Raw genomic sequence first — 576,716 nt, 5'->3', positions numbered from 1 at the left:
TCCTTATCAGTGCAGCTTCTTGGACAGACAGTCTCCAATTGATCATCTGCTTTGATTGGGAACTGCAGTTCAAAAGGCCTTTTCTCAGTATTGCCATCTTGTCGCAGTTTTTCTTCAATATTAGTGAGGCCTCTGACACAGCTTGGTGGCCTCACATCCTCCTTACACTCCCTGTGTGGGGTCTTTGGGGCCCCCTCTCGAGTTTTATTTGCCAGCTCCTGTTCCACTGGTGATTCAGAGTCCAGGTGTTCTCAGCTCTCTGAGGATCCAGGAGAATGGCTTACCACAGGGCTCCGTATTAAGTGTACTTTTTGTCATTGCTATTTATGGACTTGTGGCCTCTGCCAGACCATCATCTCTGCTCTGTATGTAGATGATTTCTGTTCTTGGGCTAGCTCCCACTCAGTGGCCTCTGGAGAATGACAACTCCAGGGTGCCATCCATTGTGCTTCCATGTGGATGCTCTTGCATGGTTTTCAGTTCTCTTTCCCTAAGTCAAGGGTGGTGCATTTCTGTTGCCGTACTATGGTCCATCCTGACCCTGAGCTCTACTTCTAGACCCATCACCTGACAGTGGTCCCCAGTTCCATTTCTTGGGTCTTCTTCTTGGCAACAAGCTAACATTGTTGCCCCATATCCATCATCTGAAGGCTGACTTTTGGGGCACAGATTGTTCAACCTCTCTTCACTTTTACCAGATATTAGTTTTGTCTCATCTGGATAATGGTTGTCAAGTTTATGGAACAGCTGCCACTTCCACACTGCTCCTCTTGGACCTGATTCACCATTGTGGTATCTGTTTAGCCACTGGTGCCTTTTGTACTAGCCCTGTCGATAGTCTTCTGGCTGATGATAGGATGCCTCCGCTTTCAGTATGGTGGTCCCATCTTCTGGTTTCCTATGGCATCACTATACACTCTTCCCCTGCTCACCCTTTCTCCCCCTTTTTCAGGTGTGTTTACCAACTGGGCTCTGCATTGCTTGTCTCAGTTGTGACTTCTGTCTTCCTTCTTTGTCCTCTTCCTCACATTCACTCCCAACCACTCCCTCAGTCCCCCCTCACTTTGATTAGTTCCTTGGTCCTGGATTCTGATGGACCACTTCCAGGGTCCAAAAGCCTCCATGACTCCAGTAGTGTTCCACTGTCTGTTCAGAACATACTTAGAGGAGTTTCAGGATGCTATTGCTTTTTACACCAGTGGCTCTAAATTCGCCAATCATCTGGAATATGCCTCCACATCATCTTCTGTTGGCACAGAACACCATATCTTGCCTGCCAAGTGTGGGATGTTTATTGTGAAATTGAACATGGCATTGGGTAAATAGCTTCTTGAGGTGATGAAAATGGCTGTCTGTGCCTACTTTGTTGACACATTCATAGGATACATTAACGTGAAAAAAACCATTCAACAATGTAAAATGGTGCAAGATGTTCAAATTTCTGAGAAAAATGGGAATAAGCCATAAAGAAAAATGGATAATATACAGTATGTAAAAGAACCACCAGGTAACAACAATACTGGAAGATGAAGAAAGAAATGCTCAGCTTAAAAATGGTGTAAGACAGGGATGTTGTCTTTTACCCCATACATTTCCATTTATTCATCAAAGGAACAACGATGGAAATAAAAGAAAGATTCAGGAGTGGGTGTTAAAATAAAGAGTCAAAAGGATGTTAAAGAAGAGAATCACTGATAAAACTGCTATCCTTACTGAAAGTGATGAATTACAGGAACTTTTAAATCTAGTTACCAACACTTCTTATGTTGATACATCAGTTTCTGCAAATACTTGAATTCATCAATAGTATGTTGTTAAGAAAATGGCAATAAAAAGCTCAATATTCCATTACTGTCAATCATCATTACTTAAATTGAAACATTCACTATTTTATCAATAAAATTAAGACAAATTTGCTTTTTTGTATTATATGTAGTCATCCAGGGGTAAATTATCACCTTGTGCTCTATTCAGTGCATAATTTTTGTTGAAGTTCACAAAAATCCAAGTGTAAAACATTGACTGGCTCATACCATGAAGCATTCTAAATTGAAGCAGACCCAATCAAAATTATTGTAAATGTACACAATGGTCTTGCAACAGCAAAAATGCCTGAGTTGTGCTTGAAAAATATTTTGCAGCTTCCTTTTCTTCAGATCCCCCACTCCACTCCCCTTTCTGCTATCTTACTGAACTAGGTGGCGCAGTGATTAGCACACTGGACTCACATTCAGGAGGACGACGGTTCAATCCCACGTCCGGCCATCCTGATTTAGGTTTTCCGTGATTTCCCTAGATCACTTCAGGCAAATGCCGGGATGGTTCCTTTGAAAGGGCACTGCTGATTTCCTTCCCCATCCTTTCCTAATCCGAGCTTGTGCTCCGTCTCTAATGACCTCGTTGTCGACGGGATGTTAAACACTAATCTCCTCCTCCTCCTCCTTTCTGCTATCTTTGCCACAATTCTCAACAAAATTAGCATAAAGCAAGAAAATTTTTGTCAGAGGAAAGTGTTATCAATTTTGTAAATGTATTATAATTTTCCTTTAGGACTGAATCCAAAAATTTAATACCTCTTCTCCAAAACATCACTTCATTGATATTTTCTTCGGCCTTTATGAGAAATGTTAATGTATTGTGTAAGGTTAATTGTTGATCAGTCATGTGATTACATTTTTAGTTGTTATTCAAGCCTTTGTCTTGCTAACAAAAGTAAACTTCACAAATCAAGTTGCAACGTCTACTGGAATAATAACATGTGCCTGGAATACCTCTTACAAAATATTAATATTTGCACCCATTCTTCCTCAGCTGCTACTGCAATTATGTGTGTCATACAGATAAGAATTAATATTCAAATATTGCTAAGATTCAGAAGTTCAAAGTATTTTATTGTAACAATTGCACATTTTCCATGTTTTCTGTTTCAGTCCTGAAGGCACGCAACACTCAGAAATCATTTCAGAAAAGGCTACAAAAGTAAATGAAGTAGGATGATTCAGACAACAACTTATATAGACAACTGTTTTTCTAATTTTGTACTGCTTGCTAATAAATCATGTGTTGTATTCAAGTAGCTGGGGTATTCTGTACGGTTGACATTTGAACTGCAAGTGATTTTTGTTTCTTTAATTATACATTTATTTATTTCTTCTTCTTCTTTAAAAAAAATGGTGACTATCCCTTTTGCTACTATGAGAAATGAGATTATTTTTGTATACAGAATAAAACTGCAGTTGTTTATCAAATAAAGTATATCCATTACTCCACTGGAAATGTGGTAGAAACACAATACATTAAGAGCTGTGTTACATACATTAGTGTCCACATGCTATGAACAACTAGTTAAGAGCTCAGTAAAAAACTTATCCCAATTTCTGAGAGCATAAGGACATGTTTTCACATTTAGTTCCTTCAGAGAGATGTTAATGGTTCTAAACTTTCCTTTATATGTCACTATGGAACAGTCACCATTCAGCCTAGTGATTCTGTGAGTAATTCTTTCCTCGCTTTCCTTGCATTCACCACATAGCCTTATGGTACACTAGTATGTACAGGCATTAGTGTATGGGCATTAGTACGAAAAGAAAGGCAAACAGAACACAGAAAATATTCTTCACTTTTTGGTTCCTTTATTGGAATAGGACACAATTATATAAAAATTAACATTCATATAGCATACAACAGACTCACAGGACTGAGGTTTCAGTGCATGGCAAGTAACAAATTGTAAATGCTGAAAATTATACATGGTGTTACAAAAAGGTAGGACAAACTTTCAGGAAACATTCCTCACACACAAAGAAAGAAAATATGTTATGTGGACATGTATCTGGAAATGCTTACTTTCCATGTTAGAGCTCATTTTATTACTTCTCTTCAAATCACATTAATCATGGAATGGAAACACACAGCAACAGAACGTACCAGCGTGACTTCAAACACTTTGTTACAGGAAATGTTCAAAATGTCCTCCGTTAGCGAGGATACATGCATCCACCCTCCGTCGCATGGGATCCCTGATGTGCTGATGCAGCCCTGGAGAATGCGTATTGTATCACAGCTGTCCACAATACAAGCACGAAGAGTCTCTACATTTGGTATCGGGGTTGCGTAGACAAGAGCTTTCAAATGCCCCCATAAATGAAAGTCAAGAGGGTTGAGGTCAGGAGAGCGTGGAGGCCATGGAATTGGTCTGCCTCTACCAATCCATCGGTCACCGAATCTGTTGTTGAGAAGCATACGAACACTTCGACTGAAATGTGCAGGAGCTCCATCATGCATGAACCACATATTGTGTCGTACTTCTAAAGGCACATGTTCTAGCAGCACAGGTAGAGTATCCCATATGAAATCATGATAATGTGGTCCATTGAGCATAGGTGGAAGAACATGGGGCCCAATCAAGACATCACCAACAATGCCTGCCCAAACGTTCACAGAGAATCTGTGTTGACATGATTGCAAGTGCAGATTCTCATCAGCCCTCACATGCTGATTGAGAAAATTTACAATTTGATCACGTAGGAATGAAGCCTCATGCGTAAAGAGAACATTTGCACTGAAATGAGGATTGACACATTGTTGGATGAACCATTCGCAGAAGTGTACCCGGAGGAGGCCAATCAGCTGCTGATAGTGCCAGCACAAGCTGTGCATGGCATGGAAACAATTGGTTCTCCTGTAGCACTCTCCATACAGTGACGTGATCAACGTTACCTTGTACAGCAGCAACTTCTCAGATGCTGACATTAGGGTTATCATCAACTGCATGAAGAATTGCCTCGTCCATTGCAGGTATCCTCGTCATTCTAGGTCTTCCCCAGTCGCGAGTCATAGGCTGGAATGTTCCGTGCTCCCTAAGACGCCGATCAATTGCTTTGAACATCTTCCTGTCGGGACACCTTCGTTCTGGAAATCTGTCTCGACACAAACATATCGCGCCACGGCTATTGCCCTGTGCTAATCCATACATCAAATGGGCATCAGCCAACTCCGCATTTGTAAACATTGCACTGACTGCAAAACCACGTTCGTGATGAACACTAACCTGTTGATGCTATGTACTGATGTGCCTGATGCTAGTACTGTAGAGCAATGAGTCGCATGTCAACACAAACACCGAAGTCAACATTACCTTCCTTCAATTGGGCCAACTGGCGGTGAATCGAGGAAGTACAGTACATACTGACGAAACTAAAATGAGCTCTAACATGGAAATTTAGCGGTTCCGGACACATGACTACATAACATCATTTCTTTATTTGTGTGTGAGGGATGTTTCCTGAAAGTTTGGCCGTACCTTTTTGTAACACCCTGTATACAGCTATTGCATACGCAGCAAATACAAGAAAAGAAAACTTTTAGGTAGACTACAGAAATAAGGTGACACATGACACACTGTCCACTATGATAAAACTGTTACTGACTATTCCCTCATGCAGAAGTAGCCTACTGATTCTGTGAAAGTACTGGGAATGGTGTGAAAAACATCAATCTCAAATTGGTCTGTATGCTCTGCCACCAGTGCTCAGCAAGGTATGTGCAGATGCCCGCAAGCATTGTTTGATCAAAATGTGTGATACAGACTCACCAGCATTGTCTTGTTTGCAATCTTACATGTCCAGGATACTCTCACTGCATCTTGTACAAGCCCATTCTTCAAGTCCACTTAGCACAAAGGATACTCACTATTGAAAACTATCTAGCTCTGTAGCGCTTCACCACAACACCAATAAATACTACTGACATTAATATTGGCCATATTCAACATTTTCAGTAGCTTTTAAAAGTCTCATTCCCCCCCCCGGTCCCAAACACACGCACACACACACATTCAGAGAGAGAGGGAGAGAGACTTGGGAATTATTCATGTAACAAGAAATTGTGGTATTAGTGATATGGGTGTGGTGTGTGTATTGTGCAATATAATCCAAAAAAATTTTTGCTTTATTTGACCAATTAAAATTAGTTTCTGTTGATCCTAGTTCCTGAAAAAAGAGGGGAAGATCTTGAAATTGTATTAATTTGATATTTTAGGGTACAGTCATTGTTTGGAGTGGAGGGAAACACTTTGATACCTTAATGGAGGCATAATGTGGAGACATGTGTAACGTGTATCACAAGCTGTATTAAGAGGTGGGCACTGTGATTGGGGATGGATTGCTAAATCAAGCACAACATTAGTACATTGTGGTGATGTATTTACTGTGTTGAACATTCTTGACAGATTTATGAGTCTGTACTCTTCAGTGACATTACTCTTGCCAGAGCATGCTGCACTGTGTGATCTCAAGCTTCACAAGCTTCATTACTACTTACTTCTGTCTCATTTGGTATTGACAGAGACTATACTTCAGATATTTTTAATGCATAGGTGAATTAATAGCTGAAGTGTGGACGAGTGGCTAAGGTGAAATGAGGATTTTCTGCGAAAGACAGGATCCCACTCTGACACAGATGTGAATTGCAAGTGGCAAGAAACACCATAATTTAATACCAGTATGTACTCAGATGACGAGCAACCACTTATCTACTGTGGGACAACTCATGAAAAAAGCTGAGTGTTCATTACTGATGCTCACTTCATATGTTTAAAACTAAACCATACAACAGTACGGTATAATACAAACCAGATTTGGAAAGTATATTAGAAGAATTTTACTCTCATGCTACAAACAGGTCACCAACAAACACTCTGCAAAGTTAGGACAGGGAAGTTGTAGTGTGTAGTTAGTCAAAAATTTATCGTTTCTCATATACTTTCAGCCAGGTATCAGCAAGGATACAACTGCAATTCTAAAATTGCCTCAAAAGAATACACGGGTGAGCCAAAACATTATGATCAACTGCTTTGTAACTTGTCTGTCCAATTTTGGAATGAAATACATCACTGATTCTGCATATCAGGCATCTGACAGTTTTTAGTAGTTGTTTGGAGGTATGTGGCATTAGATGTCTACGCACAGTTCATGTAATTTGTCTAAATATGTGCAGCTGATTTGCGTTCACAGTGATGGCACCCAATAGCAGATGGGCTCCATAGAATTTACGTTGTGTGAATTTGGTCACCAAGACATCCACGTGAGTTCACTATAATGCTCCTCAAATGACTGTAGCATAGTTCTGGTTCTGAGACATGGACAATGGTACTGCTGAAAGATGGCATTTCCGTAAGGTAAGACATCAAGCATGAAGTGATGCAGGTGGTTCACAGCTGTTAGCACATCTTCAATTACTACTACAGGTTCACGCAAGTGCAGGAGAATGTCTCCCACAGCATTATAGTGCTACCTCTAGCCTGTGTCTGTGGCACCCTGCAAGTTTCAAGCCACCATGCACCTCATTGACAGTGTTTGTGGAGATGACCATTGATCTAGTGTAGCAAAAATGTGATTCTCCTGAAGAGCTGACACATTTCGACTGATCAACGGTCAAATCACAGTGGTCCCATGCCCACTGTAATCATAATTGACAATAATCGACAATGTTGCTGGGCCAACATATGAACATGTAGAGGTGGTCTGCTGCAGAGCTCCATGTTCAACAATGTATGATGACTGGTGTGCTCCAAAACACTTGTGTGTACACCAGCACTGTACTCTTGCAACAGAGGTGCCATAGATCACCATCTATCCTACTTTACTGAGCAGACGAGTGTCTAAACCATATGTTCTGTGAAGAGTCGTGGATGGACAACCATTTAGTGTCTAGTGGTATTTTCACTGTTCTACCTCTTTCTGTAGATGTAGCATTTGAACGTTCAACTAACTTTGTTGTTTTTGAGATACTGATTCACACGCTTTGTATAATAATAATCTGCCCTTTGTCAAAGTCGCTTATCTCATTGGATACCCCTATTTGCAGCCCATATATTTGCTAGGGTGATCCCCGATCCTTGTCTGGTCCACTTTCTTACTTTCATTACCATGTCACGTGCCCACAATGCCACCAGGTGGCACCCAACATTGCGGTGGGCAGTGGTCATAATGTTTTGGGTGACCAGTGTAAATGTGGGCTGAGTAATAATTCCAGCTCACCTAGGTAGCTAACATTGCCCTAATAAGAAAGGGAAGAGAGGTAAGAGAATATACCCACAAAATTGCAGACCAATATCCTTCATATCAGTTTGATTCAGAAGTCTTGATTACATTCTAAGTGTAAGTTTGAATATATTACAATTCCATGAGAGCAAAAACCTTCATGCCACAAATTGGCATGAATTTCAAAAGCTTGTCTACTGCAAATGTCAAGTTGCCCTTTTCTCACACAATATTCTGTGAACCATACGTGAAATGCAACAAGCAGATTCCACATTTTGTTTTACATGGAGCCAAACTGCAGAGTTTTAATGAAGGTCTGATCATATGGAGTAGATTCTTAGACATGTAAGTGGCTTGAAGACTTTTTGAATGATAAAACGTAGTAAATTGACCAGGATTGTGAGTGTGCAGGAGAGAAAAGAAGTACTATCAGAAGTGTCCCAGAAAAGTGAGATAGGACTTCTCTTGTTCTTTATATGTGTAAATGATCTGACAGATAAGGTGACCAGTTATCTGCAAATTTTTGGTGATGGGAAAATGTCATTGGGGTAACAGCAGGAGAGTACAGTATTTCAGTTTAGTATGATGAATGGCAGATTACTCTAATTATGGACAAATTTGAGTTAATGAAGAAGAGTAAAATAAGACTCTGGTAACGTTTGAATATGGTTTCAATGGTATGCTGATTGACACTGAGATACTGATTAAACATTTTGGAGTAAAACTGCAAAGTGAGAAGAAATGAAACAAGCATGTAAATTTGGTTGAAGGGAAGGTGAATGGCAGACTTCAGTTTATTGAGAGAATTTTAGAACAGCGTAGATCATACATAAAGGAGACTGCCTACAGAACACATGTGCAACCCATTCTTGGGAATTGCTCAAGTGTTGCAGATTCCCGTCAGGTTGGTTTAGAGCAGCGCCTAAGCAATTCAGATGTATGCTACTAGATCTGATCAACACATGATTATTACAGAAACGCTCCAGAGACTCAGATGGGAATCCTTGAGCAGAAGATTATGATTTTCTGAACTGCTATTGAAAAATTTTAGAGAAGTGACATTTGTGAAGACAGTAAAATGATTCTACTTCATGTAGATGTAGAAAAAGGATAAAACCTCATCAGCATACAATGAAAAATTATATTATAGGTAGGGCTACAAATCAAAGAGGGGAGAACAGTATGTGGTATAGTTGGACAATGGAAGAACACTTCTAATTGATGATCTGAGATTCAGTACGACAGGGAACTTTAAATATGAGTAAACCACATTTGGTGAAAGGAGTCGCTATTAAATTAAAATTAATGCAATACACTTGGCAGCATATTTCAGTTTTACACACATACTGTGAAACAGACCATTTAGACAAAACTTTGGAAATAATTACAGACAGTCTTTTATACAAAAAGTTTGCAGATATTTTGCAGTGAAAGTGGTTGTAACCAATCTTTCTCTACATGAAAGGAAATGTATATTTTCTACGCAGTAGGCTACTATACTCTCAAGAGTGTATATGAGCAATAGGCATGCTCTACACCAAGAAGACTTTGTACCAGTCCCCAGCGGCTTCCAAGAATACCTGTGCCAGTGAGAAGTGATCTGTGGATGATAGAAGGAGAATGCTTTTTTGTACATACAAGCATTCAATGTAAGGTAAGTGTGTTTCTTTGCAGCATTTTGTATGTTACTTACTTTGGCGTATTTTCATTTGTCATTTGTAACCTAGCAATCTATTCTCCAAGGTTCCACAGTTGAAACTGATGTACCCAATGAACAGTATTGTTTTATCATGTCATAGACTGCAAGATGGCCATTCACAAAAATACCATATGCCAGTCATTCATTAACAGCTATTTCTCCATGGGGCAGCTATCCAGGCTGCAGGCTTGGTACCCAATAGCACAAAAATTTGAAATAAATAAGTCTTTGGTTTTAATAACCATAAAAATGGACCTAATTATTTTTATGGGCTTATCTGGCTGATTTCTTAAGTTGACAGCTGTCTCAAATTAAGTTAAAATTCACCTATTGAACTTCGCACTCACTCACATCAAATTCCCAGTGGTGCCCAGTCACATGAATTGCACTGAATTTTGGCAAAATGACTAAGAATTGTGAGAATTTTAACAGTCTGAATTGTATAAGGTGCCTTAAGATCAGTATTGTTATGTCTTAGAGTAAATTCAGAGGTTGAATAAATAAATGGGTTTAAAAAATACAATTGTGTTTTTATAAAAAATATGTTTGGTTGAAATAATTATACATCTATCAGATGGAAACAAATCAAAAATTTTATCACTATCCCTATTACGTTGTTATAATGGAAGTAATCCCTATCACAGTGTTATAATGGAAGTACGCGCCATTGTAGGAGAATACGCAGAACTATCACGGTGGCTGTCTCTGTTATTAAAGCTGATTAACAATATCCAAGTAAAGCCCTCCTTCAATAAGATGTTGCTTTTATTGTTTCATGTAATCTATACCTACCATAAAATATAAGTCCCCACAGGGGGATCACCAGTCTTTGGTGAGTTTGTGCTTGGGTACTGCCAGTCCCCAGACTTTACAGCACCTCTTCCGTTTCCATGCTGCATGTCTATCCTCTGCTACTCATTTTTCCCTCCCATGGGGAACATATCATGGATAGTTTTGGGAACACATTCTGAAATTTTGATAGCCTGGTATTGGAGCAGTCTCTCGTATGTTTTTTCTTTCGTTCTTCGATCTCAATCTCCTCCCCTTCCTCTCCTTTGGTGTTTGAGGTTTCTCTATGTTTCTTCTTCCTCCCTGTGCAGTTCTGAAGGCCGGCCCATGTGTTTGACGCATAACAGGTGACTTGGTAATGCATAATTCGCAGCCCAGGTTCAACAGATCGGGTTTGCACATACCCCATATTACACGTCAGGCCAAGGGAGAAGCTGTTACTAAGCTGTTACCTTTCCAATTGTCAATTGGTCCTTCTGTCAGGAGCTTGGGAGGTGTGAACAGTCACCTAAGGTAGGTGAAGCCCCCTCTGAGGAGGCCCCTGTTTGATTCATTGTGCCATCAGAGGTGCTGGCAGTCGTGCGAGATATTTTCACTATGAGCCACTTGCTGTCCCAGTCTATGTCTACTAAATGTAAACAGAATCAGGATAAAGATTCAAAGACTCTGCAAGCTGCACCTCGGTTTCTCATAGTATTATGTACCAAAGAAGGTCAGCCTTTTGCTATGGTTAATCCATTTATTATTCAGAAAGGTTTTGATGCAGTTGCAGGCCTGTGAAATCCTGCTCTCACTTATGCAATGGGACTTTGCTTCTGAGTCCAATTGTAATTTTCAAGCCCAACAATTGCTTACAGCTTCGTTACTGCACACCTGTCCTGTTCATGTTGAGGCCCATCATATGCTGAATTCTTCACATTGTGTTATTCACACGCAACTGCTTAATGTCCTGACCGAGGGAGAACTCCAAACATACCTCTCTGAACAGGGCATCACTAGAGCCCATTGGGTAATTAGAAAAGTTGATGGAAACTTAGTGCCTACATGCACTCTTTTTCTCACATTTGATTGAGTTGTGCTTCTATTAAAGATTACGGAAGGCTGTGAAGTCATCATGATCAACCGTATATTCCAAACCTGATGCGTTGCTACCAGTATCAACATTATAACTGAACTCGTGTGCCGTGTCAAAACCCGGCCAAATGCATTACTTGTGGTAGAATGCTCATGAGGGTGATTGCCCACCTTCTTCTACTCACTGTATCAATTGTAATGGAGACCATGCCACCTCATCCCGTGAATGTCCCATGTACGTCGATTAGCAGGCAGTCCAGGAGATCCAGGTGAATAAAAAAGTAACCTACTCTGTTGCTCCAAGTCGTTGACTAGTCTAATGCCTTGCATTATACTATCTGGAACTTATAGTACGAGTTTTGCTATGCCTCGCTCCACAAATGACATGGCCATACTGACTTGCGACCTCTATTTCAGTACTGCAGCTGTGAAATCGCCCTATATCTCCCTCTCCTTCTTCTATAGCTGCACAACAGGCCACCAGATCTTTGCCCCCAGCGGCGAAATCACCTGCTTCACAACCGACAGGGAATACTCTCATGAGGGCTTTTTATTTCCCTCCGGCCATCAACCATCTGAGTCTTTGTCTACCAACTATAAAGGCTCTAAGAATTCAAGTCTTCTCCTTCTTCGGCTCAGAATCCTCCATTTCACCACTGCAACTCGCCTACCATTCGTCTGTCCTTGGATCCACAGGTCGACGCAGGGAGAATGCCGATGTCTCTGTAGATTTCATGGAACAGGATCCTTCAGCCTCTGCACCCTGTAATAGTGAATCTTTGAAGGCTGGCACTCGGCAGCTGCTGAGGTGACTACCCTTCATTTGTTCCCTCCTCCCCATTCCCCGTTGAGACTCTTCGCCAATGAGATGACCATGGCATTATATCCAACAAGGAGGAATTACATCAGTTCTCGGAATTGCAGCATCTGCTTGTTTTCTGCCTCCAAGAAACAAAACTGCATCCTTTTTCCTGCTTGGCGACTTTAATGCCCACCATGAGTGCTAAGTGGAATCCATTAAACTTCAGTTACACGATGAATCAGTCAAATATAAAGGCCAGAAAATCAACTAAATACCTAGGAATTACAATTATGAACAACTTAAATTGGAAAGAACACACAGAAAATGTTGTGGGGAAGGCTAACCAAAGACTGCATTTTATTGGCAGGACACTTAGAAAATGTAACAGATCTACTAAGGAGACCGCCTACGCTATGCTTGTCCGTCCTCTTTTAGAATACTGCTGCACGGTGTGGGATCCTTACCAGATAGGACTGACGGAGAATATCGAAAAAGTTCAAAGAAGGGCTGCACGTTTTTGTATTATCGCGAAATATGCGAGAGAGTGTCGCTGAAATGATACAGGATTTGGGATGGGCATAATTAAGAGAAAGGCGTTTTTCGTTGTTATGGAATCTTCTCACGAAATTCCTATCACCAACTTTCTCCTCGGAATGTGAAAATATTTCGTTGACACCGACCTACATAGGGAGAAACGATCACCACGATAAAATAAGGGAAATCAGAGGTCGTATGGAAAGACATAGGTGTTCATTCTATCCGCACGCTATACGAGACTGGAATAATAGAGAATTGTGAAGATGGTTCGATGAACCCTCTGCCAGGTATTTAAATGTGATTTGCAGAATATCCATGTAGATGTAGATGTAGATCCACTATGGGGTTCTTCGAGAACCTGTCCGAGAGGTTCCCTCTTGACTGATCCTCTCAGTCTACTCAACCTCATCTGGCTTAACACATTCCCTTCAGACTCCACGCACACCTATTCCCATATGGATCTCTATTTGTGCACTGCCCAACTTGCCGTCGTCTCTAGTGATCCGTTCTTTCTGACATGTTCTCGAGCAACCATTTCCCATGTGATATCCGTCTGCTAACTCCTACGTCACCTGCATTTAAACCCAACTGCCAGCTTTCTAAGGCCTAGTGCAGGTTTTACTCCTCCAAGGCTGCCTTTGACAAACAACATTTCCCCAGATGTGATGACTGTGTAGAGTATCTTATGAATGTTATCCTTAGTACTGCAGAATATTCCACACTGCACACTTCATCTTCCCAGTCCCCTGGTTGACTGAGGAATACCCCGACATGATTTGTGTGTGGAGAAGTGTTCTCCATGATTTTAACTGTAATGGAACAACGGTGAACTGTATTTGTTATAAACAGCTGTGTGTGCAGTGGCGTCGCATTCTTCGGGGTAGCAAAACTGCTAACTGATTTCGTTTACTAGTTCTTTCAGCCATTCCATTCCCCCTTCCATTGTGGGGGGCAACCTTTGTAGGCTCTCTGGGACCAGGTTCCACTCCCTAATTTCCAGTCTGACCATTGCAGATGACATCATTGTGAACCCTATTGCTATCTCCAACATCTAAGGTCAATATTTTGCAGAGATTTTGAGCTCCACCCACTATCACCCCTTCTTCCTCCCTCGGCAACAAGTGGAGTAGGCTCAGGTTACATCCTTCACCTCTCAGAATCTTGAATGTTACAATGGTGCCTTTACTATGAGGGAGCTAGCCATACTCTCACTTCATCCTACTCTTCTACCCCAGGGCTTGACAATATTCACATCCAGATGTTGCAGAAGCTTTATCTTGCAGGCAAGCGCTTTCTCCTTCATACTTAAAATCACATTTGGACAGATGGCACGTTTCCCACATGCTGGTGTGAAACTACTGTCATACCCATACCTAAGACCGGTAAGGACAAACACCTTCCTTCTAGCTCCTTTCCCATTTCTCTCACCAGCTGTGTTTGCAAGGTGATGGAGCATATGATTCATGGCCAGCTGTTATGGTGGCATGAGTCTCACAGTCTTCCAACCACGGCACACTGTGGATTTCGAGCATTCGATTCTTCAGTTCACCATCTTGTCACTTTACCAACCGAAGTTATGAAACGTTTTCTGCGGAAATATAAGACTGTAGACATGTTTTTTGATTTGGAGAAAGCCTACAACACTCCAGTATGGGGTATGTCCTTCTTCTCTGTTACCTCCCGGAGTTAGCATTTGGCTACTGCTCCAGCAGCCTAACTTTACACCCCAGCCACGTTACCAATGGGTAAAGGTGGTGAACTTAGCTTCATGTGGCGGCTCGTGCTCATCATGGACTTATTCATTCACTTCTTAGGAACACTACTCCAGATTCTCTCTATCCCTGTAAGTTTCTCGACACTCAATTTAGCGATAGAACCTTCGTGTACATGTTCTCTAAGACTGACACCGTCATTTGCATCAAGCATTTTCAGTATCAGCTTCCAGAACGCTGCTGGATTTCTACAGCAGATCTCTTGGCCCTCTATTAGGCCACCCAGCACATCCAGCAACTCAGGCTTTTTAAATGCGTCATATGTTCCAGTTCTCACAGTACCCTTCAGAGCTTATGTGTGCTGCACAGAGTCCATTGGTTAGTGGAACGGGTCCAAGATATGTTCCACTTGCTCACTGTTGAGGGAGCCACTTTAATGTTCATGCGCATTCTCAATCACGTTGGTCTGATTGGAAATGAGGCTGGTGCCAAAGATGCAGTCCTCCTACCTCAGCTTGCTAGCTCTTCCATTCCTTCAGCTGATCTATGCATTGCCATCTGTCAGCAGGAGGTGTCACTTTGGAATCACCACTGGTCGTCTCTTCACGGGACCAAGATCTTTGGAATTAAACCTCACCCATCAGCTAGACCGAGATTATCTTAGCCCTCTCATCGTGAGGGGACCATTTTAGCTAGGCTGCATTTTGGGCACTGTCATTTTAGCCATTACCATTTGTTAAGAGGTGATCCCCCACCACTTTGTGCTCATTGTCATCAATCTTTGTTGGTTCACCATTTCCTGACCCAGTGCCCTTTTTTTTAACCATTTACATTCCAGCATATGTTGGCCATTTTAGCGAATGACGTGTGGGTTGTCGACCACATTTTACTTTTTATCCTTTTTAGCACTATGGCGAAAGACATTTAATCTTTGGTTAGAGTCCTTCGCTGTATTTATGGCATATTTTGTGGACCTTTCTCGAAGGGGAAGTCCTTCTTTTTAGCTCATTCCTTCTGTCAGTTGTTCTGAACCTGTAGTTGCTTTTAAGTTCTTTTACTTATTCGTGTTCTAAAGTTATTACATGGGTGCATATGATCTCAGGTTTTTTTGTGCTCTAAATCAACACCAGGAAAAAAGGAAAAGAAATTGGCCATCGCTATTTGTTAAGTTTGTTAAGTGGTGATCCCCCACCACTTTGTGCTCACTGTCATGAAGCTCTGACGGTTCGCCATTTCGTGGCCCAATACCCCTCTTTTAACAACTTATGTTCCAGTGTATGTTTGCCGTCTGAGTTATGAGCCATTTTAGTGAACAACACACATACTGTGTATCGCATTTTACTTTATATCTGTTGTAGCAGTATAGAGAAGGACATTTAATATTTGGTTAGGCTCCTCCGCTTATGACCTCAGTTGTTTTGAGACCTAAAGTAAAAAAAAAAAAAAAAAAAAAAACTAACAAAGTATAAGTTACACATAAAAATAAACGTTCTCCGACCTCATCAATTCACTGGCTTTTACTTCAGCCATTGCTGTAAAATGAAATATTATGTTTAATTTTTAATTGCCTCATGTTTACATGAACGTTACACTGTGATATTTTGTTGAGCAAGTCTTGATAAGAAGAAGTGGATTACCAAATAAAATCTATGGTGTACTATAGTAGTGTTGTTAATAAAAAACAAAGTTAAAAATAAAGCAACTATGCTGGTTAATATCCAAGTAGCTAAACAACATTTGCTTGGTGCATTTTAATTCTGCTTCTGCACAAAAGTTATTTTGGATCGTCGAATTAAATGGGACACCCCGTATAACTGATGATTGTTGCAGATAAAACTCTTATTGTGTCCCTGTATCACGTACTCATGTAATGTGCCAATACTCCAAGTGTTTGAGGGGGCACACGTAGTTGATTTGCCCCCTTTGGTAGATGTAAACCTACCGGTGCTCCTACTCTGGATGTGATCACAGTGGTCACCTCAATTGATGCATTGGACAGTAAGAAATGATAGGTGTCACTTTATCACATGGATGGAGCAATACCAATGAGACCATGGGATTACGATGCTAACTGGCCTAAAGACGATGGTTACTTTGTAATATACCTAGTGAATGGCAACTGGTTGGCTGTAGGATCCTGAATTCTTATCAATGTCCATTATATGCTGATACCATTACAATAATACAGAAACATTTGCCATCAACAATGTATTACAACCAGTGTCACCTGCAAAAACATTTATTTCAATGGTAACTGATTTTGGTTAGTATTTCACTATCTTCAGACGCTTCTACCTCTATGGTTTGAGGGTCTGACGATGGTCAAGTACTGAAAGAAACCGATTACCATCAAAATAAATATTTTTGCAGTATGTAACCCATTTTTAATGTAATTTTAGCCGTACCTTTTTTCCTCCATAAGAAACGTTCTCAAAAATTACATTTTCCATTGCTTATCTGCTTTATATTATTGAGAAAGGCAGTTTCCTGACAGATATGTGCTGATAATAGGGACTTGTGTGAAGACCTCGATAACATTACATGTTTTGAATAATTTTTTATCAGGTCAAGAACATCTGCAATATTAACCACTCCAGAGAAAAACAGAGGTACTGCCAGGATACGTGTTGCTAATACTATGTAACACCTCCTCTAACCCTCGTAATCGAAGAGTCCACAAGTTTCTTCAGGTATGCCATACACAACAGAAGCCACTCATTGATGATTAGATCCTGCAGAGCTACCAAACTGCAGGGATGTTGATCACTACATTTCGCTCACTGGTTTAAGTAATCCTATACACTTTCTGTGAGATTAAGATTGGGTGACTTAGTGGGCTGGTTGAGTACAGTAGGGAACCAGAATGTTTAACCAGTAATATATTCTTGCAGCCTAGATGACATGGCCATTGTCATGTTGGAAGGGAGGAGTGTCCACAGCATGCTTATTGTGAAGACTTGGAAGAAAGGTCAACACTTGTTCACCAATAAAGTTGAAATGAACATTCTGATTCTTGTACACAGTCATGATACGAAAATGCCCTCTAAATGTCAAATAACTCCCTGAGGGCTTAATTATCCCTTCTGTGCACTGTAGGTTAAAGGCCTCATTGTGCCAGTAGTATACTCGACATTTTTCCTGTTTTGCAAAGAGGTAAAACAGTATCTTGTCAGACCACACTACATGTCTCTGATCAGCTACTGCTCCGTTTCTGTGTTTTTTGGTCCAACAAAAGTGTGCAGCTTCAAGTGCTGTTGTGAGCAGTGATGTTTTGCAAGGTACCCATCTACTGAGAACACAAAAATTAAAGGATTGCCTAGAGATGAAACTGTGCCAAAAATAAATTATTCCAATGACAATACTTCTTGTATAGCCCAATAATAATTATGGTACATTTGCTAGATAAACAGAAAAACCATAGAAACTACCATTTCTTGAAGGCCTGAAATGATCTGTCAGTCAAATTAAAATACTTTCTTTCGTGATGTTGGCAGAGGGACGTGGATACAATAATAGTATCATATCCTGTGAAAATTTAGTCTAGCAGAGAAAACTGACATTTGATAATCGTGTTTGCTATAGTTACATATTAAAAATAGAGAAACGAACATCTTATTACACATTTTATGATGGCTTCTAGTTCTATTTGTTCTCAGTGATGTTATACTCTCCTGCTTATTTTTGTCACAACATTGGACAACCTGATGGACATCAGAGCTCCAAAGAATAACAAAACAACTATTCGTATTGTTGAATTGTACCAGGCGGTGGAGAGTTAACAAGGAACTAGTCATAAGAAAGAATTATTTCTTTCAAGTGAAGTAAAAAGCGTAAAGGAAAACTTCTTAGAGGTGATCTGTGTGGCTAATGTACGTTCTAAAATTACTAAAATCTTTACTTCTTGTGTGATTATGAACGTTGTAGTTTCTGCAGTCAGTAGCACATTATTGTTGTTTATTTGTCCAAGAATCAGTTTAGTGGATTTTTTGCACTTGTGATATAGAACAGTGGTAAACCTAATTGATTTACAATACAGCAATCATTTTGGCTACATTGTTGACATAAAATGCATAATAATGTAGGTTGTTGTACTATATTGCTTCCACATGTGATAATAGCAGTTATTAAGTGAGATGACATGATAAGCACTACATAAACTGTGTTATGAATTGACAATTAGTAAAATTTGGTAAATGAGATTTACTTATTGTGATGTTCCATAAATTCAGACAAAGAATAGAAGCAGTGGTCAAACAAGAACTGTTTGAACTTTATTTTAAATGCACTTAATGTTGGTATGTGTTTTAGGTAAGAAGGCAAATGGTTATATAGCACAGCTCTAGTATGATACACTCTTCTTTTGCATAAGTTTGTGTTTACTGTGTTCATGTGTAGGTTCATCTTCTGCCTAGTTTCATATGTGTGTATATCATAGTTGTGTCTGGAGAGATTTTCCTTTTTTAAGACGCCACCTTTTGTGAAAATTAGCATTTTGTATATGTACAAGCAAGGCACCACAAATATTTCGAGAGTTTTAAGAAGGGGTCTACAGGACATCAGATCTGCCTAAACATGAATGCCTAGAAATTTCGTGTGATTGACCTTCGACACATTTTTTCCTTCGATAGTGAAAACAGGGTTTTGTGTAGTGTGGAAGTAAACTGTCACAGTTTTTTCAGAATTTATGATGAACCTATTGATCCTGAACCAGTGCATTAAGGTGTGGATAACTGATATGGCAGCCTCCTGCAGATTTCCCTCATTCTGTAATTTAATTAGAATATTAGGATTATGTGATAGGAGTACAGTGGTTGCATCATGTATTTTACTAGCCAATTCATTTATACACAACAGAAATAGGACTGGTCCCATAACTGACCCTTGCGGGACTTCATATTTTATTTTCTCCTCATAACTGTAAAAACTAGAAATTTTTTGTGTTTCACTATCTTTGTGTTTTATTTTTGTAATCTGCTGACGATTACTGACGTACTACTTGGAGCCACCTTTCAGACTGGCCACTCATGTTAGTATTCTTTTGTATCTTTTATGTAATAAAGCCAGGAATAGTATTTTGCTCGGAGTACTCATACAATCTTCTTTTATTCTGAGATGATATCCTCACCCATTTTGTAATACACTTGTTTGTCTTTTGAATAGAGTTAAATGTACTATTTTCCTGGGAAAAGCAATTTCAAAAAAATGTTTGGGTGTAGCCATAAACTTAGCATATTTCTCGTTGGTATCAATACAGTGATGTACATCTTTCACCCTTTAGGAGAGAACTAAAATATTACACATATTTTGTACCAAAGTTCATAACAATGTGTTTTATTCTACCGAGAACTGAGTATCCTGAAATATTCATTGCAAGAATTTCAGCATTGTGATCACTAAAATGTGTGTTTACAAACTTGTATATTATAGGCATACTTGCAGATATTTATCAAGATCTGATCAATAATAGATGGAGAGCTTGGTGTTTCTCGAGTTGGTTCAGTTACCATTGCACTGATGTTGAGCAACTGTAGTAAATTCGAGTCGTTCGTTTCCAAAACGTTCTTCATCCAATTTTTGTGGAAATTGAGTTATTGTTACCATAGCATTCATCAGATTCTTTTACATCATATTAAACTACAGTTTTCGTTCAAAACTTCCTTTAAACCATTACTATATAACAATAAAATCCTGTAATATGCCTATTTAGTTTCAGAATATCCTTTATCCAATCCAACATGACCGACTCAACTTCTGTTACTTTCTCTAACAACACGACCTATATCCTTTGCCTTTTTCTAAACAGTGTGTCTTTTTTATTTTTATTTTTTTTTCAAAGTGACCTTTGCACACAGTGCAACTACCAACCATTTTAAGGAATATGGTAATTTAAAATCATTATGTAGGGTATTTTTCCAGTGAAATGTGTTGTGGTAGAACTGGTGGTCAGCTGAAGCTAAGTTTTGTTTACTGTTCACAATAGGTTATTTTTTTTTGTTTATTGTGAAGTTGGTGCTTGTTTTCTGTGATCACCATGGCGTTTATGCTAAATTGTATTGTCAAAATTCTTACCAATAATTGAAATTAGGCTGTTTTTAAGTGTTCTTCTGCATTAAAAGTGAGCTTCTTGTTATAAAAGTGTACTGTACAGGCAGTGTTGTTGGTCTAAAAGTTGATAAACTTTGTGGTTAACCAATGGAGGAACTATAATCTCAAATTACTGAACAACAGGTTATGGAGGGACCGTAGATAACTCCATGCCAGAAGAACAAAGGAAGGAAATGTATAAAAGATCCAGATAAATGGAAAAAGGCAATAGAGAAACAGAAGCTCTACACGTCAAAGACTTTGCCAAGACTACCAAAGTGCCTTCATTCTGATCAAGTTTTTAGGTGTACTCAGCTTACAATGCAAGATATTTGTAAGTTTCAGGGAGGCTTTTACTTTTCTAAGAATGAAATTGATGATGAGAACTATATGCTTAAATATACTGTAAGTGAAACACCTAAGCTTAGGAGAACTAATGAAGATGAACGGAGACAAGTCATTGAAAATTGGAATCACTATCTAATCCCACAACCAAATTTGGAAACGCTTCTTTGGTTCAGGTACGTAAGAAATCCTTTTGTGGCATACTTGGTGTTAGTGAGAAAAGGGCTCAATGAGTTTGTAAGAGACATTTCGACTCCAGAAATCTAGCTGTAGGAAATAGAGGGGGAGACCATAAGTCTTAGCTGTTTGAGGCTAAAAGGCAATCTGTAAACTCATTCATAGAGAGTCTCTGTCCACTTGAAAATATTATTGCAGGAACACCAGAATTACAAGACAGTATTTTTTGACAGATCTTTCAATAAGTAAGTTTCACAATGCTGACAATTCAAGAGTAGAAAGTAATCTTCAAGTTCCATATTCATATTTTTATGAGATAATTGTCAAAGATTATAACTTAAGCCTTGGCTCTGCTGCTGTGGACAAGTGCTCCAAATGTATCCAGTTTTAGTTGAAATTTGACAACAGAGACAAATCGGTTGAAATTGATTTCAATCTCCACAAAAAGAGGGCACAAGCATTCTTTAATTTACTGAAAAATGAAAATGAAATCACCCTTTCCTTTGACTGCCAAAAGAATTTAGTTTTACCCAAAATCCCTTACCAGGCAGCTTACTATAGTCGACAGTTCTATTTATTTAACTTTATTATCTGCCAAGGTACATCTAAAGATAAGCAGACAAAAAACCGTGGTTTTATATATCACTGGATGGAATCGGAATTCAAAAAAGGTTCAAATGAAATTGCATCAGCAATTTTTCATAGGTTAAAAAACACTTACTTGGAAGGAGTGACCACTGTAAGGCTATTTTCGGATGATTATGGAGACAAAACCGTAACATTTCAAAGATGACTATGCTTCAATACTGGTTGGTAAATGATGTGCCACGAAATATTAAAGACATTGTAGTAGTATTCCCTGTACCAGGCCATTCGTATATGCCGCCTGATCGTGTATTTGGTAGAACTGAGAAGGAAATTCAAAATTATGACACTATTATTAAGACTGAGAAATAGATTGAAATCTTTAAGGAATGTGGAAATGTTTTCAGTATTACTGAGAGCTGTAATATTTTTGACTTGAGGAAGGTATGTGAAAATTACCAAAAGAAGCCTGGAAATTGACACTTCAAATTTTCAACTGTTGAAAGATTTATTATAACACTAGGCAATGTGCCAACCTGTGAAGTACTTGTTGCAGGTGAACCTTGGTATAACACCAATCTCAGAAAGCCTAAAAAATTACTCAAACCTGTATTTAAAGTTGAAAACTTTGAACTACCATTAGTACTACCTGGAGTAAAAGTAAAAGAGCTGAAAGTGAAAGATGTCCAGAAGCTTCTGACTCTTCACTTTGGGGAAAACTGGGCTCAAAATGAAGACCTGGCCTTCTACAAAAATATTATCTTCAATCCAGTACAGAATATACCTGAAGAACAATCTGATGATGAAAATGCAGGTGGACACATGGACGATGAAAATGGTTTTTAAGTACTTCACAGCAGTTAACAGGACAAATTCTGATTTAAATAAGTAAATGACTACCCTTAAGGTACTTTTAAAATTATGTTTTCTGTAATGTGTGTGGGTACAATGTAATGTTATTTTTTAATAATTTTCTGGTAAATGTATGTTTCTATCTGTTTCCCTAGCTTAACCTGAAATTATTTCAGTTGTTTCAAAAATACCTACAGACATTGTATCGACAAAAATTAAATTATATACATTTACTAAATAAACACTGTTTATAATTTTCCCCCCATTTTCTTTTATAAACTGTCTCTTATCCATAGTTTTTATTTTCATAATGTCTCTTCATATCTTGGTTCCAAAACGTCCCTTATCCAAGAGTTTTTTATTTATAACAAAATTTTGAAATAAGCTATTTTTATGATGTTGTTTTAATAACAAAAATAGATGATTAAGCAAAAAGCAAAAAAAATTTCAAGCTTGTACATGCAACATAAATTGTTAAATACCACAAAATTGGGTTACTTGAAACAGTTTCGAATTTCCTCAGCATCTACCTTTCTCAATTTTACAAAATAAGGTGGTTAATGAACTTTAAAGTACAGGTGACATTGCAGTGAAGATCCTGCTGGCAGAAAAACTATTGTCTTAAACTTCTTTATGCTGATTTTTTACAAAAATGTTGGTGTTTCAAGTTGCCCACGGGAAGGTGTTACTCGAAACACCTATGCTTTCATCAGTGGCGGCTCATGACCAGAGAAGATGGTGGTACACTTTGCTTACAAAGAAAAACTTCAACAAAAGAGAGAAAATTAGTACACTGCTCATGTTTTTGTAATGCCTAATATAAACAGACCGCTCGCTCATGTCACTCCTGCATTTACTCATAATAAAACCAAAAGGTGTACACAGAAAAAGGTATTACTTCTGCAGAATAAATGAAATTAAAATCACTGCAGCACTATGTATTCAAACAGTGGTAGGCATGCCTTACTAACCTTTTTCAGTAGGACTGATGTTAACGTCGTTCGATTTTATCTCTGAATTTGGATGTGATGGTGATCACTTGTACAGGAACTCTATTCTTCTTTCTTTCATATTTGCAAATCTTTCACTCTTCGATTGAAGTCCGCAACTCCTAAAACGAGATCTAGTTCAATAGAGAGCATCGCGAGTGCTGATAGTCTTTCTTGGTCCATAGTATTCCGCAAGAAGGTTGTGATGCGTTTCGGAGAAGAAAAACAACGTTCTGCTTCTGATGTGGTCATTGGAATTGTAATTATCGCTTTCAAGAGCTTCACGTATTGGCTCAGTGTATCACAAAGATTATTGTCTGTTCTGTAATCTAGAAAGCTCAAAGCTACACACATGCTTTTCAACTCCTCTCTTTCATAAATAACAGAGCGTTCTGTTCGAAGTTTCTTTGCTTCCAAAAAAGAGTAGCGTTCAATAGCAGCTCTGAATGATGTTTTGGAAAACTGGAAGAGTAAGTAGCGAATTTCTCTGATAGAAAGAGAGAGGCTGCAACTAGGTGTCCAGTGAACTTGAACCTTTCTTTTGCCTCATAACTTATGGCATCACATTCTTCTTTTGCTTCCCACAGTAGATTACATATCGTTGTGCCATCTTCAGTTGCCCCTCTTTTATTTTACTCATGTAAACCTGTTGAATTTTCACTCACTCCTTCCCTAGTGTTCGCAATTTCACGCTCAAAAGTTGTCATCTGATTTTGTGCGTAAGTTGGGTCACTATCCCTTTTTTGTAGCTGGTTATACAAAATATGCACATGGATCATGATTTTATGAAAAAAATGGAAGCCAAAAAATGAACTTTTCATCCTTCAAAATTGTTATTAAGCCACAGGCTTGCAGGATCGTGTTCTCATTCCACAGTTTCTCCCCCTGGCTCATATTATTCATGCACGTGATAATATCTGCCCTATATTCGAAAATGGTATTGTCGCTCCTTGACTGAAAATTCCAACGAATAGGCACTGAACGTGGCAGTCGTTTTCGTACTGTTTTGTCGAGAACTGCTGTTCTTTAAGGAGATGCTGAAAAGAAACTGCAAAGTCCTTGAAGTTTAGTGAAGAATATTCGTACATTTTTATTAATGAAAGCGGCTTTAAGCATAATGAGATTCAACTGGTGGGCATAACAATGAATGTATGAAGCATTGGGAAACTTTTCCTTAACAAGAGCCTGCATCCCACGCGACGAACTATTCATACTGCTGTACCGTCATATGTTTGCGCTGTTAGCTTATGTGGACAATTCCCCAAATGATTATTTATCTGTTAGATGATGGTCACCATCATATCTTTGCGCTGTTAGCTTATGTGGATAATTCCTCAAATGATTATTTATCTGTTAGATGATAGACGTTGCCAAAGACTGGGCATCATGCTTTTGTGGTGCTATGAAGTCCCAAAATCTTTCAACTAGTTTTCCGTTAATGATGTACCTATATACTATAACCATTTGCAAAACACAGGCTACATCACTACTCTCATCAGCTATTATGGACCAAAACTCAGCACCCTTAATTTCCTTTTAAATTTCCTCTTGATAACTTGAAGCATGCACTGGAGGAGTTAATTCTGGATGGTTTTTGAGGTTCCTTTGAAAACTGTAGTTTTCTCTAAATGTGATTTTAATACAGAGTCTAATTCTGCACTAAAATTAATCAAAGAACGAAAAACACAAGGATTGGAAGATGATTCAGTTTCATCATGTCCTCTAAGAGCAAGATACAACGTACCACAGAAACGAATACAGTTCATAATTAGATTCAATATGTACCTATCATCGATAACTTTTTAGTTGTGTAATGCCACGGACCTTCTGTATCCACTGTCTAATTGGGTACCCATATTTACATTGCCTAGACTTTCCATATTCAAAACGTTATTTACATGGACTGAAAAAAGTTCGTGTTTTCTAATTTTGTCATGGAGGTGTTGAATGTCACTGACTCCATGCTTAGACCATGAAAGATCTCCTCCAAATAATAAACAAAATAAGGCATTGTTCATGTCACAATCACACAGCGATTCATGCTTGTTGTACAATTCAGAGTTAACTTCCTATTGAATTGGCGATTTTTCGTTTTAACGGTCTGCGAAATTGTTGAAGCAGGAGTCGGCCTACCTAGCCTCTTGATGTCAAATTTTTCTTCAAACTTCCGTGAACTGAAGGGTTCAGAGAGCAATGAAATTATATGGTTCATTATTTCAAGTATTCACTTGTCATTTGAGCCTCAAAATTCACTGTAGCACACACTATAATGACTAACACAACGCACAGGAAATAGCTAGTTCGCTCGCAGCTACACCTGAACTGGTAAGGTGACGCGAGAATCCCACTCTGTTAGAAGATCCAATGGTTCCGTTTCTCTTCGGAAGAGTTCGGGCCTTCTTCGTGCTGCTGGCAGGGTGGCCCGGGTGAGGTGTTTATACACACAAGGGCCGCATACGAGTATATTGTTGCCAAGCGTTGTCCCCACACCTCTGAGACATCCAAGTCCGCATTTGCAGCCACAGTGCAAACCCGCTGTCGCTGTTGGCACATTCCGTCCAACTCCGCTGCGTTCGGCGTTTGGAGACCGGGCATTTCAAAAGAGATAAACGATGCGCTACTTCTCCACTAGTATAGAACGCTCAGAAGGCCATCAGTGTTGAACAGAATTATTCCTTGAGGGTAGCACAAACCTGCAAACCTATACAGGAGCCGCCCCTGGCTTTTATACTGAAAACTTGCGGTTTTCGCAAGTTTGAACTACTGTGGGACACTTGCAACAGTAAATTAATTACAAAAGACGTTATGTGGTATATTTTCATCTACCAAATATCAACTGGAATACACGAGGGTGAAATGTAGTACAAACTATAAAATAACGACACAAGTACCTCCAAATTAAAGTACAAAGTTATATTTCCAATGGAAAACAGTAACTTCCTCGTCTTTCAAATAAAGTGGTAACCACACTGATAACATTTTTTGTGGTAATTGAGCCTATATCTTATTCTTGAATGAATATATATATGTATATATATATATATATATATATATATATATATATATATATGTGTGTGTGTGTGTGTGTGTGTGTGTGTGTGTGTGTGTTTAATGGTTTTCTTTATATCCTCAATAATTTCACATCATATTTGTCACCATTAATGTTCTACCTGTGGGCAATATTTCCAGGGCCTGCAGTTGCACGTGTTGCATGCTGATGAAAGCGATTTTCATACTTGTCCTGGTAGTAATATTCTACAGTTTCATGTTCAGGAGAACACTGCTAGGGTCATGCACAGAATAAAATCATCAGTATCACTGCTGGCTTCACTGCCAGTACAAATCGCCTTTGGTCTATTCTGTTACCTCCTTTTATTAGAGCTCTTGACCTGATGTTGTCCAGATTGCATTTGTTGCTCCTCAGATGGGTTATTCAGTCCCCTGTTCTTCTGTTTACCAGTACCGGAACCTGAAGGCTGCAAGTTTTTCATGTCAGTGTGCTGTAGTTCCTGAACATCATCCACTGAAACACTTCTTCTTGGTGTTATAGGAAGAGCACTAGCTGACTGAATGTTTACATTGGTATGTGAGGGTCTCTTAAATTACTCCAAAAACTCTTTTAAACTGTCAGACCAAGGTTCCACATCTGCAGTACCTTCATTTCCTTTTGGTACTTTTTTCAGAATCGTATCTTTATTCAGTGGCATAGTCCCAGTAGCTTCAAACCCTACCATCAGGTTTTGCTTAGATGAACCATCTTTTTCTAATTCAGTCAAACACTTCTTCAGCAGACGAGGGAAACTATATTTTAGAATGGGTCCTCTGTGCTTCGTCTTATATTCATCAAGAACCTTCCGCCAAGACCTTTTACAAGGCCTGAAATATGCTACATCAAGAGGTTGAGACAAATGGTTAATGTTTGGGGGAAGAAGAACAAAACAAATGTTATTCTCGTTGCAATCACTGATAACTGCCAAAGAAATGTGGCTGCTGAGATTATCTCCAGTGAGTACTTTAGGAGACTCTTTATCAAACTTCCTTAAGTATGGCAAGGTAACACTTCGAAACCAGTCCTCAAACCTAGTCCATCTGAGCTATCCATTTTTAGATCTGTTGTATCGACAGCCAGTAGAATCCCATTCAGTCCATGAGTCATACATGTGTTCAGCTTTGTAACAAACATAGACTGGCAGAAGAACTCCAGAGGCTGAACCACAAAACATTACAAATACACTAGACTTTGAGTAATCAATTATTCGGTCTGGATGCTTACATCCCCTGGGAGTAATGGATTTTTTTCGTTTTTCGGTCATCAGTCATGTTGCTTTCATCATAATTTACAATTGAATCTTGAGCCGTCCCATCCAGTAATTTTGTGAGTTCCTAAAATACTCTACAATCACTTCTGCAGTGAAAGCTGCTCTTGCTCGAGTTATATTGTGGCACAATCGCTCTGACAGGACTGATTGAAGTCTATCAAGTAACCCTCTGACCCAATCAATGCCAGGCATATTTCTTGTAAAACGATTCTCTGCAATGCTTCTTCGATCTAAAAAATCTTTTCACAATGAGACGAATGTCTAGCTGAGTCAACAGAAACCCCCATTCACTTGCCAGACTAACTCCCTCTGCAAGACGTGCTCTGGGGTCAATACTGTTGGTCGGCCAACATTTTTCGTATGTTTTCCATGTAATTTTCTGCTAAGAGTTCGTGCAGAGATTCCATACTTCTGTGCTGCCTTATTCAATGAAATAACACCAATCTGTATTTCCTTCAAAGCCTCCTGTAAGGTTTCTTCTCAATAATTTCTGTATTTTCGAGCATCATGGGTAGTTTTATACACTCTTGGCGTCTTGGACTAAAATAAAAAAAAAGCAAAATATAAAATAACCATATTCTGCCTATCTACCTATGTAATCACAGTATGAAACAGTATTTACATTTCAGACTGGGGTAACTTGAAATGTATAGGGCTACTTGAAATACCCATTTCAAATTACCCCACTCCTGTCATTAAAATTTAAAATGAAATATATATCAAAAAGATGGAGAGCTACTGAACGATTGATACTGTAGCCATTTTGACAATAAGTGAGGTTAGGCACCTCAGCGTTTCAATAATCTCACTCATCTGTATTTAGTTTTACAGCAGAAGTTTACAGAGGTCTATTTTTAGGTTAAGAAATGTCTCCGTGATTAAAATTTCTTAAAAAATACTGGAGTAGTTTATGGCGAATTTATTCCAGAAGTCACCAACAAAGCTTCCTTCAACTGTCTTTACATACAACATATGAAATACACTACAAATCAGTGTTGCCAACAATGTAGAAACAAGACATGACACAAGCAATTCAAGTAAGCACAGTATTTCAAGATACACTATTTGACAGTACATTTTTTACTAATTAAAGAAATTTATACTTATTGGATAAAGGACGTTTTGAAACTGAGCTACTCATTTATAATGTCATCTCTAATTTCTTGGATCTCAAGAAATCAATATTAAAATCACAACATACTATTATATTTTTCTTGGGAGAGTGAATTTCTTCCAAGACTTCCCCCATGTGATTACAAAACACTTTTTTGTCTCCATCTGGTGATCTGTATACACAAATAATAACTGTATGTAGCCTTGGTAGTTCTGCTAAAGAGAGATCTATATCTTTTTCACAGGACAGTTTATGGTGTTTAGTTACACTATTTCATTCAATATTTTCTCTAACATACACACAGGTACCCCCCATGACTTGATATTTTCCTGCGAAACATGCTTGAAAGTTTGAACTGAGGAATGTATATGTGCTCTAACATGTCTTGTTTCAGCCAGTGTTCTGTAGAGCATAGTACAGAAATATCATTTAGTTCATTTAAAATTATTTCTATTTCATTTAGCTTATTCGAGAGTGACTGAACATTTTGATGGAGTAATTTAAAATTAGGTACAGGTAGAAAATCATTTCTTGCCTGACCACTTACCCCACTGTTTGAGCTAGTGTATTTAGTGGGAAAAAATTCTCATGTTTTCCAGGGATGGCATTAATGGTGTTTGACAAATGGCTTGCTGGTTCACCATATGTGGGTTCCTGTCTTTCTTCTATGGAATTGTTTCCAATTTACACTTTTTTTATGTCCTTTTTCACCCATCTGCCCATTAACGACTGTCTTGTTGCTGCATTTCATGTCCTGAAATTTTACCTAGTAAGTGTGTTGTTGTGACTTTCTTTGAGTTTATTTTTTGTTAACTACTGGTCCATAACAGTATGCTTTTTCAAGGATGGCACTTTCACTTCGAGACTGGCACTTTTTTCCGGTTACCCTTTTGCGTATGCTTTTTCCCTGTACCAGTACTTGGTTTTTCAGTTTTCGACATGTGTATAAAAAAAAGCAAGCCTATTACAAATGCGAGTCTTTCCTTATTTGTTTAGATGTAAACCATGAGTAGTATATTCATTTCTTTTCAGGCGTTCGATCCCTAAATTCACAGATAATCTCTTCCTACATACGCCTGTGGCGGAGTTGATTTTTTTTTTTTTTTCAAACATAATGCAATTTACATATCAGATTTTTTCATTTAGACCTTGTGCGTCACGTCTAAGCGGTATGGGATGAATTATTAAATTCGTTTTGTGTTTGTGTTTCAGTATATACTCTAAAGAATCTATCATGTTCATCCAAAATTCTTCCAGTCATTTGTGCCACCAATAACGATTAACGTATCATTAACGGAGAAGTTATCAGGCAATTTGTCCACGTATTTCGCAACTTCCACTCCGCAAGGATGTATCTTTACTGGATCTGGAAAAATCTATGGATGGCATCGCTCCTGTTTTATGTAAGCAACCTTCACAGTACCACTGCTACATCTATGTCAAATATTCCGCATCTAATGATGACATGCAACGGTACCAGCCAAATGCCCATGAACAACAGGTTGAATCTAATAAAATGCTGGCAAGTGCTGCCTGTGTAATAGTGAAATAAAGGCAAGTGATCGTTTATTGAGACATCTGGAATCGGTTACACAGAACCAGTCTGTTTTATGTAAGCAACCTTCACAGTACCACTGCTACATCTATGACAAATATTACGCATCTAATGATGACTTGCAACGGTACCAGCAAAATGCCCATGAAGAACAGGTTGAGTCTAATAAAATGCTGGTAAGTGCTGCCCGTGCATTAGCGAAATAAAGGCAAGTGATCATTTATTGAGACATCTGGAATCGGTTACACAAAACCAGTGTGTTATCATAAGAACTCAGTTTCTCTTCCGTCAGTGATTCCAAAACGTGCAAAGTGGTAACTGAACATGCCATACAGTCAGATTACATAAAATTTAGTATTTATCGTACTGCTGATGCTGTAGCATATTACTACATTTGCGATAGATCTAACGAATTTCACTCCACAAGGAGAGATATTAGAAGCTTGAAAATACAAGGAACAAAAAAAAATTGTGGAATGTGCCCTGCCAGTATAACTTAGTGAAGGGTCAAATGGACAGTGTTGTGTGAAATATATTTCTAAACATGTTGGTCATGACCTGACTTTGGCCAGGTGTATATGTATATGTAATAGGTGCATAACATGCATCCGTAAGTACACGTGCCTTTGTATTGATTCTAGTATTAAAGCAAATACGTGCATACATAGTGTATGCCAACTGGAACCCAAGTATGCAGATCATGGCAAAAACACTTAAGAGAGAGAGGTATTGGTGAGTGACATGGAAGATGCTGCTGTCACAGAAGGGAGAAAAGCATTGGCACAACTGAGCAGAAGCAATAGTCCCAGCAAGAACATACCCTTCATGGAATGGAAGAGTAGTACAGCCACTGCGTTTTCACAGCTACTTGTCACAGTATCAACAAGTAATTGACGCAAATTAGCTGATAAATTTATGTCATCTTTGAAAGCAATATTATCAACAGCTGAGACTAAGAAACAATATTATGTGACAACACCCAAAGAAAAGGCGCACAAGAGAACTATCAACCTCCAGAGGAAATTCTTTTCTACGAAGAAAATAAAAATATCTCGCCGTACCTCCCTGGCACTTCCAACTACACAAGAATCAGAGCTGATTAAAAAATCTCTCTTGGACATAGTGCAAACTCTAGTTCCTGTCAATTTGAAAACGGGCACGTTTCAGTAAAGCATTTTTAATTATATCTCTTGCTCTAAAAACCTCCAGTAAGTTAATGTAATTTTGCCTATAGAGAAAGGGGTGTTTCTTGTTAATAGTATACATTGTTTCACGACGAACAAAACTTTCTACTATGAGAAATTTTTTATGTATGTGTGTTAACTGATAATATGAAGGTTGTGTTCTACTCTGCTAACAGGGTGACACTATGTAACTGCTTCTGCCAGTGGCATAAAAAACCTTGCTGTTGATCCATCACTAGTCAAGGTCTCCACCTCAACCACAGTAATGGTACATAGAGCAATGCAGAGATTATTTACACACACACACACACACACACACACAAGAAAAAAATACTCATGAAAAAATTCATACATAGTGATAAATTGCTTAATGTGAAACAGACTTTGGTTGCTCCACTTATCAATACATACCCTACAAAGGTATACAACAGATTTATCAATCCATGGCATCCAAACTGAACATGAAGACATGTGAAACTTTTTCACGCTCTGCAATTTTCTGTTCTTTGTAAGTATGGTATCAAATCAGAGTAGAGTTGTGTAATGTTTAAAAAAATTTCTCAGGAATTATTCATTTGTTGCTACTTAACATTCTGTATGCAGGCTATACCCCTGCTGTCACTGCTACCACCATCTCTACTGCTATAGGTTAGGGTGTACAGCCTCCTGTCCTCAAGTTGCAACATGTTACTGATAATGGTATGCACACTATGGAACAATTCTGATACAAAATGAATTTGCCTTAAATAATTGCAAATCATGAACTATTTAGATGTTTTGCTTACTGAATAGTGTTCTCATCACATGTTCAGTGGATGGGAAAGGGACAAAATGTAGTATTAATGCAGGGTTACTTTATATTGTGAAGCCAGGCTCTCCTCCTGCTGCCACCATTTGTACAGCTATGGGCAAGGGTGTGCAGCCTCCTGTCCTCTAGTGGCAATGTATTACTGGTAATGGTATGGGCACTATGGAACAATTGTGATACAAAATATAGTTGCACCAGATAACTGCAAATCATTAACCATTTACATGTTTTGCTTTGAATATGGTACTTTTCACATGTTCAGTAGATGCAAACGGGACAAAATGTAACAGTAATACAAGACTACTTGAATTTGCTTGTGCAGGCTCTCCTTCTGATGCCACTGTTGTCATCGATAGACCGAGCAGCAGTGTTGCAAGAACATAACCTCCAAATGAGCATCACGTCCTGTCATGGTATGTACTCTAGTTGTTAGGGCCACACTCAGAACAAGGAACCTGTGCAGAAAGCAGCGTATCTCATTTATTTCAAAGAAATAAACTGTTATATACTTTCACATACCAAGCATTAGCCCCCACAGATAGATTCAATTGGTGGAGAGATTTGCATTCCTATTGCAGTTGGCATTAACTGATTGCAACTGCTTCAAGTTACTCAACTTTCTATTGCTAGAACCATGAACGTGTAACACAAGTGTTACTCACTTGGTTAGTAAATAAGAATTGTGTTCATACTTTTAGGTTACTTTTTTGCTCTAATTTGGTCATGAAATGCTTACTAATTAATGTTGTTTGCAGGGTCTCAGAATTAGCACATTGCCTGCCTAGCTGTTTTAACTGAAATGGAAGAACACGGCACCAAAAATACAGCAGCAAGAAGATGATGATTGGTGTTACCTGCTACATATTTAAAAAAAAGTCTATACCTTCATTCCTATCGTCTTGGAATTTTCCTGTGTTATTTTGTAGTTTGTGACACTGTAGGGCTTTTGAGTATGTACATATTCTTAAAAATGTGAGCAATGTTGTGAGTTGATTCACTTCTGTTCAGTATGAGGAAAGTGCATGGCAGTCTTTGTTTCATGTCACCATGTAGTAAGGAAAATTCGAGAACATAGAGTGCTTAAGTTTTTCAACAACATACAGACACGATCACACTGCTTTACCATTTCAGTATGTCCACTACTCATTATTATCACCTCAAAATCTGAGTTTTGAGTTCTGGGTGAGTTTTTAACACAGTGAACTCCTATCATTGTTAGCAATTCTGCACAAAAACTCGGGCATCACAATGATCACTCTGACATGTGGTTGGCCTTGTGCATTCATTTTATGTAAGGAATGTAAAAGTTTCAAGCAAACTTAAATTTACTATATGCATATAACACAGCACCTGTTTGATATTTTAAGGGAATGTGTGAAAAAAATCATGGGATTATTGTATCTTGAAAACTCTGGGTTCTGAGATGGTGTTCTTTGCACAGTATTTCAATGGATACTATAGAATTGTTTCAAAGTTAGGGACACAAGTTTGTTTCATAGATTTTGCTATTCTTTTGCTTACAAAGTAAAATAAGTGGTTGAGTATTATATGCCCACTGATATATATATTTATCTCCAAAAAAATGGATTATCGAAAGCCAAAATTTGCACCAGTGTCCATAATATGATTATGATAAAATAGCGTGGTAGAGGCTACTTTTTAGGTGTTAAATGGCACAAAGAAAATGTAACTAAACTATGTACATGAGATCTGTTTATAGATTGACATTTTTGCGAATATAGTGTAGTATCCCCCTGGACTAAATTCTTCTTGTAATACATTCAAATCTAAAAATATGTTTCAGCTACACAAGGTTAGCAGTAGCAGCTTATGTATTAATGCTAACTGCTTTAGATATCATGGATATTATCATCTGTATATAAAGCTGTTTTCGGAGGGCATTATATATTATCTGACACCCTCCAACAAAAATGGTTTTATGCCATGATTATGGTATTCAAATCAGTTTGCATCACCAAGTAAGAGCTATTAGGAGCCTCCTGTGACTGAAGAAAATTTTTCAATTCAAACCTCATACATTTAACATCTCTTACGTCTACAATGCTCAAAAAAGTACATTGTATCTTATTCATATTGCTTGTGATATTGTTTTTCTTTTACAGTGATCTTCATTTTCCAGTATGATTGCCATAGTGGATGTTGAATAGTGAATGTTGAATACTGATCTTCCTATGTTTTCTCCAACACACACCCTCTCATGTTCACAGCTTTTCATCTGGATACAGTACATTCGTTAGAACATACTTAGCACACAGATATAGTTCAACTCATTTAGAGTAGCACAAAAACTATATATTTTTGGGTGTTTTACCATTTTCAGCAGTTATAATTTTGTATTTTTAACCTAAGATATGGGAAGGGCAGGTTTAAGACAATTTTTATGCTTTTTTATAACTTGTCCATAATAGGTGCAATTTTTTGTCTTTGCAGATTCTTGCAAAATATGCATTTACATAATCTGATGCACATAAGGGCAGAAAGGACTTTTAACCTTTCAAGCCTGAACTGTTCCATCAGTCACATGGCATATACATACAACCCTACATGGGCACTGAAGAGCACAATACTGATGCTGCACTGTGACTTCACATTGGAGGTGGGGAGATGTCTAGGGTGAGGGAAGAATGTGGACTCAGGTTCTGGAAGGGAGGGGGAAAGCTAGGGAACTTGGGAGAGAAATATGGCTCTATGCAGTCATGAACTATGTGAGGAGAGTGAGATGGGGCGAAGAGAGAGTGACTGGAGGAGAGAAGGAAAGTGTTATTACTGTGTCAAAATTCTGGGGTGAGTATGTATTGATTGAATTAGACAGAGATAGGATAGAAATAAAGTATGCAAACACTGTTCAAGCCAATTTGAGGACGAAGATGTGATTGATACGGACAGAGGGGCAAAATTTTGTTGATGAAGGTTAAGGGCACAAGATTTTGGAGAATGCAGAATATGCTGAAGGGACAGTTCCCTTGTCTGCAGTTATGAAACAGTTGGTGTTGAATGGGAGCACCCATATGGCATGTGAGATGGAGCACACGTTAAATATGTTTTAGTTGTACTACACCTTCTGTAACTGCGTGAGTGCTGGTGAGTGTGTATGTTTGTGTGTGTGTGTGTGTGTGTATGTGTGTGTGTGTGTGTGTGTGTGTGTGTTTGAAAAACAAATTAAGCATTTGTACTTCACCACACTTGGAATTACAGAGATCGAAAGTTCCAAATTTTAAATTCTGCAATATTTATTTGCTGATGGGCAAATTGGTAACAATCGGATCTTGAGCCACAAGGTATTCCAACATACGCTAACATACTTCAAGTTTTCATTGCTCTTATCACATACAAGGCAGTTACAGCTACCTGCAAATACCACAAAACTACTGTGCTCGGGGAAGAGGGAAATAAGACTTATGTCAGAGAATAAAACATGATTTACACACAGGCACCATGAGTGCTTTCACTCTTTTGATATAATACAGTTGCTGTGTGCAGACGTCTTATGGCTGGCAAGGTGTGGACAGTTACACCGATAAATCTTTGAGGTGAATAGAGTGGTTCAGCCAGGAGAGTGGGTAAAAACTGATATGGAAAAATGTATGTGGAATTGAACTGGAATATATATACAGTAATAAAGAGCAGGAGAGGTGGAAGCGTTTATTAAGAACAGGAGGATAATATGTGGGGGCAGACAGGTGGAGAAGGACTGTGTTATAGTCTGCAACTTTGTTTTGGCCTTCAAAAATGTAACTGGTGCTGTGCTTGCTTCAGTTCAGTATGAGGAAAGCACAAGTAAATCCTGTCATTTCATTGAATAGTGAGGAAAATTCAAAATTGTAGGTAGTGAACACAGAAACATTTTTATTGCTCTGTAGCACCTTATGTGATCAATACCTTGAAGTATGCTGATCAGAGTTGTTTATAAAATCTATTCCCAACTACTGATATCAATGTTTCATTTAGGTTCTGGATTCAACGATATAAATATATTTTTACTGGATTTTAATATTCTGAGAGTGGTATGTATCATTTTTGTTTGTGGTGTTTGTTATCCTGTCTGCTAAGTTCGAAAATGTTTTGCTAGGGTGCATTGCAAGCTGGTAAAATGCCTGCATCTCGTGGTTGTGCGGTAGCGTTCTCGCTTCCCACGCCCGGGTTCCCGGGTTCGATTCCCGGCGGGGTCAGGGATTTTCTCTGCCTCGTGATGGCTGGGTGTTGTGTGCTGTCCTTGGGTTAGTTAGGTTTAAGTAGTTCTAAGTTCTAGGGGGCTTATGACCACAGGAGGTGAGTCCCATAGTGCTCAGAGCCAAGCTGGTAAAATAGCAAGAGTTTGGCATAGTTATTTGAAATGAGCATTTATAGCATGTCTTGTTACTTTTGCTTCCTAATGGCATTTGTGTGATAAAGTGCATTATTTGCAAGTTCATTTTTAGTATATTGATTTTAAGGTCCTCAGTGTTATTTTAATGAGAGTAACTGCAATGTTAAGTGAGTTTGAAAATACGTTGTTAATTCAGCGTGTAATTCTCAAGTGGGAAGAGTATTACAACAGTAGATACTTCGTTTCCTTCAGTAACGTCTGTAAACAGGTGTATCTCGAAATTCTACCTGAAGGACATACATCAAAATTCATCAAGATAGTAACTCAAAAAAATTTCTTCAGTATGGGCATTTGGGTTCAATGTGGTGTGGTCAGAGTTTGCTACTACAGTTGTGTATTTTAAACTGTACTTCTTACTGGGCACAAAACGATTAGATTAGATTAGATTACTTATTCATTCCATAGACCTATAAAAAAGGGAATCCTCCTAGGTGTGGAACATGTCAGATAAACACATTACAAAAATGTAATTAGAAAAACTTGAGTTTCATCAATTTTAATGATCCTCAGTCAGTAAACAGTAAAATTATGTACATGAATTAAATTTAAACTTCTAGTATTTACAGGTTTAATATTTACATCTGCTTTCATTAAATCCATCATTCAGACATTTGCTAGTTTCTTGGCTATTACAACCAAGTATTGTCAAAAATTAAAGTAAATTATTCATTTCAGTGATCCTCAGTTAAGAACAGTCAGATTACGTACAAGATTTAAAATTAAACTTCCGCTATTTACAGACTTAAGACTTACATCTGCTTTCCATACATCCATCACTCACACAGTAGGTAGTTACTTGGTTGTTACAACTAAGTACAGTCAAAAATTAAAGTATAATAAATTTTCATTAAAATGGTCTACTGCACTTATTGAGAAACTCATGGATGGAATAGAAGGAGTTGGTCACCAAACATACTTTTAAATTATGCTAAAATTGTGCCTTGTCTGAAACTAAACTCTTAATGGTTGCTGGTAACTTATTGAAAATATGCGTTGCTAAATACTGGACTCCTTTCTGGGCAAGAGTAAGTGATTTTAAATCTATATGTATATTGTTCTTATTCCTAGTATTGATACTGTGTACTAAGCAGTTAGTTGGAAAAAAGAGATGTATTATTTACAACAAACTTCATAAAGGAATAAATATACTGAGAAGCTGTGGTTAATATACCCAATTCTTTGAATAAGTTTCGACATGATGTTCTTGGATTTACACTACTCATTACTCTTATTATACGCTTCTGTACTCTAAACATTTTTTCTCTGTTTGTGGAGTTACCCCAAAATATGATACCATATGACATAATGGAGTGAAAATAACAAAATATGCCAGTTTTTTTACATTTATATCGCCTATGTCTGACATTATTTGCATTACAAACACAGACTTGTTTAGGCGCTTTACCAGTTTGTTAGTATGTTGCTCCCAAATGAATTTATTATCAAGTTGCAATCCCAAGAATTTTATGCTCTTAACTTCTCCTATTTCCATGTCATCATATTTGATACACACACCAGAAGGAAATCTCTTGGAAGTTCTAAACAGCATATAGTGGGTCTTTTCAGAGTTTAATGACAGTGAATTGTCTATCGACCACTTATTAATGTCAGTAAAAATTTGATTAACTACCCTTTCTAAATTTATGTTTGATTTACTATTTATTGCAATGTTTGTATCATCTGCAAATAAAACAAACTTGGCATCTGGTAATATAACAGATGACAGGTCATTAATATACACAAAAAACAGTAGTGGACCTAGTACAAGACTTTGGGGAACACTACATGTAATTTCTTCCCAGGCAGATGATGTCTGATTGCCTACTGCTGAAGTGTTACATAATGACACCCTTTGCTTTCTATTAGTAAGATATGACTGAAACCACTTTACAGCACTACCAGTGACGTCATAATATTTTAATTTACTTAAAAGAATGCTGTGATTCACACAGTCAAACGCCTTTGACAGGTCACAGTATATGCTAGTTGTCTCTAAACTGTTCTGTAATGAATTAAGGACATTGACGCTGTAAGTGTAAATAGCTTTCTCAGTGTCAGAACCCTTAAGAAACCCAAACTGTGACTTTGACAGTATGTTATTTTCACTAAGGTGCTTAAGTAGACGCTTGAACATAACCTTTTCACAGATTTTTGAAAAAGCTGGAAAAAGTGAGATCGGTTAGTAATTTGACGGTATTTCATTGCCCCCTTTCTTGTGGAGAGATATAACCTCAGCATATTTAAGCCAGTCCGGGAATGTTCCTGTGACAAGTGATTGATTACACAAATAACTTAAGATATGACTAACCTCACATGAACACTCCTTTATTAACTTTGTTGATATATTATCATAAACACTAGAACGCTTTGATTTCAAGGACTTTATGATGGATTCTGTTTCTTTGGATGAAGTAAGTGTCAATTCCATTTTACTGAGATTGCTTGTGTGCACTGGTCTCGGATATTCCATTCCATTATTTACTAAACCTGACAACCCCATGCTATCAGTAACAGAGACAAAATACTTGTTTAAATGGTTTACAACACAACATGCGTTTGTTACCAGGGTTTCATTTATTTTTAGAGCTATTTGTTCCTCTTCATTTCTGGTCCTACCTCTCTCTGACTCAACTATATCCCATATTGTTTTTATTTTATTGCTGGATGTATTTATCTTCTTCTCATAATGCAGGTGTTTAGATTTCTAGATAACCTTCTTCAATATTTTGCAGTAATTTTTGTAATGAGCTATAACACTAGTATCAAAGGTGTCCCTACGTATCAGATAGTGTTTCCTTTTTGTCTAACATGATATCTTTATCCCTTGTGTGATCCATGGTTTCTTATTAGACTTCTGCTTAGTTTGAGTTACCTTCAGGGGAAAACAATTTTCAAATAAGGTGCTAACTTTATTAATGAATGTTTTGTATTTTCCGTTTGTGTCTTGGATGCTGTAAACAATCATCCAATTAATTTCTTTGAGCAATCTCCTAAATTTCTCAGTTTTTGACTGTTTTATTGGCCTTCTGTGCTCAGTTCTGATAGATGTTCTACCCTGTCAATGTTCAAAATTTAATGTTAGGTGTTTCATGTCATGGTCAGATAGCCCATTTACTACTGGTTTTGTAATGTGGCTTAGTTGCCTAGAATTGTCTATAAATATATTATCAATGGCACTCTTACAACATTTGTATATCCTAGTTGGGAAATTTACAGTGGAAATTAAATTGAATGACAAAGTAACTGATTTCAGTAACTGTTCACTGCCAGTGTTTTTCAGCACATCTATATTAAAATCACCAACAACCACAAGTTCTTTGTTTTTTAATTGTAGATGAGATAAAAAATCTTCAAGACCGTTTATAAACTGGCTGAAATTTCCTGAAGGTGCTCTGTATATAGCTACTATTATAAAGGACCTATTATGAAATTCTATCTCTGTTGCACATGCTTCTAAGTGCTGCTCTAAGCAAAATTTATTAATGTCAGTATTCTTAAATTTAAAACTGTTTTTAACAAATGTGGCAACTCCTCCTTTCTCCATCTTTTGTCTACAGAAGTAGGAGGCTAACTTAAATTCTGTAAGGTTTAACATATCTATACCAGTGGTCACATGATGTTCAAAGAGGCACACTATATCAACTGGGTTCAATCACTCTAATTCATCAATGCACATAAGTAGTTCATTAATTTTACTTTTAAGCCCTCGAATATTTTGATGCACTAAAGATTGTTGGCATTTCACATTTACCAAGATGAAATCGAGTGGAAATAAAATTTTTGCTGATTGCTGTAAATTTTTAACCAACAGTTGTGTTCGCTGACCCAATGTGCCAGGATTATGCTGTTTGATTTCTTTATCAAACTGAAGGTTTGTTTCAATCTGGTCACGATATATAATGTATTGCTAAGAGAAATATGTATCACATATTAGCGCTGGTATTATAATTGTTGGTTTCATGCTATACATGTAAGAACATTCTAATGATTTGTGCATACTTTCATATTATACTTGTAACTTTTAACCGAAATTTGTTGTTTGTAAAATAAGATTTATGTACTGCTTTTATAAAACTGCTCATGTAATACATGCTTGTTTCACATTTTGTTACTTTAGCACTGTTGTTGAAATCATAATATGAGCTGTACCCAGAAGGAAAAACATTGCTGTGACAGTAGGCCATGCACCTAATGTTGATTTACTGAGATCAGATTAAGAGATTTAGCTAGTTTATATAATTTTGCTACTGCTGGTACACTTCAGAGAGCGTGCAAGGAAACTATAATAAATGTATAGTGAATTGCAAACAGCAACAATATTTTGGTCAATAAAGAGGAGAATGAAATCTTGTTCTGCAGGGGAAGCACTGTTTTTGATACATTAAAAAACTGTGAATGAACTAGCATTTGAGCCCACAGGAATAGCACACAGTGTGTTGCAGATTGGATGACTTTTTGTGTCAAAAATAGCCGTTTGGTTTATGCACAGCATTTTTTCGGCATAATTCAAACGAGTACTGTGACATTTTTCACTACAAAACAAGCCCAATAATGTGAATTGTTTCTTCATTATACTTTTTGTAATAAAATCTCCTTGATACCAGTTGCTGAAGCATCCAAATAAGGTATCTCATTTCCCTATAGTTTCATCAGTATTTATGTGCTGGGAACTCCTGTACTCCTGAGTTACATGCACAAAAGTAAACAAAAGTAGGTTATTCCAATCAGTTATACTTTTTTAAGAAAATTTTATGCTCAGTCGGACTTCTTGGCATATGTAAGAGTTCAACATGCTATCAAAGAGCTACCTGAGCTGCGCTAAACAGATGTAAAGGTAATGCAGAATGTAACAGGATTTATCAGTCACTGAACATGTACAGACATCACACACATTTTTCTTACTGAATTGTGACAAATTGCTTTTGTTTCCCCAAGATTCTAAGACTTGTTTCCTTTCGTAAAGTAAATTTTACATCACTATGATATGGTTGCTCATCTTTGTATTCTAATAAACAGAAATAATTATGATTTATATGAATATGTGATATCTGTTCTTTTAGCCTTGTCTGAAAGAACAGACATCATGTATTCCTATAGTTGAGTCACCTTGATGGGTCATGAATTCACCTTCTGTGGTATGGATGCACCATTATGTTCTGCAGGAATCTCGAAGTAGCGATCATGGAGGACATGGACAGAGACTGCATGTAGGTGGATGTGTGGGTCAGCCAGGAAGTGTTCCAAGATAGTCCACATAATTGCTACAAACAGTGTCCAGATAACACAGTGGTTAAAACAACTGCCTAGTAAGCAGGAGATCCTGGGTTTGACTCCCTCTCCACTTCACATTTCACATAAAGTCCCGATGCAGCTGGGAGGAATAATTCCTTTCCTTTCCTCCACCTTATATTTACAGAATTAATATGGATTACTGATCAAATATTATGTGCATTCAGTATATACTTTAGTTTCTGAGCACAGCATAATCACTGGATAAAGGGTTTATTCACTGCAGTAAAGTAATAGTTTTATCATGCTGCTACTACCTGCAACGCAACATGACAGGCAGTCATGTGTTGTAGTAGTGAAGCATGCCTCAGTGGTGAAACTGTGTGTTACTCTGAGTGCTGTTTACTCCTGGATTAACCCTTGCAATACCAATGCATATAACGGGTATTACCAAGGGGGGCTGGTTTACACTCACCCTAAAAAAATTAGAAAAATTCAAAATTTGTTAATTGTTGTTGATTTAGCTGAACCACAAACTTCTGAAAGATGTACAGATGTGTAAGAAGGGTCTAGAGCCTGAAAATTTCTTTCATGATACTCATAGCATTACCAACACATTTCCAAAGTGTTTTACTGAGAGGGGGTACCTTACCACCACCTAATATATATACATATAATTTGTATTGACTCACGACTTTTACTCACAATATACTGTGTAGAGATATTAATGTGTAAATACAGTACTGAACATAAAAACCTCATCGGGTTGTAAGGCGTGCTTGGGTAGCTCAGTTGGTAGAGCAATTGTCCATGAAAGGCAAAGATGCAAAGTTTAAGTCTTGATTTGGTACACAGTTTAATCTGCCAGGAAGTTTCATATCAGTGGGCACTCCACTGTAAAGTGAAAATTTTTCCCTGGAAACATCCCCCAGGCTGTGGCTAAGCCACGTCTCCACAGTAGATTTTCTTCCAGAAGTGCTAGTCTTGCAAGCTTTAGAGGAAAGCTTCTGTGAAGTTTGGAGGGTAGGAGACAAGGTACTGGTGAAAGTGAAGCTGGGAGGTCAGGTCAGGACTAGTACTTGGGTAGATAAGTTGGTAGAGCACTTGCTCGCAAAAGGGAAAGGTCCCAAGTTCCAGTCTCGATCCGGCACACAGTTTGAGTCTGCCCGGAAGTTTAATATCAGTGCACACTCTGCTACTGGGTGAAAATTGCATTCCTTAATCTAGTACTGTTACATTGTTCCAGGAATATTAAATCATTTAGGCTTTTCATTTACAATCTCATAGCATTTCATTAATTTTTTAACAAGTCCTCAAAGTGAAAACAACTGTTACAAAGTAAACAATTCAGATTCCGTCAGTCATATACTACATGTTGGAATTTCAATTCATGAGATGTTCAGATAATACATCCTAAATACCATAAGTTGAAAGATATTTTCCAAACTAATACCATAGATGATGAAAATTTGGATCCAGAGTGTTTTAGCTGTGCAAATCCAGAGTCTTTCAGCTGTGCTTCTGGCTTGCTTAGCATTCTTAATAAGAGTCAGTTCCTTTTCCTGCCTTGCCTTTACAAAGAAGTATTTGTATATGTAGATCATCTCTATGTATTTCTTCAACACAAAATTGCATGTGATATTAGTATTCACAATGCTGCAATCAGATCATCAGTTTGCTAAAGGATATGAGATCAAGAAAAACTGTGATCTCATATATTAAAAGTTGTAACAAGAAATTTCACAGTGAAAAATTGTAAGTGTGATTTCCAGTCCCATAGAATGGTATCTTGTGAGATGTTAGATAACATGGTAGTACAAATGGAAATGCATTTTCGAAATATTCAGAATGCATTTGGAAATTATAAATCAAATTTCTCAACAATTAAACTGAATGGTCTTCTCAAAACACCCAGTTTTCAACAAAATAAAGTAAAAAAGTGAGTAGGGAAACATGTATACTGAAAAACATAAACATTTGGCGCCTGGAGACCTTTTAAATTCATAACTGGCAACAATATTTAAAATATTTATGATGAAGTAACAAAGCTTATGAAACTGATTATTACATTCGCTGTCACTACAGCATTTTCTGAAAGATGCATGAGCACCCTTAAAAGATTCGAAATGAGCTTTGCACTTAATGACAAATGTTAGGTTAAGTTCTCTATGCACCATTGTCATAGAAGAACCAGGGTTCAACAACTTATAAGTGATCACAGATTTAAAGATAATGGGATTGGTAACTTTCCTACCAAGGAGACCTGACACATGGATCTCCTGTATAAAAACCTACAATTAATCCATTAGCTTCACCACTGATAATTACTGCAAATTATTACTGAACTTGCACATTAACATCATTACAGTGCACTATCATGAAGCCTTGTTATTTCTGTGTCACTTTTCTACTGTAGCAAAAGATCTGTACATAGCACTGCAAATGATATCAAAAAGTGGTTCCCCCATAACGCCCTGCAACCTGAGGTTGGGCTCACTACAGAGTATACAGAGAATAATGACAATTTGTCTAGGCCATAATATCCCATTAACAGTGAGGTGAATCAATGTGGGGAACTAGTCAGTTTTTACAGACGTAATACCAGGAACATGCCATGGCGTATGTTCATCATTATAATCTTGCCAGCATTCACAACCTAATTTTGGAAAATCGGACATGGGCATCCTGGACGGCTGGACCGGAGTTTCTGCCTTAGTGGTCACAAACTCAAATGTGTTCCAGAGCCTCTGGTCACATCTACATTTGCCTGTCAGACTAACTCAAAAAATGCTTTGCTCAGCAGTTTTGGCAAATAAACAGTTGTCCTTAATTGTTGAGAAAGAATTGATATGCTTCATATACTTTGTGATAAAAAACTTTAATTGAATACTCACAGTTTACCATGTTTACACTAACTGCAGCTCTGTGTCTACCAAAAGCAATTGAACTATTAAAAAACAGCAAAGGTTTTGTCTAGTAAACTATAGTTAGGGAGCAGTCTTGATAAGTAAAACAGTTACTTTCCTAAAACAAAAAAAATCGTATACTGAGTGTTAAAAAAAAGTGTTGCATACTTTGACAAATGGTAGTACTCATTGAGACAAGAAAAATATGTGCAATAAACATGGGTCCAGAAACGCATAATTTCCGAGATAAGTACATGTTTATAGGAAGGGCTGCGCAACTCTTGGTTGTGGACATTAGCACAGTTGTTGCATTGGCGCCCAGTCATATGTGTTGGCAGGGTATTATGATGTCTTACTCGCAGTACTTTACCTACAATTAGGCTGCTTGCAGTCAGTTGTGTGGTTCAAGGTGTTTTATCTTCTTCCAAATGTGGATTAACTTACATTTTAGTGTTATTGTGCTGCTTGTATGTACAAATAGTGTAGTACATTTACATTTTCTCTCCTCCACCACTTGTTAGCAATGGAAGCCTACTACTCGACAAGTGAAATGGTGGATACGATTTTCAGTTATGGTTTAGCAAATGGACGCAGCCTGCATGCCTGTGCTCTCTGTGCTGAAAAGTATCCACAGCACAGAGTATCCTATGACAACATGTTTGGCAGACTTTTCCAGCATCTGAGGGACACATGTAGCCCTCCACCTCAAAAGACTGGCAGTGGAAGGCCCTGCAGAGTCCACATGCGTGGCATGGAGGAGCGTGTGCTACGTTCAGCGGAACAAACCCCTGGGACCAATGTGCGACATTAGCAGCGTCAGAATATGTATCTTACTCTCTTATCTGGAAGGTACTACATGAACAATTGATGTACCCATATCACTTACGTGCGTTCAGGGCCTAAGGCCACAGGAACATCATGGTAGATGGCAGTTCTGGCAATGACTGTTGTAGAAGTGTGCACACAGATCCACTGTTCACATCCAAGATTTTATTTACTGATGTGGCAGGGTTCACAAGAGAGTGTGAATTTCCGTAACCAGCATGCATGTGCAGATGTAAATCCAATAGCAATTCATTAAAGAGGGCATCAACACTAAATCTCAATCAACTTATGGGCATCAACACTAAATCTCAATTAACTTATGGGCATCAACACTAAATCTCAATCAACTTATGGGCAGGTGTACTTGGCAACAGATTAATAGGGTCATACATGCTACCACAAAGGTTAACTGGGCCCTTGTTTGTACTTTCTCATTAATGTATGGTCTAAATTGCTGTATGCTGTACCGTTGCAGCAACAAACACAAATGTGGTTCATACATGATGGCACACCAGCACACTTTCGATACAATGTGTGAGAAGATCTTGGGCAGACACTTCATCATTGCTGGCTAGGTCATGGGGGCCTCCACACCTTGACCTGCTCGTTCCCCAGACCTCAATCCCCTCTACTTTAATTATGGGACACTTGAAGGAACTGGTCTATGCCAGGTCAATCAACAATGTGCCGACACTATAGGGTCATGTCTTCAATGCATGCTAATGAATACAACAACAAGGTTAGAGGGTCTCGGGAAAACACAAGAAGGGCTTCAGTCACAAAGGGTGCAGGCCGAACGCAGGAAGAACGTAAATACAGGAACCATTGGTATAACAGTTGTAAATTGTCCTAGCTGTGTTTTGAAAGTACCAGAGCTCCAAGCGCTAATAGAAAACACTGATGCTCAAATTGTTATAGGCACTGAAAGCTGGCTGAAGCCGGATATCAGTTCAGCTGAAAGTTTTGCGAAGAACCTATCGGTGTTCCGATAGGATAGGCTAAACACGATTGGCGGTGGAGTGTTTGTTGCTGTTAGAAGTAGTTTAACTTGTAGCGAAATTGAAGTAGATACTTCCTGTGAGTTAGTATGGGCAGAGGTCGTTGTTGGTAACCGGAATAAAATAATATAGGATCGTTTCACCGACCTCACAGTTCAGATGATACAGTTGCTGAAAGGTTCAAAGAAAACTTCAGTCTGATTTCAAACACATACCCGACTCATTCGATAATAGTTGGTGGTGACTTTAATTTATCCTCGATATGTTGGAGAAAATACATGTTTAATTCCGGAGATATGAATAAAATATCATCCGAAATCGTGCTAAACGCATTCTCTGAAAATTATTTCGAGCAGTTAGTTCATGAGCCCACCTGAATAGCAAACGGTTGTGAAAACACACTTGACCTCTTAGAAACAAATAATCCTGAGTTAATAGCGAGCAGCAAAACTGATACAGGGATTAGTGAACACAGGGTTGTCGTAGCGAGATTGACTATAGTAATCCCCCAATCCTCCGAAAATAAGCGAAAAATACACCTATTCAAAAAAGCAGATAAAAATTCGCTTGACGCCTTCCTGAGAGACAATCTCCACTCATTCCAAATTAATAATATAAGTGTAGGCCAAATGTGGCTTGAATTCAAAGAAATAGTATCGGCAGAAATTGAGAGATTTATACCAAACAAATTAACAAACGAAGGAGCTGATCCTGCTTGGTACACAAAACGGGTTATAACACTGTTGCAGAAACAACGAAACAAATATGTCAAATTTAAACAGACGCAAAATCCCCAAGATTGGCGACTTTTTACAGAAGCTCGAAATTTAGCATGGATTTCGATGCGAGATGTTTATAACAGTTTCCACAACAAAACTTTGTCCCGAAACCTGACAGAAAATCCAAAGAGATTCTGGTCGTATGTGAAATATGTTAAGCGGCAAGAAACAATCAATGCCTTCTCTGCGCGATATCAATGGAGATACTATCGAAGACAGTACTGCCAAAGCAAAGTTACTAAACACAGCCTTCCTAACGCCTTCACAAAAGAAGACGAAGTAAATATTTCAGAATTCGAATCGAGAGCAGCTGCCAACATGAGTAACGTAGAAGCAAATATCCTCGGAGTAGTGAAGCAACTTAAATCACTTAATAAAAGCAAGTCTTCTGGTCCAGACTGTATACCAATTAGGTTCCTTTCGGAGTACACTGATGCATTAGCTCCATACTTAACAATCATATATAACCGTTCGCTCGACGAAAGAACCGTACCCAAAGACTGGAAAGTTTCACAGGTCACACCAATATTCAAGAAAGGTACTAGGAGTAATCCACTAAATTACAGGCCCATGTCGTTAACGCCGAAATGCAGCAGGATTTTGGAACATATATTGTGTTCTAACATTATGGATTACCTCGAAGAAAACTGTCTGTTGACACACAGTCAACATGGGTTCGGAAAACATCGTTCCTGTGAAACACAACTAGTTCTTTATTCACATGAAGTGTTGAGTGCTATTGACAAGGGATTTCAGATCGACTCCGTACTTCTGGATTCCGGAAGGCTTTTGACATTGTACCACACAAGCGGCTTGTAGTGAAATTGCGTGTTTATGGAATATCGTCTCAGTTATGTGACTGGATTTGTGATTTCCAGTCAGGTCACAGTTCACAGTAATTGACGGAAAGTCATTGAGTAAAACAGAAGTGATTCCTGGCGTTCCCCAAGGTAGTGTTATAGACCCTTTGCTGTTCCTTATCTATATAAACGATTTGGGAGACAATCTGAGCAGCTGTCTTAGGTTGTTTGCAGATGACGCTGTCGTTTATCGACTAATAAAGTCATCAGGAGATCAAAACAAATTGTAAAACGATTTAGAAAGTATATCTGACTGGTGCGAAAATTGGCAGTTAACCCTGAATAACGAAAAGTGTGAGGTCATCCACATGAGTGCTAAATGGATTTCGTTAAACATCGGTTACACGATAAATCAGTCTAATCTAAAAGCCGTAAATTCAACTAAATACCTAGTTATTTCAATTAAGAACAACTTAAATTGGAAGGAACACATAGAAAACGTTGGGGGGAAGGCTAACTAAAGACTGCGTTTTATTGGCAGGACACTTAGAAAATGTAACAGATCTACTAAGGAGACTGCCTACACTACGCTTGTCCACCCTCTTTTAGAATACTGCTGCGCGGTGTGGGATCCTTACCAGATAGGACTGACAGAGTACATCAAAGAAGGGCAACAAGTTTTGTATAATCAGGAAATATGGGAGAGAGTGTCACAGAAATGATACAGGATTTGGGCTGGACATCATGAAAGGAAAGACGTTTTTCGTTGCTACGGAATCTTCTCACGAAATTTCAATCACCAACTTTCTCCTCTGAATGCGAAAATATTTTGTTGACACCGACCTACATAGGGAGAAACGATCACCACGATAAAATAAGGGAAATCGGAACTCATACGGAATGATATAGGTGTTCGTTCTTTCTGCGTGCTATAAGAGATTGGAATAATAGAGAATTGTGAAGGTGGTTCAATGAACCCTCTGCCAGGCACTTAAATGTGATTTGCAGAGTATCTGTGTAGATGTAGACGTAGATGTAGATGAACCATATGTATGAGTACTTCAAACTGTGCGTCATTCCTTACAGCAGAAGGCAGAGGGGTGCATTGTCTTGAATGGAGGCCACATTGAACACCTCCCGTAAACATATGTTTATTGCGGAAAGTAAGCATTTTCGGATCTTTGTTTAGTGGACATATTTTTCCCGTTCCGATGAGTGCTACCACCTATCGAAGTATTCGACACATTTTTTTGAACACCCTGCCTATACATACCACCTACAGTAATGGACCTGGACTTAAATCACAGTCATACCATGTCCCACAGTAGGCAAATGCCGATCAATATATACAGATTTGTATTGGAGATTCCCATTAGCCACTACATTTCTCAAGAAAACATTGAGTAATGTTACAGTTCACTCCTTGTTATCCATTATGTGTATGCCCTACTACCGATCATACTCTTAAATGTAACAACGTACTGGTACTGCTCCAAGTATTATGACACTGTAGTTCTTCAGTATAGTTAATGAACCATTCTCTAGGAAATAGCTTTCTTTGTAGATTTGAAGACGAATTAACTTGTTGAACTATGCTACAGCAGTATTACCCATTGTAAGCGTGGAATAATCCTTCCATTCGAAATAGTGCATTGTGTAGCCTGTGAAACCAACTGATAAAGGGAAAAAATACATGGTTTCTTTGCTTTATTTTTGCTGCAATCTCCACTAAAATTAGAATACAGTGCTCAACGAGCTGTCGCCAGAAATATCGACGTTATAACTCTTCATCAATAACGCAGAGCTCATCCAAAAGTAGTTACAAATTAATTCTTTCGACCACTTTTCCCAGCTTTTAACAACGACTGTTTTTCGTAACATTCGACACAACCAACAATACAGACTGCTTTATTTCATCAGTTTGAAGCTGCTCCAAAACGCCGCAATCCTATTGGCTCTCGCTGCTACCAAATACTATTGGCTACGTATTCGTTCTTATTAAGTCACTTCCGTTTGGAGCTGATGGGTTTCGTAGGTTTAACTTCATGTTATGAGAGCAGCTTCGTATCGTGGTGTTACAAAACCATGAATACTGAGTATATATTACCGCTGAAATGTTTATTACTGCTGAAGTTATGAGCAACCGAGCTCGGCTTACAGCATGAGTTTGCGTCGAAATAAATTAGGAAACATTCTTCAAACTGACGTCTGAGTTACTTCTATAGGATGTCTCTTCCTGAAATCAATGAACACTTTATTGAATTATTGCAGCAGCTCAGAAGGCTGTGCGACAAATTTGTGCAGTTTTTGCTGTAAGAAGGGGTTTGGTTAGCTGTTATACACATAGTAGTAGTAAGCTGTGTAACAATACAGTGGGTGTAAAAAGTATTCTAGCACTTAAATCGTGAATGCACTTGGGAACCAAGCACTGGACATAGTCAGGACATACGTTGCAACTTCTAGATGCTGTAGTACTGTCCATGTGAGGTTTGAAGAAAATAAAATCATTGAAATCTCGCATAAAATATCAGTTCTAATAGTCATCCATGTTTGTCGCATAACTAATGTACAGAGACAACTAGAAATACCCACGGACCGATCTTTGGTCTTTCCTGTAAGAACAATATTATTACTATTATTGTATTACCATTAACACTTTAGTGTAATAATTGAAATCAGTCCATTATTGGAAGCGCAAAACCAATATGACACTCTGCCTGGTGGCTTATGGGAACGCCCCACTGTCATGCAATTGTTTTAAGAATTATAATAGCAATTTATAATTTTGATAACTTCATAATTTATACGATATAAAATCGAAGTGTGCACCGATAGGTCGGCATTCCCTTTAGCTTTATTTTTGTGTTTGTGTTTCTTATTTTTGACTGAACAGCGATTATTGCATTTGCACAATAGATCTCATCTCACTATTAAGGAATACTCTGCAGCACAGGTATGACGCTTACATGCACACTACAGTGATTAGTAAGAACTCCAGCAGTTTATATTGTTTTAGTGTTGCTCGTTATTGTATTTGTATGAACGATTCAGATCCACCTTAAAATCCCTTTTATATCAAATACGACAACTGAACGTGATTCATTCTCATTATTGTAAAAGACAGTGCGCTTCCTATTCCTTTTGTTGAGATATACAAATAATAGGAACACGGCGTTATTTTATACACAGGAGTGTGTTTGTTAAACCATAACGATATTACGATCCTGTAAAGCGCACTCAATACCGAACACTAAAAGGTGTCCTGAGAATGTAGTCCAGTAAGGACCAGCACAGCTCTTGGTGCTGCGGCCACACTGAGACCGCACACACTGGCGAACTGACAACATTGTCTCCTTCCATACTCAACTGTTCTTTTTTTATTATTTGTTTATTTGTTTTGACTTTTGGTCTGAAGGCAATACAGCCATCTTTCAGTGTTTTGGCGTTTTACAAAGTGAGGTTACATTTACCTAAAAATTTCATAATTATTTGTAGAATTAGTATATCATTTTGATGCAGGAGATTCGGTATGGAAGTTGGTAATGGTTGATGACATCTCATTAACTGCTGAATAAATTTGATTTGCGGGTTTTCATATACACTCCTGGAAATGGAAAAAAGAACACATTGACACCGGTGTGTCAGACCCACCATACTTGCTCCGGACACTGCGAGAGGGCTGTACAAGCAATGATCACACGCACGGCACAGCGGACACACCAGGAACCGCGGTGTTGGCCGTCGAATTGCGCTAGCTGCGCAGCATTTGTGCACCGCCGCCGTCAGTGTCAGCCAGGTTGCCGTGGCATACGGAGCACCATCGCAGTGTTTAACACTGGTAGCATGCCGCGACAGCGTGGACGTGAACCGTATGTGCAGATGACGGACTTTGAGCGAGGGCGTATAGTGGGCATGCGGGAGGCCGGGTGTACGTACCGCCGAATTGCTCAACACGTGGGGCGTGAGGTCTCCACTGTACATCGATGTTGTCGTCAGTGGTCGGCGGAAGGTGCACGTGCCCGTCGACCTGGGACCGGACCGCAGCGACGCACGGATGCTCGCCAAGACCGTAGGATCCTACGCAGTGCCGTAGGGGACCGCACCGCCACTTCCCAGCAAATTAGGGACACTGTTGCTCCTGGGGTATCGGCGAGGACCATTTGCAACCGTCTCCATGAAGCTGGGCTACGGTCCCGCACACCGTTAGGCCGTCTTCCGCTCACGCCCCAACATCGTGCAGCCCGCCTCCAGTGGTGTCGCGACAGGCGTGAATGGAGGGACGAATGGAGACGTGTCGTCTTCAGCGATGAGAGTCGCTTCTGCCTTGGTGCCAATGATGGTCGTATGCGTGTTTGGCGCCGTGCAGGTGAGCGCCACAATCAGGACTGCATACGACCGAGGCACACTGGGCCAACACCCGGAATCATGGTGTGGGGAGCGATCTCCTACACTGGCCGTACACCACTGGTGATCGTCGAGGGGACACTGAATAGTGCACGGTACATCCAAACCGTCATCGAACCCATCGTTCTACCATTCCTAGACCGACAAGGGAACTTGCTGTTCCAACAGGACAATGCACGTCCGCATGTATCCCGTGCCACCCAACGTGCTCTAGAAGGTGTAAGTCAACTACCCTGGCCAGCAAGATCTCCGGACCTGTCCCCCATTGAGCATGTTTGGGACTGGATGAAGCGTCGTCTCACGAGGTCTGCACGTCCAGCACGAACGCTGGTCCAACTGAGGCGCCAGGTGGAAATGGCATGGCAAGCCGTTCCACAGGACTACATCCAGCATCTCTACGATCGTCTCCATGGGAGAATAGCAGCCTGCATTGCTGCGAAAGGTGGATATACACTGTACTAGTGCCGACATTGTGCATGCTCTGTTGCCTGTGTCTATGTGCCTGTGGTTCTGTCAGTGTGATCATGTGATGTATCTGACCCCAGGAATGTGTCAATAAAGTTTCCCCTTCCTGGGACAATGAATTCACGGTGTTCTTATTTCAATTTCCAGGAGTGTAGTTTACGTTCGAGAAAAGTGTGACAGATATCCCCTAATGTTATTCCATCAAATTCACAATAAGGATTGTCTTGGATATGTAGTCGGTGAAGATTTGCAGGGAATGATCAGTGATTAAATCTCATTCGGTTTGTGGTGTTTATAATTATTTTGTTCAACTTAGCTGCGTAGAACCAGAGCTCTGAAAGAATGTTCGATCGTAATTGACCGTAATGTTTCCCTTTAATGTGGAATGAGGCTTGATATTCGTCGTTCCATTGTTGTCTTGTCCTTCTACATGAAGTAGTCTTCATGTCTGATGGCGGTAGTAAGATATTTATGAAAATACCGTGTTGAGCAGTGGTTTTCGCTAATTCATCGACCATTTCATAATATTTAGTGTTGGCGTGTCCTCTGATCGACATAAATTTATCTTCTTTCCGATATATTCATTTTCTTTGGTAGCTTTCATGATGTCCATGAGCAGTGGATTCTTGAGATTGGCAGCTGTCTTCAAGTCTCGGGGCAAGCTTCTTTAGTCCGCCAAAATCAAAATGTTTCTTGCTGTGAGGGTCTGTGAATAAAATTTAAAACTACTAGTATAGCTATAGCTAATGCAGAAAAGCTACAAGTTTCACTGGAAAGCGATACCAATTCCTTGTAGTTTGTGCTTGATCTAAGGAAAGCGCAATCCACTCTACTATTGTCTAATGTTTTGGAGCCGTCGGTATAAATCTGGACATATTGCGGTAAATTATCAGGAATGCAGGTTTTTGCTAATTGTTCTCCACCATTAATTGTTGTTATTGGGAGGTAAATGACATCAGCTACTGAAGTTATTTCGTTATACTGGTATTCTGAATTAGGACATGTAGGCGATCTTTGGAGGTAAGGTAAAATGTCCTTTAGGTTTCTGAACCTTGTACAGAATTCTGATTTTAGGGCAGAGTTTATGCTCTGTCTATTCATATCTTGTTGAAACCACCTGTTGAGTTTCTGTACCAATAGGTGGTCAATTACAGCAATTCTTCATAAAAGAAATATATTCGACATTAATTTCCATTGTAGGACATTGGGCATTTGTTGGCATGAACATCAGCTAACAATGCATTTGTTGGCATGGAGCACATAGCTCCTCGGCAAGTTCTGATGCAGCTACACTGGAGTTTTTCTAGTTTCCAAATTGATTTCCTGTTACCTCTGGTGAAGAACATGCTTCCACAGTCGATTTTAGATCGTACTAGACTCCTGTACGGTAATATGTTATGATCCGCACCCCACCATGCTCTTGTGACCGAGCGCAGCACGTTTCACTGTCAATCATTTTGTTATTCTGACCTGGGTGTAAGACTGCGAAAACAAATCTGCAGTCTACGGCTATGTGAGTATATACAAGGAGGGATTGCAGTATTTTTCTATTGTTTTACATCTATATTCGAGTCTGTCTTGCCTTCACTAAACTATGTGTGTCTTACTGGCCCCACACGTGCACTCAACTAACTGTGTCAGATTTGTTGTCAGCGGCAGTTATGGTAGGCCTGTAAATAGCCGCAATTTCCTGGCTAAAATAGTTTCTGAATATAGACTCTGTTACTAAAGCCTTGGTTGTGAGGGGTGTAGGGGTCATGCCGTCCTCATGGACATGGAATAGAGAGTATATGCATTTTATTCTGTGTCATGGATCTGCTCCATCGGAAGTCTGTGGTTATGTTTCTGTCTATCAGAGAACGGATTCTTGTACAATATACATCAGACGTCATTAGGGACGATATAAAACGAGTTCTCACACAAAAGTTGAATGATCAGTGGCGACTAAATCCTGCTTCAGTGCCAGAACACCTATCTTTCTTCCCCTGCTTATCTGTTTATACGGTGCGGTAGTTAATGAGTAGTATACATTTTCACACGTTTTCGTTCATTAAAACGAAAAATAAAATACTAACTTTACAGTAAGAAACTCGTACACCACGCTTTATCACTTTACGCTAAAATTTTGTTCACACTTAGACAGTAATTTTTAGTAGACATGTGAGATAAAATATAGTTATTCAGTTTTAAAACCCATTAGAAAGTTAGCTTGCAACATTTGATGTATTTTTATAGTACTGAAGATCTCCTAAAAAGTGTTAGTGCTACTGTTCAATCAATGCCCATTTTAGCATTAATATACCCGCAAAATCCACATTTGGTACTAGTATGTGGTCTGCATCCAGATGAACCAAGGCGAACATAAAATACACTAATCGTATGAGAGGCATGAAATCATCTTACAAGGGAATCTTCCCATCACACCCCCCTCAGATTTAGTGGTAAAATGACCCAGTGGATAGCCCGTCAAAAACTGGTCACAGATCAAGCATGAAAACAGGAAGAAGGTGTACTGAATTGCGAAAAAAGAAGCAAAACAAAAACAGTGAACGATCCAAGGTCAAGGAACACAACACTGAGCGAGCTGCAAGAAGCATGCCATCGTGGTGTTGGACAGCAACATGGGAGATCCATATCCAAATCGCCTTTGTGCCCCTCTTTTATCATAAAATTATGAATTTACCATTCAGTCACTGATGTGTCTGTTCTGCTTCTGTAGTCTTGGTAGCTATCATACTATACACTGGTTATGGAATATGAGTCATATGGTCAGAATATACATCGTGGAGAAAAATTGAGTCACAAAATTTTAACCCTGGATAGCTGATGCGAGAAGGAACCAAAATTACCAATGTTGTGTAGGTCAACAACGCACCATTTTTAATCTACAGAACCTTGGCGCCACACACTCCAATTAGCAGTAAGATTGCCCTATTGGTGGATACTCTGGACAACGCATGACTGCGAATGCTTTGGCTGCCAGAGATCGTGATGTATCCAAGGCAGCTCCTAACCTCGGTGGCAGTGCACCAGCCTTCCACTCTGGAGGCCCGCGGGCAGAATACATCGGGATCCCAACACATCCATTGTAGTTCCATGATAAGCTGTATTAGGAACAAATGCGTCAACAGCTGTTAGTTCTGGTACAGAAAATCTTTTACAAACTGTGTTGGCCCTGAAAAGGAACTTTTTTGTAACTAGGACATTGTTTACTTAAAGCTGGTGCTGGAACTGGCGACCCTCTGACGCGACACAAGCTTGTTAACGTCGAACGATGTTTTGCTGAACTCTTTCAAAGATTCCTGGCATTGCCCTGATGTGATTGGCGGCAAGTTGAATGCTATCCATTAATTTCTCTTCATTTCTAGCTGGTTCATGTCCAGGTGGGTGAACTAGAACCTTGCACAATCCACACAGGACAAAGTGTGTCTTGTGATCGCAGAGGCCATGTCCTACGAGCACCTCTGCCAATTACCCGGCCGTTGAAGAGTTCATTTAAATATCCACACACAACATGACTGTTATGTGTGGGCGCCTCATCATCCTACAACCACATGCGTAGCCACATGTCCAGGGGAACATCTTCCAGCAGGCCAGGTAGAGTTTCTTGCAAAAAGTGAAGGTAATTTGCCCCGGTAAATCAAGGAGGTAGATGTACCAGCCCAAACAGATGGTCACCCACAACCCCTGCCCAAATGTTGAGTGAAAATCGTTCCTGGTGGCCGTGGACGTACGTGACTTGAGGATTTCCCCTTGCACAGTAATGAACATTTCGAGTGTTGTAAAGGCCATCCCGATGGAAGATGTACTCGTCGGTAAACAATACAATGGCGGGAAAGTCGGGATCTCACGCAACATATCGCAGAAACCACCGGCAAAACCCTAGACTGTGTTCATAGTCTGCCACAGGATTTAGGTCTTGGACAGGGTGGAAACTAAGTGGATGCTGGCCGTCATCCATCAAAACCTCCCAGACTAACCGATGAGTGGCCCCCATTTTGTGTCCAAGTACTCGAGTACTTGTTGTAGGTACTTCCTCGACGTGCTCGAGAACAGTCTCTTCAAACGCAGCATCCCATCATGTTTGAGGTCTTCCAACATCACCATGATATCCCGCTAACGAGCCTGTTTCCCCAAATCGCCCATCGTTTGCTGTAAACTTTGCCAGTGTGGGTAGCATCTTGCTGGGTACCGTTCCTCATACAACTGACGAGCTTCATGCGTGTTACCATCGGTTAGTCCATAAACAAAAACCATATCCCGTTGTTCTTCAAATGAATACTGTGCCGCCATGCTTACTGTATGACTAAATTTCAGATGATGTATGTGTACTTCGAAGCAAAGCTTACGTGTGAATGCCTCTGACGTGAGGTGGAGACAAACAGCAAGACCTATTCAACACGTGTGCATATCACGTTGAGGCAGTGACTGGACGAGGGACGTTTGTATGTGTGAACCGACAACCATGGCTCTGCCCTTCAACCAACGAACGCCAACATGGCGATCCCACGGCCAATCAGAGCGCGTAGCACTAAGTTTCTGTAGTTAAAAATGGTGCGTTGCCGACCTACACAACATTAGTAATTTTGGTTCCTACTGGCATCAGCCATCCAGAGTTAAAATTTCGTGACACAATTTTTCTCCATCCTGTATTACTGTCACAAGCAAATGTGATGAATAGTGAGAGTAGGCGAGATGCTGCATAGACCTCACACTGGTATGAAAACAACAAATAACGAGTGTGAATTATTTTCAACAAAGGAGCTCAAGAGTTAATATTTCCAAAAATGAACACATGAGTCATGACATGTGGTTCTTGTGTAGAACGAATGGGAGGTACGTACGTCTGGAGGTCCCTTCCTTCCAACTCACTGGTGCAAACTAACATTACATTTGAACATATCGAACAGACATGTCAATGATCAGATGGTCAGTTCATAATTTTATATCGTATGGGACTTGTGACACTAACAAGGGAAACTCCATCGCACCCCTCTCAGATTTAGTGGTAAGATGGCCCAGTGGACAGCCCATCAAAAACTGAACACAGATCAAGCATGAAAACCGGAAGAAGGTATATCAAACTGTGAAAAAAAGGCAAAATCTAAACAGTGAACCATCCAAGTGAAACACCGAGTGCATTTGAATAGCCAAGGAGTTGTGGTCATACATATGGGGCATGAGGGGATTTAAACACGAATCTTCCCCTTGGCCATTCAAATGTGCTTGATGTTGCACATCTTGCACTTGGACGGTTAACTGTTTCGATTATGCTTTTTTTTTCACAGTTCAGTACAACTTCTTCCCGTTCTCATGCTTGATCTGTGTTCACTTCTTTTTGATAGGCTGTGGACTGGGCCATGTTACCACTAGATCTGTGGTCGGAGGGGGGGTGGGTGCGATGGGGAGTTTTCCCTTGTTAGCGTCACAAGCTCTACACCAAATACAAAACCACTTTTAGATTATAGTTTTAAAGAGATGCAAGCAGTTTCTCTGTAATTTCATCTCTAAAATTTAACTTCACTTCATGTGGCTACTGGGGGTTGGGAGGAGGGGGGACTGAGGGTTAAATATCAATGCAAAACAAAATATTTGCCATTAGGAGTAATAACGATAGAATTAAGTTCACATGAATTGCTTCATATGCCCAATAAACTGCTTGACAATAAAATTCTCTCTACTTGAATCAGCAGGTGCCTTGGCCAGTAACATTATTACTTAGCAAAATGTCTTTTCCCTCTTTAAATATACTGTACATGGTTGTAATATATTCTAAGAAAAACGATGAAATTTTCACAGATACTTAGTGCGATATCGTCTCAAAACAGCATGTTTTCGTAGCACGTTATTTGCCAGAGCAGAGTGTTATCGTATACATCACCTTCATGTATGACTTGCAACAATAAAATTTCCATTCATAGCATTTAACTTACAATTAGTGATATAGTGCTATAATTTCTCACGTGAAAAAATAAGAAGCCCTCCTCAAAACCGAAAGTATCTTGTTAAACGAAAACAAAACTTTGTAATAGATAGGGGCAACTTAGTAGGGTAATGCACATATGAAAAATACTGATCTAATTTTAGAATAGTGACAACTGATTAAAATTAGTTTTCGTATGTAATAGTTTTTGATACAACCAAGAAACCATCGCTTTTTTTGGGATCGAACACTCACATATAAAACAGCTTCAAATGTCCGATTACTCTACAGATGAGTTCAAGTGTTAAATATTTGACGTTAAGCTTGTAAACAAGAAATAGTTTAGAAAATGTTTGAAATTGTGTTTAAAGATTGTTGGAAATCGCTTAGTGCTCTGATTAAGAAACGCTGAATGAGTAGAGTCTGGGTAATTGGACTGTGTTTTAAAGAAAAGCTACTCTTCCTCGCATCTCAATATTTATGACGTCATATCTCCTGAACGATAAATTCAAGCCTAGGCATAGGGCTGTGTGACGTTAGCAAAGTAGTTGTGTCTGTGTAGAGAGCTTGTATGTATATAGGCTGTCTATGTTTGTGTCAAAGCCCTTAGATCAATTCTTTGACAGAGTAGTAGGGAAGCTTTTAGCAAAGTTAGGGTGTGGCCATTGTTTACTTTACATGAGTCTTCTGTTGTTTTAGTGCAATTTATAAAATGACGAAGCATATTTGGTTCATGGCTACCATCACAGGGATCGTTGCAGAGTATGCAAATACGAATTTCTGCATACCAGAGAGCACTCTGACTACAAAAACGGTAACAAGTGGCTGCAGTCTCACAAAGAAATAGCTGCAGCAATCAGCTGCATTCGACTTGGTCCACTGTGGATGATGTTAAGCTTACATACACAAGAAAGGATGCGGAAAGGGATGGATGTGTGAAAGGCCAAGTGTGTTCAAAGTATACATAAGTGAAAAAAGTGTGTTTATTTTTCTCCAAAAAACCTAACATAACGTTCATGAATTCCTGATTGGGTGATTAACACAATGGTTCAAATGATTCTGAACTAATACGTAAAATGGTACATTGTGGGGTCCGAGTACTGCGGTATATTGAAAGCTGGAATAACTTTCGCCTGTTGCTAAAAATCTGTAGCAGAAACAACATAAATGATTTAGGAAATGTAACACTGCGCCTGTTGCGTATATTTTTAAGATTTCCACAAGAGTTGGGGAGAATTTATTCTCATGGTAAAGTAAAAATTTTTACAGTGGTGTTTTATGCGATGTTTCGGAAAACCGCCCAAAAGAAATCCGCCCTATTACAGTTGACCATAATAACAACTGCAGGGCAAGAGAGGCCGAACAACACTCATATAAACACCACATAAAACACCATGACCTAAGTGATTATTTCCTTTTGAAAATGAGAATAAATTATCTAAAAGCGCAATATTAAGCGTCAAAAATTTCGTAAGTATTACAGAGTTTCATTATTTAAACCATGAACAGCACTGTTGCAGACTTTCCAGAAACATCGAATGCGATGAATGAAATTAAGAAATGGAATTTTCCAATTGAGTATCCTGCATGCAAGTATGAGTGGCCACTTTCATGAGGGCGAACTGAAATGCTTGTTCATTCATTCTTAAATAATTTTCGTTGTTTTTTACGTTTCCACACTGTAGCTCACTAAGCAAACTCTGGTCTCCACTCTCTATCCACAGTTTCACCCACAATCGCTTCCACTTCTGTCTTTTCCAACAGTGCACCCACCACCAATTTATATGGTTTTGAACTGTTTGTCATTCATTTCTGAACAACTATGACGAAAAATTTTACGATCGTGTAATAGCTAAAGTGAAGTAGTTTGGTCAAAGAAGTTTCACAAAATCTTTGACGAAGCATGTGTTTCTGTCGGCTGGCTGTTAACACTACATTGCTGATGCCACACAGTTGTGCGCTTAGGCCTGTATTTATCGAAGGCCACGTCCTGAACTACATGTCATACAACGAGACAACTTTGCAAGTACATTCAGTGTTGTGTAAAATATGTTGCAAATAGAGGTACTAGCCGAAAAGTAATAAAACGTCATGCCCAGTTCAAAAGTTTTCTGCAAGAATAGCGAAAATCTTGTAAGTGTTAAAGTTCTTCCTTTCATCATTTTTTGGGGGTTGTCACTGGGAAAAAGAGTCATAAAGATTTGAAATTATGTTTAAAGTTCGTTACAAGGCACTAAGTGTTCTCATTATCCAAAGCATATGAATGTAGGTGAGGTAATGGGTATATCGTGAACAATGCTGCCTCAAGACATATATGCAGTTTCTAAAGGTTGTATGTAATTGTATTACTGTGTAAAACGTTTGACGTCAGATTATACCTCTCAATGAGTAGTCCCAAAGAATGCCAGAAATTTAATTTTTTTTTAATTTCGTCAATAATTATAAGAAATATTGAAAATAAAATTTTTGTTGCCTCTGGAAGCTGGAAGAGGAGCAACTGACAAATGGTATTTTGGACCATCAACCGTGAAACAGGTTAGCTGGTTAGTAATATACATATTGTTTAATCACATATTTATAATTATACACATGAAACTACACAGGCCTCCAAAGGCCTCGTAAAGAAAGTATTCAATTTAATATGATTTAATGTAGAGTTGTGTATTTATGTACGACACTAAAGTGTTAGTTTCTTCAAGAACATGCTTGCCACTGTAAGGCGTTAGCATTTTGGACACTGTACATGTCGGGTGCCCCAGTTTTACGTGTCATATATAGTGTTGCAAGACACTGGTTTTCCAAATGGAAAGGGTTTTTATGAGCGTATTTCACTTGTATGAGATTTAATACACTTGGCATTGAGAGTGACGACAACAACCCCCTTATGTAAATTTGCATGTTTAAGTTAGGTAAAAACAGGGTGGAAGCATCACCAGAGGGGATGCCAGTTTTAGTTAGTCATGTTGTGACACAATGGCCTGCAGAGCCATAGCCTCGTCAAGGTCAAGTGCAGGTGACACGCATAGCACAGAACTGGGGGAAGAACAGTATACCACGTGAGCAGCGCATGAGGATGTAACTTACCACTATTGTGGATGATACAGTGTTAATAAGGAGGGTGATATACCTGGCTGTTCACTTGAAAGCCAGCCAATTATATGATACTCTACTTAGTAAGCCTTTTGCTGATTGGGCAGCCATGGCTACTAGAAATGAAAGAGCCACTGTAGAGAGAAGGGAAGTTAGGTTGAGGAGATGCACAACTGCCTAGTACAAAGGGCGCTTTCCCTTGAGACGTCGTCGAGTGTGGTCGGAGGACATATCTTTCTGACATGACGACAGGGAGAGGAGATATACTGTTGTGAACATTTTGTGCACCCGGCTCCAAAATTCAATCAAGAGCTGGCTGAATTCTTCTCTCCTGAGCGAAGAATGAAGGGAGCCAATATAGTTAAATTCTTGCAAGATTAGCGAGGGCAGTGTAACGCATGGCTCGCCAGCCTTGCATGTGTGTTTAGCCATTGAAAGCAGACTAGGGTGATGTTAACATTTATCGCTTCACAAAAACTTAGGACAAGTTTGCTGATATAGAATCAGCCAGGCTCAGTGTAGGATTTTGATAGATTTGCAGATTCGATAACTCATTGCAGCGGCCAAGACGACGATGCTGTGCAACACAAGGTGAAGAACGCAGCACACCACTAAATGTAAATGTTGTGTCACAAGCCAGTTTTTACTCCAGTGATACGAAGCTGAAAGAAGGACGACCTGTTCTCTTTGTAGTATTTCCCGAAATTAACGTATTTCCTTCATGCGTTCGATGGCCATGTATGATTAACATTTGTGGGGAAAGAATAAAATTTGTTAGAGCTGGTAACATTGTTCAGCTCGACATTAGTACAATCTTCCACCAGAGAGTCTTTCTCTCAGTTAAAATAATTAACTATCCTGAATTTTGTGATATTATTGATCTTTTGTAATTTATGTTGATGGAGAAATTTAATAGCAAGATCCTCTTCTCTGAACAGGCGATTCCTGAGACTGCTCTTGTGCATTGTAATGACTCAATATGTGCAAATGTAATTCCAATAGATACAATTATAGAGAATAGTTGTCGTCTGTTCTAAGATAGAGGTCCCTTTCTTACCTCATTGGAATATTTTAGTAACACTGATGGCAGCTATTCTTCTTAAGTCTAGACCCTTGGTGAGCAAGAGCACCTATCCTTACAGGACGGGTTCGAACTGCGTTACACATGCTGAGTGGAATCGTGCTCACAGTGGAGGAACAGAATTCACTTATTACCAGCCAGAGGCGTGTTTAGATAATCGTGACCCTGCCAGGATTGTTAATTATTGAATTAATTGACAAATAAAATGTTAAGAAAGCACTGAATTTGACTGTAGGCCTATACAAAATTCATACTTCGAGCTTCTATATGTCAGGAGAAGCATAATTTAAAGTACATGTGTGACACACTATCAGACTACACACATTTATCTGGATTAATTTAACTGAATTAAGACTATTTCACAATATTGAGTAATTTTTTGTATTTGAGCAGTAGTGATCCTAGTTAAGCTGGCACTTGCTACACGATATATAACAGCGTTGTTACGTAAGATTTGTTCCATCGCATGTGTTGACTGATATGGCGCTGAAAGGGGTTGAATATATTGTGAAATTGGACCAAGAGAATCATAATCAGATAGGATATTCAAGCTTTTCTGGAAACACATGAAATCCTATGATCGAATGTTGACTAGATCCCAGGCAAGGCAGCGTAGACACGAACAGGGGTTACAGGCTAGGACAGAAATGACAGAAAGCAACAGAATGGAGGCAAATCAGGGTGCAGAAAAACTTGATCATGACGAAAATGAGACGCAACACTTTGAAAGTTGTGATTCACGTGAAATACAGCAGGACAGAATGGTAGGCGAAGATATAAAAGTCTTAGAGATAGACGAAGTAATGGCGATAGTCACAGACAGGCAGAAAATTCTAGCGACAGAGAACGAGAAGCTAATGATACGCAGATGGAACAACTATTGCAGAACGCTAGTAGATTCAATCCACATATGTCAGTGCAGGGAGACAGGTGTGTCAGTGATACTGTAATATATTCATAAAGTAAGATCAATAGTAATCATGGGGAAAGGATGTGTCTGAGAGCTACAAACGAAACAACGAATGTTCCAGATGTTTCAACATTTACTTCATGCAATACAGGATTCGATAATTAAATGCAGTCTGCTAGTGTGTCACACACGAACTTTATATTATACTTCTCCATATATATACAAACTCGAAGTATGAATTTGGCACGGATTAACGAATTGAGTGTGAAGACAGAGGCACAGATACTGGATAGAGGCAGAGAAATCCAAAGTACACGTATTCATATTGGCGAACTATTAGACACTATTCGTAAAGAGGCCAAAGAATCACAATAAGAAATCAGGTCGCTAATGGTGGAACAAAAGCAGATACATATTGAGTTCAATACGTTGCGCTCAGAAACACATATGGAAGGAGAAAAAGTTAACCAATGTCTTGATTCATTAGCATGGAAAGCTGAGAGCAAAGTATGCCAGATACTTGAAGACAATCACATCCAGAAAAGAGTGACAAAAGCCGTGCTGAAGAGGTTTGACAGCCGTATTGGCAAAATAACCGCGAAAAATGAACAACAACTCGTGCAGATTTGTAGTGAACTGAAGCAAACAAAAGAAGCATGTACGGACATTGGCAGTGATATTGCAGAATCCATTGTGTCTGTAGACTTGGTGGTATAGCTTAACTGACCGTACTTAAGAAGGTAAAGGAACTTTCATTATCTTTAATGAAACAAGCCGAATGTGCGTCGAAGAACATAGAACAATTACAGGTTCGTGTAGATAATTTACAAGAAAAAGAGAGTACGGCACAGAAGCTTCCGTGGAACAAAATATCATTAGTACAAGGTGCACCCAAGCCACAAAGCAACCATGAGATGCCAAAAGAATATAGAAAACCGACGCGCCCAACACAGAATTTTTTGCACCCGAACGAAACTCACTAACAAACATCCAACACAAGAGAGCGCCAACAAATACTACAAGACACAATATACATGTATTATAAACTGACGACATCCATACAATATATATTGTTCCACGGATGAATAAATACATAAATAAATAAAAACAAAAACTCAAATCATCAAGTGATGAGGCAATTACTGCCAATTGGCAAGAAAACAGGACTGGATTACCAAGAATGAAACTTAATTACTGCTGGAACATTTGTTCAGAGTTTGCATCTCTTTGGTACAATCCCAAAAAGGCCAGTACTGCCTGCTTTGCACTTAGGAGATCTTTCTCACTGTACTGGTCCACAAACAAGACTGACAGCATACTTTTATCCAATCTGCCCTAGAGCATTTTCTTTCTAAGCAGTGCAGCTAAGATCTAAAAATTGTCCATTCTAACATTGAAATTCTAATACTTACATCCTAAACCATTTACTCCCTACTGGTACTTATGATTAATAATAAAAAGTGAATTTACTAGACACTGATTTGATTTACGAATTTTCAGAATGTCGGGCGAGACATTCATACGAATACTTACTGGTATTTCAGCATCTTGTTTTGCGAATGGAAATTTCCCACAGTGTCTCTAGTTTTGCTGCAGTTCTCTTCCTGTTTTTTGGCGAGTTTCATCGCTATATACTTTAGTGACTAAAACTAAAGTTCAATAACTCCATTACTTAACATCTCAACATGTTTAAACGAGAGCTACCTTTGAAGAAGACTTCCAATAACCACTACAACAGTCCTAAGTTGCATACAACACAGCTATGAAACTAAATCTGCCATTTATAATGTTCATGAGTAGGATACAACACTATACATGCAGCTTGAGTACATACGTCACAATATTAAATAAATCCTATACATTTCTATTCTATGAGAAAATATGTTATTCTAACCACAATCATTTTAACCGATCAGCTTATCTGCCAGCCAGAATGCAAATGTACATTACTTCTTTTGTTTTCTCTCCAACAATATTGCGTTTTGCCTTTCATCTCTTAGAAATCACAATAGCACACAACCTATTGCTGAGATACTACAACAGTTCCATGCAGCATCTACCAACTCGACGAAAACAATAACAAACACAGATCTTTCTGTCCGCCAAAAATTTCGTCTTCAATGTTAACACTCGCAACGCCTTCAACTGGATGTGGTAACTTCTGTGAACTACGTCACTTACCGTGTTTCGCTGTCGCTAGAATCTTGTGTTCTGCCACAGGGTATATCAGTCATACGAAAATTGGTCTGTAAAATGTTGATAGTTACTTACGTGAAACTGAAATAACTGAATATTAATTTGACACCTCAGACCAGATTTTACGTGCAAAAAGATTTCGTGCGTCGTTGAGTATTTTAACATGGGGTTCCCAGAACTCCTATGATGCTAATGGAGACACTTTACAGCATACGGTACTTCTCCATGCTGTGTCACTATATAAACTTATGTTTTCGCCTCATGCCTCATTATAATTGTTCAACTAGGATAACTTTGGAACTCTGTATCTTGGAAGTGGATACAGATATCAAGAAAATTTTCATGGCTGCTTGACATCGGAATCTTAGGAGCATATCATAAAAGTTTCAGCTGTTTGCTATGCATAGCCGTCTCTGAAGCCACAACTCTGTTTTGGTGTGAAAAAATGTTAAAAAAGTGCTATTTTACAGGTTTGCTGGGCAACCGTCCATGAACTTGTGGCGGTCATTGACCACCGGAATAGAGCAGAGTGGTATCTCTGCGCACTGACACGCTCTTAGGACGCGGGTCTTGGCGCGCACCTTTGTGCAGTGTGTGTTTACGTTTCGACTGGTGACGCTCGTGAGGCTTGTTTATGTGTGTATATGTGTAATTGTGCAGTTAGAATAAATACGAGTTTCATACAAGTGGTGTTCAGGTTATTACGGCAGCTAAGTGACCAGATTCCCATAGTGGTGACCCTGGACTTTTTCGATACGACCACAGTATGCGCGTTTCTCATCTTTCCTCCTGCCACCGTTATGCACTGATGAACCACCACGTGATTTGTGACCTGGGGCTCATCATGAGTTTGCTACAATTTAATTCAGGTGGGAATTGCTGGTAATTCAGCCATCGATGGCTCCAACTACAGAGTTAAACCCGTGTGTACAGCATAACTGCATAATCCCACTAGTACAGTCCACACACCGTGGCGCAAACATGTTGCAGTGCATCCAAACACGTGGCAGTTTCCAGACTTCATACCGCAGGTGAAACAAGAACTTCCCTCACCACAATGCTCAGCAACATCCTGTATGAATATGTTACATACCAGCCCGACACACGACCAGGTACATTCGCCCTAAGCGCATACCAACATACATACTAACTGCATGCGACCTCGTTTGCAGCAGCTGCGGCGCCCGCGCCTACCGCATTTGGTCTCACGCCGTGTGTGGCGTGTGGTCAGAGGCCTAATTGCGCTACAGTACAGACACTCGACCCTATACCAGTTTCTGGGCCTCTGCTGCTCCCCCATCGCTATCTTCCCACAACGCCACAGCAGCCACCTGTAGGGTGGTTTCCGAAGCTGCCACAACTACAGAAGGACAACGCTATATCATGGTTTGTGTTAGTGGACAATATTCTGGACATCCACGGAGTGTGGGGAGATGACACATGTTTCATTTGTTTAATTACCCACCTCCACGACGAACCGGACCTGGTCAGTGACGTATTGCTCTCGCCACCAAGCCAGCACAAACATGCCATCACAAGAGCTCACATCATCAAGCACTTATTGCGCCCTCCAGCAGAAGCCATACACTACATAATTCACAACGTGCCAATAGGGGACTGTACACCTTAACAACTTTGGCGCCATTTAAGGGCCCAGGTGGGCAAGGAGCAACTCCCCGACCTCGCACTTTGGGCGTTGTGGCTTGTGAAATTACCGCCAGACCCCCCAACTACAAATGTTGGCTTACCAAAACGCCGCTCTAGAGGAAAAACTACGACTGGCAGACCAGGCATATTCCATCATCAAACATCGCCAGGTCGCATCCTCCGGTTTTTCCGACACTCCGAATGTTGGCAACACTGCCGTCACATCTACTAATTTTCACCGGCCGGCCGGCAGAGGCCGGGCTGCACAGCAACAGCCGATGGAGCCCACTGGTGGCCAGACGGCCGTACTTGTTACGGTTCCTCAACCGGTTGCCCCGCCCACCTCAACGCTGGCGCAACAGAACACAGCACAAAACGTTGTCGTCTCGCCGGCTCAGGCACAACACCCAGCATACCCACTATGCTGGTATCATATCACGTTTGGCGACGCTGCGCATTCTTGTCGTGCACCCTGCAGCTACCCAAACGGGAAGCGCAACTCAGAATAGGCGCCAAGGCACGCACCGGCAACTTAGTTCGCCAAAAACATTATCAACTGACCACCCCTGCTGCCCACCATGCCGGCAGACTGTACATCCATGACAGGACGAGCACACTCTATTTCCTCATGGACACGGGTGCCAATGCTAGCGTCATTCCTAAGTCGAGCGCCCCATCTTCGACATTGACGCCCGCTGTGCTACTGCGAGCAGCCAACAATTCCGCAATTCGTGTCCACGGTTCAGCCGAACTTCAACTAAATCTCGCACCTGATTTACGCTGCACCTGGACATTTTGCGCCGGCCGGAGTGGCCGTGCGGTTCTAGGCGCTGCAGTCTGGAACCGCGAGACCACTACGGTCGCAGGTTCGAATCCTGCCTCGGGCATGGATGTGTCTGATGTCCTTAGGTTAGTTAGGTTTAAGTAGTTGTAAGTTCTAGGGGACTAATGACCTCAGCAGTTGAGTCCCATAGTGCTCAGAGCCATTTGAACCATTTTTTGGACATTTTGCATTGCAGATATCGACTGCCCCATTATCGGTATGGATTTTCTGCATAACTTCGGACTCTCGCCAGACCTCGAGGCAGCAGCCCTCCTGCAGCACGCTTCCGGCAACAGGATACCAGGGATTTTCGCCACCTTCCCACCGCCCGCTGCCACATACTGTGATACCTTGCCCACTGTGACAGCCGAATGCGCCCATCTCACGACAGAGCTCTCCGCTGCCCGGTCGCGCCTGACAACCCAGCGCCTCGAGATCACCGACCTTCGCGCCAAAAACGTGCGCCTGCAACAGCTGATCACCGCCACGTCAGCCGAACTGTCACGCGCACGGGAGGCAGCAGAGGACGCTTCCGCACCAAGGGGATACACCCACGAGAACTCCACCGAGGCGCAGATACCTCCACAACGATGCATTTTCCCGCAGGTCAGTGACATTCCTACCTCTAATGTAGTGCGTGTTACCCCACCTAGTCCCAGTGTGGCTCCCCAGGGTGTCCCGCAGGTGATAGGCGCGATTAGTAACGGTACCTGTCACCGTTTGAACACCACGAAAGGCTGCCCAGTACGCAACAAGGCTCGACGCCTTAATGCTACCAAATTACAGCATGCAAAAACCGCTGTACAGGAGCTGTTAGATTCAGGTATTGTCCGTCCATCCAACAGCAATTGGTCCTCGCCTATCCATCTAGTGCCCAAGAAGGACAGTTCATTTCGTTTGTGTGGCGACTACCGACAGTTGAACGCCAGAACGATTTTAGACAACTACCCTATACCAAACATACAAGATTTCACCCAATAACTCCATGGTGCACTCGTTTTCAGCGTACTTGATTGCCGAAAAGCGTACCATCAGATCCCCATGTACCAGTACGATATCCCTAAAACAGCAATTATCACCCCTTTCGGACTGTACGAATACTGTTACATGCTGTGCGGCCTCAAAAACGCAGCACAGACTTGGCAACGGTTTATCGACTCCACCTGTTCTCACTCCCATACTGTTACGTGTAATTGGACGACATTCTCATTTCATCAACTACCCTCGAGGAACACGAACAGCACCTATCAACAGTTCTTAGTATTCTCGCCGAGAATGGAGTCCAAATCAACGACGATAAATCTCAGTTGCGGTGCGCTAGTGTGACAGTTTTGGTCAATAGTGCTTCCGCGGAAGGGACCCGCCCCACGTCAGACAGAGTCGCCTTTATACGTGACCTCCCCCTGCCCCAGACTAACCGCGACCTACTTCTTTTTTTAGGGATGATAAATTTTTTCCGGCGGCACATCCTGCACGCCGCATCCCTAAGGCTCCGTTGACCGACGCACTCATACGGAAGAATACTTCAAGGCTCCGCAAGGTCCCGTGGGGCGACGACATGCGACGCACTAGAAACGGCACTAGCGAAGGCTGTCACGCTCGCACACCCGGTATCTGACGCCCCAACATCAATCACAGCTGACGCAAGCGACGCTGCTATCGGCGCTGTGCTCCTGCAGCAGGTGGCAGGCTCCACACAACCACTACGTTTCTTTTCCCGGAAGTTGTCAGCCTCCTAGCGTAAGTGGTCCACTTTCGACCGAGAACTCTTTGCTATTTATGAGGCAGTTCGGCATTTCCGAGAGGACATTGAGGGTAGGTCAGTGACCATATATACAGACCACAAACCGTTGGCGGACACTGTGCGTAATCCCACAACCGACTTCCCCCCCCGCCCCCCGCCGTTTCAGACACATGGACCTAATATGTCAATTCATAACAGACGTCCTTTATATCGCCGGCGAAGTGGCCGTGCGGTTAAAGGCGCTGCCGTCTGGAACCGCAAGACCGCTACGGTCGCAGGTTCGAATCCTGCCGTGGGCATGGATGTTTGTGATGTCCTTAGGTTAGTTAGGTTTAACTAGTTCTAAGTTCTAGGGGACTAATGACCTCAGCAGTTGAGTCCCATAGTGCTCAGAGCCATTTGAACCATTTTTTTTCGTCCTTTATATCAAGAGTGCGGACAACATCGTTGCTGACTACATGTCACGGGTCGGTACGATCTCGTTTTCTTGGGACTTCGACGACCTAGCTGCCCAGCAACAAGCGGATGATGACATTCAACAGTTACTGAATAGCAAGTCCACCTTGCTCTCCATTGAGCTCCGCTGAATTCCAGGTTCGGCCTTACCAGTCCTCTGTGACGTCTCTACAGGTACTGCCCGCCCCCTAGTACCGGCCGCCTTGCGCCGTAGGTTATTTGCCGCTATCCACGACCTAGCACATCCCAGTATTTGGGCTACCACACGCCTCATAACAGAGCGATTCGTGTGGACTGGGTTTAGAGCAGACTGCAAAAACTGGACACGAGCATGCATACCTTGCCAACGCGCTAAGGTCGGCCATCACGCATACCCACCATTGGGCTCGTCTGAGGTAGCAAAAGGCAGGTTCCGTCACGCCCATCTTGACCTGGTTGGACCACTCCCCCTTCCGAGGGTTTCCGATACATTTTATCTATCATCGACCATGTTAGTCGGTGGATGGAGGCGATTCCAATAACAGACATTACCGCCGACTCTGTTGCCCAGGCCTTCATCGACTGCTGGATCACGCGGTTCGGTTGCCCATCTTCGGTCACGACGGACCATGGACGACAATTTGAAGCTGTGCTCTTTGGCAAATTATGCAATCTATGTGGTGCAAACAAATTACGTACAACCACCTACCACCCGCAAAGCAATGGGTTGGTCGGGCGCTGGCACCGCAAATTTAAAAGCAGCGCTGATGTGCCACAACAGATCCTGGTCCGAAGCCCTCCCCTGGGTACTACTAGGTGTCCGTTCGGCTTACAAAGACGATTTGCAAACCTCCCTAACAGAATTATTGTATGGGGAACCCCTTGTCCTCCCAACACAATTCGTCGAGGATTCCGATCCTCCCCCGCAGTCAGAACTTCCAACTCTTATAGAACGTGTCCGACACTTCTACATCTACATCTACATTTATACTCCACAAGCCACCCAACGGTGTGTGGCGGAGGGCACTTTACGTGCCACTGTCATTACCTCCCTTTCCTGTTCCAGTCGCGTATGGTTCGCGGGAAGAACAACTGTCTGAAAGCCTCTAATCTCTCTAATTTTACATTCGTGATCTCCTCGGGAGGTATAAGTAGGGGGAAGCAATATATTCGATACCTCATCCAGAAACGCACCCTCTCGAAACCTGGCGAGCAAGCTACACCGCGATGCAGAGCGCCTCTCTTGCAGAGTCTCCCACTTGAGTTTGTTAAACATCTCCGTAACGCTATCACGGTTACCAAATAACCCTGTGACGAAACGCGCCGCTCTTCTTTGAATCTTCTCTATCTCCTCCGTCAACCCGATCTGGTACGGATCCAACACTGATGAGCAATACTCAAGTATAGGTCGAACGAGTGTCTTGTAATCCACCTCCTTTGTTGATGGACTACATTTTCTAAGGACTCTCCCAATGAATCTCAACATGGTACCCGCCTTACCAACAATTAATTTTATATGATCATTCCACTTCAAATCGTTCCGCACGCATACTCCCAGATATTTTACAGAAGTAACTGCTACCAGTGTTTGTTCCGCTATCATATAATCATACAATAAAGGATCCTTCTTTCTATGTATTCGCAATACATGACATTTGTCTATGTTAAGGGTCAGTTGCCACTCCCTGCACCAAGTGCCTATCCGCTGCAGATCTTCCTGCATTTCGCTACGATTTTCTAATGCTGCAACTTCTCTGTATACTACAGCATCATCCGCGAAAAGCCGCATGGAACTTCCGACACTATCTACTAGGTCATTTATATATATTGTGAAAAGCAATGGTCCCATAACACTCCCCTGTGGCACACCAGAGGTTACTTTAACGTCTGTAGACGTCTCTCTGTTGATAACAACATGCTGTGTTCTGTTTGCTAAAAACTCTTCAATCCAGCCACACAGCTGGTCTGATATTCCGTAGGCTCTTACTTTGTTTATCAGGCGACAGTGCGGAACTGTATCGAACGCCTTCCGAAAGTCAAGAAAAATAGCATCTACCTGGGAGCCTGTATCTAATATTTTCTGGGTCTCATGAACAAATAAAGCGAGTTGGGTCTCACACGATCGCTGTTTCCGGAATCCATGTTGATTCCTACATAGTAGATTCTGAGTTTCCAAAAACGACATGATATTCGAGCAAAAAACATGTTCTAAAATTCTACAACAGATCGACGTCAGAGATATAGGTCTATAGTTTTGCGCATCTGCTCGACGACCCTTCTTGAAGACTGGGACTACCTGTGCTCTTTTCCAATCATTTGGAACCTTACGTTCCTCTAGAGACTTGCGGTACACGGCTGTTAGAAGGGGGGCAAGTTCTTTCGCGTACTCTGTGTAGAATCGAATTGGTATCCCGTCAGGTCCAGTGGACTTTCCTCTGTTGAGTGATTCCAGTTGCTTTTCTATTCCTTGGACACTTCGCCGCGAATGTATGCCCCCCGCCCCCATGAGCACACATGGTCCCTCGTGTCTTCGTACACAAAGACCTACACGTTTGCGATTATGTGATGCTGCACGATGATACAGTACAACCCGCACTACACCCGCCCTACTCGGGCATACACAAAGTGATAAGCTGCTCGCCGCAGACCTTTGATATTCTGTGCAACGGTAGAATACAAACAGTCTCTGTCTCGCTTGGCGCCTCAATGATGAGGCAACTTCAGAATACAACTTCCACCTCGACCACACTCTCATGCCACCTTCCATCTCTAATACCTCAAACGCGCCAAATCCCCCGTCTGGTACCCATGACGCATGTGAGGATGCATGTGATGATGTGTGTGACACCAGTGGTTTGTGTTCTCCCCCCAGCTCAGGGGTTGCAGGAAAGGTTGCGTGTGAAGGTTTCACCCCTCCCTCCCCTCACCTTAGTGTTTCCGTCGACCGGTCGATGCAGATCGACGACGCCAGCATCGCCATTTTCCACGTTGATGTGTCACCTTTTCCGGTTGAGGACCTGTCTCTCCAGCTGCGAGGTGGGACACTGTTCGTCGTGCACGCTCCCCCCCCCCCCCCCCCCCCACCCCACCACCCCGCCACCCCGCCACCCAGATTACACTCCTATGCACGTTTGTGGTACCGACAGATGCAGAGGAGGTAGAAATCACTGCTTTGATCGACGAGGATGGCCACCACTGCATTCGCGTGCCACTCACGGTACACCACGCCCCAGCATCGCCGGGCCGCTTGATTCCAGTTTCCCGTTTCGGCCGCCCACTACGCTCACCGGTGTAGCACCGCGACTTCATCACAATGGACCGATCACCACGCCAACCTACATCACCTCCTCTCACCGTGCTCCGCACTGGAAAGGGGGTAGGGTGGGGGGGCTCTGTTGTGGTCATCGACCACTGGAATAGAGCACAGTGGTATCTCTGCACACTGACACACTCTTAGGACACGGGTCTTGGCACGCGCCTTTGTGCAGTGTGTATTTACCTTTTGACTGGTGCTCGCGAGGCTTGTTTATGTGTGTATATGCATAATTGTGCAGTTAGAATAAATACAAGTTTCATACAAGTGGTGTTCAGGTTATTATGGCAGCTAAGCGACCCGATTCCCATAAACGAAAGGTTCCCCCTTAAGCTCATTAAAGCCCACTGTAGACAACATCAAATGCAAAAAGAACCAACCGATTTGCTCCATTTGCCTAAGCTGTAGGAAGTGTGTAATGTTCATATTTTGACCCCGTACTGTAGGACAGTGACACTAAGATGATCCCTCTGTTGGGTATACAAATAGTTCCTATTGCAGGGACTATACAAAACACATCACCAATAGAACCTGAGGTATGAGCCCTAGAAGAATTTTGATTCCATGCTCGCTGTCTTGGAACACATGGGTAACCATGTAACTACAAGCATACCGATTGCTTTTCAGCAATCTGAATTCTTTTTGTCATCTCTAGTAGTCACATTGTTAAATATCAGGCACTTTGGCACTAGTATTTCAAACTGCTTTACTAACAATGCCAACGGAAGAATTCAGAAATTTTACCAGTAATCCACACGCTTACAAATCAAAACTGAAGAGTTTCCTCGTGGGTCACTCCTTCTATTGTCGACGAGTTCCTTGAAAAATTAAGCTGTTTCTTATGTTATATTGTTGATTGCGTTCACATAAACTTATGGCCTGTCTTTTTTGGGTTCATAAACATTTAATTTTATCTGTTATTGCTTTCATGAACTGACACATTCTGTGACCTTGGAGATTTGCTTCTCAATTTGGTTCTACGGAACTTGAATTGTAAAAAGAAAAAGAAGGATGACCAATAAAATCATTTTGAAAGAGGGATAACACACCTTCATGAGGTGATTTGAATATTTTCATCATTAAAAGTCCTATGAAGGCTTTCATTTCAGTATTGTCATTATCTCTGTAATTGGGTGAATTAGTTGTTGCCTGCTACTGTGCCCTTGTATTCAGTTCCACATTTGCATGTAAAACTGTTTCATCTAATTCGTCATCATCAAATAAATTCTCCCATATTAGAGCAATAGTAGCCCTTTGCCCAAAAAGTCAACTTCTGGCTGCTAGTTCACGCTTTCCTTCCTTCCAAATGTTGTGCTGAGGCGTTTATCTTGATCTAGCAGGATCAGAATGTTTCCATTTGAAATTATTTTGCCACAAAAGTACTGTTTGCACTGTAAGGGGTTATCTGTGGTGTAGATCACACCAGACGCTTCTTTCAATAAAGCATTTTCTTTATTAGAAATAATTGCTAAGATTTGGAAGTTTTAAGCATATGAAAATAGCGAAAGAACATTTTTCATATGACCTGTTTCAGGCTAGAATGAATACAATATGTGAGAACTATTACGTGGACTTCTGAAGTATCTCGGAAAGTGTTGCAAAAATAATATAAATCAGGATAAATAAAAGCATGAGTCGCAGAAATAAACTAGTACTAATTCTATGATGTTTACTAATATAATAATATTTTGTAGAGTGTTTTGTATGATTGACATTTGAGCTGGAAGTGATTTTTTTTATTTATTGGTGAATATGTTCATAATGTTTTACTGCTGTGAAACATGAGATCATATTCTATTGAGAATAAAAGTACTGTGGTTCCTCAGAGAAACCGTTTACATACCACCATTGGAGGTTTGATAGGAACACAATCTGTTGGGAGCAGTGTCATACATATTGGGGTTCACATGTTATGAGCTACTAGTTGATTACCTAGAATTGCCCTGTTACAAATTTATCCTAATTCCTAAGAGCCTAAGAACATTTATTTTAGTTCCTTCAGAGAGATTCTAGTGGGTCTAAACATGGCTTTTAATGGCATTGGAACTGTCACCATTCAGCCTAGTGACCCCAAGAAATATGATTTCTAGAAAATAGAGACTTGGAAACCACTCAGCTGACCATAATGTGTAATATTGGTGATAGTGTCACTGGTTTTTTTGTGGGCTATGGTAAAATGGATATTGTGTCTCTATTGTGCAGCATAGTCCCAGAAAATGATTGCTACAAAATTAGCTCTATTTGACCATTCAGAATTAGCTCCAGTTGATCCTATTTCCTGAAAGAAAAGGAAGAAAGGTCTTTACAATCTGTTAATTAGGGTATTTCAAGATATAATGATTCTTTAAAGTGCAAAGAAACACATTAATACTTAATTGGGGGCATATTGTAGTGACAGGTACACTGCGTCTCACCAACAGTATCAGAAGCTGGTGACTGCAGGTGTAAGTTAGACTGATAAATGAAGTGAAAATAATGACATAAGTACACTCTGGTTAAGTACTTACTATGCTGAACAATCGTAACAGATTTAAATTTTATGCTTGGCTAAGACATCACTTGAATCTGTACCTTTCAGTCACATTACTGTTTTGAGAGCATCATTCACCTTCCAATCTATAGCTTCAACTAACTACTTCTTACTTTTGCCCATTTTACTCTTAACAGAGGTTACCCTTCAAGTATTTTTTACCATGAAACTGAATAACTGAGTTGGTGTATGAAGTGTGTTCATTGTGGAAAGGCAGACTCCAAGTGTGGCTCAAATTTTAACTGCAAGTAGCAAAGAACAGCAGAACTGAATACCAGTATGGACTCAAAAGAAATGAGACTGGCAAGTGAATGCCTATTCACTTTAAAATAACTCAGATAAAAAAAAAGCTAGCCACTTATTACTAGTGCCCACTTACTCTTCATAGCTTTAAAATAAAATCATATGGCAATATACACAAAACCACACATACTGAACATATTGCAAAAATTTCAGTTTCGTACTAGAAACAGGTAACCGACAAACATCGTACAGAGTTAGGACAAAGGAAGGTATACCTCATAGTCTTTCAAAATTGATCTTTTCTCCTATCCGTATCAATAGGGTATCATAAAGTACGTACATGTATTTCTAAAAACATCACCAGGAATGAGTAAGTGTGAGCTGAATAATACCCTCCCACCTCACCTGCACAGGTAATATTTTACAAATAAGTGAAAAAGAAGGTAAAAGAACAGACACACCAAATTAGGGACTAATTCAATAACAGCTTGCTGCAGAATTTTTTTATCATATTCTAAGTCTGAATATAATAACTTTTGTTGAGAGAGAAAATCTTCTATCTACAAATCAACATGAGTTTAGAAAGCAAAACTCAACTTGTCCATTTCTAACATGATAACCTGTGAACCATGGATGGAGAGCAATAGGCAGATATCATAGTCCCACTACTAACAGTTAACAAAACATAATACAAAAGTGGTTCTTAGACAGGGGAGTGGCTTGTAGATTTTTGAGTAACGGAACCTATTTAGTTGTCTTGGACAGAGAGTGTGCAGGTATCATCAGGATGAAACATGAAATAGGACCACAGTTGTTCTTTATATACAAAAACAGTCTGACAGATAGAGTAAGCAGCAGTCTGTGAATTTTTGCTGTCAGGAAAGGGTTGTTGTTAGGTAACTATTGGTGGGTACTGGATGACTTGGTACAGAATTTCAATTTGGTGTGATAAATGACAGCTTGGTTGAATTGAGGAAAACTGTATGTTAATGAAGGTGGGTAGGAATGAAATGAATTAATCATGTGGCATTATATGGTGGGGTTGCCAACTGCATAATGCAGTGGTCAGCAAATTTGTGATCAGTCAAAAGAGCCATGTGTCCACAATACAATAACTGAAATTTCTTTTGAGAGCCAAATTTTTTAAACTTAAACCATGTAGGTAGATATGTTGTTACTAATTTAATTAGGGTACTGTACTCCTAAGCAGGTGTTTGTAAAGACCTTCTCAGTTTGACTGAGATCCACACTTGTCTTCTATATTTGTTTCGTCTACCTTCTTTCTTTCATCTTCTCTATATGTCCAAACAATCTTAACTTACCTTTCTCAATACTCGACACTAATGCTTCTTTCACTTCACAATGCTCCCTAAAATTAACTTAACATACTTCACTTAAAACTTTTAAATCTTAGTTAAAGTTTGGGTACATTGAATAAAACTGGATATCGTGCTTAGTAATGATATTATTTATTAATCAAATTAGATTGTAAGGTAATCATAAAATTCAGTCATGGCAGTGTCTGGCAGAAAGTAATGTGAACAATTGCTTTGCATCTCCTTGGAAAGTTTGAGTAAATAAGGTTTTCATGTTCTTTTTTTTTTATTATTTAAGTTAAGATTCCCGGCTATATACATAATTTTCTTTACACTAGAAAACTTATGTTAAACTGACACATTCCACATTATCGCATAATGTCCTATTCATGATCTATGGAACAAGTACTAATGTAATGTACATAATGAGAGTTATTGTTTACATGAACACGAAGACCTGAATGCAAATACTAGTCTTTTTGGCTGATTGTGTATAAGGAATACAATTATAGGTGTCAAAAATCAACATATCTTCACTTCAGAGCACTGGCCTAAAGATGTACACAAACACCAACTTCTTCTTCTTCGCAGATGGATCACTTAGGACCACGCGTAATCAACATTTGTTGGCCTTCCTTTTCACCCAGTATTCCTTCATAAACAACAAATGGGCTAGCTTTTGTTGCGTAGACCATGTATGTTGGTTAGTTTTTCTCTCTTCTTCCTCAAAACCCCGTGTGTTTGTGATTTTTCTGATTTCATTTCTATCATGTAGATTTGGAGACCCTAATTCTCTCAGGTCTTTTTCCGTCTGTTTGTAGCAGTTCGGTCTTGTAGTTTTGTTCTTTAAAAATGTATGGATTTTGTGCGTTAAACTGTTTGAGTCCATTCTTTCTAAGTGCCCCATGAATTGGATTCTTCTCATGCGCATTGTGTCTGTTATTTTGGAGATATTTTTATATATTTCTGCATTGGGTTTTGGATAATGTACCCCATCTTTAGTTCTTGGTCCTAGGATTTTCCTCATTATCTTACGTTCTTTCACTTCTAATTCCTCTTTTAGTGTTCTGTGTTGAAGGTTTAGTGTCTCAGATGCGTAGAGAGCTTCGGGTCTAATTACTGTTGTGTAGTGTCGTATTTTGCAGTTCCACGAGAGACTCTTTTTGTTGTAAATGTTTTTTGTTAACTGAAATGCCGTCTCCATTTTCTGGACTCTTGATCTGACAGATTTCTTTTCATTACAATTTTCTGCAATCCATTCACCTAAATATTTAAATTCTTTTACTCGAGAGATGTAGTTATTACCAATTTTGAGATCAGAAGGTGCATCTTTGACGTCAGTCATAAATATTGTTTTTTCAAACGAAATTTGTAATCCTATTTTAGCTGCCTGTTCTTGTAATAATTCTAGCTGTTTCTGTGCATCGGTAATGTCTTGTGCGATCAGTGCCATGTCATCAGCAAATGCTAAACAGTGTAATTCTATGCCTTTATGTCTTGGTCCCAGTCTGTGTGCTGGTGCACCTGCTTTTTTCCATTCTCTAACAACTTTTTCAAGAGCACAATTGAAGAGCACTGGGGACAGTACATCCCCTTGTCATACTCCTGTGTCTATTTCAAATTCTATGCTCAATTCTCCCATAAAGTTTACTTTGGATTTGGTCTCTGTGAGTGTTTCTTTTATGATGTTTGTTGTCTTTTGATCTAGTCCAAATTCTGCTAATACTTCAAAAAGCGATTCTCGGTCTGTACTGTCATATGCTTTTTTAAAGTCGACAAATGTGATGACATAACTTTTGTTTGAAGTACTATGTAAATATTTCATTGAGTTTTTCAAGTTAAGGATTTGTTCTACGCAAACACCAATTAAGTATTAAAAAAATAGATTTAAGAAAACCAGTCATATCTGAAATTATATTTATTTTTTGTTATTGCACAAGCTTAAATATATTTGTCCCTATCATTCACTTATTTTTGACTCATAGTTATCATTAAATTGCTTTGCAAATGATCCCTCGTTAGTTCATTATCTTCTTTTTTTTAAGTGAGGTTGCACGCTTTTTTCCCATGAGAAACAGTTCCACACTCTTTGATGGAATAGTTATTCCTTCCACTCCTTCATATTGCATTAACTTCGACATGTTAAAAGTACATCACATGCCTGACTTAGAAGCACTATTCATCCCCACATTTGAAAACATTGTGACAAGAGGAAAGACCAGTGCAAATGTCAGTGAGTGGAAATGGTCTTAGTCATCTACTGTCCTGTCTGATGCCACTTCTTCAAAATAGACTCACTCAGGTCGAAAACAGAAAATATCATTAGCGCTGTACATGAATGACTGCACATGGTATTTTGTAGAATTACACTAACAGGCCAAATGTGGCTCCCGAGCCACAGTTTGCTGACCATGCCTAGTGCAAGTGTTTTTATTTGATGCCATTTCAGAGATTGAATCAGTGATGACGGTGACAATGCTACACCAAGTTCTCAAGGGGATAAAATCTGTGACCTGGGTGGGAATCAAACCCAGGAACCCAATGTTAGTCACTAGACCATGAGCCATGGATGTGGGTAGGAATAACAATCTGGTAATATTCAAGTACAGTGTTAGTGGTGTTCTGCTTGACACTGTTACATCTATCAAATATCTAGGTATAACGTTGCAAAGCAACGACTAAGATTTTTTGGGAGAATTCAAGGAGAGTGTTGCTCATCTGTAAAGTGTTTGGGATACCCTCCAGGATAGATTCAAGTTAGATATAAAAGCAATTCAGAGATGTACAGCCACGTTTGTTATCTATAGATTTGACTGACATGCAAAATTAATGAAAATGCTTCATAAACCTTATAGGAATATTTAGAGGGAAGAAGTATTCTTTTCATGAAAAGCTATTGAGGAAGTTGAAGAGAACAGGTATTTGCAATAAACTGCAGAATGATTCTACTGCCACCAATATCCACTTTGCATAAGGATTACAAATGCAAGATATATCAGGACTCAGCTGTTTTTCTATCACTTCAGTTGTGAGTGGAACAAGGAAAGGGAATGACTAACAGTGTTACAGCATACCCTCTACCATGCACAGTATGGTGGCTTGCAGAGTGTATATATAGATGTAGAAAAAAGGATACAACCACATCAGTGTACACAGAAAAATTATAGTGAAAGTGGAGCTACAAATTGAGGAGGGGATAACAGTTCATAGTATTGTTGAACAATGAAAGCTGTCTCATTAGTTATCTGATATTCATTGGAACAGAGAGCTTTAAATATTGGTAAAGAACGTTTGTTGAAAGTAAGAGCTATTACATTAAAATTAATGTGAGATACTTGGCAGGATATTTTAGTTTTGCATGCATACTATGAAACAGATCATTTAGACAAAACTTCAAAATTAGATACTGTCACTCTTATGTAAAAATAGTTTACATGAGTCTTTCAGTGAAAGTGATTTCTACCAATCTTTCTGTACAGCATATTGAATAAAGTCTTTTCTGCGAAATACTGTAACTCTCAATAGTGGTTAAGTGTACTCACAGTGTTCTACATCAAGGAAGACTGTATGATCATTCATTGTAAGATTAGTGTGTTTTTCTGTGTAGCATTTTGTATGTTACTCATTTCTGCCCGTTTACATTTGCCATCTTTTTACCTAGCAGTTGAGTTCCTGCTATCACACTCAAAGAAAGAAAGCCCTCCTTAGATGACTGACTGAGGTGTTCCCTGATGTAACCAGGTCACTGGCTACAGGACAACTGCTCAGAGAAATACCAACAGTCATTTATTCACTCCTGTTCTTCCATAGAGTCACATTTCCAGACAGGCTATGTAGGCTGTGCCCTAGGGGCAAGCACCACAAAGATTTGAAATAAGTCTTTGTTTTAATAACCATAAGAGACATGGATGTAATTATTTTTATGGGCTTATTTGACTGAATTTTTCAGTTGACTGCTGTTATGAATTAAGTTAATATTCATGCCTCAAACTTCATGTCCTCTCGAGTTGAATTCTCAATGGAGTTCGATCAGATGTGTGATGTTGGAGATTGGCAAAGTAACTAATACCTGTAAAATAATCACTAACAGGATTTTTACAGTATAAATAGGCGTGGGAAAAACTGACTGGTCAAATAAAACTGATACCAGTATTTTAGTTCTGAATAACTGATATATTTTGGTATTTGGTGGGACTCGATTATAACAGGTTTTTTTTTCATTTTTTCTTAATAACTCAGTAAAAAAGTGACATCAATTAGCAATAGCAGTGGCGCTAAAATTTTTAGGCTTTAAATAAAATATTTTTTAAAAAGCAAGTAACATTTATTTGTAAAATAGCCATTGCTTTGAAATATTGGATTATTATACAAATTGGGAAAATCATTCAGCACTAGTTTAATAACAACACCTACATCTAAAAACTAACAACAAAAGCAGACATAAGAATCAGTACAATATTGCCAAGAAATAATGTGCATGTCATGTGTGGCATGGTCTATTAAATGGTAAGTGTGTGTGTAAAATGTGCAAGACTTTCTACCACCTCATCTTTTCGACAGTTCCACTCCTTTGTCCTCAGACATTTGTTGTACCAAAATGTGAAATGCTCCTCTCATAGCCCAAAAATGTGAATATATCCTGGGCAGAGATAGGGATGTAAAAGGAGGGAGTAGTTATTTGACTTATCAGGCAGCTTCAAACACATTTAAACATCTTGATATATTTGTGCATTTTTAATTCCTAGTATTAATACATATGTCATGTAATATAATGCATTGTGTCAAGTAAAGTCACATGATATGATGTCATGTTGCATTACATGACACATTCCATCATGTCATGTTTACTATGGATGGTGAATCTCCTGGATTTTGGGGACATGATCAGAGACTTTAGCCTATAAATTGCAAGATGAAACATGTTGAAAAGGCAATTCCAGCAGTCATTGAGGAAACAACTGCAGATTGTGGTCCACTCTGGAACAAATGATGCCCATCATCTGGGCTTCAAAGTCATACTTGGGCCATTCTAGCGACTGGCAGAGAAGGTTGAGGAGACCAGCCTTCTGCATGGAGTTTCAATGAAGCTCACTTTTTGCAGCATTGTCTTTAGAACTTGTTGTGGCCCTTTGGTTCTGAGTAGAGTGGAAGGAGTGAACCAGAGACTTCAAAGGTTCTGAGGCAAGCTAGGCTGAGACTTCCTGGAATTGTGCCATAGGGTTTAAAACTGTAGGGTCCTCATAAATGGGTCAGGTGTGCACTATGCAACAAAGGCTGCTACTCAGGTAGCTGACTGTGCGTGAGGTGCACACAACAGGTTTTTAGATTAGATGACTCTCCATCCAATCCAGATAGCAATAGCTGTAAGAAACCCAGTAGTGTCAGTGTAAGATCATAAGAAATAACTCTCGTAGGGTATTAAAACCCTAATGGTAAACTGCTGAAGCACTCACAACAAAGTGCCAGAGTTTGAAGCACTCATGGAAAGCAGTTAAGCTCACATAATACTAGGTACAGAAAGCTGGTCAAAGCCTGAAATTAATAACAGTAAGATTTTTGGGGACAGTGTAAGTGTATTTCGTAAGGATAGGCAGATGGAAAATGGAGGTGGTGTATTTGGTGCAGTAGACAAGAAACTCAAATTTACCAAGGTACAAATTGAAGCTCCATGTGAGGTGGTTTGGGCAAAACTCAATATCAAGGTTGGTTGGTTTTGGGGGATTAAAGGGACCAGACTGCTACAGTCCTTGGTCCCTTTCAATATCAGGGGTGGGCATAAAATGATAATGGGATCCTTCAATTTTCCACCAGAGCCATCTTCTGTAGAACTGAAAACTTTAGAGAAAGCCTCAGTTCACATGTACATAAGTTCCCCAATCATACTGTAATCATCAGTGGAGACTTCAATCATCCAACAATTACTTGGGAAAATTACAGTTTTGTTAGTGGTGGGTATGATAAGATATCCTGTGGAACATTACTAAATTTACACTCTGAAAACTACCTAGAACAGGTAGTTAGGAACTCCACTCATGAGAAAAATGTATTGAATCTAATGGCAACAAGTAGATCTTACTTTTTTGATGATGTCCATATCAAAACTGGTATCAGTGAGCATGACGAAATTGTGGCAACGATGATTACCAAAGTACAAAGGACAACTAAAACAAGCAGAAATATGTATATGTTCAGTAAACTAGATAAAAAATAGGCAGTGTCATATCTCAATGACGAACTTGAAACTGTCACATGGCAGAAGCCTGCAGAGGAACTATGGGTCCAGTTGAAAAGAATAGTTGACCATGCTGGATAGATATGTACCCAACAGAATAGTTCGTAATTGGAGGGAATCTCTATTGTATACAGTCACTGTGAAGAAACTCCTAAAAAAAACAGAGACTTATGCATAATAGGTGTAAAACAAAGTGTAGGTCTATAGATAGGGAGAGGCTGCATGAAATACATTTGGCTGTCAAGAGAGCAATGCATTATGCCTTCAATGACTACCATAGCAGAATACTGTCAAATGATATTTCACAAAACCCAAAGAAATTCTGGTCATATGTAAAGGCTGTTAGTGGAACCAAAGTTAGCGTCCAGTCCCTAGCAAATGAGGCAGGAACTGTAATTGAGGGTAGCAAAGCAAAAGCTAAGGTTCTAAACTCCATTTTAAAATACTCCTTTACAAAGGAAAGCCCAGAAGAACTGCCAAAATTTAATCCTCATACCACTGAAAAGACGAATTAAATTTTGTGTCAGCGGTGTTGAGAAACAGCTGAAATTGTTAAAATTGAACAAAGCTCCAGAGCCTGATGGAATTCCTGTCAGAATTTATACTGAATTTACAGCTGAATTATTCTCTCTTCAATCTATAATCTGTAATAGATCATTTGAACAAAAAACTGTGCCCAGTTTGGAAAAAAGCACAGGTCACAATTACCTACAAGAAGGGTAGTAGCAGTGATCCACAAACACTGACTTGAGAATTCTCAAATGCAGCAACAGACCCCTACAAAAACTAATAATTGAGAACTCCCTCCCATAAAACATTCAACTGTTCAGCTGTCTACCACCTCTTTTCTGAAGTTTGTAAACAGTGACAGTGAAAGTTACTTAGTGCTGATGTACACAGTGAACATAATGGTGAAACCAAGAAAAGTAAGTGAAACATATTGCAAACACAACAACCCCCCCTGCCAACAAACACACACACACACACACAAACAAACACACACACACACACAATTCTCCGCACAGTATTAGTTAATGGCAGGCATAACTATTATATGCCCAGTTGTAAAATTTTAAAGTAAATATTCTACTTTAAATTCTACATGGTTGTAGATGAAAAACTGTGAAACAAAACCACTGAATTAAATAACATAAAAATCCACACCATTTGGTAACAAAGTATATATACAAAACAGTTTTTTTTCAAATATGTAAATAAGATCTTAAAAACCCAAATTAGTATGTGTACAAGTAGTAAAGCACATTTCTCCTGTTTAATGGAAAAGTACTAAGAAAGCTGCTGACAATGCTGGAACATCAGTGAAACATGTCTGGGAAATAAAAATAAAAATGGTGTTTTGCTCAAGGCAGACCTTCTCCAAAAACAAAATGCAATCTCAGTCATGCTAAGTATGGCAACTCCCTTGTTGCTATCAGTGTGATGAAACATTTTGAAACTTCTGCACACTCTGTTCGTCACTAATCCTTGTGTAAGCAAACACATGCTCAGTGATTGGTCAGTGACTCTAGGACACAGCCACTGGGTTTTTATGCCATTAGAAACTGGACCACCTTGTGTGTTAAGTATACCACTGTTACATCACTACAAATTAAAGTGAGACACACTAAAAGTTTAAAGTTTGAACCATTAAAAGCCTTCATGTTTGGGAGTCACTATGTTGTTTACAGCATGTTTTTTTTATTTCAAATATTTGTGGTCTCTTATGCAAAGTTTCGTTCTATAGATATTGATAGAAGTCAATATAAGTTGTTGGTACTAAGTTAAGCTTTGAGTTCAGTGTAGTGTGAAGTGTGAAGAAGGCAGAAAGGAGCACTTAGTCATCATGTTGGGGAGGCACATTAGAAGGGGAATGTTGTCTGTCTGCTTTAAAATAATGTAACTTTAGTCATGCATGTTTGCAGATAATCAGCTTCTATGGTATAAATTACTTGTGGAAGTAAAAAAGTTATGTGAAATCATATCATAGAGTTTTTCATCATCAAACACACTCTACTGTCTGAGATTTAGACTGTAGATCACTGCTACAGTATCCTGCTGTGGGGTCCATGGTTCATCTCTGCATGCTCAGGAGCCTCCTGCACTGAGCCATGCATCCGCACCAGACAGCGTGAGTGATTTCTGTAGAGGTCATTGTGACTGCATGCCAACCACCTGTCTGGGGCCTGACACTGCACTTCTTCACCCACCAGAGTGCTGATAATGAGATTCCACAATGATGGTGCCAGCTTTCTGAGGTGACGTCAGGCTGACTGAGCCTTTGAAGACACCATTTTGAGGTCAGCACCCTCTCCACACACCAGGGTTGATGTCTGCCCCTGGACACTGACTGCAACAAGAACCTATTACAACTGGTGCATCTTACACATTGAATAAACATCTTGCTGAGAACTGCCTGTATGATTATCAGCAGATATCTGTCTGGCTTCATGAACCTGCTGCCTTGTCATCACCACCTGTAGCAAGGTACCAAATACCAAATTATACCTGCCATCCTGACCCACTCATGTACATTCTCTAATGGTATTTCCGGTTAATAATAAGAATGAATTCAAGGACTGTGAAACTAATAACCACAATATTATAAGTAAAAGTAATTTCCATGTAGATCATGTAGCCCTGTTTGAATCACAGAATTAAATCTTATAATCAGGCGGTAAACTGACAATAGGAAACTGATAGACTTCAGGTAGGAAATTTAGACTCCCCAGAGATTCAAGATTAGCACTAGGCATAATGTTTTTACTATACCATACAGAAGTTGCTCGGAGTGGCTTCTTCTGTCTATTAAAATATCGTTTGATTCATTCCTGATCCCTCAATGCTCTCCTCCAAGATGAAATTTACAGAGCACAATATGTGAATCATAATGGCTTAATGAGAGAGTGAAAAAACATGATTATTAAACTTTAACATGCTGAATTTATAGTTATCAGTGCATGGGCAAGGCAACCAGTGAGGTTTCCCAGGACACGCCCAAGAGTTGAAGCAGTTCCCCACTGAGTAGCTCTTGTATGTTGACAGGGCCTGGGCAATACTCGTTATGTAGGATTAGTTGCATTTCATGGATCCTGATTATAGTCCACTTAGTGCCACAACAGCCAGATATTTGAGTGCATTTGGGTTAGGCAGCTGCCTCAACTGCTAGGGAGCTAGCAGATTCCTATTTGGTGGAACTTGTTCTGTTGACAGAATCATCCAGTGCTCCTTTGACGATGACCTGACAGTCAGATGAGAGAGATAAGAATATGCCAAACTGACATTTGGCAATGGAATTTGATAGGAATACCTATTTGGATGACCCCAGGTACAAAGGAATGGAGCATGAAACTTCATCAATAATTTCAACATCAAGTCACAAACAGAGCCTGCACACAACATTTGTGACATGACAAGTGATAAGGCCACCAAACAATTGTATTCAAAAAGTAGAGTAACTAGTTGGGTGATATGCTGCTGGCAAGCTGTCATGTAATGGTCAGGCCAGGTAAGGCAGCAGGTGCTGGGCAGTGCTCCCAAGGTTACAGGGAATGATGTGTTGGCTTCATTGTCCCTACAGTGATGCTTAATTTGATCAAAACAACCCTACAAGATATCCAATCATGTATGAAAAATGAAGATCTCAAAGAAACACTTGAGAATCAAGGATTTTTCGTCATGGCTGTTGATCACCATAGGATAGCATGAAGACAGAATCCCACACCACTGAGGGTGGTCATATTTAATCAGATAAAAACCATCAGACAATCTTTGAACTGAAATGTCTCTGCTGAATAGTTGTTTGAGTTGAGAAATGTCAAGTGACTCTTGAACCTGTGCAGTGCTGTAGATACCAAGATCTGCACCTTGCTGCATGTCATTGTATGATGGCACTAAAATGTATCAATTGTGAATGACACAACAGTCACACATGTACACTCAAGAAAGAAAATCAAGTAAGATTTTCTCTTTGTAGACAAGAGGGTTACCATGCACTTTACAAGCATCAAGGGAAACTGTTTGCGACCAGCAGTCTGAACACCAAGCAGTGTGGCTTGGAAATCAAACAGAATGATCATCGCTGGATTTTGTCTATTATGGGCAGCAAAGAAGGCCCATGTTCAGGTGTGTGGTCAATCATGGACAACCACTTCTGCACAGCAGAGGGAGACCTGAAGTTTTGGACTCACCATAGTAAAGGTGATTCAATTCATCAAGGCAGAAGTCATGCTGCACTTATGTCAGACCATCTCCCTGTGATTTTTGGGTTGGTTGCTAGACAATCCACAAGACTGAGAGGCTAAGTTCTTGTGGTCTCCATGTCATGATAAGCCTAGCACAAATTATAATCCAAGACTACTCTAGCATAGACAAAATTGTTGATAGTTTCAACAACATTGTTGCAGAAGTCTTAGTATCATCAACACCACAACCAGTATAAAATTTGTATCTGGCCACACTGCCAGCTACAGACTACCCACAGAAATGGAAACATGCAATTGTTATGGCAGTTCGGAAACTGGGAAAGAATTGCACTGTACTCAAGAATTATAGGCCTGTAAGTCTTCTGGCACTCTTGAGCAAGGTGTTCAAGAAAATAATTCTGTGACAAACCAAACAGCACATAAATGATGAAACAGGAGCAGTTAAGATTAAGAGAATATCACTCAACAACACAACAGCATGTCAGAGTGATTGAAGGAGTGATGTAGGCCAGTAACAACAGGGAATATTGCAACATGATTTTCCCTGACATGTCCACAGAATTTGGCAGTGTAGGGCATTAGGAACTCCTGCTTAAACAATTTTTCCTGGGATCACCAGACATTCAATGTTTGTGATGTAACCTCTCCCAACAGGGACATGCTGGAGTGCCACAAGGCTCTATCTTTGGGTCAGTACTCTATCTATACTTCACACTTTCCACATATGCCCCACATCAATAGAGCCAGCTATGGTGACAATACAGTTCGCATCACACAGAGCAGGTGGCCACAAGTGCTGCATCACATGCTCCAGGAAGCCTGTCCTGATGTAGAAAAACTATCAACCAAATGGTGTGCTGGCTTTAATGCTGCGAAAATCGAGAAAATGGTGCTCACAAAATGATGCACAGCAACTGTACCAGCCATATTCCATTTTGGAATACCGATGCAGTGGAGAGATACAATTAAATACCTTGGAATTATTTTCAATCACTTGAAGGCAATGGGTTCAAGAAGTAAGAAAGAAGATGGCACAATGGCTGGGTTCCCTCTACCCTCTGATCAACATGGACTCTGAACTATTAACCAGTCTAGGACTTAAAATTTATAGAATGTTCATACATCCAGTAATTGACTATGCCAGTGCTGAATGGGGCACTGCAGCACTGGTGCAGCTGAACAAGTTACAAATACAGCAGAATGAAATGCTCCAAAGTACCACCATGTGCCTGTCAATGTCTTGGCACAGTACCTAGATGATGCTGTAGGGGAATCACCAATCTTAGAAAGGTTCAAGAAACAAGCAGAGAACCTGTACAGGAAATCCAGGAGATTTGACACTCATTAATAAGAAAATTAGGGCCACTATATGAGGCCATTTGCCCCACTGGATGAATAGTAAGGGTATGCAAAGAAGGTAACAAAACCAAATATTAACACAATGCAGATGACACAATAAAGATGAGATGTTAAACTTAATGAAATTCCAACACTGATTCTAGCAAACAATGCCCACATGTAAATCATGCACAGTAACATCATATGTTAATGAGAAGATTGAGAACATATATGTCCTAGAGCTTGTGGAAAGGGTTTCTTGAAGTGTGGAAGAAGTGAAGGATATACATTTTATTTAAGAACTATACCCTAAGATGACTTAATACTGTGAAATACTATTTTACTGTAGTCCTAATGTTAATTTTGTAATTTATTTTTTATTTTTATTTATTTATTGTTCCGTGGGACCACATTAAGGAGAAGTCTCCATGGTCATGGAACGAGTCAATACATGAAATTATAACACGATTGAAGAAACAGATAAAATGAAATATAAGAAACATATTCAGGCGACACGTCATTAGTTTAAATAAAGAAAATCAAGAATGTAACACTGGAATTTGCTTAATTTTTTAGCTCTTCCAGGAGCTCCTCGACAGAATAGAAGGAGTGAGTCATGAGGAAACTCTTCAGTTTAGACTTAAAAGCGTTTGGGCTACTGCTAAGATTTTTGAGTTCTTGTAGTAGCTTATTGAAAATGGATGCAGCAGAATACTGCACTCCTTTCTGCACAAGAGTCAAGGAAGTGCATTCCACATGCAGATTTGATTTCTGCCTAGTATTAACTGAGTGAAAGCTGCTAACTCTTGGGAATAAGCTAATATTGCTAACAGCAAACAACATTAAAGAAAATATATACTGTGAGGGCAATGTCAGAATTCCCAGACTATTGAATAGGGGTCGACAAGAGGTTCTAGAACTTACACCACACATAGCTCGAACAGCCCGTTTTTGAGCCAAAAATACCCTTTTTGAATCAGAAGAATTACCCCAAAAAATAATACCATATGACATAAGCGTATGAAAATATGCGAAGTAGACTACTTTTTGTGTTGAAATGTCACTTATTTCAGATACTGTTCTAATGGTAAATAAAGCAGCATTTAGTTTCTGAACAAGATCCTGAACATGGGCTTTCCACAACAGCTTACTATCTATCCGTACGCCTAGGAACTTGAACTGTTCCGTCTTGCTTATAACATGCCCATTCTGTCTGATTAAAATATCAGTTCTCGTTGAATTGTGAGTTAGAAACTTTAAAAACTGAGTCTTACTGTGATTTAGCATCAAATTATTTTCCACAAGCCACGAACTTATTTCATGAACTACATTATTTGATAATGTTTCAATATTACACACAAGATCCTTCACTACCAAGCTGGTGTCATCAGCAAACAGAAATATTTTTGAATCACCTGTAATACTAGAAGGCATATCATTTATATAAATAAGAAACAGCAGTGGCCCCAGCACCGATCCTTGGGGAACGCCCCATTTAACAGTGCCCCATTGGGACTGAACATCATTACCACTCTCAATATTGCGGAGAATTACCTTCTGCTTTCTGTTCTTAAAGTAAGAGGCGAACCAATTGTAAGCTACTCCCCTTACTCCATAATGTTCCAACTTCTGCAGTAATATTTTGTGGTCAACACAGTCGAAAGCCTTCGTTAAATCAAAGAAAATACCTAACGTTCGCAACCTTTTATTTAATCCGTCCAAAACCTCACAGAGAAAAGAGACTATAGCATTTTCAGTTGTTAAGCCATTTCTAAAGCCAAACTGTACATTTGACAGCAAATTATGTGAATTTAAATGCTGCAGTAACCTTGTATATACAACCCTCTCGATAACTTTAGCAAACACCGATGGCATAGAAATAGGTCTATAATTATCAACATTATCCCTGTCTCCCTTTTTATAAAGTGGCTTCACTACCGAGTACTTTAATCGGTCAGGAAACCGACCACTCCTAAAGGAAAAGTTACAGATATGGCTAAGTACTGGGCTAACATACATGGAACAATACTTCAGTATTCTGCTAGATACCCCATCATATCCATGAGAGTTCTTGGTCTTTAGTGATTTAATTATTAACTCAATCTTCCTCTTGTCAGTATCATGGAGGAGCATTTCAGGTAACAGTCTCGGAACACTTCTTTCTACGAGCGCTATATGATTCCCTGTTGGGACTAGGTTTCTATTTAGTTCACCTGCAATATTCAGAAAGTGATTATTAAATACTGTACATATATGCAACTTATCAGTAACACGGACATTCCCACTACGCACTGATTCTATATCCTCGACCTGTCTCTGCAGACCAGCCACTTCCTTTACGACTGACCATATGGTTTTAATTTTATCCTGAGACTTAGCTATTCTATCTGCATACCACATACTTTTTGCCTTCCTAATAACTTTTTTAAGCACCTTACAATACTGTTTGTAATGGGCTACTGCATTTAGATTGTGACTGTTTCTAACATTTTGATATAATTGCCACTTTGTACTACAAGATATTCTTATACCTTTAGTTAGCCACCCAGGCTGGCTGTTTGTGCTAGTACCCTGTTTTGAACGTTCTAACGGAAAGCAGCTTTCAAAGAGCATGAGAAAAGTCTTGAGGAAAGCATTATATTTATCATCTACTGTATCAGCACTATAAACATCTTGCCACTCTTGTTCCTTGATAAGATTTACAAAAGTCTCTACAGCAACTGGATCAGCTTTCCTAAAACGTTGGTAACTATATTTAACCTGCGTTGCAGCACAAAATTCTTTTAGACTTAAAATTTGTGCATCATGATCTGAAAGGCCATTCACCATTCTGCTAACAGAATGCCCTTCTAGTAATGACAAGTGAACAAAAATATTGTCTATGGTTGTTCTACTGTTCCCTTGCACTCTCGTTGGAAAGAATACAGTTTGCATAAGATTATATGAATTAAGGAGGTCTACCAGCATTCTTTTCCTTGCACAATCACTTATACAGTTTATATTGAAGTCACCACATATAACTAACTTTTTGTATTTCCTATAAAGTGAACCAAGAACCTCCTCTAGCTTTAGCAAAAATGTTGTGAAATCGGTGTCTGGGGATCTATAAATAACAACAGTAAGAAGTTTAGCTCCACTAAATTTAACCACACCTGCACAACATTCAAACACCTTTTCAGTGCAGTACTTTGAAACATCAATGGACTCAAATGGGATACCGTTTTTCACATACATGGCTACTCCCCCACACCGCAAAGAGCTCCTAGAAAAGCTGCCAGCCAACCTGTATCCTGGTAAAGGAAGCCTCTGAATTATCTCCTTATTTAAGAAGTGTTCAGATATACCAATAATTTCAGAGTCAACATCTATAAGTAATTCACTAACTTTATCTCTAATGCCTTGTATGTTTTGATGAAATATACTAATTCCCTCATTAATCGGATACCTAAGCTTTGTCGAAAGTGGTTTCTTTGTTAGAGAGACTTCCCTTAAGCAGGAATACCTGTCAGCTGACTTCACTCTAAAAAAGGTACAGCTCTAACACCCACAACTACCGGAATTTTCCCATGAGTGATCCCACCACCCCCACCTATGCTGTCACCTATAAGCTTTGCCAACCTCCCCTTTCCATACCTGTTGAGGTGCAGGCCATGTCGAGTGAAACCCGTCCTGCTGATAGACTCCACCGACACCACTGAAATGTGACTCATGCCTTCTGTCATTAGCGCACCCCCAAGTCTCATGTTATTACGCCTGACGGCTGTATTAAGATGAGGCTGATCGTGACGCTGAAACAGTTCCACGAAATGCACATTCGTGTTGCCAGTCTGAGTGGCTATCTTTTCCAGGTCACCATCTATGTCATACTCCCCATCCCTATCAATACTATTACCAGCCCCACCCACAATCACTACCTGATCCTCTTTTGTAAAATCCCTACATAACCCCCCTATGTTAAAAGTCACCTGAGCCAATCCTGCATTAGGCTTCACAATGCTGGTGACCTGGTACTCACTCCCCAAAACTTCCTGCAACTGGTGGCCTACACCTCTACCATGAGAACTACCTAACAGCAGAACCTTCTTCTTTCTCTTAGACTTTGCAACTGTCCTAGCCACCGTAACTGCTGAGGTCTGCTGCATACTTCCTACATCTACAGCTACTAGAGATTCCTCTCCACTAGACTCTGACAGTTGGTCAAATCTATTACAAACACCAATAGTAAAACTATCTGAAAATCTCCTTCTCCTAGCAGATCTCTTGCCAACAGCCAGCTCCCATTCCCCAACCCCCTTCTCCCTCCTCATCCTATCTAGCTCCTCCTGTGCGTTTTTCAACTGCACGTGAAGGGCACAGATCTTACGCTCCTGCTCCTCTATCAACTTACTCTTGCTACATAACCTGCAGTTCCAGGAGAGGATCTCACCAGAATGCCCACTGGCTTCCCCACTGCATTCCCCCCAGTGAAAATTCTTCGAACAAGTCTCACACCGCAATCCACTACTCACGAATCTACGGCAAAGCCCACACTTCTCACTCATGGTAAAATTTTACAGTCATTGAAACAAGAAAACAACTTTATCTAAGTTCCGCTACTACAATAAGAAGATGTTAAAAACTGATTACAATAATCACAAACTTGCTCCACAAGGAAAGTAACTACTATTATTGACAGTATTAATCAACAACAAATGAGAATATAACAAATACTAACACAGAAAGAAAATCAAACGTCTAATGACAGTAACGAAACTGAAAGCAGTTCGCGAAAATTTCTTCTGAAGTTATTTCACCAGAAAACACCAAGAACACCGGCTGAAGACTACTAAAGTTCCTAAATAAATTACTATACACGAACAATTAATTAGTACTTAGCTTTCGATGCGCCGCTACAGCTGCAACTGGTCAGCGCGGAATGTAAATGTGGGTAATAATCTAAAACATTAATTTAAATTGTTTCTGTGATAATACTCTTCAGTGGAGTAGAACTAGAGGCCTAACAGAAAGTTCTTTAACACTCTGAACACCACATATGTGACTTGGCAACTGTGCCACAGGTGCTGCATTGTCATTCGTCTCTCTGTGCACTGAATACTTCTGATGTGCTCTCCATTTCACTTTTTTGTTTTGTTTATATGGGCTTTGAACAGGTGATACGAGAATTAGTGGTATGTATTTACATATTTAGTGTGTTCTCTAATAACAATGTAGCCTCAAAACAAGTGCAAAAGCAATGATCTTGGTTCAGGAAGTCAATGAGTTTTACCTATTAGGTCAACAAAATGCAGTTACATAACTATTTTTTGTTTGTTTGCAGGCACAAGTCTGTAGTCCTGGTACACAATGGAATTACTGTGCCACACTACAGTGATATGCCACTAGAAGAACCAAAACAAAATGGCACAGCCAGCAGCAGGAAAATGTTGCAGCTACGGAAGACTGAATAAGTAATTTAGATTGGCCCAAAGCAACTATAATATTTCTGCTGTTGCTGAAAACAAATTACTGCATGGTACTTCAGTTTATCAATGGGCTCCTAATTTGGCTCTTCCAGCCTTAAGCTGTGATACTGCGTTATGGAGATTTCAGTGCATACCAGAACCGCAGGCATACCTGCCAATAAACAAAAAAGTGATTATGCCACTTTATTATTTTAGCTGATAATTAAAAAATTATAATTACTACTCATACTATGGAAAATCATCTGTTAGATTTACAGCAAAGTTCAAATTGTGCCAACAGCCAGCTGAAAGATCTGACATCATACTGATAATGAAGTTCTTAACTGTGCTTTGAAATGCAATCTGTTGGGTTTATAGAAAGCCACAAGGTATGTATCATACTGAAATCAAAATGTGAACAAAAATTTGTATTGTCCCCTGAAATAATATCTTTTGGGTTTACAGTAAATGACAACGTGCAGTGAGAATCCACTGGAAGTAGTGCAGGCAAATGGATTTCACATTCCAAAATAACTAAATGATAAACAGGTATGTGCTCAAAACTTCTACAGCAGTTGACCAACTAGGGGTTTTGTAAACCCTCATCACCAGTTTTGTAAAGGGCTCATCACCACTGCTGTGGAGGCCGAGTTGCCGCTGTTTTTACGGTAGGCCGAGTTCATGAGTACGTGAAATGACTTCAGGTGCAGTACACTGATAAGACAATTTCTCCCTGCCACTATTACACAGCTATGCCCCAAGGTCAGGTAACAGCATAGGAGAACGAAGGTTCTACAACACCCCAACAAATTAGTAACAAAGTCACACAAATGAGTTAAAAAGGTTTACATACCTTTGTGACATGTCAAAAAGTGATGTCTGCAACACTGCAAGCAATATAACACAAAAAGTCCCTCAATGGCTAAGTGCAAATAATCATGGGTTCACTTCACAGTACATAGCAAATGCAATTTACAAAAACTGTCTGCTCGCTTCTAAGAGTTCTCTAAACAACATTCCCTGTCTAAGTCAGCCCTGGACTAAGATTTATAACCAAGTGGACAAGAACTGCTCTTCCATCTTCTGAGTACACTTCTGTCCATTGTACTTGGCCGGCAATTAGCTGAGGCGAAGTCAATATCTTCATCCTCAGCACTATTGGAAATCGCACAAGTGGCGAGTCCCTACGGCACTGGCATTAGCTCACATCTCTGCGCCTGTGGTCCTTTTGCCCAGGCTGCATCTTGTGTGGATGATGGCATGTGACTGCAACAGCCGACTACACTCAGTCTGTGGCACACTTACTGCTGTGGTGGTCTACCAATGCCAAAGAATTAATTCTGTCTTCAATTCCTCAACATTGTGTATAAAATGTTTAATGTACTCTAGAAAGTTATTGAATGGATGTTTACCCATGCCCTCCTTTCCGTACTAATGTTGACCTCTTGAAGTCTTTGTACAGGTTGGTTTTGGTTCTCATTATATAGTCAAGATTCCCAAATTTTTTTTAAGAAAAGAGAAATATTGGTAATGTCAAGGGACATTAATTATCTATATATGTCTCTGAAGGATGCTGTAAAACTAACACCAGATATAGTTTTATAATATGCTTCTGTATTCTAAAACTACTATCCATGTGAGTTGAGTATCTAAAAAATGATTCTGTAACTCAGTAGTGAATAGAAATATGCATAGTAAACTAATTTCTGCATTTTTAAATTGCCTGTGGTAGTACCCACTCATACTGAAAAAGTAGTTGAACTAAGGTGCTATATTTATTCAGGGCAGTGAGTATTGCAGTTGAGGTTATGATCTATCTGTATTTAAAAAAAACTTAAAAAATTAAAGACAATCTATCTGCCTTGTACATTTGTTGATGTTTTCAGACATTGTGTTACTCTTTTCATCAGTAAGCCCACTGATATTCCTTTACATTCCTATATTCAGAATAGAACTGCATGATACACCATGTCTGATTGCTTCAAATCCTGAGTGCCTACTACTATGCAACTGACACAGATAAAAACCATAAACTTGAGATGTCTTCTGTTCTATAATATTTAAAATCTTATGTAAGGGTCACACAATCAAAGCCAGCCGCTGTGGCCGAGCGATTCTAGGTGCTTCAGTCTAGAACCGTGCTGCTGCTACAGTCGCAAGTTCGAATCCTGCCTCAGGCATGGATGTGTGTGATGTCCTTAGGTTAGTTAGGTTTAAGTAGTTCTAAGTCTATGGGACTAATGACCTCTGATGTTAAGTCCCATGTGCTTAGAGCCATTTGAACACAATCAAAAGCCGTAACCAAATCACAAAATATTGACAAAGGTACAAGGTATACAGCTTTGCTTCTGCCATTTTTCCCCAGCATTTGAGGCTTTAATGAAACAAATTGGTGACACATGTATCATTCAAAGCATTATCCATCACTGGCAACAACTTTCTCCCATCTTTCGGGCAGTGTAAGAATCCTGTATTGAAAAAATTGTTCATCTTTCGAAGCGATCCGTGAATCGATCCAATCTGTGTGTTTTTCATGAGATCGGAAGTGTTAGTCAGGCAGGCCATGCACCTTTGAACTAAGCAGGTGATAGTCAGAGGGAGCAACATCTGGAGAATATGGTGGGTGGGGTAGGACTTCCCATTTGAACGATTCCAAGTACGTTTTGACCTCTTTTGCAACGTGGGGTCTAGCCTTGTTGTGCTGCAAAATCACTTTATAGAGCCTCTTGCTGTATTGTGGCCATTTGTCCCTTAACACGCTGCTCAAATGCATTAATTGCATTGAATAATGAGCACCTGTGATTGTTTCACTTGGATTTAGCACTTCATAGTACATGACGCCAAGCTGGTCCCACCAAATGCAGATCATGATCTTGGAGCCGTGAATATTTGGTTTGGCCGTCGACGTGGAAGCATGGCCCGGATACCCCCATGATTTTCTGCATTTAGGGTTATCGTAATGAACCCATTTTTCATCCCTGATTACAATGCAATACAGAAATCCCTTCCATTTTTGCCTCTGAAGCAACTGTTCACAAACACCGTTCAACGTTTCTTGGTTTCAGCTCACACGGGACCCAAGTTCCTTCTTTCTGATCACCCCCATAGCCTTGAGACATTTTGAAATGGCTTGCTGTCTCACTCCCACTAATTGTGCCAATTCTTCTGGAGTTTGATGTGAGTCTTCACTTAGCAATGTCTCCAATTCTGCATCTTCGAAAACATTCTCTCTTCCACCACTATGCCGGTCTAAAACGTTAAAATCACCATTCTTGAAGTGTTGAAACCACTCATGACACATTCTTTCACTAACAGCATCCTTACCATACGTACTTGAGAGCACTGAGTGAGACTAAGTCACTGTTTTCTTCATATTGAAAGAAAACAGTAACATCTCCCGCAAATGACGAGAATTAGGCTCGTAAAGTGACGTTTTCAATCAAGAACAACTTTATGATGCAGACACAAATTGACTAATGTTTGAATGAGGTTATGTTGACTGAGGTCCAAGCTAACTGTCTGACATTTGCAATTTGTTTCTTTTGACCAGTACTTACTGTTGTCACCACCTATCGGCAAACGGCGGAAGCAAAGTTGTCATTAGTAATAATTGCTGATTAGGTAAATTTAGTGAATCACCTGTCACAGTAATATTGTCAGTTCAGTTGACTATCCTTTCTGAAAACCATATTGTTTTTTTCTGAAAACCGTATTGTTTGCCGTTGAGTATGTTTTTCTGTTAATAAGTTTTTATAAAATCTAATGTACACGACCTTCTTGAATATTTTTGAAAATGGTGGCAATAATGCATGAGGTTGGTAGTGCTGCACTAAAGTTTTTATTTTCTTTTTTGTGAAGTGACTTGATAGCAACATTTGTGACCCAGGGTCAAGGAATATTTAGTCTATGTACACAGATTAATTTCTGATGTCAACCGTTCTAGAAGTAGCCTATGACAAGGTTACAGAGTACATTATTTTTTCATGAACACTTAGTGTGATGTGTACATCTTTCCAGTCTGTACTGCACAAATACTTCTTTAATTATCCCAATTTCTTTCTAGTTTAATGCCATTGTAGTTTCCCATCTTTTTTATTTATATCATCCCCCTTGCTAATAATAGATCAATGACCTGAGGGGCCATTACTACAATATGACTTTGCAATTTCAATGTGGGTATAACAATTTTGTCAACAGCAGTGCTGCTGGTTTCCATAATGCTTCTTATAAATTGTGTGAGTGGAATTCAATTATATCTAATGGCCAGGGACTCAAATGTATCTCTGAAATAAGTAACCTGCAAAAAATTAAGGTCTCTATTTAGTATTATATATTTCTGTATGGAAGTAAAGAAGTTTAATACTTTGTCAAGTTATTGCATAAATCACTCAAAATTACCATTTGGAGCCCTGAATATTGTGACTATCATTATTAACTTTCCATTAAATTCTACTTATGCAGTACACACTTCAAAATGCTGATCACTGCAAAATATAAGTATATTGATGTTTTTATAATTGTGTACCTCCTTACCCTATATTTGATCTGCAGTAAAGAGATATTATGTAGCATCCCCCAATATTCATTACTTGAGCACTTACAGACATGTGGCATGTGGTATGGAGTGTCATAGGGTACATCACATGATCAACTCTGGCTTGATAGCTAGTAATTTTGAGGGCAGAATTACATTTAAAATGTGTTAAGGATAGTAATTGTGTCCTATCTTCAAAGACTACATGATGTTATCTTTTGACAAGCGAATGTGAGACTGAATGGTGTCCTGTCCTAACTCAACACACAGTATGTTTGACAAGCCTGGTCAGCACATCCAGATCTCTCAAGCATTGGAAATATATGGTGATGAGTTGCCGAAAGACTGCTGTGCTATGACTCACCAGCCACTATGACTGATGAACTCTGGCATATAATAAAAGCAGCATGTAATGATGTACTTGTGTCTGCCACAGATCGCAGCCAGGGTACATCTGTTATTGCCAGAGGTGTCAGCTTTGTGTACTAAATTTCACACCATGTATGCCTGCAAATCAAAGGATATTTAATCATAATGCAGACACACACTAAGTAAAATGACATTACTCATATCCTTGCCAGTGTTGCAGTTTTAATGGATAACAGCATAGGAAGATATTGGTGCGTTTTTCACCTGATGGAGAATTAGGGACTTTACAAGTACTTGTAACCAACTTAGCAACCAACCAGGAAAGCAAGATAAGGAACAATGGGGTAAAAGCAAAGCACCAGAGAAAGAATTAACTTTGTCTGCTACTGATGAGAAAGGTGCAGAGGTGCAGCAGTAGTTGCCAAGGGGGGTGGAGGGGGGTGAACCATTTTAATGGCATGTACATTGTGGAAAGTGTTGTTGCTGCTATTCTATTCTGCATGCTGATATTTTGTTATCCTTGCTCTGCAATTTGAGAAAACATCACACTGCATGGGGTACCAAATACCAGAAGTAGAACTTAATTTGAACTCTGGAAGAGCACATATATCATCTTTAAATCTGCAATGAGTCCCAACATATAACATACCAGCAAAGCTTTAGAGAAGCAGTGTGGCCTCATTTCATAGCAGAATGAGTAAAGCACTGGAACTACATTGCCACTTTATGATTATAGGTGCACCTAAGCAGTAATCCTGCTTCTGAGACTCAAATGTCCATTGACATCAGAAAAGTAATGGCATCACATTGAGTTCTACATCAATAAGACAGCAGTACAGGCATTAAACTCCTCAACACATGTTTCAGCATGCCACAATAAACCTATGAATTGTAGGATGTGAGGTCCACCAGATATGCCAAACACCACTTTTCCTCAGTACCCAAACATGTTTCAGCACCACTGTGCCATAATCAGTGGGTTTCCGTTTTACCTGGGTGAGGTAAAATGTAAACAAAATGTAATCAACATTCAAATTTGGCACCGAACTTTCTGGAGAACAAATGAACACTGACTGGGCTGAGACACGCAACAAATCACCATCACACTGTGTTTTGGTGAAGTGAAAAGTGTTTTATGACCCTATTTGTGGAAAATATGTGTTATATTTACATGTGCATCAGGACACCTCACCATGATGCGGAGAATAAAAGGGCTTGCCACACGACAACGTAAAAAGACAAGCTACCTGTAGTAAATAATACACAAGTGAAAGGGGAAAAAACTCTCACACCAAGTGTAAAGGTATTAACAAAAAGGAACCAACTGTTGTTTGAACTAAACATCCACATAATTTTGTAATCATTCAATAAAAATGTTCACATTACAGTATAAATAAAACAGAAACCCACTGATGATGGCACACTGGTGCTGAAACATGTTTGGGTACTGAGAAAAAACCATGGTTTGCATATCTGGAGGACCTCACATCCTACAATTTAATTTAAACTGCAGACACTGTCAACACATGGAGCTGCAAATCCAAATAGTGAACAACCTAGGAATATCACTTCATGAGTCACTGGGTTGCCACAGTTAAATGTTATTGTATATTAATTAAGGAATGGGCTTTTTCTTTTACGAGTCAGATGACTGTGGTTAAATTTAAAGTTCCATTTTGTTGATTTGCGTTCTAATCTCAAAAGAGAACACCACACAATGACTGACATAACAAACTTCATTAAGTCTAGAAAACAACTTATTATTGTTGTGTCATGACTATGCACCAAAATAGAATGGTGGGTGGCCTACCACTTGACTCTTGCAGCGGGTCAGCAGTTGTAGGTGAGTGTATGGCAAAGTTCTATGGCTGGTGGCAGCTGGCCCGTTGAGTGTGGAGGTCATGTGGTGAGGACACACAAGCACTGCTGACTTCATTGGCAGATGTCGCACTACATTATACTTCCACAAACACATTATGCTGCCAGTAGAAATCCTGTATGCATCTGCCACCAGCTTATTTAGGGTTGTGCTGGTGGCTCTGCAAGGAGCTTTGTCACAGTCAGCTTCCTAATGCCCACCAACCACGTAACCTATCATCAACAGAAGCCACACCCTCCACTGCTCATCAGTCCACTCCACCAAGGCACTATTCTGCTGGAAGTGAGGTATCTCACCAGTGTTTGAGTTTGGCTGAACTGATCAGTGGACTTGCCTCAGGCTGTCACAGCAGACTTTTAAGTTTACAAAGGACTTTTAGTACAGACTTTAGTTTTTGCCAGTGTAATTCAGACTTCTCTTTATATGCCAAGGGAGGCAATATTTCATTGAACAAACTTAATTTTTTCATTGGGTGGCTAATAGACTGCCCACTAGACAGTGATTCGTATTCAGAGTAGTGATCCAAGAATAAATTGATTGTAATAGTTGGAAAGGACTATTTTGTTTCATTTATAAAATTCCAAAAGAGGAACTTTCATGAACTCCATTTTCAATTTGTTTATTTTCGGTGCAGTGATAAACCTTTACTTATAGATTTGTGACTCAAACATTCAGAATCAAAACTTACGAATAAAATATGTTTGTTTTGGATATTCATGTTTCTTGTTGGAGTGTCTCTACTGTGGGATACTTCAATTGGTGATGAGGAGCTAAACAGAACAGCAATTGTTACGTGTAGTGGAGTTGTACATAAGCTTTTACAGCCATGGCTACAGTCTCTGATTCAGTGGACCTGACTCACCCTTTCATTACTCTTCTCCAAAGGATGAAACAGACAAATGAATATTTGGTCGAACGGTTGGCAGCTATCACACAGTTGGCACTGGAGTTTACCAGACATCCCGCCCAGATTGACACTTCCATCTGCAACATCTGGCCCACACTGCCACCATTCCAACAGTTTGACAGAAAGGTAGAACCATGGTCCTGCTACATTGCAAGGATGGAACAACATATCCTGGTGCATGATATCTCAGGTGATATGCAACAATACACTTTCCTCCTTGCAAATACAGCCCTGTCTGTGTACCAACACATCCCACAACTACACCTTGAGGTGGCCTTCATACCCTACCTTATGCTATGCTGAAATCTAGTCTGCTTAACTATTTTGATTCACAAGTTCATGTGGTGGCAGCATCTGACAAAATGTTTCGCTGTCATGAACTTTCCTCTTCATTGTACAGGGAATGGATTGCATGACTCCAAAGTCATGGAATTGTCACTTCCATTTTGACAGCTCACACAGTAAACAATTCTACTCCTCATTGTTGGTACGAGACATGGTGTTGATCCATTCGCCTGATGAGGCTTTGTGCCATGACCTTCTGAAGCTGAAAGATCCCTCCTTGGAGGTGCATTTACCCATGATACATGCCTTTGAGTAGTCTACTTGATCACACACAGCCAAATTCCAACACAAACTGGCTTGAGATCGAGGCCAGTGTCATTTCTGGCTCCTCCCTTCCTGTCCACAATGCTTTATTAGCCACCAAGGACACCATTGCTGCTTTTGCAAAGCAAAGTGCAGTGCGTGTGGTAAAACCAGGCATAAGGCAGAGATGTGCAATTCTTCAGCAGCCATGAATGTCAACTGGACATACCTTTCCCCGGTGTTGCTTTTGTCCAATCTATTCTCCCATTTTCCAAAAACATTAATGTCTATTTCCATTTATATGCATATTGTCCTGGTCAAGCTGCAAATGGACACGGATCCTCTACTAACGTTATTGATTAGTCAACATACTAAGAGATTGTTCCCACTCCCTGCAAAACGTTGATACTCCATTACACAGTTTTGCAATGATTTGACCTCTGTCACTGGGGCTTTCACAGCTTCAGTCCCACATGGCCTGCATATTGGTGGTTGTGGCACCAGGTGCCTACAGTCTGCTGGGTGTGGACCTTGGGACTGCAAATTCATGACATGGAAGCCACTGTCAATGCCATCCTGAAGGGTTCATACCAGGCTGAACTTCTGTCCAGGTACCCAGCTGGTTTTTCATCACCCTCATCAGACATCTCTGACTTCAAGGCCCATGTGACTCTCCTCCTTTCAGCTGTGCCCAAATTTTGCATAGCTCGAACTGTCCCTTATGCACTTCAGGATAAACTATGCGTGGAATTACAATACCTGCAGGATGACAGGGTGCTGACACTGGTGTCCAGCAGCCACTGGGCAATGTCCATCATCGTCAAGAAGTTCAGTGGAGGACTGCATATCTGTGGAGACTTTAGCACTACTGTCAACATCTAATCTGTGGCCGAGTTCTATCCTGTTACCAAACTGAAACATATTCTTCCTAAACTGGGTGGAGGTGCAAAGTTTTTGCCAAGATAGACTTAAAAGATGCCTACCTCCATTTATCATTCAACACCAAATCCCGTGACATCTTAGTGATCAACACATCTTTCACACTCTACCCATACAACAGACTTTGCTTCAGTATTCCCAGTGCCCCAACTATTTTTCAAAGATATTTGGAGCAGCAGATATGAGATGTCCCAGGCACCATTAATTATCTTGATGTCATTCTGGTGGAAGATCACTCTGTCAAAGATTTAGCCAAGAATTTGGACACAGTTTTTGCAGTGCTTGACCATGTTTGGCTCTGTTGTAACAAAAAAAAAGTATGACTCTTTTGTGTGACATTCTGAATAGTCAGTGCACTGGGAATTTGATCTACACCCCACTATATTGATGCTATTCAAGGTCTGCCCAAGCCAAGAGACAGGTCTCAACTCAAAGCCATCTTAGGATATTTAAACTACTACTGCCATTTTCTTCTTGAAACCACTGCATATTCTCCTATGTAAAAATGCACAGTGGAACTGGACACCCCAGTATGATACATCATTCCATAATCTCCGACACCCCCTCCTCCACCCCACCTGTCTTACCAGCTATGATCCCTCAAAGACTCGGAGCCTTGCTGGTGATGAATCAGACTATAACATAGGAGGCAGTATTCACACATGTGGTTGACAGAGTGGAGAGGCTGACTGCTTTTGTGTCAAAAACTTTGTTATCAGCTCAACACAACTACAGCCAAATCAAAAAGGAAGCATTGGTCATTATCTTTGGTATCAAAAAGTGTCATGACCATGTGTACAGCTGACAATTCATATTGCTCACAGGCCACAGGCCACTCCCACCCTTACTGAAGTCCACTGTGCCCATACACACAATGACAGCTCACCGGATCCAGTGCTGAGCTCTTTTTCTTTCTGTGTACACCTACAACATTCAGTTTCCATCCACCTGTGTGATGTGTTGTAGTTCATCAAACAAATTTGGTCCATGAGTCAGAAGACACTCACATGATCAGGCCCATAGGCCTTTTTGGTTTGATGCTAGGAACTCTTTGTGGTCAACAGCATCATCCACCTATGGGGAGACAACAGCACAAAATGCTTTGTCATCCTTCGTGCATTCCACAACTGGGTGTTTGGCCATCTACATGAGGGAAGGGGATGGTCCTCACCAAACACCTCACCCACCAACGTGTATACTGGTGGGGCATGGACTATGCTACAATGCCCATGGTGGCTGCCTGTTATACATGCCAAAGCAAACACGCCACCCTGGCTCATTACTTTCCATGGCCTACCACCTCCAATACTTGGTCCTGAATCCATCTCAACTTTGCCAGCCTCTTTCTCGGTGCCTCATAGCCCATGGCTGTTGACGCAGGTACAGGTTTTCGTTATGTTACCTGTACGTTCTCCACATATTCTGCGCACACCATCAAAGGCTGACACGAATTTTTTCCCTAGAAGCCCTCCCGGACACTCTGGCTACTGATAATGGTGCTCAATTCACCGCTTCTAAATTTATATCCTTGCAACCAGTGACATCACTTGCCATCCAGCCTCAAAAGGCATAGGCGGAATGATTTGTCCACAGTTTTAAGACACAAATGTCCAAACTTTGCCGTCACCGCTCTCTTGATGATGACCTGATACATCAACATCAATGGAGGTTCCAGAGGCAAGAGGAATGAGCAACCCTGTCACCATAGACTTGCAGACATGTGCAAAGTGGGGAGAACCCCAATGCCCCTCCTCCCTCCATCAGAGCATGAGATGACAGAAGTCATGATGTCCTAGTCGAGAACCATGACAACGTCCAGTGGTGAGGTGGGGGCAATACCACTGCAGGCTGTGGCTCCTCTTGTGACATTGAACCAGTATGGGGTTTTCACTACAGCTGGAGTGCCGACAGAGCTGTTGCCAGAGGCTGTGATGGCATAGGCTCTTCAGATGGTGACATGGAACCCTCATGGGTAGTGGTATCCAGCGGGCACAGTGACCAAAACCATGCACCCAGACTGCTGTCCCTAGTGTAAAATCTGGTACACCAGGACATGACAGTGGGTGAGATCCAGGATGGAGGAAGTGGAACAATACCCTTGGCTGGTGTCCTTGGAGAAGCTCTGCTGAGCTACAAAAACCAATGGCCCTCATCAGAAAAAAATTAATGCCCCTTTGGTGGGGAAGTCTTGCAGATATTTTTTCATCTGGGTCATAAAAGTATGAACTATGTGCTCAGCCTACCTGTTAGATTGTGGGTGAAAGGGAGGGGAGTGAACATGGCAAATGCTTAACCACATACAGAAATCATGAAATAGCTGAGACAGGAACTGGTGCCCATTTTCAGAAATGAGAGTAGCTGGAAGAGCATCCACAGAAAAAAATTTTGAGGGCTTGGATAGTGGCTTCAGTAGTGACCATGTACAGAAAACATGAAAATGCATCAATAATAATCAGCCAAAACACATTCAGAACAGATCAGCAAAATCAACATGGATGTGTTCCCAGGGCTGTGCTGCTGGAGGCCATGGAGAGAATGATGACCTGGAAGCTGCCTGTTGATTAGCACACTGAGGGCATGCAGCGACCAAATGTTCCAGCTCTCCGTCAATGCCAAGCCAGTAAACATTTCTGCATGCCAAGGTTTTGGTAGAGAAGCTCCCCAGAACCCATTATGTAACAGCTGTAAAATCTTCCACTGCAAATTCCTGGGAATGACCACCCAGGGAGCTGCATGATCTGTGAAGAGGAAGAGGACCCCATCTAATACAGAGATGATGGTGCAAGACGAAGTAGTTGTGAAGTGGATGAGGCGAGTGGCCTGGAGGACAAGAAGACCAACCCTACTGGACAAGGTGGACTAACTGCCTGAGGCTGGGGTCAGCTGCTGTTGCCTTGGAAACTTGAGCACTAATTGTCAGAAAACTGTTTACAGCTTGTTGGGAGGGAACATCCAATAAAAACACCTCAGGGTCCACATCAATGGACAGCCCAGATAAGACGTCTGCCTGGCATGGTGCCCCTTGTGGGGAAAAATCAATCTCATAGTTGTATCTGGAGAGAAACAAAGCCCACCATTGCAACCTGTGAACTGCCTTATTGCAGACCTGGGTGGATGGTTAAGGGCTTGTGGTCTGCAATTAATTGGAATTTGGTGACATACAAGAAGAAGTGAAATTTGGCTACTGCACACGCAATACCCAGTGTCTCCTTCTCAGTCTGAGAGTACTGGACTTGTGCTGGACTGAGTTTTAAATGGAAATGCCAGTGGTTACTTTGAGCCATCTGGTTCCGATTAGTGGGGACCTCTCCCACACTGTACTGTAAGATGTCAGTAGCCAAAATGAATGGTTTGTTGGGTTTGAAGATAGTTAAACACGATGCTGACTGGAGATGTTCCTTCAGATTGGTGAAGTCCTGGTCGCACTTAGGAGACCAGACAAAGAGAGCACCTTTAGGTAGAAGGAGAGGCAGTGAATGTGCAATGTTGAATGCCCTGCAAATGAATAGGTGGTAATAGGCAATTTTACCTGAAAAGAGCCAGCAGCTCATCCAACAACAAAGGATATGGCAAGTCTGTAATGGCCCTGAAAAGACTCTCAATGGGTTTGGCACCCTGCCTCTATCTGATGTGGCCCAGGTACTCAATAGTTGTTTGCAAAAATTTGGACTTCTGTAGGTTGCAGTACAGACCCATGACCAGGAGGTTTCGGAAGATGGCCAAGAGGTTGTGCAAGTGGTCACTTGAAGTATATCCTATAATGATGATATCATTTAGGTACTCAAAGCAGTGTGTAATATTGGATGTGACCTGTTCCAACTACCACTGCCAGCCAGTTTGGCCGTGTGGTTCTAGGCGCTTCAGTCTGGAACTGCGAGACGGCTACGGTCGCAGGTTCGAATCCTGCCTTGGGCACGGGTGTGTGTGATGTCCTTAGGTTTGTTAGGTTTAAGTAGTTCTAAGTTCCAGGGGACTGATGACCACAGATGTTAAGTCCCATAGTGCTCAGAGTCATTTGAACCAACTACCACTGAAAGACTGTGGGGACACTTGCCATTCCGAAATCAACTGTTGGTATTGGTAAAGGCTGACAGGGATGTAAATGACCATGATATGCTTGAACTCTTCATCCATGGGTAACTGTTGATCTACTTCAGAAAGATCAAATGTGGAGAAAAATTGATCTGTGAAGCATATGAACAGTTCATTACAACATGGCAATGGGTATGTGTCGGCCACGGACTGTGAATTTATGGTGGCCTTAAAATCACTCAAAGGCACAATTTGGCAGAGGATTTCTTCATGAAGACAAATTGTGTGACCCATTCACTAGAGGAAATAGGAACCACAGTCCTGGGAGAGGTGAGCTGCTCCAGCTACTAGGGAGTGGAGGGCCAGTGGAATCTGACTGGGATGAATAAATCCAGGGTAAGCAAACGACACCAAGGTTATGTGGACTTGAAAGTCTGTGGTGCATCTTAGGTCTTCCACAGAGATATCCTCAAATTCTGAGCACAGAGATTCCAAACACTGATAAGGGACTTCAGCAGATACTAATTGTATGGAGTCCATGACCTAAAAGTCAAAGGCCTGATTGCCATAAAACCCGAGAATGTTTGCTGAACTAGCATTTTGAACAACAATAAAGGTAACAAGTCACTGATTTATAGGTAACTTCCACCACAAATTGGCCAAGCAAGGAGATTTGCTGTTCACCATATGCCCTGTGGCACCTGTTTACTGGTTACAACTGAAGACAGCCGAGGTCTGAACAGTTTTGGGCATGAAGCAGCGAAACTGCTGAGCCAGTGTCTACCTGCAAGCACAGTTGTTGTGAGAGAACAAAACTTTGATGAAAAGCATGTTAGAATCAGGATCAGGAACCTGCCCTGACACCAACATTTCCTGAATATCCTTATCCATAATCTCTGATGCTGCATTCTGTGCTATTGAGTGGCAGACTACTGCAATGTGGCCTTTTTAACAATACTTACAACAGACAGTTGAAGACAATCTGATCTGTTGTGTTTGGTGTGACATGATGCACACTAAGGCAACAGGGAGTAGTGGTTGCAATGCTTATATGAACTATACAGGAACTGCAGAATTGGCCGGCTTGCACCACAACAATTTCATCCTCAGGGGACGCAGTGAACTCAGCCTTGCCACCCTGTACCACTATGACATTGCCCAGGCTTCCAGTTGCTGACCAGTGCCTTGTGAGACTTCATAAAACTGAGCAGCTGACAAAACCTCTTGAAGGGAGGGGTTCTCTAACTGGAGAGCCCATTGTCAGACTTCCTTATCCATGGTACAGTGGGTGTAACATCACCAACCATGGTGTCTGATTATGACTCTTGGATTGTCTGTGAAATGGCACTTGTGATGAAGGCTGGTGAGGGTCATATACCAGGCAAAATAAGATATATGGGGCTGCTTCTTGCATTAGTAAAATTTAGTCCTAGTGGCCACAATGTGCATGTGCCTGTGATAATAGGAAGACAACAATGAACATAGGGCCTCAAACAACAATGAGAAAAGTTCCAGCAATGGGCCGAACTGCTGCAGCACCTGATACAAGGTGAGAGAAACCTATGACAAAAGCATGACATACCTCCACATCTGTAACATGGAAAGCATGAAAATGGTGCTGTAGGAGGTGTTCGTACACCTTCCACTTCTCAGAGAGCAATGCTGACAAAGCCTCTTGCTTGACTATGATGAGGCCCTTCTGTTTCTTCACCTGTGTTTGAATCAGGGACTCCATGTCATGACAAAATGCAAAATGCAACTGCACAATGTGAAAAACACATGAAGATATTACCTTACTCATTGCCAATGTATTCTAATCCCACAAGAGAACACCACACAATGACTTTAAAAGTCTACAAAACAACTTATTATAATGGATACACTAGACTCAGAGTGGTTCACAATGGCATTCTGATAACACGTATGCAGAGGTAAATGTTTAACTGAGTTGGAGCTGGCCAGGACCATCTCTAAAACCTTTCAGCTAGCAGGTAGAGTGCAGAGATGAGAGGCTGCACATACATCCATGAGTGGCAGGCTCTGACAGTTGTTGAACTTCTAGCTGTGTCTATCGATTTCTGTGGTGTGCCTTACAACTGCACACCTAGATCTCAGGTGTGGAACTGTGTGGTTCATCACAGTTTGAATTTATTTGCAGCAGTCTTTCCCCAGTTACATGTGTGCTTAACACACTGAGCATTGGACTGCTACATTCAATGCCTTGTGACCACTAATTTCAATCAGTTGGTTGAATTAAATGACTCATATGCTTTACATTGCAATTAATTTCCATGTGGTCTATGTTGCTCCTGATAGGGTAACTTCCAGCTGAGGGACTCTATTGGGATTACAGAATTACAATAGAATCAAACAGCAGATGATCTTATGATTGCTTCTAGTAAAATAACTTATAGATGAAGGAATACATTGGCAGTATACAGAGTTTCTTGCACATTACACAGATAGACAGAAGTACAGAAAAAAATGCAGCGAGGTGTACTTTCTGTTACATTTTAATATACTGGAACATGCTGAAGTATTTTATCTGTAGTTTTTGACTACATTACTCAAAATATGAGAATTTAAATTTTGCTTCAGTATAATATTTTATATTTGAAGAACAGTGTGCATGTTTTGAACAGAGGAAACTTGCCCATGTATTATGAGAAATTAACTCACTATACATACAGACATTCATGAAAAATCCTGCACACAGTAGTCAATACGATCACCCTTCTAGTGGCTGCAATGAGGGTAAACTGGGTTCATAATCCTATTCATTTATGTGGTATCATCACCACCAATACCATGCCACGCAGTCCCCTTCTACAAGTTGGCAGTAACCCATGTAATGTCAATGCCAATCTGCAGCTGGCTCTGTGCACACCCTCCTCTGCTCTCACACCCAGCACCACCATAGAGCTGACTTAAAGGACGCTGCACCAATCTAGGCTCATCTCAGTCTGTTAGTCAGGTTCTGTCAGTGTTCCCAAAGTGTTATCAGTTAGCATATATTGTTATTGTGTATGACAAACCTCCCTATCTCAAGGACATGTGTTGGACTGTATTCAGGATCTGCTGTTACTCGAATTAAGTAAAACGAATTACTTGTACACTACATGTTCTTCTCATTACTTTTGCTCTCTGTCAAAGAACCCATCAACTCCTTGGAATCCACCACCAAGCTGACCAAATGCTTTAAGTACATAACAGAAAACATTAATCACTGTTGTTGGTCACTGTTGTTTGGTGAACTATAATGATACTCGGATTGGGGTTATAAATTGTTGCCACTGTGTAAAACCACAGCCTGACAAACAATTAACCACGTGCCCATCTTGGCTGTGGTACAATCTGAAGACAGCACTCTATCAAATTTTCCTCAGGAAATTGACACCTTAACTCCATTTCACAACATTGGCTCTACCAGGAATCTTCTCTCTCTCTCTCTCTCTCTCTCTCTCTCAGTATTAATTGTTACTTTCAATAACACAGTTGTCTGCTACGTACAAATGATGTAAGTGAACTGTAGCACTGCTGGTATGTATGTGCGCTAATTTTGTACATTACAGTGCCATAGTTCGTATATGTATCATAAGTTTGTATAATGTAACTGCACCACTTTGTGTTTTGCAAGCATATTAAAATTTTAAAAATTCTGAAACAATCACTCACAGAATAGAATATAACACACTAAATTACATGTATACTAGATGTCACTAAGAAAAAGAAACCATTGGGAAAAGTATCATGGCACATTTCACAGACTTGACCATCCTTCGTCAAAACATGCAATTAATAAAAAAATAAAATACTACAATTTGAAGATGAGCTCCAATCTTTGAACTGCACTGTTGTTTGTATCAGTGAGAAGTGGTGTAGAGACACAAAAGTCCAACATCTAGTATTATCATTGCATGAAAGGACAGACTCTCGTCATGGGACTACTTCAAAGAAAGTGAAGACACACACATTGAAATACCAGCTATTGAATTAACAGGGTTTGACAACACAAATAAGTTAATCATTTTCCATGTGTATCGATCTCCCAATGGTATTATGAACACTTTTTTCAATAAATTAACAGAGGTTCTAGGTACAGTCTCAAATCCTAAAGTTCGCGAAATTTTGTGTGGAGATATAAACATAAATATCATAAACATAAACATAAATATCATAAACGTAAACACAAATATCATAAATGAAACAAACAGCACCCTGATAAATAGCGTTCTGAGTTTTGGCATGGTGAAGTGGACTGGCAGGGCGAGATATAACAGAAGAAGAGGAAGACTGTAGAGATGCAGGTGCAATTATATAGTGACTGAAGTGGTATGCATGGGGACAGGGTGGAGATGGGTATTGGACAGAAGCTAGCAAAGACTGAGATGAGGAGAACTGTGGGATCAAATTACGTGATGTAAGGATAATCCCATCTATGTATTTCACAGAAGCTCAAATTTGGGTATGGAGATTCAGATAGCATGGCTTTGAAATCAAACACAATGTGTTCAGCAGCATATTCTGTCACTGGATATTCGACTCTGCTCTTGGCTGTAGTTTTGTGGTGGTCATTCATTTGAGTGGACAGCTGGATAGTAGTCATGCTCAAATGAAAGGCTGTGCTGAAGTTCAGTAGAAATGGAATATGATATGACTGCTTCCACAGGTGGCCCTGCAAGTCACAGGATGGGATATCCCTGTGGCAGAACTAGAATATGACATTCTGAGTGGGTAAATAGGGCAGGTCCTGTACTGAGTGATATTGGAGTAGGTGTGGACTTGTCTGCCTTAACTACTGTAAGTTGCTACTCTTGCTACTTCTGTTATTCATATTCCACTTTTCATTGTCATATTTATTATAATGTGGAACATATCACTATTTTACAAAGCCACTATACCACATGAGTCTTTCCAGTGTTTATTTCACTGATCATTTACAAAGCTATGCTGAAGCACATTAATCCAGTGATAGTGATAAATGGAACTTAATTTGTAGAAAGACCCCCGCCTCCCCCCTACTGTGCTCATCCACTCTTGTAAGTGGACAATTGAGAAAACGTTATGTGGAGCAAAAAGGCAAATAAGGAGACGAGGTGGTCGGAGATGGAGCTGAGGCTCAGAATGGACAAAGTGAGGAAATAAATAACCCATGCCCTTGCCAAAAGAACCATCCTGGTATTTGCCTTAAAGGATTTAAGGAAACCATGAAAAACATAAATCAAGATTGCCATAAAGCAATTTCAACCCTGGCCTTCGTGAAGGTGAAACGATTGTCTTGATTACTGTGGCACTTTTCTCAGTGTTATCCATTAAATCATTAAAATCACTGAGTAAGTGGTTAAATCAAATTAAATTGTCAATATTCTTGAAGTGCATAAGCAATAAATGTGGTGTGAGAACAAAAGGAGAGGTGCCTTTGGGGCCTGAGTAGTGTAAGCAGATGAAAAATAGAAAATTTTCAATATCTTAAAATGCATATCACACTAAATGGTCTACAATAGCACTTAGGATGCTGATAATGGACTGTAGCAACTCTGTGACCATCTCATATGTAAAACTGCTATAGCAAGAAGAAACACAATTTATGGAACATAGTACTTCATAGAGCAACACGTAAGATAGAATGAAGTGCAGGCCGTGCATAGCACTGAACACACTGACTGGAAAATAGTGATACAGGTAACAGAATAGCCAAGGACTCATTTGCAATTGTTTAAATACTACCAGTTTTTTGGCAGTTCAAGAGAGCATGCCAGGGGGCCAACCTAGATGGTCCCCATAAGCGAGCCTGTGAACTGTAGGATGCACAGTCTCTGAAATTGCCCATGTCATGGGTGAAGGTATACCAAAAATAAACTATAGCAAGTAAAAGAAATAACAACTATTTATGTAAAAAATCTTTATTCTATTTCCAGAGTGAAACTTAGTGTGTATTTATATTCATGTGGTGTACTAAGATGATAAATATCTATCATACGCAATGGATTTTGAGACATGAAATCATATATAATAGGAATGAACAGAACACTTTGTTTTCAGTGTCTACTTTTATTTGAAACTGATCTCAGATAAATTTTGTTACTTGAGAAGAGTGTCTCTTGATTACAAAAGCATTCTTTTGAATTTGGGTAACAACAACCACAATAAAAAATTAACACATGCAGTTTGATAACAACTTCCTGTCAAAACCTGACATAGCAATTTATTCTCCACATGATAAAAACTTCTATGGAAGATTTCTTCTAAAATTGACTGTACAAAACCATTTATCATGGAATAACAACACAATGTTACACAAACACTTGTTTTGACAATATTTATTTTTTTCTTGATTTTGCAGGTTACATAAACACAACAAAAATTTAACAAATTATAGTTCAGAAAGCTTGAAAACATGAAATTTACATTGACTCAAACCAGCATATGTAGGAAAAAATAAAGTAACTCCTTAACTAAAAAAAATGATTATCGCCAATGCAAAAAATAACATGCAAGTTATCCATTAAAAAAGATTTTTTTTTCTAGACCAACAGTCTTTTAATATATCATTAATACTTTCATTATTGTGTTTATTGAGCCTAAAATATCGAAGCCTATATTAAAAATCAATGGAAATGTTATTGAAGGCACTCTTCACACTATGGCAGTGTTCTATAAGGCAGGTGTGGATCTACATATACAACCAGAAGAGTAAAAAAATGGAGGCTGCTTTATAAAAATCAACCCAAAAATTCCTCACTTTTATTACAACTGAAATACTTAATTGGTATCTTGTCTTGCTAATAATGATCTTATTAGGTGGCTAGACATTGCAGTGTGTATCGAAGAAACACATTACAGCTCTTCTGGGAAACTGGAGTAGATTAAATACCTACTTCATTTGCTGCTTCAATTCCCTAAAGCATGTAGTACCTAATACTTCGAACTAGAGTCCTGGAAGTTACAGTAACCGTAAAATACACACTACTAAAATGACAAGGTCAGTGCCAGTTTTGGTAAATTCCTATGACATTACTTTAATAGCTCCTATATGATGAAAAAACTATCAATAAATCTCTTCCAGTATTGATAAAAACATGAGCAAAAATTGTAATTTATTCCAGTTACAATAAAACATTATACCAAATGCTAACAATGGGCCAGTCCACAGCTGTATTTCTAAAAAACACTTGTTCAACAACAAATAGCACTGTGAAAAGTAATTCCTTTCAGTCTTGCACAACACTGCTAGTAACTGTACATATTGCTGTATTGTAATTGTAAGTATTGCTTATTGCTCTAGCAAGCATACAATATTCTAAACCCAGTGCTGATATCCAGCTCACAGATCAAAAATTTCATGAAAACTTTTAAGCTGTGTTTTACTTTTGACTCTATAATGTGTGGCATCCACTAGAGGATTCTGAGTGACAGTAAAAACAAAACACATGTCAATTCAATGTTTGATAAGAAAGGACAGAAAACAAAATCATTCTGCACTTTCACAACGAGATACAGAATTTTAAAACTGAAGCTTTTACCAACACTCAATAATCTCATTATTAAAGTATCATTATACTTTTTTAGAAGACATACTTATATGATCAACTATCTCCTATGCAAAAAAATCAAGAACAAGAAGCCCACATGACAATTTAATGTCACAGAATAAAACTAACTAAAATCAGTGGAAGTAGCCATTTTATTTTGGCAGCTTTACTGTGTCATGTAAAAAAAAAAAAAAAAAAAAAAAAAAAAAAAAAAAAAAAAAAAAAAAAAAAAAAAAGTCAATTAGGAGAACATCATCAGATCTGGAAATGTGTAAATATTTTAATAAAACTGCCATCCCTTCCATATCAATTGACTACCAGGGAGTACTATTATCAACGGTGAGAAAAAATGACCAATTTAATTGCCCATACAATACAATAATAACAAGTAATTTATATCTACAGCTGCCAAACATTAAAATTGTGATAATCAAATAAATAACTATGTCAGCAATGTAAAAATGGCCCAAACTTTTACTCCACTCTCAGACATTTCTTATGAGCACTGTATCATTAGTCTTTTATGTTTGAAAACTTAGTATAATAGTTCTGTTAAATAAGAACTACAAGAGAAATGATATAATCCATATCACATGACATGTCTCACAATATGTTCTAAATGCTAGCAGATTCCCTAAGTGCCATCACAGACTGAACAATGTTATTGCAGAATCCCTTTGTCAGTTTGAGGTTGTCCAAAACAGAAAAAAGGACACCTCACTCTATGTTCACAACTACTCTGCTTCACATATAACACACAACAGTTCAGATAAAAAGAAAATTCAGGTATACTCAGACATGGAGGGAAAAGCTATTGGCTGATATCATTCTGACCAGCAATTATCTGATTATACAAAAAGAAGTTGTCCAAATAAAAAAGTACTGGAATGCTCACAGAAATAACAGTTCATTATTTCAACGCTATGAATTACCTTTCTTAGCAGTGTTCTAAGGCAATCTCTTCAGTATCACAACCACAAAATTGTGCAAGGCACTATGCAAGCTTGTAGTCACTCAGTGGATTAAACTCACGTTGATGTGTGGAGTTAAATGCCTCTACATATCCCCAAGAATCCATGGCTTGCTTGCAGTGTCGTTGTATAGCACGCACTTCCAGAAACGAAAGATCTTGACGCCAATGGAATGGAGCTGATTTCGAATTACGATATGTGCTGGAAACTCCACCAACATCCACTTTTGTATGTGTATCAAGGAACTTTTGAACATTTGGGTGGAAGTCCAGTCCAAAAAACTGGAACAGTTCTTTCACACTTCTGTAAGGTGTCACTGATAGATCTTCATATCTCACAACCCTGCAGAACAAAGATTTCAGTATTATAAGTCTTCACAATTAAATTTACACAGTAATTTTGAAAGCTGTTGGTGCTCAATATGCTGTTACTGATTTGCCATTCTTTGTAAGGAACTGCAGTCTTGCCGGGCCTAAGTAACGAAATACAACATACATAAATTTCCTGTTTTTTTTAAGACACATCGAATGATAGAGCAATATCTGACTCCCTTTCACAGCAATTAATATTAATCTAATAAACATTTGTAGACAATACAAAAGTTGTTATGAAATGAATTTTTGACAGATATTACCCATGTGCCCTGAATGATTGTCCCTCTCAACCTAACTCACTCTCACACATTTTGTATCAGTTAGGCACCACAGCATGAATGACATGTCTCCATTCCCTCAAATGCTATTCTTTGCTTTAAAAGCTGAGAAGCTGAGACCTTCCTCAGTCATGGTCATCTTTAACAGTATACTTTTTTTTCTTACCTGTACTATCTGGATTTTAGTTTTGGTACTGCAATTTAAAAAAATGAAAGGGTCAAAAACCAATGAGATACACAAGTGGGTAGTACTCATTAGAAATAAGTACAATTTGAAAATTGATTTTTTAAGCGAGTCCAAATAGTTAAGTTCTGGAGATATAGTGAATGATCAAAAGAGGAACAGTTATTGTGTTCAGAAGATTGTTGTTCATTTTCACTGATCTTCACTTTTTCACACTCTTTACTATTAAGTGTAAAAAGTTGCTACTAAATAATATGCACATTGAATCCAACAATTTTCTGATCACCATCTTAACTACCAGGTAAAATGGAAATATTACTATTAAAACAGTACTGGTTCTATTACAGTTCCACTTTGTACCTTTATTTTAGTTGAAAATTTTTCTTCCCCATAGCTTTGTAAAGCTGTACAACATGCCAAATTATACAAAAATATGTTAGTCTGAACCTGATTTCATATTCTTCAATAAGCATGAAAATAAAAATCTTGAATGCTGGTGCTCTACAGCTTTTAGATATTTGTTAAATAACATCTTCCAAACACCATGAGAGGCACTTAAATTGTTTATTAATCAAACCAGTACTTGGGTGTATAACCCAACTTCAGTGATATCTGATACAGAGGAACAAACAACTGTATGTACTTCAATTTCTTCAAAATAACAACTTTACACATAATAGCAGAAACATAAGTCTACTTACATTATGTATCTCTTAAGCAAAAAGCCAGCTATAATTTCTTATGTTGTTCAGCTATGCATAAAGAAAGCAAACAACCATGTGGATACCTAGAACCCGATTAAAACCATGTCTGTGTCAATATGATAGGATATGAAATCCATTCTACCTCATAGTACACATGTTGACATGTACGTTACTGTTGTCAAATCTTAGGCAGTGACAAGTCTTCATCACATCTGACATAACTTTCATGTAGTGTAAACATGGAACTGACACATCAAAGAGTCTATATTACATGTCTTTTGTTATTTCTAAGGACATGTAATATAGATTCTTCTGGCCGGAGATGCTGGAGTTGGCAGTCGTGTGTGTGTGAGGTGTGCTTAGTTTTTGTGTGTGTGTGTGTGTGTGTGTGTGTGTGTGTGTGTGTGTGTCTTTTACTGAAGAAGGCTGTGGCTAAAAGGTTTATGTGAGTGTCTTTTAATTGTGCCTGTCTGTAATTTGATGTGACTTTTTTACAGTAAGTAGCAATCTGTCTTTTTCTACACTGTTGATGTGTCAGTTATACATTCCTTATGTTGTTCAGTTGGATGTGCATACAGAAAGAAAACAACCATGTGGATCCTTAGAACTTAATTGAAACCATGTCCACGTTGGTGTGATAGGATATGAAATCCATTCTGCCTCACTGTAGGCATGCTGTTGTGTACGTTACTGCAGTCAGATCTTAGGCAGTGGCAAGTCTCTAACAGTTATGTCAGATGTGATCAAGAATCGTCACTGCCTAAGATTTGACAGCAGTAACATATATGACAACCTGCATACTGTGAGGTAGGATGGACTGGGATATACTACCATATTAATGTAGACATAGTAGTAATTGGGATCTAGGTAACACATTGTAGTTTACTTTCTAGATGCACATTGAGCTAAATATCACACACGTCACTAATACATAATGTACATAGATTTATGTTTCTCCTATTATGTATACAGTTGTCATGTTGTAGAAATTCATGTACATACAGCTGATTATTTTTTGTTTGTAATTTCTGCTACCAGTCACTTTTTTTTTGTTTTATGTTTAATCTAATATGATACAATGTGTTTTGAACATGTACTGTTCATCTTCAGTGTTTATACATACACACATACAGAGAAATGTTACTTAAAAAATAAACTGACTTAAACTTAATTAATCTAGAACAAGTGTTCAAAGCAACATTCAATTTTAAGTAACATTTCTCTGAATGTATGTAAGTATAAATGACTGAAGATGAACAGAAAATGTTGGAAACACATTGTATTATGTTAAATTGAACAAAAAATAAAAAAGTGACTGGTAGCAGAAATTACAAATAAATAATTATCCCACACAGTCACGGTTCACTCACAAATGTAGCCATTATAGGTGAAAATAATTACATACAGCTGTTTATTCCTCTGTATCAGATGCTACTGGTCGTGGGTTATACACCTGAATACTGGTTTGGCCAATACACAATTCAAGTGCAGTGAATGGTGTTTAGAAGAGGTCTTTTAACAAATGTGAACATGACTAATACTGAAATTATAACAATGTAAGAAAGTGGAACTTATACAACCCATTTTTTAATGGTTGTAATGCTCCATATGATTATGAAATGAAGTAGGAAGATTCTTCACAGATAAACTGTTTAGTTAGTAAAGTAGTTGTTTAGTTACATATTCAATACATCATCTGAATGAGTATATGCAGCAGCACTGTTGTTAAGCAAGTATTTTTGGGTAAGTATGTTACCCTTGAACACGCGTTACAAGGTTCCAAATAAAATTTCTCTGTGGAACAGAGTGCTCTTAACAAAACAAAAAACTTTAAAAGCAAATTTCTTTCAATTTGTAGTAGACTATTTACAATAAATTTTAGAAAGTTCAAATTTGTGGATGATAGGGAAGGAAATCAGCTACATTATTTTCAATGGAATCATCCCATCATTTGCCATATATGATTTAGGAAAATCACACACAAAAAAAATTCTAGGTGGCTGGATGGGCACTGTTACCTCTGAGACACATTGTTTAATGCTGTTGATTTGAGACTGATGCTAATAATTAAAAGAGTTGTTCATTTTTTGACTTACACATTTGTTAATTGCTAAAATTATGAACAAAGATGAAAGACAGTAGTTGTACCGTTTGTAGTCTCATGAACTGAAAACAAATCTGAATTCCATAGTACTGGGCATGTTGTTCAGACTTGGATAAAATATGTCAAATAAATTTAATTTATATTATATTATATTCCTGCAGAACAGAAACTTAGTGACAGATTTGCTAATTTAGTTTATTTACTTATCCTTAGAGCATAAGGCCTTCTCTCGCATCTGAAAAAGCATTGTATATATGTATATATTTTCTAACCAAGCATTCAGGTGTTTTTTCCTATGTTGTCTGATGTCGTACAAACTGAAAAAATAAATTCCTTTTAAAGCACAGTTTCATATATAATTTATACTCAAAACCTTACACCTGTGTCACAGAACAAATCCTACATCGAGAGTACTTTACACAAGTTTAAGGGAAGAAATGCTTCCGATAATTATTACGGTATTTAAAGAACATCAAAATATGAACAGGCTGAAATGAACAAAGAGTACATGAGACTATGTTAATCAATTCAACTGTAAAAAGCTAAGGAGCATATTATTAGTAAAATGAGAAATATGCTAAAGCGAAATGCCAAAATGAGCACTTCTCAATTGGGAGTAAATCAAAACAATCAGAATGGCTGAAAGAGAGCACAACAACATGAGCCATAAACGAATAAGAGCTAAGTAACTAAGCAAATAAGAGAATAGGCAAAAATGAGATGCCAACAAAATGAGAGCTGGCCGAACTCCGTCGGCACTTATATACAGTTGCACTTGCGGCAGTACCTCGCAGCCCGTACGCAACACGCGCCTGCGATTGCAATGCACTCTTAGCACTCACGGCGGCTTCTAGCGGCCCATACGCAAGTTGTGCGATTGCTGTCACAGGTCGACCCTTAATCTATGATGTTACAATGTGTCTATTGACAGTACCTGGAATTTTGTCTCAAGAAGGAAAAAACTAGTAAGCCATTCTACCTCCTTGCAACGTTACAGTTTTCTCAAGTAAACTTTCCTTTCGATGAAACAGATAAAGAAATTCCTCGTGTGTTGTTTCTTACAAAGAGCTTTAACACTGTAATATTTCAATCTCTGTGGGGGAAAATGTAAGGTGACACTTGTTTCAGTTAAAATATTACTTATGAGTATGAGTGTGCCATTCCCAAATATTCTACTGGAAATACTGTCAATATCAAATGTTCTTCAAATTTTGGAAAGACTTTTATGTTCTTAATTCCAGAAGGTGAAATTTCTAGCTGATTACATTTTCTGATAACTGTTCTCTCAGAAAACAGCCTTGCTTTTCGTGAGACAACTGACTATCTTTCCTCTGCTCATTCTCTTAATAATTATTAATAATATCAGTGGTAATGGAATGTCCTGGTGGAATGAATGAGAGTAAAGGTAACGAATCACCAAGTAGATGTGTTGAGTTGTCAAAGGACACATAAACAGAAATGAAAACTTTTCTACCTTTCAGACAAGTCCTTATAGAGCTAGAGTGTGCATACACACACCTCTATGGCTACAATGTGCTAGCTGAATAGACTGTGCTGGGACTGCAGTTCTGCTGTCCAACTAACTTGGATGAGAGATCATGTCCAGTAGAGTTAGGAGGGGGAGGGGGGAGAAAGGAGGTAATAAATGGAAGCGAGAGTTGAGGAAGGGTGATAGACAGCTGGGCAGGAGGTAGAAGGTGCACAGGGTAGGAATGCAAGAGACACAGGCAGCAGTTGCATGGGATATAAATGCAACACAGGCACTGGTGCTGTTGACTTAATGCAGTGCACTATAATGCTGACATGTAGAAGAGGACTGTGAAGGGGAGACAGAGCAGAGGCAGCAGATACTATGGAGATGGGCTGCCCTGTCCCAGAACCCTATCATCTGTCATCCTGCACCCACACCCTTTTCCCTGCAGTCTCCTCTTTCCAATACACATACACACACACACACACACACACACACACACACACACACACACACAAAATCATCATCATCATCATCACCACCATAATAATAACATCTAGAAATGTCATAGATAAAATATGTATTTAACAACTTGGTACACAACACAGAACTCCACGGTGAGAGGAAAAAGACTGTTCCTCTGATTTGGCATATCAACTACAGATTTGACTTAAACTGAACTTTGCCCAACTATTAAAACCAGTTTCAGTGATCTGGTGCTGGTATTTACTTCAATATGAGAAAAAATTGTCCACAGTGGTAACACCAGTTCCCATCAGATCACTGAAGTTCATCTACATCTACATCTACATCCATACTCCGCAAGCCACCTGACGGTGTGTGGTGGAGGGTACCTTGAGTGCCTCTATCAGTTCTCCCTTCTATTCCAGTCTCGTATTGTTCGTGGAAAGAAGGATTGTCGGTATGCCTCTGTGTGGGCTCTAATCTCTCTGATTTTATCCTCATGGTCTCTTCGCGAGATATACGTAGGAGGGAGCAATATACTGCTTGACTCTTCGGTGAAGGTATGTTCTCGAAACTTTGACAAAAGCTCGTACCAAGCTACTGAGCATCTCTCCTGCAGAGTCTTCCACTGGAGTTTATCTATCATCTCCGTAACGCTTTCGTGATTACTAAATGATCCTGTAACGAAGTGCGCTGCTCTCCGTTGGATCTTCTCTATATCTTCTGTCAACCCTATCTGGTACGGATCCCACACTGCTAAGCACTATTCAAGCAGTGGGCGAACAAGCGTACTGTAACCGACTTCCTTTGTTTTTGGATTGCATTTCCTTAGGATTCTTCCAATGAATCTCAGTCTGGCATCTGCTTTACCGACGATCAACATTATATGATCATTCCATTTTAAATCACTCCTAATGTGTACTCCCAGATAATTTATGGTATTAACTGCTTCCAGTTGCTGACCTGCTATTTTGCAGCTAAATGATAAAGGATCTATCTTTCTGTGTATTCGCAGCACATTAGACTTGTCTACATTGAGATTCAATTGCCATTCCCTGCACCATGCGTCAATTTGCTGCAGATCCTCCTGCATTTCAGTACAATTTTCCACTGTTACAACCTCTCTATACACCACAGTATCATCTGCAAAAAGCCTCAGTGAACTTCTGATGTCATCCACCAGGTCATTTATGTATATTGTGAATAGCAATGGTCCTATGACACTCCCCTGTGGCACACCTGAAATCACTCTTACTTTGGAAGACTTCTCTCCATTGAGAATGACATGCTGCATCCTGTTATCTAGGAACTCCTCAATCCAATCACACAATTGGTCTGATAGTCCATATGCTCTTACTTTGTTCATTAAACGACTGTGGGGAACTGTATCGAACGCCTTGCGGAAATCAAGAAACACGGCATCTACCTGTGAACCCGTGTCTATGGCCCTCTGAGTCTCGTGGATGAATAGCGCAAACTGGGTTTCACATGACCGTCTTTTTCGAAACCCATGCTGATTCCTACAGAGTAGATTTCTAGTCTCCAGAAAAGTCATTATACTCAAACACAATACGTGTTCCAAAGTTCTACAACTGATCGACATTAGAGATATAGGTCTATAGTTCTGCACATCTGTTCGACGTCCCTTCTTGAAAACGGGGATGACCTGTGCCCTTTTCCAATCCTTTGGAACGCTACGCTCTTCTAGAGACCTACAGTACACCGCTGCAAGAAGGGGGGCAAGATCCTTCGCGTACTCTGTGTAAAATTGAACTGGTATCCCATCAGGTCCAGAGGCCTTTCCTCTTTTGAGCGATTTTAATTGTTTCTGTATCCCTCTGCCGTCTATTTTGATATCTACCATTTTGTCATCTGTGCGACAATCTAGAGAAGGAACTACAGTGCAATCTTCCTCAAGTTAAGTGTTGCTGGGCTTGTCTAGCACATGCATGGGTGACTGTCCAGGTCTGTTGCCAAACTGGGGAGCACTTAGTCCTTGTGAGAACAACTGAGTAGTTACCCAATTGGAAAGTAGCAGTCTGGTCATGAAAAATGACAATGGCTGGCAAAGTGGCGTTTAGTTTAGTTTATGAAAAACAATTGTGTTGTGCTTCAACAACTTCAGTTACTGGTACCTAGGGTATGGCAAGGCTTAGAGGGTGGAAGATAGTCAGCAAGAGTGTGAGGCAGTTAATGTCATTGTGTACCCAATGAGTAATCAAAGAGGATTTGTTTTTGAACAATCAAAGTGTTCAAACAAGATTCTACTATGATGGTTCATAATGTTAAATTATTTCCTGAAAGGGAGAATTCAGAATGTTGTCTTGAATGGAGAGTCACTTACAGATACATAAGTAATATCTGGTGTGTTTCAGAGGAGTGCAATACAAATATTGCTGCTGATGTTACACAATAATGAGTTAGTGGAGCATGTTAAGTGTAGTCCAGGCAGGCTTTTCTCAGATGATGCAAAGAAAACTCACCCATAAAAACTGCCATTTATATCAAGATAGACGTAAACAAAATATTAGCTTGGTGTACAGACTGACAGTTAGCTCTTAATGTAGAGAAATGCAAAGTCATATATTTTATGAAACATAACTGCATAGTATCATTTGACTATAGGATTAATGGATTACAACAAGACATGTCATACAATAGTTTGGCATAAAAATGTGTAAAGACAATAACTGGAAGGACCACATAGGCTCAAATCATAGGAAAAACAATTAGCAGACTACAGTGCTTTGGTAGCATACTGAGAAACTAAACTTTATTTGTGAAAGAAGTTACTGTAGTAACCAAAACCAACTGCGGGAACGCCTTGGGCTGCGGATCAGAGCCGCCAGGCGGGGAAGCCTCTGGCGGTGGAGCATGCACCACCGGGTAAACACAGGACGAGTCGGGCGACAGACCAACGACAACTGACAACAACCGACCACGACCGACTACAACTGACACAACAAGGAAGAGATAAACAACGGAGGCTTGTGGAAACCACAACACCAAACACCAACAGTAAATCCACTCAGAACCAGAGCCAGGCAAATGTCAACAACAAGCAACGAGTAGAACGCAGTACCGCCGAGATAGAAACAAAATCCAGACGAGTACCAGACTGACTGGACTAGGGCAGAGCGGGTCCCTATATACGAAACCAGAGGGAGCGGCTATTTGCCGCTGTCTGCACGTGGCGCAGCGGTGGCGCCCTCACTGCGTGGAATAGCAACCGCGGAGGCGGAGCCCTCTGTGGGCTGACCACGTCCATTTGTTCTGGCAAGTGTTCGATTTCCACAGTGGAAGGTACTAGAGTTACATACAAAAAAAATTCTATAGCCCATACAGAATACTGCTCAAGTGTACGGAACAAGTATAGTTCAGACTAAGAGGAAACACTGAGCATATGCAAAGATGGGTATTACATAGTTTGTTTTAGTGACAGAAATTTTGAAAAATGTTAACTGGCTGACACTCTAAGAAAGAAGCTGAAAATGTAAGAAAGACTACTTAGAAAACTTCAAGAACTCTCTTGTGGGTAATAAACAATGAATATTCTTCTGGACCCTACTTATCTATCCTGTAGAGATCATGCAGGTAAAATTAGGGAAATAATAGACGAGCCATCCATCCATCTGTAAATAGAAGATGATAAACTCTTAATATATGGTGCCATTGAGAGTATCCTCAGCCATGTACTTAACACAGACTCACAGAGTACAGATGTAGGTACAACAACTATAAAAAGATATCAAATTCTTGCTCACAAGAAGTCAGAATCGGCAGCAGGATGAAATTCAGCTACTGTGAGCCTTGCCAACAACAAGACTTAAAATACTATCCCAAAATGTCAAAAATCCTGTTGGGAAATCGATCACTACGCACACAATGTATAGAATGTAGCCCATTAAAAAATTACCAATAACTGTTTTGACTATTGTACAGAAATGATTTGGTCTTAAAAAATTACCAATAAATTTCACATTTTCAGATGATGCTTTGGTTTGGAAATATTTTTTATCTAAAGTACAGTGTTCTGAAATCCAGACAAATGTTCAAAAAATCAGTACTTGATGGAGAGTGTAGCAACCAGTCTTTAATATAAGCATTTAAAAATCAATGTGCATAAGTAGATGACAATTTCTCATATCATTTGAGCACAATATCAGCAGTCAGCCAACAAAATAAATTAAATAGAATGACTAGTGAAACTGATATGAGATGGAATGAGAATACAAAACTTTTAGTTGTAACAATACAACTCAGATTCCAAGATGATCTCTACTAAAATTATAAAACTTAATCTAATGTCAGCTGCCTCTTTTATAATTAACTAGCTGAGTACTGGGTGCTGCGTGGGTACATATTTCTTTCAATTATACACTCCGGGAAATGGAAAAAAGAACACATTGACACCGGTGTGTCAGACCCACCATACTTGCTCCAGACACTGCGAGAGGGCTGTACACGCAATGATCACACGCACGGCACAGCGGACACACCAGGAACCGCGGTGTTGGCCGTCGAATGGCGCTAGCTGCGCAGCATTTGTGCACTGCCGCCGTCAGTGTCAGCCAGTTTGCAGTGGCATACGGAGCTCCATCGCAGTCTTTAACACTGGTAGCATGCCGCGACAGCGTGGACGTGAACCGTATGTGAACTTTGAGCGAGGGCGTATAGTGGGGATGCGGGAGGCCCGGTGGACGTACCGCCGAATTGCTCAACACGTGGGGCGTGAGGTCTCCACAGTACATCGATGTTGTCGCCAGTGGTCGGCGGAAGGTGCACGTGCCCGTCGACCTGGGACCGGACCGCAGCGACGCACGGATGCACGCCAAGACCGTAGGATCCAACGTAGTGCCGTAGTGGTCCGCACCGCCACTTCCCAGCGAATTAGGGACACTGTTGCTCCTGGGGTATCGGCGAGGACCATTCACAACCGTCTCCATGAAGCTGGGCTACGGTCCTGCACACCGTTAGGCCATCTTCCGCTCACGCCCCAACATCGTGCAGCCCGCCTCCAGTGGTGTCGCGACAGGCGTGAATGGAGGGACGAATGGAGATGTGTCGTCTTCAGCGATGAGAGTCGCTTCTGCCTTGGTGCCAATGATGGTCGTATGAGTGTTTGGCGCCGTGCAGGTGAGCGCCACAATCAGGACTGCATACGACCGAGGCACACAGGGCCAACACCCGGCATCATGGTGTGGGGAGCGATCTCCTACATTGGCCGTACACCACTGGTGATCGTCGAGGGGACACTGAATAGTGCACGGTACATCCAAACCGTCATCGAACCCATCGTTCTACCATTCCTAGACCGGCAAGGGAACTTGCTGCTCCAACAGGACAATGCACGTCCGCATGTATCCCGTGCCACCCAACGTGCTCTAGAAGGTGTAAGTCAACTACCCTGGCCAGCAAGATCTCCGGATCTGTCCCCCATTGAGCATGTTTGGGACTGGATGAAGCGTCGTCTCACGCGGTCTGCACGTCCAGCTCGAACACTGGTCCAACTGAGGCGCCAGGTGGAAATGGCATCGCAAGCCGTTCCACAGGACTACATCCAGCATCTCTACGATCGTCTCCATGGGAGAATAGCAGCCTGCATTGCTGCGAAAGGTGGATATACACTGTACTAGTGCCGACATTGTGCATGCTCTGTTGCCTGTGTCTATGTGCCTGTGGTTCTGTCAGTGTGATCATGTGATGTATCTGACCCCAGGAATGTGTCAATAAAGTTTCCCCTTCCTGGGACAATGAATTCACGGTGTTCTTATTTCAATTTCCAGGAGTATAATAGTCCACCTCCTCCTGCCCCCTCTCTCTATCCACCTTCTCCTGCCCCTCTCTTTATTCACCTGCTCCTTCCCCTCTGTCCATCTCCTCTTCCCCCTTTCTGCCCATCTTTTCCATCTCCCTCTCTATCTATCTCCTCTTACCCCACTCACAATCCCTCTCCTTTGTTCCTCCTCTCTATATCTGTCCATCTGGTACTCCCTTTCTTTCATTCCATTTGTTTTTCCCACCTGCCCCTGTCTATCTGCTCCCACCTCTGTCAACGAGCTCCTTCCCCCTCTGTCCATCTTGTCCTCCCAACATTCTCTCTCCATCTCCTCCTCCCCCTCTCTCTATCCATCTCCTCTGCTTTACTTTCTCTGTCCATTTCCTCCTCCCCCTCTCTCTGCCCATTTCTTTCTCTCTCTTCCCCTCCCATTCCATCAGGAGATTGCTGGTACTAATCCCCACAGTATTTCTTTCCAGACAGCAAGTATTGTGTGTACCATGTTTGGTTGAAATCGATCAAGGGCTTTAGGAGGAGCTTTTTACTTATGGCTTTGCCCATATACACATGTCACATATATTTAATGTATTTCATACATATTTGCACAAATATTTCACCTGTATCTCTAGTGAATTTCATCCTGCAGTAATGTTTTCAGGCAGCTCAATTTTTATGATGTCAAATCCAGTGAACTGTGTGTCATACAATGATACAGTTTTGTGTGTACATCCAGTGGTGTATGTGGATACTGTCGGCGAAATGTGCTGCACACAGAGTTAATAGCAAACAACTAAAAAGTTAAAACATTGTGCCTGATGCTGCAGATTTTCATGCATCTCAGTGTTTATGACATCATATTTCCTGAATCATGCATTGTACAGTGATATATTTTTGAAGATGCATTCAGTGGTATATGTGAATACTGTCTGCAAAATCTGTTGTTAATAGAGTGAGTAGTGAAGAAATAATAAAACTAAAGGTTCATGTCCGGTACTGCAGTTTTACTGCACGAACAGCAAAAGCGTAGCAAGTGATAAACTTTTTTCCTTTCACAATTTTGTGGTGGGGGATCAGTGAGAAGAAGTCTCATAAAGCTACGAAATAAGGTGTAAGGTTTGTTGCAAGTCATTAAGTGATCTCACTCACAAATATTGCATTAATATGATCTGCCTATTTGCATGTCATGAGCTGTGCTTCTTTTTCACCTCTGCACCCACCCCTTTGAGAGATAGGTGGTTCCTACCATTTACAACAGTTCTTTCCACACACTAGGTGATGTGTGTACCAAGTTTAGTTGAAATTGATCAATTTGTTTAGGAGGTGATATGGAACATACATACATGCGTTCACTTCTATAATATGGTTGGTTGGCTGATGTGTTGGTTGATTTGATTGGGAGGGGAGGGGGGTGGGGGAGGAGACCAGAGAGCAAGGTCATTGGTCCCACAATACAAGATAGCAGAAACTAAGGGAGGAACAACACCAACAGCACAGTCCAGTTGATGGGCAAGGAATACAGGCAAACAAAGAGGCAGAAGGAATGTCACGGCAGTAGGAAGAGTAAAGAACAGGAGAGGGCAGAGATGGGGAGGGAGGACAGCAGGGGTGCCCTAGAGGCACTATGCACAATGTGGCACCAGTAAAGTCAGTGACCGATCTCAATCCCCACACCATACCATGATCTTGACACAACAGGGCCAACACCAGGCAAAGAAGCCACAAGGAAAGGGGAAACAAAATGGCACAAAAGACTAGATAGAACTTACTGAAAAGGGGGGAAGCCTGGCTGGCATGGAGGCAAAGTTGGACTCCCAGAGCAATGCCAGTGCTAACCAAGTCTGGAAGGAAATTCAGGTACTTAAATATGGGAGGATAAACCACTTTTGCAAAGAAAACTGAGGACAGATGTAATCACACAATGGTCATCCATTAACACCTATAGTTGAATTCTTTTATCTTGGCGGCTCCCGCATGTCCGCCCAGACGCGGGAGATTGCTGCGTTGCCAGTTGCACACGACGGACGCGCCAAGAGAAGCAGCTCCATAGTATAGTATAGTTCGCAAGCTTACGTTTAGGGGGGAGCACGCAGTTTATGAAGTAAAGCCACCAAGGCCGCATTAACCCTTTCACTGCTACAGAGATGTGCTCCCCGCATTCCGCGCTGTGCGCTATTTTGTCACTGCACTGCTCGCCTGTGCTGACACATGGTGTTTCAGACTGCTTTGACACACTTATCATTCGATTCCACAAAAACTATTTGGCCCAAAAATTAGATTTTGTACACATCTTCTTGACTGATACCTTCCCCCCACTTCCTTTGACTGATTGAAGTGCTTTAAAATAAAGCCAAATGCGCCCGGTGTAAATAAAACTTTTATTACAGTCGCGAAAGACGGAATATTTTTCAATATTACATACGACACCTATGTGGTACTTAAATTAAATGAGATATTGTTATACAGTAAATTTTATATGAAATTTGGGTACCTTGTCCACATTTCATTCTCAACACTGTGGCATCTAAAATCGACCATACGAAAAGTATACGCTATGGACTTTTATCTCTGCAAACTCTTCAAAATTTCGTGCAATGGTTTACTACATTTAATGCTGCACAATAACTGGGCTGAACATCGAAACAAAATTAAGTCATTTATGGGGGGAAGGTATCAGTCAAGAAGATGTGTAAAAATCTAATTTTTGGGCCAAATAGTTTTTGTGAAATCGAATGATAAGTGTGTCAAAGCAGTGGAAACACCATGTGTCTGCACAGGCGAGCAGTGCAGTGTTGACAAAATTGCGCACAGCGCGGAATGCGGGGAGCACGTGACTGCAGCAGCGAAAGGGTTAATGAAGAGACAGACAAAGCACTAGAAATTTCAAAAAATTGCAGCGAAAGGGTTAATGAAGAGACAAAGCACTAGAAATTTCAAAAAATTGCATTCAAACGAATAAAATTCGTGAAGTAAGACACTTCGACATTGTTTTTAAATAAAGAAAATATTTAGCATCGTACAAGCTTTGATCTCTATACCTTTCACTTACTAACCCAACGCCTTAACCATTACGCTAGCGCAGCTCGATCTGCAATGTTTCTCCATAAGGTCTCTAACACATCACGCAAAATTCTGATAAACACTGTTGGTATGCCTATGAATTACTTGCAGTTCGTCGAAGTACAATAGGAAATAAACAATTACCGCTGTTCTTTATTGCGAAAAAGCGGTTCGTGAAATTGATACAAACACCTTTCCTTGCTATCGCCTGAATTAAGAGTCTTATTGCTTGTTTGGTTTAATTAATTAATAGAATATGAAGCAATTGGTATAAAGAATGCTTTTTCCAAACTGTCTATAAAACAAAGTCTGCTATCAAGACATTGCTTTTGTTCAATTACTTTATTAATGACTGAACGTTTCTAAAACTGAAGGCTCTGCTCTGCAGTCAAGCTCTGGCAACGTCGTTCTCTGTTCATTGGCTGACTGTGTTTTGTGACGTCAGATGCGCAGAACGAACCTAAACTCGGCCGCCAACATAAATGACGCGCACTTTAGTAGGAGAGCAGGAGGGCATGTACAGTGCTAAGCACCAAAAGATGGGGGCAGTCCAGCAAAATACAGATCACGGCCCCACAGTAGTTACAAGGGGGGGGGGGGGGGGGGCTCATTACAAAGTAAAAAACTGTGGGTCAACCAGGTATGACTGATATGAAGATCGCTGAGAATGATAGATTCTTCCTGGGAAAGGCAGGGGGGAAAACACCACATGGTTGGTGTCCCCTTAATCACATGAAGGCTATTAGACAGGGGGTTCCCCCCCACCCCCCACCCCAAGAGTTGGCTCCCAACTCAGTGAAAGGAATCTGATGTGAAGCTGCAAATCCGCCCTTGGAGGGGCCATGGAGAATGGATTGAGCTGGCTGCTTCCCCCAGCCTGATGACTGAGAAGCCCATTAGATAGGATACCCACATGGCCAGGAATCCAAAAGGAATCAGCCAAACAAGCAGCACAGTCAAGATTGGCAAGAAAGTTGTGGACAGCACAGACACAGGGATGGTGAAAAAAACACCAGTCAATAGCCTGAAGACCACTCATCAAGCCCATGCTTAACAAAACTTGGGTAAGGGAGAACTGTTTAACAAAGCAAAGGGCCTGGTAAATGGCCATCTATTCAACAGTGAACACCCCACATGTTGCAGGTGAGAGATAATGTTCCATGCCAACAGAAGATGTGAAGGCATATCCCATGTGATTGGTGAATTTAGAGCCATTGGAGGGGAAAAGAAGAAGAAGAAGAAGACGAAGAAGAAGAAGAAGAAGAAGAAGAAGAGGAGGAACAAACAATGAGACACCACTGGAGCGATGGAGATTTTTGGACACCAGAAGAAATCTATTTGAATCCGGGGCCAAGAACTAACCAAGAGTGGGTGTTCAGGAGAGAATGAAGGGGCAAGACAAAGAGGGAAGATGGAAATCACAGCACAGAAAATCAATGTGGAACCCAACCAGAGAACCCATCTGAGGGTGAAAAAAAGGTGGATGACATGACGTGGCCACAAAAAGAATAGAATAGGAGGGGCGAGTGAGGATAGCAATGGCATAGGAAACAAGGAGCTGGAACAGCTGAACAAAATGGGGGGGGAGGGGGGGAGGATCCCAGCATCAACCAAAAGTCTATCAACAGGGTTAGCATGAAAGGCACTGCCGGCCAAACAGATACGATGATGGTGGACCAGGTCCAAGAGGAGCAGTGTGAAAGGGGCAGCTGAGCCATAAACTTGAGAACCATAGTCCAGATAGGATGGAACTAAGGCTCAATAAAGGCAGAGAAGAATTGAAAAGTTTATGGAAACAGCCAGTCTTCAGAAGGCAGATATGGGGCAACCAATAAACTTGTTATCAAAAAGAAGAGCCAAGAAATGGACCATGGTCAGGCATTGGGTATTGGTGTAGAGACCTGTATCAGGATGGACTGTAGTAAGATGACAGAAATGCACCATCCATGATTTAAGGGGGGAGAACTGAAAACTGTGTGAGAGAGTCCATGAGGAATCGTACCAGATGGCACCCTGAAGCTGTCCCTCCACAGAGGACAATGAGTTGGAACTAGCCCACATATAGAAATCATCCCCATACAGAGCAGGGGTGGCCACTGGTCTGGCAGAGGCCATGTGTCCATTAACAGTGACGAGGAAAAGAAGGACACTTAACACGGAACCCTGTGGAATGTCATTCTCCAGGGTTTGTGGAGAGCTTAGGACAGTGCCAGCATGAACTCAAAAAAACTGGTGGGACAGGAACTGGTAAATAAAAACTGAGAGAGGACCTGGAACACCCCATTCATGGAGTGTAAGTAAGAGGTGATGGTGTCAAGCTCTGTATAGGGTTTACAGAGTTTGAAGAAAACTGCAACAAGATGGCGGTGTTGATAAAATGCCAGCCGAACTGTGGTTTCTAATCAAACTTTGCTCAACCTGATTGACTGGTAACAATTGAGGGACGAGGTATCCTAATCAGGCTTGAAAACAGGAACTACAGTACTGTCCCTCCAGTGAGAGAGAAAACCACCTTGGAACTAAATATGTCTAAACACCCAGAAAAAATATTGTAGTTGTGGAGGACTGAGGTTTAGAAGCAATTGGTAATGGATGAGATTGAGGCCAGGGGCTGAATCGTGGGAAGAGCAGAGGGCCAGAAGAAGTTCCCATTCAGTAAAACATTCATTGTAAGATTCCATCTGACAAGGGGTGAAACATAAGTGGGAGGCTTCAGCTTCCTTCTTCTGGAGGAGGAAAGCAACCAGATAGGAGGCTGACATTGATGCTGTTGCAAAGTGGATTGCAAGATGTCCCATGATAACTGATGGATATGTACAAAGGCCACCCATGAGGGCAAGGCCAGGGATGGAAGATGGCTGCTGGCAACCTCGGAGGGTGTGGAACATAGCCCATACCCGCAATGAAGGAAAAGAACAACCTAGGGAGGAGACGGACCATTCCTAACTCACCAACTTGCTCTGTTTGATTAAGTAATATGCTTTGTCATGAAGGCTTGTAAAGCTAATAACACTAGCAAAGGATGGGTGCTGCTTAAGGCATTTAAAGGCTTGAAAGTGATCATAGATTGCAATAACAATCACCATACTTAACTACAGGGCCGAATGGTGGTGAAAGGGGCCTGTTGAGTACCAGGCAATGCTGGTGGTGTGAATAAGTGTATTGGACATGTCACAGATGACTGCATCACTACAACCTCACAAAATTTGATAAACACAATCTGGGGGTATATAGAGGCCAATCAGAATGATTCAAAGCCTGGTCGGGTAACACTAACAACATCTACGAGGGTAAGTCAATTATTATCCACAAAGTAGTTATAGAATTTTATTGTAATCAAATAGTAAACTTTCAAGAACATCATTTTTCGACATAGTCTCCTTGCATTTCAGCGCAATTGGTCCATTGTTGTATGAGCTTCCTGATGCCCTCATAAAAGAAGGTGTTCGGTTAAGCTGCGAGCCAGGAATGCACCGGTTGTTTCACTGCCTCATCCAAGGCAAATCAACAGCCCCGTAATGCCTGTTTGAGAGGATGAAACAAGTGATAGTCAGAAGGGGCAAGATCGGGACTATATGGAGGATGATCCAGTACTTCAAATTTGAGTTTCTGGAGCATTTCAGCAGTGTGGACTGCAGTTTGTGGATGGACAATGTCGTGCAGCAACACAACACCTTTTGACAGCAACCCTCAGTGTTTGCTTCGAATTGCAGTCTTTAGCCTGGCAGTAGGCATCTCACTGTAATGTATACTGTTTATTGTTGTGCCCCTTCCCCATAATGTTCCAGTACTGGGCCTTATGCATCCCAAAATACCATAAGCATCAGTTTTCCTGTGGACAGATGGGTCTTGAACTTTTTCTTGCACGGCAAATTTGGATATTTCCATTCCATACTCTGCCGCTTACTACCCAGCTCGTAATGATAGATCCATGTTTTGTCACCAGTAATGATCTTATCTAAGAAGTTGTCCCCTTTGTTACCATAGTGATCCAAATGTTTCTTGGAGATGTCCAAGAACGTTTGTTTATCTAACTGTGTGAGTTGTTTTGGGACCCCTCTCACACAAACTTTATGAAACCTAAGTCTGTTGTGGATGATTTCGTAGGCAGAACTGTGACTAATTTGCAGATAATGTGCCACTTCGTCAATAGTTAACGGTCTGTCAAAGAGAATCATTTCATGTGAATGCTCAATGGTTTCTTCATTTGTGGCGGTAAATGCTCGTCCAGCTCCTTCATCGTACGTAACACTTGTGCGACTATTGCTGAATTTTTCAATCCATTCGTAGACACCCCATTGTGGCAAAACACTGTTCCCGTACTGTATCAGAAGTCTTCGATGAATTTTGGCCCTTGATATGCCTTCCAACCACAAAAAATGGATCACTGAACATTGCTCTTCTTTGGTGCAAATAGACAGCAGAGCAGCCACAATTAACAGCACGGCAGCGATAATGAAACTAACCTAGCAGCTTGAAAATTGCAAAGATATAACAACAAATAAACACAGCATGCGTCATCAACGTAAAATGACAATACTACCAAAATAAACAAAAATATAACTAAATTGCAGATAATAATCGACTTACCCTCGTATATGGGCCAACATGCAAATGTCACCAGAAACCCTCAAAAGACCAACCTGGTTCCAACAGAAAGCATGGAATCCATGAAGTGTTGATGAGTGAGCATCAGTAAAATGAGATTCCTGGAAAATGACACCAACTGTGGAGTAAAAGGAAATAAGGGACTCTAACTCTGGAAGGTGACTGTAGTATCCATTACAGTTCCATTGAATAAGCACAGAATGGGGATCCAAATGGAATTCAAATGGGCTGAAGCTGGTGACACCAGTGGGTCACCAGCTATCACTACCAAGGACAGGGTGACATCCATAAGCAAGAGATCAGACAGGTTGCAAGGGGGCAGTCAGAGGCTGTGGGGCACTGGAAGAGCTCTGTTCCGGGACTTAAGCGTCTTCTTCTTTTTCTTCTTCCCTTTCATAGATCAAGGAGGGCAGGACCCAAAAAGAGAGCAGGCTTCAGCAAGATCTGGAACTGAGTAAGAGCAGGTGACCTTGGAGTGCACAGACTGTAGGTCCTGCAGCTGACTTGCAGGAGCAAGCCTCCAGTCTGGGAGATGCAGGGGCAAGAGTGGTCCAGGTAGGGTACCCATTACTGGCAGATGCTGAAGAAAGGGGACACTTCTCCAGTTGGGTAGGGGGAGCAGCATCTGGATGGGAGGGTGTGAGAACTGCAGGGGAAGGGCGAGGAGATGTGAGGTGGGCAGGACTGGGATAAGGACGAGGAAGGAGTGGGAAAGGACATAACAGACACAAACCTAGATGTGAGGGTGAAGACAGTTATATTTCTGGCAAGCCTCAGTGTAGGATAAATGATCAAGGGGCTTCTATTCCTGTATCTTTTCCTTCCCATAAACTTGGCAATCCAGTGAGCATAGTGAGTTATGGTCGTGATAATGCACACGGGCAGCATAACACAGAGCTGTCCCTCAGGGAGTGGATGTCCACATTCACCACATAGTGTGTCTGCTCTACAGCGGGAAGACATGTGCCCAAAATGAAAACACCGAAAACACGTCATGGGTGATGGGATGTACAGCTTCACATCACATGGGTAAACCACAACTGAGGGTATCCCTCACAAAGACCACAGAAGCACCAGTAATGATTTGATTGTCCTTACAGCCTTTCTGAACAAGCCAAACAAAATTAATATCCCACTATTTGAGACTAGACCAGAGTTCCTCATGAGTTTGAAAATGAGGTTTCTCTGAAAAATGACTCCCTGAACTATATCCAAAGATTGGTGAGGAATAATGGACATCAGGATGTTGGCAAGATGGTCAAAGGCATGAAGGGTCATAGACTGAAAGGCAGAAGTAGTTTTGATCAACAGTGAAGCCGACTACATCTTACTCACAAAAAACCCCTTGCGTGTGAGGTTGCAAAAGGCCAATGATGTTTACAGTATTCGATGGCCCACATATTGTCTACCAAGCAACCACAATGTTGGCTTCTAATGGCAACATGGGGCAGGACTGGAGGTATCAAATGATGAGCACAGCATGAGACTATGGAGCATAGCTTAACTGCTTAGTCGATGAGTAACTCACAACAGTGCTAACAATATTGATACAAAGCAGAGCAATGTCAATGATAAAAAAGTAAATATTGCATTGTATCTACAACAGCTGTCAAAGTTGACATTTCACCAGAAAGTAACCCAAGGAATTTTAGAGAGTGAGGAAGAAGTGGCTGCTAAAATATTAGCGTTTCTGTAGGATGAACAGTTAACGATGATGATACCTGCTTATCTAGTGAAAGTGATATTGAAACAGGTGTTGAGCTACACAGTTCATTACCCTTGTCGGGCAGGGAGCCACAAATTCTGTCTCCAGTGAAACATAGTAAAGGACAATTGTTGTCCACGGAGCAGGTACTACACATAATTAATGTATATGGAAAAAAAAGGGGGGAAGGGGGGGGTTATGAACAGATTTCAAATAAGTCTGCAGCTCTATGACCATGTAGTGCATAAGAAAAACTATGGATATTCAAGTGAGGACCAGGTGCACTTGTTACAAAATCTGTGTTTGTGCATTTCAAGGATGTTTGATACAATTTACAGGATGTGCATGATCCTACTACGTAATGCACATCAAACTGGACACAATACAAATAACAGTGATTTCAAGGAAAGCTATGGATGGTTGCATAGATTCAAACTGTGCCACAGACTTGGAAGACACAAGATAAGAAAAGTTCAAACAAAGCATCAACTTGACAATGCACAGCAAACTATGAAATAATCCCATCAGTCAATAAAGAATTTGTTTTCAACTCTGAACAATCAGGATTTGAAGAGGAAATGCACATGAAAGGGACCCTGGAAATTAAAGGTAGCAAGACAGTTGTATCAACATCAACTAACATCAATGCCATAATGCATTCATTATGCTGACTGTTAATCTGGATGGCGAATTGGATGGAAGTTATTTATTGTGCTATGAAAAGTTGGAGGTGCTCTGCCCCTTATGATTCTTTCTAGTGTGTGTGTTCTTGCAAAGGCAGTAGGGAATATTTATGTCACAGCAAGCAAGAGTGGGAAAATGAGTGTAAACAAACTACAGCTATGGTTTGAGCACTGCTTTTGGTGAACAGCTGGTCAAAATAATTGCTTTTGCTTGATATATGGTCTGTGTATAAAAATCATACTCCTTTAGAGCAACCTGTAAAGTGTGTGACATTGCAATTCATATCACCTGGAACTACTGGACAAATTTAGCCTGTGGATGCTTGTTTTTCTGTGCCTATAAAATATATTATCACACTATCCACAGCTACACCTTAAAGAATAGCCAGTTTCATGATAAGCTCCATGACAGACTGTTGTGACAGTGCCACGACATTTAACAGTGCCGCCACGACAGTATGCGCAAATGGCGGTAGAGGCGCTCTGCAACTCGGCTGAGCATGGGAGCGCCACCTAGCTACGAATGGCGCCAGCTGCATGTCACAGCATGGCAGTCGAATAAGGGATACTGAGTTGTTATCATGTAACCAGCTATTGTTTCTAAGTGAGTGTGTTTGAATATCCACGCAATTATTGGTGATTAAAGGTTATAACACTTTTTGGCGACGAGGTCGGATATTTTCACTGCGTTGTGGATTTGTGTGTTCGTGACGGGGCAGACATGGAACAGCTTATGCAAGCTCTCATTGAACAACAAACACAGTTGACGGCTGCTATTCAGGCATTGTCGAAGTCGCTTACTCATCGTTTGTCTTCCTCTTCTCCGCCTCCATTCCCTCCTTACGATGAGGCTACTGAAGACTGGGAGGATTATGAGAAGCGTTTGCAACAACACTTCTTGGCTTTCGGCATTGTCGACGCTCCTATGTGTAAGTCGTTATTTCTATCTTGGATTTCCCCACGGATCTATCACCTGCTATCTCTGTTAGCCCCTCTGCGGGAACCTGTCTCTCTGTCCTTCCAAGAAATGTGTGACTTATTGTCTAACTATTACCAAAAAAACACCCACGTTGTTACCACCCGCGTGGCGTTCTACCAGTGTCGTAAACAGCCCCATCAATCTTACCGGGCTTGGGTGGTGGAACTACACGGTCTGAGTAGGAAATGTCAGTTTGTAATGGACACTCATCATGAGTCTTATGCTGATTCAATGGTTAGGGATGCTATTATATGGCTTGCTCCTGATAAAGAAGTTCGGCAACATGCCCTACAACTGCCAAACCCATTGTTGTCAGAAGTTCTAAGCATCGCTCAATCCTTTGAAGTGTCTCATGCTGCTGGTGCGCAAATAGATGTGTGGTGTGATGTAGGCGCTGTACAGTCAACTTTCGACATGGACAATTTGCCTGTTTCACAGGAGAACAAAGTTGTGGCAGCGGTTCACTCGCGTAAACAACGTCGTGTTGGGCCGCAATGCTCGCAGCGACAACAGCAACCACAGAAGCAGGTGTGTTCCGCACTTCCTTCTTGTCCACGTTGTTTCGTACAGCATGACAGGGCCACGTGTCCAAAACGTTGGGCCACGTGTAATTCATGTAGGAAAAAAGGCCACACTGCTTCTGTGTGTGAGTCCCCTAAAGTTCCTGTCGACGAGGACGAGGCATTGGACATGGATGTTAACTGTGTGCTTTCTCAAACAAATAAGTTGTTTGTTACTGTTCGTGTTCTGGATAAAGACATTCGCATGCAAGTGGACACTGGCTCTGCAGTAACTCTCATTAATTCTCGCACGTATTTGGAGTTGGGCTCCCCTCCCTTGTCTCCAGGTACGTGAAATCTGATAACTTATAATAAACAGAAAATTCCTATCATTGGCCAGTTTGATGTTTCCACTGCCTACAAGTCTGTTGTTAGGCCCCTCACGTTTTATGTGGTGGATCATACGGGCACTGAAAACCGGTTCGGTTATGATGCTTTCCAGTTGTTTGGGTTCTCCGTTGATGATGATGTGCACCTCATATCTGAAGATATTCCGTATCAACAGCTGGATGGATTGTGTTCTGAATTTTCGTCCGTGTTCTCTGCTGGTCTGGGTCATGCCAAGGATTTTGAAGCCCACATTACTCTTAAACCTACAGCTAGCCCTAAGTTTTTCCGGGCACGTCCTATTCCGGTAGCGTTGCGTGCACCTGTCAAGGCTGAGATAAACGGGTTAACAGCTTCAGGGATTCTCCTTCCCGTTACCTCCAGCGAATGGGCATCGTCCTGAGGAGTTATTTACCAAGCTCGCTGGGGGCCAGTTCTTTTCCAAACTTGACTTATCGGAGGCGTACCATCAGTTGCCGTTGGATGCTTTTTCCAAGGAATTTCTCGTCATCAACACTCCTTGTGGGTTGTATCAGTACCAGCGGTTACCATTTGGCGTCGCTAGCACGCCGGCCATTTTTCAGCGGTTTTTGGAACAGCTCACGGCTTCCGTTCCCAGCTGCATAAACTATCTGGATGACATTGTTCTCACGGGGGCTTCCACTGAGGAGCACCTTCGCAATTTGCATTCACTGTTTCAGGTTTTGCATTCGGCTGGGTTGAGGTGCAATCTGGACAAGTAACAGTTCTTCCAACCCTCCATTGTGTATCTTGGTTTCCACTTATCCCATGAGGGTATACGTCCTCTACGTCAGCACGTTGCAGCCATTAACGCTCTACCCCAGCCGTCTATGGTCAAAGAACTTCAGGCATTTCTAGGCAAGATTGCTTATTATCACAAATTCATTCCATCCACGGCAGCGGTAGCTCATACTCTGCATCAGCTGTTACGAAAAAATGTCCCTTTCTGTTGGTCCAACAAGTGTGAGCAGGCTTTTGTCCGCCTGAAGGCTCATTTGCAGTCGGCAACTTGTCTTGCCACATTCCATCCGGGTCAGCACTTCGTTCTGGCGATTGACGCGTCACAGTATAGCCTAGGGGCTGTTCTCGCCCATCGGTATGAGGATGGGTCGGAACAACCCATCGCCTATGCTTCCAAGACCCTCAACGATGCGCAACGGCGTTACTCTCAAATCAAAAAGGAGGTGCTCGCTATCATTTATGCTCTAAAAAAAGTTCAGCGTTTTTTTTGTATGGTTCTAAGTTTCACCTCATCACCGACCACAAGCCACTGGTATCTCTGTTCAGCCCATCGGCGTCGCTTCCAGATAAGGCAGCTCACCACCTGCAACGTTGGGCCTTATACTTGTCTCGTTTTCACTATGAGGTTCACTATCGCCCCACGGCCCAGCACGCCAACGCTGACGCATTGTCGCGATTGCCGATGGGCTCCGACCCGGTTTTTGATCGTGATGAACTACTCTGTTTCCACATTGATGAGGAAGAACGTCGTGCGGTCGAGGGTTTTCCACTTACAGGTTCGCAGGTCGCGTCGGCTACTGCGCGGGACCCGGTCCTGCGTCAGGTGATCAGTTTTGTTCAACAGGGTTGGCCGGTCAGGACCCAGGGCCGGGCATCGGATCCCCTTTGCAACTACCATGCCATGCGCCTTTGTCTGTCTGTTCATGATGGTGTTGTTGTTCTGGCCACGGATGGTGCATCTCCACGGGTCGTGGTGCCAGCCTTTCTTTGCAAAGATGTTCTCAAACTGTTGCATGAAGGCCATTGGGGTATTTCTCGGACTAAGTCCCTGGCCCGCAGGCATGTTTATTGGCCCGGTGTTGATTCGGGCATCGCCCACATGGTTGCTGCGTGTGGTCAGTGTGCTCAACAACTGGCTGCACCTTGTACAATGCCCTCTCCGTGGCCTGATCCGGCGCAGCCATGGGAACGGGTGCACGCTGACATTGCCGGCCCCTTCCTCGGTACTTATTGGCTACTGTTGATTGACGCCTTCTCGAAGTTTCCGTTTGTTGTTCGATGTCTGTCGCCCACCACTGCGGCGACGACGCTGGCTTTGGTATGGATCTCGCCCTAAATGGATTCCAGGGGTGGTCATAGCTCTTTGCGGCCGCCGGCTTTGTGAAACACGTACGGACGATGGCATGGTTGTTCGCCATTACGACCAGATGCACCCATGAGTGGTGGCCACGCCGGTGCCACCGCCCCTTCCTTCACCTCCACCAGCCCAAGAAGCCAGTCCTGTCGCTGCTGCCGATTTACCATACGTGTTGATGCAGCCGCCGTCGCTACCGTTTCCGAGTACGCCAGAACCGGCCCAAGTCGCGACGCCACCTTCTCTGGGACCCATCTCGCTGGAGCACACCCCCAGGTCCACGACATCTATGGATGCTGCTCCAGAGTTTTCACCCATCATCTCATCCAGGAGGCATGTTCCACGCACGAGCTTCCGTCCTAGACATTTTCGACCGTACTCTCATGTCTCTCCGCGGGATCTTCTTGGGGCCTCATAAGAGGCCATGGATGTCTCTACACTGTCCATCTCTCCAAGGAAGTGAGTGTTTTTTTTTTTTTTTCAAGGGGGGAAAAGTGTTGTGACAGTGCCACGACATTTAACAGTGCCGCCACGACAGTACGCGCAAACAGCGATAGAGGCGCTCCGCAACTCGGCTGAGTGCGGGAGCGCCACCTAGCTACGAACGGCGCCGGCCGCATGTCACAGCACGGCAGTCGAATAAGAGATACTGAGTTGTTATCATGTAACTGGCTATTGTTTCTAAGTGAGTGTGTTTGAATATCCACACAATTATTGGTGATTAAAGGTTATAACACAGACCATTTCATATTTGGCTGCATGCCGTCACATTCAATCAATTCTCATACACTGTTAGTGATATGACTGTATATGCATCTTTTAAGGGTGGATTCCTAGCTGAACAGCCTACATGGTCTGTAACTCATAGAGTGTTTGCCCTTGATCTTGATGGTGTGAACCTTTGTGATCACGGTAGCATGCCATTTTTCATTTGGTGTTGATGATGCAAGTTAATGGTTTGTTTTGAACACTTATTGAACGTTGATAATGTCCATTATGGGAAGTGTAATACATACATCACATAGAAGGTTGATCTGTCCCTCCCAGACACTCATTTCTGTCATCCCCCTGATGCACATGGTGAGTTGATAGTAGTTAATATTTTTCCTGTCATAACTGTTAACACAACACTTGCAAAGGAGCTTTACTAAAGATTGAACTTGTGACCTCGTACTCAATGGGTTACTTGTTACAGAGTCCACTTTGCCAAACTTGTCTTTGATAGTTTCCATGAAAAATAATGGCTTGGCGGAGGTAGAAAAGTCCCCGTCAGTCATGGTGCACAACAGGTAGTGGGGAAAGGGTTTCACCCCAAGCTGGAAAGCCTGGCCCTCCTCTCAGGGGGTAGCCACGGAAGGGGAGGCTGCAGAGTCATAAGAAGCAACATTGAAAGATACGTTCCCAAACAGAGAGATGGCCGTGTAAGAATGGCCAGTTTTTTGGAGCTTAACGCATTTAATACGCAAAGTGTTCACCCTGATGCCACCCACTCTGATCAGGAGTTCTTCCTGTGGGCACCACACTGCCACAGCAAGGACCATCTGGCATGGCAGCCATTGCCAGCAGCTCTGATGCTCCAGAATGACAAGCAAGTACTTCTAGGCATACAGAAGGAAGTAGCAGCTCATGTATCAGAAGTGTGATTCTCCTGTTGTCAGGTGCTCAATCATAAGGGTACATAACAACCCCACCCCACTGTCTACTGTGCTGGCTATACAGCATTAAGGGATGTTTGGGAAATAATGGATGAGGCAATAAGGCCATGTGCTGAAAATGCTAAATAAGGTGTTCTTCCACAGATGGTTCACGCTACAGAAACAAAATTTAGAGGGGGACGTAAAGCCCCAATGGGATACCAAAAATGCTGAAAAGGAATGGAGAAGAAAAAAACAAGAGGAACAAAACTGTAAGAGATAGCAGAAACCAGGAGGATAGCCCAGCTAGGACACCAATAGAGGGAAAGAAGAGGGCAAAAGGAAAGGGAATGCATCTTGGGAAGGAAGAATGGGCTGTAATAGTTTCGGGCCTGATGTGTGCCATGCACGAACTTACGAAATAGCTGTGAGCCCTCAAAGGGCACTTTTATAATACATATAGATGCCACACGTGCTTAAGTATGGGCAAAGACTGTAGTCTTCTCCAACTGTGTTTAGCCAGCTGGAGTGGCCGAGTGGTTCTAGGCGCTAAAGTCTGGAACCGCGCGACTGCTGTGGTCGCAGGTTCGAATCCTGCCTCAGGTGTGGGTGTTTGTGATGCCCTTATGTTCATTAGGTTTAAGTAGTTCTAAGTTCTAGGGGACTGATGACCACAGCAGTTAAGTCCCATGGTACTCAGAGCCATTTGAACCAACTGTGTTTTACGCCCATTCTCTGGATAGTGTTCATCCATGGCTGACTTTTCCAGCCCCCAGGTGACAACATGCTTCCTCTGCAGTGTAGAATAATATAAAGTGATGAATGGTACACAACAAAACTATCACGATTTGTTTTGGCAAACCTGGTCATGGAGTAATATTATTAAGGAGCTCTGAACTCTGCACCACTTTGCCCATATTGTTTCCACTGACAGTATCTGATATGATATGATATGATCTGATGGTGAAATGGTACTGCACCAGTTTGTGGATCACATGGATAGGTTCACCCAAAAATTTAATTTAGTGTCAAGACAGAGTGGGATGGCAAACAATGTTTCTTGGTTGTGCTAATCAAATGGAAGACAGATGGCTGGCTTGACCATTTGGTATATAAGAAATGTACCCATACTGACCAGGACCTGAACATGCACAAAACAAAGTTGTCTTGAAAATTTTAGCACATAATGTAAATATAATTCCTGAGGATGGGCATATATAGTCTGAACCTCAGCATTTGATGTTCAAGTACAGTGAAAATGGCTACACCAAAAAAATATTGTTGATGTTTCAGATGCAACTGAGGACGGACATTTCATGAGACAGCATAAGAAGACAAGATGGCAGCATTTTTCTCTCTACTGTGTGGTGACAACCCAAAATATAGAACTTTTCTTAGGTGAGTGTCTACATCTGTTAAATATTTTGAAAAAAGCATATCTGTGCTATCAGCTGTAAAACTGTATATTTATTCTCTACTAGTTTCAGTTACAACAACCACCTTTACAAAAGAAAAACAGTATACATCAATGAATCAAAAATACATTTTTGTCAAATACAATGCAACCAACTGTAGAATGTGACAGTTATGGGGCAGTTGTGGGGCACAGAAATTCGTGATGGCAGGTGTTCCCAGCAACTCATCTTGTCCTCCCTACTACAGGCCAAAATTCCTTTACAAGCAGCAACTGAGAGCTCAACTAACATATCATTCACCGAGCGAACACTGTTGATATCTTTCTTATGAAAAGTTCTGGAACCTGCTTCCTCTCTACTGGATTGGACTATTCACTGCTTAAAGACTATTAATTACTGCACTGATAACAACTTTGTGACAACGAACTAAATATCTGGTATTATACTTACAATGTCAAATTTGCTCACATTTGCTGACCCAGCTCTTTTATGTTTCATGAATTTTAACTGTGTTCTGTTAGCTGTTTAATTGTGAATTAATAAAAGCTTTGCATTTTAGTAACAAGGAACTGGACAATAATGTACAAAATTCTCCTCTGAAAGGCTCCAGAAGTTTCTGCTATTTCTATATAGGCTCTTCTATCCTACTCAGTTCTTCTCTCCTACTCTGCATAGGCAGAACATGCTTTACAGTAACTTACACTGGTGGTAATGTAGAGACCAGTGGAACAAAACAGATGGCTCTTGAGGTAAATAACAGTAGAAACTAAGAAGTGAATGAGTAAAAAACACAAATGCAGAGTGCAGTAAAGTTATTTTAAGTCTATACAACAATCCAGGAAGCAATCCAAATCACTAAAATAAATCAGAGAAGGTCAAAATTCTACTACTCAATGGTGCATAACTAAAGGCTTCAGTGACTAGTGAGAGGCTGACTAGCAATAGCCAGAGTGTGGTATTTAGTGGCAAACACTTCGTCAGATGATGGAGCCACCTGACGTACTTGCCATGGCTGTTAATCATTGTACGGGTGCATGGTGTGGCTGTCTGCTGGAGGCTGAGTGCCTCTGATGTGTTGTCCCTATTGATACTTGGGCTAAGCAAGGAATTTGAATCACCATCAGGTACTAAAACTCTCCTGTCTTTGATCAGTACACAGGGCTGAAAATGAACTGGACTGTGCTGATTTCACCAAGGAAGGGGAGAGAGGGATGCAGAAATTCCTGCCAAAGGCTTCCACAGTAGATCCCCATAATGGTTGGCTGGGTAGGTTGTCTGTGGGGGTCCTAAAAGATGATGAAAACAGTCTGTGGGGAAGCTTGGGCCAGCCTACATGGGAGTAGACATCTGATGTGGCAGAGATGGGACCAACAGGTTGGTCTATATGGACACCAAGGCCAATAATGACCTCCATCAATGTCAGGGGAGGGCCCACCAGTGGCAAGGGTGGGAGTCAGAAGCAGCATACGGGGAGGAAGGAGCTCTACCTCCACCACCTCCCATTGCTAACTTCATGTTGATGCCTAACTTGATGGGAGAGGTTGTAGTGGTAAGAGGCAGGATGGAAAGTTGGCTTGTTCCTAGAGTGGTCATGGATGGCACGCTCAGCGGTTAGTGGTGGAAGTGAAAGGGAGGGGTACGGGGTGGGGAGTAGTGGGTATGTCACACTGAGGATGGTGTGGATTCTGTTGCTGGAGCAGCTTCTGCTTGCTGTTGTCAACCTCAAATATCTGCCTCCCCCTATAACAAATAATGACACCTGACATCTTGGGTCCCGTTAGGTTCTTGCTGAAAGTACAAGCCCAGATGTGGGAACCTACACTATAATATGTGTGTGTGTGTGTGTGTGTGTGTGTGTGTGTGTGTTGTGGACCCTCTGAGCTAGGCCCAGCAGGTTGAGTAGGGTGTGGGGTCTGCATCTGTGTAAAAGTTTGGCTGGGTTACATCCATTTACAGGGGTGCACCAAGCTGATGAGTGCTTCCCTGGAGTCAGCTGTCAACAGTAGTATGCGGGTCTGCATCTTGAATATGTTCAGCCTCCGAACTGGATGTGGAATGGAAATGGGGGATGGTCAGGGGCTGACAATAGTCCTTAAATGAAATGCAGATGCCGTAAACTGAGGGCCATTGTCAGACACCAGAATGGGAGGTGCCCCCTCTATTGGAAATATGATGGCCATGGCATGGGTACTAGCTGCAGCAATAGTTATAGCCATCAATACAACATGTGGAAAGTTGGAGAGGGCATCAACAACTTAGCAACTAAACTGCTCCCCAGAATTGACTGGGGAAATCACCATGCACTTTTCACTGGGAGTTGTCAAGGCAGGGCTAAAGAGTGAAATACTGTGCTGGAGCCATATGGTTGAGGACACAGGCACGGCATTTGTGGATAGTGCATGCAATTGCAACATAAGTCACAGGCCAACACAAATGATACTACAAGGGTTGACTGAAAAGTAATGCCTCCACCTATGTAACTCTTCAACAGTTGGCAGCATTGATATGCAGCAGGTACTGGCTTGTTTCGTAGCCTCTTCTCTACAGCTCCAGTTGGCAGGAAGCCTTAGCCTTGAACGGCTGTGTTGTTACGGTGTAAAAGTATGGAACCCTGTGCAGACGGTCGGTCAATGTGATTTAAGCAACATGCAGTCATTGAATTCTTGACAGCAGAAGGTATCACCCCAAAGGAGACTCATCAGAGAATGAAAGTAGTTTATGGTGACTGTGTTGATGTGAGTACAGCGCGTCTTCATTCTCGTAACACAAGAGGAGTTCCTGGCAAATTTCAAGTATGGGCACTTTCATTTCAGGAGTCAGCATCTGGGTACCCGTCGTGCACAGATCTTCCGATAGCTAAGCAAAGCAATAACGTGACCCACAGCTTCTTGTGAAATGCTGATTGTGCTTGCCATTTCTCTCTAAGTGATACAACAATTGTCCTGAATCAATCTGTCAACATTTTGCTTGTGAAACTCAGTGGTTGCTGTCATACTCACCCAACAGTGCACAGTACTCATCAACACAATCACCATAAACTGCTTTCATTCTCTGATGAATCTCCTTTAGGGTTACACCTTCTTCTGTCAAGAATTCAATGACTGTACGTTGCTTAAATTGCATTGACCGACCGCCTGTGCAATGTTCCATACTTTACACTGTAACAACAAAACCGTTCACTGCTAAGGCTATCTGCCAACTGGAGCTGTAGAGAAGAGGCTACAGAACAAGCCAGTACCCGCTAAATATCAATGCTGCCAACTGTTGAAGAGTTATGAAGGTGGATACATTATTTTTCAGTCCACCTTTGTATGCTATTGCCTTCATTCTGCACATTCCCCAATGTACAGTGGCGTTATGCCTGTGACATAAGGAAAAATAGGTGAGCCATTGTGGGTCAGTGTCCTCAGGCAGGTAGTGCTCCTGTCAACACCAGCACCATACAGCAGACAACACTCTGTGGAGGAGCAGATCACAGGCCATTTCTGATGTCACTTTGTGTACCATAATTGGAAATTTGTCAAGGGTAATTTGCTGATTTGTGTCTACGGCAAAACAAAATGCCTCATGTCTATCAAATTTGGCATCTGGACTGCACGGCAAGTGGGAAAGTGAGTCATAGTTGGAGTGCTGTGTCGTGGACCAATAATGGATCGCATATGTATAGTTACTTAGGAACAATGCCCACCATTACAGTTGTTGCATAATTTTATCATGAAGTTTTGAATGAGGACCAAAAAGTAACAAAAGGGGCTTTTGATTTCATGATCAGGTGAAACTTAGCACCACAGAGATATACGTGAAACCTCCCAGTGCCATGTCTGATAGCCACTGCTTTGTTTTCTATTTGTGAATTATTCCTCTGCATCACATTTAATGTTTTAGGTACAAATGCAATGAGCTGTTCTGTGCCATCGACATATTTCTGCGGCAGCACGGCATCAATATCACAATCCGATGCATCAGTTGCAGTCATTAAACATGTGCCCGGATGGAATGTTGATAAACAAGGTGTCAACTTTAGGCTCTTTTTAAATTGCATGAAAACACTCTGGCATGCATCTGGTCACACAAATTTAAAACCTTTTTATGCAGTTGATTGATAAGATGGGAAATGTGGCTCACATTGGGAATAAACATGATGTAATAATTTATTTTGCCAAGGAATGACTGTGGTTCTTTGAGGTACTTAGGTGGTTGTTGGTTGCTTTTGGGGGGGGGGGGGGGGGGAAGGAGACCAGACAGCGAGGTCATCGGTCTCATCGGATTAGGGAAGGAAGTCGGCCGTGCCCTTTGAAAGGAACCATCCTGGCATTTGCCTGGAGCAATTTAGGGAAATCACGGAAAACCTAAATCAGGATGGCCGGACGCGGGATTGAACCGTCGTCCTTCCGAATGCGAGTCCAGTGTGCTAACCTCTTCGCCACCTCGCTCGGTGAGGTACTTAGGAGCAGGTAAGTTAGTGATTGTGTCCACATGATCCTGTGAAGGTGTGAGCCAATCTCTACTTAATGTATGTCCCAAGTACTGGATACTTGGCTCAAGAAAACTGCATTTGTCAAGGTGACAACACAGAACATGTTATTGGAGAAGCTCAAACAACATCTATAGCTGCGCAGATGCTGCTCCCGTAAGGCTCCAGTAACTAATACATCATCTAACTAATTAATACATCTGGGAATACCTTGTATGAGTTGCTCAATATATCTCTGAAATATTTGGTAGCACTTGCAACACCAGATGGCAATCTATTGCAACAACACATGCAAAATGGTGTATTAATCACCAAAACTTGTTTTGTCTGATCATTTATAACCAATTTAAAGTAGGTATCAGTGAGCCCCCAGCAAATTCAGCCAACAATTCCTCTGGCTGGGGAATGGGATACAAATTAACATTTGGTTTAGCATTAATGGTAGACTTAAAATAACCACAAATGTGAAGTGATACATTAGGTTTCTTAGTGCAGAATGAACAAATAACCAAAACAAGTCCAAAGTACAGCAAATACAGCTTAAGCAGAGATGCTGAGTTGTAGACAGGTGACACACTAGTGTGGCTCCAGCTGCAACAGGCTGTGGTCATGTGTGTGTGAGTAGCATGTGCATGTGCATGTGTGTGTGGGGGGGGGGGGAGGGGGGGGTCTGTCATCTATTTTTGACAAAGGCCTTGTTGGCCAAAAGCTTGTGACAGTCTTTTTGTTGTGCCTATATACGACTCAGCATCTCCACTATATGGTGAGTAGCAGCTATCCTTTCCATAATATTGTCACATTCCATCCTGGATTTTCCATTGTTTAAATACAGCCTAAGTGTAGTGAACAGCCCAGGAAGCACTCTAAATCACAAATGTAAATCAGGCAATGTCAAAACTGTTGGCACATAACTAACGGCTTCAGTGACCAGTGAAAGACCAGCTAACAATAGCTAGGCTGTTGTATTTAGGGACAACTATGAGCCAGAGGGCCACACCACCTGACATGCTTGCTGTGCTGCAGCTGCAGCTGCTATGCCTTGTGTGCATGCAAGCAGCAGCTATTGCCAGCAGCCTGAATATCTCTGTCATGTTCCCCCTCTCAATGCATGAGCTAGGCAAGGAATCCAAATAACTGCCAGATACTAAATAAGCAGAACCCTGTCCCAACCCCACTACACAATAATTTTAATCTTATAGGTGATGGCTGAGGCACCTGTCAATAGCTCAAGAAGTTGATTCAAAATGACATGACTTGAACACCAAGAGGATTTTATTTAGGCACTGTTCTATGAAAGGCTTTTAGGAATGTTAATGAGTTTGTTTCAAGACCGATGAAACATCACAATCGCAATATATGAAATTTAGAAGGAGCTAAAAAAGGAAGTCGTTATGCAATATAAAATAACAGCTCTTTTAAATTGCAAGATACTGCTTCTAAGGAAATACTAGTACTCTCTGTGAACATGTTGCACAAAGCTCAAAACTGCAAAATTAGAGGTATGTCTGTGAATACCTCTCCCGTAGAATTAAAAGGAAGGTCAGCGTTGGCCATAATATTGATGTTTTATTGATAGCAGAATCAATTTTCGATCGGATAGTGATCATCTTCAGTGCTGTACAAATTAAACTCAGACACTGGTATCAAGTTATCAATAACCAAAACTGAGAAGTGATAACAACAATCAAGTTTTGGTTATTGATAACTTGTTACCAGTGTCTGAGTTTAATTTGTACAGCACTGAAGATGATCACTATGTGATCGAAAATTGATTCTGCTATCAATAAAACATCAATATTACGGCCAATGCTGACCTTCCTTTTAATTTAACATATATGGTAGTTGTGCACACATCACTCCATGGAGTCACCAATCAACTTCTCATGTAGTACATAGTGGATGGTAAAATCAAGTCTCATGAGAAGAGTAGACCAAGTCACATGCAGTACAAAAAACTGCAAAACAAAGAACAATGGATATAAAGCTGTGGGAATTTGCTTCTCTTGCAGAAATTTTCCACAGAAGTTCACAAAATGTTGCTGTAGGCATATCATGGAGGAGATTTCTTCACCCTGGCAACCCTGGTTTCATCATTCACACAGTTTAAGGTGGACTCAAATATGACAGTCTAGGTGTCCTGATGAAAAAATAAAATCAAATCATGATCAACAGACTCCAGGTTAAGAAAGACCCTGGAGTTCCTCCTCATAGTACATCATCAGTCCATCTTAATCTAGGTTCTGAGAGCCCCAATCACACCCAATAGAAAAAAGGAACTTATGGTTCTGAAAGCCAGTAGTCACGGGCACTGACTGAAGGCCCAATATACTCATGACTCATTTTTTTCTATTTTTGAATGTTCTAATGCACTAATTTATGGAATTAATGAATTTTAGTACTGGAAATTATATTGCATATGTTGACAAGTGGAGTAGATGGCCTATCAATGCACTAACTAAGATGAGAGTGCTAAAAGAGAGGTCATTTCGAAATTCATTCACAGAGTTTATTTTAGATGTTTGGACCATAATTCAAATATGTTTTGAATGTAAAGGAAAACTGGAATTGCATGAAATATCATACTACACAATGATGTTCAGAATGAAGTATAGCACTTACATACACTCTGGATATTGATAAACAGGCAAATATCACACATCATCATCTGTAGAAAGTCCCAGTTGCCTTCTGGCTGCTGTACAGCTTGTCAAATTTACTGTTGTACACTTTAGTTTATTATGATCATTCCATGCCCAGTGAACTGCCATTTTCATGCTATATGAGAGTGGAAAAGAAGCCCACCTTAGCAAAATGGAGTCAGAAGGATGAAGATTCTTTGCAATAGCAGTCAGGTTGAAGACATGCAGTGTATTTTAGAGTATTCTGCTTGTCCCTTCACAAATACCCTCAAAGAGCTGAACAAAGCAAATAATTTGTAAGTGATTTAGCCAGAAAAAATGAGATATGTATGATTCCCAGACATAAGAAAAGAAAATTAAGTAATTAATGTGGAACATAAGTAAAATAAAATCAGCTGAACATATAGGTAAAACATAGGTGATTGATATGGAAAAGTACCATGCAGATACCTTATATTTATGTTTTGGGTGGACATATATTTAATTTTGTAACAGAAGTCACAACAGAAGATAAATAAGAGAAAAAGAGGGGGAGGGAGGGGGGGGGGGGGGGAGAGAGAGAGAGAGAGAGAGAGAGAGAGAGAGGAATACAAAGTTACTGAAAAGGATGTTTACAGCACAAATGTCAAAAAAGGCAAAAAACAAAACACAGAAAAAGAACAAATATTTATTGAAATGAAACTACCAATATTAATTTACAATACACGAACATCTCTTGTATCCAACTTTTTTCCAACAATTTTTATTGGGTTTATGACCAGGTAACTGACAAGAACTTTAGACTTTTTAAAACAAAACAGCAGATAGTACGCAATACAATTACAAAGTAGTTTCATTCATAAATGGTTATCCTCATCGTGTTTCCCTAAGAAATGGTAGCATTTACAAACTATCACACTGTTCGTAGTAACTATGCCTGAATGAAAGCAAGAATTATGGACATAAAAAATTAGACTTGGTTTACATCTGATGGTTGTCTACCCCTGCACAAATTCTTCAGAAAGTGTGCTGTATATTTGCAATGAGAGGCCTGTGACTATACACCACTGACACTCATCATTCTTTGCATAACAATGGTTATTCATTAAAGTCCTGTTTGTCCATCTCAGAAACATTTTCCCAGTTAAGGAATGCATCCATGTCAATAACAGTTTCTACTATCACTTCCTACCATCCAAGTTTTAATATCATTTGTTGGGTTCATTAAATAATTTTCACCGCACTGTACACTGTTAGTCCTTTTTGCAGGTGATCAACTATTTTTTACAACCACGGCAAACAAATAAAAATTCATCACCATGGAAAGTAGTAAAGGATGTTGTTGCAAAATTTAGTAACTGATTTTGCACAAATGGGCTAGCTTTAAAATTAGAAAAAAATGTCATTCATCCCCACCAAAGGACAGAACTGCTACTCATCATAAAGATGACATGTTGAGTTGCAGATAGGGCACATCGAAAAGACTGTAACACACTGAGCTTTTGGCCAAAGCCTTCTTCAGAAAGGAAACATACACACAGTCATACAAGCAAGCACACGTCATGAACACATGACCACTATCTTGCTGGCCAGCCCCCAATCTGGCCAGACGGGCTGGAGTTTGCAGTCATGTGTGCACAAGGTGTGCTTGCTTGTGTGAAGTTTCCTTTCTGAAGAAGACTTTGGCTAAAAATCTGATACATAACAGTCTTCTCATTGTACTTGTCAACAGATCACTGTGTCATCTTTGTGGTGAGTAGCAATCTATGATTTTCATAACACTGTTGATATTCCAACCTGGACTTTTCACTGTTTAATAAACAAGATAGAAATTTCAAAGTTCTTGGGTGTAACTTTTGATGAAAACATAAACTAGTAACACCATATGATAGACCTGCTAAAACGGTCAGGTTCAGCTACCTTTGCCATGCAATTAATTTCCAAGTTCAGACATACAGAAATCAGCAAGTTAATATATTTTACATATTTCAGTTCAATGATGAGCATACAATAACAGTTTTGGGCAAATCTGTTTGAAAAAATAATTAATTGCACAAAAGAAAGTAATCAGAATTGTATTACATATCTTAAGCTTGGGAAAGTAAACCACAGCCTCAAAGTGTATTTATTCACTGGTGAAACTTACTGTCAAAAGTCAATTTGACTTTGACTGTAATAACGCCATTCAAAAATATGATACAATAAGAACAAATTCTCCCTGACATCCTCTCATCAACAAAAGTTTGCCACAGAATACAATGAACTACAATTTTTCATGCTTTTGGTTCTGTGGAAATCACAGTGAAGAAAACTTTTACTGTTTATCCTTAGAAACCAAATATCTGACAGACATTAACAATATCTACAGTTACATCTACATCTACATGACTTCTCTACCACTCTCAATTAACTGCCTGACAGAGGTTTCTTCAAACCATCTTGAAGCTGGAATGAGATTTTCACTCTGCAGTGGAGTGTGCGCTGATATGAAACTTCCTGGCAGATTAAAACTGTGTGCTGGACCGAGACTCGAGCTCGGGACCTTTGCCTTTCGCGGGCGAGTGCTCTACCAACTGAGCTACCCAAGCATGACTCACGCCCCGTCCTCACAGCTTTACTTCTGGCACTACCTCATCTCCTACCTTCCAAACTTTACAGAAGCTCTCCTGTGAACCTTGCAGAACTAGCACTCTTGAACTGAGCTAACCAAGCACAACTCACGCCCTGTCCTCACAGCTTTACTTCTGGCAGTACCTCGTCTCCTACCTTCCAAACTTTACAGAAGCTCTCCTGTGAACCTTTCAGAATTAGCACTCCTGAAAGAAGTTGGTAGAGCACTTGCCCGCGAAAGGCAAAGGTCCCGAGTTCGAGTCTCGGTCCGCACACAGTTTTAATCTGCCAAGAAGTTTCATATCAGCGCACACTCCACTGCAGAGTGAAAATCTCATTCTGGAAACATCCCCCAGGCTGTGGCTAAGCCATGTCTCCGCAATATCCTTTCTTTCAGGAGTGCTAATTCTGCAAGGTTTGCAGGAGAGCTTCTGTAAAGTTTGTAAGGTAGGAGATGAGGTACTGGCAGAAGTAAAGCTGTGAGGACGGGGTGAGAGTCGTGCTCAGGTAGCTCAGTTGGTAGAGCACTTGCGTGCGAAAGGCAAAGGTCCCGAGTTCGAGTCTCGGTCCGGCACACAGTTTTAATCTGCCAGGAAGTTTCATCTTGAAGCTATTTCTCTACTGTTCCACTCTCGAACAGCATGCAGGAAAAATTAACACTTAAATTTTTCTGTGTAAGCTCTGATTTCTCTTATTTTATTATAATGATCATTTCTCTCTATGTAGGTGAGAACTAACAAAATATTTTTTATTCCAAGTAGAAACTTTGTGACTGAAATTTAATCAAAATATCTTGCCACACTGGAAAAGGCTTTCTTTTAATGACTACCATCCCAATTCACATATCATATTCATGACACTCTCTCCCCTATTTTGCAATAACACAAAATAAGCTGCTCTTCTCTGAACTTTTTTGATGTCCTCTGTCAATTATATCCGATAAGGATTTCACACAGAGCAGAAATACTCCAGAACAGGATGGACATGTCAAGTGTAGGCAGTCTCTTTAGTAGACTTGTCACACATTCTAAGTGTTCTGCCAATAAAATGCAATATTTGGTTAACTTTTCCCACAACATTATCTATGTTATCACTCCAGGTAAGTTATTCATAATTGTAATTCCTAAATACTTAGTTGAATAGAGAGCCTTCAGATTTGCATGATTTACTATGTAACCAAAAGCAAAGAAGGGAAAGCAGAAAGGTGAGAGGAGTATATAGAGGGTCTATACAAGGGCGATGTTCTTGAGGACAATATTAGCGAAATGGAAGAGGATGTAGATGAAGATTGAATGGGAGATATGATACTGCGTGAAGAGTTTGACAGAGCACTGAAAGACCCGAGTCAAAACAAGGCTCCGGGAGTAGACAACATTCCATTAGAACTACTGACAGCCTTGGAAGAGCCAGTCCTGACAAAACTCTACCATTTGGTGAGCAAGATGTATGAGACAGGCAAAACACCCTCAGATGTCAAGAAGACTATAATAATTCCAATCCCAAAGAAAGCAGGTGTTGACAGATGTGAAAATTACTGAACTATCAGTTTAATAAGTCATAGCTGCAAAATACTAACGCGAATTCTTTACAGACGAATGGAAAAACTGGTAGAAGCCAATCTCAGGGAAGATCAGTTTGGATTCCGTAGAAATATTGGAACATGTGAGGCAATACTGACCCTATGACTTATCTTAGAAAATAGATTAAGGAAAGGCAAACTTATGTTTCTAGCATTTGTATACTTAGAGAAAGCTTTTGACAATGTTGACTGGAATACTCTCTTTCAAATTCTAAAGGTGGCAGGGATAAAATACAGGGAGTGAAAGGCTATTTACAATTTGTACAGAAACCAGATGGCAGTTAGAAGAGTCGAGGGGTATGAAAGGGAAGCAGTGGTTGGGAAGGGAGTAAGACAGGGTTGTATCCTATCCCTGATGTTATTCAATCTGTACATTGAGCAAGCAGTGAAGGAAACAAAAGAAAAGTTCGGAGTAGACAATAAAATACATGGAGAAGAGATAAAAACTTTGAGGCCTGTCAATGACATTGTAATTGTGTCAGAGACAGCAATGGACTTGGAAGAGCAGTTGAACAGAATGGACAGTGTCTTGAAAGGAGGGTATAAGATGAACATCAACAAAAGCAAAACGAGGATAATGGAATGCAGTCGAATTAAGTCTGGTGATGCTGAGGGAATTAGATTAGGAAATGAGACACTTAAAGTAGTAAAGGAGTTTTGCTATTTGGGGAGCAAAATAACTGATGATGGTCACAGTAAAGAGGATATAAAATGTAGACTGGCAGTGGCGAGGAAAGCGTTTCTGAAGAAGAAACATTTGTTAACATCGAGCATAGATTTAAATGTCAGGAAGTCGTTTCTGAAAGTATTTGTGTGGAGTGTAGCCATGTATGGAAGTGAAACATGGACAATAAATAGTTCAGACAAGAAGAGAATAGAAGCTTTTAAAATGTGGTGCTACAGAAGAATGCTGAAGATTAGATGGGTGGATCACATAACTAATGAGGAGGTATTGAATAGAATTGGGGAGAAGAGAAGTTTGTGGCACAACTTGAGTAGAAGAAGGGATCGGTTGTTAGGACATATTCTGAGGCATCAAGGGATCACTAATTTAGTATTGGAAGGCAGCGTGGAGGGTAAAAATCATAGAGGGATACCAAGAGATGAATACACTAAGCGGATTCAGAAGAATGTAGGTTGCAGTAGGTACTGGGAGATGAAGAAGCTTGCACAGGGTAGAGTAGCATGGAGAGCTGCATCAAACCAGTCTCAGGACTGAAGACCACAACAACAACACAAAATTTAACAGATTCCTTTTAGTCATCATGTACATGACCTCACACTTTTCATTGGTTAGAGTCAATTGCCACTTTTTGCACCATACAGACATCTTGTCTAAATAATTATACAGTTGGTTTTGATCATCTCATGACTTTAAAACATGATAAGTGACAGCATCATCTGCAAACCATCTAACAGGGACGTTCAGACTATCTTCTACATCATTTATATAAATCAGAACCAGAAAAAGGTCTTTCTTGGGGAATGCTGTGTTTAAATTCTGTTTTACTTGATGACTCCATAGCCACACAGTTTGATAAGAAGTTGCTTGCGAGGGCTGGTGTCAAAAACTTCATGGAAATTTAAAAACATGGAATCAGTTTGATACCAAATGTCAATAGCACTCATTACTTCATGTCAATAAGCAACTAACTATGTTTCACAAGAACAATATTTTCTGAAACTGTGCTGACTATTTCTCATTACATTACTTTCTTCAGGGTAATTCATAGTGTTTAAACATAGTATTTGTTCCAAAATCCTACTGCAAATCACCATCAGTGACATGGGTCTGGAATTCAGTGGATTACTTCTATTTTCTTTCTTGAATATTGTTGTGACCTGTACAAATTTCCAGTCTTTATATACAAATTTGTTGATGAACAAGCAGTTGTATATGTATATTGTATCAGCATACTCTTAAATGAACTGAAGCCTTGCATTTACTACTTGATTTAAGCTCCTTCACTACACCCGAGATACCTACTTCTAAGTTAGTCATGTTGGCAGCTGTTCTTGATTTTAATTCTGGAATATTTACTTCATCTTCTTTGGTGAAGGAATTTTGTAAAACTGTGTTTAGTAACTCTGCTTTAATGGCACTGCCATTGGTAATATTACCATTGCTATCGCACAGTGAAGATTTTGATTGTCTCTTGCCAGTGGTGTACTTTACATACAGCCATTATATCTTTGGATTTTCTGCCAGATTTCTAGTCAGAGTTTTGTTGCAGAAGCTGTTGAAAGCATCTGGCATTGAAGTTCATGCTAAGTTTCAATATTCAGTGAAACATCACCAATCTTGGAGACTCTGCATTCTTTTAAGTGTGGCATGCTTTTTTTGTTGCTTCTGCGCCAGAGTTCTGACCTGTTTTGTGTATCACGGGGGATTGGTACAAACGCTTATTAATTTATTTGGTATGTATCTCTCAACTGTCTTCAATATTATTAAAGTTAAAGATTAAAGTTGTTTCTACTTAACAACTTGTTCTTTCCTACAGAAGAATACTTGAACAGAAATAAGCAATTAATACTTATTTATGATAACAAGTGTGTGTACAACTTTTGTTCAATTGACACATCCCACATCATAAACCTTACTGCGAATATTGTCTGTAGGATACATAACTAAGAATGAAATTAACTGAACAACCTTCTGTGTCTATCTAGTATAATTTCCTAGGTGAACTCAGCACTGGTTTTTGAAGCAGACACAGTGAGAGGTGACTCAGTGGTTAGCACACTAGACTGACATTTGAGACAATGGTGGTTCAAATTCCCGGCTGATCATCCAGTTTTCGTTTTCCAAGATTTCCCTCAATTGCTTAAGGCAAATGCTGGGATGGTTCCTTTGAAAGGGCAAGGCTGATTTCCTTCCTCGCCCTTACCTAATCTGTGCTAGTCCTCCATCTCTGATGACCTCACTGTTGATGTGACATTAAACACTAATCTTCCACATTCTTTCTTTGAAACAAACACACTTCTATTTTTCAAAAGTTCTCTCTCTATTACATATAAAGGAACTCCTTGCTTTGACAGTCTTACATTCATTCAAAAGTTTATTCTTAACATTAATTCTACATTTAGATCTATACCTACTTCTGTACTCTGCAAATTACCTTGCTGTATGTGGTAAAGGGTACTTTTTGCTTTGCATACTACTTTCATGTCACCCCTTTCCTGTTACAACGCAAATAGTTTGTGGGAAGAACGATTGCTGGTAAGCCTCCATATCGGCTTGAATCTCCCTAATTTTCTCCTTGTGGTCTTCTCACGAGATATATGTAAGAGGGACAAATATATTTTTTTATTCTTGCACAAACACGCACTCTCGGGGCTTTAACAATTAACTACACTACGATGCAGAATGCCTTTCTTGAAGCACCTGCCACTAGAGCTAGCTGATCATTTCTGTCACACTTTCATGCTTGCTAAATGAACCTGTAATGAAACGTGCTGCTCGTCTTTGGATCATCTCAATTTCCTCTATCAGTCCTATCTGGTACAGATCCTATACTGATGAGCAATATGCAAATATTGTTTGAACAAATGTTTTGTAAGTTATTCCCGTCAGTGATGGACTACATTTCCTGAGGATTCTGGCAGCTTCTTTGCAGACAGTTAATTTTATGAGGTCATTACATTTCAAATCTACTCTTAAATATTTTATGGGAGTAACTACTTCCAGTGATTGTTCTGCAAGAGTATAATTGCATAATAAAAGGTCTTCTGTCCATGTATTCAAAATACATTTCATTTGTTTATGTTGAGGGTCAATTGCAACTCCTTGCACCATGCATTGATCCTCTGCAGGTCTTCCTGCATTTCACAACAATTTTCTAGCATTGCAACTTTCCCATATATGATGGCATCATACATGAAAAGCCTTCGGGAACTGTCAACATTATCTACTAAGTCATTTATATATTTTGTGAAAATTAATGGTTTTATAACACTCCCCTGGAGCACACCCAAAATTGTTTCTATGTCTGAAGACTTCTCTCTGTTCAGAACAACATGCTGTGTTCTGTTTTCTAGAAACTCTTCAACCCAATCACACAGTTTGTCCGATATTCTGTACACTTGCATTCTGTTCATTAGGCAGCAGTGCCAAACTGTATCAAATGCATTCTGGAAGTCAAGGAGCATGGTATCTACCTGGGTGCTTGTATCTGCTGCTTTCTGGGCCTCACAGATGAACAGAGAAAGCTGGTTTCAGACAATCATTGTTTTTTGAACCTATGTTGGCTTGTAAAGAGGACTTTTTGGCTTCTAGAAATGTAATAATACCTGAACATAAAAAATATGTTATAAAATTTTACAACTGACCGACATCAGAGATATAGGCTTTGTGCACCTGGTCTTGAAAATGGGATTGACCTGTGCTTTGTTCTAATCATCAGGAACACTTCACTCTTCCACAGATCAATGGTACACTGCTGCAAGAAGAAGGGTGAGTTTTTCACATACTCTACCTATAATTCTATTGGTATCCCATCAGATCCAGTGCCCTTTCCCATCAGATCCAGTGTCCTTCCTTCTGTTGAGTGATTTCAGTTGCTTTTCTATCCCATAATCACTTATTTCAATATTGGCCATTTTTTCATTTGTGTGACAATTTACAGGAATCACTTCAGTGTGATCTTCCTCTGTGAACCACACTGGGAAAAAGACTTTTAGTATTTTGGTATTTTTTGTGTCATCCACAGTTTAAGTGCTATTATGGTCACAGAGACTCTTGACAGATGGCTTTGATCTGTTTACCGAGTTAAAATAATACCAGAACATCCTATTATTATCTGTCAAGTTGGTAGACATAATTTTACTTTCAAATTTGTTGAATGGTTCATGCCTGGCTCTCCTTACACTAATTTTGGCTTCATTTAATTTTTGTTGTCTGTGAAGCTTTGGCTGAGTTTAAATTGGCAGTGAAGGCCTCTCTGCTATCACAACAGTTTTCTAATATGGCTGTCAAACCACAGCCTTTCCATCCCTCTCAACTTTTCTCTGCACATACCTGCAGAAGTAAAAACTTTGAGGTTCGCCGATGACATTGTAATTCTGTCAGAGACAGCAAAGGACTTGGAAGAGCAGTTGAACGGAATGGACAGTGTCTTGAAAGGAGGATATAAGATGAACATCAACAAAAGCAAAACATGGATAATAGAATGTAGTCAAATTAAATCGGGTGCTGCTGAGGGAATTAGATTAGGAAATGAGACACTTAAAGTAGTAAAGGAGTTTTGCTATTTGGGGAATAAAATAACTGATGATAGTCGAAGTAGAGAGGATATCAAATGTAGACTGGCAATGGCAATAAAATCGTTTCTGAAGAAGAGAAATTTGTTAACGTCGAGTATAGATTTAAGTGTCAGGAAGTCATTTCTGAAAGTATTTGTATGGAGTGTAGCCATGTATGGAAGTGAAACATGGACGATAACAAGTTTGGCCAAGAAGAGAATAGAAGCTTTCGAAATGTGGTGCTACAGAAGAATGCTGAAGATAAGGTGGGTAGATCACGTAACTAATGAGGAGGTATTGAATAGGATTGGGGAGAAGAGAAGTTTGTGGCACAACTTGACTAGAAGAAGGGGTCGATTGGAAGGACATGTTTTGAGGCATCAAGGGATCACAAATTTAGCATTGGAGGGCAGCGTGGAGGGTAAAAATCGTAGAGGGAGACCAAGAGATAAATACATTAAGCAGATTCAGAAGGATGTAGGTTGCAGTAGGTACTGGTAGATGAAGAAGCTTGCACAGGATAGAGCAGCATGGAGAGCTGCATCAAACCAGTCTCAGGACTGAAAACCACAACAACAACAACCTGCCTGCAGTCTACTGCATTATGCTCTTGAATTTTGTCCATTGATATTCAACATTGATAGTGTTGGAGATGAAATTCTTGTGCTGACTGCTCAGGTGATCTGAAATCCATTTCTTGTCACTCTTGCTAAGCAGAAAGATCTTCCTGCCCTTCGTTGTATTCCTACTTACAGCTGTACTCAGTGATGTTTTAATGGCCGTAAGATCACCGATTCCCTGTTCTATGCTGAATTGAAAAGTTTGGGTCTCTTTGCCTCCAGCAAGTCTAAGATATTATCTTCACAAGATTTTTCTCTGGTTAATTGCTCAAGGTAATTTTTGGGCAAAGCACTTAGAACAATTTCACACGGTTTTCTGTCCCTCATACCTCATCACTTCCATTCTCAGTCTATAGATGGCAAGTTAAAATCTCCACCTGGAATAAGGAAATTGATGCTAAATATTCTCCTAATGTCCCCTCAACTATTCTGCTACTGCTGCTGCTGCTGCTGCTGCTGAGGCAGGGGTTCGATAAAAGCATCCATTGACCATGTTTGATCCACCTTTAACACTCGCCCCTACCCAAATTATTTTTCTCTGGTTATGTGCGCTAATCTCACTAGATGCTATTGTATTTTTTATGGCTATAAAAATGCCTCCACCACCAGCCTTAAACCTCTCTCTGCGATATACCGGGTGATCAAAAAGTCAGTACAAATTTGAAAACTGAATAAATCATGGAATAATGTAGATAAAGAGGTACAAATTGACACACATACTTGGAATGACATGGGGTTTTATTAGGACCAAAAAAATACAAAAGTTCAAAAAATGTGCGACAGATGGCGCTTCATCTGATCAGAATAGCAATAATTTGCATAACAAAGTAAGACAAAACAAAGATGATGTTCTTTACTGGAAATGCTCAATATGCCCACCATCATTCCTCAACAATAGCTGTAGTCAAGGAATAATGTTGTGAACAGCAGTGTAAAGCATGTCCGGAGTTATGGTGAGGCATCGTCATCGGATGTTGTCTTTCAGCATCCCTAGAGATGTCGGTCGATCACGATACACTTATGACTTCTGGTAACCCCAAAGCCAATAATCACACGGACTGAGGTCTGGGGACCTGGGAGGCTAAGCATGATGAAAGTGGTTGCTGAGCACATGATCATCACCACACGACGTACACACGAGATCTTTCACGCGTCTAGCAATATGGGGAGGTTCTAATAAAACCCCATTTCATTCCAAGCATGTGCGTCAATTTTTACCTCTCTATCTACATTACTCCATGGTCTATTAAGTTTTCAAATTTATTCTGACTTTTTGATCACCCGGTACATTCCAATTGTAAATTAGAACTTAATTGCTACTGACATCTTGTTCCAGCCATTTTTTTTAAATCCCTGGACCTATGTTATCATTGTTACTGTTTACAGGGGAGATTAGTTCCAGGAGCTTTCCATAGATGCTCTTTCATTTAACTAATACTATATTAACATTTTCTTTCTCCAGTCTTCTGTCACAAATGCTATTCTGCCTGGACTCAGAAGGTATCTTATCAGGCCTGTGGTGGGATGTCTCTATCCTAAAAGACCTATATTTGCATGCCAACATACTCTGCTACCCTATTTCATCACCGAGCGAGGTGGCGCAGTGGTTAGACACTGGACTCGCATTCGGGAGGACGACGGTTCAATCCCGCGTCCGGCCATCCTGATTTAGGTTTTCCGTGATTTCCCTAAATCGCTCCAGGCAAATGCCGGGATGGTTCCTTTCAAAGGGCACGGCCGACTTCCTTCCCCGTCCTTCCTTAATCCAATGAGACCGATGACCTCGCTGTCTGGTCTCCTTCCCCAACAACCAACCAACCAACCTATTTCATCTTGTTTCCTTTCAATCTGTTGGTAGGAAACACTCTTACAGTCTTTGTTGCACTGAATATGAGTTTTTAGTATGTATCTATTCATTCCAAATATTTTTTACTTTGTTAAATAATTTTATGCATTGTGAAACACAACAATATTTCATAAACATGAACCTTGAAACACAAAAATAGCTAAATAACTGTGCATTACAACTTTAAATCAACTACTTACAAAATACTTCTACAGAGAATGCCATTAAATAGCAATTGGCATATGGTGGAAATCTGAGTTTATAAGCATGTCAGTATACTGATAAACTAAAAAAAGGACAAACCTGAAACGATTGGGATATTTTACAGCAAACTCCTTAGCAGATTCATAATCAGCAATGAGATCACTGCACAGAATCCTGGGTTCACTACAGTCAGGACTTCCCGGACACCATGAGCGATGCTTACGAGACTGCAAAGTGCCACGAGGATCACGCACCAGCAGCAAAACTCGTACATTCAGACTTAAAAGCACAAAGAAGTGGCAATTAATTTCCTCTCTGGTACAGTAAAGAAAAGTTAAGGAAACAATGTGATAACAGGTTTATCTGATCAATGAGAGAGAGAAATTTTCGTTAAAGCATTGGAAGCATCATATAGACAACTGGTTATTTAAACTGCAACACCATGAATGATAGCAAATAATAAAATTTCATTCATTGTGTGTATACATTGTGGTAGGAAGAATGCATGATTAATTTTTTTTAGGTACAAAATTTAGTACACACTTCAGCCACATCTAGCAGCCACAAACAGCTCCAACTCAGCTAAGCATTGGGTCAAACTGAGCTTGGATGAGATATATAGGTCTCTTCAATTCTGGGCCACTTCAGTTTTATGCAAGAGTTGATCACTCATAGAGGCTTTTGAATTGTGGTATGTTGGTCTTTTGCCAGCCCATTAGCACATGTTTTCAATGTGTGAAGGACAAGTAGAATTTGTTGGCCAGGGCAGCAGACAAACACACACTGTATTAAGATTGTCATGACAGTGTGGGCATAATGCAGTTCTGTGTTATTTTATTGAAAGATAAACTTTGAAATTATGCAACAGCCACTGGCCTTAACTCTTCATAAATGTAACACCTGTCTGAAAATTAGTGGCTATGTGAACCAGAGGTGATTGTGCTGTGTAACCAATGACATCCTCTAGCATCAGTTCAGGTGCTGGTCTCATGTGACAATGATGAACACAATCTGGCAATGTTTGTTCTCCTTGGAGCCTCCGCACAAGGATATGTCCACTGTGATGCTGCAAGCAAATCTGGGACTCGTATGAAATATGATGTGAAGCCACTCATGTATCCAGTGAAGTCATCAGCTGCACCAATGTTGTGTATCTCTCCCTGCTGCTGCGTGAATGGAAGCCACAGCAACAGTTGCCATGCTAGCACTCTGTGGTGTTCCAGAAGTCAAGAACACTTGTCCTTCCGCAAACAAGCTCACTTCCTGACAAAAGGTATCCGACATGACTATGATTTTGCACAGCCAGGCAATCAATATGTCTGCCCTCTCAAGCATTAGCTGTGTATGGCCATTGAACGCCTGCATGACATTAACTATGGGTGCATCAACATTGTATCAGGATGAGCCAAGGGATTCCAATTGACATGAATGGCAATTTACAAGAATGATGACCATGGCTGCTGTTGAATTCTGGCATGTGCTAGTTGACATTTCTCCTTTTACATGAGGCATAAAATGATATTCTCACAAACAACTAACTTTCAAATGCAATTTTGGAATGAGAAATGTGCTGTGTAACCTTTCCTTACATACAAAACATAAATGGTGTAATTGCAATATATTTTGCGCAGTTGTGCTGGAATGGCAATCATTTGCATATACAGGCACAGTAGTACATTTCATGCCAATCTGATGTTTGTTGCATGCCGTCTTCACAGTGTTGCAGTTTTAATGGCCAGCGAAGTATATTCCTATTGACACATAACTCACATGTCTACAGCTAAACCACAGAATTACTGTTAAATCTCTTTCTTTAAATACAGAAATAAATTTAGTGCCATAATTGTATGGATTTTTGCTACATACAGGTACATATTAACAGACAAAGTGAGTAGTTAGAACACTCAAATCTTTTGTCTGCAAGTTCATAAATGAGAGCAACATAGACTAATTAATTAGTTTTGCTTTAAAAAATGGTGACACTGATATTTGTACACAAACACATATTTCAGTAAACCATACGACTCTTTTTCAGCTCTTGACTAATCAATATACAATCCATGTAATTGCAATGAAACTTTGGCGAGTTGTTGAGCACCTATCTACTTAGTTTTCCGAACTGGTGCAACCATTTCAACAACAGGCGATCTGTGTCATTTCAACAATGAAATTTTAGCAAGCTTTTGTGTGTAGGCCCACAACAACTTCTGACTTAGTACATCCAGCTTACAATAGGTGGTGTGTCAGCCATTTTAACATATGTGTATATTTCATATTGTTTAGCAGTTGTTCTTGTGTTGTCAGTGTATGAGTGTGCATGCATGGCATAACTGAATTGAATGAAATGCAAACAGCAACATTTCAGTTTGTGTGTGACATAACAAGTGGGGCTGATCATGGAACTCCAATAGACAGTCAACATAACATAACAGATATCACATGCATTTTATTTTCTCTGTCCAGATGATTTTGTATTAGTCATCACAAATTATTATTTTTACTGTAAAATCAATTATGGTAGCCACATAAAAAGTGAATGGCTGACCTACATCTACAGCCTGAGAGAAAAAGACATCAAGAGCTTCAGTAACAGGAAAGCAACCGGAAGCAAGACTGGAAACATTTAGAGTATGCAATGCTGAAGTCCATTTGTCTGAAAGAAACAAGCAATGTGATGAAATACTGGAAACTGCTCGAGGAACACTGCATGCTGATTTACATCTTGGTGTGTTCCATTATTATGCTAACTATGACTGCGGTCTTCATCCAGTGTGATTACTGGAAAAAATGGAATAAATTGTGTGTGCCCTGCAGTGCTCCCAAATTTAAGACTGAAAAACCAGTACTGTGCTGCATGGTTGGGAAATTGGAGCTGCCAGAATCACATTCACTACCCAAATCATTATCAGTGTTGGTATCATGTGACACAAACCAATTGAAACATTTCTTGCCAAGCATACACAAGTAAAATTCATGTTACTAAATGACATCATTTGGTGCAACAAATATCATGCATGAGAATTACATGACAAAATTCTAGGTGCAGGACAAATTTTTCACCATCAATGATCACTACCACCATTCACAAATTTCTTCAAATTTATTTCACTGATGAGCAAATAAAGCAACATTATTGATTCAAGACTGGCACTAAACAAGGAACTGCTGCTACCTTAAAAACTTTATATGGTGAACACAATAAATTAATTCAGTTTTTCAGAACTGCAGTTGAGTAAACGCTAGCTGATGATGACAGTATTGTAATTAGAGCTGACAAAACACATAACAGGCAACATGAAAGATAGTTCAATGTACCAACATTTGATGAAGTGGCAGTCATTTCAGTTGGTGAATAATTTAACTCATGTGGTACAATTCTTCATCACAGAAAGGATGATGTTCAGAAAGTTTCAGAAACTCATTACTCATATGTGGACTCCAGTATCCAATTTTATTTTGGCAAGGAGAAGATATCATTTCAACATCAAATTGAGGAATCAACAAATACACAAGGGAACAAATAAGAAAGACAGAAGTATGAATTATTATTCATACTGATTGATGATTTCATGAAAACACAGAAAATCATGTTTTGAAATGTTGATAGTTGTTTCATCAATAGATTAGCTATATGTATGCAAAAATCAAAACCCAACAACTTATTTACATTCAATTAAATAAAACTAAGTTGTTCTCTAAACAGGACATTAATTTAAGTGATGCAGTTGTTAATGATGGCAAAGTGAATCCTGGGGAATTGGGAAAAATTGTCATACTACTGGCCATTTTTACAGGGAGTCCATGGCTCATGCATGACTATGCAGACAATGCAATGACATATGTTCATGCATACAGCCACCCAGATTAGATTATTTCATTCACATAAAATCATATGTGGGCTGATATAGAAGTACTTTTGTTAACTGGACAATCGTCTTCAGATGGTCATGATATTTACACAGTTTTATTCAAACAAAAATTGAAATCTTTAATTAATTTAATTGTCAAGCCTCATGTTTTTGGAGAGATACACTTTAGTATGTATTCCACTGAATGACCAAAAAAAGAAAAAAAGGGGGATGGCCATATGCACACATTTTATCTGGTTGATCAAAAAAGTCACACCACATCAAACTGATCAAGTCATCTCAGCAGAAATGCAAGATGTTAATACTAATGCTGACTTATTTGAAGTCATCACCAATAACATGATTCATGATCAACATGGCTTACTCAACAACCATTCACCATGCACATCTGTTGGGAAATGCATGAAGTGATACCCAAGAGACTTACTTGCTGAGACTATCAGTGACATTGCTGTATATCCTCTGTATCAGTGATGGTCAACTGAAGATGGTGGCAAATTCATCATTTTAAAAGTACAGAGCAATTATGCTGAAGTCAGTAATCACTGAGTTGTACCATAGTGACAGGTGCTCTTGAAAGTGTACATAGTACATATCAGTGTCAAGTATTGCAGTTTGGTGACATTGATCAAATACATTTGCAAATATGTTAATAAAGGAGGTAATATGGCAATTCTGGAGTGAGAAATTCAACTGTCTCTCTCAATGAAACTTATTGCTACTAACTGCCACACTACATTAGTAGCAATGGTGCAGTATAGTGCATTTTATCATTTCCAATCCATGCACAACATCCAACAGCTGTTTACGGGCCGAGCACCTTGATAATGGACAGATTTTTTTTTCACTACAGAAAATGCACATGCAATGGCTTTGTCACCACCTCCAAGACTGTTAACTGCGCTGTTCTCACTGTGTGAATATGACAGCATAAGATGCTACTTCATCCTGAAGTGTGAACATACAACACACGGAATGCACCAGCGAACAAGTTTCAATATTACAAACAAGGTAAAGCAGTCACAGAGCAACTCGATTATATTTGACCATCATATTAGGACATCTGTATGCTATTCACCCAAACAATGCAGAATGCTACAACTTGCAATTACTATTAATCAACATATGCAGACCAACACTGAGAAGAACTGAGACCAGTAAACAATCAAGAATGTGTCACTTATAACGAAGCTTGCCAAGAAGTGAATGTCTGAGAAATGATGCAGAGTGGGACACTTCAGTCACTGATGCATCAAAAACAGCTGAACCACAACAAATATGCACATTATCTGCAATATATTGAAAATGTGCTTCCCATTCATCTTTGAGAAAAATGCAAAGACTACATGAGTAAAGACATCTTACATTGTTTCCCTCTATGAATAAGAATCTGGACACTCAATTCACATGAAATATATATAATGTGGCATTGGTTTGAATTAAGTAAACTGGCAATTGCTAACATAGCACTTGTACATTTAGGAATGGCCATGCTGAATTGATCTGAAAATGGCCTTTTCAGTTGTGGTTTACTATCAGAAACACACTTTGATGCTGATGAATAGGGTACAATTGTTGAAATGAAACTTTCAAAGTTGGTTCCAAAACAATGCATAGCATATGAAATTACAAGCCAAAATTGCAGGTTGTATTTCCTAGATGTGCCTCGAAGCACAGGCCAAACTTTTCTTATTTCACTTATTTTGGAAACCATATGCTTATGAAAAAATATTGCACTGGCAATTGCATTATCTGAAATTGCAGCAACACTTCTGGATGATGGCCTAACAGTGCATTCAGCACTGAAATTGGAAATGAATATGAAAATCAATGAGACACCAAAACAAAATATCAACAAAAATTCTGAAACAGGTTGAGTACTCCAATCAACTCACTGAAAAGAACAAATGTACTGTGGTGTGCAAGAAAGCACTGGAAGTGCTTCATCATGCACTCAAAGGCATGAGAGGAAATGAATGGCTCTTCAGTGGTGCATTCATTTTATTTCCTGGTAATTTTCAACAAACTACTCTAGCAGTCATACTGCATTCAGCAGCCACTGATAAAGCTACTGAATGTCTCACATAATCTGTTTTATATGGTTACACATAAAAAATTGACTTTGTATGACTACAACATGATGCATCTGCTGATTGTTTTGTAAAGCACACATGAGTTCATTCACAAAATTTTCCAAATATCACAATGAATTTAAAAAAAAATCATGAGTGGCTCACTGTATGTGATATATTAGAGGCTAAAAACAATGGCAACACTGCCATCAAGCTCAATATTCACAATGAGATACCAAGCAAACTAACAACATATTAGCCCATTAATACTGTAATGAATCAAAACTAAGTTGTTACTTTTCCACCTGAATTCTTGAATTCACTTGATTTGTAAGGGGTGTCACCACATATTTTAATATTAAAAACTGACATGCATATCATTTCTGTGAAACATAAATCCACAACTTTGCAATGGTACCAAGTTCTCAGAGGGAAAGGTGATGAAAAATATCATCAAAACTACAATTTTAAGCGAAAAATTTGCAGGAGTAAATGTACTGTTGCCATGTATCTCAATTATTTTGACAGGCATGCCTTTTGAATTCAGGTGCAGTTCCTGGTGTGACTCACATCTGAAGTGACTATCAAGAAAGCACAGGGACAATTGCTATGAGTGTTTGGACTAAATCTGGCAATGCTTCTCACATAGGCATCCATAGGTGGCCTGTTCACTTGTCAGAAAACCCTCCTCATTTATTTTTGTATGCATCAGACAGACATACAAAATTTTTTGTGTACCCAAAAGGCCTTTGACAATCAGAATTTACACACAAACGCTTTCGTCTTTGACTGGAACTACAACACCTGCTGTGTACTCACAAGTGGTGTATAAATATCTTACAAATTAAAATTATTATATGAAACATCTGTATGAATTGCCTTTGATAAAAGCAAAGAAGGTGTCTTGATAGTCTGTATGATTTTAAGTAGCAGTTGAGGTCACAGGCAAGGCCTAATCCAGTGAACTGAATATGTGTGCAAAACCAGTATTTCTTGATTTATATCCCTCATTGTTATCTGCATAAAGTATGCTTATTGGTTATGATTTGGAGAAAGGAAATGGTGTCCACTTCTATACTTTTCATTTTTGTAATATGTCAGTGGTAGAGATATTTCCCTCTGTTGGTTGTCAATCAATGTTTTTCTGTGCCTTCTTTTCCCTTACTTATTAGTTTTTTCTTCTGAAGCAGAATTAATTTATACCTAAAGATAACCATCTACCATATTTACTTTCAACGCTACAGCAGTGCGTAAGATTTTTTTAACATTTAATTTTTTTAGAAAAGACAGGAGTAACATTTCAATATTTAAAAGTCTATGGTTCAGAAACCAGGAACTTCTGCCAAGACCATTTAGAAAATCCCTGGCTGACCATAGAATTACCTAGATATGTTAAGTTGCAGTCACTGTCTTTCTTAAAAATGAAAAAAGGTCTTCACATGGATGAACTCAAATATATATTTCATTATAGCATCCATCTACGAGGGAACAAATACAATGCTTCAAATCAGAAACATGCACTACCAATGTTAACAGCATTAACCAAGTTACTTTGTGTAAGCTGCACCTGTTTTGAAACCACAGAAAGCTTACAGATCATTATTTTACTTCAATAAATAAATTATTTAATACATCTCTTAATGTAAAAGCTGGGTTTTCTATTATTTATCTCCCCCTCTTTTTTTAAAAAAAAGTATCTGTTCATCAATGAATTTATATTAAAAATGAAAAATTAAGTGCTCACTCACACCTTTTCATGGTTCTAAATGATATAACATAATTTTCTCACATGTGGCTCTTCAGGACCTTCATATTTTTATCCTGAGATTAAGGCACATGGACTAAAAGTCATCTCACTCAGATTTAATAAGCATTTCTTTTTGCATCTCTCACATTCAGAGTTCCAGAAATGTGAAGAAAACTGAAATAAAAATAGAAAAAGAAGACTCACACACTTAGATTTAAGCTACTGTATTAATTTTAAACAGTTATTGTGCTCTGAGTACCTACGTACAACTGGTACAGATACCATTAGTGAAGTTCCTGCAGCATGAAGGTTTTTCCTCATTAGTACAGATGTAATACTCTTATAAAATTTGAAATATAAAAGACTTTTCATGTTACTTGTTTAGTAACACCTATATTTTACATACGATGAAACAAAGTAAATGTTGGTACCTCTGAAGCATGGCACATAAAAAGTAAAGTAGATGGCAAACACTGTAATTACAAAACTTCATGTTCAGAAATGTGGAATCATGAGGAGTAACGAACTACCAACTTTTATGCAAACTTAGTATACAGTTAAAACAATTGTTGAAGTGCATAACATTGATGTAGTTAAGTTAATAATCTGTTATTGTAAAAATCTTCTAGAAGCAACTGATGCAATCCTACATCACAACAGAGTTGACAACAGTCTGCCTACATGTTTTCTCTGTATTGCATGGCAACTGCTACAGTTTTTCTTTGCTGTTCATACATTTATTTTGACCTTTCTTAATAATTTATTCTATCTTTCACTTTTCTCCCTACAAATGACTATACTTTATAGCAGTATTGGAAGTGTTGATGGAAAAAATTGACCTAGAGGTAACACAATTCCTATTTTCAGTTATATGGGAACTTAACAGTCATGAAGTAATTACTATAAGCCACCTAATGAACAAAGGTACTAGCTCATGTCTTGTGACATGTGAGTACTGAAATTTATCATAAAGACGTTACTGTTCTACATGATGTCACTACTTAATGAAAACTGAATCACCAGACATTCTGTTCAGTGAATACTAACAATGCTGGCAAAAAATAACCCGAGAAATAACATATGTGGAAATCTATTATTCCTAATTGGCATACTGATTAACAGTTTCACTCTCTCATCAAAGCCTGGAAGGCAAAGACTATAAAAGACAACATCATGTTATTTATCGTTTAATCATGAATATCCATCACTGTATACTGTTTTCTGAGCTACTTAGCCTATGTTTCCTCTAAATTCATCTTTGGGGAAGTTCTTACTTTAAAAAAAAAAAAAATAGAAAGAAATACCCTGCTGCCAATTGCAATCATATATGACTGATGATCTAGAAGAAGCTTGTTTAGGATTGCTACCTAAGAAGTTTTAGAACAAGCAAAGCAATATATGTTTTAAGATGATTATTTGGGAAAGGTCATATGGTCTCTACAGAAAAACTTTTAAAGTTACTATAAATTATCAAAATTAACTGTAATGTGTTGCCTACACTGCCTTTTATCAAATATTCTTAAAATGACCATATGATAACTAATGGCATTCAAAACAAACAAATTTATAAGAACATGCTAGAACTCACCTTTTGTCAGCAAGAAGGCGTTCAGCAAGGCTTAACTTTAGTCGTACAGTCTTCATGCTCTGAAATGGGAAGAGTCGACAGAATGGGTTTAGGAATTCTGGCAGCCAGCACAATGAAGGGTGCTGCTGACATTGCTCCCACAGCCGAGTATTGTGGGTAAATAACCACACATGATATTTTCCATATTCGAGGTAGTGATCTGAAATTATACATAGAGTTTCACTGCACTGCTTAAGGAGGAATAAAACAGTTTGTAAACTATGACCTATAAAGATTTTTTTTCTATGTTTTTATTTATTTATGTGATGCATGAGATGTAGTTATATTGAAATACCTCAGTATCTCAACACAATAACATTTCAGTAGCACTTATTATCAGCATATAAAAATAATATTCAAACCACAGATAAAATATTCTTACTGCCATTAAGGATACACAATTTGAGGTTATGACAACTAACATGGAAAAAAATTAATTTTATTGAGCAAGTTTTAGAGTTGGCAGTTTTTCTTTTTTCAGCAGATACATGCCAAGAAAGTGCATGAGGAAACATGTCGAAAGAGGGAAAATTAATGACATTCAATCACTGCAACAGCTATCATAGTATTCACATGACAGGGTTTGGAGGAAGCAAAAATATCCATATCAATACGGCCAGAAATTTTTCCTCAAAGCCTGAGATACAGTTATGATGAAATATTTAGGTCAACAACACAGTGATTTTAAATGTGAACATTTTTGTTAATGCTTTAACATGACTGTTACTTATATCAAATGATACAATGAATTTACTGTTATCAATAACTTTATTTATTTCCATGGTGTGTTTTGGATATTTAAACCATCATCATCAAGTGAACTTATATGTATGAATATGGCACATATACCCTATGACTTCAAGAATAGTGATATGACACTGATTACAACACTGACAGGTGTGAATATCGAACCAAATGGAACAACAAGTTTACTGTTACTGATCACAATTTATTTATTTATTTATTTAATAGTTTCAGAGGTTTAAACCTCCATCATCTCGTGGATTCATGTGGATTAATATGACATGTAAGAGTTGTGTGAAGACTTTCTTTCAGTACATGGCTCATAGTTTTTTATTCATTTATTTATTGTTAGCCCTGTAGATCATACAATTTGTACAGCAAAGCATATCATGATAGAGGACAAGTCAATTTGAAAATTATGTTAAGATGGTGTGTGATGAGAGATGACAGTAGTGGTACATACTACACATAGCAGAATACATATAAAAGATACAGACAGAATACGAATAACATAAATAATTAAATTGTCTTTCTTAGTAGAAATGCCTACAAGTGAATAGACAGCTTATTACAAGTAATTAAAATCTTGTTTCAAGAAATTCATGTATGGAATAGAAACAGTGATTTAGTAGTAATTCCTTTGATTTAATTCTCATTATTTTTGGGTTTTTGCTTGTTTTTGTGTCTTTTGGGAGGTGGCTGTAGATTTTAATGCCCTACACTTAACCACATTCACATATAATTTTGTGTTGTGAGCTACAATTTGTACTTGGGTTTTATTTCTAGTGTCATGTATGGTGGTCTGATTTTACTGTGGAGTGATTCCAAGTGCTGTACTGTAAAACAAGCTAGTTCCATTATATAGATGCATGGCAGTGAAAGGATTTTAACTATTGAAATAGTGGTTTACAGTGTTCAGTTCTTTTTTTACATTTCATTATTCTTACCACCTGTTTTTGTACATTACTTGAGGATCAGAGCTATTTCCCCAAAAGATTAGGCCACAGCTCATGACAGACTCAAACAGGGCATGGCACACCAGCTTCAAGGTATCTATACTGGCTGTGTCTTTCAATGATCTTAATAGATAACAGGCTTTATTAAGCTTTTGTGACAGTGCCTCAATATGTTGTTTCCAATTTAGAGTGTTACTGACGGTAAGTGCAAGAAATTTGGTGTCCTGCCTGTTTGTAATGTCATCTTTGTCAAAACCTATAACTGCATTGAAGGGGTAAGATTTTGTCTAGTGTGGACGTTCATAGTTACAGTTTTTTTGAGTATTTATGAGTAGTCCATTTGCTTCAAACTAAGATTGTAATTGACAAGTAGTTTCATTGACTGCATCCTGCAATGTGTCACCTCTACTGGTTAACAGGATATTTGTGTCATCGGCATACAGAACAATATGAACAATAATAACAATATGAAAAGAACAGGTCCAAGAACAGATCCCTGAGGGATGCCTTTTGTTGTATGTACTGTATCTGACCTGCAGTGCCTGGATGTCTTTGATTTTCTTATGTCTACATTTTGCCTTCTTTCACTAAGGTAGCTATGGAACCAATTGTGGGCTACACCTCGAAACCCATACATCTGGAGTTCCCTAAAAAACAGCTTGTGGTCGACCATGTCAAATGCCTTGGACTGATCGAGAAATATACCAACAGCAGGTTGTTTATGGCCAATGAAACTTGAGCACTTTTCTAGAAATGCATACAAAGCATGTGTGCTGGGCCTATTTTTCTGAAATCCATACTGGAAAGATGTGATTATGTTGTTAGAGTTTAAAAATATTTCTAATCTAATTAACATACAGTATTTAAATATTTTTGAGAAGGCAGACAGTATAGCAATTGGCCTATAATTTGCTATGTCCATTCTCTCTCCATTCTTCTAGAGAAGTATAATTTTAGCACATTTTAGCTGGTTTGGAAATGTTCCCTCTGGAAATGAGGTTTTTATTATATTTGATGGGGGTCCACTGATGTAATTTTGAACACTTATGAAGTAAGAAGCAAAGTATCATATCATGCCCTGCAGAATAAATCTTTTAACCCTGTTCTTAATAATATCTTCAATTTCATAGAGTCTTGTATGAGATAGGAAAAAGGAGTTCAAAGGTGTATTGTTTCTGAGAAGATAATGTACAGTGTTTGGAGAGTTAGTCATGAGATTTGTGAGGAGAGAGTGTACAGTATTTGAAGAGTTGGTTGGGAGATTTGTGGAAATTTCTGAAAAATAGCTGTTGAATTTATTGGCAATTTTATGTTCATTTTCAGTTTTTTGTCCTTCTATATTTAGTGTGATTTTATCCTCTATCCTTAACTTCCTACCAGTCTGTTCATTTACTATACCCCGGATGGTCTTACATTTGTTGGAAAAACACCTAATTGTTTAATCATTATGAGCTTTATTAGCCCACTCTGGTGTGTGGTTTTATAATTTTTATAGTATACCTTGAACTCTTTGGATCTGCCACTGTCCAGTTTGCTAAGTGTGTGCAGCAGCCTCATCTTTTCTGATGGAGTTTTAATACCTCTTGTGACCCACATATTCTGTTTTTTGTTAGCGATAGTCTTTGTTTTCTCTGGGAAATGGCAATTAAAGAAATATTCAAATATCCGCAGAAAATTGTGATAATTTTCATTGGTAGTTGAAGAAGTAAATACACTTTGCCAGTCTTCTTTCTTTAAGCTAAGTAAACAGTTATTTATGTTACTATCACTATAACTTCTACACTTAAAAACTGTTTTCCTGTTGGGAGTACACTGAGTGGTGGATTAAAATGCACTGTGATTTGAAAAACCAACATCTATAATTTTTACAGTGCAATCAGTGTTAGTAGGAACCTGATCAAGACAGCTGTTTAATCTCATTAGACATATAACTTTCATATTTAAGTTGAATGACACCATTAAATTTACTAATTGCAACTTTTGAGCAGATTCTTCAAGGAAATCGATGTTTACATCAACACATATTACGGTATTATATTTTTTTATTTATTGTGACATGCTTCTTTTTAGCAACAGAGCAAAGTTTCTGAGGAAGACAGAAAATTTACCACGGGGTGATCTATACATACACATTATATACATATTTCAGTTGGCAAGTACTATTTCAGTATCTTTGTCTAAGGAATACACTTCACAGGGATGGAAAGGTTCACAGCTAATGCTAGTTCTTATCTAGATACAAGTTTCACCACCTTTGTAATTTTTCCCAGAAAAGTGGTGAACTAATCTGAAATTTTGAATATACTGATAAGGTAATTCTGACTCTTTTAGCCAGTGTTCACTAATACACAGTAAGTGCATGTCTGACAGAACATTAGTATCACTCTTACGATTTTCAAGTTCACTTACTTTATTTCTCAGTCCTTGTATATTGTGACAGTATATGTTAAGATTATCACATTCTTCTACGTGAGGAAGATTTATGTCTGCTCCATCCTCTTGCAAAAGAGGTGACTTGACCATACAAAATCTTCATTATTAGCTGACACTTTTTTCTTAATTTTTCTTGATGATCTTCTCGGAGATATTGAGATTTTGCTGCTTGAAGCTGTACTCCCATAAGAACGTGACTCTCCAATGATGAATATGATGTAGTAGGAGTATGTTGTAATCTTGTAGACTTTTCTTGTTGAGCTGCTGTTTGAATAGCGGTATCCAAATTTTGCCTGTGTAATAATTCGCTGCCAGTTTCTTGTGTTTTTGTGGGTGATGTTTTCCTACCTGCTTCTTCATTAATTGCATGTGAATTTTTTGACGCACCTGTTTCTTTTTCACCCAATAGTACAGTTTCATTAGGCAGAGGTGCTTTTAGTGAGATTGGTGGCATGGTGTTTTCATATAGTTTGGACGTTTCTGTTAATAACGCGTTAGCAAGTACATGTTTTCCTCGGCGGTTTCTGTGCATTCCATGGCGAGTAAAGTAGCTTCTTTCTTCGGAGCTAATGTCTAAAAACGTGACATGTTTGAATGCTTTACAGATTTTTTGAAACTTTCTGTTTGTGAAACGTAGTTCAGTATTTACAAATGAACTTTTTATTACATCATGTCTGTATAGAATGCTAACAATGATCGTTTTTTTGTTGCGAAATTCTTTCCAACGTTGGGCGCAATGCTCTGACTGCATTTTTTGACTCAATTTTATATACATCATTAGCTCCAGCAATAACTACACTGACATCATTTGGTTGTGGATTATAGTCTTTAACTATTTCCTGGAGGGAAGCCCCGGGTTTTACAGTTCCTGTAACAAAAACTCCGATTGCTTATTCATAAGAATAGTGGCCAAATCTCACCCATGGCTATCAGAGAAAATGCGAATTTTTGGTTTTGTTGCTTCTTCTCTCAGTAACTTGTTTTGTCTTTCTGGCCATAAATCAAGTTTTAAGCCATTTACTACACTTCCAATGCCTTTAGAGTTGCTCTGTATAGGCTACTATTTGTTTGCTTCTGTTTTGAAACTTTGGGAGGCACAGCTAATACTTAATTCTTAATACTTGACCTGTTTGCAATTTCAGTCTTCTTTTGTGCATGTTTCTTGTGCGCAAGGAGTTGAAATGTGTTTGTTGTATTTTTAGCATATACTGAAGCACTTTGTCTAGCGCAAACCGTTTCCGTACAGATGTTGTAAATAGCGCTTTGTTCATTTTCCATACATGAAGAATTTATATCAACACTCAGTCTATTCATTACTGATTCAATACCTTTAATACAGTTTTTAGCCATTACGAGTTCTTCTTGCAGCGCATCTGAGACGAATTCTTCAATACCGGCATTGTGCTTTTTGATTGCACTACCTTGTCCATTGCACTGAACAAAGCCACATTCACAATGTGGGTTTATCACTTGTATATTCTTCATGCACGATTTATGGAAATATAAATGTGGAAGTTGAAGGGCCTCCAGTGGTCACAGGCTCCCTTTGCTGTCACATTACATCACATACAGCTATATTTTTAAACAATGAATGGAGCAGAGAGGCATCTAGAATCTAATATATATGGAACATACAGCAAAGATAAACATTATTCTGATGAACGACTAAAATATAGTATGGTATAATTGATAGTAGGCTAAAAGTGACTGATTAAATATGCTACAGACCAATCTGCCACCAGAACCTTTGTTTGGCATCAACAATCATTGGCTTCACCAACTCACAACCAAATAATCTCCTTACAATCTAACTTAGACATAGGACTACACTACAGATCAGTCTGTCACCACAACCAAATCAACTGATTTCGGCTGAGAGCCAGTTCAGCTGTACTCATTTCAGCAACTCATTTCCTTTGGAGCAAGTATTAAAGCAGGGTTAAGATATCTGGTTGCATAAATGAACAGAAATATGTCCAAGAGTCAACTGACTCATTCCATATCATTACGATTTATCATGCAAAATGATCCATGGAATATGGAACCAACCAACTAACTAACTAACTAACTAGATTGTTTTCTGTCAAGTTTACATACCACAATATTTTTTGTCATTTAGAATGGACTCAGACTATTTTATATCATGTTTATATACTTGGAGCAGTTTAAGGATTTCTCGTTTCTTGCCTTTGGGTTGAATATGTATAATATGTAAAATGTTGATACTTTTGTTATTAACATGGCATTTAATGTCATGCAGCTGAGTGGCTACTACTGATGTGTGTGTGTGTGTGTGTGTGTGTGTGTGTGTGTGTGTTTTTTTCTACTAGATAGTGCCACAAGTTACCCCAAAGTTGTAACACAACACATACATGTCACGTCCATTCACATAAATCATCCTGGCGATGGAGGTTTGAACCTCTTAAATACATCATGGAAATAAATAAATAGTTAAAGGTAACAGTAAACTTGTTGTTTCTTTTGTACACAACAACATTTCATGTTTGCTTCTGCTGAATACGAATAAAGTGCTTTAAATATTGTGACTCCCTGTTCAGGAGGAGGATGTGAGATAAAACACAGCTTGATGAATAAAAATATTATTCTCTCACTCAATAACCATTTAAATTATCATAAAAATTAAAAAAGTCAAGAATAATGAGGTGTTTCCAAAAGCTGCATAACCATACAAATGCACTTTATTTGCAACTATTAGTTTCACATCAGTACAGACACATCTTCAGGTTTATCTGTCAAGAATACAAATCACTGTCCATTTTTTTTTTGAAATATTAGAAGTACAGAACCACAGACAGTGTTCGCATTCAACAAAAAACAATGACATGTACTAACAGGGGGTTATATTTTTACAGTGTAGGTGGACAATTACTGAGTCCCAACATTCAGGAAGTTAATCATATTAAAAGTGAAATCACAATGGTGGGTCATCATAATAAAACTGAGTACATGCAAAAGATATTTGTGAAGATGTACAAAGTGTGACTGCTGAATGAGCCAGGCTACTATTGTTGTTCACGATTCTTAAATTTCTGTTATCATATTTAATACTAGTAATTGTATGTATCCAATTGTTACCATTCAAATATGTCTTAAACACAAAAATACTGCATAATTATCAAAAGGACAAACAAAAACATAAACCAGCAAAACAAAAACCAAAACATAACTATTTACTCGCCCCCAGTATTCTTAATTAAAGTATGTCTGTTCACTGTTATACTAATGTCTGTACAACTGGTATTCTGCATGTTTTATTGTCCTAATTAAGGTCTGTGCTTATGTAATTTTTGAACTATGAAAACCACTGTAGATAAAAATTAAGTGGCACACAGCGGTACAGAATTATAGTTTACAAAATGAGATCAGTTTTATAAGTAGGTGAAAAACTGATAATCTGCTGGATAATTACATTCCATATCTCAATATAAAGATTTCAGCAGTGTTAAAAGATAATCTTTCATAAATTAAAATCAGTTTGAACTCACAAAATTTGCTACGTAAATTTAAAAATGACCACAGGACAAATTTCAGTATTTGAAAGTTTACATACCTAGGCCTGTGTAGTTACAGTTGAGCAAGGCCTTCAGTATTCTTACAGCTTCACTCGCTGAGGGCTCTTCTCTGATCCGAACAATGTCGTAATCAAGAAGTGGTTCATAATGGTAGAAGTTTCCAGGATGACTGTTCAGAACATCCCCCAAGAAAGTCGAACCTGATCTCCAGGTTGTTATAACTAGGTTTCTAATTGGTTGGCCTCCCAGTTCTGGCACAAGATCTGCAAGCGATCTGAAAACAGAAGTACTTCTACAGTAACCTACCAAGTATTCTACTTCCAACCTGCAGGAGATATGTAATCTTTTTCTTCTCAGGCAGAGTTATTAAAAGACTGGACATATCTGAATGTAATTTCTTGACTGATTGAATAATAGATCCATATGAAACACATAACAACCATCTCAAGGTAGGTAAAAATAATTGACAAGTAAAGACTGTTCAGCTCTAGGGATATGGTATGTGAAAGTTGTGTACTAAAATAACATATGTATAGAACTGATAACTGGTAACATAACTACATAACCAAGTAGTTGCTGGATTCAACCTCTGAAGTGGCTCAAGTTCTAGGGATATGCTACGTGACAGTTGTGTACTGAAGTAACCTATATATGGAACTGGTAACTGGTAACATAACCAAGTAGCTATTGGGTTCAACCTCTGAAGTGGTTAAATAATTTTTTCCTTGGACATCACAAACACTAAGATTTACACAAAATTGCACATTAAACACAGTCTCAAGAATATATGTCAAGAATTGCATGGAACTCAAATATATTAAGGATATAATGATGATTTTCACATCATTTTTTTCACAATTTTCGCTATTTGGGCATATGAAAAAAATGTAAATTAGAGAACACCTGAAACTTAGATGACAGTTAATTTCTTGACACCTATTCCTCTGTTTTAGCCTGCCCCTGTTACACTTATAATGCTCATAATCATGAAGGAATGCAGCTGTATTGATATGTACATTGTTAAAGGTAAGTCCTGTATTTCTGAAGTTCAAGTCAATCACATTTTAGGAAAATACATAAGCCACAAGTTCTGATGTTGCTAGTCCTAATACATTACTGTGGGTGTGCTGCTGGTGTGATAGGTTGCAAGATGCTCCCATGTCACAGTAATTAAATATTATATACATCAGTGCAAAATACATATCACATACAATAGCAATTTCTAAAAAAAATATCATTAAGTATATTATTTCTGAATACACACTGAAGTTAATGCATTAAATGTAAATATGTGTGGTGTCTGTTCTTTCAGACATGTCTGAAAGAACATACACCATTTTTTATCCAGAAGCCACTATGAATTAAGGCACGAAGGAATTACAGACACTGGTTGCAAGTGGGCACTGATTTAAATTAATGGGGAAAGTTGAAAATTTGTGCCAGTCCGGTCGAATCCAGGTCTCCTGCTTGTTAGGCCTCGCCTTAATCATATATGTGTGTGTGTGTGGGGGGGGGGGGGGGGGAGAAGTGGCTTAGTGGCCAGAGCATCTGCCTAGTAAGCAGGAGACCTGGGTCTCCATCCTGATCCGGTGGTCCGGCACCAATTTTCAACTCTCCCGATTGATTAGGAAAGGACAGCCAATGATACCTTCAGTGTGGATGCACGGAAGGCTAACACTCACGGGAATTGGTGAACATATCGTGAGTAATGAGGATAATGGGCAAGGGGCTGTAAATTAGTAGTGTGTGGTTAAGTTGAGAATTTGGGTCTGATGGGAGGAGTGTTAGGGTAGTCCCTGCAGTTGTGATGGCCCCTGTGACCAGATGGATTAGTGGTCAGAGCATCTTCTGAGTAAGCAGGAGACCTGGGTTGGAATCCCAGTCCAGCATAAATTTTCAACTTTCCCCATTGATTTAAATTAATGCCCACTTGCAGCCAATGTCTTTAATTCCCTTGTGTCTTAATTCATAGTGGCTGCTTGATCAACCCCAATGGTGTCTGTTTTTGTACATGTCTGAAACAACAGACACCACATGTATAAAATAAAGACAAGGGTAGCCAATGATATCTTCAGTGTATATGCACACCAGGCTTGAACTCTTACAGGAATCGGTGAAATGCCGAGAGTAATGAGAATAGTGGGCTTGGGTCACAACATTAGTAGTGTGTGGTTAAGCCAAGAATTTGGATCTGACAGGAAGCATGCTAGGATAGTCCCTGCAGCTGTGATGACCACTGTATCCAGATGGCTTACAAGGGAAACTCCCCATAGCACCCCACTTAGTTTTAGTGGTAAGATGGCCCAGTGGACAGCCCATCAAAAACTGAACACAGATCAAGCACATAAACAGGCAGAAGTCATAATGAAATGTGAAAAAAGAATCAAATAGAAATAGTGGACGGTTCATACTCAAGAAGGCCAACATCGACCATATTTGAGGAGCTGCACAGTAATGGTTATGTGGTCACGTTGATGACTGTGAAGGGGAAAATCCGTGTTCGAATCTCCCTCCTGCCTAATTTTTTTTCTCACTAAATTATGAACTGTAAATCTGGTCACTAATGCATCTGTCCACTGTATTCAGATTTGTGTCTGTGCTAAGGTGTGACATCCATATGCAACAGAAAAGTGTAAGGAAGACACCTCCTATTGTAGGTACCTCCTATTTGTTCCCCACAAGTACCACATGCTATGACCCCTGTATTCCATTTTCCAAGTTTTGACTCTTTAATTCTTAACATAATTCACATTTGTTTATTTGTTGCTTTTATTTCTGTGAGAGGTCTATGCAGCATCTTGCCTGCTCTCACTATTCATCACATTTACTTGCAGTGATAATATATTCTTACCAGACTCATATTCTATAATCAATGTATAGTATGACAATTGCCAAGACTACAGAAGGAGAACAGACATGTCAATGACTGGACGGAAAGTTCATAGTTTTGTGAGAAAAAATGGGGCACGAGGGAGGTCTCAACAAGATCCCCCACTTTGCATCCCAACACTGCAATCATACAACCACGATGCGGTGATTCTTCTAAATTGCTTGATGTTTCACATCTTGAGCTTGGACCATTCATTGTTACTATTTTGTTTCTTTTTTCACAGTTCCGTACACCTTCTCATGTTATCATGCTTTATCTGTGTTCATTTTTGATGGGGTATCCACTGGGCCATTTTAACACTAAATCTGAGGGGGGTGGGGGGGAGGGTGATGGGGAGTTTCCCTTGTTAGTGGTCAGAAAACCTGCCTAGTAAGCAGAAGACCTGGGTTCAAATCTCAATCTGGGAAAAATTTTCATTTCTCTCCATTGATTTAGATCAATGCCCTATTGCAGCCAATGACTGTAATTCCTTTGTGTATTAAATATAAACAATTTTTAATCATTAATTATTTACTGCAGTTCAGTGGTTCTTAGAATATGTCAACTATTGCACATATTTAATTGTTACAAACCACAGCACGTTTAATGTTCCAGTTAGTTTCATATTCCAGGGGCATATAACAAATATTTTGTAAGTATTGCTACCAGTACATGCTGACCACTATAAATTTTCTTCTTCTTCTTTTTTTTTTTTTTTTTTTTTTTTTAGTAACCTACAGATGTGAGTTAGTAATTTCTATGTCACAGGGACAAAAATAGAATATATGACAGAAAAGTTGATTGTCCTCTGGGTAGAAAACTGTTTTTATTTTTAAAATACTTGTGTCCTGAGTATAAAATTGTTTGCAGAATATAATTCACAAACAGACTAGTGGGACCTATATGTATTACCTAGAAACTTCATTTTAGTTCCATATAATGCTCAGCATGATTCTTAACATTTACCAAAATAAAAATATTATAGTTAAAAATAAAACGTTATGGTAACAGTTACCAGTACTACCTTGTAATTGTGGCTGTGCCTCAGTTTTACAAAACAATCCATCAGATTAAAAATTAGCCATTTCTGAGAGAGAAGAGATTCCTCACATCTATTTAGATACATCCCTCTCCCTTCAAGAAAAACACAATCTCTCTCTCTCTCTCTCTCTCTCTCTCTCTCTCTCTCTCTCTCTCTCTCTCTCTCTCTGTGTCTCTGTCTCTTTCCCTCTGTGTCTCTGTCTCTCTCTCTCTCTGTCTCTGTCTCTGTCTCTCTCTGTCTCTGTCTCTCTCTGTCTCTGTCTCTCCATTTTCACTGTAAATGGTAGTGTGTTCTCTTAGCAGTGATACCATAACATGATTTTAAATTCTGAACAGAAAAAAACATCTACACAAAATATGTTGTTTTCAGTGCTTTTTATGGGGAAAGAGGACTGACATTTGCTCACAGATGACACAGTATGCAATGTCCGGACATTGCAAATCTCCATATATAGATGTCTTGTCACACGAATGTGACCATCTGTCAAAAGCCTGAATAACCACCTGTTCCAGCGCAGACCGCTGCAAGACATGCAGCAAGAGAGTCAGGAAGGTTCTTGAGGTTACCAACAAGGATATGGAGCTATTCTGACTCCAGTAGTATGGCCAGCTGCCTAGGTCTCTCGGTTGAAGATCCATGGCACAAACAGTCTGATCGAGGTGGTGTCACGGATTCTTGGCTGGGTGTAGATCCAGGGAGTTTGTTGGCCAGGGAAGTATGGTTAATTGATCCTGGTGCTCTTCAAACCATGCATGTACACTGCAAACTATGTGACACATTGTATTGTCCTGCTGGTAGATACCGTTGTGCAGAGGAAAAACAAACTGCATGTAGGGGTGGACATAGCCCCCCCCCCCCCACCCCACCCCAAGGGTAGAGGCATACTTGTGTTGACCCACTGTGCCTTCCAAAATGATGATATCGCCCAGGGAATGCCGTGAGAACATGCCCAGACGAAGACTTGCACGATGCTTGCTTTTAGACATTTCATGCCAAAGACACCTATCCAATGTAGCATATAATGTGATTCATCCGTCCAGTTGTGGTACTGGTGTGCAAATTACAGCCTTCGTCACCGATGAAAAGCAGTCAGAATGGGTGCGTGAACCAGGCGCCTGCTGAAGAAGTCCATATGCAGCAACCTTCGCTGAACAGTTGTTGAAAAGACACAATCGGTAGCCCCTTGTTCCTTTGCATGGTCAGTTGCACGTCTATTCACACATACACATATCAAGAGCCGTCGTTCACTTCTGTCAGCATGAACTGTGGAGCACCATAGTTGCCTCAGCGCCAGTTTTGGATAGCGCCATTTTTCCATGCGCGGTAAGCTTTAACTACGGCGGAAAGTGAACAGTTTACAAACTTAGCCATTTCGGAAATGGTTCCACCCTTGGTCCGGAAACCAATGATCACAGTATTTTGGGCGTGAGAAAAATCACTCCCTTTCCGTATTAGGACAAAAACTGTTTTCCACGTCCCAGTGAAACAATTTATATACCCTCCACTGCTAGTGCTGCCATCTGCCCTCTGTGACTGGATAGTGCATGTTGACGTCGAAGATAGGCGGTTGTCTCATTAATGTGACTGGACACAAATACTGACGGGAAAAAGTCGCAACAATAAGGAGGAGTTGTGCGACATAAACGAAAGTTGGTAGGATGACAAAAGATGTCTATTCAAATTTCACGTTGTTCGCATAGGAGTTGCGCTAGTAGCGCCACTATGAGGATGCAAATCAGGTTTGGTTCAACTACACGCTGTAACGCTCGTGAGAGTTTGTTAGCTTTGGGATTGGACGTGGTGAGTTGATGTTAGTCAAGAATGCCTTTAAGGCGACAAAGACGCCATTACCAACACCTTACTGGATTTGAACGAGGTCATGTAATATGGCCACGAGAAACTGGAAGTTCCTTCTGTGCATGATTGCTGGCAGACGTTGTCACGAGAATGTACGGTTGCAAGAAGAGCAGGCTCCCGACAGCCACGTGGCACTGCCTAGAGGGAAGACCATCGTGTTCGGCGTATGGCTCTGGTGCATCGCACTGCATCTACAGCAGCAATTTAAGCAGCAGTTGGCACCACAATGACACAACAAACTGTTACAAATCGGTTACTTCAAGGACAGCTCCGAGCCAGGCGCCCTGCATTCCACTGACCCCAAACCAACGCTATTTGCGACTTCAATGATGTCAACTTAGAGATGATTGGAGGGCAGGTTGGAGGTCTATTGGATTTTCTGATGAAAGCTGGTTTTGCCTTGGTGCCAGAGATGGCCGTGTGTTGGTGAGAAGGAGGTGATCTGCAACCAATCCGTCTGCGTGCGAGACACACTGGACCTACACCCGGAGTTATGGTCTCGGGTGCGATTTCAGCTGATAGCAGGAGCACTCTTGTGGTTATCCTTCGCACCCTGACTACAAATTTGTACGTCAGTCTGGTGTTCTGACCAGTTGCATTGCCATTCATGAACTGCATCCCAGGGGTTTCTTTCCAATAGGATAACGCTCGCCTACAAGCCGCTGCTGTAACCCAATACGCTCTACAGAGTATGGACATGTTGCCTTGGCTTGCTCAATCGCCAGATCCGTCTCCAGTCGAGCACATATGGGACACCATCGGACAACTCCAGCGTCATCCACAGACAGCATTAACCGTGGCTGTATTGACCGACCAAGTGCAAGTAGCATGGGACTCCATCCAACAAACTGACATCCGCCACCTGTACAACACAATGCATGCCCGTTTGCATACTTGCATTCAACATTCTGGCGGTTGCATCCGTTATTAATGTACTATACACATTTGTGATCGCTTATCTCGCGCTTCCATTAACCTGTGATCTAGTAATGTTAATCACCTAAATATGATACGTAGACAAATGCATCCCCGCAATTTCATGACTCTACATGAATTATTTTTTGTTGTTGCAATTGTTTTCCGTTGGTGTATATTGAGGTTCCTTTCAGTTTCATTCACAGATATCGAAGAATATTTGAAGATTTCAGCCCAAAAACCTATTCTTAGACTTTTATAAAAAGAGTTTTTATGGCAAGATTGGGAGGATTTCTGCTTCCAGAACTTTTTGTTTCGCTATTCTACAAGGAAAATCAGTACCCAGGTATTCGCGCTGTCGTCCTTTGTGAACACTTGATGTCTCTCGTCAGTCCGTCCTGATGTGGCTATCACACACCTGAACACTATTCCTAATTCCACAGGCGCAGAGGAAGCGCATTGCAAGCAGTTTTTTTCGTAAAAAAACTGCAATTTCCTATCACCGTACTGGTACGAAAACTCTATGCCCATCGTATGTGTCGCCTGTCACTAAAGCTAGGATCTTTAGCAGTTGTAACTTCTTTTTAATGTTTGCAAACGACTAATTATCCAAAGAACTTGGAATAAACATTTCTAACAATGATTTTATCGTATTGTTTTTCACCCTTTCTCAGCGTCAGAACCATTTTTAGAATTTCTTCTCCGCGCCTTTACCTCTTTGATGACCTACTTTGTTCATCATATCTCTGAGAATCACTGTTGAATATTCAGATTTTCGCTTGAAAGAGTTTGCAATTCACCTGGACTGTGATGCGGACGAGATATTCTGGAAATGTGTGTTATCTGATCTAAAATAAATACTAAATCGTCGGTAATGAACAACAAATATCTGCCACAAAATCAAGAGCACTTAATATAACGTCGGGAAAGAAGTGTGAAGATATAAACAATACTAAAATATACTTGGGTAATACGAAGTAAACACAACAAAAAAATGTAGACCTCCCCAAAGACAGAGTAGGAGCACGCCGTTTAGCTAGTGCGCACGTGTTCATTATTTAACGAAAGATGAACGAAGAGATTTTACTGCCATAAAACATTTTGCTATTCTGGAAACAGCGGGTGTTTAGTGAGCACGTCCTCATCATGAGGCTTATACTTTACTACAAGGGTTGGGCAAAAATACCACTCATTAGCAAACTTAAAACGGTGTATGAATCCCCTTGGCATTCAAAACAGCTTCCAGTCGTCTCGGAACGGATAAATACAAGTCGTGTATAGTTTTCAAGGGAATCGTACAGCACTGTTCCTGCAAAATAGTGGCAAGTTCAGGTAAAGATAATGGAAGTGGCTAGCGATCATGCGCCCTTCTCTCCAAAGTAGACCACAAAGGCTCAGTAACATTGAGAGATGGCGACTGTGGCGGCAGGGAAGATGCGACAATTCATCATCGTGCTCACAAAACAGGGGCCCTGTCGTCTTGGAACAGAATATCACCATTGGGTAACAAACACTCTACCATGGGCTGCACCTGATCAGCCAAAATGGTCACATAATCCATGGCAGTAATGTGACATTGCATAGTAACCATGTTGCCCAAACTATCACCGAACCCCCGCCATATTTCACTCCTGGGACGTGAACTTGACCAGAAGTTTTAAACGGTGTGAAAGAAGACATATCCGACCAAGTGTTTTCTTCCATTGCTCCATAGTCCAGGTTTTACGGCTTCGGCACCACGTTTTCCTGTTACGGGCGTTTGCATCGCTGATGATTCGTAATTCCCGCTCGGCCTGAGATTCCTTGCTTCTGGAGCTCCCTTCATGTTGCTTTGGGGCTGACAGGGATCGCGACTACGACATTCAGTTCTAAAATGACTTTTACAGCGGTCGCCCTCGCACTTTTAGTCACAATCTTCTTCAATGACCGTCGGTCACGATCTCTCAACGCACTCTCAACATACAGTTTCGTCCGCGCTGTGACTTGGGGGATGATGTTTTCCCGCTTTCCACGTATACGGTATAAATCTTCGATACGCTACCTTGGTTACAGAAGCACCCACCTTACGAGCGCCAACAATTTGCCCACGTTCGAATTCACTTATCTCCGACATAATGCACTCATAACTGCACAGGACACTCCTCTGATCGCGACTGACACTTGCAACGTATTGTGGCTACCTTACAGGTGCCGTTCGTGCCCGAATACAACAGCACAACCTGCAGACTTGGCTAGCATCTGCATTTATGTTCAAGCGTGAATTTCTCGCGGTATTCCCATGTTTTTGTCAAACCACTGGATGTATAAATGGTAGCTACAACTTTGTGTCGTGAAAAGTCTTTCTGAAGAAGAAACTGATCGGAGAAATAAACAATATGAGAACTACAGTGTTCATAAATGTTTACGTAATGCAATAAGAAAATACAAAACCTTTTACGGTACACACATTAGCCTGCTTAATGTTTCAGCATGTTGTTAAAATGCGGCAAGTTTTATATTGTTTTATTACTTTTTTTTGCACCTATGCAGCCGGCCGCTGTGACCGAGCGGATCTAGGTGCTTTAGTCCTGAACCGCGCTGCTACTACGGTCGCAGGTTCGAATCCTGCCTCGGGCATGGATGTGTGTGGTGTCCTTAGGTTAGTTAGGTTTAAGTAGTTCTAAATCTAGGGGACTGATGAACTCAGATGTTAAGTCCCATAGTGCTCAGAACCATTTGAGCACCTATGCAACAAGCCCAAGTATGAAATGCAGGAGAATGCTTTACTGAGGACACGGGCATGGACTACTCCTTTTCACACTTCTTCATTTCCTTCATACAACAGACACTGTCACAGTGGTGAACCTCCTTTACCGAAATCTAGGCTGGACATCGTACAACATGTTGTTGTCTGCAAATGATTTTTCATTACAGATTCCATGACTTAATTCAATACATGAATTATTAGTATTCACACGTGCTTAATACTTCGTTGTATAAACGTTTCTGCCGGCCGAAGTGGCCGAGCGGTTACAGGCGCTACAGTCTGGAACCGCACGACCGCTACAGTCGCAGGTTCGAATCCTGCCTCGGGCATGGATGTGTGTGATGTCCTTAGGTTAGTTAGGTTTAAGCAGTTCTAAGTTCTAGGGGACTTATGACCACAGCAGTTGAGTCCCATAGTGCTCAGAGCCATTTGAACCATAAACGTTTCTGAAGAATGGTTCTCTCCTACCTGGTTTTATAGTGCGTGTGTGAAAGAAACGAAAAAAATCATTTATCTATTACTGTGGCTAGTAGTTCTGCACTTTCCAAAATAATTACCTTCAGTACAGCACATGACAAACCACAGGTATTTGGTTTCTCTGTAAACTTGTAAGTCTCCACGATGCGCATAACTTCATTAGGATTCACTTCTTCAACTACATTATGGTACAGTAGCTATTTTCCAGTTTTCATACAAAAACTCGGACTCAGGGTTACAGTTGTTTCTATTATTCTAACAACAGTATAAACCAGGTACGCTGCAGTATTGTTACACATATGGACTGTGCACCGTGACATGCATCTCAAGAAAACTATTGTCAAACTACTACAAGAGTACAAACGTTTCCTTTGTCTGATACTCACTAGAAGATGCAGGCAGCACCCATTCAATTACTTACTGCGTACAGATTACGGTCATTCGCAGCCGTGAGGGTGGAACTAAATTCTGTTGATCGCCCGCAAAGAATCTAACTCCAAGAATAATTTACATGTGTGGTGTCTGTTCTTTCGGACATGTCCAAAAGAACAGACGCCATTCAAGACTCTACTGCCATACACATGACGAAAGAGCAATTCCGGCATCAGCTGTTATCGGGCACTGAAATAAATCCAATGACAAGTGAAAATTCATGCCGGACCCGGACTCGAACGAGGATTTCCCACGTATTGCGAGCGGTCACCTCAACCACTCTGGCTATCCGAGCACCCTTCCCATCCAACCCAAGTTTCCACAGGTGGCACACCACATACGTAGTGTGCAGTGTCCATTACCATCACTGCTCGCAGCCTCAAATAACGATAAATTCAGTGTGGATGCACTGTTTCTCGATCTCTTGCTGGAGTCAGGTGTGGCTGGGAGCAATGAGGATAATGCACAGGGGACACTACTTACGTAGTGTACGACATATGCGAATATGGGTTGGACTGGAAGTGTGGTCGGGTGGTTAAGGCGACCGCTCGCGGTAAGTGGGAAATGCAGGTTTGAGTCCCGGCCCGGCAAAAATTTTCACTTGTCGCCATTGGATTTATTTCAATGCCCGACAGCAGTTGAAGCAGAATTTCTCTTTCGTCACCCAAGATTAACGAGAACTTTTAGCTTCGATCCATGCCATCTGATATTACGAAACTTTAAGTATCATAGTCTGTAAAAACATGTGTCAAGCAATAATCGTCACATATTTTTGTACTTTACGTAATGACAACACATGCCTTATTGTTTTGAATGTTTAGAATACGCTCCTCCCGTGAACCATGGACCTTACCGTTGGTGGAGAGGCTTGCGTGCCTCAGCGATACAGATAGCCGTACCGTAGGTACAACCACAACGGATGGGTATCTGTTGAGAGGCCAGACAAACGCGTGGTTCCTGAAGAGGGGCAGCAGCCTTTTCAGTAGTTGCAGGAGCAACAGTCTGGATGATTGACTGATCTGGCCTTGTAACACTAACCAAAACGGCCTTGCTGTGCTGGTACTGCGAACGGCTGAGAGCAAAGGGAAACTACAGCCGTAATTTTTCCCGAGGGCATGCAGCTTTACTGTATGGTTAAATGATAATGGCGTCCTCTTGGATAAAATATTCCGGAGGTAAAATAGTCCCCCATTCAGATCTCCGGGCGGGGACTACTCAAGAAGACGTCGTTATCAGGAGAAAGAAAACTGGCGTTCTACGGATCGGAGCGTGGAATGTCAGATCCCTTAATCGGGCAGGTAGGTTAGAAAATTTAAAAAGGGAAATGGATAGGTTACAGTTAGATATAGTGGGAATTAGTGAGGTTCGGTGGCAGGAGGAACAAGACTTCTGGTCAGGCGAATACAGGATTATAAACACAAAAGCAAATAGAGGTAACGCAGGAGTAGGTTTAATAATGAACAAAAAAATAGGAGTGTGGGTAAGCTACTACAAACAGCATAGTGAACGCATTATTGTGGCCAAGATAGACGCGAAGCCCACGCCTACTACAGTAGTACAAGTTTATATGCCAACCAGCTCTGCAGATGACGAAGAAATCGAAGAAATGTATGACGAAATCAAAGAAATTATTCAGTTAGTGAAGGGAGACGAAAATTTAATAATCATGCGTGACTGGAATTCGGTAGTAGGAAAAGGGAGAGAAGGAAACGTAGTAGGTAAATATGGATTAGGGCTAAGAAATAAAAGAGGAAGCCGCCTGGTAGAATTTTGCACAGAGCACAGCTTAATCATAGCTAACACTTGGTTGAAGAATCATAAAAGAAGGCTGTATACATGGAAGAAGCCTGGAGATACTGACGGGTTTCAGATAGATTATATAATGGTAAGACAGAGATTTAGGAACCAGGTTTTAAATTGTAAGACATTTCCAGAGGCAGATGTGGACTCTGACCACAATCTATTGGTTATGAACTGTAGATTAAAACTGAAGAAACTGCAAAAAGGTGGGAATTTAAGGAGATGGGACCTGGATAAGCTGACTAAACCAGAGGTTGTACAGAACTTCAGGGAGAGCATAAGGGAACAATTGAGAGGAATGGGGGAAAGAAATACAGTAGAAGAGGAATGGGTAGCTTTGAGAGATGAAGTAGTTCAAAAATGGTTCAAATGGCTCTGAGCACTATGGGACTTAACTTCTAAGGTCATCAGTCCCCTAGAACTTAAAACTACTTAAACCTAACTAACCTAAGGACATCACACACATCCATGCCCGAGTCAGGATTCGAACCTGCGACCGTAGCGGCCGCGCGGTTCCAGACTGTAGCGCCTTTAACCGCTTGGCCACCACGGCCGGCAGGATGAAGTAGTGAAAGCAGCAGAGGCTCAAGTAGGTTAAAAGACGAGGGCCAGTAGAACTCCTTGGGTAACAGAAGAAATATTGAATTTAATTGATGGAAGGAGAAAATATAAAAATGCAGTAAATGAAGCAGGCGAAAAGGAATACAAACGTCTCAGAAATGAGATCGACAGGAAGTGCAAAATGGCCAAGCACGGATGGCTAAAGGACAAATGTAAGGATGTAGAGGCTTATCTCATTAGGGGTAAGATAGATACTGCCTACAGGAAAATTAATGAGACCTTTGGAGAAAAGAGAACCACTTCTATGAATATCAAGAACTCAGATGGAAACCCAGTTCTAAGCAAAGAAGGGAAACCTGAAGGATGGAAGGACTACATAGAGGGTCTGTACAAGGGCGATGTACTTGAGGACAATATTATGGAAATGGAAGAGGATGTAGATGAAGATAAAATGGGAGATATGATACTGCGTGAAGAGTTTGACAGAGCACTGAGAGACCTGAGTCGAAACAAGGCCCCGGGAGTAGACAACATTCCATTAGAACTACTGACAGCCTTGGAAGAGCCAGTCCTGACAAAACTCTACCATCTGGTGAGCAAGATGTATGAGACAGGCGAAATACCCTCAGATTTCAGGAATAATATAATAATTCCAATCCCAAAGAAAGCAGGTATTGACAGATGTGAATATTACCGAACTATCAGTTTAATAAGCCACAGCTGCAAAATCTTAACACGAATTCTTTACAGACAAATGAAAAAACTGGTAGAAGCCGACCTCGGGGAAGATCAGTTTGGATTCCGTAGAAATATTGGAACACGTGAGGCAATACTGAACCTACGACAGATTAAGGAAAGGCAAACCTATGTTTCTAGCATTTGTAGACTTAGAGAAAGCTTTTGACAATGTTGACTGCAATACTCTCTTTCAAATTGTGAAGGTGGCAGGGGTAAAATACAGGGAGCGAAAGGCTATTTACAATTTGTACAGAAACCAGATGGCAGTTAGAAGAGTTGAGGGACATGAAAGGTAAGCAGTGGTTGGGAAGGGAGTGAGACAGTGTTGTAGCCTATCCCTGATGTTATTCAATCTGTATATTGAGCAAGCAGTGAAGGACACAAAAGAAAAATTCGGTGGAGGTATTAAAATCCATGGAGAAGAATTAAAAACTTTGAGGTTCGCCAATGACATTGTAATTCTGTCAGAGACAGCAAAGGAGTTGGAAGAGCAGTTGAACGGAATGGATAGTGTCTTGAACGGAGGATGTAAGATGAACACCAACAAAAGCAAAACGAGGATAATGGAATGTAGTCGAATTAAGTCGGGTGATGGTGAGGGAATTAGATTAGGAAATGAGACACTGAAAGCAGTAAATAAGTTTTTCTATTTGGGGAGCAAAATAACTGATGATGGTCGAAGTAGAGAGGATATAAAATGTAGCCTGGCAATGGCAAGGAAAGCGTTTCTGAAGAAGAGAAATTTTGTAACATCGAGTATAGATTTAAGTGTCAGGAAGTCGTTTCTGAATGTTTTTGTATGGAGTGTAGCCATGTATGGAAGTGAAACATGGACGATAAATAGTTTGGACAAGAAGAGAATACAAGCTTTCGAAATGTGGTGCTACAGAAGAACGCTGAAGATTAGATGGGTAGATCACGTAACTAATGTGGAGGTATTGAATAGAATTGGGGAGAAGAGAAGTTTGTGGCACAACTTGACTAGAAGAAGGGATCGGTTGGTAGGACATGTTCTGAGGCATCAAGGGATCACCAATTTAGTATTGGAGGGCAGCGTGGAGGGTAAAAATCGTAGAGGGAGACCAAGAGATGAATCCACTAAGCAGATTCAAAAGGATGTAGGCTGCAGTAGGTACTGGGAGATGAAGAAGCTTGCACAGGATAGAGTAGCATGGAGAGCTGCATCAAACCAGTCTCAGGACTGAAGACCACAACAACAACAATAGAATACGTTCTTCCGGATTACAGTCTGGAGGATACAATAGTTGCCGAACGGGGTTAAAAGGTGTTCTTGAACAGTTTTATGAATATAAAAGAATTGGTATGAGGTAGCATGTCGGTCGAAAACCACCTTTGCGGAATGGTGTGCCAGGAGGTGCTGCTGCTTCATTGTAATTCACATCCCCATATCCCAAGTGTCGTAACGCAGGAGTCGGAGACACTCGAGCACTCGCCCTGTAGCCCTGATCTCTCCCCATGTGATTACCACGCCTTCAGTCCCTTAAAAAAGACTTTGAAGAGTCTACGATTCCTGTTGGACGAGGATGTACAGTAGGCAGTTACGGACTTCTTCACGCAGCAGGACACGGTGTTTTACCAAACGGGTATCTTCAACCTGCTGTGTCGGTTGGACGATTCCCTCAATCGTCACAACGATTTTGTCTGATTGGCATAACGACTTTGAACTTTACAGACTGCAAACGGAAACTTTTTGATCGCCCTTTATACACTCCTGGAAATTGAAATACGAACACCGTGAATTCATTGTCCCAGGAAGGGGAAACTTTATTGACACATTCCTGGGGTCAGATACATCACATGATCACACTGACAGAACCACAGGCACATAGACACAGGCAACAGAGCATGCACAATGTCGGCACTAGTACAGTGTATATCCACCTTTCGTAGCAATGCAGGCTGCTAGTCTCCCATGGAGACGATCGTAGAGATGCTGGATGTAGTCCTGTGGAACGGCTTGCCATGCCATTTCTACCTGGCGCCTCAGTTGGACCAGCGTTCGTGCTGGACGTGCAGACCGCGTGAGACGACGCTTCATCCAGTCCCAAACATGCTCAATGAGGGACAGATCCGGAGATCTTGCTGGCCAGGGTAGTTGACTTACACCTTCTAGAGCACGTTGGGTGGCACAGGATACATGCGGACGTGCATTGTCCTGTTGGAACAGCAAGTTCCCTTGCCGGTCTAGGAATGGTAGAACGATGGGTTCGATGACGGTTTGGATGTACCGTGCACTATTCAGTGTCCCCTCGACGATCACCAGTGGTGTACGGCCAGTGTAGGAGATCGCTCCCCACACCATGATGCCGGGTGTTGGCCCTGTGTGCCTCGGTCGTATGCAGTCCTGATTGTGGCGCTCACCTGCACGGCGCCAAACACGCATACGACCATCATTGGCACCAAGGCAGAAGCGACTCTCATCGCTGAAGACGACACGTCTCCATTCGTCCCTCCATTCACGCCTGTCGCGACACCACTGGAGGCGGGCTGCACGACGTTGGGGCGTGAGCGGAAGACGGCCTAACGGTGTGCGGGACCGTAGCCCAGCGTCATGGAGACGGTTGCGAATGGTCCTCGCCGATACCCCAGGAGCAACAGTGTCCCTAATTTGCTGGGAAGTGGCGGTGCGGTCCCCTACGGCACTGCGTAGGATCCTACGGTCTTGGCGTGCATCCGTGCGTCGCTGCGGTCCGGTCCCAGGTCGACGTTCACGTGCACCTTCCGCCGACCACTGGCGACAACATCGATGTACTGTGGAGACCTCACGCCCCACGTGTTGAGCAATTCGGCGGTACGTCCACCCGGCCTCCCGCATGCCCACTATACGCCCTCGCTCAAAGTCCGTCAACTGCACATACGGTTCACGTCCACGCTGTCGCGGCATGCTACCAGTGTTAAAGACTGCGATGGAGCTCCGTATGCCACGGCAAACTGGCTGACACTGACGGCGGCGGTGCACAAATGCTGCGCAGCTAGCGCCATTCGACGGCCAACACCGCGGTTCCTAGTGTGTCCGCTGTGACGTGCGTGTGATCATTGCTTGTACAGCCCTCTCGCAGTGTCCGGAGCAAGTATGGTGGGTCTGACACACCGGTGTCAATGTGTTCTTTTTTCCATTTCCAGGAGTGTATTTAAATACACAGGAGAAGGGGTAAAAGCCAAACACTGTTGTTCAGTGACAATTATACATACATTTGCTTCACCAGCAATTTAAAAAGTTCCGCCTTCTGGCACTAGACGGGCCAATTGGTCCCGACCGACCGCCGTGTCATCCTCTGCCAATGGCATCATTGGTTGCGATATGGAGGGCCATGTGCTCAGCACCCCGCTCTGCCGGTCGCTGTACGGTTTCATGACCTTGGAACAGCTCTAAGCTGGTCGAATTGCACCTTAGTTGGTCTCACGAGGCTGAGTTGAATCCGTACCATTCATCCCAGCAGCATAAAAGTCCTGGCAGTACCGGGAATCGAACCAATTCCCCCATCCCTCTACCCCCCCTCCCTCCCCTCCCAAGCCCAGTATAGCAGTTTGCCGTTCTGAGCACTCAGCTACGGAGGCGAACATACGATCGAATCATCGGAGTTCAGCGCTTAATCCATGGCTCAGCTCAATAATATAATGGTCTCCTGGACTCGGCTGTTTCGTTTTATCAGAAAAATACAGTGTGGTGGCTACATTTTGTTGTTAGAACTTTGCCCCTCCTATATTCTGACGCCTTTAAAAAACTAATCGCTCTGGTAGGCCAAGTTTCTCATTATTTCTTTGCTATTCTTGACTTCCAGCTCCTCAAGAACAAAACTGGACAGTGTCTCAGGTTTTATAATTTGTTTGTACCGTTCACAATACAGAGAGACAGCTGCCTCGTAGCATAATTATGTAGATAGTCCACAGGAAACTAAAATAACTACTATCCACCTTTTTTTTCCTTTCTGGAGAATATATTCCAGTTCCATTTAGCATTTAGCAGGTTCGAATCCTGCCTCGGTCATGGATGTGAGTGATGTCCTTAGGTTAGTTAGGTTTAAGTAGTTCTAAGTTCTAGGGGACTGATGACCACAGCAGTTGAGTCCCATAGTGCTCAGAGCCATTTTGAAGTTCCATTTACTAGTGAGCCGCATCCCATATCCTGTATTTTACAAACCAACAATTTACGATACTGGAAGCACATTTCGTCGCTTTTTTCGTAGCCATTCTCCCTTTTCTTCTTTTGAATGTCGGTTACCTTAATATCCATTGACAAATCACAGTAACCTCATAATGTATTACTTTTCTACTACCTCTTTCTACGCATGCATTACGAAGTAACAAACTGTACCACTTGTAGTGGAACAGGGATGTAACTGTTCACGTGACTCAAAATGTTCCTTCATCAAGCATATCTACAACTGACTTTTTACAGTAATAAACACCGACTTGTTTTGGAAGACGCATCAGTAAAAGTGCTGGAAAATTTTCTGTTGCAAATACTGCTTCATGGGATCAGTAAGAAGTATTCTGGTTTTCATACTATGAACTCAATGGAGACTACTCCACTTAAATACATCGCCACCATAATAATGAACGTGACTGGGGAGTCGGAAAAACAGTGGGACTACTCTGTGCTGCCCAAGGAAACTGGAAGGCCGCAAGGTTTACATGATAGCCTGAGTAGCAAATTCAGAAAGTAATATCATCTAAAGGGAAAATTGAAACCAAAGACTGCTTTTAGGAATTAGAACGTCATATTATTTTTCTGGTATTCTACGTCTACAGTTACAGTATGTAAATCACTGAAGTGCATACGAGACGGTTTTTCCCATTGTACCACGAAGTAGGGCTTCTTCGCGCATAGAACGCGGGAAGAATGACTGCTTGAACTTCTATGTGCGCCCTCTAATTAGTGTAATCTTCCATATTAAACAGAGAACAGGGAAGGAACGGGAAGGGCTGGATGGGAATTCGTGACTTCCAGCCGCACGGGCTATTGTGGTAATGCAATGGCGAAAGCTGAAAATTTGTGCCGGACCGGTACTCAAGTCCGCCTTTTTTTTTTTTTTTTTTTTTTTTTTTTTTTTTTTTTTTTTTTTTTTTTTTTTTTTTAGGCTCCACCACACGCAGCTTGAGGAGACATCCGAAATACGACTGAAAACAATGGGACCCTAGGGGTCTCAAACTCGCGACCCTACATCTCCATTTCGCAACGTTTACCACTTTTTTTTTTACTTTCCTTTTCCAGTTGCTGCCTGCAACAGTATTTTGTTTATTTTTTTTAATATAAAAAAAAGATCAACAAGGCCACCGAAATGAAATAAACTTTGTAACAATACATATGGAAAAGGGCCATGACAAGGACTGGTTAACTCAACCGTTACCTTGACGACGAAATACAGGATTTAACATTTTGGCGAATAATTCGTGATGCCGTGGCAGGTGCAAATACTTCCAATATGCAGTGACCATATATCGGCGGCAGGAGAAGGGGTTCCTGCCGCACCGCTTGGGGCCATCCGGACAAGGACCCTGACCGATCCAATTTCCAACCTTTCGCACGTGCAGTGCACCGTTCCTCGTTCATTAATTCCCACTCGTAAATTATTGATTCCTGTAAGAGTTCGGACGATATTAACGTATCCGCACTCAAACAAATGTCAAGGAGCCGTCACGCTCCAAGAGTTCCGGAACCTGTACATAAAATTGGAATAGAGATCAACATAAACATCATTTCCGCACCTTTTTTTTATTGCTCATGAAAACCACACATTGCATGTTGTACCACCATGTAGCTAGAACTTCAGAGGTGGTCGTCCAGATTGCTGTGCACACCGGTACCTCTAATACCCAGTGTCATGGCATCTTGCATTGATGCATGCCTATATTCATTTTGGCATACTATCCACAACTTCATCAAGGCACTGTTGATCCAGATTGTCCCCCTCCTCAACGGCGATTCGGCGTCGATGCCTTAGAGTGGTTGGTGGGTCGCATCGTATATAAACAGCCCTTTTCAATCTATGCCAGGCATGTTCGATAGGGTTCATGTCTGGAGAACATGCTGGCCACTCTAGTCGACCGATGTCGACATCCTGAAGGAAATCACTCACAAGATGTGCACGATGGTGGCGCGAATTGTTATCCATGAAGACGAATGCCTCGCCAATGTGCTACCGATATGGTTGCACTATCGGTCGGAGGATTGCGTTCACGTATCGTACAGATGTTACGGCGCCTTCCACGACCACCAGCGGCGTACGTCGGCCCCACATAATGCCACCCCAAAACAGCAAGGAACCTCCACCTTGCTGCACTCGCTGGACAGTGTGTCTAAGGCGTTCAGCCTGACCGGCTTGCCTCCAAACACGTCTCCGACGATTGTCTGTCTGAATGCATATGCGACACTCATCGGTGAAAAGTACGTGATACCAATACTGAGCGGTCCATTCGGCATGTTGTTGGGCCCATCTGTACGGCGCTGCACGGTCTCCTGGTTGCAAAGATGGACCTCGCCATGGACGTCAGGAGTGAAGTTATGCATCATGCAGCCTATTGCGCACAGTTTGAGCCGTAACACTACGCCCTGTGGCTGCACGAAAAGCATTATTCAGCGTGGTGGCGTTGCTGTCAGAGTTCATCCGAGCCATAATCCGTAGGTAGCGGTCATCCACTGCAGTAGTAGCCCTTGAGCGGCCTGCGCGAGGCATGTCATCGACAGTTCCTGTCTCTCTGTATCTCCTCAATGTCCGAACAACATCGCTTTGGTTCACTCCGAAACGACTTCACATTTCTCTTCTTGAGAGTCCTTCCTGGCACAAAGTAACAATGTGGACGCGATCGAACCGCGATGTTGACGTCTGGGCATGGTTGAACTACAGACAACACGACCCTTGTACCCCCTTCCTGGTGGAATGATTGGAACTGATCGGCTGTCGAAGCCCCTCCGCTGCTCATGCATGGTTGTTTACGTCTTTGGGCGGGTTTAGTGACATCTCTGAAAAGTCAAAGGAACTGTGTCTGTGATACAACATCCACAGTCAACGTCTATCTTCAGGAGTGCTGGGAACCGGGGTGATGCAAAGCTTTTTTGATGTGTGTTTTTGAGTGGTGTCTTTTCTGTTGGACAATCAACAATTCGCGAGCAGAATAAGTCGGAAATTTGAGCCGGTTAGGGACGGTGTCTGGATGGCCGAAGCGGTTAAGGCAACTGCTGATGAGAATTACTGAATCCTGCTTCGAGTCCCGTTCCGGCACGAATGTTCAACTTTCGACATTGCATTACTTCAATGCCCTCTGCGGCTGGAAGTCACGGATTGCCACCCACCCCTTCCCTTTCTTTCCCCATTCTCTATTTCATATAAATGTATGCACCAGCCGTGTCATCACGAGTGGTGTCTGTAGGACAAGTCCTAAACGACAGACACCACTCAAATATATAGTCTAATCTCGTCTCCGCGTCTCCTATGGGAGCCAAACATAGCGGTTGTAGTACATTCCTAGAGTCCTCACTTAAAGCTGATTCTTGAAACTTTGTAAGCAGGCTTTCACCAGATAACTTCTTGGCAGGTTAAAACTGTGTGCCCACCGGGACTCGAATCTGAGAGCTTTACCTTTCGCGGTCAAATGCTCTACCGACTTTTATATATGTATATATATTAAGGAATGGACGGGTGGGGGCTCAGGATGCAGAGTAGGCCGGGGTCGAAACCCGAGGCCTGGCCACAGTGTTCCCCTCCCCGCCACCAAGCCTATGGAGCACAGGAAAGTGAGAGATTCAGGAATCGACATAAATGGAACGTTTTGTTGTTTATTTATTTCCATGTTATGTCGTAACTTTCACTGTTATTATGAAATTATGTGGAACGTACTTCATCCACACAGAAAAAATAAAGTCTGTGCAAAAGAAACTGAAAAAGAAAAAGATAAATAAAATCCGCGCATTTACGGCGCGCTCTCCCATCCGCGGAGGTCGGAGGTTGAATCGATCATAGGCGGCATAAGCTCAGACACCGCCTGAGGAGGGGTTGGTGCCCTCAGCTGGAGGCACCCCCCCCCCCCCCCCCCCAACCTGAGTGGGGGATCTAACAAAGAACCCTCGATGACAGCTGGCAAATAATGTTCGGTAGCGTGGGGTATGTTCCAGTGCTGCATGGGCTGTTTGTAAATAGGTCCAGAAGTCGTGACGGGATTTAGGTCCCTCACGGAGTAGGTATCCTAACACCAACCCCTTGGCCCACGTAATGGCATGAAATTTGGTGGCGAGAAAATGTTTGTCCTCTGAGTATAGAAACATTCGCGGTTCGATCGTGTGTGGTGGCACTTGGAGATAGAAGGCAGTGATCTGCTGCACGAAGTCCGCAGCTCGTGGTTGTAGCGTTCTCGCTTCCCACGCCCGGGTTCCCGGGTTCGATTCCCGGCGGGGTCAGGGATTTTCTCTGCCTCGTGATGACTGGGTGTTGTGTGATGTCCTTGCGTTAGTTAGGTTTAAGTAGTTCTAAGTTCTAGGGGACTGATGACCATAGATATTAAGTCCCATAGTGCTCAGAGCCATTTTTTTGCTGCACGAATCGCCAGACGTCGTGTGAAGAGGCGCAGGTCAGACGGTGGTCATCAGTGTCGAGTTGCTGGCAAAGGAGTCAAAGAGGGGAATCCGACAAACCAGTGTTGTGCAGTCACTGTTTTGTGGCAAATTTACTGTTGACTATATGATACCTCATTGCCCAGACATATGGTATTTCACGCTATGTACTGCTGGATGGTGGGATGTTTGGTCTCCATCATATTATGGGGAACACAGTGCAAAAGTAGGCCGTAAAAATCCTTGGTCCTGGGTGGACACATATCTCGGAGACTGGTGAGTTTGTCACTGTAGTCGACGAAAAAGGTCAAAATGTGAGGCAAATGAGTCACGATGTGACAGACACACACTGGTGGAGGGGTGGACGCAGGTAGGAGGACCTCAAGTAAGTTGCGTGTTACAGATGTGCCCCATCTGGTCCCCTATCTTCTCATGGTACTCATATACAAAACCGCAGCTTGCATACAGACACTGACGAGTCCGAGGCCACCATGGAGAACCTGCACGATGTGGACCAATTTTGAGGCCACATACCCATTGAGAAACGTAATGCGTTGAAGTGTGTCCTGGTGGCGCAGGAGATTCTGGCGGATAATGTGTAACAGGCGATGGAAATTCGTTGCCGCTGTGCGTGTGACGGTGGGATAAAGGTAATGCCGAGGTACTGGAACGTCATCACGAGTGGCAGGGGTGCCACTTCACCTTTCTGGAGGCCTTGTCCAATGTACATTGCGGAAGATTTGGCGACATTCATGGCATTGCCAGCGGCAGCCCCATAATGTGTAATCAATTTGAGGACTGCTTGAATCTCAGAGCTCGAGAGGATGAAGAGGGGGAGGTCATCAGCATATGGGCGACAGCGGAAAGTACGATGGCGAAGGGTGAGGCCCGAGAGCTCGGTTGCTTGGCCCCCGATGAGGGGCTCTAGGGCAAAAGCATACAGGACTGTAGAGAGGGGTCACCCTTGCCGAACTGAATGGCGGATCGGTACTGGACGTGCTAAATGTCCATTGACTTGGACTCGTGAACTAGCACTGCTGTAAAGTCGCTGGAGGACGTCGTTGAACGGAGGGGGGATGCCCATGCGGGCTGCCACCAAAAACATAAAATGGTGGTGCACTTTATCGAAGGCGCTATCGAAATTACAGTGACGACTGCTGCACGGCGTCTGCAGGCTGCCGCCATCATAACTAAGTGGCGGCATTCCCTTGTGGCAGTCTGTATGTTAACCTAGCCCCCCAGGGCGTCGTTTGCTCTGACGAGAGGACGTGAGGGATTATTGTTCAGAGACGCACCAGTAAGCGGGCGAAAATCTTGTAATCAGCAATGAAAAGGGTTAAGGGTCTATAGCTCATGACCGTCAAATCAGAGGCTGGTTTGTGGACCAGAATGATGATGCCCTCAACAAAGGCGGGGACTGCTTTGACATGTGTCATCTGGTCTTGAAACATATTCATCCACCACACTGCCATGAGTTCCCAGAAGGCTCAGTAAAATTCAGCTGGTCGCTCGCCTTAGTTCTTTTCCGTTCCAACTGGTTGTCTGGGGTTGGCCGCTGAGTATCCAAACCTTGGAGAATCTTATACTAGGAGTCAACAGTGTTGCGATATCTGTCGGCCAAGTCCTTCCTGTATCTCATCAGTGTTCTCCAGATCGCTGGTTCGCCACAGTCCATCCACCACGCCAATGACGAGCTGCACATGGGAAGGTGCCGTTTCCAGGCTTCCCAAGTCTCGATGACTTGCTGGCGACAAGTCAGGTCATGCAGATGAGAAGCATTTAGTTTCCATGGCGTACAGCTGCGCCATACAGATTGGAGTGGAAGAAGAACCACAATGGTCAGAAGAGGCCACTGGACAGCGTTTGGTGCCCTGCATCACAGATCTAAGATTCTGTGAGACATAAATATGCTATCTAGGTGGCTTGTGGAATGATTGGTAAGAAAGGTATGGCCAGAACAGTCGCAATTTTGGACTTCCCTGGTATCTTGGAACAGGAGGTCCTGCACCACTATATGTGGTTCCTGACATGTAGTATAGTGTGTAACATGAACTTTTGGGTGCAGAACGCAGTTAAAATCACCTCTGAGCAGGCAGTGTTTGTATCGCCCTAAAAATAGTGGGGCGATGTTCTCAGAATAACGCTGTGCCCATTCATGTAGTTGGTCAGTGCCCAAAGGGGGATAGACATTAATGACGCGAGTCCCCATGGCAGTGAGTGCCATGCCCCGAGCTGACGGAAGGAAGATGACATTGGTGACAGAAATCCCGTCGCAGACGTAGATGGCCAGTCCACAGCCCATGGGATCGCTCATGGAGGAATGTGCATATAGCCACTGATATTCGGGAGACTGGCCAAGTGAACTTCCTGCAGGAGGGTGGTTCAAAATGGTTCAAATGGCTCTGAGCACTATGGAACTTAACTTCTGAGGTCATCAGTCCGCTAGAACGTAGAACTACTTAAACCTAACTAACCTAAGGACATCACACACATCCATGCCCGAGGCAGGATTCGAACCTGCGACTGTAGCGGTCGCGCGGTTCCAGACTGTAGCGCCTAGAACCGCTCGGCTACCCCGGCCGGCGCAGGAGGGTGAAATCAATATCAGAAGCCCAGAACATCTCCTCCATAAGGCGGATTTTCACCCTGGAACATATAATGTTGTTGATGGTTGCTATCTGATAGGCGTGGTGGCAGATCAATGGAGGCTGGTCCACTTTGGCGTTAGCGGAAGGACGTGGGTGTCGTGGTGGAACGTCATCCCATTCGCCCCCAAGGGGTTCTGGGGAGAGTATGGCTAGTGGAGCAGCACCGACGGCGCAGGGTTCCGTAACGGCTCCTGCTCCTCGACCTCCTCGTCGTACCATACCGTAGAGGCGGGCACTGGTGTATAGTCTACTTTGTCGTCAGATGATGGAGTAGTGGTTCGTGGTGTAGTTTCGGCTGTGCTATGTTCATTAAATAGTTCAACGTCCCCATGGTGCTTTGGGGGTGGATGTAGCTGTGCTTACAATCGACTCCTTCGGTAGTGGCGGATTCGGGGGCGTCGTTCGGGTCGATGGCGGTCTCGTCCTCGACCTGCAAAGTCACCTCTTGACCGGAAACGTTGCGGAGACTACCCTTGCGACGTTTCGGAGAACGTTGTTTCCTTACACGACCTCATGTGTCCATCGACGAAAGGGAGTCGCGTAGATCTGGCATGAAAGCCGCCCTAGAGACGCTGAGCGAGTCGATCTCCATCGTGTTGCCGAGGGTTGGGTCAGCGGCCGGTCGCGTAGGCACCGTCGGAGCGGGTTCGATGGCCGTCGGGGTATTGTCGGGCTCATTTGTGGCGTCCGGGCGGCGTTGCAAGATGATAGGAGAAGCAAAAGCAGCGGCGCAGGTCACCAGTAGCACCGTAGGTCGCGACGCAGACGGTTCTACGGCGGCTGGAAGTTGCGTAACACGCCGTTGTAGGCATTCGGATGTAACTAAGGTGGCCTTCTTTGCTGCATCGGGAACAGGTCTGAGGCTGGCCGTCATATATAATTATTTCACGGCATCCGCACAGCTGAAGTATGATGGGACGTGACTTCGGAGATCAATGGTGACCTGTCGGGCGCCGTTTAGAACACGGTATGTATGACACTGTCCAATTCTCCGCAGTATGGCCGTGGACTGTGCCGTATTGCCAGCCGGGGTGGCCAAGCGGTTCTAGGCGCTACAGTCTGGAACCGAGCGACCGCTACGGTCGCAGGTTGGAATCCTGCCTCGGGCATGGATGTGTGTGATGTCCTTAGGTTAGTTAGGTTTAAGCAGTTCGAAGTTCTATGGGACTGATGACCTCAGAAGTTAAGTCCCATAGTGCTCAGAGTCATTTGAACCATTTGTGCAGTATTGGTGGAGTGCTGCAGGAAGTTCGAATGGCAATTCGAAAATGCGTATCGTACGCATACATAAGCCCGCTTGGTCGACGGTTACCGCCCCAACATTGCCATCAGCATGACAGAAGGCAACCCCTGTTTGGTCTCGCGTAGGGTGCTTTCGCACGCCGCGTCATTAATGATTTTAACATAGACCGTGCGGCTGGTCCCGGCGGAGGTTCGAGTCCTCCCTCGGGCATGGTTGTGTGTGTTTGTCCTTAGGATAATTTAGGTTAAGTAGTGTGTAAGCTTAGGGACTGATGACCTTAGCAGTTAAGTCCCATAAGATTTCACACACATTTGAACATTTTTGAACATAGACCGTGCTGCTCACGATCGACAAATGTATTCCGATAATATCGGTAGCCGGCATCTTCACTTCCTCTCGCACAAAACGCTCCACCTCGAGCGCTCTGGGTCAGGTATAATCGTTGCAGAAAGTAAATCGGGGTGTACGGTTCGCCATGTATCGTAGACAGTAAGCCGGCACGGAACCAACGGCCGTCAGAATGTAAACACGACGAGCTCGCGCTCCGCACACGGAATCACTGGCGTGTCCGCTGTGTTGCCCTTACAGCTTTACTTCTGGCAGTACCTCATCTCCTACGTCCATTCATAGAAGTCCTCTGGCACACCTCAAATGGTTCGAATGGCTCTAAGCATTATGGGACTTAACATCTGAGGGTATCAGTTCCCTAGACTTAGAACTACTTAAACCTAAGTAACCTGAGGACATCACACACATCCGTGCCCGAGGCAGGATTCGAACCTGGGACCGTAGCAGCAGCGTGGTTCCGGACTGAAGCGCCTAGAACCGCTCGGACACAGCGGCCGGCTCTTGCACACCTTCTCCGTTATATCCTTTCTTCCTCGAGTATTAGTTTCGAAAGATGGGCACAACTTTTGTGAAGTTTGAAAAGGGAGAGAGAGGACTGGCAGAAGTTTAAGCTCTGTTGGCGGGTCGTGAGTCTTGCTTGGACAGCCCAGTCGATAGAGTACTTGCCCACGAAAGGCAAAGGTCACAAGCTTGAGTCCCGGCCTGGTACACAGGTTTCATCTGCCGAGAAATTTGATGTCAGTGCACACCCAGCTGCAAAGTGAAAACTTATTCTTTCACGAGATTGTTTGCATCTATCTTGAAGCGTCTGCCAACTCCGTGTCGCTCTCCCACGCGCCCAACAAACCTGTGACCACTCCTGCTGCCATTCTTTGTCTACGTTCAATATTCGATATTGTATGATACTTAGCAAATTGCAGCTTATTGTCTGCTGCGAAACGATGGGCACCTCCCTCCAAGTCGTAAACGTGTAGAAAGTCATAAAGCAATAGTTTTCAACATTAAAGGCGAATGCTGTGTTGGTTCCCAGCCAAATCAGTGAAGCATATCACTACATCACGAATTTCTTTTCCTGTGTATTTCACGATTTTTAGCTAGCCTTAAAGGTCTGGGATGAGCACAGATCGACTGATCCCACACTGTAGAACAATGAAATATTCTAATTAAAAACATTCATTTTTAACTGAATCAGAATCACACTGCAAATAAACACTTACTATTCTAAGACACATATATTCTTTTCTGTGCTTGGTTATTATCAAGGACAAACGTCATGTAAAGTCACAACAAAAACAAATGAGACAGTGTTCAGGATTTGCCTTGTCAGCGTCCATAAGCAGTTAATAACTGGTAATAACGAATTAACTACAAATGACATCACAAATATGCACATATGCGATAGATCATCAGAGGAGAAGTTACCTTGCTGTCACGTTGTATAGTCCGTTTGGGTACTGGTAGTCCTCCATCTCTGCACCTATGATTTGCCTCATTTCTGAGACCACGTCACTGATCTCCTTCGTGTAGTTTACGGGTTCATCGATATCAATTTCATTGCTGGACCATTGCTGTACAGACAAACATGACAAAAATTAGAAAGAGATCTTAAAATTTCTTAAAAAGTTCTTGTCAGTCATCATATGATGATTTAAATTTAAAAAACGTTTTGGACGTCCTTAAGCAAATCATTTCTGAAAATTTTACACTAAGTGTCATAACAAGTATGGAAAGAAACTAATACACAGTTTGACATACTTTCTTTGATTTCTTTCTATAACGTTCTGCGGATTTATGTTCTGGGATTACTCATTCTTAAGTAGGATAAGGATACTGAACGGATAATTCAGTACGTAAGGGGAGATAAAAATCTAATGGTCACTGGGGATTGGATTGCGGTTTTAGGGGAAGGAGAAGAAGAAAGGGTTACGGTAGAGTATGGGTCTGGCAGTAGGAATGAGAGAGAAGAAAGACTAATTGAGTTCTGCAATAAATTTCAGATGGTAATAGCGAATACTCTGTTCAAGAATCACAAGACGAGGAGCTATTCTTGTATAAGGCCGGGAGATACAGGAAGATTTCAGTTAGATTACATCGTGCAGAGATTCCGAAACCAAGTATTGGATTGTAAGACATTCGCAAGGGCAGATATAGACTCAGATTACAATTTCGTAATGATGAAGAGTAGGCTGAAGTTTAAGAGACTAGTCAGAAAGAATCAATGGGCAAAAAAGCAAGATGCGTAAGTACTGATGAATGAAGAGATACACTTGAAGTTCTCTGAGGCTGTATATACTGCGGTAATGAATAGCTTAGTAGGCAGTTCAGTTGAAGAGGAATGGATATCTCTAAAAAGGTCAATAACAGTAGTTGGAGAGAAAAACGTAGGTACAAGGAAGGTAACTACGAAGAAACCATGGGTAATAGAAGAAATACTTCCGCTGATCGACGAAAGATGGAAGTACGAAAACGTTCAGAGAAATTCAGGTATACAGATACACAAGTCACTTAGGAACGAAATAAATAAGAATTCCAGGGAAGTTACGTCGAAATGGCTACATGAAAAATGTGAAGAAATCGAAAAAGAAATGACTGTCGGAACGACTGACTCGGCATAAAATAACCTTCGGTGACATTAAAAGCAAGGGCGTTAATAAAGAGGGCGAGGGGAGTTCCACTGTTAAATGCAGAGGAAAGCTTATCTGTTGACGTGTTAGAAGAAGAACCAGGAGTCGACTGGAAGAGATAGGGGATCCAGTATTAGAATCAGAATCTAGAAGAGCTTTGGAAGACTTAAATAAGCCACATGGAATAGATAATATTCCATCGGAATTTCTAAAATCATTGGGGTAAGTAGCATCAAAATGATTATTCACGTTAGTGTGTAGAATGTATGAGACTGGCGATATACCATCAGACTTTGGGCAAAACATCATCCACAGAATTCTCAAGATTGCTAGAGCCGACAAGTTCGAGGAGTATCGCACAGTCAGCTTAATTGTTCGTGCATCCAAGTTGCTGACAAGAATAATGTACAGAAGAAGGGACAAGAAAATTGAAGATCTATTAGATGACGATCAGTTTGACCGATCTGTAAGTAGGACCCAAGACAAGGCCAATTATTTCTGTAGTTGGCACGGATTCATCGAGATTGGGCCGTGCATGAATGGAAACGTGTCGCCTGGTCGGATGAAGCTCAGTTCCTGTTACACCAGGTCGATGGTCGTGTCTGGATACGCCACTAGCCAAGTCCGCCGTTGTTCGAAACAAGTACCGCACTACTGACGCAGGCTACGCTAAGGGGGACATTCACCTGGGCTTCCCTGGGAGCTTTGATAGTAATCGAAGGCACCATGACAGCTGTGGACTACAAGAACAATACCGTGTACTGCCTTTGTACCTTCATTCTTGATGTCTTCACCAACAGTGATGATATCTTCCAATAGGATAACTGTGTGTCGCACGGCCAGAATCTTGCTTTAGTGGTTTGAAGAGCATAATAGTAAAACTCACGCAGATGTCTTGTCCAACAAATTCGCTTTATCTGAAACCGATGGAACACATTTGGGACACTATAGGGCACCAGCTCCATGCCCACAAACCACCGTTGTGTAAACAAATGGGACTGCATTCCAAAGGTGGACCAAAACGATACTAAGTAGCTGGTCATAATGTTTTACCTCATCAGTGTATGTCTCTTATTAAACTACATGCTTATTGGCTGTACATGTAACTTTCAACTGCAAGATTTGCATAGTGTGTATAACACAATTAGGTGCAAAAACTGAGAAGGGTGAAAGTGTATGAGAGATAAAGTGGGATGGCAAGGGGGGAGGGAAGCCACATGATAAGTGATGTGTCAAAAAACGTTCCCAATCATGAATTTATTCTGCATGTGCTGCATGGTGTATCAATACAGCAAATCTCATGAACATTATAATTACGACAGCTCAACAACAAATTTGTTAAGTCTAGTGTAACATCTTCGAAAACATTTGATAAGCTGTGAATCTTAAGGTTTCCCTATCAAATAGAGAATTTGATAACGTTTGAAGATAAAAGCCCAAATCCTGCACTTCTTTAACCGATGTTTCAGTTACGGGTGATTGCTTCCACTCCTCTACACATTGTTGTTGACTTGTTTCATCATTATCTTTTGAGGGAACCTGAGAAACAGCTTTAAGTTTCCTCATTTTATTCGTCAGCAATCATCCTGATATGATCTCGAAGGTTTCCTAGGCATGACTGACTAATGGTGTGCTTTAGGGTGTTCAGCCAAGTTTGTGATTCCATTTCATAAAGAATATTTCAAAGGCCGACCTAGTCTTCTTCTTAAAGTTTTACGAGCTGTGTTCTTCTGCGTAACCGCTGCCTGGACTCCAATCAGACAGTGAACGATGACTGGCGTTGCACCTTTACTTATAACCTAGCACGACTCCCGGCGCACTCTATGTCCTTCGATGCTCATTTGATTTTCAGAGTACTTGCAGTTACTCAGTGAAACTCACTCTCTCTTTCTGTGTTTTACAGCTATTGTGGATGAGATGGCCGTAAATATCTTAATAAGATGAGTGCCGGACACCAAACATTGTTTAAACTGAAACCTCTGTTCTGGCTTATTAGGTTTTTCGACGTCTTTATTTCGACAGACGCAGTATTCCAGAACTTCAAGCTTCGACCACAACACTGGCCTCACCCGTATTTAAATTCGAAATTATATTGGAGGCAGTGCTCGGCGACAGCTGATTTGCTTGGTTGTTTTAGTTGTATGTGTTGCTGATATTTCTTGCACTTTTCGTCAGCTATTCTAACAGAACATACCATATTAGTGTGGAATGTGCTACACAACTAGCTTTCGGGAACTTAAGTCGCCGTTAATGGGAGAGAAACGCATTGGCTTTCATTTTTCTGTACCCATCTACGGATTTTTCCGAAGACTGAATCAGCATAAGTCAGAGAAGTGATTCTTGGCTTCTCTTTTTTCACAATGGACAACCTCATCCACAGATGTCGGTGAGTTCGTCTGAAACGTTATCTCAACCTGTACATCTGCGTCCCCATTCCTTTGGAACGCTGTTCGTAGGTGTTCTGATTCTTTGGCAAGGCTCTCTTTGTCTGGGAGCGTTAGAACTCTACGATCTAGAGACTTTAGCACGCAGTTTCTTTGTGACATTGCTTATGGCTCGAGCTTGGCGATATACATACTGTGACTTAGCGGTCGATCCGTTCTTATCTTAAGCAATACGTCAAGGAAAGGTAGCTGGTATTCATTTTTAAGACCCATCGTGAATTTTATATTAGGATGGAGAGAGTTACACGACCTCTTCACGCGTTTTAGTTCCATGTGTTCGCACCACCAACGTGTAGTACATGTATCGATAGAAACGCGTTGGTTTGAACTTGACAGATTCTGGTGCCTCAGATTCAAGGAAAACATTCGTTAAGAAAGATCCATAAATTCTAATCAATGCAAAATATTCTACTTATGTGTCTTTAGAAAATTATTTGTACATACGTACGTGGCTTATTCGCAACATTATTGCATAAACATTTTTCAAATCCTTTTCTATTAATATTTTATTTTACAGGAAAAGAATATAAGATACACCCTCATCTTTTACTTTCTTTGTATTTAAATTATCTACAACTGTTTCCCAAACACATTATTTACGTAGTTATTCTACGTGAGATTTTAAGAGGTTTTACTTTCCATAGTGGAAGTAATAAGTCGTTGGACAGTTTCCTGATAACTTCATCAACATTCAGCTGTTAGTCATTTATCATTACGTTTTGATCTGCTTCAATAAAATTACACAACAGTCTTTTACACCTCAAAGCATCATTTTATATTGTTGTTTTTGGTGTGATCCAAAGAAATACCTTTAAAATCTTTGCGGCATATTGCAAATTTATGCACTCTCAAGTAAAGTCAAACTTGTTATCAGAATGTCCACGATTACAACTGGTGGAAAATTTTGTAATAATTAAAATCTCTGTAGCTATCAGCACTGAAAATGTGATGTTTCTATAGAGGATTTGTAGCAGTGGTACTAATAACAGTAGTAGCGGATCACTTTCACTAGAATATTTTACATGTCGTGATATTACAAAATAAGAGCAACAAAACGTAAATGATATATACAGGCATGGACATATGTAACACCCTATTTGTTTATTTATTTACACATCAAGTTCCGTAGGACCAAGTTAAGGAGCAAATCTCCAAGGTCATGAAACGTGTCAGTACATGAAATTACAACATATAAGTAATAACAGATAAAAGTAAAATGATTATGAACCCGAAATAAGTCAGGCTGGTATTCATTTTTAAGACGCATCGTGAATTTTATATTAGGATGGAAAGAGTTACACGACCTCTTCACGCGTTTTAGCTCCATGTGTTCGCACCACTAACGTGTCGCCCATGTAAACGCAATCAACAATACAACAAGAATCAGCGTAATTTTTCAAGATTCTCCTAGACAAAATAGAAGGAGTGACCCATGAGGAAACTCTTCAGTTTCGATTTGAAAGCGAGTGGATTACTGCTAAGATTTTTGAATTCTAGTGGTAGCTTACTGAAAATGGATGCAACAGTATACTGCAAACCTTTCTGCATTCGAGTTAAGGAAAAGTGATCGAAATGCAGGTTTTATTTCTGCCGAGTATTAACTGAGTGAAATGACAGTAAGGAATATATATATATATATATATATATATATATATATATATATATATATATATATATTTTGAGAGGCCAATGTCAAAATACCCAGACTCATGAACAGGGGTCGACAAGAGGTTCGTGAACTTACACCACTTATTGCCTCAACCGTCCATTTCTGAGCCAAAAATTTCTTTTTAGAATGGGAAGGGTTACACCAAAACATCATACCATACGACATAAGAGAATGAAAATAAGCAAAGTAGACTAATTTTCGTGTTAACGATCACTCGCTTCAGATACCGTTCGAGTAGTAAAAATGGCAGCATTTGTCTTTGAACAAGATCCTGAACGTGGGTTTTCCACGACAGCTTACTATCTATCTGAACACTTAGAAATTTGAACTGTTCAGTTTCAGTAATCATATGCCCATTCTGTGAAATTAAAACGCCAGGTTTTGTTGAATTGTGTGTTAGAAACTGTAAAAGCTGAGTCCTGCGATTTAGCGAACAAATAGTTTAATAAGGGTAAGACGACGGCGATGGTCTTATGGTACAATCGTCCGGGCATTTATTTGAAGTAATTAGGGAAACCTCAGAAAATCGGTATCGTAAGGGGATTAGAGCCTCCATCCTCCTGTATACAGGGCTAGTCTGTTAAGAACAGTACAGCATGGATAGATTTATTCCAAATTACAATACTGTTTCGATTATACATTTTTGCAATGAAGTTATTTCATAATGTAAAAAGCAAAAACTACACTCTTAATTCACTCCTCAACAACAGTGCACAAACTACACACACTATTCGCTGATACAAGAGTATGACGATGATTTATTTTTATTTTGTGTACTGCAATTTCCCAATTTGTTTTCTTGTACCTTAAGTTAACAACCTTAAATAGTGAGCGAGATGTTGAGCTGAGAAAGAGTTGCAGTGTAAAGGATTTGTGTAAGGTTTCACTGAAGAAAACACTTTAGTGTGCAATATATTTGCGTTACCTGTATCGGGTGGTAATAATTAAACTAACGATATTCCGAGAGCTGCAATGCGGGATAATACATCGCAGGACACTGAAACATCGTACGTATGTTCATTAACTAGTGACTGTTGGTATAAAGCGTTACGAAGGTTGAAGTTTTCCGTATGAAATGCAATGGCTATTGAGAAGAAAGGTCGTGCACTGTTGGTAAAGCTGCTTTATCAGAACAACAGCAACAGCAGGGCTGCATGCGGGAATATGGCCGATAGAAACAGCTACGAAGAGGCTCCACGTGGATAAGTAGACTAAAGAATATGATCAAGAATATGCTATTGTAGAACCTGCGTTATTCTGAATTACGATGCAAAGTTCCTTTGGACATGCATGCATGTCCAAAGGAACAGGCACTGCGGCGACTACAGCCGCTAAGAAATACATTAAATGTATTCGTAATTGCGAATATGGGCAGCCATCAGCTCAGGAACGGAACGACACCAGTGACAATAATTTGTGCTGGCCCGGGAATCGAACCCGAATTTCCCGCTTATCGTGAGCCGTCGCCTTACCATTTGGCTATCCGTGCACGAGTCATGGCCAGACCCAAACTTCCGTATGTCGCCATCCATGCATCTGCAACATGCATGCATGTCCAAAGGAACTTTACATCGTAATTCAGAATAACACAGGCACTGCAATATCGTATTTAGCCACCGACCCGGGCAAGCGACTTCCAAGTAAAATGTCTCACCTGTACGGGAATATGCGTAATGGATGTACGAGTACATGTTGTAGATGCATGGTTGACGACATATCGAAGTTTGGGAGTTGCCGGAGTCGTGCACGGATAGCCAAATGGTAAGGCGACGGCACACGGTACGCGGGAAATCCGGATTCGAGTCCCGGTCCGGCACAAATTTTCATTGCCGTCGTTCCATTCAACAGCTGATGGTTGTCCTTGTTCGCATTTAGTGTGTGATCAAGAAAGTTGAAGAAAAAGATGAATCAGGGGGTGCAGCAGGAGAGCGAGGCGGCCAATTTTCATGGGAGTTGTTGATGCAGCTGCTGTAGCTGCAATTCTGTCTCTCATTATCAACAGTTTAAAAGATTTTGAAGTACGTTTCACACCGGTATCCCTACAAATTTCAGAGTGTGCACCAAATGAAGCCCCCAAGATGGGCTGAAACACCGTGACTTTGCCCTTCGTTTTTGGCACACACGAAAATGGATGACATGTGGCCGAGAAATATCTCTGAATGGACGAGGCACATTTTACTCTGTACGGTACCGTGAATTCACAGAAATGTTGCATATACGGTTCTGCTAAGACACATGTGCAGGAACATTCACTGCAGACAGCTTATGTGACTGTGTGATGTGGTTTCACAAGCTTCTTCATTCTCGGGCTGTTTTTCTTCCAGGAGATGACATCTCGCGGGCCTGTTACGTACACAGTGACATCTGTTGTTGTACCTGTCTCCTTGTGCAACACGTGATTCCAGCTTTGGAAGAACGCAACTGTGTCTACATCACTATTTTCAGATTTTCTCTGCCTCGTGATAACTGGGTGTTGTGTGATGTCCTTCGGTTAGTTAGGTTTAAGTAGTTCTAAGTTCTAGGGGACTGATAACCATAGATGTTAAGTCCCATAGTGCTCAGAGCCATTTGAACCACTATTTTCAGGCAAGGTGGGACGATATCATCTGTTGCTTGCCATGTGAAATATTTGCTTTGAGAAACCTTTACCAACGACCGCATTGCCTCTAAGCAATTTCAGGACGTGTGGCCTTCCAGATCCCCCGACCTAAATCCATATGAGTTCTTGTTGTGGGGATATCTGAAAGATGGTGTCTATTAGGGATTTATGTGCATTCTTTCCGATCTGCAGCGTAGCATACGACGACATATCGCTCTAATTACACCGCATATGCTGCGAGCAACTGTCGACTATGCCATGTTACAGATGAACCATGTTGTTGAGTTGGGAGACATTGTTATAACTTAAGACTATATGCTCATAAAAGTGCCAGAACAACAATTATCATGTGTTTGATAGTTCCTCCCTTTTTCCTGCACCCCACACCACATTCTGACTGCCTACAGCGCCATTTTTTCACCTGGTGGCAGAAAGTGGAACTACTACTTATTTCAGCATACTCCGCGAGCGGATCGATTAATGAACACACCTACGATGTTTCAGCGTCCTGCTACGTAAACAGGACGCACTGCAGCACTTGGAACACCGTCAGTTCAATTATAACCACCCGGTATTACGTTTTTTACCAAATCAAATCTCTTTGCTACGTTAACAATCTTTTATTATATAGACTGTATTGCTTAAGAAGTACTTTTTAACTGCCTTTTTAAAAATAAGTTTTATAATCTCTTTATTCTACTTCGGAAATTTATTCTAAAATTTTAAGCACTGCTAGTTTTCTGTTTATTTTTCTCAGTCCAGTTTGGATTTTGTTCTATAGTCATAGCTAGAGATGTGTTTCCAGTAATTATGAAGGTTCTTCTTATGAGCACAACTGACCTGTAAATGTATTCATATGATGTAATGAATACCCTCAATATTTTCAACTTATCTTTACAATGGCCCTGACTACTATTTTTAGTTGTTTCTATGTTTAGTTGTTTCACCATTCTAATAGTGCTTCTTTTATAGTTTGAGGGCTGTGTTCATATCTGTCTATACATGTATTCAGTAATTGAGATTTCAGTGTGCATATGGACAGTATGTAACTAAAAGACACTGAATGTTACACGGTGAATATAGGACTCTAAATGAGTAAGGATATTCTATTTGCTAGTATCTTTGCAAAAAACCACAACTGACAATCTAATCAATGTTAATTCCTCGATATTTTGTTTTGATTATGCAATCTACAGAATTAACATTTACACTTGATGTAACAGTGATGTTTACCTTCTACAAATTGAAAGTCACGGCATTTGTTTCCTTTGTGCTCAGGGTAACTTTATTGCATACTGAAAAATTGTAAATTTTCTCTAAGCTTTCATTTGCTTTCTCTGGAAGGAATTCTCTTGTTATTTGGCAGTGACTCTATGTTTGCCATGATCAGCAAAGATAGTTTTTCCCCATAAACTAACATTATGGTTCTGATAAATGTTTCACCACGAATTGGACATTACTTGAGGCACATGTTATTTCCACTCTTTGTATTGTATCTCACAGGTATGATTGGAATCAATGAGCAAAATCTCTTATTCCTAAGGACCCTAGTGCAAGTTTTCCTTGACATTTCTATGACGCATCTGTCCAGTCATGACTGGTAAACGACACAGATCTAGCAATAAAGTAATATGCTGTATTACAGTCTGGTATTCATTAATGCTGATCCCCAAGCAAAAGTTTTGACATATTTCTAAGACTGATACCTGTGTTTCTCAATTCTCATTTTTGAATCGATGCTTTTTCCCATTTAATCTCCATTTCTCACATAGCCATAGTGGTACTTAGAAGCACGTTTAATTTACATATCCGCAAATTGTATAAGAAAACTACATTGACGGGGAAAAATCGCAACACTTGGATGTCTGTTGTGTTTTCTGTTGAAAGTTGGTTCTGCCTCAGTGTCAGTGATGGTCATGTGGTGGCTAGAAGGAGGCAAGTTGAGGTCCATCAGCCAACCCATCTGCGTGCTAGACACAATGGACCTGCACCTAGAGTTACGGACTGGGGAGTGATTTCGTATGGCAGCAGCATCACTCTCATGGTTATCCCATGCACCCGGATAGCAAATTTGTACGTATACTTCTACATCTACATGGATACTATGAAAATCACATTTAAGTGGACGGCGGAGGGTTCTTTGAGCCACTTTCATAATTCTCTGTTATTTCAGTCTCGTACAGCGCGCGGAAAAAACGAACATCTACTTCTTTCCGTGCGAGCTCTGATTTCTCTCATTTTCTTATGGAGATAGTTTTTACCTATGTAGGTCGGCGTCAACAAAATATTTTCCCATTCGGAGGAGAAAGTTGATGATTGAAATTTCGTGAGAAGATTCCGCCGCAACGAAAAATGCCGTTGTTTCATTGATCCTGTATCGTTTCAGTGACACTCCCTCCCCTATTTCGCGGCAATACAAAACGTGCTTCCCTTCTTTGAACTTTTTCGATGTACTCCGTCAATTCTATCTGGTAAGGATCCCACATCGCGCAGCAGTATTCCAAAAGAGGACGGACAAGCGTAGGGTGAGCAGTCTCTTTAGTAGATATGTTACATTTTCTAAGTGTCCTGCCAATAAAACGCAGTCTTTGGTTAGCCTTCCCCACAACATTTTCTATGTGTACCTTCCAAGTTAGATTGTTCGTAATTGTAATTCCTAGTTATTTAGTTGAATTTACGGACTTTAAATTTGACAGATTTATCGTGTATCCGGAGTTTAACGGATTCCTTTTAGCACTCATGTGGGGTGACCTCACACTTTTCGTTATTTAGGGTCAAATGGCTCTGATCACTATGGGACTTAACTTCTGAGGTCATCAGTCACCTAGAACTTAGAACTACTTAAACCTAACTAACATAAGGACATCACACACACCCAAGCCCGAGGCAGGATTCGAACCTGCGACCGTAGCGGTCGCGCGGTTCCAGACTGTAGCGCCTAGAACCGCTCGGCCACTCCGCCCGGCTATTTAGGGTCAATTGCCAATTTTAGCGCCATACAGATATCTTTTGTAAATCATTCTACAATTTGTTTTGATCTTCTGATGATTTTACTAGTCGATAAACGACAGCATCATCTGCAAACAACCAAAGACGGCTGCTCAGATCGTCTCCCAAATTGTTTATATTGATAAGGAACAGCAAAGGGCCTTTAACAATGGCTTGGGGACCACCAGAAATTAAGTCTGGTGATTCGAATTGTTGTGCTGCCATTCCCGTACAGCATTCCAGAGAGTATTTTCGAACAGGATAACTCTCGCTCACATACAGCAATTGTAACCCGACATGCTCTACAGAGTGTGCACGTGTTGGCTTGAATTGCTCGATCACTACATTTATTTCCAGTTGAGCACGTATGGGACATCATCGGACAACTCCAGCGTCTTCGACAACCGGGACTAACCGTCCCTCTGTTGACCGACGAAGAGCGACAGGCATAGAACTCCAACGCACAAACTGACATCCGGAACCTGTAGAACACACTGCATGAACGTTTGCATGCTGGCATACAACATTCTGGCGGTCACACCGGTTATTAATTAATAGCGTTTCACATCTGAAATGCTTCGTCTCGCTTTTACATTAACCTGTGATCTTGCAATGTTATTCATTTAAATATGTCATACAGATAAATGTATTCCAGAAATTTAATTACTCTACATTAATTATTTGTTGGAGTCGAGATTTTTTTCCGTCAGTGTATTAATGTTTGTGTTTCAGATGGCAGTATATTTCCAGTTATTTGACGTGAGAATACAAAAACGAATAGCTTACCAGACAAAAAATTGGTCACCGCAGCACACATGCAGAGATGAAACGTTAAGCTTCTGCTTCTATGTGAGTATAAGACAGTAGCGATCAGTGAGGCATTTTTGTTTTAAGCGAACATTGTGCTTTGAAAGAACGTGACAGAGTGGCAGAAAGGGGCACTCGTGTTTGGTCGTACCCATGGCCATACTGTGTGTGAAGTTGCTGGATTTGTTGGTGTTTCGCGGCCGACTTCTCAACGGCTACAAACGATGGTGTAATACACGTGACCACGAAACACGACGACGGAGTTGCTGTCAGACAAAGATCGTGACTGAGATGGACCGGAAACGCGTTTCACGACTTGTGTTTCAAAGTGTTTCAAAATCTACAGAAATTGCTGTAGGCACTGAATGAGGAAGGGACGTCGAACAGATGTGCAGAACTATAGACCTATATCTCTAACGTCGATCAGTTGTAGAATTTTGGAACACGTGTTATGTTCGAATATAATGACTTTTCTGGAGACTAGAAACCTACTCTGTAGGCATCAGCATGGGTTTCGAAAAAGACGGTCGTGTGAAACCCAGCTCGCGCTATTCGTCCACGAGACTCAGAGGGCCATAGACACGAGTTCACAGGTAGATGCCGTGTTTCTTGACTTCCGCAAGGCGTTCGATACAGTTCCCCACAGTCGTTTAATGAACAAAGTAAGAGCATATGGACTATCAGACCAATTGTGTGATTGGATTGAAGAGTTCCTAGATAACAGAACACAGCATGTCATTCTCAATGGAGAGAAGTCATCCGAATTAAGAGTGATTTCAGGTGTGCCGCAGGGGAGTGTCATAGGACCGTTGCTATTCACAATATACATCAATGACCTTGTGGATGACATTGGAAGTTCACTGAGACTTTTTGCAGATGATGCTGTGGTGTATCGAGAGGTTGTAACAATGGAAAATTGTACTGAAATGCAGGAGGATCTGCAGCGAATTGACAATGGTGCAGGGATTGGCAATTCAATCTCAATGTAGACAAGTGTAATGTGCTGCGAATACACAGAAAGATAGATCCCTTATCATTTAGCTACAAAATATCAGGTCAGCAACTGGAAGCAGTTAATTACATAAATTATCTTGGAGTACGTATTAGGAGTGATTTAAAATGGAATGATCATATAAAGTTGATCGTCGGTAAATCAGATGCCAGACTGAGATTCATTGGAAGAATCCTAAGGAAATGCAATCCGAAAACAAAGGAAGTAGGTTACAGTACGCTTGTTCGCCCACTGCTTGAATACTGTTCCGCAGTGTGGGATCCGTACCAGATAGGGTTGATACAAGACATAGAGAAGATCCAACGGAGAGCAGCGCGCTTCGTTACAGGATCATTTAGTAATCGCGAAAGCGTTACGGAGATGATAGATAAACTCCAGTGGACGACTCTGCAGGAGAGACGCTCAGTAGCTCGGTACGGGCTTTTCTTGAAGTTTCGAGAACATACCTTCACCGAAGAATCAAGTAGTATATTGCTCCCTCCTACGTATGTCTCGCGAAGAGACCATGAGGATAAAATCAGAGAGATTAGAGCCCGCACAGAAGCATACCGACAATCCTTCTTTCCACGAACAATACGAGACTGGAATAGAAGGGAGAATCGATAGAGGTACTCAGGGTACCCTCCGCCACACACCGTCAGGTGGCTTGCGGAGTATGGATGTAGATGTAGATGTAGATGTAGAACAGCGGGTAAAACGCCGATAACAGCATCCCCGCAATTTGGCAGACTCGTCCGAGAAAATCCTCAGCGAGTAGTTTAACCTAGATGCAACGTACCTGCACAACCTTGTACCTGTACAACCTTGTGGACTCCCTTCCTATTATTAAATACAGGGGCAGAATTACAAGGTATTAGTCAGTCCACTGCACCACCGCCATGTTCGACGTCACTGTGCAATAACCGCTCACAGACGGCAGGTGGCAACACTAATAATGAGGGTACATAAAACGTGTCGGGGGGGGGGGGGGGGAGGAGGAGGGGGACGGGAAAACTGTGGAGTTGTTATCGTAATGCGGAAATGGAGTGATTTATTTGACGTCCAAAACGGCATGATCATTGGCTCTCAAGCCAAGGGTGGAAGCATTTTCGAAATGGCTACGTTTGTAAACTGTTCGCATGCCTTCAAGGTTAAAGCATTCCGCGCGTGGAAAAATTGAACTGAGCTATCCAAAACCAGCACCGAGGCAACTGTGGTGCACCATAGGCCACAGACGACAGGGGTGAACGACGTCTGCAGAGAAGCATACGGGCGAACAAAATATGGTTCAAATGGCTCTAAGCACAATGGGACTTAACATCTGAGGTCATCAGTCCCCTAGACTTAGTACTACTTAAACCTAACTAACCTAAGGACATCACACACAACCATGCCCGAGGCAGGATTCTAACCTGTGACCGTAGCAGCAGCGCGGTTCCGGACTGAAGCGCCTAGAACCGCTTGGCCACCGCGGATGGCACGGGCGAAGAGACGTGCAACTGTTGAGCAACTGACCGCCCAGATGAACCAAGGGGCTATCAACTGTGTCTCCTCAACGACCGCTCAGCGAACGTTTCTGCATGTGGGTCTCAGCAGCAGGTGGCTGGTTCATGCATCAGGCTGGTTACTGTTCGTCGGCGATGAAGGCTGGCATTTGTGCACCAGTACGGCAACTGGATGTCCACTAAGTGGCGATAGGTAGCCTTTTCAGGTGAATCACGTTTTATTTTCCAGCGGACAGATGACCGTTGACGTGTACGGCGTGAAGCGTCTGAAAGCAAACACCCTTCAACAATCGAGGGTGCGTTATTGTCTGTGGAATGTTTTCATGGCATTCCCAGAGTGACCTCGTCATTCTGGAAGGCACAATGGGTCAACACAGGTCTGCATCTGTCTTTCCTCGGCAGAAAGGCATCTATCAGCAGAACAATGCAATACATCAAACAACTCGCAGTGTACGTGGGTGGTTCGAAGAGCAGCAGGACGAGTTAACCATACTCCGTTGGCCACCAAACGCTCCGGATTAAAATCCAATCCAGAATCTATGGGACCACCTCGATAGGACTGTTCGCGTCATGGAACCTAGCTCAGGCGGTCACGGCACTGGAGTCGGCACGGCTGAACATCCCTGTCGGTACCTTGCACAACCTGACTCTTTTTCTGCACGTCTCGCAGCGGTCCACGCTGCAATAAGTGGTTACGAAGGCTTCTGACAGGCAGTCATATTAATGTGACTGGGAAGTGTAAGCGATGCTTGTAATGTTATCTTTAAGGGTCACTAATTTTTTGACCGCTGAGTTTCTGTTATCTACCATAAATTAAATGAGGACATTGTACTTGCTACAACTGCAAATTTCACCCGAAAGTAAAAGACTGCTGCGATTGTCCTCGTTGGGTCCTAAGAAGAAATGACTTGGCTTGCTCTGCCTTGACCCATTACATCAAATGAACAATGTGATCTGCAGAATGAGATGGCATTCTGTTACGATAATTCAATTAGCTACCTATTTACATTAGACAATAAATGGATTTATCGTGCACAAGTAATATTTTGTAATATGAATTGTCTGGAGTTTCATACTGTGAAGGCCTAGAGGCACACTTTCCCCTTATCTTGTAGAAGCTGAATTCCACACAGCACATTTTTATATGGAATGGAAACAAACTGGGTTGTTTGCCCGAGAGAAACGATGATTTTTTTAAAGTGTCATATAAGAGACTGCTATACATAAAAGTGAATTGCTAAGTTTGCTAAATTCATATGTAATACCTGCAAATTTTGGTAAAGGGAATAGATTGGTATGGGTGAATCTTGATTTGTTCAAACTTTCGAACAGATGAGATGCACAATTGTTTGTTAGGAATATCATATGACGGATTTAAGAAATCATATACATAAAAATAGTATTGTTCTACCGTTAAACAATTTTTATTTAAAAACTGCACTGCTAGACAGATAAGTAGTTCGTATAGGCTCTGTACCATCACTTAACGGCTGTTTATTATTGAATAAACGAATCACTGTAAATATGGGACGTTCTGAGCGTCCAATTACAGTTTCTTCTGAAGAAATGTACAGGTACAGAGAATGGTAACGTGAAAGAAGATAGTTGCATTAAGACTCATGAGATGCCTGTGAGAGTGAGTGTCTTCTATGCATGGGTACATAATTATCAGACTGAAGTTATGTATATAAACAAAACGAGTGCACAATGGCAGCTGTAATTATTGGCCACAAACCAAAAATCCTAGAAACAGAACAAGTAAAAGTCATGTTGCGAAAGCTGAAAATACTCTCGTATCGCTATGTGACTATCGACGAAACATGGATTCCTTATCACAGCCTGGAGACAAAACTTTAATCAGAAAGGCCGTTACCATAAATGATAGAGTGCCTAAAAAAGGCGAATATCGATCCACCGACGGTAAATATGATACTGACTGTTGTTTTGGTCCCACAGGGTAGAAGAATTATTTACTATTTGTGAAATGTTAAAATAATGACTGGTTGTTATTGTGCTGCGTTAGTGGACAGGACTTTTGATGTCTTGAAGGAAAAGCTGTTGCCAGCTTTTAACTCCGAAGAGCAATCGGCTGCAGGCAAAACCAGTAGTTGTCTATAGAGGTGCAACAACAATGAAGCGTTGTCATACAGATGCATACAAAACCACGTCACGTAGGTGAGGTAGCTGCACGAAACAGCCACACCACGCCCTCTGCAGCTGTCAGGGGCCTTCTTTTACCGATTTCACAATAATATAGCATAAACGATGAAAGAAACAGACGAAACGGGCAGCAGAACAGTTTACCATCCACCCTGCTCCCCAGATTAGGGTCCGTAAAACATTTGTTTCCTGGGCTCCAAAAATGACTTAGACAGAAGTAATTTTCGTTGAACGAAGAAGTTATCTGAGTTGTTAAGAAGTCTTATTGTGGAGTTCGAAAGGCATTTCTTTTCTGGAGAAGATAAGAAATTGGATTCTGCGAAGGTCAATGCGGTGAGCTAAATGGAGATTATGTTAAAAATAGTTTTCGTTATTTACAATTTTTTAATCAAGTACGCGGGGGTACCCAAAAGAAACAACTTATTTTTTTTAACTTATTTGTTTACATTTTAAGCACAAACCTTCAATCCCCTTCGGGCGGCCGGGGTGGCCGAGCGGTTCTGGGCGCTTCAGTCTGGAACCGCGAGACCGCTACGGTCGCAGGTTCGAATCCTGCCTCCAGCATGGATGTGTGTGATGTCCTTAGGTTAGTTAGGTTTAAGTAGTTCTAAGTTCTAGGGGACTGATGACCTCAGAAGTTAAGTCCCATAGTGCTCAGAGCCATTTGAACCACTTCTTTCAATCCCCTTCAAAGCACTCTGCACTTGCACTAACGTGCTTGTCTAATCTTTTGTCGGCTCCTGCATCGTATTTTTCTTCACCGCAGAAACATCAGCAAAACGCTTTCCTTTCACGTTTCTTTTCATTCTAGGAAACAGAAAAAGCCGCACGGGACAAGATCGGGGAAGGGGGGGGGAGGGAGGAAAAGGGGCCATACCATTTTTGGACAAAAACTGTAGTATAGACAGGGCTGTGTGAGCAGGGGCATTGTCATGATGAAAGAAAAAAGAAAAACCAGTCACCCGACTGTCACAAGCCAGGCCGCTTCCGCCACACACTGTTGCGCAATCTTTTCAATACTTCAAGAAGAAAGCCTCGTTAACTGTCTGACCCTGTGGAACAAGCCCTGAATGGACGACTCCTCTCACACAGAAAAATAAATCAGCTTTGTTTTAACGTTTAATTTCACCTGGCGAGGCGAACTTGAAGTCTTCCATTGGCTTGACTATTGCTTTGATTCAGGATCGTAAGCATAGCACCAAGTTTCGTTACTTTTGATGATTTTCGTAAAAAAGTTTGAATCATTTCTGGACTTTTCATTCAAAAGATCTTGGTGGTCTTCTTTCAAAGCACAACATGCTTCCACGCACCCTTGTTTTTGTTCAGCAGTCATCAGCCGTGGCACGAATTTGGCAGCCATACTTTTCACTCCCAAATCTTCAGTCACAGTTCGCTGCACTGAACACAAAACATTTGACACTATAAATTCTGCCGGAACTAGTCCTGATTTTCTTCAGCGACGGCATTCGACTTTCTGACTCTGGAATGTCCCTTGTAAGTGCTCCTAGCAGCAAGACGAGGTGCTACAAAAGCTCTGCACACCAAAAAATTACCAAAAAGAGCAAGGACGATTAAGCGTTTAGGCTCTTTCAAAAACGTCATTAGAGACGGAGCTTGAGCTCGGATTGGACAAAGACTGGGAAGGAAATCGGCTGTGTCCTTTCAAAGGAACCACACTGGCATTCGCCTTATTCGATTTACGTAACTCACGGAAAACATTAGTTTAGATGGCTGGACGGGGATTTGAACCCTCGGTTTTCCCGAATACGGGTCCTGTGGCTTATCAAGTGCGCATCTCGATCGATTTTAACGAAAGGCAATACGTCTACGAACATAAAATGCAAAGTTAAAATTCAAATGGCCACTGCTGAGATACTTATGTGGTATACTACGTAACTGTTAAAGTAAATGGCATGACTATTGTTGAGGAAATTAAATAAGTGTGTGAATATGCTCTGAAACAGTTTGTCTTGATTGGAGGGTAATCCAACACATAGCAGAGTTATAACTTTCAGAGATCCAATTACTGCTTCTCGTTCCGTCTCCGTCTTCTCTCCTGCCCTCTCCTCTGCGCAGCATTTTACGCTGGATAAAGGCATGGCTAGAAGAATGAGATTCATTAAGTGTGAAGAAGATGGAAATGGAGCGAGCGGTGTGTGTACGGCCGTGGGCTCCACTGCCGACACGGAATTCAGCCACTTGTCTAGCACATGGTTACACACAGCGAAAAACGCCTTCCCCAAGGAGGAAAAATGTTCAGAATTTTATTTACAGAGAAATTCTCAACTTATTATTTCAGGAGTTTTCTGAAATTTACGCAAGAAATAAGTATTGACAACATAAAAAAAAATGACTTCAACGTTCGGGTTTCTGCAAGAAGTTTCTGAGGCTGAGTGGAGGGGCAGAGTAGTTAAGGAAATTGATTCTTATTCGGGGAAAGCGAGGTTCAAATCCCCGTTCGACCACATATGTTGCATGGTTTTCCTAACCAATTTAAGGTTAAATTCCTTCCACGTCTTTGCGTGCCGCATTCTTGTGCACTATCTCAACCGATCTCGGTTTCATATCCCATCGTCCTCGAACTTAAGTAGTTTTAAAGAATAAGGAAAAGACTAGATTTCTTCCTTAGGCAATCTGAAATAACTGTAAGAAATCGTTTTCGCAGGTATTCACTTCAAACTGTGCATGTCTAGGAATTCAGCAATAACTATAAGAAAGCGTTTTCGCAGGTATTTACTTCAAACTGTGCATGCCCATTAGTATATAATAGCCCACTTTGCTGCTGTTCTTGCATACTTTAGATTTTGTTAACGAATAACTATGTACAGACTTTCGATGGAGTAGACAAAAAAAATGAAGATATATCTTGCATTGAAGTGGAAAATAGGATGTAGAAGATTGTATAGTAACTGTTACTGCAACATATAACAAACAAATATTATGGATTTTCTAACTGAATCGAAATCTCCTATTCCGTCCTGAGTTAGCCGAAATTTGCGATTGCATATAGTTTTTTAGCAATGTTTATTCTCATTTCGGTCGTACAGTGCGAAATGCGTGGTCTTCACATAAGTACTTTCAATTCGTAAATACACTCCTGGAAATGGAAAAAAGAACACATTGACACCGGTGTGTCAGACCCACCATACTTGCTCCGGACACTGCGAGAGGGCTGTACAAGCAATGATCACACGCACGGCACAGCGGACACACCAGGAACCGCGGTGTTGGCCGTCGAATGGCGCTAGCTGCGCAGCATTTGTGCACCGCTGCCGTCAGTGTCAGCCAGTTTGCCGTGGCATACGGAGCTCCATCGCAGTCTTTAACACTGGTAGCATGCCGCGACAGCGTGGACGTGAACCGTATGTGCAGTTGACGGACTTTGAGCGAGGGCGTATAGTGGGCATGCGGGAGGCCGGGTGGACGTACCGCCGAATTGCTCAACACGTGGGGCGTGAGGTCTCCACAGTGCATCGATGTTGTCGCCAGTGGTCGGCGGAAGGTGCACGTGCCCGTCGACCTGGGACCGGACCGCAGCGACGCACGGATGCACGCCAAGACCGTAGGATCCTACGCAGTGCCGTAGGGGACCGCACCGCCACTTCCCAGCAAATTAGGGACACTGTTGCTCCTGGGGTATCGGCGAGGACCATTCGCAACCGTCTCCATGAAGCTGGGCTACGGTCCCGCACACCAGTGGTGTCGCGACAGGCGTGAATGGAGGGACGAATGGAGACGTGTCGTCTTCAGCGATTAGAGTCGCTTCTGCCTTGGTGCCAATGATGGTCGTATGCGTGTTTGGCGCCGTGCAGGTGAGCGCCACAATCAGGACTGCATACGACCGAGGCACACAGGGCCAACACCCGGCATCATGGTGTGGGGAGCGATCTCCTACACTGGCCGTACACCACTGGTGATCGTCGAGGGGACACTGAATAGTGCACGGTACATCCAAACCGTCATCGAACCCATCGTTCTACCATTCCTAGACCGGCAAGGGAACTTGCTGTTCCAACAGGACAATGCAAGTCCGCATGTATCCCGTGCCACCCAACGTGCTCTAGAAGGTGTAAGTCAACTACCCTGGCCAGCAAGATCTCCGGATCTGTCCCCCATTGAGCATGTTTGGGACTGGATGAAGCGTCGTCTCACGCGGTCTGCACGTCCAGCACGAACGCTGGTCCAACTGAGGCGCCAGATGGAAATGGCATGGCAAGCCGTTCCACAGGACTACATCCAGCATCTCTACGATCGTCTCCATGGGAGAATAGCAGCCTGCATTGCTGCGAAAGGTGGATATACACTGTACTAGTGCCGACATTGTGCATGCTCTGTTGCCTGTGTCTATGTGCCTGTGATTCTGTCAGTGTGATCATGTGATGTATCTGACCCCAGGAATGTGTCAATAAAGTTTCCCCTTCCTGGGAAAATGAATTCACGGTGTTCTTATTTCAATTTCCAGGAGTGTATTTATGAAATTATACTCCTTTCCAAATTTGTTTATAATATTATTACAAATTTTTGTGAATTGTTAAAGCCGACCGCTGTAGCCCAGCGGTTCTAGGCGCTTCAGTCCGGAACCGCGCAGCAGCTACGGTCGCAGGTTCGAATCATGCCTCGGGCATGGATGAGTGTGATGTCCTTAGGTTAGTTAGGTTTAAGTATTTCTACGTCTAGGCGGCTGATGACCTCAGATGTCGCTTGTGAGCTACGAAAGAGACACCAATGTTTTCTTGTTTATCAAAATACGCATTCGTACATGTACTCGGCACTTAAAAATGGACGTGCGTCCGATACTTATCATCGCTTAAAATTAAATTAAATTCAGAAGGTATCCATTTTGGTCTTCAGTCTTGCATTGTCTTCTTCCATATTGATATTATTATTGTTGTAATAAAAGAGAGAAATTATTTTCAGGTGGCCTAGTTAAATGAAGAGGTACTAGTTTCATGGGATCACATGCCGCCATATTCAGCTAAAAAAAAAAAAAGAAAAAAAACTGCCAAATATTTGTATATTTGTGGCTAGGAGTGAATTTCTTCTATTATGTCTACACAGGAAATGGTACTGTTGTGTATGGCGACTCTTGCACGCACACACACACGCGCGCAAACACACACACACACACACACACACACACACACACACACACACATACAGAATTGATTACTGGGCATAAAAGCTCGTTGCAGGCACTGAGATAATTATAAGCGTACAAACGGATATTGAGCTGTTAATTATCACGTTCTATGATGTTCAAATCGAGATAATCGGAATGCAAGTCAGTGGGAATAAGGGGAACTGAGACAAGTTTAAGTGGCATTAATTGTGACATTGAAATTTTGCAGCGCAATACACCTAAAATATTGCAACAACTTACACAAAAAGAGTGAAGCACCCAGAAGATATGGTCGTGTGTCTAGGTAATTTTATACAACAACGTGAGAACAAATACACTCGCCGTAAGGCTTCCGGTCGACCACGTCTGACCACCACAATGGAGAATTGCCGTATTGTGCACCAAATACATCTTAACCTATTCTTCACATCTGCACCTGCCATCCGAGAACAATGTCGGACTTCCTTCAACGTTGTTTGTCATCCTTCACCACTGATCGGAACTAGAAGCGGCATGGCAAGGCAATTACAGTGCGACGCGCGGGGTAGCCGTGCGGTCTAGGGCGCCCTGTCGCAGTTCGTGCGCCTACCGCCGTCGGAGGTTCGAGTCCTCCCTCGGGCATGGGTGTGTGTGTGTGTGTGTGTGTGTGTGTGTGTGTTGTCCTTAGCATAAGGTAGTTTAAGTTAGATTAAGTAGTGCGTAAGCCTAGGGGACGATGACCTCAGCAGTTTGGTCCCATAGTCCTTACCACAAATTTCCAATTTTCCAATTATAGTCCCATCCGTAGTATGCTGTTAGCACCATAACACAAACTGTTTTGTTTGGAGTTGCGCCGGGACCGGGATGCGTGGACTGCTGATGAATGGCGTCGCATTGTGTTCAGCGATAAATCGCGGTTCTGCACTACCCTGGATTGTCCGTTCCCGGTAGCTGAATGGAATCGATCAACAACGAACTTAAACGGATGTCTTACGACGTCCGCCCCGAGCAGATGCAACAAACAAAAGCGAACAAAATGAGATTTAAAAAAAAATGGTCAGCGTGACGGATTGTCAATCCTCTTGGCCCGGGTTCGAGTCCCGGCTGGGTCGGGGAATTTTCTCCGCCCAGGGACTGGGTGTTGTGCTGTCTTCATCATCATCCTATCATCCTCATCGACTGCTGGTCGCCGATGTGGCGTCAAATTGAAAGACCGGCGAACGGCCTGCCCGACGGGGGGCCCTATCCATACGATTAAATAAATAAACTACCCTGGATGACTCTCGTCGAGGAGTATGGCGGCGATCTGGAGACAGATCCGGCTCTTCCAATTGTTTTGCCGAAGCAGTGCGGTATGACTCCTGGTGTCGTGGTGTAAGTCGCCATAGGATATGATTTCAGGTCGACGCTGGTAGTCACTGAAGGAACTATGGCGGCGTAACGGTACGTCACAGACATCCTGCGTCCTCTTGGGTTACCTCTCATGCGATTGTATCACGGTGCCACTTTTCTACAGAACAATGCTCATGCACACATGGCACGTGTGTCTATGAACTGCCTGCGTGATGCCGAGATACTCCAGTGGCCAGCAAGATCCCCACACCTGTCCCCGATAGAACACGTGTGGGATCTGCTGCGACTTCAACTCCATTCGAGTGCCAGTATGCAGGATACTAAGGACCAATTACAACAGTTATGAGCCAGCTTGCTTCAGGAGAGGAAACAAGAGTTTCATGACACCCTTTTAAACTGAATTAGTGCATGCATCCTGACCAGACAGTTTGCAGCATCACACTGATAAGTGGGCTCATAATGTCAAGTTCTTTGTAAATTTGACTCGATTTTGTAATCACTGAAATAATATCACACATCCTCATAACCTGTGAAGTTTTATATCGTTTCTTCCTACCGCTCTGGGTGATTTACTTTTTCTCGGGCATGCAAATAAAAGTGGTCAGTTTCGGAACTGAGGACGTGATTGCTTGTAAAAATCATCCAGTTTGAAACTCTACCATGGCATCGTCACCCCCTCCCATCACAATCACCACTCCCCCTCTCCTCTTCCCGGTTCTCGACATTCTCCAGTCTACGGAATCGCTAATGTTGAGTGGGGACTGGCCTCACCTGAATGGTGCGTCCGATGTCGATGAAAGGGGTGCGCTCCATGTTGGCGGTGCTGACGAGTCTCTGGCTGGCCAGCAGCATCAGCACGCCGATGGAACAGATCAGCGCCACGCCGCACACGCTCCTGCGCCGCGACATCCCCTCCGCCTGCCTGCAACGCAAAGAAACACTTCACTACTCTCTCTGGCCTTCTGTTAGACTGCTAAATCTTCGCATATGCTACTGATGAAAGGATCGCTTGTACCTAGCATGTAATTGATTCAATTTGGTATTAGACTTCGATAGAATTCAAATACGAAATTGTTTTGGAGATGCCTGGTGAACTTAAAATGGGAAGCCGGAAAAAAGGGAGAAAATAAATAGACGATGCCGACGAAGATGACAACGAAACGAGGTTCTACACGCGAGAGTGCTTCGGTAAATTTCACTCTTCGAAGTAAAGAAAGGAGGTTAAGGGTTAATGTCTTGTCGGCAACAAGCTCGTTAGAGGTGAAACACAGTCTCGGGTTTGACAAGGACGGAGCTGGAATTCATTTGCAAGATTTCAAGCAAACCATTAAGATATTCGCCGTACATTATTCAGGAAAACTGCAGTTAAAATAAATCTAGACAGCCGCACCGATTTTTTGAATCCCGCCCATCACGTTTTGCGAGTCTATTATTTGCCACGTGGCTTGGTTATTACTGTACAAACCTGTAAAACAGCTTCAATGGCTCAATCGTCAGTTTCACACAGAGATCACAAAGACGTCATGGAACAAATAGAATGGCGTAGAGAGAGTCATATTCTTTATTTACAGTCGCGAAAGAGCGAGGAAAGGGAACGACTAACAACTTTACGAAATATCTTCCACCAAATCAGGGCTGTGATTTAGTGTGAATTAGTTTCTTGAGAGGTAATAATGGGGACATTGTCTTGTTTTTTGCTCAATGTTCGTTTAGTAAACAATAGTGTAATATTTAAGCAACGTTACATTTATTGAACTTCGCTTAGATTTGCCTGTCATAGGTAACGCAGAAAAAACGCTCTACAGTCTCTACACTCCTTTCCACAACGAATGAAGACACTTTTTTGTTAATTTTGCTCTCGGGGAAACTTGTTAACAACTATCGAGCGAGGTAGTTCAGAGGTAAAGGCAAACGCAGGGTTCAGATACCATCTGGTCTTCCACATTTTGGTTTTGCGATGTTAGCGTTAAGTCTGTTAAGGTAGAAACCGGCATGGTTCCACTGAAAAGAACTCGGCCGTTTCCTTTCCTAATCCTTGCGCGATCTGAGTTTTACTCCGCGTCTAATGACCTCATCGTCAACTGGACGTTAAACGACAATCTTTCTTCATGTCACGTTCTTCGCCACGGAAATGTAAACCACAGGGTGAAAGAATTAACTCCTGGAGCAATGAATATCTTGAGACACAAGTTACAGTCCGAAAAGGACATACACTATGTGATCAAAAGTATTCGGACACCCCCAAAAACATACGTTTTCCATATGAGGTGCATTGTGCTGCCACCTACTGCCAGGTACTACATATCAGCGATCTCAGTAGTCATTAGACATCTTGAGAGAGCGGAATGGGGCACTCCGCGGAACTCACGGACTTCGAACGTGGTCAGGTGACTCAGTGTCACTTGTCATACGTCTGTACGCGAGATTTCCACACTCCTAAACATTCTTAAGTCCACTGTTTCCGATGTGACAGTGAAGTGGAAACGTGATGGGACATTTACTCCACAAAAGCGTACAGGCCGACCTCGTCTGTTGACTGACAGAGACCGCCGACAGTTGAAGAGGGTCGTAATGTGTAATAGGCAGACATCTATCCAGACCATCACACATGAATTCCAAACTGCATCAGGATCCACTGCAAGTACTATGACAATTAGGCGGTAGGTGAGGTATTGTGTGATGTCCTTAGGTTAGTTAGGTTTAAGTAGTTCTAAGTTCCAGGGGACTGATGACCATAGATGTTAAGTCCCACAGTGCTCAGAGCCATTTGAACCATTTGATTTGGTAGGTGAGATAACTTAGATTTCGTGGTCAAGCGGCTGCTCATAAGCCGCACATCACGCCCGTAAATGCCAAACGACGCCTCGCTTGGTGTAACGAGCGTAAACATTGGACGATTGAACAGTGCAAAAACGTTGTGTGGAGTGACGAATCACGGTACACGTCGTGGTGATACGATGGTAGGGTGTGGGCATGGCGAATGCCCGGCGAACGTTATCTGCCAGCGTGTGTAGTGCCAACAGTAAAATTCGGAGGCGGTGGTGTTATGGTGTGGTCGTGTTTTTCATGGAGGCGGCTTGCACCCCTTGTTGTTTTGCGTGGCACTACCACAGCACAGGCCTACATTGATGTTTTAAGCACCTTCTTACTCCCCACTGTTGAAGAGCAATTCGGGGTTGGTGATTGCATCCCTCAACACAATCTAGCACCTGTTTATAATGCACAGCCTGTGGCGGAGTGGTTACACGACAATAACATCGCTGTAATGGACTGGCCTGCACGGATAGAACACCTCTGGGGTGTTTTGGAACGCCGACGTCGTGCCAGGCCTCACCAACCGACATCGATACCTCTCCTTAGTGCAGCACTCCGTGAAGAATTGGCTGCCATTCCCAAGAAACCTTCCAGCACATTATTATTATTTAGCGTATGTGGTTTTCAAGTACAAATGGTTTCATGTTTAAATACATATAGACAAATAAAGATAAAATCAATATACATTATAACACATAAATAATGTCTCGTCTTATGGGCATTCAATTAAGGATAAAGTAGGCATACACAGGTTGCTACAACAAGGTATCTTGTCATAGATAAGATAAAATTATCATATGGAAATTGTTGCTATGAGGTCATCCAGCAATCACATATATGGAATCTATAGAGTCTCTTTAAAGTTCTACGTCTAGGTTTTCCATCCACTCGACGGCTGCAGGGGAGGCTGCATAAAGTTCTCTAATGGATCCTTTAAACGCACGTTTAGGGCATTCCTGAATGATGTGCTGGATCGTTTGCTCTGGATGTCCACAACCGCACTGTGGTGAATCTCGTATGCCCCATCTACAGAGCATCTCGCCACTTCTGCCATGACCAGTTCTGGGTCTATTGAGTACAACCCAAGTTGTTCTTGGCAGGTCTGTACCAGGTAGGTTTCCACCAGGTGATATTTCATTACAGTTATTGGATAGTCCAGTCTGAGACCATTCATTTTTCCGTGAATCCACAGCATCGTAAGACGTAGCCATAAGGTTTTGAGCTGTTCTCCATGGTGGTCTTCTAGATCTTAGTCGGGAAAGATTTGGGGCAATGTCCTGATGGATTGGAAGGTTGGTATTGGAGGAGATTTTACGCCATTCATTAACTAAGGCGGTTTGCCGCCTAAGATGTGGTGGAGCTATACTGCAGAGAACAGGAAGCCAAGGTAGTGGGGTGGATTTAATGGTCCCAGTTATGGTTCTCATGGTATTGCTTAGTTGAGTATCCACTTTAGACGTGTGGCTGCTGTTAAGCCAAACAGGGCTGCAATACTCCGCAACAGAGTATACCAGCGCTACAGAAGAAATCTTCAGAGCATGTACATCGGCCCCCCAGCTAGTATTGGCGACCTTTTGAATAATATTATTTCTTGTACGTATCTTAGCAGCAGTATCTATTAGGTGTGGTTTAAATGTAAGCGAGCTATCCAATTTAATACCAAGATATTTTGGGTTTGGGTTATTCTTTAACTTTCTACCAGCAAAGGTAACGTCAAGGGATCGGGTTGCCTGTTGGTTGTTTAAATGAAACACTGTAACTTCTGACTTTATTGGGTTAGGAATTAATCTCCAAGATCTGAAATATTTACCCATTACTCCGAGGTCTTGGTTAAGGGAGTTTTCACTCTGTTCAAAACTTTCATGTTGCACAGCCAGGGCCATGTCATCTGCGTAACAGAACCTCCACGCATTTGTTGTTGGTATGTCGCTTATGTACACATTGAAAAGTAATGGTGCCAATACAGAACCTTGTGGTAAGCCGTTGTTTGAAACAATGGTTCGACTCTTCTTTCCTTCTAGATGAACTTCACATGATTGAACGTATGCCTGCGAGAGTGGGAGCCTACGGGTGGGCCAACACCACATTGAATTCCAGCATTACCGATGCAGGGCGCCACGAACTTGTACCAATGCAGGGCGCCACGAACTTTTAAGTAATTTTCAGCCAGGTGTCCGGATACTTTTGATCACATAGTGTATAATTTCACAGTTTGTGTGCACCTGTCAAGCGTTGCGAGGTACCTCTAAAATGTGAAATCATGCATTTGGATAAGGAGAGTAGAAGCGAATGAACCGCAATCCCCAGACGTCTGAGGCAGAGTTGGCAGGAAGTCATTGGTGTTATTTTGCTACTTGCTCTCCAGATTTGTGTGGGAGCACAGGAACGTCCCAAAGATCCTTCGCACATTCTAAAAACTTCGACTATGTCAAATGAATAATAAAGACGATGCGGAAGGGGGAGATATGGGGGCGGAAGTTTGCATACGTGAAATACGAAATTCCTTGCTACACAGGATGTCCAGAGAGAAATTGTGAATATTGAGGAATAGGACAGGTACGATCACTCGAAGCAAAAAATTCTCAGCAGAAGAGATGTGTTTCGCAGTAGCGAAGGATACTTTTTCTTACACTGAGCGATACTATGCTCTCAAAATATAGAAATCAAAGAGCTTGCAGTAGAATAGATTTGTTCACAGCTCTTAAGATATGCATTTTACAGTCCCTGTTTACTAGACCTTTTGCTTCGAATGATCGTTCCCGTCATATCGCTGCATATTGACCATTCCTCGTGGGACACACTGTAAAACGGTGACGAGCCTGCATTCGTGGCGGCGGTGAAGGGGTATCAATGTTCATCTCCAGAATTCGACTGGTAAGAGGTGTGTGATGTGAACATACGGTACGGATTCGGAAATTAGAATGGAGTATAATCTCATAGTCTACATAACGGACGGGGAATGGTTACGAGAAGAACACCAGCAGGAAGTCACAAAAATAACACGGGCGCCGAAACTAGTGATCGCATGAAATCTAACTCTTGTTTTCACGTAAAATTTAGGACTGTTCTCGTAAATGGGGAATTGAGAACTGTGACGTATATCGACTTCTGACGAGTCTCTCGCAAAGACTACCACACATGTTACAACAATAAAAGAAAATACCTTCTAAATAAACATATTTGTCAAACAGTGAGACTGGATCGAGGATTCTGCAAGCAATGGAAAAAATGATCTAGATCTGCATTTGTACTCAGCAAGCCTCATTATGGTGTGTAGCAGAGAGTACCTGGTACCACTACAAGTCCATTTCCTTCCCTGTACCACTCGCAAATAGAGGGAGAGGAAAACGAGTGTCTATATGCCTCCGTACTAGCCCTAATTCCTCTTATGGTCTCTTTTAATCCTTAAACCAAATGTACGTTGACGACAGTGCAATCGTTCTGCAGTCGCCTTCCATTCAGGATTTCCCATTTGAGTTCCCGAAGCATCGCCGTAATACTTGCCGGTTTGATTTTGCAGCCCCGTTTGAATTGCTTCAATGTCTTCCTTTAATCCGACCTGATGTGGATCTCAAACACTCGAGCAGTACTCAAGAATGGGTTACACTAGTGTTCTGTTCGCCGTCTCCTTTACAGATGAACCATACTTTCCTAAAATTGTCTCGATATACCAAAGTCGACCATTCGGCTTGCCTACTACAATCCTTGCATGCTCGTTCCATGTTCCCCCTGTTCCACTCAGCCGGCCAGAGTGGCCGAGCGGTTCTAGGCGCTTCAGTCTGCAACCGCGAGACCGCTACTGTCGCAGGTTCGAATCCTGCCTCGGGCATGGATGTGTGTGATGTCCTTAGGTTAGTTAGGTTTAAGTAGTTGTAAGTTCTAGGGGACTGATGACCTCAGAAGTAAAGTCCCATAGTGCTCAGAGCCATTTGAACCATTTTGAAAGTAATTGATTTACGTCACAGAAGTGCATGCCGCGAACAGAATACTCACACTTGACCAGCTCGTGTTGTCTTCTGAGCTCAACAGCATTTGGTTCATTTTCATTTTTCATTGTCTGCGCTAAAAACCCAATGCCACTCAGCTAATCACTAATAGACATAGTTATTTTCATGTCAGATAATTGTAACAGCTGTCAAGAATAAACAAATGGGTTTCCTCAAGTTCTAGCTTCTTTGTCGTCCGAATTGATATCAAGATTTCTAGGAGGCTTTTCCTCCCATTCGTTTTCGTCACATATTCGCGATGTTTGTGAGTCGACTGTGGAAACAAAGCCTATGTCTGTAAGGTAATACCAACATTTTAGTAGAACAAAAGAAACCAAAGTAGTTCGCTATTAGACCCGGGGGCACGCGATGACAGCTCACCGAACCTCTGCCGAAGGAGTTGTTGGCTGGCGGTATCGGGGGACATGAGTTCAGCACACAGCATCTCGAACGTTAGTGTTGGCTTTCGAGACCACAGCCATTACATCTCCTTCAGGTAATTTGAACCATTTGTTCCACTCACGAATGGCGCGTGGCAAGAATGCCTGTCGGTAAGCTTCGTATTAGCTCTAATTTCTCGGTGTTTCGCATAGTGGTCATTTTGCGAGACATATGTGGTCGAAGTAGCTTGGTGCACGATTCTTAAGGGAATGTACTATCTCTAAATTTCAATAGCGAACATTTACGTGATGCACAACACCTCTCTTGTAGCGTCTGGCACTGGAATTTTGTTAAGCATCTCCGTTTTGCTCTCGCGCCGACTAAACGATCCAGTGACGAAACGAGTCGCTCTTCGTTCCATCTTTTTAATATTCTTATACACACACAACAGCCATAAACATAGGCAATGGATCTGCTTCCGTGGAGTGTGCTGAATGTCTTCTTTGATCATATACGTAATCTAGTACAGAACGAGACTTATCACGAAATGTCGAACTGATTCCAGTAGAACTCATTGACGCGTTTTTTTTTAACAAGGTAAGTAATTTTAATTGACATTTCTGAATGTCGCAAGTGATGGACATTAGTCCATTCTGAATTCAGCTTTATTATACACTGAAGCGCCAAAAATTGGTGTGGGCATGCGTATGCAAATACAGATATATGTAAACCGGCAGAATACTGCGCTGTGGTCGGCAATGCCTATATAAGACAGCAAGTATCTGTCGCAGTTGTTAGGTCGGTTGCTGCTCCTACAATGGCAGGTTATAAAGATTTAAGTGAGGTTGGACGTGGTGTTATAATCGGCGCACGAGCCATGGGACACAGCATCTCTGAGGTAGCGATGAAGTGGAGATTTCCCCGTCGACCATTTCAAGAGTGTACCGTGAACATCAGGAATCCGGTAAAACATCAAATCTTCAAACCTGCAGCGGCTTGAAAAAGATCATACAAGAATGGGACTAACAACGACTGAAGAGAATCGTTCAACGTGACAGGAGTGCAACCCTTCCGTAAATTGCTGCAGATTTCAATGCTGGGCCATCAACAAGAGTGAGCGTGCGAACCATTCAACGAAACATCATTGATGTGGGATTTCGGAGCCGAAGACCCACTCGTGTACCCTTGATGACTGCACAACATGAAGCTTTGCGCCTCGCCTGGGCCCGACATTCGCTGTGGCCGAGCGATTCTAGGCGCTTCAGTCCGGAACCGCGCTACTGCTACGGTCGCAGGTTCGAATCCTCGGGCATGGATGTGTGTGATGTCCTTAGGTTAGTTAGGTTTAAATAGTTCTAAGTTCCAGGGGACTGATGACCTCAGATATTACGTCCCACAGTTATCAGAGTCATTTGAACTCTTTTTTGATGACCGAAAACATGTTGCCTGGTCGGACGGGTCTCGTTTCAAATTCTATCGAGCGGATGGACGTGTACGTGTTTGGAGACAATATCATGACTCCATGGACCCTGCATGTCAGCAGGGGACTGTTTAAGCTGGTGGAGGCTCTGTAATGCTATGGGGCGTGAGCAGTTGGAGTGATTTGGGACCCCTAGTACGGCTTGATACGACTCTGACAGGTGACGCGTATGTAAGCATCCTGTCTGATCACCTGCATCCATCCATGTCCATTGTGCATTCCCACGGACTTGGGTAATTCCAGTAGCACAATGCAACACCCCACACGTCCATAATTTCTACAGAGTGGCTCCAGGAAAACTTCGAAGTCTAAACACCTCCGCTGCCCACCATACTCTCCAGAATGAACATTATTGAGCATATCTGAGATGCCTTGCAACGAGCTGTTCAGAAGATATCTCCACCTTACAGATTTATGGACAGCTCTGCAGGATTCATGGTGTCAGTTCCCTCTAGCACTACTTCAGATATTAGTCGAGTCCATGCCACCTTGTGTTGCAGCACTTCTGCGTGCTCCCGGGGGCCCACATAATATTAGGCAGGTGTTCCAGTTTCTTTGGCTCTTCAGTGTATTTCTGTGGGCCGAATGACCTTCCTGCTGACGTGGCATGATGTTGTTCGTGTTGCAGTGTTTTAACGGGTTCGTGTATTTTTTTCTTAAAGACGGATAGTAAACAGCCCAACATTTACACAAGTGTATATAGGAAACTGCCTAAACACTATACTTCGGCTGGATATTGCACTAAAGCAACGGCTACTAATCCAGCGTGCAGATTCAATCCGAGTCTGGCACACATCTGTATGTCTTTTTATGTGTTATACTACACGAGCAGTTCTTTGTTTACTAGGTATTATTTTGCAGATTCCACATTTCTGTATTCTGTTTGTACCTGGAGAGCTCTGTTGTCTGGAGTAGCAGTTCACGATGAGTAGATGGCGTCAGACATTCTGTAGTGGTACGATATTGCAGCGTCTGTGATGTTAACAAGAACGACGCAACGTTCCTTCGGACATGTATGTATGTATGTATGTATATCCGAATGAACAGGCTCTGCGGCGATTACAGCCGTTATGAAATACCTGAAATGTATTTGCAGATGCAAATATGAACAACATCAGCTGTATAAATAAATGATGACAGCGAAAATTTGTGCCCGACCGGGACTCGAACACGGATTTCCCGCTTTACGCGAGCGGTCGCCTAAACCGCTTTGGCTATCCGTGTCGACTCACGGCCGGACCCAAACTTCCATATGTGGTCCTTCCAGCGTCACAATCCGTACTCGTACCCACATTATTTAATTCCAGCACAGGCGAGGAGATTTTAACTGGAAATTGCTGCCTGGTATCGGCGCATAAACACGATATTGTAGTAGCTTAGTTGTTAAGGAGAACGATGCAGCTTCCTCAATGAATAGTGAACATATATATGAGATTGGACAGTTCAGCTCAACGGCCACTGGTGTCAGTGTGGTTATATGGATACCTAAGTGTGGAAGAAGATCACATGGATAATAAAAATGAGCTGAGGATTGACCCATCTGTGTGACCTAAGCTGTTTTTAGCTTTCGTTCATGTCGTTTAGAATTTCGGTGCCAAGCCTTCATCTAAACGCACTCAGTTCCTACAGGTGACGAACTTAAGCAGGAAAACCTCAATCGCCATACATTTGTGAACCATAGCTTAACTTATGACGCAAATGACAGTGAGCATTGCGCTTTGTGGCAAGTGGGAAAACTGAGGGCTAGTGTGCGCAGCAGCAACGTAGCCTACTTACACTGTAAATGAAGCAGAAGACAGAGCCTCGGGAATTCAGTGCTCTTGGGATTGAAAAGACGTCGGGATTGGCTCAGGAGAACCTACGACTAATAGTAAGATCCTGAAGCTCGTGCTGTGACACTCTTTTGGCCGAACACCCTACTACTCGGCTCGTTTATTGATAACCGGGGACAATAAAATAATGGTAGTCCAACATGCAGTCGAATCCTAATCACACAGCATATGAAACGTACTTCCTAATGCTGAATTTGCACGCTTAACGACAAATCGTCAGTGTATTGTAGTTTTACAGAAACAAATTTGTTTCAGATGTCAAGAGTAACAGCAGAAATCACGGAATTATCGGTGGAAGGCGAAATGTCAGACAGACTTGAATAGTGTTTCCTGCGAAAGAGAGTCTTCAGGAAGGCGTTGTTGCACATCGTTAGCCTCATGCAGGTCTTGTTACACACCACAGACAAAATACTTCAGTAGACAGATCTAATTTCCTATGCCGCGATGCTGTACATTTCCCGTTTCCCTGCGGCAGGGATACAGCGGTCTAACTTTTAATAAAAGTTGTAAAATTCGTAAACAATAATGGATTATACGAGGTTGTGCTGAGAAGTAATGCCTTCGAATTTTCTATGTGAAAACTCCTACAACTTTTTAAATAAAACATTATTAACATTCTACATCTTCGTTCTTCATGTCTACATATTTGCAGTCCTCTGCCGCTAGATGGCTTCCAATTGTAGTGTGCAACATGGCGAAGTGTAACGCAATTATGTCGGTGCGCGTAATCGAGTTTCGAATTCGAAGAGTTTGGACAGCAAAATTCACTGCAATTCCGACTAGATAGTCCTTCAGCATGACAGCGCCAGACCACACTAGAGAGCTGCGACATCTGCAACAGTCCGATGCCTTGAATTCACCGTCATCGATCATCCTGCATACAGTTCTGGCTTGGGCCCTTCCGATTTTCATCTGTTTCCGAAACTTAAACAACATCTTGAAGGACTTCACTTCGATGGTGATGAAGCGATGCAAGCGAAGGTTGCTCCGTTAACAAAGTCAAACATTCTACAGTGACGGTATCAATAAACTTATTTTCTCTTCATTGGCTTGTTATATCCTTTTCGTCATTTGTAGGTTACTGTTTTAAAATATGTCAAGGTAAAAAGATAGCGAAACTGGAAAACGACTATCGGTATTATCTATGGTACGGAATCTATAAATAATGCGAACGACGTAATCTCTCATACTTGGGACAGCACAATTCAATGCAATTCCGACTAAATAATTTCGTGTGGAAATGGTGCCACATTATTGTTGGAAAGCTATGGATGATCCCAGGACTGTTGACATATTCTATCAGATATTTCCAAACGCATTAGTAACTTTGATAGTTTTTCAAACCAACGTGTATTAGAACGAGTTTTACTCTAAGAACTAGTCAAGAAATGAGAACATTACTGTAAATCAATCTGTTGAGAATAAGAAATCAGATATGCTTCACAAACTGTCCTAGCGCATCTACGCTTCGTGACAGCTATGTAGTATTCCTAATGACAGTTAATCGTTTTGTAGGATTGGTTAGTACTTTTCCTATCAACCTTAGACAGGGCACCCTATTTAGTTTGTTGGTTCATTGCATGCTCCTTAGGTCACATTCACGGTAAACCTTACAATGCGCAAGTTGACGGTTGAAAAAAAGATTGCATAGACAATTAAAAAAAACCGTCTCGCTACAATTTACAGATTTATGTCTGAAGACCGAAGTATTCCTCTATGGTATAGAATGAACTGGTAAAGACAAATAACTGTAATATTCTTTTGAAAACCCTTCTGCTGCCTGTTAGAAGTTTTATTTCCATGGGTAGATTGTCAAAAGTTTCATATTTGTGGAATTCACACCTTTCTGTACCAATGTTAGATTCACTAGTGAGAAGCTAACATCATTTTTCCTTCTAGTATTGTATTTACAAATATCTCTACTACTTAACACGAAAGTTTTCTGAGTATGGTACAGTGTAATATTGCAAAAAGCTATTACTTTAACAGTATGAGTCGATACCGTACCAAGAAAACTTCCGAATTAACTGATTCTGGCCGTCGAAGCCTAGGCAATTATCTCTCTATTAGGGAGACTGTGGTTGGTTGACATAGGGGGCTAGTCAGTCCACAGCTTCTATTTCCTGCCACCACGAGTGCTTTCAGCGTGATGTTGGTTGGTTGGTTGGTTGGGGAAGGAGACCAGACAGCGTGGTCATCGGTCTCATCGGATTAGGGAACGAAGTCGGCCGTGCCCTTTCAGAGGAACCATCCCGGCATTCGCCTGGAATGATTTAGGGAAATCACGGAAAACCTAAATCAGGATGGCCGGACGCGGGACGTGATATTGGGGAATGTATATAACAGTGCACCATCCACCGAAAATTTAGGCGGCTTTGGAACGTCACGAAGGAAGGACCGTTGTTTCATCGTTTTTCTGACTGCTGATTGAATTTTTTCATCGTAATTTTTTTTGGTGAGCATGTAGATCGATTTGAGGTGCTAATAGCGGCGAATTTCGAAGAAGTGATTATCTGTGGTTGCACTCACGTATTATAACCTTTTGTATCTGATGTCTGGAATTGTGTGGTATCCATTAAGTTTCTTGATACCACCGTGGCGCTTGTTAGTATAATTAGATATGAGGTCAGTTGGCGTAGCTATGACAGCTCGCCCCTCACCTATATCAACTAAACCCTCCAACATTGTTCATTAAAAAATATTTTCTGTAAGAAATGAATACAAACACATCACCCCAAAAGAAATTTGTCCTTTGCCCAACGTCAGACTACGACATCAAATCCCCCGTGGACAAAAAAAGGAAGTTTAGTGCTGCTCTAACAGACAGTACTATCAAAGACAGAATCGCAGCTGAGTGGACCAACAAGAAGAAAAAAGCTACGTAAAGTCAAGAAGGGCGACATGACTAAGGCTGGTAAGTCGAAGCAAAAACAACTTCCTTCAAGTGTTATTTCGTCGTGAGGAAATATTCCCACTAGCCCCTATCTCCACTATTCTCAAACTCCAATGGATTGTTGACACTGATTTCAACAATGAAGAAATATATACTGGGAGGCTTTGATTAATGGTCACAGTTGCTTAAAAAATGCCTGGAGGATGTACCGGGTGATCAAAAAAACTTAATAAACCACGTAATAATGTACATAGAGAGGTAAAAATTGACACACATGCTTGGAATGACATGGGGTTTTATTAGAACAAAAAAAATTCACAAAATGTCCGACAGATGGCGCTGGACAGCAAAACGTCAGTGACTGCGCATGACAATCGTGTATGCTGTAATGAGAGAGAGAATCAAACTTCCTGGCAGATTAAAAGTGTGTGCCCGACCGAGACTCGAACTCGGGACCTTTGCCTTCCGCTGCAGAGTGAAAATTTCATTCTGGGAACATCCCTCAGGCTGTGGCTAAGCCATGTCTCCGCAGTATCCTTTCTTTCAGGAGTGCTAGTTCTGCAAGGTTCGCAGGAGAGCTTCTGTAAAGTTTGGAAGGTAGGAGACGAGATACTGGCAGAAGTAACGCTGTGAGGACCGGGCGTGAGTCGTGCTTCGGTAGCTCAGATGGTAGAGCACTTACCCGCGAAAGGCAAAGGTCCCGAGTTCGAGTCTCGGTCGGGCACACAGTTTTAATCTGCCAGGAAGTTTCATATCAGCGCACACTCCGCTGCAGAGTGAAAATCTCATTCTAGAGAAGAATCAGATGCGCCAGCAGTCGCAGCATGTTGATGTTACCTGAAAAGGAGCTTTTAGTGAAGCTGTATTATCAGAATGGGGAATGTGCTAGTTCAGCCTTACGATCCTATCGCCATAGGAAGGGGATTCGAACGGGTAAAGGTCCGTTGACAAATGCAGCTCTGGCGAGAATGATTTCGAGGTTCGAAGCCACGGGTTGTTTAGACGATACCCCGTAGTGGCCGACCGAGCACAAGGTGTAATGCTGCTGAGACAGTTCAGGAAGAAATGGAGACTGTAGCCGGTTCGTCTATGCACGGGGAAGTCAGCGCTCGTGCAGTCGCACGTCACACCGGCATTCCATACACTACTGTTTCGTTGGCACTGAGGCGTACCCTCTGATGCTATACGTACAAAATCCATCGGCATCATGAACTGCTACGTGGCGATTTAGTGAAGCGGAGGGCATTTGGGGTGTGGGCGTTTCAAAAGATGGCGAAAGATGACGATTGGTTCAGTAACGTGTTGTGGATCGACGAAGCTCATTTCACGCTCCGAGGGTCTGTCAACGCCCACAACTGCAGAATTTGGGCGACCGAAAATCCTAGAACTGTCGTGGAAACTCCATTGCACGACGAGAAAGTCATGGTATGGGTTGGATTTACCACATCTACCGTTATCGGGCCTTTTTTCTTCGAGGAAATGCGTGATTCTGGTTTTGTAACTGCTACCGTGACAGGTGAAAGGTACGCCGATATGTTACAGAATCGCAGCATCCCCAGCCTGGCTGCTAAACACCTGCTGGAACGTACTATGTTTATGCAGGATGGCGCTCCACCCCATATTGCTAGACGCTTGAAAGATCTCTTGCGCGCGTCTTTTGGTGATGACCGTGTGCTCAGCCGCCACTTTCGTCATGCTTGGCCTCCCAGGTCCACAGACCTCAGTCCGTGTGATTATTGGCTTTGGGGTTATCTGAAGTCGCAAGTGTATCGTGATCGACTGACATCTCTAGGGATGCTGAAAGACAACATCTGATGACAATGCCTCACCATAAATCCGGACATGCTTTACAGTGCTGTTCACAACATTATTCCTCGACTACAGCTATTGTTGAGGAATGATGGTGGACACATTGAGCATTTCCTGTAAAGAACATCATCTTTGCTTTGTCTTACTTTGTTATGCAAATTATTGCTATTCTTATCAGATGAAGCGCCATCTGTCGGACATTTTTTGAACTTTTGTATTTTTTTTGGTTCTAATAAAACCCCCATGTCATTCCAAGCATGTGTGTCAATTTGTACCTCTCTATCTGCATTATTCCGTGATTTATTTAATTTTCAAATTTATACTGACCTTTTGATCATCCGGTACATATGTGAACCCCATCACAGTTTCTTTTTTGTAGTGAATATTTTTCGCCTAAGTGAGGAGTTACCGCATATCATCAACCCACAGGACGACAATGAACGAAAACTGTGAAATATGTTAACATATATGTCACCAAAGTTGCAAATATTCTCATGGCAAACGTAGCTAAACACACTTTTTAGTAGGCCTAGTATATGGATTTTTCAGTTTAATTACTGAAAAGCCGCTCCTTTTCCTTAATTAGAACTTTTATTAAGTTCACACGACTCGTTTTGGCCTTTATGTTAGGCGTTTTCAAATGTATCTGAAAGTTATGCTGTAGAGAAACAAAATCAAATCATAAATTTACTATTTGACTTTGGTTTTCTATACACAGATACAGGTGATACGCAAAATAATGAGAACAGTAGCAGTAATTGGATGGTCGTGCTTGACGGTCAACAATGCTCGTAAGGCACGTTTTGCGCTGGACTCTGCTTGTTCAGTACGGACTAGGCATCAGTGTGGGATGTTTACGAGTAGTGCACACTTCGTATCTGCATTCAGAGGCCGAGATCGACGTGCAATGAAAGACCTAACAGAGTTCCAAAGAGGGCAGATTATGGGAGCCTGATTAGCTGAGCATCAGTAACCAAGACAGCCAACTTATTGAATACTTCAAGAGCAACTGTTTCAATAGTCATGACAGCCTACACGGAACATGGAAATACATCATCGTATAAATGTAGTAGTGGGCGCAAATCAAATATAAATGACAGAGATCGTCGTACACTAACACGACTTGTGTCAAAACAAACAAAACTACGGCAGCTAAAGTGACTGCAGATCTCAATAGCCACCTTCCAGACCCCGTAGCCATCGACACTGTCCGCCGAGAATTCCATAAAGCGAATATTCACGGACGAGCTGCAATACCGAAGCCATTAATGACGACAACCAACGCAAAGAAGCGTAAAACATGGCAGAAGCATAAATCCTGACGGCTGATCAGTGGAAACGCGTCATATGGTCCGACAAGTCAACGTTTTCGTTATTTACAACATTGGGCCAGGTTTACGTCTGGAGAACGCCAAAAGAAGCCTACAATCCTGATTGCTTGATTCCAACGGTTAAGCATGGAGGTGGAAGTGTGATGGTGTGGGCAGCCGTATCATGGTATTCTGCTGGTACCATCTTTACTCTCAAAGGTCGTGTTACAGCCAACGCTTATGGTAACATTTTGGGTGATCAGGTGCATCCCATGATTGAAATGTTGTTCCCAAACAATGATCCCATATTTCAGGACGATAATGCACCCATTCACACAGCCAGGACAGTACAATCGTTGTATGAGGAGCATACAACTGAACTGCAGCGTCTTCCCCGGCCAGCACAATCCCCTGTGGGCGGTATTGGAGCGCAGACCCCGGAGCAGATTTGTTCAAAAATGGTTCAAATGGCTCTGAGCACTATGGGACTTAACATCTGTGGCCATCAGTCCCCTAGAACTTAGAACTACTTAAACCTAACTAACGTAAGGACATCACACACATCCATGCCCGAGGCAGGATTCGAACCTGCGACCGTAGCGGTCACGCGGTTCCAGACTGAAGCGCCTAGAACCGCACGGCCACACAGGCCGGCCCGAAGCAGATTTCTGCCTCCCTCTTCACTATAAGTGTTAGAAGAGGTTCTGATCGAAGATAGGCGTAATATTCCACAGGAGACTATGCAATCATTATATGCCAGTATATATTGCAGCTGTGTTACGGGCAAATGGAGGTCGAACCTCTTTATTAATAAACCGTTCCCAATTAAGTACAGGTGTTCACATTATTTTGAATATCCCTTGTACAGTTGATAATGGCCTAATATCAGGGGGAGAACATGTCGTATGAACTTAACAAAGCTGCAATTAAGCATCTGAAGCGTCTTTTCAAGTGAACAACAGCTGCGGAATCATCATCATCCAAATATGGAGAAACTAATAATTTTTCTGTTTATGAATTAATCAATATGAACACCTATGAACTTAGTACCGTATAGCCAGTTTATTTTATACATAGCGTTTTTTATACGTATCGGTAAAAGACAGTGGCTATTTTTGAGAGAACAAAACTGAATGATATTTATTTTTTCCAAGTTTAAGGGTAGCCTATCTGTGCAAAACCAATTATAAATTTAACAAAAAGGTAATCATGTATTACACGGTCCAGTCACATTAATGTGACCACTGCCTATCTTCAAGGCCAGCGTGCAGTAACCACTCACAAACGTCAGGTGGCAGCACTAGCAGTGGAGGGTATATAAAACACCTCGGGGGAGGTGGATAACAGCGCAGTTGTAATTACGAAACGAAGCGATTTATCTGACGTCCAAAGGGCATGGTTATTGGATTTCGGGCCAAGTGTGACGGTATATCCGAAACGACTTGATGATGATGATGATGTTTGGTTTGTGGGGCGCTCAACTGCGTGGTCATCAGCGCCCGTACAAATTCCCAACCTTTGCTCAGTCCAATTTCGCCACTTTCCTGGATGATGATGAAATGATAAGGGCAACACAAACACACAGTCATCTCGAGGCAGGTGAAAATCCCTGACCCCGCCGGGAATCGAACCCGGGACCCCGTGCTCGGGAAGCGAGAACGCTACCGCGAGACCACGAGCGGCGGACCCGAAACGACTTATTTTGCACACTGTTTGCGTGCCGCCGTCGTTAAAGTATGCCTTGCAGGGCAAAATGGCGCTATCCAAAACCGGCGCTGAGGTAACTATGGTGCACCACAGGCCATAGATGACACGGGTGCACGACGGCTACGGAGATGTGTGCGGGAGAAAAGATGGGAAACCGTTGACAACTGACGGCCCAGATGAACAAATTGGTTAGAAACAGTGTCTCCTCAATGACTGTTCGTCGAACGTTGCAGAATATTGGCCTCCAGCCGGCCGGAGTGGCCGAGCGGTTCTAGGCGCTTCAATCTGGAACAGCGCGACCGCAACGGTCGCAGGTTCGAATCCTGCCTCGGGCATGGATGTGTGTGATGTCCTTAGGTTGGTTAGGTTTAAGTAGTTCTAAGTTCTAGGGGACTGATGACCTCAGCTGTTAAGTCCCATAGTGCTCAGATCCATTTGAACCATTTATGGGCCTCCGCAACAGGCATCTGGTTCAAACACCCATACTGAGTGCAGTTCATCGGCCTCTAAGGCTGGAAGTTTCAAGCCGTTACCGCAACTAGACGTCCACTGATAGATGACAGGTGGCCTTTTCAGATAAATTACGTTTTATGCTTCATCGGACATATGGCCGTTGGCGTGTGCGTCGTGAAGCGTCTGAAAGCGAACACCATGCAACCAGGAGGGAGCGTTATAGTCTTTGTGGAATGTTTTCATGGGATGATCTCGTCATTCCGGGAGGCACAATGGCACGATGACATCTTCCAGCAAGCACCATGTCACACAGCCCGCTGTAAATGTCCGTCTCTAAGAGCACCAGATGAGTTTATCGTACACCCGTGGCCACCATAATCCTCAGATTTAAACCCAGTCGAGAATTTCTGGGACCACCTCGATCGGGCTGTTCGCGCCATGGCTCGTCAACAGAGAAACCTAGCGTAGCTGGCCACGGCGCTAGAGTAGGCATGGGTTCACATCCCTGTCGGTACCTCCCAGAACCCCATTTACTCTCTTCCTACACATCTCGCGCTGCAAAAGGTCGTTATTCAGGCTTTTAACAGGAGGTCACATTAATGAACCTGGGAAGTGTAGTTTCCTTGTTGATATTTATTGGCTTGGCCTACCAATAATGATTTTACCATTTGGAAAAAAGGATTAATTCGTCTCCTGATTCCAATGAAATGTTCAATCACAAAAAATATTTGTTTCAGTTTACAGCTGGACTTTTTTTGCCACTGGCTACAGTTCTCGGTACAAGTACCATCATCAGGTCATCCCCTGGGACGCAGCCATCAAGCTCGCTTCCAAAGTAGGTGGGAGAGTAGGCAAAATAAAAGTGCACTTTATACTGAAACAGTTTTCTCTGTTTCTGTTGGGGGTGTTCCAACCTATAGTATGTCAGGAATATGAAATCGTAGATAATTAAAATAGAGCAAAAACAGCAACAGGTTCGTATTCGAACACTTCAGAACGCCAGTTGTGATTTGTGCGAATGCAGGTAACATGGTGTCCCTCTTTTATTACCCTAACGGCGTGTTTCCGAAATAAGAAGTAAACATGGCATACACTGAACCATGTATCAGATAAAAACCTAACTTCTCTAACAGAATAGTATGACTGGTACTGTCAAATGCCTTCTATAAGTTGCAGAAGAGCCACAACTGACGATATTACACGATTTAAAATTTTATTATGTGCTCCGTGACTGAATAACAGGTGCATAGCTACGGTAAGTTATACAAAATGAGACCAATGCTCAACAGTCCTCCTGCAATGCAAGTAAAATGCTGTTAACTTAGCCACAGAAGAGTATAATAAAATTAAGGTGAATTGTTATAAAACAATAAGAGAGAGATCTCCATAAAGCCGGGATATAAAGCGAGGATGCTTTGTGAAAAAATAGGAATAGTAGGTGATACAATTTAGAAATATTTTGAAGAGTTGATAATTCTCAGTCTTTCTCCTGAACTTGGAAACAATTTTTGTCACCTGTACTTCGGTAACTGCTTCACAACTACAAGTCCTCGGCGCAAATGCGAGAAAGATTTATCAGTGGTTGTGAGAAATTTCAGCCAAACAGGATATGCTTGCCAGAACTGAAAACTAGTAAGAATTTTAACAGAGATGATATTGTTTGACAAGCCAGTGGGAAAGATATCTTATTTTTAAAATGAAAGGATAAAAGTCAGCTCATGTCTTGTCAAATTTTCATACCGCCGTCAAATTTCCACCATGGTGAGGAAAGAATGCAGCATAAAGTGTTTTGTGCAGCCCTAAGGACTATAGTGCCAACACGAACAATGTAGAGAAACTTGAGGAGGTGAAGAAATTCTGTTAGACAGATCGAAATAGTAAACATGGTGTCACGGATTGTTTTTTCATCTGCTTGATTCCAGTATAAACAAATTACATACAATGGAACGAACTTGAAGGTTCTGAAAAACAGAACGTCAAGTAGTCTGACAAGTCTCGCATCTGACAGCACATCAGTGAAACCAACAAAAACACCCAAGATGAAAGTTCTGTAGCGTTGTGAATACCTGCCAGATAGGACGACACTTCATCATTATGCTACCTGCAGCACTAACAAAAAGCATTTGCTGACTCACCTGATGTATTCATAAGGCAAGGTGCCCCTGTGCCTAAGTAACAAGAAATATTGTTTGAAGAGTTTTACAAAACAAAACAAAAAAAAAGTGAAGCATCCAGAAGAGGAGGAGGAAACGAAATTAAACTTCACGGGTTATGAGGGTATTAGATGTTATTTCTATGTTTAAAAAATCTAATCAAATTTACAAAGAACATTGCAGCACGAGCCTACTTATCAGTATGACGTTGCACCCCCTCTGTCCTGGCTGCATGCACTGATTCGACAGTGAAGGATGCCATAAAGCCATTGTATCCTCCCTTGAGGTAAAATGACTAACAAATGTTGTTACTGATCCTTGGTATCATTGATACTGACACTGGGACGGAGTTTACGTCCGAGCTGGTCCAACATACGTTCTATCAACAAGAGATCTGAGGATCTTTGTGGCCAAGGGAGTACCTCAACATCACGCGGACAGTTCACAGGGACACCTGCTTTGTGTTTGCGAGCATTATCCTGTTAAAAAACAGCACTACGATACTGTCGCATGAGAGGTAACGTATGAGGACAGAGACTGACTGTGACGTACCGTGGTGCCATCAAAGTTCCCTCAATCACTGTTAGGACTGATCTGAAGTCATACTCGATGGCTACCCACACCATGGCAACCTGATTAACACCGTTGTGCCTCTTCTAAACATTGAAATAATGGGACCTCTCCCCAGGTCTCCACCACAATCAATGATGACCGTCATCCGCGGTGGTGAAGACCAGCGATTCATGGCTTAATACGATAAGACGCTGTTCATCTGCAGTTCATGCTTCGCGATCACGGCACCACTCCAACGCAGACGTTTTTGTTGTGGCGTTAACGGCAGACGACGTATGGACGGCAATTCCCTTATCTGGCTGCTGCTAATTTCCGACCAATGGTCAGTGATGGGATAGATTGTTTCAGGGTGTCCATTACTTGTTCACTTATGGCAGGTACAGGGTTTACGACGTGCTTAATGCACAATATAGCGATCATCACTTGTGATGGTCAGAAGTGGCCGACCAGAACCTTGACAATGAGTATGTTTGCTATCACGTTCCCATACAGTGCAAAACTGAGTGCCCCACATATCTACATATTGCACGATTCAATCAGCCGGCCAAATGGAGACAAAACGCTGTGTCACAGGAGTACGTAGCATCTCCATGTCCTTCACAGTGATCACTCAACATCTATACTGTTCCCGCCCCTCATATACTCTACCAGGCCTGGTAACAACACTGAACAGGAACAACACTAATGTAGCCGTTTCACCTGTCACAGAGATTTACAATGCTAACATTTACTTAACGGCCGGTAGTGTGTACGCGTGCAGAGTTACACTGACATCCGATCATATCTTCTGGGTGTTCACTATTTTGTCATGTAGTGTATATAAGAACGTTTATTCGCTGATCAATTTTTGTTAATTCTGTAACACAGTTTGCAATAAAATAACAATTCCTTTCAAATCTCAGAATCTCTAGCCCCATCTTGCACTATGATGACGCATATATACCAAACCCATTAAATACAAAATTCCCTATCGGAGGTTAATATAATTTCTACCACTCGATCGTAAATAGTATACTCTTTTCGCAGAATACAGGAAATAACCTGTGCTTTAAATATATAACACTGTCTCCTGCACACTACCGGCGGCACCGACCGACTCCTCGAGTTAGCGAGCTGCTCATACCTCCACGACATTCTTTTCAAATGCCGATGTTTTGGCCATTCAGCCTCTAGAACAGAAAGGCGCTATGTTTGGCCACGTCTTGCTCATGTTCACAGTACTACCGTAAAGTGCTGCTGCCTGTCGGCCCTTTCAGATGTTTGTTCCCCAGGGGGTACTAGGAAACACCAGCCTTTCTGTGTTGGGAAACACACTCTTCTTTGAACGTCCGCAGCTCGTGGTCGTGCGGTAGCGTTCTCGCTTCCCGCGCCCGGGTTTCCGGGTTCGATTCCCGGCGGGGTCAGGGATTTTCTCTGCCTCGTGATGACTGGGTGTTGTGTGATGCCCTTAGTTTAGTTAGGTTTAAGTAGTTCTAGGTTCTAGGGGACTGATGACCGTAGATGTTACGTCCCATAGTGCTCAGAGCCATTTTCTTCTTTGAAGGTCATCTAGTCGGGACAGGCCACCACGCGTTAGCCAGGTTAGTGGAATCCAGTAGTCTTCTTACGGCTGCAGATTAACCGCGGTGTTCCAGTCACTGTGCATCCGGCGCTGTCGCTCATTATAGCAGCCAGCACTCGCCGATAGTCGAGGCCAGCAAATGATCCGTTAAAGCATGATGTTTCACTACCAAGTAACATAGCTAGATGAAACTTGGACCATAATAAAAAGAGCAGTTACAATACAGAACAGAAGATAACTGAAAGAAATACGCAATGGGACAAACAGAAATGACACTTCTATTCAAATACAATAATTACACTGAAGTTACCGCGATTCATGATGTTCTCCTGCACATTAAAAAGTCGGGACACGTTTTTTTTTAATAGGGTGTGTTATGACCATGGACAGCAACACATGCTCACCAGTGTCCTCCCACGCTGACCACAAGGTTGGTAAGGGGTTTTGTGATAGATAGTTCAATTACTCCACCAACGCTGTTAACAACTGCTCGACGGACATTAGTGCATGTGGACGGTCTGCAATACATCTCCCTAACGCGTCCATTATGTGATCGATGGGATGTAAGTTGGGGGGAATGGGCAGGCCAGTCCATTCACTAAATATCCTCTCGTTCCAAGAGCTTCTTCACCTGCGCTGTTCGATGCAGTCGCACATTGTCTTCCATAACAATAAAGTCATGAGCGAATGTACCCCTGAAGAGACCAACATGCAGAAGTTCAGTGTAATAATAAGGTTGACTGCTGAGTGTACCGCATTTAAAGATTTGGAGGTACGTACGCCGGTGCTACATTATGATTCCTCACACCATAATACGTGGACCATCAAAACGACCATTTTCGACAATATTTCTGAGTGCATTACCTGTTCCCACCTCTCTAACGAAGTCAGTATTAGTGGATGGAGACCATGCGTGAAACGAATTAGGAACTGAAATCTCATCAATCGATCTGCCAGAAAATCCTAAGTGATTTTGATCTTATGTTAAACCAGTAAACGGATAAAAGTCAACTCTCTCGTCACTCTGTGAGCATAATGGCATCGAAACGGAAGATGACAGAAGGTGAAAATACTAACCTCATTTCCCCAAAATTGTTTGACTGCAGTTCCTCCTGTAAAACGTCGTACGAACGTCAAAATAACAGATATTGTAATAAGCGAAAACGGGACAGAAAAGCAACTGAAATCGCTCAACAGAGGAAAGGTCGCTAGCCCTGATGGGACACCTGCGCGATTCTAAATAGAGCTTGTGAACAAACTTGCTCCTCTACTAGTAGTGTACCGTAGGTCGCTGGAGGAGCAAAGCGAGCGTTTCTAGAGTTTGGAAAAAAAAGGCGGCCATTTCGGTTTCAAGAACGGGCATCGAATATATGCACAAAACTATAGATAATTTCACAGCAGGGAATATGGACCAATACTCACAGCTCTTAAGGTACGCATTTTAGAGTCCATGTTTGTTGCATATTTTTGTCTTGTTTTGGTCAAAACTACCACCTCTCAAACTACAGATTACATTTTTTAAACGTAGGAAGTTACATGAGGTTTTTCGTGGGTGATGCTGTTGCACACAGAGAAGCTACAATACTACAGAACTGTAGTGAAATGCAAACTGACCTGCAGAAGATTTGTGCAGGGATTGGCTGGGGCTGGCTCTGAGCACTATGGGACTTAACATCTATGGTCATCAGTCCCCTAGAACTTAGAACTACTTAAACCTAACTAACCTAAGGTCATCACACAACACCCAGTCATCACGAGGCAGAGAAAATCCCTGACCCCGCCGGGAATCGAACCCGGGAACCCGGGCGTGGGAAGCGAGAACGCTACCGCACGACCACGAGCTGCGGACAGGGATTGGCAGTGAACCCTCAAAATAAACAAATATACCATATTGCGCATAAATAGGTAGAATGAACCATTACAGTATGGCTATACGATCGCTGAACAATCGTTGTTGGAATTAACATCCATTAAATGTATAGACGTATGGGCACGGAGCGATTTACACTGGAACCACCATTTAAAAAAAAAAAAAAAACCTAGGTGCACTAAGGCAGATGCCAGACAGATATTCATTGAAAGAATATTCAGGAAATGTAGTCCACCCACGAAAGAGGTAGCTTCCAAAATTCTCCTTCGACCATTACTTGCTATTGCTCATCAGTTTGGAAGCCGTATCAGATAGGTCAGAGAGAACCGAAAGAGTAAAGCAGGTTGTATTAGTAGAGCTAAAGTGTCGCTGAGGTGCTCAGCCAACTCCAGTGACAGGCGCTACATGAGACGCATCGTGCAACATGGGGTCGTTTACTGTTAAAATCCCGAGAGCTTATGTCCCCTGAAAGGTCAACCAATCTATTGCAACCATCTACGTATGTCTCACGAAAACACCAAGAAGGTAAAATCAGGGAGATTCCAGTTCACATGGAGGCTTACCAACAATCGTTCTTCCCACGGATCAATCACGACTGGAACAGAAAAGGAGGAAGTGACTGTAGTACAAAAAGTACCGTCTGCCACACACGTGTTTTGTTGCTCTGTGTTGTATTGCCCATGAGGCATTATTTACAGATAGTTTCTCCATATTTGTCGAACAACGATGTTTGCTGTTTGATCATATTGGATGTTAATGAATGTGTTATCATCTTGATATGCCGTTCATCACAATTGCAACAAGATATAAGCTTACTGGAAAAATTACACTGGTCAGCTCCAGGCAGTGTCAGGCCAGCCCAGTCCTAGTGGGCTCTCTGGGCCAGGCGCCGAACACACTTAGGAACCATCGAGCCTCCAGTTCCTCGACGCCCATCTACCTGCCGCAAGTTGTAACTACGGGGAGCAGCCAGTGTCATCGTTGGACCTCGCCGAAATGTGGCCTCTTCTGTGTGGATATGTGTGAGCGTTGGCACTAGGCCGTTGCTGTGTTGTGCTAATGAACTTTCCATTTATTTGTGAATCCAGAACTTAACTTTGCTGTTCCGTTACTAAAAACTCTTGTGCAAAGTACTGTGAGTATTATCCATATTCTTGAAGTATGCGTCATTACTCAGAGAACATCATTAATATCCTAAGAAACTGACAAATCACAGATGGGACTTTGATTAGTGGGATTTGATCTGTGTCTCAGAACAAACCATTAGTCACCTCTAATCGAACGCATGAAATAAAGTGCATTATCATTCATTGTTTTGCTAACTACACGAATCAATGGAGGCAGATATTTCACAGGGCACGCATCAGAAAACAATCGGTTTCGTCACAGAATGCAGGTTGTCTGTTTGCGCATCTGACCTGCTGGTTCACTCAGAAGGAAACTGGACCACAGCATGCTACGTCATCGAGGCTCGCCCGCTAATCCGTGGCGTTCGTCACGCAGCCAACCACCAGGAACAACAGTTGCACCCCTGTCGCGAGTCTGCCAGTAAGGCTGCACGCGCCGATGCACACAGGTCGCCATCGGTTTACACATGAACTACGGCGGTTTATTTAGGCAGCTCCCCAAGCTTTAGAACTTCGGTTCATCTGCTGCATCGTTAAAATCATCATCTAGTACTCTGTGCACGAACTACCTGAGTGTTCAGCTGGATTCTGCTTTGGATTTACTGTTATTGGATTACTTGTATCGCCTGTGATCGTACTTGTGCTGCCAATAAAATAAGTGTTTGTTTCGTATTGACTCACTGTGCAGTAGTCACTACAACCAGTCGCCTTGGCGCTTCTCGAAAGGAACATGTTTCAACCATTTCTTTTTTCCAGCAATAGCACATGCACAATAAAAAAAGGTCTCATTACACCCACCCACTAAATAAACTAACTCCACGATCAGATCCAAAGGACCTCGCAATGCCGAACGGCTGCCTTGCCATCCTTTACAATTCTCAGCACACCGAGCTCTCGGCCGACGTCAGCTTTCCACACCTTGGTCCGTTACTTCTCGATAGCTACTGCTTCAGTTATCATCACGAGGCTGAGAGAACTCCTTTTGAGTCCTCCAACAAAGGAAAAACCTCTGGCAGTACCAGGAATTAAACCTGCCAGTTACACGCACCGACCACTCACATAGAACCTCTTGAGTGCGAGGCTTTTTTTTTTGTTTTGGTTTTTTTAGGGCGCAAAACTGCTATGGTCATTAGCGCCCGGTCCGGGACTTAAGAAACAGTAAAAAACCTAAAATGGAAACCAGCAGCAGTGGGAAAGAAAATCATAAAATTGGAGAAACTAAAAGCAGAAGGAAGGCTTAAAAATCCACTACACAAAGGGGTTGGTTGTCCCAAAAAAAACTTCAAATGGCTGACGTCAATTCACTGGCACTAATGAACTCTAGAACGCGATCGGCCGAGCAAGCGTCATCTGCTAAAATTGACGATATATCAGGCGACAGCTGTAGACGGGCGCGTAACGGATTAAAATAGGGGCACTCAATTAAAAGGTGTCTTACCGTCCACAGCTGAGAGCAGAGGGGACAGAGTGGGGGAGGATCGCCGCTTCAAAGATGTCGATGGCTAAAAAGACAGTGCCCTATCCGGAGTCTAGTTAAAATTACCTCCTCCCGACGACGCGTTCGGGAGGAAGAGGTCCAAGCACAAGGAAGAGTTTTCACGTCCCGCAACTTATTTTGGAGAAGTGTCGACCAATGCGCGTGCCATAAATGAACAACACGACGACAGAAAACGCTCCGTAGATCGGCGAAGGGAATATATTGAATAGCTGGCCGAAGAAGAGAGACTGCAGCCTTGGCTGCAATATCGGCCGCCTCATTGCCGCAGATACCAACGTGTCCCGGGAGCCAGAGGAACGCCACCGAGACGCCCCCCAGGTGGAGCAAGCGCAGACAGTCCTGAATCCGGTGGACCAGAGGGTGCACAGGGTAAAGAGCTTGGAGACTGAGGAGAGAGCTGAGAGAATCGGAGCAGATAACGTACTGTATCCGCCGATGGCGGCGGATGTAGTGGACAGCCTGGAGAACAGCGTAAAGCTCCGCAGTATAAACCGAACACTGGTCGGGAAGCCGAAAGTGATTTAGGGTGTCGCCAACAACATAGGCACTCCCTACACCTAACGATGTTTTCGAGCCGTCGGTGTAAATAAATGTGGCGTCCGTCATTTGTGCACATAGAGCAGCAAATGCACGACGATAAACAAGTGAAGGGGTACCATTCTTCGGAAATCGACAAAGGTCTCGGAGCAGGCAGATCCCGGGACGGAGCCAAGGCGGTGCTGTACCCCAAGTTGTCAAGAAGGTTTTAGGAAAGCGGAAGGAAAGAGAATGGAGCAATTGACGGAAGCGGACTCCCGGTGGTAGTAGGGAGGAGGGGCGGCCTGCATACCCTACATCAAAGGAGGCGTCGAAAAAAATGTCATGGGCTGGATTAGCAGGCATGGAAGACAGATGGCTAGCATAACGACTCAGAAGGACTGCTCGTCGATTGGACAGCGGAGGTTCAGCAGTCTCAGCATAAAGGCTTTCCACAGGGCTGGTGTAAAAAGCTCCAGACACTAAACGTAATCCACGGTGGTGGATAGAGTCGAGACGCCGAAGAATAGACGGCCGAGCAGAGGAGTAGACAATGCTTCCATAGTCCAATTTCGAGCGCACTAAGGCGCGATAGAGGCGGAGGAGGACCACTCGGTCCGCTCCCCAGGAGGTACCATTCAGGACACGGAGGGTGTTGAGGGATCGCAGACAGCGAGCCGAAAGATAGGAAACGTGGGAGGACCAGCACAGTTTTCTGTCAAACATAAGACCCAAGAATTTAGCGACGTCTGAAAACGGAAGGTTGACAGGACCTAGATGTAAGGAGGGCGGAAGAAACTCCTTACGTCGCCAAAAATTAACACAAACGGTCTTACTGGGAGAAAAACGGAAGCCGGTGTCGATGCTCCAAGAGTGGAGGCGATTGAGACATCCTTGAAGACGTCGTTCTAGAAGGCTGGTCCGTTGAGAGCTGTAGTAGATCGCAAAATCGTCCACAAAGAGGGAGCCCGAGACATCAGGAAGGAGACAATCCATAATTGGATTGATGGCAATGGCAAACAGTACAACACTCAGCACGGAGCCCTGGGGTACCCCGTTTTCTTGGGAGAAAGTACGGGAGAGAGCAGTGTTCACCCGCACCCTAAATGTGCGCTCTGCCATAAATTCGCGAAGAAAAAGGGGCAGCCGACCTCGAAAGCCCCAAGAGAACAGTGTGCGGAGGATACCTGTCCTCCAACAGGTATCGTATGCTCTCTCCAGATCAAAAAATATTGCTACTGTTTGGCGTTTCAGGGGAAAATTATTCATGATATAAGTGGAGAGAGCAACAAGATGGTCAACTGCAGAACGATGCTTTCGGAATCCGCATTGGGCAGGTGTTAAAAGACTGCGGGATTCCAGCCACCAAGCTAAACGGTAATTCACCATACGCTCCAAAACCTTACAGACACTACTTGTGAGAGAAATGGGGCGATAGCTGGAGGGGAAATGTTTGTCCTTTCCAGGTTTCGGAACAGGAACGACGATAGCTTCCCGCCATCGTCTGGGAAAAGTACTGTCGGTCCAAATTCGATTATAAAGGCGAAGAAGGTAACGCAGACTATGGGTTGATAAATGCAGCAACATTTGGACGTGGATACCATCCGGTCCTGGGGCGGAGGAGCGAGAAGAAGAGAGTGCATGTTGGAGTTCCCGCATGGAGAAAACAGTATTATAGCTTTCGCGATTTTGAGAGGAGAAAGCAAGAGGTCGCACTTCCGCTGCATGTTTCTTCGGGAGAAACGCTGGCGGGTAATTTGAAGAGCTCGAAATCTCAGCAAAGTGCTGACCCAATGAGTTATAAAGTGCGACGGGGTCCACTAACGTATCATGCGCGACAGTGAGCCCAGAGACCGGGGAGGAACTATGTGCGCCTGAGAACCGTCGAAGCCGACTCCAAACTTCCGAGGAGGGAGTGAAGGTGTTAAATGAGCTAATAAAGAATTTCCAGCTTGCCTTCTTGCTATCGCGGATGACACGACGGCATCGCGCTCGGAACTGCTTATAGCGGATACAGTTGGCCAAAGTAGGATGGTGGCGGAAAACGCGGAGAGCACGTCGCCGCTCACGTATTGCGTCACGGCATGCTTCGTTCCGCCAAGGAACTGGGGGGCGCCGGGGCAATTCGGAGGTGCGTGGTATTGAACGTTCCGCAGCTGTAAGAATAACGTCGGTAACGTGTGTGACCTCATCGTCGACGCTGGGAAAGTGACGGTCATCGAATGTCGCTAGAGACGAAAAAAGTGTCCAGTCGGCCTGGGTAAACTTCCAGCGTCTCGGACGCATATATGGCAGTTGACGCTGCAGTCTAAGGACACATGGAAAGTGGTCACTCGAGTGTGTATCATCAAGGGCGAACCATTCGAAGCGCCGAGCCAGCGGAACAGTACCGACCGCAAGGTCCAAATGAGATAAATTTGTCGTGGAGGCAGACAAAAATGTAGGGACCCCAGTGTTGAGGCAAACTAGATCCGCTTGGTGGAAGACGTCTAGCAATATGGAGCCACGTGGACAAGGATGTGGAGATCCCCAAAGCGGGTGGTGGGCATTGAAGTCCCCAACCAGCAAATAGGGAGGTGGAAGCTGACCAAGAAGATGAAGGAGATCAGCTCGTGCCATTGGTGTGGACGATGGAATGTATACAGTACAAAGAGAGAACGTGTATCCAGAAAGGGAAAGACGGACGGCGACAGCTTGGAAGGAAGTGTTTAAGTGGATTGGGTGATAATGGAGAGTATCATGGAGAAGAATCATGAGTCCTCCATGGGCTGGAGTGCCTTCAACAGAGGGGAGATCATATCGGACAGACTGAAAATGAGGGAGAACAAAGCGGTCATCGGGACGCAGCTTTGTTTCCTGAAGACAGAAGATGACCGGCAAGTAGGATCGTAAGAGGATCGACAATTCATCACGATTGGCTCGAATGCCGCCGATATTCCAGTGGATAATGGACATAGGGTGAACAGAAAATGGAGGAATGTGACCAAGGGTGCTGTCAACTCAACGACTGCTCAGAGCTTGCGACCGACAGCATGGAATGGCATTCAGCCGAAGGCAGAAGATCCTGATCCATAGGTTGTTCAGGAGCAGCTCCCGCCACCAGCGATCGGCCGGTTGATCGGCCGCCAGCAGTGCGCCTCGGCGACACAGAAGACGGCCGAGGGCGATTTCCGCCAGGTGGTGCTGTAGATGGGACACGCCTTGGCGGAGAAGGAGATGAACTGGGTTTCTTTGTAGCCTTCTTGGAAGTATGATGTTTAGATGAAGGAGGAACCGATGGTTGGGAAGTTGGGGTACGTAAAAAATCTTCACGAGTATGCTCTTTTTTTGAAGTTTTGGTGTCTGACTTTTGGGCTCGAGATTTAGGAGAACCCGACGAAGGGTGAGCCAGAGAGTGGGCAGGCGAAAGTGGTGAGGTTGAACGGGCGATCTTTGCACTGGCCGATCTGACAACCGTGGCACTAAAGGTGAGGTCGCAAGTCTGCATGGCCGCCTCCTTTGTTGGCCGAGGAGAAGCAAGGACAGTGCTGTATTTTCCTGACGGAGGCACGGTGGGCTGTCGACTGGCGAATAATTTTCGGGCAGCAAAGGTCGACACCTTTTCCTTCACTCTGATTTCCTGGATGAGCTTTTCGTCCTTAAAAACGGGGCAATCTCGAGAGGAAGCAGCGTGGTCACCCATACAGTGGATGCAGCGAGGGGATGGAGGTGGACAAGCACCCTCGTGGGCATCCTTGCCACACGTAACACATTTGGCTGGATTGGAACAGGACTGGCTGGTGTGATTGAACCGCTGACAACGATAGCAACGCGTAGGGTTTGGGACGTAAGGGCGAACGGAAATTATCTCTTAGCCTGCTTTGATTTTGGATGGGAGTTGAACTTTGTCAAATGTCAAAAAGACAGTGCGGGTGGGAATGATGTTCGTGTCAACCCTTTTCATAACTCTATGAACAGCCGTTACGCCCTGGTCAGACAGGTAGTGCTGAATTTCGTCGTCAGACAATCCATCGAGGGAGCGTGTATAAACGACTCCACGCGAGGAATTTAAAGTGCAGTGCGCTTCAACCCGGACAGGGAAGGTGTGGAGCAGTGAAGTACGCAGCAATTTTTGTGCCTGGAGGGCACTGACTGTTTCTAACAACATGGTGCCATTTCGTAATCTGGAACAAGACTTTACAGGACCTGCAATTGCGTCGACACCTTTTTGAATAATGAAAGGGTTGACCATGGAGAAGTCGTGACCTTCGTCAGACCGAGAAACAACAAGGAACTGTGGCAACGATGGAAGAACTGTCTGTGGCTGAGACTCAGTGAACTTACGCTTGTGAGCAGACATAGTGGAAGGTGAGGAAACCATTGCGGAAGAATCCCCCATGATTACCGGCGTCTCCGATGGCGCGCTCCTCCCTTGTGGGGGCCCTCTCTGAGGGCACTCCCGCCTTAGGTGATTGTTCACACCTCAGGTCACACCTCCCGACAAACGGACGGAGGGACCAATCGGCACTTTCGGAAGGTATCAGCTCGGGTAATCACCCCTCCCTGGGCCTGGCCGTTACCAGGGGGTACGTACGTGTCCTACTTGTCTACCCGGGGCGGGGAATTACGCGTTACCCCGTCACCGGCTACGCACAAGGATGCGTGGGTCGGCCTTCAGACACGCACAGGGATGAAAAAAGAGAAAGGGAAAGGTAAGAAGAGAGGTCTCAAACGCCGCAGCGGAGAAAAGGGTAAGGAGAAGAGGTAAGGAAAAGAGAAGGACAAAGGAAGGAAGAAGACATACAAGCAAAGAGGGCGAATAATGCGTTACATTTACGAGCGTCCGTCTCCGGACGTAGGCACAAACCATACTCCCAGATTGGGAGAAAGGGAAGGAAAGAGCCAGAGGTGACGGGAGGAGGGGCGAAGATGGGGGATGGGGAAGGATGCGGAAAGGGAAGGTATGCAGCCCGGAAAGGAAGGAAGGCCACATTAGCTCGGGGTCCCGTGCTCGCTACGCACGTATCCACAAAAGAGCTGTGGACCCCCTGGGGGGGAGTGCGAGGCTGCAAGAGACCAATGATGTTTAAGGCATTCGACGCGCCGCATATTGTCTACCTTGCTACCACAGTATTGGCTACTAATGACAACAGGGGGCAGAACTGCAGGAATCCAATGGTTCCGCACAGTATGTGGCTACGGAGCGTAACTGAACAGATTAGTCGACGGGCTCCTCACAGCTGTGCTGCAGTGCTGGTGGTGTTGATACAAAGCAGAGCAATGGCAACGATAAACAAAGCAAACATTGCATTATATCTACAACGACAGTTACCGAAGTTGACATTTCGTCAGAAGGGACCCAAGGAATTTCGCAGAGTGAGAGACAAGCAGCAGATGGAATATTAGCGTTTCTGCAAGATGTGTCAGTATAATGTGTGGTGTCGTAAACGCTTGACTGTGCGGACAATGTACATGAGTAGAACAATGATGACAATTCGTGCTTAGCAAGTGAAAGTGATACTGAAACAGTTGTCGAGGCATGTAGTTCATCATCCTGTCGGCTAGAGAGCCATAAATTCCATTTTCAGTGAAACGTAGTAAAGGACAATCGTTTCCAGAGAACGAGTACTAAACGTAATTCCGTACATGGAAGAACATCCGCAGCATAGTAAAAAAGAAGTTATGAACAGATTTCTAAAAAGTCCGCAGCTTTGTGACCGTGTAGGACAAGGTACACTTGCTACAAAAACTGGTGTTTGCGCGTTTCAACGATACTCGACACAATTTACAGGATGTGTAAGATAGTGACCTACTACGTTATGCACACTACACTGTGCGTGGCATACATTAAAGTGATTTCAAAGGAAGCAGTGGATGGTTGCAGAACTTCAAACAGTGCTACAGACACGGAAAACGTAAGACAACGAAATTTCCAACAAAGTGTCAACTTGACGATGCACAGCAAACTGCAGAATCGGCCCGAATATTTGTAGAGGAGATAAACAAACTTATCCCATTGTTCAGTAAGGAATTTGTTTTCAACTCCGACCAGTCGGGATTTGACAAGGAAATGCATATGAAAGGAACCCTGGAAATTAGAGGTATTAAGAGAGTCGTATCAGGATCCACTTACATCAATGCCTTAACGCATTCGCATACAATTATGCCGACCGTTAATCTCGATGATAAATTGGCTGGAAAGTTATTTATTATGCTGCGAGAAGTTGGAGGTGCTCTGCTCCCTACGATTCTTTCTCGCGTGCGTGATCTTGCAAGGGCAGTACGGAATATTTACGTCACAGCAAGCAAGAGTGGGAAAATGAGCGTAAGAGAACTACAACTACGGTATGAGCACTACTTTTTTCCAATAGCTGGTCAAAATAACTTGCTATCGCTTGATTCCTGATATGAATATAAAAACCATACTCCTTTATAACACTAGGCGCTCAGTCCGGAACCGCGCGACTGCTACGGTCGCAGGATCGAATCCTGCCTCGGGCATGCATGTGTGTGATGTCTTTAGGTTAGTTAGGTTTAAGTAGTTCTAAGTTCTAGGGGACTGATGACCACGGATGTTAAGTCCCATAGTGCTCAGAGCCATTTGAACCATTTTTTTCCTTTATAACATATTATCCCCCCTGAAATGTGTGTGACATTACAATTCATACCAACTGGAACCACTGGACGAATTCAGCCTCGGGATGCTTGTTTTTTCTGTGACTATAAAACATATTATTGCACTGTCTGCAGTTACGCCTTGAAGGATAGCCATTTTCACGTTAAGCTCCACGACAGACTGTTTCGCATTCGCTTGCATGCCATCACATTTCATCAGTTCTCTTCACCCTATTACACCAGTATGATTCTGTATGCAACCTTTAAGAGTGGATACCTAGCCGAACATCCTGCACGGTTTGTAACTCCCGAGGAGTTTGCCTTCGATCTTGATCGTACGACCCTTTGAGTCACTGCGGCGCCCCATTTAATACTCTGTACTCATGGTGCAAGTTAATGCTTTGTTTTGAACATTTCTTGAATGTCGACGATGTCCATATTGTGGAGTATAATACATACTCCCCATAGAAATTTCATCTCTGTACCTCCCCAACACTCATTTTTCTGTTACCCTCCTGACGCACGTGGTGAGTCTTTAGCAGCAAATATTTTTTCTGTCACAATTATTAACACATCAGTTTCAAATGAGCCTTATTAAAGATTTAACTTGCGACCTCGCACTCAGTGTGCTCCTTTTCAGCTACGGAGGCGCACAACAATCACCAAACTACTTCCGATGTGAGACCCTAGAAGAAAGGTATGGCTGGGCGGGTGGTAGGGGTGGCGACCCTCCACTGCACATCGTAAGGTAGCTTTTGGAATACGGACTTGGATCCTACATTTATAACAAGCCAGTCATGCAAGCTCCGAAAGGGTTGCCAGTCAGAATATACATGCACCATGTTGTGAGAAACAAGGAAAATAATCATTACTAGCCAGGCGGGATTAGCCGAGCGGTCTCAGGCGCTGCAGTCATGGGCTGTGCGGCTGCTCCCGGCGGAGGTTCGAGTCCTCCTTCGGGCATGGGTGTGTGTGTGTTTGTCCTTAGGATAATTTAGGTTAAGTAGTGTGTAAGCTTAGGAACTGATGACCTTAGTAGTTAAGTCCCATAAGGTTTCACACATATTTGAACATTTTTTGAATCATTACTAGCTGTTAACGGTAGCTATGATGAGTAACGGTAAGTAAGTAATCTATTTTACCCGCAATACCGTCAGCATGTTACACGTCTGCCTGTTCGCGTACGTGTACCATCATGCACCCCTCCCCACCCTTCCAACTACCCCAACACACGACGACGTCTAATGCATACAGCGTTGCGGCGCATGCGGACGTGAATGGGCACGTGTGCGCATCTATGTATTGTGCTGCTGAAGTAGCTATACATTATACAGAGTGTACATTATGCAACAAATTTAGTAATTGTTTAACATGGTTTGTGTTCACTGATGTAAAAAAAAAAAAGTGTTCCATGCCGTTTTTCAGACTTTTAAGTGTCGACTTTACTTTATTCATTTATTTATTTATTTTTACTTTATAAAGTAACCTACGTTCTTTCTCAGGGTTCAAGCTGTCTTCACAACAAGTATCACAGAAATTTATTCAGCGGTTTAGTCATGAAAACGTAACAGAGTTACTTTCGCACGTATTATATTGCAGTGTAGAAGTGTGGATTAAACACGTTAAGGATTGCATAACCATTCTATTCATTATGTTGAAGAATCATATTATGTACAACACATCAATCAATAAAAGCATTTTCACAAATATAAGTTATGATTTTTTTTGTGATTCGATTTTTATGAAATAAAGCCTATACGGTGCTCCAGGCTAAACTTATGTCACTTGTGAAAACCCCTGAAAATTCGTCAAGTGGTTTTGGATATCAGCGTGTCCCGACAGACGAACAGACAGACACGACAGTTTTACAGTAATATTATTAGCATAAAAGTGTAAATAGGTTGAAAAAATAATTCTTTTTTCTTAAGACGTCGAGAAATTCTATTTGTATAAGTTTTCTGTACAATGATCACACAAGAGCAGGTTAAAAGTGCTTCCACAAAATTTCAATATGTGTTGTGCAACAGCAGCGGCAATAAATAATAATTCAAAAACTGAGTCACGAGGCTGTCCTGCAGTTTTCGCTAGCTGGACGGCAATGGATGAACTCAGTCGCTGCCAATTTAATACTTGCAACCTAGAATTTGAATATGGATGTTTCTGAAACACACTACATTATCAAGGTAGGATATCTATCCTTCCTTGAGCGTTGTGAGAAGTCGTGGGGATGTCTGAGATGAATTACTGTGCAGTATGCGGCTGTGGTTGTACTGCTACGGAGAACTGCCAAAATGAAAGAAATGGATGGGATGAAACTTGTTGATGGCACATACCTCTCGATCTTGAATAGCACCCAGCAGGCGACGAATGTTGGAAGGACCAGCATTAACTGTGGTTTAGGCCTTATGATATAAGGAACAGTTGAGAGGTGTAGGATTTCTGTGCGACACTGTCCATTCATTTGGTAATCAAGGCACAGTGCGTCACCCCCTTCATTATCCTTGGTGGCCACACAGCTATTATAACTTAAATCCGCATTCAGGCCTATGGAACACGTGCTGCGGACTGATGTCTGTGGCTGTTACTGGACGTCAGCAAAGAGTAACATGTGGTTAGCACAACGCTCTGTTAGTCATTACAGTACAGTTTACCAAACCTGAGGCCTAAATTTAGGTCCTCCACTGTCACCACAACGCAAAGTACACCCAAAGCCAGTCCTCATAAGACGTAAAACTCACTGACGCTACCGTGAATCGAAGCTGTGTCCTACGCCTGGCATGCGGACGGCCAAACCGTTGAGTTAAGGATGCGATCACAAATCAAAGGAGGTGAAAGCTTCACCCTGGATTCGAATCTGTTACCACAAACCCGCGTGTCGCTGCAATGACGCTGGATAACGACCTCGGTTAAGTAGGTGCGAGAAGACTGAGCTGGCGTAAAATTAATCAGCAACCAAGAACTGTTTCGCCCCGGCAAAGTCTTCCATTACGAAAACGAACATTTCCTAACACACCCCAGATTACTGAGACACTGACGGCACTGCAAGCTAGACGGGTCTGGTCTGATGACGGAGTGGCTCCCGACCCGCCCGCAAGCCGCAGGAGACGGGTCCATTACAGTGGCTGCCACCTGCAGACGAGCTGGCGATCGCGCGGGAACCAGTTGGCGCAGGGCTTCTCTCCCATCCGGGCTGACCGGTCAGCGACTCGCGGCTCCGGGAATCAGAACCGAGGCAAGGCGGCTACCAGCTGTGCGCCCGCTTTTTGCCGCAGCCACCACCATATAACGCTATACGAGCCACTCGTTCCTCTCGGTTTTCTCTCGCATATGGCCGGTGATGGGGACGGCAGGTGTCCCAGCGGCTTTGACAACAGCCCCTTCCGTGTTCTGTCTCGGCATGGCTGCAACTGTTGAAAGCCCAGCCTGTGGGTTACAACGACTAGCTGCTGACAATTAACATAAACAAGTACAACATCTCCTGTATACTTTACTGGTCTAGCACTCCTTCCTCTAGGAGCGCTAGGACAGCACAGTATACAGAACGGCTTCCGTGAAGTTTACAGAGTAGTACAAAGGACTAGCAGAATTGAAGCTGAAAGGGCGGATTGTGAGTCGTGCCTGGATGTTCAGTCGGTAAGTGATTTGTCCGTGAAAGGCAAGATTCCAATATCGATTTCGGATCCGGCATGTATCTTTCATTTGCTAGATAGTTTCAATTCTTGTGTATTGTTCACCGGTTGGGACTCTTACCAAGATGGGTTAACGGAAGTGGTGTATAAGATTTAAAGCGTGGAAGCGACAGAGAGAACTTCATCAAACTCCAGTGTGAGACGTTACAACAAAGGCACTGCGCGTCTTGGAAAGCGTCAGTCTCAAAATCAGGCATTGTGGAACACGTGCTGCGGACTGATGTCTGTGGGTGTTACTGAACGTCAGCAAAGAGTAACATGTGGTTAGCACACCGCTCTGTTGGTCATTACAGTACAGTGTACCAAACTTGAGGCCTTCATTTAGGTCCTCCACTGTCACCACAACGCAAAGAACACCCAAAGCCAGTCCTTCTAAGACGCAAAAATCATTGACGCTACCGTGAATCGACGCTGTGTTCTCAAGAAATACATTGCTCCCTCTAATGCAAAGGGTGGTACATACTTGTCGAATCGCCTTTTTAAAACTAACGCAGGTGGATAAAACAAATTTAAAGTCAAGACTAAGGGTGAGACAAACGAAAAACAGATCGAGGGAATAAATTAAGTAAGTAAGCTGTTTACTACTTCACCTAAACTGTTAACACATGTATCCCAATATGAGACAAGAAGGCCAATGCCTTCATGCAAAAATGATTACCGTTGGCTATGGAACCATGATTGTACCCAGGCGTGCTCCTTTTCGTCCGAACGAAATCGACGGTAAGGAACGTTTATCTTCAGAGCTCCAAAAATATGGAAATCGCATGGGGAGAGATCGGGACTGTATGGAGGATGTGTAAGGGCTTCCCATAGAAAGTCTGTAGATTTTGATTACCATGAGCTACGTTGCCATTCGGTGTGCGCTGTGTATGTCCATAACACGATAAATATGACTTTCAGACCACTGGTTCTCTATCTCAATATAATCGGTTGTGGTCCCACTATCACCTGTTTTAATTTGACCCAAAAGGTGTGAGACACCCAGCTGACATACACGAAACTGCGTTACCAACGTCCGCGCCATGCTCGTTCTACAGTCTGTCTCGTTTTCATTTCACTGCTCCTTACAGTATGACAGAGGAGAATGGGAAAACCTGTGAGGCTATGTTATTAACATGGCGGCCATTTTAGAGGACATCTAAGTAGCTAAAAATCTGTTTGTCATCTCCTACCAATTACTGTTGCATGATTGGACTTAATTTGTGATGTTATAAGGCATGAAATCTCAGTATATGTCAGCGATTATTTTCTTCACCGTCAACAGAATACGTTTTTCTTTGGTTCTTGATTTATGTCCAATTCCACGTCATTTACTTAATTCGTAATAGCATTGGTCTTGCAATTTTGAATAGCACTTTTTGGTGAGTTTAGCAAGAGAGTAGACGGTATCTGAGCTAGGATAGGAGTCAGCAACAAATAACAGTTTCATGGAAGGCGGTTAGTTCGAGATAACTAATCACGATTTACTACAAAATAAAATTCAAAGCTATAGTAAAACTGTAGTTTTTAATCTCCAAACACACTAATGCTGCGACTATACGCTAGGTACCTCTCACCTATAACGTAATGAACTGAGAGCGTAGTTTGTATGGGATTTGTACATATTATTTTGCTGTCAGGTAGGTAACGTTCAGATACATGCAAACACTTTCTGTATTCTATCTGTCTCTGACGCTTACTAGTACGAAAGAAAAACATCTTGAATTAAAAGTGCAACAATATTGGAAGCTTTTAAACCCCGGAGCCTTCCGGCATTTTCAGTTGGTAGAAGAACAACAGTGAACGGCTATACAGTTTAAAGATTTCACGACAGAAGACACTGGGCACACTTGCTACTATTCAATATCAATTGCGTGTTCTGGTTATATTCAAACTAATGCTAAATTGTTCCCCATGTTTCTATGTATCGTATAAATTTCATTTTATTTGTTTCCGAGTTTTAACTATTTGTCTGTGTTGCGTTTCTGAGCCGAAGGCTGAGAACCAGCCTAGAATTTGGCTACACGAGTGTGGAAAACTGCCCAAAAGCCATACTCGGGCTGCCTGGTGTAACTGACCTACAATCGGTAATCTGGCACGAATCTCTTTCACCTCCCTGTCTTTCAAGCCAGCCTATTTCGATTTAAAGCTATACGAATAGGTCAAGTCCAAAGTAGTCTGTGATAGAACAATCTGTTGTAAAGATACGTTTCCGACCATTTCTCATCTGTGCGTTACCAGTGAGAGATAGGAACTTCTGGTTTATCAAGTCTTGCAAATGGACTGCGTTTGACGAGCCTATTTCCCATGTTCGCCGCTGGCGACGATAAGCGTCCACAGCTCTGTCCTATATACAGTACGGAACATTGCTATATGGCGTGGGCAAACACATTTCTAGCGACAGTAAAGCGTGACAAACGGCCGTTCTTCAGCAGAGCACAACAGAGCGGCGGTAGGAGTCTGTCGATTCAGAATCGATCATACATACCGTGCCAGGCAATGACGCAAACCCACTTGCAAACGGACGCTGCCTACGCGGAATTTCGGCACACATAGAACTATGACGCGAATGACAAATGCTGAATATTGCCTGACTCAGACTTTCTGTGCATTACATCTATTCGCTTGTTTTCGGGTGCTGTCATACGAAAGAGCAACAGAAAAGTTAACAACGGGCGTAGTGTTGAAGGAAGATTGAATAATTCAACTGAATAATTCACGTACGGTCAAATGGATGGGTATAACTGAGATGTACAGAGATACCAAGAATGTTGCGCTAACCTACAATCAACAGCGGCTTCTTGGAGTAGCCTCGACCACATACGACAGAACGTATCGGAATTCCTCCCAAGGTCCGAAGATTTTTCTACTCCGTGATCTAGGAGCAATAATGGTCATTTCTCATATCTCACGTTTTTGAAACGATGTTGCAATAACTTCTTGTTGTGTAACCAAATTTTCTTTCCCTTAAGAAACGTAGGTGTCTAGATTAACTTCTCATCACGTGAAATAATGTTTTAACGGTGGCTATGAAAAAATTACGAAAAAGTTAAAAGGACATACAAAATAGCTGCAGTTTTATAAAAATATGCAGGTTAATGAAAAGCCGCTCCAATCGCTTTTCATTAATTGAATACACAGTTGCGGAATCAGCACCCTTCGCACGTGGGGAACCAAAGAATATTCATGCCAATGATTCTGCCTTTGCGATGGGTCTCATGAAATGTATTTCTTTTTTACTAAGACACAGAAATTTATTGAAGAGTGGTCTTCTATTCTCTATCAATTTGACAGTTTCAAATTTTCGCTGACATTCACATCTAGTTTCCAAATCACGTTGGCATAGACTCAGGTTAAGCATGGTAAGGATTCCTCGTGCTGAAGCACCGTTCGATGCTAACATTATACTGATGTTTAAGTAGTATTTTGCACCTTATGTCACAGCTGCACATGATTATACCTAGCTGTGTACTGCAAGAACTAGGACATATATGTAAATATACAGGCAATACGCAGTAATTTTCCCACGATAGCACTTCTCTGTAGACTGCAAAATTCCCAGTCAAAAATCCGAGAGATCAACTGACACTGTTTGCTATTACTACTCACATTGCGCGTGTTGTTATAAGGGCACACATAATTATTAGAGGTTCAGTAGCTGCATCAGTGTGTAACGTGAGAAGGGAGTCTCTGTTAAGCAGCTCTTCATAACTGTTTCTGTTTACTTTCAACGCAGTTGAAAATAAATTAAAAATTTACGCTTACAGCAACAATAGCACAGGATGAATTTTCTTTTCATATTATAGAATTTTACACTGGATCCCACACAAATCTCAGCGCCATAAATCTATCGATAGATTGTCTTCGACCATAATTCCATTACCTTGTGTAGCCTCCTCTGGCTACAACGAAGTCCTGCAGTATTGCATAGTAACGATAGCAAGACGAGTCGGCTATACCGTTACTTCCACCTGTTGACGCGAATGGTCAGGTGGAGTCATGGATAAAGTAGATGGGACCAGACGCCGACTAATAATGCCCCACATGGACTACAGAGGGGCCAGTTCTAGTCATTGTCCTGGAGAGTGATACTATCTCCCTGGTGTTGCAGGAACGGCAACAGAATGGTTTATTTGATGTTATGTAACCTACAGTGTTCAGTTTCCTCTCAAAAAACCCCAGACTTGCACAGTCATTGGAGACAATGGTGTTTTAATTATGTGCACTGACTTCGCGTGGGTTTGAGGGGGGACTTGGTGACAGTGGCAGATATGGATAGTGCAAAAATCTCAGGAATTTTTCTTCTGTTTATTTTTTTTTGTTTTGCAGTGTTTTATACCGTCTCCAAAGTAATCACTTCATTATCAAACTGGTATACGTACACCACAATTCCGAAATACACATCGAGGTTGAGGCGCAGACTAATTAAATCCGTTGGCAATTTCCAAGAAAAGCTGCCATCAAAGTCGTGGCCTGCTTGCGAGCGATATATATCGAACAGTCGACTCTCGATGCGGTTAATACGGATATTGTTTTCTGCTTTGACAACGGAACGTCGCGCAAGAGTAGTAAAACGTGGTATGAGAGTAAATATTTCTGTTTTTATATTTTCACAACTTACGACTATCTGGTAAATCTCTCTCCTGCGAGACTCTCCCAATTTTCCTAAAAGATGTGTAAGACATGTATCATGGATACAGCAAAAAATGATTGGTGCCTACACCAGACACAGTATTGTGCACGACGACGATATATCTGATGAGTAAAGTAAACGCTATTATTTATTTCACTGAGTGAAAAAATTGCGAATACTCACTCTTTTTAATGACTTTCTGTTTTCAATGAGTTCGTCTTTTGTCGTCTCTCTTGTCAATATCTCGAGAGTCGAGCCTTCGCAACATATCGCTCGTAGTGAGGCAGCGATTTCGATGTGCACCGCTTCTTGAAAATTACCAATTAGTTGAGCTCAGATAAAATCGCTCAAACTTGACCCCTTTTGTTCCACTGATAGGTAATGACTTGCCTCTTATTATGTGCAACGTATTCTAAAAACATACATGAAATTTAATTAAATGTTAATGCATTAAGAGACTTTAGTAGATAGCCTCATATGGAGCCATCTCCATTAGCAAAGACAGTGTTCTTAATTTGGTGTCTAAACTTTCATGTTATGTGTAGACAGTAATGTAGGCCTATTCACGCTAGCGTTGTTACCGAATCAAAGTCCCCCAACCAACAGCTCATAGGGGACGCGAAGGGTGGTCGACTGCAGCATCTGTGCGTTGGGAACAGCCGACTTTCTCCATTTGGCCCATCTCTCCACATGCAATAAATTGTGTGAACTAAAAGATGCCCTCACCATAAGCACTGGAAATGAAAATGAAGTGTAATCGGAGACGTCACAGCCTCCACAAGTAATGTCGCTATTGCAGTGGAATCGATAGGGAGGTGGCCGATCTGAAGACTGCAGCTCGAAAAAATTTTCGACGTCAGTTGAGAAATGTAAGTTACCAGTTGTCATCCATCCAATTCATGATAATCTGATTATAAACCAATGTTCTAGTCTAAAACCTAGGTCTCTTCACAAAGCCTCAGAGAGGGAGGGCATGTGGCACTACTGATGGCATTTCATCTGTCGGAGTAGAAATTCCCAATGCAAATCGTTAGTCTTACTTCTTTGTGCAAATATTAATAAACAAATAGAACATCCTTAAAATTAATGTCTAATGTACGTATAACACATCATTTTACATGGTCTTCATGATTCCTTTCATGTGTTGTGGTCTTCAGTCCAAAGACTGGTTTGATGCAGCTCTCCATGCTACCCTGTCCTGTGCAAGCTTCTTCGTCTCGAAGTACCTACTGCAACCTACATCCTTCTGAATCTGCTAAGTATATTCGTCTCTTGGTCTCCCTTTACGATTTTTACCCTCCATGCTGCCCTCCAGTACTAAATTGGTGATCGCTTGATGCCTCAGAACATGTCCTACCATAGGATCCCTTCTTTTAGTCAAGTTGTGCCTCAAATTCCTCATCTCCCCAATTCTATTCAGTACCTCCTCATTAGTTACGTGATCTACCCATCTAATCTTGAGCAGTCTTCTGTAGCACCACATTTCGAAAGTCTCTACTCTTTTCTTGTCTGAACTATTTATAGTCCATGTTTCATTTCCATACATGGCTACACTCCATACAAATACTTTCAGAAAAACCTTCGTGACACTTAAATCTGTACGCGATGTAAATAAATTTCTCTTCTTCAGAAACGCTTTCCTTGCCATTGCCATTCATACTGTATCGTCAAACTACTATACTCCACACCATTCATATGTAATTACTTTAATTATCCTATAAGCCCTGAAACGACAGTCTTACTATTTAATCTATGTGGAATATACTATGTTACGGTTACAATATTATTAAATAGTACTTAAATACATCACACGGTGCTGACTAAGCTGTTTGTGATGTTATTAGTTTTCCGTTCCTGACAGACAAGTAATTGTAAATATAGAATGTGTAGTTACATCAAAGAAACAGCATTACTGAATGTTAATCTAATGATACTTCACTTGTTGCATTATATCTCTGCGTTTATGAGAAATGTTCACATCAGTGTTTCTGTTAATTAGTAGCCTTTCAACGTTGGTAAGTTCAGTATTAATCATCGTACAAAGAAGTTTTTTTTAGGCAGGTGAATCGTCTCTCATTCTTTAAAACTGTGTATTCACATTCAGTGTATCTCAAATGGATCAACTACTTTGTTCGGTAAATGTAGCTACATTCATACACATACTCCAAAAACTATTCGTATAATACATGAGTTTATTTTAAAGGGTGTGTAGATAGTGGAAAATTGTCAGAATGAAGTACAACAGGGACATGGACTTTTTACAGTGAAATGGAGATACAATAAAGAAACACAGATTTCCAGTTAGATAAACATAGTAAAACATTCAAAAGTAGAGATAGGCAATTTAGAATGCAAAATAAGCATTTGTGTGCAACACTGAAAATAATACTGTGAACATGGAATGTTTTGGATACTACTTAATAGGTCCTCTTTTCCTCTTTATAATCTCTTGCATTCTCCTTGTCACAGATTTCACAAGAGATTTTGTGGTTAGCTTTGTAATTTTACGCCATTCCTCTAGTAGAGCGTTCTCTGTATCATTTCAATTAGATGTTTGATGATTCCTCATATTTTTGTCGAGTACATTCCACAAATTCTCTATTGGCAAATTCTCCATTGGATTAATGTCTGGGGACGCGTTGGTGTCGGCATCCAGCGGGGACTGTTATACAACATTGCATCTAGAGTTGTGTGACACTTCCTGGCAGATGAAAACTGTGTGCCGGACCGAGACTCGAACTCGGGACCTTTGCCTTTCGCGGTAAAGTGCTCTACCATCTGAGCTACCCAAGCATGACTCACGTCCAGTCCTCACAGCTTCATTTCTGTCAGTATCTCGTCTCCTACCTTCCAAATCTGCCAGGAAGTTTCATATCAGCGCTGCAGAGTGAAAATCTCATTCTAGAGTTGCATGTTTTGGATAATTATTTGTGTCAAAATATAATCCCCATAAAGACTCATATTATTCACACTTTTGGACAGATGTGTTTTCGGGATATTTATGTAAACTTTGTGCTCCATAATTACATCAATAAAACACAGATTCTCAACACCTTTTGCACTCATGCAGCCACAGAAAAGTACTGAACCTCCTTCATGTTTAACTGAGGCTGTTACATTTCTCTCTTCGAGTTCAGAATTCCGTTTTCTCTACGCTGTGACTAGCTCAGTTGGCTTAAACAGCTCAGATCGGCTCTCGTCATTAAATACATCCTTCTTACATAAATCAAACCAATCGGATTTATGGTTTCTTGCAAAAGAAACTCGCTTGCTTCTGTTAATTTAGACTGATGTATGGTTTCCTACGTGCAGTTCGACCTCCACACCCAATTTCATAAAGCACATTCCTTACAGTCTGTGGCCGGCCAGAGTGGCCGTGCGGTTCTAGGCGCTACAGTCTGGAGCCGCGTGACCGCTACGGTCGCAGGTTCGAATCCTGCCTCGGGCATGGATGTGTGTGATGTCCTTAGGCTAGTTAGGTTTAAGTAGTTCTAAGTTCTAAGGGACTGATGACCACAGCAGTTAAGTCCCATAGTGCTCAGAGCCATTTTGAGCCTTACAGTCTGTGCTGAAACAGACTTTCCTGCGTGGTTCTGAACTTCTAGGTTTGGAGCCCTTTGTTTTGGACTTTTCTAGATTTGCCTAAGTAGCTGTCCTTTTTCTATCTCCGACAGAAATGCGGAAGGACCGCTTTGTGATTAGTTTTCGTAGGTTTTGTTCTGATTAAACATTTATATAATAGTCTTCACTGTACTGGTGGGTCTGCCAATAATTTCTTCGATTTCTTGAAAAGATTCTCCTTTTAGAAACAAACTTTTGTCGTTTTGCGGCGTTTTCCCTACGTATTACCATAATTTTTGAGTATCAATAAAGAGCTTTCAATCCAGAGAGGGAACTATCCAATACAGTGGATGAAACAACTACATAAGGAAAGGGAGAGGATAGCGTGTTATCTATATCTATACTACTAATAAAAATGTAAAATCGTTGTGTCTGAACCCAATAATCTCCAAAAATACTAGATGAATTTTCACGAGGTTTTCACAGGTAACTTGAGCGTAGCTTAGGTCAACGAATAGGCTTTATATCACCATAATCGGATGACGACAAAAAAGGTATCGTAATTTAAAGTTTTATCTACGTGACATAGAGTAACACATTTACTGTTTGAAAAAGTTGTTTACTCTTTGACGTTCAAACGATATATGTTGAAATGCTTTTATTGACTGATATGTTCAACGTAGCATGATTCAACGTAATGAATACGATGATTATACAATCCCCAACGTGTTTAATTCGTACTTCCATATCATTATTATTAATTGCGAAAGTAACTTTGTTACATTTTCAAAACTAAACTGCTGAACCGATTTCGTTGAAATTTGGTACGGAAATAGTTTGGACCCTGAGGAAGAACGCATGCTATTTTAGAAAAAAAGAACCATAAGAGTGTGAAGCAGAGGACTGAACTTCTTTTTTTACATCAGCCATGCGCGCTCATGCCCAGTCCTGTTCGCAACTCTGCACGCACCGCTCGGCAACGATGGACAGCTGACATTGAACTTACATCAGCTTACTTACTCACCATCATTCATCATCTCGAAACTACTACCATGCACGCGCAGCCGCAGGTAATGGCTAGTTTCTAAATATAAGTATTAACCGATGTGAGGGCATTGTCATTGTTCGTTTCTCAGCTGTATTTTTATGATTGTGCTTGTTATATTTCATACGCTATGGTCGAGTGCTTTTTGGACTCAACGTAGCTGCGGTCCAGAATTCGACTAAATCGTCGAGTTTCGTTCTCGGTGGGGTATCCGTTCGCTGGGGACAACGAAATATACTGGCCCTGCAACGAACTTGTGACGTCAAACTAGTCGGCTTGTCCGCCAGCCTTCGCGAACCCTCGACTCCGTACAGAGCCCACAGGAAATCAATATTTAATTGAAAAAGGTTCCCAGTAAAGGTCTCAATTTCGTCGTGTGCTATCGGGGCCTTGCATGCATTTAAACACACTGTCAAGAATTATTAAACTCGTCTGAAACAGGTAGTCGCTCTTCGCCGGAGACGATTGCTGGCACTCATAAGACCTGCAGTGTCACGTGGTGTGACGTATGTGCCACGGCCTGTCTTTCTCGTGGGCCTCGCCGTCTGATGAGTGAGGTCACGCTCGTTACTGCGCATACTGGTCTCCGCCACGCTGCACGCTTCATCTGAAAGCTCATGCCCTATAATCACGCTCATTTATCAGTTCTTAAGGACTCAGTGAGATTCTTGGTGCTTACATTCGACGAAAAACGTACTTGGCTACCACATGCGAAAGAACATAAAACAATATTGCCGAAACCACTGCACATACTAAAATCTTTAAATGGAAGGAAACAGAGAGCCGACAGAAATTTTTTGCTTCATTTTTATTGAAGTTTCATTCAGTCCCCTCCTTTATTACAGCCACACTATGTTCGGATCTGCATAATATTCATAAGCGAAATATTAGATACCTTTCATCTTGAGGGTATAATATTAGAGCGTGACTGCATGAGAGATCCATCAGCAGAGAGGTAATTTTGGATCGCAGCCAAGAATTATCTAATAGACTTTGACGTAGCATGCATCAAGTTTTTGTGAAATGACTATAGTAGGTCTCCATCCTTATTATTGGAAAAGCCTTGGGTTTTTATGTAACAGAGAACATTAAGTCCTGTAAGCAAAATCATATTTTAAAGCTGAGATTTTTATTTCACGAAGTTTTACGAAAATACCTTAATTTAAAGTTTCATATACTGACACATTTAGATAGGACAACAGTCTTCAGAATGAGATTTTCACTCTGCAGCGGAGTGTGCGCTGATATGAAACTTCCTGGCAGATTAAAACTGTGTGCCCGACCGAGACTCGAACTCGGGACCTTTGCCTTTCGCGGGCAAGAGCGCTTGCCCGCGAAAGGCAAAGGTCCCGAGTTCGAGTCTCGGTCGGGCACACAGTTTTAATCTGCCAGGAAGTTTCAGGACAACAGTCTTGTCTTCACAACAATATTCCATGATAGTATAATCAAAATTCGTCTTCTGTATGAATTTACAGTCTTTGTTGGTGAACGTCATACAACTTTGAAGACACTCGATCAAATGCAGCCTGATCGAGATTTGAAATTTCTCGTCTGTTCCTATTCTCTGTTGTACAGTCGGTTCAGAGCTTGTACGCAGCCGAACAATTATTAAAAATAACGAGGACACCTTTGGCAAGCTACATTAGCAACAGTAGCCAGTACCGTTCTGCTATGTACCTGGCCATGTGCGACTAGAAGGGAACGATGTAGCTGTTTAAGTGGTGAAGAGACTTGTGGGGAACTGGCCATGGTGCACTGTGCCACCTCCGTGCACGTAGTTGAGGCAAAGAGTCTGATATCTATGGGAAATCACTTGCATGTGCATGAGTGACAATAAGCTTCGATTTTTTAAACACACAGTAAGACCAAGGGCTTCCAGCACTCATTTGAAAGGGCGAGACTTGTTTGCCTGCACTTCCGCATTGGCCACAAATAATTAACACACTGCCCCGGCTCGAGAATTCACCTGTGTGTGATTCTTTCTTCTTATTTCACCTATAAAAAACTAAATTCGGCGATCAGGCCCTGAAGACCAGGCGATGTCGACTATTGTAAGGCTAGCTTTTGGTATAAATGGGAACTTCACCACCATTCTGAAAATGATACGAGGTTTGTTGTATATATTTTAATTTTTGTTTACTACCAGATCCCTCACGCAAAACAGAAGGTAAGAGATTGTAACGTATTTCACAACGACTGGCCCATCCTCTATGTTGTCACAATCAGATAGGTGAACATTTCCTTTCTGACAGAGAGATAGCGTTGATATCAAAAATTTGTTTTTGTTTCGTTGGTAATTAATGAAATGTTGCAGGTGAAATGTAAATTTGATCTGGTGAATGGTGTTGTTTACAAGGCTTTCCAAGAGGTCGGCTGCATGTGTTTAGTTGGAGAAAAAAAAAGTGGACTACTATACTTCCATAAAATTGTTTTGAACTCTATCACCAAAGAGAAATCATCAGACCTTAGTGAACATTTATAACAAGTCTGCTCCTTCAGTTTCAACAATTCCAAAATAACTGGCTGAATTCAAAAGTGTCCATAGGTCTCTTGAATGTGACAGAGTCGAAGGACTACTCTCCCCAGTAATGCAACTACAGTGGAAAGCATTAAATTAAACCATTTGTTACCGCAAAACCTATTTTTATTTAACAATTATTATTATTAGTGGAGATGCCAATTTCAACTACACTGTCATTTAAAAGTGAACCATATCTTCCACGAGTATATTGGCAAGCATGTAATTTTATTAGGGAGTACGCAGTACTGGCCAAACATTTAAAAACATTTGAACTCCACATTAGAGAGTACACCAGAGTTCCATAAGGTCAGCCAAGACAGAGTCCCAGCATGACTACATAAAACAGAGTACAGTCGAAGCCCACAGACATGGCAACATAAACAAAGAGAAAATTCATACCAAAAAGAAGATATCGATTGTGAACACATCGTAGTATAGATATTCAGAAATTAAAGGTTTACGAAATAGATGACGAAAGTGTAAGAGGTCTGAAAGTAAAAAAAGAAACAAGGCTACTCAAATTGTCAGTAAATAGTTCTCGTGGCTTACAAATGAGAGACGGCTTTTCATTCTTGGACTGTGCGACACTTTTGATCACAAATCTATGGCCGGCCGCGGTGGCCGTGCGGTTCTGGCGCTGCAGTCGGGAACCGCGGGACTGCTACGGTCGCAGGTTCGAATCCTGCCTCGGGCATGGGTGTGTGTGATGTCCTTAGGTTAGTTAGGTTTAAGTAGTTCTAAGTTCTAGGGGACTTATGACCTAAGATGTTGAGTCCCATAGTGCTCAGAGCCATTTGAACCATTTTTTTTTTAATCACAAATCTATCATGTCAGTCGTAGTGGACGAGCAGTTTACAACAGGCCTGTTCTTGTGCTCTGCCGGAAAAGTTATGACAGAAACAAAATAAGACTGACGCTGCAAACCTGTGTACTTACCAAATATATTCAGATAATGGCACCTACTTTCAAAGCAGTGAGTCCACACGTGTTCGCGTGTAGCTTTTTGTGAGGCTGTGCAGGATCACCACCGTTTTTGCCTTCGAACAGGCGGTAAGCGGCACATCCACTGCCACTGAATTAATAGATTTTGATGAAAATTGTCACACCTTAAGAATACAGCCCACCGTCGAAAAAGATTGCTTTTCCAATGGGAAATTAAGTCACTCTCCGAATTCCAGGTGTTATCACAGCTACATAGATGTGTGTTTGAACAAAGTGCACTAACAAGAAAAAGGCGGTAATGAGCTTGATGTCTACATTAACAAATAAGCACCGTAAGGCAGTGCACGGTGCGTGGCGGAGGGTACTTCGTACAGATGACACCGACTTTGTGTCCTATTCCATTTGCGTACTGAACGATAAAAATATAGCTTTTTGCAAGCCTCGGTACGCGCCCTTATCTCTCTGATATTATTGTTACTGCTCTACGTGAGATATATCATGGGGGCAGTACGACTGTCTCGTTTCTTCCAAAGATTCCCATTTAAGTTCCCTGATTATCTTTGTTACACTTACATATGAGCTGTACTGACCGATCAAGATCCGAGCAGAGCATCTCTGAATTCGATTGATGTGTGCTGTAATGCCTAAGAACTTCCAGCGCTGGAACATTACTCTACAACAGGCCACACTAGCGCCTTGTACGGTACATCATTGACAACTACATGGAACTTTTCCAGAATCGCTCCAAGAGTTCTAAACGTTCCACTTGCCTCCTGATTTTACGTGGTCGTCCCATTCCATAATGTTTCGTAGTGCTACCGTCGAATATTGAAACGATGTGACATGCTCTAAAAGTTTGCCACTGAACTTGTAATGGGGTCTCTAACATTGTCTTATACTTAACCACGTTTATAGAGAACTTCAGTTCACTGCGCCAGGTCAAGTTTTGTCCATATCGTCCTGCAGTTCCTTAGGATCATCCAGCGACGATACTTTCCAGTAGGCAACAGCATCGTCAGCGAACAATCCGATGACGTTGGTGCTAGTCCAATCAGGTAAATCGTTTATCATTGTTGATAACAGTAGAAGTCCTTTCACACTTCTATGAGCACAACCGATATTAATTTAATTTCTATTGAAAATTTTCCCTGCAGTATGGCGTTATGAGTTGTATTACGTAAAACTTCTTAGATCCAGTAACACATATTTAAAGATAATCCGTTGGTTATCAGCTGATAATATGATACAGTGTGGAACGAATTTCGAAAATCTAGGAAGACAGACTGAACATGATTACCTGCGTCAGCCTTGCGTCATCTGCATGTATTCTGCAAGACGTCGTGTGCGAAATAAACCAAGTGCGCTTCTAACGACTGCTTTTCCCGAACTCCTGCTGGTTCTTTCAGAGTACCTTCTTTCCTTCCAGGAACGTCGTAATTTCAGAGCTCATAATATACTCTAGAATTCTGCTACGGATGTCAACGATATTGTGTTGTATATCTGCTCACCGCATCTTTGATGCTTTATAAAAACTGGAGTGATTTGCGAATCTTTGCAGTCACGCGAGACACTTCGCTGCGCGAGAATTTCTCAAGTTCGGAAAGGGACTAATTCCACCTAGTATTCCGTGTGAAATGTAACAGGAAATTCGTGAAGCCAAGAAGCCTTGGTTGCTTTATTTTCCATTCCTGCAAGGTTTTGGAAATATAATCACATAATTACCGCTTAAATTACCCCGAGAATTTTTCCATAGCTTCGGAGAATCAACAACTGAAACAAACAATTGAAATTAACTGGAACTCAGCCGTCCAAGACTTAAAGTCAGATATAAGGGGTGATCAAAAAGTTTCTGTCGGCAAGGGATTAGTGTGGCATCCGTGTCCTTTCAACGTGTGCGCGGTCAGTACGGAAATGTGAGCTATGCGTCCAAACAGGACAAATGTGCTGTCATTCTTTTCTTGGCTGCTGAAGGACAAACACCGGTAGACATCCACCGGATAATGCAGAATGTGTATGGGGCAGCATGTGTACCGGAAACCACTGTTGTGGGCTGGTACGCAACAAAGGCTGTTGCTGCTTCACGTTAACGCACGTCGCCATATCGTAAATGTCATAACACTGAAGTTACGCCAACTCAAGTGGGAGACGAGGTATCATGTATCAACATAACACTACGGGCGTCTTAAAGTTGGCAACAGAATTGCAAGTTCCTCTCAGACACCGACAGCAGTCGTGTGAGATCCGGCGGACCCAATGGAGTACGCCCGCTGAGTCACACCTCCAGCGGCTCCGTACCATGAGCGCCCTCTGCCGCTGCAGTATAAGATGCTCAGTGACAGTCACACAGCCCACTAGTACTCTGAGCTATTTCGCTATGTGACATTTCGCAGACGCCGCCTAGTTGTGCTCTAACACCGTCATTTGTGCTTAGTTCGTGGAACCTCATCCTTGGTGCTATTGTATTGGCTGGACTCTGTTTCTTGCTGCATTATTTGTAATAAGTCGTCGTTTGCTCGGAAATAAATCTTCTGTCTACTATGTTATCTTGTTCGATAATTATTTCTGTTCCTGTCCAACTTTTCTACGGCGACAGATGCCACACCACTCTACAACCAACCTCTCCTTACCATCTGTAGGGAGTCGCACACAACTGAAGACACTCAAGCACCCATCCTACAGTCTTCGTCTCTCCTCATGCAATTTAATGTCTGCGGTCCCTGAAAAAGGGCCATGAAGGGTTGATAAAGTACAGCAGGTAGTTACAGATTTCTTCAGGTAGCAGAACACAGTATTTTACCAAACAGGTATCTTCAACCTAGTGCGTCGGTGAAACGATTCCCTCAATGCTCACGGCGATTTTGCCTCACTGTAAGGCCTCCGAAAGGAAACTTATTGACCGCCCCTTATTCTACGTCTGCTACTACTTTGTACAAGGCGTCATTGATTTCTTAAGCTACATTCGTTGTTATTTCCATTAAAGGCATCAGCATATTGGAGTATCAACGTAACTGCTTCATATTGCTACAGAATGTAAACGTTGAAGCGCTAGATCAACTTTGAACCGTCATAAGAAATAGAAAGTTCAAAAACGAAACCATTATAATGTAGCGAATTAGACACCAACACCAAACTCGCTACGAACACCGCTAAAAGCATCACCACTGCCAGCACCTCCACCGCGAATGATTTATACTACAAGGAATAAATAATATTTAAGCCTACTAGAGACGACCGTCACCTCTCGGCAACTGTGGAACGGCTGCCCTTTACAGCTTTCTCCAGTACCGACACTACATTTAGCTAAATCGATGCTTTGGCAGTCAGTGCGACGTGAAGAATCTAGGAAGCGGAGGCGTGCCGACTCGTGGACTCACCTCGCAGCGGTGGACCGGCGCCTGGCGTGGAACCTGAGGGGCGCCACGGGCGCGCTCATTTCTCCCGCGTGCCGCTCTCGCATCGCGAACGTCCTGCCGCGCTCATCTGCAAAACAACCACCACAGCTGATGCTTACGCTCAACCTCACCACCGTCACAGTCACCCACCAGCCCTCCATTACGGTTTCCTGCGCTTCTGCAGTCCCGTCAAAGCGTATATACCGATTCAGTGGTACAAACCCTAAAGTTGACCCCTGGCGTTGGTGGGATGCACTGAAACACAGAGGCGTGGATCTTCCTCTGTACTCGGCATAGTGCGCCAAGTGCGAATCTGTGATGATTATTTTCCAACGTAGTGCTGCGTGTTTCATTATAGTTTACTGGGCGGATCCTCTTCCATATTGAAGAAAAACCGCAGCAGCTGTTGTAAATCCTCTATCAACGGCATTTTTTCAATTCTTTAATTAAAGATTTACAGTATCTGCAGCGATTTTTATTCAGAAAAGTTGTTTGTTTCGTTAAGGATCATTAAGGAAATGACAAAAAGTTCCAGAACATTTACATCAACACTTGTGCTCCACAAACCACCTTAACGGTGTGTGGTGCAGAGCGCTTCCGGTACCACAACTGCTTCCTTCTTCGCTTTTCCATTCACGAATGATATGAAGGAAAAACGGCTGTCAAACCTCCATGCGAGCTCTAATTTCTCTAATTTTGTCGTCGCGGTTATTTTGTGAGAGGTATATGGGACGAAATAACATGTTGTCCGACTCTTCTTGGAACGCACACTCTCTCATTTTCAACAGTAGTCTTCTCAGTGATACACAGCGCCTCCCTTGTAGCGTTTGCAACTGGAGATTGTTTCCGTAATGCTCTCCCCCTTAGTAAACGATCCCCTGACATTATGTGGCATTATTCATTGAATCTTCTCTGTCTCTTCTATTAATTCAACCAGGTAAGAATCCCAGACCCACCTGCGCAGTTGAGTTACAGTCTGCTCTTGGCAGCAGCGAGGTGTGGACATCTCGTAAGCGTACCGCCAGTGGAGCTGTGTGTAGGCTGTCATTTACTTCTGAGCAGTTGCGGGTTGTTAGGTGTACGTTCTAAATACGGCGCAATCCTATAGATCGGCCACTATCAAAACCACTTCTCAACAGGATAATGCCAGACAACGCTCATATGAGACTGAACGATTCCTATGAGACCACCTGTGTCTGAATCCCCTGGAAATCGTTGGCATCCACTTCTCAATTATGGCCAGTGTCATTACGTCAAGATGACAAATGCCGACGTGTGCACAAACGTGGTGAACAAATTCGCAAGCTCACTTAAGTTCAAACAATCCAATGGTCACACTGTGGTCGTTACAGTGGGCCAAGCGGACCTGGGCTTGCACACCTTTAGAGTCTTCGAACTCCTCTTTGAGATGGCAGTCGATGTCATGACTGCAACCTTCTGACTGTACGGAAACGTGATAAGCCATGTGGTTGAGAAATGGCAGACGTATGAGACTTACAAGGTGTACAATGGTATTTGCGCAATAAAAATCGAACCGACAAAATACGTACCATCCTACCTGCTCATTGGCACTTGCTGTACTATAGTGATGTAGGACGGCCAACTGTGCACATATTCTGGGTGCAGCCAGGAACGCCACGTCAGGTCGGTGTCTATTCAACGCCGACTAATACAAACGCCCATCGGAGAATCGGCGCCACCGGCTGCGGCGACGATCTTCCCCCTCACCTACATCAAAGCAGGGGCAACAAGCCTCATGAACAAAGAAACCACCGATTACCTAGGGGTGCTGACGTCCTGCGAATCCAACGAGGCCACGATCCAGATCACGCCGCCACCTCAGTCGAAGACAACCCTGCAACACCCTCAACTGACGTTAATGGGTGAACCTCAAGAAAATATCCACGTCAATGCGGTGCCGACCTCGGCGTTCCGCACTGATGGAAAAACAGCGACCGATCAACACCGATACTCCGACACGGAAACTCATGTTCGTAAGCAATGATCACCTCGCAAACGTAAAAGGCGACGGCGCGCGGCATCGAACTATTGCCTCTTCCTCACGATGGAATAGGAAAGCGACGGCGTTGAAGAGGGCATGGAGGACATGCCCACCGTGGGGGCGGGTCTACCTAACATCTTCCACGTTCAAGAGACATCAGCTGTGTAATAGAAGAGGTCGGGAAAACTGGCTACGTGAATGTCTTGCAGGAGAGTGATGTCGATGTGCGCGGCATGAAACTTGTTTTGTAGCATGGAGAATATGGCGCGTACTGAAAGTGTTCAGGTTGATTTTTGCCAGCCTTCTCTCTGCCTCAGGTGGTGTCGTCATGGACGACGATAGAATGTGATATCGTCGCCAAAACGCCGCTGACTCACTGCCACTTATTTGGTCACTGGAGCGGTAAGTGCACACTGGATGTCTTCTATCTTCTTCCTTCTCTTGTGACTGAGCGTCACATTCAACGTCGTCTGCGTCTATGCAACTTTCAAAGGTGATAGTATAGATCAAAACAAGAAAAAATGTCTAGTAAACGTGGGCTCTAAGATGCATGCCTTAACAGCTATGGGCACTTGTCCAGTAGAAGACATATGTTTCACATTAGCGAAGATGAACAAGTGATCATACCTCTCAACGTATGCACTTTAGGGCCTTTGTAGAAGAGATGTGATTCACAGTGGCAAAAATCAACAATCGCTCAGAGCTCTCAGTCCATGTTTACTATACATTTTTCTTGTATTGGTTCATACTACCACCTCTGAAAGTTGTCTACCCAACATTCTCGGTAATAACAATACCGATTCATGCATTTCATTATCAGCGGCATCAGAACGATTTTCGCCTATATCTTTCGACCCGGTCGTTTCTGGTCCACGGCCTCTTTACCTCAACTTTATACATTTACCCTTCTCCATCATACCTGAAAGTTGGTAACATCGTGCCACGTGGGGTAGCCGCATGGTCCAAGGCGCCTTATCACGGTCCGCGCGGCTCCCCCCGTCGGAGGTTCGAGTTCTCCCTCGAGCATGGGTGTGTGTATGTCCTTAGCGTAAGTTAGTTTAAGTTGGATTAAGTAGTGCGTAAGCTTAGGGACTGATGACCTCAGCAGTTTGGTCCCATAAGACCTTACCACAAATTTGGTAACATCGTCACCGAATCACCCTGCATGCTTCCCATATGTAGCGTGAGACTTTTCACACCCATACGGCGTAATAACATAAAGAAACTACTAAAATATCAGGCATAAGTAATAACTTGATGACGGAAAACTTACGGTTTACTGATCGACGTAAGTGAAATCGAAACGCCTGCACGACGTTGACAGTGGCAGAGAATGACACGATTCGGCATAGAGTCAGCTTCGTCGCCTTGCCTTGCTGGCTCATCTAGAAAAGTAACGTTCTGGATGCGTTCGACAAACATTTCTGCCATCTGAGGATTTGCGTTATTCTTCTGAGTTATAGGATTCTGGAGAGCTCTACGACATGAAGAGTCATACATTCGCTCCAGTTCCTAAAAATATTACTGCGCCGTCAGTGTTTCAGCTGTGGTCTGTGTCCGGATGACACCTGCATTCGACCTTAAACACCACTGATAACATTTAAAAAATATGCTGTTTCAAGGTATCGGTGCACTTAAGACCTGTCCTCAGAATGTTATAAAAATGTCAAGCTGTGGCACGTCGATAGTTAAAAGTATTATAATGTCATGAAGTACATAGTAGGTTGGTTGATTAGTTTTAGGTTTACGGCGCTCAACATCATGGATATTAGCACACATCCTTTGAAGTGCAAAGGTATGGACAGAAATATAAACTATTCTAAATGTTTTACCCAATCAATGGCACTGTCCAGCTCCACTGATTATGCGAAAGTGAAAACTTTGTTTGCTTCCTACCATAGATACTCTTCGCGGAAAGTTCATAACAAAATTACTGCTAAAAGTTTCTCTTATACATTTTAAACGCACTTGAATCCACAGTTTTCTTCGAAATCTTCATGGCAAGTCTTCGACAATTGCTAATAATATTAATATATTATTGTATGTTCATTTTCATGATTTATATTCTGTGTGGCTGCTCGACAGACATAGGCAACAACTTCTGCAGGAGAATACTCAGGCCGTAGATAACTTTGGCACGGACAATCTTTGTCATATGACATGGTTACTGAGCGAGGTAGCGCAGTGGCAGCACCCCGTATTCGTATTCAGGAGGACCACGGTTCAAATCCCCGTCCAGCCATCCAGATTAAGGTTTCTTGTAATTTTCCTAAATTACTTACGGAAATGAGGCAAATATACTTACAAATTTTTATAAAAGGGCTTCAGATGCAAGTACTATCAGCATATTGCAACGTGGTATAATGTGGAATGTTCTAAGATATCTTACAGTGAAAAGAAAAACTTTGATAGAGTAATTCGTATGAAAAGCCACGGTTACGTAATCCTTTCCAGCACAGTCGCCGCAGCAGATTATCTTTTCCACACCTCCAATTCCTGTTCTCCTTGTACCCGAAAGTTTCCAAGAATCTATAAATGTGAGGTTAATTATTTGGGATTTTGCTAACATCAATAATTAAACTGTTCATAGACCTGAATCAAATTATTATCTCAGTTTGTAAGGTACTGCAGTTTATAAATTCCTCAACGTGATATAAACATCAAGCTGCTGCACAGAATTGTTGATTTAAATTTTCATACTGGTCTAAATTACTTTCGATTAAATTACTGCTTCACTGTTTAACTTAAGTGCTACGCGTTTCTGTATGTGAAAAGTGCTACTAAAAGTGTTGAATGATATCACAGTCCTAGGGTCCCTATATTCTGGAAACTGTTTTGATCTGTGGTTGATTAATTTTCATTATAGAGATATTTTGTTTATTAAGCTGGTCAGTTAGTAAACGTTATACTTTGGAACGTTTTATTGCTTTGTTAATGCTTCACAGAAGCGAATTTTATAGAAGCTGTGAGTCACTGAGGTTTTTAACATAATCTCTCCCAATTCCAAGCCTAAGGATTTACATATTATTTCTGAGTTCTGAACGCAAAGAAGAAATCGGTATTGGCATGTACTCTCAAACTATTAGTTCGCTGTGGACTGGCGAACGTTTTTGTGTAGTAAGTTGGATATTCTTCCCATTGCTTAATGAACCTAGGATCGAATCTCGTTTAAAGCTTTATTCTCTATTTCTATACAATGCAATGTTTTGAAACGAAGTTAACAGTTCGATATATTTAATCCTTTAGACACACGAACACATTCACGTAATCCTTGAAAAGGGATAAGACTTATTAATTTGCATTTAATAAAAGAAGTGCCATAGGCTACTTTGGAGAGGAAACGGTCGATTCCAGTTCCTAATCTGAGCTTTTCCTCCACGTCTAATGAGAATGTCGTCGACGGAATGTATACTCTAATCTTACTTCTTTCTATTATAACTTCTGAGCATTTAACATTTACTTTCATGTTTTGCATAATGAAAGCTCGCGTGTCATGCGAGGATCGGCGATGGAACAACGAGATGGGAGACACAGTTCTGGGAGACGTCGTGAGGTATTATTGACATTGGTACTTTCAATCGCGTCTCAAATTCTGCCACCTCTTCTTACAGTGTAGTAAGAAAAGTCAGCGTGGCGATCAGTTCGCCGAACTTCACAGCATGCATCAATGAGGTTACTCTCCTATGTGGTATGACATACTGGTGTCTCAAAGTCGACAATGGAACTGCAGGTTTCTGTTAGACGCCTATAGCAGTCATGTGAGGACTCGGCAGTCATGTGGGCCCACCGGGCGTCCAATGGCTCTGTACTACGACCTCCCTCTGCCATCACGATACAGGACGGCTGGCGGCAGTCATACACCCATAGCCACTTGGAGCCACTTCGGTACGTGATGCTTTGTGACGCTACACAGACGCCGCCAGGTCACGGCTCCAAATCCAGCGTTCGTGCGTAAGTACAGAGAGCCACGTCCTTGTTGCTCTTGTCTTAGCTGGACTCTATTTCTCGCTGCATTATTTGTGATGAGTCTTTGTACGCTACGAGAAATACAAGTTAAGTAAATCTCCTGTTTACTGTGTTAACTTGTTTCCTAATCATTTCTGTTCTTGCCCAGTCCAAAACATTCTAGGATCCATATTGTTGCATGCTTTCTTACAATCGCCACGGAATATCGCACTAATATGAACTAATACTGATGGCGGTACTGTCTTTGAACATTGCTGCTTACGCTCAGCGCAGTGAGCAGAATTTATCTTCTACTTCTATTTATGCTTATAAAATCAAACATGTCTTGTTTTTATCTGAATAATAAGAAATAATGATGCTGTCAATAAACTCGAATAAAAAGAATGCTATTTATGGAAAGCAATTTATTAGAGAGAGAATACCAACTCAACTGGAGGATGTAGGGAGGAGGCAGCGATGTCCTTGTCAGGGGAATAACCCGGTTTCGCTGAAGTGTTGTAGTTACTGAAAACTGAATCAAGCCTGCTGTATACGGTTTGAGGCCGATTCGCCCGAACTGCAGGGAACATGGAGCCCAACTGTGTCTGGGTCCAGAAATTTTTGTATGTTTCTAGTACAAAGGGCATGTTATAATGTGCGTCTCATAACGAAAAAAATTTCACCCAAGACAAGTGTCCGTACACAAAGATATATATTTTAAAGCGATACTGTGACTTACTACATCGTAGTTCTCAGCCACAGTTATTCGAAAGAGTGAATGCTGACGTCTTGAAAGCCGGTATTCGATTACATCTCCGTAATTTACTTTACATACGATCTTTTTGAAACAAATGAAAATTAGAATTGCATGTTTTGAGCGATCAATTTTCTTTATTTTTAACGGTTAATGGGATCATTCATCTAAAAAATTACTAAAAATTTATTCACAGTTGCGAATATGATCCACCTTCGGCTCTACATTGGAATGACAACAACGAAAATTTGTACCGGACGGGCACTCGAACCCTGATTTCCCACTTCACGCGAGTGGTCGCCTTAAACGGTTCAGCCACCCGAGCACGAATCATGGCCAGACCCAAACTTCCGAATATCGTCGTCCATGTGTCACAACCTGCACTTGTACGTTACGTATTTTCTCGTCCAGGAAGGATATACTGTATTTATTGACAGTCGAGGGCCTAATATTGGCGAATAAATACGAAATAGCAGTGCCTGTGTTACTACGTATAAAACAGAACTCAATGTGAGGGATTTGTCGCAGCAGTTTATTTAGAACAACTTGGGCCATGCTTAAGCGTAATACTCAGAAACCTCCAAAAATATTAGGTCGAGTAGATTCAAACCACGAGATCACCTCGCTCTCCAATGACCTCAGTATCATCGAAGCGTTAAAATTAGCCTACAATTCAACAACAGCATCTACAGCACTTCTTACGATCCATTCTTAAAAAAACTTTTACAGTATTTGGGAAAAGGCTCGAGACGGAACACCACCTCAGCTGCTGGAGGGTGGGGAACCACTCGGACGTTGTCTGCTCAAAGGAGACATTCCGCCACTGCATTGAAGTTTCTTGGACGACTGCAGCCCTTACCACACTACCATGAAGTAAGAAACCGAAGACAATCAGTGAAGCGCTCTAGGTGTGCTAATCGATCGAAGACACTACGAAAACGTTAGGCAGAGATACGGGAATCGCTTGAAGAAAAGCGAAGTTCGTGTCGTTAAGTGTTCACAGATAAATTCTGAGATTCACTGTTTCAGACAGACTGAGAAACAGATACTCTGAACACATCCTATACTTCATATTAGTGCTACGAGACAGGATGAGGGAGATAAAGATGCTTGCAGAGGAATAAAGAGTCAGTTTTCTCTCCACGACATCGATCAAAACACAGAGGGCCAATAATAGTTTGAACAGCCCTCCACAATGTACTCCACAGAGCCTGCTCGAATGAGGTTGCAAATGTGGGAGAAATTTGAGGGACCGCCTGTATATTTCTGTATTACAATACACAAATATTGTCACTGCCTTTAAAAATTATTTAAAACGGACAAAACATAACGCGCGAAAAATAAATGTAGATGTTTAGGCCTTCAACTACAACGCTCTGAATTTGGAGACACAGCGCCTTTCTCGTCAACAAAGGTCCCAAAATTCAATGAAAATTTCTAATGGCCGTTTCGTGAGCAGCACTTACCTGGAATGGTCAGAACCTCGTGTAAGGCCTGTTCTCGCTAACGTCTGTTGGAAAAATACAGCAGCAAAATCTTTCTGTTCCGCTATCCGCTTTGCCAGTTTGCAGCAGCATCCTACTGGTACTGTCGCTGTACCACGTCACCCACGTCCGGAATAACAGTGACTCACACTGGCGCATTAGAAACTTGCAAAAATAAAGTATGCCGAGAAAAAAAAACAAAGAGCTTTCGTAGCCTTGCATTAGCTGTATCAAGAAATGCAAAGCTTCTTCCCTCTCCCAAGGTCTCAGTTCGATTAAGTAAAACACGAAAGCAATGGCCGTGACATTCAGCTTTCGCCTGTTGTGTCCAGTGACCCACACCACACCTGCTCTTGCAGCACGCGTCTCTGCTACTGACTGTTCCTTCGTACTCCACTTCTGTGAACGAAACCTAACGGTAATCTCAGTATATGGCTATTCTTAGTGTTGCTGCCCTCGGGCAATCTTTCCACCTCTGACTGTGGGTGTACATCAAACCTGGCCTAGATTTGCGCTTCACGATAGCAGCACTCCGACTTCCCCATCACCGCGCCATTCAGAGTAGATGGGTGAATGAGACGGCTACGTGCCGAAGACTACACTCGCGCGAAACGTAGGTACATATTAAGTGATCGTAAATCCAGCATAAAAATATGGAGTGAGGAATAGCGGCCGGCCGCTACCGATCGTTCAGTGTACTGTGTGTTGAGACACACTTGTACTCTGCTCAGGATTGAAGTCTGATGTCAATTCCGCCACGGTTCGCCACCTGTCCTGTTTTACCAGTCTGCCCAGTCTACGACGTCTGACAACTACAACGAGGGGTGGCCACCCAACTCCATGACGTCTGGACGTTGTTTCACCTCGGTTTCGCCACGTGTTGAAGACACCCATCACAGCACTCCTCGAACACCCGACAAAACGTGCAGTTTTCGAAACTCTCGTGAGGAGCTCTGGGCCATCACAATCAGATATATTGCGCGCCTTCCCCATTTTCTACACGGACATCACTCTCACTGATACTACATGCGCCTTGTGTGTGTCTGACAAGTAGTTATTCCTCGCTTTGACGGGTTCATATCGATAGTAGGTCGGTGGTCATAATGTTCTGGCTGATCAGAGTACGCATGCATGTTCCACGTCTCTTCCTAAACCACTAGACAGATTTCAACCAAACTTTGTACACATATCACTTACGGCCTGGAAAGAACCGCTACGGGGTAAGTACCACCTATCTACCAATGCGGGATGATAAAACCAGTGTAGCCCACGACGCGCGAATACCCATATTTTATTTATCCAGAACTTGAGAATAAGAGCACTTAGTGACATGCAATAAACTTTACACATAATTTCCTGCCATTACGAATCTTTCTCGCTGACATCTCCCACAAAATAGCACTCCGTCTTCAGGCCACAAGTGGCCCATCGGACCATCCGACCGCCGTGTCATCCTCAGCTGAGGATGCGGGTAGGAGGGGCATGTGATTAGCACGCCGCTCTCCCGGTCGTTATGATGGCTTTCTTTGACCGGAGCCGCTACTATTCGGTCGAGTAGCTCCTCAATTGGCATCAAGAGGCTGAGTGCAGCCCGAAAAATGGCAACAGCGCATGGCGGCTAGATGGTCACCCATCCAAGTGCCGGCCACGCCCGACAGCGCCTAACTTCGGTGATCTCAAAAAAAAAAAAAAAAAAAAAAAAAAAGGTTCAAATGGCTCTGAGCACTATGGGACTCAACATCTTAGGTCATAAGTCCCCTAGAACGTAGAACTACTTAAACCTAACAAACCTAAGGACATCACTCACATCCATGACCGAGGCAGGATTCGAACCTGCGACCGTAGCAGTCCCGCGGTTCCGGACTGCAGCGCCAGAATCGCACGGCCGTCCGCCGCTCGTGGTCTCGCGGTAGCGTTCTCGCTTCCCGTGCACGGGGTCCCGGGTTCGATTCCCGGCGGGGTCAGGGATTTTCACCTGCCTCGAGATGACTGGGTGTTTGTGTTGTCCTCATCATTTCATCATCATCCAGGAAAGTGGCGAAATTGGACTGAGCACAGGTTGGGAAATTGTACGGGCGCTGATAACCACGCAGTTGAGCGCCCCACAAACCAAACATCATCATCCTCAGAATCGCACGGCCACCGCGGCCGGCTCGGTGATCTCACGGGAACCGGTATATCCACTGCGGTAAGGCCGTTGCCTCTCCCATAAAATGATTAAACGAAAACCACCGTATGAGGCATGAAGTTTTAATTTACTACTTCTTTACTACTACATGTATTGGCACCAGGTTTTGGAGACAGTGTTCACATATAGCACTAAATGTACAAATAAAATCATACAACATAACCACACATAGTTCAGAAGATATGACGTTGTAAACACTGAGCTGCGTGAAAATGAAACTGCAGGGCGAATTTCGCTAGAGATACGGGTGAAATATGTGTACAAACATGTGTGAAACATGTTAAATGTATGTGAAATAGGTTTGATATCTGCGTACGCCATAAATGCCACGGTTTATAGACTTATCCTAAACCTCTGGAACTGTTTCAACCACATTGTTACGATCTGGAAAGAAATACGTTGAGGATAAAAACCAGCAACCTCCTGTTGGATTGGGAGTGATAACGTGGAGAAAGATAGGTGGAGGGGGAGACTGACAGGCAGAGAGAGGGAAAGAGGAGATGGACACAGATAGGGGGTAGGAGAAGATGAGCAGAGAGAGGGGTAGGGGGAAATGGACAGAGAGAGGGGAAAGGAGGAGATGGAGAGAGAATGGGAAGACGAGGAGGTGGACAAGGACTGGAGAAAGAAATGGGCACAAACTGAGAGGAGGAAGAGAGAGGCAGAAGAGGAGGGAGGAGGAGATGGACAGAGAAAGGAAATAGGTGCAGATGGACAGAGAGAGAGAGAGAGAGAGAGAGAGAGAGAGCGAGAGAGAGAGAGAGAGGAGGTAGGAGGAGGGGATTAGTATTTAACGTCCCGTCGACAACGAGGTCATTAGTGACGGCTCACAAGCTCGGATTAGGGAAGGATGGAGAAGGAAATCGGCCCTGCCTTTCAAAGGAACCATTCCGAAATTTTCCTGAAGTGATATAGGGAAGTCACGGAAAACCTAAATCGGGATGGTCGGACGTGTTTTTGAACCGTCGTCCTCACGAATGCGAGTCCAGCGTCCTAACCACCAAGCCACCTCGCTCGGTTAGAGAAGCAGGATGAGATGAATAGCGAGAGGGGGGAGGAGATGGACAGGGATAGAGGGGACGATGAGATGGGCAGAGATAGGGGAGGAAGAGATGGACAGATATAGGACGAGAAGGAGATGAACAAAGAAAGGGTGGAGGGTCAGATGGACAGAGAGAGGGGTAAGAGGAGATGGACAGAGAGAGAGAGAGAGAGAGAGAGAGAGAGAGAGAGAGAGAAAGACGCAGGAGGAGATGAGCAGAGAGTGCAGAGTGGAGGAGGTGGACCGAGAGAGGGCGTGAAGGAGTTGGACAGAGTATTAGCATAGCTGGATCATCATCAGATGGCTTCACACAGTTCACAAAATTGTCAAACCACTTGGTAAAAACAAGTATCCGAATCCTGCTATTAGGGTGTGAAGCTGAATTTATCCTAAAATGAGATACTGTGCCTAATACCCGATACTGTCATAAAATAAGTTCAACTACTCAGCGTAATGAGTCTGAATAAGAAGTTCAAATTCTGTCCGATAATATTTTTTAAAATCTGCTTGGACATGTAAAATGATCCGAATGAGGTACTTAGGTACGAAACTGCAGTACCTTCCAATTTACAGGACAAGCGTAGAATCTGGTTTTCCAACGGAAATTATGTTTCTTTGCTCCCTAATTTTCATGGAAAATAGAACTCTGTCATTTCGGTAGTGTGTGGGTATGAAGCTACAGACACCAGATGACAGTCCGACTGCTTAGCTGGGTGGTAACGTGCTCGCCTCCCATGCAAGCGGACCTTGGTCCGATTCCCGGCCAGGTATACTGTCATAAAACTCGTAATTCAACACTTTTAAAATTAGGGATTCTCGACAGTATTCAGCTTCGTAATGGTCTTATCATCACTTACCATCCCTCAGGCGCTGCGACATCTACCGATATTTTCCAATAACGCTGAGCACTTTGTTGGACAGAATCTACTTGTGTCACATTAGCGAACTCTGCCATAAAAGGCATCTTTCCTCTATATTCAAACTCATTTGCAGTAATGACAATAGCTTCTGGGCAAATTAAAAGGAATGTCAGATCAGAACATATATTATCATCTGGTAAATAGAAATGAGCGAGTGGTATCGTTGCCGGGAGGCCCCATCCGGGGAAGTTCGGCCACCAAGTGCAAGTTTTATTTCAGTTGACTTCACATTGTGAGACTTGCACGCCGGTGATGAGGATGAAATGATGATAAGGACAACACAACTCCTAGTCCCCGAGCGGAGAAAATCTCCAACCTGGCCGGGAATCGGACCAAGGTCCGCTTGCATGGGAGGCGAGCACGTTACCACCCAGCTAAGCAGTCGGACTGTCATCTGGTGTCTGTAGCTTCATACCCACACACTACCGAAATGACAGAGTTCTATTTTCCATGAAAATTAGGGAGCAAAGAAACATAATTTCCGTTGGAAAACCAGATTCTACGCTTGTCCTGTAAATTGGAAGGTACTGCAGTTTCGTACCTAAGTACCTCATTCGGATCATTTTACATGTCCAAGCAGATTTTAAAAAATATTATCGGACAGAATTTGAACTTCTTATTCAGACTCATTACGCTGAGTAGTTGAACTTATTTTTCTCAGTATTTTCGTAATTTTACTTCGAGATCAAACTTCATGGGCTCATCGTCAACATTTATTCTCTCTTACTCTGTTTCATCTTAAAGTTGTTTTTTTCTACTCCATCTTCTTTCCTGATCAACCTGCTACTCCTGTGAAAAGTATTATGCATAAAATTTGTACTGATTATGTTTGAAATTCAGACGATACTGAACTTTAGTGTTCCCAAATAAAGTGGCAAAGATATTTCTCTTGAGCTTGGTGCTTACATTTGAGTGCGCAATTTGAAGAAAAGTATATCATTCCCAATTTCATTCGTGGCAAAGAATTGAATACTTATTCAATTAGTTGCACTCTGATACATTTTAAATACGAGCTTCGTAAAAGCTAAAATTTTTCAATATATCTGAGTGATCTAAAATCACTAACTCCTCAAAATAACAACATTCTCTCACTGTTTTAAAACGAACGCCCTTAATGAACTTTTATCAATTTTGTTTAAACTTGTATGAGTTTTGTTAGCTCGTACTACAATACTTCTCTTGCAGACAAAAAATAATATGCACCAATGTCGTACTCATCGTGACAAGAGAAGCTAACATAGAAAGTCAGTGGGCACCTACCACGACCTGAACTTAAAAAAGATTGGCCCGTAGGCCGAATCCAACTTCGAGTCAACTATAGACAACCAGGCAGTCTGACCGTGAGTTACTTGCACAGTAATTCTAAAGCCTCCTTCGAATCACATATTGCACTACAGGTCAACTCACTACATATTCCGCGATCGCTGTCGACGTCCTGTAGTTCCGTGTACACACACACACACACACACACACACACACACACACACACACACACACATAAAAACACATTGTAGCAATTCAGATTCGGTGATGAAGTACGACCTAAAGAAAGTACGCCCAAGACTAAGCAACATTAACAGGAAACATCACTGTCCCTGTACATCCCTATACACGTCGGCCGATTACACTCGAAGACAGAAAAACGACGCACCACGAAGGAATTATCCGAATGGGACGGAAATCGATAGAGGTGGGCCGGCCGGAGTGGCCGTGCGGTTCTAGGCGCTACAATCTGGAACCGAGCGACCGCTACGGTCGAAGGTTCGAATCCTGCCTCGGGCATGGATGTGTGTGATGTCCTTAGGTTAGTTAGGTTTAATTAGTTCTAAGTTCTAGGCGACTGATGACCTCAGAAGTTAAGTCACATAGTGCTCAGGGCTATTTGAACCATTTGATAGAGGTGGTGTACATGTACAGGCAAACAAGGAGCGTAAACATTGGATGATTGAACTGTGGAGAAACGTTGTGTGGAATGAGGAATCACGGTACACAATGTGGCGATCCCATGACAGGGTGTGGGTATGGCAAATACCCTGTGAACGTCGTCTGCCAGTGTGTGTAGTGCCAATAGTAACAGGCGGTGGTTTTATGGTGAGGTCGTGTTTAAAGTCACATACAGGGTATTTCATAGTCTTTGCGAGAAACGTACTGTTAGCGACCAAATATTCGCTGACACTTCCCGGAAACACGAAGCGTTGGTTGTATAAAACGGATTATGACCCGTCTGTAAGCAATATGTGTTACCTGTCATACAATCATGTGCTCTGCGTGAAAGGCGGTAAGAAAAAAAAAAAAAGACTTCCTGATTCACTTCTAAAATAAAATTTCTCCGCTGAAGGACACTCATACTTGCTGATTTCTTGTTAAAAATCGCTTCATCAAATTACGCAGGTAGGTAGAATGCTGCACACTTGGTTAGCGGATCCTGCCAGTTGGGTGAAATTTCGTCGTCGTCGTAGAGCTGCCGAATATTAGAGGACGCCTAACGTTACGGGGATATATATATATATAAATATATATATATATATATATATATATATATATATATATATATATTGGGATGGCGATATGCACCTACACAAATGTCGGTAGTAGTAGTATCGCATACAGAAGGTGTGAAAGGGCATTGGGTAGTGCATTGGCGGAGCTGTAGTGCGTACTCAGAGTACTCTGAATGCGGGATGGTACTGGAGCTAGACGCACTGGACATTCCATTTCGTAAATCGTTAGGGAATTCAATATTCCGCAATCCACAGTGTGAAGAGTGTACCCAGAATACACATTTTAAGCATCACCTCTCACCACGGACAATGCAGGGGCAGATGGCCTCCACTTAACGACCAAGAGCAGCGGCGTTTGCGTTCAGTTGTCAGTGCGTACAGACAGGCAACATTGCGTGAAATAACCGCAGAAATCAACGTGAGGCGTACGACGTACGTATCCGTTAGAACAGTGCAGTAGTTTGGTGTTAATGGCCTTTGGCAGCAGACGACCGACGCGGGTGCCTTTGTTAACTGTTCGACATCGCCTGCAGCGCCTTTCCTGGGCTCGTGACCATATTGGTTGGACCCTAGGCGACTGGAAAACTGTGACCTGACCAAATGAGCCCCCATTTCAGCTGGTAAGGACTGATGGTAGGGTTCGAGTATGTCGCAGACCCGACGAAGAGACGGACCCAAGTCGTCAACAAGACATTGTGCAAGCTGGTGGTGGTTCCATAATGGTGTGGACTGTGTTTACATGGAATGCATCCTCTGGTCCAAATGAACCAATCATTAACTGGAAATGTTATATTCGGCTACTTGGAGACCATTTGCAGACATTCATGGACTTCATGTTATCAAATTACGATGGAATTTTTATGGATGACTGTGCACTATGTCATCTGGCCACAACTGTTCACGATTAGTTTGAAGAATATTATGGACAATTAAAGTGAATGATTTTGCCACCCAGATCGCTCCTACATTGGGAATAATCGAGAAGTTAGTTCGTGCACGAAACCCTGCACTGGCAACACTTTCACATTTATAGACGGCTATAGACTCAATATTTCTGCAGCGTACTTCCAACGACTTGTGGAGTCCATGCCACGTAGAGTAGCTGCACTACGTCGAGAAAAGGAGGTCCGACACGGTATTAGGCGGCAACCCATCACTTTTGTCACCTCAGGGAATAGCGTACTACACATTTATATTCTGGAATTACTCATTATCCAGTATAAAAGTTACCATTTCTCAAAAGATATATGGTGAGTATAACATGGTGTGTTGAAGTATGATTGTCTTGTAGACAACTGTGTAAAGAGTTAGGCATTTAACCCGAAAATACACTGATTCTCTCACAAAATCTGTGAGTAATATATATAAAGGGACAATGACATGGGAACGAGACAGATGACAGATGGGAAAAAGTAAGTAAACTGTTTACTATGATATATGAAAAACAAATCCTGTCGTTCGAATACAGAATTAGTAGTATCATGCCTGACAAAGTTACGCCGTTTCAATATCTGGGTAATACGTTGCAAAGCTATATGAGATGGAACGAACATGTGAGAATTGTAGTAGGGAAGCCGAATGGTCAACTTTGGTTTATCGGGAGAAGTTTAGGGAAGTGTGGTCCATCCGTAAGGAAGGCCACATATAGGACTCTATTGTGACCTATTCTTGAGTACTGTTCGAGTGTTTGGGATCCGCATCAGGTCGGATTATAGGAAGACATCGAAACAATAGAGAGGAAGGTAGCTAGATTTGTTACCGGTGGGTTCGAACAACACAGAAGTGTTAACGGAATTTCTTGGGAACTCAAATGGGAATCTCTGGAGGGAACGCGACGTTCTTTTCGAGGAACGCTACTGAAAAATTCAGAGAACCGCCATTTGAAGCTGATGCAGAATGATCCTACTGCCGCCAATATACATATCCCCGTAATGGCCACGAAAGTAAGATACGATTAATTACGGCTCATACGGAGGCATATAAACAGTCGTTTTTCCCTCGCTCTGTCTGCGAGTGAAGCAGGAAAGGAAACGACTAGTAGTGGTACAGGGCATCCTCCGCCACGCACTGTATGTTGGCTTGCGGAGTATGTGTGTATATGTAAATGTATAACTGTTAATACATTTATCCCACTGTGAGACAAAACGGTAAATGCCTTCCTTCGTCCGAAGCAAATTGACGGCCACGAATATCTGGGCTCCAAAAATACGCAAATGGCAGGGGGAGGGATCGGGACGATATGGAGGTTGTGTCATGATTCCCCAGCGAAACTTCTGCAACGTAATCGCAAAAACCTTGGCAACATGTGGCCGGGCCCATATCCTCCATACAACCCCGATCTCTCGTCATATGAGATGATGGTTCTTCGTAATACGAAACTGATGTCGTGAGGAGACACTCCTCTTTATCCGTAACTGCAACTATATGTTTAAAGGACTGCTACTCCTGGAAAAAGGGGTAGGTAAAGCTTGTGCGACGCCGGCCACCAGCGTTCCGCTGGAGGCAGGCTGCCACATAATGAGGAAGTCCGGCTGACTGCGAGGTCACGCGACGAGAGCCTCCTTTCGCTCCAGCTGTGTTGCTGCTTCTTCCGACAGCTCACGCTACCTCCCGCACCGTGAACACTATCGAACAGTTTCAAAGTCCGTCAGTGGGCGTCCATGCCAGCATGGTAACCTTTAGAGACAAGGCGTTAGCTTCTCATCAAGGCTACAGACCTATGGGACCTTTTATATCGTGGCTTTCTTGCAGCTTGAGGAAAATCTGGGAATACGGCAGACACAGACACACACACACACACACACACACACACACACACAGAGAGAGAGAGAGAGAGAGAGAGAGAGAGAGAGAGAGAGAGAGAGAGAGAGACAGAGGGAGGGAGGGAGGGAGAGAGAGGGGGGGCGGGGGCGGAGGGAGGGAAGAGAATGTATAATTAGTTACACATTCCACGAGTCACCTGCAAGATATATAAGTTATTAACTTATTTTATATCGAAATACGTCTGCATGCTGGCCATTTACCGGTGAGTAGTAGTATTTTTGCACAAAGTAATCTGCAACTTTCTGTAACTAAAAATTCTTTTGTGGTATAGGACTCGTTCAGGAATAAATCTGAGGAATGAGTTTTTCCATGAAATGTTCGCTATTTGAAAAAAAAATATTTTCTAGGCATTTAGAATCTCCCCTTTAAAATAATGTTCAAAAAAGTGAGATAACTGGCACAGATGTATTTTAAATCGCTTATATAGACAGCTCATGAGTGGTGTTCCCTCACAGTCTTCACGAGTCTGGAAACAGACCTCAAGTCCTGCCTTACCAGAGATAATACAGACCAAAAGAGTGTTACATTTTCTGTTTGTTACACTGTAAGACACGTTTGCTATTGATTTTACGCTTATTGTATTGTTTTCTTCATGAGTAAACGCATGTGTGCGTTGTTAAAATTATACAGGGTGTTACAAAAAGGTACGGACAAACTTTCAGGAAACATTCCTCACACACAAGAAAGAAAATATGTTATGTGGACATGTGTCCGGAAACGCTTACTTTCCATGTTAGAGCTCATTTTATTACTTCTCTTCAAATCACATTAATCATGGTATGTAAACACACAGCAACAGAACGTACCAGCGTGACTTCAAACACTCTGCTACAGGAAATGTTCAAAATGTCCTCCGTTAGCGAGGATACATGCATCCACCCTCCGTTGCATGGAATCCCTGATGCGCTGATGCAGCCCTGGAGAATGGCGTATTGTATCACAGCCGTCCACAATACGAGCACGAAGAGTCTCTACATTTGGTACCGGGGTTGCGTAGACAAGAGCTTTCAAATGCCCCCACAAATGAAAGTCAAGAGGGTTGAGGTCAGGAGAGCGTGGAGGCCATGGAATTGGTCCGCCTCTACCAATCCATCGGTCACCGAATCTGTTGTTGAGAAGCATACGAACACTTCGACTGAAATGTGCAGGAGCTCCATCGTGCATGAACCACATGTTGTGTCGTACTTGTAAAGGCATATGTTCTAGCAGCACAGGTAGAGTATCCCGTATGAAATCATGATAACGTGCTCCATTGAGCGTAGGTGGAAGAAACTAAAATGAGCTCTAACACGGAAATTAAGCGTTTCCGGACACATGTCCGCATAACATCTTTTCTTTATTTGTGTGTGAGGAATGTTTCCTGAAAGTTTGGCCGTACCTTTTTGTAACACCCTGTATACTGCCAAGCCCTTCGGAAGGTGTTCTCCAAAACGAACTTTCTTAGTATACTTTCAAGTTAAGCTATGCTTTAACATCTACATCTATGGTGTGCAAACTAGTGCGAAGTGTTCGACAGAAGGTACGTCACACTGTAGCAATTAGTGATTCTTCCAGTTTCATTCTCGTGCGGAACGCAGGACGAGTGACTGCATAAAAGGCCTCTGTGCGAGCTGCAGTTTATCTTCGGGGTCCCTACGGGAGCAAGGCGTTAGGGTTGCGGTATATTAAGAATGTTTCACAGTAAGTAGGCTTAGAGGGATTGCTTATGGCAGTCTTAAAGAGAGTACCAGTTCAGTTTCTTCGCCATGTTTGACATTCTCCCACGAGTTAAACAAACCTCTAACTATTCGTGCAGCCCTTCTTTCTGTACGTTCAATATTCCCTGTCAGTCCTACCTGGCACGGGTACCGTATACTTGAGCAATATTCGAGGATGGGTCGTACGAGTGTTTTTTAAGCAATATCCTTTGTAGATAGATTGCATTTTCCTACTACCCTAGCAACCGAAATCTGACACCCGCATTACCTACGACTGAGCTTTTGTGATCATTCCATTTCATATCCCTACAAACTGTTACACCCAACTATTTGTATGAGTTGTGACTCACTGATATACAATAGTCGTACGACACTATATTTTTTCGTTTTGTGAAGTGCACAGTTTTGCATTTCTAAACATTTTAAGCACGTTTCCTATCTTCTGCACAACTTTTTAAATCATGTATAGATCTAACCGAATATTTGCGCAGCTTTTGTCACAGAGTATTCCATTACAGATAACTGCATCATCTGCGAAAAGTTTGAGGTACTATTATTGTCTGCAAGGTCATTAATATACAACAAGAACAGCAAGGGTTCCAACACACACCTTTGGCGCACACCTGAAGGTACTTCTAAATCTGCCAAGATAACATTCTGCATCTGCATTTCTCAATCCTGTCACAAATTTCGCTTGATACCTATACTATCGTACTTTCGATTATATGCGTTAGTGCGGTGCTAAGTCAAATACATAATTAGGTAAACCACTAAATATTTTCGTAGCAGCATTAGTTAACACTTTAAGTAAATTTTTTCCATCTAGTATTGCAAATCGGCCTTGCCACAGTGGTAACACCGTTTCTCGTCAGATCACCGAAGTGAAGCGATGTCGGCCTGGCTAACACTTGGATGGACGACCATCTGGTCTGCCGAGTGCTGTTGGCAAGTGGGGTGCACTAAGCCCTTTGTAACCTCCCCACGAAATTCATTCTTTCACATTTGGTAAACCTTCCTACAAAATTCTTTCCCATTTTTACCTCCCCACAAAATTACGTTACCATTTTAGTGTAACCTCAAAACAGAAAAATTCCTAAGCCTCTCAATTAAATTGTCGCTCACTTATAACTTTTCAATAATTGACTGTGAATTTTACCTGGTAAATTTTGGACGTCAGCAGTGCTGCGTCATGGCCCTGAAAGATCATTCTGAATAAAAAGAGAAAAATTCTTACCTCAATGAAGTCGCCGGATAACGCATATATATCTGCTCTTACAATATATATATATATATATATATATAGCACAGCCCTGTGCAATGCTGGCCGATAGATTTGTCATTTATGAAAGGAAGCAACTGATTTTTCTTTTGCAACAATCGGAATGATCATGGACTGGAGAAATTAGTAAATTCTTTAAATTGAAATGAATGCTTGTTAAAAATTATTTTATATGAGAAAGATTGTTATTAGGACATTTTTAAAACACTTACGTGGGAGTTCAGATAACATTACTAGATATGCGCGAGGCTGCTTTTTACCTTATACAATAATACTCAGGCTCCGGCATCGCTGCACCGCGACCGGCGCAGCCAACACGATACACTATACCAGACCAGAGCAGACTGCAGACTAGCCACTAGCAACAACTTACTGCTACAGCTACACAGTTCCTACTAAGTCAACACTGCTCTCTGGTCAGCGATTCTCTCATACCTTGCATATCGCAGGCAGCGCATGAGCAATACATCGAAATTACATCTGCTCGGACCTTACATAACTCTGTTACATAACCCTCCACTGGGGAGGGGGGTGGTGGGGGAGGGGGGGGGGGCAAAAATTTGGCAGCGATGGTGAGTCAATTGGACTTGCCATGAGCAACAAATTTTTCTATAATCTACTTAATTAACTAAGTTTACAGTCACAGAGTATATACATATATATAAGTGCAGAACATGAAATAAAATAGAGTGCACATGCACTGAGTACAGAACATATCAAGAAATCACAAAATGTATACGCAATGAGTACAAAACGTATTAACAAATGACATAAAGTGCACACGCGCTGTATATATTTTTACCATTTTATAAGAACTAGGAAAGGAAAGGGAAGGATTGCATCATGGTTGTAGCACAGTAGGTTGCACGTAGCTGCACTGAAAGTCCATATCTTTCTACAGAAGCACAACACCAAGTGAGACAATCTGAAGTTCTCTTCCCTGAAGTATTAATCAGTGTAGCTAAGACACTGAAATGTTATATTAATATTCAATGTATTAATTTGGTAGTACATTAGGTACACCAAACAGTGGGACCATAATAACATCTCCATCGTTCAAGGTGGTGGACAGCACCACCACACTCTTGTAGAATCCATACTCTTTCACTAACGTAGAATTAGTGCAAAACCCAAATAGAGTGCTCCATCATCATGAGGATGGATAGGAAAAACGGATATTGCAGTAATTTCTGGTAATTAGGTCAGAAGGTGAAGGACATTAAGTCTTATACTAGTCATCATTGAGAATTAAACTAGTCTATCAACCGATTTGAGTAAGTGTTGGCACTCATTGCTTAGTTACTAAACATTTCTGTACTATGAATGGAGTATTACATAACATTATTCACAAGTCATCTGATTACAGTAAATATTGTCACTCATTGGCCAGTTACGAACCATTTTTATGCATTATTCATAAGTGATCATTCAAAACAGGAGTTAATTAATGGCATAGCATTTACATAATTCATCTAATTATAGTAATCATTGGCACTCATTGGCCAGTTACAAAGTATTCATATAGTTTTATAAAACATTATTCAGTATTATTCAGAAGTCATCATTCAAAATAAGAGTTAATTATTGGCATAGCATTTATAGAGTACAACAAAAATATTATTTACAGAAATTATTGGCATAGCATATATGCATTATTACAAAACATTATTCAGTATTACTCAGAACTTATCATTCAAGTAACATAGGACATATTTAAAATGTAACACACTGTAACTATTACTCAAGGTCTGTGGTCCAATAATACATAGATATAATGGATTAATACATCTGAGAAATTTGCATTATATTTAGAACTAAAAATATCTCTTAACTGGTAGCATTATTTGGGACTGGTAATACATTTTTTTTTGTGCTAGCAATGCATTGCGTTGAGATCGATAATTAATTGCTGGCGCATGAAAATATTAGCTTTTGACTTATTGCTGGAAATGAGGATTAATAACGTCATTCGTCATGAGTCAGCTGTAGCAAGGTTATGGAAAAAGTAGAGTATATGTGATCACATTCATGAATGATACACACAAATGGGTAAAATAAAATGCAAGTACTAGAACTGAAAAAAATACAAAATGGATTATTCAGCTGAACGAAGAAACGCATATTATGCTGAAAAGTAGTGAACTTCGAATTAACAGGTAATGAAACGTGTACTCAATATGTATGTAGTCTAGCTGTCCTTTCCAAAACATTCAGTCATTATACCATGCGACATAAGACATACTATCAAAACGAACTGCAACAAATACTTAAATAAGTACATAGCATCTCTTAACTAATAGTAAATATATAAACTTCATCATTATTCTCATCTGCAAGGAAAAACTTCATTATTCATATTACCATAACTTCATTACTACCATCATCTGCAAAGAAAAACATTATCCATATTAGCTTATTCTTCATATAACTATACATCACCATTCATTATCAGCTGCAAAAAAGACACTTCATTATTCATTATTGATATTACCATCTACTTCATACAACTATTCATAGTATAGAGTTTATTTCTAGCATATCTCATCACTAAAACTAAGATGTGTAGTTCTGTCTGACAGCCTGCATCAATCGTCTCGTATTCTGAAAGAAAAATAAATAGTTAAGACTGCTATCATACGATGTGTATAGTATATTCTTGGTAATGTTTGTTAATTCTGATCCATTTACTCTTCGTGACAAGATATTGCATTTTCTTTCGTTCATTCCGAAGGTGAAATTCCCATTTAATAGTAATCCACTGTGGTTTGTTTAAGTTATTTCTTTTACACGTTATTGCTTTCTGAAAATGATGAATAAGGATTAATATCTTGCATTTAAATCATATACTCATTAAATAAAAACTTGTTTCTAGTGGTATAATTAAGCATACAGCATAGCATGACAGAAAACGTATTATGTCAAAAACATAGACAGTTTTCAAGTGCAAAAAAAAATGTACACAGAGTATCATAATGTAGTAGCAAAAAAAATTAAAAATAGTCACGATGTTGAGATATCATAAGGAAAAATGTCAAACTCAACTGGTGTTTGTTATATCTTAAATATTTCGTAGTGCATACAAACAAAACAGGAAAACAATCATACATACACGAAACATGGAAAATGTGCACGGTCTGATATATAACGACAAGAAAAGCGACCTGCTAACCTTACCTTGCCGGGCACTTGCCAGGAAAAAATATGATAATCATCAGTAAGTGTTCATATAAATATAATTGCGTAAGTGGTCATATAAAAAATCAGGAAATGGCATTACAGTGTGATAAATCATAAAGTATGTTCATTCAATAAAGGGTTTAATATTGGAGACATGGTCATTGCCCTTGCTTTTTCTGGTTCTCAAAGTTTCGACGTGTACTACATTGGGGTGAGGATTGCTGCGAATTCGATATGGACCTGCGTATAGAAGCTCAAATTTACTGCATCTACTTTTTCCTCTGTTGGATAAATAGTGTGTACGTACTAATATCTTCTGTCCAATGTGAAAGTCACGGCGTGTAAAACCTGTTTTTGCTGTCTTCTCCGGCGCTCTGCGGCACGTTTGATGTTGTTGAGTGCAATGTCAATTATTTCATGGTGGCGTAGTCGACGCGATGTAGGAAAGGATACTAATCCTTTAATTTTGTTAGGTGGTTCAATATTTTTCAATATAACAGTCGGAGATAGCATAGTAGATTCATTTGGTATGGAATTAATTACATCCTGGAATGAGAGTATGTGTGTGTCCCAATCAATATGTCTTTTATGGCAGTATATTCTACACAGTTTACCAATTTCTTTCATTAGACGTTCACAAGGGTTCGAAGAAGCGTGATACTTGGATATATAGATCGGAGAAGTGTTTCTTGCTCGTAACATACGTGTCCATATAGCAGATCGAAACTGTGGTCCATTGTCGGAAATTACTTTCAATACATGTCCTACATGAAATAGAAAATGATTTACAAATGCTTTCGAAACAGATTTAGCAGTAGCTTTGCGTAACGGAGTGAAGGTAACAAATTTCGAAGTGAGTTCAACAGCGACAAAGATGTAGCAAAAACCTCTATTAGATCTGGGAATCGGACCAAAAATGTCTACAGCGGCAATGTGCCTCAATTTAACGGGTACAATGGGATGTAACGGAGGAATATGTGAAGTCGTGTCTGATTTAGCTTTCTGGCAGATTTTACATGACGCTAAAACTCGTCGAATACGTTTCTCCATGTTGGCAAAATAACAGCTCCGTCTCAGTATAAGAAAACATTTTCTGGCTCCGTAATGTGCGTAACTTAAATGAGTATACCAAATTAATTTGTTAAGAAGTTAGTCAGGAATGCATAGTAACCAGTTGTTGCTGTCAGGGTGAGACCGGCGAAACAGAATATTATTGCGTACAGTGTAATGGTTTCTAATGGTAACATTATTCCTATCTTGCCAAAGGTGTTTAATTTCTTTCCATACGTTGTCTTTACTCTGCTCTTGTGCTATGTCTCGTAATGACGCCGAAATGAAATTTTCAAATGCAACTTGTTGAATATACATGACGCTAAAATTCACTTGGCAGAAGTTGGTTGCGATGTCTTGCTGATTGTTGCTGAGAGAACGGGACAGTATGTCTGCTACAATATTTTGCGTACCGGGAATATGAACAATTGTAAAATTAAATTCCTGTAAATAAAGTTTCCATCTGCTTAATCTGTCGCGTGTAAATTTAGCGGAAAGTAAAAACTGGATAGCTCTATGATCTGTGTAAACGGTCGTATGTCTTCCATAAAGAAAATGCCTAAATCTCGTAAATGCCCATACAACACATAATGTTTCAAGTTCTGTAACAGAATAATTGCGCTCAGCAGGTGAGCCGGCCGGTGTGGCCGTGCGGTTCTAGGCGCTTCAGTTTGGAACCGCGTGACCGCTACGGTCGCAGGTTCGAATCCCGCCTCGAGCATGTCCTTAGGTTAGTTAGGTTTAAGTAGTTCTAGGGGACTGATGACCTCAGAAGTTAAGTCCCATAGTTCTCAGAGCCATTTGAACCATTCAGCAGGTGACAGAATGCGACTCGCAAAGGCGATGTTTTTAATTACTGTAGTATCGTCTACTTCAATTTCCTGAAAAATGTGTGCGCCTAAAGCGGTGTTAGAACTGTCGGTGGCAATGGAAAAATTTCTAGTAAGATCTGGGTGTGATAAAAGAGCTGCATTCAACAAGGCATGTTTCAAATTAACAAACTCAGACTGCGCTTGGCTATCCCAGGACCAAATAGTGTTTTTACCTGTCAATTGACATAATCTAAGGGTGTCTAAAGCAGAGTAATGAATAAATTTACGAAAAAAGTTAATTAATCCCAGAAAGCTGCGTAATTGTTTCTTCGTCGTAGGAACAGTAATGTCACGTAAAGCTTGAAGTTTTTCGGGGTCAGGCGCAATGCCTTCTGCTGAAATTACATGTCCAAGAAATTTTATAGAAGTTTTGCCAAAGTGCGATTTGCTAAGATTAACTGTGAGTCCTTGTGCACGAAAAGTTTGCAACAGTTGTTCAAGAATCAGATTGTGTTCAGACCAGTTAGCTCCTGCAATAAGAATGTCCTCTACATACGTTGTGATTCTGTCTTTCATGCAAAAGTGTGTATCGGATGTCGTCAAAAGTAATAACATTTTCGTGATCAAGAGGCTGTGTGCCAAAAGTATTGCTTACGTTGCTGGAAGATTCAATCTGTACTGTATCTAGTCAAATTCTATCTGACGTGCTGTTATTTGCGGGAGGATGCTGTGGCATTTCAACTATTTGTACTGTTCTGTTATTTGTTCCTGACGTATTACGTTCAGGATGATACCGACTGTCTGGTTCATTCATGATAATCTGTTGTTGTGGTTGATTTTGCTGCTGGTAAGTCCGACTATTATTAAACGTACGCTGAAAATTGTGCTCATTACTTTTACGCCAGTCATGATAGTCACTGTACGGCGCGTTGCGGTACGAGTTAAAATGATGTGTTTTCTGTACGTAGTGATTTCCTTGTTGTTGTGCGTTACTATTTGGCGGAGCCGACGCTATACGTGTAGGCGGCGAAACATTAAAGTTTGGTTGACCTTGCAGACTACATTGTTGGTTAGGTATGCTAACCGGCTGGCTTTGATGCTGTTGCGGGGAAAACCCTCTATTGTTGCCAAAAATGCGTCTGCGATAGCTGAAAATTTTGTACATACTGGTGATTACACTTCTGTCTTTCATTAAAATTACGCTGATAGTTCTGGAGTGTCTAATGAAAATTATCACTTTCAGGTAAAACTAGTCATATCAGGTTTTCTTTACTCATTCTTAATCCTAGATAGATCAATAGTTGAAGAGCTGTTTTGATAGATATAAAGGATAGTAAAAGAGAAGGCAGCAGTGCAGAAAACTAAAGATGAAATAGCACTACTACGGCTCGGGGCCCTGTGCATGCTACGGCACATATTCATCGAAGTGTAATTAATCCCCTGAGGTCACTTACGCTCTGCAAATAAATTTTAGTTTCTGCCTTACAGGCAATGCCGGTGAAAATTCAAAAGCAAATTGTTGTATCCAGTTAAATTCTAGCTTCTGCATTACAGGCCAAGCTGATGAAAGTACCAAAACAAATTGTCGTATCCAGTCCAAAGCGTGAATCTGTGTTCTGTCATTTTTAAATACCTTAAATTTTCTCACGGATAGAAAGTGCTTGTAATCAAAATTATCGTCTCTGTATGTCTGAACAGGTTCAGGATTGTATGATAATCTATTTGTCTGTGACTGTTCGGAATCTAATTCACGTACTCTCTGTAAATTACCTAAATTATACTGGCTGTGTGAGTCTGACAAATGTTCGGAAAGTGGCGTATGCTGTGATGTGTTAAAGGCTGAAATATTTTTCATCTCTGTCACTACTTGCTGTAAAATTGACAATTTTCTACGTAATGTATTATTGGACGAACCTATCTCACTGATCGTCTGCTGTAAATTTTGGAATTCGGGTGTTTGATTAAGCGAAACTGGTGACGTATCGTCTGATTTGGAGTCATTATTATTTTCGATAACGTCAATACGACTGGCCAATTCATCATATTTTTCAATCAGTGCTTTTACCTGATTATCGTTTTTAGTATCACAAACATTAATTTGTTTTTGTATTTTACGTGTGGTTTTTCTCAATTTTTTAACGTCTGCTTTGATGGCATCGAGATCCTGTATTAGTTCCAACTTTTCAAGTCTGTTGGTCATTGTCTGAATGTCTAATGTGTGTGTGTGTGTGTGTGTGTGTGTGTGTGTGTGTGTGTGTGTCAGTTTTTGTTTTAAGATTGGAGATTTCATTATGCAATTCGGTGTTCAACTGTTTGATTTCGTCTGATACTGTAGCAATATTGCTGTCTACGTATGCTTTTGCTTTCGTAAACAATTTACGATTATCTTCCTATCTCTGTGCAGTAATTGTTTCCATGACTTGTTGCTTTACTTTATTCTGTTCCAGTATAAATTTACTGTAACGCGTTTCACTGTTTTGTAGGTGGTGATTAAAACGTTCATCAATTTGGCTGTTCTGTTGGTCAAATTTCGCGTCTACTTTCGCATCCAGCGTGCGTGAAAGTTCTGCTGACATTAATTTAAACTCGTCGCGTAACTGTGTTGCGTTTACAGAACATTGTTTAGCGACTGCACTAATTTCATCTCTAAGTAATTTAGTTGTGGCTGCATGTGTATTACTTAATTCTTGTGCCACAGATCTAATTTCTTCACTACTGTTCCTAGCACAAGCCTTAATTTCCTCACGTAATTGTTCTTTAGTATCGTGACATTGCACGGCAACGGCTGTAATCTGTTCACTAAGCTGTTTGAAATGGTTGTCTTGTTTTTCATTCAACTGTATAGAATTGTTGTCTAGTTTTTCATTAAGTTGTTTGTTCGATTCGTTAAGGTTGTCGTATTTTTCATTAATTTGCTGTTTGAGATTTTCATTAAGTTGTAGCAACAATGCCATAAATCGATCCATGCTAAAATTAGCTGCGGTATTTTCTGTGCTGTGTGATGGTGTATCTGCATATGTCACGTTTTGTGTACCGGCAACCATTTGGTCACTGTCTGATTCACAAAAAGGTTCGCCAATCGGATGTGCACTGTTGGTCACTACATCGGAATCAAATAGATTTGACGTGGTTTGTGTATATTGTTCACCTTCGTTAGCAATATTTATCCGTTCACTGTGTAAATTTTGCAAATCAGGTGTGTTAAACTGGGCAGCGTTCATTGTAACGGAAAGTGCAGCGTCATCAATTGTCGTTAAATTAACAGAGGACACAATTGCTCATCATTAGCATTAAAATCATTACTAGTGATCGGCACGCACTGATTATCTGTAATTAGAGGATTATCGCTATTACACTGAGTGTCACAAGTATTATCGGTCAAATTATTTGAGTCGGCTATTTCACTCATTGCACATCGCGATGTACTGTTAACAGTTTTTCGTGGCATTTTTCACAAATCAAAATTAAGCACAAAAATGAAACAAAGACGAAACAAAAATAGAACAAACAATTACAACAAAGAGCAATAAATTGCCGATGATCTGTGAAACAAAGAGTGACAAATTAGTAAATGCGTTGCGCCAGATGCAAACTACATTTAAGTAAATAAGAGCAGATATATGACTACTTTTCAGAAATTCACAAAGAAAATACGATCCTGGCCGGTTGTCGCCAAGTGTAACCTCCCCACAAAATTCATTCGTTCACATTTGGTAACCTCCCTACAAAATTCTTTCCAATTTTTACCTCCCCACAAAATTTCGTTACCATTTTAGTGTAACCTCAAAACAGAAAAATTCCTAAACCTCTCAATTAAATTGTCGCTCACTTATAACTTTTCAATAATTGACTGTGAATTTAACCTGGTAAATTTTGGACGTCAGCAGTGCTGCGTCATGGCCCTGAAAGATCATTCTGAATAAAAAGAGAAAAATTCTTACCTCAATGAAGTCGCCGGATAACGCATATATATCTGCTCTTACAATATATATATATATATATATATATATATTAGCGCAGCCCTGTGCAATGCTGGCCGATAGATTTGTCATTTATGAAAGGAAGCAACTGATTTTTCTTTTGCAACAATCGGAATGATCATGGATTGGAGAAATTAGTAAATTCTTTAAATTGAAATGAATGCTTCTTAAAAATTACTTTATATGAGAAAGATTATTATTAGGACATTTTTAAAACATTTACATGGGAGTTCAGATAACATTACTAGATATGCGCGAGGCTGCTTTTTACCTTATACAATAATACTCAGGCTCCGGCATCGCTGCACCGCGACCGGCGCAGCCAACACGATACACTATACCAGACCAGAGCAGACTGCAGACTAGCCACTAGCAACAACTTACTGCTACAGCTACACAGTTCCTACTAAGTCAACACTGCTCTCTGGTCAGCGATTCTCTTATACATTGCATATCGCAGGCAGCGCATGAAATTACATCTGCTCGGCCCTCTTACACCTTGTTAGGTAAACTGAGGAGCTACTTGACTGAGAAGTTGAGACTCCGATCTCGTATACTGACATACGGTCGGGAGAGCAGTTTGCTGACTACATGCCCTCCATATCTGAATCCAGTGGCTCCTGTGATCTGAGTAAGACACAGCGGCCGGTCGGTAGCGTTGGATCTTCATAGCCTATTCGGGCGGAGTTTAGTTTTACAATTGCAATTACCTAATTGCATGATACGCTTTTGTGCAATAACAATTTCCTTTCATGAAAGATGAAATACCCGAGAAAATATTACCATCTGATGTTATTGAATGAAAACATACAAAATATATTGTCCTACTAATTTATTTCACCCCAAGACACACAATAACGTGAAGTACAAACAGAAGTGATTGTGATGAACTGTTTATTTTTTAGTACAAATTTCAGCATCTACAGCAAAACGTTTGAAAGTTCTGCCTTAATTACTAACTCTTCCCTGTTTTTTAAGTTTATCACTTGAGTAGTGCAGGTAAGCTTCTGGGCCACTGAGTGAAAGAGTGTCACTCTGAAAGAACATTCAATCATATCCGATAAATGCAAGGCTCTTTTTGTCAAAAATATCAGCGTATAAATGAAATATTAAATCAAAGCGCCACGTTGCTTGTGACAGAAACTAAGGTAAAGTTATGGGGGAAAACTTATCACAAACGTTCTCACGCCATTCTCTGCTCATTCACTGAACGATAACGTCGAGGCTGTAGAAGGCAACTTATGTACGTTATCGAAATTACGCGAACATGGATAATTTATGAGCAGTTTTTACACTAGTTCGAGGAAAATGTTAGAAAACGTATGGTAACAGTTATTAAAACGACAGAAGAATTATATCAGCACGATCGGAACTAGAGGGAAAGCCACGTGCTGTGAGAAAATATATCACCAATTCCAAAGTGTTCTACAGATGATATCGAAATTGCTCCCTCTCATGCACATCCCAGCTCAATGGCATGGACGGATTATTGTGTTACCTAGTACAATGTAAATACCTTATAACAACTGTTCAAAAATAAAATCCTATTTTAAAGTGCTTCCCACAAAAAATGGGGGGGGGGGGCTAGATACTGTACATTCAGCATATGCATTGTATAGTTTTCTACAGGTGCATCCTATAGCAAAATACTTCATCTGTCGTTTATAACCCCTTGACCTACAACCACGTGTAAGAAAAGTGGTCTGGTATCTGGGCGAAATGTAAACTTCACGGATCTGGGCCGTGGTATATCGGTGGGGTAAAGTTTGTACGAAAAATGAAAAACGTAGCGAAACAATGTGGGATTGCAAGAGATGCAAAGTTCCATTATCTGTACCCATATGTTTCGAACAATGTAACATCCTTGAAGATTATGGATTGGTGTCGTTGCTTTTTGTAAGAGTACTAATTATGTGAAGGATGTTTTCAGGAACTGGATGGTTGGTTGGTTGATTCAGGGGACCGAACGAAACAGCGAGGTCCTCAGTCCCACTGCATTAGGGAAGGATGGGGAAGGTTGTCGGCCATGCCTTTTCAAAGTAACCATCCCGGCATTTCCCTGAATTTTAGGGAAATTATCAGGACCTGGAGGTATGCGGTATTGATTTATATTATACTGTATTAACTGACAATAAATCTTTTGCGGTATTTCTAACACAATTATTACATGAGCTAGTAATCACTTACAAGCCGGCCGGTGTGGCCGAGCGGTTCTAGGCGCTACAGCCTGGAACCGCGCGACCGTTACGGTCGCAGGTTCGAATCCTGCCTCGGGCATGGATGTGTGTGATGTCCTTAGGAGAGTTAGGTTTAAGTAGTTCTAAGTTCTAGGGGACTGATGACCTCAGATGTTAAGTCCCATAGTGCTCAGAGCCATTTGAACCATCACTTATAAAATATTTCACAAAATTAAACCAGCTGGATTTTTCACAAGTACGTGCATTCCGTAAGACGTGCGCGACTCGCACAACGTCGGATCGATTTGCCGAACCGTGGAATGGCTCGACGGCTGTACGATCGTGTTTACATTTTGGACCCGGACCGTTGGAACTTAAATCGTCAGTTAAGGAGTTCATCGCTACATCTACATTCTGCAAAGCACTGAGAAGTACATAACAGAGGGTACCTCCTATTGTACCACGTATTACAGCTTCATTCCGTTCCACTCGCGTATGGAGAACGTGAAGTATGAGTGTTGAAAAGCCTCTGAACGCACTGTAATTAGTCTAACACACACATCAAAATAAAGTTTTGCATCCCCCCGGTTCCCAGAACTCCTGAAGACAGACGTTAGTTGTGTATATTGTATTACACACACAGTCCCTTTAGCTGTTCAGAGATATCAGTAAACCCGCCAAAAGATGTAAACAACCATGCATGAGCAGCGCCTATTAGACGGAGGGGGTCCTACGGCCGATCAGTTCCAGTTATTCCACCAGGAAGGAGGTACACGGCTCGTGTCGTCTGTACTTCAACCATGCCTAGATGGTCAGTACCGCGGTTCGATCGCGTCCGCATTGTTACTTTGTGCCAGGAAGGGCTCTCAACAAGGGAAGTGTGCAGGCGTCTCTGAGTGAACCAAAGCGATGTTGTTCGGACATGGAGGAGATACAGAGAGACAGGAACTGTCGATGACTGCCTCGCTCAGGCCGCCCACGGGCTACTACTGCAGTGGGTGACCGCTACCTACGGACTATGGGTCGAGGAACCCTGACAGCAACGCCTCCATGTTGAATAATGCTTTTAGTGCAGCCACAGGACGTCGTGTTACGACTCAAACTGTGTGCAATAGGCTGCATGATGCGCAACTTCACTCCAGACGTCCATGGCGAGGTCCATCTTTGCAACCACGACACTATGCAGCGCGGTACAGATGGCCACAACAACATGCCGAATGGACCGCTCAGGATTGGCATCACGTTCTCTTCACCGACGAGTGTCGCATATTCTTTCAACTAGACAATCGTCGGAGACGTGTTTAGGAGGCAATGCGGTCAGGCTGAACGCCTTAGACACACTGTCCAGAGAGTGCGGCAAGGTGGAGGTTCCCTGCTGTGGCATTATGTGGGGCCGACGTACGCCGCTAGTGGTCATGGAAGGCGACGTAACGGCTGTACGATACGCGAATGCCATTCTCCGACCGACAACAGTGCAACCATATCGGCAGCATACTGGCGAGGCATTCGTCTTCACTGACGACAATTCGCGCCCCCCATCGCGCACATCTTGTGAATGACTTTCTTCAGGATAACGACATCGGTCGACTAGAGTGGCATCATGTTCTCCAGACATGAACCCTAACGAACATGCCTGGGATAGATTGGAATGCGCTGTTTATGGACGACGTGACCCACCAACCACTCTAAGGGATCTACGCCGAATCGCTGTTGAGGAGTGGGACAATCTGAACCAACAGTGCCTTGATGAACTTGTGGATAGTATGCCACGACGAATACAGGCATGCATCAATGCAAGAGGACATGCTACTGGGTATTAGAAGTACCGTTGTGTACAGCAATCTAGACCACCACCTCTGAAGGTCTCGCTGTATGGTGGTACAACATGCAATGTGTGGTTTTCATGAGCAGTAAAAAGGGCGGAAATGATGTTTTATGTTGACCTCTATTCCAATTTTCTGTAGAGGTTCCTGAACTCTCGGAACCGAGGTGATGCAAAACTGTTTTTGATGTGTGTAGTACCTTGACGGTCCCAACGGTAACGATACGTAGGGGGCTGTAATACGAATATTCCTAAGTTCCTCACTTAATACTACTTCTTGAAAGTTTGCAAGCAAATTTCAGCACGACAGTGGGCGTGTATCTTCAAGTGTCGCTCAGTATAGGTTTTCCAGGCTCTCCTTAACGCTCTCCCATCGGTCAAACAAACCTTTAGACCATTCGTGCTACTTGCACATTCCGGCATAATAACATGGACTGAATGGTGTGTTTTAGGTGATCGAATTAAAGCGGATTTGAGACAATAATTTATCAGACGTAAAATCTTGTTTAAGACGGATTCCGACAAAAATTGGGAAACTCGTTTAGGTGTTCTCCCACAGAGACTCCGTTTGTAACACAACTTGCTCTTGGAACTACGAGAGAGAAACAAAGAGAGAGAGAGAGAGAGAGAGAGAGAGAGGGGGGGGGGGAGGATAAGGAGCGGGGGAGGGAAGGGAGGGAGGGAGAAGTCTGTAGGCAGTTTTACTCCAGCGGTGATACATGAGGACACATAAATTCTGTCATATAGTTTTTTCACGCAGATCCTCTTGTCACACCAACTTAGAACTTGGTAGATCACACAATGTTGATCATTTGTACACTAGCCTATCTCGGTTAAGAACTTACACTTCCAGATGGAATCATCAGTGACTTTCACATTACACGACGAACCCCCATTCTTTCTGATTTTCTGCCATTTTTGTTGCTGTGGCGTCATCTAAAGAGCGAGGTGCCAAGGGAGGTCGGCACCTCGCGACGGAACCACAATGGACGTCCACCTCGGTAGCTGCGGAGTCAGCACGGAAGACAAGCTATACGAAGGGGCCCGGGTTCGATTTTCTCCGCTCTGGGACTGGGTATTGTGCACTCCTTACCTTCGTACTGTCACAACTGGTACGAAAATCGCCTGCATGGCGTCACACGACAAGTCTGAGCCTATGAAACTTGGCCCTAATGAATGTTGTGAATTGTCGAAACACATTATGGTATATTATACTATTGAGATGTCTGTACGGGCACGTCCTGAAAGCCAATAAAATGAAAAAAAAAACACAAGGAAACGTAGTTGCTGCCAGAAGCGACGACAATACGCTACCGCATCAGCACGTTTGCTTACGTCTGAAGAGGAGAACACGGCAAGTGCCATCTCCCAGTCTCGGTCGGGCACACAGTTTTAATCTGCCATGAAGTTTCATATCAGCGCACACTCCGCTGCAGAGTGAAAATCTCATTCGGGAATGCCCCATAAACTTTACACGTGGTGGGGCACAAGCACCGACATCGATCCATCCGGACACCCACACCATCCCATTATCACTATACAACGGCGACAACACCAGAGAAAGAAAACACAAGAATTGGGGAAACAACTGTATAAACGTAGGGAAAAGCGCAGAGAGAACCTGACCGGTGTGCAGGTAAGGTCAAGGCCTCCATAACCAATGCCTACGGTAACTGAGGGACTCAGATTCCAGAGGAAAATTGACGGACTTAAACCTAAGAGGACAAACAACTTTCGTGAAGGAAAGAAAGGACAGACATAACCATGTGAGGGTCGTCCACTAACACACTAATACCCGAGACAAGGAAGGTAGGAAGGTATATTTAGTGTGAAGGGCCAAAAGATGGGGCAGTCCAGCAAAAATAAGGATCACCATGAGGGGAGCCCTGCAACTACTAAGGGGGGGGGGGGGGGGAGGGGCGTCACTGCAGAATAAAAAATTAGAGGTCAGCCTAGAATGGTCAACATGAGGACGACAGAGTATGGCACATTCCCACCAGGAGAGGCGGGGGGGAAGAACGTCAAGTGGTGGGGTCTCCAATACCGTGCAAAGTTTGTTGCATAGGGGCGTAGCCTCCAAAGAGCCGGCCTATGAATGAGCAAAAAGAGATTTGTTGTAAAGCCACAAATCCGCCCCTGGAGTGGTCATGGAGAATGAGTGGTAGATTCCCCCCCCCCTCCCTCCCCCCCGCCCCGCCAGATGATCAGCAAGTTCATTACCTGGGATAGTGATGTGGCCAGGAACATAAAGGAAATCAATCGAACAGGCTGATTGGCCGGTAACTATCAAGGGACGATAGATCCTTGCCAAGCTTAAGGACATGAACCACAATACTGTCTCTCCATTGAGAGGGGAAAACTCCTTGGAGTCAAATACGGTTAAACTCCTGGAGGAGATACTGTCGTTGTGCAACACTGAGGTGTTGAAGCAGTTGTTTATGGATGGAATCAGGGCCAGGAGCTCAATTGTAAGAAGAAGAGAGGGCCACAATATGCTCCCATTCAGTAGAAGGTTCACTGTAGGATTCCGCCTGACAAGGAGTAAAACATAAGTGGGAAGTTTCAGCCCACTGTTTCCGGATAAGGAAGTTGGCTGGACAGGGGGGCTGAAGCCGATGCGACCACAAAATGATCGCGAGTAGTTCCATGAGAAGTGTTGGATCTGTACAAAGGCCACCTGAAAGGGCTAGGACCAGAATGGAAGACTGCCACTTACAATCTTGGAGGGTGTGAAGTGTAGCTCACACCTGTGACAAAGGAACAGAAGAACCTAGAGAGGAGACAAAGCATTCCCAACACACCTGTTCGCTCTATTTGACTAAGCAATGGGTTATGGTATAAAGAGATTTAGAGGTAATAAGACCAGCAGAGGATGGGTGCCACTTAAGTTGTTGCAAGGTGCGATGATGATCATCGATTGTGGTGGCAATGGTCGTGTTCCACCATGGAACTGACCGACGGAAAATGGGACCTCTCAAATGGGGAATGGCAATGCCAGCAGTGCGGATTATCTTACCAGACAGATCACAGACGGCTTCATCAATACAACCGGACAAGGAGGGTGGAAACACGACCTGGGAGTAACATAGAGGCCAATCAGAACAATGGAAAGATCAGCATGGTAACCTGGCTATCAGGAGACAGGAAGGAAATGAGACAATCAACAGGTAGTGGTCATTATCACAGAGGTCCTCGTGTGGCGACCAGCGTAAGGGAAGAAGGAGGGGACGGGAGGAGAGCGAAAGGTCAATGGCAGAGGAAGTGCAATATGCAGCAATAAAATGAGCAGGGGAGCCACCATTAAGAAGGCACAGGTGTGGTCCACAAGAAATTCGTCAATGAGGAGCCCCCAGTTAGACGAAAAAATTTTGCCCCACTAAGGGCGATGAGCATTAAAATCTCTAAAAAGTGGGAAGGGAGGGGGGGTTAATGAAGGAGGGCAGTTAGGGCAACAGATGTGGGTGGTCTGCCAGGAGGGAGATAGAAATTGCAAACCGTTACCACTTAGTCCAAATGGACCTGGACAGGAATTGCTTTCAATGTGGTATGAAGTTGGATCCCTGTACTAACAACACCTGTAAGGACCAACATGCAACCGCCAACAGAAAGGGCTCACCCAGTTCCGACAGAAAGTATGGAATCCATGAAGGGACTTGAGTGAGCATCAGTAAAATGGAATTCCTGGAGAATGACACTAGTTGTCGAGTAAAAGAAAATAAAGGATTGCACCTCTGGGAGGTGACGATAGTATCCATCTCAGTTACATTGAAGATGCACGGAGTCGGTATGAAAATGGGACTCGAATGGACTGGAGCCAATCACACTGCCAGGTCACCATCCATCAACGATGAGGATGGGGTGACATCCATAAATAAGACAGATTCAGGCTACGATGGGGGAGATGGCACCTCCGGGGACACCTGGAGGGCCTTGTCCTAGGACTTATGTTTCTTCCTCTTCTAGTTTCATAGGCTGAGGACAGCAGGGCAGGGCGGGAGAGCAGGCTTCTGCCAGATGTGGAACTGAAAGATTGTGGGCGACCTTGGGGCGCACAGACTGTGAGTCCCATGGCTGAGTTGTGGCAACAGGCCTTTGGCCTGACAGACGCCACAGGGAGGAGCCACATCACTGGTGAGCGCTGAAGAAGGGGACACTTCTTTGGCCAGGAAGGTGGAATGGTACCCAGAGGGGAGGGCATGGGAACCACAGGGGAGGGGAGGAGGAGAGGGGGATGTGTCTGGGGTAAGGAAGAGGAAGGAGGAAATGATGTAAAAGTGGCGAAAATAGACGTCATTGACACAAGGTGATGTCCGTCGTATCTCTGATGAGCCTTAGTGTCAGACAAACGATGAAGGAACTTACACTCTTGCATCATCTTTTCTTTCTTAGAAGCTGGGCAATCTGGTGAGTGTGGAGAGAGACAGTTGTGATACACATGGGTGGTGGAACACAGAGGTTTCCCTCATTGAGTGGGTATCCATATTCACCACATAGAGCCGCAGGATGTACGACTTCATGCCACACTGATAATGCACAACCCTTACCTTCTCTGGGAGGGTGTCGCTCTAGAAATCCACAATAAAGCCGCCGATATCGATTTGATTGTCCTCACGATCTTTCTGCAGATGCTGAACAAAATGAATGCTCCAGTGATCCAGAGTGACCCAGAGTTCCTCATGAGTTTGAAGGACAGGTACATATGAAAAATGGCTCCCTGAACCATATTCAAAGACTGTTGAGGAGTAATGGACATCAGGATGTTGCCAAGTTGAGCACCAGCACCAAGCACTGCAGATTACGTGGCAGAAGTCGTTTTCATCAACAGTGAACCTGAGCGCATCTTACTGAGACACTCTACTTCATCAAACTTGTATTCGATATTTTCCACAAGAAATAATGACTTTGTGGCAGTGAATGTGTCTCTGTCCGTTCTTGTGCAGACCAGGTAGGAGGGAAATTGTTTCACCCCAAGCCAACGAGCCTAGTCAACCTCCCAGGGTGTGATTATGGAAGGGAAGGCCACAGTTCATAAGCAGCAGCATTTAATGACTCATTACCAACGAAATTTATTTATTTATCGTATGGCAATGATATGTAAAAATTACAAATTACTGTCCTTCAACATTTAAGCACAGCTCTTGTAACGCCCCAAGGATAGAAAACTCCAATTAACAAACTTTGTAGAAACTTAAAGTAGAGAAGTGAGTCATCTTGACAGTGACGGCAACTATTGACGATAAACTCTACACTGGTAATATTTTGATTAATACCTATATAATTCAAATACTGAGAATAGCATACAAAAAGGGGAGATAACAGGAAAGTATCATCATAGATTCTTTATCAAACATCTATACAATAATTTCAAAATCATATGAATGAAGGTTAAATCCAAGAAAGGAATTCAGTCAAAGATAACATTTACCATGGAAAATAGTTGTAGCCGCATCGAAAAGGAAATTCAATGCGAATACAATGCAACTCGGATATAGAAATGTTCAGTTAGTTGCTCTTGAGTCGCTCTAGAGTACTTTTGCGATAGTTGTCTGGACGCAAACGCTATTGGATTGTTTCAGTTTTGGAAGTTTGTTAATTCGTGAGGTGGAGACTGAAGTATTGCTCAGTCATTCGACTGATGAAAGTTAATCTTTACCGTTCTCAACGCGACGGTATAGTAAGACGAGTGTTAGACTTCAACTGAGTGATATTGGTTTATCGGACTTAGCCTTCGTACTGATGAACAGTTACAAACCTTGAGAGCAATGGATGAACGACAGAAAAACGATTCGTAGTAGGACACAATAAAACGAAGACACGAAGACAGACAAGTACGCCGATTAGTCAAATTTGTCGTCAGCGTCACGATTACTGAACAGAAGTTAATCTTGAATGACATATCGGTGTGTGTTGTAGGGACAAACAATTAATTACAGAAAGAACAATAAAACCGGAGTCAAAAGGTAAATTTTACGTGTCGCCCTACTCTTTATACATTTTAAGTGACTAAGTGAGTACATGCATAATGGACAGTGAAGAGTGATTAGTTTAAACCAGTATTACGGCGTATTAAAAAAAAATTACTCCATCATAAGTTATCTCTGGAGTTACGTCGGACCGTTGTTAATAACTGGACGTAGCAACGGCATAGCAACGGAATAGTAGACAGCAAATTTTCATCCTCGCTATGTATGATGTGAAAAACGACCGTAATGATGAAATGAAGAATCAAGATTTTATTTCGTCACGGAACTAACCGGGCATAAAAATAAAAATAAACGATTGCAGTTTACCAGTTTGTACAAAGTGAGAAGACTGTTGCGGACAGATAATAGAATATTTCCAAACCAAACGAGGAGTTGTGTTCTTACGAGAGTTACAGGTGCTGTTCCACGACACACCGACGGGGATGAACATCGTTAAGAGTCGCGTCTTTTCCCGGCGAGTGAAGAAGGAGGGAAGGGATGTCACACTCTCCAGCATAAAAGAACACAAATAACAACAGCCATAGATGGACATCAAGGTCTTTTACGTATTTTATAACACCGCTGTCAGGAAATCTTCGAAACGACCCTTGTAGGCACATGCAGAACATGTCGATACAACATGGGCAACTGTCTGTCGTTCCGCACCACAGTCACAGGATGGTGATGAAGATTTGCTCCACATGTAGAGAGTGTCTGCACATCGTCCACGGTCCATTTGGATGTGGTTCAAGATAGTCAAAATTGCCCGACGCTGGCCGAATCCAGGGGGTTTCTTCTGGATACGGCGCAGCTTCAGGCATCTGAGGAACGATTTTGATGCCAGCAGTGTTTCCATTTATTGATGGGATTGAATTCAATTTCCAAAGAGTCTTGGCTGTGATGAGAGTGGGACGTCTCGACCTTAGTCTTTTCCGCTCCACAGGGAATAAGTCGTCCACTATTGGAAGGTCGGTGTCACTAGCAATCTTCTGGTATTTACGCAATAGCGCGCTCTGCTGTCTGATATCAGGAGGTGTAATGTGGCTCAAGATAAGTAGCCAGTATGTGCAAGTAGATAGTATTGACCCAATAGCAATGTGCATGGCCTCGATTTTACGTGTGGACTATTAAGCCAGACAGGCGCACAGTACTCTGCTGCTGAGTATACCAAACCAAGTGCTGATATACGGAGAGTGTCTGCTGACGATCCCCAATGAGAGCCGCACAGTTTATGGAGAATGTTGTTTCCAGTTTAGAGCTTAGCAGATGTTCGTGTCAAATGGTCCTTAAAAGAAAGTGTCCTAGTGACGTTTTCCCGAGGTATTTTGGGTGCATATTATGATGAAGTTTGTCTGCTTCAAAAGAGACATCGAGGGCTCTGTGTGCCAATCTATTGGACAGATGAAAACCTGAAACTTCTGTTTTATTTGAATTTGGTCGTAACCTCCATTTGCGGAAATAGTGGCATAAGATATGTAGAGCAGAAGTTAGGATTTCTTCAGTTCTTTCAAAAGTTTTGTGTTGGGTAGCTATTGCCTAGTCGTCTGCATAGCCAAACTTTCTGGACTGTGTTGGAGGGATATCAGATATATATATATATATAGAGTAAACAAGAGAGGAGCAAGGACGGATCCCTGTGGAAAGCCATTATTCAATACTTTTGGCCAGCTAGTGTCATTTTCTGTAGTTACAGTAAATATCCTTCCAATTAACATGTTGTTAATTAGTTTTGTTGTCCGTTTGCATGGGACAAGTTGCAATGATTTATACAGCAGTCCATGCTCCCAAACTGTATCATATGCTGCATTTAGATCGACGAAAGCAACTGATATCTGCTTCATTTGGTATCCTGCATCAGTAAATGTTGTTAAAGATAAGACTCGATCAGTGCAGCTCTGTCCTGGACGGAAAATGGAAATGATCGTATGGTGTCAGTAGCCGGGAGTTACCAGGCGGGAAGTTCGGCCGCCAAGTGCAAGTCTTATTGAGTGCGACGCCACATTGGGCGACTTGCGCGTCGACAATGGGGATGAAATGATGATAAGGACAACACAACACCCAGTCCCTGAGGGGAGCCAGCTCCAACAAGCCTCTCATAGATTTTTGGTTTTGGGGGAATCCAACCAAGACATTTGTCTTTTTACCAACCAAAGAGATGACCGCAGAAGAATGGCCAGTTTTTTGGCGCTTGGTATGTTTCATACGCAAAGCATCCACCCTGGTACCACCCACTCCAGTCAGGGGCTCTCCCCACAGCAATGGCTGCCTGGCACGGCATCCCTGGGAGTTCCGATGCTCATGAATGATGATCATTGCAGTACTTTATAACAGCACATTTTGGAGATCGTTTGATGGGTCGTTCGGGAAACAAGAGAGATCTATAACGAACCACCGACGAGATCCGAAGATATGTCATGCCATATAACACGGGTCTGTGCCGCTATAAATCTACATAATTTTCAACGTGCAGTATTGTCTCTCCGAAGTCGCGTTATACAGTATGTATCAATGATCAAAGTCAACATTTTGAGCACTTGATACGACAGTCATAATAATACACACCTGAACGATATAGTTCATGCAAACAGACCTGAATACCGTTAACAATATACGCAGTAGGCTCCGCTCAGTCGATCGTCAGCGTCAGACGGGTTGCATCGTGTCAAACGGAGTGCGCAGATAGTAAATGCTCTGGGAGAGCACATTCGAAGTTGAGGATACAAGCAGTACAAAGCTAGTTAGACGCTAAAGTTATTCATACTCAAACACGCGAAGTGGTTGCAAATGTCTACCATTTAATGAAGAAACTGTGCTAGGTGCTCCATTGAAACTAAAATCCATCTTGCAACGAGTGGTCGAAGCAGCTGTTGCATCAATTGCTTCTGTTCGGCGAATCAAGAGAGAAATGAAAAGCGTCCAGGTAGGTGAATCCTCTACATTTTCAAAACCTCATTTTTCAAGTTAGTTTAGGTTAGATTAAGTAGTGCGTAAGCTTAGGGACCAATGATCTCAGCTGTTTGGCCCCATAAGACCTTACCACAAATTTCCAAATTTCCAAACTTTCCATGTTAGTGGTCAGATAAACAAACAAAATGGTTGAATTTGTGGCCTACAGAACCCACATGCAGCCATTGAACATGTACGAAATTCGCCCAAAGTCAATGTGTTTGGTGCAATATCCCGATCATCTGTTTACGGCCCATTCTTCTTTGATGGAAACACGGTTAACGGTCAGCAGTATCTCGCTATGTTACAAAACTGGTTGTTTCCGAGGCTGCACGAAGACAGCTTCACTTTCCAACAAGACGGGGCACCCCCTCACTGGAGTCGCCAAGTGAGTGAATATCTCAATGAAACTCTAGCGAACCGTTGGATTGGTCGCCAAGGAGCTGGCGGCTTAGTATGTCTCAGCTGGGCTCCACCGTCTCCGGATTTGACACCCTCTGATTTCTTCCTGTGAGGTTTCGTTAAAGACAACGTTTATGTATCACCACTCCCACGCAACCTGGAAGAATTGAAGGACCGGATCCGTATTGTCATAACATCAGTGACGAAGGACATACTTGCCCGAGTATGGGAGGAATTTCAGTATCGATATGATGTTCGTGTCGCTGATGGAGATCATTTTGAACATCTGTAATCTGAACTTGAGAGATCTGTAAATATGTGTGTAAAGTTTCATATTCGTAGGTCTTAAAGTTAAATAAATATATGCATACGAAATAGGTATACTCTTTTTGAAACACACTGTATTTCTGTTTGCTGATGATACTAGCTTGGTAGTAAAGGATCTTGTGTGCAATACTGGCTCTGTTTCAAAAAGTGCAATTCACGACATAAGTTCATGCCTTGTAGAAAATAAACTACCGCTAAATCACCGTAAGACTCAGTTTTTATAGTTTCTAACATACAATTTAACAAAACCTGATGTTTTAATTTCACAGAATGGTCATATGATTAGTGAAACTGAACAGTTCAATTTTCTAGATGTTCAGATAGATAGTAAGCCGTCGTGGAAAGCCCACGTTCAGGTTCTTGTTGAAAGACTTAATGCTGCCATCTTTACTATTCGGACAGTATCTGAAGTAAGTGATCTTTCGACACGAAAATTAATCTACTTTGCTTATTTTCATTCGCTTATGCCACATGGTATTATATTTTGGGGTAACTCTTCCCATTCTAAAATGTTATTTTTGGCTCAGAAACGGGCGATCCGGGCAATAATTTCTTGTTAACAGTATCAGTTTATTCCCACGAATAAGCAGCTTTCGCTCAGTTAATACTCGGCAGAAATTAAACCTGCATTTAGATCGGACTTCCTTAACTCCTCTTGTGCAGAAAGGTGCACAGTATACTGCTTCGTCCATTTTCAGTAAGCTACCACAAGAATTCAAAACCACAACACGGTTTCAAATCGAAACTGAAGAGTTTCCTCAAGGATCACTCCTTTTCTATCGAGGATTGAAAAATTAAGCTGATTCTTGTTGTATCGTTGATTGCGTTTACTTAAACTTGAGTTTCGTTGGGTTCATAAACTTTTTATTTTTAGCTGTTATTACTTTTACGTTGTAATTTCATGCACTGACACGTTCCATGACCTTGGAGATTTGCTCCTAAGTTTGGTCCTACGGAACTTGACGTGTAAATAAATAAATAAAAGAACGTGTCGCAAGCGATGGGCGATATGCAAGTAAGTAAGTCCTTCGCTACATCAAATGTCCATGTACGCCATTGATACAGATCACTAATAACTGTAGTGCTGTCTTCTAGTACCGGGTCTACTAACTGTGATGGTCTGCTAGTCCCGGTCTAGTACTGTCCGGCCGAGGCCGGCAGGAGCGGCGCTTACATTCTCTTCTTTTAGATGACGCTCCTGTCGTAATGCGGTTCTAGTCAGCGAGCTATTGGCTGAAATTTTCTCACAGCCTTCTCTGCGCTTGCGTTCGTTTTCGTGCTGGCTCTTGTAGTTATACGGGAATACATACAAAAAGTCCCAGAAGATCTTGGAAGGCCAGTTTAGACAAATTTGATGAGCAAGTCGTTCACCGCGTGGTGAATAATTTCTACATTACAGATAAAAGACGTTTCACTTTAAAGAACATTCATACTAAATTACAGAGATAAGAATATTTTGAAGGTATTATATGTAAAATTCTTGGGATTCTAGGTTTCAAGAGGAAGAAAACAGAGAATAACCGAAAAGCATTCCGGGAACAAAGTAGTAGCAGGACAAATCAAGCTGCTTACTTAAAAAGTATCCGAGAGTGCAGATATGAGTGTCACTGATTGTCTATATGGACGAGGCGTAGGTTAGCACCTGACATCGTACGAATGGAGTGGCAAATGACTACAGGGTCTTTTGAAACTGTTTCGAAAGGAAGCAGAACTATTATCCAACAGGGCACTCCGTACAAGACATTCACCTAACGAATGGTTCTCAGTCGAAATATCGTGGCAAGATGTCGTCGACGTCCGGCTCTAATCCCGAAACCTCATGGACAGTCATTACACCGAAAAAACTTCAGGAACCAGAATTATCATCATCCACGCTGAAAACGGGAGATTATCATACAGATGATTCGTCTCCCAACATCAAACACTACGAGGAGGAAAATGATATCCTCGTTAATAGGAAAGGGATTTCTTTACCATACGGGTAGGCTGAAACCCCAGTTACATTCATTGACTAACATGAACACACCAAGCAAGGGAATTTATAAAACAGCATGATCACAGAGTATAACGACTTCCTCCATAGCACCTAACATCGAATCCCATAACGCTGATATTTGCAAGTGCCAAGGACAGCTCATCTGAACGTAATGTCACATTTAGATTGGACACGTTATTAAAACTTATATATGAACAAATTGCTTCCATAACAAAAGAAAACTGTAAAAAAAAACTTTAGCATGTTAAGAAAATTGAAGACCAGAACATTTTTAAGTGAAGATTTACTGGACCAAGTACTGGAGGTGGTGGTGAATGGGAGAAATGGAACAGACACGAGTAGTGATACTCATGGTAACGGAAAAAATACTGACATCGCAAAAAATGTAAATCAGCCAACACTGGCAGTGGAAGCGAAGCAAAAAGGGCTACAGAAGGTAAAGAAACGTAGTGCGGCGCATTTTCTAAATATGTTCTTACGTGTGGAAACAGTGACAGTGAGCGGGTCATACTATTACGTCGAACGAGGAACTGAGATTTTCAGTGTGCAATTGCCTCGGTAACTACGCGAAAGTCAGGGATTTTCTCTGCCTCGTGATGACTGGGTGTTGTGTGCTGTCCTTAGGTTAGTTAGGTTTAAGTAGTTCTAAGTTCTAGGGGACTGATGACCATAGATGTTAAGTCCCATAGTGCTCAGAGCCATTTGAACCATTCTTGAACTACGCGAAAAGTCTGTGAACATCTTAGGAGTGAAGATACTGTTTACATCAAAACTGTATGCCTATGCCTGTAAAATAAAACCGCTTGGATTTTCGTATGTATGTTCGTATAGCCTCTAACACCTTTGCTACCGTGAAATGCTCTTCCCCTCCCTTGCATCTAGCCTCCTGCGTGAACGAGTGTTGTCCTGTTTGCATGAGCTGTACCTGCGTTACGTGTTACAGTACTATCTCCTGAAGACTGAACGATTCAAATGGTTCAAATGGCTCTGAGCACTATGCGACTCAACTGCTGAGGTCATCAGTCGCCTAGATCTTAGAACTAATTAAACCTAACTAACCTAAGGACATCTCACACATCCATGCCCGAGGCAGGATTCGAACCTGCGACCGTAGCGGTCGTTCGGCTCCAGACTGTAGCGCCCAGAACCGCACGGCCACTCCGGCCGGCTGACTGAACGATTGTCTACGGCGCTTTTATCTTCTAATAATTTGATCAAGTTTTACAGAGGCTGCGTTGCTGAAGTCCTCTTCAAAGGATCCTTCAAATTATATCTATCACTTGCGCCTTTGTCCCGCATTTTGCGCGGGGATGGCGTGGTTAAATCGGATTTGGCATGTTAATGTGAAGGGGTGGTCGGATGCCCTTCCTGCTACCACCTCAAACCCCCCCCCCCCCCGGGACGGGATCAGAGTACCCCATCTGTCTGCGTCTAGGGTAAATCATGGAAAAGTGTGGATGTGTTTCAAATGTCTGTGAGTCGTGTAACTGAGGCGGGACGTGGGAACCAGCTCGGTATTCACCTAGAGGTATGTGGAAAACCGCCTAAAAACCACATCCAGGTTGGCCGGCACACTGGCCCTCGTCGTTAAACCGGCGGGCGGATTCGATCCGGGGCCGGCGCGCCTACCCGAGTCCAAGAAGCAGCGCATTAGCGCTCTTGGATAACCTGGCGGGTCTTTGAAGGATCCTTTAAATCTAAAGGAAAAATTACACAGTTTCAGTGAAAAAAAAGTCGATGTCACAATTCATTAGCTACAAACGTTAAAAATTACTTGCGTATGTCAGAAAATACTCCACACTGTGCACAATAGCTTAGCGAAAATCGCACCAAGGTATACAACAAGTGACCAAAAGGATTCGGGCACCTATTAGTGGACATTAATATGAGGTTTATCCATCCTTCGCCTTTATGACGACTTGAACTCTGCTGGTGGTACTTGGAGTGAGGTGTCTGAATGTCAGTGGAGGAATAACATGCCATTCTTCTTAAAGATCCGAAACCAGAGAAGGTAGTGACGTTGGACGCTGGGGTGTGGAGTGAATTCGACATTCTAACTCATCCCCAACGCGTTCCATTGGTTACAGGTCGGGGATCTGGACAGGCCAGTCCATTTCAGGAATGTTACTGTCCACAAACCGGTCTCACAGATGTTGGTTTATGACGGGGTACATGCGGCCTGCTTGGTATTGGTTTATCTATGGTTGTCACTTCGCGTTTCCACTTCGCAATTACATACCTAAAGTCGATTAGGACAGCTTTAGAAGCTTTGTAATGTCCTTGAGGTATTTGTTACTGACCTGATATCCAGTGATTAGGACACGTTCGAAGTAACTGAGCTCTCCTGACCGACAAATGCTGCTGTTACTGCTTCTCTACTGACGATACAATACTCCCCTCCTCTGGCGGCTCCACACCTCTTGATATCTAGTGGCCATTTCCGCACTACATAAGAATCTCCAGATACTTTCGAGTAGATACTGTGTTTGTGTATTTTCTGTGGTTTATCTTAGCTGCCACGACCTGTACATGTCATTTTAGGATCCCTGCGACGCTCGATCGTAGGATATGAGCTGTGATCTTACACGATGAAGCCGTTTCGGAAGATAGAATGTAATATTTCAGCCTTCATTTTTATGAATGTCCGTTTCAGTGTAATCACTATCAGCGATCATTCGGACAGATTACTTTGTTTCACTGACTATTTTTATGCAGTGCAAAAACATTGTTAGTGTTTTTATGACAATTAAGTATGTATGATCTTACTTTCAAATTCATGAAATGCTCTGCGCATTGTAGTCTTTATGCTTGTTTTCACTTCGTTCAGCATTTATTTGCCAGCAAGTGATCGGCCTCGTTTTAATATGCTATATAGCTGTCGTAGTAGGTAGTTTTCTAATACTCTATTGTTATTATTATTATTATTATTATTATTATTATTATTATTACTGAACCACAATGCGTCCTTGCTAACGCCCTGAATCTCGCAAAGCACCAACTTTCATCGATCAGGCAGAACGTTATGACTATCTACCTAATAGCCGGTTTGTCCACATTTGGTGACGATAACAGCGGCGGCGCGCCGTAGCATAACATCTGAGGTCATCAGTCCCCTAGAACTTAGAACTACTTAAACCTAACTAAACTAAGGACTTCATACACATCCATGCCCGAGGCAGGATTCGAACCTGCGACCGTAGCAGTCGCGCGGTTCCAGACTGAAGCGCCTAGAACCGCTCGGCCACAACGGCCGGCAAGGCATTGGTAGCTGCTGGAGAGATATAGCACCACATCTACACACAGAAGTCAATTCCGGTAGATTCCAGGGTGAGGATGATGAGCTTTGAAGCCACGTTCAATCAAATCCCACATGTGTTGGATCGGGTTCATATCCAGCGAGTAGGGGGTCCAGCGCGTCAATTCGAGCTCGCCACTGTTTTCCTCGAACCACTCCATCACATTCCTGACCTTGTGACACGGAGTATTATCTTGCTGAAAAATGTCTCTGCTGTCGGGAAACATGATCGTCATGAAGCGGTGTACGTGGTCTGTAATCAGTGTACGACACTCCTTAGGCATCATGGTGCCTTGCACGAGTTCCAGTGGATCCATGGATGCCCACGTGAATGTTCCCCACAGCATAACGGAGGCGCCGCCAACTTATCTCTGTCCCGCCGTAGAAGTGTCAAAGAGCTGTTCCACTGGAAGACGACAGATACGCACCCTCCCATCGGCATGACTCAGAATGTATCGGGACTCATAATGCAATGGAACGCTCCGCCATTGCGTCAACGTCCAATGCTGGTGGTCACGTGATAATTTCAATCGTAGTTGCAATGTCATGGTGTTAACACTGGCACATACACGGGTCGTCGGCTGCCGAGGCCCATCGTTAGCAATATTCGGTGCAATGTGTGTTCACACACACTTGTACTCCGCGCAGCATTAAAGTCTGATGTTAGTACCACTACATTTCGCCGCCTGTCCTGGTCTTACAAGTCTGTCCAACCTACGACATACGACATGTCTAATAAGGGGTGGCAGCCCATCCGTACGACATCTGGACGGGGTTTCATCTTGGTTTCGTCATGTGTTGAAGACACCACAGCACTCCTCGAACACCCGACAAGTCGTACAGTTTCGTAAATGCTCGGTCCGAGCTTCTGGGCCATCACAATCTACCATCGGTCAAACTCAGATAGAACGGGCGCGTTTTCCCATTCTATGAACGGACAACACACTCACTGACACTACATGAGCCATGCGTGTGTCTGACTAGCAGTCATTCCTCGCCAGGTGACGCTGCTTTCGCCTTGCCAGGTTTATATCGATAGTAGTTATGTGGTCGTAATGTATCACATGGTCTGCAGTAGTCTTAATGTCTGCCTGGTATCCTCTACGTTCTTTTCGCCAGAGATGAATGTTTGCAGCTGCCTACCCGGTTACTTTCTAATCATTATCCTTCTGCATTTGCCAAGCAGAAATAAATTTCTACCTTTCTTAACTTTATGTTCGACACCAGCGACCAGTGATGTTCTAACAGCCTTGTCGTCGATTCCTGTCTCTGCGTTTGCTGAATCGAGAAATGTTCAGGCTAGACCCAGCATGATTCTCTGGCGGGAGGTTGCGTCACCAGCAGCTCTTAGTAATTTTTGGATAAAACATTTAAAACAATGTTGCAAGATGTCTCGCGGTCTAAACTCGCCAATCTCCCAGGCTAAATACGACAGGTTGATATTACTAGGGAGCGTTCATAGAATTTTTGTCTGTACCGTTCCAAGCTGAGACTTGAGATGGGTGGTCGATAGTAACATAAGATTAGTATTTTAGTCCCGCGTCTATATATCTAAATATAAAATGCTTACTCGTATTCCTTCAATGCTGAGATACATAAACAGCACCAAGAGGATCGCCGAAGGACAGTTCAGTACAAACAGTATAACGTGTCCTTGTACCACGAGACCCTGCAGTGGGATATAGTATTTAACTTGGGGTATCACGAACGAATGTTATTTCCTCTTTTCTTTAGGAGCTTACACTGTCTCCTCTCCTCCACTTTCCAATACTGCAGATAAAAACATCTTCCCACATCACGTTTCCCAGCAGCAACGTCCTGATTGTGCTTATGGCGTTGGCAAACTTATCTTTGAAGATTGCTTGACCACCTGTAGATACTCTTAAAATCGATTTGCAAAAAACACTGTGGGGCAGAGAAAAAATAAAACGATTTCTTTCAATATATCAGGAGAAAACCATTGAAAACTACACTCCTGGAAATGGAAAAAAGAACACATTGACACCGGTGTGTCAGACACACCATACTTGCTCCGGACACTGCGAGAGGGCTGTACAAGCAATGATCACACGCACGGCACAGCGGACACACCAGGAACCGCGGTGTTGGCCGTCCAATGGCGCTAGCTGCGCAGCATTTGTGCACCGCCGCCGTCAGTGTCAGCCAGTTTGCCGTGGCATACGGAGCTCCATCGCAGTCTTTAACACTGGTAGCATGCCGCGACAGCGTGGACGTGAACCGTATGTGCAGTTGACGGACTTTGAGCGAGGGCGTATAGTGGGCATGCGGGAGGCCGGGTGGACGTACCGCCGAATTGCTCAACACGTGGGGCGTGAGGTCTCCACAGTACATCGATGTTGTCGCCAGTGGTCGGCGGAAGGTGCACGTGCCCGTCGACCTGGGACCGGACCGCAGCGACGCACGGATGCACGCCAAGACCGTAGGATCCTACGCAGTGCCGTAGGGGACCGCACCGCCACTTCCCAGCAAATTAGGGACACTGTTGCTCCTGGGGTATCGGCGAGGACCATTCGCAACCGTCTCCATGAAGCTGGGCTACGGTCCCGCACACCGTTAGGCCGTCTTCCGCACACGCCCCAACATCGTGCAGCCCGCCTCCAGTGGTGTCGCGACAGGCGTGAATGGAGGGACGAATGGAGACGTGTCGTCTTCAGCGATGAGAGTCGCTTCTGCCTTGGTGCCAATGATGGTCGTATGCGTGTTTGGCGCCGTGCAGGTGAGCGCCACAATCAGGACTGCATACGACCGAGGCACACAGGGCCAACACCCGGCATCATGGTGTGGGGAGCGATCTCCTACACTGGCCGTACACCACTGGTGATCGTCGAGGGGACACTGAATAGTGCACGGTACATCCAAACCGTCATCGAACCCATCGTTCTACCATTCCTAGACCGGCAAGGGAACTTGCTGTTCCAACAGGACAATGCACGTCCGCATGTATCCCGTGCCACCCAACGTGCTCTAGAAGGTGTAAGTCAACTACCCTGGCCAGCAAGATCTCCGGATCTGTCCCCCATTGAGCATGTTTGGGACTGGATGAAGCGTCGTCTCATGCGGTCTGCACGTCCAGCACGAACGCTGGTCCAACTGAGGCGCCAGGTGGAAATGGCATGGCAAGCCGTTCCACGGGACTACATGCAGCATCTCTACGGTCGTCTCCATGGGAGAATAGCAGCCTGCATTGCTGCGAAAGGTGGATATACACTGTACTAGTGCCGACATTGTGCATGCTCTGTTGCCTGTGTCTATGTGCCTGTGGTTCTGTCAGTGTGATCATGTGATGTATCTGACCCCAGGAATGTGTCAATAAAGTTTCCCCTTCCTGGGACAATGAATTCACGGTGTTCTTATTTCAATTTCCAGGAGTGTACATTGAACTGACAAAAGATATGGGATAACTTCTAATACTGTGTCGAACCTCCTTTTCCCCGGCGTAATGGAGCAACTCGACTTGTCAGGGACTCAATAAGTCTTTGGAAGCCTCTGTAAAAATACTGAGCTCTGCTGCCTCTATAACCGTCCATAATTGCGAAACAGTTGCCGGTGCAGGGTTTTGGGCACGAACTGACCTCTCAGTTACGTCCCATAAACGTTCGATGGGATTCATGTCAGGCAATCGGGGGTGGCCAAATCATTCGCTCGAATTCTTCAGAATGTGCTTCAAACCAACAGTGATTAATTGTGGCCCGGTGACATGGTGCATTGTCATCCATAAAAATTCCATCGTTGTTTGGGAACATGAAGTCCACGAAGGGCTGCAAATGGTTTCCAGGTAGCCGAACATAACTAGCTCCAGTCAATGATCGGTTCAGTTGGAACAGAGGAACCAGTTCATACAATGTAAAAACAATCCACACCATTATGGAGCCACCGCCAGCATGTACGGTGCCTTCTTGACATCTTGGGTTCATGGCTTTGTGGTGTCTGTGCCACACTCGAACCGTACTATCAGCTCTTCAGCCGTCGGCACACGGACCGTGCATCCGAACGTTGAGCGTGCCGAGTTTCTGACGTCACAGCGTGAACAGCACGTTCTGGAGTCTTTCCGACCGTGCAGAGCCATATATCTGGCATGTCAGATATTCTGAGCGTGCGTCTGAGCGTTGACCAATAAGATGGCACAACGCCCCTACGTCACACGCACGCCGTCTCCCTTCAGTACAGAGTTGTGAGGCGCTATATTGGCATTCATTTCAAGCCTATATGTATATATGCCATATCTGAGCACCAGCTAATTGAGAATCACAGGAAAACCCGTTGTTAACTGTGTGATACGTTCCAATAAAATAATGAGAAACATCATAACGTGGCAAAAGAATTATTGTAACTCGTGTATTATGAGAGTAGGCTATTTGAAGGCAGTAACACACTGAAGATCCACCCAAAACGCATTGTTCTTGGTACAATTTGTTATAATTAAATTTCAATTAGGAACATATCTACGATTAAGGTTTTCAGCAAGAGGTAACACACTATGATAAGATGCGATAGGTGTGTTGTTGGTTTAGCGTAAGGAGTAGTGTCACTGTCCATGTACTCAGTTGTTTGTTGGGGCGGTGGTTCGCGGTTTGACACTACCAAATTTTTTTTTCCTAACATTCGCGTTTTTTATTAGGTTGTGATACTTTATTATTAGTTTCATATAAGTATATACTATATTATTTGATGTTATGTAAATATAAGTTCACTTTTTTTTTAGGGGTGACTTTATTCCATTGGCTTACTCTACAGGACAGCTTGCGCTGCTTGTATAAAGATATTTTGCTCCTTTTCCTTTTACGCTTCGTAATTCACATGTTGCAAAGATTCTGCTACTGGGTAGGAACAGTGATCAAGTAAGACTTATCTTGGGGTTTTACTAAAATGTGGGAATTATGAAATAATGTTTATCTTATGCGGAGAAGTATTCCAAATTTGTACCGCACTATTTGTAATGGAACTTTTATAAGCCTGTGTCCTTATTGATTTGACATGGTACTTTCCTTTTCCTGGACGATGAAGGAAATGTGCGTTTTAATGGAGCTAACGCGAGAATTTTACGTGAGCCCGTTAAGTAAACAGTGTGATTTACGAACTAGAAACATCCCTCAACCGCCACTGGAGTGCGTTGCCATCGCGTATATCACGTTGGGGCCCACGTACCGTATGCACAAGTCGCATCGTTCATGAGCGTTCAGCAGCACGTTGAATTTGGCACGCTCAACGTAACGTTCGACAACACAGTCCGTGTGCTGACGGCTTTACCATCTGAAATCGAGGCTCATCTGACCGGGACATGGGACCGCAGGCGAAGTTCTATTGGCACAAAGGCACTCGGATCGGTCGTCTGCTGCCATAGCCCCGCCAAACTTCGTCGCACTGTCCTAACGGATACGTTCGTCGTACTTCCCACATTGATTTCTGTAGTTATTCCACGCGGTGTTGCTTGTCTATTGGCAGAGACAACTATACGCAAACGCCGTTGCTCTCGGTCATGAAGTGAAGGCCGCCGGTCGGTGCGTTGTCCGTGGTGCGAGGTAATGCCTGAAAGTTGGTATTATCAGCACACTCTTGACACTGTGGATCTAGGAATATTGAATCCCTAAAGATTTCCGAAATAGAATGTCCCATGCGTCTAGCTCCAAATACTATTCCATGTTCAACGTTTGTTAATTCCCGTCGTGCGGCCATAATCACGTCGAAAACCTTTTCACATGAATCACCTGACTACAAATGACAGCTCTGATAGTGTATTGGCCTTTTATACATTGTCTAAACGATACCACCGCCTGTTATATATGTGCATATCGCTATCCCATGACCTTTGTCAGTTCAGTGTCATCAAATCGTATAAATAGCAGGTGATTGTTTTTTATGTAAATAAGAGTACGGGTAATTTATTTTCTTCGGCTCTGTTGTGTGGTATTGGTTTATAGATACACAGTAGCACGAAAGTGCCTAGTAAGGGTCAAAAGTAGGATATTATATCGTTGTCTAAAAAGCCAAACATTAATGTAGGAACAACGGAATTGCATAACCCAAATGGTTGTAAACCTATTTAATGAAGTTTTCAGGGAACTTGTAAAAATAAAATTCGCAGCATTGTAAACAACACCTTTCGGAAACACAGGTCAGCTTGGACTGCCCTGACTACAATCTCTTTACTAAGTTAATTCAGACTCTGCGAAAGTGGGAGAATTCTCATACACAAGTTTGAGCAATGTGTCAAATTTTTGAGCTGGGTTAGTGGAATGGGCAAAAATAAAAACACATTGCATTCAAACTTTGCATTTTTACAACGTTATCACGGGAGAGGAAATGCAGTCGCGTCGTTGTTATCGGGACGTTGACGAATCACAAAAAGTCAGTCGATGTAGTTACTTTTACTCAAGAAACCGAGTTACGGAACTAATTTGAAAAATACAGACAGCAATACAAAGCAATGGCGACTGTGCCCCGACCCTGGAAGAGACTGGGCTGGCACAGCACTAGCTGATTTCACTTACAAAGTCGTCAGTGAAGTACATTATTACAATGCAATTATTTTCACCCGGAAAGTATTTGCCAGGCACAAAAAGCTGCCTATTAAAATGCAGTATGGAGACTTAAACAAGGTTACCTGTCAACTTTCAGTGTTTTAAGCTTCATGGCCCTTTTTCGCTAGAGACCTGCTTGCATATTACGTTGTTCTGGACGCCCATTACGAAGACTTGAATACATTGCCGCTAATGTATTTTCAGGAAGTGAGATGAGACCTGCTCTCTGACTTGCTTTCTCTCTCTCTCTCTCTCTCTCTCTCTCTCCCCCCCTGCCTGCCTTTCCCTCTTCCTCCCTCCCTCCCTTCCTTTCTCTCTTTCACTCCCTCTCTCTCGCTCTCGCACTCACACACACACACACACACACACACACACACACACACACACGCACGCACGCACGACTAATTACGTGATCGGGCGATGCTGGTGGAACAAAGAAACGAGCTGAGGAGCACAAAGAAAGCCCGCGATTAATTAGTGGCTTTAATAACGGATATGCCTCGCACGCTCGCCATTTTATGTCAGCTGGGGCAGCCGGCATCTCGCCTCAATACATCCGTGTCCCCTCTGCTGCCTCCTATCGTTATCTACAGATATAACCTAAAATGGAGCGTAACACCACAGAAACCGAAAATCGCAACATATGATGAGCCAAATAATGTGTTGCGCGAAACATCTACACGTAGAAAATTTTTTCGAAAAATCTCCTGCCAAGTCAGAAAACGAGCTGCGTGTGTAATCAAATTATGTACCTACGGAAATACGACGGTATATGCAGTGAGCGAAAATAGTACACGTGGTTTTCTTTATCACTCTTGCATAATGGTGAGAACTGCGTGAGCTCAAACGTAGCATGGTTCTAGCTCTCGCAAGTTCGGACATACCGACAGAGAGACTTCACAGAGCTACTAGACTGTAAGCGATGTTACTGTGAGGTGTAGATCTCAGGAAATTAATAGATGTTATCACCACTCTCGCAGACCGACGAATATGGGCAGTTGAGCTACTCTTCCGGAAAAGAATGCAACGTCCTCCACGGCAAGATCATTTTATTGACACGTGATGTGACAGGTAGTTCATCATTTTAGGAATATACGGTAACAAATTCAGACCAAATGAAAAACGCGTATCACGGAAAAAGATGCTGAAACAGTCGCAAAAGACGGCAACGTAGGCGTGTATTGTCACATGCAAATGATCACAAAGGTTCGAATGGCAAGCATATTGCGCCTTTTTTTTGCATTTCGGCAGTGGTTCTTGTAGGCTCTGAAGAACGAGTAAGTTCCCGCTTCATTATATCCCGGGTTCAATTGGCGAGAGATCTTGTGACCTTGTTGGCCGGGGCAGTTGTACACCACCAAGAGCACGCTGAGTCTCAGCAAAAGGATGTGGGCGTGGTTTGTCGTGCTGAAAGAGCACATAACTTTCCTGTCGAAAAAATTTGCAATGTAGCGGGCACTGGTTACTTTCCCTACAGAAACATCAAATCTAACCGCGAGTTGCAATTGATGACCGCCCACGTGATGAAGCTTGGGGTGAAACCTGTGTCGTGGGCGAATGCAATGCGACATAGGCAGTCATGTGGACTACGCCGGACACATGTACGCCCATCATTCGCATACAGACAGAACCCACTATTATCACAGATGATAACACAGCGTCATTCCGCTCTCCAGGCGACTCTTTCACGCCACCTGATTAGCCATGGTTGGAGGCGTCTTGTTGTGTGGTAGCCTGGCCAGAGCCACACGTGGTCTTAATCCTACTGCAAGCAGACGGTTCCCAATGGTCCTTGGTGGCACATCATGTGTAGCATGAATCCAGATTTCTATCCTGGATGTCGTTCGGTCGGCCAACGTTTCTCTCACAATGTGTCGATCTTGATATGCGTCTGTACTGTGTGGACCTCCAGGATCTGGTCTACGGGTGTGGATAGGTCCATAGACCACTGGTGAAAGCAGCGACACGCCACCGATACATTGTGCCCAACATGTGCAGCAATCCACCGTTACGTCCCTCCAGCTCCTGCAGACCAACAATGTGACCCTTTTCAAATGGTTGAAGTTGTTCAACAGGATTAAGCACTCGTTGGGGCGGCATGGGTGTACCCTAGAGTGAATTTTGCACGCACTGTTCACATCTGTAGTCTGCACTGTTACTGCCTGCAGAGCCAAAGCAGAGGGTGCACAGGCAGGCCTACAGAGCGCCGTGTGATTGTCGAGGACCATGACAAATGAATTACTAACCCTGCGGCCCCTCAATAAGCTCATATTCTACCATGGCGCCATTGCATTTTTTCCAGCAGTGTATGTAGTGCACCGTACTACAGAATCATCAGAAATATTTGTCACCTAATGTAGATAACTCTTCTGGATCATCGGTACAGAAAATTAGCGAGAGGACGGTCTACTGAAAGGCGACAGGATGCCGTTTTCATGGTAATGGTACTATCCAGAAGGCACTGATTCTCAGAATGAATGTCCAGCGTACTTAGAATGATGTAGACAAGACTGTCATTGATCAGTAGAGAAGCAAAAATAAGTGGATTTGCTGGGTGAGATTGTCATTTTAGTAATGTGGCACCATTGTTGGAGTTTCTCTATGGCTCTCTCAATTTTCGGTTCTATGTCTTCCCGGCTGCGGCCGCCGACCAACTTGAGGTGGTCATATGGACGAAGGTGGATTTGGCCAATGTTTGGCGAATGGTATTTACCGGAGTGTTTTATGGCGACAGCAAAATTCTATATTGCTGGTTTTATAACTTACGGCTGTTTCTCTTTTTTCTGTGTTTCAAGTCCGACCGTTAGTATTTATGTTTATGGAAAAATAAACGCCGCTCCTCAGACAACAGTATGCTCCCAAAATGGTGGTAACAACCTAGAACTGGTTCTTTTCCTTACCAGTGAAGTACTTTCACGAGAGATAAGGAATTTGGGAAACTAAAACATACTGAGTTATCTTGCTGAGACGATTGTCCTGCCCAATGGTTCGTTTCCTTTATCGGTATCATGACGTAACAAAGCCTGGATTTGTATATGTATTGCTTTAAGGTACTCGCAATGACTCTATACATTAGGATGGCAAACACACGGCTAAAAATTCAAGGAATAATAACAAAGGTGTCCTTTTCAAAAGAAACGTTCTGATATTCGCCTTAACTGATGCACGTGGACCACGGAAAACCTAAATCTGGATGGCCGATCGAGGATTCGAATTACGCTACTCATGAAACCGATTCTAATGGCTTAACCGCTGCGCCATCTCTCTCGAAAAGAGAGATTTGGGTCGCAGACGTCTGCCAATTGCTAAAGGCACAGGAGTACGTTTTACATATCCCTCAGTCTTATCTTATGAGGTAAATCGGCATGATATCACAGGATACATGACTGTGACTGGGTACGGGTTGGGTATTAGGTGCACGCACGCCGTCTCCCTTCAGTACAGAGTTGTGAGGCGCTATATTGGCATTCATTTCAAGCCTATATGTATATATGCCATATCTGAGCACCAGCTAATTGAGAATCACAGGAAAACCCGTTGTTAACTGTGTGATACGTTCCAATAAAATAATGAGAAACATCATAACGTGGCAAAAGAATTATTGTAACTCGTGTATTATGAGAGTAGGCTATTTGAAGGCAGTAACACACTGAAGATCCACCCAAAACGCATTGTTCTTGGTACAATTTGTTATAATTAAATTTCAATTAGGAACATATCTACGATTAAGGTTTTCAGCAAGAGGTAACACACTATGATAAGATGCGATAGGTGTGTTGTTGGTTTAGCGTAAGGAGTAGTGTCACTGTCCATGTACTCAGTTGTTTGTTGGGGCGGTGGTTCGCGGTTTGACACTACCAAATTTTTTTTTCCTAACATTCGCGTTTTTTATTAGGTTGTGATACTTTATTATTAGTTTCATATAAGTATATACTATATTATTTGATGTTATGTAAATATAAGTTCACTTTTTTTTTAGGGGTGACTTTATTCCATTGGCTTACTCTACAGGACAGCTTGCGCTGCTTGTATAAAGATATTTTGCTCCTTTTCCTTTTACGCTTCGTAATTCACATGTTGCAAAGATTCTGCTACTGGGTAGGAACAGTGATCAAGTAAGACTTATCTTGGGGTTTTACTAAAATGTGGGAATTATGAAATAATGTTTATCTTATGCGGAGAAGTATTCCAAATTTGTACCGCACTATTTGTAATGGAACTTTTATAAGCCTGTGTCCTTATTGATTTGACATGGTACTTTCCTTTTCCTGGACGATGAAGGAAATGTGCGTTTTAATGGAGCTAACGCGAGAATTTTACGTGAGCCCGTTAAGTAAACAGTGTGATTTACGAACTAGAAACATCCCTCAACCGCCACTGGAGTGCGTTGCCATCGCGTATATCACGTTGGGGCCCACGTACCGTATGCACAAGTCGCATCGTTCATGAGCGTTCAGCAGCACGTTGAATTTGGCACGCTCAACGTAACGTTCGACAACACAGTCCGTGTGCTGACGGCTTTACCATCTGAAATCGAGGCTCATCTGACCGGGACATGGGACCGCAGGCGAAGTTCTATTGGCACAAAGGCACTCGGATCGGTCGTCTGCTGCCATAGCCCCGCCAAACTTCGTCGCACTGTCCTAACGGATACGTTCGTCGTACTTCCCACATTGATTTCTGTAGTTATTCCACGCGGTGTTGCTTGTCTATTGGCAGAGACAACTATACGCAAACGCCGTTGCTCTCGGTCATGAAGTGAAGGCCGCCGGTCGGTGCGTTGTCCGTGGTGCGAGGTAATGCCTGAAAGTTGGTATTATCAGCACACTCTTGACACTGTGGATCTAGGAATATTGAATCCCTAAAGATTTCCGAAATAGAATGTCCCATGCGTCTAGCTCCAAATACTATTCCATGTTCAACGTTTGTTAATTCCCGTCGTGCGGCCATAATCACGTCGAAAACCTTTTCACATGAATCACCTGACTACAAATGACAGCTCTGATAGTGTATTGGCCTTTTATACATTGTCTAAACGATACCACCGCCTGTTATATATGTGCATATCGCTATCCCATGACCTTTGTCAGTTCAGTGTCATCAAATCGTATAAATAGCAGGTGATTGTTTTTTATGTAAATAAGAGTACGGGTAATTTATTTTCTTCGGCTCTGTTGTGTGGTATTGGTTTATAGATACACAGTAGCACGAAAGTGCCTAGTAAGGGTCAAAAGTAGGATATTATATCGTTGTCTAAAAAGCCAAACATTAATGTAGGAACAACGGAATTGCATAACCCAAATGGTTGTAAACCTATTTAATGAAGTTTTCAGGGAACTTGTAAAAATAAAATTCGCAGCATTGTAAACAACACCTTTCGGAAACACAGGTCAGCTTGGACTGCCCTGACTACAATCTCTTTACTAAGTTAATTCAGACTCTGCGAAAGTGGGAGAATTCTCATACACAAGTTTGAGCAATGTGTCAAATTTTTGAGCTGGGTTAGTGGAATGGGCAAAAATAAAAACACATTGCATTCAAACTTTGCATTTTTACAACGTTATCACGGGAGAGGAAATGCAGTCGCGTCGTTGTTATCGGGACGTTGACGAATCACAAAAAGTCAGTCGATGTAGTTACTTTTACTCAAGAAACCGAGTTACGGAACTAATTTGAAAAATACAGACAGCAATACAAAGCAATGGCGACTGTGCCCCGACCCTGGAAGAGACTGGGCTGGCACAGCACTAGCTGATTTCACTTACAAAGTCGTCAGTGAAGTACATTATTACAATGCAATTATTTTCACCCGGAAAGTATTTGCCAGGCACAAAAAGCTGCCTATTAAAATGCAGTATGGAGACTTAAACAAGGTTACCTGTCAACTTTCAGTGTTTTAAGCTTCATGGCCCTTTTTCGCTAGAGACCTGCTTGCATATTACGTTGTTCTGGACGCCCATTACGAAGACTTGAATACATTGCCGCTAATGTATTTTCAGGAAGTGAGATGAGACCTGCTCTCTGACTTGCTTTCTCTCTCTCTCTCTCTCTCTCTCTCTCTCTCTCCCCCCCTGCCTGCCTTTCCCTCTTCCTCCCTCCCTCCCTTCCTTTCTCTCTTTCACTCCCTCTCTCTCGCTCTCGCACTCACACACACACACACACACACACACACACACACACACACGCACGCACGCACGACTAATTACGTGATCGGGCGATGCTGGTGGAACAAAGAAACGAGCTGAGGAGCACAAAGAAAGCCCGCGATTAATTAGTGGCTTTAATAACGGATATGCCTCGCACGCTCGCCATTTTATGTCAGCTGGGGCAGCCGGCATCTCGCCTCAATACATCCGTGTCCCCTCTGCTGCCTCCTATCGTTATCTACAGATATAACCTAAAATGGAGCGTAACACCACAGAAACCGAAAATCGCAACATATGATGAGCCAAATAATGTGTTGCGCGAAACATCTACACGTAGAAAATTTTTTCGAAAAATCTCCTGCCAAGTCAGAAAACGAGCTGCGTGTGTAATCAAATTATGTACCTACGGAAATACGACGGTATATGCAGTGAGCGAAAATAGTACACGTGGTTTTCTTTATCACTCTTGCATAATGGTGAGAACTGCGTGAGCTCAAACGTAGCATGGTTCTAGCTCTCGCAAGTTCGGACATACCGACAGAGAGACTTCACAGAGCTACTAGACTGTAAGCGATGTTACTGTGAGGTGTAGATCTCAGGAAATTAATAGATGTTATCACCACTCTCGCAGACCGACGAATATGGGCAGTTGAGCTACTCTTCCGGAAAAGAATGCAACGTCCTCCACGGCAAGATCATTTTATTGACACGTGATGTGACAGGTAGTTCATCATTTTAGGAATATACGGTAACAAATTCAGACCAAATGAAAAACGCGTATCACGGAAAAAGATGCTGAAACAGTCGCAAAAGACGGCAACGTAGGCGTGTATTGTCACATGCAAATGATCACAAAGGTTCGAATGGCAAGCATATTGCGCCTTTTTTTTGCATTTCGGCAGTGGTTCTTGTAGGCTCTGAAGAACGAGTAAGTTCCCGCTTCATTATATCCCGGGTTCAATTGGCGAGAGATCTTGTGACCTTGTTGGCCGGGGCAGTTGTACACCACCAAGAGCACGCTGAGTCTCAGCAAAAGGATGTGGGCGTGGTTTGTCGTGCTGAAAGAGCACATAACTTTCCTGTCGAAAAAATTTGCAATGTAGCGGGCACTGGTTACTTTCCCTACAGAAACATCAAATCTAACCGCGAGTTGCAATTGATGACCGCCCACGTGATGAAGCTTGGGGTGAAACCTGTGTCGTGGGCGAATGCAATGCGACATAGGCAGTCATGTGGACTACGCCGGACACATGTACGCCCATCATTCGCATACAGACAGAACCCACTATTATCACAGATGATAACACAGCGTCATTCCGCTCTCCAGGCGACTCTTTCACGCCACCTGATTAGCCATGGTTGGAGGCGTCTTGTTGTGTGGTAGCCTGGCCAGAGCCACACGTGGTCTTAATCCTACTGCAAGCAGACGGTTCCCAATGGTCCTTGGTGGCACATCATGTGTAGCATGAATCCAGATTTCTATCCTGGATGTCGTTCGGTCGGCCAACGTTTCTCTCACAATGTGTCGATCTTGATATGCGTCTGTACTGTGTGGACCTCCAGGATCTGGTCTACGGGTGTGGATAGGTCCATAGACCACTGGTGAAAGCAGCGACACGCCACCGATACATTGTGCCCAACATGTGCAGCAATCCACCGTTACGTCCCTCCAGCTCCTGCAGACCAACAATGTGACCCTTTTCAAATGGTTGAAGTTGTTCAACAGGATTAAGCACTCGTTGGGGCGGCATGGGTGTACCCTAGAGTGAATTTTGCACGCACTGTTCACATCTGTAGTCTGCACTGTTACTGCCTGCAGAGCCAAAGCAGAGGGTGCACAGGCAGGCCTACAGAGCGCCGTGTGATTGTCGAGGACCATGACAAATGAATTACTAACCCTGCGGCCCCTCAATAAGCTCATATTCTACCATGGCGCCATTGCATTTTTTCCAGCAGTGTATGTAGTGCACCGTACTACAGAATCATCAGAAATATTTGTCACCTAATGTAGATAACTCTTCTGGATCATCGGTACAGAAAATTAGCGAGAGGACGGTCTACTGAAAGGCGACAGGATGCCGTTTTCATGGTAATGGTACTATCCAGAAGGCACTGATTCTCAGAATGAATGTCCAGCGTACTTAGAATGATGTAGACAAGACTGTCATTGATCAGTAGAGAAGCAAAAATAAGTGGATTTGCTGGGTGAGATTGTCATTTTAGTAATGTGGCACCATTGTTGGAGTTTCTCTATGGCTCTCTCAATTTTCGGTTCTATGTCTTCCCGGCTGCGGCCGCCGACCAACTTGAGGTGGTCATATGGACGAAGGTGGATTTGGCCAATGTTTGGCGAATGGTATTTACCGGAGTGTTTTATGGCGACAGCAAAATTCTATATTGCTGGTTTTATAACTTACGGCTGTTTCTCTTTTTTCTGTGTTTCAAGTCCGACCGTTAGTATTTATGTTTATGGAAAAATAAACGCCGCTCCTCAGACAACAGTATGCTCCCAAAATGGTGGTAACAACCTAGAACTGGTTCTTTTCCTTACCAGTGAAGTACTTTCACGAGAGATAAGGAATTTGGGAAACTAAAACATACTGAGTTATCTTGCTGAGACGATTGTCCTGCCCAATGGTTCGTTTCCTTTATCGGTATCATGACGTAACAAAGCCTGGATTTGTATATGTATTGCTTTAAGGTACTCGCAATGACTCTATACATTAGGATGGCAAACACACGGCTAAAAATTCAAGGAATAATAACAAAGGTGTCCTTTTCAAAAGAAACGTTCTGATATTCGCCTTAACTGATGCACGTGGACCACGGAAAACCTAAATCTGGATGGCCGATCGAGGATTCGAATTACGCTACTCATGAAACCGATTCTAATGGCTTAACCGCTGCGCCATCTCTCTCGAAAAGAGAGATTTGGGTCGCAGACGTCTGCCAATTGCTAAAGGCACAGGAGTACGTTTTACATATCCCTCAGTCTTATCTTTTGAGGTAAATCGGCATGATATCACAGGATACATGACTGTGACTGGGTACGGGTTGGGTATTAGGTGCATTTAGAGAATGTCCTCATTGTGTAAATGAGTTACGTAGTTGTATACGTTTTGCGTTAAGACGCGTAGTCTTTTAGGAGAGAATGTGATGTGTAATTCTTTTGGAAGGGAACATTACTTTACTGTTTAAAAATTCAGATTTAAGAACTACTGTTATATCACTGAAAACGAATAACATATTTAGGTTTTCACTATTTATGTCGAACTATTGAAAATGTGTTCACAGGGTCAATATGAGCAGTTGTCAATTGCTCAAATATACTTTCGAATATTCTTATTTAGTTCTTTTAACGAAAGAACTGTTAGAACTATTCTAAACCGCAGCTTTTATTTCCTTTGACCCTTATTGTACAAATTCCGCTTCTGTCTAGGTGCGCATGAGCAGCGAATCCACAAAGTACAACTAACAGCTTAATCTCGAGCGTCACAGAGCTTAATGGACTTCTGTTACGTTGTAGAGTGCTAACAATAATGAGTCTCTCGTTATATTCATTCCACACACCTAAATGGCACGCCGTTAAATTAAGGAGAGTATGCAGAAAGTTGCCCTACAATTGTTAGCCCCTTTTGCTGGTATAATGTTGTAGCAGAGTATCACCTGTTCAAATGGCTCTGAGCACTATGGGACTTAACATCTGATGTCATCAGTCCCCTAGAACTTACAACTACTTAAACCTAACTAACCTAACGACATCACACACATCCATGCCCGAGGCAGGATTCGAACCTGCGACCGTAGCAGTCCCGCGGTTCCGGACTGCAGCGCCTAGAACCGCAGGACCACCGCGGCCGGCGATATCACCTGTTGCCGGCCTACCGTTACGAGGGACTATCTTCAAGCAATGTACACTGTCCAGTGTGAGAATTGTAGCCCACAGGAGATTCTTTTTTATTTTTCCTGATACTACCTCCCAAATATAAGTGCGTATTCCCGATCTAGTGCTCGAATAGCTGTCTGACAGTAAACCGCACGTTATTTGACTTCGGTGCTTACATGGCAGCAGTCTTCACAAAATAAATTGTGAAACCATTAATTTCTTAATCGCTACCGCGTAGGGAACAAAGGTAACATAATTTTCTGTAAGCGTAGGCTAATATTTTTCGTGCGGTGAGGTGGTACAGGAGTAGTAGGGATGTGACACGGTGAAAATATTGTCATCGGTGCGCTGTTGGTGCGCTGTTGTAAACACTTTCCTGTGGAAACTTACAACACCACTTCGACTGATAGTTATCATGTGGCGACATGTGGCGAGCACAGTTATCACTACATTAAATAACGAATTTAAAAGGCGGTCCACACATTCTTTTGTGAATCACCAGCCACTGCTCACTTTCTGATCGATGATAAGAAAATCAGCAATACGGATGATATGAAAAGTGCAAAACAACGTGGCTGAGTACGGCCTCTTCTGACACGTGTGGTGCCATGGCGCACTCGCCAGGTTTTTGACCAGAACATCGTATCATTACTCGCAGCAATGCTTTACTCCTGGAAAGGAACATGTGTAACGAAATGGAACATGTTCCACAGAATGCGTATTCACAGCACAATATTCGGAGTAGAGATTCATGCTATCTGGAACGATTTATTACAGTGTGTCATCAGGCATACTGCGATGCCTACCGGCTGTTTTCGAAACGAGGGAATTTAATACTGTGTACTGGCTCAAATGGCTCTGAGCACTATGGGACTTAACACCTGAGGTCATCAGTCCCCTAGAACATAGAACTTCTTAAACCTAATTAACCTCAGGACATCACAAACATCTATGCCCGAGCAGGATTCGAACCTGCGACCGTAGCGGTCGCGCGGTTCCAGACTGAAGCGCCTAGAACCGCTCGGCCACCCCGGCCGGTACTGTTAACAACATTTTGGTATTGATTCCGTAATAACTGTGGCAGACTGCTAACTGAAACTGTAGTCAGTTCGCGTTACCGATAGATATTTTTTAATCTCAAATTTCACTACATTAGGTGGCATCTTTCAGGGTGCCACTTCTTTTTGAATGTTTAACAGTATTTGTGCCGCCACTGTCAGAAAACTCAAACTAAGGTGCTGCTTTCTTGCAAAACTTTCATTAAAAATTATTAACTCATCAAAGCGAATGTTTGGTGCCTTACACGTTTCTGCCGTGTCACAATGAACATGTGTTACTCACTATGATTTGCTTATTAATTTTCACAAAGAGAAGCTGTTTCAGCCTTGTGAAAGTACTAACCTGAAGTAGATTAGAAGAGGTACAACAGTCCAAATTAGGTTGTCTGGACGAAATGTGAAGCCCTTTACTATCCAGAACGAACCGAACGCTCAGCGACTATTATTAGACCTATTACATTCGTACCATCGGGTGCGTGGCGTTACAAGTTTCTACGTTCACATTGGACAGCAGAGTAGGAAGATGGTATGCGTCTAAACATAAGATACGGCATTTTGTAACCATCTCAACACAGGATATTTGAGAGTTGCGATTTATCTTATGCGCTAGCACAATATCATTGGCTTTCATTCGTTACGTCTCCTAATGGAGCAGTGTAATTTCTATGAGAGCAATTGAACTGAGAGTTGCTTTATACTTTGATTTTCAAACGTTCACAAAAAGACAGTTCGGAATATCGTTGAATTTGAGTTATAGTATGATTTCTGTGTTGTTTCTCAGAACAAATGTAACCAAAAGTATGATGCATTTGGTAAATAGTGTATAATTTTATAATTTTGAATCATGGTAAATAGAACAGCATTTTTCTTCCATACGGTAAATTCCTTAAGAGAGTGAAACTACTCATTTTGATAATTTTCACAAGATTCACTTTATGCGGCGTTATTAAAATTAAATTCTCCGCGTTTGCACAAGTTCTTTGGGTTTCTACACGAAATGTACGCGTCTTCGAATTAGTAATTATAGTATTTAGTGAACAGTGAAACCGTTAGCATAGGGGGGTAATAGTGTTCCGAAAAGATTGAATCTGTCTTTCCTAGTCTCCAGCTCCTCTCATAGTCCGGTAACCTAATTGGGCCCATCCACATGTCACCAAGCGTATATCGAGTACACTGCAGAAATTTCGCTGGAAAGCCCTTAAACATTCCCCATACAGTCCTGATCTCTCAGCATGCGATTTTCATACTTTTGGAGCCCTGAAGAAAGGAAATCGCACCCATTTCTAAATCAAGATGACTATGCCCCTGCAAATTACAAAGACCAGTGCTTCGTGGTTCGAACAAAACTACATCCCTGCTCATTACACTGACTTAGCGCACTGAATGTCTCTGGGATGACGTTGTGCGTTACTTGTACACTAGATAAATTCATTCAGAACCCAGGTAACGACAATTCACCACGCTTCAGAAGGGATGGAAACAAAATTATGCCCTCAGTGTATCAGGACTCCATAGGTCTTACTATCATTCTAAATAATTGGTGTCTTTGAAACGACACAACGGGTGTCCGGAGATTCTGGCCACAAAGGGTACATCTCTATTTTGTTTTGCTGCTTCGTTGTGACGGTGTACACGTGCCTTGTGAAAAATGTAATAAAAGAAGTCAGATTTTTCCGACTGCGCTACTGCCGAACTGACACGCCGGATGAAATTAACTTGTGCGTGAACGTAGCATCCGCCGAACTGCGGTTTGTGGTGGGCGCGTCCGAAATGTTTTGATGTGTGGTGCGCAAAGACAAGCCGCTAAAAAACACGGCAGCCACTATCTGTATTCAACACGCCGCCTCCGGACCCGCGGCTTCTGAATCCTCTGTCTGCAACATTAGCTTACTCCTATCGTACAGGCGTGCCAGTCTCTTCTGTTCCAATATACTCCGATCACCCATTTGTAACTGCGTAGAGTGATAACAAATAAGACATTCGCATGAAAAAGAGGCCAGAGGGAAACAAAAGATGCATTTAGTCTATGCTGTCGCACTTCTGTGATAGCGTGACGGCTCCATGGTATTTGCTTCAGTGTGGATGCACTAATATCGTCCGAAATCTTACGGGTATCAATTATTAGCGAGTTGGGGGTTAACGGACGAGGGACGCTGCATTGCAGCGTGCGATTAGTTGGAAATTTGGGTCGGTCGGGAACCACGTCCGGATTGCCGAAATGGGTAAGACAACGCTCATGAGAAACGGTAAATACAGGCTCGAGTCCCGGATTGGCACAAATTTTCATCTTCCATCATTGCATTTCCACAAGGCCTAGTGCGGCTGGAAGTCAGTTTCCCACCCTCTCTCTCTTTCTCATTCCTCTATTTCATTAGCATAAGACATATTGCTACTGTCTTACTATCAACTGGCAGTTGCAGCCTTCTAGCACTCATGCTACTAATTCCAACCCTGGAGCATGTACCTAACTGAGTCAATAATAAACTGTTATTTGGTATGTGAAGAACGAACTAATTTCGACTGGCTAGGAGAAAATTATGTTAAGATATTTTTTTCGTGATATACGTCAGACGACAGCGCTCGTCCAAAAACATAATTTCATCCTTACTTGGAAACTTAACGGATGCTTACAGCTTTTCACAAAATTAATGAAGGACAAAGCAGAGACGGTGAATTTCAGAGGGAAGAGTGCGGGACAATGAGGACAGTAATACGAATAGACAACGGAGACGCTACTAGAGGGATACCTCTTACATTCTCTAACAAAATGATGTAAGAGAGCAATCACACAATAGAAAAGAAAAACAAAACGAAAAAAAAAAACCCGGAGAAGTGCGAGTAGTACTCGCGCTCTTAGGCTCCCGTACAAACAAATTGCTCATCTATGGTTTTTGATGAGTGAATTTGCGAGTATTAAAATATATGACAAAATGGCCGTATCTTTTGATTGCATTGACTTGAAAACTTAAACTTTTTACGCCGCCAAGGGCCTGTAGTCTTAAGTAGTTCGCATGAATTTCAACTGAACACATCTACCCGTTCCGGAGAAAAAGGGGTCTCAGCAGACGGACAACAAAGTGATCTTACAAGGGTTCCCGTTTTACCGACTGAGGTACGGGGCCCTAAAAAGGAAGCCAGGCATTAATAACTAGTCGACGACGAAGCTGTCACAGATGGAGAAGAAGCTCTGATTGAGGTAGGAATGGGAAAAATTCGGCCGTATCCTTTTAAAGGAACCATTGTAGCATTTGTCTTCGACGATTTTGACAAATAAAGTAAATCTAAATCTGAATGACTGGACCTGGATTTGAGCAGTCCTCTCAAATTTCGTAGTTAGTTACGTGTTCGTGTTATCGAAAATTATTCTTTTATGACTGTCAAGATAATAGCATGTATATCAGCTACAGAATTCGACAACTACACTGGTAGACACAGAAAATGCTAAGTCTGCAAGGATCCATGTTGAACCAACTAATCAAGATCACATAGTACAGCAACCGGAAGCTGTAAATGATGGAACTGACGTCGCAGTGGGGGCAGTGGCGTAGTAGAAACGTGACAAATAATTCCATTTTGCAGGTCACAAAGGCCGTCAAGAGGCAATGTTCTTCCTGGAACCACATGCATTAATCGTTCTGCACAAATGATGGCAAAGAGGACTTCGTTCATCTCAAATAGGCGCTAACGGCGTCACGGGGACCTCACAAATATCGAACCAGGGTCGTGGCGAGCTGTTCATGAAGGATGTTATAAGAAGTATTTCATATTTTAACAAATGGTAATATGAATCAAACCGAGAAAAAAAACTAGTAAACATTGGTTCTAAAATGCATAGCTCAAGCGTTATGAGCATTTCTACATCTTCGCTACTACGAAACGCATCTCTCCTACTGCAAGCTCTTTGCTATTATGAACGACCTACAGAATGCAGTAACCAAATGTAGAAATATTCTTCAGTTAAAAATGCTTCAAATGGCTCTAAGCACTATGGCACTTAACATCTGAGGCCATCAGTCCCCTAGGCTTAGAATTACTTGAATCTAACTAACCTAAGGACATCACACATATCCATTCCCGAGGCAGGATTCTAACCTGCGACCGTAGCGGTCGCGCGGTTCCAGACAGAAGCGCCTAGAACCGCACGGCCACTCCCGCCGGCGAAAGCAAGTTATTTTGACTAGGTATTGGCAAAAAGCAGTGCTCATACCGCAGTTGTAGTTGTCGTACGCTCATTTTCCCACTCTTGCTTGCTGTGACGTAAATATTCCCTACTGCCCTTGCAAGATCACGAACGCGAGAAAGAATCGGTGATTCACATGAAAAGGCTGTGGCTCTAAGCACTATGGCACTTAACATATGAGGCCATCAGTCCCCTAGACTTAGAATTACTTGAACCTAACTAACCTAAGGACATCACACACATCCATGCCCGAGGCAGAATTCGAACCTGCGACCGTAGCAGCCGCGTGGTTCCGGACTGAAGCGCCTAGAACCGCTCGGCCATCGCGGCCGGCATTCTTCAGTTATTTTCCATGGATGCGGTACGCAGTGAACATCTGTTAGTGTTATAACTGCAAACGGTATTCACAGTTCTGGATAAGTGCAGCACATACATTAGTTCTAATGGAACCAGTTTGTGCTCTGATAAGTCTGTGAAATATTTTTGTACGGTAGACGACTGAATAACTATGCAGATCGTCCCCTTCGTCCTGGATATTTTGCAGGATACAGGCACGGGCTCAACGGGTGCATCCATTTGACAGCCCATCACAGAATATCATATCTCTTCCGTGGGGAATAATAAGCTTCCATTAAGGTGCTAATTGACAATAGGACGGAAACTGAAGCGATCTAACATTATAGCCTGTTTTAAGCGCAGAACAGTGTAGCCGTAGGAGTGCGTGTGTTTATGTTCTCTCTTACCAGTACCCTCCTGGTGCTGATCCCAGACACTAGACCAATACTTTAAAACTGATAGCGTAGCTGATTTACGTAAAATGCGTCGAACTCCATCCATCTGGAGCTCCATCATGCATAAAAACCACCCGTTTCTTGTTCTTCTTAATCGTCTGCTATTGCAACACTTTCAAATCTGTTACTGCACACGGATAAGGGGTGCTAACTTCCTCCACATGGGCTCATCTGGAGAAATCTTGTGCACTTGGATGGGCAAGGACTCGCCAAGGTTCATTTATTCACGAGATGCGGACTTTAGCGGGCTAGTCCTGGTCAGCTGCAGATTAAATCGGTAATGGCATTGCAGGGTGGGTTGGTCAAAGACAGTGCGAGGGGGCCTTTCAGTCTTTAATTTTATCCTAAGAGTGCGAGAATGCTCTGTGACTCCCATCCGCATAGATATAGATAGTAAATTATGCATTATGCTTGAGGTGCTAGAAATATGTAAAGTCCTGTCTGGTATAGTTTGACGTGTATATGTTCGAGAATTAACAGCGAATATACGTACTGCACAGTCATCTATCTATATTCGCAATGATACTCGCAAAGTAGAGAATGGGCGGTTTAGCGATGATAACTGAAATTGGGAAACATCCTGTCACATCATTGGTCAGTGGTGAAATTATTGTAAAATTGCTAAAATTGTTCGCATTATGCTTAATATTACAGTACATCGACGGTGTCTTTTCCATCCCATCTGTCCACTGGTACGCTGTTGGTCACCACATAATGATTGACTGACATCGTTTCTTAGAGACGGAGGGGCAACACCATCTGGGTATGGTTAGCACCAAAACAGTGACAGTGTACATAACAGCAATATGAGGAATCAGTCGAAATGGAACGTTGAGGAATCAGCTATTCCGTCACTGTGACGGATGAGTTTAAATCTAAAGGTCATCAATCACCTTCGGACTGCAGTTTGGAAACGCTCCACAACGCCGCCAAACTCAAAGTTTCCTTATGTTGTAACTGTCTTTTATTTAAAATCATCCAGTGTGTGTGGTGTGCTATGGTAGCAGCAGTAACGACAAAATTTACACCAGGAGATGTCTAGTTTTAGTCACATGTACTCACTGCCGGCACGCAGACGGTATTTGTTTTCAATATATGGGGGGAGGCAATGGATCAGAACGTGTTAATGTCAGTTTACAACCTGACACAGACCCCGAAGTGTTAGCGAAAATAACAAAATGTATGGCAGTGTACAAAGCGTGTTACAGTAGAAACAAAAGCAATGTTACAAACAACGACACAGGGTCACAGGGAGCGTCTCTTGCGACTTACAATATAGTCTATGGGATACGGTCATCCTCCTACAGTACAGGTGATGCAACTTTAAACTGGTATGTGCAGTGGTTCAATACCTGTATATTTAGTAGCATCGTCACATGTACTCGATGCCAGAACGCAGACAGTATTTGTTTTCAATATATGGGAGGAGAGAGAGGCAGTGAAAATCTTATCAAGTTTTCTGTCACATGAAGTTAGTGGAGCTTTCATAGTTCGTAATTTTTCTCTGTTGGATAGTAGAGAATAACGATCACAGCATGTTGGAGTGATAGAGGTGAATGGGCCCTGAGGGACGCGAATCTGCTTCGACTGCAGTATCTGTATGTAGTTTGGGGACGCACCACAATGCTGCAGCAACATCCTCGTCCTTCTCCCAGTTCTCATACTGTCTTTTCTACTACATTGTGTTTCAGGAGCAGGCTTCGTTTGGCGCTGACTTTACACATTATACACTGTTAGCGAAGCTACTAAAACTTCTTCCCATTTCCAACAAATGGTCAAAACACGGTCCTGTCACACTGACTCAGGTTTCTACATGGGTTGGATATAGCTCTCTCCTACTTCTGCTCAGTTCCGACTTAAATTGGAACGATCACGTGCGCAAAGTTGCAAGAGGCATAGCGACTACCTAAAATAGGCACAACAGGTTAACCTCTAGGTTAATGACATGCCAATCAAAGGCGAACAATAGGTTTGCCCCTGAGTGGACACCTGCCCCTGATATACGCAAGCTGCACATAAAAAATGCGCCAGCTCTCTCTTTGTCTCTACTACTACCGTTTTCATCACAGTCACTTAATTTTAAGACAGAACTAAGCCTCATCTTTTGCTAAAATAATTTATAGCAGTTTAAAGTAGGTATGATCCTAGATGTCCAGTTGTGGGTGCTTTTGCTTTGATAATCACCTACATACAGAAAAAGATGGAGAGGTCAGCGAGAAAATTAATACGATACTTCTGGTAGGGCAGAACAGCTATCGTGCGAAAACAACGAACCATTGTTTGAGCTATCTGACTACGCAATATAAGGCTATCATTTGCCAGGTCCGAAATATATATAAAAAAAGAAAGGAAACTTAAGTGTTGGTATGAAACGTGACGAGAGTTTCGAGCCTTTCTTTTTTATTGGGACTGGTTCCTTTGGCACACTGTCGGGCAACAACGCGTTCACCGGGTACCAGGTGGGAGGGCTCCGCTGGGACACGAGTTCCTTTGAGAAAGTGCTTCATGGGGATTGTGTCGTGCTGGGATAGGGGTGTCGAAAAAAGTGAGACGGCGGCGCGCATGCAAATATATGACGTCGGTGGGTGTCGGAATGGCCGATTGTCGGCGGCTCGTTGGCCCAGTTCAGCGTCTGCCGCCTGCGAAGGCGCTGGGGTGGGGCGACCGGCCGCTTCCGGCTCCAAGCTTCTGTAGCACCTGCCACAGCGCCTGGGCTCAGATGCAGCTCTTCGACTCGTATTCCTCAGACTACGTCTTCTACCCCTCGTTTCTATGTCGAATTGTCAAATATTACATTGGTATGACGCAACACTGACCCTACGATGTATCCTAGAACGTATGTTCAAGAAAGGCAAATATAAGTTTGCAGCATTTATACATTTAGAGACTGTTTTTGACAGTGTTGACTGGAATGCACTCTTTAAAATTCTGAAGGTAGCAGGGATAAAATACAGGGGCCTAAAGGTTATGTACAACTAGTACAGAAAGCAGAGGCAGGCGTAAGAAATGAAGAATAAGAATGGGAAGCAGTATTTGAGAAGGTAGTGAGATAGTGTTGTACCTTACCTCCCTGTTATTCAATCTGTACATCAAGCAAGCAGTATAGGGTACCAAACAGAAATTCAAATACAGGGAGAAGAAATACAGACTTTGGCAATGACGTTGTGATTGTATCAGAGACAGCAAAGTAGTTGAAAGAGAGCTGAAAGGAATGGATAGTTTGTAGAATGAATAATATACAATTAATACTGAAAAAAAGTAAAGTAGGGTAATGAAATGTATCGAATCAAATTAGGCATGCCGAGGAATTTAGATTAGGAAATGAGACGCTAAAAGTAGTAGATGCGTTTTGCTACTTGGGCAGCAAAATGCTTAATGATGGCAAAACTCGAGAGCATTTAAGACGCAGACTGGCAATACCAAAAAAAGGATTTATGAAAGAGATAAATATATTAGCATCGAATATAAATTTAAATCAAGACACAGAGGAATTAAAGACATTAGCTGCCAGCAGGCATTGTTTTATACTAACGAGGCAAGTTGAAAATTTGTGCCATTCAGTGCACATGCACACCAAGCTCGAACTCTTATGGGCATCTGCGAGATGCCGCGAGTAGTGAAGCTAATGAGCAGGGACACTACATCAGTAGTGTGTGCTATAAGTTGATAATTTGAGTATAACGGGAGGCGTGCTACGGTAGCCCGCGCGGTTGTGGTGACCACTGTCTGGATGCCATAGCGGACAGTGCATCTGCCCAGTAAGCAGGAGACCCGGGTTCGAATCCAAGAACATTTCGGGAACCGCACGAGTTGTGGGGTGTTCGAGGACTGCTGTGGTCAGTGTATTCAACAGATTCTGAAACCAAGGTGAAACGAAGTCCAAATGTCGCCGGGCTGGGCGGCCACCCCTTATTACAGATGTCGGACGTCGTAGGCTGGGCAAACTGGTAAAACAAGACAGGCGACGAAATGTGATAGTACTAACATCAGACTTTAGTGCTGGGCAGAGTACAAGTGCGTCTGAACACACATTGCACCGAACATTCTAATGATGGGTATCCGCAGCCGACGACACATCCATGTGCCAATGTTTACACCATGACATCGGCAACTACAACTGAAATGGGCACGTGACCATAGGCACTGGAAGTTGGCACAGTGGCAGAGCGTTGCATGGGCTGGTGAATCCCGATACATTCATCATCACTCAATGGGTGGGCGCGAGTTCGTCGTCTTCCAGGCGAACAGCTGCTTGAGAAGTGTACTGCGAGAGGGAGACAAGCTGGTGGCGGCTCCATTCACGTGGGCATCCATGGGTCCAGTGGAGCTCGTGTGCGGCCAAGGAGTATTGTATACTGGTTGCAGAGCACGTACACCCCTTCATGACGATCATATTTCCCGACGGCAGTGGCATTTTTCAGCAGGATAATGCGCCATGTCACAATGCCAGGTGTGTGATGGAGTGGCTCGAGGGGCAAAGAGGGTGAGTTCCAGTTGATGCGTTGGACCCCAGCTCGCCAGATCTGAACCAGATCCATCACATCTGGGATCTGATTGAACGTGCCATCACAGCTCATCGCCCCCCTCCTCGGAATTTACGGGAATAAGGTGAATTTTGTGCGTAGGGGTGGTGCCAGCTCCCTCCAGCAGTCTACCAACGCCTCATTGCTTGCATGCAGACCGGCTATTAGATAGGTAGTCATAATGTCAAAATCAGTGCATATAAATTTAAATGTTAGATAGCCTTCTATGAAGGTATTTGTCTCTGTAGCCTTTTACTGAAGTGAAACGTCGATGGTAAACAGTTCAGATAAGAAGAGGATATACGCTTTTGAAATGTTGTGCTACACAACAATATAAAAAATTGCATCGGTATATCGAATAACCAATGACAAGGTGCTCAGCCGAATTAGGGAGAAAAGGAATGTATGGCACAACTTGACTACAATAAGGGAAGCATTGCGGCATCGTCAGTTTGGCAATGGCAGGAAGCGTGCAGGACAAAAATTGTAGAGGAGCATGGCTTGAATACAAAAAGTAGGTTCAAATGGGTTGCACAGGATATACTAGCGTGGAAAGCTGCATTAAATCCGCTTTCGGACTGAAGGTCACAACACAGAACAATTATAAACTGCCAGAAAAAAATGCAACACCCTCCAGGACAAGATAATTTTATTGGCAAGTGATTAGGAATATAAACAAATAACAAATTCAGACCAAATGAAACTCTTGCACGACTGCGTCGATCTTGACGTGCGGCTGTATTAAGCGGACCTTCATAACCTGGTCTACGGTGCGAGGATGTTCCACAGAGAGCAGCGACACACCAGCGATAGAATGTGGCCAATACGTGCGGCAATCCACCTTTACTTCCATCTAGCTTCCCTCATTCTCACAATGCAACTCCTTTCATTTGGCTGAAGTTGTTCAACACGACTACGCACTCGCCGGCGGGGATGGTTCCACCCTAGCACGAGTTTTGCAAACACTGTACACCTCTGAATTCAGCACAGTTACTGCCTGCAATCGAAGTAGAGGGTGCACAGACAGGCCTTCTGAGCGGCAGCTAACCACCGATGATCGTGACAATTGAATCACTAACGCTACAACCGCTCTGTAGGCACATGTTATGGCCTGGTGCAAATTACCGCCGTCCTTGAGGGTGTTGCATTTTTTCCGGCAGTGTAGAACAATGATGTAGTTAAAAAATCAACTCTCGCCTCTGTCGCTGGGTTGCCTAAAACTTGAAGACGTGGTTTAATCTGGAACCAGAGTGAGCGCTGCCCAATTTCGGAGTGGAAGTAATTTTTCCCACGGATAATTGGCAACTAATGTAAAAAAAGAGAGTGCTGCACACGTTTAACAACCACAACACAGTATGTCATTCTTAACGGGGAGAAATCTTCGACGTATAAGTAGTTCCTGGCGTAGCCCATCTGGGGAGTTACAGGACCACTACTGTTCACTTACCTCGTTCTACCGACATTTGAATACTGCTCGTGTTTCTTGGACCCATACCAGATAGGACTGTTAGAGGAAATAGAGAAGATACAAGGAAGAGCAATGCGTTTCGCCACAGGTTCAGTTAGTAAGCGATAAAGCATTACGGAGATGCTCATACAACTCCAGTGGCAGACACTATGAAAGAGGCGTTGTGCATTACGGTGCGGAGAGCGACTGTTCTTAGACGAGCCAACCAATATGCTGCTCCTTCCTAACGTAGGTCTCACGAGAAACCCATGAAGGTAAAATTACAGAAACAGGAGCTCACACGGAGGCTTACTAACAGACTCTCTTCCTGTGCACCATTCGCGACTGGTAAAGGAAAGGGCGGAACTGACATTCCGACACACACCACGAAGTGGCTTGTCGAGTGGGACCTAGATGTAGAAGTTTTCTGAGCACCAGACTGTCCATTTCCGAGTGATTTATTGTCTCTGAGAGCTCTACAATCAAGTCTTCAAAACCGTTGCAGAAAATAGTGGCTTCCACCGTAGCCAAGTTCGTTATTGCATGCCCCAGTCGATCCGAGGGTAGACGGTTTTGACACTGGTAAGGGTAAAAGTTGTCGCCACACATACTTGATCAGCAAGGAAGTAGAATAAAGTTTAAGAGTATCAGACGTGCGACAAAGTCCCAGATTGAATTCGAAACTTTTTAACAGTGGATGAGCGGGGGATGTGGCACTGTGGAGCGAGGTGGGGACGTTGAGCTCAGCCACAGATTGAGTACCATTCGAGAGGAGTAATCTCTGTACCGACGTCTTTTTTCACCGTCTCCATCCTCTCTTACTTCTTCATCAACTAAACCACTCTTAACAGTCATCTTCGCGATACAGTCACAAGTGAGACACACTGATTATATTTCGCAACGGAAAAGTGGCCTATGGGGACGAAAAAAGAACTACATCGTATTGTATGTTACTGAATGCCTTAGAGACGTCCTAGCCAATAACAATATTAAAATCAACATCTATAAACCACAAGCCACATTACAGTGCGTGGCAGAAGGTTCGCCGTGTATCACTGTACGCTCCATCATTCCCGCTCCAGTCGCGAATGGCGCGCAAAGGGAATGACTGTTGGTAGGCTTCTGTGTGAGCCGAATCTGGAACTTTTCTTCTAAGGTATCGACATAATATATGCGTAGGAGGAAACAATATACGGGTTGGCTCTTCTAGGGACGTACGCTGTCGGAATTTTGAATGTAAACTTCTTCACGATGCACATCTCTCTTGGATTGTCTGCGACTGTAGGTATATCTGCATCTCCGTGACAACATTCACAACGCGTAAAAAATAATTTATAGATGAGTGTGGTTAAAATGACCTATAGGATATTTGAACTACGATAAAATGAATTCTTATTGTTTCCGGAAAAATAGAAAGATGCAGAGTATAGCGAAAGCCTCAAATCAGTAACTCAATATGACAGACAGATCGCTTTCAAAAACAGATGGAATAGCCATTCTGTACACGGCACAATCTCCGCTCTGTCAGTTTAGAAAATTACTCTGATTTTACACAGAACTTAAAAGTTTGTTTGAGATTCAACTTATCGCCATCAACACAAAAGAGTAAGTCCCCTGTCAAGCCTGCGGACGTTTCCTTGACAGTCTATAAAATGTAGTTTTCTGATAATGGCACGTCAAATGCACCAGGAACTGATAGGGCCTCTCGCCACGACACTTGCTCTATTTCCAGTTTTGTTACGATGTTTTCATACAATCTACGTGATTCGTTGGATCTTCTTCAGGGCCGAGTTGTTTATTTATGAGTCTTTTGAAGAACTGATTTGAGGTTCTGTAGAAAACAGGGGTGTAACTGAAAATGGAAAGCATTGACCCTGTCGTTTTTCACTGGTTTTTCCGTGTAATATTACATTAAATTTATTTTATATTGCTGCTGGGTGTCTGTTAGTTATGATTCCCACAGAACATTTTCACGATATAGTTTTCATACGCAACTTGCCATGTGAACAGGAGTTATGCATTTTCATTATTAAATATAACTGTGTAGTCTACAAGTTCCTGGGCCAAAGATAGACGTATGTGAGGGCAAGCCGCGCAGGATTAGCCGAGCGGTCTGGGGCGCTACAGTCATGGACTGTGCGGCTGGTCCCGGCGGAGGTTCGAGTCCTCCCTCGGGCATGGCTGTGTGTGTTTATCCTTAGGATAATTTAGGTTAAGTAGTGTGTACGCTTAGGGACTGATGACCTTAGCAGTTAAGTCCCATAAGATTTCACACACATTTGAACATTTTTTTGTGAGGGCAAGGCGGAATACTGTTCTTTCTAATATTGTGTTTGTTAATACAATTATTATTGACACTCTTCAGTGTACACTACCTGAACGAGTGCTGCAGTTTGATCGTACTGAGTTTAACATAGCATTTCACTAAACCCCTGTTCAAACAGCCCAGTATTCCACTCTATATCAAGATCCTTCCAGTTGTCTGCAATAGTTGGTGCCGTTTGATAAAGTTCAACCGCGACATTGAGTTACGTGTATTTAGAAACATGTGAAGTCGGAGACCTTTACCTGGAAAGTCGGCGTGTGCCAACCCAGGCAATTAAGACTATCCCGAGAGGCGTGCTAAGCCTTTGTCGTCTGAAGACGCATGTCGGCTTCACTGCGCGAAATGTGCAGCTGTGGCAGCAGGCTGCTGCTGTGATGCGGAGGGGTGGTGGTGATGAGAGGGGGGGTGGGGTGGAGGAGGGGGCGCTAGGGGGACGGTCGTGACAGACTTGCTGCTGGCTGTCTCATACCGCCAGCTTTCCTTTATCTTTGCTCCAAAGCGTCCGCGTGGTTAAGCAGAAAACAGAGCGAATCGTATTTATGATGTATAGCAACAGCTATTCACAGCTAAGTGATCTCCTTTTTACCTCTGTTCCATCTGTACTAGATAGGAAGGCGTAGAGTGCAAGTGAGGCCATTTTTCTATATAAGGTATCTGGTATTCAGTCCCATTACGCCATTGCATTTTAACTAACACCTTTGGATTGAGGTTAAAGTACATCATCTACCTAAGGACGACATAATCTCTTAGCTCTTAGGTCACGAAAGCCAAACATCCGGCCTTTCCTAGCACACAGCTGAATGCATCGGGTTAGTCAAAAACATAGGAAACTCCGCCCGACAATAAATGTTTCAGCCAGGGCGTAATGTGTGTACTGTGGATTTCTTTATTTCATATTTTTGAATCTTTTGTTGTTTATGGGAAATCAGCTTGCCGTTTAGCTAACCAGATGATGAGACCCCTAATATCCATCATCATGTCGGCCGATGAACAAGACCAATGACCGATAACCCGTCACCCGTGTTTGACTCGTGTCTAGTTAAGTTCATTATAGCATGCTATTCGAGATGGCCTGTTAAGCAAACCCGCGTTGAACTGTAGATGTTTAAACAAAGCAATTTCTATCGAGAGCTGGCAGCCGGGAGGAGCGCGGTTTCGGCTATCCTGATTAGATACGTCATTACTCCCCTAAATCATTTCAGATAACATCGACTCAGCAGGTTTCCATCGCCACGTCGTATCGTCGACGCCTCATTAAGCGGAAGTAAAGAATACAAGTACTCCGTATTCAGAGAGAATGAAACGCAGTGCATTAGATTCACAACGTTTCAGTCGTGACTGCTAACCGTTTAGAATTTGATTCAACCAAGACGTCTAGTGTTGCACAATAAAATCCTCCGAGACAGAAGACGATCATTAGAGACGAATCATAAGTGGCAATGTGACTAGAATAGGGAAGGAAACCGGTCGTATCCTATTGAAAGGAAACATCCCGGAATTCGGCTTACGCGATTTAGGAAAATCCCGGTCCTACGGTCTTATAATCGCGCCTCTTCGCCCAATATCCGAGTTAAAGTGCCACTTCCGGAACGGGACTGTGGGTCGGCCACGAATCGAATCCGTCTGGCGGATTAACGACGACGACGAGGAGGAGGAGGAGATTAGTGTTTAACGTCCCGTCGACAACGAGGTCATTAGAGACGGAGCAAAATGTCGGCTTATCGAAGGATGGAGAAGGAAATCGGCCGTGCCCTTTCAAAGGAACCATACTGGCATTTGTGTCAAGTGATTTAGGGAAATCACGAAAAACCTAATCAGGATGGCCGGACGCGGGTTTGAACTATCGTCCTCCAGAATGCGAGTCCAGTGTGCTGACCACTGCACTACCTCGCTCGGTATTAACGACGACGGTTGGTCTCTCCGCCAGCCTGGGTGAGGTTTCCAGACTGTTTCCGACAGTTCACTGTGTCAATACCGGGCTGGTATCGAAGTCCCGCCACATTTACGCGGTTCGCAAATACTTAGAAAACTTTCAACCACTTTCATATGAATAATACTACACGCAGACTGTTGATGTGCTCATATTCCGTCCAAGGAGGTAACGCGGTGAGGAGGCATCCGGCTGACCCTTAAATTAACCATCCTGAATCCGTTCATCACAATGCCGACCCTGCGCCAATGCGGAACAAAGGCACAAGCAAATTAAGAGGAGGAATGTAGATCACACAATATATTCTTACTTTTCCTAGTGAAACTTTTAGTGAAACCATTTTACTTTACTCAGTGTTTTGCTGAAATCAATGCCTGGCGTCTCGAGACATCTACGTGGCAGCAAAGCCAGTATACTTGATTTTGGGTCTAAAAGCTTCCGTGACATTTAGTTGGCCGGTACGGGAGTTTTTCAAGGCCTATTGCACATTGGCAATAAATTCCAAGGCTTTCCTCCGCGTGTCTCGCCCCCGGCGTCACTAGAATGTTTGTCGTTCGGCCCCACACAAGGTTATCCCTGTTACGCAGAGCGCCGGCTCACGGAACACCGTGGTGCTACATTTTTGTCTGTTAGGCTTTGGAACAATTGAGCGCAGCAGTCACACCAACTTTGGTATGTATTGAGAAGGATTTTAGTCTCGAGTGGCCAATCTGCTTAAGCCTTTCTCCTACACTGAAGCGCCAAAGAAACTGCTATAGGTATGCGTATTCAAATACAGCGATATGTAAACAGGTACAATCCGACGCTGCGGTCGGCAACGCCTATATAAGACAAGTGGCTGACACAGTTTTTAGAACGGTTACTGCTGGTACAATGTCAGGTTATCAAGATTCACGTGAGTTTGAACGGGGTGTTATATTCGACACACGAGCGATGGGACACAGCAAATTCGAGGGAGCGATGAAGTGGGGACTTTCCCGCACGACCATTTCACGAGTGTACCTCGAATGTCAAGAATCCAGTAAAACAAAAAATCTCCGACACCGCTTCCGCCGGAAAAAGATCCTGCAAGAACGGTACCAACGACGACTGAAGAGAATCGTTCAGCGTGACAAAAGTGCAACCCATCCGCAAACTGCTGCAGATTTCAATGCTGGGCCATCAACAAGTGTCAACTTGCGATACATTCAACGAAACATCATCGATATGGGCTTTCGGAGCCGAAGGCCCAGTCGTATACCCTTGATGGCTGCACGACACAAAGTTTTGCGCCTCGCCTGGACCCGTCAACACAGACACTGGACTGTCGATGACTGGATACATGTTGCCTGATCGGGCGAGTCTCGTTTTAAATCGTATCGAGCGGATGGACGTGCGGTGTGGGGCGTGTGCAGTTGGAGTGACATGAGACCCCTGATACGTCTAGACACGACTCTGACATGTGACACATAAGTAAGCATCCTGTCTGATCACCTGCATCCATTCATGCCCATAGAGCATTCCCACGGGCTTGGGAAATTCCAGCAGGACAATGCGACACCCCACACGTCCAGAATTGCTACAGAGTGGCTCCAGGAACACTCTTCTCAGTTTAAACACTTCCGCTGGCCACCAAGCTCCACACACATTAACATTATTGAGCATACCTGGGATGCCTTGCAACGTGCTGTTCAGAAGAAATCTCCACGCCTTCGTACTTCCATCGATTTATGGACAGCCCTGCAGAACTGATGGTGTCAATCCCCTCCAGCACTACTTCAGGCATTAGCCGAGTCCATGCCACGTCGTTTTGCGGCACTTCTGCGTGCTCGCGGGGGACGCTACACGATATTAGGCACGTGTTCCAGTTTCTTTGCCTCTTCAGATGATGATTGGTGTTTTAGGGCGCACTTGGCTCTTCAGTGTATATTTTCCTGGCTCATATGACGTAAACGTCATCGGCTTTTGAGAATCACAGCATTACGTCCTCCCATTCCCCGACAGTAAAACAGGAGGATCAGACCTAAACATCCCGAAAACGAGAACATTAGGGACTGAGTGCTATCTCGGAATATACAGAGGTGGATGAGGACAACGACCGTGCATATTTCCAGGAACCATTGTGGCCATTCAAAGAGGAAGGCTAGGGTTTGATTTAAAGTCGAGCTGGAGGGCAATAGAGAGTGAGTATTATATCAGACTGGACAAGGGTAGCGAAGGAAATCTTTGGTGGCATTGATTAAGAAATCGTACGAATATTCGTATCAAGTGCTCTGCTTAACCTCTCAATTGTGGTTTGGGTTCCCTTCGGTATTACTGTCCCAAAATATAGCCGAAATAAATGGAACCTGTAAACGAAGACAATTGTCTAAGTACACTTACATGTAATCAGACAGCCGCCAGGATCGTCGTATTGTAAGGACGACAGTGTTAGAACTCAGAGCCACCACAGAACAGACAAGAAAGGTAGTGAGCTCAGACGTGTCAACAGAAACTGCTGCGATCCGGTTGTTAGCAGTGGGACTACGTGCACGCATACCTGTATCCCATCTTGCACTCACGCCACAGCACTGACGTGCACTGCTCGACTGGTGCCGTCAGAGTATCACTTGGGAGATGGAATGACCCGCCGTGGTCTTCAGCGACGAAAGCAGATTCTGTCTGCACGCAAGTGATGGTCGTTTGCGCATACGACATAGACCTGGAGAGTGCTGTCTTGTAGTGTGCATTCGTTCGAGTCACACTGGCCCCGCCCTAGGCCTTATGGTCTTTTCATGGTTCAAATGGTTCAAATGGCTCTGAGCACTATGGGACTCAACTTCTGAGGTCATTAGTCCCCTAGAACTTAGAGCTAGTTAAACCCAACTAACCTAAGGACATCACACACATCCATGCCTGAGGCAGGATTCGAACCTGCGACCGTAGCGGTCTCGCGGTTCCAGACTGTAGCGCCTAGAACCGCACAGGCCACACCGGCCGGCTATGGTCTGTTGAGCGGTAAGCTAAGACTCTCGTTCACCTTTGATGTTTCTGGAGGGACACTAACCAGTTCTCGGTACGTGCAGAATGTTGTTAGACCAATTCTTTTGCCGTTCTTGCAACGGGGAGGTGATGTGTTGTTCCAACGGGTTAATGCTCGCGCACACACTGCCTTTGAAACACAACGTGCTCTGCAAGAAGTTCAGCAACTTCCCTGGCAAGCACAACCTCTGGACTTGTTTCCAATCGAGCACATGTGGGATATGATGGGACGAGAAGTGACTTGTGCGACTCGTCAACCAACAACTCTTACAGAACAACGTGAGCAGGTCAAGCAGGCGTGGTATAAAGTATCCCAGGATAGTACTCTCCATCTTTACGATCGACTGCATGACGGAGTCAGCGCCTGCATTGTCACCTGAGGAGGCGAAACCACGTAATAACGTGGGTGTTAAAGCTGGGGTCGATACCTGGTACCTCAGAGCCTCTTGTCGTATTGATCTGTAAATGTAATTATTTGATGTACGCCATAAGGAGTTTTGCAACAATACATCTTGAGTGAACTGTCAACCGCCGCCCGTGTGAGGGAGGGGCTCTAGGCGCTTCAGTCTGGAACAGCGCGACCGCTACTGTCGCAGATTCGAATCCTGCCTCGGGCATGGATGTGTGTGATGTCCTTAAGTTAGTTAGGTTTAAGTAGTTCTAAGTTCTAGGTGACTGATTACCTCAGATGTTAAGTCCCATAGTGCTCAGAGCCATTTGAACCAGTTTGAACTGTCAACCTCTAAAAAGACGTACTAATTTTTTCCGGCTGCGTATACGTATAGTTCCGTTGACCCAGAATGAAGAAGAAAATTAATTTACAGAAGTCATATAAAACATAAGTAAGGATGGTCAGAGGGAGCATTAACCCTCGTCCTCGAGTATGAGTCCAACGTCTTAAACGTTGCCTCAAATCTCAATTTCTTCCCTGAGAAGTACAGAAACTAGTCAATAAATCTTCTACAGTCACGTAATCATGTGTAACGTTCTAGCTCAATAAATACACAACGAACGACATCCTCGCATCGTACAAGAGATTAATTTTTTCTTGGGTATAGGGTAACATTTTACAAGGAATATGTCACCGGCTCACGCTCAAGAAAAAGTCTTGATTCAATATGCGCTGCTCTTCGTTTGGAATTCAATCGCGTGTTCTCTTTCTGTCCCCGTTTTGCGGGTGTAAGTCCAAAATAAAATCAACAGCCTCACCTTTCTGAGCGAAACGAAGGACGGGGAACGGATACGCAAAATGTCCTTAACAGAACGAAAAGGAATGAATTCGACGGAAACACTCGAAATACGGCCTTTCGATATGGCTGCATCTTTCCTAGTTGAAACATAAATGCTTTTCTGTCTCCATGGGAGAATAGCAGCCTGCATTGCTGCGAAATGTGGATATACACTGTACTAGTGCCGACATTGTGCATGCTCTGTTGCCTGTGTCTATGTGCCTGTGGTTCTGTCAGTGTGATTATGTGATGTATCTGACCCCAGGAATGTGTCAATAAAGTTTCCCCTTCCTGGGACAATGAATTCACGGTGTTCTTATTTCAATTTCCAGGAGTTTATTAACGTATCAAATGTCTACTTATAATATCCTGAAATACAAAAAGAACCTCGTATCCTGTAATAGCAGATGCTTTGGCAAGTTTATGAGAAATGATTTCCAAATAACGATGCGAATTACCGTATCAAAAGCTTCGCTATTACTGTTCCGTGTGGCTCAATGGCCTTGTGCAAATCTTTCAACTGGATGCTGCTGCGGCGACTTACGTGTTCCTAACCTAACTCTTAACACTGCCACGTAAAGGTGGTGACCTACAGTAGTGTGGCGAATCTTCACATCATCGAGAGGGAAAGGCTAAGTTAAAGGTATTGTGAAATATTCCGTGGTCCGATCGGGACTCTATCCCCTTTCCCTGATAAGACTGCTGGAGTAGGTTAGGAACACGCAAATCCCCGATGTTGCGTCCAATTGAGAAATTTGCACCAGGTCGTTGAGCCACAGGGAATGATTATTATTATTACTGCTGAGTGGCAGTGTTGTATTTGTTTGATCTGATGAACAATATCAGGAATATGTAGCTGTTTACAATGCAGTATTTACCGATGATATGTATACTGTAATCCCGGAAAACTTCGAAACACACATATATGCTAAGCTCATATAGCAGGATAACTCTGGGCAAAATAGAGTTTCGTAAGCTCTGTGGTTCATCTGAGACTTTCCACACATTTAACCAGGCTTATTTGGGGCTAGTTAACCATACAGAATCCAAATACATATTTAAGAAACGAATTTCTGAGAAGTTAATTTGGGGTATCGGCTTACAACTCTAGGAGGCTAGTTGGTGCTCACATTTCTTTTTTTTCGCGCAGTTAAACGTGTCAGTTGTTGAAACTCAAGTATTGCTTGGTACTGACACTTGGTTTAGACAATAGCGGTGTGGCACATCGTCCGATGTCTTTTCCATCGATTCATATCAGCATTCACTTTTTAGGTAATTTATGTAAATCACGGGCATTCTAAATCAGGGAGAACAGACGAGGCTTCCAGCCCCGTCAGTTTATCTGAACTAATACTACGCCTTTGTCGGCATTTCATGTTCAGTTGTACTTTGGGAAAGGTCACACAACTTCAGTAGTTGCGCACAAACGAGTTCAGTTATTGTGGCAGTCTCAAAACAAAGAACGTTAGTTTAGGACGTGCATTTGGTTACGAAATACATGCACCAAAAGAGTTTTGCATCACCTCGGTTCCGAGTGTTCAGGAACCTCTACAGAAAAACAGGCCAGATGGGGTACGATGTCATACTGATAAATGGGCTCTTACTACCAAGTTCTTTGTAAATTTGACTATTTTTTAATCAGCGCAATACCATACATAGCCCTTTAATTTGTGAAGTTTCATTTCGTTTCTCCTCCTCTCCTGCGCGCCTCACTTTTTGGTCAGGCAGTATAATACGAATTAACACTGAAGTCATAAAATCAATGAATGAGCTTTTATATCGAGAGCAGTTAAGCGCATTGATTGGATGATCGTGTGAATAAATCAAAAGAAGAGTTCAAATTGTCTGATGTGCTTCTACTAAACGAATTTTTTTTTTTTTAATGAAGCGTCCGAAGCGTTTGAAAATTAGAGTCACGATCGATTTGCACTACCAGTTTTGAGTTATCGTAGTGAGATATGGACTTTTAAAGCGAAAATTATGCAAAAACTGATGGATGCTGAGCAAACAATGGAAAAATTCCGTGTTAGGAATTAGTATGAGACACATACATAAAGACCAATGCGTTAAGGAACGGACCGGAGTAAAAGACGTAACTACGACTGCAATGAAATTTCAGTGGAGTTGACAAGGAAACGTAGCCACACGAATAGATGGTAAATAGACCAAGGGAATTCTTTGATGGATTTAGAGAGAGTAGGGAAGACCGATATGACGGCGTAAAGGGAGGTGGGTGGACGACGTTAGAAAACATGCTGCAGCGGCATAGATGCAGACTATATGCGTGGAAAAGTCTACACGAGGCCTTTATCCAGCATTGCATGGCACATGATAGCAAAGAAGTACAAGGGCGTGCTGAAAAGTAAAAGAATTTTTTATATGTAAACTCTTAAAGATTTCTCAAATAATGAAACGTTATCAACATTCTAAATTTTTACTTTTCATGTATACACATTTATTTCTCAACATAGTCAGCCTGGAAGCGAACATTTCTCCCAACGAGAGGCCAGTTTGTTTATACCGTCACTGTAGAGTGTTTGACTCTGTTGACGGAGCCACAACCTCATCTATGCTTGTACCTCTTTATCACTATCAATGTGAAGTCCTCGAAGACATTCTTTTTAGTTTTGGAAACAGACTAAAGTCGGAAAGGGCAGAGTCGGGACGGTATACATAATGACTAATGACAGTGAACCCAAGGCGTCTGATTGTTGCAGGTGTCGATGCGCTCGTGTGTGGTCTGGCATTGTTATGCTGACGAAGAGTGGGCTTAATGTGTGGGCGAGCTCTTACAATTCTGAACTCGATTACAGCACGCCCCAACATAGTTACGTTACAAAAAAATGGTTCAAATGGCTCTGAGCACTATGGGACCTAACATCTGAGGTCATTAGTCCCCTAGAACTTAGAACTACTTAAACCTAACTAACCTAAGGACACCACACACATCCATGCCCGAGGCAGGATTCGAACTTGCAGTCGCGCGGTTCCGGAGTAAAGCGCCTAGGACCGCTCGGCCACCGTGGCCGGCAGTTACGTTACACACCGCCATGTTAGATGTTACAATTCGGAGCCCTCTAGCGGCAGAGGGCTACAAATAAATATATGTGAAGAATAAAGATGTAGAATGTTATAACGTTTGTTTTATTTAAAAAGCTGTGCGGGTTTTCACATAAAAGATTCGGAGGCATTACTTTTCAGCATCATCTCGTGGGTTAACTGAGTTAATACAGGTATATGCTTTATCCGAAGAGAGCCCTACCTACACGAAATGTGTGTATTGAATGTGAACCACCAAATGTGTACAGAAAAACTAACTACCGTTTAACAAAGTAATGTTCGCTTAACACGCTGCTTAATGGTGCCCTTTCAGTACAAATGTGTTAAATGGCAATCTTGGACTTCCTTCGTCCACAGTCGACAAATTAATGTTCGTGTTCTATCTGTAGTGGAATTACCATTCTTTTATTTTTAATTATAATTTCTGTTGATATAACTTTGTTAATGTTACGTGATCCGTTTGTCTCTCAAGAATTACTAGATCGTGTCGCAAACTGGCTAGATATCACACGTGAACGTAAGTACAAAAAAATCTCATCCCAGGATATATCATCTATAGCATTAAGAATGGCCTGAATCCACCAAGAAAGTGAGTCCAGATGTTTCTTCAGATATGCCTTATCCAACTAACGACACTGATTGATTGATAATCAGATACGGTACAGGTACCAAATCGCTGGGATATGGACTGCTACGTTCCTAACAAAAATGGTTCAAATGGGCTCTGAGCACCACGGGACTTAACGTCTGAGCTCATCAGTCCCCTAGAACTTAGAACTACTTAAACTTAACTAACCTAAGGACATCACACACAGCCATGCCCAAGGCAGGATTCGAACTTGCGACCGTAGCAGTCGCGCGGTTCAAGACTGTAGCGTCTAGATCCGCTCGGCCACCCCGGCCGGCGTTCCTAACAGTCCCAGTTATTTTGTATGGAATTAAGATCGGGTGATTTACCTGAACAGTTGAAGTGCGATGGGATACTTGACTGTTCATCAATTCAGGAACGTATGTGAGAAGTCACGTGAACACAGCTGCTGACATCTTGCAATATGGGAGTGCCCACAGTGTACTCATCATAGAGATGTAGAAAAAAGTGCGACACTTGGTCACCGAGAATTCTGAAAGGCATGGTCATGGGCACATCCAAACAAAGCAGCTCCTTTCTGCCATTCTGAAACGTCTCCAAGTCGACCCATCTTACTGCGCTGATTCCTACAACAAGCAAGTACATTAGCGCCACTTGACCGCTGTGACTTACATCATTGGACGGTCACATGACCGTCTGGTTCCAGTTCTACCTCATCTACAGCACAAAAAGCGACTAGTGTACTTCTTTTAAGGAAGTTATTGGTATCTTGTCCGGTGAAGTTAATTTTCATTTCTCTCTTAATACTGCAGAAAAAATTCTAGTAATTCCTTTAACAAAATCGTACTTTTACAAGTAACATGGAAGCTTTTGCGTCTGCAATAAAAGTCAAGTCTAATTTGGACCACACACACACACACACACACACACACACACACACACACACACGACTTGGATACACAGAAAACCGCAGACGAAAAGCAGACGCTGACACAGCCACAAAAACAAAACAATAGACGATAAAACCAAAGTGCACGAGCTGAATATGGATTTATAAAAACATCAAAAAGAAAAAGTTTAGTGTGTCAGTGATGTGCAGTCTGCCAAGAATCGAAAGCAGAACGCATGGAAAAGATGTACGAGCCACAAGACTGTGAGTAATAGCACGAACTTTTTAAAAAAAAATGAGAAATGTATATGACCTACATCTACAGGCATACTTCGTAAGCCACCGTATGGCGCATGGCAGAGAATACCTTGTACCACCACTAGTCATTTCCCTTCCTGTTCCAGTCTCAAATAAAGCGAATGGTCTGTACTACTCAACAGTGTTTCACGAAAAGAACTTCGTCTTCGCTCCAGAGACTTCACTTCAGTTCACGAAGCATCTCCGTACTATTCGCGTGTCGATAAAGCGTGCCGGTAACAAGTTTAGCAGCACGCCTCTGTGTTGCTTCGATCTCTTCCTTTAATCCAACCTGTTGTGAAATCCAACAACACACCGAGCGAGGTGGCGCAGTGGTTCGACACTGGACTCGCATTCGGGAGAACGACAGTTCAATCCCGCGTCCGGCCATCCTGATTTAGGTTTTCCGTGATTTCCCTAAATCGCTCCAGGCAAATGCCGGGATGGTTGCTTTGAAAGGGCACGGCCGACTTCCTTCCCCATCCTTCCCTAATCCGATGAGACCGATGACCTCGTTGTCTGGTCTCCTTCCCCAAAACAACCCAACCCAATCCAACACCAATTCTCAAGATAAGTCGCACTAGCGTCCTATATGAGCTCTGCTTTACAGGCGAATCACAGTTCCCAAAATTCTCCCAATAAACCGAAGTCGACCATTCCCCTTCCCTAACATAATCCGCATATACGAGTTCCATTCTATATCGCTCCATAACGTTACGCCCAGATATTTAGACAAAGTGACTGTGTCAAACAGGACACTACTAATGCTGTATTCGAATATTACGGGTATTTTTTCCTACTTATCTGCATTAAATTACATTTCGAGCCAGCTGCCATTCATCACACCATCTAGAAGCCATCTTGTGTCACCCAACAGTCACTCAGCGACGACATCCTCCCATACACCACTGCATCATCAGCAAAGGATCTGATGGTGAATCCAAACACCTGAGCAGACTCCAGATTTGTCGCACTAATGTTCTATACGCGGTCTCCTCGCTAAACCTATTTTTAAGGAAAATCACAATTGTTACAATGGCCACTGAAGATCCTTTGTAATAAAGCGAAACGCATCTGGTCGAAATAAGACTTATATTACATTCGCAGTAGTTGAAATATCTTCCATATTACCTGTAAAATTGTGACTGCGGAAGGGAAGCAACAAAAACAAACAACATCGTATTTTTAGCTTGTTTACAAAATAAAAGGAAGATACACAACTGCAGACAAGCTTAGCGGAAACTGGACGTGCTGGAGGATTCTATATGTTTGGACGGTTCTACGGCAGTATGCTGAGGCGCACGGCAGCTGCCTCAGATGTTCGACTTACCTAGCAGAAGCAGCGGCGGCCCCTGGGGCGCACGGCTACGTGGCGCTGATCCCTGCCGAAAGAACTGAGCTGGCAGACGTGTGCGGCGTTCCTTACGTTTAGGCGCTCCCCCGCGCAGGGGATGGCGCCCGCCCCCCACCCCCCAACCCCACCCACACAGCGCTGGACTGAGGGCGCGTTCAGGTCCGCAGCGAATCTTCCACATCGCAGGGGAGTGTGCGCTGACCTCAAACTTCCAGTCAGATCACTACGGCGAGCCGGACCATGACACGAGCAAAGAAACTACTATACAGGCGCGACTCGAATCCCGCCCCTTACCTTTACTTCGGCCAGTACCTCATTTCTTACCTTCCAAACTTCACACCTTGCCGTACTAGCACTCCCGGAAGAAAGGATATTGCGAAGAAATGGTTTAACCGCAGCCTAGGGGATTGTTTACAGAATGAATATCGCGCGCTGCAGCGGAGTGTGCGCCGATTTCAGACTTCCTGGCGGATTAAAACGGTGCACCGGACCGACTGCGCAACTCGACAACATAAAGCAGTCTCGCTCCACGCTCGTATATCGCACCGTTGATTAAGCGCGCATCGCATGATGCAATTTCTCAGTGGTGGCACATGGAGCAAAACCCGGGGATTGTTCTTTGTCCTACCTACCGTATAGCTAAACAGCGGGCCGAAATTAATGAACGACTGGACTCCTCGTATAAAAAGTATAAGAAAAGATTTTATCAACATAGATCCGGGATTCTTTATTACATGTAGTATTTAACGAGCAACTGCTCAGTACATTTTTCATTTACTGCATTTTGCGAATGGTCTCAACAACTCACATAGGTTCAAAAGTGTTCACCACTTCAGATCTACACCTGGGCTGCAACTATTGGTGATCACTTGTTTACGACCTCAAGCTACGCCATATAGGTTCATAACAAAGAAACTAGGAGTGTTTCTTGTGTAACACATTACACGATTGGATGCATAACATTCCACACTGTCACGAGATGTACTTAATGAGGGATGGCATCCCTACATGTTTCAGTGTGCCTGCCTGATAACATCTTCACGTGCATTGACCTGGTCAGAGGATAGGTAGACATGAATGAAATTGCTTTGACTACAAACTCATTTGACTTAAACACATTGTACGAGTTGCTGTAGGATAATCTTAAGTCGTGATTTTATTTAATACTTGTTAGTGGTGAAACATCTCTTCGTGGGATCGTTGTGGAAGCGCGGAATACAGTACACAATACGCAACGTATAATGGGGACGGGGTAGTCACTACCCTGGCTAGCTGAAGCCTGTATTCAACCAGAAAGAGGTTACTTGGAACACTTTATGTGAGGTGTTCTGAAATGTAGCAGAAATGCAGCAAGTGACTGTTCCCTCTACCGACATATTATGCGTCACTACGAAAGGAGTTATTTCCGGACACACATTCTTAAAGGCATTTATTCCTATTTTTTCATAAGAAATCCATCTCTTAATACTGCACTCTACTGTCTGTACAGTAGAGACGTTCTCGGGTGCATATGCATGGAATGAAACGTCTGTGGCACTTACAGCAGTGTTAGAAACTTCAGTTATTTACAGAACCACACATAGATTCAAAACCAGACTGTACGAGGGTGTGCTGAAAATTGACGCCTGCGAATTTTTTATGTGCAGGCACTTCAAGCGTTTTAAATAAAACAAACGTTATTAACATTCTACATCTTTATTCTTCATACCTACATATTTATTTCTCAACATAGTCATCCTGGTGATGAACACGTTTCTCACAGCCAAAGAACATTGTCTTGTTAGTATACTTGTCACTGTACAATGCTTGATTTGACTGTCGGAGATAACACCTCATCACTCCTTGCATTGCTTCGTCACTATCAAAGTGAATTACTCGAAGGTGTTCTTTAAGTTTGTGAAACGGATGAAAGTTGGGTGGGGCCAAGGTGGGACTGGAAGATGATCGATGGCAGAACTTGTCCTCAGTATTTCACGGTGCGAGCACATGTGAGGCTATAGCTCGAATATACTAACTCTGTTACTGACATCGGAGTGTTAGGGGAAGTGAGTGGTGGGAGATGATGTTACTGGCGTGCAGAAAGCCATGCTTGATACGGCTCTGCGTGTATCTACGAAACAGGAAGTACAGCGCGCAAGCCGCGCTCGAAAAATGGTGCAAATGGCTCTGAGCACTATGGGACTTAACATCTGAGGTCATCAGTCCCCTAGAACTTAGAACTACTTAAACCTAACTAACCTAAGGACATTACACACATCGATGCCCGAGGCAGGATTCGAACCTGCGCCGTAGCGGTCGCGCGGTTCCGGACTGAAGCGCCTAGAACCGCTTGGCCACCGGGGCCGGCAAGACGCGCTCGAGAAACAATTACGATTGGCTGGTGGCTGGTCCCTACCAGACGACTCGATAAAAGATCTATCGCAAAGCTACCTTACTATGCCTTCCGTCTCTCCACTTCGTTGATCACACAACACAACATTACATTCCATACGCACGGATCACGAAACATTTATTAAATATTTCTACATCGTTCACGACAATCACTCGACACAAAGAGATGTACCAATTTGCGCTACGCAAAAAAAGTTTTTCCGACTAGAGTTTTTCCACCCAATAATACAATGCAGCATCCAAGGGTGCATGCAATACGGCGAGAAACGCAATTTACGATATGAGCCTAAGCGCTTCAGTCCGGAACCGCGCGACCGCTACGGTCGCAGGTTCGAATACTGCCTCGGGCATGGATGTGTGTGATGTCCTTAGGTTAGTTAGGTTTAAGTAGTTCTAAGTTCTAGGGGACTGATGACCTCAGATGTTGAGTCCCACAGTGCTCAGAGCCATTTGAACCACTTACGATATGAGTCGTAAGTAAACCCCGGGAGAGCCAGAAGTTGTTACTTAGATCTACTGCTTTTCAAATGCTTCCAACTTAAGAGTCATAGCTAATGTCATCTGTTCCATGTCGTCTACTGTGCAGCGTCTTCTTTTTTCAGGAAGACTATTTTATTATTTATTTCGAAGATATATTTAATTAGCTCGATAATAACGTGAAACGCTGCAGAAACTGTGGGACCAAAGCAATAGAAATCACGGAATTGCAAGAGTGGTTTTGGTGTATAAGAAGTTTCGAATACTTTTATTAGACGATAACATTGCAATATATATTAAACTTCAAGAACACTCATATAATGTCCAACTTGGACTCTGAATAGCGTACTATGTCCAGTTATCTTTAAATTATTTGTTTTGCAAACAGAAAATTACAAGGAATGTGCCACGTGTTGGATGTTATCAGTGGATTAGGAGGAACTATTGTTTCTACCTTACTTGACGAACAGTTCGACACACAGGTTAACGTAGTTGCTTATAAGCTTAGTTAAATGGCTCTGAGCACTATGTGACTTAACTTCTGAGGTCATCAGTCGCCTAGAACTTAGAACTAATTAAACCTAACTAACCTAAGGACATCACACACATCCATTCCCGAGGCAGGATTCGAACCTGCGACCGTAGCGGTCGCTCGGTTCCAGCCTGTAGCGCCTAGAACCGCACGGCCACTCCGGCCGGCAAGCTTAGTGAAAACATTTTTCTAAGTATTTCAAAATGAAATTAGCGCTTCGTAACTCCCAACTTTAGTACAACCGTAATTATGATCTTGACAAAAAAGTTACGTTTATATTTAAATATGTTACATGCTGTAATTATTCAAATAAAATAATACTGGTGCCCTTATACAGCAATCAGTATTATTATTATTTCTAGTGCCGTAGTACATTGTCCAATCAGATTAACGTGACTACCTATAAAATACAAGAACAACCACCTTCTGCAGCGCGGGTGGCTGCGAGACGTACAGGTAGAGAGTCAATAAGGTTCTGGACGGTACCGACAGCGTTGTCGAGACATGTAGCCTGAAGTGTCGAGATCAGCTGCGCTAGGTTTCTCGGTTGAGGATCTATGGCGCGAAAAGAAATTCTCGGTTGGGTTTAAATCCGAGAGTTTGGTGGCCAGGGGAATACGGTAAACTCATCCCGGTGCTCTTCGAACCAGGTATGTACACCGCGAGATGTGTGACGTGTTGAATTGTTCTGCTGATAGATGCCATCGTGCCGGGGATAAACACATTGCATGTAATGGTGAACATGGTCCCCAAGGATTGACACATACTTGTGTTGATCCATTTGTGCCTTGCAGAATGACGAGATCACCCAGGGAATGCCACAAAAACATTTTCTCGACCATAATTGTTGCAGGGTGTTTACTTACAGACGTTTCACGCCATGCACGCCAACGGTCATCTGTCGGATGGAGCATAAAACGTGATTCATATGAAAAAGGCACCTGTCGCCACTCATTGGACGTCCAGGTGCAGAGCTGGCGTGCAAAATCCAGCCTTCGTCGCCGATGAACTGCTGTCAGCATGGATGCATGAACCAGACGCCTTCTGCGGTAGCGCATGCGCAACAACGATCGCTGAACGGTCGTTGAGGAGATACTGTTGGTAGCCCATTGGTTCATCTGGGGAGTCAGTTGCTCAACAGTTGCACGCCTATTCGCCCGTGTACGTTTCCGCAGCCGTTATTCACCTTTGTTGTCGATGTCCCGAGGAACACCACAGTTGCCTCGGTGCCGGTTTCGGATAGCACCATTCTGCCATGCACATTATAGCGGGTGATCAAAAAGTCAGTATACATTAGAAAACTGAACAAATCACGGAATAATGTAGATAGAGAGGTACAAATTGACACACATGCTTGGAATGACATGGGGTTTTATTAGAACCGAAAAAAGACAAAAGTTCAAAAAATGTCCGACAGATGGCGCTTCATCTGATCAGAATAGCAATAATTAGCATAACAAAATAAGACAAAGCAGAGATGATGTTCTTTACAGGAAATGCTCAATATGTCCACCACCATTCCTCAACAATAGCCGTGTTGTTGTTGTGGTCTTCAGTCCTGAGACTGGTTTGATGCAGCTCTCCATGCTACTCTATCCTGTGCAAGCTTCTTCATCTCCCAGTATCTACTGCAACCAACATCCTTCTGAATCTGCTTAGTGTATTCATCTCTTCGTCTCCCTCTACGATTTTTCCCCTCCACACTGCCCTCCAATGCTAAATTTGTGATCCCTTGATGCCTCAAAACATGTCCTACCAACCGATCCCTTCTTCTAGTCAAGTTGTGCCACAAACTTCTCTTCTCCCCAATCCTATTCAATACCTCCTCATTAGTTACGTGATCTACCCATCTTATCTTCAGCATTCTTCTGTAGCACCACATTTCGAAAGCTTCTATTCTCTTCTTGTCCAAACTAGTTATCGTCCATGTTTCACTTCCATACATGGCTACACTCCATACAAATACTTTCAGAAACGACTTCCTGACATTTAAATCTATACTCGATGTTAACAAATTCCTCTTCTTGAGAAATGATTTCCTTGCCATTGCCAGTCTACATTTTATATCCTCTCTACTTCGACCATCATCGGTTATTTTACTCCCTAAATAGCAAAACTCCTTTACTACTTTAAGTGTCTCATTTCCTAATCTAATTCCCTCAGCATCACCCGACTTAATTTGACTACATTCCATTATCCTCGTTTTGCTTTTGTTGATGTTCATCTTATATCCTCCTTTCAAGATACTGTCCATTCCATTCAACTGCTCTTCCAAGTCCTTTGCTGTCTCTGACAGAATTACAATGTCATCGGCGAACCTCAAAGTTTTTACTTCTTCTCCATGAATTTTAATACCTACTCCGAATTTTTCTTTTGTTTCCTTTACTGCTTGCTCAATATACAGATTGAATAACATCGGGGAGAGGCTACAACCCTGTCTTACTCCTTTTCCAACCACTGCTTCCCTTTCATGCCCCTCGAGTCTTATAACTGTCATCTGGTTTCTGTACAAACTGTAAATAGCCTTTCGCTCCCTGTATTTTACCCCTGCCACCTTCAGAAATTGAAAGAGAGTATTCCAGTTAACATTGTCAAAAGCTTTATCTAAGTCTACAAATGCTAGAAACGTAGGTTACCCTTTTCTTAATCTTTCTTCTAAGATAAGTCGTAAGGTCAGTATTGCCTCACGTGTTCCAACATTTCTACGGAATCCAAACTGCTCTTCCCCGAGGTCGGCTTCTACCAGTTTTTCCATTCGTCTGTAAAGAATTCGCGTTAGTATTTTGCAGCTGTGACTTATTAAACTGATAGTTCGGTAATTTTCACATCTGTCAACACCTGCTTTCTTTGGGATTGGAATTATTATATTCTTCTTGAAGTCTGAGGGTATTTCGCCTGTCTCATACATCGTGCTCACCAGATGGTAGAGTTTTGTCATGACTGGCTCTCCCGTGGCCATCAGTAGTTCAAATGGAATGTTGTCTACTCCCGGGGCCTTGTTTCGACTCAGGTCTTTCAGTGCTCTGTCAAACTCTTCACGCAGTATCTTATCTCCCATTTCATCTTCATCTACATCCTCTTCCATTTCCATAATATTGTCCTCAAGTACATCGCCCTTGTATAAACCCTCTATATACTCCTTCCACCTTTCTGCCTTCCCTTCTTTGCTTAGAACTGGGTTGCCATCTGAGCTCTTGATATTCATACAAGTGGTTCTCTTCTCTCCAAAGGTCTCTTTAATTTTCCTGTAGGCTGTATCTATCTTACCCCTAGTGAGACAAGCCTCTACATCCTTACATTTGTCCTCTAGCCATCCCTGCTTAGCCATCTTGCACTTCCTGTCGATATCATTTTTGAGACGTTTGTATTCCTTTTTGCCTGCTTCATTTACTGCATTTTTATATTTTCTCCTTTCATCAATTAAATTCAATATTTCTTCTGTTACTCAAGGATTTCTATTAGCCCTCGTCTTTTTACCTACTTGATCCTCTGCTGCCTTCACTACTTCATCCCTCAGAGCTACCCATTCTTCTTCTACTGTATTTCTTTCCCCCATTCCTGTCAATTGTTCCCTTATGCTCTCCCTGAAACTCTCTACAACCTCTGGTTCTTTCAGTTTATCCAGGTCCCATCTCCTTAAATTCCCACCTTTTTGCAGTTTCTTCAGTTTCAATCTGCAGTTCATAACCAATAGATTGTGGTCAGAATCCACATCTGCCCCAGGAAATGTCTTACAATTTAAAATCTGGTTCCTAAATCTCTGTCTTACCATTATATAATCTATCTGATACCTTTTAGTATCTCCAGGATTCTTCCAGGTATACAACCTTCTTTTATGATTCTTGAACCAAGTGTTGACTATGATTAAGTTATGCTCTGTGCAAAATTCTACAAGGCGGCTTCCTCTTTCATTTTTTCCCCCCAATCCATATTCACCTACTATGTTTCCTTCTCTCCCTTTTCCTACTGACGAATTCCAGTCACCCATGACTATTAAATTTTCGTCTCCCTTCACTACCTGAATAATTTCTTTTATAATAGCCGTATAATAGCCGTAGTCGAGGAATAATGTTGTGAACAGCACCGTAAAGCATGTCCGCAGTTATGGTGAGGCATTGGCGTCGGATGTTGTCTTTCAGCATCCCTAGAGATGCTGGTCGATCACGATACACTTGCGACTTCAGGTAACCCCAAAGCCAATAATCGCACGGACTGAGGTCTGGGGACCTGGGAGGCCAAGCATGACGAAAGTGGCGGCTGAGCACACGATCACCACCAAACAACGCGCGCAAGAGATCTTTCACGCGTCTAGGAATATGGGGTGGTTCTAATAAAACCCCATGTCATTCAAAGCATGCGTGTCAATTTTTACCTCTCTATCTACATTATTCCGTGGTTTATCAAGTTTTCAAATTTATACTGACTTTTTGATCACCCGGTACATCAAACACTGCGGCGAGTGATCAGTTTATAAACTTAGGCGTTTCGGAAATGCTTCCACCTTTAGCCCGAAAGCCAATGATAGTGTCCTTTTGGACGTCGGATAAATCGCTTCGTTTCCGCATTACGACAACGACTGTACAGTTTTCCGCGTTTCTCCGACACGTTTTATATACTATTCACTGCTAGTGCTGATACCTGCCGCCTGTGAGTCTTCATTCCACAATGACGTCGAACATAGGCGACAGTCACATACACTATCTGATCAAAAGTATTCGGACACCAGCAAAAACATACTTTTTCATGTTAGGTGCATTGTGCTGCCACCAACTGTCAGGTACTCAATATCAGCGACGTCAGTAGTCATTAGACATGGTGAAAGAGCAGAGTGGGGCGCTCCGCGGAACTCACGGACTTCGAACGTGGTCAGGTGACTGGGTATCAGTTGTGTCATACGTCTGTACGCGAGATTTCCACACTCCTAAACATCCCTAGGTCCACTGTGTCCGATACGATAGTGAAGTGGAAACGTGAAGGGACACGTACAGCACAAAAGCGTGCAGGCCGACCTCGTCTGTTGACTGTCAGAGACCGCCGACAGTTGAAGAGGGTCGTAATGTGTAATAGACACATCTATACAGACCATCACACAGGAATTGCAAACTGCATCAGGATCCACTGTGGTACTATGACAGTTAGGCGGGAGGTGAAAAACTTTGATTTCATGGTCGAGCGGCTGCTCGTAAGCCGCACATCATGCCGGTAAATGTCAAGCGACACCTCGCTTGGTGTAAGGAGCGTAAACACTGGACGAATGAAAGTGGAAAAACGTTGTGTGGACTGATGAATCACGGTACACAACGTGGCGATCCAATGGCAGGGTGTGGGTATCGCGAATGTCCGGTGAACGTCATCTGCCAGCGTGTGTAGTGCCAACAGTAAAATTCGGAGGCGGTGGTGTTATGTGGTCGTGTTTTTCATGGAGGGGGCTTGCACCTCTTGTTGTCTTGCGTGGCATTATCACAGCACAGACCTACATTGATGTTTTAAGCACCTTCTTGCTTCCCACTGTTGAAGAGCAATTCGGGGATGGCGATTGTATCTTTGAACACGATCGAGCACCTGATCATAATGCACGGCATGTGGCAGAGTGGTTACACAACAAAAACATCCCTGTAATGGACTAGCCTGCCCAGAGTCCTGACCTGAATCCCACAGAACACCTTTGGGATGTTTTGGAACGCCGACTTCGTGCCAGGCCTCACCGACCGACATCGATACCTCTCCTCAGTGCAGCACTCCGTAAAGAATGGGCTGCCATTCCCCAAGTAACCTTCCAGCACCTGATTGAACGTATGCCTGCGAGAGTGGAAGCTATCATCAAGGCTAATGGTGGGCCAACACCAAATTAAATTCCAGCATTACCGGCGGAGGACGCCACGAATTTGTAAATCATTTTCAGCCAGATGTCCGGACACTTTTGACCACATAGAGTTAATCTGACTGGACTGTGTAGAACTGTTACTTCTGTTATTAAAATATGCTCGTTCTAATTGTGTTACAAGTATTTTAATTATAATAAGTGGAGTGTGCTTCTTTCGAAAAATTTACAATCTAGGAACCAACGGAAGAACTTTAAGTGTCTCTCTTAGCAAAGCTATTATCCGCAACCGGAATCGAGAGAGAAATAATTGACATTGAAGTGTATTTGGGCGTATAGTGACTGTAATGCAAAGGACACGATTCAACAATACGAAAATGCATGCATTCACTATATTTTTCTTACAGTTTTGAAGCTTGACGTATTTCACAGCTAAAATTCCATCCTCAAGACGTACACTTTGGTTTTTAACGACACGTCTCCTCCAGTTTTACTCCTTGCTCAAACAATTTTGAAGCAAATATTAAGTTACGAAAGGTGTCAGCATATATAAAATATTTAATTGCAGAGTGAATATGTAAATTGAAGGTGATCACTGCTGTCAGCTGCAGCAGGACACTACGCGGAATCAGTGGGGACGAGAGAAAACGTGTGCCAGTCAGGGATTCGAACCCAGGATCTTCTGCTTACTAGGCAGGTGCTTTAACGACTGCGTCATCCGGGACACAAACTTTCCGCAACCGCGTGGACTATCTCGGCACGCCTGACAGCCTATCCACATTCCCACCGAGCGCCACCTGCCCGCAGTCCTTGCGCATTTCACTCTCATTCGCTACTCTGAGATTCCCATAGGAGGTCGGACGTATTTGTGCATCCGCACTGAAGAAGGTTGATCCATTGCCCAGCTAGGTGTATCAATTAAATGAATGCGTGGTGTCTGTTCTTTCGGACACGTCCGAAAGCACAGACACCACGCATTCATATAAGGGCGATAAATATCCTTTATGAAACTCCCTGGCTGGTTAAAACTGTGTGCCGGGGACCTTTGCCTTTAGCGAAAAAGTGCTCTACTCACTGAGCTTTCCAAGCAAGACTCGCGAACACCCCTCACAGATTTACTTCCGCATATGCAGAAGAACTGTGAAGTTTGGAACATAGGAGATGAGGTACTGGCGGAAGTAAAGTTGTGAGGACGGGTCGCGAGTCACACTTGGATAGCTCAGTCGGTAATTCCGGTAAAGGTCGCAGGTGCGGCTCCGAGTGAAGCGCACAATTTTAATCAGCCATGATGTTTCAAATCAGCACACATTCCGCTGCAAAGTGAAAAATGATTCTGGAATATCCTCTAAATTCCATAAAAAATTTCCAATATCGATACACAGTTTTCAAGTAATGCAAGTGTGCTAAGTGGCGAGATTTTTCAATTGGTCAATCGTTGTTACACTTTTGTCAAGAGACACACTGAAACAATTATGATTTTTATTTTGACGAAACAACGCACTTTCAATGTCACTCGTGTGTCACTATAAAGAGGAATGTACCGAAATTATCCTTGTTAAAGTTTGCAGTGAAAACCGTTGCAAAACGACGCTGAAAAATGTGTTATACTCGATGGTCGAGACTAGCGGCACAGTGCTGTTTCACCTATTTCGCTACATAAAAATCACGTCACACGCTGACCTTTACAATTAGCATGTTTTCCTGCCTCGTTCTGTCATCAAACTCGTTTTAGAAGATCTAGAGTGTCGTTATAAAAGCACATTTCGTTGAAAGAAGGCGTAGATGCTTCAAAATTTCTGAAACAAAGTTTCAAGCATTAACCACACAGCAAAAGAATTGACTCTTGCCGTACTATGACCTGTCGACAGCCTTGTTTCGATATGTTAAACTATTTATGGAATCTACGTATTTCCATGTTGTATGGGACACTCAGTATACAGAGTGGAGACGCCTTATTATCATTAAATACTTTAAAAGACATTAAATGAATATATTTAGTGGTTTTCCGTATTTTACATTTACATTTCACACGTACCGTACGTGAACAGAAACAACACAGCATAAATGTCGAAAATGGTATCCTAAAAGCAGTAAACGTCATTGGGTGTATGCATTACAGTTCTTTGCAGCTGTTTATGTCCTTAGCATACATTTAGAATAACACTTCGGCGTAGGCAGTGTTTACAAAGACATAAATTGCGCGTTTTTGGATATAGCACTTTGCTGTTCGTGCTAGGACCTTCAGTATCTTCACGTTGTGGCGTGGCTCTGTGGTACTGTGGCCAGAGCATCATGAATCGCTGTCGCTAGAAGACAGCACAGGACATCACACAGGCGGTACACATGTAGTACATACTACGGTATTGCTCATGACCGAGACAGGACTTAAAGGAATGCTCATACAGCTATCGTTAACAGGCAAGGCGCAAAGAACCGATTCTTCTATCTTAACACTACAGATTAAAACACACAGGAACCGCTACACAAGATGCTCTTGGAAACGAATAGAAACTGCTCTCAGTTCAGGACGTGCATGAGGTAATAGTTTTCCAGATTCCTCTCTCGACGTTGTACACACTCCGCAGCCTGTTGCCTCACCTAACCCTCTGGAGCTAATTGAGACTGGCGCGTATGACAAGGTCCGGATGCCAAGAGTGCCCAGCACCAATCCCCTCTACCCTTCCCACGGCCAACTCCGCTTCCAAACACGCGCCTCCGTGATAGAGCTGTATCGGAGCAAGGCCTGTTTCGCAAAAACGGTATTGTTGACTCGGGGGAGGCTCGTTTCCGTGAGTATGCTGTCCGAGAGAATTGCGTTCGATCGCGTTACCGTGCTCGTGCCTCGTCGTATCTGGCCTATCTTCGGCACGCGCTCTGCATCTAGATATCGTCCCGCGCAGAGTTAAATCCGGCCCGTTATTACGACGTGTTAGCCACCCCCTGGAACCTGACGTCACTTTTCCCTCACGACTAACATCATCGAAGGCGGGCAGAAGAGTGCAGGCGAATGTCATAGGTGAAGACACCATACTACAGATGTGGATTCGAAGTCACAATATGAATACTAAAACTTGACGTTGAAGAGCATGAGGGAAAAAGAGAGAGAGGGGGAGAGGGAGAGAGAGAGAGAGAGAGAGAGAGAGAGAGAGAGAGAGAGAGAGAGAGAGCGCATCTGCGGCGTAATCGAAGGGTACGTACTGGAGAAAAAGTAAAAATACACATAAACTAACTTAAGTTTCCAGAGTATGATGATAAATGCTTGACAACAACGTTAGCTGCTAATTTTTAGTCTTTAGGGCCAGCAGCACAATACTGTCTGATAACGACGTGATTATTACAGTAGATGCACAAAATAGACGCTTACAATAAGTTATCTTTATTCTTGACAGACTGCTTCGACTTTATCGCCATTTTAAAGTACGTGCGATTACAATCTTGGTGAGAACATGCATGAATGTGAATGTTATTTACAGTAAAGCAGCTGTATTGTACTCACGTCTAGACTGATGTGACGTCCATATTACGTCGTTAGTAGACTGTCTTATAACTGTTATTGTTTTAATAAGATGGTAAATGATGTCAGTATGTTGAGAATAAAATGTTACTTACGATGTGAAAATAGTTTGACAGTTCCACTCTTACGACGCTATATGTTTACAAAGATTGCAAACATCTTTCTAGACGTGAAAAATCAAAATCACAACGCTGATACCATCGAAAATGCACTACAGATCCTGCATAGACACAAAAAGGGTCGCAATGAACATTCTTTAAGAATTATAAATCTATGTGTACACGAGAAAATGCCAACAAGAAATATTAAACGAACGCACAGAATTTAGACGCAACTACTATCTCAGAAACTTTATTGAACTTTTAGAACACGAAAATGGATAAATCGGAAGTAACATGGGCAACAACCAAAGACAATCATAACAAATTTTAGTTAGTAAAATAATATCGCTGTTCATCTGCACAGTCTGTCGTGAATAAAGATTACTTATTATAAGCAACTATTTCGTACATCTACTGTAATAATCATGTCGTTCGCTGCTAAGATATTTCTCAATAACTTGTACTTACAACAAATAGGAAATTTATGCAGCTTCAACATTGCGTTGGTATCACGATGAGCAACTCAATTTATTAATAAAGGTTTTCCTCACAGCTGAATATAATGTTTTATCGGTGACTAGTTTCGAATATTTTCGTTCAGTCTCAAACGATTACCTACACAAGAGGGTACAATATTATTAAAGAAAACATGAATGCAAATTGTTTGATTACATAAACAATCTTCCAACATATGCACTGGTTACAGCAGTGCACTAAATTTTTTACGACATGCCTGTCTTTATAATATTTGACTGTACATAATTTCGATTAAAAATATAATAGATTCGTTCTTAAATCAGATCAATATAACAAATTTGATTTGGCTGTAATATAATTTTCTTGGTATATTCAAAATCCGATAGGAGTCTTTGATTCTTTATACATTAAAATTTTAATGCATAAACAACTGAAGACGCCTATCGGATTTGGAATGTACCAAGAGAATTATATTACAGTCAAATCACATTTGTTATACTGATTTTATGTAAGAACTATTATACTGTATACTCCACGAAATTATATACAGTCTCACATTACAAAAGATGGTATGCCATAAGATCTGTGCATACAAAGTATTTGAAGGTTATTTATCTAGTTAAACATTTTGTATTCCATATTTTTAATAATATTGTAGCTTCTAATATGGACAATGTTTTGAGAATGAACTAAAATGTTTGAAACTAGCCAGCAATAAAAAGTAGTATTTGTAACTGTGAAGGAAACCTTAATTACTTTATTAAACAGAAAACTGTAACAACTGTCTTCCAGTGACACTGTTGCAAAGAACGCAAGTTTCTCTATTCAAAAATTCTTAAAGTTGTTGAATAACATGTTTCTCTTATTAAATAAATTATTCTATCCCGTGTAACGTGGCCTAAGCGATGCAGACATTCGAGAAGGAGCTAAAAGTGAACCTTCGATTTAAATTAAAAATCAAAAACAAAGAAGAATTTTTCAGACAGTGTTGCTGTAATACCAACTTCATAGTGATAGAAACTAAAATCCTGAACACATAAAAATACACGGAATTTTTTCTTTGGCAGATTTATCACACCGAAACGAATAAAAGAATGACATGCATGCATATATCCAGAATACAGTTATAGGAATATAGTGGCATATCAGAGGTGACTGAAGCCAGAATCAAAATTAAAAACCTCCGCTTTACGAGACTGCGACGATGCAGCATGTAGGCGAAGAGGACCGGCCGTCTCATTTTTGTACCTACCCTTATTTGTCATTACTTTGGATTGGCGCTGCATGTCAGTCATAAATTTATTCACTTAAATAGCAGGATACTGCTTTCATTTCTTGAACAGGTTCTCATCTTATTTCGAAAGATGAAAGACGAGATACTAGGGGTCAGGTCAAATGACATTTTCAGACCAGAGGCGGCCCATTCATCAAACCGTTTCTGCTGTTTAACTCCAGTTTACAGATGCAGCAACAGTAACATTAACTACTGAAAAATGAGGAAGATCAAAAATCCTACACGTAGATGACCTGGGAGAAGAAATTTTACCGACTCTCGAAGAAGATACAGACATCAGCGCAAGATAGGTCCTAGCATGTGGTTCATCTCGTAGTACAACATGGAAGTTCATTCGCAAACAACTCTGCAGAGCGGGCAAGATCTTCCGCTGGCTTCCCAGCCACCACGAGAAAACTTTTGTCAACGATTTGCTGCTCAATTTGCCAATCCGTTGGTCGTCTCTTGTGTAAATACTACGTGACAAGAAAGTGAAGCGCCAAGAAGACACTATGAAACATCAGTGCAGCTTCTTTCACGTACACAACAACGACAGATACGTATATGATTCGAGATGCAGAGGAAGAACGACTACCATAATGTCGCACTGCGTTCAGCGATGAATCACGGTTCTCTAGTACTCTATGTTACCATCGAGGACGAATTTAGCGGCGACCTGGGCAGAGGTCCCATTCTTCCAATGATTTGGAGAGGCACAGCGGTGTTACTCCTGGCATCATCGTGTGGTGAGTCATCGGGAATGACTTCAAGTCGCAGCTGGTAGTGACTGATGGAACGTTGACGACAGAATGGTACGTTACGGCCATCCTACGCCCGTATGTGTTACCTGTCATGCGACAATATCGTGATGCCGTCCACACATGGAGTGTCTCTACGAACTGTCTGCTTGATGCTGAGGTAATCTCGTGGCCAACAAGATTCCCAGATTTGTCACTGTAGGACATGTGTAGCACCAGTTCGCAAGTCAGCTCCGTCCCAGTGCCAATATCCAGGATATAACGGAATGGTTACAACAGTTGTGAGCCAGCTTGCCTTAGGAGAGGATACAACTGCTATATGACACCCTTCCCATCCGAATCAGTGCAATCATCCAGGCCAGAAAGAGTGCAACGTCATACCGATAAGTGTGCTCATACTGCCAAGTTCTTTGTAAATTTCACTCGATTCTGCAATTACTGAAATACTATCACGTTCCCCTCTCACACTGTGAAGTTTCACTTCGTTTCCATCTCCCGTCTGGATGTTCCACTTTTTTGTCAGGCAGTGTATATCACAAACATTTTGAAGGGGCGGTGTTGCAAAATTTCACAGGAAATACTAGCAGACTGAAGAAAATCGTGAGGAGACAATACAAACTATTCATTAATATCATTTTAAGAAACGTCAATTGATTTGGCTGTGTAGTCATTCCATATATTTTCCCAACAGTCTCACAGGTGATATTTCCAAGAATATTCTGGAGAACACTCTTCCAAACATTCTGCAGAATGTGTCTTTGCCAGTTAGGCAACACAGGTCTCTAAAACTTTTTGTAATATTGTTACAGCTGGCCAGTTACACGTTTCGACGTTAATACTAGCGATATTTATCCGTGGGACCTCACGAAAGAATTAGTTTATACAAGGGGCATTCAAAATTTGGAAATGCTCTACTATGACACTGTCTCAGAACACTGAACATCGTTTCAGATATTCAGATGGATGTTACAGTTCATAATTCGACTTGTTCATGGTGCGCGTAGAACATACTTCAAACTTCCTGGAGATTCGAACTGTGTGAGGCAGGTGGTCTCGAACCTCACTTTTCGAGGGCACTTACCTGCTGAGCTATCTACGCACGACTCAATTTCACCAGTACTTGCCTCCGGCCGTCCAAACTTCACCTAAGCTCTGCTGCATATACCGCGGGATCGGTAGTCTTGGAAGAAAGAATAATACAGAGAAATGATTTACCCACAGCCTAGCGGTTTGTTTCCAGGTCTGTGGATAGGTCGTGTGTCGTACTTAGGGTCCCGATCTGGCATACAGTTATAATCTTCGAAGCAGTTTTACAAAGCCGCACGCTACGCTGCAGAGTGAAAGATTCATTCTGGAATGTTGATACTTTTATTGTCGAGGGGTCGACATTGTGAATAATTACTATGAGCTCACAATTTGAAGAAAATATGCAATGTAGCAACCAGTAGCAACAAGCATATCTCAGAAAATTAGGAAGATGTAGATATTAAATCATTACTTCTACTGCGAAGTAATATAGAAGAATATCTTATTCACTTTCCAGCAAATAGAGGGAACATCTGCCACTCAGGTGGGTCCATTTTGTTTACAGTTCAAAATATGATCGTCTAATCTTCATATAACCGAAGGGCCAAAGAAACTGGTACACCTGCCTAATATCGTGTAGGGCCCCGGCGAGCATGCAGAAATGTCGCAAAACAACGTGGCATGGACTCGAGTAACGTCTGAAGTAGGGCTGGAGGGAATTGACACCATCAATACTGCAGGTCTGTCCATAAATCCATAGCAGTACGAGGGGGTGGAGATTTCTTCTGAACAGCACCTTGCAAGTCATTCCAGGTATGCTCAATAATGTTCATGTGCGTGGAGTTTGGTGGCCAGCTGAAGTTGTAAAATTGAGAAGAGTGTTCCTGGAGCCACTCTGTAGCAATTCTGAACGTGTGGGGTGTCGCATTGTCCTGCTGGAATTGCCCAAGTCCGTCCGAATCCCGTATGTGTCACACGTCAGAGTCGTATCTAGACGTATCAGGGGTCCAATATGACTCCAACTGCACACGCCCTACATCATTACAGAGCCACCGCCGGCTTGAGGAGTCCCCTACTGATATGCAGGATCCATGGATTCATGAGGTAGTCTCTATACCCGTAGACGTCCATCCGCTCGATGCAATTTGAAACGGGGCTCGTGCGATCACGCAACATGTTTCCAGTCATCAACTGTCCAATGTCAGTGGTGCCGGGCTTAGAGGAGGGGTAAAGCTTTGTGTCCTCAAGGGTACTCGAGGGGGCCTTCATCTCCGAAAGCCGATATCAATGATGTTTCGTTGAATGGTTCGCAGTTCGCAGCTCGTGGTCGTGCGGTAGCGTTCTCGCTTCCCGCGCCCGGGTTCCCGGGTTCGATTCCCAGTGGGGTCAGGGATTTTCTCTGCCTCGTGATGACTGGGTGTTGTGTAATATCCTTAGGTTGGTTAGGTTTAAGTAGTTCTAAGTTCTAGGGGACTGATGACCATAGATGTTAAGTCCCATAGTGTTCAGAGCCATTTTTGAATGGCTCGCACGCTGACACTTGTTGATGGTCGAGCACTGAAATCTGCAGCAGTTTGCGGAAGAGTTGCACTTCTGTCACGTTGAACGGTTCTCTTCAGTCGTCGTTGGTCCCGTTCTTGCAGGAACTTTTTCCGGCCCCAGCGATGTCGGAGATTTGATGTTTTATTGGATTCCTGACATTTGAGGTACACTCGTGAAATGGTCGTGCGCAAAAATTCCCAAAGCATCACTGCCTCGGAGATGCTGTGTCCCATCGCTTGTGCGTCGACTATAACACCACGTTCAAACTCACTTAAATCTTGATAACCTGCCACTGCGGCAGCTATAACCGATTTAATTACTGCGGCAGACGCTTGCTGTCTTATATAACGTTGCCGACCACAGCGCCGTATTCTGCCTGTTGACGGATCTCTGTATTTGAATACGCATAGGCAATTTCTTTGGCGCGTCAATGTACAATTTTCCTTGTGGTTTTCTTAACGAACTTAACTACCATACTTCTCCATATAGCTTAAGACAGATTTATCCAATCGCGTTTGATATCCCTATAAACGCTAGTATTATAATTGTAATCATTTTAATGTGGCATGTTATCGTATAATTGGTAACACTAATACTTACCTCATTGTCGTACTCCTCCACCAGAAGGACTCGTCACGAAGTAGGACATTTGCTGCATTCCCACTATATAGACATCTCACTTTTCTATAACCACCTTGTTTTTCTTATTTGCTCTCCTATGCTACACTGGGGTGCCCTGTTGTTTAAAGATTCTGTGGTTGTGCTTTTGTATTGTGAAACTAATGTAACTGGGTCATTTTGTGTTGTACGATTCAGCTGGCCTCTTTTTGTGGTAGTTATAGTTAAATTACAATCATGCTGTAGTGCTCAGTCACAATTAGGTCGGTTAAATTCTTCTGTAAAATAAATGGCCTTGAAGAGCAGGAGACGATCTGACGAACTAAAACTTATCATCAAGTAGTATCCGCGATAAATTCAAATCTTATTGGCTCGCCATGGAACCGTTACGTCAGCTGTTAATGATAAGTTTGGTTTCAGTGGATGTTGGCCAGCATAGGGTTCCACCTTCAGACATAGCAAAACCTCTAAGATATTTTGATAATATATCAGAGTTCAAACAGCATTTCGAATCCCGTCTGTGTCAGTGGCTTGGGAGAAAGTCAAATATGTGTACCTATTACATAGTCATCGGAAACGAATGGATATTCATACAACAGGTCATGCTAGGCATTGAGCTGTCCTGGCGTTTGGGTAATTATCAATGAACAAACGCAAATACGCACACTCAGGACACAAGAGCATTAGAAAACGCTGCAGCTACATTGCATAAATAAGAGAAAGTGTAGCTTACGCAATATGAAAACGGAAATTTAGTAATCGTTCCTTCATGTTACTTCACATATGGAATATGTTTATATTATTGTGAGTTAATCGTTAAATTATAGTATTAACCAAAAATTGCCTGCAAATATCTGAGGACAATATCTAAAATTTTGATGGAAAGCAGCGGATTGTACCTCTTACATATTGTTCCCACATCAGTCTAGTCATAATTTATTTCACCAATCTTTGCCTTTAAAATCTATACACTGAAGTGATGAGCCAAAACATTACGACCGACTGCCCAAAACTGTGTTGTTCCACCTCCGTAACGCAGTACAGCAACGATTCTGCGCCACATGCAGTCGACACGTCCTTGACAGTTTCCGGTTGCGTATGTTACTAGATGTCTACACTCTGATCACGCAGTTCCCGCAAATTTCTGGACAGTGGTTCGTGGGCGTGAGCTGGAGCCCAATAGCGTCCCAGATGTGTTCATCAGGATCAGCTCAAGCGAATAAAGCGAATATTGTGTGCAAAGCATCGACGTGAGTTCACTAGCATGCTTGTAAGACCACTGTAGCACTATACCGGCCTTGCAATACGGGCAGTTATCCTGCTGGAAGATTCCTTTGCTATCGGGAAAGGCATCTAGCACGAATGGAAGCCGTCATCAAGGCGAATGGTTACTCGAAAGAGACACAGCTTCACGACCGGAGACCAGTAGGGACAGTATCTGGCTGGCTACCGTGGACACATCTTTGTTTCTCCATGGATCTACAGTCAATAAACCCGCAAGCACCACGACTGCTGAATTCTATGCTCGATGTTGGAAAGTTTTTTCTGGGTCGTCTGTGTAAGACACGATATTCTTAGAATTCACCTAAACCAAGCCCAGGGCCAACTTCAGATTGGTGGACTGAAGGTATATATTTCTCTGACGTGTCATTCTGGAGGCAAAAATATGTTATTCGATAGGGCAGATGTTTGCTATACATCGTGGAGTAAATCAGACACCACTTGTAGACTCACGTAACATTTAACTGAGTGAATGCTTTACAGAGTGGCTCTTACTTTCAAGTTTGATTTTTTTCTTTGTGCTACCTCCAAGTTTGGTTCCATTGCACAGCAAAATGAGTTATGTATATTTGTATATTTTGGGTTCCATATGAAAAGGAGAAGCCTTGTTACGTGGCCACTATTATAACACAAAATATTACACTGAAATAGCTGTCTGACCAATTACTTTCAAATAAATTATCAAATTTGTTGTATTAACTACATTAGTTCAATCCATGTACAATGTTTGCAAGGCAAATACGATGAGATAAATCAAACTTTCCTTCACAAATCCTAATTCTTTGATGAAATCTCTGTTTTATGCCCTGGAAACTGAAAGAGTGATATTCGGGTACAACCTAGCGCAAAAATTGCTTCTGTTACTCTTTTTTTAAAATTATTTACTGTAGTCCTCCTTGAGCTTTCAGTTCATCGATCAGACGCAGGGCTTTGATGAGATCTTTGTTTTCAAGCCACTGCGAACGAACCGTCTTAAGGAACTCATCACAAATATCAAATATAGAGAAAAATAGTCTTGTTTTATTAGAAGCAAACTGTTCAACCCCAGTATTGGGGATTTTTGAGACTTGATCTGTCCTTACTTTAAACCTTTTAATATTTTCGTCTGATGTTACTGCCTCAAGATTCAATAAACTGACAGTTGTTATTTTTAAATCAAAGGACAAATTAAGATCAAAGAATGAAAAGGCAACAGAGTCAGGGGATAAGGATCATAACTGCAGTTCATATATCGTGCTTAGACTGCAGAAGTGGCACAGAACCACGCTTCGACAAACACTGACAGTGAAAATACAAATACCACAAAAGTGCATTCTCTTCTTGTGTTGTTAGTTCAAATTCATTCTACAATACAAACATTTTCCATCACTAAGTTACATGATGGACACCCCATGGAGCACGGGTATATATTCCACGACATGGTGCCTCGCCAAGAAAGATAGGAATGAACTCCAAAGAGTTCGTATAATCATCTCTAGGTTATTGTTCTCTCAAAGGATGTTGAACAAAATCGAGTATTCGAGACGCATGGACTTGAATCAAGTAGTCGTTGATTCTTCCGCACTAAACTCCAGTTCTGAACCTGTTAAAGATTTCAATCCAACAGTTATAAGTTTTTTAAAATGATTTTTAGTGGCGGGTCTCTGCTTCTAGAACTAAATTCTTCTCGAAGACACTTTTGAGAATGATTTCATATACGTGATGCCTGAAAAGTAAATACAAAGAGTCTTTTTCTGCAAAGTTTTCAATGAAGTCACAGGCATCTCTAGAACTTCCCGTACATGACGCTGTTGTGTCAAAAACTAATGTTTTACCACAGGACTGCAAAATCCATTTTTGGAAGAATTTAATACGAAGCTGTAGCCTGCTATTTTCCAGTCACAGATTGCAATGCAGGCACTGCATGCAGTTGTTTCAGTATCGTTACTTGTTAATTTAGGTAGTAATTTAGCATGCCAACGGAAGGCAGCAGCCTGCAATTTCTTATTCTTAAATTGGTTCATGATTTCAGTGGCCTTTTACTCGCGGGTTTCCTCTTCAAAGTAGTGAATAGAGCTGCCACTGACTACAAAATCTTGCATATCATAAGCTACAGCCTAGACTGTAGCTATCAGGGTGTAAACTATTACACTGTCACAGTCCCTCAATTTATCAAAGGAAACTCCAAGCTTGACAGTCAGTTCTGCTTGAGGTCGTCTTTTGTTTTTCACTTATGGAAACGGAATTTTTGAGATAGTGTTGCCAGTCGATATTTACGGAGCTACTTGGAAATCAAGTAATGCTGATTCAACACTACTTGAATCTGACCTCACCAGTTCTTCAAATTGGTAAGAAAAAATGTGATAAGAAAAATTTGAATAACAGAAAGTTAAGCGACTGAAATATGAATAAAGTTGACAGCACTGAATGAACTACGAAGGTTCCTGTAATTTTATTTCCAAATATACTTATCAAGTGAAACTATATGGTTCCAGAGGTCTTGACAAGTCTCAAACATCTATGACTGAAAATTTGCACCAAGGTCGGAATTCGAACCTGGGTCGCTTGCTCACTAGGCAGATGCGCTAACCACCACGCCACACAGGCACAGTGGCTTTGCACAACTGCACGGATTACCATAGGACACCTCCCTCCTCAGTCCTCAGCCCGCTTGGTATTCTCCCTAACTCGAACGGAATTGCAGAGGCTCTCCAGTTGTACTAGAGTGCCATCTCAGCAACGAATGATATGCGGGATCCTATCTGTAACCCAGTCATAGGTGCTTTAATTAAGTGAAACTGTGTGGTTCCAGAGACCTTTACAAGTCTCAAACATCTATGACGTATATATGCAACCCGGGTTCGAATTCCAGCCTTGCTACAAATTTTCGTTCATCACTTCAGTCTACATATATACATAGCGATAAGTATGTGTTTATCACAACAGGTCCGCTGCGCTTTCCTAAATTACTTCCACGGAAGCTACTTGTACGTGGCATTCCTCCTATGAAGTCAAACGATGTGATAGGCTGGACTAATGGTCCAGTCAGAAACTATCAGGTGATTCCTTTCTTTTATATCGGATTACAATCTTCGACTGTGTTTAGATCTAGTTCTGTTTCGAAGAAAAAAAAAAAAATATTTCACCTCGGTGTAATACGTTCCGTTTGCAAGCTGGCCGTCTGAATCGAACTCAAACTCACTTGCATGTGCCCCTAGAGTACTATACAGAGTGGAAATCTTCATATCCCTTTCACTGACTTCGCGTAATAGTTCAGTACCTCATTTCCCGAGGAAATTGTCAACCGTAAGTGACACAGGGCAATCAAGGGATGAAGAATCCGCGATTCTAAAGACCCCTTCCTCCATAATGAGTGCATCGTTTCCATGCTGTAGCTCGTCGGCTGCTGAGAGGCGTAAACGCCTGCAGTGGGCGTTATTAGAAGAGAGGAGCAGCCGTCCGCAGGCACGGCAGTGCGGCATGGAAATGAGGCCATCCCACACCTGCAGTTGCCGCTGCAGTGCTGGCGCAGTGCTGGCCCACCGCCGGCCGCTGCCAGCCCTTCTGCGCCACATCTCAGCTTAGCTTCAGGCTGCACCTGATTTACTTCACCGCGAAAACGCCTCTCTTTTGAGAACCGCGTGTTTCTTCAGTTTTACTCATCAGAAAAAGCGTGTTCGCGACTGGCACGGGAAAGAGGATAAATCACACTGGGAAAAGACGTACCCTCCACGACGTACAACGCACGTGGCTCGCTGAGAAAAATGTAGATCAATATTTGATTTCGTCCTATTCAAGAACGTACCTACCTGTGATCTGTTACCGTAATTTGCCGTCGTTTAGATACTGACACTTGAGAAGATTTCTTACAGAAAACGAGATAGTAATGCACACTGTCATTTACTATTTACTAGTTGAGAAGATTTCTTACAGAAAACGAGATAGTAATGCACACTGTCATTTACTATTTACTAGTTGCCTATGACAGTAGGTACGCTATGCTTTCTGATGAAAACGCAAAACAGGGGGTGGCATGCATACACACTGAGTTCTTACAGAACGTGCTAGACAAATAAGTTAGTACATTATTTACAGCACACAAATTCCAAAACAAGCCAATTTACAAGTATAAATGAAGTCTTTTTTTTTTGTTCGCCTTTGTGTCTTTCGGTAAAAACATCAAAGAATTGTTTACTGACGGAAGAAAATCTCAACACCAAAAAATAATTAATGTAGAGTAATGAAATTTCAGGAATACATTTGTGTAGGTAAGATATTTAAGCGATAGCGAGATCACAAACTAATGTAAAAGTTCAAATGTTCAAATGTGTGTGAAATCTTATGGGACTTAACTGCTAAGGTCATCAATCTCTAAGCTTACACACTACTTAACCTAAAGTATCCTAAGTACAAATACACACACCCATGCCCGAGGGAGGACTCGAACCTCCGCCGGGACAATGTAAAAGTGTAGAAGCCACTAAAAATGTGAAATGCTGGTACATTAATAACTGGAATAACCGCCAGAATGTTGAACGGAAGCATGCCATCGTGCAATCACTGTGTTGTATAGCTGCTGAATGTCCGTTTGTGGAATGGAGTTCGTTGCCTATTACACTTGGTCTGTCAATACTGGGACGGTTAAAGCCACTTGTGTATGACGCTGGAGTTGTCCAGTGTGCCATATGTGGACAGATCTTTGTGATGGAGCAGGCCGAGGCAACATGTCGACACTCTGTAGAGCATGTTTGGCTAAAAAAATGGCATGTAGGCGAGCGTTATCTTGTTGGAAAACACTCTCTGGAATGCTGTTCATGAATGGCAGCACAGCCGGCCGTTGTGGCCCAGCGGTTCTAGTAGCTTGAGTCCGGAACCGCGCTGCTGCTACGGTCGCAGGTTCCAATCCTTCCTCGGGCATGGATATGTGTGATGTCCTTAGGCTAGTTAGGTTTAAGTAATTCTAAGTCTAGGGGACTAATAACCTCAGATGTTAAGTCCCATAGTGCTCAGAGCCATCTGAACCATTTGAACTAATGGCAGCTCAACAGGTCGAATCACGAGACTGAAGTATAAATTTGCAGTCAGGGTGCGTGTGGTACCCATGAGAGTGCTGCCACACGGAATCGCACCCAAGACCATAACTCCAAGAGTAGGTCCAGTGTGTCTAGCACGCAGACAGGTTGGTTGCTGGCCCTCAACTGGCCTCCTCCTAACCAACACAAGGCCATTAGTGGCACGGAGGCAAAACCGGCTTTCATCAGAAAAAACAACAGACATCCACGCTGCCCTTCAAATGGTTCAAATGGCTCTGATCACTATGGGACTTCATCTGAGGTCATCAGTCCTCTAGAACTTAAACCTAACTAACCTACGGACATCACACACATCCATGCCCGCGGCAGGATTCGAACCTGCGACCGTAGCAGTCGTGCGGTTCCGGACTGAAGCACCTAGAACCGCTTGGCCACCACGGCCGGCAGTTTGGGGTCAGTGGAATACATACTACAGGACGTCTGTCTCGAAGTTGTCCTTGAGTAATCGATTTGTAACAGATTGTTGTATGACTGTGGCGCGCACTGTTGCTCAGCTTGCTGCTGCAGATGCAGTACGATGCGCCAGAGCCTTACGCCGAACACGATGGTCTTCCCTCCCGGTAGTGCCACGTGGCCTTACGGAGACTGGTGTTCGTGCGACCGTACATTCTCGTGACCATCGCTGCCAGCAATCATGTACAGTGACTACATTCCTGCCAATTCTTTCTACAGTATCGCAGAAGGAACATCCAGCTTCTCGTAGCCCTATTACACGACCTCGTTTAAACTAATGTGTTGATAATGGCGTCTTTGTCCCCTTAAAGGCATTCTTTAGTTTTTCTAGAAATTCTAGATCCACAAAGTGTGGGGACGCTTAGCTTTTGAGAACCGCAAATGCTCGCCCAACAGAAGTCCGCAAAAGAATCATGACCAATGTGCAGTTCAAGCTGAAAATGAGACTAAACCAACAAAATACAAACACGTACTTAAATAATTTCGTATTCGTGTTTTACTATTTCTTCCAGTGTACAGAGTGCCGACTTCTTCCAGTGTACTGAGTGCTTATCAATTACTCGTTGATACAAATACCATGATAACTTCAACGAAATATGTAAATTATAAATATGATGTTACACGAAACATAATCAAGTAATCGGGCTCGACAGAGCGCCGTATCACCCTCCGCCAATGGCATCACTGGATGCGATGTGGAGACGCATGTGATCAGCACACCGCTCTCCCGGTCGTTGTGCGGTGCGGTTTTTGACCTATGAGCCGCTACTAATAGGTCGAGTAGCTCCTCAGTTGGCCTCACGAGGCTGAGACACGTCACGTAACACAGTGAAAAAAAAACTTTTACCAATTACCCAGTACACTCTTAATTTAACCCCCTGGGCCGGCCGGAGTGGCCGTGCGGTTCTGGGCGCTACAGTCTGGAGCCGAGCGACCGCTACGGTCGCAGGTTCGAATCCTGCCTCGGGCATGGATGTGTGTGCTGCCCTTACGTTAGTTAGGTTTAATTAGTTCGAAGTTCTAGGCGACTGATGACCTCAAAAGTTAAGTCGCATTGTGCTCAGAGCCATTTAACCCCCTGGTAGCTTTCACAGTTTCGAGTCCATTCGAGAATACATGCAACGTGCTACGGGTCGGTTCTACTTTTAAGGTCCTACCCTTCACAGTTCTAATACGTTCTTAACTTTCTCGCTGTAAACTATGTATTCATTGTAATGCCACGTAAACAAACCTATAGATTAATATCCAGTACCCATTTCCACCAGTTCACCTGGAAAACAATAATGAAAGAGCCCTAGTGACATTGAAAAAATGTTTGTTTGCATTTCTTGTACGTTGATGATAGCATACAGCTCAAGCATATTAAGAAAATAATGTCCTGTGACAGTACTCTTACTGACAAAAGCCGCCTATTTGACGGTTATTTGTGAGAGCTTATCCACATGTAACATGGTGCTGTTTCTAACGACTTCTGGAACGACACGAGAATTCTCAGAAAATCCTAATCCGGCTGTAGTGTCTACTCTCAAAAAAAGATAGAAACAAAGCTGGCTTATTGTTATAGAAAAGTTGATGAGGACTTTTCATCTCTATTTATCGGTGTTACAATGTCTTTTGCAAATTTGACACGATTTGGACTATTGTCTGCTTTGATTTCCTGCAACATCCGAAGTCTGTACGCTTATACATTTGATCGTTTTTATTTTTTATGAACTCCTAAGTGTTTATTTTTGAATGGATAGTTATCGAGTAGTATACTACATAGATTGCTATGGGCTATGTAGAAATGTCTTATGTTCCACCTCCAATGCTGCATGAGATACGGTATCGGTAGTCTATCTGTTCCCTTTTCATTGAACAGCTTGGTAGATTCTGTGTTTTTGAGTTCCATAAAAACTTCAGCGACTGTTATTTACGTGGATTCTTAGTAAAATGTCTTGTGTCAATTCTGAACCCTGGCATAGTTAGTTATTTTCCACGTTCAGGTGCTGATAAGCTCATTTTCAGTGCTCCTAAACCACAACCATTCAACAATTAGAGTACGCATGATACTTTCTCTCAAATGATCGACATTTACAACGTTTTCTCGCAAAGAATTACATAGCTCCATATTGTCAATTGCGCGCGACAAACTTTATGATGTGTTCACTTATTTTATTTCTACATAAAAATATAATTTACGGACAGCTTGCATCTTTTTGCTGGGGCTGTAGACGTTCAGCTCGATAGCGATATTTAGTTGTCAATCAGTAATTTTTGAGTCAATTGTTTACCTACTGGATGCCTTTCATTCGGACGTCAGATAAAAAATTACTGTATATGCTTTGGTAGAGTTATTGATTCCTCCAACAACATAGGGGAAGCATGTTGTGAATGAACGGGGACCCGAGGGGAACTGTTGGAGCCTGACAGTTCATTGCCAAAACGAGAAAAAAGAAATATCAGCTTGGTATTCGTTGCTCTGATTTATGATGTCCACTAAAAATATAAATGATACTGGATACAATTCTGCTGATGGAGTTTCTATACATCCGGATTTTTCATTGGTTATTTGGAGGCACGGAATGAGTTAGTATGAACAAATCACTGGTACAATCTTTTTTCTCAGCATTAAAAGCAAAGGAACACCAAGAACCAATTCTAGAAATCGTGTGTTAGTGCTCTGGGCAACTGTGTCTCAGCTTTCTCTATCCTCACTATTATCCGGACAGAATGACCATACTGAGGACGCATACAGTCTCATTCCCAGGCCGCTGTTTTATCTTTCGCTGCATGGAATAAGAACAGCTATTTCGTTCCGATGCTACTTTCCTGCGCGAAACGGCAAAAACAACCAAAAACATATCGAGTATGTCGGAGGCCTCCACGGCATCATTTGTGACCTTGGGGGCAAGTGCCCCATTGAGGCTGATAGTGGAAAGAAGAAGACATTCAGTGGCAGCGACGGGCACAAGTTGACTGCAGTTTTTACAGGTTACCTTAACTAATATTAAGACTGCTCTATGAGACAGATTTGAGAGGGGACTCAGGGAACAAGCACGTGGAACGACTTTATCTCACAGGAAAAATGATATAACAGCAACAGCCTGCGAAGATGAAAGCAGTGACGTGGTAACATAACTGTGGACCACCTCCGCTTCGCCCGTTGACGTCAGACTAGCTTACGAGATTCTTTAACGTAATTTTAGAATTAAATATCAATAGTTGTTCACTTTAACAACAATTTAAACGAAAAAGAGGGATCAGAGTTCGACATGAAACAGAAATGCATTTGCACGAATGGGAAGCCACGAAACTCTATGAATTACGGTCAATTATTATTTTCAAAGCGTTTAGGTAGAGTATTGCGACTCGCGTTTAAAATGCCAGAGAATAAGCGGATTTCGTTGTACTCTTGGATTAATGATACGAATAAGCAAACGAAGAGTGGAAGGAAGGAAGATTACGGTTTAACGACCGGCCGCGGTGGCCGAGCGGTTCTAGGCGCTTCAGTCCGGAACCGCGTGACTGCTACGGTCGCAAGTTCGAATCCTGCCTAGGGCATGGGTGTGTGTGATGTCCTTAGGTTAGTTATGTTTAAGTAGTTCTAAGCTCTAGGGGACTGATGACCTCAGATCGTAAGTCCCATAGTGCTCAGAGCCATTTGAACCATTTGAACGGTTTAACGTCCTGTTCACAAGGAGATAATTGGAGACGCAGCACAAACTCAGATTGTTTCAAGAATGGGGATGGAAAGCGGCCGCGCCATTTTCAAGGAACCATCTCGGCATTTGCCTGGAGCGCTTTAGAGTGGTCAAGGAAAACATAAATCACTATGGTCTGACGTGGATTTGAACAGTCTTCATCCCGAGTGCTAGTCCAGAGGAAAAGGAGTGAATTAGTGGAAAAGCAGTCCTGGAGATGAGTATCGCCTGTGACGCAACGAAACATGCGTATCTGATCAGAAATGTACCACTCTGGATTGTGGTCCTGTTTCCGTGCTTGCAGAAAATATGTTCAATAGGATCCACTTTCCACAAAGAACACAGATATCTGTCTCTATTCAAGTATACGTCACCACATTCACGGTATCGTCATCACTGCGCGTTTCCTTATTTCCTCTTTATATTATACAGAGTGCGGCGCTTAATTCCGTACAAATGAAACTTTTTTTTATAAAAGCAAATTTATTGAAACAGAATACAAATGAAAACGGAAATCGTTTTACATATAAGTAGTGGTATCTTTCAAGAGTAACATTACCCATAACCCTTAAGATGCAAGGACCGCCTCCAATGTTGTCCTGAAGCGATCACACGCACTCTTTAAAACAGCGCTGTCCGCGAATGCTGCTTCGATAGCGGTGCGTAGAGATGCGACATTAGGGAGCCTCATCTTACTGGTAACTCTTTCGACTACGCTCCAAACATAGGAGTCGAGGGGGTTCACATCAGAGATATTTGGGGCCCACAACTTCTTCAACCAGAGCATGTCAACGTTATCCGACAGCCGGTTTAGAAGTAAATGGCTCGTATGAAGTCCTCCTCTGTCATCCGACGCATTGTTCTCTCGCTGAAATTCAATACTGACGCAAATTTCCTTAGCGATTGCTCCGGGTCCTCCGAAATCAGCACTTCAGCCTTTTCGATGACCACCGCATTTCGTGACACGTGTTTTCTCGAATGAGGTTCCTCGCCGGGGTGGCGGAACCTTCCTTAGGCCACTCCAAAGCATTATACTTCGCCACAACATCGTTACAGTTGATCTCGGGAATCCGAAGATTCGAACTATTTCAGTAGGCGGACGCCCAGTGCGAAGACTTTCGATAATCGTGGCTCTTCGGTTGTACTCCGCACTTTTCCGTAACATCCCGGCCATTTTGAGGTTCTGAATGTTTACTAGATGCCTATGGCTTTCAAGAACGCCAATCAGGACGTCTGGCGGAACTACGATGTGTCGGGAAATTCAAATTGAAATTTGTCCCGATTTTAGTGCCGCACGCTGTATATTGCGTATTCTGTTACATCAAATGATTCAAATGGCTCTGAGCACTATGGGACTTAACATCTGAGGTCATCAGTCTAAACCTAACTAACCTAAGGACATCACACACATCCATGCCCGAGGCAGGATTCGAACCTGCGACCGTAGCGGTCGCGCGGTTCCAGACTGAAGCGCCTAGAAACGCTCGTTCACCATCGGCCGGCTCTGTTACATCCTATCCATTTCAGCCGCACGTCTACAATAAACACGGTGAGATGAAAAATGTCGTGGGATACCTCCTAATATCGTGTTGGATCTCCTTTTTCCCCGGCGTAGTGCAGCAACTCGACAAAGCATGGACTCAACAAATCTTTGAAACTCCCCAGAAGAAATACCGAAGAATGCTACCTCTATAGCCGTCCATAATTGCGAAAGTGTTGCCGGTGCAGGATTTTGTACATCAGCTGACCTCTCGATTATCCCCCATAAATGTTCGATGGGATTCATGTCTGGCGATCTGGGTGGCCAAATCATTCACTCGGCTTGCCCAGAATGAACCGATACGGCGAACTGTAATCCATAAAAATTTTATGTTGTTTAAGAACGTGAAGTTCATGAATGGCAGCAGACGGTCTCCAAGTAGCCGAACATAAACATTTCCAGTCAATGATCAGTTCAGCTGGACCAGAGGACACAGTCCAATCCATGTAAACACAGACCACACCATTAAGGAGCCACCAGCTTGCACAGTGCCTTGTTGTCAACTTGGGTTCATGGCTTTGTGGGGTCTGCGCCACACTCAAACCATACTATCAACTGAAATCGGGGTTCATTTGACCAAGTCACGGTTTTCTAGTCGTCAAGGGTCCAACCGATGTGGTCACGAACCCAAGAGAGGCGCTGCAGGCGATATCGTGCTGTTAGCAAAGGCAGTCGCGTCGGTTGCCTGCTGCCATAGCTCATTAACGCCAAATTTCGCCGCATTGTACTAATGGAAACATTCATCGTACGTCCCACAGTGATTCCTGCGGTAATTTCACGCAGTGTTGCTTTCTGTTAGCATTGACAACTGTTGGCAAACGCTGTTGCTCTCGGCCGATAAGTGAAGGCCGTCGACCACTGCGTTGTTCCTGGTGAGAGGTAATATCTGAAATTTCATATTCTCGGCACACTCTTGACACTGTGGATCCCGGAATACGGAATTTCCTACCGATTTCCGAATTGGAATGTCACATGTGTCAAGCTTCCACTATTATTCCGCGTTCAAAATCTGTTAATTCCAGTCGTGCGGCCATAATGACGTTGGAAACCTTTTCACATGCATGACCTGATTACGGATGACAGCTTCGCCAATGCACTGCCTTTTTATACCTCGTGTACGCGATACGACCGCCGTGTGTATACTGGTACAGGTACAGGTATGTGCACATCGCCATCACATGACTTTCGTCACCTAAGTGTAAATCATGTCCTTGATGCGCTGGACCTTTTATAAGTCGTGTTACATGGGTCATTAGTCGTTTCTGTTGTTTTTTATTATAACTTATACTTTTTTGCATTGTTTCCGTCGTACGTTTATGATTTCTAGCCGTTATTCGTTCTGCAGCAACCGAACTGCAATCATGTGATCCTGGAAATACTGTTGTCAAACGAACAATAACTATAATCGTAAACTAGTACGTGTAATACATAGCAAAATTACAAAGGTCTCAGTAAGAGACCAAAATAATCCTAATGACCGATCTAACAAAGCTCAGAGTAGGTCCACTGCAACAACTATAGCAGTCCGCTTTCGTATAGGCGTCTGGCTAAAAGTGATACGTAGCCAGAGAGATCACAAAATGCAACCAAACGGAAAATAAATGAAAGCCCACTGATTATGCTACAACTGTGGTGAAACATGTTTGGGTCAAGAAAAGAAACATAATAAAGTTCTGTAAATCTTTCACCTGTGGTTGTACTTAAGTTTATTCTCCACAATTGAAAATGGTTAACCAGCCGGAATTGTAGCTGACGGCAACAAACATATTAATGGTTTAATTTAGAAAATACAGCGGGTCTCTGGACCCAGTAAATAAGAAATGAATATAATTGTATCTCTGCCAGGAGGTATTTCCGAAACTTCCGCTACGGTCGGAGGTTCGAATCCTGCCTCGGGCATGGATGTGTGTGATGTCCTTAGGTTAGTTAGGTTTAAGTAGTTCTAAGTTCTAGGGAACTGATGACCACAGAAGTTAAGTCCCATAGTGCTCAGAGCCATTTGAACCAATATATACAAAAATAATTCTAAGCAATGAAGGTCGATTCTCATATCTGTATTCCAGCGCTAGCATTTCCTTATATAAACTGGATTAATTTCCGACCTTCATACTTCCGGATTTTTTGCATTCTACAGCAAGAAACTTTTGATGGTATTTACGAGTACAAGTCGACGCACTTTTTGGCTGGTTGTCGCCTATCTGACGCCATATTGCTAATAAGTAGCATAAATTCGTATTTTTGTCTTATTCTTCAATTGAATTTAGACAAATCTAAGTACTTTAATGTTTTCAAGTAACTGTAGTCGGTGACAGCAAGCATGCTCACACCTACAGACGATACAGTCGGTTTAGCTGAATCAGAACGCAGCCGTCAGGAAGTCACAGAAGTCATTAATACTATCTTCTCAGAAAAATAATAAATAAAAAGATAGGAGATGAAAATTTAAATCTTGGTACGTAAAAAAAGAGCTAATAAAAGGAAAGATTAATATGACCCTACATCCGAAAGAAGGTGGTTGCAAGTATGTCGGGACGTCGGCTCTTATTTTATTATGTCTTGGTTGTGTTGTTATGTACGTTTACATAGGCCGCGGATGTCTATGGTTTTATGCAAATTCCATTAGTTACAGGTAGCTGAATAGGATGGTTGATACTGCCATGAGATTGAATACAGAATTTCACAACGTAAAGCATTTAATAAGCAGACCAAGAGCGCTAATTCAGACATCACCATGAAGAATGATCAACAAATCTTCTGATACCACATAACGATGGTTTATCGAGAATGATTGTGAATAAAGGTTTATTTTATCAGCAGCTCCTGATGGTTCTTATATGTGAATTTCTTCATACACGATTTTTACTACGCTTGCGGAAAAAAAATCTCACTAGCAAGAAGGAGTTCTGCGATATAAACTAAATTTGGTAAGCGCATTTCTACATATGAAAGATGATGTCTGTTCACATTTCGCCCCACTCGCATAAGAGTGGCGCTAGTAGCGCGACTATGGTCATGCAAATCAGGTTAGCTTTAAATACTCGCTGTAACAGTAGTGAACGTTACTTATCGCTGACATTGGATGTCGTGAGTTGACGTTATTCAAGACTGCCCTTAAAGTGATAAAGACGCCATTATCAACACTTGACTGAGTTTGAACGAAGTGGCGTAACAGAACTACGGGAAGCTCCATGTTCATTCGGCGATAGTGTAGAAAGACTTAGCAGGAACGTAGCCACTGTACACGACTGCTGGCAGCGGTGGTCACGAGAATGTGCGGTCGCAAGACGTTCGGGCTCAGAACGGGCACGTGGCACTATCGAGAGGGAAGACCATCGTGTTCGGCGTATGGCTCTGACGTATCGTATTGCATCTGCAGCAGCAATCTGATCAGCAATTGGCATCACAGAGACACAACGAACTGTAACAAATCGGTTACTTCGAGGACAGTTCCGAGACAGACGCCCTGTGTCGTGTATTGCACTGACCCCAAATAACCGCCATTTGTGACGGCAGTGGTGTCAAGCGAGAGCGCATTGGAGGGCAGGGTGGAGGTCTGTTGTGTTTTCTGGTAAAAGCTGGTTCTGCCTTGGTGCCACTGGCGGCCGTATTTTGGTTAGTAGGAGGCCATTTGAGGGCCTGCAACCTGTCTTCGTGTTACACACACTGGATCTAGATCTGGAGTTATGGCCGGCGTGCAATCTCCCACGACAGCAACAGCATTCTCGTGGTTATTGCAGGCACACAGACTGCAAATCTGTAAGTTAGTCTGGTGATTCGACCTGTTGTGCTGCCATTCCTGTTTTCCAACAGGACAACGCTTGCTCACATACTCTTTTGTAACACAAAATGCTCTACAGACTGTCGACATGTTGGCTTCGCCTGCTTGATCATGAGAGCTGTGTCAAATCGAGCACGTATTGGACGTCATCGGACGACAACTCCAGCGCCATCCACAATCAGCATTAACCGTCCCTGTATTGACCGACCGAGAGCAACACGCATGGAACTCCATCCGACAAACTGTCATCTGGCACCTGTACAGCAAAATGCATGCATGTTTGCATTCAATATTCTGGCTGTTACACCGTTCTTAATATGCCAGCATTTCACATGTTCAATGTTTTATCTCGCGCTTACATTAACCTGCGATCTTGGAATGTTAATCACTTAAATATGTTACCTAAACAAATGTATTCCAGGAATTTCATTACACTACATTAATAATGTTTTGTGTTTTTTTTTTTCGTCAGTGTATTTCAGACGTCCGTGGTCACGCTCACGGATAGGAACTATGTAGGGAATGGCACTACTACATTCTGACAATAGTACGTACGTAAATGTTTCTGAAGGTATGGAAAATTTACTTTAAAGTTAACGACAGATTTTTATCGCTGATTAAATGGTACATTTTGTTTTTTTTCTCCTAACTACCATTCAAAAACTGACAGAATAAAGTCATAAATAATGTTCATGTTAAAGCTTGATTACCAAGTAAAATACGGTATTACAGTGGATTTTCAGGAATGGTAGGCCTAGATAGTTGCGATATTGTTTCATTACACCATCGACGATAAGTCCTGTAGTAAATCACAATCGTCAAAGTTTTAAGCGTAACAGGGCCAGAGCACTACATAAATATCGGTGTGGGAAACAATTAGATGGAAGATCATAAAAAACTATCTTCGAGGGAAATCTGATACAAAATTCTCGTTCCCAACGATTCCTCGATGAGTGTAATAACTACCTAAGGGTCCAAGGAAGAGCTGCGGTGTGGATAGTCACAACAAGAGCGTTACAACTGTGCTCAGCGAACTAAATTACTGTAACACTACAGAAAAGGTTGCTGTGTACCATCTCCTAAAATTACGAGAGCGGACTACCAGTGCCGACTGAACAAGCATATTACTTTCCTATCACGTATATGTTATATAAGGGCCATGACGCTAAAAACAGAGAGCTTAGGCTACATACGGAAGCTTACCGACAGCGATTGTTCCCTCTCACCAACTGCGAATGGAAATTGGATGGAAGTTGGTGATGATACGGATAACAGTGTTTATCTTTTACTATACGCCCGAGCGGATTGAAGAATGTAGTTGTAAAGGTAGACATGACCTGATTTAAAAATTAGAACAAATTTTCGCTAGATTAATTCAATGTTTCGCTCCTACGGGGTTTGATTGTCCACACCAATAAAACGTCATTCACATTACTAGTTCATAAAAGAGCCAACGACGAACAAGGTTTTCACTGAACGAGGTGGTGCAGTACTTGAGGCAGAAGACTCTAGTGTTTTCCCTGATTTATTCGCATAACTCCGCCGGTTTTGGTGATGGATCCTTTCAAATCCCTGTCTTATTGAGCTAATGTAATTGACTAAATGACCAAAGATCAAATTGCAAGCAATCATGTAAGTACTTTAATTCTTTGTTTACACAACTACGCGCCAATAAGCGATGAAAATACTTCGAAAATCGAAAACCCCCGAGAAAATAAAACAAAAAAAGATTCATTTCTGTCTCAGACAAATTTATAGTTTAAAATATTACTGCGAACAAACTAGGTTTCTAATTGCTCTTCGTCGTTTAAGAACGAGCTGAGAACGTCCTAAAATGTTTGCAACGTTAGTAGAAGAGACTTCTGGAAAGGCGGCAGCACAGCATTGCGCGAGTGTGTTTGCTTGCGTGTCCCCATGAAAGCGTCGAAATGAGGCCAATGTCGCCGACTGCTGCTGGCGCAAAGCTGGCACTGACCCACGCTGGTATGAATGTTTGCCCTTGGCTAAGCCGCTGGCACCCGGAACGTTGGCAAAACGTGACCCAGGCAAGCTTCATCTTCGGAGACATCCATGCATTCGGAAGCATCGCACTGGGTTCGCCGTAGTGGCGACCATTTTATGTATACGTCTCTCCTATGCCTGCTAAATCGCGGGAGTAAATTTCTCAATGACTTCTTCACACATACACGAGATTCAAGGCACATTGGTCTTTTCTAAAGACGATGGCGAAGAGCTACAATGCTGCATTATTATTATTATTATTATTATTATTATTATTATTATTATTATTATTGTCCGGCTAGCCAGAAAAAATACTGTTACAAATTAATACCAAATTAATTAGAAATTGCGGCCATTCAAGTCAGGGTAGCAGAAATCCCTTAATGTCTTCCAATGAGTCATTAATCAGAGTGACAGCCGGATGTATCAATGGCATAGCAGAAACGTTTTGTCCCTTCCTATTAAATTCACAGATTACGCACAAGACGAAAGATTGCCAGTATCCGTCGGTATACGCCCAGATTTCTATATTTTCAGCCTAGAGGCCATTACAGAATGTGGAAGACTGACTCGTATTGGTACATGACGCCTCGAAATTATAACATCAAAATTCTCCATAATAGCTTGCGATTTTCTTGTAACGTCTTCCACTGCACTTCCTCGAACGTTTATTTGAATGGTAATTAAACGAATCTGTGACGAATTTTCTCGTCCTCTTCCGTTATTACAAATCGATGAGTCCCGTCAGAATGAACAATAATCAAGAATCAGTTGTCGAACGTACCGCCACTCCAGTGCCATGGAGGCAGACTCTTGAAAGTGGTGACGATAGACAGTTATTCATAAGTACCTCTAAGGTTTGAGAAGACGAAAACTACAGAACATACAGAAAAATACCTAGTCATGGTACAAAGTACGTGTAAACTGACGTGAAAGAGACGTTTGTGATGCGCAAGACACAAATTGTCCTGATAGACGCGATAACAACCCGGTTTGGACATCTATTCATTCGGCTGTCTATCTACAGGCACGAACTAATTCGATGAGACAATACGGAGCGCCGGCTGGAGTGGCCGAGCGGTTCTAGGCGCTTCAGTCTAGAACCACGTGACCGCTACGGTCGCAGGTTCGAATCCTGCCTCGGGCATGGATGTGTGTGTCGTCCTTAGGTTAGTTAGGTTTAAGTAGTTCTAAGTTCTAGGGGACTGATGACCTCAGCTGTTAAGTCCCATAGTGCTCAGAGCCATCTGAACCAATACGGATCGGATGATTCGTCTACATGTTCTGAAATGCATCCTACTAGTACAACTACGTCATGGCGCGTATTACGAATAGAAAGCTGGTGGGATGCTCTAGCCACTCGTATGTGTCATTGTCGTGTATGTCCTGTAGCTTTCGCACTGTTTCTTCTGAAACCCCGCAGGTACTTATGAATAACCCTGTATTATTTCTACGGCTCATAGTTCGCCTTCGGCCGCCGCAAGCCTAGGGATGACGGCAAACACGTCACGTGGAGATGTCTGTTATGCATGTACCGGAATGATGACAATGAAAATTTGTGCCTGACCGGGACTCGAACCCGCACTTCCCGCTTCAAACGAGCTTTCGCCTTAACCGCTTCGGCCATCCGTGCACGAATCACGCCCAGACCTAAACTTCCATATGTCGTCGTCCATGTGTTACATACAACCTGCATTCATATGTTATATATACTCCCATCCAGGAAGGACATATTTACGAAGAGTCAAGAGCCTGCTGTCGGGAAATAAACAGGAAATAGTAGTGCTTGTGTTACTAATCAGTAAAATGCATGCATGTCAAAAAGAAAAACATTGCATTGTAATTCTTAGTAACACAGTCACTGCTGTTTCGTATTGCACAGTATTTCGTTACCAAAGAAACAGTTACGTCGTTTTTCGAATACAGCTATTACTTTGGTTTATGGACCAGGCCGTTCATTTGGAATTCTGTTGTATTGTGTGCTGTGTGCGAAGATTCTGCCTTCGTTCATAGGTATTTATTCGGGCTAGTAGTCGTAATATTCGCATTCTATTGTGGTTGAACGTCGATCTTAGTTCCCAGTGGCTACTTAGTTCGCGGTAGTTACGTGTCCAGTTTAGCGTTGGGCTACGATACTTAACGGTCGAATGATAATTTTGTAAAAAACGTCCTATGTCGATTTTTCAAATTAGTAATAAATCCCAGTTACGCTGTAAGGTTTTGCACGCCAGAGATTTCTGGCTATGTCCGATGCCCAATTATGCAGAAGTCTATAATGAACGGAAGAACCGCATTCTCGCGCTTCATCAATCTTCGCCATTATACACTACTTGATTATATTGAACTGCAGTGAACGATTTCCTTTGTAAACTGCAGAGTTTTTTTTTTTTTTTTTTTTTTTTTTTTTTTTTTTTTTTTTTTGCCACAAAGTCCAGTACGCTTTTAATATTGCTTTAGCCTTCATTTTAGGGTATCTTTTCAGGAACTTGTCATATATGCTGTAACCTCTGACGTGATAATCATTGTATATGTTATCTAGTGTGTTGTCATCAAACACCATGACGACACTTTCGACTTTAAGGTCCTTATTATGAGAAGGTTGGCACTCACTTTCACTGCTTCCGTCGCCTCTTCTCCAACTTGCCGTACCACTACCGCTTGGGGTGAGTTGTTCGCCACTATCATCACTAGCATTAGATTGTGATTTTATACCAGAAAATATGCCAATATTTCATCATCTGCACCAATAGCATTTTAGAGAAGAAGAGTTCGTCGTGACTTTATCTCAACTAATCGCAATACATAGCAGGGCTTGAGTCGAAACTAGCGCTGTATCATTGTACGAGGTACAGAGGCAAGCGAATGTGCCGATATTTACCCCAGTTCACTACCACCAGCGCCACGTGATCATAAAGCTTCTGTGCATAGTATAAAAAGGACTGCACAATAATCAAAAAGCGAAATTAAAAATTAAAGTAACTTTTCCAAACTTTGCTAGTGTATGCTTCAATATATTAATGTCAACATTGTGAAGTCTCAGAATGATCAAATGAATATGTTTCGCTAAATATACGAATTCAAGAAAAAATAAGTGGCGCTAAATAACGAAGCTAGAAAGCTAAAAACTGCTCAAAATGTGCAAATGTACGTCACAATTAAACGTTACAAGTCTCAACTTGATCAGAGCACTATTTTGGTCAAATTCGGCGTTTTTACGAAAAACTGAAGACGCTATACATGAGACTATGAAAGATGAAAATTCTTATGTAGCCTCAATTTGATCTTAGTCTTATACCTGTAACCACAATAAGCTACCTCTATTAGTGTACAAGTTATTTACTAAAACACCAAATTTGTAATGAAAATGTGCTTTTTCATAATAGATAAAGTATCATTTCTATTTGTTATAGGAAGTTGTAATTACAACATTCGATTACTTTAATGAAATAATACAACTGCACCAAGTTTCAACACTTTATTGTAAATAACAATAATTACAAGGAATCTCACGGGGCAGTTCAGAGGTCATGTTCTACTGTCAGACCCGTTCTAAAAATTCTAGCCAGCGAAGTTTAAATGCACTCGAGCTAAAATTTTTTCAGTAACTAAAGAAAACTTAACTCTAATTATATAACAATTAAGAAGATTGTAAATTATTTAGCGATAGATTAATACGTGTCCGAGAAAATTGAAATGCAGCTACCTGTGCTTAGAGCGGTTGATAGCAGATGTTTCGTTCGGCGTTTCGCTGCGCCCATTTATAAACACAACCACAGAGGCAGTGAGAAGAGACACTTCGCACTGTCTGCGTCAGTCAAACGCCTGCGTGCGCTGTGTCTCCGATGACGTCAGAGCCAGGCAGCTACAAAAAGCGTTTTCTGTAAAGTCGGAGGTGAACTCGCGAGAACTGTACGCCGTCGTGAATCGCGTGTCTTTCATGGAAGTTGCTGTTTGTGTGTCGCCCGTCATGTCGACGAAACCGCGTGGGAATTGGAGAAATTATGTTCACTGTTAAAGTGAGCAATTTATTTTTGGTGATTAGAAGTCAGGGCGATAGACCATTTTCCCTGGAACTTCCCGCAGAGGTCGCCTCTAAAGTGTTAATAGTGGTGTTTCCGACAGGGACCAAAAAATCGTTCAAATGGCTCTGAGCACTATGCGACTTGACATCTGAGGTCATCAGTCCCCTAGAACTTAGAACTACTTAAACCTAATTAACCTAAGGACATCACACACATCCATGCCCGAGGCAGGATTCGAACCGGCGACCGTAGCAGTCGCACGGTTCCGGACTGAAGCGCCTAGAACCGCTCCGCCACCGCGGCCGGCCGACAGGGACATTATTATTATTATTATTATTATTAGTAGTAGTAGTAATTTTATTATACCCTATCTTGTGCGAGTGAAGTTTTAGTGAACGTATCAATCAGTTAAAACTCGAAACTTTTATTTATAGTCATTGTTCCTGATCCCACTGAGTAAATAACGCAAGTAGGAACATTTTCTTTCATTGAGCACAATGAGTAATGTGGACTTGCAGTTAGGAAATTATGGTCAGTATGTTCTCCATCGCTTTTTGGCTGACAGTAAAAATAGTTTTCAGACTCTTCTAAACGACGAAGATTATTTACGCGCCGCCTTGCAGGTTGATTGGCGAACTCTGGCCCACCTGAAGCTTCACAACACAATTAGCTTCACAAAATGCAACTTCATTTCATAGCATACTCAGCAGCCTTTAATGAACGACTGCAGAAGTTTGCAGATAAACGAAAATCACCGGTGCAGTAAGGAACCTTTAAATGATGCCTCACGGAATTATTGTGTAAATTTGTTTGTTCCAGCCCAAATACTTTCCCTATTAGAAAATGAATGGACATAATTTAGTTCCAACGTGATGGACGGAGAGAAATTATGGGGAAAGCCTAAACGTTTTGTCAATTTGCTCTCTGAAGAAGTATTTGCCGAACTAAGTGGATTAAGGACGTAAAAGACCCACCGTGGCTTAATGGGTTCAAATGGCTCTGAGCACTATGGGACTCAACATCTTAGGTCATAAGTCCCCTAGAACTTAGAACTACTTAAGCCTAACTAACCTAAGGACATCACACACACCCATGCCCGAGGCAGGATTCGAACCTGCGACCGTAGCAGTCCCGCGGTTCCGGACTGCAGCGCCAGAACCGCTAGACCACCGCGGCCGGCGTGGCTTAATAACAACATTTGGAAAATGCAGAGGTTGTTCCACTTTCGGTAAAAAAAGTGGAAATGTCGACAGGCAGACGTTAGTAGAAATTCGTGCGTCTATAACAGGAGCAATGCCCGATGCATATACCACCTGCCGCCGTCATACTCTTAGCGAAAGATCTTACCGAACACGAGAAAATTCAGGTCCTATGCTAACTCACTGGCTTCTATCCAGTAACTCTTCGACCACTTTGGTGTGAGAATAGAAGACAGTGAAAGAAAAGCTGAAGTTTTAAATCTCGCTTTTAAAAAAGTCATTCACGCAAGAAGATTGTACAGACATGGGTAGCATCGTTTGATCGCCACAAAACCTCCATAAGGAGTACATGGAACATGTAAATAAGCATACCTTGCGTTGTACAGCAGCTGAAAGTCGCCACGTCCAGATGGAGTCCCAATTCGGTTTTAAAGAGAGTACTTTTCGGCACTGACGTCATACATAGCCTGCATTTAATGCGAGTATTTCGCCCAGCAAAAAGTACCAAGTGACTGGAAAAATGCCCAGGTGGCTCCCGTATACAAGAAGCGTAGAAGAACAGACCCACAAAATTATATACCAATATCTTTAACGTCCGTTTTTTCAGAATTCTTGAGCATATGCTACGTTTGAATACAAAAAATTTCCCTGCGGTGGACAAGCTTATAACAACAACTCAACAAGGATTCAGAAAGCATCTCTCGTGCGGAACTCAACTTGCCCTTTTCTTGCACGATATCCTGCGGCACATGGATGAAGCGCAACAGGTGGATAGCGCATTCCAGTATTTCCGGAAAGTGGTTCAAATGGCTCTGAGCACTATGGGACTTAACATCTGAGGTCATCAGTCCCATAGAACTTAGAACTACTTAAACCTAACTAACCTAAGGACATCACACACATCCATGCCCGAGGCAGGATTCGAACATGCGACCGTAGCAGTCGCGCGGTTCCAGACTGAAGCGCCTAGAACCGCTCAGCCACACTGGCCGGCCCGGAAAGTGGCACATTGCAGACTGTTAACGGAGGTCAGATCATATTGGTTCCCAGTTATGTAAGTTGCTCGAACACTTTTTAGGTAATAGAACCCAGTATGTCATCCTGGACGGTGAGTGTTCATCGCCAACAAATATATCACCAGGATTCCCCAGGAAAGTGTAATAAATCTGGTTTTGTTCTCTATGTACATAAATCATATGACGGACAGGGTCAACAGCAGTCTGCTGCTGTTTGCTGATGATGCAGTGGTGCACGGGGAGGTGTCGTTTTTGAGTGACTGTAGGATACGATATGACTTACAACTTCTATTTCATGTGCTGTATGTTAATGAAGGTGAGTTAGAAAACCTACGATGCATTGCTATGAATACAGTACTAGTAGTGTGCTGCCACGTCGATTACATATCGAGGAGTGACGTTGCAAAGCGACATAAGCTGGAACGAGCGCGAAAGGTCGGTTGTAGAGACAGCGAATGGTCATCTTCGGTTTGTTGGGAGAATTCTAGGACACTGTAGCTCATCAAGGAATGCGACCTCGAATAAAACGCTAATGCAACCCATTCTTGATTATTACTCAAGTGTTTGAAATACCCACGAGATATGATTGAAGGGATAGTGGTGGTGGTGGTGGTTAGTGTTTAACGTCCCGTCGACAACGAGGTTATTAGAGACGGAGAGCAAGCTCGGATTAGGGAAGGATTGGGAAGGAAATCGGCCGTGCCCTTCCAAAGGAACCATCCCGGCATTTGCCTGAAACGATTTAGGGAAATCACGGAAAACCTAAATCAGGATGGCCGGAGACGGGATTGAACCGTCGTCCTCCCGAATGCGAGTCCAGTGTGCTAACCACTGCGCCACCTCGCTCGGTATTTGAAGGGATACCTCGAAGCAATTCAGAGGCATGCTGTTACTGGTAGTTTCGATCAAGACGCCTGTATGAAGGAAATGCTGCGTGAATTCAAATGGACACCCTTGGAGTGAAGATGAAGTTCCTCTCGCGAAACACTATTGAGGAATTATGTTTATCATATAGACAACAAAATTACAACAGTTGGAGAATGGCTGCAATTTTATCAGGAAAATGTAGAGAAACAGCATTTGCGACACACTGCAGAACGATCCTAGTGCCACCAACATAGAGCTCGCGTAAGGGTCGCGAAGACAAGGCACGTACGGGAGCAAGCAGACAATCGTTTCTCCCTCGCTTCATTTGCGAGTGGAACAGGAAAGCAAATGACAAACAGTAGCCATGCACCGTATGGTGGCTTATAGAGTATGTATGTAGATGTAGAGTCTGTGAAAAAATTTTAATTTCTTCTTGCCTTTTTACTCTTAAAGTCTACATCTACGTCTACACACATAATCCGCAAGACACTGTACGGTGCGTGGCGGATGGTACGTTGCACCACCACTGATCATGTCCAGTCCTGTTCCACTAACAACTAGAGCGAGGGAAAAACGACTATTTATATGCCTCCGTACGAGTCCTAATTTCTCTTATCTTATGTTCGTGCGCCCTACATGAAACGTACAACCTACGTTGGCGGCAGTACGAACATTCTGCAGTCAGCTTCAAATGCTGGTTATCTGTACTTTCCCAATAGTGCTTCACGGATAGAACATCGTCTTCCGTCCAGGGATTCCCATTTAAGTTCCAGAATCGTCGGCGTAATACTTGTGTGTTGATCGAAACCACGGGTAAAAAATCTAGCAGCCCGCCTCCGAATCGCTTCGATGTCTTCCGTTAATCTGACCTGGTTGCGATTTCGATCACTCGAGGAGTACTCAAGAATTGGCCGCCCGCCTCTGAATCGCCTCGGTGTCTTCCTTTAATCCGAACTGTTGGGGATCCCAGTCATTCGAGCAATACTCAAGAATCTGTCGCACTAGTCTTCTACATGCGGTCTCCATTCCAGATGAGCCACAGTTTTCTGAAACTCTCCTAATAAGTCGAAGTTGACCATTCGCCTTCCGTACTACAATCCTTACATGCTCTAACCCATTTCATATCGCTAGCTACATTACGCCTAGATATTTAATCGACCTGACTGTGTCAAGTAGCACACTACTACTGCTGTATTCCAACACTACGGGATTGTTTTTCCTACTCATCTGCATTAACTTCCATTTTTCTACATTTAGAGCTAGCTGCCATTCATCACATCAATTACAAATTTGGTTTAAGTTATCTTGTAACCTGCTACAGTCTTTAAACGACGACACCTTCCCGTACACCACAGCATCATCAGAAGACAGCCGCAAACTGCTGTTCCCCCTATCCCTCGGATCATTTATGTACATAGAGAATAATAGCTGTCCTATCGTACTTCCATGCGGCATTCCTGACGACACAGTTGTCTACGATGAAGTCTCTACGGGAATCTTAGGGAACCATGGCCAATACTGACTCACTGAAGAAAATCGCAGTCGACATCAGCAGTGTATTTATTTTGGATAATAACCGGTTTGGCCGGTAATTCCCTGAAATCAGTTACACAGTTCAATAATAAGCGTTTTGTTCATAAAAATATGTATGTAATGTCAAGCTTTTTGTCTTCTGCCATTGCGGTGCCATCATGACCACCGACCATCTAGACAGATGACTGACCGATATTAAGTGGATCCAAAACTGTCTTAACGTTTGGTAGCAACTCGGTAGTTTAAATCTTGCTTTCAAATTCACTGATCATTTCCTGCATACATTCCTTTACACTTGTTTTGACTTTGTTCAGTTGATGTTTGTCAGCAATTTTTCTGTTTCATATAATTTGCTAAGCGGTACTTCTGTTTTTGCAGTATATCCCTGTAATATCGTCAGGAAACTATAAGCCCTTTGCATCCCTTAATATCTTCTAAGGCGGCAGCGTGTAAGCACGTGTCCTTAAATAATTCTCAATTTGCGCCACATATTCTCCTCATATTTCTCCACAAAACTCAATGTTTGCTACTGGTTGTTTAGTTAGATTTTGATCATTTTATTGACGCCCTCGTTAAGCAGAAATATCTTCTTGTTTTTCTTAATTTTTAGTTTAATTCTAGCGATCTATGAAACTATAACAATCTATGATGGCTGATTTGTATCTAAGTATTCAGTGAATGGAAAGGTTTGACGATGTTTGTTACTAGAATTCATATTACGCTTCCTTGCGAGTTTGTTGTCTCATCAACTGTTCAAGACGCATTCTGGAACATTTTTAGATAACAATTTTGCCCGATAGCAGAGAAGTTACTGATGTTTACGTCTGCTGAACGCGGCTATTGCTACTGCAGTCGCATTGCGGGTTGATCCTGCAGAGCCTTACACAATGATATTTCTGTGGGACATTACCATTCTTAACGTTTGTATCTCGGTTACTTTTCTTCTAAGATAATCCGGAGCAGTGTTTCTTAAAATAAGCAAACACTGCAGAGTCGAGCATCTCTCTATGGAGAGAAGTCTTCCGAAGTAAGAGTGATTTCAGGTGTGCCGCAGGGGAGTGTGGTTCTGAGCACTATGGGACTCAACTGCTGAGGTCATTAGTCCCCTAGAACTTAGAACTAGTTAAACCTAACTAACCTAAGGACATCACAAACATCCATGCCCGAGGCAGGATTCGAACCTGCGACCGTAGCGGTCTTGCGGTTCCAGACTGCAGCGCCTTTAACCGCACGGCCACTTCGGCCGGCATGCCCCGCAGGGGAGTGTCGTAGGACCGTTGCTATTCACAATATACATAAATGACCTTGTGGATGACATCGGAATTTCACTGAGGCTTTTTGCGGATGATGCTGTGGTATATCGAGAGGTTTTAACAATGGAAAATTGTACTGAAATGCTGGAGGATCTGCAGCGAGTTGACGCATGGTGCAGGGAATAGCAATTGAATCTCAATGTAGAAAAGTGTAATGTGCTGCGAATACATAGAAAGAAAGATCCCATATCATTTAGCAACAATATAGCAGGTCAGCAACTGGAAGCAGTTTATTCCATAAATTATCTGGGAGTACGCATTAGGAGTGATTTAAAATGGAATGATCACATACAGCTGATCGTCGGTAAAGCAGATGCCAGGTCGATTCTTTGGAAGAATCCTAAGGAAATGCAATCCGAAAACAAAGGAAGTAGGTTACAGTACGCTTGTTCGTCCACTGCTTGAATACTGCTCAGCAGTGTGGGATCCGTACCAGACAGGGTTGATAGAAGAGATAGAGAAGATCCAACGGAGAGCAGCGCGCTCTGTTACAGGATCATTTAGTAATCGCGAAAGCGTTACTGAGATGATAGATAAACTCCAGTGGAAGACTCTGCATGAGAGACGCTCAGTAGCTCGGTACGGGCTTTTGTTGAAGTTTCGAGAACATATCTTCACCGAGGAGTCAAGCAGCACATTGCTCCCTCCTACGTATATCTCGCGAAGAGACCATGAGGATAAATTCAGAGATATTAGAGCCCACACAGAGGCATACCGACAATCCTTCTTTCCACGAACAATACGAGACTGGAATAGAAGGGAGAGCCGATAGAGGTACTCAAGGTACCCTCCGCCACACACCATCAGGTGGCTTGCGGAGTGTAGATGTAGATGGTTTCACTGATACTTGTATTAGCTTCGTTTAGCTGCACGTCAACCTAGCTACGCAAAAATTTCAAGCCGAACACATTATTTCCATGAGAGGTGACAATGACAGCCAAGAGCAGAGGACGATCATTTTTTTCGTCTGCATTTGCATAAAATGAGGCACAGAATGGTGATATGGTCTGCGTACTGGTGAGTTCCGTTGTTGTTCTCGACAGTACCTGCATTTTGGAACTAGTGAGGGAAACACTCTACGGATCTGAATGAGTAGGAAAGACACTAGCCTAAGCTCTGCAGCCTAGAACTTTCACATGTGTGACGATAACAAGCAAGATACCTCTGAACGTAGTTTTATTGCTGACAGGAACGTGGATGACAAGTTGCGACTGGCGTGCGGCCAATGGCAAGCCAGAGGACTGACGGTCTTACTCCGAACAGAATGTCGTAGGGTTTATGGAAGTTACCTTAGTGGTAATAAGCTTTTCATATTTTTTGTGGCGCCAGTAACCGTGTAATTTCTTGTAGTTCAGTATTTACAGCTCAAGACTATACCGATTACTGTCAAATTATAGTCCTTGTTCCTGTCCGCTGCTGTAAACAGTGAGCTGTGAAACCAGATGCAACCCAAAGATACTTTCGAGAAAGAGAACTGTACAGAGACACGCCAAAAGTTATGATAGAATGCAATATTAACAGAGGAAAAAAAGTAGATCAAATAATTGATTTTCCGGCCGGGGTGGCCGAGCGGTCTAGGCGCTACAGTCTGGAACCGCGCGACCGCTACTGTCGCAGGTTCGAATCGTGCCTCGGGCATGGGTGTGTGTGATGTCCTTAGGTTAGTTAGGTTTAAGTAGTTCTAAGTTCTAGGGGATTGATGACCTCAGAAGTTAAGTCCCATAGTGCTCAGAGCCATTTGAACCATTTTGAAAGTAATTGATTTACGTCACAGAAGTGCATGCCACGAACAGAATACTCACACTTGACCAGCTCGTGTTGTCTTCTGAGCTCAACAGCATTTGATTCACTTTCATTTTTCGCTGCCTGCGCCAAAAACCCAATGCTGCTCAGCTAATCACTAATAGACATAGTTATTTTCATGTCAGATAATTGTAACAGCTGTCAAGAATAAACAAATGACTCTCCTCAAGTTCTAGCTTCTTTGTCGTCTGAACTGATATCAATATTTGTAGGAGGCTTCTTCTGCCATTCGTTTTCGTCACATATTCGCGATGTTTGTGAGTCGACTGTGGAAACAAAGCCTATGTCTGTAAGGTAATACCAACATTTCAGTAGAACACAATAAACCAAAGTAGTTCGCTATTAGACTCGGGGGCACGCGATAACAGCTCACCGAACCTCTGCCGAAGGAGTTGTTGGCTGGCGGTATCGGGGGACATGAGTTCTGCACACAGCATCTCTAGCGTTAGTGTTGGCTTTCGAGACCACAGCCACTACATCTCCTTCAGGTAACTGCTTTTTGGTTACTTTTGAATACATTATGGGAGTGAACAGTTATCAATGTGTTACAAATATTTACTATCAAATACAGTCTTGATCACAATTTATTTATTACGGTGACCGGTTACGACCACTACTGTGGTCATCTTCAGACCAATGAGTAAGAACCTCCTTCTGCTGGAGAATCACTACTAAACTGCTCTTTGCGTGCTACAATGTACATTTTTTAACATAGACGTCTTCTGATTCAAAAGACACCTTCAGTCAGATTCCTGAATATTACACAATTATTGGTACCCCTAAAATAATGACATTTGAAACACTTCACGTCTTGATTATTACTCAAAATGTTCAAATGTGTGTGAATTGCTAAGGGACCAAATTGCTGAGGTGATCGGTTCCTAGACTTACACACTACTTTAAACTAACTTACGCTAAGGACAAAACACACACCCATGCCCGAGGGAGGACTTGAACCTCCGGCGGGAGGGGCCGCGTTATTCGATTCGTGATTATTACTCAAAGCGGAAAAGTTCTCACAGTCAATTTTCTTTTTATCTGTCCTGATGTGATCTTCAGCTAAGAATGTCATTTTCACTACATGTTCCTCGAACTGACGTTAAAATTAATGATACTGAACACGTAGCAAAATCTCACCGAAAAGAAAATCAGACAAGTTCAATGTGGATATGTGGCAAATCCTCTACAGTGAAATCCGATTCTCAACCTGTGGACACATGTAGGAGAATCAGGGTAGTCGTACGGATATGTAAAAAGAAAATTGGCTACAAGTACCACTTAATTTTACGTACAAACAAAGACATGAACTGTTTCAGTTTCGTAATGAATGTTTTACATCTATAACCAACGTTTGGTAAAACCTAAAATTACGAATGTGTCAGAAAATACACAGACGATGTCGTTTAACCAAATGGTGAAAAACGTCTGCATTAAAAGTGTTCACGATTCAGCACGAAGAAAGCAGCATTCTTTATTATAAAAAAAACCATATAAATTTAACAGAAGTTTTTATGTCAAGACTTCTAATTTCAGAGTTATTTCTAAAATTTACTGCGACCAGTAAGACGAAATATGCTACATTAATCTAGTCTCTCTAAGACACTTACCACTACAGTAGCTGTCAACGCATAGTTTGTGTCTTTAAGATTTTCGTGTACTTAGCTAAAGGTGAACATCCCATAAGCTGTATACATCTGCGAAATGCTCAGACCATAAATAGATATGATAAATGTAACAATAGATTACAAAACTCACCAAATTTGGAAGCAAGCAGTTGACCTCATTTGTGGGCAAAATAAGTTTCGTAACGAGGCGCCAAGCTACTTGCGTTTCATACAACCACACTTCGTAACCCGTGGCAGACTCTACTCACCTGAAACAAAGGAAAAAAAAATCAGCAAAAAAAAAAATCTAAGGATAAGTGTTTTTATAGCCTCCCCACTTTCCAGGCTACCAGCATATGTGCATGGTATGGTATGTATCTGTTATCAAACGCATTATACCACATAAGCATAACACGACTGTGCTGAATCCATTACAGACTAAGATCCTAATATGCACTGGAACCTTTTTAATCCGTAGCTTAAAACTTTTGCCGGCCGCGGTGACCGAGCGGTTCTAGGCGCTTCAGTCCGGAACCGCGCTCCTGCTACGGTCGCAGGTTCGAATACTGCCTCGGACATGGATGTGTGTGATGTCCTTAAGGTTGGTTAGGTTTAAGTAGTTCTAAGTCTACGGGACTGATGACCTCAGATGTTAAGTCCCATAGTGCTTAGAGCCATTTGAACCATTTAACAACTTTTAGTACGAAGGATACAGTATATTATTTGACTGCTTCTTATGCGCCTCAGCTGTTAACAAGGTCTTTAATCTTACTATATCAAATACTGTGGGTTCAATACATGGTTCCATATATGCTTCGATAGCTGAACGCATGTCTGAAGGACACTGCACAGTACACCGTAAAAACACAGACGCTGCAAAATAGTGTTACATGTCTAAACAGGCCGCGACAATAATAAGTCTCTCTCTGTGCGGGAATCATGGCAACTGTGGAAGTGCAGGACATGGACACATGGTAACATGTGGAGATTTGGGTCGATCCAGGAGGCGTGTTCAGATAGCCGAAGTACAGTCTGCTTTAGGCAGTGGTCGCGTACGGACCGGCTCCACGCGCCGGACAGCGCACCGCAGTTGTTTACTTCCGCGTCGCGGTATTTCGTGTTGTGTAGCGTCCATTACTACTGCACCTCATGGCGCACTGTTAATGCCGAGCGAAACTTAAAGTAACATACCAAGCAGAACATGCTGGACCACGCGCCTATGAAATTGAACAATTCATTCGCGAAGAGTTACGTCTGGACCCCTAGGAAATGATAGGTATTAACTTCTCTATCACTGTCAGTATAGTTAATATTAAGATGACTACGGAGGAAGCATCTGCTAAGGTAGTTCGACAACACGCACACGGACTCAAGTTCAAGCATTTTGATGGGCATATTAGAGAGGTAACGGTAGATCACGCTGGTTACGGTCTTCGAACAATTCGGGTTTTGAGCTCCCCTTCGAAGTGCCACAAGACGTGGTCGTCGAAGCTTTCCGTCCCTACGGCAATGTTGCTGGGCACATTGCAGAAAAATGGCAGACGTTCACGACATACCACGTGTTGAAAGGTGTCTGCCAAATCAAAATCTAACTCTCCAAACATGTACCATCCTATCTGCTGATTGGTAGCGTGAGAGCCATCGGTAAGTATGATGGCCAGCCGCGGATGTGTGCCGGTTACCGACGTTTACTCCAGGTCCCGACCGGTGACGCAGCTCCCAATGCGACGGTCATTTCTTTACCAGACAGCTACGCCACAGCCGTACGCAGCCCCCATGCGTCACTTCAGGAAGCTCCTGTTCTCTCCCCCACCCCCGGCACTCCCCACTGGAAATGACGGTGCTGCCACGGCCTCACCGGCACCATCTCTTCCGATGGCTACAACACCACTAACTCTCCAGAGCTCGATGACCAGTCTGTCCGCTGCGACGGACATCGATGTGAGTGCGGTGCCTACCTCTGCTTTTCTTCAGACAGGCGCGACCTCGGACATTGAACGTCAACATTCTGATACAGAACAGCACCTCCGAAAGCAGCGGTCACCCCGAAAACGGAAGAAGCGAAGTCAAACTCCAGCCGACGACACACTTCTTCATGTGGCATCACAGGCAGTGGAGTGGATACAAGACAGTGTTCTCCCTTCGAGCGCCCTGCCAACAGGAGTGACCACTCCTGATGTCCCATCTGAGAAACGATCCCACCCGACAACGATGGATTCGATGGAGGGAGAGTCTCTGGACCCCGCTACAGCAACGTCACCACAACTCGCCCGATGAGTGCGACAGTAGCTTGCCACCTATTCCAGTCTCCTGGGCTGGTGATGTCGACGATGGAGCAGATCGCGATGGTGGCCCTCCCGCTAGTCAGTGCCCCTTCGAGGTGCCTGACCCACCTTCCACCACGTTACTGCGGCTACAGTGACTGTGTCGGATGTTACACGCCAGCCGGACATCTCTGCCGGAACATCTGTGCCAATGGTGGGAGCACGCCCACAACACTACCGCATCGCGACGATGAATCTGGCCACCATTCGGGCTTCCCACGAACTGACAATGTTCGGAGAGACCATTTATGCTGCTGATGTCGACATTGCCCTCCTCCAAGGAGTGATCGTTGCTAATTTCAACGCCCCCACTGCTACACGGCACAATCTCCTATGCTTCTGACAACGGTAGTGGAGTCGCCTTCCTCTTCGGTTCTGGACTTCCTGCTAAAGATGTAATGTACCTTCCTAATGCTAGAGGCATAACTTTCACGCTGTTCGGCGTCCACATCCTCAAAGTATATGCGCCGGCCGGCTCCAGTCGACGTCGTGACCGACACATTTTCTTTGCTGACGAAGTAACGCCGCTTTTTGAGGGTCTCCTAGATGAAATGGTCCTCGGTGGTGACTTCAACTCCACATAAGGGCCTGCTGACCAACTTCCACATCATTCCTGTGTGTGGCCTTCTCCGTCATCATCGACAGACTTCAGCTTGTTGACACATGGACAAAGGTTCATGGCACCCTTGACTGTTTCACATATTATACGGCGCATTCGTCCAGCCGCCTCGACCGTATATATCTCACACATTCCCTTGCTGCCAACACTCTACATGCCGAAATATGGCCTTTGGATTTCTATGACCACGACGCCTACATTTGCGATGCCGTCCTCGTCCGCCAACAGGTGTGGCACAGCCGCGGCCTGTGGAAATTAGACTTTTACCACCTGACTGTCCCTGAATGCCGACGGATCGTTGAGGATGCGCGGGCCCTCTCTCGTCGACGTCGCCCCGCATACACATCCACTTTATCCTGGTGGCTATCCTGCACTGATGGGATGTGGAAAAGACATCAAAGCGTGGCAAGCGAGCACCATGGACTTTTATTATGCAGTGCTTCGTGACTGCACTTTGATGGCATTCTCTCCTGTCCGTCAGACGATAGCGCATCGTGGTAAAGCGTAGATCACTTCACTCGTGCGACGACGCTTGGAAGGAACCCTTGTCAGATCCTGCACCCATGACCATATGCCTCACGAAACGCCATCGATGTACCACTTCCTCACAGAACGCCGTCGTCGTCGTGGAACTCTCATCTACGACCTCACCGATGTGGAAGGACGACGATACACTACGCAATGTCCCATTTGTCACGCTTTCTATTCTCATTTCCGCCGACTGTACGCTGCCGTCGCACATCCCTCGACCTTAACTGAGGAGGTAGCTGCACTGACTGTCAACACCAGGCCTGAGGATGTGGCTCAAGAAGCTCAGGAACAAGTGACCTCCGATGAAGTCCTAAATTCTATCAAAGTGGGAGCTGCCAACAAGTCCCCTGGACCTGACGGTCTCCCCCTCGGATTTTACAAGTGTTGTACTTATCTTTTGATACCTACTTGGACGTCCATCTGTCGTGAATTGATGTCACCCACGACGACGATCCCAGCCACCTTCCTTGATGAGGTCATCATTCTGGTCCCTAAGCCACATGGGCGATCACGGATCTATGTTTACTGGACCATCACTCTACTCAACAGTGACATGTAAATTTTTACCCAACTGTTGGCCTCACGACCCAAGAAGGCAGCAAGATACGTCACCTCCCTTGATCAGACTTCGCTGGGCGGTGACAACAACATCCATACGGCCCTTTGCCGTTCCAGGGACATGATCGCGCTCGCGTGGTCGCAACATTTACCTGGCGCATTAGCATCGCTTGACTTCAGTCAGGCATTCGACCGTGTCGACCATACCTTTCTGAAATCGGTTCTCCAACTCATGGGTTTCCCGCCCCTTATAGTAACGGTGGTAATGCGGCTCTTGAGTGGGATGAATTCAAGAATACTCTGTAATGGTCGCCTCACTGCACCTCTAGCGATAGAGCGCTCTGTCCGACACGGTTGACCACTTTCCACGATACTGTATGCTTTGATCCCCACACGAGGGGCTTCGCCAACGCCTGGTCAGCATAACATTGAATGGGCACCGCTTCTGTTGTACTTCCTATGCTGACGATGTAGTCCCCTACCTCCGCAATGAAGACGATGTTCGCGCGGCTCTGACTTGGGTGGCGACGTATGGGGAAGCATCGGGCAGTTCTCTTAGCATTTCCAAATCGAAGGTTCTGCTCATTGGTGAGCGTCTAGTTGAGAGATATGTCGCTTCTCTAAGTGTGGCCACCAGTGTCTGCTGTTTGGGCATTGATTTTATGAATGACCTCCGTGGTTCAGCGGGAACCAACAGTAGAGATCTCCTCCGAACGATCACGGCTGGCCTTGTGGACCACCGCCTTAGATTCCTCGATATCGTACAGCGTGTGCAATACGTGAATGTTTACCACGTCTCACGCAACCCTCATGTGGCACAAGTGTTCCCGGTACCGATTACCCTCGCGCGTTGTATGTTGATGGCGATGGGATCCTTTGTCTGTACTGAACTTTAAAGTTCAATATTACTCCCTTGCCCTCTGTGGGAGCGTGGTGGAGTGGGATTATTCTATGTGCCAAACAGAGTTACGGCACTTTTTGCTAGCTCCCAACTGAAAGTCTGGCGTCGCTGCCCGACAAGCCTGACCGGACTGCTTTTGCATGAATACGCGCCAGTCTCCATATCAACCTCAGTGATGTTATCAGACATTCCATCCCCCTTCTATCACTGTCGGCACTTCTTTCTTGAATTAAGTTACATCCTGCACTCCTTACCCCTTCCACGTATACTCCAGACAAAGGCTGTACACGACACATTACACATGTATCGAACCCCCAACCCCATCGAACACAAGTTTCCCCAGATCATATGGCGTCGTGTGTGGAAAGCGGTGCATGCTGGTCATCTCGACACCAGCGTTCAGTCCACATGGTATATCACCGTCAATGGCAAACAGATCAACCAGTTTCGTTTGCACCGCATCCGCATCGCTGACACACCCCTCTGTTTTCACTGTGGTGTGGAGGACACAGACGCTCATCGATTCTCATGTGGTCCGTCGTCTGACGTCTGTAAGCTCGCCCAGCGTATCTTGGCTTTCCTTACCCGACAGACACCTGCTCAGATGACTTTCCTGACGCTTTTATTCCCGGATGTGATTCATTACCCCCGCAACAAAAACTAACGCTGTGAATGGGATACGCGGTCATACGGTCCGCCACCTTTTCAGCCCCGATGAGAAATCAGAACTAGGCTATTGGACGTACCTTAACGATCGACACTGTGTAATTGTTCGCAACCCCAGATACAAGCAGTTCAAATGGTTCAAATGGCTCTGAGCACTATGGGACTTAACATCTGAGGTCTTCAATCCCCTAGAACTTAGAACTACTTAAACCTAACTAACCTAAGGACATCACACACATCCATGCCCGAGGCAGGATTAGAACCTGCGACCGTAGCGGTCGCGCGGTTCCAGACTGTAGTTCCTAGAACGGCTCGGCCACACCGGCCGGCATCGCGCGGTTCCAGACTGTAGTGCCTAGAACGGCTCGGCCACACCGGCCGGCTACAAGCAGTACTTTCCAATTTTCTACGGAGCGTCTTTCATGACCCGCCTTCCAGTTGGAACGTCCAAGCCATGAGATGCTGATGCTTTTTTGCTGACATGATGTTCGGAACACACTACAAACGGAGTCTCCATTAAAATTTCAAGAAGACACGTTTGGATGTTCCGTCAATCGGAAGGCGCTAGCGACTCCTGGAATTCTGGTACATAGACTAAAATAATTAAAAAACAATTAATAAATAAGAAGAATAAAAAATTACAAATAAAAACAAATAAATAAATAAAAGGAAATAAAAATATACACAGACAAAATGCAAAAAGAAACTAAAAATACAAAAAATAAACTAAAAAACAAAAGCCCTTACACAACTACTTTCATTTTCATCGCTACATTCTATGTTCTTGCCCCCTTCTTTCTTTCTTTCTCCTGTAATAATAGGTTAGTTGTTTTGGGATAGGCGTAGATAGGCGCCAACGCCTGAAGAGTTGCATTTTATTTTTTTTTTTTTTATTTTTTTTTTTAGGACACAAGTGGCGGTGGCAAGTAGAGATTTTTTTGTAGTTTCTCTTTCCTGTCCAGGGGCGAAAAAGCAAAAAGTGCTTCAGACGACCGCCTGGGTAAAGTGGAAAAACCATGTTCGAGTCCTGGTCCGGCACAAATTTTTATGTATCACTAACAAATTGTGCAGATCATGTCTAATCATATTCGGAAATGTGAATACGTTTCTTCTAATTGTAAATGCCTCTCCTTGTTTTTCAGTACAACAGGTTCCTCACTGTGCCTTCAGCGTACAGTCTAATAATACAAACATAAATTCAATTAAGACACTAATCACGTACAGTTTTTCATATAGGAACAGATGCGTTCTTCATCAGCTTATTGCTTACAGTGCGTGGTGAAACACAGATTAGAATAAAGGTGAGAAAGATCTGAAGCTAATTCCAAGTATATAAAATTCTAAATTTTCCCTCGGCTACCTTAAAGTTATGGTTGCCCTTCCGGCTCGCCTCTTTTCGAAATGCATACAATATGCGTGTGCATATGCATAGAACAAATGTGTGTGGTGAACTGGATCACTGGGGTATTTTATTGCCATACACAAAGAAGACGGAAGATATAACTGTTTAATGTCACGTCGAAAATTAGATGATTATAGATGGAATGCAGGCTCACAACGGACACTGACAGGACAGGAAATCGCTGCAGTCTTTCTGAAGAGACATGCGCGCCGGATTAGCTTTCGATGGTTTGTTACAACAACCAGCGGGATGTAATGTAAGGTTTTTTGGTTCACTTGTCTTGTCGAGACTAATTCTGGGCTGGTTCCCATCGTTACGTCAAAGACCATACACTGAGCTAAATTTCGAAAACACATAGATCAAAGTTTACAAGCTTCGCAGACATATATAGCAAAAGACTTTCACTTTTTAGGATAACAGACGAAGGTGGCCCTAGGTACGGTTTCGGCCCATAGAATTAAAATAACTTCCCCATGGTCGCTTGTGATGCATTGTTGGGCACTGTCACAGGTGGAACACCCACTGCAGAAGACAAATCTATCCATCGAGAACTGTTAAAGAAGCTGCGTCTTCCTAACATATGTGAACACCCCCCCCCACCCCCTCTCTCTCTCTCTCTCTCTCTCTCTCTCTCTCTCTCTCTCTTCCACACACACACACACACACACACACACAACATAGGCAAGGCGTGACCGAAAGTATTCAGTACCTACATCCGAAATTGGACTAACTTTTGCCTTGGGTTTGTCTCGTGCTTCGTCCTTACTAAAACCTTCGAAAGTCACAGGCAAAGATGAGCTTAATTTTTCCTATGCAACGGGTGTCTCTTCATAGTGGGGAGCAACAGTAAGAGAAATATTGGTCATAGTGCTCTTTCATATGGTCTACGTACGCTATCACTACGTTTCATGTGCTACATAACTTCGTTGTGTGTACATCACTCTTCTTGCAACATTCAAATGATTTTCAATAATATACACTGGCGTGACAAAGGTCACGGAATGGCGATATACACATGTACACATGGCAGTAGTATCGCGTACAAATGGCATAAAAGGGCAGTGCATTGGCGGACCTGTCATTTGTACTCAGGTGATTCATGTGAAAAGGTTTCCGACGATTTTATGGCTGCACGACGAGAATTAAAAGACTGTACGGAGATTGGAATTATAGAGAACTGTGAAGGTGGTTCGATGAACCCTCTGCCAGGCACGTAAATGTGATCTGCGGAGTATCCATGTAGATGTAGATGGAGTGGCAGTTGGAGCTAGACGTATGGGACATTTCATTTCGGATTCAATATTCCAAGATCCACAGTGTCAAGAGTGTGCAGAGAATACCAAGTTGCAGCCATTACTCTCACCACTGACAACGCAATGCAGATGGCCTTCACTTAACGACCGAGAGCAGCGGCGTTTGCGTAGAGTTGTCAGTCCTAACAGACAAGCAACACTGCGTCAATAACTGCAGAAATCACTGTGGGACGTGTGATGAACGTATCTGTTAGGACATTGCGACGAAATTTGGCTTTAATGGGATCTGGCAGCAGCCGACCGACGCGAGTGCTTTTGCTAACAGCACGACATCACCTGCAGCGCCTCTCCTGGGCTCGTGACCATATCAGTTGGACCCTTGACTAGAAAACCGTGGCCTGGTCAGATGAGTCCTGATTTCAGTTGCTAAGAGCTGATGGTAGTGTTCGTGTGTGGCGCAGATCGTACGAAGCCATGGATCCAGCTTATTAACAAGGGATTTTCAAAGCTGGTAGTGGCTCCTAATGGTGTGGGCTGTGTTAACATGGAATGGACTGGGTGGTCCAACTGAGCCGATCATTGACTGGAAATGTTTATATTCGGCTAATTGGAGATCATTTTCTGAATTTCATGAACTTCATATTCCCAAACAACGATGGATGACAATGCGCCATTTTTCCAGACCAAAATAGTTCGCGATTGGTGTGAAGAAAATTCTGAACAGTTTGAGAGAATAATTAGCTACCCATATCGCCCGTCATGAATCCCATCGAGAGGTGAGTTTGTGCACAAAATCCTGCATCAGCCACAATTTCACAATTATGGACGGCTATAGGGGCAGCATGGCTCAATATTTCTGCAGGGGACTTCCAACGACTTGTTGAATCCATGCCATGCTACACTACGCCGCCTGAATGGAGGTCCTACACGATATTAGGAAGTTTCTCAGGACTTTTAACACCTGCAGTGTAGATAAGAAGTTAAACAAATTTCTAACTATTATCAAAACAATACTAAAATGTGATGAGCAACAGAAACGTAAAACCACCCTCACGATAAGCATACACAGAGTAATCTCGCAATTACAAAACATTGTGTAGCGCGATGTGGTGATAGTTCCTACGCCATTCACCACTCAGTAATCAACCGAGGGCCCTGGCCGAAGTGCTCAGATAAAACGACAACGCCTCCAAATCGAAACTATTGCGCGCCGTTGATTTTTTCCTCGAGAGCACGTTGGAATCAGCAACACATGCAGGAAGAAAACATTTAGTAAGAGAACATTCCTATGGAGGCATGAGTTATCTTAGAAATGATACAATGATACATGGGCACCAATAGTTGGATGTAAATCGGTGCTGTACTCAACGGGTAACGGAAAAGCCCTAAGGGAAAAGACGTGTGTATTGCCCCAGCAGGAGAGTTGGGGTGTAGTGTGCAAGGACCGAAATTTAAGAAAACTGAGCTGTAGATCCTTCTCTAATGACCTTATTCTCGAAGAAGCATAAAGCTTTAATCTACCGTGCTCCTTTCTTCTCACAGATTTCCCCGTCTGCCTAATTACGTGTTTCACAAATTTGTAAATTTCGCTGAAATCTTTGACAAAAGACGTTATAATGTACAGCCTTTGACATGAAACATGGCCGCCAGCCGGATGCCGCAGAGACTAAATGCATGAAATGACTCTGAGCACTATGGGACTTAACTTCTGAGGTCATCAGTCCCCTAGAACTTAGAACTACTTAAACCTAACTAACCTAAGGACATCACACACATCCATGCCCCAGGCAGAATTCGAACCTGCGACCGTAGCGGTCACGCGGTTCCAGACTGAAGCGCCTAGAACCGCACGGCCACACCGGCCGGCAAGGCACCAGGCATTTGAGCAAAGTACGCTGCATTGTCGCTTCGAGAGAGCTGTTGATACTTACGTAAACGCTAATAGTGCGACAATATCAGACGGCTCCTAAGGAAAGGTAAGTCTTAAAATTCATCTACCTTTATGCGTCCACAAAACTAAAACATGATTCAGCTCTGAATCTGCTAAAGCAAAGTAGTCAGTGGAAAGAGGACCATAATGCAACATAAAGTAATTCTGTTCGTTTCTGTGTTGTACATGTGACAAGCTTCCTGTGCTTTCATGAAATTCAGAGTTGTAATCATTTACACCTATAAATAAACCGTAAGGTGCACATTGGAGGCTGCGTTGTACCACTACTAGTCATTTCCTTTCCTCTTCCATTTTCCCAGAATTCTCCCAACAAGCAAAAGTCGAACATTTGACCTCCCTACTACTGGTTCCATTTGATATCGCTATGCAAGTTTACAACTTGGTATTCGAGCTCCGGTACTGTGTCAAGCAGTAAACCACTAATACTGTATTAGAACATTACGGGATTGTTTTTCCCACTCATTTGGATTAACTTACATTTTTCTCCGTCTGGAGAAAGCTATCATACATCACACCAACTAGAGATCTGTCTTGTAAGTCATCTTGTATTCTTGCCTTCACCGTCCTTACGCGAAATGGACGTTGGTGCCAGTCGAATCTATCTTCCGTCAGCTGCAAATTCCAGCTCTCTAAATTTTCTCAATAACATTTCCGGAAAAGGACGTCATCTTCCCTCCAGGGATTCCCGTTTGAGTGCACGAAGCATCTTCGTAACATTCGCGTATTTATCAAACCTACCGGTAACAAATCTAGCAGCGCTCCTCTGAACTGCTTCAATGTCTTTATTTAATCAAAACTGGTGAAGATCCCCAACACACAAGCAGTACTCAAGAATGGGTCGCACTAGAGTTCTATACGGTCCCCTTCACAGACGAACCACACTTTCCCAGAATTATCCCAACAAACAAAAGTCGGCCATTCTATCTCCGTACTACTCGTTCCGTTTTTAACGCTATGCAACTTTACGCCAAGGTATTAAAGCGTCGCAACACTCCACTAATACTGTCTTCGAACATTACAGATTTGTTTTTCACACTCATCTGGATTAACTTACATTTTTATTAGTCTGGAGCAAGCCGTCATTCATCACACCAACTAGAAATTCTGTCTAAGTGATTCTGTACCCTCCTACAGTGACTCAACGTCGAGACTTTCCCGTATACTACAGAACCGTGAGAAGACAGTAACACATTGCTGCTCACCCTATCCGTCAAATCGTTTATGTATATTGAGATCAAAAGCGACCCTATCATACGTGCATTGGTTCTATTTCTTAATAAGCCTTGGAGCCACTCACATATCTGGAAACTTATTCCATATGCTCGGACCTTCCTTAATAGTTTGTAGTGGGGCTTCGTGTAAAATGATTTTCGAAAATCTAGGAATGTGGAATCTGCCTGTTGCCCTTCATCCACGGTTCGCAGGATACGGTGAGGGACAAGGAAAACCTGAGTTTCGCAAGAGCGATGCTTTCTAAATCCGTGCTGACTTTTGGACACAAACTTTTCTGTCTCAAGAATGTTTATAATACTCGAAGTCAGAATATGCTCAAGGATTTCGCAGAAAACCAATGTTGAGGAAATTTTTCTGTAATCTGCGGGTCTGTTCTCTTACCCTTCTTATGTTCAGCAGTTACCTGCACTTTTTTGCAGTGGCTTGGGATTTTGCATTCTGCGAGAGATTCGAGTTAAATGCAAGATAAGTAAGGAGGAAATGCCGTACAGTACTCCCTGTAAAACCGAACTGGGATTCCATCCGGACCTGGCGACTTATTTGTTTTCAACGTTTTCAGTTGTTGATCTACGCCAGGGATGTCTGTTACCATGTTCTCCACACGGGAGTCTATGAGACGGTGAACCGACGGTATGTATGTGCGGACGATCCTCCAGCGTTAATAGTTTCTTAAACGGGAAATATAAAACTTCAGCTTTTCTTTTGGTGTCTTCTATTGCGATACCAGACTGGTCGACGAATAGGATCAACAGCTTATTTCCTCTTTCCAGCATAAATACTCTCCCAACTTTCTCGAAGGATTTATTAACTTTAGTATCCATCATCGCTATGGTGACATCATGATCACCAATCCCTGTCTCTATACAGACTGCCAATAACGTCAGGCCTGTTTGCAGCTACATGGTGCAAAATATTTCCGTTGAGTGTCAGTTATTGAACGAGCTGCTGAATACAGTTTTCTAAACTCATATTCATAGCTACTTCGAAGACTGTGTGTCCTAACCACCCGCAATAAATCCACAGACGACCCAGTTTATACTTGGCAGGTTAAACTCGTCTCCCACTAATATTGCATGATACGTGTACTTCCGCGCTACTGAACATAGACCTTCTTTGAATGATACTACGACTATTACGGCCGAATCAGGTGGTGGGTGGAAACATCCGATGATTAACTTGAGTTCAACTAGGCCATTAACTGTGTCCGGATAACTCATACTCACACTTAGTTTCAACGTCGATTGACAAGGTATTTTAATCGACTGCAATGAACGCTCCAGCTCCTATGGCACCTAATGTGTCTTTTCGATATACGTTCTATGCCTTGTTAAAAATTTAGGATCTTTCTGCTTACGGTTTCATCTACCTCTCGATACAGAGAATAATTTGAGCACAACTTTCCTGGAGGACTGTAAATTCAGCAACTATGATACGAATGCTTCGGCAATTTACTGTTAAAATTTTTGCAGTCAAAGTATCTTCTGTTTGTACGCCACCTGATTTTGTTGTATGCATATCGACTGGCGATCTTTCATCAGAGTAGTTTATACTATTGCCATGCCTTAAAATACCCCATATATGACGAAAATTTATCATAATATAACATATCCTCTTCCTCCAGAACAATTCTTTACGCACGATACCCCGACTGTCAAAAAAACTAATCAGCACTGTTTTTATCGTTGATTTGCTCATTCGAGTCTTTTCCGGTAGAGGAGATGTCTCAGTGTCCCACTCCTCACTTTGTCGCTTTGTCTCAGGATCAAACTAAAAAATCCAGTATTCATCACCTGTGAGCACACGACTCAACCATTCGAGGTCATTGGCAATCCTCTCAGGTAGATCAAAGCACACGTTTCTTCAATTGTCTTTCTGCTAAGATGTGACGTTTTTCAGAACCATTTTGCGACAACCTTTCGCATGTGCGAAAATTCGGTCGAAATTTGATGTAAGGTGAAAGTGTTTAACAGGTCACCTATAATCCTTACTGTTAAACGTCGGTCTGATCTCACAAGAGCACGCATACGTTCGACGTTCTCGTCGATGTTTGAAGTTGACTCTCTCCTTGGGCAATGTTCATCTTTAAGTTGTTCTCGGTCTTCCAAAACCGATTTGTGCCAGAGAAAAACTTGTGGTTTTGATACGGAATATTCCACATAGGCCTGTTTCAACTTTTCAGGGGTCTTATTCGCGCATTCCCTATCTATGTATGCATTAAACTGGGGACTTACAAAAGACGGGGGAACGTCGTCCCGCCGTAGCCCTCAGTGGTTCACAACTCCACAACAGGCCACAGGAGACCATCCCCCCACCCTCCCCCCGGGAACGTCTTATACCAGACGAGTGTAATTCCAAATGCTTGCATGGTAGAATAATTATGGTGCACGCATACGTGGAAAAAAATGGTTCAAATGGCTCTGAGCACTATGGGACTCAACATCTTAGGTCATAAGTCCCCTAGAACTTAGAACTACTTAAACCTAACTAACCTAAGGACATCACACACACCCATGCCCAAGGCAGGATTCGAACCTGCGACCGTAGCAGTCCCGCGGTTCCGGACTGCAGCGCCAGAACCGCTAGACCACCGCGGCCGGCACGCATACGTGGAAACGGCGTTTGCGCAGCAATCGCCGACACAGTGTAACTGAGGCGGAATAAGGGGAACCAGCCCGCATTCGCCGAAGTAGATGGAAAACCGCCTTAAAAACCATCCACAGGCTGGCCGGCACACTGGACCTTGACACTAATCCACCGGGCTGCTTCGTGCCGGGGACCGGCGCGCCTTCCAGCTCGGGAAGCAGCGCGTTAGACCGCGCGGCTATCTGGGCGAGTGGATTCCCTACGTTAAACATAAAAATTGCTAGCATAACGTTGCTCTAAATTCTGTTGTTCCATTTTCGTAACATATAACAAAACACAACTTCACTGATGACTTTCTCAAAAATCACACGATGACTGTACGGAGCTGAAACTCGGACTGAGCATCTGGATGGGATGAACACACCGGTCTACACAAGTAGAACAACATAGTGTTGCCAGATCGCTTGCAGTGTTGTTGGTCTCATTACTATTCTCACACACCTCGTGGCTCCGTACTGTCACCTAATGAACAAAATAAGAAACTTCGGATTATCAGACCAGCTGCTTCATTGAATTGCAGAGTTTCTGGCAAACAGAACCCAACATGTCATTCTCAACGTAGAGAAATCTTCAAACATTACTGTATCATCGAGTGTACCCCAACAGAGAATTATTCAAATGGTTCAAATGGCTCTAAGTACTATGGGACTTAACATCTGAGGTCATCAGTCCCCTAGACTTAGAACTACATAAAGCTAACTAACCTAAGGACGTGACACAAAATCCATGCACGAGGCAGGATTCGAACCTGCGACCGTAGCAGCAGCGCGGCTCCGGACTGAAGCGCCTAGAACCGCTCGGCCACAACGGTCGGTAAAAGAGAGTTACAGGACCATTACTTTTAACAGTACTTATTAAATACCAAGTTCCATGAGGCTCTTCGTGTTGTTGTACACTGAGAAGTCGCAATGGTAGGAAAGTGTACCGAAATACAAGAAGACCCACAGTGCATCGAAGCTTGGTGCAGAGACTGGCAGTGGACCCTCGACGTAAATAAATTTATTTAGAAAGCACGGTAGCGCCACGGAGATGCTCAGCGAACTCCAGTGGTAGACGCTCCGAGAAAGGAGTTCTGCATCGTGGAGTAGGTTACCGGTATAAGACTGAGAGGGTACGTTCCTAGAAGAGTTAGTATATTGCTGTCACCTAGGTGTATCTCTCAAGAAGATTAAATAAGAAGCTTAAATTACAGAGATTAGAGATCACACGAAGGCTTACCAGCAACCGTTCTTCCCGTGAACCATTCACTACTGGAATACTGATACAGTGAAGTGACAGTGATACAAAAAGTAACTTCCGCCACATACCGTAAGGTGACTTGCGGACTACAGATGGAGATGTGAATGGATGGGATAATCTGTTTCCTATCTTTATTGGCAAAAACTCACGCATTATACATCACCAATAAAGTGCCTAGGCCTAAGCAATTTCGAGGTAGTGAGAACGTCACTCGGACATAGTTCATCAAAGTCATTCACCTTAACGTTGATCTACAGTTCCAACACACACCATGCCGCTTTTGCACAGCGCCAGCAATTTCACTGCACTACACGGATAAGGAGTGCTAAATAGGGTTCCACAAGTTGTGAATACACTAACATCTATTCTGAAAGTGCTTCACTAAACTTACCCAGATCCACTTAACACAGTTCTGTATATACCGATTTATTAGCGGCAAGGGAATATTATTTGCTGACCATTACTAAAGTTGTAGGTTCCAATAACTATATCGAGTTCTATTTGTGAATACCGCAATCGTCCTATCGTTGATTCAGTCTTACGCGGTTGAGCACACATTTCTGTCTGTCTAAACATATTAAGAAAATATGTGAGTGTTCGTGCTGTTGTTGGTCTGACAGTATCGTAAGAGTGCGTTAATATTTCTCCCGTATTTAATCACTTCCTATTCACTAGATTTTATTACAGTGAATTACTCTAAAATAATTCACACGTTTCCGACTATTAACATTACATTAAAAACACGCTTTTCACTTAATAGCGACGCCTGTGTTTGTACACCGCGGTCGTCCGCCCCCACGACAGACGCACAGACTCACTCAGACCAAGACTGCTAGCGCACAGTCGGAGACAAAGCCAAAACGCGGTTACCCTTCTACTTTATGTACCTTGCGTGGTGACAGTGTCGTGCAGCACGAAACAGTGTGGGCGCGTAATTTCAAATGTTCAAGGATAAGACTATGTCGGAACGGTGGTACGCTTACACCCTCTGCAGGGCTACAGTAACTTAATCATATGATGATTATTATGAGGATATGAATGCAACATATCCTGTGCTATTAAGTTTATCGTTGACGCAAGCAATGCACTTCAGGAAGTACAGCAAACAAAGAGACTAATCGCGCCACTTCTGTGTGAGCCACAGCCTGGTTAGGACATAAATGTAGCTTATCTCTACTCGAAATAATTTCAGAATGCAATCGTGGTACACAGTAATAGTCCTGATGCATATTTATATCTGTGGCGAGCAAAGTGAAGTTGCACTCTTCATTAATAAGTAGTGCGTCAGTTAATTTGTACTTCATCAACATGATCTACTCATTGTTCGATCCCAAAGTAGATTACCAACAAGTATAAAGAGGAAACAAACTACCGTCACCGCAGAAGGTGTAAGAGCAGGTGGTACGCTTACAAATGGAGACAGTTGCTACAGATTGTTGATTCAACGCAGTCTTCGGATGAGTCCGGGAAATTAACATAGCAATACGCTGCGTGAAACAGCGGCACTTCGTGTAGAACTAAATGCAACATTGTTTAAGAATGATTACAAAAGAAGCTGTGAACTCTGTTAACAAGCTGTAATCCATCGATGAAATTTCTAAATTACGTATAAATGTGAATTCTATTTTTTTTGTTATGGTTTTAGGGCGCAAAACTACTACGGTCATTAGCGCCCGGTCTGTGACTTAGGAAAAGGTAAAAAAACGAAACTGGAAACCAGCAGCAATGGGAACGAAACGTAAAAAATTGTAGAAACTAAAAACAGAAGGAAAGCTTATAAAACCACTATAAACGGGGGGTTGGTTGTCCCAAAAAAAGAGCTTCAAATGACTGACGTCATCTCGCTGGCACTAATAAACTCGAGAACGCGATCGGCTGAGCGCGTGTCATCTGCTAAAATGGAAGATATATCAGGCGACAGCTGTAGACGGGCGCGTAACGGAGTAAAATAGGGGCACTCAAGTAAAAGGTGTCTTACCGTCCACAGCTGAGAGCAGCGGGGACAGAGTGGGGGAGGATCGCCACTTAAAAGATGTCGATGGCTAAAAAGACAGTGCCCTGTCAGGAGTCTAGTTAAAATTACCTCCTCCCGACGACGCGTTCGGGAGGAAGAGGTCCAAGCACAGGGAAGAGCTTTCACGTCCCGCAATTTATTATTGGGGAATGTCGACCAATGTGCGTGCCATAAAAGAGAAACACGACGACATAAAACTATCCGTAGATCGGCGAAGGGAATCATGCGAATAGCTGGCTGAAGAAGAGAGACTGCAGCCTTGGCAGCTATATCAGCCGCCTCATTTCCACAGATACCAACGTGTCCTGGGATCCAGAGGAACGCCACAGAGACGCCCCCCAAGTGAATTCTAATGAATGGTAACTACGGTGCACATTATTATAATAGCCGATGCAACGAAAAACTGAAGGAAATTGTTTACCAAGGAGGACAGCTGAATATTTCAGCTAATCCAGAACAGACGTTTAAATTAGCTGGTTCCACAAATTTTGAAACAGGAGCCAGTAGCATTTGCAAGGTACGTTCAGTGACAGCAGTTAGTCAGAAAATGAAAACGAACATTGCTACTGCCCGCACAAACCAAACTAACACTCGGCGCGGTGGCTGATGGGAGCGATAGGAAATGAGGAATAACATCAGCCGCCTCGCCGAGTGTCAACATGGTTTGCGCGTACAGTACCAACCAGTTAATGTTCGAAATACTGCCAGAAATTAAAAACTACTGTCAGGAAATGAGTCAAGACATTAAATGGAGACGTCAAGAAATTGAAAGAAAAATGCAAGACTGTTACAGGAAACTGTGGATTGGAACTGGTAGTGTATGATTGTAAATCACCAACAATCGAAAGCACGATGATGCACGTTAGTAGCACCAATGCACTCTGGTGGCCGTTCTACCTGTCACAGTGAACTGAAACTCTATAGTCATTTACATACCAGTCGATGGTGTGCACATGTACGAAGTTACATTGACAGCCGGCCATGTCTTCTGTGAGCTTCACTTTTTCTGTCAGGAAGTGTAGTTATATGATGAAATATCTATGAACGAGAATCTCACTCTTCAAAATTAGTCTCTAGCAGTACTACGTCCTCCAGTTACTCCTGTACCCAACCAGGCAGGCAGAAACGCATACAGTGCGTTTGTACTGAAATTAATGTTACAGTAGAGATCATAAACATCCCAAACTGCACTGTCACGAGTTTAATATACACAATAAAGTTCAAGATAGTCAAACTGAAACGTACAGTGCACTTCACATGCGAATGTGTTTGATGTAGTTAGTATTCAAGAGCCAGCAGATAGAAATATTATGCTACAATGAACACAAACTATAATTTAAAAAGTGTTAGTTGCCATAAAGAGTTACGTAAAAGATCATAACGTTTTCTTACTATGACCGCTTCTAACATACAGCACTCGGAAGGCTACACTGGCACGACGTGTTGGCAGGCAAGCGCTGGTAGCCTTTGAGAATTGTCCTCGTATGCTAACGTGTCTTTACACTACCTCCCGCACTACAGGCAGAAGCAAGTAAAGCAAAGCCTCTGAACGTTGCTCCTCTCGTGTCTGCTTGCCAACTGCCAAGGGCGTCGGCACACGCATGCTTATTCTGTGGACCTCACGTGTCGCTCTTCCCCACACTGCACGAGGTCTGGCTGTATAATAGCAGAGTGTACCTCAGTTCTGCGATTCCTTTCAGGATTCAAAACAATGTTAGGGAGGTGTGGTAACAATACAATACTCTAAAGAACACAGGACTTAAGCAACAAGATATCGCCTGACGCTGCTTGTGGACCCAGTAAATATGCTAGTGCAGTACAAAGACTTATCTCATGTATGCCAAACAGCGGATTGTGTATGAAACTGCCAACTTCTCCAAACGATTTACAACAGTGGAGGTCACTGCAGGTCCCATGTCAACAACCCACAACTTGTTTTCTATGATTATTGGACGAAAACGCAGGTCTGCAGGGTACTAAAATGGCTATCCAGGCAATGCTTCGAGTTTGGCACATAGCTGTATTTTGACCATTTCAATGTATACGGTAGTCACCTTTTAAGTTTTTACAGATGATCTCTTTGTAGCGCTGCTGAGGTTTAACGACACAGCAATACCAAAATTAAAATTTGTAGTTTTCTTAAACAAAAAATGGCAATTCATAAATTGGCCGAATAGTTTGTTTATAGTGAGCGTGTTGTAAAAAACTGTAAATTTTACTTGAAAGTTGCCGTTGATGACTTTTTTTACGATTTTCGCGAAGGCAAAATTCAATAAAAATGCAGCGAATCGCTTTGTTCAACTTTTGATAGCCAATCACCTTCAGAAAAATCTGTTTAGTACTGGATAGCAGAACTTCGTGGTGGTTGTGCATCCGTCAGCGATAAATTTCGTGAAGGTCGACTCTTCAGGGTCACATAGTGTATGAGAGGGAGAATCGCGCGTGCATCAACGCGCTCTTGGTTTAAGGGCTCTCCTATTCGACTGTCATGATTTATTTAAAACCCACATCTGTACTTCGTGCCACCACCGTAAAGCTTATATTTTTCTTCTTGATGTTTATTTCTTCAGAAAGAAAAAGCGTGGGTCTTTGACACAGGATTCTTGGGCTGCGATTGGGCCGGCACCTGTTTTTGTAAAATCTCCGTAAAGATTATATTTTTCTTGTTGATGTTTATTTCTTCAGAAAGAAAAAGCATGGGTCTCTGACACTGGATTCGTGGGCTGCGATTAGCCCGGCACCTGTTTTTGTAAAATTTGTAATTTGTACTTGTGCTCTGAAATGTTCTGATATGGATCTTCCTTACTTGTAATATTTCTTGACCTTTCGTGGTTCCTGGTGTGGTCACGTGGGTCTTATTTCAACTTGTAAGTTTTATATGCGTGTACATTGAGTATTTTCCAGATTGTAAAGCTTTAAATAAGTTTCTACTATCTTCAAACTATACAGTATAAAAATAATGAAATCGTAAGGCAGTTCCCTACAACGTCCAAGTTGGCTACGAAAAGGGCGGTAAAGCAAGGGCATGCTTCAGGGCAATAAAGCAGAAGTATTGATAATAACAGCACCACATGAAACGCCCAAAATAGCTGCAAGGGTTCGCGTTACTTTCAGATCGATGCCAATTTCGCTGGCAAGTAAACGCTAGGGTGCTTCATAGGATTTTCCAGCCCGGTCTGATACAATGCGGAGGGGGGGGGGGCGGGGGGGGGGGGGAAGGAGAGGGAGGAATGTTGAATTATGAAACCATATCCTGGCTGCGAGTCAAATGTGGCTGTGCCGCTCAAGTCTCCATACATTCCGTGGACTGGAGGAACTAGTCGTGACCAGGGGGTGTTGTCGAAACAGGTGTAAAATGTTCAAATGTGTGTGAAATCTTATCGGACTTAACTGCTAAGGTCATCAGTCCCTAAGCTTACGGGACCAGCCGCACAGTTCATGACTGCAGCGCCGAGACTGCTCGGCTAATCCCGCGCGGCAAACAGGTGTAGCGAAGGCACGTGCACAGTGTCTTCGGTCTGATAACAAGGGTTGTTACTCGGCCAGATCATGTTCCACGGTACCACTTTCAAGTTAAATGTGTATTCTAAAATGCTGCAATAAATGCATCAATCAGTCCGGAAGTAAAATAAATAAATAAAGCCTTCAAAAATGATAAATGACAGATACTTCAACAGTATCAAGTCTGATACCAGCAATGAAGAGCTGCCAAGAGGTTTGCGACATGCTTCACAATTTCAGTTTCCTCGAAGTATGTTCCAAATGTTCATCTACTTTATTTATGACCTTTCAGACAGCATTAATACTAATTTCAGACTTTTCGTATATATTGTTATATGTAATTAAGTATTCACTGAGTAAGCTGGACAAATATTCATTCAGGTCCTGATAATATTTCACAGTGATACATAGACTGACAACTTGCTTTTAAATGTTCATACATGTAACACTGTACACTTCATTAAGCGATAAAACGTCGTATCCTGTGGCTACAATACTCAAGAGTCACAAATGGAGTAAGTCCATTTATACAAATACGTAGGTATAATAATACTCGTATGTAAGAACATGAAATGGAACAGTCGCATTAGCACAGTCGTAGGTAAAGCAGGTGGCAGACTGACCCTCCTTGATACAATTCTAGTGGAATGAGGTCAGCCTACAAAGGAGATTACTCACACGACACTAGTGATAGTGAACCACGTTGTATAAAATTGTTCCAATTTTGGACCGGTACTGAATAGGACTAAAATGGGATGCTCAGAGTGCACAGAGAAGGGCAGCTCAAATGCTCACGTTTGTTTGACCCATCGGAGCTCATTATGGAGATGCTGAAAAAACTAAAGTAGCAGACACTTGAAGAAAGACGCAAAATATGCCGAGTAAGCTTACTGACAGTGCTTCAGTGCTTCAGGAACTCGATGAATCTAGGAATATACTGCAACCCCCTGCATATCACTCCAGTAGGGATCGCGCTCACAGGCGTTGAAACAGTCATCCTTTCCGCGCTCCAGACGTTAATGGAGCGGGAAGAAACGTTGAGACGTGGTACAAGGAGCAATATCCACTGCCATGCACTTCACGGTGGTTTGCAGACTACGAATGCAGATGTAGAAAATCAATTGTAATTCCAAAAAACATGGATTATTTACGCAACACGACTGAAGAGTATCGTCTTGAGACATAGGCATCCTTAGCCATATTAAAGACTGCAGTATTGTATATTCCATTTGTCCCTGTCGGCAGCTCGTGCTCTAGTGGCTAACGTTGACGCCTCTGGGGCCCGGGTTCCGTTCTCGGCCGGGTCGGGGATTTTCTCCGCCCGGAGACTTGGTGTTTGTGTTGTCCTCACCATTTCATCATCATTCGGGAAAAGGCGAGACTGGACAGCGTACAGATTGGGAATTTGTAAGGGGCGCTGATAACCACGCTGTTGAGCGCCGCGCAAAACCAAATGTCATCATCACCCATTTGTTCATGATGGATTCCTGACATTTTAACCGAATCTCAAATACAGGTTCGTGTCAATCGGTGTAAGGAATGGTTCAAAAAATCCGTACACAATTTCGTAAGAAGAGATGAAACATGGGTATATTCATAAGAGCCAGAAACTTAAGAGTTTCGACAAAAATATAAAAACACAGCGAGAAATGCATGTTTCAACATAAATGCATGTGCTAGCCAAACCTTCTGGTTGTGCTGTTGTATTTGACCACGGAAGGAACCCGTTAAATGTCCGCAATACGCTGCAAGTGACAGTCGTGGTCATAACAGTGTTATTTGTAGTTGTGAGTGCATTACGACGGAGCTAAATCAATTCATAACATAGCAAATTGTTGGTGCACGTATGGTGGGTGCTTTCCAAACGAAAGCAGCCGAAATATTTGATATTTAAAGGGCATCGGTTCGGAGATTTATATCGCTTAACAGGGAAACTGGAGAAACATCCCCCACTAAGTCACAGCGCGGACGGAAGTGTGTGTTAAGCGACCGGTCACTGAAGAGAATTGTGATGAAAAGCAACAGGACAACAGCTGCAAAAGTCATTGTAGACCCGAATGTCAAACTCGCGAACCCTGTCAGCACCAAAACAACACGAAGGGAGTTCCAGAGTCAGGGAACTGGAGGGCAAGCTGGAATTCCAGAACCATTCATCAGTGATGCAAGTGCCCGTAACAGGAAAATGTCGTGCCCAAGTCATCAAACCTGGACTTTGGAACAATGGAATAATGTCATTTGATCGGATGAGTCTTCTTGCACACCGTTTCCAACTTCTGGGCGAGTTTATGCCACAAGAGTGAAACATGGCGGGGGTTCAGTTGAGCAGCCATTTCGTGGTATTCCATGTGCCCCATGTTTAATATGCATGGTCACATTGCTGCGAAGGATTATGTGACCATTTTGGCTGATCAGGTCCATCCAATGGTACAATCTTTATCTTCCAATGGTTGTTCTGTGTTCCAAGAGAACAGGGCCCCTGTTCACACAGCTCATATCGTCGAGGTCTGTTTTTCAGAGCACGAGAATGAACTATAGCATCTTCCCTGGCCACCACAGACACCAGATCTCAATATTACTGAGTCTCTGTGGTGCGTGATCACTATCCACATCCATCATCATTACCGGGTCTTGCCGCAGTTTCGCATGAAGAATGATGTAAGAATTATTTGAAAATTATACAAGACTTGTATCCATTCTGAGATCACTAGAAGCTCTTTTGAACGTCAACGGTTTTTCTACATCGTAGTAGGCATGGCAATTGTTGGTTTGTGGTGTTTCCACATTCTTGTCCACGCTCTGTAATTACCAATTAACTGTTTCATTGTCCCAAGAGGAAATGAAACAAGTGGTTCGCTCGCAAAGCACAAAATGGTACATTGTTTCTTTGGTTACACTGCATACGTGGTATGTATTACTTTACAAGATCGAACAATAGTTAATATTGAATGGTATACTATTTGTTTGGTACAAGTCATCGGTGGGATTAGAGAATATCCGAAAACATTGTATCATTCTTCAGCATGGCAATGCCAGCTCTCACACAGCACGCCGAGCAGCTGATTATCTAACCAAGAAAAGCGTAGAGTTAAAGTCTCTGTGCCTATTTTCACCTGTTTTATTGCATAACGACTTAGTTTTGTTCCATTATGTGAAACAAAATACGCGTGGGTAGATAATTTATCACAGCTAAAAGCTGTAGACCTCTTCTAAATCATGTTTTGTGGTACCAACATATGATTGGAATTTTTTTTCCACAACAGGTTCGCACGCACTGCAAACAATAAGACGATTTGTATCAAAGAATCTTTCCTTCATTGTTTTCGTAAAAAAATCTTAGAAGTCAGCCTATATTTATGACAGAAATCGGCTGTTGTATGTGCATAGACGAGTTTTAAAAATTTTATTTGCAAGTGACAGTACTTATTTCAGACGTTGAGTTAACACCAGAAAAGAAATTATGTTTTGCAAGTAAGAAAGACGAAAGGACTTTTTCATGTGAAGCAAAAGGCTTTAATGGTCTTGTGAACAGACGAATCCACTTAAATAACAGTAATCAACTCAGTAAAACCGCCAAGAAAGGCTACTCATTCGGCATCTGATAGTGTACTGCTATCGTTGAAGTGATTTCGTCCAGACGCCGGAATTCGTCAGTTTTTTTTATGGTAGCCTTCTCTTATCAGTGATGTGGAGATATGCGAGGAACGGCATTCCACGTCAAAATATGCGTGCCCTTTCGGAACACCCTTCATGAGGGACTCCCAGTCAATCATTTCATACGAATTTACTTTTACCCGAAACATACTGGGAGCAGCCGATTTACAGTCGCCATCCCGCTTTACATTTCCTCCATATTCAGCGAACCACGCCCACAGTTCCTGCAGACAAACCCACGGAATTCCTTTTTTCATTATACAGTAAGATGTGGTTAATATAGGTGTCTAAGTTTCTCACTGACAGTCCAACACTGAAATTTGCCAAGGGAAATTTGTATGTTGTCGAACTGAGTGGGTTAACCTAGTGCTCTGTACAGATCAGTTTGGTGGCGTTGGAAAAGACCAAGAATTGAAAATAATAATTTTTTATATCTCAGAGTGACCTAAGTTAAATGATAACTGTATCAATTATAGTTATTACCATTTACGAATTTTTGAATTTTTTGCCCTTTCCTTTGGCTCTATAAACAGCTCCTCGATCCATTAGTTTTGTTCTCGTTGTTGTTCTCATCTTCACGAAACTTCATCATCCTTTCACTAGGGGTCTATCGTCTTTCTACTGTCAACATGTTTCTGAGTTCCATATTCCTTTGTGTCTTGTGTAGACGTGAACTTCTCAGTCGATCTTCTGCATGCATGTGGTCTGTTTAGCTGCCAGAGGGTGAATAATGACTTTCGTGAGATCCTGTTGGATGTGGGGTACCCATCGTACCGTGGTTTGTCAGGTCCCGGTAGCGGTGCGGAAAATGTTCTTCATCAGTCTTGAGGTTTCCTTTCGTGCTTAACCTTATAAGATTTCAGACATCTTTTTCATGGAATGGAATTGTATTTTTCATTCAGGCAATACAGTTCTCCAGAGATTTTACGTATTCAAATACCGCCATGGATTTTGCGTCAATATTTTCCTCAATATCTGTCGTTCCATTTTCCCCATGGTGGTTAATGACCTTTTCTTAACTGTATAGGGTGCTTCTGGGAAATCTGTTATTACTGGTAGTAATACCATTATTATTATTGATATTAATATTACAATGATAATACGGTAGCAACGGTACCTACAGTTACGAATTTCTATTTCCACTGACATTTATTTGAAATTGGTATGTCTGTCATCGCTAAGCACATAACCACAGAGCAGCCTTCAGTTGGTTTAGAAAGGAAGGGGAAAGAAATCGGCAGTGCCTGTTGAAGTAATTATTCTAATATACTACGGAAGTGATTCCGAGAACCATGGGAAATCTAAATTACCATGGCAGGACAGAAATTTGAACTAGTTTCCCTCTTACAACATTTAAGTGCCTTAATTACAGTCCATTTCACGCGAAATGATTGTATTCGCTACAGCTGGGACCTTCTCAGCCTGTTTAAGAATTAGTAACGGACTCAGTCGTTCATTTGTTAAGAAATCAGCCCTGCAATCCGAGTGTTTAATGCAAACCATGCAAAACCTAAATCCAAATATTTGGAATTGTGGTTTACACGTATAAGAGTTCGTTATCTTAATTACACGCCATTTCATTCGTCATCAGTAGTTACATCTTTTGCTATGATGGACTGCGTTTGGGAATTAGTGGATTATAGAAGTGCGTTACAAAACAGGCTAGTCAGTTAGCAGCCACATATTTGCTGCACGTTTTGGGCTCCCTTCAAAGAAAATGTTACGTAGGGTCAAGATGTTTTCTGTATTATGTTGATAAATGAACGATGTTGTGCAGTTTTAGGATAACTTGTAGCAATTAGAGCTAAAGGTTTTCTAAACATATATCTTCACGTACAAGGTATAGTTATTGGAAGAAAGGAAGGAACACAACAGTTTAACGTCCCGTCGACGACGCGGTCATTATAGCCGGACTGGGGAAGGATGGGGTACTAAATCGGTGGTGCAAAAGTTCAGTTTCAGAAAGAGTCTGATATTTTCACAGGTGTTCGAAAGACGCAGCGCAAGTGCTCACGGATTCGACACATATTCACGAAGACTGGGACCCAAATTTCTATTCCACCAAATCACCATTCCGGTACCGGTCTTAAGCTATTTAGGGACATCACAGAAACATAAATGTAGATCTTTGGACGGGAAATTGAACCATCGTCTTTCGGAATACGACCCTAGAGTCTCACCACAGCGCCGCCTTGATCGGTTACAATGCTTGGAGGAGGAGCACCTTCCCAGTTTAGCCAACAATATGCAAAGCAGGCAGAAGTTATCTAGTTTAAGAACATTCCACATGTACATGAAATAACAAGGGAATGCTGTTGAACACGTAAATCCGGACAGAGAACTGAAGATGATAATCACTAGCATCTGTAACTCGTTTTCTCGCTTTTATCACTACGCCACATCACTCGATAAACATTTATTATCTACGTTATTAAACTATTCGGCAACAGGATAGCACATAAGTGTTCAGTCTCAGAAAATGTCAGGTATTTTCACAGGTGATCGAAAGAGGTAGTGCAGGAGTTCGCAGATTCGACACACATTCGCGAAAACCGGGACCCAAATTCCTATTTCACCCTCAGGAATTACCTGTCACAGGTATATTCTAATTCACTTCAGAAAATAGTGAGGTTTCTCCACGCTGCCTAGCCACTAGCCGGACGAATGCCACGCTCCCTGATCTGAGATGCCACAGGCGCCATGGGTCACGTGGAAAAAGTAACCGCCCGCCTGCAGTTGTGCCTACTTTATACGGAATGGTAGACGAGTTCTTGCTGAGTTGTTGTATCGGTCCAATCTAGATGTCTAGTATCGACAGGGTACAGTCGCAAATTTCTTTACGAAAGTAATACTTCAGGACTGGCCTCGAGACTTTTGTTCATGTCTTCACTCTGAACAGTTGAAGTGTTTGACTTATCACTGCTTTGTCAAGGACTTGGTTTTGGAATCCATCAAGGAGTTACTGTACTGAAGCTAAGTATAATACAATGTCGGAAAAAAATAGTACACCTAGAAAGCCGACGTTGATTTTGATCCGGTGACAGCATATGCCACCTGAGGGATAATGGATGTACTGAAAATGGTTTCAACGTCGTCCGCCAACACATAGCGTAGTGGCATTACCTACCACAGCGCTGCCTGTGTCTACCCTTTAATGGGGAATGCTCACGGACAGAAAGTTCAGTGTGATACGAACGTATGAAGCAAGCAGGCAACCAGGATATGGGGACGCACTCTTGCTTCCTACAGCCAACTGAGCGAGTTTGAAAGGGGTCAAATTGCGGCCTTCCGAGTGGCGGGATGGTCGTCTCTGAGAACTGCCACACAAGTTGGACGTCCTACGTCAGTTGCGCAAAGATCCTGGTATCAGTGGTTAGGTGAACATTCTCAAACCGTTGACGACGTTCTGGACGTCCACGCAGCGCAGACGAGCCCCCCCCCCCCCCCCCCCCCGCTACGATCATCGTATTGTAAGAGTACCAGATAGTACAGCTACCACAGCGTAGATAAGAGAGTTTGTGAGCCCATTCGTGTCAACACAAACTATTGCGAAGCTGTTATTAGCAGAGGGACTATGACACGAACAACTCTAGCCCGTCTTCCACTCACGCCACAGCTTCGACGTTCACGGCTCGACTAGAAGATGGAATGGCGCGCTGTTGTCTTCAGCTATGAAAGCAGGTTCTGTCTGCACGCAAATGATGGTCGTTTGCTCGTGCGACACAGACCTGGTGAGCAATGTCTCGTAGAGGGCATTCGTCCAACACACTGGCCCCACCCCAGGCCTTATAGTTTGTAGGGCGATGAGCTACAACTCTCGTTCACCTTTGATGTTTCTGGAGGGAACAGTAACCGGTTTTGACGTCCTTGCAAAAGGAATGTGCCGTGTTGTTCCAACAGAATGGCCGGCCGGAGTGGCCGAGCCGTTCTAGGCGCTACGGTCTGGAACCGCGCGACCGCTACGGTCGCAGGTTCGAATCCTGCCTCGGGCATGGATGTGTGATGTCCTTAGGTTAGTTAGGTTTAAGTAGTTCTAAGTTCTAGGGGACTGATGACCTCAGTAGTTAAGTCCCATAGTGCTCAGAGCCATTTGAGCCATCCAACAGAATGAAGCTCGCCCACACACTGCCCGTGAAACTCAACGTGCTCCGAAAGATGTGCAGCGACTTCCCTGGCCATCTGTACGATCGACTGAATGCCAGAGTCACAGCCTCTATGTCTCCCGTGGAGGATACATCAAGCACTAATATGAGTATTTCCGCATGGGTCGATACCTGGTACCCCAGAACCGCTTGTGCTATTGATCTGGAAATGTAATAATTTCGCATACTCCACACAACAGAGTGTACTAATTTTTTCCAGCAGTTTGTATTAATTTCTCAGAGCTTATGTTGTCTCACTCCTTTTTTCGGCCTCAGAACCCACACACTGTCCTGAGAGGAAACGAGTACTTTTGGCAACGAGATCAGTTGGCTACTTCACTGCCGGGTTGAATGTCACCTGTTAGCGTTGCAGGCGCGTGATGTGCTAAGGAAAATACATAGTATAATTAAAGCGGAGACGAATGGGGAATTTTTCCAGCAACGATACGGGTCGCAGATCGGGAAATACATAAGCGACTTTGACAAGAGGCAGATTGTTATGGATCGGCGACTGAGAACGATTATCTCAGAAATGGTGAAGCTAGTCGACTAATCGCTCGATACTGTCGTGAGCATATCTAGAAAGTAGATGGAGCAAAGTGAAGCAACGAGTAGGCGACTAAGTCTTGGACGCCCACGCCTCGTCACACAACTAAGAGTTCTGGGGCATGCCCGTTCCGTAAAGCAGAATAGGCGCCGATCTTTGGCAGATCCAATGACAAGAGTAGGTACAAGTGTTTTGGTGCACACCATTCAGCGCACATTGCTGAAAGTGGGGCTCCGCTGCAAACGACCTCTTCCTGTCCCAATAATTACCCAAAGACGTAGTCAGTTGCGACTGCAGTGGGCAAGGGCTCATCGACGTTGGACCGTGGGACAGTGAAAACGTGTCGCCTGGTCATATGAATCACATTTCTTGTTACACCAGGTCGATGGTCGTGTCCAAATGTGTCGTCATCCAGACGAACGGCTGCTCGAAACATGCACCGCGTCATGGACGCAGCCCCGTGGGGTCAGCTCGGCTTAGGTTTAATAAGACATATGGTAGTAATCGAAGGCACAGTGACAGCTTTGGACTAAGTGAACATTATTTCGGATCACAAGCATCCCACTATGCTTCATATCTTACACAATGGCGATGGCGTCTTCCAGCACAATAACTATGCGCAGCACAAGGCCAGAATCATGCTTCAGTGGTTTGAGGAGTACGATAATGAACTCATGTTAACGTCTTAGCCAGGAAAATTGCTTAACCTGAACCCGCTGGAATATATCTTGCGCACTATCGAGCGCCAGTTTCGCGCTCACAAACCACCAGATTATAAGTTAAAGGAATTGCGTGGCCTATGCATAGATATCTTATGCCACATACCAAAGGATTATGGAATCCATGCCGTGCAGAATCGCTGCTGTGTTGCGTCTCAAAGTGGACCATCACACTATTAAACAGGTAATCTAATTAATTTGGCTCATCGGTGAACTTTGAACAATCCACAATTAATTTCCTGATGCATTCTTGTGTAACTGAGCTCGGTTAATTACTAAAATTAAACATAAGATATGTGATAAGAACGCTAGTATGTAGGTATGGTAGATGGCTGTTTGATGAAGATCAAGAATCAATAGTAATGCATTCAAAGAGATGAGAGCTACTGACATGCTTTCGAGCAACAATCGGCAGTATCCGATTGTAACATTATTCTTTAATTTCTGGAGTCTGTCATATCGCTTAGAGATCGATAATGAATACTTTAAGGAATCTGGGTATTTATCCAGTATTTGGGCCATTATGAAAGGCCTGACACCTGATATTGAACAAAATCGGAGACAATCCTAACTAGTCGGTATAGTCTAAACGAAAGTATGTCAGAAAAATTGAAGGAATTTAAAAAGAGCTCGTTTGGATAATAGGGATATTTAGCGAAGGTGGACTATGCAACAGTTCTATTGTCTCGTATAACCCGAGGAGGTGCAGTGGTTAGCCCACTGGACTCGCATTTGCGAGGACGACGGTTCAAACCCGCGTCCGGCCATCCAGATTTGGGTATTCCGTGCCTTTGTTAAATACCTGTACATTAAGGCGAGTTCTGGGGTGGTTTCCTTGAAAAGGACGCGGCCGATTTCCTCCCCTACCCTTGCCGAAACTAAGTTTACGTTTAGCTGCTATTGTCCTTATGAATTCCTTATCTTCACTATGCACCGTCTAGCACTGCGTTTCTTTACATTTCGTGCCAACTGGCTTTTCTCATCTCGGAAAGCCTTAGATGTCACGATGGCAATTCTGAAGAAATTTCGGCAGTGTGCCCTGTCTGGTCTAAGGTACATTTCGTCAATATCGACCTTGATACTGCTTTTCACTATCGAATTAAGGTCGTTACTAATTAACTTATTCATTTATATGACTCCAGGGGCAACGGTTGCGCATTTGTCCGCCAACTTCTACGTCTAGGGGTTTCAGTCGTGTTGCACAAATCATATTTTTATAGTCTAGCCGAAACATTTTGTGCAAGATTTCTTCCTGTTTTCGATACAGGTCAGCGAGGTAACAAGTTGCGAATGCATGCAGCGACACCGAGTTGGTGGCAGCTTCCAAATGGTGAATTTTAACATTTCTTGCAAATTATTTCTTTGTGCTTATCGTAGATAGTTTGGAATTTTGTCTTATTTTTCCTTCCTCTTTATTATGTTAGTCCTATAGGTCTAGTCCGTTTTACTGCGCCTGTACACCAACGTATTTCAGTTTATTCCCGCAATTTTTGTTGTATATTTGGCGTATATTTGAACTAACTCGTCTTGCTTTGTTCTACTACTTCTGCCAGCACAATAAGTATCTATGTTGCAATTACAAAAATTCTCTGGCATTACGACCAATCCATCCTTTATTGCTCGGCAGTCAATTAATAATACGCACATCTTTGTCCCATAACTTTGTGGTTGGAATATGGCACTTGATTCTAATATCTTACGCCACTCCGATGAAACACTTCAGCAAAGAACTGGCCACCCGAATGCTGACAGTCTATCTCATTGTGGAATTTCTGTTTTGATCACAAATGGGCACGCTGAAGCGTCCTTGTATTTTACAATTGGACTTCGCATTTTTTCAGAATTGAAGTTAATGTTAATCAAAAACATATATGTGCCAGTTCTGCAAGAATGTTAAACATCACACCACAGTCGATGCCAACTACTACTACTACTACTACTACTACTGCTGCTATTATTATTATTATTATTATTATTATTATTACTTCTGGTGTAGTATAATAACCCTGTAAATTAGCCAATTAGCCATCAGGCGTCGAGCAATATTTCGTGTCATCACCAAATTACAACAGGTCACAATATAATTTCAACGTAAATTTGTCGCTCTGTGGGAAACACAGTTAATGAAAAATGCCTAGTGAACAGTAACAATGCGATAAGCATTCTGCTACAGAATGCGAAATTTCATTTACGTCCTCATCATATGTATGTGAAGGCTACATAATTTCTGGCGGGGAGGCGCATTTACACCTCAAGATATTCTCTACGAAACTTACACATGATGTATTTTAAACCATACCAGAAAAGCAGAATACTAAATTTTTCGTAGTGTTATATATTCTCTGGTTACAGTGTGGCGGCGGCCCATAAAGACAAAGTCTGCAGTTGAGCGCCGAACCACTGGTTTCTTTTTCTTTCAGACCGCAAAGCGAGGCACGTGCTCAACTATCCACGGAATTACCAATTATCAGCGTCGGCTGCGGCGTCTCCGCTTCCGCGCGGGCGCTGCGCTTCGCTGTAATCTGATTTCCGGCTCTCAACGCCCACCGACCAAGAATTCCCCAGTTAGAGTTCGATCCACCGCTAGCGCGACACCCCGCTCAAGATGCGGTTATCGTCTCCTGGTTAGGCGTTGCAAGGCTGCTCTCCGTTTGAAAATTTAGTTCCCTCCTTTGGTAATTTGTAGAACATTGAGCCGATGGAAAACTGCGAGAACCAGCGTCGGCTTTGCCTAAACTAAAAGACCATCACTGCTACGCATAGTATAGCACACACCAGTAAGATGGTATAGTTTAAAATACTTACTTTCCGAGTTTTCAAATTCGTGAATAACGCCTACTATCTCAGTTCCAATACTGTTTGAACAGCTTCATTAATAACCTTGCGCAGCACACTGCCTAATAATTTGGATAACATACTACCACTAGCAGTGTGTTGAGCGACGCAAGTCATGCACGTTTTACAGTGCACCGCTACGGTCGCAGGTTCGAATCCTGCCTCGGGCATGGATGTGTGTGATGTCCTTAGGTTAGTTAGGTTTAAGTAGTTCTAAGTTCTAGGGGACTAATGACCACAGCAGTTGAGTCCCATAGTGCTCAGAGCCATTTGAACCATTTTTTACTGTGTGTTCACTAGCGAACTCAATGAACATTGTACTGATCAGTGGGGCCAATTTCTTGCATCCACGCTCGCCTTAATTAAGCCCATTATAATTCTTTCTGTGGTGTTATATCAAACTGGCGATTTGCAGAACGTCTGTCGAAAGAAGCCTCTCTCTACACTCGAGCTGAGGAAACACGTGAGTGTACATACCACCTCAAATATAATCGAACACGTTCAGACCACATTATAATAGCGAACTGAAATCTATACACAAGTGGAAGAAGGGCGCTTCAACGATTTGTTTGATGTTTTTCTAACCAGGCGTACAATGTAGGAAATGGCAAGTGTATCGAACAGTGGTTCAGCTGATATACGAGTATGTACTATGTACATTGACCTAATAAGTAGAAAAGTAAGCATTTCTGGACCCGTATTGATATAAGCTTTTCGTCTTATTTTTACACGAGGAATCCGATTTCTAAACTTTGCTCGCAACTTTTTTTAAAAAAACCTCATACTGGTGCGGTGATGGTTTTTAACTGTTGCTGAGCCATCCCTATCTAAAGGACCAAATCTTCTGTTGCTGATAATTTTTATGTTACGAAGTGACCAATCTAAGCCTCTCTGGCATGGAAATATTCTCAACCTGCGAACAGGTCGAGAAATCCGCAACCAGGACCGTCAAAGAAACAAGTTTAGCATCTCCATTCAGCTCCAAACAGAAAATTACAATTGTTTCTTGGAACGATGCTGCATAACGCTAACTGAACTTCCATCCTGAGTGCGAGAAGCTGTCTTTACCAATTCAGTCAGTCGCCTGCTTGAACCGAGGACCACCTCTGAACTATACGACAACCGTCACTCCTGCCAACAGTAACAATGTTTTGCAGCCAACTGTATCAACTGCGTTCAATAGCCGCCGGCAGAGCCTCCTTCACAGCAGATAATTTCCATGAGTGGTCCGCCTGATGTTGGATTTCCCAAAGACCAGCAAACCCGCCACCTGCGCTTGTACGGACTTTCCAGAGACATCAGGCATATTCCCAACATTACAGGCGTCTCGTACTGACTCAAACGTATTCTCATCTACATGGGGGACCTCAAACCTGTAATGCATAAAGGGACATCCGACAGACCAATAGCCACTTTTGCCTTCCGACCAGAGACTCGAGACCTCACAGCTGTTCTACATTCACCCTCACGTGAGCGTGAACCGACAAGATGAGGCGTCTGCGACATCAGGATTCTAGGTGACGCTAGACCAATCGGAGATGGCACTGTTTTCTTGCAGTTACCTCAACGCGACAGCACCCCACGGCAGTAGCCTGAAATTTGCAGACCGTGGCCAACGGCGCTTCCAACTATTTCGGAACAATGTCCAATTCCTCCTGCTTCCGTACACAGCAAGTGCAAGCCATATCCATATTTACTTATGTTTATTCTGAATTTCGTGAAACGCAGCGTTTCTCGTAAACTTTCGTTTCAAAGTTGATCAGCATTAAATACATCACTAGCTATAGTTGATTTACAAGTACAAACTTGCAGAATACGACTACAGCATATCCTTTTTAGCGCTCGACGATAGTGAGATACGTCATAGATAATTTTGCTCTTTGATTTCATACTCTAGTGTATCCGGAATAACACCAAAATCGTAAACAGTTAGTATCTTAACAAAAGCACGCCGTGTTGACTCCTACTTTCCGCAACGCCTTTGTACAGAAAATTCTGAAAGATAAACCTGGATTGATACAGCAATAACAATGCAGTGCAACCCCAAGAAATTCCATTTTCGTATAAACCATTCCACTTACAAGACAGTCTTATACTAAGTACGTGACACCGTGAAGTTGTATGACATCTTGCGGCTGCATCATACCTCTGCGCAGCAATTATTTTATGTAGGATGTGTGTGTGTGTGTGTGTGGGCGCGCGCGCGCGCTAGGGGGGGGGGGGGGGGTCCTCCTGCCACGTAGTGTCGCTGTCGCTTCTTGTATGGTGGATCTCCGTAAGAGAATGCCGCCGTCTGGAGTTGCTGGATTTCTGCGAAAAGCAGACCTAAGAGGCCCCTTGATCCTATAAGTACACTTGGCGTAGCAAGTCATTCTCAAGCACCTGCTGACGCCAGATGAAGTAGCCTTTCTTTGGCATGATACATTGTCTATTTGCCAATGAACTCTACTATATCTTGACACTTAGACTCATTCCACGAATACTCATAAGGAGGTAAGAGTTCCTTTCAGTGAGTACAATGACGCCATGTCCAACTTACAACGTGCCTGTCCATTCTTTAAATTACTTCAAACTGGTCAAGTGCTGGTATGGTTCCTGATCCAACCTCTTCATCACTTTGAAAGTCGAATGCAGGAAGATTGTGGTTTAAAATATCTTTGGCGATTAAATTCATTGAAGAGGGAGCACCATTCCCGATGGAGAACGAAATCGAGTGTGTCCTTTTGAAACTAATCATCTGGGCATTTGCTTCAAACGATTTAGGAAAACCATGGCAATTGAAAACAAGATGGCCGGACGGGCATTTCAACTGCTCCCCTCCCAAATGCGAGTGCAATGTCTTACCACTATGCAACCTCACTCGCCGAAACTTGAAATTTCAGCCATCACAAGACATGAGGAGTTGAAATTGGTCAGTAATTTCTCATTCATTATTTGGAAAGAGGGGGTGTGGCTACAGCTGAAATAATTACATGTGTCCAAAAAGTTTCGAGACTGATTTTATTCCTAGCGTATAAGCGGCATCAGCGCACTAACTACGGTAGTAGCTTTAACTGACAACTGTAAACAACAGATGTGCATTCAACTAGTCAGTTATGAGCAGGCAGCGCAAAGCAGCTGGTGTGCGACAGCAGTGTGTCTATGTTGCGTCACAAATCGCAATGGAACAGTATCTCTGAATCAAGTCTTCAAGACAACTGAAGAAGAAAATCGTGTTTGTAAAGTATGTACCGCACAAATTGACTCCCGAACAAAAAACAACGAAGCGTTGATGCCAGCCGCAAACTGACTGAAATGCAAAACGCGGACAGTTGTTTTCTGAGAAAAATCATCACGGGTGACGAGACACGCTGTTATCAGTATGAACCTACCACAAAACGATAAATGGCGTTTTCTGGAAGAAATGATTACGGGTGACGTGACTTGGTGTTATCAGTACGAACCTACCACAAAATGATACAGCGCAGAAATTCATATAAAGAGTCAACACTTTGACGTCATAACCGACATTCCAGCGAATGTAACATGCGAGTTGAACAACACCGCAAAGGAGAACTTTTCTGACATTTCACATGATTCTGAACGCTTTGTGTTGTACTCAAGGGGTGGAAGACTATGAAGAACACCTGAAGCATTAAAACTAACATCTTAACTTTTCAGCACACCCTCCTATATTTAATTTCTGTCCTCTCATAACAACTATAATCGGAAACATTGAGTGTGTATGCTTGTATTAAACGGAATACGTACCAGTACATAACACAATTCGATCTCAACGGACACAGGTGACATAATGGAGAGGTTTGTGAACAGCCAAGTTAGAAACGAAGTTAGGGCACACTGCGGCCAGGAGCAAGGGGCAAAGGTCATGAACTTCGGCCATTGAGGCGGCATTCACATGCATATTACACGCGAGGTGACAAGCCCTCGGCGACCGTATCCCAGCTTCTAAGGGAAACAATTCACGCTACACTACATAACTCGTTAATGTGTCGAGAGTTAGGATGATATGAGTAAATGATTTTACCAGTAAAACGTTATAATTGAAATGCGAAGTGTATAAAAAAGTATTCCGACATGAATTTATACAGAACTGCCAGCAACCATTCTTGATAGAGATAGTGAACGATCATAAATAGATTTAAAAAATTCTGCTCCACGCCGCTTACGTAAAACATAATAAAAGTCAGGGAACATATTCACGGCACATGTGTCAGATCAGAATTAATCTGAGTTAGAACGAACAAGCGAGCACTTTTGAGCGGGCGTCTTAGGGAACACAGTAGTTTAAAATACAACACGATCAATCTCAGTTCAATTTACAGTGATTTTAATAAACAGCTTCAGAGTGGGTCAGAGATAAAGTATCAGACTACAGACCCAAAACTCATTCAGGATTTCTATTTGTCATTTATCACTTCTTTCACGTCTGGCATTGTTTGCTGATGTGGAAGATACCGAGCTGCACGTGTTTCGGAGTCAATATCAAACTGTAGATCCCTCTGTATCTGGCTGAATAAGTTAGTTCAAATTTCTGAAGAAGGCAAGGACATACTGCCTCCAATAGAATCATGGTTAGTGAAACAGTGTGGTGTTCAAACCAATCTTCCGCAGATTTTCTTCCGCTTAATGATAGCTTTACTGTACTTCACAGACTAGCAGATTTGTTATTAAAGCAGACATCATTAATTAATTAACAGAAAAAATACTCGATATCCATAGCAATATCACGTCCAGCAATCCTGTGTCCATTGGTAAAAGAATGAAAAGTTACCAGTCATACCGAAGGCGTTGTGCATCATGGAGAAGTTACTGTAGAAATTTTGAGTGAGCACTTTCCGGGAAGAGTCAGACAACATGTTACTTCCTTCCACGTATATCTAACGAAATGACCACGACGAGAAAACTCGAGAAATTGCAGCTAACACAGGGGCTTACCGACCCTCATTCTTACCACACGCCATTTGCGAGTGGAGCAGAGAGGGGGAACAGTTAATGGCACTAAGAATTAGTACCCTCCTCCACACACCGGTCGATGGAGTGCGGAGTATGACGTAGATGACGATGTTACGGATATGACAGTGGATATTAAACTGTCGTACGCTGGCGCTAGCACACCATGCGGCATAGAGGTTACGGGAGTATCGACAGAGGCCACCGACAAGACTCGCTGGAACCGGTGTCGTGGGGTTTGCTACCGTGGGGTATCCTACCAGCAGTGGCGCGCTAAACCTGTCAGAGGCCCGGGCTGGCAAAACAAATTGAGGCTCCCCTTGCTTCCCCCTCCCACCCTCCTCGCCATACAGGAGTTCCCCGAGAGTTTCAAACGCAAACGGAAGGAAGTCCCACATTGCTTATCATCTTCATTTTGTGTCGTGATAATTTACAAGGTATAATGTTATTTTGCGTAACACTGAAAGTGATTGCTCTCGTAATCTCGTTGCTATTATTTAATAGCTATGTTGCCCCTTATACGACAGAAATCATTACATGATTTCTGTTGTTCGAATCTATTATTTATGTTTCGCAACTAAGTCGGCATAGAGGGAGCGGGGCGTATAAAAATGAATCGCTATTTCCCAAACCAAGAGGAAGGTCACTGTCTACATAAAACTTCGTTCAGTGCATGGTGGAGGGTACTTTACTTACGGATTTCAACAAAAACCACAGTGTTGCTCCGATCTTGATGAAATTTTGTTCATTTGATCTTCAAAACAAGGGGAACCTCACTGTCTATGTGAAATTTCATACGGTGTATGGTGAATGGAGGGTACCTTACCACAGAATTACACACCGTTTGACTGATCAGCTTGGGAGTTGGCTCATGTAAGTATGTTTTCGTGGTGAAGGCATTTATAAAAGCCAACGTATGCTGGATGGCGGAGGGTTGGCCTACCGTTAAATAAATTCAATATCGTTTCGTCAATCAGCATGAAAGTTGGCGTATATACGTATTTTTTCATAGACAGGGGAAGAGGAGATGGCATGACAGGCGGAGGAGGAAATATACGGAGAGAGGAGAACGTGATGGGGGCGGGGAGGGGGGAGGAGGTGCATCCAGAGAAGTGAGAGAAGCAGATTAAAAGAGAGAGGGAGCAGCAGGTAAACAGAGAAAGGGGAAGGTGGTGAATGACTAATGGAACACTGTAATAAATACATAAATTAGGGGTGTTATTGTGAATTTGATGTACTATTAGAAAAAGCAGAGGAGGAGGTGGACAGAGATGGGAAGATGGATGAAAAAGGAGAGGAGGACGGAGAGGAGGAGGAAGTGTTGTGAGAGAGGGGGGCAGATGGAGGAGATGGAAAGAGAGATGTATGGGCGGAAGGAGGAGGTGGATAGACGAGACGAGATAGGACTAAATGGACAAGAGAGATGAGGAAAGAGGGGATGAACTGACATAAAACTGGGATGAATAAATATCTGGGCAACGCCGGGTTTACTGTTAGTAATTAGACAAAGATTTACACGACAATGGGCGTGTTCATCTGAAAGAAATTACAGAATATTTTCCTATGGTTAGATGCGGCGTTTAAAGTCTCGATAACTAGAGTGTTGTTCTTGATGTCTACATATGATAAAATTCGTTGATTAATATAGATGACTCCACCAAAGTTCATCTAGCTGGAATTTCATCTTTATAAAATGAACTACATAACAATCAGCTGAAAAATACTCCTGTTGGAGCACAATAAAGGCAAATATGATCGCATTAAAAGACTCTGACAGAAAAGTGGGCAACCAGCTGTCTGAGTCTTCATTCCGCCTTCCTCACCAAAAATTCTGAGAGCTTCACAGGACGAGTGACCATGTTATGTAAGAAATTTACCAAGTAAAATTTCAGTTTTGTTGAGTTAAAAATTCAGTAAATAGCAGATTTTGTAGTAGAACTTCAGAAATACCGTTAAAAGCGTACTTTTGTGAATGAGATCCACCAAATACAAATAATTAGTTTCGAATGACATATATGACCACAATCGGCAAGTTAACTTTGCGAAATTATTGATGCTCGTAAAATGTGTGCTTTATTTACACATACCGTTTTGAAACAACAATATTTTTAAAGCCCACAGCAAACTCCAGAATTTTTCACACAGAACATCACGGTAAATTTTTTATCATCCAACTTTTCGAGTCTCTAGACCCCCTCCGTGGTGACGCTCGCGTTTCCGACTACAAATAAATATCGTAACCGTGAACTTTCCGACTGACATGAAAATGAGAACATCCCTTCACATTTTATACAGGCTTAGGACTGGCTATGCACGTCGTACATAGGCATATTTAAATTTTTTTTAATTTTATTTATTTTTATTTATTTTTTGTTATTTTTGTTGTTCAAAATTACAGTAGCAAATTAAAGACCTTTTCTTCTTATCAATCGTAATTTCTTATTCAATTTTTTGTAAAAAGGCTAGAGATTTTAAACACCTTTTTAAATCTCAAGAGTCTTCATATGTTTTCATAATGTCTTTTAATCTTTTGTCAAGATCTATTTACCTTTTCTTTCTTTTTTGATGAGGTAGGTCAATGGAATCTTTTTTAATTTCAAAAACAGCATTCACTGCCTCCTCCTTCAGCTTCTGAATCAGAACGTATACATTTGGATGTTTCTGATTTATTGAGGAGTCCAGTTTTCTATGCCAACCTTCGACAGCATTCATCGTTCTGCCTCGTTGGTTAAAAACATTCCACATTTCAATAGATATATTAGGATTTTCCATCCACTGATCAACCACATAGTCTGCAAATGCTGTGATCTTCTCTTCACTGGGCATTTGTTCCATAATTAAAATCCACGCTTCAACGACAGTCTTAAGTGGAAGATATGCCATTGCAGCATACATGCGACAAAACAATCAGGCTTCCTCCCTACCCCTGTAGTCTTCCGTAAATCCCAGTTCCTGTATCTTCTTCCACAGACACTGGTTAAAGTGAAAATTACAACCGGAAAGTTGTGTTTCAGGGAACACTGAATTCATTGCTTTAATTGTAGCCATTTCAAAATCTAGCACTGCAGTTTTTGGTGACCGCCCAGGCATCTTAGATTTCGGTCCAGAAAAAAGTCTATCGTATGAATTTTGACTTTTGTCTGGCAGCAAAGCAAATAAAACAGGAAATATCTTAGTTGCCTCTTCTGTACTTCCGATGTCGACATGGATTGTGTACAATTGTTTGAACTGTTTCGAACAGCTGTCAAATGTCCCATCCATAAGCACAGTTCCATTGTCACAAAGGATTTTCTCTGCTTCTTCACAAGCAAATACTAGTAGTCTCTTGCCTGGAACAGAGCCATCATCAGTCTTCAAAAAACTATTACCTTCCGTTAAATTCAAAAGGTCTTCGCTAAGGTGAATTTCCGAACTAGAGCCAGGGTTCTGGTTTGTCCCAATAGCTCCTCTTCTCGCCTTACACAATTGAGTGTTGGAGCTGTCATCATTCGGAATATTTGCCACGAATTCTAACCCTTTATCTTTCAAATCTTGAAATTCCTGCTTAAAAATTTGGGCTACAGGCACTGTCTTTTCTTCACGAGCTCTTTTTCTGCAATTATGACGTCTTTTCTTTATCTCCACATCTGTTTTGTCAGGTGGACAAGAATGTTGGTGTTGAGCAACGATTTCATCATTTGCAATTTTTAAACGACCTTTGCACCTACTCCGTTCATAACTGATGCACATCAGGTTCGTATATTCTTCATTTTTCCTATGAATACGGTAGCGATGACCATTTTTGATAAGACACGGCCGCCCTTTCGTTGTTGTTATCACTTACATCGTGTACACTGCATAGAACAGAAGGCGCATAGGAAAACGCACGTAACGAAAGTTATCGACGACGACACTGTCTGAGAAACGGTGACAACTCCTGCACTGGGGGTGAGCGACTGGGGTAGAGAAGCAGTGGGGGAGGCTCAGTTCGCAAACACCTCGTTAGGGAACCGGTTGCTCGGGACAGCTTCGCTACCTGCTGCACCATTGTAGGAAACCCCACGGTAGGAAACCCCACGTAGCCCTGGAACCATGCCGCCAACGGCCTCTCAGTCGCCAGTATTTAGGATCGGGTTTTAGTCAGTCAGATTAGCCAGTTAGTTCGAGCCTGTTACGCCAGTTCGAGTCTGTACGCCGTGGAGTTCCAGCGTGTCACCGAGACGGAGCCGAAGACTTAGCCTCAAGCACAGACAGGCAGCACATAGTAACCTTATAGTGAACACAGCGGACTTCAACAGCATTGAGGCTACTTGGACTATACAGAAGAGACTTTGTACCACAGCACAGGGGAAGTTAAGTAGCTCTTCCTTTATGAATAAAGAACCCAGTTATTAACTGCGTGCAGTTTGTGTTATAGAACGAGGATACCGACCACCAACAACATCCTCTCCTTGCTTCCCATGGTACAACTCTAGAGAGACAATGAGACGACATAAAAGCGGCTAACGGGAATACAACAGATATGACAGTTAAACAGATATGAGAAAGCAACTCAATAAAGATGTCAAAAAGTCGCGATTAGTGTAAAACAAATTGACATTTACGCTTCTTTAGGGGACCCCGAGTTCAAAATTCTACTTCATAATAATTCTTCGAATAGTAATAGCACTCGCGAACAGTATTCATTAATGACATATGAAGCTTAGCGTAACCTCAAAAATTTTGTTCGTGTTTCTGGGTAGTCATTGGCAGAAAAAGCAAATGAAGGGTAAGGATGAGAAGGACCGTTCGTCCGAACAGCGAGAAGCTGTTGCAGTTCATCATGGAATGGGGAAAAGCTGTCAGTGCATCATCGACACGCTACAGTCAGAAGATTCGTTACAGTCACTGTGAAACGATTTAGGAAAAGATATCGTCTGAAGTTCCCTCGCCATCCAGGAGGTTATACCATATTTACACCGCGAAATCATAAAGAACACTGTTTCAAGGAAAACCGAACATGGATTGCGGAAATAGAACTATATGAGACAATTCATCGTTAAGAAATTCGGATGGTGCTACAGAGCTCTCAGTTTCATATTCACGATACTCAGCGCACGCGCTTCGTGAACAAAAATAACAATATGAAATGTTGCAAATTTAAGACATAGCGAGGTGAGAGTGGTAAGGAGTGCTTGAGTCAAGAACTGTTTTCGCACAGCATGTTCAATGATTTCACCGACAGTGGCATTTGTGAAAGAAACAGAAATCAAAGTTGGATTCTGCCAGTATGCAGGTCACTCTATAATACGAACACGTTGGTTCGTACATATCCAGCTTAAGTGGTTTCTGACACTATACTTAATGATGCAGGATATCTGGGTATTCTGAAGGGCAATTCGAAACGCAGTGCTCACAAAATAAGTTCTTCATGGAGGTTCAGGTTTTATCACGACGGTGAATCTGAACACACATTTTACGTTAAAGAATTTGGGCTTCGTTAGGATTGAGATAAGTTGTCGTGTACGCTTCTCCTGTGTGCTGACCTTAGTACTACATAGCATGCATTGAAAAAAGCGGACAAAAGAACGAGTAAACGTTCAGTGATTTCAAGTAAACTTACAAGACATACTGCAAGAGGAATTGGCAAAACTGTATGGTGATTTCACACGGGAACTAAAACAGAATATGACATGTAGGCTACACAAAGAGCTCGAAGAGACTTCGTATTAATTTTAGTTTCTGTTGCACTTTACGTCTTCGTTGGCGATTTTTAAAAAATAAAGTCATATAAAATAGTGAATTCTTTGGGTTGAAAACATGTGGTTTATATTGGATCTTTCTCTACACTGAAGTTGCCGTTTTCACTATTTCAGTATGCTGTTCTTTATTTCTACCACATTTTCCGATATATTGTCTCTCAAGCACCCCACATCTGAATTACTCTGCGAGCCGCTGGAGGAACGCGCGTAATGACACAGCTCAGCGGGCCATATTGTACACCACGTAACGGGACATCTGTGACATTAGCTTCGGAATACATAATGGTCCACAAAGAAATGTAAGCAGTATCCGTGTGCATCGATTATCGTAGGAGCGGGAACTTGCGTGTCTGCTTGGTAAAGCTCTGAAGTAAGAAAACGACGGAAAATGTGTGTGTGTGGTCGATACTACTAGCTGAGCAAAGCCAACCATAAAATTGGCGTAGGCGATCCATAACTGCAGTAATGTTCATCGCTCGACGTAAGAAACATAGCATGGGCAGTAACGCAGAGACAGGTGTTTACTGGTGGTAGGTTTTTCAATGAAACTTTAAACTGTTTTACATGGCACTGGTCGACATTACTACTATAAATATTATCGAGTATATCTTCTCCTTTGCTGTGCGCGCTGCAATGTTAACACTCTAACGATTTCCGGTTACACTTAAGAGACGGCTTGCAGACAGATATCTTGACAAGTAAACTAGATACATATATTCCCCAGGCAGATACCGATCCATACTACTTTGGAGAAGTGGCATACTCTGAACACGAACAGTTCCGTAGTGATTAGTACTTTAGCATCAGACACTTCTGCGATAGACGCATAAAAGAAAGAAAAAGTCAAGAAAATATTACCTCTAAAGACGTAACACTAATGTTGGAAATCTACTCAACAAAAAATATTCTCGATTGTTCATTCTAAAAGCAAATGAAAGCTTAGCTCGGATACGAGAGCAAATTATCGATCATGAGTCTTCTATTTCCTAAAACAAATAAGGCTTGGGAGCATTTTCCCAAACCTGTTATTAATTTTACACACAGTTATTTTCACTGGTGAAATTTAAACCTATTAAGTAGTAGCCCCTAAGAGTTTTCTGTCGGCGTTAACGACTCCTATTTAATAACACTCATAATAATAACTACGCATTCACAGAAAGGAAAAAAAAATGTAAGAGATATTTTGTACGCTCAGTCACGACAGACCACGCAGTTTGCTGAATTTTTCAACGGTTTCTTTCATTCCGTTTCACATTTTGTTCGTGTCGCTCCGCCGTACCATGCCCACTCTTGTTCCGCTCTTCAAGGAAGAGGTAACATACGTAAAGGCCAAAATAAGGCTTTAGGCACAGTGGGCAAGCTATTCTGAGGATAGTCTGTATAAGACCCATTGTATGTGGGCTGAAAATGGAGAACGAACACCACTGTCCTAACAAACTGTATGAAACAATTCAGAAAGAGAAACCCCAAATAGGTCATCACGCTTGACCATCGATTGTTCATAAGATGCATTGCTTTTAAGTCAGGGTATATAGTCATTTTATACAGCAAGTTTCTTCCTCGAATAAACACATTTCGTTTCTTCTGTTTCTGCTCAAAACAGAACCGCAACCATTCTGCTGCTTTATTATCTTCCAGAATCCTCACCAAGGAGCCTCATACCTATTTCAGTCTGTCGCAGGTATTCATACATACGGACGCAAAATCGAGGAAATTTTTGGTTACGAAATCACTGTACTACAGTGCATGTTAGGTCCAGAACTAGTCGTTAGTTCAACTTTGACTGTTATCATCTTTTTTAATTGGTGTTCGTGCGGCAGTCAGACATACTGAGCTAAGGTGTCTTGACTTTTCACACTGAATGTCTTAAGTATAGATCTTTGTCTAATGGATAACCGTGATGAATACTTGTGCATTTTGTGTTGTGCACTGTAGTGTCACAGGAAGACAAAGAAGAAAGATATATTTACGTCCAATAGATAAAGTCACAAGGGAAACAACATAAACGCGGACTGGGCAAATAACGGGGAAGGAAATCAGTCATGGCCTTTTTAAGGATACATCCTGGTATTTGATTAATGATTAACTGAAACCACGGAAAATCTATATCTTTATGGTCCGACGGGAAATGGAATCGATGTCTTCCGGAAAGTGAGTCCATTGTCTTACCACCAGGCCATCTCTCTACGTTTGGAGAAGATTACAGATGTTTGACTCCGCTAGTGGATGGAAAGCTGCAGTCAGTTGTGACTTGATGAAAGAAGTTTGTATTTGAACTTGTGGTAGAATATGAGATTGGGAAACATCACCCGAATGCGAGTCCAGTCTCTTGATTACTGAGCCGAGGAGCTCAACCAGTGTAGTGTCATCTACACTCACATACACTGACGACCCAAAACTTGACGACCACTGACCAACGCGAGATTCGCCATCTGCTGGCGTCTGGGCACATGACATGGTAGTGAAATTAAATAAGCACAGCAAAGAGGCAACTGGGGAAATCCACTAACATAAGCAACTTTGAGAAACGGCAGATTGTTATGAACCAGCGCCCGAGAACGAACAACTCGGAAACGGTGAATCTGATCTGCTGTTTGCGTCCTAACATCGTGAACATCTATGGATAGTGGTCGAAGGACGGTGAAACCACGAGTATGCAACAAGGTATTGGACGTGCATGTCTCATCGCAGAACGTGGAGGGCAGAGGCTGATCCACTCTGTAAAGCAGGATAGGTGGTAAATCTGACGACAGATTACAGCGCTGGTGCAGACACAAATGTTTCTGAACACACCATTCAGCAGTGCACATTGTTGAACATGGGACTCCGCAGCAGATGACCCTTGGGTGTTCTCATGTTGAACCAACGATACTGTAAATTACGATTTCAGTGGGCACGGGATCATCCTTATTGGACCGCGAATCAATGGAAGCGTGTCGCCTGATCGGATGAATCATGTTTCTTGTTACATCAGGTCAATAATCGTTTCCGGATCTGCCATCATCCAGACGAACTGCTGCTTGAAATATGCACCGGGTTGCGGACGCAGGCCGGTGGGGGGCAATATTATGCTATGGGGACATTCACCTTGGCTTTCATGGGACCTATGGTAATAATCGAAGGCACCATGACAGCCATGGATTGCGTGAATGTTATTGTGGACTTCCTACATACCTTAAAGCTTGATGTCTTCCTCGATGGCGATGGCATCTTCCAGCAGTACACTGTCAGTACTCCAGAGCCAGAATCGTGTTGCAGTGGTTCCAAAAGCGTGATGGTGAACTCACGTCGATGGCTTGGATACAATATTCGCAGGATATGGACCCAGTGGGAAACATGTATGACGCTATCAGGCGTCAGCTCACGCCCACAAACGACCGGTTCGTAATTTACAGGAATTTCGTGACCTGTGTATAAAACTCTGGTGCCACATACGTATCTCTTTAAATCTACCAAGGATTCTTCGAACCCATGCCACACAGAATCACTCCAGTGCTACGTTTCGAAGGTGGATCAACACGCAGTTAATCTGGTGGTCATAATGTTTTGGCTCATAAGTCTACATCTACGTCTATACTCCTCCAGCCATTTTATGGTTTGTGGCGGATAGTACTTTGCTTACTACCGTCATTTTTCCCATGTCCTGTTCCAGTCGTGAACGGTGCCCGGGTAGAAAGCTTGCTGGTAAGCCTTCATGTGATCTCGAACACTCTAATGTTACCTTCCTGGTTTCTTTCGCTAGATGCACGTAGAAGGAAGCAAGGTATTGGTAACTCTTCTAGAGAAGTACGGTCAGGGAATTTTACAGTAAATCATACTGTGATGCACAACGTCTCACTTGTAAAGTCTGTCACTGAAGGAGGATGAGCGGATCCGAGGCGCTTTTGCAGTTCCAACACGAACCTGTGACGATATGTGCTGCTCTTCTTTGGGTCTTTATTTCCTCTGTGAATCCTTTCTGTGCAAGTACCATACTGATAAGCAATATTCAACTACAAGTAGAACGAGGGTTTTGGAAGCTAACTCTTAAGGGGTCCAGTACAGATACTAAGGATTCTGCCGATAACTCTCAGTGTGGCATCTGACTTTCTTACGATTACTTGTATGTGATCGTTATACTTCAGATCGCTCTATAACGTTTGTGTCTGCATTGTTATGAACAGTCATTGACATAAAAAGTAGGAAGCAGACGAGCTTAGCGTCCACATACGATGAGCATATCAATGTCCAATGCGTCGTTTGCTCCCACGCCGGTATAAACTGGTCTAGATCAGAGGATGCTGACGCACGCCTGTGCGGTAGCCTTCGACTCAAAGGTATCCAGTTCGAATCAGGGTGATTGGAGACATTTTCACTGTCAGAGTTTGGCAAGCATGGGGAAGAGAGGTGGTGGTGCATAGTTCCTGATGACTAGAATTTGCGCTACTGTCCAGGATTAAATTCGAGACCTCTCCACAGTGTCTCATAGAGAGAAGGTAAGGCAATCCGTCCGTCGGATGGGGAACGTTAAGGTGTTATTTCAAATGAATCGCACTAGTTCACATATCATCGTATGGTAAAGCCTGGGCTTGGTGAGTGTCTAGCTATTATCAGACTATAATAATATCCGCAAACAGACAAACCAAGAAATAAGTAAACATGTTTCCTAAAAAAGTTATGGGAAAGAGAGTTGAACATGGTAAATATGTGCCAAAATGTGTAATTATAAAAGTTAAGAAACAGGAGATATCCATTCTTTCAAAGTAGAAAAGCAGAAAATCTCTTCCACATAAAAAAGGTGTTGAGAAGAGATATGCATGCAGCTAGCTATCACACATGCTTGGCAGTGACGGATGATGATGATGATGTTTGGTTTGTGGGGCGCTCAACTGCGTGGTTATCAGCGCCCGTACAATTTCCCAACCTTTGCTCAGTCCAATTTCGCCACTTTCCTGGATGATGATGAAATGATAAGGACAACACAAACACCCAGTCATCTCGAGGCGGCAGTGACGGAGCATGCTCAGGATTAAACGCATGGTGTAAAGGTAATTTTAAAGTGAAATTATGTAGTCGGGATGCCGACACATTTTATTGAGGCAAACAGTGTCACTTTTGAAATGTGTGAAACGATGTTACTTAAAATTCGCGGCACACAGCATCGCTCTGAACTAACACGAATTTATAAAACAACTTAGAACTAAAAATCATCAGCACTTTTGTTATGTACGCAAAGATTTTTACTGATTCACAGCAGAATAAAGATTTGTACACCATTAGTTCGTCTGTGTCACGTGCAGACTTCCTCATCGCAACACGTAGGTGTTACTCGTATGGAGGCGTAACTCAGACTCCTCGTTGTGCGAGCCAGATCGGGTGTGAGGTATCACGGTAAAGTATGCCACCGCGTCTCCTGTAACGGTGCGTATGCACATTCTCGCACTGCGATACCAACTGTCGTCCTACGTCATCAGCAGCTTGTTATACTGACTCCTGCATCACTCGCCACTTCTGTCTGCCCGAATATAACGCCTTAATAATGCATCGTTCCCTTAAAGGATAAATGAAATGCTGGATGCATAATTTAAGTGACATGACGGCTAAATAAGTGAGAAATATTAGAGCTGTCCAACGGCCAACACGTCCCTCTTCCAGAGACTGTCAGCAAAGACCTGAAATACTTTCTGGTACATTCGTCGCTGTTGAGATAGCGGTATATTACTGACCTTATCCTAGGCGTACGGAATGTGTGTGATGTCCTTAAGTTGGTTAGGTTTAAGTAGTTCTAAGTTCTAGGGGACTGATGACCTCAGATGTTAAGTCCCATAGTGCTCAGAGCCATTTGCACCTAGACGTACGAAGAATCTATCCTGCACATCGCGGCTTTGTCGTACAGCGTCGTAAACTTCACCAGGAAATTATACTCTGCTCACAATGAAAACGCAAATATGCCTAAGGTAGTATGAGACAAATAAGGTTTATTATCTCATGGACGTTTAAGGTAAATCTTCTGAAATGTGAGCGATAGAGAGGTCATACTGATTTACCGTTTAAGTAGTTTCTTTTGTCTTTAAAGTCTGATAATACTTTGATCCACTGCATTATCATTTTTCCATCCCGTTGAAAACATAATGAAACGGAAAATCCTCTAAATAAATCAAATAATTTAGCTCTTTACATTGATAACAAACGATAAAGTACTTTATCTTTATGTAAATTTAAGCACTTCAATAAAAAGTGCGTGGAAGGTGTCACTCAAAATGTTACAGGAACCAGTACCTACAGACATTGCATAAAATATAACAAGTAAACTTACCGCTAGGAATAAAGATGCATTTAAATATCGATTCCGATGAGGGAAATCAGAGATTTACATAAAAAGACATGTGAGTTGTTATTTCAGCTAAGAATTATTTTTGTGTGTGTTATGCTTTAGGAAGAATAGTAAAAACACCAAATGCTAACACAGTTTGCAACAGAAAATTACCTTGAAAAATGTGCTCATATTTCGTTCGGTATGAAGTAATGGCTGTCGGAACGAAAATGGTGCAACATATGCATGAAGTAGATCTATCTCTATTATATAAATGTTGACCGAAACATCGCACAAGGGCTTCGTCAAATAATCAACTATTCCTTCCACTAAAAGAGTTTTTCTAAGATTTGTGGACGATAGATCGACCGTGACTACCATATTCATTAGTATAACTGCTTCCTCTCGTTGATATTTAAGAATGTGATAACGAACGCGGAGAAGTGTACAGAGTAAGTTTAAATACCAAATACGAAGACCATCTCAAAACAGTGAAGAACGCTACTTGGAACAGAGCTGAAAATACTGTGAAATTGGTACTGAGGATTTTAAAAAATTAGTTTGAGCTTTAGAAAACTGCCCGATGATTTCTGAATCAATAAACACGTTAATTCTGACTCTTAGTCATGTCTGTGTGATTTCATTACAGGTAACATTTAAATCACTTTGACTTCCTGCCTATTGAAAATTGCGTAAATGTTTTAGTATTGATGCATTTTACCATGTCGTTACCCACACTGCTGGATAATCATATATTACGAGTTAACGTCCATTGGTTAGGGAAAACCTATTACATAAACCTAAAATCTACTCTTTTTTTATTACTATTCTATGTCACAGCTACTGTGATTCAAGTATTTCTATAATTCCCTCTCTAAACTAAACTCCGTCCCACAGAAGTCGGAAGCTCCAACTATACTTACCGACCGCCGTGTCATCCCAAACCTAATGGCATCAGCCGGTCGGTGAGGCCGTGCAGTTCTAGGCGCTTCAGTCTAGAACCGCGTGACCGCTACGGTCGCAGGTTCGAATCCTGCCTCGGGCATGGATGTGTGTGATGTCCTTAGGTTAGTTAGGTTTAAGTAGTTCTAGGTTCTAGGGGACTGACAGCCACAGATGTTAAGTCCCATAGTCCTTAGAGCCATTTGAACCATTTGAACCTAATGGCATCATCAGATGCGATGTGAAGGGGCATCGGGTCAGCGCGCGCGCGCGCTCGTGTGCGTGTGCGTGTGCGTGCGTGTGTGTGTGTGTGTGTGTGTGTACGTGCGATGCTTAAATGCAATGATGAGCTTCAAATCATAGCATGATCCGCGAATACGATGTTTTTATCTAAACGGATGAGTATTGGTTGATGTATAAAACATTTTCCTACTACATGTTGAATATACTACTTTTAATAGAACCACATATGTTTTTCAGAAGCATTCAAGGCCCCAGAAGTAGTAGCATTGTGCTATGATATTTATCAATGTTTGCAATTAGAAATTTTTTAAAAAATCAGCGGTGATGTGCCATATCAGAGTATCACGCATTTTCAATGACAAGAGATTTCAAATCAGCACAGGAGTTGCTGCTGTCAGTGAGTTTAAGTCCATATCAATAGTCCTTGATTGAACATTGTAAAGGGATGCAATATACATTTGATAGTCGAGTACCTCGCGAAATGCCATTTCTCACATCAGGACATAGAGCTGCATTTCTTCAACAATCAAACAATACAGGAACTGACTGGAGACGTTCAGTATGGCCGGCCGCTGTGACCGAGCGGTTCTAAGCGCTTCAGTCCGGAACCGCGCTGCTGCTACGGTCGTAGGTTGGAATCCTGTCTCGGGCATGGATGTATGTGTTGTTCTTAGGTTAGTTAGGTTTAAGTAGTTCTAAGTCTAGGGGACTGAAGACCTCCGGTGTTAAGTCCCATGGTGCTTAGAGCCATCTGAACCATCTGAACGTTCAGTATGGCACGACGATTTGAGATTTTGCCTCGTTTCAAATCACACTGGACTTTGAGTGCAACGACGGCCCAGTGAGCCGTTTAACCCGCAGTGCTGATGATATAGTTCATGGCGGAAGCCTTCCTAATGTTTAGGGGGTGTTTTTCGTACCGCGACTAGGGCCCACCCAGTCAGGTTACTGTGGATATGAAATATGATGTTTATTTCAGCATTCTAGGTGACCACGTGTTGCTCTTTTTTCTACACATTCACGATGAGCATGAAGTTCTCATTCTCGTATTCTAAGGTGAAAGCAACTATGCTCACAGAACTGCATATAAACGTTCCTGGTTTGTCGAACACACCGGCATCCTGCCGCACCTCGATTGGCCCGCTAAATCATCCAACGTTCATTCCACAGAAAATGGCTGCTACTATTTGGAACAGCGGGTGCATCGTAACCATCCCCGCAATTTTGTTGGTCTGCGGGATATAATCATCAGCTGCACATAGTAAACCTGAAGACACTTGTGGACACTCGTCCTCGCCAAACCGAGGTCATTATCACGGCTAGATGTGTTGTTACGTGTTATTAACGTGACCTCTTCTGGAGGTAATAATTCTTTTTTCCGGTGTGCTAATTACGTTCGTTAGTTGTTTAAATATGCAGTTGGTTGGAAGAGAACAAATCCCAATAATAATAATAATAGTAATAATAATGTCTAGTCAAAAACTGACATCGTGAGGCAGACTACTCGAAAGTTCAGGTAATTTTCTACTGGTAACAGAAACATCAACTAAGTAACCAGGCGGCTGATTTACTGGGAAGTATGTAGTGTGATGCTCTAAACCGAGTGTGCTTCGAATACAGGAGTGAATTACTGTTAGTTTTCGTTTATCATTCTGTGCAATATGAAGTATTTCTACATTAGACGTCAGCCGTTTAGGAGCGACGCAGGTTCTCCGCGGTACCATGCGTCCAAGAAACTTTCAAATTTGGAAATTTGTGGTAAGGTCTTATGGGACCAACCTGCTGAGGTCATCAGTCCCTAAGCTTATGCACTACTTAATCTAACTTAACCTAACTTACGCTAAGGACAACACACACACCCATCCCCTATGGAGGACTCGAACCTCCGACGGAGGGAGCCGCGCGGACCGTGACAAGACTGCGCGGACCGTGACAAGACTCCTCAGACCGCGCCACTACCCCGCGCTGCAAGAAACTTTGATCACTACGGGAAAGTTTCGATATTTGATTGCCAACACAACGAAAGACATGAAGCAAAAGTGTGCCAACTGATGGTAAAATACCCGGTTCGGAACTGGTATCAGATTTGCTAGTAATTGAGTATTAAACAATGTCTGGATTCTGCATTTATTATTAGTAACAAGTCTGTGTTATTAAGTGGCTAACCCAGTTCATGCTTCATGGTACAGGGTCTCAGTTGCAGGATGCCTTCCAGGGACAACAAAAACCAAATTTTCAATAGTTCGTACAATTACTAAACGAATTTAAAAATTATAAATTCTGTCATAATATGCTCGTAAGAGCTGTAGTTTTATGTCAAAGAATTAACACAGTAACGAAAGCATTACAGTTAAAATCAGTTTATATGTCATGAGGCAAGAGTAGTTCACGGCGTGCAAACTACCAGACTATATCCACCCAGTATTTGACAACGAGATCACTTTGCGGCCTAAAAAAAGTTTACACACAGTTTTACACCTTCAAGAAACTTTTTATCGCCGACCCCCCTCCGCTCCCCCACTCACGCCACCCCACACATAATGATGAAAGAAAAAAAATGGCTCTGGGCACTATCGGACTTAACATCTGAGGTCATCAGCCCCCTAGAACTTAAACCTAACTAACCTAAGGACATCACACACGTCCATGCCCGAGGCAGGATTCGAACCTGCTACCGCAACAGTCGCACGGTTCCGGACTGAAGCGCCTAGAACCGCCCGGCCACCGCGGCCGACTGATGAAAGAAAGAAAGAAAGAAAGTTTATTGCTTACTACATTTTCGTTGTTCATGCAGTACAGCTTTAGCATAAGGTATGACGTTTTAATTTATCACTTATCACTTCTTTACTACTAACTCTATTCGCAACACTTTGCAGACAGTATCCACATATACAACTCCACTGAACATACCCGCAAAAGGCTATCGTTGTACGACACGTAGCTCAGGAGAAACGACGTCGCAAACACTGAGCTCCGTGAAAAAGTAGCTTTCGCTTGGAACGCAGTGCAAATTATCAACAGTATACTCATCCAGTGTTCGATAATGAGAGCACTTAAGAGACTTCGAACAAACTTTAAACATAATTTCAAGCATTTTCTCGACTTTTTCTCGCTTGCACGCTTAACGTCAAATATTTGACACATTAACTCATTTGTAAAGTAATCAGACGTTTGGAGCTGTTTTATACGCGGGAGTTCGATTCTTTAAGGAATTGGGGGTTTACTGGTTGCTACTAGTAACCGGTAAATTCCAGACTGAGAGAAAGTAACACGTGCAAGTGCGGATGACGTGGATACCAGAGAGGCGCGGGAGCAGCGGCGTTGCGAGACAGGTTTCTGCGCTGCAGACGACAGGCGGGCGGCTCGTAATGGACAGAGATACGGTTGTAAGTAGGAGGCGTGCCTCCGCCTGGCAGCCAAGCGGCACCGACTCGATACCGGAGGCACGCGCCACCTGACATTTCGCCGCACGCTAATCTCGCGCCACGCTCTGAAAGCCATCTTTCTCGCCTCGCCCCTCTGCTTCTCACTGCTGAGCGTGCTCAAACCTGACTACACAGTGACTAACGGAGATATACGCTTGCTGGGTTTATTCATTCGGGTCTGTACTGCTCACCTTCTTAATTACTAACGGAATTTCCAAATCTTTAGTCTCAAAATAATGCAGACAACAGAGGATTCTAGACTAGTATTTTAAGGTGAGGAGCTAACGGCCGGAAATGAATATTTAATTTCTTTAGTGATATGAAACTCAAATATACGTCTACATCGACTTGCAGACGCTGCAAGCCACCGTATGATGCGCGGCATAGGGTACCCTGTACCATTGATAGTCATTTCCTTTTCTCTTCCATTCGCAAATAGAGAGAGGGAAAACGACTGTCTATATGCCTCCGTACCAGCCCTAATCTATCTAACCGTATCTTCTTGGTCCTTCCGCGAAATGTACGTTGGCGGCAGTAGAGTCGTCCTGTAATAGCTTCAAATTCCGGTCTCTAAATTTTCGCAATAGTGCTCCTCGAAAAGAACGTCGCCTTCCCTCCAATAATTCCCATCCGAGTTCCCGAAGCATCTGAGTAATACTTGTGTGCCGTCCGAGCCCACTGGCAACAAATATAGCAGCCGGCCTCTGAATTGCTTCGCTGTCTTCCTTTAATCCGAGATGGTGCGGATCCCAAGCACTCGAAAAGTACTAAAAAACGGGTTGCAATAGTGTCCTACATGCGATCTTCTTTACAGATGGCCGGCCGGAGTGGCCGTGCGGTTCTAGGCGCTACAGTCTGGAACCGAGCGACCGCTATGGTCGCAGGTTCGAATCCTGCCTCGGGCGTGGATGTGTGTGATGTCCTTATGTTAGTTAGGTTTAATTAGTTCTAAGTTCTAGGCGACTGATGACCTCAGAAGTTAAGTCGCATAGTGCTCAGAGCCATTTGAACCAATTTTTCTTTACAGATGAACCACATTTTCCTAAAATTCTGCCAATAAACCGAAACCGATCATTCGCCTTCCCTACTATAGTCCTTACATGGTCATTCCATTTCATATTGATTGTTACACCTGGTTATTTAATCGACATGACTGTGTACATTATCGGTTTGTTTTTCACTACTCATCTGCATTAATTTATATTTTTCTACATCTAATAACCATCTCATTCGTTAACAGTAAAAACGATCTACATAAACATTCAAGCTCTGCAAACGACTGTGAAGAGTATGGCAGAGGATACTTATCATGGAATAAAATGTCAGGATTGCTTCCCGTTCCAATCGTGTACGAAGAGTGGGAAGATTGACTACTTAAATGCGTCTGCGCGTGGTGCACTTGGTTTCATCGTATCGTTACAATCGCAAATGGAGCAATTCGTTGTGAGGGCGACGAATATCTCTAGATTTTGCACTTCGTAGTGGTTCTAAAACCTTTGTACGTAGGCCTTTGCGGCATAAATATGTCTATCTTCAAGCGTCTACCAATACAAGTTTCTCATCATTTCCGTGACGCTCTCCCGCGAGTCTTACTAACCTGTCACCATTGTGCCGCTCTTGTTTGTACACGTTCTGCATACCCTGTTAGTCCTATCTTCTATGGGCTCCGCACACCTGAGCAATATTCCACGAGGGACGTTCAATACGAAATGCAGCACTTTTTTCTGAATGCAGGTTGGTTTTATTCAGAATTCCAATACACTATATTAGTTGCACGATTTTGGCTACAAAACCTATTTTTAAACCTAATCTTCGTTCAATGTAAGGTTTTACGCCGCCAGACTGATAAGGCCCGCATGCACTCTGTTGGTCGATGTCGGAGTCAACGTCTTGTTGCATGAATAACCTCCCATCATCCACTTACTGCTTCCCAGCGGAGTGCATCCTTCACCGGGCCCAACTCGTCACTCTTTACGGTCTTTGTTAGACGGAGAGGAACCCAGTGCGCACAAACCTTAGAGTGCCACAAATGGTGGACGACTGTGACAGCACTACCAACAGAGACGTCAAGCTGTGCAGAGATGTTTTTGATTGTGGTCCGACGATCACTTCGAATGAGAGCGCCCGCAGGTTCCAACAATGTAGGAGTCACAACTGTGGGCGCTGGCCGGCAAGCGGGAGATCGGACAGGGTTGCGCGACCTTGTTGCAATGATGACAAACACCTCGACCAATGACACATCGTGCTTTGGTTCACTGCCAAGGCTCCATAGACATTCTGCGAGCGCCTATGAATATCTGCGATGTTCTGGTTTTCCGCCAAAAGAAACTAGGTGGAGCTGTCTGCTTGGAATGCACTTCCTAGCCGGCCAGAGTGGCCGAGCGGTTCTAGGCGCTACAGTCTGGAACCATGCGACCGCTACGGTCGCAGGTTCGAATCCTGCCTCGGGCATGGATGTGTGTGATGTCCTTAAGTTAGTTAGGTTTAAGTATTTCTAAGTTCTAGAGGACTGATGACCTCAGAAGTTAAGTCCCATAGTGCTCAGAGCAATTTGAACCACTTTTTTTTGCATTTCCTATACAGAAGCCTTTCTGAAGACTACGTACTGCGCCGCCACCTATCGGAATTTCATGGGACTGTAGGGGCTGAAGCGGGAATATTTCAAGATGTCCCACAACAAATTTCGCATTTATTCAAGCGAAATTGGCCGAGAAAAAAATTATTCCTTACTTATTGAACGCCTCTTGTAAGATGGGACGCACATATGTTTGGCCAGCAGTCTCCTTTGTAGACTTCCCACATTTTCCCAGCGTTCTGCCAATGAACCCGAGTCTGCCATCTTCCGTACCTAAGACTGAACCTATGTAATCAGTCAATTCCATTTTCATACAAATTGTTACACTCATTTATTTGTATGAGTTGACTGATTCCAGTTGTGACTCGGTGATGATGTAGTCGTACAATACTAATTTTATGCGTTTAGTAAAGTGCACAGTTTTCTGAACATTTAAAGGGAGATGCCAACTTTTGCAACTCTCTGAATCTTATCAAGATGTGTGCAGTTTTTTTTCAGATAGTACCTCATTACAGACAACGGCAACATTCACAAAAATCAGAGGTTAGCATTAATCGTCTGCCACATCATTAATATACAATACGAACAACATCGGTGCTAATACACTAACCTAGGACACGCTTGAAGTTAACTCTACTCTCCAGCCAAAAAAACATGGCGTGATGGGCACCGTCGTTATTCATTCAATTATTTACTTATGCATCTATTTCACCTGGCAAGATTATGGTATTTAGGACCTCTCTTAGATCTAACCAGAAATCATTTGTGAATCAACATTACAACAAAAATAGTATATGAGCAATAATAATAATAATAATAATAATAATAATAATAATACAAATATAAACTGATGAGCCAAAATTTTATGACCACTGCCCACCGGGAGACTGCTGTCTGGCGGCCTTACGGCCACGTGAGGCGGCAAAGAAAGTACTTAAGGAGCAGAGACGAATGGGGAATCATTTTAGCGAACATACGGGGAGCAAATGGCGAAATCCACCGATATAAGCGACTCTGACAAAGAGCGGAGTGTTAGTTGACCGTGCATGGCAACGAGCACCACGGAAACGGTGTAGCTGGTTGTCTGTTCGCGTGCTACTGTCGTGAGCTCCTGTGAAAAGAGACTGAAGGCCTGTGAAGCCACAAGTATGTGACAAAGTGTAGAACGTTCACGCCTCGTCAAAGAACGTGGAGGGCGGAGGATCCGCTCTGTAAACCAGGGTAGGTGGCGATCTGAGGTAGATCTGACGACGGAGTAATGATGATGCGGGCGCAAGTGTTTTGGAGCGCACTGTTTAATGCACACTGCTGAACATGGGCTCCGAAGCAGATACCCCTATGTGTACCCCTGTTGATCCAACGTCATCGTCAATCACATTTGCACTGGGCACGGGATCATGAAGATAAGACCGTGGATCAATGGAAACGTATCTCCTGGTCATAGGAATCACACTTCCTGTTACACCAGGTCGATGGACGTGCCCGGATACGCCGTCATGTAGGCGAACGGCGCGTAGAAACATGTGCCTTGTGATGGACACAGTTCAGTGGGGACAGTATTACGTTATGGGGAATATTTAACTGGATTTCCAAGTGACCTGTGATAGTAATCGAAGCCAACACAAGAGTTGTGGACTACGTGAACATTATTTCGTACCACCTGCATCCCTTCGCCCTGGATGTCCTCTCCGACGAGGATGGAATCTTCCAACAGGATAACTGTCGGCGTCATAAAGCTGGAATCTTGCTACAGTAATTTCAGGAGCATTATAGTGAATTCACGTTGACGTCTTTGTCACCAAATGCACCCGATATGAATCCGATGGCATACATTTGGGACATTATAGGGCGGTAGCTCTGCGCCCACAAACCACCGACCCATAGAGCTTATGGAAATGGCGTGTTCTGTACGTAGACACCTGGTGCCGTATACATCTGGAAACCTAAGAAGTATTCGAATCCATGTCATAGAGAATCACCGGCCCCTGGTCATCCTGATTTAGGTTATCCGTGATTTCTCTAAATCGCTTCAGGCAAATGCCGGAATGGTTCCTTTGAAAAGAACCATCCCTAATCAGAGCTCCTGTTCTGTCTCTAATGAACTCGTTGTCGACGGGACTTTAAACACTAATTTCCTTCTCCTCCTCCTCACAGAGAATCACTACTGTATTGCGGTGCAAGGATATTAAGAATAATGCTTTGGCTCATCATGGTATATAGTACTGAATATACATTATGAGAGATGAGATGTCAGTTTTACTAACAATGTGTTAAGAAATTTCCTCATTCTTGCCGAATGTGGGCAATGACTTCTAGCAGAAACAAGTGGCAACAATACAGAATGAATTTACGATGGAGAAGAAGTTGACAGGGTAGAGGAAGAACAAAATACATTAGAGACAAATTAGAGGATTAGATGGAAAGAATAAAACAGAAAAAATGGGAATGACAAAACAAAACTAATTTACATTGTGACAGAGATACTGGTTCAATGTTGGGCGGAAGAAAAACAGCTGCTATATGTCGAGAGTAATGCTACGCCGATAAAGTTTTACTCTCCTCTTGAATGTATGTGGTGGCTCTGGATAAGATACGTGTTACAAAGTGGTTGTTACATTGGAATATGGCTGAAATGGGGACGTGGACAGATAAAGATTTTATGTTATGCAGAGGTAGAGCCAAGATGCTGAACATACCAGATCTAATATAGCAATTATTCAATGATGATAGGTATCTTGTATGTGTTGTAGTACAGCACAAAAAAATACTCTGATACTGCTGAACCCCAGGGTTTCTCATCAGTTTGGCCCCATTATATGCAAACGATGTTTATAACACGGGAGTAATTAATTTTCTGCCAGTACTCTCCACACAGTACTCGTGAACGTGTGCATTTTACAGGTAAGCCTATGGGTGCTTATTTATGAGTGTTCTCTCGCACGAACCACGTTCTACAGTATTATCAATTCTTTGTCTACGACCTTAGATTGCTGATTGCTGTCTGTCATAAATATCTACCAGTTAGGATAACATCTGCTGTGAAACTTTTCTCTGTACGGGCACTGCACCCCGACGCACCATACATGCATATCTGCTAGTTCATGAATGCGTAACACTATCTCCGAAAACCAGCAGTGAATACATCACATTGTATTGCTTGTCGAGGTAACTCCATCAACATCGATGAGATCGGCAGTTGTTTGTTATAAAAATAAGTAGTTTAGAAAAACACGCCTGACACTCCTAGGTCATCCTGCAGGATGATAGCTTACCCTCCGTAGCGCGTGAAATACTCAGTTTCCGATCATGGATTCTTATCTCAAAATACTCACTTAACTTCAGCACCCTGTATAGGTTTGTCGCTTCAAGTCCTGCATGTACAAATAAGCTGTTTATCTACCGTTTGGGATATCGATATACTCAGACGGGTTATTCCTAACTTCTTATTCCTTATCGCGGGAAAATTTATTTACAGAAAGCGAAGTTATAAGCTGTAAAAAAGGGAAGTGACTGACACGTTTAGCCGGCCGCGGTGATCTTGCGGTTCTAGGCGCTGCAGTCCGGAACCGCGTGACTGCTACGGTCGCAGGTTCGAATCCTGCCTCGGGCATGGATGTGTGTGATGTCCTTAGGTTAGTTAGGTTTAATTAGTTCTAAGTTCTAGGGGACTGATGACCTAAGATGTTAAGTCCCATAGTGCTCAGAGCCATTTGAACCACTGACACGTTTGCCACTTCTTTAACGTCATAAACGGTCGCTTGGACAGAAATATGCTGTACGAGACAAGAAAAAAAAAACAACATATGAAATGTATTCGCAGATGCGAATATGAACATCCATCAGGTGTATAATGGAAAATTGATGCCAGACCGGGATTCGAACCCGCATTTCCCCGTTATCGCGAGCGGTCGCCTTACAATTAGGCTATCCGAGCACGACTCATGGACAAACTCAAACATCTATATGTTTCCAACCGTGTGTCTACAAACTGCACTCGTACGTCTATTACGTATATTCATGTACAGGAGAGACATGTTAATTAAAAGTCGCTTGCGCGGTTTCAGTCGATAAATATGGTACTGCAGTGCCTGTGTTGTTCAGAAGTACGATGCAAAGTTCATTCGGACATGCATGCAAGGAATTTCGCCGAAGAACATTGCATCGTACTTATGAACAACACAGGCACGTCAATATCGAAACGTAAGGAGGAAAATGTACTCAAAGGAAGCTGTTACCAGAGCGTAAAGTACGGTTATATTATACCCCAACGCCTTTTGACATCTATACCACTGATTTAGTAAGAATATGGACGGAAGACAACGCCCACCTTGGCACAAAACTTTAAAAACCACATACACTTACACTATTCGATGCGTGTAGGTCAAGTAATATCCTCAGAAGTGAAGATTAACTCCGAATGTCAGCATAAAAACAGCACCAGGTAAGAACCAATTACAAGTTGAAAATTACAGCTACTGAGACTAAAGTAAGTGCGTCCTTGGCAATCGACTGAATTCGATGCGTGTTTGTAATGGACGGGATAACAGTGTTATAAATGGTTGAAACGGCTCTGAGCACTATGGGACAACTGCTGAGGTCATCAGTCCCCTAGAACTTAGAACTACTTAAATCTAACTAACCTAAGTACATCACACACATCCATGGACGAGGCAGGATTCGAACCTGCTACCGTAGCGGTCGCGCGGTTCCAGACTGAACGCCTAGAACCGCTCGGCCACTTCGGCCGGCGAACTACTCTTCGTTGTTCTCATACCATTGCTCGGTAGTGCCCTCCAAGTAGAAAAATAATTGCTTGCATAGAGACCAGAAGTGAACCAGCGCGTTACTGACTTGCTCAATTTGTGAAGCTCTTTCTGCTGAATAAATTGTGCAATTTTCCTGTAGTTGCGGTTATATCTTTGTCTGTACACGCACATAACAACTGCAGCGGAATGCTGCGTGCAACTTCTAAAATTTTACTACTCGTACCACCTATTTCTTCACGTGTTCCATGCATGCAAATTTAGCACAAAATGCTTCTTGATGCACAAAAAATGTCTGATAATCGTTGAAATGTTTCTCTTTCATTAACAACTAAATCTTTAATTGTTTTTGCATGGTACTGTAATGTAGATTCATAGCAAATTTGCAATACCCGACGATTTTGCAGCTGCATAACAGATATTGAAAATTCTCATCCCTCTCTTCCGTCATTCCCATTGAGTTTCAAAGGCTTGTGACGATAGATCGCTAGACAGCCTCTGCTTGTGCTAACAGCCACTGAACCTGTGAACGACCCTCATACCTTGATCAAATAGCAGAGGGTAAACAGCGTGACACCACGATTCCGCCGAAATGGAGAGAGTTGCGCAGACCGAAAAATGTCACACCTCAGTACAAACCGGAAGTTGCGTTGTACTGGATGCTTCCGAGGAGGACCGAGCAAATCCGAGACAGGTAGAGCCTCAGCCCGGACATGTCCAACATATCCGGCTCGCGTGTGGTTTGCCGTGTGCTGATGGGCCCTGCTATTACGGTTTTGTTTCTAACGATACGAAACCCTAGAAATGATCGTACAGCTTCGCGCTGACGATGGTGCCGAGCAGTGCTTTCGGTCCTTAACGTGTTCCCACCAGGGTGAAATACACTGAGGTGACAAAAGTCATGGTATACCTCGGACTTCCTTTTGCGTGGCGTAGTGGTGCAGCTCAACAAAGCATAGACTCAACAAGTCTTTGGAAGTCCCCTGCAGAACTGTTGGGCCAAGCTGCCTCTATAGCCGTCCATAATTGCGAAAGTGTTGCCAGTATAGGATTTTGTGCACAAATCGCTCGAAATGTCCAGAACGTTATTCAAACCAATCGCGAACAACTATGGCCCAACGACATGGCGCATTGTCATTCACAAAAATTCCGTCGTAGTTTGGCCGCAAATGTTCCCCAAGTAGCTGAACATTACCATTTCTGGTCAATGATCGGTTCAATTGGACCACAGAACCCAGTCCTTTCCTTGTAAACGCAGCCCACACCGTTGTGGTGCCATCAACGGATTGTACAGTGCCTTGTTGACAGCTTGGGTCTATGGCTTCGTGGGATACATGTTACACTTGAAATCTATCATTGGCGCATGGCGTGACCGCGTGGTTGAAGGCGCCATGTCACGGTTTACGCGGCCCCTCCCACCGGAGGTTCGAGTCCTCCCTCGTGCATGAGTGTGTGTGTGTATTGTTCTTACATAAGATAGTTTAAGTAGTGTGTCAGTCTAGGGACCGATGAACTCAGCTGTTTGGTCCCTTAGGAATTCACACACAATTTTTAAAATATATATATAAAAAAACTATCATCAGCTCTTAGCAACTGAAATCGGGACTCATCTGACCATACCACGGTTTTACAGTTTTCAAGGATCTAATCGATTTGGTCGCGAACCCAGAAGAGGCGCTGCAGGCGATGTCGTGCTATTAGCAAAGGCACTCGCATCGGTCGTCTGCTCTCATTGCCCATTAACGCCAAATTTCACCGTGTCGTGTCCGGCCAACTCGTCCAATATAGCGTGCCTAGGAAGCTGTTTTCTCGGATAGCTAGGCAACAATTCAAGCAAATCATATTGATGGAGTTCATTACAGGAAATGAATTGACAAAACTTAACTTAGAGGAGTTACAATGAGGTTTCGCAAGCAAAGGGCGACACGCAAATAATCAATGCCCTTCGACATATACAATTTACATGGAAGCAAATGATACTGTTCACAAGTCACTGCTCGTCTTCCAGTGAGGCCACGGCTAGTGCGGAGCGGCGCTTATATACTCTTCGTATAGGGGCCGCTCCTGTCGTGGTGAGGTCCTAATCAGCGTATTATTGGCTGTCGTCGTCTCACAGCCTTCTCTGCTGTTACGTTCTAGACCACGTGCCGGCGCTTGATGTTACACCGGAACACACACACACACACACACACACACACACACACACACACACACACTGACCTAACGGATACGTTCGTCATACATCCCAAATTGATTTCTGCGATTATTTCACGCAGCGTTGGTTGTCTGTTAGTACTGACGAATCAGCGTAAATACCGCTGCTATCGGTTGTTAAGTTAAGGGGTGGCCACTGCGTTGTCCGTGGTAAGAAATGAAATTTCTTTTTCTCCGCACACTCTTGACACTGTGGATGTTGGAACACTGAATTACCTACCGATGTCCTAAATGAAGTGTCCCATGCGTCTAGCTCCAACCACCATTGCCCATCGTGTGGCCATAATCACATCGGGAACGTTTTCATGTGAATCACCTGAGTACAACTGGCAGCTCCACCAAGCACTGTCTTTTTATACTCCTACCTTCTGTAAGCGCTACCACTGCTATCTGTGTATGTACATATCACTTCACCCCTCCGCCGCCCCAGACCGAACCCAGGGTTATTATGCGGTTCGGCCTCCGGTGGACCATTCCACTTACAGAGGGCGGTTGCTGCTGACAGAACGTACAGTTCGTATTAACCAGATCGCCAATCTCGTGGAGCGCATGCCATTTCGTCACATCGTCTGTGGATTGTCTCCCACGACTCTTTAAAAATTATTGTAGTGCTCACGATAAAATGGAACTCTTCCAGCAACACGACCTGCTGCTACCCCATGTTGGTGGAATCCCTGTGACGTATAGTATTGTTGGTTCAGAGTCCATGCAACCCTATACGAAATAATTCTTCTGGTTAGCAGATATTCTCTACCAATATCAAGTAATGCTTCCTCAGCTACTGAGATATCGATCCTCTGCTATCTCACAATTAGTTCTGATATGAATGTTCTCATTCCGAAATTCTAACTATCGTAGATTCCACTATGAAACTGCTGCAACATATTATCTTCATAACAAATTGCTGAGTCTTACGAAGTAATAATAAAGACAAGTCGTGAGGATCCTGTGGTCGACTTGCGCGTAAGTATCTTGAAAAGCGGACCTATTTAACATAACATCGAACTCGTACAATATTTCGAAGAATGCTGCAAAGCTAAGATAGGTGAATGCATATTCTGCTGTCTTTTCAGTCTTTACGTAAGGTAGCTGTAATTAAATGAGAAAAATGATGTGTCTATGAACTCTCTTGAAAACGAAGACAGATTTTCCTTTTCAGTTCACAGACTTGTCATAATAGACGAGCCGTATACGCAATCCGACTAGGAAAGGAAGACAAGCAGTGCAAGTACCTACAGGCCATCTGGTGACATCCAAACTATGATATATCGGATTCGAGTCTGGAGAACGATAAATTGTTTGCTGAGTCTTTAGATACTGAGTGCCGTTTTGTTAAGACGAATCAGCACTGCAATAAGGATGTCTGTACGCATTAAGGATGTCGTCTACACAAATATATGCAGCCACGGTTACAGGTAAGAAGACATGTTGGCCTGTGCGTCCCCGCCCACTTCACGGCCGTTTTGCTCGAGCGGTGAGCAGTATAAATGTCCCTATTCACTTGACATACATATTCCCTCCGTCAAGCCTTCTACGCACGATGTTCGACGGTATCACCCTTTCGGTTACTACAGTAAGTACAGATCATCGTTAAGAGCCGCGCGGGATTAGCCGAGCGGTCTTGGGCGCTGCAGTCATGGGCTGTGCGGCTGGTCCCGGCGGAGGTTCCTCCCTCAGGCATGGGTGTGTGTGTTTGTCCTTAGGATACTTTAGGTTAAGTAGTGTGTAAGCTTAGGGACTGATGACCTTAGCAGTTAAGTCCCATAAGATTTCACACACACATTTGAACATTTGAACTCGTTAAGATGGGTCACTGTGGTGTGTCTTGGAGCGTGTAACCGTAGCCATCGTACGTAGTAAAGCGGCCGTCCCCAGCAGAATTTTCTGCTTGTTCAGTGTGTGGGTGGAAACTGTTGCCACAGTCCATGAACAACAGCAGATCGGAACATTTTGCCAACTGCACAACTCTGAATTGTAACGTCTTCCAATTTACCAATGGACATCCGTGCCAGCTCTTCCGATAAATGACGCGTGTACGCCACTTGAGGAAGTGATCTATACTAAGTGTATCTTGTCACACTCACAGCATCAGCTTCTGGTCGTTTTACTCTTATAGACACAGACTGAATCTTTCACTCAGCAGCGGAGTGTACGCTTCCAGCGCGTCTCACATATACAGTCTCTGCTATTGAAGAATGACGAGAGTGGACTACATTTTCGCTTGTCGTAATGTTATGCGGCACTACTCTTCTAATAAGTTCTTAACTATCAAGCGTAAATTGCTGTGACGAGGGCTACTTTTTTCCAGCCTCCGATGTGTTGCGTAATGGAAACCACAGCGAAAATTTAAAAAAAAATATTTATAACATTTAGCTTCATATACTTCTCAGTGGCTGTTTTGTACGAGAGCTATTCGAAAAATAAAGTCCGGTCGGTCGCGAAATGGAAACCATAATGAAAATCAAAAATATTTCATTTGCAACAGTTAGTTACACCTTCCAGCTACTTCTCTACATAGTCGCCGCTCCGAAGTAGACGTTTGTCGTAGCGTTGTACTAACTTTTCAATAACCCCGTCGTAGAAAGCAGCCGCTTGTGGTTTTCGCCAATTCTATACGTTAATCTGCTGCTCGTTGTCTGTGCCAAAATGCTGTCATAGCTAGCGGTTCTTGGGAGCGAAGAGATGAAAATCAGAGGAAGCCAAGTCCGGGCTGTATGGTGGATGATCAAACACTTCCTATCAAAAGCGCTGCAGGAGCGTCTTCGTTGCCCCAGCAGTACATAGCCGAGAATGGTCTTGAATAAGGAAACGCGTAAGAGTTTCGTTATGTGAGTTGCATGCAATCAGGCCAAAGCCCTCAGCAGGACTTCACACTTGGCGAGATACACTATCTCCTAGGAATCTTTACGTGCTCACAGTAAGCTCGGAACTGAAAAATGCGACATTAAGCGATAGACGGCCATACTAGAGACATTTCGCAACATCTGCGCAAAGCTTCACAGAATTTTCACCGAGGTTTTAATTTCGCGACCGATCGGTGGCTGGAAAAAAAAGCCCTCGTACACTTTTATCAGTTATTGCTGTATTTCAGGGTTCTTCATAATTTATGAAAACACATTTAGGTAGGAATGTTCCCAGAGCGAATCTGAACATTTAAAAATTTACTTTGATTTAATGGTATGAAGTTAGCGTACAACCCTGCTACCCGCTAGTGTGTAGAAGCAGTTCTCACAGTTTTATTGGTGTCTACTGACGCGTCACGAGGATTAACTGATTCATTTACAGTCTATACAATTTCGGATGTATGTAGAGTATTAGAGGATGAAAGTGAGCGAAGCTCGTGTGAGATATTCGCACAGTTTCCGCAACAGGCTGGTGGGTGTCAAGGCTGTGTGTGGCTGTCTGATTACAGCAGAGCATAAAGCCGGGCTGCGGCATGCGGTCTGCGGGTCACACAATTCTCCCTCACGCCGTTCTTTTTTAATCCAGCCGTCCGGCTGCATTTCCCAGCCACAGCCTGTACTTAATCCCAAGCCTATCTCTGGAAGCCGTATGAGCTCACTCGCCCGCAATTACGCACGCTTGTTTGACAAAGAGGCCGCCGTCGCTTGTGATCTTCGTCCAGTACAGGATAATCCTGTCGCTCTATTTTTTTACCGTAGTTACAATGCCTTTCTGTGCGTGGCTGATGTGCCTTTCTGGTCATCGAATCTTTAACAGACAATAACTCAGTTGCCACGCGGAATGGCCGCGCGGTTTGAGGCGTCATGCACGGTCTGCGCGGCCCCTCCCGCCGGAGGTTCGAGTCCTCCCTCGGGCATGGGTGTGTGTGTTGTTCTTAGCATAAGTTAGTTTAAGTAGTGTGTAAGTCCAGGGACCGATGACGTCAGCAGTTTGGTCCCTCAGGAAAAAAAAAACCTCAGTTACGTTGCGTCCCGCATATATGATTCCGATTTTGCGACATACAACCCAGACACGGATAGTAAATACACCCGTGTATCAAGCAGGGCTTAAAAATACAGCGATCAAGTGGCAATGTGTGTTTGCACATGAGGTCAAAGAGATAAGGAATGTGGTCTCAATTACGCAGTCCACTTACACGCAAGTGTTGACGCTATGCTTCAAATATCTGCTGTGTCTAGCGCATCAAAAGTAAAGTACTGCCCATAGAGTATTTGCAACTCTAGAATAGCACACCGACAAAAATTTCTCAGTACGCAAAGTAGGACCCGTCAACGTCTATATTTATCCTGCGCGAATCACTGTTAAGTGTGGGGCAAGAGGAAAGAAAAACCTCAGACCAGCCGTTCGGGGCCGACTGACCGCCGTCTCATCCTCAGCCAATGGCGCCATTTGGATGCGGTATGGAACGGCGTGCGGTCAGCACACTGCTGTAGCGGCCGTTGTTTGTTTTGCAGACTTTAAGGGCCTGGCATAAAGCACTTTTAAATGTGGCGTATGTTGAGGCTTTTTACCCTTCCATTTACGAATGAAACGTGCAAAGAATAACTGCTTGAATGTCTCTGTACGAGCTGTTATTTGCCAAATTACCGCCACGGTTTCTGTGGGTTGGGTATGTACGGAGATAAAATATACGTGCAATTTTTGCTCTAAAACACGGTATCAGTTTCCTCAACAGCTGCTTACTAGGTGTACGGTGGGTTTATTCACACGTCTGCCAATGAAGATGTTTCTAAATTTATGGTAAACCGTCTCGTCATTAAAAAAAACCTGTGATCATTTGCACTGTCCTCTGCATACTCTAGATGTCACCTGTTACGTCTGAATTTATATTATTTCCACAAAAGTGTGGGCGCTGCAAGTTATTTCTACGCAATACCGCTTTCTTTACCCGCAGTTGAGCCTATGTAGTCGTTTCACCTCATATCACTGTACATCGTTATTCCATAATGATTGCATGACTTTACTGATTCTGCTGCAGTGCAGTGTCTGAGACACAGCGTTGACGATCAACAGCCGCATTCAATTCTACAGGTGATGCTGAACCATAATCACAGTTTGCGACTTCATTCTTTATTAATTTTCCTTGTGACTCATTAATCCTGTGGTTTCTCTCCATTAAGAGCCAGCTGGCAGTCTATGGAGCAGGCTAATATTTTCTTGCGATCTAACGGGATGTTACTGCAATTCTTATCAGTTAGAATTTGCTGATGAACAGCTGCAGTATCTGCGAAAAGCCGGGACTGATGAGCAGTGGTACACTTTGCCAAACTTCGATAACGGAATATGAGTGCGTCGAAATTACGTTAAGGGACTTACTCCCTCTTGCCTGCAGAGCACCATTTAGCATGTGTTGAAGATATTCTGATGTGAGGGATACATGCGTGGGATGGAACGCGCCTCTTGGTACGTCACCAACCGTTCCTCACTGGTGAACGATACAGGAACCCAAAGTTGGTTTACGTGTATCCATTTGATCAGTAACAGCACTTTACAGGCATCCTTCAGTAACACAGTGCACCCATTGTTCTGGAATTGTGTCAAAATGGGTGAAGAGTGCGAGATCACCTTACCTCAATCTCACTAAGGCGCAGTACGGCGTGATGTGTGCATCTCCGGCCCACGTCCCATCTTTCTCCACGACCTGTGTTCGGCGGATGAGCGAACATGAATCACGTTGGCACCACAAAGCTTCCGGTATCTCTTGGAACCGCGCTATGAAGCGTCGTCTCGTAGTCAGTTACAGAGGGGGTGCGACACGTAACCAGGTATGCGTGTGTGCGTAATTCAGCTGCTCATTAGAGTAAGTAGATAAATCACGTTTAGGCGGAGTGCTCTGAACTACTGAGAGGACTTTCAGCGCCGAATAAGAGATATGGAAATGTGTCACAAGGAAGCCTTACAATTTGAGTTGTAAATTTGGGGCTTAGGGTTCATTCTTTAGACCTATTGGAAGACTTTTCCTAATGTAATATGCAGACGTGTCAGCATTTCCTGTACAGTGGTTTACGAAGTACTTGCTAGTGGAAATAGTTTTTCTATCTCGCGTTCACTGAGTGAATGCTGCAGTTCCTTTTAAATCAGTCCACAAAATTAAAAAAATGGCTCTGAGCACTATGCGACTTAACTTCTGTGGTCATCAGTCGTCTAGAACTTAGAACTAATTAAACCTAACTAACCTAAGGACATCACACACATCCATGCCCGAGGCAGGATTTGAACCTGCGACCGTAGCGGTCACCCGGCTCCAGACTGTAGCGCCTAGAACCGCACGGCCACTCCGGCCGGCCACAAAATTAAATACCAATTCCTCGAGCGATTACATATACAGAGATGATTGAGATAGGATTCCAAGAAACTTGAACAGCGGAGATACACTGAATTCCACCAAGTTCGTCCATTTAGCAGTAGCTTTGTTATATTTTAATATAAATTAATATTGAACAAAGATTTTCCAAGTCTAATTTGAAAGGCTTCCTTGTGGTGCATTTAGTTTAGTCTGTATTCGATTTCCTTGCTGTAACTTAGTCTTTCGCTAAACGTTTTCCTTATTTGTATATATTGTCGCTACATTTTTAATTTGATATCAACATTCTGTAAATTACGTAATATTCTGTAAATTACGTAATGAACTGTTTCTTAGTCGAGTCCTTTCACACAGCCTCCCGTAAGCTGAGAAAAATAAATCAATTAGAATGTAGATGGAGTTAAGCTGTGCCTGTGTATCAACGAGCCGCTGTATGTACACCACAGAGCAGATTTTGTTAATATAAGCAAATGGAGTTTTGTGAACAGAGATGTGGCCAACAACGATGCTGTCCATGCCTGTCTGTCTGCATTTCCCTTTGTCTCAACGAGACTATCATTTGACTTCGATATTATCAGGTGTAGAAACTTCCAAAGTTATATTTCTTCCGTTAGTGCGCCAAGAAACCTAGCCACAGAGGCAATGTCTGAAATCTAGTTATCAGACAGGTATTAGCATTTCAACGTTATCAGACAGGTATTAGCATTTCAGCGTCAAAAAGTTCGGTATACACTCACAATGCTTCAGAAAAATGGTGTGATGATTGCTTTAGACGATGATAGTTTTCTCTCGCTAATTTTGTGTATAATGCTTCCGGTATTTAGATGGGTATCAAATAAGCATGCGCTCATTCGCGAAATGACAAAGTTAGCGGTGATGTACTTGCGCACAGGGCGAAGCTGCAGCTTTTAAAATTTGTAATGGCTAATTTCGCGATTACATTAACCTGTGATCTCGCAACATTTATCACTTAGGTACGTAATGCAGACAAATGTATTTCCAAAATTCCATTACTCTATGTTAATTATCTTTCGGCTTTTTTTTTGGTCAGTGTATTTTGGAGACGGGCTGAACAATTAAAGGTCTGTGAAATAGCAAACGGAAAGTGACATATTGGAGTAAATATTAGATAATTAAGCAACCCATGAGTTGTAACCGTTCGCTACAGGAACTTAACAGGAGAAGAAAGGATGTAGAGCGTTGCTGGCCTCTCTTTTGGCCACTGCGTGCCAGAGCAGAGTTCTGAGCCAGACCGCGGCCAGAGGAAGCAGCGTGACGGGTTGCTCAGCGTATCAACATCCACCGGACACACGCCACGCCGCCTCCCACCTACCCACGCCCCCACAGGCTTGCTGCAAACTGTCAAATAAATCACAAGTACGCGTTTCTTTCTAATGTCCACAGCACATACCGAGCCAAATCTGTTCACTACATAGCAGATCAAAACTGTTTCTGTGTTGCTAAACGGTTATCGTGAAATTTAGTTGATGATTCCAGCACAATAAATGATCATTTGTACCTGCTCCCATACACGCACTAGAGACATAAATTGTACGTTGCTTTACAATAAATATGTTACCTATGTGTCCACTAATGAAGCGCATTTTGGGGTTATTTACGGATTTAGGAGACTTCATGAGTTGGGTCTCGCGTAAGCTTCAACGACTCTGCACCCAGTCAGATTGCATGAAAACGAAATTGAGCAAAACAGTCGAAAGTGCAGTGAAAGTGCACTTGACGTCACATAAACATAATAAAAGAAGTTAACACACAATACAGAAAAACTAACTAACATATCAGTTTACACAAAACCAATAAATAAACTATTGTAAATATGTAAATAACGTTTTGAATGATTAAAAACACATCTAAGACTCCAGAATTAGCTGAAGACAAAAACAAAACTTTTTAAAACAAGTGTCTGCTAGGTTGTGGCGTGTAATTTGTGTCTTGTAAAAAAGAATGCGATCATCTACCAAGTTACGGATGGCGGTGGAAGTGGCTCATCTTAGAAACACAGCAGCAGGATAAATGCCTCGTAAACAGGCACTTTCTGCTGCGAAAATGTGCTTTTTTCGCAGCCTGTACTGTATACATGACTAGAAAGAGCTACTCTTTGCAACAGAGAGGGATTAGCGCCCACATTTTTCACGTAAAATTGATAATGAATTAGCTGGCCGATGTGGCCGAAAGGTTCTAGGCGCTTCAGTCCGGAACCGCGCTGCTGCTACGGTCGCAGGTTCGAATGCTGCCTCAGGCATGGCTGTGTATGATGTCCTGAAGTTAGTTAGGTTTAAGGGGAGCCGGAGGTGGTCAAATCCAAAAAATTTTTAATTTTTTTTTGCTACCGAAAATTAATAGGAACATTCCTCTTTAATGTAAACTTTGAATTATTGTTCTACTCGCCCTAGAAGTGGAGTTATTACCATTTTCCCCCACGCCTGCAGAGGAAATGGGCGGCCGCTGAATGCATCTAACACCCTCTCGTGACTTCCTGGCGAACCGCTTGGGATTTTCTCGGCCTGTTACGCATACAGCGCCTTATGTTACGCATACAGCGAGTGTGCAAGGGTTGGCTAAATTGCTTTCTGTGACAAACGAAGCGCTAAGGGCGCGGAACATCGTCTCTCTGCTGTTCCGTTTCGAATTAGTTCAGTGTTGCGCCGGTTGTTAGTAGTATTATACTTCTTGTGTAAAGCGTTGTTCTGGTTACGATGCCACGTTTTAGTAACCGTGTATATAAGAAGAGGAAGAACGTAGGGAAAAGAAAATTAACACTAATACCAAGTTGCGATACTACAATTACTGAAACAGTGCGTTCTTCTGCTAAGCAACACATGGCCGGCCATAGCCCTGTGACATCTTCTAGCAAGAAGCTGACTGGTGGAAGTGACAGATTTCGTGAATATGTTAGTGACAGTGATGATATTAACGAAGTACTGAATATTGGATTATTATCTTCTGTGGTGAAAGAAAGTGTTCTGTGCAAAATGTGTTCAAGTGTAGGAGTGGGACTAGAGATAACAAAGCACTTTGGTTTTGCTTGTGAGATGAAGATAATCTGTGCATGTTGCAAGTATCAAGTGACTTTCTATAATTCACATGCCAGTCTCTTTGGTGAAAATGGATGATCTAGAGCGTTTGATGTGAATGTTCGACTTGTGTATGGTCTTCGATCCATTGGAAAAGGGTCTGCTTCTGGTAAACGGTTTTGTGGTATTATGAACTTGCCATCGCCTCCAAGCAAATTTGGGTACTACTGTGAACTGGTAGGATCCTCTTTTGAAGATGTGGCTTTGAAAACCATGAAAGAAGCAGTGGAGGAATCTGTAGAAATGAATGGTGGTTCTAGGGATTTGGTAGTGGCATTAAATGGTTCCTGGCAAAAGAGGGGTCATAAATCTCTGAATGGGGTTGTAACTGCTACTTGTGGTGATAGTGCAAAAGTGATAGATGTTGCAATATTATCAAAACACTGTAGGTGCAAAAATAAAATCAAAGGAGAGCACAGTGGAGCCTGTGAGGCAAATTTTAGTGGATCAAGTGGAGCAATGTAAGTGGATGGAGTGAAACAAATTTTTGAACGTTCAGTTCCCACATACAACGTTAGGTACAAATACTACCTTGGGGATGGTGACTCCAAAGGTTTCAAGACTATAGAGGAACTGAAACCATATGGAAATTAATTTGTAGTTGAAAAGTTGGAATGCATTGGGAATGTGCAAAAGCGTATGGGTGCACGGTTTCGAAGGCTCAAACAAACTTTGGGTTCAAGTAAGCTCAGTGATGGAAAGACAATAGGGGGCCCCTTAGGTATATGGCAGCAAGGGAGGTGAAGAAAACCAAAGTGCACTCCGTGTGCATACCGGGGGGAGTCATTCCAGATATGGAAATGGTCCTTCCGGATGCCATGAAGGGTACAGGGTGCACCCATCTGCAGGTGGTCGCTCATGTCGGCACCAATGATGTGTGTCGCTATGGATCGGAGGAAATCCTCTCTGGCTTCCAGCGGCTATCTGATTTGGTGAAGACTGCCAGTCTCGCTAGCGGGATGAAAGCAGAGCTCACCATCTGCAGCATCGTCGACAGGACTGACTGCGGACCTTTGGTACAGAGCCGAGTGGAGGGTCTGAATCAGAGGCTGAGACGGTTCTGCGACCGTGTGGGCTGCAGATTCCTCGACTTGCGCCATAGGGTGGTGGGGTTTCGGGTTCCGCTGGATAGGTCAGGAGTCCACTACACGCAACAAGCGGCTACACTGGTAGTAGGGGTTGTGTGGCGTGGGCTGGGCGGTTTTTTAGGTTAGATGGCCTCGGGCAAGTACAGAAAGGGCAACAGCCTCAACGGGTGCGGGGCAAAGTCAGGACATGCGGGGACCAAGCAGCAATCGGTATTGTAATTGTAAACTGTCGAAGCTGCGTTGGTAAAGTACCGGAACTTCAAGCGCTGATAGAAAGCACCGAAGCTGAAATCGTTATAGGTACAGAAAGCTGGCTGAAGCCAGAGATAAATTCTGCCGAAATTTTTACAAAGGTGCAGACGGTGTTTAGAAAGGATAGATTGCATGCAACCGGTGGTGGAGTGTTCGTTGCTGTTAGTAGTAGTTTATCCTGTAGTGAAGTAGAAGTGGATAGTTCCTGTGAATTATTATGGGTGGAGGTTACACTCAACAACCGAGCTAAGTTAATAATTGGCTCCTTTTACCGACCCCCCGACTCAGCAGCATTAGTGGCAGAACAGCTGAGAGAAAATCTGGAATACATTTCACATAAATTTTCTCAGCATGTTATAGTCTTAGGTGGAGATTTCAATTTACCAGATATAGACTGGGACACTCAGATGTTTAGGACGGGTGGTAGGGACAGAGCATCGAGTGACATTATACTGAGTGCACTATCCGAAAATTACCTCGAGCAATTAAACAGAGAACCGACTCGAGGAGATAACATCTTGGACCTACTGATAACAATCAGACCCGAACTTTTCGACTCTGTAAGCGCAGAACAGGGAATCAGTGATCATAAGGCCGTTGCAGCATCCCTGAATATGGAAGTTAATAGGAATATAAAAAAAGGGAGGAAGGTTTATCTGTTTAGCAAGAGTAATAGAAGGCAGATTTCAGGCTACGTAACAGATCAAAACGAAAATTTCTGTTCCGACACTGACAATGTTGAGTGTTTATGGAAAAAGTTCAAGGCAATCGTAAAATGCGTTTCAGACAGGTACGTGCCGAGTAAAACTGTGAGGGACGGGAAAAACCCACCGTGGTACAACAACAAAGTTAGGAAATTACTGCGAAAGCAAAGAGAGCTTCACTCCAAATTTAAACGCAGCCAAAACCTCTCAGACAAACAGAAGCTAAACGATGTCAAAGTTAGCGTAAGGAGGGCTATGCGTGAAGCGTTTAGTGAATTCGAAAGTAAAATACTAGGTACCGACTTGACAGAAAATCCTAGGAAGTTCTGGTCTTACGTTAAATCAGTAAGTGGCTCGAAACAGCATGTCCAGACACTCCAGGATGATGATGGCATTGAAACAGAGGATGACAAGCGTAAAGCTGAAATACTAAACACCTTTTTCCAAAGCTGTTTCACAGAGGAAGACCGCACTGCAGTTCCTTCTCTAAATCCTCGCACAAACGAAAAAATGGCTGACATTGAAATAAGTGTCCAAGGAACAGAAAAGCAACTGGAATCACTGAACAGAGGAAAGTCCACTGGACCTGACGGGATACCAATTCGATTCTACACAGAGTACGCGAAAGAACTTGCCCCCCTTCTAACAGCCGTGTACCGCAAGTGTCTAGAGGAACGGAAGGTTCCAAATGATTGGAAAAGAGCACAGGTAGTCCCAGTCTTCAAGAAGGGTCGTCGAGCTGATGCGCAAAACTATAGACCTATATCTCTGACGTCGATCTGTTGTAGAATTTTAGAACATGTTTTTTGCTCGAGTATCATGTCGTTTTTGGAAACTCAGAATCTACTATGTAGGAATCAACATGGATTCCGGAAACAGCGATCGTGTGAGACCCAACTCGCTCTATTTGTTCATGAGACCCAGAAAATATTAGATACAGTCTCCCAGGTAGATGCTATTTTTCTTGACTTCCGGAAGGCGTTCGATACAGTTCCGCACTGTCGCCTGATAAACAAAGTAAGAGCCTACGGAATATCAGACCAGCTGTGTGGCTGGATTGAAGAGTTTTTAGCAAACAGAACACAGCATGTTGTTATCAACGGAGAGACGTCTACAGACGTTAAAGTAACCTCTGGCGTGCCACAGGGGAGTGTTATGGGACCATTGCTTTACACAATATATATAAATGACCTAGTAGATAGTGTCGGAAGTTCCATGCGGCTTTTCGCGGATGATGCTGTAGTATACAGAGAAGTTGCAGCATTAGAAAATTGTAGCAAAATGCAGGAAGATCTGCAGCGGATAGGCACTTGGTGCAGGGAGTGGCAACTGACCCTTAACATAGACAAATGTAATGTATTGAGAATACATAGAAAGAAGGATCCTTTATTGTATGATTATATGATAGCGGAACAAACACTGGTAGCAGTTACTTCTGTAAAATATCTGGGAGTATGCGTGCGGAACGATTTGAAGTGGAATGATCACATAAAATTAATTGTTGGTAAGGCGGGTACCAGGTTGAGATTCATTGGGAGAGTCCTTAGAAAATGTAGTCCATCAACAAAGGAGGTGGCTTACAAAACACTCGTTCGACCTATACTTGAGTATTGCTCATCAGTGTGGGATCCGCACCAGATCGGGTTGACGGAGGAGATAGAGAAGATCCAAAGAAGAGCGGCGCGTTTCGTCACAGGGTTATTTGGTAACCGTGATAGCGTTACGGAGATGTTTAACAAACTCAAGTGGCAGACTCTGCAAGAGAGGCGCTCTGCATCGCGGTGTAGCTTGCTCGCCAGGTTTCGAGAGGGTGCGTTTCTGGATGAGGTATCGAATATATTGTTTCCCCCTACTTATACCTCCCGAGGAGATCACGAATGTAAAATTAGAGAGATTAGAGCGCGCACAGAGGCTTTCAGACAGTCGTTCTTCCCGCGAACCATACGCGACTGGAACAGGAAAGGGAGGTAATGACAGTGGCACGTAAAGTGCCCTCCGCCACACACCGTTGGGTGGCTTGCGGAGTATAAATGTAGATGTAGATGTAGATGTAGAGAGGCAGGCTTACTGATGAGGTGATTGAACGTCTACAGAGATACTATGGGTATGGTATAAGGCAAAATACTAGTAATGTTAGTGACATGCGAAAAGCAGTGTGGGCATTGTTCCTTCATACTGCGTCTTCCAATGAATACCCTCAACAAGGCCTGTGCCCGAAACATTCCTGGTGCAAATATAATGCAAAAAAGGACTATGATCACAAACATGGTTTGCCAGCAGCTTTGATAAATGCAATAAAACCAATTTTTCATGACTTAGTACAGCCAGAATTGTTTCACAAAGGTCTACACGGAAAGACGCAGATCCTAATGAGAGTGTAAACAATTTGATTTGGAAAGTGATTCCTAAAAGGGTGTTTGTAAGCATAAAAACACTGCACTTTGGCATTTATGATGCAATAGCAACCTACAACCAAGGGAACAGTGTGAAGTGTGAAGTTCTGAAGGCATTAGGATTTACAGCTGGGGTGAACACTGTACAAGCACTAAGAAATATTGGCAGAGAAAGGATAAGAGGATCAGAAAGAAGAGAAAGGCATATGAAGTATGATGGAACAACAGGCCAGAAAAGAAGACAGAAGAGGAAGCTTTTGGAGGATGAAGAAGAAGACCCTGATAATCCATCCTATAGTGCAGGAATGTATTGAGAAACTTTGATAGCCATTTCCCATAAATTAGAATTTTTCGAATATAAGGAACATTTTCTCAAAATCCACTCAAGCTAGAGAGATGAAATTTTTATACAGCACTCCTAGTGGTCAAACTTACATTGTAACACAACCATTTGGCGATATGTTCAGTAGTTTCACTTCAGTTTAATTATAAAGCAATTATTTGTAAAAAAAAATTGGGTCATTAATAAAAAAAATAATTGGAAGGAAACTAGAAAAGATACTCCAAAATCCCTCTGTCATAACTGCAATACTAAACCACTCTATATGTAAAAAAAAATCAAATTTTTCTATTTGGTAGTTTATTCATAAATGTTCCGCAAACTTAGTGATTCTAACATGGGCAGCATAGGCACCTCCGGCTCCCCTTAAGTAGTTGTAAGTCTATGGGACTGATGACCTCAGCTGCCATTGCCATTTGAACCATTGAGCAGAATGGGTCGGTCAGGACGGCTCAGTAACTTTGAAGGCGGGCTAATCATTCGATGTCACCTGAGTAACAAATTCTTTAGGACATTTCAGCTCTTCTAAAGCTGCCCAAGTCGACTGTTGGTGATATGACTGCGAAATGGGAAGGCATAGGAACAACTACAACTAAACAAAGACCACGCAGACCTCAGATAATGAGGGACAGGGACCGTCGAGCATTGCCGAGCGTGGTAGTAAAAAAACGCATGAAATCGATGGAAGGAATCACACGTGAATCCATCTACCACAAAAGCTGTGCGAAAGGGGCTAAAGAGAAAGGGGTAAATGAGTGAGTAGCACACAATAAGCCATAAATTTATGAAGTCAATGGTGCGAAGAACCACGCCACTGGACAGTGGATGACTGGAAACGAGTGATTTGCAATGATGAATCACACTGTATCTTGCCGCAATCCGATGGAAGGGTTTCAAATGGTGAATGCCTGGAGAACGTCGCCTGACATCATGTGTAGTGCCAACAGCGAAGTTCGGAGGAGAGTGTGTTACGGTACGGTGGTATTTTTTGTGATTAGGGTGTGGTCCCCTTATTGCGGTTATGAAAACGCTAAACCGGAAGGAATGAAGACGTTTTACAGCATTGTGCACTATGTGCAGCGGGGTAACATTCGGAGACGTAACTGTCTGTATTAGCATGACAGTGGACCGTGTCATAAGGCAGCATCTGTGAGGCAATTGTATGTGGACAATAACATTCCTCAAATGGGCAGGATTTCCCAGTGTCCCGACCCAGAACACATTTGCGTTGCGTTACAGCGTCGACTTCGCTACAAATCCAAGCATCATACATCACTACCTTCTCTGGTTTAGGTTCTTGTAGAAGAATGGGCTGCTGTTTTTCCACAGACATTCAGACACCTCACTGAAAGTGTCGAGAGCAGAGTTCAAGCCGCCATAAAGACGAAGGGTGGACACATCATTATCCGCTAATAGGTGTCCGGATACTTTTGATCAGATATTGTACGTCCCTGACCTCAACGAAAGTGATTGTGGAAACCAAGATAAACCTACATATGGAAAGCACTGCCAAAATCTGAACCTCACTGCTCTTCAATAGGAGTCCAGCGGCTTATTAATCACTGCGCTATCTCGATTTGCAGCATCTTATTGGCATGATCGCATGTGTTCTGCAAGAATTCATAAAGTGTCCACAATGTTATCTCATAGTTAATTCTTCATGCGGCTTGAAGAGAAGTACGACCACGTTTGGATTATTCGCCCATTGCTTAACTGTTAAAATGAAGGAACCGATCCCTTATAATTAATTGATAACTCAGTATGATTTTTCATTTACGAGAACCCATCAAAAGAAAAAAAAACGAACTTTATGATGACACGGTATTACACCTTACCCACTTAAACGAAACCCAAAAGACACGACTACTTTAAAGGACAGTATAAACAAAAGTACAACTAAAAATGAATTCGGCAGTTGCGTTACCTTATTACGCAACATGTACGAACATAACGAGAACAAAATGTAAGTTTTATCTCTGTCAGAGATCGATATCTATTCACTTTTCCTTTGCAACGGAAGTTCTGGCTGCTGCGTAAAACCCAGCTCAACAAGGAACATAATGCGAAGTCGTCTCATTAACAGAGCACAGAAGATCCTCTCTGATGATTAGACCGGTGCTAAACATTAAGTGGAGTACGTTTTCCTAATGCCAAACAGCGATTTCGAAAATTAGCATGATTATTAACCATAATGAAGGAAGTTAATTGGATAGGAAAACAGTAGCATTGCTACGTGCTCCATTCTCTTCCCACTACTATCTCTGTTTACTGGCTGCCTCTTTCATAGTTAATTATAGTCGTGGGATTCTCTCCGCGAAATCCGGAACTCGTTACTCTTTTAGCTCATCCTGTGTTGTTCTAAAGACTCTAAAGCTGCTTCTGAATAAAGGACATTCTCCATGGAACGGAAACGAGGACCGTTTTAGTCTCGGGTCGTTTCTCGTGATACAATTGGCTCTTGTATCATGCTACAAAAAGTTGTCCATCTAGCCTGAGAAACGTTTACATCGCTTGCGGCTGGGTGGGTGGTTCGCTTTACAGTTTAAAGTAGAGCTGACACAGAACAGATGCTTTTCCCGTTAGCACCGGCTGAATGAAGGTGACTGAACAGGTCTTCGCTTGAACGACCGCATTTCATGTTATATACAACAGTCACGTTTAACAACAGAAGAACGAGGCAATCTTACAGCGCAGTAGCCTGTATGGGAGTCACTTTTTATCACGTTAAGCACTATTTTCATGAGCATATTTCGGACAGAATCTTGAAAGCACTCCAGCATTCGTATAGGTACACGTGGCATGTCAATAAAGGACTGACTGTACACTGCCGCACTTGTTCTGGTCTGACGGGGTTACGTATTCAGAAGCAATCTGTCTCTTACGCGAAACATATCGGTGAGCGCATAAAAATCGTTACTGAGGGTTTCGTTTCGGCGAAGAAAATTTCATCCTCTTTCTTAAATAACCATTAGAGAATTTCAGCATGTTACCTCAAATGGAAATCGCAGAAGATACTGACGATATTTCAGTTGCAAGAGAGATATGATACATTGTTGAGAGTTTAAAGGACAGCACTGAGCTAACAGGGGAAAAAAGACAAAAATAATGGCTTAGCAGAAACCCTTGGATAACATGGGAGATACTAAATTTATGTGATGAACAGAAATAAATATAAAAATGCAGCAAATGTGATACTTAAATTGTAAAATGCCTAAAATGCCTAAAAATGAAAGCCGCAGAAGCACGAATGACTATATGGAAGGTTTATTTATTTTCCGTATGCTGAACACCATACACTGAAATCTACTGTACGTCAACTGTAATAAAATTTAAAATTTAAATATGTTGTGTCCAATAATCAGCTACACAGATAGCATTATCATTAACTAGTTGTAAATCTAGCGGGGTACAGCTTATGATGAGGTTGGCGCACGTCAGTAGGTGATCAACCGATTGGAGATTCCTATAGTCACACAGTGGTTCCCCATAGAAGTAGCCCCGTCGGGCAGGGTTTGATAAGCCTCCATGTTGTGAAGGATTTGTTACTTGCAGCTGTGAGTTCTTCCTTCAGCTCCAGGATAGGATTTGGTGTTGCCTCCTTCAAGTCTCATCTCTTCGACGGGGACGATGATTGCTCTGACGACCAAAGGAAGCACTTTCTTGAGCGAAACCACTGGGCTGTTGGTACCTGTGTAGAGGGCGACGATTATCTGTCATCTGTTTCTTCTCTCCACCTCGGCAGCTACTTGCCGCCGTATACTGGTAGGGAGATATCACTATGAGAGGGTAGATCTTCTCTGTTGGCGTGGGCCTCAAACATCCTTATATGATGATTCATCTACTCATCTACGGCCACATCACTGTGTTTTATGTGGGTCGAATTCATCCACACAACGCGGTATATTCAGCTGCCGACAAACTGAGAGCAGTGACTTGTTCGATGCACTAGTGGGTCAGCACCCTAGCTTGGGTTGGTCAGTTTACGAATGACATTATTCCTAGCACCTGTCTTTTGCTTAGTGTCCAGACACTGCTGTTTAAATGACAGAGTTCTGTCCAACTTCATGTCTAAGTGTTTTGGAGTGTAACAGTGCTCTAGCTCTTGCCCTTTCCAACTCATATGGAAGGTAAAGGTCGCTTTAGGACAGTGATAACAAAAATTAAGTTTGAAGAAAAGAGTAGCAGATGTATGAACATCAAAATCTCAGACGGAAAGTCAGTACTAAGCAAAGAAGAGAAGGCTCAAAAAGGAAAACTAAGGTTTAAGTTCCGTCGAAGACGAGGCCGATGCCAAGGGGCTCAAGCTCGGATTGATGAAAGATGGGTGAAGGAAATGGGGAGTGCCATTTCAAACGAACCATTCCGACATTTACCTAAAGCGATTTAGGAAACTCTCAGAAAATCTAAGTCTGGATGGCCGGATGGGGGTGTGAGTCGCCGTCATCCAGAATATTAATCGAGCCTCATCACTGCGTCACCTCGGTCTGTAAAATCTGAAAGATGGAAGGAGTTTTTTAATAAAAGGGCTACATAGTAGAAAGAAACTTTATGACAATATTATGGAAAGAGAAGTGGAAGAGGATGAAATTTAGATGGGTAATGCGATACTGAGAATAGAAGTGGTCGAAGCTCTGAATGACTTAAGTCAAAACAAGGAAAATGGAGAAGGTGGGAGAACCAACCATGACAAATAAATAAATAAAATATTTCACCTGGTACGTAGGATATATAAGACTGGTGAAACTGTGTCAGACTTCACGAAGAATGTAATAATGCCAATTCCAAAGCAGTTGTGAAGATGATGATGATATTTGGTTTGTGGGGCGCTCAACTGCGTGGTTATCAGCGCCCGTACAATTACCCAGTCTTTGCTCAGTCCAATTTCGCCACTTTCCTGGATGATGATGAAATGATGAGGACAACACAAACACCCAGTCATCTCGAGGCAGGTGAAAATCCCTGACCCCGCCGGGAATCGAACCCGGGACCCCGTGCTCGGGAAGCGAGAACGCTACCGCGAGACCACGAGCGGCGGACCAAAGCAGTTGTGAAGATCACAGAACTATCAGTTCAATAAGCTATAGTTGCAAAATCAAAATCATCTGCAGAAGAATGAAAAGAGTGGTAGAAACTAATCTGAGTGTAGCTCAGTTTGGGGTATGGCAGCGCGTAGTAACACGCGAGACGATACTGACCCCACGGCTTATCTTAGAAGATATATTGCAGAAAGACAAGCCATCGTTTATAGCATTTGTAGATTCAGGAATACACTCCATGAAATCCTGAAAGGAAACTAAAGTTTTGTGCAGAAATCAAACTGTAAGTATCTGAATCTAAGGACGTAAAAGAGAGGCAGTAATTAAAAAGGGCGTAGGTTATAGTTGCAGTCTGTCCCGTCTGTGCATAGAACAAGCTGTACAAGAAACATAGGAGGAATTTGGAAAGGTAGTTAAAGTTCAGGGAGGATTAATAAAAACTTTAAAGTTTACAAGTGACAAGATAAGGGAAATTAGGGTTCATATGGAGCCATGTAGATAGTCGTTTTTCCCTCGCTCCATTTATGAGTGGGGTACGTTCAAATGGCTCAATGGCTCAATGGGACTCAACATCTGAGGTCATCAGTCCCCTAGAACATAGAACTACTTAAACCTAACTAACCTAAGGACATCACACACATCCATGCCCGAGGCAGGATTCGAACCTGTGACTTTAGCGGTCGCGCGGTTCCAGACTGTAGCGCCTAGAACCGCTCGGCCACAATGGCCGGCAGTGGGGTAGGAATGGGAATGACTAGTAGTGGTACATAGTACCCTCCGCCATACACCATACGGCGGCTGACGGAGTATGCAGATGTAGATGTACACTTGACTACGTTAGGCAGGTATATATGGATGTAGGGTGCAGTAGTTATGTACGAATCAAACGATTGACACAAGAACGCAAGCGCGGAGAGCGCCTTCGAACCAATCTTCGGACAGATGGCAACATGGTTGAAAAGGTCTATGAGCTTAACTACTCCCGGAAGCGACTAATATGAATAATATGGCAGGTAATTAAGATTATAGAGTCCACAGTCCCTGGCATTCTACCAGGAGACAATTCAGGAGGAGGAGGAGGAGGAGGAGATTAGTGTTTAACGTCCCGTCGACAACGAGGTCATTAGAGACGGAGCGCAAGCTCGGGTTAGGGAAGGACGGGGAAGGAAATCGGCCGTGCCCTTTCAAAGGAACCATCCCGGCATTTGCCTGAAAGGATTTAGGGAAATCACAGAAAACCTAAATCAGGATGGCCGGAGACGGGATTGAACCGTCGTCCTCCCGAATACGAGTACAGTGTGCTAACCACTGCGCCACCCCGCTCGGTGACAATTCAAAAGGCAGTTTAGTAGACATAAGAGTTTCCATTCTCAGGAAGTCTGAGCGCTGTCTTCCAACCCGATAGGATGTGTTGGAAGCCCTATCGTCCCTCATGTAATCCCGTCGCCATTGTGATAAATGGTATCAGAAATCAACCCATAGCTAATAGCTCCAGTCTGATACCTATTGTGGGACAGTTCCCCACCAGAGCAGAATTAGACATAATAGATTTAGGGAACAGAATTGGGAGCACTATTTCGGGCAGTGGTTTCCAGAATCTTTCAGTAGAATGCTCATCTAGCCATAGCCTGTTAAGAGACCTCCAAACGCAAAACATTTTTGCAGCTACCATTTTGGAAAAGTGACACACATATCAATTTCAGAGGGTTCGCTTTCGTCAGGTCTGATAGGTCAGACGGAAAAGGAGGTGTCGCTGTCCTACTGCATAAAGATTTTACGTTATGGGAAGTGCGGATCAAGTGGCCCACTGCAGGGTTACAAATAGCAGTACTGCGAATTAAGCTACGGACTATAACATTCATCGTGTTATCGGGATATTCCTTTACAAAAAAGCAAGGTAAGAGGAGCGGAAAATCACACAACGACGTTCCTATCAAAGCTACTTCTGGCGCTTGCTGGGGATTCCAACGACCACAGTCCAAGTTGTCGGAATTCTTATACGGAAGGCTCAGGGTGAATCTTAGCAGATAGAATTGAAAATAAGCACCTTGTAATTCTCAGTGATAGCTCGCTTACCCTTCTGTCTCTCCCCTACAAAAGCAGTTCTGTTGTACACCTCCGGTAGGCTCTTCTACATTTACCAATGTCATTATTACATGACATATTAGGATCAGATCATTTCCTTATTATTCTGACGATAGGAGCGACGGCGGGAGACCTGAAAATTTTCCCCAGTAGCCATTAGCACGTCAAGAAAGGAAACTGGGTCACCTACAGAAAACAATGGATGATACAATCGGCGAAGTACTAGAAACGGATGTAGCGCACTAATCTACTACATATTCGTCAAGGTATTAAATGAGGCTGCAGATCTCTTTATGCCAAAACGAAATGTAAGTTCGTTTCAGATTAGGAGCTTAGTGACATAGTGGAATATAGAATGCTCTCGAGTAAATGCCAAACCTCATCTGACAGGCTACAGTGCCACTCTAGCCCCCTGTACTAGGCATGCCGAATCGAAGGGTTTTCAAGGGGGTTGCTTGTCTGAGAGTGCCTACGACTTCGTCAGAATTTATCTCTGCACCAGTACACTTTTACAGTGCTGAGCAAAGGCGGGCGGGCGACAGCGAGGGTGTTACCAAACTGGGTTGTTTTATAGTCACACACTTGTCAATTTCACACACTCCAGTGATCACCTAACAGGAGGGCGCGAAACAAGAGTGCTGAAAAAGCACAAAAACCCTTTGTTGCTTTAGACCATTTTCAAATTCCGATTGAACCGTTTTGAACGGTCCCTAGTGATTCCACCGTGTACACCACGCCAAAAATTGCAGTCGCGCTGCACTCAAAAGAGGCGCGATCACGTTAAGTGGGGTTGCCGGGCCACGGTATTGTTAGAGAAGGATTGAAGCGTCCGGGGGTGTCAGCAACGTCAAATGTTGTCACGAACGCCGTCCTGTTGCTCATCGCAATGCCAATTGTCCTTTCCTACCGCGAAATGTGTGGGAATGAACGCCCCGCCACCCTGCGGCTTTTTCGTGTCGATTCTGAATGGCAATGTGTGTAAAATGTTGTCCTCGGTCAGCCATAAGAAGACCGCGTGATTCCAACGCTGGGCGTCGCGGTTCTGAACTTCACCACGGAGGCATCAAAAGAAGGGATGAAATGTGGGAAGAGGGGTGCGACGATCTTCCCATCGTGTGACAAATCTACTGTGGCGGTGGGCAGAACTGTGGTGAAATTTGGTGCCAATGTGACATCCTTAACTCACCTTACAACTCAGATGAAGTTCTCTGGCCTTTTTTATCGCATGTGTCGACACCATGCCGTTTCAAGCCCGAGAGTGACGTCGCAGTGTGTCACGCTTTAGCAGCATTACAGAGGCACGTTGTAGGCAATTTAGAGCCAAATTTCACACTTCTATGTCGAAATGGGAAACAGTTACGTGGTTTACAAAAAGTGATCCTTTAATTGTGTTGCGCAGTATACTTGAAAGATACGCATGATAGCTTGTCGGTTCCTTGCGTCTCCATTACTATTATTCCATCCCGTAAGCGTAGCATCCGTCCATTTCCTGTGCTCACAGTTTTAGTTGAAAGAGTACAGAAAGTGCTGATGTCTTCGATGAATGGATTATGTTCACTATTCCACGCTTTCTAACCTACCATAGCGGGTATTAACGATACTCTTACAAATCTGGATGAAAGTCGGCCCTGTTCTTGACTAGACAACTCAAATAATCGTTTTAGTTCTCAAATCTGAAGCAATGCCTGTAAGTCTACATCTACATCCATACTCCGCAAGCCACCTGACGGTGCGTGGCGGAGGGTACTTTCAGTACCTCTATCGGTTCTCCCTTCTATTCCAGTCTCGTATTGTTCGTGGAAAGAAGGATTGTCGGTATGCCTCTGTGTGGGCTCTAATCTCTCTGATTTTATCCTCATGGTCTCTTCGCGAGATATACGTAGGAGGGAGCAATATACTGCTTGACTCTTCGGTGAAGGTATGTTCTCGAAACTTCAATAAAAGCCCGTACCGAGCTACTGAGCGTCTCTCCTGCAGAGTCTTCCACTGGAGTTTATCTATCATCTCCGTAACGCTTTCGCGATTACTAAATGATCCTGTAACGAAGCGCGCTGCTCTCCGTTGGATCTTCTCTATGTCTTGTATCAACCCTATCTGGTACGGATCCCACACTGCTGAGCAGTATTCAAGCAGTGGGCGAACAAGCGTACTGTAACCTACTTCCTTTGTTTTCGGATTGCATTTCCTTAGGATTCTTCCAATGAATCTCAGTCTGGCATCTGCTTTACCGACGATCAACATTATATGATCATTCCATTTTAAATCACTCCTAATGCGTACTCCCAGATAATTTATGGTATTAACTGCTTCCAGTTGCTGACCTGCTATTTTGTAGGTAAATGATAAAGGATCTATCTTTCTGTATATTCGCAGCACATTACACTTGTCTACATTGAGATTCAATTGCCATTCCCTGCACCATGCGTCAATTCGCTGCAGATCCTCCTGCATTTCAGTACAATTTTCCATTGTTACAACCTCTCGATACACCACAGCATCATCTGCAAAAAGCCTCAGTGAACTTCCGATGTCATCCACCAGGTCATTTATGTATATTGTGAATAGCAACGGTCCTATGACACTCCCCTGCGGCACACCTGAAATCACTCTTACTTCGGAAGACTTCTCTCCATTGAGAATAACATGCTGCGTCCTGTTATCTAGGAACTCCTCAATCCAATCTATAGTTATCCGTTATCATTGCGTGTCGGGAAAAGCCCAGAGGGGTTTATTCACGCACTTCTAGATAAGTGGCTGGAATCCGAAAACTTACATTCACAAAGTTATTTTGGTATTTGAAAGGGAAAAGAAACGCTAGACTGTCTCTCTATCTCACACTATGAAATTCGGGTATTCAACAATTGGTAAATTTCACAGCAGTAATTATTGACGTCAAGAGTGCATATGATAATAGCTTATTCATATTTCGATTCCATTCCAAAAATTAAGCGATATGGGCATTTCAAATGATTCGCGTCTGACGTTCAAACATTCCTACCACACGGAACCACACAGGGTGTAAAAAACTACGTACACAAATTTGTGGAGTTACTAGACTATATAAAAGTAACACCTTAGTTATGTGACAGAAATGCCACACGTGTATCCCTTAGGGCAATTATTACAATTGTTTCGACTGCTTTGTATGCAACAAGTTGACATCGGAATCTGATTTGCAACATTATTACATCTTACTGCTAGCAAAAATAACTTTTCATAACTGACAGCAGAGTCTACGTCGCTGCATTAACAATTACATTATTAGTGTTCATGTTATGTTGTGTTTACATGAAAGTTTCTACTGATGTTTACAGCTTCTTGATGGCTGAGTACACTCTAAGCATGCTAGCTGACATGATTCTCATGTATGCATGCATTTTGCACGATGCAACATTCGAGCGGCAAGCGACCTGCATGCAGAACGATTTCCTGGGAGCAGGTTACCGTATCATGTCATATCTAAAGATCTGATGCCTGTCTTAGAGAAACAGGAACAGTCGGACCAGATCGACGGGAAGCTGGTACACATTGCAGGATGCGAACTACTTAGTTTGAGGAAGCTGTGTTACAGCGAATTGAGGACAACCCCAGCAACAGCACTTCATTCATAGCCAAGGAACTAAATATCTCCACGAGACAGACATGCATCCACTGAAGTATCAAAAGGGGCAATACCTATCAGTTGATGACTCTCCCCGGACGTCGAATTCTACCAACGGTATCTTCACTAAACTGTAAACATCCCTGATTTCCAAACATGCGTTTTGTTTATTGGTGGGGATGCCTTCACAAGGGAAGGAATATTCAATATCCATAGCAGTCATACACGAGAGTTGTAAAATCCTAAGGCAACTCGTGTTTTTCACCATAAACGGAGTTTTAACATAAATCTGTGGGCTGGAACAGGTCACCATCACCTGATCGGGACGTATCTTTTGACTAACACGATCGGTGGAGAAAATTACGGTATATTTCTCCATGACGTGCTATAGGAAGGTTGGGGAATGTACCACTAGCAGTCAAGCAAGTATTATGAAACCGGCATCTTTGGCGTTGATGTCAGAAAGCATTAAAAGTATTCGCCAGTTGTTTGATACAGAGGGGTGGGCCAGAACTCTGAAGACCACCTTCTCTCAACCTCACTCTTATGGATTTCTTTTTGTAGGGGGAGATGAAGCGTTCATGTACCTGACACCGACGGACCTCCATAGCAGCTGGTTGCCCGTTTGGCTGAAGCTGCAGCCATATTCGTGAAACATTTCATGTGTTGAGCATTTTAGACAATCATTACCACGCAGATGATAGTTGTGCATTAATGTAAACGGGCGCCATTTTCAGCAGCGTCTCTAAAACAGTGTTCATCAAATGGCTGTTTGAACACCTTCTCTGAAAATCACTAGTGTCAAACCCCTATCATAGGGGTGTTCACCCCACGGCTCGCGGGCCACATGGTGCCCAAAGGAAGTATCAATGTAGCCCAAGAAGCGAACATGTATCTCACGACTGGTATGAAAAAAAGAATTCTATAGAACTCCGTTTATGTAAAATTACGAAAACTTGAATATTTCCGAACTGAAACTCCCGTCACACGATGCTATCTTCTCGTTGGTCCATACTTTTTTTTTGTGTTGAGTATTAAGTATTACGTGCGGCCCAAAAATACTCATCTTCTTCCATTTTGGCCCAGGTAAGCTAAAAGGCTGGATACCCCTGCCTTAATAGATCCCTAGAGCGGAAACGGTGCACCAGTGATATTTTTTATTACGTAAGAAAGTTTCTTTGTATCTCCTCAAGTCCCTCTAAAATTTCGTGTATATAGCTTTATAGATTTGACAGTGTCTAGCAAGAAAATTAAGATAGTGTCAGTATATTCGCATTGTGAAGGGACAGATCAAGATAAGATGGACAGTTTTTATGGGGCACTCAGTGATGTAGTTGTTAGAGTAAAGGACAAGGACAGTATTCTGCTCATGGGTGATTTTAACGCCAGGATTGGAAATCGAACAGAAGGGTATGAAAAGGTTATGGGTAAATTTGGAGAGGATATGGAGGCCAACAGGAACGGGAAACAACTCTTGGATTTCTGTGCCAGTATGGGCTTAGTAATCACAAATTCCTTTTTTAAACATAAGAACATTCACCGGTATACTTGGGAAGGCAGGGGAACCAGATCTGTCATTGACTATATAATAACAGATCAGGAATTCAGGAAGGCTGTGAGGGACACACGTGTATTCAGGGGATTCTTTGATGACACTGATAATTATTTAATCTGCAGTGAAATTGGGATTGTGAGGCCGAAAGTGCAGGAGGTCAGGTCCATATGTAGGAGGATAAGAGTGGAGAAACTTCAGGATAAGGAAATCAGGCACAAGTACATAACAGCGATCTCAGAAAGGTACCAGTTAGTTGAATGTAGTCAATTACAGTCATTGGAAAAGGAATGGACAAGGTACAGGGACACAGTACTAGAAGTGGCTAAAGAATGTCTTGGAACAGTAGTGTGTAAAAGTAGGATGAAGCAAACAGCTTGGTGGAATGATACAGTCAAGGCAGCCAGTAAAAGGAAAAAGAAGGCGTATCAAAAATGGCTACATACCAGAACCCAGGTAGACAGAGAAAGTTATGTTGAAGAAAGAAACAAAGCCAAACAGATAATTGCAGCATCCAAGAAGAAATCGTGAGAAGGCTTTGGAAACAGGTTGGAGACTATGGGTCAAGCTCCTGGAAAACCATTCTGGAGTGTAATTAGAAGTCTTCGAAAGGGAGATAAGAAGGAAATTACAAGTATTTTGGACAGGTCAGGAAAACTGCTGGTGAATCCTGTGGATGCCTTGGGCAGATGGAGGGAGTATTTTGAAGAGTTGCTCAATGTAGGTGAAAATGCGATCAGTAATGTTTCAGATTTCGAGGTAGAATGGGATAGGAATGATGATGGAAATAGGATCACATTTGAGGAAGTGGAAAAAATGGTCAATAGATTGCAGTGCAATAAAGCGGCTGGGGTGGATGAAATTAAGTCGGAACTCATCAAATACAGTGGAATGTCAAGTCTTAAATGGCTACACAGGATAATTGAAATGGCCTGGGAGTCGGGACAGGTTCCATCAGACTGGACAAAAGCAGTAATCACACCAATCTTTAAACATGGAAACAGAAAAGATTGTAACAACTACAGAGGTATCTCTTTAATCAGCGTTGTGGGTAAAATCTTCTCAGGTATTGTTGAAAGGAAAGTGCGAGTATTAGTTGAGGACCAATTGGATGAAAATCAGTGTGGGTTTAGGCCTCTTAGAGGTTGTCAGGACCAGATCTTTAGCTTACGGCAAATAATGGAGAAGTGTTATGAGTGGAACAGGGAATTGTATCTATGCTTTATAGATCTAGAAAAGGCATATGACCGGGTTCCTAGGAGGAAGTTATTGTCTGTTCTACAAGATTATGGAATAGGAGGCAAACTTTTGCAAGCAATTAAAGGTCTTTACATGGATAGTCAGGCAGCAGTTAGAGTTGACGGTAAATTGAGTTCATGGTTCAGAGTAGTTTCAGGGGTAAGACAAGGCTGCAACCTGTCTCCACTGTTGTTCATATTATTTATGGATCATATGTTGAAAACAATAGACTGGCTGGGTGAGATTAAGATATGTGAACACAAAATAAGCAGTCTTGCATATGCGGATGACTTAGTTGTGATGGCAGATTCGATTGAAAGTTTGCAAAGTAATATTTCAGAGCTAGATCAGAAATGTAAGGACTATGGTATGAAGATTAGCATCTCCAAAACGAAAGTAATGTCAGTGGGAAAGAAATATAAACGGATTGAGTGCCAAATAGGAGGAACAAAGTTAGAACAGGTGGACGGTTTCAAGTACTTAGGATGCATATTCTCACAGGATGGCAACATAGTGAAAGAACTGGAAGCGAGGTGTAGTAGCAAAGCTAATGCAGTGAGCGCTCAGCTACGATCTACTCTCTTCTGCAAGAAGGAAGTCAGTACCAAGACTAAGTTATCTGTGCACCGTTCAATCTTTCGACCAACTTTGTTGTATGGGAGCGAAAGCTGGGTGGATTCAGGTTACCTTATCAACAAGGTTGAGGTTACGGATATGAAAGTAGCTAGGATGATTGCAGGTACTAGTAGATGGGAACAATGGCAGGAGGGTGTCCACAATGAGGAAATCAAAGAAAAACTGGGAATGAACTCTATAGATGTAGCAGTCAGGGCGAACAGGCTTAGATGGTGGGGTGATGTTACACGCATGGGAAAAGCAAGGTTACCCAAGAGACTCATGGATTCAGCAGTAGAGGGTAGGAGGAGTCGGGGCAGACCGAGGAGAAGGTACCTGGATTCGGTTAAGAATGATTTTGAAGTAATAGGTCTAACATCAGAAGAGGCACCAATGTTAGCACTGAATAGGGGATCATGGAGGAACTGTATAAGGGGGGCTATGCTCCAGACTGAACGCTGAAAGGCATAATCAGTCTTAAATGATGATGATGATATAGCTTTATAGCACCACTCGGCCTTTTTTTCAGTTTCAACAATGTTTGAGTTTGATTTCGGCTTTCTAAGCAGGCACATTATTTGATTGTGACAGGCACATGTGATCATTTTATAAAGAGTGTTTTGCCATTTTGATGTTTGTTATGAAGATCAGACACTTTCAGTACACCCTAAGTAGGTCAGGCTTGAGAATAACCAGATGGTTCGAAACTAGTCGCTAAATATACGCACTCCAACAGTGACGCATCTGTTGTCGAACGCTTCATGAATTACTAGTTCCCTGAACAGTGTCCCAAGGCTCAATCCCTTGCTCTATTCCATTTTTAATCTACCTGCAAGATAAGGCCGAAATCATTTCAACGGGAGGAAAAACTCTCCAGTAAGCAGATGATTTGTGAACTTTCTCTGCACATCGATAACTTTATGTAGTTCATTTCAGCCGCAGAAGGATACGATCAGCCGGCCGCGGTGGTCTAGCGGTTCTGGCGTTGCAGTCCGGAACCGCAGGACTGCTACGGTCGCAGGTTCGAATCCTGCCTCGGGCATGGATTTGTTTGATGTCCTTAGGTTAGTTAGGTTTAAGTAGTTCTAAGTTCTAGGGGACTTATGACCTAAGATGTTGAGTCCCATAGTGCTCAGAGCCATTTGAACCATTTTTTTTTTTTTTTTTTTTTTTGATACGATCAACCATCTGAAGGGTTTTATTAGGAGGCTTCTCCTTCCCGATGATGACCAAAGTGAAGTTATTAGGTATGATTTTTGACAAGCGCTTAACATGGGCTGACGACACACATAATGAAGAAAACGTGAAACAACAGTAGCGCAATAAGATCTGTAACTGGAACTTCGTGGAGCGTGAACTCTTTCATTCTTTTGATCATTTACAAGGACCTGGGCAGCTCTGACATAGTCTGTGGTTGTTTCATATAAGAAAACGCTGACAGATATACACTTTCAGAAATTTCACATGGTACAATTTCGTTGCCTGCCGACGCCTCTTGAAGCAATGCGTTGGACTCCGACAAAATTACTAGCACAATCTGATGAACCACCGCTGAATTTCCGACGTCAGTACTAGACGAGAAAATTTATTTGCCACGAGAGTTTCTGGCCCCATAATGAACTTTAACCTACCATCCTCAAGATATGGGTATAGAAACCCCCGAGAAATAATTGCCAGGCGATTGACGCCTGCTGGCCGGTATGGCAGAGCGGTTCTAGGCGCTTCAGTATGGAACCGCGCGACCGCTACGGTCGCAGGTTCCAATCCTGCTTCGGACATGGACGTGTGTGATGTCCTTAGGTTAGTTAGGTTTAAGTAGTTCTAAGTTCTAGGGGACTGATGACCTCAGATGTTAAGTCCCATAGTGCTCAGAGCCATTTGAACCATTTGACTGACGCCTTTCGTTCAGTCATAAAGGTCAATACTACACTGTGCTCAAAGGAGTGATTAAAAACTCTCCCAGGTTTTGAAATTTTCATGTGTGCAGCAATTGCTCTGGCACGAATGCACCCCAAAAGTGGTACAACTCCATCCCCTCTGCATCTGAAAGGCATCAAGGATAACAGTTTCTGCGAGGAAATGTAAACCACTCGCTACTTTCTTGCAGTTATTTCGAAGAAAAGCAAAACCGCTTAATCCAAAACCTTCCAACAAGTACTTCCGTTTTACTGTCACGAAAATATTGAAATACAAAGAGCTATTTTGATTTTATGTGAGACAGTCACGTGTGTTTATAAAATTTGACGCACTATCAGTAGTTACATAAACACTTTCATCTCCAAGTGTATGCTGCCTTATCACTGTTAATTACCTTGTTTATTTTGTATGTAGTCGGTATAATATCAGGATCCTTGTTTTTGAAGGCCAGACATAACATTACGGGCTGCACAAAACTACATCTGTAGGAGCAGCTGAATCACCCAGTGTACGGGCATTTGTACCAAGCTGGTGGCAGTATGATTCAATAAATACAAGCACAAAATAAACAAATAAAAATTCTGGAGGCGCGGGCAGCGCAGCGCAGCACGGCTCGGGGTGGCCCGTTCGTGAGTGTTCCCCTAATCTGGAGCTAGTCTTCACGTATGCAGTCCAGACAGATGAAGTCTGGAGGACTCGGACCAAATGGGCCGTTCGTGTGTGACGCCCTTCAATGAAGCCTTTTTTTTGTAATTACGGCAATTGTTACAGGAATTGCATTCTACAACGTCAGTTTCCTTTTCTTTCTTTCTTTCTTTCTTTCACTTTCCTCAACTGTTCACTGTACAATATCTCCCACAGTATGAATATGTGTTAAAATAGCAAATAATAGCTTAAGATCGCATTTCTATCTCCGTGGCTTTTGGCCTACAACTTGCTGATGTATGAGTTCTTGCAACTCGCTATTCAATTCGTTCATCGAACCGCTCTGATTTCTTTTTCTTTTTTTCAACTTAATAACTATCCACCATGCTGAACAGCTGCAAGGGAAAATTAGTTAAAACACCCTTAGATTATAGTACTCATGCAGTTTCAGGATATTTAATACAAGTATTAAGCAACTTAATAAATACCTTTCATATTCGCGGTCTTCATCCATTTATCTGGCACCATATACACTGAAGCGCGAAAGAAACTGGTATACGCATGCGTATTCAAATACAGAGGCAGAATACGGTGCTGCGGTCGCCAACGCCTATGTAAGACAAGTGTCTGGCGCAGTTGTTAGATCGGTTACTGCTGCTATAATGGCAGGTTATCAAGACTGAAGGCAGTTGAACGTGATGTAGTCTGCGCACGAGCGATGGGACACATCATCTCCGAGGTAGCGATGAAGTGGGAATTTTCCCGTACGACCATTTCACGAGTGTATCGTGAACATCAGGAATCCGATAAAACATCAAATCTCCGACAACGCTGCGGCCGGAAAAAGATCCTGCAATAACGGGACCAACGACGACTGAAGAGAATCGTTCAACGTTACAGAAGTGCAACCCTTCCGCAAATTGCTGCAGATTTCAATGCTGGGCCATCAGCAAGTGATAGCGTGCAAAAACATCATCGATAAGAGCTTTCGGAGCCGAAGGCCCACTCGTGTAACCTTGACGACTGCGCGACACAAAGCTTTACGCCTCGCCTGGGCCCGTCAACACCGACATCGTACTGTTGATGACTAGAAACATGTTGCCTAGTCGGACGAGTTTCATTTCAATTTGTATCGAGCGGATGAACGTGTGCGGGTATGGAAAAAACCTCATGAATCCATGGACCCTGAATGTCAACAGGTGACTGTTCAGCTCATGGAGGTTCTGTAATGGTGTGGGGCGTGTGCAGTTGGAGTGATAAGGGACCCCTGATACGTCTAGATACAACTCTGATAGCTGACACGTACTTGAGCATCCTGTCTGAACACCTGCATCCATTCATGTACACTTTGCATTCCGACGGGCCTGTCCAATTCCGGGAGGACAATGTGACTCTCCACACGTCCAGCATTGCTACACAGTGGTTCCAGAAACACTCTTCTCGAGTTTAAGCACTTCCACTGGCCACCAAACTCCCCAGACATGAACATTATTGAGCATGTCTGGGATGCCTTGCAGAATGCTATTCAGATGAGATCTCCACCCCGTCGTACTCTTACGTATTTATGGATATCCCTGCACGATTCATGGTGTCAATCCCCCTCAGCACCACTTCAGACATTAGTCGAGTCCATGACACGTCATGTTGCGGCACTTTTGCGTTTTCGCGGGGCCCTACATGATATTAGGCAGGTGTATCAGTTTCTTTGGCTCTCCAGTGTAGTCAATCAGTTAATAACAAGATGTTTTTAATTAGCATGAAAAGGAAACTCTGTACAAATCAAGTGTCTTAAATTTTGCAGACACATCAGTAATGTGAACAACGCGGTTGATAATTAAATCTGTAAATAAAGGTAAATATACCTAGCATGGAGAGCTGCATCAAACCAGTCTCTGGACTGAAGACCACAACAAAACAACAACAACATACCTATTGCAGTGGTTGGAGGGGGAAATTCTCATTCTGATTTCCTATGCAGCTACAGCGTTAGGACTGATGACATGGTACACATAGTCACTACTGGAAAGAGATTTAGTAAAAAACACAATGTGAGACACATGACAGATTACAGACGTGTGTACAGCAGCTAGGACTAGAACAGATCTTTGTCCGTCAAAGGCTCCTTCACCAGCTGATCAGCTTGAAGTCTCACATATTTCAGTTTTCATTACGATGCAGTGGTGGCTCATTTGGATGCACATGAGAGGTGGAAACAGCTGCTGCTTTGTTGAAAGAATCATCCCAGCATTCACACGAAGTAATTAAAAAATAATAGACAATTTATACCACAGAGGCTGAATACGGATTACAACACCACTCCACCAGAATGGGAGCTTTGTGTCTTATTTCCTTTCAAGGTTGGGAAACAGTTTTAGTCTGCAGGTGACTAAATATCAGAGAAATCTCCACGACGTATTGGAAATACCAGGCATCTTTGTATCAAGCAGTTTATCACGTGCTATAAAGCATGTGACAGCTACGTGACTACTAACAAGGGGAGGCCACGACGGTGGGATCACGGGTGTACTTCAAAGTTTGTACACCTTTAATAGGCAATTACAACAACATAATTGTCATATGCACTACTCTGGCAATTCCGAGAAAATCGCAAGAGAAGCTTTACACGGATATTATGTAAGTGATGTATCGCGCGTAGGCGCTTGCCGTCAGAGCTCGTGGTGGTCCCGGGGTTAGTGTTCAAGGTTTGTAAGATGGATGTGTGTGAGACGACGGTTCTACTACCGCTCAAATGTTCAAAAAAATTTGCACCTATACTATTCCCTCTTGCTACATTAGCAACGTCTCACCACTAAGTTGATTAACTGTCAAATAAGACCTGCCTCTGTGTCTGCAGCTCGAAGCGCCAAGGAGCAAAGTAGTTCCGGCTACCTTACCACACTGCATGGTTGGTTGATTGGTTGGTTTAAGGAGTAAAGGGACCAAACTGCAGAGGTCATCGGTCCCTTACCACACTGCATGTATGAGAGATTTCGCAATTCACGATAGGCATATATTTCCAGGAAAACTCTATGCGTTTCTTCATGTACTTGTCGACACTTACAAATATGTTTGCTGTAATCATTAAATTTAATTAAAATGAGTAAGTAGTCAAATAACATGAAATTCAATAAAACCTCATTCAAGTACCGGTGTTTTTTAAAATTATATTGCCTCTCAAATGTGATATAAATTAAAAAATATGAGCAGTGATGACAAAAATACAGCTTAAAAATTAAGTTTGAGTGGGAACGAACCGTCGCCTCTAACGATCGTCTTAGCGAGCTCGAGGTTTTCCGTGATTTCCCTAAATCGCCCCAGGCAAATGCCGGGATGGTTCCTTTCAAAGGGCACAGCCGACTTCCTTCCCCATCCTTCCTTAATCCGATGAGACCGATGACCTCGCTGTCTGGTCTCCTTCGCCCCAAAACAACCAACCAACCAGCAAGCTCGAACGCTAACCCCACCTCCTTTTTTTTTTTTTAAGAAAACCTCCCGCGCCCAAAGGTGGAGGCAAAGTGGGCAGGGGTCGCAATCCGAGGCCTCGCCACGAAGTTCCGTACCCATCCTCTAGGAACCAAGGAAAGCGTAGGAAATGTGGAGTAGAGGTACAATGAACATCGTTTATTTATTTATTTTGCTTTTGGTTCTTTTTTACTTTTATTTATTCATTTATTTTTGTCATTAATACCACCGAGAATATCAGGAAACCGGCGTCATGCGAGGAGCGGTTCGCAGCAAGTCGTCTGTCTAAGAAGAACATTCTGATTACCAATGAATATATCGGTTCTAAGTGTGGAAGAGGCGGGGATCGACTCGTCATGACAGGAACATTCCATCTCTGCGGTGGGTTAAGGAAAACACTGCAGAAGAAATCTGAGAAAAATTGACTGTATTTTGGATTGCGGACAACTGCACAGTGGCGTCCGTTAAGGAACTGCCAAAAGTCAAGGACGCATTTCTCGCCATCAGCATACAAGTAGTGTGCTGCGTGTCCACAAATCCATCTCTCAGAGGTCGTCGTTGCTTGCGGGAAGTATCCCGCCGATCTGCACACCAGACGGTACTCGTCTGTGTCCATAACATCACAGTCGACACACAACCGAGTGTCTGCTAGGTGAATCCTGTGAAGGCGTGACCGGCATACTTGCTTCCCATTGACAGCAAGGTACCATGCAGACTGGACGTCATTGTCAATATAAGGAGCGCATACCGATCGCCAAACGGCACGACAGTCGACGTGGGGAAGCTTCCCCTTAACCACATTCGGTGACCTGTGCTGCTGAAGGAAACCATAGATAGCCTTCGTGGATGTCAACTGTGCCGGCAGTATCACAGTACGGACGTAGCTCAGTTCAAGGAAAATGTGGCGGAAGTAAAAGAAGAGCCGCGGGACTTCCTAAAGTTGGATAGGTGCTGCGAGAGGGCGAGGTGCAAGGGCCTCCAGCAATAGGCTGGTTAGGCACGTAGGACTAAGGCGCCACAACGTAATGTGAGAACCGATGAAAAGGACTACCACTCTGTCACGCACGAGATACAGACCTAAACCGCGCCTGCACCGCGGGAAGTGAGGGTTTCGTATCTTATCTTGAATAGCAAGCCCTGGCAAACAGACGAACCCAATGCCGCTAGCATGCCGCGGGCCACGGATGGCGGAATAGGAATTGTATGTGCCACGTGGGGGATACGTGACGCCAAATATACATTTACGTATTGTGTGCGTTGCAAACGATCGAGTGCTCGTAAACGGTGATCTAAGAGCCCAGCTCGTACTTGGGAAAGTAGACGTCGGCAGTCGAGGGCAATTGTCCGCCGCAGATCACTTGCGAAATCGAGTCATAAGCATCGGAGAGTATCAGCAACATGCAAAGGAGCAGCATTGTTCGCAGGAAGTCTCTCACCTATAGCCATGGGGCTCCATTTGCGGTCGTTAAGGCAGCTACCAGAAGCTTCGCCGTAGGTGGTAAGCCAGTGACTGACTCCCTGACCTCAGCACCGCTACGAAGAACGATGACGAGACCGTCTGCATATGCAGTGCAGCTGAATACATGGTCACCGAGACACATCCCAGAGAGTCGTTGATGGAGGCCGCATAGCAACGGTTCCACGGCGAATTCATACAACAGTGCAGGGAGCGGGCAGACTAGACTCACTGATCGACGGATAGAGATGGGAGTACTAAGACTGCCATCGCAGAGTACACGAGACGTAGCTCCACGAAGGAGGCGCATTACGATGTCTACGGTTGTATCAGGGTAGCCCATGTTGCGGAGCACCCCTTCCAGGAAGTCGTGACCGATGCGCTCGAACGCCTGGCTGAAATCAAGAGCTGCCAAAAGTCCAGGCATACGACGTGCGTGAGCAAGAGCGATTATGTCCCGATAGTGGCAGAGGGCAATGCGGGTGTTACTGGTACCTCCCAGAGCAATCTGATCGAGGAAAACCACGTACCGAGCTGTCCGTTCAAGCTGCGCAACCAACAACCGGGTAAAGATCTTTCTATCGCTTTTGAGTAACGTCAAGGGGCGATAATCCCATATCCGTGAGGTACCCCGAGGCTTATGGACGGGAATGAGGAAACCATCGGAGAAACCGCCTGGAATCGGCACGAAAGGGGAAATAAGGTCCTGACAAATTTGCATCCGTCGCATCCACGGGAACCGAGACAAAGCAGAGTGTAGAGACCGCCGTAATGTTGGCAGGGCGGTGACGTTGTTCAGAATACAGTGTACTGTAATGTGCATGGAAGTCGGACCCGATATCCCGTTGGGTATCAAAACTTTGCCCATCATCAGTCGTAAGAACGTTAGTAAAATTCCTCCGACGGTGCCGGCGTTCCGTTATAACATGATACGTGGATGGACGTTCTTGCACTAACCCACCGTGTGAGCGCAACCTGACCATAGCTCCTTCAAGATGCCAGCGAGAGAGCGACGTGAGCTGTGCTTTGGCACGATTCGTCATCGCCTTGCGCTCTGGCGAAAACAGCATCACAGTACATTCCCGGAGAATGGTGAAATACACACATAAAAAAAAAAATTTGCATCACCCCGGTTCCCAGAACACCTGAAGACAGACGTTAACTGTGGATATTGTATCACAGAGACAGCTCCTTCGACTGTTCAGAGATGTCACTAAACACGCCAAAAGATGTAAACACCCATGCATGAGCAGCGCCTATTAGACGGAAGGGCTCCGACAGCCGACCAGTTCCACTCATTCCACCAGGAAGGAGGTACACGGCTCGTGTTGTCTGTAGTTGAACCATGCCTTGACGGTCAGTAACGCTGATCGATCGCGTCCGCATTGTTACTTTATTCCAGGAAGGGCTCTCAACAAGAGGAGTGTCCACGCGTCTCGGAGTGAACCAAAACGATGTTGTTCGGACATGGAGGAGATAAAGAGAGACAGGAACTGTCGATGACATGCCTCACTCAGACTGTCCAAGGGCTACTGCTGCAATGGATGATTGCTACCTACGGATTATGGCTCGGAGGAACTCTGACAGCAACGCCACCATGTTGAATAATGATTTTCGTGCAGCCACAGGACGTTGTGTTACGACTCAAACTGTGCGCAATAGGCTGCATGAAGCGCAAATTCACTCCCGACGTCCATGGCGAGGTCCATCTTGGTAACCACGACACCATGCAGCGCGGTACAGATGGATCCAACAACATGCCGAATGGACCGCCCAGGATTGCTGTTACATTCTCCACACCGATGAGTGTGGCATATGCCTTCAACCAGACTATCGTAGGAGACGTGTTTGGAGGCAACTCGATCAGGCTGAATGCCTTAGACACACTGTCCAGCGAGTGCAGCAAGGTGGAGGTTCCCTGCTGTGGCATTATGTGGGGCCGACGTACGCCGCTGGTGGTGGTCAAGGAAGGCGCCGTAACGGCTGTACGATATATGAATGCCATCCTCCGACCGATATTGCCATGTCGGCAGCATATTGGCGAAGTATTCGTCTTCATGGATGACAATTCGCGCCTCCAACGTGCACATCTTGTGAATGACTTCCTTCAGGATAACGACGTCGGTCGGTGGCCAGCATGTTCTCCATACATGAACCCTATCGAAGATGCCTGGGATAAATCGAAAACGGCCGTTTAAGGACGACGTGACCCACCAACCACTCTGAGGGATCTACGCCAAATCGCCGTTGAAAAGGGGGACTATCTGGGCCAACAGTGCCTTGATGAACTTGTGGATAGTATGCCATGACGAATACAGACGTGCATCAGTGCAAGAGGACGTGATACTGGATGTTACAGGTACCAGTGATAAAGCAGTCTGGACCACCACCTCTGAAGGTCTCGCTGTCTAGTGGTACAACATGCAATGCGTGGTTTTCAAATGATTCAAATGGCTCTAAGCACTATGGGACTTAACATCTGAGGTCATCAGTTCCCTAGACTTAGAACTACTTAAACCTAACTAACCTGAAGACATCAGACACATCCATGCCCGAGGCAGGATTAGAACCTGCGACCGTGGCAGCAGCAGCGGTTCCGGACTGAAGCGCCTAGAACCGCTAGGCCACAACGGCCGGCTGAAGTAGTGGGTGTCAGCGAGTTACAGTTAGGGGTGCTTGTGGGAATGTGAGATGAGTTTCATGTGAAAAAAAGAGCGAAATGTTCGCAAGCCAAAATTTTTCGGAAATGTTTTGAAGGTGCTGAGAAAGGTAGAATGAGGCAGCTGTTACCCCACTTTTCGATCAAAGTCTTTCAATAAACAGCCGCATGTTCGACTTTTTGAGTTCTGATGTGGGAAAATGATTAAACACTGATACCGACTACACTTAGCTCTCTGCTTGTGTATGTCCGATAAGCTATGCAGTTTCCACTCCCTTCACCGTTTCACGTATGACAGAGCCCGGCTGAGATTCGAGTCACGGTTCCTCTGTGCGACACTCAAGTCTCCTGAGCTGCTACAGTACGTCCTCTGCGAGGAGTCACGCAAACCAGCACACTCACGCACACCACTCTGTCGAAAACGAGCTACACGGAGCATAGAGCACGGCACTTAACCCTCTAACGGTAAGGTTGGGGTTGGATCCGACCCCAGCGAGTCTGTTTTGTTTATAACTCCCCACTCCTTTTCTGAGAGCGCTGTGGTTCCAGCTACCCTACCAGACAGTCGTCCCGAGGTAAGTAGGCTATTTAGGTTTTCTTATTGGTAACGCCACGTAGCGCTCTGTATGAAAATCACTGGCTGTGCTGTGTGCAGTCTGTGGCTAGTTTGCATTGTTGTCTGCCATTGTAGTGTTGGTCAGCTGGATGTTAACAGCGCGTAGCGTTGCGCAGTTGGAGGTGAGCCGCCAGCATTGGTGGATGTGGGGAAGTGAGATGGCGGATTTTTGAGAGCGGATAATCTGGACGTGTGTCCATCAGAAACAGTACATTTGTAAGAATGGATGTCATGAACTGCTATATATATTATGACTATTAAGGTAAATACATTGTTTGTTCTCTATTAAAATTTTTCATTTGCTAACTGTGCCTATTAGTAGTTAGTGCCTTCCGTAGTTTGAATCTTTTATTTAGCTGGCAGTAGTGGCGCTCGCTGTATTGCAGTAGTTCGAGTAACGAAGATTTTTGTGAGGTAAGTGATTTGTGAAAGGTATAGGTTAATGTTAGTCAGGACCATTCTTTTGTAGGGTGTATTGAAAGTCAGATTGCGTTGCGCTAAAAAAAAATATCGTGTGTCACTTTAAGCACAGTCATTTATAATTTTTCTAAGGGGACGTTACACCGAGAACGCCGAGGAGAACACGTCAGTCTGGTATGGGGTCTGCAGCTACCCTCTCTATCCGAACCCTACATTACCCGCGGTCGGGTTGGATCCGACCCCACCTTACTGTTTACGTCACACTTATTAGTTTCTTTTGTGGGGAGGATTCAACCCCATATTGATGTTTATATTACATCTAAGTTATGTTTTCTCTTCTAGTATCTTACTAAAATGGCGAATCAACTCCTTAGAACTCCTGAGGAGTTTCTCCGACAGGAGGCTGAGTCAGAGGATGGCGACAATATCGATGCAGAAAACTGTTCAGAAACGACCTATTACATTATGTCTACAAAGACATTTATTATTGAGAACTTTATATTTCGAAACTGCTGACACTATAATTATTTTCCACAAGTAGTAAGAGATGTTTCTCATTTAGTTCCTATCTGTAGAATTTCTAAAGCACTCAAGTTTCTAGTTGATGGCTGAATCTATTGATGTTTACTATGTTTTCAACAATTTTATAGAGAATATTTCTATTAAGGTATTTTTTTGTAATCATATTCCTATTTTTTTCCAAAGTACTTTATATTCTTACTTATTGACTATAAAAATAAAAAACTTATTATAACAAATATTATGTGTGTTTAATTGATAAGAAAACTTTTTCCTATTATTCATTTTTTTATTTTACCCCGAAAAATCGATATTTGGAGGGTGGGGTCTGATCCAACCCCACCTTACCGTTTATGTCAGGAAACTTCACCTTACCGTTAGAGGGTTAAGCTGTAAAGTGGCTCTAACGGGCCGGATTGCTCTCAGTTGTGGCGGATTCTCTCACGCCCCAGTTAGCATGCGCCTGTGCTGCGGCGCAGGCAAGAAAGGTCGTCGCGCCCGAGAAGTAGGCCAGCTGCGGCTGTGGCTGCGGCCACGCCGGCACTTTCGTACGGGACGGGGAAAGCCGCAGCACTTCCTGCAATTGCCGAGGCAGCTGGCGAATTCTGCAGCGCCTCCTGCAACTGTGCTGGGAGTGTAGTAGCATGCTAATCACTCTGTCTCGAACGTGGGCAGTAAGGGAAAAAATATTACAGGACTCTAAGCCTTTGAAGTGTGTTACAGGCGACTATTAAAGTTCTAATGGAGAACATGGAGTAAGGAATAAAGATGAAGCGTCGAAGAAAAAATGCTAGTAAAGAACATAAAGAGTCAAACGTAGAGAATGACAGGGCAAATATTACGATATTATTCGTTGCTGGAAACTACTGTAGGAGTAGAGGAAAGAATCGCAGGGCATACCAGATACGAGTATACACGGCAGATACCATAGAACATGCACGCTTTTTATTTCGTGAATGGTTGAAGATATACAGGGTGTTTCCAATTTGCACCGACAAACTTCGAAGGGATTTAGATGTTGTCTTGAGCAACAAAATAAGGACAGGAACCCGTATTCGGAATCGTCGAAGTTAAAAGCGCCAGCGCCTACATATCTCGTCTACAGCAAGCTTTTTGCTTTCCGCGTTTTGGGCGAAGGTACTATGGACCAAAAAATGAAAAAATGACCAGTTAACATAGGTCCTAAAACGCATACGTTACGAATTATGAGCACTCGTTCAATACAGGAGGAGTCTTTCACAGTATCGAAAACGAACAAGTGCCCATAGCTCCTAAGGTATGCATTCAAGTGCCCTATGTAATTCGAAACTGACCACTGCATGTCATGAGAGACGAACCTACCAGATTAAAAGGAGGCGTGAAGTATTGTGTTGTCAGCGGAGAAGCACGAACGGGTGGGTCAGGACAGCTCAGTGACTTCGAATGTGGACTAGTGACAAATTCTTCGGGGAAATTTCAGCCCTTCTAAAGCTGCTCAAGTCGATTGTTGGTGATGTGACTGTGAAATGGAAACGCAAAGGAACAACCACAACGAAACAAGGCAATGCAGACCTCATGGACTGACGAATGCGTACCGTCTAGCATTGTGGAAGGTTGCATAAAATAAGCGGAAAAATTAACTCTTAAATTTCAAAGCGCTACCAGGATTCCAGCTAGTAAAGTGACGGTGAGTAGGGAGTTAAGGAGAATGAGGCACTATGGCCGAGCGGCTCCTCATAAGCCAAACACTTCTGTTGTCAATGCTAAGCGACGTTTGAGACGGTGTGCAGAGCGACACCGGACAGTGGAAGACTGGAAACGAGTGATATGGAGTCATGAATCGCGCTTTTTACTGTGGCTATCCGATGGGAGAGTTTTGGTTCGGCGAATGCGCCGAGAACGTTACCTACCATTTGCAGCGCCAACAGCCAACAGTGAAGTACGGAGGAGGTGGTGCCGTTACGGTATGGGGGTGTTTTTCGAAAGTAAAACGCTAAATGCGCAAATATATGAAGACATTATACACCTTTGTGTACTACGGACAGTAGAGGAAAGAGTCCGGAGACGATGATTGTGTCAGTATTGCAATCGGCCTGTCATAAAGCAACACCTACGACTCAATTGTGCGTGGACAAAAACCTTGCTGTAATGTACTGACCTGCCCAGTGTCCCGAACTGAACCCAATGGAACATTTTTGGGATGAGTTAGGAAGTCGACGTGACTCTAGACCCTATCATCCAACATCAGTACTTTCTCTGGTTTCGTCTCTCGAAGAAGACTGACAGTCATTCCTCCACAGACATTCAGACACGCCATTGAAAGTATCTGCAGCAAAGTTCAAACCGTAATAAAGGCGAAGGGCTGACACACCACATATTAATGTCCACAAAAAGGGTCAGCACACTTTTGATCAGACTGTCTATATAATTATCAACTAGCTAAATCCACTGTATAGCGCATGGCTGCAAATCGTGTGTCCTTATTTGACTGGTGGATGTTATCTTAGAAAATGACAGTGAAACTTCCATGGAGATGCCGCCACAGGCTTTACTTGATGAAAACAATACGAGCGACAAATACTCTTAATACAGACTGTATGCACACGTGTAACTTCATGCATATATGAAGTCGAACATTAATATAAACCAGTTACAGTTATTCACAATAGCAAAAGCGAAGGATTAAATGTCGAGTAAAGCTAATCCATTAACTACGTGAGGTTTTATTTTGAAATTTTGGACCCCCTGTCACCTTGTCGAGATCTGGTGAGATGTGGTGGGACCCCCCTTTCCCCCTCACGTGAGGTTTACCCTATTATTTATTAATAATGAAATTTGATATGTACTTTTTTTTTGCTACCACTAAAAACATCTAGTAGGTGACACCTATTAGGTAAAACAAAATGTTACCCGTTATAATAATGGATCAACTTTGAATCACAAGCTGCTAACAAACTGTTTACCATCGCGAATGCACATCTCCCCATAAATGAAGACTTTACAAGGGGCTTAGAAAAGGTGGAACGTTTTTGGGACTAACTCGATAATTTAGTTCAAAAAATTCCAGAAAAACACAAGTTCTACTTACGGAGGACTTCAGTGCCCACACAAGAAATGAGAAGAATCACAAAAAAATAGTTGGAAACTACCCGCAAGTAACAGAACTAACCAAAATGGCATCAGACAGGATTATGCCACGACACATCATCATCCTGAAATCCACAGTCTTTAAAAAGCTACTTCGAAAACAGGAAACATGGGTCTCACCAAATCTACACTTAGATGAATTCCAACTCGATCATGTGGCCATCAAACTGAAGTTCCATAACGAAATACAAAATGTCAAAGTCCTCAAAGGAGCCTACCAAACTCAAGATCATCCCCAAAAGGAAAAAAAAGGAACCAACACCCGAAAAAAAGAAAATACGAGACAGAAAAGGTAATAAACTCCAAGGAATTTGCCCTTGCAGTCGAAGATATGCAAAACCAACACTGGGATGAAATAAAAGAAAGCCTAATAAGTAAAGCCGAACAATTAGCTCCCATAACGAAAGCCAAAACACATGCCTGGCGGATACAAGAATGTGATAGACTTCTTGAACTAAGAAGAAAAGCATGGCAACAGTGGTGATCACGGAAAAATGAACGTAACAGATAAAACTTCTTAAAAAACGAAAATTAGTGAGCAAAAATATCAAAACAGCCAAAAAAGCGAAAGATGACCAACACTTCTTTCAGATCAAGGAAGACTTTATCAAAAACAACACAAGGAACTTTTATTTAAACAGAAAGTAACCAGATACAGCCCGACGATCCTACAGCTCAAAGACAAAAATGGAAATATTGCCCACAACAACAGTGAAACTTTAAAAATATTGACAGAATGTTGCAGAGATCCTCCCAACTGTTAAGAACCCACAGAAAAAATTGAGTTTAAGTCCTCAAAAATAACCAACCCAAACTCTGATCCACCCTCTACCGAGGAACTACAGTCATATCAAATCCGAGAAACCATACAGCCTCGGGAGGAAACCAAATCACAGCTGAACTTTGGAAAAACTACAACAAAAATGCCATAGACTCTCTCCAAAACTTCTTTGAATAAATCTCGATTAATGAAAGAATGCCAGATATTTGGAAGACGGCTCTTATCCACCCACTCCATAAGGCAGGGTCTAAAACTGGCCTCAACAACTACAGATGGATTTCACTCCTACACGTAACGTACAAAATATTCTCTGAAGTCCTACTAACTGGCGCAGAATCCCAGTTACACCAAAAACTTGGAGAATACCAAGCGGGTTTCAGGAACGGAACATCCTCCCCAGAACAAATCCTAAACCTCAAAAACCTCATGGCCTATTAAAAATCAAGAGCAAAATCGTATGTTATCACTTCCACTGACTTTCACAAAGCATACGACTGAATAGACGGGAATCCATCATCTCTATACTAAAAGAATTAAACCTCGACAAGAAAACCACAAACCAAACCGAAGAAACCCTTACGAACACATACTCTAAAGTCAAATTCATGGGAGAACGCTCCGACTCTTTCGAGATAAAAACTAGTGTACGGCAAGGAGATGCTCTCCCCACTGCTGTTTAACTGCGCCCTAGAAAAAGCAGTCAGAGAGTGGAAGACGAAGATCCGTAATGGAATCCGTCGGTAACACGAAAAAAGGTATCAAAGTCAACTGTCTGCCCTTTTTAGATGATATGAGCCTACTAGCCGAGACCTGGGAGGAAGCCAAGGAGCAGACCCTCAAACTACAAAAGGAAGCTGAAAAAATAGGTCTCAAACTCTCCCCTGAAAAGATCAAGATAATGACAAACACAAAAAACACCAAACCATATTAATGTGGGAGAACAAAAAATAGAGATCCTCAAAGAATACAAATATCTTGGAGAATGAATCAGCTGGAATGTCCTAGAGAAAAAAAGCAATGCAATCTAGAAGAAATAAAGCTGACCTGGCCCTCCAACTCACCAAAAACACACATAACAAAAAGTCCCCCTCATGGAATGCAAAAATAAAACATTACAATACAAAATCAAACCGGAAGCCCTCTATGCAGCTGAAACCTTGTCCATCACCAACCATGACCTAGTTGAAAGACTGGAGATCAACGAAGGGAAGATTTTTTTGGACACATCCTCACAATGAATCCAAATAGATTAAAATGTTTTTTGATTACTTCTGCAACAACAGAACCCAACCAAACTGGCTTAAGGAAACGGAGAAAGACTGAAGAGAACTCCAGATCACATAAAATGTACTCATAATAAAAAGAACCAAAGACAAGAAAGAGAGATTACAAGTCAAAATGAAAACCAAACGAACAGTCCAGATCTCTGAAGAAGAAGGAAAAAAAAAAGAAACAGTACTGGGCTAATAGAAAGACACGGAACTTTAAAAATTGACTGATTTAACGTACCTCACAGCAGAGTGAAACGAAACAAGAAGGATCGATCTTCTCTGAATATTCTCCGCCATTTGGTAGCTTTCAAGACAAATAATTTAACTATACTCGTCACACCGCATCTTAAACGTAGTGATCATTTTCACCTTTAATTTCACATAAAAATGTGGTACCTAGATTAAACAGCGTTTTTAACACGTAATTAAAAATCCTTTATTTTAAACATGCCAGTCCTGAGAAGTTTTCGGACGGCCAGACAGATAGACGGACCAAAAGGCTCCACGAAAAAAGTATTAACTGTTTTGACGGACCCCTAAAACATCGACATTTTATTGATACATTATATACATTAAATGTCAGTGAACCTTTACTTACTTTGTATCTTCCTTTGAACAGCATAATTACGTAGCTTTTCCATCTCTCAACTTATGCTATCATTAAGAGAATTCTTGTCAGTGAAATTCAGCTTAGTTTTCTTCCACAAACGATTAACTTATTGCTGGCACGTTTATTTCGATTTGTCGGCATACTGATTAACATACGCAGTATAAAAGTTTTGATACAAATTCATTTTGAACGCAGTAAAATCGGCTTTATATGCATTGCGGAATATCACGAGTATCTCACTGACAGACACGCAGTGACTTTGACCGGCGCTTCCGGGAATTGCCGAAATGAAATCTGACACTTGTGCGGCATTTGTTTCAGATAGGAGAATCCCGAGCATGCACACGTGAAAAGTATTCTGTTTAAACAGACCGTAAAGATTGGTGGGCACTTTAATATAGTCTATGCTCGCGAGTAGTTTTATAAAACCAAATGTTATCCGTTATGATAATGTATATTCTCTGGATCAAAACGTTGACATTAGATTTTCATTTCCCCCTCCCCTTAAATGAGATATGGTGAGATTTTACCGGACCCTCCCTCCCCCCACCCCATCCACTTTGAGCTTACGTAATTAATGGACGTCCGCTAATTAGAAAACTTCAAGAACTGCCTTTACGGCTGCAAAGGGATATTCATCACACATGACTTTATAATGACCTAACAACAGCTCGCACAGAGCAGTACGACCAATACTCTTCACAAGCTTCATTCGTGAATAGGCCGACAGGAAACCTTTACATATGGCTGAATAAAAATGCTATATGCACGTACTTTACTGTATATAATATACACTCCTGGAAATGGAAAAAAGAACACATTGACACCGGTGTGTCAGACCCACCATACTTGCTCCGGACACTGCGAGAGGGCTGTACAAGCAATGATCACACGCACGGCACAGCGGACACACCAGGAACCGCGGTGTTGGCCGTCGAATGGCGCTAGCTGCGCAGCATTTGTGCACCGCCGCCGTCAGTGTCAGCCAGTTTGCCGTGGCATACGGAGCTCCATCGCAGTCTTTAACACTGGTAGCATGCCGCGACAGCGTGGACGTGAACCGTATGTGCAGTTGACGGACTTTGAGCGAGGGCGTATAGTGGGCATGCGGGAGGCCGGGTGGACGTACCGCCGAATTGCTCAACACGTGGGGCGTGAGGTCTCCACAGTACATCGATGTTGTCGCCAGTGGTCGGCGGAAGGTGCACGTGCCCGTCGACCTGGAACCGGACCGCAGCGACGCACGGATGCACGCCAAGACCGTAGGATCCTACGCAGTGCCGTAGGGGACCGCACCGCCACTTCCCAGCAAATTAGGGACACTGTTGCTCCTGGGGTATCGGCGAGGACCATTCGCAACCGTCTCCATGAAGCTGGGCTACGGTCCCGCACACCGTTAGGCCGTCTTCCGCTCACGCCCCAACATCGTGCAGCCCGCCTCCAGTGGTGTCGCGACAGGCGTGAATGGAGGGACGAATGGAGACGTGTCGTCTTCAGCGATGAGAGTCGCTTCTGCCTTGGTGCCAATGATGGTCGTATGCGTGTTTGGCGCCGTGCAGGTGAGCGCCACAATCAGGACTGCATACGACCGAGGCACACAGGGCCAACACCCGGCATCATGGTGTGGGGAGCGATCTCCTACACTGGCCGTACACCACTGGTGATCGTCGAGGGGACACTGAATAGTGCACGGTACATCCAAACCGTCATCGAACCCATCGTTCTACCATTCCTAGACGGGCAAGGGAACTTGCTGTTCCAACAGGACAATGCACGTCCGCATGTATCCCGTGCCATCCAACGTGCTCGAGAAGGTGTAAGTCAACTACCCTGGCCAGCAAGACCTCCGGATCTGTCCCCCATTGAGCATGTTTGGGACTGGATGAAGCGTCGTCTCACGCGGTCTGCACGTCCAGCACGAACGCTGGTCCAACTGAGGCGCCAGGTGGAAATGGCATGGCAAGCCGTTCCACAGGACTACATCCAGCATCTCTACGATCGTCTCCATGGGAGAATAGCAGCCTGCATTGCTGCGAAAGGTGGATATACACTGTACTAGTGCCGACATTGTGCATGCTCTGTTGCCTGTGTCTATGTGCCTGTGGTTCTGTCAGTGTGATCATGTGATGTATCTGACCCCAGGAATGTGTCAATAAAGTTTCCCCTTCCTGGGACAATGAATTCACGGTGTTCTTATTTCAATTTCCAGGAGTGTAGATACGCAGGTAGACTCCCAGTTCTTTTACAGCTATGTACGCTGATCGCGCTGGATAAGTCTGTCAAAAAGCTCTGAGCACCCTCTCCAAATCAGTTTCAGATATATAGTAATTATATTTGAAAGTATAAACTGATCAGCGCTACTTAACTTTGGTTAGGCTGAAACAATACACTACTTGCAACAGTTGATTCTTCGTGTAAAAATGATGCACACTGATGACACATTGAATTAGAGAGAGTTATCATGCTGTGGAAATCAGATCTTTGTCCACATGAATGGGGCCAGATGCATTAGACGTCCGATCTCCAAACTTGTACAGACATTGCGCTTATCATTTTGATTGTTTCGAACCGCCCCCATGGCCAACTGTTATCTTGAACCGAGTGTGAATAACGGAGCTCGTGCTAATCTGCAAGCTGAATTGCATTCGTGGACATGCAGATCACTTGCCATTTCATTTCTGGGCGACACAGTCTTTTGAGCACCAATACCTTCAAAAACCACACGAGTATTTCTGGTAGCTCAAGCCATTGTCCATAGAGATTACGCCGCCCAATATACGAAACATAACGTCTGTCATCAGCTCTAATAGGTCAGTTATAGAGGGGCCTGCTGCAAGACAATGTGTCCCCGTGTATTCCCGTAGTTTTCAAAGTTAACAACTTGTGTGTCTGGGAGAACATGGTCATCCCACATTTTTCCCCGTCCAAGACCCTTGTGGAGAGTGATTCCCATTCTCTCTTCCGACTAGTTGTGAAGCGTCAAGTTTACATCTGTGTTGTGTGAATAACTGACAATTTCTTATGGAATGTAGTTTTGCGTTACATAATTAGGTATGAATGTGGAATGAACGGGAATGAGAGGATGAAACACGCTGTGAGAGCATGGCTTAATCTGTTCCAATAACTCCGAGGGGGGTCACAACCAGTAGCGACTCATATCATCTCTCCGTGGGACACTGCGGGAAGGTCTGTAATGAAACCCACAGTCTCATTACCACAAAATTTATGCCACTGCCTTTAATCCCGTTGCCATCCATATGGCTACGCAAAAAAAGAAAAGAAAACCATGCCCTTAGTCTATATGTCATTTTTCTTTCTTTCTCGTGCTTTTATTTTTCAACAATATGCGCCAGTACTTTCTTTTATATCATACATATTTTCGTTAGTTCTTTCGTCGCTACGAAGACAGTACAAATAGAGAGGAGCTTCACAAAAGCGCTGGACAATCGGGCACACAACAGTGTACAAGGGCATGGAACAATAGTACTCTCGGAGACTAACTGAACACTTCGGTCTGGAATGAAGTGTTGCTGCCACAACGTTTGGATAGCATTGTCGGCTATGCTGTGGGGACGTAGAGGAGGGAGGCACCAAAGCTGACTACGGCCTGTAAACGGGAAATTCCTCATCAGTGAGTATTGACGAAGTGTTCATTGTTTTGTTTCCCAAAGGGGTTGCAATTTATTATTCAAAATTCCTCGACGTTAATAATATCCATTCAGAAGTGTTTTACTGATTTTGGCGTCAGGAAGGTCATGCGGCCACTGACGGTCATTAACACTGGCAAAAACTGCATTACACTGACGAAAAAAAAATCTTAATACCAATAAGGAGTTGTGCGACATAAACGAAATTTGGCAGGCGTGTTTCTACGTCTGAGAGATAATATGAACTTAAATTTCGCGCCAGTCGCATTAGGGTGGCTCTAGAGTGCCACTATGTGGATACAAATGAGGTTTCCTTTATATACACGCTGTAACTGTCGTTATCGTTAGTTACCTTTGAGAATGGACATGGCGAACTAATGTTAGTCAAAAATGCTTTTAAGGCGACAAAGAGGATATTATCAACACATCACCGAGTTTGCACGAGGTCGTGTACTAGGGCTACGAGAAGCTGGATGCTCCTTTTGCGTTACTGCAGAAAGGCTTGGAAGGAACGTAGCCACTGTACATGATTGCTGACAGCGGTGGTCACTAGAATATAATATCGCAAAAAGACCGGAGACCGGGTTCCGGACGGCATAAGGCACTACCGAGACGGGAGACCATCATGTTCGTCGTATGGGCGCATCGTAACTGCACCTGCAGCGGCGATCTGAGCAGCAGTTGGCACCACAGTGTCACATACAACTTTTGCAAATAGATTACTTCAAGGACAGTTGTGAGCCAGACGTCCTGTAATGATAATTCCACTGACCCCAAACTACCACCATTTGCGATCTCAGTGGTGGACAGTGCAGGATGGAGGTGTCTTGTCTTTTCTGATGAAAGCTCATTCTGTCTCGATGCCAGTTATGGCCATGTGTTGGTTACAAGTAGGCCAGTTTAGGGCCTGCAACCAGCCAGTCTGCGTGCTAGATACCCTGGACCAACATCTGAAGTTATGGTCTTGGATGTATGCTATTCGTATGACAGCAGGAGCACTCTCGTGGTTATCCTACGCACACTGACTGTAAATTTGTACGTCAATCTGGTGATTCGACCTGTTGTGCTGCCATCCATGAACACCATTCTAGAGCATGTTTTCCAATAGGATAACACTCGCACACTTACCGCTGTTGTAACCCAACATGCTCTACAGAGTGTCGACATGTTGTCTTAGCCTGCTAGATCTCCAGATCTGTCTCCAGTCGAGCACATATGACACATCAACTCTAGCGTCACCCACAGCCAGCATTAACCGTCCCTGTATCGACCAAGTGCAACAGGCATGGAACTCCATCCCAAAAACTGACATCCGGCACCTGCACAACACAAAGCACGTACTTTTGCATCTAACATTAAACATTCTGGCAGTTACACCGTGTATTAATCTACCACCATTTCACATTTCCTGTGGATTATCCCGCACTTACATTAACCTGTAATCTTGCAACGTTAATCACTTAAAGATGTTGCCTAAACAAATGTATTTTATTACTCTAATTACTTTTTAGTGTTGCGAATTTTTTTCCGTCAGTTTACAATGCCGACCCCATATGGAAACGGGAAAATGAGAAGTAGTAGTAGTAGTTTCAGAAGTAGTAGTAGCAGGAGAAGAAGAAAAAGAAGAAGAAGAAGAAGAAGAAGAAGAAGATGATGATGATGATGAAAGAAGTATTTTACTCTTATCTTGGGTATAATAATCGCTCTTTGTAGGTGAATGGTAGCCTTCACATGGTGGAACTGATTTCGATTACTGGTGATAGCACCAATTAAACCTGACACAGTCATTACTGCAATGGCATCAAATGAAAATGTTTGCACCAAGCTGTGAGCCAAATGATATTTATTATTTATTTATTTATTTATTTACTTTCGTTACAGCCGTCTATGGACTACGTTTACACAACTTCCCTCATTTTCTAAAGTTCTCTTCCTTCCTCTTTTGCTAGTACTCCTCCATCCGTTGGCTCACTAGTGCACGTTCTTCTGCCGAGAATACTCTGTTCTTCCTCGTTTTCCCCCTAGAAGAAATCCTTCACCTCTACAACCTTTTTCCTAAAGATCTGCCTGTTCACAATTTCTTCTGCCATTATCCCGCATTTTTCTAGATCTCAATGCACTTCTTTCACCAATGGAACTTGTGTCTTCTTGTTCTCCTGGAAGAGCAGAATCTTGCTGGCGAGCCTCTCTGATTCCATTCTTTTAATATGTCCATAGAAAGACAGTCTTCTTTTCTTCATTGTGGAGGTAATATTTTCAAATCGTTGATAAAGTTCTTGATTTGATCTTAGACGGAACGTAAATTCATTAGATATCTTTCTGGGCCCAAGAATGTTTCTAAGGAATTTCCTTTCTTTCTTTTCTAAGTCTGAAAGTCCCTTCCTGGCTATTGTCTCAGGTTTCACGACTGTGTTGTAGTATTGGAATTTGGCCTAGTATGAGAGTCATTTAGATTTGGACGTGTTCTGACACAATCTGAATGCTATTTCCATTTTTATTGCTCGTTTTTCAAATTCTGCCTTTTCAGTGTTGTTTGGAGTCAAAATCTCCCCTAGGTACTTGAACTTCTGAACTCTTTTGATGTCACCAAACTTGGTCCTCATTGTCCAGACTGGATCAGTGGCATTTATGTTCATATATTGTTCCAGACGAGCGGTTCTAGGCGCTTCAGTCTGGAACCGCGCGACCGCTACGGTCGCAGGTTCGAAACCTGCCTCGGGAATGGCTCTGAGCACTATGGGACTTAACTGCTGTGGCCCCATCACAAACATCCATGCCCGAGGCAGGATTCGAACCTGCGACCGTAGCGGTCGCGCGGTTCCCGACTGTAGCGCCTAGAACCGCTCGGCCACTTCGGCCGGCCCTCGGGAATGGATATGTGTGATGTTCTTAGGTTAGTTAGGTTTAAGTAGTTCTATGTTCTAAGGGAATGATGACCTCAGATGTTAAGTCCCATAGTGCTCAGAGCCATTTGGCATTTTTCATATATTGTGTCTTCTCAAAAGATATTTGCAATCCTGCTTTCACTGCTGTTTCCCTGAGGACTTCAATCCGTTTAGTTGCAATTCGCAGATTCTCTGCAAAAAACACTATATCACCTGCAAAGGCGAGGCAGTCAAATGTAAGCCCAGACTGTTTGCGGCCTAGCCTGATTCCATTTGGAAAGTTGAACTGACCCATTTCTTTTCGCCATACCCTGATGATTTTTCTTAAAACGCAGTTGAACAAGATCCCAGAGAGACTGTCTCCTTGTCTCAAACCTGGTTTGATTTCAAAGGGCTCTGACAGCTCTCCCAAAAATTTAATTTGTGATCGGGTGTTTGTTAGTGATTGCTGAATAAGTCTCGTTGTCTTATCATCTATTGCAAATTCTTTCAGCACTTCTATTAATGTGTCTCTATCTACGGAGTCGTACGCCTTTTTAAAGTCCACAATGTCATGATCACTTTCTTATCACCTGCTAGTGTCTTTGTTTTGATTAAGGTTTTGATGGTAAAGATCTGCCTTGCACACGATCTTCCTGTCCTAAAGCCGGTTTGATATTCACCTAGTTGTTGATCTACATGTTGTTCTATTCTATGTTTGAGAGCACTGGCAAGAATCTTGTATGCTACTGGTAGAAATGATATTCCTCTGGAATTACTGAAAATGGATTTGTCTCCTTTCTCGTGCAATGGGTGGATGACAGCATCTCTCCATTCTTCTAGGTTCTCTCCCGTGAGCCAGATTTTTTGAAAGAGACTTTCAAGTCGTTCCAGGAAACTGTCTCCTGTGTACTTTAAAATTTCTGCAACAATTGAATCTTTGCCAGACACTTTGTTGTTTTTCAAGCCCCTGATGATCTCTCGTATTTCCTTTATATCTGGTGGGGTAGAATCAGGAAGTTTGTTTTGTGGTTTCTGGAAGGTTAATTTTTCTGGTGGTGGGTCACAGTTGAACAACTCTTTGAAGTATCTAGCCAGTGTTTGCAATTCTGTTTGTTGTTCATAATCAATTTGTCCTGATCATTTTTGAAACAGATGTTGGGTGATGAGTAATCTCTAAGTTTGGATTTAAACGTCAGATAGAAGCTTCTGGTGTTGTTCTTCTGGAAATTCTCTTCTAGCTCCTTTAATTGATCTCTTTCAAACCTTCGTTTGATGTTCCTAAATACTTTTGCTGTCGTCGTCCTTTGGGTTTTAAATTCTTCGAAGTTCTGTTTGGTAGAATTCCGCTTGTTCCAAGCTTCAGAACGTTTCCGTAAGGCATCTTCACATTCATCATCCCACCATGCATGTTTCCTTTTCTTAGCAAGTAAAATTGTTTGTTTCGCTGCTTCCTGAATCTTCTGAGCCATTTTGTCCCACTCGTTGGAGTTCAACGTGTCAAGTCCATGCTGATACTTCACAACTATTTCTTCACTAACTTTCAGTTATTCAATTCTGTACTTCTGTATTCTGAGGGTTTTCCTTCTCCGATTGCCAGGGATTGGTTTCACTTTGATCCTTGTCAGATAATGGTCGGAATCAAAATTCGCACCTTTCTGCACTTTGGCGTTCATTATTTCCTTCGGGCTGGTCGTCACTACGTGGTCAATCTGACATTCTCCTAACATGGGATTGGGTGATCGCCATGTTTTCATCTGCTTTGGAGCCCTCTTAAACTGGGTGGCCATAATTTTCATTCCAAATGATTCACAAACATCAATCAATGTTTCATCATTTCTGTTTGTCCTTTTGTGAGCTACATATTTGCCCACAATGTTCCGGTGTTTTCCTTCTTTTCCAGTCTGTGCATTGAAGTCCCCCATGAGGATCTTGACATGCTTGACTGGGATTCTGAACAGTTCTTCTTCGAGTTGTGACCAAAATTCTTCTACCTTCTCTGTTTTTTTTTCTATTGTCTTCATTGATTGGCGCATGGGCGTTGAATATGGTGTATAATTTGTTTCCACTTGCAAGAGTTACTACAGACAGTTTAGGAGATGGAGATCTGAACTCTTTTTTCAGTTTTAGAATTAGAAATGAAGAAGGCCGTTCCAAGGATTAACACTGCATTCTTTGTTTTCTCTATTTTCTTAACCTTGATAGCTGGTCGTTCTTTCAGCATAGTTGAGACGTCATCTGTTGTGAATCTTTTTTCTTGGACTGCTAGAAGTTTGATTTTGTATTCATCAAGTATTATTTATCTATATACATTATAATAAAATTTTTGTTATTATAAGTACAGTGTGGGTCGCAAGTAACATTGAACACGCGTGAAAGTACACGACAACCGAAGTAAAAATTTTCCACTGAGGTTAATTACGAATGTATGGTTACGAGCACTCACTGACTTCCGTATGAAATGTTTTCCTAGCTGGTACGTATAACTGCTTTTCAAATGTAAACTTTTCGATTAAGTCTCTATCTAATTGTGCTCAGATGCCATCTGAGGCTTGTCTTACCTTGCGCAACGTTCGAGAATGTGGTACACGCACGATGGGAGCACAGCTGTATTTCGCTGTTGATTTAAGACGCCATCTAACGCACCAGTGTGGTCCACGATGGAAAGGTCAAGCACAGTTTGCAACTTGGCCTCCAAAGTCGCCTGAACTCAAACCTCTGGTCGTCTCAAAAGCGAAGCCTACAGCAACTCCCTTTGATTCGATCGTAGAACAGGAGCAGTCTTCCCAATACTTACAAGATGATCGAGGGGTGTCTGAAAGAATTTATAACTCACTGCACAAACGAGTGCTGTATAAGTACCTCCACGTGTGAGGACGACACACGGAACAGCTCTTTTAACGTAATGTTGTACAACAAAATTGTAAAATGTGACGCGATGATTTCTTGTTAAGTTAGGCCTTAGGCCTTTCACGAACTTTGAGCCCAATTACATGGATACTTAATTAAAAAGTTTAAGTCATTTCGTAAAGGTTCGTTTGCGGCTCCATGTTTACTGGAAAAGTTTTTCTTGTATTATCGTGTACTCTCACCTGTGTCAGATTCTGCTACTAATTATCGTACACTCCGTATACAGATTGTGAACCAACTTAACGCCCCAAGCGATCCCTTGTGTCGCTTGGGTCGTAAACCGTACCTGTTTCAACGACACGGTCATTAAACTTTTGAGTACCAGTGATTTTTGTCTCAAACCACCATTTTATTAATTTTATTTTATTTTATTTTTATTTTTATTTTATTTTTTTTTTTTTTGAAGTACCAGTGCCTTCCGCACGGAACCACCGGTGCAAGACTTCTAGTGGTACACTGAGGTACTTCTACGAATGTAGTAGACTGTAAGAGCCACATACAGTGATCAAAACAGCAGTCGGTGCAGAGATTGTACTACTTGATTGTAGGTGATTGTGACATGTGGTTTGTTTTATAATGATCATATTGAGGAGTTCACTGACAGCGAAAGTATGTTTATCTAACGGTATTACAAAGTAAATTTGAGTTTGTACTAATGCTTTTATGGGGTTTCGAAATTAAGCCACTGAAGCTTGCGTACTAATGATACCAATGTATAAAATTTTAGGCTCATTTTTGCTTGTTATTGAGGACTAATTAGTTTTACGCATTATGAGTTAATGTACATTTCGAGATTTGGGATTGTGTCTAGTAAAAATGCCAAATAGCATTCGAATATGTGTCATGAAATGATGAGTGGTTGAAAACAGTAGCCCAAAGTGCTTCCAAAGTGAAACCTTCTCCTTACAATAACTGATTTTTTATTTTTGCCGAGTTCTTCTTATATTCGTTGCTTTCTATGATTAAAGAGGTCAACTTTTTGAAATAATTTACAATTAATTTCTTTTTATATTTTTTGGGACGCAGAGGGTTAAAGATCGAGCACGAGCTGGGACTGGGAAGGATACCGCCCGTTTCCTTTCAAAGAAACCACCGCGGCATTTACCTTCAGCGATTTAAGGAAACCATGGGAAAGCTATATCTGCACGGCGGGACGGGGATTTCAATCTTCGTCTTCCAATTAGGAGTCCAGTGTTTCCCCAGTGCGGCACCTCGCTCGCTGTGTACGTGAACGGGACGTAAGTGTTGGAACAAGAACAATGGACAGCCTATCTCGTCCCGGCAAACCGGCGCTGAGTTCAGCAGTTAAGCGCTCGCGTTTAAGTTGCCTGCCGCTAGGTATATCACTAGCGCGTGACTTCGTTCACGGCTGAACGATAAACAAAGCAAGGAGACAGAAGACTGAAACAACGGTACTCTTCTCACGGTGTCTCGATCGATTTAGCAATTAGTGAATTAACTACGGTCTTTTACAGCGTAACTTCAAAGAACACTGTAATGAACTTCATCATAAGCATTTTAATTACTGCTAGGGCTTAACATAATTTAAATGAGAACCGCATTCCTCTTCTAAGCACGTAACGAAACTGAACATTAACAGTATGCTGATACAAAAGCTCCATATTTAGCAATTATATACAACCGCTCGCTCACAGTAAGTTCCGTACCTAAAGGCTGGAAAATTGCTCAAGTCACACCAATACCCAAAAACGAAAAGAGGAGTAATCCGCTGAATTACTGACTATATCATTAACGTCGATTTGCAGTAGGGTTTTGGAACATATATTGTGTTCGAACATTATGAATTACCTCGAAGAAAACGATTTATTGAGACATAGTCAGCACGGATTCAGAAAACATCGTTCTTGTAAAACACAAATAGCTCTTTATACTCTTGAAGTAATGAGTGCTATCGACAAGGGATGTCAAATTGATTCCATATTTTTAGATTTCCAGAGGGCTTTCCCACCGTTCCTAACAAGCGCTTATAGAATATCGCCTCAGTTGTGCGACTCGATTCGTGATTTCCTGTCAACAGGTCACAGTTCGTAGTAATAGACGGAAAGTCATCAACTAAAAAAGAAGTCATATCCAGCGTTCCCCAAGGAAGTGTTATGGGCCCTATATTGTTCCTGATCTATATTAACGACATAGGAGACAATCTGAGTAGCCCTATTAGATTTTTTGTTGATGCTGCTGTCATTTGCCGTCTTCCAAAGTCATCAGATGACCAAAACGAATTGCAAAATGATTTAGATAAGATTTCTGTATGGTGCGAAAAGTGGCAGTTGACCCTGAACAAAGAAAAGTGTGAAGTTATTCACATGAGTATTAAAAGAAATCCGCTAAATTTCGATTACGCGATAAGTCACACAAATATGAAAGGCTGTAAATTCAACTAAATACTAAAGGATTACAGTTACAAATAACCTAAATTGGAACGATCACATAGATAATGTTGTGGGAAGAGCAAACCCAACACTGCGATTCATTGGCAGAACACTTAGGAGGTGCAACAGATCTACTAAAGAGACTGCTTACACCACGCTTGTTCGCCCTATTCTGGAGTATTGCTGTACGGTGTGAGATCCGCATCAGGTGGGACTGACGGATGTCATAGAAAAAGTTCAAAGAAGGGCAGCTCGTTTTGTACTATTGCGAAATTTGGGAGATAGTGCCACAAACATGATACGTGAATTGGAGTGGCAATCATTAAAACCAAGACTTTTTCGTTGCGACGGGATCTTCTCATGGAATTTCAATCACCAGTTATCTCCTCAGATTGCGAAAACATTTTGTTGGTACCCACCTACATAGGGAGAAATGAACATCACGATAAAATAAGAGAAATCAGAACTCGCACAGAAGAATTTAAGTGCTCGTTTTTCCCGCGCGCCGTTCGAGAGTGAAACGGTAGAGAGATAGCTTAAAGGTGGTTCACTGAACCCTCTGCCAGGCACTTTATTTTGAATAGCAGAGTAATCACGTAGATGTAGAGAAGATCAGTTACGATTTCAAAACTGTTCAACTAACTGCAATGCAATAAGGCAGCACTCTACAGCAGCCAGATAAAAGCTTCATATTACTTTAGTTATGTTTTGTCATAATGACAAGAAAACTTCCGTTTTTCCAAATGAAATTTATTCTAGATAACCAGACATGTTTCACCTATTAATGTTAAGCCTCTTCAGTGCTATTCATTTTTGTGTCCTGTTCATGCAGCCATTTGTTGTTCTATATGTGTTAAATGCAAATGGTGTAGGTTTCTGCGAGTAAATATTTCTTTGCACATAACCTATACTATAGACAACTGCATATGTTTGGCACATAACCTATACGGTAGAAAACTGCACATGTTTTCTACATTACAGGTTAGCAGCTGAGAAATACACTACGGCCATTAAAATTGCTACACCAAGAAGAAATGCAGATGATAAACGGGTTTTCATTGGACAAATATATTATACTAGAACTGACATGTGATTACATTTTCACGCAATTTGGATTCATAGATCCTGAGAAATCAGTATCCAGAACAACCACCTCTGGCCGTAATAACAGCCTTGATACGCCTGGGCATTGAGTCAAACAGAGCTTGGATGGCGTGTACAGGTACAGCTGCCCATGCAGCTTCAACACGATACCACAGTTCATCAAGAGTAGTGACTGGCGTATTGTGACGAGCCAGTTGCTCGGCCACCATTGACCAGACTTTTCAGTTAGTTCTCTTAGGTTGTTCGCAGATGATGCTGTAACTTACCGCCTAGTAAGGTCATCCGAAGACCAGTATCAGTTGCAAAGCGATTTAGAAAAGATTGCTGTATGGTGTGGCAGGTGGAGGTTGACGCTAAATAACGAAAAGTGTGAGGTGATACACATGAGTTCCAAAAGAAATCCGGTGGAATTCGATTACTCGATAAATAGTACAATTCTCAAGGCTGTCAATTCAACTAAGTACCTGGGTATTAAAATTACGAACAACTTCAGTTGGAAAGACCACATAGATAATATTGTGGGGAAGGCGAGCCAAAGGTTGCGTTTCATTGGCAGGACACTTAGAAGATGCACAAGTCCACTAAAGAGACAGCTTACACTACACTCGTTCGTCCTCTGTTAGAATATTGCTGCGCGGTGTGGGATCCCTACCAGGTGGGATTGACGGAGGACATCGAAAGGGTGCAAAAAATGGCAGCTCGTTTTGTATTATCACGTAATAGGGGAGAGAGTGTGGCAGATATGATACGCGAGTTGGGATGGAAGTCATTAAAGCAGAGACGTTTTTCGTCGCAGCGAGATCTATTTACGAAATTTCAGTCACCAAATTTCTCTTCCGAATGCGAAAATATTTTGTTGAGCCCAACCTACATAGGTAGGAATGATCATCAAAATAAAATAAGATAAATCAGAGCTCGAACAGAAAGGTTTCGGTGTTCGTTTTTCCCGCGCGCTGTTCGGGAGTGGAATGGTAGAGAGATAGTATGATTGTGGTTCGATGAATCCTCTGCCAAGCACTTAAATGTGAATTGCAGTGTAGTCATGTAGATGTAGATGTAGGTGTAGGTGAGAGATCTGGAGAATGTGCTGGCCAGGGCAGAAGTCGAACATTTTCTGTATCCAGAAAGGCCCGTACAGGACCTGCAACATGCGGTCGTGCATTATCCTGCTGAAATGTAGGGTTTCGCAGAGATCGAATGAAGTGTAGAGCCACGGGTCGTAACACATCTGAAATGTAACGTCCACTGTTCGAAGTGCCGTCAATGCGAACAAGAGGTGACCGAGACGTGTAACCAATGGCACCCCACACCATCACGCCGGGTGATACGCCAGTATGGCGATGACGAATAAACGCTTCCAATGTGCGTTCACCGCGATGTCACCAAACACGGATGCGACCATCATGATGGTGTAAACAGAACCTGGATTCATAGGAGAAAATGATGTTTTGCCATTCGTGCACCCATGTTTGTGGTTGAGTACACTATCGCAGGCGCTCCTGTCTGTGATGCAGCGTCAAGGGTAACCGCAGCCATGGTCTCCGAGCTGATAGACCATGCTGCTGCAAACGACGTCGAAATTTTCGTGTAGATGGTTGTTGTCTTGCAAACGTCCACATCTGTTGACTCAGGCATCGAAAAAATGGTTCAAATGGCTCTGAGCACTATGGGACTCAACTGCTGTGGTCATCAGTCCCCTAGAACTTAGAACTACTTAAACCTAACTCACCTAAGGACATCACTCACATCCTTGCCCGAGGCAGGATTCGAACCTGTAACCGTAGCGGTTACACGGTTCCAGACTGTAGCGCCTAGAACCGCACGGCCACTCCGGCCGACCTCAGGGATCGAAAAGTGGCTGTACGATCCGTTACAGCCATGCGGATAAGATGCCTGTCATATCGACTGCAAGTGATACGAGGCCGTTCGGATCCAGCACAGCGTTCCGTATTAACCTCCTGAACCCAGCGATTCCATGTTCTGCTAACAGTCATTGGGTCTCGACCAACGCGAGCGACAATGTCGCGATACGATAAACCGCAATCGCGATAGGCTACAATCCGACCTTTATGAAAGTCGGAAACGTGATTCTCCTCCTTACACGAGGCATCACAACAACGTGTCACCAGGCAACACCGGTCAAGTGCTGTTTGTGTATGAGAAATCGGTTGGAAACTTTCCTCATGTCAGCACGTTGTAGGTGTCGCCACTGGCGCCAATCTTGTGTGAATGCTCTGAAAAGCTAATCATTTGCATATGACAGCATATTCTTCGTGTCGGTTAAATTTCGCGTCTGTAGCACGTCATCTTCGTGGTGTCGCAATTTTGGTTCAAATGGTTCAAATGGCTCTGAGCACTATGGGACTCAACTGCTGTGGTCATCAGTCCCCTAGAACTTAGAACTACGTAAACCTAACTAACCTAAGATCATCACACACATCCATGCCCGAGGCAGGATTCGAACCTGCAACCGTAGCAGTCGAGCGGTTCCGGACTGAAGCGCTTACAACCACTCGGCGACCACGGCCGGCGTCGCAATTTTAATGACCAGTAGTGTAGTTACTGGAAGAAACATACACCACCACGTTCATTTAGCACATATAGAACAAGAAATGCCTGCATGAACAGGACACAAAAATGAATACCACTGAAAATGCCTAACATGAACAGGCAAAACATTTCTGTTACTGAAGAATAAATTTCAGTTGCAGAAGACAAAATTTTTTTATCTTTATGATAAAACATAATTTATTAGTAGCAACCGAGGAAAATGGCTGCAAACAAGAACAATATCATAAAAAATTAATGCTACTACTCGTGAACTACTGTCTATGGTAGCAAATGACATGATCGTTGGTGAAGATATTTAATTAATATTTAAGGGCGGTGTTTAAATCCCAGTGTAACATCGCTTTAGTTTCGTTTAGTTTAGTTTGTCTATTGTACTACGGTCCGCAGCTCGTGGTCTCGCGGTCGCGTTCTCGCTTCCCGAGCACGGGGTCCCGGTTTCGATTCCTGGCAGGGTCAGGGATTTTCACCTGCTTCGAGATGACTGGGTGTTTTTGTTGTCCTCATCATTTGATCATCATTCATGAAAGTGGCGAGACTGGACTGAGCAAAGGTTGGGAGTTTGTACGGAACCTGATAATCTCGCAGTTGAGCGCCCCACAAACCAAACATCATCATCATCTTGTACTACGAGTTATGTGTACGCCAATTTGTGATGTGGGGCACGTTAATATTTTTAAAAATCAGTACATCAGGTACATTACTAAAAGTACACATACAAAATGTTGTGCTCTTTATATAAGGGGCTGTCAAATGAAAACGCGAGACAGGGACAAAAGCAAATGAAATGTACATTATTTCAAAAGTAATCGCTGTAACTGTGCAAAAATTTATCCCACTGTGAGATAAGACGTCAGTGCCTTCGTGGAAAAATGTTTGCGGTTGCCTATGGAACCATGAGTGTACCCAGGTGTGCACCTCTTCGTCCGAGGCAAATAGTCGGCCGCGAATGTCTTTTTTCATGGCTCCAAAATATGGAAATCGCATGAGGAGAGATCGGGAGTCTGCGTAGGATGTGTAAGAGCTTCCAAGCGATACTTCTGCAGCATAGTCGAAAAAACCTCGGTAACATGTAATGTAACACTATCCTCCAACAGAACGATTCCGTCCGTCAACATTCCTAGGCGTTTGGGGTTGATGGCGCACTTCAGTTTTTGCAAACTGTCCATGCGGATTTCCATTGTTTTTCGAGTCCTGAGGAAAGACATTCGTGGCCGTCAATTTGCTTCGGACGAGGAGAAGCGCGCCTGGGTACAACCATGATTCCGCAGGCATTCGCAATCGTTTTTCCATGAAGGTACTGACCGTCTTGTCCGACAGCGGGAAAAAAGTATTAACATTATGGCGATTACTTTTGAAATAATACACAGATTACTTACTTTATTCCATTTGCCTCGCTTTCATTTGATTGTCCCTTATAGAATGAACTGTATTTTTGAGCCAGCTTTGGGCACAATAAGTTTTCTACAGTAAAGATGTGGTTTAGATCTACACTAGTTTATGTGTACGCAGTGGACGTAGATTCCACAAGACAATGTTCGACTCAATCCACCCATCCTTGTCCATACGCACTTGTCCGCTGTAGACGGGACTTCAGTCACATATCTTTCTTTCTCCTGCAGCGACTTAGATGGAAGAGAGGCTATTTTGTGCAATTTACTGCATCAGCGTCTTCTGTTACCCAATATTAGCCGTACGTCTCAAAGTAACAGAACTGATATAGTAATGAAGAGCCAACCACAGCTAACGAACTCCTCGTCTGACAGATGCAATGGTGCACGAAATGAACTAGTACCGATGCGAAATCACGAACACACCACGAGGAATATAAACACATGCCACTCCTGAAGTAGAACGTTCTGCATTTATGGACACAGATACAAGAAGAGTGGTTCAGTGGCATCAAATCATCAGCGTCATCCATATTAAGCGCGAAAGCTGTAAAAACTGTTAATATAGCTTCAGACATCACAAGATATACACATCAGAACACATTAAACCAACAGATAAAGTTCCACGGCTGGTCCCAGTACCTGCGATCTCATGCCGGGTGAACGTTAGTTTCTTTTTTTTTTTTAAATCGGAACTAAGTCAAGTTCAAAAGTTTAGGCTGGAATTAACTGTTCTGCCAACACACAGTATAGGCACCTCTTACAAACTCATGACGATACGCCCGACGCCGGTTCCTGTACAGAGGAGGGGGAGTCTCTCTCTCTCTCTCTCTCTCTCTCTCTCTTTCTCTCTCTCTCTCACACACACACACACACACACACACACACACACACACACACACACACACGCTTACCTTTATGCAGTCACATCTGCTACTTGTAGAAGCTACAGATGACTCACCTGGAACAAGGGAAGAATATTATGTTAATCTTTAATGATGTGTGCCCTGTGTGAGACATTTACTACCGCTACACTTCTAATATGTTTTCGCATAATAACACTATCTTTATGTGGTGATTTTAACAGTATTACGTCACCGCCTTCGAGGTTGTTACTTAAAGTTACCAGTTTAGCTGCGAATAATTGCAAGAAATAAATGGTATGTTAGTCCTTTAACAGGGTAACACCGTTTACCACTATGTATTTTCGCGCTTTTGTAGATTGAATTAAACACAGAACAATGAAAGACCTCTATGATTATATTTTGAGCAGTACATGTCGCCGCTAACGGAACGCAAAGAAAAAAGAAGACGCAGACAAAATATTCACATAAGGGTATACGGAATGAGTTTTTCGATGAAAAAATCGATTTTTGGGTAAATGCATTTTCGAAAAATTTAGACTCTCCCGTTTAATACCATGTATAAAATATTTGGATGACGTGAATAGAACTATTTTAAATAATTTTTTAAAATAATTTCGACACACTATGTTCCGCTCCTTGTATATGAGACGCGAAATATACCTGATATAGACAGCCTTGGCAGAGATATAATTTAGCACAAGAGAGTTAGCTTTTCTGTTGGCTACACGGCTAGACAGTTAACAATAGATTCTGCACCATTCATATTGTTTCCTTTGTGAGTACATCCATGTCATTGTTGTGAAAGTCGTATGTGGAGAAGTCATTGAGTTTTCTTTCCTTCAACATGCCAAGACCTAGTCTGAAAGTATTTAGAAAGCGTGTACATTGGCGCAAGAAAGTAAAGTGTACTAAAAATTCGTCTGAGTCATCTTCATCAGTATCTGATGCCCCAGTAGCGACTTACCTCAACACTGGTAGTGATACATTGAGTGATGCTGCTGCCACTACACCGGAAAGTGCTTCAAGAAGAAAACTAGCTGGAAATGAAGAAGAATACAAGAAACTAAATGCTGGGACTACAAAATATGAGGTAATTAACGTCTCTTTATTATCAGACGTTTGGAGAACAATGTGTGCTGCAAACAATGTGGAAAATGTGGTGTTTCATTGAAAACAAACTTACATGTAGGACTTGCTTGTGAATTAGAGTTGATGTGCAGTTATTGCAAACACAGTGTTACTTTCTTCAATTCCTCACATGTTACTGCAGATACAGGTAAACTATACGATATAAACATTAGACTGGTTTATGGATTACGGTGTATAGGAAAGGGCAGGGCTGCAGGTGCCATGTTGTGTGGTGTGATGAACCTCCCTCCTCCACCTTCAAAATTTAACAAACACATAATTGCAATAGGCTCTGCTGTAGAAGATGTGGCACAGGAAAACATGAAAGATGCTGTTGAGGAAGCAGTTGTTGAAAATAATAATAGCAGAGACTTGTCCATAGCTTTTGATGAAAGCTGGCAGAAGAGAGGCCACACATCTCTGAATGGTGTAGTAACAGCTACAAGTGTGGACACTGGTAAGGTAGTTGATGTGGCAATACTTTCCAAGCATTGCAGATGCAAGGAGAAAATGAAAAATAAACATGAAGAGGAGTGCATGGCAAATTACTATGGGTCAAGTGCTGGTATGGAAGTTGCTGGTGTAAGAAGTATTTATCAATGCTCAGTAAAATGGTACAACGTTAGATACATAAATTATCTTGGAGATGGTGACTCAAAGGCTTTCAAAGAAATTGAGGAACTGAGACCCTATGGTAACGATGTGAAAATTTCCAAACTGGAGGGTGTTGGCCATGTTCAGAAAAGGATGGGATCAAGACTTCGACGGCTCAAGGCTAGCATGAAAGGCAAGAAATTGAGCGATGGAAACTTTAGATGGGAAAAATAGACTGACAGATGCTACAATAGATCATATTCAGAAGTGCTATGGTCTAGCAATAAGACAGAATACAGCAGATGCAGAATTAATGAGAAGAGCAGTCTGGGCTCTGTTTTTTCATACAGCTTCAAACAATGAGAATCCCCAACATGGGCTATGTCCAAAAAGGAGACGATAGTTGGTGCAAGTACAACAGAGGCAAGGTAACTAAGAAACAATACAATCACCCTCATCACCTGCCACCTGCCATAATGGATGAAATAAAACCAATATTCCGAGACCTCGCAGATATTAGTCTACTAAAGAAATGTCTTCATGGCCGGACTCAAAATCCAAATGAGTGTGTGAACAATGTGATATGGAATAGACTACCTAAAACTGTGTTTGTGGGTATAAACACACTTCACTTTGGCGTTTATGATGCTGTTTCATCATTCAATCAGGGCAATATAACAAAGTGCAAAGTTCTGCAGAAGTTGGGGCTCCGTGTAGGACTACGAACTGCCGCAGCTATGCTTTGTTTGGACAATGAACGGCTCAGGTCTTCAGATAATGCCATAAAAGTATATTCAAAGATGGCTAGACAGCATAGCAGAGCCATCAGGAGGAAGCTGTTGGACGATTCTGATGATGCAAGCTATGGAGCAGGCTTGTACTGAAGTAAAAACTTTGAAGCTAATTTCCCATAACTTTAGTTTTTTTGTGAATAAGGTACATTTTCTCAGGGTCTATTTATAGTAGAAAGATGAAATTTTCTGTAGTTGTTCCTTAAGACCTTCTAATATATCTGAATTAAAAGATATGTGGAATTATTTTGTATTAATGGATGTAAATTTTAAAGTACTTGTTAAAATGTATAACTTTTTTTAACATTTAAAAAAAATAAAATATCTGAAAAACTATACATTATTTTTTTCAAAATTAATAATTCAGCATAAAAGCAGAACATATCTCTGCATTCTGTGAAAAAAAAAATCAAGAGTATCGTCCAAATAACAAATGAGAAAATGTTCCTAACTTTTAGCTCAATTTAACATTGTAAGCATAGAGCGTTCCGTAAACCCATAAACGCCCACGGCTGGGCACAAAACCATGACTCCTTCATTACCAACCGAGCAAGATGGCGCAGTTGTTACCACACTTTCGGGAGGGCGATGCTGGAATGGTTGGTTCGATGGAAAGGGCGCGGACGATTTCCGTTCTCACCCTTCCCTAATCCTAACTTCTGCTCCGTCTCTAATGACCTTGTCAGCGCAACATTTTATCTTCCTTCCTTGGTTACCAGCAACTCGTCCTAACGAGTACAGTTAACCACACTAATGGATAACATTAACTCCAATAACATTAACAATAATAATAATAATAATCCAGGAACCAGTTACGGTGTAGTACATCTACATCTACATTTATACTCCGCAAGCCACCCAACGGTGTGTGGCGGAGGGCACTTTACGTGCCACTGTCATTATCTCCCTTTCCTGTTCCAGTCGCGTATGGTTCGCGGGAAGAACGACTGTCTGAAAGCCTCTGTGCGCGCTCTAATCTCTCTAATTTTACATTCGTGATCTCCTCGGGAGGTATAAGTAGGGGGAAGCAATATATTCGATACCTCATCCAGAAACGCACCCTCTCGAAACCTGGCGAGCAAGCTACACCGCGATGCAGAGCGCCTCTCTTGCAGAGTCTGCCACTTGAGTTTGTTAAACATCTCCGTAACGCTATCACGGTTACCAAATAACCCTGTGACGAAACGCGCCGCTCTTCTTTGGATCTTCTCTATCTCCTCCGTCAACCCGATCTGGTACGGATCCCACACTGATGAGCAATACTCAAGTATAGGTCGAACGAGCGTTTTGTAAGCCACCTCCTTTGTTGATGGACTACATTCTCTAAGGACTCTCCCAATGAATCTCAACCTGGTACCCGCCTTACCAACAATTAATTTTATATGATCATTCCACTTCAAATCGTTCCGCACGCATACTCCCAGATATTTTACAGAAGTAACTGCTACCAGTGTTTGTTCCGCTATCATATAATCATACAATAAAGGATCCTTCTTTCTATGTATTCGCAATACATTACATTTGTCTATATTAAGGGTCAGTTGCCACACCCTGCACCAAGTGCCTATCCGCTGCAGATCTTCCTGCATTTCGCTACAATTTTCTAATGCTGCAACTTCTCTGTATACTACAGCATCATCCGCGAAAAGCCGCATGGAACTTCCGACACTATCTACTAGGTCATTTATATATATTGTGAAAAGCAATGGTCCCATAACACTCCCCTGTGGCACGCCAGAGGTTACTTTAATGTCTGTAGACGTCTCTCCGTTGATAACAACATGCTGTGTTCTGTTGGCTAAAAACTCTTCAATCCAGCCACACAGCTGGTCTGATATTCCGTAGGCTCTTACTTTGTTTATCAGGCGACAGTGCGGAACTGTATCGAACGCCTTCCGGAAGTCAAGAAAAATAGCATCTACCTGGGAGCCTGTATCTAATATTTTCTGGGTCTCATGAACAAATAATGCGAGTTGGGTTTCACACGATCGCTGTTTCCGGAATCCATGTTGATTCCTACATAGTAGATTCTGAGTTTCCAAAAACGACATGATACTCGAGCAAAAGACATGTTCTAAAATTCTACAACAGATCGACGTCAGCCGGCCGAAGTGGCCGTGCGGTTAAAGGCGCTGCAGTCTGGAACCGCAAGACCGCTACTGTCGCAGGTTCGAATCCTGCCTCGGGCATGGATGTTTGTGATGTCCTTAGGTTAGTTAGGTTTACCTAGTTCTAAGTTCTAGGGGACTAATAACCTCAGCAGTTGAGTCCCATAGTGCTCAGAGACTTTTAAGATCGACGTCAGAGATATAGGTCTATAGTTTTGCGCATCTGCTCGACGACCCTTCTTGAAGACTGGGACTACCTGTGCTCTTTTCCAATCATTTGGAACCTTCTGTTCCTCTAGAGACTTGCGGTACACGGCTGTTAGAAGGGGGGCAAGTTCTTTCGCGTACTCTGTGTAGAATCGAATTGGTATCCCGTCAGGTCCAGTGGACTTTCCTCTGTTGAGTGATTCCAGTTGCTTTTCTATTCCTTGGACACTTATTTCAATGTCAGCCATTTTTTCGTTGGTGCGAGGATTTAGAGAAGGAACTGCAGTGCGGTCTTCCTCTGTGAAACAGCTTTGGAAAAAGGTGTTTAGTATTTCAGCTTTACGCTTGTCATCCTCTGTTTCAATGCCATCATCATCCCGGAGTGTCTGAACATGATGTTTCGAGCCACTTACTGATTTAACGTAAGACCAGAACTTCCTAGGATTTTCTGTCAAGTCGGTACATAGAATTTTACTTTCGAATTCACTGAACGCTTCACGCATAGCCCTCCTTACGCTAACTTTGACATCGTTTAGCTTCTGTTTGTCTGAGAGGTTTTGGCTGCGTTTAAACTTGGAGTGAAGCTCTCTTTGCTTTCGCAGTAGTTTCCTAACTTTGTTGTTGTACCACGGTGGGTTTTTCCCGTCCCTCACAGTTTTACTCGGCACGTACCTGTCTAAAACGCATTTTACGGTTGCCTTGAACTTTTTCCATAAACACTCAACATTGTCAGTGTCGGAACAGAAATTTTCGTTTTGAACTGTTAGGTAGTCTGAAATCTGCCGTCTATTACTCTTGCTAAACAGATAAACCTTCCTCCCTTTTTTTATATTCCTATTAACTTCCATATTCAGGGATGCTGCAACGGCCTTATGATCACTGATTCCCTGTTCTGCACTTACAGAGTCGAAAAGTTCGGGTCTGTTTGTTATCAGTAGGTCCAAGATGTTATCTCCACGAGTCGGTTCTCTGTTTAATTGCTCGAGGTAATTTTCGGATAGTGCACTCAGTATAATGTCACTCGATGCTCTGTCCCTACCACCCGTCCTAAACATCTGAGTGTCCCAGTCTATATCTGGTAAATTGAAATCTCCACCTAAGACCATAACGTGCTGAGAAAATTTATGTGAAATGTATTCCAAATTTTCTCTCAGTTGTTCTGCCACTAATGCTGCTGAATCGGGGGGACGGTAAAAGGAGCCAATTATTAACCTAGCTCGGTTGTTGAGTGTAACCTCCACCCATAATAATTCACAGGAACTATCCACTTCTACTTCACTACAGGATAAACTACTACTAACAGCGACGAACACTCCACCACCGGATGCATGCAATCTATCCTTTCTAAACACCGTCTGTGCCTTTGTAAAAATTGCGGCAGAATTTATCTCTGGCTTCAGCCAGCTTTCTGTACCTATAACGATTTCAGCTTCAGTGCTTTCTATCAGCGCCTGAAGTTCCGGTACTTTACCAATGCAGCTTCGACAGTTTACAATTACAATACCGATTGCTGCTTGGTCCCCGCATGTCCTGACTTTGCCCCGCACCCGTTGAGGCTGTTGCCCTTCCTGCACTTGCCCGAGGCCATCTAACCTAAAAAACCGCCCAGCCCACGCCACACAACCCCTGCTACCCGTGTAGCCGCTTGTTGCGTGTAGTGGACTCCTGACCTATCCAGCGGAACCCGAAACCCCACCACCCTATGGCGCAAGTCGAGGAATCTGCAGCCCACATGGTCGCAGAACCGTCTCAGCCTCTGATTCAGACCCTCCACTCGGTAATAGGAGGACAGGTGTACTCCTACGTGCGCGTCCCTCGTGGCGGATAGGGGGTCCTCACCAGCTTGCTGGCGGACTTGAGCGAAATAAAATAGCTCTCGCGAACCACACACACATCCCATCAATCTCCTTTTTTTTTTTTTTGCCATCCATAATTCGCTCATCACCTTTCCAGATCACATCTGGAATTGTAAGCCCTGACCTTGGTCAGACACTTGATCATTGATCAGACAATCAAACAAATATGAGGAGTCTTCTATTGAAAGAATCCATCGGTTTGGACAGTCAAGACTAAATTATCCAAGCGAAGACACCATTCGGATACGGTGGGATGTAACACAGAGGACAAAGGCGAGTCGGAGCGCCTAGTGATGCACTGAATGGACAAATATGCAACATATTCCATACAAGAAGGCGCTAAAATTTAACAAACCAGGAAGATTTTCGTATTCTGCAACAGTAAATATTAATTCTTTAAGGAAAGTTGGTAAATTGAAACATTTAACAGGTGTCTTAGATCAACAGAACATAGTTATCACAGTCCTTCAAGAGATACGCAATACTGACCAGGACCCGATCGAATCAGGAGGATATCGACTTTATACGGGACCACCAGGGGAAAGGGTAATAGAAAATGTTCCCCAGTTCGGGGTGCGTTTCTTGGTACATAATAGAACATTCGATTCCATTGACGATTTTTCATCCACATCCTCAAGAATGGCATTGTTAACAATTAAGATGGAAAACAAAAGATACACACTGATAAATATCCATGCTCCAACTAATGTTAAAAATAGAACTGACTAGGATGGAACGGAAAAATTCTGGGATGAACTTGATCAACTAGTAAGGACCATGCCGGATACTAACATTAAAATTCTGCATGGAGACTGTAATGCGAAGATATGACGAGAGAAGAAATTTCGAGGTGTGGTGGGGCGATCGCCAGCGCATAAACTTACAAACAAGGACGGGGAACGGTTAATTGATTTTTTTACTACAAGTGGATTGGTTCTGAAGACAATAAGGTTTAAGAGTAGACCACATAAGTTAATGACATGGAAATGCCCTAACGTCGAGCTTGAAGTGTTCCAGATAGATCATGTGGCCACTAATCAGAAATTCCATAAGGAAATCTATAATGTTAAAGTGCTGCGTAGCGTCGATGTTGATTCACACCACTACATTTCAAAAATTAAAATCAAACTGACACCTAAATGGAAAGGCAAACATCAAAAGTTAGATATAAAGAGAACATATGACCCTAGTTATATTATTAATAATCAGATGTATTATGAAAGATCAAGAATACCTTTAAGAGAAAATCTAGGGGCCACTGTCAAGCGATTAAAAGCCTTGGCTGAAGCAGTAGCTCCTGTACGGAAACGCAAGAAACATGCTTGGTGGAATGAGGAATACGATGTAGCGTTTCAACATAGACATAAGGCCTGGTTAAATAACCAACAAAAGAGAACTGAAAGCTCCAGGGAGGAATTAATAAATGCTAGACGATCAACCGCCAAAGAAATTAGATGGGTCAAAAGGCAATTTCGTAAGGACTCGCTAAAATCTATCGAGGATGCTTTCTATCGCAACAGCCGGCGGGTGTGGCCGTGCGGTTCTAGGCGCTTCAGTCTGGAACCGCGTGACCGCTACGGTCGCAGGTTCGAATCCTGCCTCGGGCATGGATGTGTGTGATGTCCTTAGGTTAGTTAGGTTTAAGTAGTTCTAAGTTCTGGGGGACTGATGACCACAGATGTTTAGTCCCATAGTGCTCAGAGCCATTTGAATCATTCCTATCGCCACAAGACAAGAGATTACTATCAGATATTCAAACAGTACCAGTCGAAATACACTCCACCTACTCTTATGATGAAGGATACAAACGGAAAGCTAGCATTTTGCAAAAACAGACATAATGTCTGATGGGATGCCGCTATCACTGGTTATACAATATTACTTATAATGCGTCTAGATTGCAAAAATATTTATTCACATGACCGGTTTCGGTTCCTCCAGAACGATCTTCAGATCTGAAATTTCGGTAACAGGACTAACCCGTCCACATACAGCAACGCATATGTGACGCAGCATGTGAAGGTTGCTGTGTGTGGACGGGTTAGTCCTGTTACGAAATTGCAGATCTGAAGATCGTTCTGGAGGAACCCAAACCAGTCATGTGAATAACCATTTTTGCAATCAAGACGGATTATGAGTAATAGTGGAAAGGTGGCACATAACAGTTATGACTATTCAATGATATCGGCTAAATATTTCAAACAGTTACTGAATAGCGGGGAACCTGAACATCATTTGGAATTTGACCCCTATCCAGGAAACAAAACGCATTTAGAAAGAGTTATAACACCACATCTAGGTGAAGTACAAGCAGCTATTAACTCACTTCGGAATTATAAAGCAGCAGGTGAGAACCAACCAGTGGCACAACTTTGGAAATATGCAAATGTAGAAACTATTCTGAACTTACACAAACATCTTACTGACATTTGGAATACTGAGAAGTTACCAGAGGAATGGAATGTTGCAATAATCCATCCACTATACAAAAAAGGAGATAGATCAAATCCAAATAATTATAGGGGTATATCCCTGCTGGATATTACTTATAAAATTTTTTCCAAGGTTCTGTACTTCAGAATTCATGGACAGCTTGATAGTGAACTAGGCGAATTTCAAGAGGGCTTTCGTCCAGGACGAAGCTGTCCTGATCAAATTATTAGTCTCAAATGGATTATGAAACATCAAAGGGTCAGGAACAAGAAGCTGGTGATCCCCTTTGTTGATTTTAAAAAAGCCTACGATAGTATCCATCGTGCATCTCTGCTGTAATTCTTAAAGAATTTGGTTTACATCGGAAACTTGACAACCTCGTTGCAGTCACCCTTCGAAATACCAAAGCTAGCGTAAGGTTCCGAAATGAATTCTCTGAACGTTTCGAGATTCATACTAGCCTTCGACAAGGCGATGGATTGTCTCCATTATTGTGCAATTGTGTGCTGGAGAAAATCATGGAACAAGATATGCCCACCATGTGTTAAGATTGGAAGAAAGATTCGACTTAACTGCCTTGCACTTGCAGATGATTTGGGGCTGTTAGCAAACAATATTGATGAAGCAAAGGTTCAGAAAGAACAATCACAACGATTAGCGGCAAAGGTTGTATTGCAAATTTCGTTTGAGAAAACAGAAAAGATGCCCAGCTTCCCAGTTGAGACATCCCATATCATACTCCATAATGATCGAAAAATTAAAGTGGTAAAAAAGTTTAAATATCTTGGTGAGATTATTACCTGGCATGCTAATAAAAGAGCATCAATAGATAGTAGAACATTAAAAAAAAAGCAAGCGCAGAGAACCACATGGTCAACCTACAAAAAACGATCTCTCTCAATAAATGCTAAATTTCGACGTTACTCCTCCGTCGTTAAACGGGAAGCAACATATGCAAGTGAAACACTAGTGAAACTAAATACTCCAACAACAATGACAAATTGCAGGAAGTTGATAGAAGAATACTTCGAACAATCATCAGTAAAAAACATCAAGTTAATGGGCAGTGGAGACTTTTGTCCAATTCAGTAGTGCATAAAGAAAGTGAATCCATTATTGATACAATTCAGAAAAGAACGATTGCATTTTTCGGCCACATATCTCGCCTACCAAATACTAGAAGCATGAAGCAACTTTCTGACTATTTCTGGAATAGTAAAACCAAAAACATCTGGTTTAAAGAAGTACAAAGTGATTTGCATGAATTGAACACCACCACACACCAAATTCAACACAGAGAAGAAAAACTGCTTCTGAAGAACACATACACACAGCTAACATTCAAACCATCAGAACGAAAGAAGTATGTCATATCTGCAGAAGAACGAGCAGCCAGATCACAGTGAATGAAGAAATTTTGGGAAACGAAGGAATTGCTGACTGCTAAGACCTAAATTAATCATTGTAGACTCTGTTGTACTATTTTTGATTTTAGTGCTACAATGTGGGAGTAAACTGTGTAAACAAATAAATAAATAAATAAATAATAACTGGATTAATAGAACATTATCTCACACCACGGATTCTACAAATATTTCAGAATGGCTTTCTCAGTGTTTTCAAACAACCAGGAAGTTTTATGCGTCTCATTCTGTTCCCTGTCAGAGGCAGAAGATCCAAGCAATCCCAATTTCTGTTGTTAGTCTTGCCTCTACTCTAGGGATGGGAAAAACCGGCTGGTTAAAACCGATACCGGTATTTTAGTCCTCAATAATTAGTATTTTTCAGAGTTTTGTGGTATCAGTTATTACAGGTGTTTTCTACTTTTTACGAGCAACAGGGTAAATAAACCGAAACGTCTATTATCCATAGCACTAGTGCTATTTTTTTGTTTTTAAATGAAATTTTTGTTGGTTGTTTGAGTTGGGGGAGAGGACCAAACAGCGTGGTCATCGGTCCAGGTTTTTGTAGGACAAGTCATTTTTACTCATAAAATTTTCATTGCTTTGTAGTATTGCGTTATTATAGAAAAACGGAAAAGCGATCAGTACTATTTTAATAACAATGCAGACAGGAACGAGCAACAAACACATGCCATAAGAACTGGTACAGCACTGCTGAGGCAATAACGTACCTGTTAGGATGTAGTGTGGCCTGTTATATGGTAGCGCGTACATGCATTGTGCAAGACTTGCCCATTTGGTCTACATTGCAGTTTCTCGCTGTCGCCATTGGACATCAGTTATATTACAGAGTGGCACCATCACTAGTCTGGAAGTATTTTACAAAGTGTGGTACCAGTGAAGCCCAATCCTCAATTTGCCTTCAAAGGTTAAAAACGGAGCAGCCACAACAAACTTGGGTCATCATATAAGGAGAAAAGTTAAAACTTAACATATCGTTCATAGTTTATAACAAAAACAGAAACTAACTGATCTGCTGCCTGAGCCTACATAACATGCCTTTATTGCTGGTATCCCCTGAAAACGGACAAATTTACACGAAAAATAGACGCCATCACTCTGCACATCCTTGCCCCTGTGTGTTCAGTTCCTTTTGTCGCGAGGTAAATGGGAACCATATGACAGATGCATAATTTAAAACAGGAAACGGTACTTAACTATCACCTAATCGAACCGTTTCTTGTTTCGGTTTTCATTCGCGTCCGACCAATTCGCAAAAATGACTATGGCGTTGTCAATAAAAAACGACGTAATTTCAGTTTGTTTCTGCTATGTTTTAGTTAACAGGTAGTTACAGGCTACTACTGATTGTTCTGCAGGATTTACGAAAGACTTATGTTTGCACTCTCCGCGAAAGCATAATTTATTTTGCCTTGTAACCGTCTGCGAGCAGGATTTACATGCTCAGAAACCACTTTGATCAAACAGCATAAAATAGTAGTCCCAGTACGAGTAGGCGGGTATTTTTAAGGAAAAAAGCAATTGCGAATAATATCTTGAAACGAGGTTATTTTGGTTACGATAAATTGGCAAGTAGTTTCAATTACAACGCAAAGGATGAGTACTTAACATCGTTCTCATCATTACCTGCAAATCGTTTACAAATCTCCAAAGTTTGTCACCCACCTAGAACTAAACGCCAAAGATTTAGTCTCGTTGAAAGATTCCAGAGAGCATCCACAGAAAACAATATTTTCTACTGTGTGAACGCTAGTCCACGTACGAACGGGCAGGAATTTATGCCCGTGTTTGGCCAGTGTATTTCGCAATATGACAGTCGGGCACATCGTCCAACGCAAACTTCGGCCGGGGTACCGTGTTTATTGAACGCGCGAATGTAGTTACAAGTGCAAACATGTCCACCTAGCGCGCGTGCCGAAAGAGGCTGCCATGTGGCGCATGCGTTTACCCGCTGTCTCGGTGACCTAACACGATATAACCGACAGCTTCCACGCTTCAGAAGGGACACGAACACCTGTGTCTACACAACCTAGTTCCGCGATGCTGCGGTCCTCCAGAATTTTCCTAGATCTCTGCAGGAGAATACCTCTACCATAATTTGGAGAGCGACCACTCATTCAGTATCAAATTCATACACGAATATTACTCCTTTTTACGGCATTACTCTTTCGATTAGTTTTATGTCTTCTTTTTCGCCTTTTTCCACCTTGCATTAATTCTTTCCGTTTCTGCATATTGACGACACACAGCATCATTAATAAAACGTTTTGTATGTTCCTAATCTTTATCTATCTTTACAGTTTTTCCCTATCTCTTACTCCCTGCACTACGAAGTTAACCATTCCAGAATTCATTGGCATGCATCTGACTAATTTGTACGGTCTTTTGGTAAGACATGGTCCTTTTTTTTCTTTTTTTAACAGCGTTTTTCCCCCGCTGATTCCTTCTAGTACGACTTCAATTCGTACTTCGTCTAAAACGTTTAGAGCCCTTCACTGCAGTAGATCACACAATGTTTTGCATCCATAAACGTCTATAAATATTAAATCACAGGAGTTACTGTTACAGTTGTTGTTGTTTCAAGCAATAAGCTAACGTTAAGAGTAAAAACTAATCCTGTGTCTGCCAATGTCTGAAGCTGAGAGAGTAAATGTAATCAGCTAAGTGGTTTACCTCAAGCATTTCTGGAACTGTGTAAGATATCGCAATTCAGTTTTCACACAGATGAAATGTCAGGAAGTCCTCACTAAACGACATATAGTCTCTTTCCATAGCTATGTGTAGGGGAACGCAGAGATTGGAATACATTCAGCAAATAATTAAGGACGTAACTTGCAAGCGTTACTCTGAGATGAAGAGGTTGTCACAGCAGAGGAATAAACCAGTGAGAAGACTGATCACTAAATAAATAAATAAAAATGTAGAGATAAGGGTATGAACGTCACCTTTTCAAGTGGCAATACAGTAATTTCTCTTGGTAGTATAATAGTTTTACATCACCATCTACATACATACTCCGAAAACCACCGTACTGCGCTTGGCAGAGGGTACGTTGTACCATTACTGGTCATTTTCCGTCCTGTCCCATTTCCAAACAGAGCGAGGGGAAAACGACTGTGTAAAATCTTCCGTACAAGCCCTAATTTCTCGCATCTTATCTTCATGCTTCTTACGCGAATTGTACGTTGGCGGCAGTAGAAGCGTTCTGCAGTCGGCCTCAAATGCCGGTTCTCTAAATTTGCGCTATAGTACCTTACGGAAAGAGCATCGCCTTCGCTCCAGGGATTCCCATTTGAGTTCATGAGGTATCCCCGTAATACTAGCGCGCTGACCGAACCAAACAGTAATAAATCTAGCAGCACGCCCCTGAAGTAGTTCTACATGAGACGAATTCAACGGCGTTTCACACTTCAAAACTCAAATACTAATTTCGTAGCAGTTACAATACTAATAATTTTATCTGTTTTGAACATGAAACCGATTGCAGTCTTACGCGAAAGTTCGCGACTTAATACCCAAATAAGAAGAGTATTGCACCGTCGCGATGCCGGTATAAAACGAGCAAAGAGGAAATCCAGTTTTCATTCTGTTTTGTCACTGACGTGTGTCGAGTGCTGGCTAGTTTTGAAAGTAAATTGCCTTTCACAACCGAAGAGACATCAGATATGCTACTTCTTTACGGATAATACAGAACTAACGTGAAGGAAACAGTTGAGGTGTATGCACAACGGTATCTCGACAGAAGGCGTCCAACTGCGATACTACGCAAAGGGTAACAAACAAGCCTGCAACTAGCGGAGCGAATGAAGTAGATGTTCCGAAAGCTGCTTCTTATGAACCACGTCTTAGCTCCACAGAAATTTCAGGTAAGTCTGGAATCAGTAAGCCCAGCGTCGTTCGCATTCTGTGAGGTAACAGCTTCCATCCGTATCATGCGCTACATCACCAGCAGATTAACGAGTGGAACTGCAAGAGATGCATCCAATTCTGTCGCTCGGTTCTGAAACGACATCGGGACAACGGCGTGTTTCTTCAAAGGATTCTCTTTACTAACGCAACTACATTTACAAATCATGGAAAGCTGAATGTAAGAAATACGCATAACTGGAACGCTGAGTGTACGGAATCGCTGAGGCAGGTTGAACATCAGAATGAGTTCACTGTGAACGCTTGGTGCGGGATTATTGGAGAGTACTTGATTCGTCCTTGTTTCACTGAAGAAATCTCAACAGGTGAAATACAGAGAAAATTTCTTGCCAAAATGCTACCAGCTCTCGCAGAGGTACTATCACTTGAAATACGTAGATGTACAAGGGACGCTCAGTAAGTAATGGAACACATTTTTCCCCGGCCAACTTCGGTTGAAAAAATGCGGACTTTATTGTGGGACATGGTGGAATATTTCCGCTACAGCTCCTATAGTTTCACGAAGTCCCGACACGTGGGGACGTTATACGTAGCCTTCATGACTGGCGTCTAGGATGGAGACGCGTTAGGGAGCGGGTCCAGTGTGTGTGTGTGTGTGTGTGTGTGTGTGTGTGATCGCCCTAGGCAGCTGTGCTCCGGCCAGGGTGTGGCTACATTTTAGACAAACAAGCAAGTAGTACTTTTGGTGCTTGTCATTTATCTCGCTTCGTTCTGTAGGCCGCCGGCATTACGACCTTTTGTGTTAGCGCAGAGCTGCCACCTGGAGCACCCAGCCACGTGCTCTGCTGGATGAAGCCTCTACCACCAGATTAGCGGGAGGCTGCAGTCGAAATAGGCGCCGCACGGACGTGGTAGCAGCTGGCCGTTTGAAAAAGCTTGTACCCCCACCTACGGTGAGGTGAGGGAGGTAGAGGGAGGGATGAGGGGAGGTAACATGCTTCTAATTTTGGTAATCCCTGACCGTACATCGAGGAGAATGCACATTCAATTGCCACCCCTCTCTCCTGGAGCAATCTTTTGAGACAACGATTTTCCCTAGTCCCCCATACATTTGTAGCATTGCTATCCGTTGATTATGAGTGGTGCCGCGCGGGATTAGTCGAGCGGTTTAAGGCGCTGCAGTCATGGATTGTGCGGCTGGTTCCGGCGGAGGTTCGAGTCCTCCCTCGGGCATGGGTGTGTGTGTTTGTCCTTAAGATAATTTAAATCAAGTAGTGTGTAATCTTAGGGACTGATGACCTTAGCAGTTAAGTCCCATAAGATGTCACACACATTTGAACTCATTATGAGTGGTGGTTTTTTCACGAAAATTTCGATGTATAATTAGAACAGTGAGCCATTTTCTATCAGTTGTGGTAGTGTGTGTTGGTTTTCCTGAATTTCGTTTACCTGAGCAATGCAGCAGGAGGCGTCTGTAGTGAACTCTGACGTCAAACAGCGGCAGATACAGTGCTTAGCTGTATGCATATAAGTAATACACTTATTAAAATCGTCTCTGTCCAACACCAGAATCTCTCCAGTTGAACACAATTCCTCTCAAAAAATAAAGATAGTGCTTTACACTCCAGCCTTTTTCCCGCCAGCTTGTAGGTGAAGGGTAGAGTTTGAGTATTGTGGCGTCGCAACTAGTGCGCGATCGCCCATTTGTCTATTAAAAGCTTTACTTCGGAATGTATGTGGGCTGCAATGTAAGCCGGTAGAGTATTATATGGTCAGTAACGGACGAGTCCTGCAGATTAACGTCACGACCATCTGTTGCAGCTGCGCGTGTGAAAGCAGTGGAGTAGCGCTGGCAGGCCACTTACATTATACGAAACTAAAAGTATTAATAACTAATAAAGGAATAACCTGAGGAACGTGATATTTTACGTACAACCTTCTGTTGTGAAACAAACAATATGTCAAAGTCTGAGATCAAAAATAGTTGTATTTTGGAAGTTAGTAAAATTCAAAAAACTTAATTTTCCGACAGTCAAGAATTTAAATAAATACAGTGATGTAATAGTTCACCATCAGTGACTATGTACGATGATCTGATAACGCTTTCAGTTTTCATATATAAATTTGGAAAATTTTTAGTTTCAGAAAACCTCTGTGACTTTTCTATAATAATAATTTCAAGAATTCTAAGTAAATATGTGTATTGTGTGTTAGGGTGAGTGTGAATGAGAATGCGTGCGTGAGAGTATGTGGGACGTTCGGCATTATTAAAAATCATTCATGTAATTCTCTACAGGAACTGGCAAGTGTTCCAACTCTGTAACGTGGGAACGAGTCCGCTAGTGGTTCCCCTACTAGTGAATGTCGGATGTCCAAGTATGTATGCTTATGTATAAGACAGCCAGAACATTCGCGACTACATAATAAATTTCCAGATGTAGAGTAAAGCTTATAGTTCATTTTGTTTTGTTTATTTAATTAGAGAGTTTTGTGTTACTTAATTTGATGACGTCAATGAGCCTAGAGAAGTGGTTGGTGCTTGCTAGATTTTGGCGCGAGCCGCGTCCTAGAAGTGAGTTCTCATTGGTCGTAAGTGCTGACAGCCAATGAGAAGCGAGACGGTTGGCCGCCTAGAGGGGAGATATAGTTTTGAGAGTGGGAGAGTGAGAGGAGAGTCGCGATCTAGCTTTGATTGGAGGCGGTTATGCTGGATGTGACTTTTCGCATTATGTGTAAGATGAAGTCTTGGGATGACTTCCGCGTTATGGTCCAGCGTTAATGGTATCTGGTAGTGACCAGAAACTGTTTATGAAAACTTTAGAGTGTTGTGATAATTCGTTCCGACGAAAATTGCGAGTGAACTTTGAATTATATAGCGTGGCGGTACTGAGTATATTCTTACTAAGTACTTTATGGCGAGCATAAACTTTAACTAAAGACAACCACTGAATATCGTGTGCAGAATTAATTGTCCGATCATTGACTGTGTTACAAGTAATTGGTTTCGGGATTTGGGAAGGTAAAAGTTCTGGCTGTTTTAGGTATGGTGATAACTGTGAGCAGAAACTTAAGTAATTTTCGTAAATGTGGGCTGATGATCTTGCTTAACGGCAAAAAAGATCTACTTAAGGTTTAAATTTGAACTTCAAGTTTAAAGTACGAGTGACATCCCCTTTCCGAATCATTTCTTCAAAGTACATAGAAAATTTTCAGCAAATTTTACTTATAGCGGCCTCCGGCGTGTAGCTATGAGGTTACAGTTTCCTCAACACTGCTTTTCTGTGATCTCGTAAGTAGCTGCAGTCAGGAGTTTACGTGCGAAGATCTACCGCTGTAAAGAGGTAGGTGAACAAAAATTATAAAAGAAACTGCATTGCAGCAGCAACGTATAATCCGTCGCAATTGGTGCATCGCACGCACGCACGTAAAAATCCGTCGCAGTATGTGTGCCACTAGTTTCGAATGGTATTGCTGCCAATTCCCGGGTGAAAGGGGGGGGGGGGGGAGTGTCGGTTTGGGATGTCATCACAGCCCTACGACAAGAAATTCGCGCCAAAATTTGAAATTCCCACCAAAATTCGAAATTCCCACCAAAATTCGAAATTCCCACCAACAGTGTAGGTGGTGACAGGGAAAGGGAGAGGTGGGGAAGGGGAGGGGCTGGGGGCCCACGTGCCAGCTGGGGAAAGCACATTATGTCATCCAGGGATGGAGGTGTGGGTGGGTGGAGAATGAAGGGGTGGGGGCAATTAATTGATCAATTTACTTAGTTTACTTTTCAATTTGATATTAAAATAGCACGAGTGCCGCAGTCTCCCGAATACTAGAGATTGCAATATTTAGAACTTTATCTGTTTTGAGCATGTAACTGATTTCTGTCTTGTTATACAGAACTGTCATGTCAAGGTGATGGGACGCTCCAGCGAGAGACAGCTAAAAGAGCCTACTTACAAAAGTGGAAAACTTTAGTTTAAAACTGATATTAGTGACACTCGGTTACACGTGGCTGGACTAAAACACCAACAGGAAGGCAAAGAACGTGACATCTAAGGATGATTCACCAATTACCTACGGTAACAGCTCTGCTCTTGTTCCTGCCAGAACTTTGAAAAATAAAAGTGAACGTCAAAAATCGAATGGATTTGTAAAACAGAGAATTGGGTTGTACAGGTAGTGAAATAATAACTTAGTATCGTGAGTTTAATGTCAAGATACGCACTTACATTATAAAACTGCAACAGCAGCAATAAGAAAACGACGAAAGTACGTGGTCGTAAACACTTCCTTAAAAATCCTTTGAGTTTACTCCAGACAAAAGGTCCACTGGCATCAAATCGGGCGAACATAGGAGCGGACTGGTAACGTCTTTCTGTCCTGTCCAACGATTGGTTGGTTGGTTTGAGAATTAAAGGGACCAAACTGCAGAGGTCATCGGTCCCTTGTTTCATAAACACACACAGCACAGTGAAACCATCCATTAGTCATTCGAAGCACAAGATAAAAATTCCAGGGGAGTCAATAAGAAAGTCAATAAGGTCAATAAGAAAGAAACGTGGAAAACGGAGCACAGCAATAAAAACAACAAAAAGAAGAAAGGCAGAAAGAATTAAAACTGTACAGCAGAGGATCGTGGCTGGCTGATCACGAAAATAAGAGGATGAGCCAGCCACTCTGCAACACGTTAAAACCTCCAGCCTAAAAGATTAGGGTGCAGTCGAATTACAACACAAAACAAAGTAAAAGATACAGCACAAAAGAGGGTGACGCAATAAAATTAGAGGGACCTATAAAAGCCACTTGCTCGAATAAAACTTAAAACACGATCTGCCATAGAGACATTGTCACCTAAAAGAGACGATAAATCACCCTGGAGATTAAAAGCACGCCTGAGAGCAGTTAAAAGAGGACATTCCAACAACAGATGGGCCACCGTCATGGTTGCACCACAGCGACAATGAGGGGGGTCCTCTCGACGCAGCAGATGACCATGCGTCAGATAAGAGTGACCAATGCGGAGCCTACAGAGAATAACAGAATCCCTGCGAGAGGCCCGCATGGAGGAAACCCACACGGTCGTGGTCTCCTTTACACGCCGCAGCTTGTTGGGTACAGACAGAGTGCGCCATTCGTCTGCCCACATCCCAAAGACCCGACGGCGTAACACCGATCGGAGATCAGTTGCCGGGAGGCCGATCTCTAACGGCAGTTTGCGGGTGGCTTCTTTAGCTAACTTGTCGGCGTGTTCGTTTCCCGCTATCCCAACGTGTCCCGGGGTCCATATGAACACCACCGAACGACCACGCTGTTCAAGAGCGTGAATGGACCCCTGGATGGCACCAACAATGGGATGGCGTGGGTAGCACTGGTCAAGAGCCTGCAGACTACTGAGCGAGTCACTGCAAATGACAAAGGAATCTCCAGTGCGGGTACAAATATGCTCGCCGGCCGAAGTGGCCGTGCGGTTAAAGGCGCTGCAGTCTGGAACCGCAAGACCGCTACGGTCGCAGGTTCGAATCCTGCCTCGGGCATGGATGTTTGTGATGTCCTTAGGTTAGTTAGGTTTAACTAGTTCTAAGTTCTAGGGGACTAATGACCTCAGCAGTTGAGTCCCATAGTGCTCAGAGCCAACCAACCAACCAACAAATATGCTCAAGGGCACGAAAAATGGCTGTCAGTTCTGCGGTGTAAACACTGCAGCCTTCCGGCAAGGAGCGCTGGTCGACATAGTCCGCATGAGCATAAGCGTACCCCACACGGCCAACAACCATCGAGCCATCGGTATAGATAACCTCCGAGGCATGGTATGCGCCTAGGAGAGCAAGGAATTGGCGGCGCAAGACTGCAGGAGGAACTGAATCTTTTGGCCATCGGGAAAGTTCCAGCCGAAGCTGCGGCCGACGAATACACCAAGGTGGTGTATGTGGGCGGACCTGGAAAGCAGATGGAAGAGGCAAACACTCGAGTCCATTAAGGAGCGACCAAACACGAATCCCAATGGTATGGCCCGATCGCGGCCGCCGGTGTGGGATATAGACTGCCGCAGTAGTGAAAAGGAGACGATAGTTAGGGTGACGGGGTGAACAACGGACGTGGGCAGCATAGTTGGCTAACAGTTGTTGACGCCGAATACGGAGTGGAGGAACCCCAGCCTCAGCAAGGAGGCTAGTAACAGGGTTGGTGCGGAATGCTCCTGTCGCCTGTCTAACCCCACAGTGGTGAATGGGGTCCAGCAGTTGCAACGCAGAGGGCGACGTTGAGCCATACGCCACCTCCCATAATCCAGTCGGGACAGCACAAGGGCTTTGTAGAGCTGCAGCAGCGTGTTACGATCTGCGCCCCAAGTTGTGTTGC

At 42.5% G+C, this 576,716-nt stretch overlaps 2 protein-coding genes across 5 annotated transcripts; one reads left to right on the top strand and one right to left on the bottom strand.

Moving 5' to 3' along the window:
• The first annotated feature begins 104,753 nt into the window (after positions 1-104,753).
• LOC126184261 (uncharacterized protein K02A2.6-like) lies at positions 104,754-105,083 on the top strand. Its single transcript, XM_049926635.1, has one exon. It carries the CDS (start codon positions 104,754-104,756, stop codon positions 105,081-105,083), a length of 330 nt encoding a protein of 109 aa, XP_049782592.1.
• A 10,010-nt stretch (positions 105,084-115,093) lies between these two features.
• On the bottom strand, positions 115,094-447,476 carry LOC126183505 (carbohydrate sulfotransferase 5-like). Of its 4 annotated transcripts, XM_049925552.1 has the most exons (8): positions 447,341-447,476; positions 428,766-428,883; positions 233,546-233,696; positions 209,959-210,104; positions 182,330-182,565; positions 174,587-174,785; positions 165,410-165,589; positions 115,094-118,017 (listed from the first exon to the last, which is right to left on the bottom strand). In XM_049925552.1, exons 2-8 carry the CDS (start codon positions 428,792-428,794, stop codon positions 117,699-117,701), a joined length of 1,260 nt encoding a protein of 419 aa, XP_049781509.1. In that variant the 5' UTR covers positions 428,795-428,883; positions 447,341-447,476; the 3' UTR covers positions 115,094-117,698. The 4 variants fall into 4 exon arrangements, with proteins under 4 accessions (XP_049781509.1, XP_049781510.1, XP_049781508.1 ...); XM_049925553.1 differs by lacking the exons at positions 428,766-428,883; positions 447,341-447,476 and adding an exon at positions 295,261-295,346; XM_049925551.1 differs by lacking the exons at positions 428,766-428,883; positions 447,341-447,476 and adding an exon at positions 287,076-287,181.
• Positions 447,477-576,716: the final 129,240 nt, after the last annotated feature.

This window comes from Schistocerca cancellata, chromosome 4 (assembly GCF_023864275.1).
Source record: "Schistocerca cancellata isolate TAMUIC-IGC-003103 chromosome 4, iqSchCanc2.1, whole genome shotgun sequence".
Lineage (NCBI taxonomy): Eukaryota > Metazoa > Arthropoda > Insecta > Orthoptera > Acrididae > Schistocerca > Schistocerca cancellata.
The sequence above is the reverse complement of the archived record's forward strand: the minus strand, read 5'-3'. Positions and strand labels throughout refer to the sequence as shown.

Coding starts and splice junctions, on each gene's coding strand:
- LOC126184261 (XM_049926635.1), top strand. CDS start 104,754: ATGGAAGCCACTGTCAATGCCATCCTGAAGGGTTCATACCAGGCTGAA.
- LOC126183505 (XM_049925550.1), bottom strand. CDS start 269,792: ATGAATGGACAGTGTCGCACAGAAATCCTACACCTCTCAACTGTTCCT. Junction 174,786..182,329: donor CTGTAACTACACAGGCCTAG/GTATGTAAACTT, acceptor GTATAATTTCAG/ATCACTACCTCGAATATGGA. Junction 165,590..174,586: donor CGCCTTCTTGCTGACAAAAG/GTGAGTTCTAGC, acceptor TGTGCTTTTAAG/TCTGAATGTACGAGTTTTGC.